The following is a 552,776-nucleotide window of genomic DNA, read 5'->3' as shown; positions in this document are numbered from 1 at the left end:
GCTGGACACAGAAGGCACTGCCCTGCCTTTGAGAAACTTGAAACAACTGGGGGAGATATAGCCAAATAGGTAAAGAATAGCTGGATGGCAGAGGAGACATAGTTCTGTAGATAAACCCCACACCCACGCCTGCACCCAACCAGGAGAGCAGAGTGACTGGTCTCCACCAAGGGGCTGAAGGCTGCCACATTCCCTCCTCCTCCTTCTTTTGAATAGCCTTATTGAAGTATAATTGATGTATAGTAAACTCACATGTTTGAAGAATACAATTTGATTAGTTTGACCTAGGTCTCCCCTGTGAAGCCATCACCACCGTCAGGACATTGAGCGTATTCGTCACTCATTTCCTTGTGCCCCTTTGAAGCCCCACCTTCCTGCCCCTTCTGCCCACTCAGCCACCCATCGATCTGCTGTCAGTCACTATAAGTTGGTTTTCTGTTTCTAGAATTGGATGTGTGTGGAATCATACAGTATGTGTATTTTTTTTTATCTGCCTTCTTTTACTCAACATTATTATTTATGTTGTTGCATATATGATTACTTTGTTCCTTTTTGTTGCTGAGTAGTATTCTACCATATGAATATACCACAATTGGTTTATCCATTAATATGTTGACGGACATTTGAGTTGTTTCTAGCTTGGAGCTACTAGAAATACAGCTTCAATGAATGTTCATATATCAATACAAGAATTTGTGTGAGTATATGTTTTTATGATTCTTGGGCATGAAATGGCTGGCTCATGTGTCTAACTTTAAAAAAAACCTGCCGAACTTCTCCCCAGAATAGTTGAATCATTTTACATTTCCACTTACAGTTTCTCCCTATCCCTGTCAACATTCAGAATTGATTGGTCTTTTAAATTTTAGCCATTCTAGGGGATGTGTCATGGTATCTTATTAACTTACCATTATTTCCCAAATAACTAGTGACGTTGAACATTTTTCATGTGTTTATTTGCCATCCATATATTTTCTTTGGTGAAGTGTCCCTTCAAATTCTTTGCCCATTTTTAAAGCTGGGTTGTTTACATTAATATAATAGGTAAAATAATTATAACATAGTTTATATGTTACATATTAGACATTAAAATTAAAATATATCAGGTTTAGAAAATATTTTTAGATTATATATTATATTTAAATATTTACAAACTGTATATCCACCAAAAGGTTTGTATTTCAAATATCTATTCAAATATATTATATTCTTTCTGGGAACTTATTGACAGTTTCTATGGTAAAATGGAATCAGGTAACAACTATATTGAAACATCAAAGAGACTAAAGTTTATACTTGCTTATCCAACCAGTCCGTTCTGAAGGAGATCAGCCCTGGGATTTCTTTGGAAGGAATGATGCTAAAGCTGAAACTCCAGTACTTTGGCCACCTCATGCGAAGAGCTGACTCATTGGAAAAGACTCTGATGCTGGGAGGGATTGGGGGCAAGAGGAGAAGGGGACAACAGAGGATGAGATGGCTGGATGGCATCACTAACTTGATGGACATGAGTCTGAGTGAACTGCAGGAGTTGGTGATAGACAGGGAGGCCTGGTGTGCTGCGATTCATGGGGTTGCAAAGAGTCGGACACGACTGAGCGACTGAACTGAACTGAACTGAACATTTATATAATTTATATTATAAATATATATATATATACATTCACCAAAATATGCCTTTTGGTTGATACATAGTTTGCAAATATTTTATCCTAGTCTGTGCTTACCTTTTAATTTTTGTAGCAATGTATTTTGAAGCACAAAAGTTTTAAATCTTGATGAAGACTTTTAGAACTTGTGCTTTTTGAGTATCATATAGGAAATCTTTGCCAAATCCAAGGCCATAAAAGATTTCTCCTGTATTTTTTTCTAGTCATTTTATAATGTTAGTTCTTACATTGAAGTCAATGATCCATTGAAATGCTTGTATACAGTGTGAGGTAAGGGTCTAGGTTCAGCCAGTTTCTTCCAAGATTCCTGGTGCTCTGGATGAGTTAGTATTCTGTCCTCTCCCCACCCCCACACTTCCACATTTCCACCTCTTCCCGAAGCCACTGTCCTGTCTCTGATGTCTCCTAAGCTGTTCAGCCTCTGATCTCCTGCTCACACTCAAGCACTTGGTGGGGACACTGTGCCCCTTCCCCCTGCTCTGGATGTCCTGGAGCATGCCCATCTGGCATTGATCACAGAGGCAAAGACCAGGACAGCATCCATTTGAGGCCATTCCAGCCTTGATGGACAGTAGTGTTGGTGACAATGTGCCTTCCCAGATATTTATCTCTTACAGTGACCGCCAGAGGGTCCGGAACTCCCTGCTGGGAGAGAGAAGCAAATTTTAGAATTCTTAAAAACAACTGGAATCTCGACTAGCTTGACATCCTAGTTGACACAGAAACCCATGTGCTTAGAAGGTAGGCAAGCCTTCCTGAGTGGGAGCAAGTATTGTTATCTTCATATCAGAAGTGAGCAAACTGAGGTTTCATAAGATTCAGTGACCTGCCCAAGATTACCCAACTAGCTCATCACAATGCAACTTAACTCCTGGGTCCAGAAAAGAAATACACTCAGACTTCTACTCCCAGGCCAGCAATTCCCACTCTTTAAATGCTGCAAGTTGTGTGTGGAATTTTCCTGCCAGCAAGACAAACTACAGCCCCACATTTGTTGATGGTTTCAAAGAAAAGCAACTGCAATGAATGAAGGGGTTGAAAGGGTGTATTTAAGGTCTTGGGGGCAAATCAAAGGAAAGTTTGGGAGAGGCTGGTTTACCCTTTTCCGAGTGGATCTAGGCTTTATTTTTTTCTTCTACTGTTTTTGGGTCTGGAAAGGGAGTGTTTCTGCAGGGTTTAGGGGTCAGCTCCCTGCGCCGAGTCTGTGGAGAAAGAAGCGGGAGGTGGGGGTGCTGCCTGCTGTATCTTCCTCAGTGCTTCCTCAGCCCTGTCCCCATCAAGACCCAAGATTCTCAGCCTGGTGTCCCCAGCTTGGCCCATTTCCAACCTCACCTTCCTTTCCCCGACTCTTGCATCAGCCCTCTGTCCAACTATCTAGGCTGGTCACCTCAAGGTCACACCCCATACCTGGTCTACACCCTTCTTCCAGTCCCTCGTTTTTGCACATAGGAATGACCCTGTACTCAGTCGCCTGAGAATCAGCTTGGGTCCCAGATTCTGTCAGCTGCACGGGCCTGTTCTGGCCCTGGCTCCCTCAGCCCTGGCTCCCCTCACATGTGCTAAGCCTGTCTCTGAGGCTCAGTCTTGTGGAATCTCTTCCCCTATGGCCTGCAACTGGTAATTGGGCCTAATCTCATTTTCCTCTGCATAGCTTTCCCCTGTGTCTTATCTCCCCACCTAGACTGTAAGCTCCTCCTGGGCAGGAACGGGACTGATCCTTTCTCATTCTACTGTATCTCCTCAGCCCCTGGCCTCATCGGTGCAGCACCAAATTGGCAGTGATTGCCTTGGTTTGATTTACCCGGGTCTGAGTCTTAGAAGGAAGGTGAGAGGTTTGCTAGCTGTAGTTAATAGTTTTCCTGTGAATTCTGGAGAGGAAACATGCTGTGGTGGCACAGAGATGCAAACTGTTCTCAGGGCTGGAGGCTAGGGCTTAATAGGAGCTGGAGCTCATTCCTGAAGGTAAGGGGCTATAGAAGAGGGGTCCTGAGCTCAGAAGCAGCCCTTCCACCACCAGGAGCATCCCTGCCTACAGAAACTTCTCCATTGCTGCCCCACGGGGAGGGCAGGAATGCTTTCGGTGCCCAGCTCCAGGAGAAAGTGCCCTGTCCTTCAAGCTGCACTTCTTGGGAAAGGATCTGCTTGTGAGCAGCCTCTACCAATCTGCTTGAACTGGATTTAAAGGTTTCAGAAAACATGCACACCATGCACTGCAGAGGGTACTTTGGGGGCTGAAGGACAAACCATGCATGGTCCCGGCTCTTAGTAAACTCGCCGCAGGTGAGTAGGGCAGGTGATATGTGAACACATAACTTGAGCATGATGCAAGTCCCTGACAGTCGATAAAGGCAGGAGCTGTTTCCTGGAGAGGAGACATTTAGGATGAGACTTCAGAAGACTAGGGCTTGGAGAAGGAAATTGCAGGAGGAGGAATCTGTGTGAGCAAAGGCAAGGAGTTAGGATCATGCAGGGCATACTCAGGACAGGACTAAGTTGCCTGAGCGTAGGCTGAGATAGTTAGATGGGAGCTTGGGACCAGTCGGTATATATTCCTGGAAAACCAAGAGGCAGAAGGTAGAATGGTGTTTGTCAGGGACTTGGGGGAGGGGGAAGGGAGTTGTTTAATGGTACAGACTTTCAGCTTTGTAACATGAAGTGTTTTGGAGATGGATGGGTGATGGTTGCACAACCATGTGGCTGTTCTTAACACCACTGAATTGGGCATATAAAAATGGTCAGATGGTATATTTTATGTTGTAGGTATTTTACCATACCCCTGCCCCCAGCTAAAATCCTTGAATGCCAGCTTAATGTTTCAGGGGTATGACCTCTGAATTAGACAAACAGGCGCAGGTTGGGTAACTTTGGCTTCATAGTTGGGTAACCTTGGGCAAGTTAGTTCACTTCTCAAAGCCTCAGTTTCCTCATTAGTAGAACTGAGATGATGTCACAACCAACATGCGAAGGAGCTGTGAGGAGTAAATGAGGATATGGCTGTGGCATGCACAGTGTGCACCTGCGGTCAGTCAGGAGGCACGCAGCAGATGATCACTGTTGATGCCATGCTGAGTCTCTACCCTTAGGGAGCCCGACCCTGATGGAGGGTCACTGGAAGGGGCAGGATGTGAAGCCCATGCCGTAGACAAGTAGACAAGTAATGCTGGGGGCTGTGTCAGGAGGCAGTGGGGATGCTCGGGATGGAGGATGAGTTTCCAAGGTTGTGTGGAGCCAGAAATGAAGCCAGCTTCACACACACACACACACACACACACACTCACACACAGTGATCTTGAATCCACTATCCTATTTTGTGCTTCTTATTTTTCTCATTTTTTGTGTGTTTATTTTTCTTTTGTATTTATTATTTTATTAGTCTTTTTTTCTCTATTAATTGAAAATTATACACTGTATTTCTTTTTCTTTTTCCTTTTAGATTTCTTAAACATTACCACATGCATACCTATCAAGATCTAAGGTTAATCAATTTACCTTCCTCTTTGCAAAATCTTGAAACATCTTAACTCTGTCTACCCCCTCCTGACTGTTACATTATTATAATGTGCTTTAATTCTCTCTGGTTTTACTGTGACCTCAAAGGACCTTATAATTCCTGTTATATTATACAGCAAATGTTTGTTTGGCTTTACCCACGTATTTACCACTTTTTTTGGCTCTTCATACCTTTAGCATCTCAGATTTTCCATCTGGGATAATTTTTTTTTCTGCCTACTGTACATCCATTTACAATTTTTATTAGGGGTATGGTTGATTTACAAAGTTGTGTTGGTTTCAGGCATACAGCAAAGTGAATCAGTTTATATGTGTGTATATATATACACACACACTCTTTTTTAGATTCTTTTTTCATATAGGCCATTACAGACTATTTTTTTGTGTGTGTGTGTTCATTTACTTTAATAACACTACATTTACCATGTTATCACCATGGAATGTAAATTCAGGTTAGATGAGAATTTCACAAGTACAACAACGCATTCTGTGATATACCAAAGTTTGTATAATGTCTGACCAAACCAGCTTGCTCATCAATGACTTCCATTATAGGCATTTTATTTAGTTGATGATACTTCTGAAGAAAATAAACATACTGCACACATTTAAAAAGTGTTTTTCATTTACCTTTGCATTAGCACTTAAAATACATGTTTCAAAATAATTTAAAATTATTCTAATATAACAGCAGCAAAATATAATTCTGCAATTACAAAAGAGCTAAAAGGGATCCACAAGTTAAGTTACTCTCATGTTTATAACTATGATTCTAAAGTAAATACTACTTCAAAGTGGCTCTGTTACCAGCTTTTTAGTTTTGGTTTAAAAACACACACAGACTTGCAGGGAGGTTTATAATGTTGTATTCCATGCACTGTTCTAAAAGGGTTCCTCAAGAGCCAACCAGCCCTTAAAACAGTACTCAGTCCACAAGGCCGTCAGAAAGTTAAATTAACTGGGATAAATAGGATTCCTACATTACATCAAAAGCATATGATATTCTGCAGCAACTGGGAGCATTTTCAGGATTGGCATGTTGTTTCTTTAGAACTAATTTCAACAGAAGAGTTTAAGAAGGTGGACAGGTACCACTATCAAGTGTATTTAAAAGTGACATGTTTATTTTGTGCTGATCTGACTTCCCTGAATGACCTAGCTAGTGAACTGGTCACCAGTAACTTGGTCACCAGGCAATCAAGCATGCAAGAAAGGAAGCCAGTATTCAAATTACCATGTTCTTGTCTGACCCAAACTATTTTCAGCATAAACATATAACCTCAATATGAGATGTCTAACTAAAGCAAGCACCACCAACAAGACCAAGATAGCATCTCCTCTTCTAAGGTTTAGGTTTTCCTCAGAATTCTTGATACAGGGAATAGCCCATACCAAGAGTCACTGCTCCCACAATAAAGCCTTGGGCTGCCACACGCATGTGGATCAGGTGAACAGACATTTTAGTATTTCCCCTGCTCTTCAATCTATATAATCCATGTGCAACAATTGCTGCAAAACCTGCCATTCCAATGGGGACAAATGGTGCCTCTCTAGCTTTTCGGATAAGTTTAGATCCCTGATCTTCATCATATGAAGAAAGAGAAATATCTGTGTCGCTTGACATAGTGATCGAAGAATCTTCAGACAACTTCAAGATGTTTCAGGTTCCTACCAGATTCTGATCCATTACAGAGTATTGAGTAGAGTTCTCTGTACTCTACAGTGGTTCTTATTAGTTATCTATTTTATGTATGCTATGCTAAGTCACTTCAGTCGTGTTCGACTCTGTGCGACCCCATAGACGGCAGCCCACCAGGCTCCCCCGTCCCTGGGATTCTCCAGGCAAGAACACTGGAGTGGGCTGCCATTTCCTTTTCCAATGCATGAAAGTGAAAAGTGAAAGTGAAGTCTCTCAGTCGTGTCCGACTCTTAGCGACCCCATGGATTGCAGCCTAACAGGCTCATCGGTCCATGGGATTTTCCACAAGAGTACTGGAGTGGGGTGCCATTGCCTTCTCCGATTTTATGTATAGTAGTGTGTATATGTCAATCTTAATCTTCCAGTTTACCCCTCGCCTCCTCCTACCTGGTAACCACAAGTTTGTTTTCAACATCTGTAATCTTATTTCTATTTCGTAGATAAGTTCATTTGTAGCCTTTTTTTTTTTTTTAGCCGAATATACATTCTTTCCAATATCCTTTAATGAGAATTCCTTGGTTATACATTCTCTCAGGTTTTGTTCGCCTGAAAAATGTTTGTTTTGTGCTCTTTCATAGACTGAATGAGTTATTTTCACCGAATAAAGAATTCTGGCCTGTCAGGTCTCTCCCACTCCCAGCTTCTGTTGTTGCCATTGATAAATCAGCTGTAATCTAAGCACACTGACTTTTTATTTGATTCTCCCTCTCTAGCCCGTATTTTCTGCAGTTTACTGTGTGTGTTTAAGGGTGTATTTCTTTCTTTTCCTCTTCTGTTTTCAATCCTGCTTGGAATTTCTTGGGATACTTAACCTCTGTGAATGGCATCTCTTACAAGTTCTGGAAAATTCTCACCCAGTATGTCTTCAAGTATTGCCTCTCTTCTCTTCTTTCTCCTCTCTTACCAGAACTCCTACTAATGATACACCACTCTTTTTCTGTGTCTCTTAAGCTTTTATTCCGTATTTTCTATCTTTTGGTCCCTCTGTGCTGTTTTCTGTTGTTTATTTCTAATCCACCTCCCAGTTCACAAGTTGTCCCTTTTGCTAAATCTAATCTTATGCATTTTATTTAAAAAAATTCATATTGAAATATAGTTGATTAATAATGCTGTGTTAATCTCAGGTGTAGAGCAAAGTGATTCAGTTATACATATGTATTTTTTTTCATTGCATTTTAAAATTTCAGTTATGTGATTTTGTATTTCTGGAAGTTCCATTTACTTCTTTCTCAAATTGGTTTGGTCACATTTTATAGTTTTCTACTTCCTGCAGATATTTTCAAGCTTGTCTTTTATTTCATTACACATAGTATGCATGATTGGCTTATAATCTGTCCGCTATCTGAAGTTGTTGTACATCCATGTCTGTGGTCTCTGCTGGGTTTTGTTCGTTGTTTCCTTGTGTACTTGGTTACTTTTGACTTGTGTACTGCTCAAAGTTACTTGAAATTTTACTGATAGTTATTTGCTGAAGCCTGGGGTGGAGCTGCCTTCCTCCAGAGAGTATTTATCCTCTGCCAGGCAGCAGTCCAGGAGTGCTTTGAACTGAATTCATGACTTAAGCCGTTTTGAACCACTCAATGATACGAATTTGGGCAGCTACTCTGTAAGGAGTCTAGCTTGTGGTTACAGGTGCTCAGGGAAGAAGGGTGCCCCTCTTCTTTTGCCTTCCCCTGGAGGTAAGGCCTTCTGGGGTGCCAGCTTAATCTAAGAGGGTCTCCTGGTAGGTCCCTGACTTGTGACAGGCCCCAAGTTTTAGCGTGTGTCCCCATTGTCCCTCAAAGCCATTCAGACTGAGATTTACATATACCTGTAGCTGCCAACACCCACAGAGCCAAAATGACTTTGGTGCTCCTTACTTTTCACAATTCTAGCCTCTCTTTTGATTTGACCTTATTCCTTTCTCTCTTGCCAGTTTTTTGATACTTTTTAAAAAGAGTTTTTCGTGTCTCATCTAGTATTTGGGGTTGTTTTCAGCACCTGTTTTCTCTGAAACAGAAGTTGGAGGAGCTTCTCATTCTGTTTGATTTTTAAAGATTGAAGTATAGTTGACTTACAATATTAGTCTCAGGTGTACAACCTAGTGATTCAGTATTTTTATAGATTATGCTCCATTTAAAGTTATTACAAAATAATGTTTGTATTTCCCTGTGCTATACAATATATTCATGCTGTGTGATTTTGAGTAGGTCAGTTTTCCTTTCTGGGCATCAGTCTTATTTACTTCAAACGGTGGCTGGGAGAATTAAATGAGAAAAGGAAGGTAAAGACAGAACTCTACACGTAGTGCTTGTTCCTGGCATAGTAAACAGCTGTTCCCTTTCCTCTTATGTCCTGGTGGGGCTGGATCCCTGGGACAAAGCAGGAGCCCAGTCATTAAGTCTGAGGCCGAAGGTTCTGGGGGGCTAATGCCCAGAGTTGTGTATCCTTTTTCAACCCCTGAGATACCAGCTAAAGTTTGACCCACACATGAAGGTCTGTAGCAAGCTGGGCTGGGTGCCAGTGATAGAGGAGGTCCCTGACTACCAGCTTCAGTGCTGGGGAGTATGAAGGGCCCCTGGTGAAGTCTGGACCCATGGCCTCAGCAGCATCCCCAGAAATGATACCTATTAGGCCTCCAAGGGTGTTTGACTGCACATACTTTGTTCACACTTGGCTTGTGAACCTAGCCTCTGGAGGAGAAAAAAAAATCCCCTGTGTCTAAAAGATCACTGGGAAGTATTCATTCCCAGAGGAACCAGTTTCTGGAGTCAGGAGGTCAGAGTGCTTCTCTCTGGCCTGAGGAGCTGGAACAAAGGAGTCCCCTGGAGGCTGTGCAGGCTCTCCCCAGAGTCAATTCTGACCCCTCCACCCGCTGCTATTACAGTTCTGCCACCCACACCCACCCCACCACCAGTGTTAGCCTGGGTTACCACAGCACTCCCTGACTGCAGAGGGTTTTAACACGTTTCCAAGGTCATAGATACTGCTTTTTATAGATAACATAAAATTCCCAAAGAGAATTCCTGAAACTCAGGGTCAAATGACACTGCAGTATCCTGTCCTCTCAGCCCCATTTGGTGTTAGTTGGGGACCCTCCTGTCCTTCCCTGAGCTTAACCTCAGTCATTTTGGTCTCCATGGCCCTTGTACCAGTTCCCAGATATCCACTCTGACAGTGCGCACTGCAGGATCCCAGCCCAGAGAGATCCTTCTTGATCTCAGAGTCAGGTGGGGTGGGAGCAGGTTGGAGACAATCGCATTGGCTATAGAGCAGCCCAGGTCTGTAAGAATGAAAAGTCGCACTGTCCTCACTCACTATAGAATACTTTATAGAAGGAAGTCACTGGCTTATCAAGTGCAGCCCTTTTTTCCATTTTTACCTGTTCGCATGCATAAAATAGACAGCTTTTAAAACAAGCTCATCTAGCTAAAAAAAGGTACAAGCCCTTACAAAATGGAAAATGAGATTCAAATGGGGATAAAATGCATCATTAAGGAGCCCTGGTCCCTGGGCTGCGGCAGTTTAGGGCCTTTAGGGAAGGCAATATCCTTCTCGAACCTTCCCGGAAGGTTCAGCTCTATCCTAATTATCCAGTGGGGAATCGGTGTGTCTTCAGAGGAAAACATTACTAAGGGCTTTTAGCATGAGCTGTCTCCAAGACATTCCCTACAGAAGCAGAGAGAGGAGAATCAGGCCAGCACCAGACTCAGGCACCCATTCTTGTATTGAGAGGCAAACATCACTGCATTTTTTTTTTTAATCTGGGAATTTCTCTGGAATTCTTTGAACTCCCATAGCAAAGTTTATAATTCTTTCAAGATGCTTCTTATCTCGCATCATAAGATGTTTTTTGGAGATGTACTTGTGTTGTTTCCTTGGCCTGGGCTGCCCTCTCACCCTTCACCTACCTGGCAAACCTCTGTTTATTACTCAGAGACTGTTCAAGCAGCACCTCCCCACAAGCTGGCCCTGACCATTGACACTCCCAATCGAAAGATGTAGCTCATCTAATTCTGCCGGACAGTGAGCTCTGAATGAGAATATATAAAACAAGTGCTACTCCCAACCTTCCTTCCTGGTACACCTGTTTTGGAACATTCTTTGAGCAGTTCACAGAGCACTTGGGATTGTGTTGGCTTCTTGGTCCCCCCACTGGGCTGTAGGCCCCTTGTGAACAGGGTCAAGTGCCGCCCTACCCCTCACTCCTACTCTCCACATCCCCAGGTCCAGGCTTGCTGGACCAGACTCTATAGGCTTTATGGGTCATTGAGCTTCGGAATGCAGGCTGCGACCTCCATGAAGCAGGGTGTTCATCTGTCTTCCCTGAGGCATCTAGTATGGGGCTCCACGTTAGCAGGCACGCTCAAAGTACTTGTGAAAGAGGGAGTGAGTTGCAGGCCCTTTGAAATGGAAGATGCTAAGATGCTGAAAGTCTTGGCAACTTTCCAAAGCAAAGAATGTGGACTTAAGAATGAGTTTATAGGACCTCACCTGGTGATACCAGCTTGAGAAAATTGCAAGCAATGCAACATTAGAAGGTACATCCCTGAGGGAGGTGTCACAGGATACCTTCAAGGACAGACTGAACTTTAATGAGCCCTTTGGTGGGAAACCAGTTACTACACCAGTTAGGATGGGACCCAAGAACAACCAGCTCACAGGTGGTTCTCCTGAGGGGTAAAGAATGGGAGCAGTTCCCCACAGGGATACTCGAGTTCTGAGAAAAGTGCAATGTTTATGATCGTCTGTCTGTGGTGTCAGGAGTTAGTCTGACCAGGGTTGGAACAGCAGCATTCTGCCTCCAGCCCAGGCTTGTTACCCTGGGCAGTGCCTCTGGCTCATGAATGTCCTTCCTCCCTAATATGCTGCTCAGGTGCAGGAATTTTAGCCCCAAGCACACATGTGTCTCTAGCTACTAGCCTAGAAGCTTGTAGGGCATCATTTCTGGGTATTTAGTCTCCCAGATTTGAACCCTGAAGACTGAGTTCCCCCAGGCCTTCTGCGCTCAGCCTCTGCACTGTTCCCTGATTGATGAGGCTGAGTGGGAGCGCTCATCTGCCTGCATGGCCCTGCTCCCAACACAAAGATGAGCTAGCTTAGCTAAGGCTGACGCTAAACGGGAAGGTCAAGGCTGCAGGGCTGTGTGGCAAAGGGGTCGCCCTGGCACAGTGTTCAGCCAGAGACTTGCTCAGGACCCCTGCACCATGGAGGATGAGGTCAGGACTTTTAGGGTGCTATGGGTGACAGTCACCCATAGCGCGGGGCCCTCCTGTGGGTCCCTTTGTGATGTTTCTCTCTCACTGTGTCCGGGAATTGCTATAGAGCCTGCCACCCACTTTGCTCCTCTAAGCTGCTCACCGCAGATGGGATTTCTTGTGTTTCCCACCCGACCTGGGGCACAAACAGACTTTGGAAGCTCTCGATGAATCCCAGGACCAAGAGGCAGAGCTGGTCCTTCTCCTCTGTGAAGGCTGCTTGTGTTCCCTTGGAAAGGGAAGAAGGGTGCACCCTGTCCATCCCTACCTACCTGAGGCGCTGGCTGAACCCTGAGCAGTGCAGTCCTCCCCTTCCCAGGGAGACACCCTGCCTCTCCTTGGAGCTGTTCCTTCTGCCCTGCTCCCCCATTTCTTAGCTCCTTAGTTCTGAACCCCCACGCTGACCCACCTCACCTTCTTGGGCAGGTGGAATCTCCTGAGTAAAGCCTGATGGTTGACCATGTGCCTCGCGCTGGTAAGATAAGGATGGACATGTCGGTGTCCCTAGCCTCAAGGAGCCCCCAGTCTGGCTGGGACAGACAAATGCTGGTGACAGATTGTGTACCTGGGCTGTGGGGTGCAGAGGAGGGAGCTGTTCATTGTGACCCACTTCCCCAGAGAGGGCACAGCTGAACAGGGCTTGACACAGGAGGAGTTCTCTGTGTGGATGAGGCAGCAGATGACCCAGCCGCTGGAAGGGACAGTGTGCACAAAGCCACAGGGGCCTGGCACCTTCAGGGAGCCACAGCTGATTGGTTGCCATGCAGTAGAGAAACACGGGAAGAGGCTGGAGAGAACAGCCAGGATGCAGGAAACTAGGCCTTGGAGACCAAGCTGAGTGGGGACTCTGTCCTGAAGGCTGCAGTGAAGGTCCAAGGAGACACACCTGTTTATTCCTTTTTAAAAATAGCGTTATTAAGGTATAATTGACATATATAAACTGAACATACTTAATGTGTACAATCTGGTGAGCTTTAGTGTATATGTGTATATAACAGATATATGTGAAACCATCCCCACCACCAATGAACACATCCATCTCCTCCGGAAGTTTCCTTGTGTCCCTTTGTCATCCCTCCATCCCATCCTCACTGTTTCCAGGCAACCATCCATCTCTGCTCTCTGTTACTACAGCTTAGATTATATGTTTCTGAATTTTGTAGAAATGAACTCATCTAGTATGTACTACTTTTGCTTGTTCTCATCACTCAGCATATTTGTTTTGCAATTCATCCATGTTGTGTATATTAATAATTAATTCCTTTTCATTGCTTAGTGGTATTTCATTGCATGGATTATACCACAGTTTGTTTATTTCTTCACCTTCTGATGGACATTTGGGTTGTTTCTAGTTTGAAGCTGATGAATATCTGCATGTGAATGTTTGGGTAAGCAGCTAGGAATGGAATGACTGGGTCATATGATAGGTATATGTTTAACTTTTAAAGAAATTACCAGACTATTTTCCAAATGGTTGTTTGATTTCACATTCCCATGAACAATGTATGACTTTTTCACATACCCTTTCTTGACTGGCTATGAAATGTAGGGTGGACCCTCAGAACAGAATCTCCACTGCATCTGTCTAGCTGGTGACTACAACTGAATCCCTGAGACATGCACTCCTCAGGCCCGAGACAGGGAGGGAGGGCTCTCCTGGAAATCCTTCCAGAAGATGGTGTCAGACTTGGCATCATCTTAAGAGGCTTGTTTGTCAATGATACTGCCCAGAGGCTGGAGGAATTGAACAGGACCTGAGGGTAATGAACTAAGGCATCTCTAGCTCAGCACTTGAGAAAATTCCTCCGGGCCCAAAGAGCCACAGTCCAACAGTTACAGCCCAGTTTCCACAGAAGTTCATTTTTGTGTTAATCAGTGATTTCAGCTAGTGTCAGGGCCCCAGTCAGTTGTGGGAGAGGTCTGGCCCCTGGCTCAGGGCCCTATTCCAAGGAGACAGCCTCCAGGCCAGACTTCCCTAGGAAGAGTCATAGAACTGAAGGCTCTAGAACCCTGGGGACCACCCAGGTCAAGGCTGCTGATCTTGGCCCATTCCCCTCAGGCAGGAGCTGTGGAGCAGCGTCCAGGACTAGAAGGCAAGGCTGACGTCCATGTCCCTCTGGTCACTGTGGGGGCCTGGCCTTTCTGAACCTTGATATTTGTATGGTGTGAGTGAGCCCCACCAGACTTTGGAGTGTGCTCTTTGTTTGTCCATTTGTTCATTCATCAACATTAATCAGTGCCTCTTTGGAACCAGAGATGACTCAGGCAGGTTGGGGTCAGGTTGTGAAACCCTCCAGTCCCTGCTAAGGGATGCGGATGGTATTTATGGGAGGGGCACAAGTGGTGATTAGATCAGGCTTGTGTTTTAGAAAGGGACCCTGGCAGCCAAAGCAGAGGGTGGATTTGAGCGTGGACACACCACGGGCAGGAAGGTCATTAGGAAGAGGCGACGGGGGATCTGAGTGGGTAGTGGTGGTGAGAGGACAAAGGAGGGACTTTCTTGTAGAGAGAGGAGAGTCCTCCCTCCCCATGGCCACCAGCCCTTTCTTGTCTTGGCTTCAGTGACACTTCTCTTTCCCGGCTTCCACCAAAAACCCAGAATACGTAAAAAATAAATAGAAGGATGGTTGGAGGGATAGAGGGATGGCCATTTGGCTCAGGAGCGAGTCAAGGCACACATCTCCTGCCCACCCATCCATCACCTCCTGCCTGGGCAGCCATCCTTCACTGAGACAAAGGTGGGGACTGCAGGTGTCTCCCTGGCCCAGCAGGATGTTAGTGATTCCTATCTGATAGCTTGCAAATAAACGGACTCCTGGAGGCTGTCAGTCACCTGTGAAACAGAGCCCTGCTGTCCTCTCTTGCCAGGATTCCTCAGGCAGTCAAGGACCATAACTTTGAACTTCTGGGAAGGAAAGGCTTCAGTTTCCCATGGAGTCCCCATCCTTGGGGGCAGAAGGGGAAGGGAGGAGAAGCCAGAGCCTGGTGGGGAGGTTGATGACTCAGCTTGATGACGCCAAGGAGCTGCGTCTCGGCTGTAGTCCCTGAGCCTTGCTGCCATGTGACCTTTTTCTGGTTACTCACAGTGAGTCCAGCACTGTCCTGGCAGGTTTCTGTGATTTAGACTGACCTGCAGAGTTCAGTGCCCAGGTGACCTCAGAATGGCATTCACCATAACCAGAGTTCATCTTCAAAATGTGTGCATGGGCAGAGTTAGGTGGGAGAGCTGAGAGGGGCCATGGGCAGGAGCGGTGTGTGTCTGGTGTAGAGGATAGAGCACGGGGGTCATGCAGAGAAGCTGAGAGTCCTGAGTTCCAATCCCTTGCCCCACCCTCACTGGGTGACCAGGGGAGACAATCCCTTCCCCTCTCTGAGACGATCCAGACCCCAGTCACAGGCTCTGCAAGTTGGTATTTATGTCTGCATTCCCTCGGCCTCAATCTGGACCCTGTGAGGGTCAAGACACTGAGCACAGACCCTCTGAATTGGGTTTGGGAAGAGGGGTCAAAGATGTTTACTCCTGCTTCTCCTGCTCAGGATGCAACTCGTGGACTAGCTGATGCTGAGGGTTGACAGGGCACTTAGAGGTGGCCACTCAACCCTCCATTTGATGTTAGGTGAAATGGAGGCCTGGAGAGGTTGGAAGAGGAGTCCAGGCACTGGCAGATATGGGCCACGCTTGTTCACTTGGGCCCTGAGGGCTCCCCAGGGTCCTCTGTGTTTGGCATTGTGGGGTACAGGATACCAGTGGTCACTGACTCAGAACTGGCCTGTTCCCTGCCCTGCGGCACCACCAGCAGGGCCTTCCTGCCCTTGCCCATTGAACCACTGAGACTTCTCTCAGGGCCTGCCCAGTCAGGCCTGCTGGCGGATTGGGCCTCCCTGTCCACCAGACTATTGCCATGATAGCAGCAGGTGTGGGGAAAGTGGTCCAGGCATGGACAGCACAGGTGAGGAGCCCCCGGGCAGGATGGAGCTGGAGAGGCCCAGTGCTGGGAGATAAGGCTTGTGCTAAGCCGGTGGTGCTTGGCACACAGAGCAGGAGCCCGGAGGTGTTATTACTCTCAGTCCAGGGTGGCCCTCCCCTGGTTCGATGGGAAAGACCAGAGCCGGCCACTGGATGGTGGTGCCAGCCTGAGAAACCCCAGGAAGGAGGCCCGTGATGAGGTGTTTGGCCCCAGCCAGGTGGTACAAGCTGGGCATCCCAGGACCCAGGGCATGAATTCTTGCTGACAACTGGGGAACTTGGAGGAAGGGGCACTCTATAAATCTCCATAGCACTGCCAGTGGGGCCCACTTGGGGTGGCTGCCCTCCCACCTTGGGTGAGTGAGAAGGAATGTGGAAGGACTGGGCAGGGCATGCACCGGGGAGGGGGGCTGTGATCTCTGTGCTGTGTTTGTGCAGCAAACACTTCCCCAGACCTCCTGGTGCTACCTGGGAGCTGCAGATGTGGGGTACACAGTCCAGAGGGACATGGCTCTGCCCTAAGGCACAAGTCACCCCCACAAAGTCTCCTCCGGGCTTTTCTCTGTGTCCTTCAGGCCTTGCCTGCTCAGGGGTAGAAGAGATGGGCTGCTTGCTGAGTGTGTGATGGAAGGGGAGGAGCAAGTGGCCAGACAGATGGGCCCTCAGCCCCCAGGCCTTACACCAGTTAGCATGGGAGGGAGAGCGACTGGGGCTCCAGCAGGTCTGGATGGGGGGATGGTGGGAAGAAATGAACAGGCCGGGTAAGCCCTTGACCTTGGCCTTCCTGCTGGTCACCAAGCTCCTCTAGAGTCAAACGTAGAGTCCTTCAGACGTGGCAGACCCTCCTCCACCCTTTCCCACATGTCCTTTTCACCCCCAGCAGCACCTCGACTCCTGCTCCTTGACATCCCTTCCTCCCTCTTCCAAACTTCCTCTGCTCCCTCCCAGGCCCGCTCTGTCCTCCAGGTCTTGCAGGATGCTTTCCCTGCTGCCCCAGCCCTTGTGGACATCCTGCCTTATCTACTCCTGTCCCACTACCAGTCTCAGGCAGGCTGCGGAGCCAGTGAGGGAGGCTGCCAGAGAAGGGAGTGGGAGGTGAGCAAGACCCAGACCAGCAGATCTACAGCTGGGTGGGGCCGGAGTGGAGGTTGGAGGCCACCAGGACTCTAGGGAACTAGGCCCGAAGGGGAGATCATCTCTCTGGAGTCTGCCAGGATGGGTAGCATAGATGAACAGTGGAGGCCAGGTCAGAGAGCTGGGCTGGTGGGGCCAGGCAGGTGCTTCACTCAGGGTACCAGCTGCGGCTGTGGTCAGTGGAAAAGACAGGAAAATGGGGGCGGCCAGGAGGCCTGGGTCTGGATGTCTCTGGTTGGTGAGGTGAGGCTGAGGCCCTACCACCTGCAGCCTCTCCCTTGGGACTCCAGGCAGCAGAAATTGGGTGTGGGGCAGAGTGACAGGATCTGCTTGGGAGCCACTGAGAGCTCATTTGGGTACAGAAGTAGATACCCCTATTTGTGGGGCTCTACCCATAAAATGGGGCAGCGCCTCTGTCCTTACAGGTGTGGAGTGGAGCTCATGGGAAACAAGTGTGGCCTTTGAATGAGCCTTTGCCGTGGGCAGCTCTGCCCCATCCTTCACCCTTACTCTTGGTACCACAAGTGCATTTGTGCCCCGAGTGGGGCCACCGTGGGTAGCTGAAGGTGTTCTCAGCACCAGCTGTCACAGCCTGAGCCAAGTTACCACCCCGCCAGCCAGCCCATCCTAGGTGAGGAGCTGAGTGTGGTGAGACAGCAGGCGTCCCACTCATTTTGAGCAAAATGGGGCTGTTGGCACAGGTCCAGTCCTGCCTTTTGTCCCCACCTGAGCCTCACGGTGACCGGGGTGCTGCCTGCGCTTCCCCTGCAATATCTGCACCTGGAGGCTGGTCAGCCACACACCACAGGCCGCAGGATTGACTGGCAATAAAACATGTCGATTCATCATCATTAGTCATGGGGGGAAGAAGATTAAAGTCATGAGGAGATACCATCACACACCTACTAGAATGGTCAAAAGAAAAAAGCTGGCAATACCAAGTACTGGTTAGGATGTGAAGCAGCTGGAACTCTGAGCCATAGCTCGAGAGAAGCAAAATGGCACAACCAATTTGGAAAACACTTTGGTATCTTCTTATAAAGCTAAGCATGTCCTTACCATATGATCCAGAAACCCTAATTCCTAGATATTTAGCCAAGGGAAATTAAGTTAGAAACCTAACACAGAAACCTGTATAGCGCCATTTATCGTGGCCTTAGACCTAATTGCCCCAGACTGGACAACAATCCAAATGTCCTTCAGTTGGCAAATGGATAAACAAACTGTGGTACGTCCACATAGCAGGATGCTACTCAGCCATGAAAAGAAAGCAACTACAGATATGAGTGGCACTAGAGATCAATGTCACATGTATTTTGCTGAGTGGAAGAAGCCAGACTCAAAGACTTCATACTGCTGATTTCATCTGCATTTTGAAAGAAGCTAAATTATAGGAACAGAAAACAGATTAGTGGTTTCTGGGGCCTTGGGGTGGGGTGGGCTGGGACTCTTGACTACAGAGTGGCACAAGGGAACCTTTTGGGGTGATGGAAATATTTTATACATTGAATATGATGGTGATCATGTGATATGTATTTATCAAAACTCATAGAACTGTTTACTACAAAGGGTAGATTCCACTCTATGTAAAAGATACTTCATTAAAACTAACTTTAAACACACACACATGTTAATCACAGCCACTGTTTCTGAGCACCCACTAGGCACTGTGCCAGAGGCTCTGTGTGTTTTCTCATCCATCCATTCACGTGATCGCTCACTCAGGAAGCAGTTACCAAGCATCTCTACAAGGTCCAGTCAGACCTCCCTAACACCTTCAAGCCACACGGCTCCCCAAGTTGTGTAGAGAAGCCAATGGGAAGAGGTGACCGGAGCCCAACCCCGGGGGCCAGTGGTTCAGCTTGTAGGTTCTCTGTGGTTGCATTTCCATGCGGAGAGAAAATCCTGGCTTTGTGAGCCTCTCAAGGGAGTCTGCAATCCAGAAAGAGAGACCAAGGTCATGAAACAAAGAATGATAACCTTGTTCCGTCTCTGTGGAGCTGGCCCCCGCACAGGAGGGCAGGCTGTGGCCCTCATGGGTCCAAGCCCAGAGCCTGCGCTGGTATGAATAGTGGAGGCTCTGGGCCCACTGCCACGTTCAGCCTTCTTGCTGGGTGGCTGCTCCACTGTTTGGGAGCATGTCTGTGTCTGCCCAGCTTAGATGGGAGCGGCCCTAGCTTCTCTTGTGAGAATCCAAATGTGGGAAGCCCCTGAAGAAAGCCAGAGTGGAGTACACAATGCATAGGAACACTGTGTAGGAGGAGAAATGAGCAAACCAGAGCTGCCCAGACCAACACGCCTCCATCTCAGAGACACAATGTGGAGTGGAGGGAAAATGACAAGAGGGACAGTATCTGACACCGTTTAAGTATGTTTTAACAGAGAAGGCAATGGCACCCCACTCCAGTACTCTTGCCTGGGAAATCCCATGGATGGAGGAGCCTGGTAGGCTGCAGTCCATGGGGTTGCTAAGAGTCGGATACGACTGAGTGACTTCACTTTCACTTTTCACTTTCATGCATTGGAGAAGGAAATGGCAGCCCACTCCAGTGTTCTTGCCTGGAGAATTCCAGGGACGAGGGAGCCTGGTGGGCTGCCGTCTATGGGGTCACAAAGAGTTGGACACGACTGAAGTGACTTAGCAGCAGTAAGTATGTTGTAAAGACACAGAGTAGTACCATGTGTTGTTATGGTTATAAACTTAGGTCATGAAAATATGAAAACGTGAACGAGAAAGATACAAGTGGATTAGCTCTGAGAAAGACAATAGCAAAAACAGATGAAAACAGCAAATATAGCAAGAGGCTAACAAACACATTTAATAGATCAGAGATATGTGACTTAAATAAGGGAGCTATGTTGCAAATTTTCTCTACCTTTGGCTTAAGTAGTTCATAAGTAAACAAGCCAGAGTGAACTTTGAAAACATTACACTAAGTGAAATAAGCAAGACACAAAAAGACAGTTATTGTATATGGTTCCAAAAGGTAGCAAAGGTACAAATTCAGCGTCAAAGAGTAAAATAGTGGTTACAGTGGAGCTGGGAGGAAGGAGGACAGGGAGCCATTGTCTAATGGGTGTAGAGTTTCTGTTTGGAAAGATGAAAACGTTCCAGAGATGGGTGGTGGTGAAGGACAGTGTGAACGCACTTCATGCCACTGAGCTGGATGCTTAAGAATGGTTAAATTGGTACATTTTATGTTATGCATATTTCCCCCTAATAAAAATAAATAAATACAGGCCAGAAGAGGCAAATCTATAGAGACACAAAGTAGATTAGTGGTTACCTGGGGCTGGGGAGGATACTGGGAAAATAGGGGTCATGGCCAAGGGGTGAGAGTTTCCTTTTGTGGTCATGAGAATGTGGTCATGAAATTGTCCTAAAATTGATTGTGGTCACGGATGCACAAATCTGCAAATATACTGGAAAACATTGAATTGAACGCTTTCAGTGGGCACAGTATGTAGTGCTTGACTTATATCTCAATAAAGCTGTTTTTTTTTTTTACTGCACCACGGAGCTTGTGGGATCTAGTTCCCAGACCAGGGATCAAACCTGGGCCCTGGCGGTGAGAGTGCAGAATCCTAATCACTGGACCACCAGGGAATTCCCAAAGCGGTTGTTTTTTAAAAAGCCAAAAGGAGGGAAATCCTTTCTGTGTCAGCTACTCTAGTAGAAGCTGCGATCTGTCTGATCTAGACTCAGCTCTGACACTGAGTGTCACAAAGTCATCAGGAGCCTAGAGCCTTGTCTACCCTGCCACCCTGAGACACGGGGAGGAAGCCCTGCCAGCCCAGCTCCCAGGGCTGGAGCTCTTGCCACATCCATGGGGCTGGGGGGTGGAGGCAGTCGTAGCCTCTGCAGATTGAGGTTAATGAGAATCTGCTCCAGGCTCCAGGGGCTTTGAGCCTTAATTAATACTTGCAAAGCCCTCGGTGATTGTGAAATCAGAGGTTCTGTAAATGTGCACAGCAGTGGCCTTATTAGTGCCAGCGTATTATGCCAGAGAAAGAAGCCAGCCTTCTTAGCACTGCCTTATTTCGCTGGAGACACTGGTCCCAGGGTGTCAAGGCCAGGCCGAAGCTGTCTCTCCTGGCCCCTTGTCTGGCTCTTCAGGCCACACCTAGGGTTTGAGTGGTCTGGATTGGTCCAGGGCTCCAGGGTGGCCACCCTGAACACTGTGGCCAGGCTTCTGATGGGGGTCTTCAGAGAACAATCAGGCAGACCACCCCAGCAGTCTTGGTGAGGGTCCCTCAAGGCCTACAGAAGGTGGCATCTGGCATCTCGTTTTCTGTAAATCTCGGGGCCCTGGTGAGGATCCTGGCTGTCTTCCCGGATGGCCATGCTTTTTGTGTTCGGCATGCCTCCTAGGATTGAATATAGCCAGGGCTCTGGGGCCCTGAATGGAAGACTGGCTCTGCCCTCAGCCCAGGGCAGCCTGTGAGCAAGGAACTGTTCCACATTGCCTTAGCTCAGGCCTTCCCCATCTGTGACTCCATCCTGGCCCCTCAAGCACCCTCCCCTAGCAGGCTCTGAGTTCTCCCAAAGCCACATGGCACAGCCTCTCTCCTTCTGTGTTCTGGTGCTATCCTCCCAAGGGTGGGTCCTCAGACTACCTAACCCTTTGGGCCTCCCAGCCAAGAGCACCTCACACCAGCCTCCAGGGCCCCTGTCTATGCTTGGCATCTTCATGCTGAGCAGAATGTCCTCACCTTTCAGAGCCTTGCTGCCCTCAGACACTGGGACCACAAACCCATCTGCCACTACTGGGATGATTCTCTGACCAGGGAGGTTGGAGGTAGAGGGAGGTATGGGTCAGGATCTGTGGCCCTGGGTGCCTTCAAAGGCCTGGGGATGTGGCACCCTGGAGGCCCATGGTCTTGAGGATTTGCTGCCCAGGGTACCCGTGACCCTAGTTGTCTTTGACCCAGGGCCCCCATACACCTAGTCGCTGCTGACTCGTGACCCTGGGCCAGCTTCTAGTATGTTGGCCTCTCTAACCACCCGCTTGGATGGGTACCTGTGGCATGCACTGCTGTTCGGACGTGGCACACGACCTTCCCTCCACTTGGGTTCCTGTTTCTGAGGACCTGTTTCCCAGCTCTCCATGACCCCCTAGGGATGTTGCATTCTAATGGAGGTGGTTTGTAGCTCCTGCCAGGTAACTCTGAGGATCAGGAACATCCTCCTTCATGTCAGCCGCCCCTCCCTTCCTCTATCCCTCGTGGCTCCTTGTCATCCTCTATCATAGCCAGTCTATTACTTACCTCTTTCCTTATCCTGGGCCTGTCAAACCAGATGGGGCTAAGGCATCAGAGACCCTTCTCCAAGCTGACATAGATCTCTTCCCCAGCCCTTTCCAGGAAGCAGGGTTGTGTTGTGGTTAGACCTACAGGCACTGGAGGCAGATTCCTGGTTCAAACGTCTCTACTTTTTATCTGCTGGGTGACCTGGGCAAGTTGCTTAACCTCTCTGTGCATCATTTGTATAATGAGGCAATCATAATACTACAGCACAAGGTTGTTGTGAGGGTTAAATGAGCTCATGTGTGGGGAGTGCTGGGTTTGGCATACAGTAAATACCCAAGGAAGGTTAGCCATCAAGGGTGCTGAACCAGCTGCTTCTGAATCTCCTTGAATGTCCATCGTCCATGTCTAAGAATGTATCCTGAGAGAGTGGCCAGGCATCTTGTCCAAACCCAGGTGATGCCGTCCACGAACTACCCCCAGATCTGTCCCTGGCTTCCCTCCCCAGCAGAGGAAATGCTGCGCACAATAGATGCCAAAACCCCCACACTGGAAGTGTGTCTGTGCAACATGACCCATAGGTGCCCCCTGCCCCCATCTCTGCCCCACCCAGCTGCCTCCCAGGGCCCGAGGTAGGATGAGGGGGCTGCTTAATGAGAGGGTGAAGGTCTCTGCCTAATCCCAGGGGCAGCTTGGAGAGGTCAGATTTCTTCTATTTATAGTTAGACTTCTTTACCATTATGGACCATCTCTAATTAAAGAGCTCTTTTATTATGTTTTCTTTATGTTCTCTTCATGTGGATGAGTGGGAAAATAAATGAAAGGGAAAATCATGGTGTTGTGGTTAGGAAAAACTACTGGAGAGAACAGGCTTCGAGGTCACTGCCTTGTTGGCGTGGCTGAGGTGTCCTAGGGCGTCAGAATAAGACACGGCCTTTCTCAGGCGTGGTTATGGAGTGTTCGTGGGGCAGGGCGCCCACAGCTATGGGCCTGAACCGTTGCTTTGCCATTGCCTCCCTGGCTGCCCTTAGGTAGCTCCTACCTCTCCAGGCCTCACTGTGGTTGTGTTAGTTGCTCAGTCATGTCCGACTCTTTGCGACCCATGGCCTGGTTTCCCACCAGGCTCCTCTGTCCATGGAATTCTCCAGGCGAGAATACTGGATTGAGTTGCCATTCCCCTCTCCAGGGCCAGGCCTCACTACCTTATCTTTAAAATGGGGTCACAGGCCAGCTCAGCTTCCTCGTAGGCTGGGCTGCACAGTCCCCCTAGAAACACCGAAGGATCAGGAGAGGCTGAGGCCTGGTTCTGCCTGCCCTGGACCCCGGACCTATGACCCCAGGCCTTTTGGAGTCCAGGGAACCACTGCCCCTCCTCCTTCTTTGTAGTTACCACTCCCGCTGGAGGGCGAGGAACCCAGAGTAGAGACAAGAAGGTTACCGTCTGGACTGGAAACTGTCTCCATGGAGAGGAAGGGGTTAAGGTGGTCATAGTGGTCACTGAGTTGCAGTCCCAGAGCTCCCTAGGCACAAGTCCATTTGAGGAGGGTGGCCTGACACCCTCGCTGTGGAGCTGGGCTGGACTTATTTTAAACTGGGTGGAACAAAGGACTCGGTGTCTCTGTGGTCTGTGGCCTGTGCACGTGCCAAGACTGTGGTGGGAGGGACGCCAGTGGGCCAAGCTCTCAGCCCTCATCTGACCCCCTGAGGATCATGCCTGCAGGGGTGGTGCCCTTCCTCCACCCCGAAGGTCTACTTGACTCCCCTCAGGCCAAGTAGACAGGGAAGGTCCATTCAGAGGTCCTGGCCTGAGGCACTTGAGCAAGTCAAGGCAGATGCTTAGGGGTGGGCTCAGTAGCCATGGTAATGACGAGAAGCTGAGGCTGGATCAAGGTCACTCAGGCCGAGGGAGTAGGAACATCTTGTGAGATGGAAAAGCTCAGGAGAGGATACATGCAGGGGATGAGGGGGACAGGAGGGCCTTTGGAGGAATGGGGGCGGGACGTACACTGTTAGACTTGAGCCAGACCACCTGGGTTCAAGCCCCAGCCTGGTCAATTACCAGATGTTGTGTGACCTTGGGCAAGTTAGAGAATCTCTCTGTTCTTCCATTTACTCATCTGTAAAATGTGGGTCATAATAGTAACTTACACCAAGGACCACTGAGAAGGTTAAAGGAATAAAGCGGGAAACACTTAGAACCCTACCTGACACTTTGCAGACCCCTGTGGCTCAGACTGGTCCCAGCCCTGCTCTGTCCCTCAGTGAGTAGACAAGGACAGTTGGTCTCCTGTGACCCCCTTTCCTCTGTGAGTGGCAGGAAAGGAAGGATCCCCGCCTCAGGGCTAGCAGTGAGGCCAGTCCTGGCTGCTTCACTACCCAAATGTATGGCCTCCAACAAATCACTGGGCTTCTCTGAGCCAGTCCCCGCACTGGCCATGTTGGGGTGATGATCCCTGCCTCCAGGGTCATTTAAGGACTGGGTGGGCGACAAAGGGAAAGACTCAGCCTGGGGCTGGCATGCTACAATGCTCAGCTCCTCCCCCAAGGCCTCGGTGACTCATTAGTGTAGCAAGGGACCCTAGGACCAAGGTAGCAAGTGCTGCCAGTTTCAGTTCCTTGATTTCTCACCAGTCCGCCCCCTCCCTGGCAATTCCACCTCCTTTGGCCTTGTTCAGGCCCCTTAGACGTCAGTTCTGACCCTTCACACTCAGAATGAACTTTATAACATATGAATCAAAGCTTGGGACTCCCTGCCTACCACTGTCTCTGGCTCCCCACCGTCCTCAGGGGAAGGTTCAGATGACTTGACCTGATCTGTTAGGCCGGTGTGACCTGTCCCTGCCTGCTCCCCACCACCATTCCCACAACTGCCTTCAGCACGCGCCACATAGCAGCTACATGGAGTGACTTGTTCCCTGGACACCGCCTGGCACTTTTCTGTCTCCAGCTTTCCTGTATGGAGTTTATCAAACGAGCCAGACTTGGCCTCTGCAAACCCCGCCTTCTCCCTAGTCTCACCTCCACCTGTCAGGAAACCTCTCAAGCACGCTCCAGATCTTTTCCAGCCACCCTCATGTAATCAAGTATCTGTCCTACTTTGACCTCGTCTTGCCTCACCACAGAAGCCTGCAGTGGGACAAGGAGGTTGTGGGGGGCCTGTCTTGTCTTTCTTGCTCCAGCTCACCCTCCACTTGCCAGATGCTGTGTAGTCCATCTCTTTGGGGATGGACTAGGGAGGGGGTGTGAGGTGGAGAGAGAAGCAAGAAGGACTTACTTTTAAATTTTTATTTATTTATTTATTTTTGGCTGTGCCTAGTCTTCGTTGCTGCACGCAGGCTTTCTGTTGCTGCAACCAGGGGCTTCTGTTGTTGCGGAGAATGGACTCTAGGCAGGCTGGCTTCAGCATTTGTGGCAAAGGGCTTAGTTGCTCCATGGTATGGGGGATCTTCCAGTACCAGGGATCGAACTGGTGTCCTCTGCATTGGCAGGGAGATTCTCAACCACTGACCACCAGGGAAGTCCCAAGAAGGTCTTTCTTGATGCTGCAGCTAGGATCCAACATCCTGACCTTCTCTGTGACTGATGTGTAACTTCTGGATCTTTCTCAGCTGGGTGTTTGCATGGGTTCCTCAGAGCTCCTCCTCATGCCCTCCCCAACGAGGAACCTCCAGATGCAACTCTCGGGAATGGGGTTCACCTCCTCCAGTGGCCATTTGTGACCTATGCCAGCCTCTTTCTGTCACTGCCCCTCACCTGGAAGGAAGCTCTATTGGGCAAGATCCCTTTATGATGAGCCCAGGCCAGCTCCTGGATTTGGGAGTGTGGCGCGCACACTTGGTAGGCATCTGTCAGCCACTGTGAGAGGTTTGGATGTTAGCATTCTAAGAATGTGGGGGATCCCCCAGAGGGTTTGAGGCAGGGCAGTGAAATGATAGATGTCTACTGTACCTGTTTAGGCAAAGACAGTGGCCTTTCTCCTGGATGGAGCTATGGAGGACAGGAGAGCTGGCCAGCTTGAAGGTGGAGCTGATAGAATTGCCACTGGTTTGCACGTGAGGGCAACAAAAGGAGGAGTCCAGTGTTTTGGGTGAGTAACTGGGTGAATGGAGGTGCCAGTCATTGAAAAGAAGAAGTCCAGAGTGGAGCAGGTTGAAGGGGCAGACATCAAGGGCTCAAGTCTTGATCCTGCAACATTTGAGATGCCTGTCAGGTACCTAGTGGAACTATCAGGAGACGGATATAAACGCAAGGCTTCCACCAGCTCATATGGTGCCTTTGTGTGGAGGAAGGAAGGCCGTCCTTTCCTTCAGGCAAAGGTGGCCTCCTGCCAGGGCACACGGCTGGGTGAGCAGAGCACAGCTGGACCTCAGCCCCATGGGTCCCCTTGGCTGCCCACCCACCCTTGTGCAGTAAACAGACTCCAGAGCTCTGTGCGGCAGCTCACATCCGGGGGCAGCTCACAGGCCTGGAGCTCAGGGGAGCATGTGGGGCTGTGGAGCTGATGGGATGCTTATTTGGATGCTGGTGGGAAAACAACTCCCCAGCCAACGTGGGGAAGAAGGACTGGGGTGTGCCTCTGTGGATGAGAGCCTTCCTCTCCAGGTCAGAGCTCTCCTCATCCTGCAGGTGAGGCCCCGCTGCTGCCCTGCCAGGCTGAGTAGCTGTGGGCCCCCCACTCCTGTCTTCTCTGGGCTCATCCTGGGGAATGCCACATGGGTCGGGGTGGGGAGGCCTCGTTCTCTGTCCTCTCACTTTCCATCCTTGTCACAGGGGCACTGACCTCTGTCACTGTGCTGATGTCCGTAGTGTCTCCCAAGGGGTCTATAAACAGGTTAAGCACCAAGCTGTGGGGAGGGACATTCAGAGTGCCCCTGTGCACCCAGCGGGGGAGGAACAAGCCACAGAGACCGTAATGGCAAGAGAAGCAAATAGCCAGGCATTTGGTAGAGGGGTGGTTGGCATCAGACTGCCTGGATTCCAATGCAGGGCCAGTTCTTACCAGCTGGGTGACCTCAGCAAGTCCATCACCAGCTTTGAGCCTCAGTTTACCCTGTAAAATGAGGATGGTAATAGTATCTGCCTCATAGGCTGTGGTGAGGAATGAATGAGTTCTTTCACATAAAGCACTTAGCACAGTACTACAAATTGTAAATACCCACTCCATCAATATTAGCTTACATGGTGTATTCTAGAAAAGCCCTTCCCAGGGGAATCCCAAGGCCCCCTACTAGTTGCTGACCTGACCTAAGCAGGGAGGTCAGGAAGTGGCAAGTGGACTTGCTGAGCTGGTAAAGCTGGGAGCTCCTTCCTGCCTCCCCAGATTACACACCTGAGGGCTAGCACCCCCAGAGCCCCCAGAGCTGGGTGGAGGTCAAGCTTGAGTCATAGCCGCTGAGCAGGGACTCTCCCCTTTGCAAACACTTCCAAGGAAGGTAGTTTTACAACTCCTCAGGACCCATGCAGAATTGTACAGCCCACATCTTCTGTATTTTCCTGCAGTTGCACATGAACCCTGAGAGGCCTAATCTTACACGTGAGTCCTTTTCTGTCTTCAGAGCAAAAGGAAAGTGAACTTGGCATAGGAATCTTTGTGAAGCCTCCCCCAGACCTTCTCTTCAGCCTCAGTGGGGACCTAAGACCCTATAACATCTGATCAGTGCCTTAGACTCTTCTTCTAGAAAAAAACAGTCTCCCAAATACATGTGCTCACAGGCCAAACTTTGCAAGTTTCCTCCTCCTTTAGGAAAGGTTCCTGATTTGACTTGGTGATTAGGCTGGTGGGCTCTGCAGTTGAATTTTCGGGGTTCCAAGGCTGCTGCTTTTATTTACTGACTATGAGACCTTTAACATGTCACATGCTATCTCTGAACCTTAGTTTTCTTATCTTTAAAATGGAAGCGGCATTATGGACATGGGGAGAGGGGAGGAGAGGGTGAGATGTATGGAAAGAGTAACATGGAAACTTACATTACCATATGTAAAATAGATAGCCAATGGGAATTTGCTGTATGGCTCAGAAAACTCAAACAGGGACTCTGTATCAACCTAGAGAGGTGGGATGGGGAGGGAGATAGGAGGGAGGTTCAAAAGGGAGGGCATATATGTAAACCTATGGCTGATTCATGTTGAGGTTTGACAGAAAACAACAAAATTCTGTAAAGCAATAAACCTTCAATTAAAAAATAATTTAATTAAAAAAAAGAAAAAATGGAAGTGGCAGTGGTGGTTCCTTCATAAGGTTTTGAGAGGGTTAAATATAGGGTGACTAACTTGTCCCATTTGGGACTTCTCGTTATTATTAACTGTTTATTTTTATCTATTTGTTTGACTGTGCCGGGTCCTAATTGCAGCACACAGGATCTTTGATCTTCATTGCAGCACGCAGGATTTTTAGTTGCAGCATGCAAACTCTTAGTTGTGGCATGTGGGATCTGGTTCCCTGACCAGAGATCTGACCCAGTCCTCCTGCATCATTGGAAGTGCAGTGTTAGCCACTGGACCACCAGGGAAGTTCCTGGGACTTTTCCATTTTTACACTGGAAGTCCCACTTTCAGGGGACTTCCAATAGTAGACAGTAGTGGACAAACCAGGACAGTTGGACACCCTAGAAAATGACATAATGCCCAGAAAGCAGTTATCCCAGTGCAGGCAGTTCACCCAAGTCCCCTCATTCTCAGCAGATACTGCTGGGCTTTTTCCTAATTAATCCATCCGATAGAAATGTTGCCCTGGGGATCAGGAGTCCAGGACTCAGTTCACCACTCTGTCCCCATCCTGCTTTAATGGGCTCCTGGGCAAACCTCCAGCCTCCCTGGGCCTCAGTTTGCTCACCCATCAAACAAGAGAGATGAACTAGAGAGTCACTGGGGATTCTTCCCACTAAAGCCTGTGAGATTTATTCAGGGATGCTCTCCCAGTGTCTGGTAAGGCAGCCTTGAACGTGGATGGCATAGGTATGCGCTTGCCTGATTGACATGTCAGTGAGAGGAGCCCACGTGTATTCTAGGAACACAGTCTGCCCAGGGAGAAGCCTGGATTGGAAATTTCCTTGGCACCTGTTCTCAGCCATGCCTCCTCCTTAGGGCTGAGAAAACGGGGAGAACACAGAGACCCTCTTCAGTCCTGAGAGTTAGGTAGCCCAGCATTTCAGACCCAGCATCTAGAACAGAACTTGAAACATGGACGGTGACCAACACACATTTATTTGCAAGGTGAATGGATACATTTGTCTGGTAAATGAACCAGAATAGCCAAGGAGGGGGAAGCAGTGCCCTCCGGGGGTGACCAACATGGACTCCCACTGAACACACCATGGATCCCAACCCCAAGAGTGCCCCTCTTAGGTGACCCAACTACTCCCAGACTCAGGGGATCTAGGGGGTCTCAGTGAAGGGGTAAATCCAGGAAAGAGCTGCCAGAGAGGTTACTAACAAACTCCCTGCTGCATCCCTTATGTTACATGCTGCCATGTGGCTCTTATTCATTTTATTCCTCTTTCTGTTTCTTGGAAAATGGGAGCTGGATTTGCAAGGCCGCAGGATCCCTTCTCATCACTGCCCCAGCACCTGACCTGGACTCTCTCCTGACCCCTGACATTGAACACACATCCACTCTGGAATTAGGCATAGAGATTAAGGCAGTTTTCAAAAATTTAGAGCAACAGATTATTTTCCTGAAGAAATAAATGTATTCCTTTTACTAAGAAGAGCTCTCAAGGAAGCTGAACATTATGTCCAAGGTACCAACTTCCTCATAAGGAAAGTTGGAGAGGCGCTCTGCCCTTCAAGCCTTAGCATCTAAGGTGAAAACATGCAGGTTTGGATTGATTTCTCACAAACCACGTGTTTATAAAAGGAAAATGTCCAGCACACCCAGCATCTATACAAGGGCACCTGGGGGCTCCTCCTGGCTGCAGAGAGACAGACCTCAGGTGACACAGAGGGTACCCTGAGGGGACCCCTCCCACCTCTGGTGATGGAGTGCCCCTGATTCTGTGCCAGCTTTGTTGTGGCCTGCATCCACCAGACTGTACACCCACAAGGCATAGGCTTGCTGTGTCTTGTCCACTTGCTCTGAGCTCTGCACTACCCGTATCTGGACTTGGGCTAAGTAGACGTTCCACAGATGCTTCCAGAATTTTATTGAATTGCCCCTGTAGCCTGGGTAGTGAAATATTTATATGCCAGGCACACACAGATCTGTTGGTAAAAGCTCTCCCTCCTCCTGGCCATCTCAGAAGCGAGGCCTGTGGAGAAGGGCATGTGTCACTCTGGGCCCTGGGCCCCCAGCCATCCGGCTCCATTGATCCCAGGGCTGACAGTCCGTCAACTCACCCAGAGCCCAGATCCAGCCACACCAAGCCAGCGGGGAGTTGGCTTCCCTGTTTCTTCCTCCCTTTGATCCCTTCCTCCCACTCATCCTGGTAGAGCACCTGGTTGGTCAGCCAGTGTTCCAGGCACCGGAGACACAAGAGAGGCAAGGACCCTACTTGGGAAATCTCATTACTGAGGTGCACAGAGAAGGAGGTTCACCTTTGCTTCTCAAAGAGATGAGTTATCCAGAGAAATGGACATTTGCCACTGTGGCCTCTGGCATCCATTCTCCCTTCCCTTGTTACCCTGTTCCACATTTTATTGGGATGCCCATCCTGCCCCCGGCAGCCTGTGGACTTCCCACCTGCCCCCAGCAGCATGGTGGGCCTTGATTGAGTGAAATGAGTCCGCACATCTGTCCACCTGGCCCCAGTGATTGGCTAAGGGGTGGACCTCAGACCCAAGCTGGGTCAACCAGACCAGGGGAATTTTTGAAGGGCCCCTGAGACATGTTATCTTAATCATCTGGAGAAAGATCTACTGACTCTTCTGAGTGGTCAGAGCACAGACATGGGGGCATGGGTTTGGACCAAATTTGTTCCATTTGTGGTTTTGAGTGTGGCCAGGCTGGGGATGAGGTCCAGAGGCAGGCAGGCCTGATAGGACCAGGGTGATGGAGACACTGCCCTGCTCAGCTGGAACATCAGCTACCTCTGGACTCTGAGGCTGCATGAACCACCCCACTCTGTTGTGTTAGTTTGGGCTGGGTTACCTGTCACCTCCAGCTGAGAGCATGCTAGCTGATCTCACTAAACCGGAAGTTCCAATGAGGTAGCAAGGTCAAAACTGGGGCTGCCTGGGTTCAGGATGTTGGTGACCCATTCAGGGACCCGTAGCCTTGCACCCCCAGCTCAGGAGAGGTGGGAAAGTGCCCTCAATCAGACAGAGGAACCAAGGGGCAGCAGGTCTGGTGAGGGGAGGGCTGGTACTGAGGTCCCTCACCTCCAGCCTGGCTGGGGCTCCCTCCCTTTAACTCTACCTGACTGGTAAATGCAGAGTGCAGTCCACTTAAAGAAATCAGAGCAGCTGCCACTTCAAAGCAGGAAAGATGTGTGTAGGTGGGTGGGGAGGAGGCGGGTAATTATGCAGGGAAAATAGTTTTTTTGATATTCTTCTGGAAATGTGCGTGGAGCAGAGAGAGCAGCAGGAGAGACGACAGGAAAGGGGAAATGTATTAATAGAGGCTGTGCACTGTGCCTCTCCAAAGGACCACGGAGTAGAGTGTGCTTATCCCTGCTTATCTGATCATACCATCCTTTTCCAGATGGCATCTGAGACTCCATGGATACTCCTGGTGTGGGACTTCATCCATGGGTTGACTAAAGGATTTCTTGGAAATGACTGAGTCCTCCTTTTGTGCATGTTTGTACAATGTAGTGACTTCCTCATGACCAGTGGGGCTGGGCGCCATTTGCTTTGTATGTTGGGACTTTTCTTGCTCTGACGAAGGAAAAGTGAAAGCTGCTCAGTCATGTCTAACTCTGCTACCCCATGGACTATACAGTCCATGGAATTCTCCAGGCCAGAATACTGGAGTGGGTAGCTGTTCCCTTCTCCAGGGGATCTTCCCAACCCAGGAAAAGGGATCTGAAACCTAGCAGGGAAGGGGGCCGCAGTGTGCCCGGGAGAGGGACCTGCACAAGCCATCTCCTTGCCCCTTTAGGGATCTGCCCACTGAGTCCACGTACCCAGAATGCCTCAGGTGGCAGAGGAATGCCCCTGAACTTTGAGAAGCAGCTCTGAGTCTGTGAATATTGGATACGGATAATTACCTAGCTGTGAGTAAGCTGAACGTTTCTTAGGGCTATTTTTACATAATTATAAATATTTGAGGATATTAAACTCCCAGGTTACGCAGTGAGGGTATTATCTGAACAGTGGTTGGCTGCAGAGCTGGAAACGCAAACATCTTTTCATTCTTCCCTCCTGGAGCACTTAGATTATTTAATGGGTTTCAAAAGGAAAAAAATAAAAATTCAGTTGAGGGAGGGGGGAAAAAAACAAAAACCTGGAAGCAAAGTCAGCTGCTTATATTTCTAAATAGCTCTAAATCAAAAAAGAAAGAGGACTGTGACCACTTCACTTAATTGCGGTGGGTTTGTGATGCACTTTCTCTATGGGTTAGAAAAGCAATTACCATCAAACAACCTACTTGTGCCTCCATTGTGAGAAAATGTTCCCTCTAATGGGGCCAGCACACCAAGCCCGGGGCCCTTTAAAGCACTAAAGGCTTCCGGGAGCTTTCTCACGTGTGCAGCTCCTGGGTGTGTGCTGAGAGCCCAAGGCTCCCTCCTTCCAAAGGACCCCGTCGTGGTGCTGGGGGTTCTTGACAGGAGAGAGGTCCTGCAAAGAAGCAGCAGCAGTGAAGGGAGGTCGGGGCACGGGCGAGGGCTCTGCTGTCGTGGCCTCTATCTGGAGGCCCTGGGGTGCTTTGAGGCCTGCCCAGTCTCCCCCCGCCCCACCCCCATCCAGTGAAGTCTCGTATCTTCTCACCTGCTCCCCTCTGCTGTCCTCCCACCACAGGCACCATCCCCATAGAAACATGCTCGCCTCTCTGTCCATCTCCTACTTTGTTAATGCACTCCCTCCCACCACAGTTTCCCCACAGCCCCTGGGGGTTGTTGCTCATTCTCCAGCACCCCCTCCCCAAATACCCCTGAAGACCATGGCTCTTGGGCCCTTAAACAAAGCCCCCAACCTACCTCTGAGGCTCTTTCATGCTGTCCCCCGACTTTCCAGTCCTTGCTCTGGGCCCTGACTCACCCTTTCCCACTTCAAAGACCTGTCTTCACCCTGGGTAACTTTTATGAGATGTGAACGCCCCATCCCACCATCCTGGTCACAAGCTTCCTTGATGCCCCTCCGCTTGCTGCAACCTCAGGCTGCCGTGTCCAGACTGGACCCCGGACGGTCTTGGCCACACCCCGCACCCTGTGTCTCTCTCAGGAGGTCTCTGGTCAGCAGCCCTGAGGATTTTGTGTCCCCTCGTTTCCAGCTGGGACCCTGTGTCCATCCCACTACCTCCCTCTAGGGCCCCTGAAGCCCATCATCTGCCTCCCTGGCTCCAGGTACTGCCGTCTAAGACCCCTGCTTGGGCAAGGAGCCGCTGCCTGGTGACCCTACTAGCCAGGCTGGCAGGAACCCCACTCCAGTTCCCTCCCACTACCCCCACCCCACCCCACCCCTGCTTCTGTCCCTAGTTTCTCCCATCACAGTGAGACGCGCATGAAGACATGTTAATGTACAAATTCTCTTGAGTAAAATAACCAGGGCTGCCTTTTGCTTGAGTTGTGGGAAACCTGCAGGGTCATCCTCCGAGACCCTCCGGCATTCCTGCTTGCTTCTGCGGGGTGTAGTGCGGGTGGTGGGGGGTGATATCATCCAAAGTGGGGGCCGATCTGGGAGGCTGTGCTCCCCAGATGATGAGTCCAGCCATCCACGCTGGACCCCTCTCCAGCTCCCTGTCCTTGGGTCGGGGAGTGGGAAGAGGGTGGAGACGAGGAGGACGAACCCACAGGTCTTAGCTCCATCTGGAGTTCTGTGCCCCAGTGCCAGTGGGACCCGGGCGCCCTCTGGAGGCGGTGCGAGCCCTGAATGTGCAGCACACACCCAGGAGGGCACTGGCTTAAAGAGCCTGCCCGTCAATTAGAAAAAGTACCCCCATAAATATGGTCAAAGGACAGGATCAGAGACATTTGAAATGAAACACAAATGTCCAATAAAACATTAAGGTGATGTTTACATACCAGGATCTGTTGCAAGCCCTTATATGCATCAACTCCTTTAAATCTCAAAAGCGTTACTAGGGAGTACTCCCATCCCACAAATGAGTAAACTGAAGCACAGGAGGCTAAGTGACTTGCTCAAGCTTATAAAGTAAGTGGCAGGGCCAGTATCTAACCATGCAGCCTGGCACCAGAGTCCAGGACATTTCTCACGGCACCAGACTGTTTCTCAGCATATGAGAAACATAAACTCTGGGTAAAAAAGTGAAGTGTAAATTAAAACTATTTGGTAAATTAATTTATTCTACAAGTATTTATTGGATGCCTATTGTGAGCCAGGCCCTATTTCAGATGCAGGGGAATAGATGCCAAAACATACAAAACTTTAAGCTTATACTCCAGTGCAAGGAAACAGACAGTGAACATGAAATCGTATTCTATGGCACGTGGGGTAGGGCATGGGGGAAATAGCAGGGTAGGGAGGAGGGGGCCTGTTTAAATCAGGCGTCAACTGAACCTCTTTGAGAAGGTGACACTTGAGGTGAGACCTAAAGAAAGGGAAGGAGGGAGCCTGGTGGATGTCAGTGGGAGGAGCGTTGGTCAAGTCCCTGAGGTCAGTGCTGGAGGCGCTGTCTGTGTGGACAGGAGGTGGTGGGCTCCTGTCCCGCCTCCCCGGTCCATCACCAGTGCCCAGGCCGTGGGAGGTGTTCAGGGAGGATTGCCTGCTAACCATTTAGTGAGGAAAATGCCCTGGCATTTGCTCACTTCTCTGCAACCAGTGCCATGTGACAGCTGACCCCATGTGTCTCAGCAGAGAAAGGCGTGATGTGGGGAAGTAGAAGCGAAGCCCCCACGAATATTTGGGTGGAGATAACCAACCCAGATTCTGCCCTTCTCAGCTGGGATGGCAGCAAAAGTCAACCCTATGAAATGCGATGAGAGAGGTTTGATGACCATGGGACCATCCAACCCAAACCCCAGACTCCAAGGGAGTGGCCTGCGTAGGGAGCACCTCTCGATGGGCCCTGCGGGGTCGTGGGTGCCCGGGCCTCCGTGGTCTCTCTGCCTCTCCAGATCTAGGTGGCACCTGGGATTCACAAGCGAACTTCCCTTCAGTGAGGTCCCTGACTGTGGCCCTGGAGTAGAAGGGCCAGGACATGACTGTTGTCTGCATGGCCTACTTTCCTCCAGAGACAGAAGCCCAGAAGAGGGTTAGGGGTGGCCCTGGAGGAGGCGAACCCAGTTCTTGCCCAGTGCCTGCCACTGTCCTTCTTGCTGCGGCCGAAAGGCCGTTCCTTTCCCCGCTGGTTTCGCCTCATCACATCCCTTTGAGATTAGATGACTCACTCTCTATAAATTGCCTGTGTTTCATATGGTGAACTGCCCTGTTGTTCAGTGCTGAAAACTTCTGTTGATTCTTGTGTTCCCTTGGGCTCTTTAGAGTCCTGCTTAGGCCACCTTACCAAGGGGTTTTCAAGACGAGCACAAACTGGGCCAGAGCCCGGAACAGAGGGCAGCCAGGGGGAAGGGCTGCTCTGGGGGCCAGTAGGCTTCTCCTTGTCTCTCTCAGTCTCTGAGCCTGCTTTGCTGTCTTCTCTCTCCTGACCAGCAGATCCTTGGTTTCTCCTTCACTCTGAGTTTCCTTTCCCGTCTCCTAGCTTCCGTTTCCGGATAGTGCCTGCTTTCTCATATCTGAACATACTGCCGACCCCAATTCCTGACCTCTCCCTTTCCTCCTCTCCGTGTCTGCACCAGCTGCTCACCACCTCAGGGCTGGACTTCTGCCGTCATGTTCCCAAGCTTGCTCACCTGCTGTTTGCCACAGCGTGCTGTGTGTCTCTGGATGGGTTGTTTTGGGTCACAGTCCTCTCCTGGTCCAGTCAGCGGGGCCAAGAAGGGAGGACATGAACGGACCAGCACAAGGCTGTCTCTCCTGCCAGGCCTTGGGTGCTCTTTAGAGTCCTGCGGCAGGCACCACTAAAGACTGTCTGCTAGCGTCCCAGATGCATTCACTGTTTTAATCTGTTTACTAATGCTTGAGTTTCATTTGTTGACCTTTGTTATTATTGCCTAGATGTCTCTTAAGGATCCTTAAAAATTCCTCAGCCACCCAGCCTTGGTTCGCTGTGGAGGCTCCTAACCAGATGCCTGGCAGAGGGAGGGTCGTTCATAGTAAAACAAACAGTAAGTCATTTCCTCCTCCCTCTTTAGTCTCACCTTTCATCAAAGAAGGGAGGAGGAACCATATTTAATAAACATCCATTACATTAGATCAACGGTCTCCAAACATTGCAATTCTTCCAGAAACGGTATCTCTCTTGCCCTCACAGAAGAGCATGTGGTCAAGAGGAAATTGAATAAAGTCCTTTAATCAGCCGCAGTAGTATTTGAATCATTTAATTTAGGATCTGACAACCACACATTATTTTTTAGGCCAATTTTAGCCAACCAGGAGAGCTGGCCCAGTCTGACCCATGCTTCATAAATCACCTGCTTGCATAATTGCAGAAAGTTTGGGGAAGAGATTTTTCTGGAGGTTTTCAAACATAATCAAAAACAATCTCCCAGGCTGTATGCCTAGCAGGAGTCCTTGGCTGTGCTCCCTTTGCATGGCCCTGTAGCTATAGAGCGAGCCCTTGGGCTGGAGGGAGCCAGAGACACAAGGCAGGGAGCTGTCACCCCCGCAGCCTGTGCTTTTTGTTCCTGGCTACAGGTTCGCATGGCCAGGAAAACAAGTCAAATCAAATCAGATGCCAGACACACGCTGCTTACTGCAGCTCACCCTCTACTGCCTCAGACTCTTCAACACCTGCTGAAACCCCCTCACCAGAAAAAATGAAAGAGGAGCTTCTGATTGAAAATAGCACCTGCCAAATACCCCCAGTGTGGCCTCTACCACAGTCACATTAAATCGCTTGTGAAGTCCGGAAAGAGTGAAATGCAAGACACCGCCCTCCACCTGCCCCTTCAGCACCTGCCCCTTCACCACCCCCCCCCCCCCGCCCCCGCACCCTCCCCACACCCTCCGCCCCTGCTCAGAACCAGTCTGATGTCAGCTGCGTCTGAGCCTCTGGCAGACATCCCCTTTGACCTACCAGGCAGGTGAGATTGGGCTGAGAAAAACCCATGGGACTTCATTCTGTCCCTCCTGCAAGCTGCAGCCATATGCTGGACAAAGGGCTAGGTGTTAGACCAGTCTTCCCATTTTTCTCCATCTAGTCCAAGGAAACAAAGTAGCAGAAAAGAGGCTAGGGGACCAAGGCAGGGCTAGTGGCCTTCTTGGGACCACATAGCATTCTTAGAGACACAGTGCTGATGAGTAAGTGGCATCAAGAAAGGAGGAATCTGGTGTGGGTCAGTGCAGGTAGGGAATTGTAAGTTTTTTGTGAAAGCCAGTTTTTTAGTTTCTTAGTTGGGGGTTTATTGATGTGAGAATAGAACCATCAATAGCCAAAGTTACAAGGGGAAGTGTCTCTGCAGGGATCCAGGGAGATCCTGGGCTGGAACCAAATGCGGGAGCCCTCCAGGCCTCCCAGGAACTTTCAGTCACAGGCAGCATCTCCCGGTGTGGACCTGGGGCTGCTCACCCATCTCCTAGCTCTGGGTCCTACTCCCCCTAAAACCTGAACTCACACAAGCGTGACTCTGGGCTCACTAATTCTAGCCATCCCATTTGATCCGGTAATGTGAGAGCGGCTATCAACTAAGACCTCCTTCTGGCTCCTTTGTGGGGTGGTCTCCAGGGGACAGAGTGGTTCATGCACTCTTGTGAAAGTCCTGAGCAGCCAGGGCCACTGTCCTATAGGTGTTTGTCAGGAAGCCCCACCCAGAACATCCTCAGAGGGCATCTCAACAACAGCTGTGCATACTTAAGATGGAAGTCGGGGTGGGGGGGGGGTGGGGGGACGGGGAGGGACTTCCCTGGTGCTCCAGTGGCTAAGAATCTGCCTGGCAATGCAGGGGATGAGGGTTTGATCCTTGGTCAGGAAACTAAGATCCCACATGCCTCGAGGCAACTAAGCCCACATGTCACAATGAAGTTCCCGTGTGCCACAATTAAGACCCGACCCAGCTAAATAAATATGTATGTGCATATATATATGTCTAATGAGGGTGGGGATGGAGCTTGGGGGAGGGCTGCCCCTCATCCCCTGTCGCACCACCATTGCCTGCACCCTCACCCCAATACAGGCCTGGCTTTTCCGATTAGACTTTGCCTCTGCCACTCACTGCTGTGTACCCTTTAGCCCCGTTCTGAATTTCTGACCCTCAAAAACAGAACAGGGCTAACATGAGCCCTTCCCTTCCAGGGTTGTTGTGAAAATTGAAATAAGAGTTCTAGGGCATAAACTATTTCAGATATAATAAAGATAATAGATGTTTTTAACCTCAGGGCAACCGGAGACCATAGAAAATATAGATGAGTAAAGACTGGAAATACGACCTTGTTCTAGAAAGATGAAGATGTTTTGAATTGACACAAGAATGACGTACATTTCATTAAGGAAAAAGAGTAATTTATGTGTAGCCCTACAGACATGACTCATAAAACAGAACTAACTATAAACAATTTATCTTTGTCTCCCTTTGTCCTTTAAACGTACTTATGAAGCTACCTTTTCCCCAGCCCCTGGGTGAAATCTAAGCTAAATCGCCTTCTGACCCTTTCTTCACCCCTCGGCTGATGTCTTTTTGTTCCTCCCGGAGGCTTTCTGATCAGGCCGTGAGACAGCCCCGTGCTGGCTCTCTCCTGTCAGTGCCACCTCTCATCCTCTGCAAATGTTCGTTCATCCTCTGCCCTCCTGATCTCTGGGCGGGCAGGCAGATCCCGACATGACTACTCTCCTAGCTGCACTGCGAAGCCATCTGGCCAGCCTGTCTCCTTCCATCAGGATTTTTCTGGCATGAGTCACCCCAGTTCACTGTGTCCCTGAGGCTCCAAAGGACATGTCTTGAGCTTTCTGCAGTGGTCTCCCAGAAGCCCCTTTCCCCAAGCTTGAGGTGGGGAGCGAGCATCCTTCAGTATCCCCCTGGGAAGAGGAGATTCATGGCCCCAGCTCTCCAGATGTGCCCACAGCAACCAGCACACTGCAAATGCCCAGGAAATGGCAGCCATCCTGGGCTCCTGGTCCTGCCCCCCACCAGGGCCCAGGCAGGGGCTCTGTGGCCATTGGGCCTTGACCACCCCTGTCCTGAGCAATTCTAAGCCCTCAGTCCCAAGGGCAACCCCAGCTCCCTAAGTGACAGCTACTGAGAAGGGAAATTGGAATTCCACTTCAAGCCAAAGTGGCCTTCCTGATCTTTGCCAACTGTCTCCAGGGAAAAGAATACTCCCCACCCTTACGTGATGCGGGTAGGTGGGCAGGTAAGAAGAAAGGTGTCCAGCAGCCACAAAACCATGGTGGATATGGCCGAGTCCCAAGCAGGCACCAAACACCCCCACACTGGCTGCCTTGTTGGGTACCTTGTACCATTAAAGATTTTCTCAGGAAACCCAATGAGAGAACAGTTGTGAGGCCCCTTGCTCAGGGTGACCAAAGGGGTTTTAGAAGATGTCAAGCTTAGAGGCAGAATGAAAACCAGACCCCAGGAAACAGAAGAGGAGAAAGGTGGGGTGAGGAAGGCAATAGCTATGGGAGGGAGAGGGGACTGAAGTCAGAGTTGCCTTGGGGACAAACTGAAGGTCTGAGGGTCAGCCTAGAAGCCCTGGGGCAGGGATCTGGGTCCTGTTTTCAGAGTGGCCCCAGAGGAGACAGATGGTCTGGAAGGCAGTGCCCTAAGAATGTCCCCACCAGCAAGCCTATCTCAGATGATTAAATGGCAGCAGATAAATTTAACTAAATGTGAGTAATGGGAACACAAAGGGGAAGTGAAGAGAAATAGAATATTTTAGCAACATAAGGAAATGAGAAGAAAATGACTTTGCAATGAAATGTCAAACTTCTGTGCCTGGAAGAGATGTAATATGGTCACTGCAGGCTCAGGGGAGCGGGGGAGTCTGTGGTTATTTCAAGCAAATTTTAATTCACTTCAGTTTAATAACATATGGCACATTCTTTGGGGACAGTGTCAGGAGACAGAACTGGGAGTCAGAGGGTTCCAGCTCTGGTAACTGGGGTGTTTCTTGTGGTTTTACAAGCAGATGCTATACCTAAATTCATTCAGCCAGCCATCCATTCATACAGGGAATAATCTTAAAAGCTGAGGTTTAGGAAAACAAAAGACATAATCCTGCCTGCCCCTGCCCCCAAGAGATCCTGGTCAGCTGGGGAGAGACAGACAGGTGAAGTTACAATGTAGGGACCCATTCTGGACCTAACGCTTGGTACTCAACAGCAGTTTGTAGAATGGATGTATGATTGAAAGATTGGTTTTGAAAAGGCACCAAAAAGGAATATCAAGGTGGGTCTTGAGCGATGGGTTCCCCAGCGAGGCATGTAAGTCAAGGGCAGTCCAGGTAGAAGGGATTGCATGTGACAAGGCAGAATGGACCACAGGTAGCAAAGGGATGCTGGTTATAATCCTGGGACTGGGGGAGACTGCCCAGGGAGAGAGAGCAGGGTGAGAACAGGAAAAGGACAAGTACAGGATCCATGGACCCTGATGAGGAACAGCATCCTCAGGAAGGCAGACTCCAAAGACCTCCCAGTCCCTTCACATCTCTACTCTAGCCCATGTGCCTGTTCATCCTTGGAGCTTCAACTCAGACATCGCATCCACCAAGAAGCTTTTCTTTCTGGTTCAGGCTGGGGAAAGTCCCCCTTCCCTACGCCTGCTCCCAGTGTACCCTGCACCACCAACCTTGTCACTGCCCATCCCCAGTCACATTTTTTTTAAATTCATGCATGTACTTTTAAAGAAGTATTTATTTATTTGGCTGCTCTGGGTCTTAGTTGCAGCATGTGGGATCTTTAGCTGTGGGATGCCAACTCTTAGTTGCAGCATGTGATATGAACCCCGGCCCCCTGCCTTGGGAGCTCAGAGTCTTAGCCACTGGACCACCAGGGAAATCCGCCTCTGGTCCCCGACCACCACCAAGTCCCATACTGAAGTTTGTCTGAAGCCTTGTCTATTTCCCAACTGAGGCTGCCATACCCAGCTCTGGTAATGCCCACACCACACTGATCCCTTCCTGGATCCTGGCCAGGCTCTTGTGTCTATGGGACCCCATCCTAAGGATGGACAAAGTCCATCTGGAAAAGTGGCTCCAGAAGCTGAAGTTCCAATTAAGGGTTGTTGGGGTGAGAGGTGGGGTCTTGCTGAAGGAAGAGTGTTTTATTTCACATCATATTGGACTTTGCACTTTCTAGGGGAATTCTGGAAGTGCCCTGGGTAAGAGCCCTTAAGACCCCAGGACTCTGGCTGGAAGGGGTGAGTGGTTAGGACTATTGGGCATGGGCAACAAAGTCAGAGAAACATGGCTCCAGGGGAGAGAAGCTGGAATGGTTGAACTGGTGGGACAGGTACCGGGCCCACTGAAGCCAAGGCTCAGAACGGCCTAGCAGAGCAGGGCCTGTAGGAGGGCCTCCTCCCTGGACAGCCGCCCGCGGAACAGGCCGCCCAAGGGAAAAATGACAGAGCTGTAGGTATCCTGGATGTCCACTAGAGGGAAACAGAGGATAAGCCAGCAGGTGGGTTGCTGTGGTAACCGCAGAGCCCACTGCTGCCTTATCCCTACTCTGGCAGGGAGCTGCAGAGAACGCCCAAGCTCCCGCATCTGTGGCCATCAGCTCCAGGCAAAGGCAGGGACGAAGGACTCAGGTGACTTTCACTTTCCTGTTTTCTCACCTCCACTCAGGGCATTATTTTCCTGGTTGAGCCAGGCATAGCAGTTGTGGAAGAAATATAAAATAGGGTTTTGGATCAGCCAAACTAGAGCCTTCCTTTTAAAGATGAAATAGAAACCCAGAGAGGGAAAGACACGTACAGGAGACCACACAACAGCAGTCCTGTAAATGGAGCTGAAGAGAAAGACCAATATGCCAATGTGTCATTTTTTATTATCCATTTTTTAGTTTAGAAGGTTTTAAACCCCACGTTTAAATACACTTGTGTGTATGCATATATATGACACTACAATGTAACTGAAGAATCTCCTTTAGCTGATCACATGCATCTTTTCCTTCCTATACCATTTTCTTCCTCTCCAGTTAGTGTCTTTCCTTGTCTGGGCTTCTGTTGCTTTTATAAAATGAAGAAGCTGGCCTGGCTGATCTCAAAATCCATCGCCCTCTATGATTAAGCAAAGCCTTCATTTCATCGACTCAGCCCAGTTAACTGGGTACAAGGCTAGTGAGTGGCTTTAATCTGTTTTGCATATTTCAAGTTCAGAGGTGGTTCCTGTAATGTAGTATCTAGGACTCTAGTGGCAAGAGATGAAGAAGTCATTTTAAACTGGCATAGAACAGAGGAAATTATTGGTGCATGTGATCGAACTATGGACCAGCTGGGCAACAGCTGCACACACAAATCCAGCTAGTGCAGGACTCATTCAGACAATCTTTCGCTCCTATGTTCTCTCTCTCATCCCCCTTTCCCATTCCCTTCTCCCACCCCCCATCAGCCATCTCTTCATAGAGGAGGGAGAAGAAATTCCTTCAAGAAAGGGGGGTGCTATTGAGACAGAAGGGAAGGGATGTTGAGCAGAAGGGGAAAAAAGATGTCCATTACAACATATTAAATGGGTTAACCTAGTAATGAATGAAAACTTAGCCCCTGAATCTACTGGCAATAAGAAAAAAATTCGGTGGTACAGTTTAAGGTGTGGTGGCCTGCATGCACAGTTACCATCAGGTGAGTCTCAGTGCCAGCCAGACTCTGGTCTGATGACTAGTGGGTGGTGATCCACAGAGGGGCATGAGAGCTCTGGGGGGAAACTGTGCTGAGCCTATAGGGTCAGAGGCAGGCAGAAGACCCCATTAGAGGGCCCTCGGAACAGGATCACTAGGGATTCAACTGTAACGTGGGAGAGTATATGCACAGGGTTTCCTGGTGGCTCAGACAGTAAAGAATCTGCCTGCAATGCGGGAGACCCAGGTTTGATCCCTGGGTTGGGAAGATCCCCTGGAGAAGAGAATAGCTACCCACAACAGTATTCTTGCCTGGAGAATTCCATGGACAGAGGAGCCTGGTGGACTACAGTTCATGGGGTTGCAAAGAGTCAGACATGACTGAGCAACTAACATTTCACTTTTCAAGAGCATGCCTGAGATAGGATGAATCCTGGATCTGACACTTGGTAGCTAAATGACCTTGACACGTCTCTTAAATTCTCTGAACCTGTAAAATTGGGATGAGAATATCCATTTCATAGGTTGTTAAATTCAGTTGCTGTACTGAATGTGAGGCACCTAAAGCCAGGCAGAAACTTCCAATAACTGTGTTATTGGCTATGCGGATTATCTTTACAGCAGTAGATGCACAGTGGCAGGCAGGTGGCCCTCGAGCCCCACGCTCCGCTGAAGGATGCTCTGGAAGCCACAAACTGACTGAAGCAGGTGCTTGGTCTTATCTGCAGTAGAGGACTGGGGTGCTGAGACTCGCTTCCCCGAATCTGACTCAAAGCTCAGCCAAAGATCTTGCAGTGGATGGCTGAAGATACACAGCCCCCATGCAGGGCCCCCGTCTGGTCTTTCTGGCTCAAATGTGCATATGGAAGATAGGAGACCTGAGTTCCCTGGTATTCCAGGAATTGCTGGTTTTCTGATTTAACAGGGTTGGTTTGGGCCAGCTACTTTTGCCAGGACCCGTATCCTCTCACGAATTTTCGTGGAAACTGGAGAGTGGGACATTTTAATGAATGTTTTAAAATGACTGGAACTTGAATATGCTTGTGTTATAGAGGAGGCCCCAGCCAAAAACCTAGACCCTTAGCAGACCTAGTGAAGAGTTAACGGTCAAATCTATGTGGGCAGTAAAAGAGCAGGTGACGTAGAAAGCACATTACCTCTGCCCTGGCTGAGACAGAGTCCCGCTGAATCTAGCATCTTCTGCTCCACCAGGTTTCAGGGTGTGAAGAGGCTTTGGGGTACCACTAGCATGCTTAGACCCCTGCCCCCCGATCTCCCTAGCCCAATCCCTAGCAGGGAACCTGGACTGGACCTGCAGGAAAGTTGTTTCAGCAGGAGAACTGCAAGTCTGCAGCAGATGCTGAGGTAGTTGTCATGGAGACAGGAGGATGCAGAGAAGAAAATGACTCTTGATTGGCTGGGAGGCTTGTAACTGCAAGCTGGCATGATGGTCTACCCGCAGGTATGAACCTGTTCGAGGAAACTGGCCACTCAGATGTCTATGCTTTGTTGCCAGTCTATAACTGTCCCCTGACCTCCAGCAGCAGAGCCGAATGGGATATGGCCTCACTTTCCCTGCGAGGTGCCCCTACCCTCCTGTCCAGAGTGCAGACATCCAGCAGAAGGAAGGGGACCGTGCCTGGGACCCAGGGGCCACTGTCTAGAGCTACTCAAGGCTGCTCTTGAGTATTGCAGACCATCCCCCCATTCTTCAGTGGATTTGGCTTCCTCCCCAGGGCCCAGAGCCCTGTGAGATATCCGGAGCAGCAGTCAGCTGACAGGCACCAGTTACCACCCAGACCTTGGGTGAACTGGTTTGGGAGAACGGTTAGGGGTACCTCGGTTTGGGGTGGGATTTCAGAACATGAGGAGGAATCAGAGATTCCTCCCGGGTGTGTGCGTCTGTCTGTGAATCTGTCTACGCAGAAATCCAAGCCAGCCACCAGAGCGATGTGAATCAAGGGGCTTTGCCCTCCAAAATCTCCAGTTGGTCCCTTCTCAGGTTTTACAAATAATCCTTGAAATGGACATTTGAAGACTTTTAAATCTTAGGTTAAAAAATGAATAAACATCTTTGCACCATTTTGCTATCCTACAGCCATTGAGCGCCGAAGGCTAAGCACACCCAGCTCCAGCCCAGCTCAAGTCTCCCTCCTGCCTCTCAGAGATCCCTTCTGATCCCTAGAGCTTGTGATGAGTGACATCTCATTCTTTCAAAGATCACCTGTCTTTTCTCTCACTACTTTTAAGATCTTTGGGGTTTTTTTGGTTTCACTAAGATGTGTCTCAGTGTAAGTGTCTTTTTATTTATCTGGCTCGGGACATTGGTATTCCAGAATCTGTAAGTTTGTAGCTTTCATCAGTTCTGAAAATTCTCAGCCTTTATCTTTTCAAATATTACTCATACGCATTATTTTCTTCTTTTATTCTTTTGGAACCCAGTTAAATACAATATGCATTCTCAGTCACTTGTCATGTCCAACTCTTTGTCTGCCTTTGGACTGTAGCCTCCCAGGCTACTCTCTCCATGGGATTCTCCAAGGCAAAAATACTGGAGTGGATTGCCATGCCCTCCTCCAGGGAATCTTCCTGACTCAGAGATCGAACCTGGTTCTCCTGCATTGTTGGCAGATTCTTTACTGCTGAGCCACTGGTGAAACTCAGATCAGATATATTATAGCTCTCTGCTTTTTTCATCTTTTCCTTCTCTTTGTCCTTTTGTGAATAATTTCCTGAGGTCTAGATTCTGCTCACTGGTTTTCTCTCCAGCTATGCCTAATCTGCTGTTAACTCTGTGTGTGAAGTTTTAAATGTAACCTACATGAAAGTGAAGTGAAAGTCACTCAGTCGAGTCCGACTCTTTGCGACCCCATGGACTATACAGTCCATGGAATTCTCCAGGCCAGAATACTGGAGTGGGTAGCCTTTCCCTTCTCCAGGGGATAGAACCCAGGTCTCTTGCATTGCAGGCAGATTCTTTACCAGCTGAGCCACAAGGGAAGCCCAAGAATATTGGAGTGGGTAGCCTTTCCCTTCTCCAGAGGATCTTTTCGACCCAGGAATCGAACCGGGGTCTCCTGCATTGCAGACTTTTTACCAATTGAGCTATCAGGGAAGCCCGTAACCTACTATAGTTTTTCATTTATAAGAATTCTACTTGGATCTTATTCAGTTCTGTTTTATAAGATTATAAAAATCTTGATCTCTACTCACACACTCAACCCATACTTGAATTTATTAAAATAATTTTTGAAACATATTAGACATATTATTGTTAATTCTGTTTGAAAACTCCCTCTATTTGACATTGTTATAAATCTGACTATACAGTTTTTTCCTACTGTCTGTCATTCTTTGTTCCTTGTTTCCTATATGTGTTTTGTGATTCAAGACTGTGAGCTTCTATTTCTTGGGAACGTAGTTTCCTCCAGGCAGGATTTGTGCTTACTTCTGTCAGATGCTCCATTAACCTGGGACCAACAGAAACTAAGTTTTTAGCTTGCGAGGGTTTTTTTTGGCTGTGATTGGTCTTCGTTGCTGCACACGGGCTTTCTCTAGTCAGGGCAAGGAGAGGCTACCCTTTGTTGCAGAGCTCGGGCTTCTCATTGCATTGGCTTCTCTTGTTGCAGAGCACAGGCTCTAGGCTCCTAGGCTTCAGTAGTTGTGGCTCACGGGCTATGGCGCACAGGCTTAGTCGCTCTGTCGCATGTCAGAGATCTTCCCAGACCAGGGATCGAACCTGTGTCCCCTACATTGGCAGGCAGATTCTTAACCACCTACACCACCAGAGAAGCCCCTAGCTTGCAGTTTTTTAGACCACCCAGGGACTGTGAATTCAGGTTGCAAATCCACATAGGGACCCTCTTGTTACAAATTCTCAGGGGAGATATTTTCCACCTCTTCCATTCATTGCCAAGATTTGAAACAGGCAATTTACCTTTAGTCTCCACCAGGAGGGTGTTCACCTTTGGGGTCCCAGTTTGAATTGGGGTGTGTGTGTGTGTCTTCTGTTAGATCCCCATCCTTGGATGGGGTTTGAGTTTCATCACCTGGCCTCAGTGCTTACAGGACCATGAAACAAAGTTCAGGTCTGCCTCATTTGGCAAATGACTTCCAGGTGAAAACTAGTTTTCCGTGGTCTGTCTACTACTCTGAGTTAGTTTTGCTTCATTTTGGCTCTGTGTGTTCCTTACCCATTTTGTAATTCCCCAGTGCCTTTTAAAAGATTTTTAAAATATTTCATTAATTAAATGGATGTGTGTTTGTGAGTTCTTTAGAGGAAACCCGCTAATACTAGACTTGCGAGCTCTGACTCTGCTTCGGCCTCTTCTAACTCCTCAGCTTCTTCTCATAATCAATTAATTCCAAAGCCTCTTAACTGTTGTGAGCTGCACCCATGACCCATCGCCCCCGGGGAATGAAGTCCAGTCATTTTCCACTGCATCCACTTACTACACAAATAATGAAAATTCAGCCTGCTCTCCTTACACTCCATCATCCTGTTCTATAATTCCCCTTTCTCTTTCTTTGGGGAGGCCTTGGGGTAGTTTATAAACCCTCCCCTTCTGGGGGGCTCTCAGGGTTTTCTTTCTCACATTCTTCTGGCTGAGGGTGTAGAACCTCAGATTCCCCACTAGGTGGAAGGCTTGCTCTTCTGAAGAATTCTTCCTTTAATCTCACGTGGGTGTGTGCTCAATCTCATAAATCACGTCTCTTTGCAACTCCATGGACTGTATGTAGCCTGCTAGGCTCCTCTGTCCAAGGGATTTCCCAGCCATTACTGGAGCGGGTTGCTTTTTACTCTTACAAGCGATCTTCCCAACACAGAAATCAAACCTGTTTCTCCTGCGTGTCCTACATTGTCAGGCGGATTCTTTACCCCTGAGCCATTATGGAAAGCCATCATGTATAACATACAGCAGTGTTAATGATATAGCTCATGTTGTACATTACATCTCTAGAACTTACTTATAACTGGACATTTATATCTCTTGACTGCCTTTATCCAATTTCCTCTCCCCCCTACCCTCTGCCTCTGGTAAGTACAATATGATCCTTTTTTCTATGACTTTGCGTGTTTGTTTATTTGGTTTTAAAGTATAATTGACCCACAACACTGTTAGTTCTGTTACACAACATAGTGATTTTTTTTCTATACACATCAAATGATCACCTAGTTACAGTACATCACCACAAAGATACTACTTTGTCACTGACTATATTTGCCACACTGTAATTTTATACCGGTGGCTCATTTCAGGACTGCAAGTTTGTACCTCTTAATCTTCCTCGTCTATTTCTCCACCTGTTTGTTCTCTGTATCTGTAACTCTGTTTCTGTTTTCTGTTTCATTTGTTTTGTTTTTCAGATTCCACATACAAGTGAAATCAAACAGTATTTGTCTTTCTGTGACATATTTCACCTTGCATAGTGCCCTCTAGGTCCATCCATGTTGTCAAAAATGGTAAGATTTCATTCTTTTTTATGGCTAATATTCTACTGTGTATATACCACATCTTCTTTATCCGTTCGTGTGTTGATGGGCACTTGGGTTGCCCATCATGGGTTGATGGGCACTTGGCTATTGTAAATAATGCTGCAGTGACATAGGGTACATATATCTTTTGTAATTAAGTGTTTTTGTTTTCCTTGGATAAATACCCAGGAGTGAAATCATTGGATCATGGTAGTTCTATTTTTAATATTTTGAAAAATCTCCAACAGTATTTTTCATAGTGACTGTCGCACTTTACATTCCCACCAACAGTGCATGAGGGTTCCCTTTTCTCAGTATCCTCCCTAACATTTTTTATTTGTTGTCTTTTTTATAATAATCATTCTGACAGGTGTGAGGTGATATCTTACTGTGGTTTTGTTTTCACTTCCTTGATAATGAGTGATGTTGAGCATCTTTTCATATGTCTGTATGTCTTCTTTGGAAAAACGTCTGTCCAGATCTTCTGCCCATTTTTAAAATTTGGTTGTTTGGTTTTTATGTTGAGTTGTACGAGTTTTCTGCATATTTTGGATATTAACCCCTTATTGGATATATCATTTACAAGTATCTTCTATTCAGTAGATTTTTTTTTTTTTCTGTTTCGTTAGTAGGTGTCCTGTTTCATTAGTAGATGGTCTTTTTATTTTATTGATATTTCCTTTGCTGGGGAAAAGCTTTTTGTTTGATGTAGCCCCATTAGCTTATTTTTGCTTTTGTTTCCCTTGCCTGGATAGACATATCAAAAAATATATTACTAAGACCTCTGTCAAAGAGAGTACTGCCTATGTTTTCTTCTGGAAGTTTTATGATTTCAGGTTTTACATTTGAGCCTTTAATCCATTTGAATTTATTTTTGGGCACAGTGTGAGAGAGTATCAGTTTGATTCTTTTGCATGTAGCTGTCCAGTTTTCCCAACACTGTTTATCAAAGAGACTATCTTTTTTTCCCCCATTGTATATTCCTGTCTTCTTTGTCATAGATTAATTGCCCATATAAGTGTAGCTTCATTTCTGGGCTCTCTATTCTGTTCCACTGATGTATGTGTCTGCTTTTGTGCCAATACCGTTTAGATCACTGCAGCTTCATCATATAGCTTGACATCAGGAAGTGTGATACCTCTGACTTTGTTCTTCTTTTCTCAAAATTGTTTTGGCTATTTGGGGTTTTTAATGTTTCCATACACATTTTAGAATAATTTTTTTTAGTTCTGTGAAAAACGCCATGTGTCCCTCTCTTTTTAAATTATTTATTTTATTTTAATTAACTTTTGGCTGTGCTGAGTCTTCGTTGTTGTGCAAGAGCTTTGTCTAGTTGCCGCAAGGGGGGGCCACTCTCTCGTTGAGGCGCTCAGGTTTCTTATTACAGCGGCTTCTCTTGTTGCAGAGCATGGGCTCTAGAGTACACAGTAGTTGTGGCGCATGGGCTCAGCTGCTCCATGGCATGTGGAATTTTCCTGGACCAGGGATCAAACCAGGTCCGGGAAGGACCTGGGATTGGCAGGTAGATTCTTAATGACTGGACCAACAGAGAAGTCCCTTGTCTCTCTTTTCAATGCAGAAGAATTTAATCTCAGCTCTGAGTCCTGGTTACCAATTCTGGAACAACAGGAAATATTTCTCTTATCCCCTCATAGCAGTAAGTGACTCCACTGCTGCTAATCCAGTGGTTCCCCTCACACTTAAAGTAAAATCCACACTCCTTATAGCCTCTAAAACTTTGCTTCATCAAACCCCAGCCTAACTGTCTTACCTCTGTGTCACTCTCCCTCCCCTTCACTCTGCTACAGCTCCATTAGGTATCAGTTTCGAAAACCCATCAAGTTTGTTTCCACCGTGGGACTTCGGCACCCTCAGTTCCTTCAGCCTGAAATTCTTTTCTCCCTCACGTTCCTGCAGTTGCCTCCTTAAGTCTCAGTCTACTGAGTCCCTGCCTCAGAGTGGCCTCCTTAGACCACTCATTCATATTTCTGAATGATGCTTGCTTTGTTCCAGAGCGTTACATTCCTGCAGCAGTGGTGAAAAGCATTATTTTTTTTTTAATATCCATCCTCTTGATAAAGCATGTAAGGAACATTTACTTGCAATTATTTTCTACCACATGAATGTGTGATTGTCTAATGTCAAAAAGTCAAGTCTAAGTCTAGGAACTTTTTAGACTATTTGTGGTATATAAAACATAATTGATGGTTTAGTCACTAAGATGTGTCCAACTCTTGCAAACCCATGGACTATAGCCTGCCAGGCTCCTCTGTTCATGGGGTTCTCCAGGCAAGAATACTGGAGTGGGTTGCCATTTCCTTCTTCAGGGGATCTTCCCGACAAAACATAATTATGTAAATCTAATTCTTTGTGTCAAAATTTTCCATCATTTATATATTTCCCCAAGTACAAAATGGGGATACTAAGCAATGGCATATGAAGCTATTGATACTAAGGAATCAAGAAATGAAGTGAAAGTCGCTCAGTCGTGTCCAACTCTTTATGACCCCATGGACTATACAGTCCATGGAATTCTCTAGGCCAGAGTACTGGAATGGGTAGCCTTTCCCTTCTCCAGTGGATCTTCCTAACCCAGGGATTGAATCCAGGTTTCCCGCATTGCAGGTGGATTCTTTACCAGCTGAACCACACAAGGAAAGACCAAGAATACTGGAGTGGGTAGCCTATCCCTTCCCCAGCGGATCTTCCTGACCCAGGAATCAAACTGGGGTCTCCTGCATTGCAGGCAGATTCTTTACCAACTGAACTATCATAAGTAATCAAATAACATTGTAATCTGATCACATGGACCACAGCCTTGTCTAACTCAATAAAACTATGAGCCATGTATGTAGGGCCACCCAAGACAGACAGGTCATGATGGCGAGTTCTGACAAAACGTGGTCCACTGGAGAAGGGAATGGCAAACCCTTCAGTATTCTTGCCTTGAGAACCCCATGAACAGTATGAAAAGGCAAAAAGATAGGACACTGAAAGATGAACTCCTCAGGTCGGTAGGTACCCAATATGCTACTGGAGATCAGTGGAGAAATAACTCCAGAAAGAATGAAGAGACAGAGCCAAAACAAAACAACACCCTGTTATGGATCTGACTGGTGATGGAAATAAAGTCCGAAGTTGTAAAGAGCAATATTGCATAGGAACCTGGAATGTCAGGTCCATGAATCAAAGTAAATTGGAGGTGGTCAAACAGAAGATGGCAAGAGTGAACGTCGACATTCTAAGAATCAGCGAACTAAAATGGACTGGAATGGGTGAATTCAGCTCAGATGACCATTATATCTACTACTGTGGACAAGAATCCCTTAGAAGAAATGGAGTAGCCATCATAGTCCACAAAAGAGTCTGAAATGCACTACTTGGATGCAATCTCAAAAACGACAGAATGATCTCTGTTCGTTTCCAAGGCAAACCATTCAATATCACAGTAATCCAAGTCTATGCCCCAACCAGTAACGCTGAAGAAGTTGAACAGTTCTATGAAGACCTACAAGACTTTCTAGAACTAACATCCAGAAAAGATGTCCTTTTCATTATAGGGGCTGCTGCTGCTGCTAAGTCGCTTCAGTCCTGTCCGACTCTGTGTGACCCCAGAGACAGCACCCCACCAGGCTCCCCCGTCCCTGGGATTCTCCAGGCAAGAACACTGGAGTGGGTTGCTATTTCTTTCTCCAATGCATGAAAGTGAAAAGTGAAAGTGAAGTCACTCAGTCGTGTCCGACTCTTAGCGACCCAATGGACTGCAGCCTACCAGGCTCCTCCGTCCATGGGATTTGTCAGGCAAGAGTACTGGAGTGGGTTGCCATTGCCTTCTCCATCATTATAGGGGACTGGAACACAAAAGTAGGAAGTCAAGAAATACCTGGAGTAACCAGGCAAATTTGGCCTTGGAGTACAGAATGAAGCAGGGCAAAGGCTAATAGAGTTTTGCCAAGAGAATGCACTGGTCAGAGCAAACACCCTCTTTCAACAACACAAGAGAAGACTCTACACATGGACATCACCAGATGGTCAATACTGAAATCAGATTGATTATATTATTTGCAGCCAAAGACGGAGAAGTTCTATACAGTCAGCAAAAACAAGACCGGGAGTTGACTGTGGCACAGACCATGAACTCCTTATTGCCAAATTCAGACTTAAATTGAAGTAAGAAAAACCACAAGACCATTCAGGTATGACCTAAATTAAATCCCTTATGATTATACAGTGGAAGTGACAAATAGATTCAAGGGATTAGATCTGATATACAAAGTACCTGAAGAACTATGGACAGAGGTTCATGACATTGTACAGGAGTCAGGGATCAAGACCATCCCCAAGGAAAAGAAATGCAAAAAGGCAAAATGGTTGTCTGAGGAAGCCTTACAAATAGCTGTGAATAGAAGAGAAGTGAAAGGCAAAGGAGAAAAGGAAAGATATACCCATGTGAATGCAGAGTTCCAAAGAATAGCAAGGAGAGATAAGAAAGCCTTCCTCAGTGATCAGTGTAAAGAAATAGAGGAAAACAATAGAATGTGAAAGTCTAGAGATCTCTTCAAGAAAATTAGAGATACCAAAGGAACAGTTCAGGCAAAGACGGGCACAATAAAGGACAGAAATGGTATGGACCTAACAGAAGCAGAAGATATTAAGAAGAGGTGGCAAAAATACACAGAAGAACTATATAAAAAAGATCTTCATGACCCAGATAACCACAATGGTATGATCACTCACCTAGAGCCAGACATCTTGGAATGCAGAGTCAAATGGGCCTTAGGAAGCATCATTACAAACAAAGCTAGTGGAGGTGATGGAATTCCAGTTGAGCTATTTCAAATCCTAAAAGGTGATGCTGTGAAAGTGCTGCACTCAATATGCCAGCAAATTTGGAAAACTCAGCAGTGGCCACAGGACTAGAAAAGGTCTGTTTTCATTCTAATCCCAAAGAAAGGCAATGCCAAAGAATGCTTAGACTACCACACGACTGCACGCATCTTACGTGCTAGTAAAGTAATGCTCAAAATTCTCCAAGCCAGGCTTTAACAGTACATGAACCATGAACTTCTAGATGTTCAACCTGGATTTAAAAAGGCAGAGGAACCAGAGATCAAATTGCCAACATACGCTGAATCATTGAAAAAGCAAGAGAGTTCCAGAAAAACATCTGCTTCTGCTTTATTGACTATGCCAAAGCCTTTGACTGTGTGGACCACAACGCTGGAAAATTCTTCACCAGATGGGAATACCAGACCACCTGACCTGCCTCCTGAGAAATCTGTATGCAGGTCAGGAAGCAACAGTTAGAACTGGACATGGAACAACAGACTGGTTCCAAATAGGAAAAGGAGTACCTCAAGGCTGTATATTGTCACCCTGCTTATTTAACTTATATGAAGAGTACATCATGAGAAATGCTGGCTAGTTGAAGCATAGGCTGGAATCAAGATTGCTGGGAGAAATATCAATAACCTCAGATATGCAAATGACAGCACCCTTATGGCAGAAAGGGAAAAAGAACTAAAGAGTCTCTTGATGAAAGTGAAAGTGGAGAGTGAAAAAGTTAACTTAAAACTCCACATTCAGAAAACTAAGATCATGGCATCCGGTCCCATCACTTCATGGCAAACAAATAGGGAAACAGTGGAAATAGCGGCCGACTTTATTTTTTTGGGCTCCAAAATCACTCCAGATGGTGACTGCAGCCATGAAATTAAAAGATGCTTGCTCCTTGGAAGAAAAGCTATGACAAACTTAGCGTATTAAAAAAGCAGAGACATCACTTTGCCAACAAAGGTCCATATAGTCGAAACTATGGTTTTTCCAGTAGTCATGTACAGATGTGAGAGTTGAACCATAAAGAAGGCTGAGCACCAAAGAATTGATGCTTTCAAACTGTGGTTCTGGGGAAGACTCTTCAGAGTCCCTTGGACTAAAAGGAGATCCAACCAGTCCATCCTAAAGGAAATCAGCCCTGAATATTCATTGGAAGGACTGATGCTGAAGCTGAAACGCCAATACTTTGGCCACCTAATGTGAAGAACTCACTCATTTGAAAAGACCCTGATGCTCAGAAAGATTGAAGGCAGGAGGAGAAGGGGACCACAAAGGATGAGATGGCTGGATGGCATCACCAACTCAATGGACATGGATTTGAGTAGGCGCCAGTTGTTGATGCACAGGGAAGCCTGGCGTGCTGCAGTCCATGGGGTCCTAAAGAGATGGAGACGGCTGAGCGACTGAACTGATTGAATATTGTAATTCCCTGGTGGCTCAGTCAAGTAAAGGATCCACCTTCAACTTAGGAAACCCCGGTTGGATCCCTGGGTCTGGAAGATCTCCTGGAGAAGGCAATGACCATCCATTCCAGTATTCTTCTTGCCTGGAAAATCCCATGGACAGAGGCGCCTATGGGCTGCAGTCTATGGGCTGGCAACAGTCGTACAGGACTTAGTGACTTAACCACAAGAACCACAGTACAGTTTGTTTTTTAATACTGTTCAGGAGGCTACCAGGGGATTCATCTGAAGGCTTTCTGTTCTTTCCTTCTCTAGTACCAACTATTTCATCAAGTATTTTAGTCGTAGTATATGTGGTCTGGGGAGTCCGTGTCCAAGCCTTCAGCACTGACCCACGAGTGAAGACGGCACAGAAGAGACAATGTTGCCCCGTGCCCTCCACTGTCTCATTCCTATGGCTGAAGTCAGTAAGTGAAATTGTCTTGTTGATATATTTACGTTTTACTGCCTAGTCCACAGGAGTGCACGCTCGCTTTCCAAAAGCAGGATATTTCCTGCCCGATTTATCGCAGTATCCTGCCACGAGCAACACGCCCCTGGCACAGAGAAGACACTCGGTGATTGTTACTCGGACGCAGGAGTACTCAAGCTCCACTCTCTGCCCCGTTGGGCCCTGACAGCAGTCCCCACCTGGGCGCCTCTGAAAACGCGCGTCCTCCCCGGCAGCCTCGGTGGGACCCAGGCGCGGGCGCCTCTGGGAAGTGTAGTCGCGCGCCCGCCACGGCCGGGGGTGGAGGGAGCTAGGCTCCGCGTGCGCAGGCGCACCTCCCGCTCTAACGGGCCGCTGGGGCCATTGTCCAGACGCGGTGCGGCTAAGGCCGCTTTGGGCCGCCCCGAGCGCTTCAGAATTGCCGAGAACTAGGCCCGCAGTGGAAGGAGCCGGCCGGAGCACCGTATGGGCCCGAGGCCGCGAAGTCCGGAGCCCCAGCAGGCGGTGATTTCGAGTGCGCCGGTCGGGGCGGCCCCTCCCACGGGCTTGGCGTGCGTGCGCGCAACCGCGCCCACGGTCCCGCGGGTGGTACTGGGCGTGGCCGGAGGAGAGTGTCAGGCCGGCGGCGAGCCTTTCATTTTGGGGAAGGCAGGCCCACGCGGGGCCCGCGCGCTTCCCCACCTCTCTACTCTGGAGAAGTGGCTCGGGGGCGGAGGCGGGCGGGCCGCGGTGGAGTCGGCGGTCACAGCCGGCTGAGTGGGCCCTCTTCTCTCTCCCCAGACCCTGTCCCTGGGAGCCCTGCCCGGCGACCCAGGGATGGCCCCGAGGCCTCCGACGGCCAGGCACCAGGTGAGCAGCCCGTCGCTACCCCGGGGTGTATTTGGAGCGGTCATTGTTCTCCACTGGAGCGAATCCCCTTCCCGGCTCTTTCGCCTCCTCGGAGCCTCCTAGCCTTGCGAAACCAGAGTGTCCAGAGCTGGGCGGAGCGGGCTTCTCCGAAGGGGCCCTGCATTGTGGGAAGGAGGGGACCAGGGAGGGGTGGTCTTGTGGGAGGAGTTGAGAGTGGACGTGTTGGGGAGTGCCAGTGTTGAGACTCCCGAGTGCCAAGCCAATTCCTTGAACTCTTTGGATTAGGAATCTGGAGGGTGGGGTGACAGGATAGAAAACTGTAGAGGGGAAAGTGACTGTGAGTGAAGGAGAGAGGAGCCCCAGCTTCTGACCCAGGTGCCAGAGAAGCCTGGTCTGGAGTTGCTTAGGAAGAGGCTGGAGATGGTCTCTTCCCAGGCAAGGAGGGAAACAACAAAGGAAGATTGTCCCATAGCTTTTCGTGTTCTTTTCTGCTCTAACAGGTATAGTAATGCACGTCCCAGGATGTCCAGCCTTCGACTTAATTAATATGATACTGATTTGTGAACCTATTTATTCTTGTGAGAGAGGAGGCACTTTCTAGAAGCATCCCAACTCTGAGCTTACCCATTGAATTACATAGAGTCTATCCGTGAAAATATAACAAGGTTCAGTTGGTGTTTTAATCCACACTCTCCTACAGTTAAGGGGGAAAAAAATCACAAATTCTAGTTGCTAGGGCAGGAGACAGTCGAAGCAGATAAAAATTACTGATGTTCTTTAAAAGCAGTTTACAGTAAATTAAACACAGTATATCATGCCTTTATATTATTTTACTTCTTGTTACATGTTTTCTTTTTAATGAGTGAGCCTTCAGGAGTAAGACAAGTAACAAAACTAGAACAAACCAGTTACTTGGTTTGAGGAGAGCCAGAGGAAATCACTTCATCAGCACCTTTCCATATAAAGTGTTTTCTCAGTAGCTTGTGAGAATTCAGATGACTTAACATACTTGACACATCATGGAGGTGATTATCATTTCCCCGCTGGGGGTAGGATTACGTTTTGATGGTGAAAATGGATCTGTGTTCCAAGCAGTGAACTTAGAGACCTCTTTAAACTTCACTTTTAAGCCTGTGTTCCCTAAAGCACTCTGGTTCAGCTGTATTCTCATAGAACGGCCTGACAGTGTTCACTTGGGTTACCTACCTCAGGCTGCAGTTGATGACTAGACAGAGGACAGGACATGACAGAACACTGGCCCTACAAATGGAGCTTTTTAGGCAGAAATTTCCCAATGTCAGTGGTTCTCTTTCTTTGAGCATGGCCCTTCAGTTCAGTCGCTCAGTCGTGTCCAACTCTTTGCGACCCCATAAATTGCAGCACTCCAGGCCCCCCTGTCCATCACCAACTCCCCGAGTTCACTCAAACTCAGGTCCATCAAGTCGGTGATGCCATCCAGCCATCTCATCCTCTGTCGTCCCCTTCTCCTCCTGCCCCCAATCCCTCCCAGCATCAGAGTCTTTCCCAATGAGTCAACTCTTCGCATGAGGTGGCCAAAGTACTGGAGTTTCAGCTTTAGCATCATTCCTTCCAAAGAAATCCCAGGGCTGATCTCCTTCAGAATGGACTGGTTGGATCTCCTTGAAGTCCAGGGGACTCTCAAGTGTCTTCTCCAACACCACAGTTCAAAAGCATCATTTCTTTGGTGCTCAGCTTTCTTCACAATCCAACTCTCACATCCATATATGACCACAGGAAAAACCACAGCCTTGACTGGACCTTTGTTGGCAAAGTGATGTCTCTGCTTTTCAATATGCTATCTAGGTGGGTCATAACCGTCCTTCCAAGGAGTAGGCAGTTTTTAATTTCATGGCTGCAGTCACCATCTGCAGTGATTTTGGAGCCCCAAAAAAATAAAGTCTGACACTGTTTCCACTGTTTCCCCATCTATTTGCCATGAAGTGATGGGACTGGATGCCATGATCTTCGTTTTCTGAATGTTGAGCTTTAAGCAAACTTTTTCACTCTCCTCTTTCACTTTCATCAAGAAGCTTTTTAGTTCCTCTTCATTTTCTGCCGTGAGGGTGATGTCATCTGCATATCTGAGGTTATTGATATTTCTCCCGGCAACCTTGATTCCAGCTTGTGCTTCTTCCAGCCCAGCGTTTCTCTTGATGTACTCTGCATAGAAATTAAATAAACAGGGTGACAATATACAGCCTCGACGTACTCCTTTTCCTATTTGGAACCAGTCTGTTGTTCCATGTTCAGTTCTAAGTGTTGCTTTCCTGACCTGCATATAGGTTTCTCAAGAGGTAGGTCAGGTGGTCTGGTATTCCCATCTCTTGAAGAATTTTCCACAGTTTCTTGTGATCCACACAGTCAAAGGCTTTGGCATAGTCAATAAAGCAGAAATAGATGTTTTTCTGGAACTCTCTTGCTTTTTCGATGATCCGGCGGATGTTGGCAATTTGATCTCTGATTCCTCTGCCTTTTCTAACACCAGCTTGAACATCTGGAAGTTCACAGTTCACGTATTGCTGAAGCCTGCCTTGGAGAATTTTGAGCATTTAGCGTGTGAGATGAGTGCAATTGTGCGGTAGTTTGAGCATTCTTTGACATTGCCTTTCTTTGGGATTGGAATGAACACTGACCTTTTCTAGTCCTGTGGCCACTGCTGAGTTTTCCAAATTTCCTGGCAAGTTGAGTGCAGCACTTTCACAGCATCATCTTCCCAGGATTTGAAATAGCTCAACTGGAATTCCATCACCTCCACTAGCTTTGTTCGTAGTGATGCGTCCTAAGGCCCACTTGACTTCACATTCCAGGATGTCTGGCTCTAGGTGAGTGATCACACCATCGTGATTATCTGGGTCATGAAGATCTTTTTTGTACAGTTCTTCTGTGTATTCTTGCCACCTCTTCTTAATATCTTCTGCTTCTGTTAAGAGTACAAAAGTTGAATAGTGAGTCATGTGACTACTTATCCGGGAAGTTAATTTAATAGGGAAAGACAGCCTCATGTAGAAGTATAGCACTAGAAAGGTGGTGTCAAGTGTTGCTGCAGAGATCCAGAGCCTGCTGTAAGTGCAGAAGGGAGAGGAAAGTGTGCCTGTGGGAAAGATTCAATGAAGATTGCATCTTTGAATAGGAGCAGGCTCGAAGCAAGTAAAAATATAGGTAATGGGAGTAGAGCTGACTGACTGTGGTCAGGGGTTGGGGAGCTTCCCAGGTGGCTCAGCAGTTAAAAAAAAAAAATCCACCTGCCAATACAGGAGATGTGGGTTTTATCCCTGCGTTGGGAAGATCCCCTGCAGAAGGAAATGGCAACCTAGTCCAGTGTGTTCTTGCCTGTAGAATCCTGTGGACAGATGAGCCTGGCAGGCTACCATTCATGGAGTCGAAAAGAGTCTGACACAACTGAGCATCTGGGAACACAGGTTGGGAGGCAAGAAGATGAGGGGCCTACACCTGAAACCATTGTCCTGTATGACAGTCGGTGTGGGAAGATGAGAATACAAGGGATTTTGGGCTTTTTTCTTTTTGGCCTTGGTAATCCATTCATTCATTCAGCAGATAGTCACTGAACCCCTATGTTGTGTTAAGACACTTTTCTGAAGAAGTGAAGTGAAAGTCGCTCAGTTGTATTCAACTCTTTGCAACCCCATGGACTATACAGACCATGGAATTCTCCAGGCCAGAATACTGGAGTGTAGCCTTTCCCTTCTGTTGGAGATCTTCCCAACCCAGAGATCAAACCCAGGTCTCCCGCATTGCAGGTGGATTCTTGACTAGCTGAGCCATGAGGGAAGCCCAAGACACTTTTCTAGGTGGTTGGGATACATGAGGGAACAAAATTTGTAATGGTCTCTGCTTTTTGTTTACTAATGTTTCCCAGTTGCCTAGAAAAGTGTCCTAACATATCATAGGGGTTGGTTCATTAACTATTTGCTCAATGACTGTATGAATGAATGAATGGAAGGAAGTATGGGAGTTAACATTCAGGTCTGGAAAAACAGTGGGATGTGTGTCTGGTGTGTTCAAGGAGCTGCGAGGAGACTGTTGTAGCTTGAGCCCAAGTTTTTGAGCTGGAAACTGTACAATTAAAGATTGCTGTGAATGATGTGCAGGAGCAAGAGTTTGAAAGTTGGGGCTCCTGCAGGTAAGACCTTCTCCCAGGTCTTGGCTAACAAACAATTGAAGTCGCCCTATGGTGGGAGGGCAGTGGGAGCAGAGATGGGTCAGGTGAGATACCCCCAAATCTTGGGGATCTATGTATAAATTGTTAATAACTATAGCTGTGTAAACACTATGCATTTTTTTTTTTCATTATATATGTACTGTGTTTTTAGTTAGGATTTTGAAAAGCTGTTTACCATTCTTAAAATTGAAGCCACCGGAAAAGTAGGAAATGAGGAAGGTTTTATAAGCAAAAGCTGCTTGTGGCGACCAGGTTTCTCGGTGTTGTATCTTGAAGGGGAGGCAATGCAAAGGGACCAGGCCCTGGTGTCTGTTGACTTTAGATCCCAAGAGAGCTCTGGCTTGGTCATCAGGATGAACAGACCCAGCAAAAGCTGTCTCAAGTCACTGCAACTCAGACACAGTGTTCCAGGGAAACCAAGCCACTTGCTGAACCAGATCAGGATATTTGTGGTCAGGGATATTCAGGCTCCCTCTGTGTGGAGGCCCCCTTTCTTAATCTCTTCCCGAGCTGACTGTGCTGGTCTTTAAGCTTCAATTCAGACCCTACTTCCCCTGGGTAAGATCAAGTGCCTCTCCTGTGCACTGTGCATACTTGTCATAGTGCTCTCTTAGGTCATGGAGTGATGTGCTTACCCATCTATCTCTGTATGGGGCTTCCTGCTTTTGTGCAGTAGGACCACCTGACTTCTTTCATCCTTTGCTCCAGAGTACACATGCTTTAAGTGGGTGTCTCGTGAATGAACATTAATAATCACTTAACCCTAAGAAGTCATTTTATACTTTCTGCATTTTCTTCTCTTCACATAACAAAAATGTAATTTTTCCATTTGTGGTGATGCTCATTTTTTGATAAAGTAACTGCATGAAACAGTGTGACTTTCACTGAACAGTCTTAAGAAATTTGTTTTTAAGACAGTGTTAGTATGTCAAAACCTATTCCTCTAAGACACATTTCAAAAATAAAATTGTTTTCCTGAATTTTCTGTGACTTCTATTACCTTTATTAAAATACATTTTATCAAAGTGTGTGAGCATATATTTAATACAGGCTTTTTAGTAAAAAATTCTTTTAGCACTTCATTATTTATTCTCATGAATTTCCTTCTTTTCTCCCTATATATGTTTTTCCCTTGAACACTTCCCTTAAACATTAAGTATAATTTTTGAGAGAATCTTTCATTTTTTAAATCATTTTTAAGGCTGTTTTATATTGCTTAAAATATATGCCAAAATTAACCATTTCTCATAGAACATTTAAATTGCTTCTAATGCTTCTACTATTAATACTGAGATAAAATCCCATTGGTTACAATAGATGATTAAAACAATTTTTTTTAAAATTACATCTGTGTTCTTAAGTAACGCAACCCTCAGAGCAAGAGCTGGCTCTTTGGCAGGTTTTGGTGGCATGCTCACAGTTAATTTGTAGAAACATTTTGATTGCTTTTCAGTTCTGTCTTTTGAAATAATTTACCTATAAAATATTTGGATCCAGGCTTTTTATAGCAAGGATGACTTTCTCTATTTCTTCCTCAATTACTGTCTCTCCTTTTTTCTGTCAACATTGGTGGCCTAGGATTTTAAAATTACCCACTTCACTAAGATCTTTCACATTTCTTAACACATTGTTGGGTATTTTATTGGTTTATCCCCTTATTTTTTTTAATATAACTATTTCTGTGTATTTAAAATTTTGAGTTACTTTCCAGTCCAGTACTCCAGGTGGTTTTCCTAGCTTCTGTCCTTTCAGTTTTATTAGATAATTTTTTCCAGCAGTGAGAAACCAGGCTCTCAACATTCTCAATACATTTACTTATCTGCTCAGTGTTACTGGTATCTCAGCCATGCTAACCATTTCTTCCACCTGCCCTCAGCACTCTTGATGCAGGTGGGTACATTGCCACACCACCTTTCTCATCTTCCAAGGCAGGGCTGTTCTGACTCTTCAACTCTGAGAAGGGAAGGCAGAAGAGAAATGTACAAAATGCAAGGGAGAAAGGAGAATCTGAGATAAAGAGGAGTAGAAGGCTAAGTCAGTTGAATTTTAAATATTAAATCCATCCTTTGATTTCTCTAATAAACATCATTTAGTCAAGGTATATTTTCCATTGATATGGCTGGAATTTTTTTTTTGATTTTAGGATTTTGCATCTAAATTCATAAGATAAGCGATCTATAACTTTAGTTTACTGAAATGTCTTAAAGGTTTTGTTGTTGAGGTTGTACTGGCCTCATAAAATGAACAGGAAAGGTCCCACCTTCCTTTCTCTTGTAAAGTTTATAAAGGTTTGGTATTCTTTCTTTTTTAAACGTTTAGAATAACTACAGTGAGTGAAGACATCTGTTTCTGAGTTTTCCTTCTAGGTAGATTTTTAAATATGAGTCATGGATTATTTGCAGTTTTGATAAGATACAATCTACCTCTGGGATGACCTTGTGCTTTTATTGATAGCATGTTGTGTTCTCCAAGAGTCTGTTCTACTGGCAGTTCATGAATTCTGTTCATTTTTTTCCCCCAATACTGTTTTTCAGCTTAGATTTTTCAAGTTCCTGCCCTGTGTCAGTATTCTGAAAATTTCAAGAGACTGGCTGTGTTTGAAGCCACTTATGTTTAAAAAATTTTCACTCCAGCCTTGATTGCCAAAATTCTGCCATTCCCTGGTTTCTAATCTCCCTTAACCCTCACCTGTGACCCCCGCAAGCTATAGCCCTCTGCTTGAGACAAGCTCAATATTCAGTTTCCTTCCTGTAGCCAAAATCGGCGAGTGCCCCCAGGAAAAACAACTATATTTTCCCATATCCTTTCTGTCATTTACTTCTCTCCTGAATTTTAACATTCTAGCCTTCTCTGTTTTTACACCAATAAGTTGCATTTAACTAGATGCTTTTTGTGAGTGCTTTTGTTGTTGTTCTGGTCCGCTGCAAACTACTATATCTTACCCCGTGGTAGAATCTATTTGTGTTTTTAAAGCTCCATCTAGTGTATATGTTTGTATATAAATATTCTGCTTTTCAAAAAAAAGAAAAACATTTTATCGCATATGAAACCCGTTAATTATCTGGAAAAGTAAAGTTGGGTGCTATAAATCTCTTCACAGCAGGATGACGTTTGGCCGAACTGTTAAACACTGGTAGTGCAGAAACTGTGTTCCATACTCATTTCCACTATACCTAGTAGTCGCATTCAAGGCGACCTGCATTGCCCCTTTGATCCATCATTTCAGAACAGGCCACTCAAAATTAGTCTGCCTCAGGATTATTCAAAAAAAATTCTACTGGCAGGCTCCTGTTCTATACATATCACCAAAACCAAGGTATCTTTCTTTGTCTATCTGGACATCAGAAAATCTTGCTGGTGGGTCTTCTTGCTAAAAATCTTCCTTAGTTTGTATATGCCTGAGCAATAGACATTTGTATCTCCTTATTTAAAATTTTATTTATTTTTATTTCTTCTCTCACTAGATTTGTCAGAGATTTTTCTGTTTGGCCAGTATTTCAGAGGAGCCAGCTTTTAGATTTGGCTATTAATGCCAACATTTTGCCATTTACCCCTGCTTTTTATAATTCAAGATCAGAATTCACTAATTTTTATATTTTTTAACCCTCAAAATAACTCCTCATTTTCCTTTGGTAAGAACTACCCAGACCCTTTTCATTTACTCAGCAGACATTTTTGGAATGCCTGCTCTATGCCAGGTGGTATTCTTAGCCAGAGTCGCCCTTCAGAACCAGTCAGGAGAAGGTGCCTGCTTCCTGTGGGCTGGCAGTAAGGAGTCAGTGAGAAAATTTAGTGAGAGGACGTGTGGGTGAATGCTCAATAAATGTTAATTGTTGCTTTTTTATGATGTATCACATGAGGGGCTTTTAAATGTTGCCTGGTAGGGCCCTTCACGCTTGGCCAATTTTTGTAATTTGCCCATGTGATTCTGGAAAATTCCAACATACATAGTTTTGAAAATACTGAAGTGAAAAGTCTGAGAAATTGTTGAGGGAGAAAAACATGAAAATATAGGTACAGTTCTGAAATGGAGATAGAGACCAAATACCAGAGGTGGCAGGGGGAGGATGCGGGATCTGGAAAAGCTTCAGAAAGGAAGAGACTGTTGAACTAGTTCTAGAAGGATGACTCAGAATTTTTCGTCTAGATCTGAGGGAAGAAAATAAACAATGGTCAGAACAGGATGTGCAAAGGCAAGGAAACGTGAAAGAGTAATAATATAGTCAGAGCAAAGAGTCCACTTGTGGAAAGCATGGGATGTATGGCAGGATGCAAAATTAGAAAGATGATTCAGTCACCTAGAGAGAATGACCTGAGGTGGAGATCTAGAACAATTTAGAACAGTGTTATCCAAAACAAACATAATACAAGCTACATGGATAATTTAAAATTTTCTAGTAGCCACAATGTTAAGAAAACGGGTGAAGTTAATTTTAGTAATGTATACTATTTAAACTAATATAGCCAAAATCTTACCATTTCTACATGAATCAACGTTTTAAAATGGTTAATGACATGTTTTACTTTTTTTTTTTTGTACTAAGTCTTTGAAATCCATTGTTTCACACTTAACTGCATGTCCTAATTTGGGCTAGCCACATTACAAGTATTCAGTATTCACATGTGGCTAGTGGATACTGTATTAGACAGCATAGATCTAGAGCGTTAGGGCATTGTGTGGCCAATTGTATATAATATACCTAATTAAATACTACATTTTCTATTAAATATAATAAAGATCACATATAGTATAAATATAATATTTTAAAATATATAACAAATAATTAAGATTATTTTTACTCATTAGCTGCCAGACTCTGGTTTTCAGCTTTGCAAAGTTTTAAAACTACAAAGTTTCCTGAGTATTAGTTTTAGGGGAGTTCTCCTACAGGGTTGGTAGGGTATAGTTGGAGGAACCTGTCGCTTTACAGTTGTAAATGTCCTTTCTGGATATACTCTTTCACCCTTTTGCTGGTAGAACTCGTATTTCTTCAGTTCAGGGAGTCTGTGTCATAGATGAGAAAATTGGATCTCCAGGAGATGTGTGTGATTTGCCTAAGGAAACTACACATTTATTAGTTGTGGAGCCTTTTAGGGGCCCATGACATTGGGCCTTCTCAACTTAGCATGTGCTGTTTCCAGTTCTTTGCTTTGGGCTCCATCTTTTGGCCAAGGTCCTCTTTATGTCAGCATGAGGAAGGGGAATATTTAATACTCCTTGTTAATTTTTAAAACTTATTGATTATGAGTTCCAGTTATATCTGGAAGAAGGATAAGCAGTGTTTGTAAGGCATCTTTGGATCATTACAGTCTGAGGTGTGACTTGCATTAGAATGCCCTAAAGCTGATCTAATTCTTAGTGGCTGACTCACACCAAGGCTCTTTTTACCGATTTAATCTTGCAAACTCTTGACTGTCCTTATGTCCGGAAATGGTTCTGGCCTCTGAAGATTTGAAGGTTCCTAAGACAAAGAACTTGACCCCCTAGAAGACCACTGAACAATTAGGTAACAGTCACTGTAATTTATGTAGTCTTACGAGCTGTGCTGAAGAGAAACCCAGGGAGGGAGCTGTGGTGGGGGTGGACTTAACCCAGAGCTGTAGGTAGGAATAGAGCCTCAAGGGGAGAACTTGACTGAGTCTTGGTGAGAGTGTTAGTCAGGCAGAGAAGGGAAGACCAGCCTTTTGAAGCAGAACTTGCACAAGAGAAAGAGATCGTTTTGTGTCAAGGAGGTGTAAATGTTCTCCACACTGAACCATGGTGCGCAAGGGAAAGAGAAGCCAAAGCTGAGGCTGTGGGATTAGGTGAGGACTTAGGAAGGGCTCAGGAGCTCACAGCAAGGAGTCCAACTTTTAATCTCAAGGAAAGTTTATTAAATATTTATTAGCTATAGAGAAAATAGGTAATATTCCTACACTCCTGGAATTTATATTCTGCTGTGGGATGCAGCCTGTAAACAAATGAAAATGTCACGTATCAGGTATAAGGACTATGAAAAGGGAAAAGAACAGAATGACAGTTGAGGATTGGGGGGGGGGGGTGCTATTTTATATGATGTGGTCAGGGAAGGTTGCTTTGGTGAAGTGACATTTGAACAAAAAGCTGAAGAAACTGAGTGGGGAGCCGTGTGCATATCTGCAGGAAGAGACTTCCAAGTCAAGGAACAGGCAAAGCAAAGACCTGAAGGTGGAAGCATGTGTGTTGTGTTCCAGTTGTTGTTAGGAGGGTGGGGTGAGTGAAGGTAAGAGAGCAGTAGGTTGGAGATGAGGTTTAGGATGAAGGCAGGGAGACGGGGCGTGGGGGCGGATTGTGAAGGACTGTGTAGCTACTGTAGAGACTGACTTTTACTTGGGGTGAATTGGGATGCCATCAGAGGCTTTTAAGCAAAGGAATGACCTGCTCTGAAAGGTTTTAAGAAGATGAGTCTAGCTGTTATATGGAAAACAGACTTGAGATGGGTGGGGCATGAGTGGAAAAGGCGGGACAAGGTAGGAGATTGTAGCAGTGATCCAGGTAAGAGATGATGGTGGCATGTGCTGAGTGAGGGCAGTAAGTATTGGGAAAAGTGGGAAGACATGAAGGGTTTGTATGTATGATCAAATGTGTGTTTTAGAGAAGTGACTCTGATAGTACATAGGAAAGAATTGGTGAAACCATGAGTAGTAGAACAGGTTAGCTGTCCAACCAGGGCAAGAAGTGATGAGTGGCATGGACTAGACATATGTTACTGGTCAGCACATACTTTACTATTCATTCAGCCTATTTGGGGAAGCAGAATAAAGTCAAGAGTCCATGCATTAAACATAGGGAACCAGTTAAGCAAAGGAATACAGGTTGGTTGGCAACTCTGTTCCTAAACCACAGGGGCTATATGTTTAGAGGACAGAGTAGGAATGGAAAGGTGTTACTTCTCACAACCTAACTTAAAATGTCTGCTTTGATCCAAACCTTTTCCCTGCTGGTCATCTGTATCCCAAGACCAGCCTCCCTTCTCTCATTTGTCAATCCCAGGACTGGATTCCCATTCTTTCTTCTCCCCTCCTAATGGTACTTACCCCTCGAGGCCCAGTACATAAGCTTCCTTAAAGTTTCTCTTCTGTGCCCAGAACATTGGTAGCACCTCACTTCACTGTGTATTATTACTGTGTACCTCACAATACACAGTAATAAATAACACATTTTAAAATAAACTGAAACCTATTCAAAGACTGCAGTGTTTTTCATTTGCATTTTTATTCTACCACAGTGCATATGGTAAAGCCAGGTACCTAATACATATCTAGTGTCTTTTCTTTTTTAATCTAGCATCATCTTGCCTGGCACAGTCAGATCCCTGACCTCTGTCAGAAAAATCTACCACATTTTCAGCCCTTCACTGTTCTTGTGGAGACACAGCCACAGTGTTGAGCAGAGATATGATAGGGAGGAACCATTGTTGTTTATGAATGTGATTGTGCACCTCAGTCACTAGGAGATGGGGGCCACTCCCTTTTCTCTAAAATTCAGATCTCAGCCGTCTCCTTAAGGCTCAGCTTAGTCCGGAAACAGATATTTAGTGTTGGGTCAGATACTTACTGGACACTGGTATTTTAGAGTTAAAAAAAGAAAAAAAATATGGCCCCTGCTCTCATAATGCCCACCATCTAACTAGGAAGTTCAGTTGCTCAGTCATGTGCGACTCTGCGACCCCATGGACTGCAGCACGCAAGGCTTCCCTGCGCATCACCAACTCCCGGAGCCTGCTCAGACTCATGTCTGTCGCGTCGGTGATGCCACCCAACCATCTCATCCTCTGTCTTCCCCTTCTCCTCCTGCCTTCAGTCTTTCCCAGCATCAGGGTCTTTTCCAGTGAGTTGGTTCTTTGCATCAGGTGGCCAAAGTATTGGAGTTTCAGCTTCAGCATCAGTCCTTTCAATGAGTATTCAGAACTGATTTCCTTTGGGATGGACTGGTTGGATCTCCTTGCAGTCCAAGGGACTCTCAAGAGGCTTCTCCAACACCACAGTTCAAAAGCATCAGTTCTTCAGTGCTCAGCTTTCTTTATAGTCCAACTCTTACATCCCTACAGGACTACTGGAAAGCCATAGCTTTGACTAGACAGACACTTGTTGGTAAAGTAATGTCTCTGCTTTTTAATATGCTGTCTAGGTTGGTCATAGCTTCTCTTCCAAGGAGCAAGAGTCTTTTAATTTCATGGCTGCAGTCACCATCTGCAGTGATTTTGGAGCCCAGAAAAATAAAGTCTGTCACTGTTTCCATTGTTTCCCCATCTATTTGCCATGAAGTGATGGGACCGGATGCCATGATCTTAGTCTTCTGAATGTTGAGTTTTAAGCCAGCTTTTTCACTCTCCTCTTTCACTTTCATCAAGAGGCTTTTTAGTTCTTCTTCGCTTTCTGCCATAAGGGTGGTAACAAGGATTAAATAGATTACTAGGTCTGTTTAAATAGTTGTGGATTTGCAGAGCGGCTTAAAGCACATCATATGGGGATTGACCTTCTGTTGGGAGATAGAAGACCTCTGTGAAGATGTGCTAATCTACCTCCAAAGTGTGAAATGTAATTAGCAAGGGACAGATGGACAGGAGGGTGGGGAGAGGATGATGTCTTCCAGGAACCTAAGAACTCCTTAGGTTCAGTTATAGCTCAGCACACAGGGAGGGCATGAAATCAGGCAGAAACCATGTAACTTTCCCTCACTGCTCCAGCAATCTCATGGCTTTGCTTTACTGCTGATCGTCTTTACATACTTTATTATGTACTTCTTGAGGTAGAAATCGGTTTCACCAAGACCAAAGGACGTATTTCATATTGAGCATGATGACAGGTGTCTTAACAAGGCTTGGTGAGGCAAGACAGAAATCAACACATGAACAACAGAACTTGACTATTCAGAGGCATGGGAGTCCTTAGCCAGCCTGGTTTCAGTGGGGGGTAAGGAAGGAGTGACTGGAGGGGAGTATAGCTTGCAAAATACCTCTGATCTGGCATTTCTAATTCTAGCTAGCCAGCCTACAGAAATTCTAGCATATTTGCTCAAAGGATGTATTGCAGTGATGCTTGTAATAGCAAAATATTGGAATTAATACAAATATCCAAAAGGAATTTGTCCATTTATTCATTCACCAAGTATTTTTTTCAGCATCCACTATTTGCTGGGTATTACTTTAGGCACTTGAGGGGCATATAACTGAATAAGATGGTAAAGTCCCTATTCTCACAGAGTGTGCAGTCAGGGAGACAGAAAAGCTAATAAGAAATTCCAGATAATTACTAGAAGTACAAGCATCCTTTTAAATCTGCATCTGTTTCGTTCCTGAGTTAAAGTTCAGGTGGCAGGAATTTGGACAGTGAGAGATACTTGTCTGTGCTAGGAGGAAAATTAAGCATGGTAATATGATGCGTAGTAAATGAGAAGGAGGTGGTGAGACACCTTTTCTCAGGTGGCAGTTCTGGATGTGAGACCTAAAGGACTAGTGACTGGTTGTCAGCCATGTGGCAATCCAGCGCTCAGGGTGGGAAGAAGCTTAATGTGTTCAGGGGTCAGCAAGGTCAGCAGGGCCAGAGCCCAGTGAGGGATGGGGCGAGCTTGAATCTTATTCTTAGCACAGTGGAGTACTGTGAGTTTTAGGTGATGGGTGTGTGATGGTACTCCAAATGCACTCTGGAGTGCTGTGAAGCAATTGAAAGTAATGAGGTGAAAGTATACAAAGCACTAAGGGAAGACTTTCAAGATGCATAGCTAAATCTAAAAAGCAGGATGTAGAACAATATAAATGATAGTTCATAAAACAAGACTGTGTGGGGGAGGGGAGAGGGTGAAGGAAGCATGGAAAGGGACGGCTTAGTATATACACCAAACTGTTAATAGTAGTTACTTGTAGGGAGTTTAGAGGGATTGGCAATGGGGGTGAAGGGGTGCAGTCACTTTTTATTCCCTGCTGTATTTGGGTTTTGTAGCAAAGACAGTGCATGGGCAGTGAGGAATTGGTGATAATGTAGACAGACTTGGCTTTGAAGGGAACAAGATGAAAGCTAAGTAGGCGTACAGGATTGTGGAATATATTGCCCCTCATGACTTTCCTGCGTGCCATATTAGATTCTCTATAAAATTGTGTAACAACTAGTATATTTAACCCACTTTGCCCCCTCAGGATATCAAACATGTGATCACCTTTTTTGATAGACCCTATAGTAGGTTCCCAGTATTGCCATGGGAACATTTGTGGGATTGATCCCTACTTGAGCAAGAATGTGTTCCTACAGGAATCACTGACATTTAAGGATGTAGCTGTGAACTTCACCCAAGAAGAATGGCACCACGTGGATGCTGCTCAGAGGCGCTTGTACAGGGATGTGATGTTGGAGAACTATAGCCACTTGGTTTCTCTTGGTAAGGACCACATCTTCTTGTCTATGTATTGGCAGGTCTTCCCTTTCTCAGAAGATCAGGTTGTGGGGCTCATAGTTTGGGTGACTGTGAGCAGGGTGTTCAGGGTTACAGTTTGTTCATCTTGTTGAGACCCAGCTTTATGGGTTTCTGAGCCTGCTTTTTAGGTAAATAGGAACCAGAAATAGGCCATTTGATTGCATGACTCCTCAAATTGCACCTTTTTTTTTTCCCTTCAGAGTTGCTGAGGATAAGTCCTAGTTCTGACTTTTAGAGGGTTCTTTTGTCAACTTGCATAAACAACCAAATCTTATGTGTTTACCTATGAGCAGGATATCAAGTTTCCAAGCCAGAGGTGATCTTCAAATTGGAGCAAGGAGAAGAACCATGGATAGCAGAGGGAGAAATCCAACGACCTGTCTGTCCAGGTAAATGAGGGAGAATCCAAGAATCAGTGCCGAATGTCGCACAGCTGAGGGAGAGGGAGGCCTTCACTTTGCTGCCTTGGGAGCTCCTCCATCTGTAGAAGAGCTGCACTGTCTCCTGGATGACACCTTTGTGTGTCTCCCTTCTCCAGTAGGGCGTGTTGCTGTTGATAGGTCTCAGAGGAAAAGGTACCCCTTTTTCCTTTTTGAAAGTAGCCCTTTGTCTTAGTCAGAATGCCATCTCTCCCTGTCTTGTAACACTACTTCTGGATCATTTTCTCCTCTAGTATCCTCAGTGTCCCTGCATTGTTTGGAGATCTCTCTTCTTACTCATTCAGACATTAATTGAACTCCCATGTCTCCTCTTTGTTTCATCTTGCTGCTTTCACTGTCGATGCCCCAGACTTGTAGGAATACCCATAATCTTGATTCTCCCTCCCTCCAGACTTCTTTCCCTGACTACACTCCTGTTCCACCTGTCTGGGGAGCAATGCTATCTTCCTCTTGTCCTGCACTCCTGCCCATCTGATTCATTTCTACCCTCCAAAGTTCCTAGAGTATCCTTCTCTCCTGACTTCCCCACTTGTTCAGTGCTTCTTGGCTTTAGGTCTTTGGCTTTTCTTGCTTTTCCCTCCTAGTGAATCTGTCTTTAGGATTAGGAGCCTGCCTTCTGGCTTCCTCTCCATTCTTTCTATATTGTCCTTAGTTGCTCAGTCATGTCCGACTCTTTCCTAACCCATGGACTGTAGCCCTCCAGGCTCCTCTGTTCATGGGGATTCTCCAGGCAAGAATACTGGAATGCCATGGAATACTGGGTTGCCATGCCCTCCTCCAGGGCATCTTCCCAACCCAGGGATCAAACCGAGGTATCCCACATTGCATGGCAGATTCTTTACTGTCTGAGCCACCAAGGAAGTCCAAGAATACTGGAGTGTGTAAACTTATCCCTTCTCCAGGGGAACTCTCCAGACCCAAGAATCAAACCAGTGTCTCCTACATTGCAGGTGGATTCTTTACCAGCTGAGCTACCTGGGAAGCCCATTCTATATTACTTCTCTATAAAAGGGTGCCTGCCTTCTGATAGTTACAAGTCTTTATTCTGTGCTATAGACTCAGAATTGTCCTTACTTATACCCTGGTTACTTTTTTTTTTTCTCTTCCCTTCCCACAGGACCCCTCCAATGCAAGTCCCACAGAGTTCTTATTAAAGATGTAAAGTCTAAGTTAATCATCTTGCATCCCCAGTCAGCACATTTTGCTACCTTACCTATTACCCATTTCTCCTCTTGCCCATTAGGAATTATCAGATTGCCAGTCCCTCAGGCCAGAAACCACAGTCAGTCTAGTCTTTTTCTTTCAATCCAAGTTATTTTCCTCCTTTGAGAAATATCTTAGATTTTCCTGCCTTTTAAATTGGACTGGTGACATCTTAAACCACACCTCAGATTTAGATTACTATAATTCCCAGTTGAAATTGCTCACTCTATCTTTTTGTAATCCATATTGGGTTTTTAAAATCATAGTTTAATTGAGGTATAATTGACATACCATAAAATTCTCCCTTTAAAAGTGTACATTTCAATGGTTGTTTTGGGATAAATACAGAGTTGTGCAGCCATCACCACTATCTAATTAAGCAGAACATTTTCAATATCTCCAAAAAGAAATCTTATACCCATCAGCAGTCACTTTCTACTCCTCATTCCCCCCAGCTCCTGGCAACCATTAAGCTACTTTTTGTCTCTATGGATTTGCCTATTCTAGACATTTTCTATAAATGGAATCATAATATGTAGCCCTTTGTGATTGGCTTCTTCCACTTAGCTTAAGGTTCATTCATGTTGCAGCATGTATCAGAACTTCATTCCTTTGTATTGCTGAGTAATATTGCATTGTATGGATATATCACATTTTGTTTATTCATCACGTCATGGACCATGTTGGATTTTAATGCTTTATCTCATAAACTACCATTCTCTGAAAGAACCTTTTACCTCATTATAGGAAGCAGAAACTCCCTTGATTTAAAGGTCCCCATCATACCTTCCAGTAATATCTTTCTATTCCTGCCAAAGAGAGCTCCACTAGGCTGAATTTCTTTTTGAAGTTACAGACCTGAGTACATTTCACCCCTACATACTTTCCGATGTTCTCTGTAAGAAGCATATAATTTCCCTCATTAGATAATAGTTTCTCTCTGTCCAAAGCCATCTATAAAGTCAAGGTCTCTCTCAATCATAAAACCTAATATATGCTAATATACTTGTTTCTTTCTTCCCTGGTCACAAATACCATTTATGTAATCTCTACCACACAAAATCAAATTTACTACATGCCATCTATTGGTTTTTTTTTTTTAAGTCATCAAAAGATTGTCTTGTTTTTATTCTTAGATTTTTAAGCTCCTGGAGTGTCTATTTATTATGTTTCTAAATATCTTCCCTCTGTGTTGCAGAGCATATTGAAGGCAGTCAGAAAATTATTGATTGTTATGGAATCTTGCTGGGGAAAGAACTTTCTCATTCATTAATTTCACCAAACATTTCTTGAATGTCCCACTGAGAAATATTCTAAAAGGAATGCAAAGTATTCTCTGTCTTCAGGAATTTAGAATTGAGTCTTGTTCCAGGGTAAGGAATTTGGGAATTTAGGATTCTTTAGTTACTGGTTCTTTTTTTCCCCTTTTAATGTTTATATGAAAATTTTCAAACATTTGAGAAGTTGAAAAGATTATACAGTGAACACTGTATACTACCACCATGATGCTATAATTGTTAACCTGTTGTTATATAGTAACCTATTATATTTGCTTTATCACGTATCTTTATCCATCTGTTAATCTGTCTTTCTTTTGATGCATTTCCTAGTGAGTTGCAGACATGAGTACATTTCACCCCTGTATACTTCAGCATGTATATAGTTGACTGGAGTTCAATATTTGTTCATAGTTCTTTTTTTTTTTTTTTTTTTAAAAACATTACAGTGAAATTTACACCTCTTATAAGCACCATTTATTTCACTTTGACAAATGCATTGTCCTGTCTAACCCAAACTTCTTTTGATACGGAACATCTCCCGCATTCCAGAAACCTCCCTCCCCTTAGTTTTTAAAAGATTACCATTCTTAGAACCTAGACAGTAATTAATTTCTGCTGTTAGTATTCAGAGGTTAAACAAAGGTTTAAAGGTCAATTTTTTTGTTTTTGGTTAAGAGAGGTGATTAATGTAAAATCAGAACTCAGATAGACTAAAACCACAGCTCTAGTTGTAAGGGCAAGGATGATTTGCCTCTTGAAATATTACTTTTTTATCTGCTTGGGAAGTATAGCCCTCTATCTCCAGTTATGTCAAAGAATCATTTCAGTTAGTTCACTGGCTACATATTTTCTCAGCAAGGTTTGAAGATCTGAAGCTTCAGAAATGACTTGAAAGAAATTATGAAATGAATGTATTAGGAAGATAGATTCCATGGCAGTTTGTAAAATGGACAAAGAGCATGAATAGCAGATAGGACTCTGCATGAAAGACTATGATCCTATTCTGTTTGTATCTGTGCCTAACTCTCTCATGCTAACTGGTTCCCTTATTCCCTATGTGGGCTTTCTCATTCTGGACTTATCCTTCATGATAGCTCTGCAATGATAGCTCTGTCATCTCTCTCCACTCTTCCTTTCTCCATTCAGGGTCTTCTTTTGAAGTTATTGGACTAATTTCAAAACAAAGTGATATGTAATTGCTGTCTTTTCATTTCTACTATAGCAGTTTGTTTTAACAGAGGGGAATAGGGGATGTTTGCACTTTGGGTTTCTTTCAGACTGGAAGACCAGGCCTGAAGCCAAATCTTCACATCTGCAGCAGAGTATATCTAAAGTATCCCTTAGCACAGATGAGCTCTCACATACCACGGGAGAAGATGCTTGGGACCTTAGTGGCCAGTTAGAAAGGCATAAGGAAAACTGGAAGAGACATCTGGGGCCAGATTCATCCACCCAGAAGAAGATAATCACACCAGAGGAAACTTGTGAGCAAAATACATTTGGTGAAAACTGTAGATTGAACACAGACCTGATTACACAACTGAACATTCCTCCAGGATCTAGTGAATGTGATACACTTGGGAGCAATTTGGGACATAATTTAGACTTACTTAATCAGAATAATATCCTTGCAAAAAAGAAACCTTATAAATGCAATAAATGTAGAAAAGCATTTATTCACAGATCATCTCTGACTAAACATGAGAAAACTCATAAAGGAGATGGAGCTTTCCCCAACGGTACAGATCAGGGAATTTATCCTGGAAAGAAGCACCATGAATGTACTGACTGTGGGAAAACCTTCCTCTGGAAGACACAACTTACTGAGCATCAGAGAATTCACACTGGAGAGAAACCCTTTGAATGTAATGTGTGTGGGAAGGCCTTCAGGCATAGCTCCTCCCTAGGTCAGCATGAGAATGCTCATACTGGAGAGAAACCCTATCAGTGTAGTCTTTGTGGAAAAGCCTTCCAGCGCAGCTCCTCTCTCGTTCAGCACCAGAGAATTCACACAGGAGAAAAACCTTATCGATGTAATTTGTGTGGGAGGTCGTTTAGGCACGGCACATCCCTCACTCAGCATGAGGTTACACATAGTGGAGAGAAACCCTTCCAATGTAAGGAATGTGGGAAAGCTTTTAGTCGATGTTCTTCTCTTGTCCAACACGAGAGGACACATACAGGAGAGAAACCTTTCGAATGTAGCATATGTGGGAGAGCTTTTGGTCAGAGCCCATCCCTTTACAAACACATGAGGATTCATAAGAGAGGCAAACCTTACCAAAGCAATAACTACAGCATAGATTTCAAGCACAGCTCATCTCTTACTCAAGATGAAAGCAATGTCCCTGAAGTGAAGTCCTATCATTGCAATGCCTGTGGGGAAGATTTCAGTCACATTGCAGACTTCTCTGACCATCAGAGGATCCACACTGGAGACAAGAACCCCTATGATTGTGAACAGGCCTTCAGTCAACAACCCATTTCTCATCCTGGTGAGAAACCCTATCAATGTAATGTATGTGGAAAAGCTTTCAAAAGGAGTACGAGTTTCATAGAGCATCACAGAATTCATACTGGGGAAAAACCCTATGAATGTAATGAATGTGGAGAAGCTTTCAGTCGACGCTCATCACTAACTCAACATGAGAGAACCCACACTGGAGAGAAACCCTATGAATGTATCGACTGTGGGAAAGCCTTCAGTCAGAGTTCATCCCTCATTCAGCATGAGAGAACTCATACTGGAGAAAAACCCTATGAATGTAATGAATGTGGGCGAGCTTTCCGAAAGAAAACCAATCTGCATGATCATCAGAGGATCCATACTGGAGAAAAACCCTATGCTTGTAAGGAATGTGGGAAAAACTTCAGTCGAAGCTCAGCTCTTACTAAACATATGAGAATTCATACACGAAATAAACTCTAGGACCCTTGACATTAAGAAATACGAAGAAAGCTTTAGTTAAAATATTATTCAGTATCAGGAGATTCTTACTGGAGAGGAAGCTTGAGGATATAATGAATTGTGTGTGTGTGCACGCACACATGCGTGCAGGTGTGTATGCTTGTACGCATTGTGTGTTGAGAAATCTTTGTACTAGCAGTGTTTTTTTTTTTTTAAATGCCACATTCTCAGATCTGATTACATACATGTGAAAACAACTACAGATGTCTTATATAATCTGTTAGAAATGACATGCCTATATATTGGACTTTGTAAAGCTTTTGAATATATGTATGCAGGGAATCACCAACTTTCAACAATTTAATTTGTAACTCTCAGTGTTTACAGCCTTTTTTAATAAATAAAACTCCCACAGTGATGACCAAAACTCATTTTTAAATTGCTTGACAAATGAATTCAACTGCAGCTCTTAGATTAAATTTACCATGGAAACCAGTTTCACCTCCAGGAATTCACCGTTCAAAGAATTAAATCAGCTGGTCCAGCCTCTTCCTTGTACAGATGAAACTGAAAGCCAAAGATGTGAAGTGGTTTGCAAGCCTGATACAGTTTATAACAGTAAAGCTGGGTGGAAAATGCAGGTCTTCTGGATCTTTGGCCCCATGGTCTTGCCGCTGAAAAGATATTTTGGAATTCAGGGCTTTAAAATAAGTTTTAAAATAAATCAGATGCACAAATATTTAACAAGCACTCAGGAGTTGAATATAAGAGGCAGCAAGACATATGCAAATTTGTCATACTTATTTAAAGCAGCTTGTTGGAAGCTTACAACCAAAGTTGTAAATAGTAGAACTACTAATGACTTCTTTCCTTTTCCCAAGTATCATATTTCAGGAAATATGGTCAGTTTCATAGAATTTATTAAGTCTTCCTGCTGTGCTTTTCATGATCCTCCCATGGGAAAGCACTGCACCAAGCTTCCTATATTGATTTGATCAATGGGAAAACAATACAGAACCATAGAGAAAAAAAATCCCCCAATTTAATTTTACTCTAAAGTATGAATCCATTTATCTCTTGCCATAAAATTTGCCTTTAAATCAGTTAAGGGAATCAGCATATAGCAGATCATTTTGTGTGCCAAGGAAATTTTCATCATAAAAAATTAACAGTTTTGGCTCTATGGTGCTTTTCCATCAGTAAAGCATGAGGTAAACGTCAGGAGCCCACTCTAGTCATTAATATCCCTTAAAATCTCCCATGGACTGTGCTAAAGGAATTTCCAGAATCTTTGTTCATTCGCTGGCACCAGTAGTACAGATAAACTTGGGAGCAACTGTGGAAATTGACACCTTTCATGAAAGAGCCCCTGCCCCCAGGATAAGCAGATTTTTCCATCCTAATGATGAATCATGGGGAGGAGTGGTAAGGGTTGGTGTTGATATAGTAATCCTTTCTTACTGGTTTCTCTGCATGCCAGGTAGCAGGAGCTATCCTTTTTGTCTCATCCTGGATAACGTCATGCAGCTCCGAAACATCCTTCATAATCCTCTGCAGGAAAAATGTGTGTGGGGTCAGAAATGTGGGATGTCTAGCCCAGTGCATTTATCACACATGAAACACGATGGGTTATTCTGTAGCAGATCTGTCCTCCCAAGACTTCTGTACTGTTCAGAAATACCTTTTCTGTGATGTTCACCACTTAGTCCTTCGTGCACACACAATGCCAAGACATGCCTATGTTGTCAGTAATTCTACTCAGAACCTCCTCCACTGATTGGCTTCTTATCTGGGAAGCCTATCAGAAACTCTTTTTGCTTTTGTTTGGGGATCCCCATAGTGGACTGTTTGCAAGAATGGCATGAATTGTAATCAGTTGAGTGCAACATAACTGTTACGGAAGTTTATAAAGACTTGGTTCCAGGATACCTAAAGGAGACCACTGGTTTGTGTGTGGAGTCTGGCCTAGATCCAGCTTTAGTCCCTGAATCTCAGCACATCGTCATTGGCAGGGGGAGCCCAGGATGTATGTATGAATGGAGGATTGCTTAGTCCCAGCAACCACACACCATGCATTTACGAACACCGAGCTTTCTAGGCAATATGAATTACTTCCTTGGAACATCATTGTATTATTTCAATAAATAGCCTTCTTCGTTGAATGGGAGTCAGTTTGTCTTTTTCCATTTTCAGAACTTGGCTAAGATTAAAGAGTGATGCATCAAAGGAAGAGGGATTAACTGCTAAACTCATCACATCCAGGTGAGTTAATAATAGCATTTACTGAATGCTTACTTCTTGAAGACACTGCTAAGTACTTTACAGCCATCATTTCATAATCCTTACAGCTCCCCTAATAGGTTTTGTGGTATCTTGTCTTTGCCCAGCTTTTGCCCCCCTCTTCCTCTTGTAACAATCCCTACTGTACTGACCACAAGAACACAAGTCAGGACATCCAGGAGCTCAAAGATAATTTCAGGGGCTGTTGAGCCAATTAGAGTCTTTGAACAGAAATTTTTTTAAAACAGACTTTAGCAAGGATACTTTGATTTGAGGTTGCTAGGCTGGTAAGGTGAAGGCCTAAAGTTGCTTGGAACCTGATTCCTTACCAGAGAGAGCAGGTCTGCTGTTGTTGTGGAGGATGAGGTGACAGGATGGTATTCTCATTTCTCATTCCTAAAGTCCCTGGACTGGATTCAATTTCCGAAGCTTTTCCTGGGATTCAGTGGGTTTCCCACGACCAGTGGAATGATTCCCCTTTTGTTGTATATCTGTTTCTTGCATTGAAGAAACAGTGTATGTATTATATCTTTGTTTTCTAATGGGGAGAAAAACCCAGAGAGATATCAGACTTGGAACCCAGAACTGCCTGGCTGCAAAGGCACAGCTCTTAACCTCTAATCTTCATCATGTCTTCAGAGCCATGTTATGTTCAAGGAGCTGCATATAACAGGCTTTTGAGGGTGAATGGAAGAAGGGATATGGTGATAGTTTAAATCAGAGACCCAAGTGGAAACAAAATGAAGGACCTTGGAAGGTTTTTCTTGACTATTTCAGTAAATTAAGTCCCCCCAATTCACCCACAACCTTCACCTCTTAATATATCAGTTATTTGTATTTGCCTGTACTGTAGATAAAATCTTGTATCATACTTAAATAAAAAACCTTCTTATAAATGTTTTCATGTTGCTACATAGTGTCATGATCCCCTTAAGAAATCCACTACTATTGCAATAATATTTGGGTAGTTTGGGGCATTGGTTTTATAATAATGACATTGAATACTTATTATACCTTTTGAAGCACCCTTGCCTTTTTATTTCCATGGAATTTTTTTTCTTAAAATACCCATAGTGAGATAAACATCTAAAATGGGGTTACTGTGTCAGCATGTATAGATAAGTATAACCAGATGGTGTGAGGTTCATATAAGAGTGAACTGGATATAATAGTGCAGGAATAATTGTCCCAAAATTACAAAAGAGAAACAGGAGAAAACCAATCTTCCACTCCTGCTGCCTGGGTATGTGTGGGGAAGGCCCCAGGGCAGGCATTATGTCCTACAAAGCCTCTTGCATTTCTCTATGCAAGGGTGGATAAGAAAACAATTATTCTGTTATTAGGTATACTGATGCTAGTGCTCAGGTCTTTATAGCTACAGTGGGCTTTGATAGATACTGAACTAGTTAATTCCTTTTTTGTTAAAATGCAGATGTCACATCAGGGAAGGTTTTAATGACTGCCGGCTAAATTGGCCTTCTTTTAAATTCTAATAGATTATGTTGATGTCCTTCACTTTACCATGATTTGTACTTTTGATTGATTGGTTTTTCTCCCAACCCTGAAGTAGATGGTGAGTTCCAGGAAGGCAGAGTCCACATCATTTGGCTAACTTTTTTGTTCCCTTGCTATCACAATGCCAGGGACACGATAGGTACTTAATGTAGTCTTGTTAACAGTACAGTGGAGATGTGTTGATAGTCAAAGAAGATTGGCTTTTCAAAATGAAAAGATGTTCTATCTTGAAATCAGAATACTGCAAAAGAAAGCAGTGAGATATTATTTCATATTCATTAGGCTGGCAAAAAGTTTGAAGTCTGGCAGGGGGAAAATGAGAATATTTTGTTGGCAGTATAAGGGAAGTTCCGTATCTTTCCTTGCTCTTAATATAGGTCTTACAGTGCTCTGTCTTTGGACCTCTTTTCTTTTTCTACAGTCCCCCTCACTGGGGCTTTTATCCAGACTGAAGGCTTTAAATACCCAGTTGAAAATTTTATCTCCATTCCAAGATTCCATACTCATAACCAACTGCCTACTTGACATCTCCACTTGGATTTCTGACAGACATCCCAAATTTAATATGTCCGAAGATGAACTAACTCACGATCTCCCCATCCCAATCTCATCTTTTATCAAGTTCCTCCCTCAAACTTCCCATCTGAGAAAAGGTAACCCCAGTTGCTCAAGCCCTAAACCGGGTAACCATTTTTGATTCCTTTCTTTCACATCCCACATCCAAGGTTCATTAAGTTCTGTTTGCTAACTTGCAGGATCTATGAAGATGGCCATATCTTGTTGCTTTTCACTCTTTATGGAATCCTCTTCCCCTAGATATCACTTAGTTTGGTTCTTCACCTCCAGCAGATATTTATTCAGTGAACCCTTTCTTGACTATTGTACCAAAATAGCAATTTGTGAGAATTCCCTGGCAGTCCAGTGGTTAGGACTCCCTGTTTTTATTGCTGAAGGTACAGGTTGAATCCCTGCTCAGGGGAACTCAGATATCACAAGCTGTGTGGTGTGGCCAAAAAATAATAATAGTAAAAAACCAGTGCCCCTTCATGGCATACTCCCATCTCCCTTCCCAGCTTCATTTTCTCTACAATACCTACCACCACCTGACATAGTAAATATTTTACTTCCTTTTTATATGCCCTTCTATTTTGGGGGGGAGGATCAGATCAGATCAGATCAGTCGCTCAGTCATGTCCGACTCTTTGCGACCCCATGAATTGCAGCATGCCAGGCCTCCCTGTCCATCACCAACTCCTGGAGTTCACTCAGACTCATGTCCATCGAGTCAGTGATGCCATCCAGCCATCTCATCCTCTTCTCTTGCCGCCAATCCCTCCCAGCATCAGAGTCTTCTCCAGTGAGTCAACTCTTTGCATGAGGTGGCCAAAGTACTGGAGTTCCAGCTTTAGCATCATTCCTTCCAAAGAAATCCCAGGGCCGATCTCCTTTAGGATGGACTGGTTGGATCTCCTTGCCGTCCAAGGGACTCTCAAGAGTCTTCTCCAACACCACAGTTCAAAAGCATCAATTCTTCGGCGCTCAGCCTTCTTCACAGTCCAACTCTCACATGCATGTATGACCACAGGAAAAACCATAGCCTTGACTAGACGGACCTTTATTGGCAAAGTAATGTTTCTGCTTTTGAATATGCTATCTAGGTTGGTCATAACTTTCCTTCCAAGGAGTAAGCCTCTTTTAATTTCATGGCTGCAGTCACCATCTGCAGTGATTTTGGAGCCCAGAAAAATAAAGTCTGACACTGTTTCCACTGTTTCCCCATCTATTTCCCATGAAGTGATGGGACCGGATGCCATGATCTTCGTTTTCTGAATGTTGAGCTTTAAGCCAACTTTTTCACTCTCCACTTTCACCTTCATCAAGAGGCTTTTTAGTTCCTCTTCACTTTGCCATAAGGGTGGTGTCATCTGCGTATCTGAGGTTATTGATTTTTCTCCCGGCAATCTGGATTCCAGCTTGTGTTTCTTCCAGTCCAGCATTTCTCATGATGTACTTGTAAATTTTATTGAAGCATAACATTCTTAAAGAACAAAAATAGGTGAACAGCTTGATGGTTGAGAACAGCAACTTACATATCTTTCTCAGTGCCCTTTCCACAGTATAGGAGATAACGCAAATGTTTAATGAATGGTTGGACTGCATGTACATGTACTAACAAGGCTAACATCAAAAACAATTGAAAATAAAGTTACAGAGGGATTATATACAATGTGATAAAGCTTATTAAAGGTCCGTATCACCTTTTTAAAAATCAATTTGCGAAGTAAAGGTAGGAAAGTATTAAAATATCAGCTTTAGAGTGGTGGTTTCCTCTGGAGTTAGAGGGGAAAGGGATGGGAAGGGATAAAGACAGACAAACTTTTATAGTTTTTTTTTAATAAAACTCAAAATATTTGTTAAAAGAAGGTGATGCATATTTGTTGTATATGTGTCTCTGAATTTTAAACTCTTTTACAGTTAGTTTGCCTCCCTGCTCTTAATCTGGTCCCTCCTCACACACAACCAAGCTGGGGAATCAAGCTTGGTTCCCCTTTGGTATCATCAACCTTTGCTGACCTATTCAGCATGCCTGAAGGATTTAGGAAAAGGAATAATGGGCAATCATGTTTCCAAGGATGGGAAGTTGATCCAGGCCCAAGAAAGGGATGTCTCGGTACTGTCAAAATCAAGTAAAGCAGTTTCCACTCTCTAGAAATGCCATTTGAGGGAATAATTAAAAAGAAGGGGAGGACAGGGGAACAGAGGGCTTCCTATAGATAAGCAGCATAAATGACTATTGGCAGGTGTTGGTGGAAAGAGCTAATTTTTGCTAGCAAATTTTAGTGAAAGCCTTATAATTTTGGAAAAACTTTTTTTTTTTTTTGGTAAACATTTTAATGGATAAAGGAGCCAAGAAATTTGGACCTGATAACATAGATGGAAGCCAACATAGATCGTATTTTATTCTTGTACGACCAGATAATTTTTAGCTGTAATGATTAATGGGGTTTTTGTTTTACTAAAACAAAAGTGCATTAAGGAACTAGCAGTTACCAGTTCTCAAATTTTAATATTCATTTTCAAAAGTTAAAGAGTTGTCATAGGGTTTTGGCATGGATTTTTCTGTTAGCTTAGAATTGCTGCTAAAGTCTGAAAGATGAAAAATGTCATGTTCCCCTACATTCTAAAGGGCACCACAAGAACTGGGCACATGCTCTCCACAGGATTCATTAGGAGGTAGGAGATTCACAGCCTCTCACTCCTAGGGCCCGACTGACATGTAACCACGGAACAGAGTCGTATCCAGAGGAGACGGTACCTCTGGTCATAGCGTGAGGCCTCTATCCCTCCCCATGCATGGTGCTAGGTATATCAGGCACCAAAAGGTATTAGGGGCATCTGAAATCGCTGGAGCTTATGTCTTTATCTCCAGCAAAACCACAGGCCCACTACGCGGCTACTACCCCCAGTTCTTAGGAGAGCTCGCCATGCACTCAGGTCGTTTGTATTTGGTGGTAAGGTGGTGGGAGTAATCTAACACCGACAGGTGCCTGCCACAGTCTGGAGATTTCTGAAGGGGCGGGGGGCGGGGGGGTGTGTGCTGCTGGAGTAAACTCTACCCACTGAGTGTGAAGCCCTCTGAGGGTCCGCCTTTGTGTTGTTCGTAGGCGGAGTTCGAAACTGAGTGTCAGGGGTCAGACAAGCCGGCTCTCTCCTACTTCTTTGCCGTCAGCGTTTAGAAGACCAGGATTTCAGTGGATCTTGGGTAGGGTGACTGTATGTAGTGCGTGTTCACTCGTTATTGATCCACTAAACCAGGACCATTGAGCTCATTCTCAAGGGGGAGCTAACTAGATGGGAAGCTGGGATTGTGCTGGCACACCGGGACATGTGTTTATTCTGTGCATGAGCTCACCCAAGGAAAGAAGTTAGACGGTGGGCAGGAGCCATTGGACTGTGTCCCAGGGGCTACCGCACCAAACTCGCGTGTGACCCACCTGGAGAGGGGTTGGAGGTGAGGACTGAAGTAGACCACTCCTCTATGAATGAATACAGTGGGCTGGGATGAAGCTGAACGCAGCCCCCAAACCAGCGCGCATCTCCCTGTGAGGAAGCCACTACAGTTCCATTGGTGTTGGTTGGGGAACTAAGATCGCGCATGCTGCGAGGCCAGAAAAAAGAAAGGGAGCCCATTTCCGCCCCGGAACATTGTACCAGCTCTGGGTTGGGAGTGTAATCCACAGAATTCGGCCACACGCATGCGGACGGAGCGGCCCGGGGCTCGTCCCGCGGCTGGAGACTACATTTCCCGAAAGCCTTGGCGGTGGAGCACTTCTGCTTCCGGTTTGACGTATTCCGTCGCCGACGGGGGCGCTCTTTGCGAAAGGAACGTGGGTCTGACCCCTGCCTGACACATTCAGTTTCGAGCTGCGCGGGGAGGTTTGCACTCCGTCTGGTGTTCATTCCCTTTTGAGAAAGTGCAGAGAGGGCAAGAGCTTGGGCGCGTGCATGGTATTTGCCCAGAGCCAGGCTACCCTCCTCCTGTGGCCTCCACCAACCACCCGTGTCCCATGGCTAGCGTAGAACACCCCAGGCCGGGACCTTGTCCTGTTTTCCCTCGCTCTGCCCATTGGCCGGAAACTGCCATCTCTGTCACCTGATCTGGATAATTTGGGAGACGTTGAATCATACTGAAGGAAAGTTACACCGCTCAAAACAGCCCGGAGTTAAACCTCCCCTCTGGATCCTCCCCACCATTCTATGCAAAACAAAGAACTCTCTCATGGGAAGAAAAAAAATGGACGTTAAGGTTGATTTTGCCCAGCTCCCAGCCAGGCCCAGCCTCTGGCCGATCTCCAGAATTCCTTGCCCCAGCAGTTTAAGAGATGACTAATCTGAACAACCTTGGAGAAGAACTGGCCCCCTTAAGACAGTAGATTTCCACATATATGTCTATATATACTTATACTTTTCTTGGGTTAGTGCAGCAGCTCACTAATACTGTTGCCCCTTCTTGCCTCATTAAAGGTGATCTGTTCCTGTAAAGTGCCGGTCTAGTTCTTTTCCCAAACCTTGGCTTCTCTAACTCCCTTATCCTATGACAGGAGGTAGTCTAGGTGAGTGGAGAAATTTAAGGTATTATCTCCACTTTCTGGAAAAAGTGTGGCTTTTCCTGAGGAACTGTGAATTTCTACTTTGAAACAGAGCCATAAAACCAGAAACACCATCTCCTCTTCTCTCTTCCAGTCAGCTCCCTTCCTGGGGACAGGAAGGGTCCTGTGCAGGTAGGCTGGAGGGAGAATAACGTAGCGTTGAGTGAAGGGTTACACTAGTGGTAATGGTAGTCTACCTAATTACTCTTACTACTCTTCCATGGAAAATAACTTCAACTGAATAAAACGTTGAAAAAGAAAAGCATTCCAAAGAGCTAAGAGGAGAGTGAAGAATTAAGGATCAAACTCTAGGAGAAGCAAGAGACTAAATCATAATCCCAACGCTCAAAGCTACTTTTGCCTGAAGACATTTGCTGGTGGAAGGAGACACCTGTGAAACCCAGCTGTAAGGATGGTGGACTTGCAGTATAAGAGATACAAGTGTAAATATGTTGAAAGCTGGGAGTCTGAATAATTGCCCCACATTTGAACTGGGACCCCAAATGGAGACACCCTCATGAAAATGTTAAACTGGACATAAGCCGTGGCATAGATATGTCTCCCAAATTCAGCTTGTCTTGGAGGTGTAGAGATCCTCAGCCTTCAAACCCTATAACTGACCTAGTGGTGCGCTCAGTTGCCTGATAAAAGCAAATGAAAATGATCCTTTAGAGAAAGATATTATCGTCTCAGACATTAAAGTATTCACACACACCCTTCTTTTTCAAATAACGTCCAGTACACTCTCAAAGATAATCAGACACTCAAGGAAATAAATCGTGAAAGAGAACATGCAGAAATAATAGACAACAAATATAGACACAAACACATCAGATATTGGGACTAACAGGGTATAAAATAGCACTTCTTGATTTTTTCTTAGTATTTTTAAAGAGATAAAAGACCCTGTTGAAAACATCTATGAAGGCAAACCTTAAAAAATTGACATAGAAGTTTTGAGAAAATAACCAAATGGAATTTTTTTTAAAAAGCTAATTAAGAAAAAAAAAAACAAAACTCCAACAGCCATATGTTTGACAGCAAATTAAATATAAAAGAAGAATTAATGAACTGAAATATAGGTGAGAATAAATTGTTCAGAAACTAGTGTACAGAGAAATACAGAAAACAAACACCTTAAGCTGTTGGGTAGAAAGATCAACATAGATTTAATCAGATTCCCAGAAGGAAAATACAGAAAAAGGTATATGTCAAACATACCAAGGTACAGATTCAGGAAACCCAGTGAAATTCAAAGAGGATAACAAAGTAATATAGGTGAGAATAAATTGTTCAGAAACTAGTGCATAGAGAAGTACAGAAAACAAATACCTTAAGCTGTTGGGTAGAAAGATCAATATAGATTTAATCAGATTCCCAGAAGGAAAATACAGAAAAAGGTGTATGAAAGACATACCAAAGTACAGATTCAGGAAACCCAATGAAATTCAAAGAGGATAACTAAAAGTAAGTCCACGACAGATACATCATGGTGAAAAAGTAGTAATATAAAAGGTAAATAAGCAATTAGAGGGAAAAAACCTAACTTCTGACTTCCCAATAGCATCTGTGGAAGCCCTATGAATGAGGAATGAAGTCTTCATTGTGTTTAAAGAATCTGTCAACCTAGAACTCTGTATATAGCAAAATCTTTAAAAAATGGAGACACAAATATATTTTATACAACTAAAAACAGTCAAGACTTGCTCTCTGAGTGACCTGTAGCAAACTCTTAAATGAGGCTGCTGCAGGAGAAGGCAATGGCACCCCACTCCAGTACTCTTGCCTGGAAAATCCCATTGCTTTCTCCGTAAATGAGGCTACCTGTTAGGATTTATGTGAGGATTAAGTTAATATCTGTACAGCGCTTTGCCCTGTGCCGGCTCGTAGTTGGCGTTCTCTAAAATGTTTGGTCCCTCGGTGAACAAGTCGGGATTGCGGGGGCGCGGCCCTTGTGGGGAACTCTCCCAAAGCGGGTCCCAGTGAGAGCTAGTGCTGCAGGGTCCCGTCCGTCTCCCTTCCCGGACGCCGCAAGCATGTTTGTGGCCACCAGAGGGCGTGTCACATCGAAGAGGGTGCCCTGGAGGCTGCAGAACTTGCACCAGGCGAGCTTGTTGCAGGGATGCCTGGATGCGTCTTAACATCGCTGACGCTGATCTGCCCTATTGCCAGGTACTCCAGATCGCCTCCCCTCAGGTGCATCCCTTGCGCATAGAGGCCCTGAGAGCTGCTGCTGCTGCTAAGTCACTTCAGTTGTGTCCGACTCTGTGCGACCCCATAGACGGCAGCCCACCAGGCTCCCCGGTCCCTGGGGTTCTCCAGGCAAGAACACTGGAGTGGGTTGCCATTTCCTTCTCCAATGCAGGAAAGTGAAAAGTGAAAGTGAAGTCGCTCAGTCGTGTCCGGCCCTCAGCGACCCCATGGACTGCAGCCTTCCAGGCTCCTCCGTCCATGGGATTTTCCAGGCAAGAGTACTGGAGTGGGGTGCCATTGCCTTCTCCGGGCCCTGAGAGCTAGTTTCTGGTTATTTAGATCCATGCAAACCCTTAGTTGTGGTATGTGAAATCTAGTTCCCTGACCAGGGATGGAACCTTGGCCCCCTGCATTAAGGGAAAAGAGCGTTAACCACTGGACAGTCAGGAAGTCCAACGGACGTTTATTTCTAAATATTCAACTAATGTTTTCATGGCACACACAGGTTCTATCAAAATTCAGCAAAAAAATATTTAAAATATCAAGACATAGAGCATCACCCAGACTTCTAGCAGTCCTGCCAACTTGCTGAAGGAAGTGGTCCAGGAAAAGAGGGACGAGAATCTAAAACTTGATCTTGGAGCAGAAGACTGACTATAACCTCATTCTCTAACTGGGAGTGCGCGTTTGAGTGGAGCCACATGGAGCTGACCAGTTGTATTCTAGGCAGAACTAAGGTCTCCTTTGTATTTTGTGTGTGAGGTTTCTGAGGGGTAGGGATGAGTTTGGTGTAGAAGAGAATAAATACCACGACCAGTCTAAGGAAGCAAGGAATGTTGACAGTCTTTTGAGTCTCAGTTTCGCAGACTTCTGCATCAAAATATCGGAAAATGGTTTTTAAAAAACGCAGGATTCTAGGTCCTATTCCATGGCTCCAGAATTTGTCTTTTGGGGCCGGGGCCTTGGAACCTGCATTTTGGCAAACATCTCTATCTCTATTGCATGCCAAGTTTGCAGATCAGACTCAACTACGGTAGTGGCGGTGGGACTCATGGGACAGGGAGAACCCAGAGCTTCTGACACGACTAGTCCAGCATGTCAACCACTCTTCTAACCACTAGCCCCACCGCAAGTTGCATCCGCTCGAACTCCATACACCATCACTCCCCATCCCCGGCGCATCCCAGCTCCCCACGCCCCTTCCCCAGCTCTACAGCTGGTGCATTTGACACTAGGCGCTATCCTCTGCGCCACGGCCCCACGTGCACGCCCTCGCGTGCTTTGCCCCGGAAGTGCTCGCGCACGGCTGGAAGTGCGCAGAAGTAGGGGCGCCCCAGAGGGACCCCTGGGGTAGGGAGGCCCCCCCCCCCCCCGCCTTTGTGGAGTAGGAAATGAGTGGCTTTGAGTCGGAAGGCGGAGAAATGGAAGGGGGCGAACAGGACGGAGCAGGAGAAACAGGGAAAGAGTGGCCAAGTGCGGGCGGAGGACGGAGAAAGGGGCGGCGCGGGCCAGAACCTCGAGGTATGTGCGGGAAAGGGCTCTTCCCTGGGTGGGGAGGGAGCCCTGCGCGTGATGCTTGCGAGAGTCGGGGAGACCTGGAACCCAGGAAGTAGCGGGAACATCAGAGAGGGGACTTAGCGGAAGGTAGGACTGTGAGGTTCTTACGAGGGGACGTTTTAAGTGGTGGAGGGAGAGGCTGCTGGGAGCGGTAGTTGGGAGGGTGACTGGAAGGAAGAGACTGTCCGGACCGTAATCCAGCTTCTTTTGTGGGTGGAATGAGAGACCGGAGAAGAGTGGGGTGGAGTTGGGTCCTGAGGAGCTAAGTACTTAAGAATTGGGGCAAATAGGGAACGATTTGGAAGATGAGGGTGGTAAAGGAATAACGTTTCAAGAGTAAACTTTGGGAGCAGTGAACAGTTTGCAAAGACTGTTTCGGGACTGGTGAGGGTGGGTGGAGGAAGGCAGTTTAAAGAGTAGTTTTCTTGGAAGATAGGAGAAAGGGTTAAACAGCTTGGTGAGATGTCCGAGAGAAAGTGTGTGTGGGGGGAGTGGGGAGCGTAGTTTGGAGGAGGGATGGAAAAGAGAGAAGTCGATAGAGGTGTCCCAGAAAGTGGGCGGGGCTAGAAATAGGAAGTGTTTGTAGCTCAAATTCAAGCGAGAGGAGGAGGGGCTCAAGGGAGAGGGTGGAAAAAGATGGGGGCTGGTGGAAGGGAAATCCAGTATAGAGGGAGACCTCAAGCAGAGCTATAAAAGAAGGGGCTTTGGTGTTCCGGGCGGTAGGAGGAGAAAGGGTAGGTAGGTGGGGTCGCAGAGTAGCAGAAGATGGAGAAAACTGGAGTAACTCAGATCGACTGAAGCCATTTTTTCTACCCCTTGTCTGCTGCTGCTAAGTTCCGTCAGTCGTGTTCGACTCTGCGACCCCATAGACGGCAGCCCACCAGGCTCCCCCGTCCCTGGGGTTCTCCAGGCAAGAGTACTGGAGTGGGTTGCCATTGCCTTCTGCAAATACCAGTAATTGATTTCCTTCATCATGGGAATCTTAAGATGTGGTGGCCAAAAAGTTCATTTGGTTTTTTCTGCAAGATTGATCTAGTAGTGCTTAGTTGTCTTTAGCTTCATTGGAAACAATTTTGTTAGATTGTATTGCGATAGCTGTCATATTAGCATGCGTTAAAAAAAAAAAAAACTTAACCAAAATTGGTGAATTTTTGTGTAGCTATTTTAATACTGAAGATGGAAGAAAAAAAACAACATTTCCCACATATTATGCTTTATTATTTCAAGAAAGGAAAAAATGCAACTGAAACACAAAAGAAGATTTGTACAGTGTATGGAGAAGGTGCTGTGACTGATCGAACGTGTCAAAAGTGGTTTGCAAAGTTTCGTGCTGGAGATTTCTCACTGGACCATGCCCCACGGTTGGGTAGACCAGTTGAAGTTGACAGCAGTCAAATCAAGACATTAATTGAGAACAATCAACGTTATACCACAAGGGAGATAGCCGACATACTCAAAGTGTCTAAATCAAGTGTTGAAAACCATCTGCACCAGCTTGGTTATGTTAATCGCTTTGGTGTTTGGGTCCCACGTACCTTAAGTGAAAAAAACCTTCTTGACCGTATTTCCACGTGTGATTCTCTACTTAAACGTAATGAAAACGTTCCATTTTTAAAACAAATTGTGACCGGCGATGAAAAGTGGATACTGTACAATAATGTGGAACAGAAGGGAAGGTGGGGTGAGCAAAATGAACTACCACCAACTACACCAAAGGCCAGTCTTCATCCAAAGAAGGTGATGTTGTGTATATGGTGGGATTGGAAGGGAGTCCTCTATTTTGAGCTTCTTCCAGAAAACCAAACGATTAATTCCAACAAGTATTGCTCCCAGTTAGACCAATTGAAAGCAGCACTCGATGAAAAGCGTCCAGAATTAGTCAACAGAGAGCGCATAATCTTCCATCAGGATAATGCAAGGCCACATGTTTCTTTGATGACCAGGCAAAAACTGTTACAGCTTGGCTGGGAAGTTCTGATTCATCCGCCGTATTCACCAGACATTGCACCTTCGGATTTCCATTTATTTCGTTCTTTACAAAATTCTCTTAATGGAAAAAGTTTCATTTCCCTGGAAGACTGTAAAAGGCACCTGGACCAGTTCTTTGCTCAAAAAGACAAAAAGTTCTGGGAAGATGGGATTATGAAGTTGCCTGAAAAATGGCAGAAGGTAGTAGAACAAAATGGTGAATACGTTCAATAAAGTTCTTGGTGAAAATGGAAAATGTGTCCTTTGTTTTTACTTTAAAACTGAAGGAACTTTTTTGGCTAACTGAATATTACCCACTTTATAGATAGGTAAACTAAGCTCAGAGGAGTGAAGTAATTTGGCCAAGGTCATGTGACTAATTATGGTGGAGTCAGTTGTATATGACGCTCTCAGAATAAAGCCCAAGTTCTTTAGACAAAGAACTACCATAACGTCTCTGATATGAGTCCTGCCTGCCTTCCTAATCACCTCCAACACAAGTTTATTCCTACCTCAGGGCCTTTACACCTGCTATTTTTCCTCCAAAACATCTCTTCACTGGGCTAACTCCTTATTACCCTTCAGGTCTCAGTTCAAATACAAGGATTCCCTAATAACACAATGACTTTTTGTCTCTTTGGCCGATTTTAGTTTACGTATTATATTTTTTGTTTGTATACTGTCTAATGTCTGTTCCTACTACTCCTCCACGCCCTTATGACAGGGGCTTTGCCTGCTTTGTTCACTGCTGTATGGCTAGTACTGGCACATAGTAGGTTCTCCATAAGTATTTGCTGGATGAATGAATGAATGACTTTACAGGAAGGTAAAACAGTTAAAAACAATGTAACTTCTCTGGGTATCTTGAAATAACAATTCTTGCATAGTGAGCTTACGAAGATTAAAAGAAATGAAAGAAATCACAAGGCCTAGAGCCACAAGATATATTTTTAAAGAAATGAGGGTTTCAGTTCTCCCACCACCCACACGCTGGACCTCAGGGCATTTGCAGACCTCTGCACTCTGAAAGCCCTTTGTCTCCAGAGAAGGAAGAACCCTGGCAAGAGGGATGAGCAATGCACCAGCACCACTATTTGGGTAATAGCTAGGGCTTTTCTTCCCAGGCTTGTTCTGCTGGTCCCCACACCCCTTCCTGCAGGCAAAAATCTCTATTTAACCAGGAACTGGAACTCTGGAAACCCTGCGGGACAACCGTGAATTGAATAATATGTGTCAGGCAGAGAAAGGGGTGCTTAATGAGGGAGGCTGGGTTCTTGTGATCTAAGAAATCAAGGAAACTGTTTTCTTCATCTCTCTTCCCTTTGTGGGAGTGGTACAGAGTAGGGTGGGGGCTTGAGTAAAGAGAATTGAATTAATCCTCTCAGTTCCTAGCTCACTCTTAGTTGGTTTGTGCAAGGCTTTTCTCTGGTTTTATTAATTCACTCTTTCATTCATTTCTTGTCATCCCTCCCCTCCAATCCCATTACCCTCCTCCCCCATTCCGTTTATAATAAATACCTTTGAATTTGTACATAGCTTTGTCAAGTGTGTAGTATTGTCTTATGTGACTGTGAATTTAATTTTTTAATTAAAAGGATCTACTGTAGGTCACATTGTGTTTCTTACTGTGTTAGCCAGCCTCCAAGATGGCCCCCAGTGAGATCTCCCAGTATTCATATCTTTGAGCAGTCCCTGAAGAGAGCTGAATATTTGCTGAATTGCACTGAATACAGTGCAGTTGTATTGCAATTCTATGCAATTATATGCAAGTGCATACCCTACTCAACAAATAGGCTATTGGCAAAGATATCAGTGTGCAGATTCCAAGGCTCGGGGATGGATGATATCGCAGTATCCTCTTTGCTGCCCTTGATTACCCACTCTAGGGGAAGCCGGCTGCCATGCTGTGAGGACGCTCAAGCAGCCCTATGGAGTGGTCTAAGAAGAACTGAGGCCTCCTGCCAACAGTTCCAACTTGCCAGCCATGTAAGTGAACCATCTTGAGTGATTCTCCCACCCCAGTCAAACCTTCAGATGATTACAGCCCCATCGACATCTTAACTGCAACTTCATGACAGATCCCAAGTAAGAAACACTCAGTCAAGCCATTCCCAAACTCTTGACCCACAGGAGTCAAGGGAGATAATATGTTTACTCATTTTCATATGTCACAACATATTTTTTTTTCCTCCACCATTTAAAAATGTAAATCATTCTCAGCTCCAGTGAAGTTGTACAAAAACAGGTGACGTGTCACATTTGGCCCACAGGCCTTTGTTTGTTGAGCCCCGGTCTATTTCATTGTTTTAAATTGCTGCATAATTGTTCTATAAGATGCCTTCATCTTATTTTGCATATCTGCTCCCAGTGAGGGGCATTTCTCTCCTTCCCTGGCGGCTCAGACAGTAAAGAATCAGCAGTGCAGGAGTCCCAGATTTGATCCCTGGGTTGGGAAAATCATCTGGAGAAAGGAGTGGCAACCCATTCCAGTATTCTTGCCTGGAGAATTCCATGGACAGAGAAGCCTGATGGGCCACAGCCCATGGGGTCGCAAAGAGTTGAACACAACTGAGCCACTAACACTACACTATTTAGCTTCCACAGACAGCAAATGCAGTAAACATCCTTGGCTGGTGGGAAGGTCCCTGGGATATTTTTCCAGAAATGGAATTGCTGGGTTTCACGGTCTTAGTCTGCTTCTGCTGTGGTGTATAAAGCCCCATTTCCCTATACCCTAGTGACACTTGGTTTTATCCAACTTCCTAATGTTTGCTACTCTGTGACTTGGTTTCTCTTTGTTCTGCTGGCATTTTCCTGATAACTAATGACTTTGAACATCTCTTTGTCTAGTAGCACACATTTAGATTTCCTCTCTAAATTGCCTAGTCATGTTTTCACCCATTTTCTGTAAGATATTTCTGATTTTTTATTGGGAAGACTTCCACATCCCAGGCCTCAGTTTCCCCATGTGCACCACAGTTACCTACAGGGGTCTCCTGAAATGCCATCCTTGTTTCTGCTACAGCCATGTTTCAAATAATTGGAATGTGACTTGGAGTTGAGTTTTTACATATATTATATTATGTAGGAAACTTAGGGGACTTCCCTGGTGGTCCAGTGGTTAAGACTGTGCAGGGGCCCAGGTTCGACCTGTGGTCAGGGAACTAGATCCATAATGCCACAACTGAGAACCTACATGCTGCAAGTAAGACCTGGTGCAGGAAAAAAAAAAAAAGCGAGAGAGAGGACTTATTTGTGAATTATAGCTGAGACTTCTGGGTTCAGAGAAGTTGATGACCAGCCCAGAGCCACCCAGAGAATCATAGGATTAAGCAGATGCCTGAATTGAGTTCCATTAGGAAGAGTTGGGGCTGCAGATCAAAATATGGCAGCAAATAGCACTTCTCTTGGGTCAAGTTAGAAATGATGTTTCTAAATGGTAAGAGGAGACAAGGCCTTGGAGAGCATGGAGCCTTCTTTTCCAAGTTGATGGAAGTCAAACTAGTTGTGAACTTCTCTTAGAAGCAGTTTGACAGTTACAGGCCGAAAGCCTAAAACACCTGCACACCCTTTGACTCAGCCAATTCCCTAGGAATTTACCCTGAAGCAGTAATTGGTCAAAGACAAGGAAGAACATGTTTGGTCATGGAAAAACAAAGATCATACTAAGGATCCCACTTCAGGAAATGGAATAGTACATACGCATATGCTATCTTAAGAAAGATGTTCTAGGTAATTCCCTGGTGGTCTAGTGGTTAGGACTCTCCTTTCACTGCTAAAGGCCTGGGTTCGATCCCTGGTCAGAAAACTAAGATCCCCAAAAGCCATGCATAGTGAGGCCAAAAAAAAGGAAGAAGAAAGATGTTCTATAGGAAAATTTCTAATGCTATGGAAAGATGTTAATTCAGTTAAGGTGAGGGGTGAGATCCATTATAAAATTGTGAATACAGAATGATTTCATTTTTGTAGGGAAAAAAAATGTATGAAGGAAATCTCTGGGAAAATGCAATGATGCATTAAGTGCTTGCTAGGGCCATGCACTTGTTTTTAGTGCTTTTTATAGCCTCATTTCATTGTCACACAACTCTTTGAATCGGTACTGTTATCATGCCCATATTATAGGTAAAGAAACTGAGGTCAGAGATACGAAATGAGCTGCCAGAAGTCACACAGATGGTGAGTGAAGAAGCCAGGATTTGAATCCAGGTGCTGGTTTTTTTCTACGCTCAGTATTTTAATATTTTTAAAAGCCCTTATTGTAGTAGTTAGTGCCTTTGAAAGTGTGAAGCAGGGCAGGGGTATGTGTTGTGTGGAGAAAAATCAGGAATGGGATGGAGCTTGGCTCACCACAAACCCTATTCTTGCCCCACACCTTCTCTCTTCATTCTCAAAAATATCAAGGAACTCAAATGTTCCATATCTGCTGTGTGACCTGGACTTGTTCCTCACACTTTTGGAGCCCTTTTCCAGATGTGTCACATGGACTGGATTTCTGGAGAAGCCTCCCTGTAGTCTTCCCACTGCCCCCCTCCCCAGCACCCTGAGTAAGAAGTAGGGAGGGACAGCCTTGCTTAGTGGTTCTGGGAAGGAAAGGAGAGAAGAGAACTGGGAGGAGCCCAGGGGCAGAGAGGAGGAAGGTGTCATGGGGAACAGGAAGGATGATGCAGAGGCATAGGAGGGAGGGACAGGTCTAGGGAGGCATCTCCTCCCTAGATCTCTTCTTCCCTGGGGCTTTGAGGAGTGACATACTTTGGTTTCTGAATGTAATTCTGGGAAAGTCTGCTGCAGCAAGCACTGGACAAGGATTTCAAAGACCTGGTTCTGCTCACACCTCACCACTGGTTACCTGCGTCCTTGTCTGTGCTTTCTCTGAGCCTTGGCTTTCTTGAAAGCTTGACTGTTTTCAGGGCTAATCCATATTGTAACATGTGTATATAAAACTTTGGTCCTTTTTATGGTTGAACAATATTTCACTGGATATACCGCATTTTGTTTATCCATTCATCAGTTGATGGACATTTGTGTTTTTCTTCTACTTTGTTTTTTTGGCCACGTAGCATATGGGATCTTAGTTCCCTGACCAGGGATCGAACCCACATCCCCTGCAGTGGAAGTGTGGAGTCTTAAGCACTTGACTGCCAGGGAAGTCCCTTACATTTTCATTTATTTTCAGTATATACTTAGGAGTAGAATTGTTGAGTTAAACAGCAATTATGTTTAACATTTTGAGGCAACACCTGTTATTATATAGTCCAAGAGCTAGGAATGGTTTTTATATTCTTAAATAGTAGGGAAAAATCAAAAGAAGAATATTTTATAACATGTGAAAATTATACAGAAGTCAAATTTCAGTGTCCACAAAGAACACTTCATGGGACAGCTGCTTTCATTCATTTATGTGTTGTCTGTGGTGCCTTTGCACTGCAAAGGCAGGGGTGAGTGCTGTGACACACCTGCAAAGCACAAGTGTTTAATTAGCCCAAAGACCTAATAAAAACCTGGTCTTTATAGGAAATGTTTGTCCACCCCTGAACTTTGTGTGGTATTATTAATTATTGTTTGCTGGAGGCAGCTTGGTACGTACTGCCTTGATGGGAACAGGACTCAGGTTGCCAAGTCCTGGCCTAGGAATGTAAAGGGATGAGAGCTCATATCTAGACCCATTTTCTGGATTGAGAAACTTGAGTCCTGCAGGAGGGCTCAGGCTCATGCAAGCTGAGGGGGAAGTGAGGACCTTGATTTTTTTCTATTCCTTGGCAGCCTCCTCCCCTCCAGCTAAGAAGACCCAGTTGTGAATAATTCATGGCTGGTGTTTGCAGAGCACATCTTGCCAGAGCACTTTGATCATCATTAATTAGTCAGAACCTGGCTCTGGCTGTCGCCTAATAAAACAAAAACATAAGTGGCTTTGATATCTCCATTCCTAAAACCAGAAACTTCCATCTCTATTGTGAGGCTTGGTATCTGCAGATTCCTTTTCTCTGCCCTTTACCCCATCACCTCTCAAAGACCTACTGTTTTGGCCTAAAAGTCAGGTTTCCTGAAGGAAGGAGGGCAGTCCCAGGATTGGAGCCTAGTCCTTGCGGCAGGGTGTCTTCTGAGAAGTCACATCCCCTTTCTGCCCCTCAGTCTTTGTTGGGAAGATGAGAGTAGTGATGCCCATCTCTGGGGTTGTTTCTGTTTGTAGAAGTGTTTTGAAAGGAATCCTCCTACACTGCTGGTGGGAAGATAAAATGGAACAGCCACTGAGGGACACTCCCAGTCCCTCAAATGACTAGATGTAGAGTTACCATGTGACCCAGCAACTCCATTCTCATGTATATACCCCAGAGGAAGGAAAATGTGTCCTTACAAGATCTGTACACAAACATTCCTAGCAGCATTATTCAAAACAGCCAAAATATACGGTGCAGCACGGATTATGCCCATTATCTTGAAATAACCTGTAATGGCATAGAACCTGCAAAAATACTGACTTGCTATGTTGTACATCTAAAACTAACACAATATTGTAAATCATATATACTTCATTTAAAAGAAAAAGGAAAAAGACAAAGATTGAGACTGTATTCCAGTTTAAAGGAGGCTAAAGTGATAGGACTGCTACTTGCAATACAGGATCCTGGTTTAGATCCTGGACTGGGAAAAAAATTACACACACAGACACACACACAGTTTAAATATGGACCATAAATTAGATGATAATATTGCTACAATGCTAAATGTCCTGAGTTTGCTCTTTGTACTGTGGTTATGAATGGACATGTCTTTGTTTTTAGGAAATGCATATTGAAGCATTCAGGGGTTAAAGACCATGATGTCTCCAATTTAATGTCAGATTGTTCAGAAAAATGCATACACACATATAAATAATTATGTGAAGAGAGAAAATGAGAAAATATGTGGTAAACAACTGGTTGATATAGAGTGTTTTATACTAATCTTTCAACCCTTCTGTAAGTTTGAAGTCACAGTTGTCCCTTGGTATTCACAGGGGATTGGTCCCAGTATCACTCCCTGCCTTTCCCACCACTGTAGATACCGAAATCCACAGATGTTCAAGTCCCTTATAGAAGATGGCACAGTATTTGCATATAACACCATTCTCACATCCTCCTATATGCTAAATCATTTCTAGGTTACCTATCATACCTAATACAATGTAAATGCCATGTAAGTAGTTGCTGGACACGTGGCAAATTCAAGTTTTGCTTTTGGAACTTTCTGGACTTTTTTTCCCCCAAATATTCTCAATCTGTGGTTGGTTGAATCCTTCATTAGGGAACCCATGGATATGGAGGGATGACTATATATCAAAATTACAAATTACAGAAAAAAAAAATGGGAAGGGGAAGACAGCCACATCTAACAAGTACTCGTTTTTCAAATAGCCTTTGAAAAAGTAATAAAGTAGTGGTACAGTTTCCAGAAAGTGAAAGAAAATAAAGGGAAATACACCAAGTGTCAGCCGTGCCCAGGTGGTGCCTTGCCCTGTGGGGACATGCAAGACTTCAGGCCCTAGGTAGCTTGGATTGGAATCCAGGCTCTGCTGTTCACCAGAGCTGATGGCCTGGGTGAGTGATTTATATTCTCTGTGCTCCCGTCCGCCCCTCCCCTGTGCAATGGGGCCAAGACATCCAGCTCCTAGAGTTACCACGAGAGTCATGGGCATACAAAGCATTTGTGACAGTGTGGGCACACACACTGAGGCTCTTGTAAATATCAGCCGCTGATACCCGGTTGGTGGGATTAGGAGTGAAAGAGTCTGTGTATTTTGCTTTTGTTCTGTTTTGTTTTTATTGACATTAACATTATATTACTTCGAGCTATACAACGTAATGATTTGCTGTTTGTATATATACAACTATATATATATTGTTATATTGTATATACTGGGCTTCCCTTGTGGCTCAGCTGGTAAAGAATCTGTCTGCAATGGAGGAGACCTGGGTTGGGAAGATCCCCTGGAGAAGGGAAAGGCTACCCACTCCACTGTTCTGGCCTGGAGAATTCCATGTACTGTACAGTCCATGGGGTCTCAAAGAATCAGACACGACTGAGTGCCTTTCACTTTCATATATTGTTAAATGATCACTACAGCATGTCTAGTTGATATTCATCACCACATGTGGTGGTGGTGGTTTAGTCACTACACATAGTTACACATTTTTTTCTTGTGATGAGAAGTTTTAAGATCTATTCTTAACCAACATTCAGATATGCACTATAGTATAATTAGCTATAGTCCCCATGTTGTATATTACATCCCATGAGTTATTTATCACTGGAAGTTTGCTCCTTTTGACCCCTTTCACCCATTTTACCCACCCCCCACCTCTGGCAATCATCCATCTGTTCTCTGTATCTGTGAGTTTGGGTTTTTTGTTTTGATTTTAGATTTCACATCTAAGTGAGCACACATGTTCTGTGTTGGACTTACTTCACTTAGCATAATGCTCTTGGTCAGTGCATTTTTAAAACTCTGTCAAGTCAACACACAGTAATTTTTTAATCAGAGCAAAAACAAAACATCAAATAAAAATGTCATTCACGTTATTTTTTAGGGGATGAGGGGAGACTCCTTTCCAATGGCTCAGCGTTTCCCTCTTGACCTCCATCTATCTCTCTTGCTCCCATCCTCCTCCTCAGCCCCCTCCCTTCTGCCCACCAGATCGCATTCCTTCCTTCTTTCCCCAAAGAACTATAATGAAACTCTTACTCGGTAACTGACATTTCATGGTTCTCAATATGAAATCATGCTCCCACATGGCCTGGTTTCCATCTCCTTCTCAGCCTTGGGAAGCCGAGGCAGGAGTCAGCAGAGCCCAGGATGAACCCTGTGTTTTAAGGATGAGGTGAGCTCTAGTTGTTGACTCTTCACTCTGTGAGCGTCAGGTACACTGGCCTGTGCTCAGCCCCTTCCCTGTGTTCTCTTGATTGACCTTCAAAACAACCCTATGAGGAAACCGAAGGTCAGGGAGGTGGAGTAAGTCACCCAAAGGCCTCTCAGATGGTTGCTGGAGCTGGCATTTGAATCCACTCTGATCTGGCCTTAAAACTGGGAGGCGACACTCCTACTTCCTCAACTGACAAGTATATTCCGAACTCCCCACACCAGGCATCAATGCTCTTGTGCTAGTTTTATATCAAAACTAGCCACATTCAGCCCTCCCATCTCCATACCCTTTATAATATGACTTAGCTACTCTTCCATATAAAAGGTAGGGTCTAGTTCCCCAGGCCTTGAATAGGGACCAGTCTTACTTTGGCCAATAGAGTGCTGGAGAAGTGATGGTGGATCACATTCAGGCCCCAAGAAGCCTTGCATGCATGACAGCAAGCCCAGGCTAGACTGCTGGATCATCATGGCCCAGTCACCCCTGCTGCCCAGACAGAAGCCAGCCAACTCCAGACATGAATGAGACCGTCCTAGCCCCGCCAGCCACCTGCTGACCTGCCAGCTGACTGACTACAGATACATGAATGAGCCCAGGTGAGATGAGCAAGCCTGCTCAGAGCAGCAGAACCACCCATCTGGCCCACAAACTCATGAGCAATTGTTTTTCAAGCCACTGAGTTTCATGATGGTTTACTATACAGTAACAGTTAACTAATACAGCCCTTTAAAGAGGAAATGAAGTGGGAGGCTGACTCCAGTATCCTAGAGGAAAGAATCCTGACTTAGCAAACATCTGTTTAATATTTACTGTGTGCTAAGCATTTTTCAAATTATTTATTTACTTATTTTTGGCAACACTTGGTCTTCATTGCTGTGCCCGGACTTCCTGAAGTTACGGCGAGTGGGGGCTACCCTTTGTTGCAGAGTGCGGGCTCAGTAGTTGTGGTGCATGGGCTTAATTGCACTGCGGCATGTAGGATCGTCTCGGACCAGGGATCAAACCCATGTCCTCTGTATTGGCAGGCAGATTCTTAACCACTGGACTACGAGGGAAGTCCCTGTGTCTGGATGCTTTCACTCAACATTATGTCCATGAGATTCATCCATGTTGACTGTCATTCCAGCCCATTCATTCCCATTACTGTTTAGTGTTCTACTGGGTGAGCCTATCAGTTGATTTGTCTGTTGTACTGTTGATGTCCTTGAAGAGTATGCGGTCTTGGCAGTGGTGCAATCAATGAAAGCAATAATGGACAGCAGACGCTTTTTCAGTGTTATTATCTGAGTCAACAGGCCCTGCCCACCTGGAGGGTGAAACATTGCCTTAATACGTGCAGGACTCAGAATAGGGAGGGTTTGGATGAGAGATGAGAACATGACCAGGTAGACAGGTGCTTTCCCAAGTTTTCAGAGTTCCTTGGGATTGATTACCTTTATCATACTGTTACCTTACAGAAAATAGCTGTTCGTTGTCTCCCTCCCCAGTAGGTGGTGGAGCTGAGTAAATCTTCTTCATTGCTAAGTCATGGACTGCAGCACACTAGGCTCCTCTACAATAAGTATCTCCCGGAGTTTGCTCACATTTGTGTCTGTTGAGTTGGTGATGCTATCTAACCATCTCTTTTTTTGCCTTCAATCTTTCCCAGCATCAGGGTCTTTTCCAGTGAGTTGGCTCTTTATCTCAGGTGGCCAAAGTATTGGAGCTTCAGCCTCAGCATCAGTCCTTTCAGTGAATATTCAGGGTTGATTTCTTTTAGGACTGATTGGATCTCCTTAGAGTCCAAGGGACTCTCAAGAGTCTTCTCCAGCATCACAGTTCAAAAGCATCAATTCTTTGGTGCTCAGCTTTCTTTATTATACAACTCTCACATCTGAAAATGACTACTGTAAAAACCATACTTTGATTATACAGACTTTTGCTGGCCAAGTGATATCTCTGCTTTTTAATATGATATCTAGGTTTGTCATAGCTTTCCTTCTGAGGAGTAAGTGTCTTTTAATTTCATGGCTGTAGTTACCATCTGCAGTGATTGGAGCCCAAGAAAAGAAAATCTATCAGTGCTTCAACTTTTTTCCCTTGTATATGCTGTGAAGTGATGGGACCAGATGCCATGATCTCTCCTCTTTCACCCTCATCAAGAGGCTCTTTAGTTCCTCTTCATTTTCTGCCATCAGACTAGTATCGTCTGCATATCTGAGGTTGTTGATAGTCCTCCTGATAATCTTGACTCCAGCCTGTGATTCATCCAGCCTGGTATTTCACATGGTGTATTCTGCATAGAAGGTAAATAAGCAGGGTGACAATATACAGCTTTGTCATACTCTTTTCCCAACTTGGAAAAGAACCAGTCAGTTCTTCCATGTCTGGTTCTTAACTGTCACTTCTTGACCTGCATAGAGGTTTCTCAGGAGACAGGTAAGGTGGTCTGGTACTCCCAGCTCTTGAGGAATCTTCCACAGTTTGTCCTGATTCACACAGTCGAAGGCTTGAGCATAGTCAATGAAGCAGAAGTAGATGTTTTTCTGGAACTCCCTTGCTTTCTCCATGATCCAACAAATGTAGGCAATTTGAGGCTTATGTCTAAGCCTCAAATCCCCATCCCTGTGCTAAGCTTGAGGCTGGCACATAATGGGCCCTGGGGAAATGCTTGCTGAACTGGATGAGATTTAGGTCAGTTCAGGAGAGACCCTCACTGCCAGGCTAAAGAGTTTAGACTTAACACTCAAAGGCAGTGGGAGCCATTGAAGGTGTCTGAGTATGAGGAGGTTCTAATCTATAGATTGTTTTAGAAAAATTACCTGAGCAGCATCAGTGAGGGAGAGGATGTTTTAGAGAGAGGGAAACTTCACATGGGACAGGGTTGGGGGAGATGGTTATAGAGAGGGCCATTAAGAAGCTTTTGTAGAAAGTAGTAATGGCCTGAATTAGGGTCGTGGAGCAGGGAACAGAAAGGAGAAAAACAACTTGGGCCACATTTCTCTTTTCAAAAGATGAACTCTGATCTCATTTTTATAAAACCATGTATTATTTGTGTGTCCTATAATATATGCAAAGGGTCTTATAAATCACTAGGCTTGACACTAGCCAACCGAAGAGGCTTCTGGGGAAATGGCATTGTGTGTGTGTGTTTTCATGAATTATTTTTCATCCTTACAAAAAGCCCTATGAGGTAGGATGGTATTAGTGCCACTTTACGGATGGAGAAACTGAAGCTCAGAGAGAGTGAATCACTTGCTCAAGGTCACACAACCAGTACTTTTCCCACTCCAGTAGACCTTCCCCAGTGACACACTGAAGGAATAATCAAGGCACCTCCATCATTAATTGGATGGGGGATGGGAGGAGGGGACCAAGAGGAAGGGGTTAAAAATGACTAGGATGCTTTGAGACTGATCAAGTGAAAAATAATCAGCAAGTCAGGAGAGACTGCTGGGTTACTGTGGGGAGATTTGGGCCAAAGAAATGAATATCTAACGATGGAATCTGATGCATCAGATCAGAGCTTAGAGGGAAGTCTGTTAAGTACACTCCTTGCTCGCTGGCCCTGCCACTGAGCATCTGAAGCCCCTTAGCAACTGGACATTTTACAGAGAAAAAAATTTCAGCCCCACACTTCCAGGCAAATGGTGTGTTCTGAGTGCTTGGGTCCTTCTGCATCAGCAGCTTGTACTTTCTGTGGCTCCATGTGGCCTGATTGACCAGTTTTAAAAGGCCTGCTGATGAATTTGAGATCTCAGGCTTCCATCTTCTTTGGTCAGCAAAGACGAAAAGGCCTTGGCATGAACACGAGGCTATTATTCACCGAGAAGACATTATAAACCTCAAGAACGCAAGCCCAGCAGGCAGGAAAGGCCATCCAGCTTACTAGGCACGCTGTGTCCTCATGGGTCCGTCCAGCAGAATTCATTACTAAATCCGCAGCAGGCAGGAGGCAAAAGAGGATTTCATGTAAACTGTTTGGGAGAAGCACTTTGAATGCAACTTAAAGTTCTTAGAGCTCCAGAGCTTGAAATGCTTGTGACATTTCAAGTTGAGGTTATTCCTCCCTTATCCTTCACCAGGACCAACCCTGGGGAGGAAGAAAAAAAGGGAGAAAAGTGTGGTGATTAGGTGTATTAGTCAGGGTTCTCTAGAGAAACAGAACCAATAGGGTGGATATAGGCATATAGAACGAGACTTACTGTGAGGGATTGGCTCATGTAATTATGGAGACTGAGAAGTCAGCTCAGGAAAGCTGGAGATGTAGTACCAGTCCAAACCCAGAGCGCTGGCGGAGGAGAAGGGGTAGCGGTAGAAGTCTTAGTCCAAGTCCAAAGGCAAGAACCAGGAGTGCAGGTGTTCCTGGGCAGGAGAAGATGGATGTCCCAGCTCAAGCAGAAAGCAAATTCACTTTTTTTCTGCCTTTTTGTTCTATTTAGGCCTTCAGTGGATTTGATAATGTCCAGTATTGATGAAGCAGTCTTTTTCACTCATTCTGGTATAAATGCTAATCCATTCCTGAAACACTTAGATGTAATGTTTTGCCAGCTATCTGGGCATCCCTTAGCCCAGGCATGTTGACACAAAATTAACCTACACTGAGGGGTAGGTTTGGAAATCTGTGACACTGAAGATGCAATATGGTCAGGCCCTAATGTATGTTTTCAGTTAAATATATCTTGGGGTGGGGGGAGCCAGTTCGTGGGCATAGGATCTAAAGAATTCACAAAAGGAAATTAAAATTGTATGTAACTGTATTACAGGCTCACCATGTTGCACAGCAGCAGAGGGCAGTACTCCCAATGAATTCTATTCACAGAGGTGCACATTGTAGTGGTCTGTAAGAGGATACTCAACTTCTCCCAAAGGAAGAGATGTACTCAAGTCGTGTCCGGCTCTTTGAGATCCCATGGGCTGTAGCCCACCAGGCTCCTCTGTCCCTGGGATTATCCAGGCAAGAATACTGGAGTGGGTTGCCATTTCCTCCTCCAGGGAATCTTCCCGACCCAGGGATCAAATCAGCTGTCTCCTGTGTTGGCAGGCAGATTCTTTACCAGTAAGCCACCTGGGAAGAAGTGCTAATTGAAACAATAAGGTGATGTTTTTCATTTACTGAATTGGCAAAGCTCAAAGTATTGCTAAGATCCTATGTTGCTGGGAGTGAAATTTGGTAACGCCTCTGTGGAGGGTGAAGTGAATACTATGGATTGGCTCTCTCCACCTGGGTCATTCACCCTCTTCTAGTTGTTGATGTAGGAAAGCTAAATCCTACGCTTCCCAGACTTCCCTGCCCATAGGGTTCCACCTGCAATGAATGAGAATTCCTGTTGCTCCTTGTCAGCAGTTAATGTACAGCACTCTGGATTTTGGCCATTTTAATAGGTGTGTATTTCATTGTTTTAACTTGCGTTTCCCTCATGACATGATGTGGAGCATCTTTTCATATGCTTACTTTCTGTCTTCTCAGATCTTTTGTGCTTTTCTTAATTGGGTTATTTGTTTTCTTGTTGTTGAATTTTAAGTGTGTTTTCGTTAACAGTCCTTTATCAGATACATCTTTTGCAAACACAGTCTGTGACTTGTCTTTTCATTTTCTTAAAGGTGTCTTTTACAGAGCAGAAGTTTTTAATTTTAATGAAGTCTCCAGCTAATTAGTTCTTTCTTTCAGAGATTGTGCTTTTGGTGTTGTATCTAAAAAGTCATTGCCATACCCAAGGTCATCTAGATTTTCTCGTATGTTATCTTCTACTAGTTTTTATAGTTTTGTGTTTTATCTTTACGGTCTGTGATCTATTTTGAGTTAATTTTTGTGAGCAGTGTAAGTCTGTATCTATATGCTTTTTTTTTTTCCATGTGAATGTTCAGTTGTTCTGGCATTATTTGTTGAAAAGACTATTACTCTCCATTGTATTTTTTTTCTCTTCTGTCAAAGATTGGTTGACTATATTTCTGTGGGTGTATTTCTGGGCTCTCTGTTCTGTTCTATTGATCTATTTGTCTGTGCTTTTGCTAGTACCACACTGTCTTGATTACTGCAGGCTAATAATAAATCTTTAAGTAGGGTAGTGTCAGTCCTCTAACTTTGTTCTTCTCCTTCAGTATTGTGTTGGCCGTCCTGGGTCTTTTGCCTCTCCATATAAACTCTAGAGAGGTTTGTTAGTGTTAACAAAATAAGTTGCTGGGATTTTGATAAGGGTTGCATTGAATCTAGTGATCAAGTTGGGAAGAACTGACACTTTGACAGTATTGAATCTTTCTATCCATGGACGTGTAACTTCTCTCCATTTATTAACTTTGATTTCCTTTATCAGAATTGTGTAGTTTTCTTCATTTAGACCTTGTACTATTTTGTTAGACTCATACCTAAGTATTTCATTTTGAGGGATACTAATGTAAGTGGTATTGTGATTTTAGTTTCAAATTCCACTTGTTTATTGCTAATATATTAGAAAGTGATTTTCTTTTTAAAAAATAATAACCATGTGCCCTGCAGCCTTGCTATAATCACTTATTATTTCCAGAATTTTTTGCTTGATTCTTTCTAATTCTCTACATAGATGATAATGTCATCTGTAAACAAAAACAGTTTTATTTCTTTCTTCTCAGTATGCATCCTTTTTACTTCCTTTTTTTGACCTTAGTCCATTATTTAGGACTTCTAGTATGATGTTGAAAAGCAGTGGTAAGAGGGGACATTTACCTTGTCCCTGATCTTAGTGGGAAAACCTCAAGTTTCTTACCATGAAGCATGATGTTAACTTCAGGAGGTTTGTAGATAATTATTTATTCAGTTGAAAAAGTTCCCCACTATTCCTAGTTTACAGAGAACTTTTATCATGAATTTGTGTTGAACTTTGCCAAATGCTTTTTCAGCATCTATTGATATTATCATATGATTTTTCTTCTTTAACCTGTTGATGTGATGGATTACATTGATTTTCAAATGTTGAACCAGCCTTGTATACCTGAGATAAATCCCAATTGGTCATGATGTATAATTTTTATACATTATTTGATTCAATTTGCTATTGTTCTGTTGAGGATTTTTGCATCTGTGTTCATAAGAGATATTGTTCTGTACTTTTCTTTAATGTCTTTGTTTGGTTTTGGTATTAGATTAATACTGTTTTCATAGAATGAGTTAGGAAGTATTCGCTTTGCTTTGGTCTTCTGAGGGAGATTGTAGTGAACTGGTATAATTTTTTCCTTAAACGTTTGGTAGAATTCAGTAGTGAATCCATCTGGGTCTGATGCTTTTTGTTTTGAAAGGTTATTCATCGTTTACTCAATTTTTTGAACTGATAGAGGTCTATTTAGATTGTCTACTTCTTCTTGTGTGAGTTTTGACAGATTGTATCTTTCAGAAAATTGGTCCATTTCATTTGGGTTATCATATTTGTAGACATTGAGTTGTTCATAGTATACCTTGATTATTTTTAATGTCCTGGGGATCTATAGTGATATTCCCTCTTTCATTTCTAATATTAGAAATTTTTATCTCTCTTTTTTTTTCTTAGTCTAGCTAAAGGTTTACTGATTTTGTTGATCTTTTCGAAGTACCAGCTTTTAGTTTTGTTGATTTTCTTTATTGGTTTGCAGTTTTTAATTCCATTGATTTCTGCCCTAATTACCATTTCTTTTCTCGTCCTGATTTTGAGTTTTATTTTCTCTTAGGGAGTTCCCTGGTGGTCCAGTGGTTAAGATGCCACACTTCCATTGCAGGGGACACATGTTCAATCCCAGGTTGGGAAAGTAAGATCTCACATGTAGCATGGCATGGCCGAAAGAAAAGGAAATAATTTCCTTATTTTTCTGGTTTCCTATGGTGAAAGCTTAGAGGATTGAAGTGAAATCTTCTTTTCTAATGGATGATTCAGTGCTCCAAGTTCCTAATACATGATTCAGTGCTACAAGTTCCCTTTAAACATGCATTTTGCTGCATCCCACACCTTTTGATAAATTGTATTTTCATTTAGTTCAAAATGTTTTAAAATTTATCTTGAATTTTGACCTGTGTGTTATTTAGAAGTGTATTGTTTTTTCTTCAAGTACTTGGGGATTTTCCAGCTATCTCTCTGTTATTGATTTTGTGTTTAGTTCCATGAAGTCTGAAAGCAGACATTGTATGATTTCTGTCCTTTTAATTTTAGTGAGATATATTTTATAGCCTGGAATGTGGTTTGTCTTGGTGAATGTTTCATATGGGCTTGAGAAGAATATATATTCTGCTGTTGGAGGGTGAAGTAGTCTATATTGATGGTGTTTGATGGTGTTGTTGAGTTTATGTCCTTACTGATTTTCTGCCTGCTGGATCTGTCTATTTCTGATAGAGGATTGTTGAAGTTTCCAGCTGTAATAGTGGATTCATCTATTTCTCCTTACAGTTCTATAAGTTTTTGCCTCACACATTTTGATGCTCTGTGGTTAGGCATCTACATGGTAAGGACTGTTATGTCTTCTTGGAGAATTGACCCTTTTGTCATTATTCAATGCCCTTCTTTATCCCTGATAACTATCCTTGTTCTGAAGACCAAAATCAGTATAGCTGCCACTGCTTTCTTTTGATTAGTGTCAGTATGGTATATCTTTATCCATCCATTTACTTTTAATCTATATGTGTCTTTACATTTAAAGTGGGTTTCTTATAGACAACATATAGTTAGATGTATTGGCAACAAATTCTCTAGATTTTTGTCTGAGAAAATCTGTATTTCTCCTTTCCTTTTGAAGGATAATTTCACAAGGTATAGAATTCTGAGTTGGTGAAATTTCTCTCTCAACACTTTAGCAATTTCACTCCATTTTTTTCTTGTTTAAATGGTCTCTAATTGATCCTATATAGGTAATTTTCCCCCCTTCTTTTTTCTTTCAGGATTTTTCTTTTTTTGACTTCCCATAGTTTGAAAATGATATGCCTAGTGAAGTGTGGGAGTAGGGCAACATTTATCCTATTTGATATTATGTGAGCTTACGGGCTCTGTGGTTTGGTGTCTTGACATTAATTTGAGGGAATTCTCCATCATTATTGTTTCAAATATTTTCTGTTCATTTTTCTCATCTCTTTCTGATATTCCCATTACACATATGTGACACCTTTTGTAACTGTCCCACGGTTCTTCATTATTACATTCTGTTTTCTCATTGTTTGATTTTTCAGTTTTGGAGGTTACTACTGAAATATCTTCAGGCTCAGGGATTCTTTCCTCAACTGTGTCCAGCCTACTAATATGCCCACCAAAGGCATTCTTCATTTTTGTTGCAGTGTTTTTGATCTCTTGGATTTCTGTTTTGTTCTTTCTTAGAATTTCCAGCTCTCTGTTTATGTTGCCCATCTTTCTCACATACTGTCTACTTTATCCATTGGAGCCCTTAGCATAATTGTTGTAAATTCCTGGTCTGATAATTGCAACATCCCTATCATGTCTGAGTCTGAATCAGGCTCTGATGCTTGCTTTGTCTCATGAAATTGTATTTTTGCCTTTTTAAGGAATCTCCATACCATCTTCCATAGTGGCTGTATCAATTTACATTCCTACCAACAGTGCAAGAGTGTTCCCTTTTCCCACATTCCCTCTCCATCATTTATTATTTGTAGACTTTTTGATGATGTCCATTCTGACCTGTGTGAGGTGATATCTCATTTTAGTTTTGATTTGCATTTCTCTAATAATGAGCGATGTTGAGCATCTTTTCATGTGTTTGTTAGCCATCTGTATGTCTGCTTTGGAGAAATGTCTGTTTAGGTCTTTTTGCCACTTTTTAATTGGGTTGTTTGTTTTTCTGGCTTTGAGTTGTATGAGTTGCTTGTATATTTTGGAAATTAATCCTTTGTCAGTTGTTTCCATTGCTATTATTTTCTCCCATTCCGAGGGTTGTCTTTTCACCTTGCTTATAGTTTTCTTTGCTGTACAAAAGCTTTTAAGTTTAATCAGGTCCCACTTGTTTACTTTTGTTTTTATTTCCATTACTCTAGGAGGTGGGTAAAAGAGGATCTTGCTTTGATTTATGTCATTGAGTGTTCTGCCTATGTTTTCCTCTAAGAGTTTTAAAGTTTCTGGTCTTCCATTTAGGTCTTGAGTTCAGTTTGAGTTTATCTTCGTGTATGGTGTTAGGAAGGGTTCTAATTTCATTCTTTTACATGGAGCTGTCCAGTTTTCCCAGCACCATTTATTGAAGAGGTGTCTTTGCCCCATTGTATATTCTTGCCTCCTTTGTCAAAAATAAGGTACCCATAGGTGCATGGGTTTATTTCTGGGCTTTCTATCTTGTTCCATTGGTGTATATTTCTGTTTTTGTGCCAGTGCCAAACTGTCTTGTTGACTGTAGCTTTGTACTATAATCTGAAGTCAGGAAGGTTGATTCCTCCAGCTCCATTCTGCTTTCTTAAGACTGCTTTGGCTGTTTGGGATCTTTTGTGTTTCCATATGAATTGTGAAATTTTTTGTTCTAGTTCTGTGAAAAATGCCATTGGTAGTTTGATAGGGATCGCATTGAATCTGTAGATTGCATTTGGTAGTATAGTCATTTTCATAATATTGATTCTTCCTACTCAAGCACATGGAATATCTCTCCATCTGTTTATGTCACTTTTGATTTCTTTCATTAGAGTCTTATAATTTTCTGTGTACAGTTCTTTTGTCTCCTTAGGTTAGTTTATTCTTGGATATTTAATTCTTTTTGTTGCAGTGGTGAATGGGATTGATTCCTTGATTTCTCTTTCCGATTTTTCATTGTTAGTATGTAGAAATGCAAGTGATTTCTGTGGATTGATTTTGTATCCTGCAACTTTGCTAAATTCACTGATTAGCTGTAGTAATTTTCTGATATTATCTTTAGGGGTTTCTATGTACAGTATCATGTCATCTGCAAACAGTGATAGCTTTACTTCTTTTCCAATCTGGACTCCTTTTTTTTTTTTTTTCCTTCTCTGATTTCTCTAGCTAGGACTTCCAGAACTATGTTGAATAATAGTGGTGAAAGTGGACACCCTTGTCTTGTTCCTGATCTTAGGGGGAATGCTTTCAGTTTTTTACCATTGAGTATAATGTTTGCTGTAGGCTTATCATATATGGCTTTTACTATGTTGAGGTAGATTCCTTCTGTGCCCTTTTTTGAAGAGTTTTAATCATAAATGGGTGCTGAATTTTGTCAAAGTCTTTTTCTGCATCTATTGAGATTATCATATGATTTTATCTTTCAGTTTGTTAAAATGGTGTATCACATTGATTGATTTGCGTATATTGAAGAATCCTTTCATTCCTGGAATAAACCCAACTTGATCATGGTGTATGAGCTTTTTGATGTGTTGCTGAGTTCTGTTTGCTAAAATTCTGTTGAGGATTTTTGTATCTATGTTCATCAGTGATATTGGCCTGTAGTTTTCTTTTTGTGTGTTGTCTTTTTCTGGTTTTGGTATCAGGGTTATGGTGGCCTTGTAGAATTAGTTTGGAAATGTTCCTTCCTCTGCAGTGTTTTGGAAGAGTTTTAGAAGGATAGGCATTAGCTCTTCTCTAAATGTTTGATAGAATTCTCCTGTGATGCCATCTGGTCCTGGGCTTTTGTTTTTTGGGGGAGATTTTTGATCACAGCTTCAATTTCAGGGCTTGTTATTGGGTTGTTGATAATTTCTGTTTCTTACTGGTTCAGTGTTGGAAGATTGAACTTTTCTAAGAATCTGCCCATTTCTTCCAGGTTATCCATTTTATTGCCATATAGCTGTTCATAATAGTCTTTGATAATCCTTTGTATTTCTGCATTGTCTGTTGTAACCTCTCCTTTTTCATTTCTAATTTTGTTGATTTGATTCTTCTCTTTTTCTCTTGATGAGTCTGGCTAAAGGCTTGTCAATTTTGTTTATCTTCCCAAAGAACCAGCTTTTAGTTTTACTAATCTTTACTATTGATTCTTTCATTTCTTTTTGCTCAGATCTTTATGATTTCTTTCCTTCTACTAATTTTGGGGGTTTTTATTCTTCTTTTTCCAGTTGTTTCAGGTGTAAAGTTAGGTTGTCTATTTGATGTTTTATTTTGCTTCTTGTAGGATTGTATTGCTATAAACTTCCCTCTTAGAACTGCTTTTGCTGCATCCCATAGGTTTTGAGTTGTCATGTTTTCATTGTCATTTGTTTCTAGAAATTGTTTTATTTCCCTTTTGATTTATTCAGTAACCTGTTGGTTATTTAGAAACGTGTTGTTTAATCTCCATGTGTTTCTTACAGTTTTTTTCTTGTAATTGATATGTAGTCTCATAGTATTGTGGTTGGAGAAGATGCTTGATACAATTTCAATTTTCTTATATTTACTGAGTTTTGATTTTTGACCCGAGATGTGGTCTATTCTGGAGAATGTTCCATGTGCACTTGAGAAGAAGGTGTATTCTTCTGCATTTGGATGCAATGTCCTGAAGATATCAATAAGATCCATCTCATCTAATGTATCATTTAAGACTTATATTTCCTTATTAATTTTCTGTTTTGATGATCTGTCCATTAGTGTGAGTGGGGTATTAAAGTCTCCTACTGTTATTGTGTTACTGTCAATTTCTCCTTTTATGTCTGTTAGTGTTTGTCTTATGTATTGAGGTGCTTCTATGTTGGGTGCATAGATATTTACAATTGTTATGTCTTCCTCTTGGATTGATCCCTTGATCATTATGTAGTGTCCTTCTTTATCTCTTGTAATCTTCTTTATTTTAAGGTCTATTTTGTCTGATATGAGGATTGCTACTCCAGCTTTCTTTTGCTTCCCATTTGCATGGAATATATTTTTCCATCCTCTCATTTTCACTCTATATGTGTCTTGAGATCTGAAGTGGGTTTCTTGTAGACAGCATATATATGGGTATTGTTTTTGTATCCATTCAGTCAATCTGTGTCTTTTGGTTGGAGCATTTAATCCATTTACATTTAAAGTAATTATTAATATATATATATTCCTATTGTCATTTTCTTAATTATTTGGGGTTGATTTTGTAGATCTTTTTTCTTCTCTTGTATTTCTTGACTATGTAAGTCCCTTTAACATTTGTTGTAAAGCTGGTTTGGTGGTACTGAATTCTCTTAACTTTGCTTGTCTGAAAAGCTTTTTATTTCTCCATCAATTTTGAATGAGATCCTTGCCAGGTACAGTATTCTTGGTTATAGATTTTTCCCTTTCAGTACTTTAAATATATCTTGCCATTCCCTTCTGGCCTGCAGAGTTTCTGCTGAAAGATCAGCTGTTAAGCATATGGGGTTTCCCTTGTATGTTACTTGTTGCTTCTCCCTTGCTGCTTTTAATATTCTTTCTTTGTATTTAGTCTTTGTTAGTTTGCTTAATATGTGTTTTGGCATGTTTCTCCTTGGGTTTATCCTGTATGAGACTCTATGTACTTCTTGAACTTGATGGACTATTTCCTTGTCCATGTTGGGGAAATTTTCAACTATAATCTCTTCAAAAATTTCCTCATACCCTTACTTTTTCTCTTCTTCTGGGACCCATATAGTTAGAATGTTGGTGCGTTTGATATTGTCCCAGAGGTCTCTGAGACTATCCTCAGTTATTTTCATTCTTTTTACTTTATTCTGCTCTTCAGAATTTATTTCCACCATTTTATCTTCCAGCTCACTGATTTGTTCTTCTGCTTCAGATATTCTGCTATTGATTCCTTCTAGAGTATTTTTAATTTCAGTAATTGTGTTGTCTCTCTATGTTTATTTATTTATTTTAATCATAATACTTTCTAAAAATAAAATAACCTTCAACTCCCCTTCCCTTCAAATTCAGAGAGTTCGTTCCTTTGTTCTTATTTTCCCTTCTCTCTTCCATGCAGATCAGTTCAGGGCATTGGCAGGGTTGTGGCTGGACTGACCTCTTTTGATGAAATTTCTGTCTCCTGAAGTTTCTGTGAAATGAGAGGAAGAGGCCTCAGCAAATCCTCCAGCGCTGGTTTGTGAGAAAAGAGTGTGTTAGTCAGGCTTCCTCCGGCAGCAGGGCTGACTCCTGCCTGCTGAGAAGTGAGGGTTTATTGCCGGGATGGTTGGGGAGGTGTGGGACAGCCAGAAATTGCTCCCCAGGCTGGGACAGCCCACAGGTGGCATTAGCCTGAAGCTCCACCACAGGGGCAGCAATGCCCTGAACGTAAGCACAGCTGCCCTGCCTTCTTCTCTGGTGCCTTCCTCAGGGATCCCGTGAGGCTACTCCTCCTCTTCTCAGTCATGTCGGTTCTGAGAGGCTCTCAACCCACTGCCTGAGCTGCCGTGTTGTCTCATGACCCCACCGTAACCACTCAGGCCAGGACTGACTGAACCGGGAGTGAAGAACAGATCCAGGGGGACACCAACTCTCGGACTGTGTTGAGCCAGTCCCATTCCCTGTCCTGGAAATGTAGGACCTGGTGATGAAGTCAATCAGACAGCAATATAACATGCGTGAAAGGAAAGGCTATGGAGTGTGGGAGCTCCGGAGGCTGTGGCAGGTGAGGTGAGGGAAGGGAGCGGCAGCGTGAGACAGCATGGGATCCCGGGTGCACAACTTTGGTTTTTGACCTCGGGTTCTGGTACCTTGTAGCCAGCCTTATCATCTTCTCTCACTGGACTCCCTGGAGTAAACTGCTCTTTCTTTGCGCCGACTATGATTTCATCAAACTGTACCATCTTCTTCCCCTCCTTACAGCAGACTTCTGCAGACCCTAGATCACTTCCCTTTCCTTGAGGGTTTTTTAACTTCTGGATCACTGTCCTTTTCTCCAGCACCAAAAGTCATAACTTTTTAGTCATTCCAGTATTAACAAAGAGGATGACTCTCAAAAATATCCTGCCAAGTGAAAGAAACCAGTCACAGAGGACCACATATTATAAGATTTCATTGGTGTCAAATGTCCAGAGGCAAATCCACAGATACTGTAGGTAGAGTAGTGGTTGCCTAGGGCTGGGAAATGTGGAGAGATAGGAGTTGATGGCAAAAAGGTATGGGTTTCTTTAGAAAGTAATAAGAAATGTTTTTAAGATTGATTTTAGTGATGGATTCTCACAACTCTGTGAGTATGCTAAAAACCATTGAATTTTACACTTTCAATGGGCAAAGTGTATGAGAGGTTTATCTCAGGACAGCTGTTTTTAAAAACTGCTCAGTTCCCTGATCTCTTTTCCCCCAATACTGTGTCCTCTACACCTCACCTCAGTCACTCACTCCCATGAACATGGCCTTGACCTTATCATTCCAATAATTTCAGCCCCTCCATAATCTCAGTTTCCAGCATCCTGCTCAGTAATTGCCACTCAAAACTCTATCTATATTCTCTGACTCTTTTGAGACCTGAAGTGCATTTATCCTACCACTTTTCCCTTGTCTGTTACCCTTATCATTTCCTCACTTCCCTCTTTGTGTGGCTTTAATTCCATGTTCCAGTATTATTGTCATACTTGCGCGTACATCCTCAACTTCTCTACCCCTCTGCTATACTCACTTGGGAAAAAAATTTATTACATCTAACTCTTCGACTGCACCTGTACCCATGCGCCTGAACAAGGCTGAGGAAAACTTAAAGCCGTGTTGTCTCATTTCAAATGCCTGACCATTAACTTCGGATGGACCCCCAGGGTTGCTTGGCATTCTTCCTGTATTTCTGAGACAAATCATCCTCCCACTCTTCTAGATTATTGCACACCTCTTTCCTTTCTCTTCTAATTTACAACTCTTTCTCCGCCCACTGTGTTCACTCTCAGTGGATGACTTCATTAGGAGAGAACTTCCACAAGCTCCCACACTTGCACGCACCTACCTTCCGGCATCTGTGCCTCATCTTCATTCCTGTAATGATGGCTATTCTGTCTGTGCTCCTTTTTGAAAGCCAACCCCTTCCTTAGCACTCGATCGCAGCCTCTCTTTCCCACCCAGCCCATTGTACTCATAATCTTTCCCTGGACTTGCTCTTGCCTCATCAATTTGTTCCACCCACTGGATTTTCCCAGAAACCTTCAGTCTTGCTATAATGTGTCAATGTTAAAAAAAAAAATTAAAAGCCTATCTTGGGGATGGGTAGATAGATGGACATATATGTGATAAAGCAAGTCTAGGAAAATGTGGGCAGACGAATCAAAGTGGTGGCTCTACTTGTTCAGTGTAAAATTCTTTCAACCCTTTGGTGTTTGAAATTTTTCATTAATAAAATATTGGGGGAAAAATTCTATCTTGACCTATATCTCCCTTTTGCTGTTACCTCATTTCTCTGCTCCCTTTCCCAGTGGAAGTCCTGAAAAACTGGTCTGAACATCTGTCTCCATTTGTCCTATCCTTTCTTTTACCAACTCCCATCAAGTTTTTGCCTCAGTGGACAACCAGAATGTCTCTCATAAAGCTCGCCAGTGATTTCCACTGTAGGAAACTGAACAGTCATTTATCAGTCCCTAGCCTTGCTCAGTCTGTCAGCTGCAGAATTTGACGACTCCTTGCTCCTTACAAAAATTTCTTTCCTTAATTCCAGAATGACATTCTCTCCTGCATTTCCTCTTACCTTTTTAGTCAACTTTGTTGATCTCTCCTCGTCAACCCAGCCTGTTAACGTTGAAGTGCATCAGGACTCAGTTGTGTTTTTTTTTTTAGGACTCTGTTTTTAAACCATTTTCTCTGTCTATACTCTCTCTCTCTCTCTCGGTTTTCTCCTACAGTTTTGTGGATTTAATTACTATAGGATTATTCCCAAGTGTATGCTCTCCCTAAACCCTTCTCCTCTACTCCAGACTCATGTATCCAACAGCTTACTTAACATCTCCACCCAGATGTCTATGAGGTATCTCAGACTTAATGTGCCCACAGACCAATTCCTCATTGTAGTAACTGGTGTAAGAATTGTCCTGGTGAATCACCCCACCCTTGTGTCCATGCCTGTTTGCAATGTGAGCATTAATTTCTTCACACACATCCCTACCCTGTCCCCAAACCTGGGCTGGCCTTGTATTTTGTTTTTATCAATAGAAAGTGATGGAGTAGAAATTTCAGAACCTAGGACATAAGAGGCTTTTACTTTCTCATTCTGGAATCCTGCGGCCACCGTGGAAAAGAATCCAGACTCACCTCACTAAAAATGAGAGCCCATGTGGAAAGCTGAGTGAGGCAGCCCATCCAGCAGCTGGCCCTGGATCCAGCCATGTGGGGGAGGCTGTCTTGGACCTTCTAGCCCCAGATGGGCTATCAGATAACCACTTGACTCAACCCAGGCTAGATCAGCTGAAGAACAGCCAGACTGCCAACCCAGTAGTCAAGAGAAATCATAAATCATTGTTAACCTAATACATTTGGGCGATTTATTTTTGTTCCAATAGGTAACTGAAACACCAGTCTTCCCATTATACCTTCTTCTCACAGCCTTCATCTCTCTAGATATTACCTCTATTCTTCCAGTTGCTTAGGCCAAAAAATGTGGAGTTCCTTGACTCCTCCCTTTTTCTCACACTCACATCTGCTCTTTCAGCAAATTATGTATTATTACCTCCAAAATATATCCTGACTCCTATCCTTACCAACTCCATTGCTGTCAGAGCGGGCCGAACTGCATCATCTCTTTCCTGGATTACTGCCAGGGCCTCCATGTTGGTCTCTCTGCTGCCCTCCTGGCTCCACTGTGTTCTCCAGTCGGCAGTGAGCGATCCTTTTAGAGTTTAAGTCACATCCCATCATTCTTCTGCTCAGAAGCCTCCAGGGACTTCACATTTTGGTCAGAGTAAAAATTAAAATCCTGACTAAGGCTTCAAGACCCCACATGATTTGGCCCTCTTCTCTGACCCGTATCTATAATTTCACTCTGCATCTCTGCCCCTGGTTCACCCGTTTTCAGCCACTGTGGTCTCTTTGCTGTCCCTTAAACATACCAAGTGCCTTCCTATCTCCAGGCCTTTGCACTTGCTCCCCCCTGTGTAAAATGGTCTCCCCCAGAGACTTAATGGACTCACTTCCTATGTCTGTTCAGATGTTCCTTTATTGCCTACTCCTCCATCTCCACCCAACGCTGAGCTCCATCAGTTTCTAACGCTCTCACCCTCCTCCACAGCATTTAACATGACCTGACATACTACATTTTTGTTTGTTTTGTATCTACTTTCTCCCACTAGAACATAAACTCCATGAGGACAGGGACATCATCTGGTTATTCACTTGAGTCTCCTGTGCCTATTACCTATCACATAGAAGGTGTTTGATAACAGTTTTGCTGAATGAATGAAAGCAGAAGTGTATTGTCTTACTTTTCTATTGCTACTGTAACAAATGACTACAAACCTGGTGACTTAGAACAAATGTATTATCTTACAGTTCAGAGGATCTGAAGTCCCAAAACATGTCACTGGGCTAAAATCAAGGTGTTGACAGGGCTGCCTTTTTGCCAGGGAAGCTGTCAGGGAGAACACATCCCCTTACTTTGTCCAGCATCTGGAGGCTGCCCACATTCTCTGAGGATGACATCCTTCCATCCTCAAAGCAAGCGATGATTGACTGAGCCTTCCTCACGGAGCGTCACAGGGCTTCTATCGTCATATCTCTTTCTCCATCTCTGGCCCTCCCTCTTTCATGAATACAGACTTTTTGATGACATTGGGCTGACTCAGATAATCCAAAATAATCTTCAGTCACTCAGTCGTGTCCGACTCTTTACGACCCCATGGACTGCAGCACACCAGACCTCCCTGTCCATCACCAACTCCCGGAGTTTACCCAAACTCATGTCCATTGAGTCAGTGATCCCATCCAACCATCTCATCCTCTATCGTCCCCTTCTTCTCCTGCCTTCAATCTTTCCCAGCATCAGGGTCTTTTCCAGTGAGTCAATTCTTCACATCAGGTGGCCAAAGTATTGGAATTTCAGCTTCAGCATCAGTCCTTCCAATGAATATTCAGGACTGATTTCCTTTAGGATAGACTAGTTGGTTCTCCTTTCAGTCCAAGGAACTCTCAAGAGTCTTCATCAATACCACAGTTCAAAAGCCTCAATTCTTCGGTGCTCAGCTTTCTTTATAATCCAACTCTCACATCCATATATAACTACTGGAAAAACCATAGCTTTGACTAGGTGGACATTTGTTGGCAAAGTAATGTCTCTTGTTTTTAATATGCTGTCTAGGTTGGTCATAACTTTTCTTCCAAGGAGCAAGCATCTTTTAATTTCATGGCTGCAGTCACCATCTGCAGTGATTTTGGAGCCCCCAAAAATAAAGTCTGTCACTGTTTCCATTGCTTCCCCATCTGTTTGCCATGAAGTGATGGGACTGGATGCCATGATCTTAGTTTTCTGAATGTTGAGTTTTAAGCCAACTTTTCCCCTCTCTTCTTTCACTTTCATCAAGAAGCTCTTTAGTTCTTCTTCACTTTCTGCCATAAGGGTGGTGTCATCTGCATATCCAAAGTTATTGATATTTCTCCCAGCAATCTTGATTCCAGCTTGTGCTTCATCCAGCCCAGTGTTTCTCATGATGTACTCTGCATATAAGGTAAATAAGCAGGGTGACAATATACATCTTTGATGTACTCCTTTCCCTATTTGGAACCAGTCTGTTGTTCCATGTCCAGTTCTGTTGTTTCCTGACCTGCATACAGATTTCTCAGGAGGCAGGTCAGGTGGTCTGGTATTCCCATCTCGTGAAGAATTTTCCAGCGTTTGTTGTGATCCACACAGTCAAAGGCTTTGGCATAGTCAATAAAGCAGAAGTAGATGTTTTTCTGGAATTCTCTTCCTTTTTCAAAGATCCAACGGATGTTGGCAATTTGAGCTCTGGTTCCTCTGCCTTTTCTAAACCCAGCTTGAACATCTGGAAGCCTGGCTTGGAGAATTTTGAACATTACTTTGCTAGAGTGTGAGATGAGTGCAATAGTGTAGTAGTTTGAGCATTCTTTGGCATTGCCTTTCTTTGGGATTGGAATGAAAATTGACCTTTTCCAGTCCTGTGGCTACTACTGAGTGAAGGATAATCTTACCTTCTCTTAAATTAATATCCTTAATTTAATCACATCTGCAAAATCCTTTGTGCCTTGAAAAGTAACATAGTTACCGGTTCCAGGGATTAGGCTGTTAACCCCTTTCATTCTGGCTCGTTATTCAGTTGTTGTCTGACTCTTTTCAGTCCCATGGACTGTAGCCCGCCAGGCTCCTCTGTCCGTGGGATCTTCCAGGCAAGAAAACTGGAGTGGGTTGCCATTTCTTTATCCATGTTCTTGAGCATTTTAAGTTGTAAGAGGTTGAATTGGACATGGACAAAGATTGCATTAAAAAAAGTAATGCCATGTGAAAAATGAAGCATGAGAATTGAGAACATATGTCCACTTAAAAACTTCTCTGTATATTCATCGCAGCATTATTCACAGTAGCCAATAAGTGTCCATCAAATGATGAATGTATGAACAAAATGTGGTATATCCACATAATGGAATATTACTTGAAAATAAAAAGTAGTTAGGTACTGGCACATGCTGCAACATGGATTAACCTTGAAAACATTATTCAAAGTGAAAGAAGCCAGTCACTAAAGACCACATACTGTATAATTCCATTTAGGTGAAATACTCACTCAGAATAGGCAAATCTGTAGAGACAGAAGCAGATTGGCAGTTGCCCAGTAGTGGGGACTTTGGGAGAAAATGAGGAATAACTACTAAAGAGTTTAAAACTTCTTTTGGGGGTGATGAAACTATTCTAAAATTGATCATGGTGATGATTGTTCAGGTCTGTAACTATACAAAAAATATTTTATTGTGCACTTTATTGATCTATTTTGAAACCTTTTATTTTATTGGCCATGCCATGCGACTTGCAGGATCCTAGTTCCTGGACCAAGGATCAAACCCAGGCCCCAGCAATGAAAGCTTCATTTCCCAGGTTCATTTCCATGGACTGCCATGGAAGCCCCTGAATTGTACACTTTAAATGGGGGAATTGTATGGTAGATACATTACATTTCAAAGCTGTTATTTTGTAAAAAGCTTTTATGAAAACATGCACACTAATTTCCCTAAGGGAGATGTTACTGCAGAACACCTCATGTGAGCAAGTGTCATGGCCTGACACTGAGACCAGTTAGACCACAGATGATTCCAGCCTATCACGTGTGGCACTGCTCAGTCATGCGCTGGTCACAGGGCACTGTTGGTGCTTAATACTGATCATGGGAGTTTGGGCTGACAGAGCTAATTAATTACCCACAGTGTGTCCAGCAGTCGTTAAAGGCATGGGTTCTGCAGTGAGGCAAACCTGATTTTGAACCTCAGCTCTGTCTGATTTTGAACCTAACCTCTACAAGTTAGCTTCTCTCAGTCTCAGCTTCCTCATCTATAATTTAGAGATGATACTTTTTTTAGAAAAATAATTTTTTTCTATTTTGGCCACATTGTGGGGCATGGGGGATCTTAGTTCCCCAACCAGGGATCGAACCCATGCCCATTGCACTGGGACCATGGTGTCTTAACCAATGTACTGCCAGGGAAGTCCCTAAATGCAATACTTTTGTAAAACAATTACCTAGAACCAGGTAAAGTATCAGCCGATGGTAGCTGGAATTATTGTTAATAATGTATTCATATGAGAGCCCTAAGCACCGTGTCTGGCATATAGAAAGTGCTCAGAACACAGAATGATTCAATTATACTTTTCACAGGAAAAAAATGTTCATGAGATAGAATAAACTTTAGAGACGAGGACAGAGAATTTGAATTCCATTGCTTAAGGACAAAAGTAGGTGACTTTGGGAGACTGCTACTTGCCTCCCACCTGACTTTCACCTGGTTCCTCTGCAGCAAATACTCACACAGCTGAAAGCACTGGCTTTGCCCTGGAGCCTCTTGGTCACCCCCACCACGTTACTAATGAGCAAGTCCAAGCTTCCAGAAGCTCCTGGGAGAACATTCAACTAAGAAACTGGAGTTTTTGATGAGGACCCAGACAGGAAATGCCATTGCCCCTCCAAAGCATAATCTAAGACATGGAGCTAGAAAAGGAATTCAGGGCAGAAAATAATCACAAATGGTTATTCCAGGAATGCAGGGGCATTTCAACAGCCAAAAAAAAAAAAAAAAAAAGGAAACTGTTTATGTAATGTACTACACTGTATGGTTAAAGGAGAAAAATGTGATCATCTCAATACCTGCATGAAAAAGTAGGTGATAAAATTCTTATTTATGATTAAACATTAGTAAATCAGAATTAAAGGGAAATTCCTGTTCTTGACGTATCTCCCTACCAACATGAAACCAAACTTAATGGTGAAACAATAGAACTGTTCCCAAACCAGGAACAAGGCAAGGATGCTGTCATTCTTACTACTTGGTATTGTAATGGTAGCAGCTGATTTTCAACAAGGGTCCCAGCGGAGAAAGAATAATCTTTTCCACAAATGGTACTGGGACAACAGGATATCTAAAAGAATGAAGCTGGACTCTTATCTCACACCATCCTCAAAAGCAAAATTAAACTGAATTGAAAGCCTAAATGTAAGAGCTAAAGCTATAAAACTCTTAGAAGACATAGGTGTAAATCTTCATAATCTTGGATTAGGCAACAATTTTTTAGATGCAACACCAAAAGCATGAGCAACCAAAGAAACAATAGATAAATTGGATTTCATCAAAATAAAAACTTTTGTTCTTTAAAGGACACTATTGTGAAAATGAACAGACATCCCACAGAGAAAGTATTTGAACACCAAATAATTCAAGTATTTGAATTAGGGTCTAGTATCCAGAATATTTAGAGAACTCTTACAACTCTACAATAAAAAGACAAGCACCCATTTTAATAATGGACAAAGGATTTGAATAGATCTGTCTCTAAGACATTCAAGTGGCCAACAAACACATCAAAAAATGCTTACCATCACTAGTCATTCAGTTCAGTTCAGTTCAGTCGCTCAGTCATGCCCGACTCTTTGCGACCCCATGAAACGCAGCATGCCAGGCCTCCCTGTCCATCACCAACTCCCGAAGTTCACCCAAACTCATGTCCGTCGAGTCGGTGATGCCATCCAGCCATCTCATCCTCTGGTGTCCCCTTCTCCTCTTGCCCCCAATCCCTCCCAGCATCAGAGTCTTTTCCAATGAGTCAACTCTTCGCATGAGGTGGCCAAAGTACTGGAATTTCAGCTTTAGCATCAAAGAAATCCCAGGGCTGATCTCCTTCAGAATGGACTGGTTGTATCTCCTTGCAGTCCAAGGGACTCTCCAGAGTCTTCTCCAACACCACAGTTCAAAAGCATCCATTCCTTGGCACTCAGCTTTCTTCACAGTCCAACTCTCACATCCATACATGACCACTGGAAAAACCATAGCCTTGACTAGATGAACCTTTGTTGGCAAAGTAATGTCTCTGCTTTTGAATATGCTATTTAGGTTGGTCATAACTTTCCTTCCAAGGAGTAAGCGTCTCTTAATTTCATGGCTGCAGTCACCATCTGCAGTGATTTTGGAGCCCAAAAATATAAAGTCTGACACTGTTGCCACTGTTTCCCCATCTATTTCCCATGAGGTGTTGGGACCAGATGCCATGATCTTAGTTTTCTGAATGTTGAGCTTTAAGCCAACTTTTTCACTCTCCTCTTTCACTTTCATCAAGCAGCTTTTGAGTTCCTCTTCACTTTCTGCCATAAGGGTGATGTCATCTGCATATCTGAGGTTATTGATATTTCTCCCGGCAATCTTGATTCCAGCTTGTGCTTCTTCCAGCCCAGAGTTTCTCATGATGTACTCTGCATATAAGTTAAATACGCAGGGTGGCAATATACAGCCTTGACATGCTCCTTTTCCTATTTGGAACCAGTCTGTTGTTCCATGTCCAGTTCTAACTGTTGCTTCCTGACCTACATATAGGTTTCTCTAAAGGCAGGTCAGGTGGTCTGGTATTCCCATCTCTTGAAGAATTTTCCAGTTTATTGTGATCCACACAGTCAAAGGCTTTGGCATAGTCAATAAAGCAGAAATAGATGTTTTTCTGGAACTCTCTTGCTTTTTTGATGATCCAGCAGATGTTGGCAATTTGATCTCTGATTCCTCTGCCTTTACTAACATCAGCTTGAATATCTGGAAGTTCACGCTTCATGTATTGGTGAAGCCTGGCTTGGAGAATTTTGAGCATTACTTTACTAGCGTGTGAGATGAGTGCAATTGTGCGGTAGTTTGAGCATTCTTTGGCATTGCCTTTCTTTGGGATTGGAATGAAAACTGACCTTTTCCAGTCCTGTGGCCACTGCTGAGTTTTCCAAATTTGCTGGCAAATTGAGTGCAGCAGTTTCACAGCATCATCTTCCCAGGATTTGAAATAGCTCAACTGGAATTCCATCACCTTCACTAGCTTTGTTTGTAGTGATGCTTTCTAAGGCCCACTTGACTTCACATTCCAGGATGTCTGGCTCTAGGTGAGTGATCACACCATTGTGATTATCTTGGTCGTGAAGATCTTTTTTGTCATTCAGTTCAGTTCAGTTCAGTTCAGTCCCTCAGTCTTGTCCGACTCTATGCGACCCCATGAATCGCAGCACGCCAGGCCTCCCTGTCCATCACCAACTCCCGGAGTTCACTCAGACTCACGTCCATCGAGTCAGTGATGCCATCCAGCCATCTCATCCTCTGTCGTCCCCTTCTCCTCCTGCCCCCAATCCCTCCCAGCATCAGAGTCTTTTCCAATGAGTCAACTCTTCGCATGAGGTGGCCAAAGTACTGGAATTTCAGCTTTAGCACCATTCCTTCCAAAGAAATCCCAGGGCTGATCTCCTTCAGAATGGACTGGCTGGATCTCCTTGCAGTCCAAGGGACTCTCAAGAGTCTTCTCCAACACCACAGTTCAAAAGCATCAATTCTTCGGCTCTCAGCCGCCTTCACAGTCCAACTCTCACATCATTAGGGAACCACAAATCAAAATCACAATGAGATACCACTTCACATCCACTGCTGCTAAGTCACTTCAGTTGTGTCCGACTCTATGCGACCCCATAGACGGAAGTCCACCAGGCTCCCCCATCCCTGGGATTCTCCAGGCAAGAACACTGGAGTGGGTTGCCATTTCCTTCTCCAATGCATAAAAGTGAAAAGTGAAAGGGAAGTCACTCAGTCATGTCTGACTCTTAGCAACCCCATGGACTACAGCTTACCAGGCTTCTCTGTCCATGGGATTTTCCAGGCAAGAATACTGGAGTGGGGTGCCATTGCCTTCTCCGTCACATCCACTAGGATGGCTGTTTTTTAAAGTGGCTAATTTTTTTTTTTAACATGGAAAATAACAAGTGTTGGCAAAGATATGGAAAAAAATGGAAACTTCATTCATTCTGGTAGAAATGTAAAATAGTCCAGCCATTGTGGACAAAGGTTTTGCAGTTCATCACAAAGTTAAACATAGAATTACCATATGACCCAGGAATTCCATTCTGAGGTATATATATCTAAGAGAACTGAAATGTACCTGTGTAAATACTTGTGTATCAATGTTCTTAGCAGTGTTATTCTTGGTAGCATAAAAATAGAAACAACAGAGATGTCCATCAACTGATGAATGGTTGAATAAAATGTAGTTAATCAACACAGTGGAATATTATTCAGCCAAAAAAAGGAATGACATCCGGATACATGCTACAGTGTGAATGACCTTTGAAACCATTATGCTCAAAGAAGCCAGACATGAAAGGTTACATATTGTATAATTCTATTTCTATGAAATGTCCAAAACAGTTAAATGCTTAGACGCTTGCCAGAGGCTGAGGAGGGAGGTATGGGGACTGACTGCAAATGAGTTAGGGATTTCTTTTTGGGTTAATAAAAATATTCTGGAATTACATAATAGTGATGGTTGCACAACATAGAAACTCTTGAATTCTGCACTTAAAAATGGTGAATATTATGGTATATGAATTATATATCAGTAAAAAATAAAAAAACAAAAAAACTCTTCGACTAGTTAAAGAATTGAAGTTGAATTATGTTGTTCCAGCACTACGTCTTCTTGGTACACAACCCAGAGATGCATACTCCCTGCACACCAGGAATACATATAAAGATGGTTGCTTTAATGGATTAAAAATGGCCACAAATTCTCTGCAGTCCCTCCTATCAAAAGGTGGGGTCTCTTTTCCCATCTTTTGAATTTGAGCTGGTCTCATGACTCACTTTAACCAACAGAATGCAACAGAAGTGATTATTGCCAGGTTCTGAGCTAGATCTCAGGGACCTTCTGCCCTTACTTTCTTGGAACATTTCTACCATCACATGACAAAGTCTGGCTGGAAGGAGAGGGCCAGACATCCTACCTGAGGCTCCAGACATGAGGGTGAGGCCATTGTGGGCCAGCCTGCCAAGCTGCCAGCTGACCACAGCCACTAAGTCAGTCCAGGTAAGACCAGAAGAACCATCTTGTCCACCCACGGAACCATGAGAAATAGCAAACTGTTACTGCTTTAGGAGACTACATTTTAGGAATGGTTGGATACCCAGCAGTGCCTAACTGATCCAATGTTGGGACCTCATTTGCACGATCAAAAACTAGGAATCGACACAGATACAGGTTGGATGGTGTAGTGGGTAAGAGTCAACTTCAACCTCAGACTTCGGCATCAGATCCCACCCTGCCACTTAGCAGCTGTGTGACAAGAAATTTATTTGACTTCTCCCTCTGTCTTCCTAGGTCTCAAAAGAATTCAAGGGGTTAATATACTTGGAATAGTTTGTGGTAGAGAGGAATGCTATTAAGTGTTGGCCTGTGTTATGCTTACCAGCAACATAAGGGTTATATACATGCTGAAGGCAACAACAGTAAATTTCATGTGTATCAACTTGGATATACCTTGGCCACCTGATGCGAAGAGCCAACTCACTAGAAAAGACCCTGTGCTGGAAAAGATTGAGAGCAGGAGGAGAAGGGGATGACAGAGGATGAGATGGTTGGATGGTATCACTGATTCAAGGGACATGAGTTTGAGCAAGCTCTGGGAGACGGTGAAGGACAGGGAAGCCTGGCGTGCTGCAGTCCATGGGGGTCGCAAAGAGTCAGGCACGGCTGAGTGACTGAACAATAACAACTTGGATAATACTCAAAAAGATATGATCATCTGGAAAAAGCAAGTTATAGGACTATGACATTTATATAAAAGTATTTTTTTTTAATTTTATTTTATTTAACTTTACAATATTGTATTGGTTTTGCCATATATCAAAATGAATCTGCCACAGGTATACATGTGTTCCCCATCCTGAACCCTCCTCCCTCCTCCCTCCCCATACCATCCCTCTGGGTCGTCCCAGTGCACCAGCCCCAAGCATCCAGTATCGTGCATCGAACCTGGACTGGAGACTCGTTTAATATATGATATTATACACATTTCAATGCCATTCTCCCAAATCATCCCACCCTCTCCCTCTCCCAAAGAGTCCAAAAGACTGTTCTATACATCAGTGTCTCTTTTGCTGTCTCATATACAGGGTTATTGTTACCATCTTTCTAAATTCCATATATATGTGTTAGTATACTGTATTGGTGTTTTTCTTTCTGGCTTACTTCACTCTGTATAATAGGCTCCAGTTTTGCAGAGGAAGGCACCTCAGAGTTTTGGCCTCTTTGAAGGCGGAGATGGGAATGCCTAAGTAGGAATCAAGAAGGATCTTGGTTTTAATCACAATGTTCTTCTTATTATGCTAAAAGGATACTAGTATCTTTTTTTTTTTTAAGTTATACATAGGAAAAACACTAGAAGCAAAGAAGTTAAAATGGCAACATGGGTTAATTTGGTTTGGTAACTGTTTTCCTCTTCCTCTTTCTTTACTACCGGACTCCCTGCCCCAGTTCCTATATTAATTTAATCACAGTGGTTCTGAATGCTTCCTTTCCTGCAGCATCTGCTAAGGGATGTAGCCTTCCTGGGCCAGTCCTGACACCTGCCTTGCCACAAGCAGGCTTAGCTGGGTGTGGATAGCACCTGGCACTGCTATCCAGGGCCCCCCAGCTGGGGCCCACCCAGGCCCGCAGATGGCTGTCTTCTTGCCAAAGCTTCAGATCTCAGGCTTTGATCCCTAACATGCTTGAAGAACAATTCTTAGTTTCACTCCTCTGAATTTAAGGGGGTTCCCCTTCCTCCAACTCCCCCAGCAAGGGGCCTAGCACCCTCCTGCAAGCAGCTGAGGATAAGCCATGGAGAGAGGTGTTTGGACAGGAGGTGTCTGGGGAAGGGGGGAGCACAAGAGGCATATGCCAGAGGCCGTTTCCTTCTGCGGCAGATGCTGAATGGAGGACTTATCAGGCTCTTTAAATTTTTAAAGACTTACTTGTCTTGCTGTCACTATTTTATTGAGGAGAGCAGACAAATCGGCTTTGGTGTTCTCAGCTATTGTGTATGAGGGTGTGAAAGCAAAAACACAGGTTAGTGGGGGACCAGGTGGAAATGGGGAAGCAGGAGAAATCATCTGCATCTCAAACAGAATTGTTCTTTCTGTTTGGACACTTCTGTCTTCTCAGGCTGGGTTTTATATCCAGAGGGAGAAATGATGTTGCTCTGATAGATTTTGACTGATAGGTTCTGGATTAGACCCTCTAGAAAATTAGAGTTCAGATTCTACATTAAACCCTCTTGAAAATTGGAGTTCAGATTCTGAATTAGACCCTCTGGAAAATCAGAGTTCAGATAAGACTGGTTTTTAAATCACAAATAATACATATTCTTTATAGAATACTTGCAGCATTCCCTCATAGTTCAGTTGGTAAAGAATCTGCCTCCGATGCAGGAGACCCTGGTTCAATTCCTGGGTCGGGAAGATCCACTAGGGAAGGGATAAGCTACCCACTCCAGTACTCTTGGACTTCCCTTGTGGCTCAGCTGGTAAAGAATCCACCTGCAATGTGGGAGACCTGGGTTCTATCCCTGGGTTGGGAAGATCCCCTGGAGAAGGGAAAGGCTACCCACTCCAGTATTCTGACCTGAAGAATTCCATGGACTGTGTAGTCCACGGGGTCACAAAGAATTGGACGTGAGTAAGCAGCTTTCACTATAGAATGCTTACAGAAAAAAAAAAATATATAGATAAATAAGCTAAAAAGAGACAGACTGCCTCCTATGTCCTAGCACTGTACTAGGCACCAGGTGTACCAGGAGGAACAACTGGCAATGCCGCGAGGACACAGCCTTTTTCTATTATGCTTTAAGCCTGGCCCTGGCCTTGCTGGACAATTCTTTTTTTTTTTTTGCTGGACAATTCTATGTCTTGAGCTGAGTGGTGATTACGTTGGTATATGCGTATGTAAAAATTCATCAAGCTCTACATTTAAGATTTGTGCACTCACCTAAGTCCAGGTTATATCTTAATTAAAAAAGGAAGTGTTCTAATAGGTGTTTCCTAGAGGTTAGGTCTGGTAGTAGGTGATTTTAAATCACACAGAGAAACAATTATTTTCCTTTCAATTCTCTTTCAGTCCTTTGAGGAGAAAGTTTCCCTTTGATGTCAATATGTCTTTAATGTCTAACACTTCATGATTTCCCTTTTCAAACAGAGCTGGTCCCAGGATCAGTCCTCAGCAAGCAATAATAACCACTTAGTTTACTGACATTGTGCTTTATTTTCATTGTACTGATTTTCACATCAGTTACCTTTTGTTTATGGCAAGAGATATTGGTTTCCCATTTGATGTACTGTAGTAATTGCTTCTTAAATAAGTGTTCAAGGTAAATTTGTTTAAATTAAAAGTGAGATGATTTTAAGAAAAATTTTAAGTATAGAGTACCCATGGTATAAGGATGGGACCAAAACAGAGGGTTCTTCAATGACTGAAGTTTGGAGAAAATGGCTCTAGTAAATTCCATTAGAAACAACAACAGGGACTCCCTGGTGGTCCAGTGGTTGAGGCTTCACCTACCAGTGTGGGGGGTGTGGGTTCAACCCTGGTGGAGGAGCTAAGATCCCACATGCCTCACATCCCCCCAAAAAAACTTAAAACAGAAGCAGTATTGTAACAAATTCTATAAAGACTTTAAAAATGGTCCACATAAAAAAATCTTAAAACAGCAACCACCCTCACTTGACTCCATGCACACCTGCAGCTATACCCCACTTCCTAACTCCTGTTAAAAGAAAATTTGAAAAGAAATGTCAAGACTGTACATGCTTTCTCACCTCTTCTGTTTAATCCAGTCTGGTTTCTGGGTTGATTCTCCAGTGAAACTCTTCTCCCAGTGACCTCAAACAGCTAAATTTAATGGACACATCTCTGACCACATCCTTCATAGCCTCTCAGCAGCCTTTGACCCAGCCTACCACTTTTTTTCTGAATCTTACTTCTGTTGATTTCAGTCTTCTGGTTTTCCTTTGATTAGTCTTAGTCCCTCCTCCTCCACTTAGCCCTCGAATGTCAGTGTGTCTCGGGGCTCATCCAATACCTTTAAGCATCATGTTTGGAGATACCCACATTTGTACTCTGACCCAGCCTAACCTCTTAGCACCACATACAAATAGCCCATGACCAAGTCGATGTCTGCACTCAGCTAGCTCATGGCTCCTCCAACTTCATGGTCCAGATGGAACTCTTGATTCCTCTAGCACCCGATTCTTCTGCAATAATTCCACTATTATCTATCTAAGCCCCAAACCTAAGAGAAGGCCTTGATTCCTCCTTTCTTCAGCCTCAGAATCAGTCTATCACCAAGTCTTGTGACTTTTACCCCACACTCTGTTGAGAATCAGACCATTTTCCTTCGTCTCCTCGGCAGTAGTCCTTGCCAGGTCTGACATCTCTCATCTGGACATAGCACCAGCCCCCTCTCTTTTCTCTTACTTCCATTCCCCCTGTCCCAATTCTCATTTTCATAGAGCAGCCAGGAGGATTGTTATAAAATATGAATCAGGCCATATCCCTCCTCTGCTTAAGATTCTTCAGTAGCGTTCTTTTTATTCTGGAGTAAAAGTCAGACTACTCGTGGCTCTAGAACCCTATATGATCTGTGACTCTCACCTGTTTCCAGCCTCATCTCCCTTTCTCTGAAGACTCACTGCTTCAGCCACACTGACTTCTGTGTTCCTGGTTTCTAGCAGTTGCCTACTTTTCCACATGCTGTTCCCTCCACCTGGAGTACTTCCTCTCAGCTTTTCTATGACTGACTCCTTCTCAGTCTTGGTCTTAGCTTCACTGCTGCTTCCTCAGAGTGTCTACCTTGACATTCTATCAAAAATGAGCTTCCCTAGTGACTATCTTATTGCTTTTTTTCTTTCTTAGCACTTTCAATAGTCTGTAATTATCTTGTTTGTTCTCTACATTTTTATTAGAGTCCATGAGAATAAAAGATTAAGTCTATTTTATTCACCATTGCATCCTCAGTGCTCAGAATAGCATCTGACACATAGTAAATATTTCTTGAATGTAACGAATGGAAAGGTAGGTGGAGACTAGACCAAACAAGCCCTTGACAGAGCAGCGTGGAGAGGCATTTTGGGATTTTAATCATAGATGCAAAGTGATCAGGCTTGGCAGTTGTAAACGATCAGTCTGACAGTAGTGGTGAAAAGAGATGGGAGGGTAACCAAGAAAAGCTACTGCAATGGTCCAGGTGAGAGAGATGACAGGGTTGAATGGAATAAGATGTATAGAGTGCTTAGCATTTAACCATAAGGAACGGGAGTGGTCAGGTTACTGTTATCAATATAGCAGATAAGTGAGGACTGCTTGAATTTAATGACAGGAAAGTTGAGTCCAATGATAGAGGGACTTGTGTATCCCTTGGAATCTTTGAATCTCTAATCACCTTTTACAGTGATAAGTAATAGAACTTCTTATCCTTATTGAGTTAATTTGACCTCTATCAGTGAATGGTAACTCATTCTGTGTTCATATTTGCATTCTTCTGCCTGTGTCCCTTCTCACCACCATCAGCTGGGAAGAAAGAATTTCATGGAGAGAGCTTCTGACACCTTTCATTTATTGTGTGACCTGGAAAGTCACCTCATCTCTCTGAACTCAGTTTCATTTTCCATAAAATGAGGACTCTGATATCTGCTTTGTCCATCGTGAAGATCAGTGAATAGCTGTACAGAAAATATTTTTTAAATGCAAAAAAATATCATTCAGTACCTGCTGTGTGACAGGCACTGTTGATGGTGCTGAGAATATGGCAGTGGCGTAGGGGGAAAAGCGACAATTCAACCCTGTGGGGCTGACGCTGTTGCAGAAGTCTGTTCAGACTCTGGACATTCGGGATTTTAATTTTTTTTTTTTTTTCGTATTTATTTGCTGCATCGGGTCTTGGTTGTAGCATGCAGGGTCTTTTGTTGCAGTGCTCAGGCTCCATAGTTGCCAGTAGTTGCAGCGCTGAGGCTCCGTAGTTGTGCTGCTTGGGCCTAGTTGCTCTGCGGCGTGTGGGATCTTAGTTCCCCAACCAGGGATTAAACCCACTTCCCCTGCATTGCGTGGCAGATTCTTAACCACTGAACCACCAGGGAAGTCCCTGAACATTTTGAATTTTGACTGTATTTTTCTAATTGGCTGATCACTTTGGGCCCCTGCTGAAAAATACAGATTCTTGGCCTGACCACAGTCAGTCAGAATGGGGAAGGTAGAATGAAGGGAGGGGTAACTATCTCCCTGAAGTGATTCAGAAAAAACTGAAAAAAAGAGATTAAGTGAATTAAACCACCTCCCTGTTTCTCTTCCCAAATACTGATTAACCTCAGCAGTCCTGCATACACATCTGTTTGTATACTGAATTTTCCAAAACATTTCTAATAAGAAGTGCCTTCAGATGGCTCCAGGGAGAGCAAGTGCAAACATCAGGACCAGCCATGTGACCTTGAAGGAGAAGGCAGTGGAAGTAGCAGAAAGCGCTGTCCTTGGCGGTGTTTTTGTCTGCCACAGAGCTTGCTGTACGACTGATCTGGATCTTAGTGTCCTCATCACCAAATGAGGTCAGGGTTTCCTGAGTACCAGTTCATGGAGGGGTGCTGGGTTAGTGTAATCAGAATCTCCTAGGGAGCTTGTTAATAAGTCTCCAGATTCCTGGGCCTCATGGGCTGATGAATCCAATTGAGTAGGGCTAGAATGGCATCTATCACCTCCTCTGTTTTTTGTTTTTTTTTTAATTTGTTTATTTATTTATTTTTGGCTGTGCTATGTCTTCATTGCTACGTAGGTTTTTCTCTAGTTGCAGTAATTGGGGGCTGCTCTAGTTGGAGTGTGTGGGCCTCTCATTGCAGAGGCTTCTCTTGTTGCAGAGCACGGACTTCAGTAGTTGCGGCTCTGGGCTCTAGAGCACAGGCTCAGAAGTTGTGGTGCACAGGCTTAGTTGGTCCATGGCATGTGGGATCTTCCCAGATCAGGGATCGAACCGTGTCTCCTGCATTGGCAAGGAGCCACCAGGGAAGCCCACCTCTTCCTGGGCAATTAGTTTTTGATACACATCCAGATTTGGTATCTCACTAGGGTAGGTCAAACTCTCTCTGCCTCAGTTTTCTCATCTGTAAAATACAATGATGCCTCAGACAATTAAATTAAATAAGTTAATTTACATCATGCATTTGGAGCAGTGTCTGTGCTCCAAGCGGTGTAAGTACTGGGTAAGTTTTAACTATTCTGTCAGTCAAGATCCAATCAGGAAGACAAACCACTGTGCATATTTAAAGCAGAGGGAACTTAATGCAGAGGTGACGGAGAGGCTGAGAAGCCAACAGGAGGCAGTGAAACAACCTAGAGATTAGGCAGCAAGAAGTCTTCGACCCCTTAGCAGGGGGAAGAGAGGGAAATGGTGGTGTTTCTGGAGCCCAGAGTCTGGCCGAACCTGGACCCACAGCAGGAACTGTAGCTGTAGCTTAGATACAGCCATGTCAAGACAGCTGAAGGAGCAGGAATACCCTGGCTTTTCCCTTTGTCCCACCCTCCAGTCCCCCTCTAGTGCCTCCTATTGGCTGAATCAGTATCTCTCACGTGAGCCTGGGAAACCCCATCTGCAGAGGTCACCCCTGCCTTTCAAGGGAAGGATGAAGCATGACTCTGAGAACAGATTGTCATTATTTTGTTGTTAATATTTTCTCTAAGGTCTTTTGGGGCCTCCTAATACTCCAATACTTTGGCCACCTGATGTAAAGAACTGACTCCTTGGAAAAGACCCTGATGCTGGGAAAGATTGAAGGCAGGAGGAGAAGGGGACGACAGAGGATGAGATGGTTGGATGGTAACCCCGACTCGATGGATTTGAGTTTGAGTAAACTCCGGGAGTTGGTGCTAGACAGGGAGGCCTGGCGTGCTGCAGTTCATGGGGTCGCAAAGAGTCAGACATGACTGAGTGACTGAACTGAACTGAATTGAACAGATCTTAAAGGCTCTAGACCTTAGCCAACCACAGGGATTCAGGGCTTCATGAGTGCTTATTGATTAATCAATTCCATGCCTTCAATGTACATGCATACATAAATGCTTGGCCTCTGATTTCTGGAAACTGACAGCTCAGGTCTTGACTCACATTCACCAGTGCCGAAGGCAGCAGAACCCTGCCAGAGATTCAGGGAAAGGGAAGGTATGTGGATCAGGTTTCTGGCTGGGCATCAGCTGCCTCAGCACCTTTAAGGATTTAGAAGTGATAAATGGGGAAGCTGGCCAGAGATATCACTAGGGAGAACAGAGGGTCCCAGAAAGCTCTGGAAGAAACACAAAGAAGTAAGACTGTGGAAGCATTTGTATGGGGCACTGGGCAGGGGAGGGAGGAGCAGGAAATAGGACCTCACCCAATTTTAAGGATACTTCCTAGAAAAGACTGCAGAACACGCTATGTCTTTGGGACATATCCCTGTAAGTGTGCTATGTGGGAGTGGAGCTCTGGGAATTTTGCTACCAAAAATGGGCAGAAAAGCTCCTTCTAAATATTTCTTGGAGGACTCAGAATTTAACCTTGGACCGGAGGCAAATATGTTTAAGAGGTTCTTAAGAGAAAAGATCGGATATCATGGGATTCTTCCTAATATACTAAAGACCTGCTCCTCAGATTCATTCTTTCAGCAAACATTGATGGATAGCAGGTTGGCAACTGATTCAGGGAATGAGTTTTAGAGTGAGACAGAACTGGATTGCACCGTGGCTTTGCCTCTGTCCTTCCCAGCTGTGTGGCCCTGGGCAAGGGATTTCACCTCAGTTCCCCCCCACCCACCGTGAAAAGGGAATATGTAATATGAAATAGTGTGTAGAGTTGGAAGGATGAGAATGAAATAATGCATGAAAATACTTAATATCTGAATCCAGAGTGTGCTCAGGAAATGATAGTAGTTCATTTTATTATGACTTGTATTATTTGTATGACACTTTGCAAAACACTTCCCCCTCTGTTAGCTCATTGGATTTCACATCAACTCTGTGAGGCAGGTCGGGGAACCTACATTGATTTTGCATCTACTCTGCATCCAGCACCCTGCCAGATGCCTAGCAGTTATTATCTTGTTGATTTCACTCAGTCAATACATATTTTAGTATCTGTTTTATGCCAGCCTGTTCTGTGTCCAGGAGGTACAGCAATGAACAAACACAAAAATCCCTGCCTCGGGAGGATACACTAAGTGAGGGGAGAGTGGCAATCAATACAGTATAATGAATACTTAACGTTTACTGTCTTCCAACTTGCTTTACAAATATTAACTCATAACCTGTGAGGAAGGTATTATTTTGCTTACCCCATTTTACAGATGAGGGTACTGAGGCACAAGGGAGTTGAGAGTCACTTGGCCAAGGTCTCACAACTCAGAAGAGCTGAATTAATGATTAAAAGCCAGACAGCATCACTCCAGAGTCCTTGCTCTTAAGCACTACTGTTACCTCTTAAAAAAATTATATATGTACTAATATATTATCACACCCTATAGATTAGGGTGTAGTAAGTGCTATGAAAAAAATAATAAAGCAGGGTAAAAAGGGAGGAGGATAATGGGAGAGGGCTCTCTATGCAGGGAGGTCAGGGAAGGCTTCTCAGAGGGTTCACATCTGAGCAGAGACCTGAAGGGATGAGGGAGAGAGGCAGGTGGCCATCTGGGGAAGGGTGATCCAGGCAGAGAGAAGCACCGTGTAAAGGCCCACGCTTGGTGTGTTCAGAGAACCACAGGGAGGCCAGCACTGGAAAAGCAGGGTGAACAAGTGGTAGAGGATGAGTTAGAACCTGAAAGACAGCTCATGCTGAGCCGCTGAAAGGATGCAGTTGCTGAGATGGAAAGATTGTGGGAGGGGCAGGTTTGCAGGGGAAGGTCAGTTCAGTTTGGGATAATTCTCACCATCACCCACCAAGTAGGAATTACTCATTCCAGAGGACTGAGAGATTAAATAGCTCATCCCAGATCACCCAGACATTTTCAGAGGCAAGATTCAAATGTATGTCTTCCAACCCTAACTTAAATGCCACAGGCAGTTGGCTGGTAGTGTGCTGTGGGGAAATCTACAGAAGTGATATTCTGAGTGTCCTGATCCCTGACCTCAGGAGCTTTCAAGGAAGGGGAAAGAGATAGTGGACAGTGAGGCAGAAAGAGAGTGTCTGAGTAAAGGAAAGGAATAATGCCAGAGATCCCACAAGGCAGTAAGTAGCATGTATTTAAATGTGAAATGCATACAAGAAACACAGGGAAAGTGTACTTCTTTATGAAAGAGCAAAATGAGTGAGAATCTCAGCCCTGTCTGGGTGGAGGGTATCAGGGACAGAGCAAATATCTGTGCCGAAGAAGGCTGTGCTCTAGCCAAGATGGGAAGCTCCTGAGGTTCAGGGTTCCACTTGGGCAAGTCTTTCTCCACAAATTGATGCTTTTTCATTGTGACAAAGGTATATCCTGGGCCAGATGTCTCCCCTGGACCTGTGTATCCCACCACAAGCCTCCTCAACATGCCGCCACTGGGCACCTCTAAACATGCCCCAATCTGATGTCCTGATCTTCCCCCAATCCCGAACTTGCTCTGCCTACAATGAGATTCCAAGAAGCCAACCCTGCAGGACTTATTAAATATGGAAGGGCTCCCAGGAGGAACTGGTGAAGGAGTGGAGGAACAGGATAAAGAGGGCAAGAAGCCAAGTAAGGGTGTGATTTCAGACCAAGCCCCTGGAGAGTAGCTTCATCCTGATCCAGCAGGGGAACGAACGCTGGATGTAAGTTACCCCTGGGAGTTTAGGGGTGGGGGCACTCGGCTTCCACACTCCAGCACCAGTTGGTTATTGGCTAAGGGCTGGGAAAGTAAACTCCTGGGCACTTCCTTGCAAGGGAAAGGGGATCCCAGTAACTAAAGGGCAAGCCTCTAGCTCTTCACATGTTCAGGCTCCTGGGAGCATCAGCACACAGAAGCCAAACAGGGGGCATTCAGAAGCCATCAAAGGGATCCCAGGGGACCTGAGAGCACCCTGACAGTGTCCACTACACATGCCTTACCCATCTCAGGAAATGGCATTGGCATCCTGCTGGTTGCTCAGGCCCCAGACCTGGGAGTCATCCTTGACCTGCTCTGTCTCACACCCCCATCCAATCCTTTAGCCAATCTCATTGGCAATACCTTCAAGATACATGCAGAGTCTGATCACTTTTTTTAAAGTAACTTTTGAAAATTGTGGTAAACTACACATAACATACAGTTCATTGGCATTAAGTACATTCACGTTTTTGGGTACCCATCACTATCATCCATCCTCAGAACTCTTTCCATCTTGCAAAGCTGAAACTCTGTACCTGTTAAGCATTTTGTTTGTCCATTCATCTGTTGTTGGACTTTTGGGTTGCTTCTGCCTCTTGACTGTTGTAAATAACGCTGCTGTGAATGTGGATGTAGAAATATCTGTTACAGTCCCTGCACTCAGTTCTTTTGGGGTTATACCTAGAAGTGGAAGGGCTTCCCTAATGACTGACTGGTAAAGAATCCACCTGCAATGCAGGAGACCCTGGTTCAATCCCGGTTGGGAAGATCTCCTGGAGCAGGGCATGGCAACCTACTCCAGTATTCTTGCCTGCAGAATTCCATAGACAGAGAGGAGCCTGGCGGGCTACAGTCCATAGGGTCGCACAGAATTGGACATGACTGAAGCGACTAAGCAGTAGCAGCTAGATATGGAATTGCTTGATCATACAGCAATTATATTTTTTAAATATCTATTTATTTGCCTGTGCCGGGTCTTTGTTGTGACATGTAACATGGGATCTAGTTCCCTGATTGGGGATCAAACCCAGGCCCCCTGAATTGGAAGTGCAGCGTCTTAGCCACTGGACCACCAGGGAAGTCCCAGTAATTCAATTTTTAATTTTTTAAGTAACTACTTTACTATTTTTCATGGTGGTTCTACCATTGTACATTCCTACGACAGTGCACAAGTGTTTCGATTTCTTCACTTCTTCACCAGTACTTTTTATTTTCTGTTTTTCTTTTTTTTAAAGACAGTAAACAACAAAATTCTGTAAAGCAATTATCCTTCAATTAAAAATTAATTAATTTTTAAAAATCTGATAATTTTTTTACCCTTTCCACAAGGAGCACCCTGAACCAAGCCATTTCAGTTTTTGCCTGACTGACTGCAGTGGAATCCCATCTGACCTCACTGCTTCTGCCCTCATGTCCTATAGTCTTTTCACCTCTCTTCTGCTCACACCCTCCTGGGCCTTCCTCCTTTCCTTCTCAGAGAAAAGCTAAAATTCTTACAATAGCCTAGGAGGCTCTATAAGATTTGCTCCTCACCCTCCCAAATCTGACTCATTTCCTACTAGCTCACTCCACTCCAGCCACACTGGTTTGTTTTTTTTGTTTTGTTTTGTTTTTTTACCCTGTCCGAAGTAATCTCCTGCCTCAGGTCCAGGTCCTTTCACCTTATTTTCTCTGCTTGGAAATACTACTAAGCAATACCTGGGCACTTGCTCTGTGCCAAGTGCTGAATTTAGTGTTTTTAAAATATTAATTAATTCTCATCTGTATGTATTCCCTCGTTCAATCCTCGTGCTTCAGCTATCCTGGTGTAATTTGCTCCCCGCTGCCTTAAGGTCTGTATTCCTCAAGGAGGACTCTGGGCTTTTTCCCCATTGCTTATCAGCCCCTCCTCCATTTTCTGCCTTTCTCTTGCTTTCTTGCCCTCAGGCTTCTGCGTGGGTTTGGTCCTTGGGAGGCAATGCCAGAAGATGAAAGGTGAAAGGAGAGAGACGTTGGGTTGTTTCCCCCCACCACACACACATCCTCCCTGCTCTGCTCTGAGCAAGTGTCCTGTCCCTCCCAGACCGCAGCTCCACTTGAGGGGGTGGTCCTCCGCACTCCAGCTCCCCCAGCCCCAACCCCTGACTCCCAGTGACAGCATTTCCTCCCTTTGCCATCCAGCCCTCCAAGTTGTAGCTGCCTTTCTGCTGCTACTATCTCCGGACCTTCAACACCCCTGAACCCTGCCCGTTCCTCAAGTCCCTTCACTAAGACTTCAATCAACATGTGGCTGGATTCTGTCTCCTGCTAGATCCTGACCTAAAACCACCTTCCGTATCACATTATTCATAGTTTTCAACTCTGCCTTCTGTCCCGTGAATTGGCACTTCCCATTCTGGACTGGAAGAAACACAAGCTGGAATCAAGATTGCCAGGAGAAATAGCAATAACCTCAGATATGCAGATGACACCACCCTTATGGCAGAAAGTGAGGAGGAACTAAAAAGCCTCTTGATGAAGGTGAAAGTGGAGAGTGAAAAAGTTGGCTTAAAACTCAACATTCAGAAAACGAAGATAATGGCATCCAGTCCCATCACTTCATGGGAAATAGATGGGGAAACAGTGGAAACAGTGTCAGACTTTATTTTGGGGGGCTCCAAAATCACTGCAGTTGGTGACTGCAGCCATGAAATTAAAAGACGCTTACTCCTTGGAAGGAAAGTTATGACCAACCTAGATAGCATATTCAAAAGCAGAGACATTACTTTGCCAACAAAGGTTCATCTAGTCAAGGCTATGGTTTTTCCTGTGGTCATGTATGGATGTGAGAGTTGGACTGTGAAGAAGGCTGAGCGCCAAAGAATTGATGCTTTTGAACTGTGGTGTTGGAGAAGACTCTTGAGAGTCCCTTGGACTGCAAGGAGATCCAGCCAGTCCATTCTGAAGGAGATCAGCCCTGGGATTTCTTTGGAAGGAATGATGCTAAAGCTGAAACTCCAGTACTTTGGCCACCTCATGCGAAGAGTTGACTCATTGGAAAAGACTCTGATGCTGGGAGGGATTGGGGGCAGGAGGAGAAGGGGGACGACAGAGGATGAGATGGCTGGATGGCATCACTGACTCAATGGACGTGAGTCTGAGTGAACTCCGGGAGTTGGTGATGGACCGGGAGGCCTGGCGTGCTGCAATTCATGGTGTCGCAAAGAGTCAGACACAACTGAGCAACTGAACTGAACTGATTCTGTTCTTTACTGCATAGCACATACCGACTAACATGCTATATATTTATTTTCCTTATAAGTATATTATTTTCCTCTCTATATATTTATACTTATTTTCCTATATAGGTATATAAATATGTATATATATATTTACTTATTTTCCTCACAATCTGGAATGGAAGCTCCAAGGTTGCGGGTGTGTTTGTTTCATTCAGTGTTGTATCTCCAGTGCTTGGCACACAGCAGGCCGTCAGCAAGTATCTCTTAATTGAATGAACGAACGGACGGCTAGGGGAGCTACAGGGAAGCCAGCAGTGTGGTCCATGGTGCAGGCAGAAGAGCTGACTCTCAGCTTCTCCGCTCCCCACCTCTCCCCCGCCCGGAATGCTGAGTGCTCTGGAAGGAGACGGAAATGAGCGCGCTCAACAGCCCTCCAGTCGGGTGTTTACTTAATTAGGGCCTGTATCCCGACGCTCGTTGGTGTTTAACTGTCCGCCTAATGGCTTCATCTGGTTCCGGGCGGGCGCGGGGATACCTGCGAGGCGAGGGTAGGCGGGGCCCCCCGGGTACAGTCTAGGGCCGGCGCCGCCTGGAAAAGCCTCTGCTCGGGTATCTAACCTCCCCTCGGGCACGGAAAGCGACCCCTACGGGAGAGAGAGGCGCGAGGCAACGGGGGCTGGTGCTCAGCAGATGGATTTGGGTTTTAACCGCGCGTGGCCCTCCCCAGCCACCAGCTGCCGGGACCACAGGCCCGATAACCGAGCGCTCCCCTGATACCAGATGCAATTGCTCGCTTTACCAGCAGTCGTGAACTTGAAGGATTACAGCGTTTCTTATTCTCTTAGTTTGGGGAACCTGAGGGTACTACAGAGAGAAACGGCTCGTGAGGCAAAGGAAGGGGACCAGTGAGCTGGATCCTAAAGCTATAATATCAGGCAACGTTTGGGCACTTGCTCTATGCCAAGTGCTGAGTTTAGCATTTTAAACGTGTTAATTAACTTAATCCTCTTCTATTTGCATTAATTCATTCAATCCTAGGATTTTAGAGACCAGTTAGCACAATAGCCCCACTAGAGGCATGCAAAACTGAGGCTCAGAGGTGTTATTTGACTAGCCTGAGGCCACCACGCTAATAAGTGGTGGAATCCCGGCTTAAGCGCAGGCGGTGCGCCCCCAGAGCCAAAGATCGTTTTGAAAGAGAACTCCCACCGTCACAGCGCAAACCGACCTCTTCGCTGCAGGCCTGGTGGTAAAGACAGGCAGGCTTCCAGGTTAGCCTTTGAGGGCCAAAAAAAAAAAAAAAAAAAAATCTATACTTAGAGACTGCAGTCTCTTCCTCAAACCTCTGAATGTGAAATGGGGAGAAGAGAGAAAAGGGATGAGGATTCAGCCTGAAATTCTCAAGACAGCTAAGGAAAGTGGGAAGGGCTCCGGGAACAAGAGGCTGGGACTGGCCGGGAAAGCTCAGCTCGGTGCGGAGACGGCGTGCACTGTGGAGCGACTGAGTCAGGACCGTTTCAGGGCCCATGGCCCATTTGCGTGTCGCCAGGGGAAGGGCACTTTGGGTATGCAGTCGAGAGACTAATTCCGCCCAGCTCCGCCGTCTGCTCCCGGGAAGGATGCGGAAGAGCTGTTTTGAAGGGAGGTTCACGGAAAGGCTGCTCCGCGCAGCCAGCATTTTTCACTTAGATTATACTCAGTACTGCAGACCAATAAAAACAGTCGCGATTTTAAAAATGCCTTTATTTGCGTTTTCACAAGTTGAGAAGTTGTTAATTATGTATCTGACGTGGGGGGGGGGGGGGGAGGTTGCCTGAGATGCTGGGATTAACAACCACCTCTCTGCCTCGCACCTTTTGGTGTCACCACGGCTTCGAACTCTGGGATCTTCTCTCCCAGCCTCCATTTGTTCGGCTGTGCCAGGGAAGTAATGAGTCTTCCGTGAGTTGTAGCAGATTTTGTAACGGTCCCTGGTGACCTCGCTGCCAGTTTTAAACCCTGGAGACCTGGGAGCAGGCTGACGTGGGAGGTTGGAAAGAGGCAGGAGGTACCACCCCCCGCGCGCCCCCGCTGTCGCCGGGTGTGGGACGGACACACCCGGCCTCCATCAAAGCTTTGGGTAACAGAGCGCCTCAGGCAAGCATGAACGCGGCGCCTCTGTTTCCAGCCGGGTTCAGATGCATCTCCACTTCTTTTTCCCACTCTAGCCGCAAGGCACAGAGACCTTTTTCTTCCCGTGCTGCGAAGGCTGAGGAGGGGGTGGGTTGGGGTTTTTTCCCCTCTCGAACTCAGAAGCTGCAAGACAGGGCCTGGGTCCCTGCCGGGAGGCATTCCAGAAAAGCCAAGAGAACGCAGGAGGGAACGGGAGAAGACTGTGTGTGTGTGTGTGTGTCTGTGTAGAGACTGTGTGTGTGTAAAGACAGTATGTGTGTGTAAAGACAGTGTGTGTGTGTGTGTGTGTGTGTGTGTGTGTGTGTGTGCGCGCGCGCGCGCGCGCGCGCGCACGAGGTGGGGGGGTGGGGGTCTTGGATGCCTCCACCGCGCCAACCACGGCCCCACCTGCGAGAGGGCGGGATCTTTCGGCGCTGGACCAATCAGCACCTACCTGCGCTCACCTGGCCCCCTCCCTCCGGCTCCCGCGGGCCGCGGTTCTCGACGGCTCACGCTGAGCTTAGCGGAGCACTAGCCCGCTTTTGCGGCAGCTTTTCACCCCTCTTTCTCCAGCCATGGGGCTCCGTGGTGGGCCTCTCGCGTCCCTCCTCCTGCGCTTCTTTCTCCTACTCCAGGTACTCCATTGCCTTGCCCTGACCCCGGCCGGAACGCTCCTCAGAGGGCTGGCGGGAGGGGTCCGCACGCGGCGGTGGCGTCCGGGAGAGCGCGGGGCTGGGCTCCGTGGGGCCAGGGTTGTCCGGGACAGCCTGTGAGGACTCCCCGGGATGGGTTTGCAGGGCCGGGCACGCCTATGACCCAGCCTCCCTCTTTCCCTCCTTCCCTCAGGCACAGGTTTACTGGCTGCCGCGCGCGGCCTCGGAACCGTGCCGGGCAGGCTTCGGGGAAGCTGAAGTGACCTTGGAGGCGCGAGGCGCGGAGCTGGAGCCGGGCCAGGCGCTGGGAAAAGGTAAGGACCCCCCACCATTGGGCCCGCCTGTGGAACTGCGGAGCGGGGGCCGCACGTGGGGTGTCCAGGCTGCCGCGGGGAACTCCTGGCGCCGCCTCAGGTGTGGGGGAGGCGCAGACAGCATCCCGGGGACTTGAAGAGGGGTGGGCGGCCGAAGGGAAAGGCCGGAGAGCGTAGAGCCCTCTGACGTCCAGCCCCTCCTTGTCCCTCTGCGGCGGCTTACCTTGCCCCCCTCCTTCACGGTGCGGGGCGGCTGGGCTACTCTCCCCGCCCGGACATAGGAAGCTCTCCCCTGCTGGCCCCAGTGGAGGAATGCGCCGTCCACATTCCTCCCCAGCCCCCGCGCAGGTGTGGGGATGAGCCGTGCCCCGGGCAGCCCCCTTCGCCCCTCTAGGGCCCCCTTTGTGTACCGTGCTTTGTGTCTCCGACAGACAGACCCGGTCTGTTTCTCTTCTTCGCGCTCCCTCCCCTCGCCCCCCTTCTCCCCCGGCAGCTGGAATGCACTCTTAACCCTGCCCTTCCCGGAGGGCCTGCGCCCCTGCAGCCTGCCTGGAAACTGGGCCTGGCACACCTGAACTGGGGCCATTACACCCTGGGGACACCCCTGGCCCCCAGTGTCTCGGGACTGGAATGTTAGGGTACTTGAGGGAGTGGAGATCCAGAAGCCGGAAAGTCTCCATCTGTAGGCGGATGAGGAATCAAAGCTCATTTTTGATCTCACAATTACTTGCCCCCCACCACCACCTGAAGTTCAAAAACTTGAGGTGGATGGGGGGTACTCTGATGAGCAGAACCACTGTGTTATGAAACTCAGGCAACTGAGGGGCAGATGGTGGCCTCTTTCCCTCCATCCAAGACAGTGGGGGCTCCTCCAACCGCTCAAACCCAACTTCTTAAACAAGTGTATCCCAGGATCCTTGGGTGGGGTCCAGAGGATCCTTAACCTGTAAAGTTGTTTAAGAGTTTCTGTGTGGATTTTTCTGGGTAGGGGATCTACAGTTAAAAATTTCAAAGCAATTTAAAAACCCGTGCCACCTAGCATTTTTCTGATTCCCACATCAGCCTACCCTTCACCCCAGGTACGGATTCCCAGAGCTTGAATGTGGGGATGGCTAGGGGATAGAAAGGCTCTCCTTTGTCTCTTCAAAAGAGGATTGGAAAAAAAAAATTTAAAAAAAAAAAAAAAAAGAGGATTGGGTGCCTACAGTCTGTGGAAGCCTTTTTTCCTTCTCCCCGCCCCCCCCCCCCAAATAACTCTGCAGATTGACAAAACAATTAACACCCAGGCTAGGCCAAGCTCCTTAAACTCTTGGCTGCAGGGAGCTGAGGAGAAGCATTAAGAGGCCATGCCTCATAAACTTTAAATTCTTGCACATGGGTTTATTACTGACTGGCTAACAAACTGCAGCTCAGCCAACCTGTAAAAATGTTAACTTGGGCAGGGCCCCAAATCCAATTCCGGCTCCCTGAGGAAGCTTTATTGCTAACCAGACTTCTGCCAAATCTGTACCCCCTCCCCCTCATTGTCAAGTTCTCCAGCTATACTCTGGGAGAGCAGGCTATGGCTTTGACTGTAGTCTGCACCTTATCTTTCTTACTGAAGGAAGAAATATCAGATTAACTGTCACTTCACTAAGCTTGAGATTGTTGTGGGGAAGTGGTGATCAGGTTTTCTATTTCACGGTCCGGTTGCCAAGTACTTGCTTCTCAGTGACGTCAGTCATGTTAAACCTTTTGAGAAAATTCTGCTTTCTCGGATGTCTGGTTTATGGTTGTAAAAATGGTGGGTTCAGGCCAGGAGCACACCTGGGTTATAAAATAAAAGGTGGGTTAACGTGCTTGGCTAACCTTGAGCAGAGCTCCCTGCAACGTGCCGAGTTCTTAGGGGAGTCTTCCCATGAAATGGGATGCTGCCTTCTTTTTAAGTAAAAGCAAGTTTCTGGGCCCAATTTGTCCAATAAATTGGAACTCTGAAGCAAAAAAGTCGTATTTCTTCTTTTAGTCCTCAACAGCTGATACCTTTTCTACCTCCCTTCCTCCATACCAGCTCCCTATCCTCAATATGTGGGAGCCCCAGCCTGGCTCCCGCCATGTTAAAAGAGTTGACCTGAGGGTACATACAAACTCTCAAGTTTGGCCAAGCAGACAACAGTTTCCCTATAGCCAAGGAACAATTGCCCCTGTTGTTTGCCCCCGGGTTATGAACTTCACAGGTGTCTATGAAGTTGAGCTCAAAGACATTATCTGATATAATTAATACCTTGTTTGTATGTGCACTTTCCTCTTCAAAGCATTTGCACAACTCTGAGCTTGCTTTATCCTCCTGACATTCTCTTGAAGCTGGTGAGGTACATTTAAACAACTTGAGCTCTTAATCCCAGAGCTGGGACTTCAGAAACTGTATCTCAATCTTGCTGGAGGTTTTAGAGGTGGAGAAACATAGGAACAGCTTAATGGATTCAATTCCCTAGGCTAAACTCTTGAGCTTCCTTGAGGGTCACAGATATGACTTTCACTTCTAGGTCTATGCCCAGGACCTGGTATTTATAGGTCCCAGAAGGTATTTGCAAAAGTTATGACAATCTTGTGAAGTTCTGCCCATTTTACAGATGAAACTTCAGTGGTTGTGACTTCACCAAAGTCATCTCTGCAGTGACTCAATAGGTCTTGAATGGAGGTTTCTGACTCCCAAGTTTCCTAGAATGTTTGTGTTTTTTTAAACCACTGAAAAGTGGGAGGTGGATGAAATGAAGTGCAATGTTGGAGCACCAAATCCCACCAACAGTAGCCTTCTATCTCAAGAGGACTTAATCATTTATTCCTTTTCATCATAGTTTTCCAGAGACACACCTGCAGAGGAAATCAGCTTGAATGCAGTCTCTCAAGTGTCCTAGTGATGGGGGCTTGGGTCAGATGAAGCCAGGCTTACAGAGACCAAGAGTGAGAGGTTAATCTGGAAGGAGGTAGAGCAGGAATATTCCCCTGCCCCAACCCCACATTCTGGAGTCTGCCTGCCTTCAAGTGTGGTCTAAAAGCAAAGACAAAGGTAATGTGGGAAGAAGGAGGTTGTGTGGTATTGGTGTAGTGATTAAAAGTGAGTGACTTCAAGTGGTCTATACATTCTTCATGGTGAATGGTTGAGAGAAGCAGCTTAATTACAGTAAAAGAAATCCAGTACTTCATTATGGCCCCTGCACAAGTTCAACTCACCCTTAGTCAGCATTGGGTAAGATTAAAGCTAACCCTCATTAGCTCTGGTAGAAAACTTCAAAGTTCAGTAATAAATCTGGCTGAGCAGGAGTTAACGTCAAGATGGTTTTGCTTATTTCAACTTGTATAAAAATCGCCTTTTGTTTTGGAGCTGCCATTATGGGCTAGGCCCTCTATTTACATGTTATTTTTTCAGTAAACATGTATTTAACAGCTGCATGTATCAGGCAGTACTCTTGAACTATGGCTAAAAAAATGAACAAAACTAAGACTCTGCCGTGGAGGAGCTAACTGTCTAAGATTAGTTATTTTTTATGCTTATAAGTGCCTTACCATAAAGGTGGTGATATCTCCCCCTCATCTGTAAAATGAGGGTAAGAAACTTGGCAAGAGGTCTCCAGGGAAGTCAGCAGTAAGGCCAGGGTTTACACCCAAGGGGATTCCATGGTGTCCAATAAATCTGCCTCTGTGGAATGAATAGTTGGGAACTGGGGCTTCTAGCCTACCTGGCTTGCCTTCCTAGCTCAGCAGCCAAGTAGGGTTGGTTGCAGAGCCTGACGTTCATCACCGTTAGCTGGTGCCTGGGGAGCAGGTCTCAAACCTTTAGTCTCCCTTCCCACCTCTTCACACACTCTGTTCCTAGGTTACCCGTGCAGGGTGCCCTCACCTCCCTGCTGTGTGAGGAAGGCATGGCCTACCACAAGCTTGAATTTCTAGGAAACGATAGCTCTGCAGAGTGTTTGGAGGATGATGGAGGAGGAGAGAGAGAAGGTCCTCTTTCCCCAGAGCAGTGGCATCCTCCCCAAAGCAGTGGAGTCCTCTGTCCTGAGGCTGAACCATCTCCATTCAAAGAACCACTGTAACTGAACATCACACTTAAAACACCCGTGTCCCTATAGCATACACATTAAGAAACAGCATTATCAGCACCTCAGATGCCACTTCTCTCCCCATCTCTACCCTTCCCAAGAAAACCACCACTATCAGGACTTCAAATACCGTGGATTGATTCGCCTATATTTGAACTGAATATCCTCTCGGATCTGGCTTCTTTCATTGCACATTCGGGATTCTCGCATAGTTCTGGATGTGGTTGTGGTAGACTGTCTTTCCTCCATAGTATTCGTCATGGGACCATCCACACTCCTGCTGTTGATGGGCATCTTGAGAAGTTTCCATTTTTTTGGCTATTACAGCTAGTGCTGCGCGAACCCCATTGTTCAAGTGAAATTGTAGAGGCGGGTTGGTTAGGTACATAACTGGGAGTTTAATTGCTGGGTTGACTGAGGATTACCTGGGATCTCAGCACAGTGGCCGAGTACTGAGATGTCAGCTTTTCTGTGTCTTGAAGTTGCTGAGCCTCTTCTGGATTTTATCTACCATCCCCTTCTCCCAACAGTCTCCTTCCTGGACCCATCCCCTCTGGGTTCCTGCTTCCCACCTGGCCCTGTGCTAAGAGACAGCAGTTCTTTATTAAATACCTGATGACGTCCTTTGTTTTGAGGGAGAAATCCTTTCCTTTATTTGTCCTTAAGCTCATGCTTGTCACACTCCCCCAAAGTAGAAGGGGAATCTGGAAAGGGCCCTGAATTTCTCAGGTGAGAACATTTTCCTGGGTGGAGATGTCTGTCCTGACTAGCGTGTGGGTGGGTGGCAGCCTTCTCATGTGGCCAAGGTGGTCGAGTCCAGCTCCTCCCTCGTCACAGAGGCAGTGAGGTATCTGAGACTCAAGGCCAAGCTGACTGGTTGTTATGCCGCCAGCAAACGCCTGAGTACCTGCTGGGTGCTCGGATTTCACAGGCAAGCAAGGCCCGTAGCTCCTTCACCTCAGTGAGCTCCCTAACTACAGGAGGAAGCAGATCAGTCACCAGGCAATTTTAATAGTGAATCCTTCATTCAGCAAATACCTATTGAGCACCTACCAAGTGTGAAGCTCTAGTCTAGGTGCCGGGTATGCCTTAGTGGCTTTGCAGGCCCTTCCACCTACTAGTTGGGGGAGATGGACAAAATAAGTTTTATATATATATATATCAAGGGAGAAAATCAAGGGAGAAAAATATAAAGTCACATACGAAAGGCTGCTGATGTGCTCCTGGAGGTGGAGGGCACCTGGAGGAAGTGATATCCAAGGCAGAGACTGGGGAAGGGGTTGGGACATGAGGGGTGGCAGGGAGTGTTCCTGCCAAGGGAACAGCATATGGGGTCCAGGAACTTAAACACGTTTAGTCTGGCTGGACCATGGAGTGTAAGGTGTGGAGAACAAAAGCGAAGTAGGAGGGTCCAGTCCAGCTCAGAATTTCCATCCCCCATAGGAGAGGCAGCATGGTGTTTGGGAAAGGCAGGTGGTGTATCTGGAGTTCCAGGTGTGCCCTCATGGAGCCCAGTGTCTCGTAAGTCTCCTCTGGATCCAGGACCCTGGGCCCACCTCCATCATCCCTTCTCGACTCCCGACTTTTCCCAGACCCAAAGACGTGGTCAGCCTCAGCTGAATCTTCCCCCTCGTTTCATTGAGTTAGCTGGCATTACCAGGCAGCAGGGCTGGCACGGAAGGGCTTTCAAACAAAACAAATCAGAAAAAAAACAACCTAAATACCATTTACTGGAGCGCTTACTGAGTTCCAGAAACTACACTCCGTACTTTATGTAATAAGCCCTTTTAATCCTCCTAAAAGCCCCATGAGGGGTGCGGAATTGGCCCCATTTCACTGGATAGGAAATCTAGGCTTGTGACTTTGTAACTCCTCCAAGGTCACCCAGCCAGTAGATTGTGGAATCAGAACTTGAAGCAGGTTGGACTCCTACATGTGAGGTACTTGGGAGTCAGGGTTGTGAGTCCTCTGGCCTTAGCCACGCTGGGGAAGATTGGAAATAGTTAACATCTGACCCGAGACCTCTGAATTCCTGTTCCCTCCACAGGCAGGCCTCTGTTAATCACCAGGATCTGGAGTGATAGGGGAGGGGCTGCGGAGGGGACAGTTCCATCCAGGCCCCCAGCCTCCCTTGTAGGATGTGGGGGAATAGGGAGCGCCCAGATACCAGGCGCCACAGTGGACAGTGCTCACTGTCAGTTCTGGTGGTTCATCTCCTCCCTCTCCTCACCCCATATTCACCTGCTCCCAGCATCAAGGACCTCCCCCAGCCCTGCTCTGAGTGGAGGAGCTTGATATCCAGCACCCACCCTGCTCTCCCAGCCAAATTTGGGCACCCATGAGGTTGCGGGTCTCCTAGAACATCAGTAGCCTACAAATTCCTCAGACTGACCAAAATCCCTCCAGGCTGTGGCTGCCAGGGTCCTGATGAACTTCAGGGTCCTGGGGTCCTGCTGTTTGCTCAGTGAACCAAAACACCTCCTCCTGGGGAGGAGAGCCCAGTGAACACTTTCCTTCCTCCCTTTACCCTGTCTTTGAGCTCACAGCTGTGGCTCTGTCACTGCCATCCGAGGAGAGGGCTCGGAGCCAGGGCCACACAGCTAAGAGGCAGGAGGGCTGGGGGCTGCTTCCTGCTCCCAGAGCCTCTGTGGGCCACAGAAAACCCTAGGAGGAGGAGAGAGCGGCCCTCCCTCCAGACTCTGAGTGTCCCAGGGGTTAGATTGGGAATGCGGCCAGGGAGGCCTGAGCCCAGGCTTTCCTCTTTCTCCTCAGTCTCAGTGACCGCAGTCTTCCTTGCTTGAGAGCACATGGGACCAGCTTGAAACTGCATCTCCCTTAGCAAGAAGCCTCAAACCTGTGCTGAAGACTAGAGACAGGTTGATCTTGCCCAGCAGGGAGGTCAGACCTCAGGGTCTCACGTTAACTTTGAGAAGTCTCTGCTTTCCCTGGAATTAATTGTATGCCTGTGGGTTTTTCTGAGAAGATTCCTCCCCCAAGTTTGGAAACTAGTATATTCCCCACTGGAACTGTCTTCCACCCTCCCCAGTTCAGGTCTGTTCAGAAGTTGTTTGGGCTCTTGTCAAAGGACACACCTGATGGCGTCCGTCTGGGCGCAGGCGAGGGAGACCGGGCTTCTGGGCCTCAGGCGGGTGCTCTGGTTCCAGCTCCTCGGCCTTGCGGCCCTAACTCTCTTGTGTGGGAAGCGCCTCCATGGCTAGCCCTGGACGTGGTTGGTCAGATAGAGGGCAGGGCCGGAGGCCTCAGCTGCCATCCTGGGTGTCTTGCTTAAGGCCGCCTGCCTCCTCCCAACGAGCCCCATCTTGTTATAGTTTCAGGCAGAGAGAAGACAGCTACTTGTGGGCTCCCCGCACACAAGCCAGAACAGGATGCCAGGCCCACACCCTGCCCTCACCCCAGAGTCAGCTTCAGCCGGGGCTTCCCACCAGGGCTTCAAGACCTACTATTTTCTGGTCTTTTATGGTCTTTTTCCACTTCCAGAATGCTCCTGCGTTCCCCAACTGGAACCCAGCTGGTTTTGAGTCAGTAGTTTGCAAGCTTGGCTGACTGTCGGAATTGCCTAGGGAGCTTTCTATTTCTGTCACACCCCCTTTCATATATAGTATTTTATATAGTTTGTGTAGAGTTGGGCTCACTGTCTGGGATTTCACATTAATATTTGTTCACTGTAAAGACAGTGTTTTTCAATAAAATAATAGCATGGACTATGTGACAGGTACAGCTTCTCAGCATTTTACATGTATTACCTTGTTTAATCACCATATCATGCCTTGAAGTAGATACTATTACCACCCCATTTAACCTCTGAGGCCAGAGAGGTTAAATAACATGCCCAGGATTATGAAAATAGTAGATAGCAGAACTTGGATTCAAATCTAAGCTGCCTGAACTTTAACCATTGAGCTCCACTGCATCTCAACAGAAGCAAATAAAAAATAAACACGTGAAAGTGCTTCTCTTCCTCAGTTCTGCTCCTGCAGGATAAGCACAGTTAATAGTTGAACATGAATCCCTGTAGACCTTTTTCTTGACAACGAAATTAGGTGTGCACACAGGAATTTTTGTAACAAGGATTGGACCTGTATCACACTTACAATCATTCTACAACTTACTTTTTCTTTTTTTTTTTTAAACTTACTGACTCACACACATCTTTCCAGACTGGTAAATACACTTCTATCTTGCTTTTGACAGCTCCTTAGTCTTTCTACCTGCCAGATATACCATGATTTATTTAGCTAACCCCCTATTTTTATCTTCTGCAGACATGGAAGTAGGGGGGAGTTACCGTAAAACTTGTGAGGTGTTTGGATTTTTAGAAATCTAACTCTCAGGAATCACCTTATTAGGAAAGACTGCTGCAGAAAGACGATTGGATAAATTGTTCCTCTTGACCCCATTCAGATAAATTAAACTTTTATGTTTGAATAATACCTTCAAGACAGAGTTTGCAGTAAGCCTAGTAAGGTTACTATAACATTTAAAAATCATGAGTTTTCACACTAACCATTGTTTTAAGATTTAATTATCTGAATGTTTCAAAAGCATTTGAAATAAAAAATTCTAAAAATTTAAATTGCAGAACTCAGATGTGAACTATCAAATATATTAGCACTTGTATTATTTTCCTTGGATGTTAAAAGCTTGAGAGTGTGATATTTATCAAAGTGAAATGCACTTTTCCTCAAGTTTCTCTTTAGTTTTCAAAATCTAGTTAGCAAGCATTTTGATGAATAAAACTTGATTTCCATTCTTAAAGAAAATACTTATTTCTGATCTTATTTTCTAAGAGGTGCTTATGGATTTTTTTCCTTAAACCCAAATATCACTGCAATAAACAGTCTTGTATAGGGTGATTGCACTGATGTTAAAGATTTACCCTTGAAAACCTCAAATAATTCATAACTCCCATGATTCAAGACATGTCCTCTTATGAACATATGTGACGTGTACGTGTGTGGAATAAGGGAATTTAGTTCAGTTCAGTTGCTCAGTCGTGTCCAACTCTTTGCGATCCCATGAACTGTAGCACACCAGGCCTCCCTGGCAATCACCAACTCCCAGAGCCCACCCAAACTCATGTCCATTGAGTCAGTGATGCCATCCAACTATCTCATCCTCTGTCGTCCCCTTCTCCTCCTGCCTCCAATCTTTCCCAGCATCAGGGTCTTTTCCAATGAGTCAACTCTTCGCATGAGGTAGCCAAAGTACTGGAGTTTCAGCTTCAGCATCATTCCTTCCAAAGAACACCCAGGACTGATCTCCTTCAGAATGGACTGGTTGGATCTCCTTGCAGTCCAAGGGACTCTCAAGAGTCTTCTCCAACACCACAGTTCAAAATCATCCATTCTTCGGCACTCAGCTTTCTTTATAGTCCAACTCTCACATCCATACGTGACTACTGGAAAAACCATAGCCTTGACTAGATGGACCTTTGTTGGCAAAGTAACGTCTCTGCTTTTGAATATGCTATCTAGGTTGGTCATAACTTTCCTTCCAAGGAGTAAGCGTCTTTTAATTTCATGGCTGCAATCACCATCGGCAGTGATTTTGGAGCCCCCAAAAATAAAGTCTGACACTGTTTCCACTGTTTCCCCATCTATTTCCCATGAAGTGATGGGACCATGATCTTCGTTTTCTGAGTGTTGAGCTTTAAGCCGACTTTTTCACTCTCCTCTTTCACTTTCATCAAGAGGCTTTTGAGTTCCTCTTCACTTTCTGCCATAAGGGTGGTGTCATCTGCATATCTGAGGTTATTGATATTTCTCCCAGCAATCTTGATTCCAGCTTGTGTTTCCTGCAGTCCAGCGTTTCTCTTGATGTACTCTGCACATAAGTTAAATAAGCAGGGTGACAATATACAGCCTTGATGTACTCCTTTTCGTATTTGGAACCAGTCTGTTGTTCCATGTCCAGTTCTAACTGTTGCTTCCTGACCTGCATACAGGTTTCTCAAGAGGCAGATCAGGCAGTTTGGTATTCCCATCTCTTTCAGAATTTTCCACAGTGTATAGTGATCCACACAGTCAAAGGCTTTGGCATAGTCAATAAAGCAGAAATAGATGTTTTTCTGGAACTCTCTTGCTTTTTCCATGATCCAGCGGATGTTGGCAATTTGATCTCTGGTTCCTCTGCCTTTTCTAAAACCATTAGATGCTTATCATTCACTGGTCTCTCTTGTTTTGAAATTATGTTACTTTTTACATTTTTCTTAATTTGGGAGATTTTAATTTCTTCAAACTTTGCATGCAAAGTGAGACTTTAGTATTTCCAGCAACATTTCAAATTTTGACAAATGAAGTCTGCAAAAATATAACTGTGTGGAGTTCCAGAGCCACCGTGCCTGTGTTCAGGCTGTCTGCTTACTAGCTGTAGAAACTTGGGTAAATTTGCTTAACCTCTATGCTTCAGTTTCCTCATCTGTAAAATAGAGGTAATAATGAGGATCTCATAAGGCTGAGTTAGTGTGTAAAAAAGCATGAAATAAATAAATGTTAGGTGTTAGCAGTGGTAATAATAGCCATGTTGCTACAGCTAGACTAGTTGTTATACACGTATCTTTAGACTGCATTCCTACAGGCAAAATTGCTGGGTTAAGGGACTTTCGTAGTTCATTCAACAATTACTGAATGCCTACTTTGTGTCAGGCACTGTGCTAGGTGTTGAGATTTAGTAATAAGCAGATTCTAACAGTCTTTGCCTTTGGGTATTATACAAACTAGTTAAGGGAGATAGGCAATAGAAGTAAACGTGTAATTACAAGTTGTAATGAAACCTGTGGAAGAGAGTTACATGGGCTTCCCAGGTGGCTCTAGTGGTAAAGAATCTGCCTGCCAATGCAGAAGAGGCAAGAGACACAGGTTCTATCTCTGGATCGGGAAGATCCCCTGGAGTAAGAAACCCACTCCAGAATTCTTGCTGGAAAATTCCATGGAGAGGAGTCTGGTGGGCTACAGTCCTTGGAGCTGTAAAGAGTTGGACAAGACTGAGCACAGGAGAGTTTTTAACAGGGGAAACTGACCTACTTTGGGAGGGTTGAGGGAAAGTTTTCCTAAGAAAGTAATTTTTGAATTTGGATCTGGAAGATGTTGGGAGGTAACTGGGTAGCATTGGAATGGGAATGTAGGAGACACTGAAGGAGCAGGTGTGCAGATGCCCTGTGGTAAGGGGTTACGATGCACTTAAGAGGGCCACTGTAGCTAGACAGTGCGGATAGGGACTGGGCACACTAGAGATTTTGGTTTTTATCCTGAGAAGAGTGGCACATCACTGATAAGTTTCAAAACAGGAAGTGATCTTACCCTCTCAAATGTATCATCTATAGAATTTCTAAAAGGTCCTCCTTTATTAAAATGGAGAATACTGTATTCATTTAGGCTAAAAATGATGTAGTAAATACTAAGCTGGGGGAAGGAGAGATGGAGAGACATGAGTCTTGGCGATTGACTGGCAAGAAAAGTCTGAGGGAGAAATGGTCAAAGAAAAGGATGCTAGATAACCGTAGGCTACGCACTATGCTAAATAGTAACTCCTTTACCTGAAGTAGGTATTACTGGCATCCTTCCCACCTTACAGACAATGGAAACATATTGCTCAGAGTCTTGTCACTGAAACCAACATTTGAATTCGGGTACTCTAGACACAGACCTTGGGCTGCTTCTGAGGCCCAGATTTTGGGTTTGTATAGCTGAGTACACACTGTACCCTTCCCTGGGAGACTGGAAAAGGACCAGATTTAGGCCAAGAGCAAAGAAGATCATGAATTTGCTTTTTGACATAATGATTTTACTATTATGGATTATGCCTTTAAAGCATCAGGGGGGAGATATTGAAAAGACAGGTATATATGTTGGTCAGAAGAAGGATCTGGACATTTGAAATTTTAATACATACTCTGAAGCACGCTCAAAAATCTATACCAATTTACCTTACAAGAAGTAAAGGTGAGAATCAGGAACTTTAAAAAACCAACAAACTGTCTTCCCTGGATCCACCTCCAGAAACTGATCAGTGGAAGTGATGGGTGGGCTGGAAGCAGGGAATCTGAATGTTTTTTTTTAAAGTTCTCTAGGTGATTTTATCAGTTGTGTTTGGGAACCATTGTTATGTGATATCATGAAGACCGTTGTAAAGAGCTAGGTGTATCTCTTTTAGAGAGAATATAAAAGAAAGGGACAGATTTGTGAGATGTGAATGGAAGTGTGGCTCCCCCCGCCCCCAACCTCCTTTGGCCCCTTGGCTTGCAAGGATCTTAGTTCTCTGACCAGGGACTGAACCTGGGCCACCAGCAGTGACAGTGCCAAGTCCTAACCACTGGACTGCCAGGGAATTTCTGAAAGCATGGCAATTTGAATTTAACTTCCAATGCTTGTCTTAATGGCAGTTGATCCATTTTTTTCCCTTAATTTTCTGCTTACTTCAGTATTTCACATGACCTTTACCTTCTTGGGTTTTTTTTGTTTGTTTGTTTGTTTTGCTTTTTAAATCACTGTCACTAGTTTTGAATACTTAATTGTGCTTTGAAAAGCACAGTGCATTTTATTTGGCTCTAACCAGAGCCTGAGTATGTATGTGTATGTGTGTTCCCATTTTAGAGACTAAAAATAATTTGTTGAGAGCTTACTGTTAACAGCTTAAATATGAATTGACCTGCCCAGGCTGCAGGGCCAATGTGCAACACTTTTGCCCACCAGACCCTTGATTGATATCCCAGAGGTCCCAGGTCAATCTCCAGATCTTTGCTCTCATTCTTCAGGTGAGGATCACTGACAGCACGCTAACACTGAGCTTTGAGTCAACTGTCTCTGGAATTCCCATAGTGCTGTGGAGTACAACTCAGCTTGGGTTTCTCTCTGGAGAGTACAAGGGAGGATCCAGCTCCCATGGGTGAGAAGAACCTGAGTAACATTATTTAGGTCTTTCCAAAGAGCTTTGTGCAGAGAGGCAAAACTTCTCATAGAAAGAATTGCTTCCTCCTCAACAACGGGGAGTTGCCATATAACTTTACTAGGCAGAGGTGGGCAAAATCACATCTCTTTCTGATTGCAAAACATATTTACTGTGAAAAAACTGGAAGATGAGCAGAATGGAGGCCTACCACCCATTAAGGACTTTAGTCATTTCAAACGAACATTTTCAATAGATCTTCCACATCCATTTTCCTAACCAAGTCTTCCTTGAGGATATCTGAGGGAGAGGAGTCCCATTGCTTTATCGCTCCACAGCTGGCCCTCCTTTCTCAACAATCCAGCTTCATTTTCTACTTCTGTGAATCAGAGAAGGGCTTTGTAAAGCCATTCCTTGTACCAACAGGCATTTGAGAATGCCTTTCATCCAATACTTCAGCTCTAGCTCTGTGGTTGACTCTTTAGCATTCCCCACGGTGGTGATCTAGTGGTGATGGGTCATCATGAACACATCCAAGGCAGCGGGTCCTCTTGTGCTGCTCTCAGCATTTGGGAATCAAAGTTTGGCTCCTCTGAGAATGCCAAACAGCTATGGCAGGACACTTGGGATGCTTCATCTTCCACCATGCCATGGGACAGCCCCTTGGGCTCCCAGCCTGCCCCACGGGCTCCCCTTGTCCTACCCCTGCCACCCAGCATGCCTCTTGGCCTCTGCCTATTGGCCTCCTCAGATCAGATTCTGCTCACGCTCCTCCATCTTGGACTTCTTTGGCTTGGAAAGTCGTTGGTTGTGGAAAGAACTAGTCTGCCTTCCCGGCAGCCAAGACTCAGCTCCACCCCCACCAGTTTTTTTTTTTACAAGTATAAAAATATTAATATTTTATGTTATAATTGTCAGGCTCAGGCTATAAGCTATAAATGGCTGTTTTTATGACGTGTTTTTTTCCCCTGAGCAGACCATTGTTTTTCATTGATATTTTTTACAACATTGAAGGCTGTAGATGAGACGTTTGAGCTACTGTAGCACACATACTTAAGTATTCTGTTGAATGTTAAGTTGTTGAGACTTTTTAAACACTAAGCAATAGTCAATGAACATCGGTGCAGGTATGGTTTTGTCACATCTTGGTTGATTTCCTGGCACAATTCCTTGATCAGAGGATTTCGTTAAGGCTTAATTGCCAAAAAGTTTCTGCCAATTTACATTCCTCTAACGCTCTAACAATATTTAGCAGCATCCATTCCCCAAGTATTTCACAACACGTGTCCTTTTACTTTGTATTTCTTAGTAAGTGAACTATTTTCTATGTATGATTTTACTCAGGAAAATGCCAGAATCTTCTTCTGAAGGCAATTCCATACACTTTCCCTCTCACCTTTTTATCCTAATCCCTTAACAAAAGATAGTGATAGCTACAAGGATAAATTTGTTTGCTTTATAAACTAGAGGTGTCCCTAAAGCAAACTAGAATGGAAACATCTTTGACAGTATCTCCCCCATTCCCCAACAAGTTGCCTTTTGGCTGTAACACTTTTAAACTGGCATTATTCTTTCCTTCTCATCAAGATGTCCAAATATCAGTAGGGAAACTGTCCAAGATTGATCATTTGAAGGACATTTACCCCAGAATGATGGATGGTTTTATTTTGCCATAACATCCAACAAGGTTGGACATTGGGACTAAATAAAACCTCTGTGTCATGGCTGAGAAGACAAGCTTCTGACTTTCAAGGGTGTGCCCTTGAGAGTTTGGAGGTGTGGCTGTCTGGGGAGGCCTTACAAATAGCTGTGAAAAGAAGAGAAGTGAAAAGCAAAGGAGAAAAGGAAAGATATAAGCATCTGAATGCAGAGTCCCAAAGAATAGCAAGAAAAGAAAAGAAAGCCTTCTTCAGTGATCAATGCAAAGAAATAGAGGAAAACAACACAATGGGAAAGACTAGAGATCTCTTCAAGAAAATTAGAGATACCAAGGGAACATTTCATGCAAAGATGGGCTCGATAAAGGACAGAAATGGTATGGACCTAATAGAAGCATAAGATATTAAGAAGAGCTGGCAAGAATACACAGAAGAACTGTACAAAAAAGATCTTCATGACCCAGATAATCACGATGGTGTGATCACTGACCTAGAGCCAGACATCCTGGAATGTGAAGTCAAGTGGGCCTTAGAAAGCATCACTACGAACAAAGCTAGTGGAGGTGATGGAATTCCAGTCGAGCTATTCCAAATCCTGAAAGATGATGCTGTGAAAGTGTTGCACTCAATATGCCAGCAAATTTGGAAAACTCAGCAGTGGCTACAGGACTGGAAAAGGTCAGTTTTCATTCCAATCCCAAAGAAAGGCAATGCCAAAGAATGCTCAAACTACTGCACAATTGCACTCATCTCACACGCTAGTAAAGTAATGCTCAAAATTCTCCAAGCCAGGCTTCAGCAATATGTGAACCGTGAACTTCCTGATGTTCAAGCTGGTTTTAGAAAAGGCAGAGGAACCAGAGATAAATTGCCAACATCCGCTGGATCATGGAAAAAGCAAGAGAGTTCCAGAAAAACATCTATTTCTGCTTTATTGACTATGCCAAAGCCTTTGACTGTGTGGATCACAAGAAACTGTGGAAAATTCTTCAAGAGATGGGAATACCAGACTGCCTGATCTGCCTCTTGAGAAATTTGTATGCAGGTCAGGAAGCAACAGTTAGAACTGGACATGGGACAACAGACTGGTTCCAAATACGAAAAGGACTTCGTCAAGGCTGTATATTGTCCCCCTGCTTATTTAACTTATATGCAGAGTACATCATGAGAAACACTGGACTGGAAGAAACACAAGCTGGAATCAAGATTGCTGGGAGAAATATCAATAACCTCAGATATGCAGAAGACACCACCCTTATGGCAGAAAGTGAAGAGGAACTCAAAAGCCTCTTGATGAAAGTGAAAGAGGAGAGTGAAAAAGTTGGCTTAAAGCTCAACATTCAGAAAACAAAGATCATGGCATCTGGTCCCATCACTTCATGGGAAATAGATAGGGAAACAGTGTCAGACTTTATTTTGGGGGGCTCCAAAATCACTGCAGTTGGTGACTGCAGCCATGAAATTAAAAGATGCTTACTCCTTGAAAGGAAAGTTATGACCAACCTAGATAGCATATTCAAAAGCAGAGACATTACTTTGCCAACAAAGGTTCATCTAGTCAAGGCTATGGTTTTACCAGTGGTCATGTATGGATGTGAGAGTTGGACTGTAAAGAAGGCTGAGTGCTGAAGAATTGATGCTTTTGAACTGTGGTGTTGGAGAAGACTCTTGAGAGTCCCTTGGACTGCAAGGAGATCCAGCCAGTCCCATTCTGAAGGAGATCAGCCCTGGGATTTCTTTGGAAGGAATGATGCTAAAGCTGAAACTCCAGTACTTTGGCCACTTCATGCGAAGAGTTGACTTATTGGAAAAGACTCTGATGCTGGGAGGGATTGGGGGCAGGAGGAGAAGGGGACGACAGAGGATGAGATGGCTGGATGGCATCACTGACGCAATGGACGTGAGTCTGAGTGAACTCCGGGAGTTGGTGATGGACAGGGAGGCCTAGCGTGCTGCAATTCACGGGGTCGCAAAGAGTCGGACACGACTGAGCGACTGAACTGAACTGACTCAATTCCAACCTAAAAGCAGGCCTGGAATGAGTTCTCAGTTTAGTATCCATTAATTCTTAGAAGTCTATTTAAGAAGCAAAAGCTTTCTTCTTTCAATGGCTCTAGTACCCCAGGGACTCAACCCTTCTTGACCAGGTTTTACAGTGCTTCCAGCTCAGGATCTGAGGCCATGCTTGGCAGTATGGTCTTTAGAGAGGAGCTTTGAGCACAGGCCAGGGACTCCTGGTTCCACTGAATGTTTCTATCTAGCAGATATACTAGAGCTCTAATCTAAAAAAAAAAAAGATTTTTTTTTTCTCTAGAAGTAGCCTCAAGTTACTAACTCCCTCAACAGTATTCTAGGAATTGCATGTGTTGTGTTTTTTTTTTTTTTTTTTTTAATATTTGTTTATTTGGCTGCACTGGGTCTTCATTGCTGCATGTGTACTCTTAGTTGGGGCATTTGGGATCTGGTTCCCTAACCAACGATCAAACCCAGGCCCCCTGCATTTGGCGCCTGGAGTCTTAACCACTGACCACCAGGGAAGTCCCTGGTGCTGTGTATTTAGACTCAGTGCTGAAACCTATCAGTTTATATTGGTACAGATGCCTACCTCTTCATCAGATTCATAGACTTTATGATTCAGAATCTCTGCGAGAGAAACAGAGTTTAAAGCAGTCAAATGACTTTAAGGTCCTATGTGGGTGTGGAAGTAAGAGCTATGTTTAGATCTCTTGTTTTTCGGCCTTACAATCTAAACTGTTGCCCCATGTGCTCATCAGTGCTCACCAACTTGCCCCAGAAACAGTTTGCCACAAGCCCATTCACGCCTCCATGACTAGGCCAAGATTCGTGGCTTGTGGAGATAGACTTCAATCAGGAACGGGAATCAGCTTACTTCACTAGCTGTTAGAAGGAAGGGGAGAAGGGGGATGAGTAATGATGAGACCTGGTTTCAGATCAATTTCATTTTGAAACCAGTGATACAAGCCAGCAGTGCCAGGAAGCATCTGGGAGGAAGTTGTAATGATCTGCCCCGGGGCTTATCGTTTACCAGCCTCTGTGTGACTCACGGCTTGTGGAGAAAACTGCTCATGTTTCTACAGGTGCCTCAGCAAGTTTCCCTGGGCGGGTCAGCTTGACTGTGAGAGTGCCATCTTCCACCTCTCCCAGTAAACCCTGGAGTACCCCCTACAGAACAGTCCTCTCCAAGTGCAGACTGAGCCACCACCCTGTGACGCTCTTTGGTCCTGTGTGTTCCTTTCTCCTCTCGATGTTTCCGCCTTCGGGTAAAGCTACATGGCTGTAGCTAACCCCATGCCTGCTTTGAGAGATGGTTTCTCTATGGTGCAGAGAGAGGCCTAGACGTGGAGTCAGAAACCCTGGTTAGTTGTGAGCGACCTAAAGGTCCCTTTTATTGAGGGCTGACTCTGGTCCAGACATATTGCTCATTGCTGTGTGAACATTATGCCACTTATTTCTCCCAATAATCTTATGAGCTAGGTATTATTCCCATTTTCCAGATGAGAAAACAGCTTCTGTGTGTTCACATAATATTGGATGTGAACCACGTCTTTTGGCCTCTAAACCCCATATTATTTATTTATTAATTGGCTGCACTGGGTCTTCAGTGCTGCACTGAGTTTCTCTGGTTGCGGTGCGCAGGCTTCTCATTGCGGTGGCTTCTCTTGCTGTGGAGCATAGCCTCTAGGTGTGTGGGCGTGGGCTTCAGTAGTTGTGGCACATGGGCCTAGTTGGCCTGAGGCATGTGGGATCTTCCTGGACCAGGGATTGAACCTGTGTACCCTGCATTGGCAGGCGGATTCTTAACCACTGGGCCACCGGGGAAGTCCCCAAATCCTATATTCTTTGTTACTCATCTGCCTCTGCCTCTCAGATTTGAAATCTGGTCCTGCCGCTTCCTGGTTGCGGGGCTTCATCTACTTCGCTCTCCTCTCTGAAACTGTTTCCTGAGACATTTCAACCCCAGGGCAGTCTCTCGTTTCCTGAGTTGTCCGAATAGGATGGTAACAGCCACCTTGCGGGTTATTTTTTGAGGACTTGGATAGGAAAACACTTAGCTGGGTGTCTCGGGCGGAGTGGGTCTTTGAAACTTGTTCCTGCCTGCCTGACTCCTGCCCCTTGATTGTATTCTGCATCCTGCTGAACGTGGGTGAGAGCTGATGGGACCAGGCCTGCTGGTGCCGCTGAAATGTGCAGTCTGAGTGGGAGGCACGTACACCTGGAGAACATGACTATTGACGTCTCCTTGATTGTTGGGACTGTCCACTCTAAGAACAGATGGACAGCCCAGATAAAATGCTGCAAGTTTTTGGAACCATAAAACCATGCGAATGTGCCAGCAAACAGGGTAGTGAAGTGTGCTGTACATTCCTGGGGGGCTGATTTTGTAGGCAGCAGGAAGAGGGTTTCTGGGTTTCTGGCAGCTCTTAGAGTTTGGGGAATTGAGGCATTTGAGTAATGGGAGTGTCAGTCCATTACCTCCCTGCTGGGTAGGAGGAGATCGGAGAGTTCATTGAGAGTCTCTTACTAAGTGAAAAAGCTGACAGGCTTATCTGGCCAGCCCCTCTGCTAGCTGAAGACCTTCCCTTAGGAAGTGAAAGTGTTAGTCGCTCAGTTGTGTCCAACTCTTTGTGACCTCATGGACTGTAGCCCGCCAGGCTCCTCCATCCATGGGATTTTCCAGGCAATAGTACTGGAGTGGGTTGCCATTTCCTTCTCCAGGGGATCTTCCTGACCCAGGGATCAAACCCAGGTCTCCCACATTGTAGACAGACACTTTACTGTCTGAGCCACCAGGGAAGTCCTTGTATAGGTGGTATCATAATACAGAGTTACTCTCTGGTTGATGGACATCTAGGTTGTCTAGACTTTAGCTATTACAATCAATGCATTATTGATTAGTTTGGTAGATAGAATAGCTGTGGAAAGGTGATTTTGGACAGGAGGCAGTATCCTGTAAGAACTTAAAGGTACTTGGAGAAACATATTTGTGTTCCCCAATGCATCTCTAGTATTTAGAATATTGGGCACTTAGGAAACACTCAACTTGTTCTTGAATGAATGTTGTGTTGAATAACTTGATTTTAGAATATGACCACCCTGGGTTCCAGTTATCCACCACCCCACCCACTGGTGAATTGTACCAACCAATTTTTAAAATTAATTTTTAATTGGAGGGTAATTGCTTTACAATATTGTGTTGGTTTATGTGACTCATTGGAAAAGACTCTGATGCTGGGAGGGATTGGGGGCAGGAGGAGAAGGGGATGACAGAGGATGAGACGGCTGGATGGCATCACTGACGCAATGGACGTGAGTCTGAGTGAACTCCGGGAGTTGGTGATGGACAGGGAGGCCTGGCGTGCTGCGATTCATGGGGTTGCAAAGAGTCGGACACAACTGATCGACTGATCTGATCTGATCTGATGCCATACATCAGCATGAATCAGCCATAGGTATACGTATGTCCCCTCCCTCTTAAACCTTCTTCCCACCTCTCTAATTCCACTCACTAGATGTACGATGTTGGTATGCCATCTCACCTCTGAACTCCCATTTTCTCTGGTGGTATAAGAGTTCATAGAAAGTTCTGAGCTTTACACATTTGTGTTCTGTGGTTTTATCTTACTTGGTATTCAAGATGACCCTGTGAAGTCAGTCTAATTTTCATCTTCCAAATGAGAAAACCTGAATTCCTAATAAGTTAATTCAAATTCTGTATCAACGCACTGATGGTTCCAACTTCTGGAGTTTTGAGGAACCTTTGCATGTGTCCTTAACACTTCTTTAAGCCGCGCTGAATCACCTAGTGACTTGAAGTATTCCCTTTAAGCTTTTCTTCTTTTTACATCAAGGAGAAACTGTGTTTGGTGCTGCCATTCTTGAGTACATCCTTTAATAGCATACTTCTCTCCTTTCAAACCAAGGGAAGGTAGGCTTTAGGCTCAAAGCTTTAGCAAACAATTGATTCTGGGGGTCCAGAGAAGTCAAGTGCCTTTCCCAGGCTCACCCAGCAAGTTAAAGTCACTGCCTACACAAGAATAGGTCTTCATCTCCATTACTAACATTAACAGCAGACCCAGCCATAATGCTGGAGAAGGCAATGGCACCCCACTCCAGTACTCTTGCCTGGAAAATCCCGTGAATGGAGGAGCCTGGTGGCCTGCGGTCCATGGGGTCACTAAGAGTTGGACATGACTGAGCGACTTCAGTTTCACTTTTCACTTTCATGCATTGGAGAAGGAAATGGCAACCCACTCTACTGTTCTTGCCTGGAGAATCCCAGGGACTACGGAGCCTGGTTGGCTGCCATCTGTGGGGTCGCACAGAGTCGGACACGACTGAAGTGACTTAGCAGCAGCAGCAGCAGCCATAATGCATTTTCCTATTTTTCAGCTCTTTACATTTAGAACTCACAACTCTAAGAGATTTACTTTTATTATCCCCAAATCTAGTACTTTTCTCCAAATATCACATTGCCCCATTGGGCTTCTAAAAATCAATCTTTGCTATTTCAATAGATGGAGAAGGACAACAGGTAATGGGGGCTGGGGAGGAGATGAGAAAACATACTCTCAGGTGTATCAGAAAGATAATACAACCATAGTGGTTAAAAAAAAAAACAAACAAAAACTCCATCTGGACAGGTCTAGGTACCACTTGTAGCTCTTCCATTTCCTAGCCATGTAACTTTAGTGAATTCACTTAACCTCTCATTTTCCCTATTTAGAAAATGGGTGCTAAAATCTACTTCATAGGGTGTTTGGTGAAGATTAAGTGAGAAAGTATAAACATTTTAGCTATAAATAATAGTAATTCATGACAGGAGGGATTCCTGACTCTCGATGGATGCCTGTCGTATTCTAGGCAGCTAGGGCTGCCGTAACAAAGGAACGAGAACTGAGGGACTTAAACACAGAGATTTATTTTCTCACAACTCAAGAGGCTTGAAGTCCAGTATCAGCACAGGCCAGCAGGGGTGGTTTGTGTTGAGGAATCTCTCCTTAGCTGGTAGATGGCGGCCTTCTCTGTGTGTCTGTACATAGTCTTCTCTCTGTAACTGTCTAGTTTGCAAATTTCCTCCTCCTCTTAAAGAACACTCATCATGCTGGATTAGTGCCCACCTTCATGACCTCATTTTAATCTAATCATCTCTTCAAAGGCCCTTTCTCCAAATATGGTCACATTCTGCAGTACTGGGGGTTAGGACTTCAACATATGAATTTGAGAGGGTGGGGACACAATCATGTTAGGAGAAAACTTGGACCTAGAGAAAAATAGATAGAGAAAAATAGGTAAAAATGCTGGTAACTCCAGCCATTGGAAAGCTTCATTTCCTTCCCGTGTTTTTTTTTTTTTTTCCCCCCTGTGCAGAATTACATATACTATATGTGCAGTTTTACATTCTGCATACTATATCTTCATAGCATAAGAACTTCTCTAGATAATTTAAAAACTCTCACTATAGGGATTTTCCTCGTGGTCAAGTGGCTAAGACTTTGCACTCCCAATGCGGGGGGCCCTGGATTCAATCCATGGTCAGGGAACTAGATCCTGCATGCCACAACTAAGAGTTTGCATGCTGCAACTGAGGATCCTGCACGCCACAAGGAAGATCCCACATGCCACAACTTAGACTCAGCATAGTCAAATAAATAAATTTGGCAGGCTCCCCCATGGGGATCTCCCTGTGCTTGGGGCCCTTCGGAGCTGACTCGGGCCTAGATCTCTCTTTCCCCTCCTCTCGCTAGCCGAGCATGTTGTCACAGCCCAGGACTTCTCAGTGGGGATGTCGTCAAGGAGGCAGAGCTGGTTTCTAAGTAATCTCTTTCTCATGGGCACATCCCAGCTTTCCCATGAAGGAGCCTGCCTTGTGTATGAGGTCTGGGGCTCTGGGGTGCTGAAGTCAGATCTGTATGCTTTAAAGACCATTTTCCTCCCCCTTCCGTTTACAACTCCTCTCCCTGAAAGATGGCCAATGTCTTAAGTTCTTTCACCCAGTTTTACCTGCTTTTGAACCTCATGTTGATGGAATCATATGTCCTTCTGTATCTGACTCTATCACTTAACCATGTTTGTGAGATTCATTCATGTTGTCATATGTCCTTCTAATTGATTTATTTCATCATGTGAATATTCCACCACATTTCTCTTCATTCTACCTTGATGGACATTGAAGCTGTTTCCAGTCTTTACCTATGATAAATAATGCTGCTCTCAATATTATTATACTTGCCTTTGAGCGAGTGGATCTTTGTTGTATCTATACCTCAAAGTACAATTACTGGGTCTTGGGGAGCATGTATATTTAGTTGCAGTAAATGCTCCCCAGCAGTTTTCCAAAGTGACTATCCCATCTTGCATTCCTACTTCAGATTGCTTCTTTTCTTTTTTATTGAGGTAAAAATATGCATAACATAAAATCGACCATTTTAACTCTTTTAACGTAAGCAATTCAGTGGCGTTAAGTACATTTAAATTGTTGTGCAACTATCACTTCACCATAGTCTATCTCCAGAACTTTGTCATCATCCCAAACAGAAGCTCCATACCCATTAAACAATAACTGCCCATTCCCCCCAACCAGCCCCATGTAACTTCTGCTCTACTTGCTGTTAATTTGAGGATTCTAGGTACCTCCTATAAGTGCAGTCACTTTTGTGCCTGGCAGGTAGTACAGTGGTAAAGAATCCGACTGCCAATCCAGGAGCTGTAGGAGGCTCAGGTTCGATCCCTGGGTTGGGAAGTTCCCTTGCAGTAGGATATGGCAACCCACTTCAGTATTCTCCCCTGGAGAATCCCATGGACAGAGGAGCCTGGCAGGCTACAATGCATGAGATCTCTGAGTCAGACACGACTGAGCATGCACGCACATGCATGACATTTTACTTGGCATAATGTTTTCAAGATTCATACAAGTTATAGCATGTGTCAGAACTTCATTCCTTATAAAAAATGTGTATTTATACATGTATGTATGTATATTCATTGTATGTTTAGACCACATTGTGTTTGTTTATTAGATCTTCATGGACACTTGTGTTGTTTCCATCTTTTGGCTATTGTAAATAGAAAATGAAAGAAAGTGAGGTTGCTCAGTCGTGTCCGACTCTTTGCGACCCTGTGGACTGTGGTCCACCAGGCTCCTCCATCCATGGGATTCTCCAGGCAAGAATACTGGAGTGGGTTGCCATTTCCTTCTCCAGGGGATTTTCCCGACCCAGGGATCGAACCTAGGTCTCCTGCATTGCAGGCAGACGCTTTACCCTGTGAGCCACCAGGGAAGTGAATAGGGATACTATGAAAATACATATGTAAGTGTCTGTTTGAGTTCCTACTTTCAGCTCTTTAGGGTGTAAACCAAGAAGTAGAATTGCTGGATCATATGGTAATTTTATGTTTACTTTTTGAGCCACCAAACTTTTTCACAGTGGCTGCAGCATTTCATATTTCCAATGCAGAAGACGTCATCTTTCTTTATATCTTATTTACCTTTTTTTTGCCTCCCTAGTAGGTTTGAAGTGGTATCTCACTGTAATTTTGATTACTGGAGTGAGTAGCCTTTCCCTTCTCTAGGAGATCTTCCCATCCCAGGGATCGAACCCAGGTCTCCCACATTGCGGCAGATTCTTTACCAGTTGAGGCACAAGGGAAGCCCCAAAATACTGGAGTGGGTAGCTTATCCCTTCTGCAGCAGATCTTCACGACCCAGGAATTGAACCAGGGTCTCCTGCATTGCAGGCAGATTCTTTACCAACTGAATTATGAGGGAAGCTCTTGTATTTCCCAAATGATAGAGGTATTGAGCATCTTTTCATGTGCTTACTGGCCAGTTGTATACCTTATTTGAAAAAATGTCTTTTCACCTCCTTTGTCTTTTTCTTTTTAGACTGGGTTATATATTTTTTGTTGTTCTTGAGATTAGGAATTCATTATATAGCAGAGTATTATTTGGAATTCTATTTTTTATGTTATATTCTTATATATTGCTATGATGTTCACATTACTTGTGTAGTTTACAGTCTCTCATCTATTATTCTTTCTTTAGGGAAGGGTTTTTAAAACAATTATCATCATCATCTGAAACTAAAGGACAATTTTTCAAACTAGAACACTTGGGAGACCTCACCCTGACCTTTTCATGGCACAGTCCTCTCCCTGTGGGCCTTGTAGTGCTGCCACCTAGGAAACCGACATAGTCCAACATAAGGGAACCCCTGAGTCAGAGCATGGTGCTGACAGGCCCAGAGGTACCCCCTGGCAGGTTTCCTAATTACATGCTTGTCCACAGGGAAGGGTGGATAAGAATACTGGCTGTGAATACTCTCTAGTATATGCCTTGGGGTCAGCCTTCTGAACCTCAGTTGTCTCTTCTTTGAAAAGGGGCTAATGCCTACCTTGGTAGCATAGTTGTAAAGATGAAATGGACCCAGTCTCCAGCTTAGCGAATGGTAGTTATTAACTCAGACTGCTTATTTAAAGGGTGGCCAAGCGGGGAGAATTCAGAAAGATGATGACAAGTTGAAACAGCCAAAGGTTATCAGAATGATCTGTGTGGGTGACTGCATAGCAGGGTGCATACGGCATGTAGGGAGACATGTAGCCTTCAGAAATGCATCAACTCTTCTGCCTCCAGCTGTGATCCTGGCTCAGCTCTGGGTCTCGTGAGACTCCATGGGTCTCATGTTGCTGAATGTCTGTGGTCTTGGTTCTTTGTCCCACAAACCTTGAAGTGGTCCTCCTTCTCAAGACCAAACTTGGGAGCCCATCTGAAACTCATATTTGGTCACACAGCTGGTCAGATGAAGTAAGTCAAGTCTCCTTCTGCAGTGGCCTAGAACAGCCCTTGATCCAGTCAGGGGGCTGTTGTCAGGTCTTGGTTCTCATGGGGTAGCTTCCAGAAGCCCCCTCCTTCCTAATATTCTTTTCCTCCCTTCCCCACAGTGGTCTTCACAGACTGCCCTGGGCAAGAGTCGGCCCTGCTGACTGACGATGACTTCATTGTTCTGAACGATGAAACAGTCCAGGTAAAACACCGTGTGCACCTGCAGGACAGAAGGAAAACGTTCTCCATGCACACCCAGCTTGCTGCTGGCCAGGAGTCCGAGGCTGCCATGGCTGTCGGGAGCCACATTACCCCTGCAGAGCACACAGGGTTAGCCGTCAGTTGCCCATAGCTCTGAGCGTGGGCAACCATCTAAGCAGGGCAGTGCTTGTTGCTGCCCAGTAGGGGATGCCAGAGTTAGGCCTGTGGGGCTGAGAGCTGCCCTGTGAGTAATGGTCCAGTGCTCTTCCTCCCTGGAATTCCCTGTCCCATCTCCCTTTTTGTCTTTCCCACATCCTGAGGGTAAACCACAAGTGAAGGCGATCCCAACATGGGACTGTCAATCCCAAGACCCTCTGGGAAGATAGGCTTCCCTGGTGGCTCAGTGGGTAAAGCATGTGCCTGCAGTGCAGGAGACCTGGGTTCGATCCCTGGGTTGGGAAGATCCCCTGGAGAAGGAAATAGCAACCCACTCCAGTATTCTTGCCTGGAGAATCCCACGGACAGAGGAGCCATGGGGTCCCAAAGAGTTGGACACGACTGAATGACTTCACTTTCACTTTCTGGGAAGATGGACCTGAAGCTCTGGGCCACATTTCTTTGTTTCTTTTAATTCTTCGAACAGCTAATATATCCACATGGTTCCAAAATTTTAAATATTGAAGTTATAGAACACATAACCTCCCCTTGTGTCTCCTCATCTGCCTAATGCCTTCACCCCTCTAACAGAATACACAGGTTACCCTGTTACCAGTTTCTTTCCTTCTAGAATTGATTTATGTATTTGTTCTATATTTATATTAAATATATTTATGTATATTATATATGTAGATATAAAACAGACTTTTCCCTCCTCTTTTTTATGAAAAAAATAACATTTACATGGCTTCACTTTCTTTTTGCACTAAAATACATCAGTATGTGTATGTACAACTACGTCTCTTTGCTGTACAGCAGTAATTAAGGCAACATTGTAATTCAACTGTACTTCAATAAAAAAATAAACTAAAAAAATACATTGGTAGAACTGAACATTGTAAATCAATTATAATCCAATATAAAATTAAATTTTTTTAATATTTTATACAATAAATAAGTGAGCAAAAAAAAAAAATCAATACAAGGCCTCTCACCTTCTCACCAGTAACCACCATTATTGGTTTCTCTAGTATCCCCCAAACTGTGTAAAGGCAGATATGAATATATGCCTTATTTCCCTACCCTTTTACACAAAAGATGGAACAATGCCTAGCACATATTAAGCCCTATATAAATGTTTGTTAAATAGAGCACTAAACTGTTAATATATTAATCTGTTCTGTACTGTGTTCTTTTTCATTTAAGTGTATATCAAAGATCTTTCCATATCAGCACAGAGAGACCTTCCTCATCCTCATTTTTCGAGCTGTATACGGTTTTCACTAGATGGATATATTACAGTGTATTTAATTGGGCCTTCTCTGTAAGTGAACACTTGGATTATTTCCAAGTTTTCTTCTGCAAAAAAACCCATCTAGGCCTCTGGCCTCTCTCCTCATCCTGAGCTCCTATAGGTGAGAGGAGATAGGTGTGTTCCAGGTGTGTTTGCACACCTGGGTTAAGGCATCTTCTCTCCCTGCAGGAAAGGAAAGCACTGAAGATCTCCCCACCCGCACCTGTCTTACGAAGGCGCAAGAGAGAATGGGTGGTCCCGCCAATATCTGTGCCTGAGAATGGCAAGGGTCCTTTCCCCCAGAGGCTGAATCAGGTATGGCTGTGCCTTCCCCCCGGGAGGCTTGGTGGCTGCAGGGACCCTCATTCAAAGGCCTGAGTGTGAGGTTTCTTGCTGCTAAGCCCTGGGGCCTCCAGAAGGAAAGCCTCTGTGATGGGAGCAATTTCTGATCAGGCAATGCCTCTCCACCCCTCTCCATAGAGGGTTCTTTGCTACAATTGTGAGATTGTTATCATTTTTTCAGCTGCCATTTTCTTTTGCTTCCAGCTCAAATCTAATAAGGACAGAGGCACCAAGATTTTCTACAGCATCACGGGGCCTGGGGCAGACAGCCCACCAGAGGGTATCTTTGCTATAGAGAAGGAAACAGGCTGGTTGTTGCTGAATAAGCCACTGGACCGGGAGAAGATTGCCAAGTATGAGGCAAGTAACCTTTAGCATCCAGCAGGGCCCCAGAACCTGTTGGGGAGGGGAGTGCCAGACTGACCACAGACCTGTGCCCCCACAGCTCTTTGGCCATGCTGTATCAGAGAACGGCGCCTCTGTGGAAGATCCCATGAACATCTCCATCATTGTAACAGACCAGAATGACCACAAGCCCAAGTTCACCCAGGATGTCTTCAGAGGGAGCGTCTTGGAAGGGGTGCTACCTGGTAAGGAGACTGGGGAGGTGAGGAGCTATAGAGGTCTCCTGGGCCCAGATCTGGCCTTGGGTCAACTGGAACCGTCTGGAGGTCAGCCAGACTCTTAAAGTCTGGAAGAGCCCTTCACATGCGATTTCCTAGGCTGTACATCGGATCACCTGGGATCCTCTTAAAAATCCATATTTCCCCACTCCATCCCAAAATCCCTGAATAAGAATGATCCTAGAGTAGGGACTTTCCTGATGGTCCAGCAGTTAAAACTCTGTGCTTTCAATATAGGAGGCGTGGGTTCAATCCCTGGTTGGGGAACTAAAATCCTGCATGCCATGTGTGCAGCTAAAAAAAAAGAGAGAAAATTAATTGGGGCAAAAGACTAGAGAAATAGCTACACATTAATGACCTCACAGACAGGTGCTACTGGGGAGGACCCCTCTTCCTTTGAGTTGTAGAAAATTACAGAGAAATGTGAATTGGTGAGGCTGCAGTAGACATTTTTAAAAGAAAAACTACCTTCAGCAAGATGGAGCCTCTTCCCCCTGTATTCCAGAAGCCTAGACGTGGTCAGGCCAGGTTGAAATGGTGCTTTAAAGTGTGGGAGACCTTGGCTCCGTCTGTCTCATTGCTTTGCTATTTTGGCTTCGTTCCCAAGATCACCTCATGAATACTGCTGGAGCTCCAGCCATTACTTCTGGAAGGAGGGAACGGGTGGGAAGAGTAAGCCCCTTAATTCAGAAAAATGCTTTCCCTGAAGGTATTTATCCCATTTGTCACAATTCAGTCTCATGGCCACAGCTACCTGCGGTGGGAAATGGCCTTGGTTCCTGGTGGGCCTGTGCCCAACCTAGAGTGATTATGAGGATTATGTTTCTAAGGAAGTAGGGAGAATGGGAAGTGGGCAGCAACTAACAGTCTCTGATGAGAGGGGAAGGTGGGTCCAAACTGACGTGCAGGGTGGAACCTCTTAGGGTTCCAGAAGTGGGTGAGGCTAAAGTTGGCACTGGGAGGGCAGGGTGCTCACTCATCAGCCCTTCTTCCCCGCCAGGCACTTCCGTGATGCAGGTGACAGCCACGGATGAGGACGACGCCGTTAACACCTACAACGGTGTGGTTGCTTACTCCATCCACAGTCAAGAGCCAAAGGACCCGAATGACCTCATGTTCACAGTCCACCGGAGCACGGGTACCATCAGCGTCATCTCCAGTGGCCTGGACCGGGAAGTGAGTGGCCCTTCAGGAAGGGGCTGCCTGCCCAGGCCAGGCCCTGACACTCAGAGCAGAAGCCCCTGCCCCAGAGCCCAAGTCGGCCAGGAAGGGCTGCGGCCAGGTGCTGTATCGATGTCCCACAGCACCCTTGGACTGTTGGCGCTCTGCCAAGCCATCTCATTAAAGCTGAGGAGGCAGCTGTGAAACACAGACATTTGATATTTTCCGTAGGTTTTCTCATTTCCTCTTGGAATGGCTCACTTAGCATGCACATTGCCCAGATTTGTCCCATGTGTACCACAAAGCAGTTAGCTCCGTAGGTACTAGAGTTCCCTAATTCATACTTTTGCCAAACTCCTGCTCAGAGCCCCCCTTCTGGATCCTCCCTGAGTCAGGAGGCAGTGCCCAGGCTTCACCCCACGACTGACTGGCCCAGGAGAACCGTTTGGATCCACAGTTCCCCTCTCCCTCCACCCTTGGCTCCTGGTCTTCCCTGCAGTGTGTGAGCAAGGGATCAGGTGAACACTGGAAAGGAGAAACATTCCCCTCCCTCCGCGTACACTCAAGGCTGTGCCCTGCTCTCAGCGGCTTCCACTCCCGCTCTCCTTTTCTCCCCAGAGAGTCCCCGAGTACACACTGACCATCCATGCCACAGACATGGATGGGGACGGCTCCAGCACCACGGCTATGGCCATAGTGGAAATCCTCGATGCCAACGACAATGCTCCCGTGTTTGATCCCCAGAAGGTAACACCCTTTCCTCCAGTCATTCTTTCCTTGTCAGATGATGAGGAGCTAAGTTTCTCCTTTCTGATGAAACTTCCAAAATCAGCCTGCATTGCTTCAAGTCCCAGCCCCAGCACTTGTAAGCTGTGTGACCTGAGGGGAAGCACCTAACCTCTCTGTGCCCTATTTCCTAGTCTGTGAAATGGAGACAGTGTTAATACCTGCTGCATTGTTCTGAGTTTTAAATGAAATAATCTATGTAGAGTTCTTAGCATAATCCCTGGTACCTAAGTGCTCAATATGAAAATCTTTGTTGATATGGAAATTCCTAACTTGACTCACACCTACATCTGCCCACCTACCCCCGGTGAATGCCTGTCACTTGACATGACAGAGGACTCAGTGCCAGTCAAGATGATACCCACCCGCTTCCATCATTAGGTAACTTGGGCTGCTAAATACTGTTCAGGCCTGGTGAAATTTGTTCTGAATAGCTGATTTCACCATCACGGCCATCTGTTCTAAATTTCCAAAAAAGTCCCTGGTCAGTGCCCCAGAGCAATCAGACACCTAGCCCTTCTTGCCACCTTCCTTGTGCCTTTCTGATCTCAGCTAGATACAGGTGACTACTCTCCCTGGGGGCTTGGGCACCCGGATGGCTGAGATTCTGGGAGCATCAGGCTGTGGGATGTAGGGAAAGCAGGCCCAGGGTCACTGTGGTGTGTCTGTCCTAGCAAGCTGTGAAGTTGACTCCTGGGGCATTCTGCATCTGTGCATGTCCCAGAAAGGGTGAGCAGCATGGGGCTCCCCTGGAGTTGGGTGGAGGACTCACAGCGGGTGAAGAGAGGAGGGCCGCCTCTCGGAGGAGTCAGCTTCTCTGCTCTGACAGTGTTGTGTTTTCCATGTTGACAGTATGAGGCCCGTGTGCCTGAGAACACAGTGAGCCACGAGGTGCAGAGGCTGACAGTGACTGATCTGGACGCCCCTAACTCACCAGCATGGCGTGCCACCTACCGCATCGTGGGAGGTGACAACGGGGACCATTTTACCATCACTACTGACCCCGAGAGCAACCAGGGTATCCTGACCACCCAGAAGGTGAATTGGTTTGGGCTTTGTACAAGGGCCACACCTGGGGCGGGGAGGTCTCCAGTCTCCAGGACTAGGGGTACCACTTGCCTGGGACACATACCTGGGACCACTCACAGGGAGTGCACCAGGCCCGTGGCTTGCAACACTCTCCCATCCCTCTTATGTGGGGGAATTCCTTTGTTTAAATCTTCCCCAGAGACCCAGTTCATAAAACAGAGTCACTGATCCAATTGAGGCCAGTCAGTGGGGCCCATCCTCCCAGTGTGTCTAGTGGCTGCTCCTAATTGGTCTTACACAGAAGGTCTGTTTTATTGGAATCCTTGCTATTTTGCCTTCAATCCATAGTTCACATCTTAGTGTTTGGATAGTAAAATGTTTTACTTTAAAAGTTTTAAATTACTTTAACTGTTTTGAATTACATCTAGGCATACCCTTGCCTCTTGAAAAATCTTGAGTAAAATTGATGCTTCAAGAAAATCAGACTAATCTTTCTTGATGTCTTTTACGTCTTGGTTTATTATAAAGAATGGCCCAGTTTGAGAAAGAAAGTGAAAGTGAAGTCACTTAGTCATGTCCGACTCTTTGCGACCCTGTGGACTGTAGTCTACCAGGTTCCTCCGTCCATGGAATTTTCCAGGCAAGAGTACTGGAGTGGGTTGCCATTTTCTTCTCCAGGGGATTTTTCCGATCCAGGGATCAAACCTGGGTCTCCAGCATTGCAGGCAGACACTTTACCATCTGAGCCACAATAGTTTAAAAGCTGTCCCCTCCTTGTAACCAAAGTTTTGTAATGCCCCTTTCACATTGTAAAATGAATTTTGTTTATAACTTCTCTATAATAACTTATGTAATTTCTAGAAAAATGGAATGCCCTAATTAAAATAAAGGAGGATTTTCAGGAAAAGTTACTGATAATAAACTGCTTCCCTGTGTATACCTTTGGGCACAACTATACTAGAAAACATGATGAAGTGGTCAGTTTCTTGCATCTGTTTGTGGAATTAGCCAAGTGTAGTAGATACTGTATGTCGCTGAAGTGAGTCATACCACAAGTGGTATTGATGTTTTTCCAGAACCTCAAATAAACAACTTGAGGAGCTCCCCTCAGAAGTTGCATTCCTAGGAAATTTAGTATAAATTAAAACCACACCAAAAACTTGATTTGTATGGAAAACACATTCTAGACTGTAACTATAAACAGAGCTTCATGCCCAGGAATACATGAATGTCCGGGGGATATTGGCAAGTCCCGTGGGACTTGAGATAGTTCTTTGTGTCCCTGCCCCCACCAGTGGCATTCCCTGTCATTAGGACACCTAGAAATGCCCCCTCCAAGTTCCGACGACAACCACTATGGAGGTCATCACCCCATTGAGAACCAGTTCTAGGCTTCGGGCTTACTAGTCTAGTTGCCTTTGGGGTGATGGTCTGAGAAGGCCCCACTGGGTATCCACTCCAGAAATGCAGGAGGAAACCAGGAGGCTCTATGGGGCAGGGCAGAGGCAGCATTGTTGCTGGTGGGAGCCCCAGCCCCTCGTGATGGGCCCTCTCTTCCAGACATCACAGCACGGCATGGGGCCTCCTCACAAAATGACGACTCTGATCCTCCTTCCTATTCTCTCCCAGGGCTTGGATTTTGAGGCCAAAACCCAGCACACCCTGTACGTCGAAGTGATCAACGAGGTTCCCTTTGTGGTGAAACTCCCGACCTCCACAGCCACCGTAGTGGTCCTCGTGGAGGATGTGAATGAGCCACCCGTGTTTGTCCCCCCCTCCAAAGTCATCGAAATCCAGGAGGGCATCTCCACTGGGGAGCCTATTTGTGCCTACACTGCACGGGACCCAGACAAGGGGAGTCAGAAGATCAGGTATGCAGGGGTTCGGCTCGTGTTCAGCCAAAGACACGGGTACGTTGGATGGGTTATTTATTATATGCATCAGTATTTGTTCTAATTGCCATAAAGACTGTTAAATATTTTGACTACCACCCCTGCACAGGGTCTTCCCTTCCTACCCTCCGTACAGAGGAAGTTAAGTCCAGGGGACAGGTGTTCCCCAATCCCTCTCACATGTCCCTGCTGGCCCCCTCCCACCTTCAGCTCAGGAGCCCAATTGGGGGTGAGATGCGTTTTCCATGTGATCCTGTCTATGAGCCCCAAGTCCCATGAAACCCTCTGCTAATTGACATGAGGAGACTTTGAATGATGACACTAGAACTCTTAAGTATCCTGGGTGTGATTCTTTGCAACTTTTCTGCTCCAGTTACCACATCCTGAGAGACCCAGCAGGGTGGCTAGCGATGGACCCAGACAGTGGACAAGTCACTGCCGCAGGGGTCTTGGACCGTGAGGATGAGCAGTTTGTGAGAAACAACATCTACGAAGTCATGGTCTTGGCCACAGATGATGGTGAGAGCTCCCTCCAGCCCCTCTATGTGGGCCCCTTTGGAGCCCAGGACACAGCAGATCCCCTCTGCAGGCTGAGTGTGATGTGGGGAAGGGAGTGTCAGCAATCCTATCTGAGAGGTCAAAGTGGTCTCTCGGAGGAGACTTAGAGTGGTCAGTCCTAAAGTTGGCCGGTTCCAGTTTCCTTAAGACCCAGGAGTTAGGAGGTATCCTAAAGACACTTTTCAGCCTGTTTGTGCTTTACTGAGCCTTGAATTGGCCTGTTGGTTTCCCCTTGTGATTGATTAAAAGGGGCTGCCTTACAAGTGTTACGATTGATGAGTGATGTCATGCCACGACATGGTTGGGGATATTGATGTAATAACATCTCTATTTGACACATACTGAACCAAGACCTGGAGGCAGGCGAGAGGTTACTGCAGGGCTGGGAAGTGAAACTTCCCTGAAGCTGGTCAGCAAACACATCAGCCCTGAGGTGGCCAATCTTTTTCTCTTGGTGATAGATTGGTAGTGGCTGTCTGGATGAAGTCTCTGTGCTGTGATCAGTTAGTAATGTCTGCTGTGGACACAAAATGAGAATGATGGCATGTTTGCCATGCATTTGCCATCACTGGTTTGATTTATAATGAAGCAAGGGCAGGGAAACTCTTGAAAGGTTACAGTTGGACAGTAAACAGGACCCTTCTGAGGTTTATTGGATAAGTCCTAGGGGAGCTTAATATGGATTCATCAACCCAGCCAAAGGCAGATGCTGAAAAGGGATCATATGTGTGATTTGAACAGGGAGCCCTCCCACCACTGGCACAGGGACCCTCCTGCTAACACTGATGGACATCAATGACCACGGTCCGGTCCCCGAGCCCCGTCAGATCACCATCTGCAACCAAAGCCCTGTGCCCCAGGTGCTAAACATCACAGACAAGGACTTGTCCCCCCACACTGCCCCTTTCCAGGCCCAACTCACACACGACTCGGACGTCTATTGGACAGCAGAAGTCAACGAGAAAGGTAACTGAGTGGTGGTGGCAAATGGGTCCTCTCTCCCCTACCAAGATCCAGCATCTACCTTCCTGCTCCATCTTGTGGGTCACCGAGTTACCGGTCTCCTCAAGAATGTCAGTCAGGGGAATTCCCTGGCAGTCCAGTGGTTGGGACACCTGGCTTCCACTGCAGGGAGCACAGGTTTGATGCCTGGTCAAGGAACAAGATCCTGCAAGCTGCACAGCCAATAACACACAAAGACGATGTCAGTCAAATGCTGCTTATTAACTTAGTCTAAACCTTTGGGAATCCACAGGAATCCTTAAAGACCATTCTAGCCCAACCACTTTCCTATACAGTTGGAAGCACTGAGGCCCAGAGAGAGATGGGACATGCCTTTCTCACTATGACATAATGAGAGAGTCGGGAACCCAGCACAGTAATAACTAACATACCTGAGCATGCTTGCTATGTGCTATGTGCACTTCAGACACTTCACACAGATTCGGCTACTGAATCCTCACAATAACCCTGTAAAGCAGGTACTGTTAATCATACATATACATGTATGTGCACCCGTTTGACAGATAGGGAAACCAGGGCTTACAGAAACTTAAATATCCTGTCAGGGGCATTATGGATAGAAAATAATGGCCCCATGATTGGGATGCAGGAAGTCTGCTCTACCAGGATCCTCTGCTGCCTACCATTTATCCACCCCTGGCCATTTGCAAGATGCTTTTTATACTTATTTTAAATTTCTACCATCCTCTGTGATCAGTATTTTTATCCCTATTTACAGATGAGAATCAGGCTCAGAAAGGTTAAATGGCATGTCCAAAGGCACAGTGTGGGTAAACAGTGGAAAAGAAGTAGAAGACAAGGTCCCTGGCCCTCATGCCCCTGCTCCCAACCACCTCCCTGTCCTTTCTCTTTCCCACCCCATAACGCTCCTCAGCCTTCAGTGGTTTTTCAGTTGTCACAGGACTGAAGAGGAGACTTACTGGCATCAAATGGGCAAGGACTCAGGTGCGTAAAAACAGTGCATCCATGCCCAAGTGCCAATAAGGCCCCTGGAGAAGCTCACCCTGGTTTAAAATGCCTCCCTCTTCCTCTTGGTGCTAGGGTCCCCCAAGAGGGGAATGGGGAACCAGTACATTCAGGTTCTTCCCTGAAGTAACCAAATGCCTGGTGTCTACTGCTGCTGCTGAGCCTGTCCAGAAAGGACTGAGGAGACCTGCCTCAGACACACACATTGTCCCGTTTTTATGATTCCTCTGATTTGGGGGTATATACTCAGCACCTTTCCTCAAGGAAGCCCAAGTTGGTCTCCTATTACCTCCCTGTGGCCTGAAAGCCATTTTCCCCTCCCTGACTGGTTTACGGAGCATAGCCTCTGAAGTCAGAACACCTTGGTTCAAGATCCAGCCTCTCCATTCACCAGCTTGTGGGCAAGTTACTGAACCTTACTGTTGAGCAGTTTTCCCCACCTGGAGGATGGTGCCAGTAATTGTACCTCTGTACAGTCACTGTGAAGACTGAGTACACGACAGGCACCTACCTCTTCTGGTGCATCAGTGCTCAGTCGATGCCAGTGGCCGTCTTCACCAACAGGCACAATCTGGCTCTGCCAAGAGTGAGCGTTACCTCAAAGCCCAGTGGTACCAACGCCTGACACTACCATTGGTTCTTGGTTTTGACTTAGTCGTTTTATCTGTCTGTGTTCTATTGTGAGAGGAGTTAATCCCAACTCTACACCCATGTGAACTGGGCTCGTTACTTGACCTCCCTAAGCTTCAGTGTCTGTATTTGTAAAATGAGGGGTAACAGAACCTGTCTCTTAAAGTTGAGGTGAAGATCAGAGTCGGGCTTGGCATGTAATAAGTGTCAGTTGAGTCCCCACTGCCACCACCAGCACCATCATCAGCTGAGAAGTCAGCTCTCCAGCCTGGGAGCAGGAAGGCAGGAGGGATGTTCTGGTGAAATGCCCCACGTTGGCCTCTCCACTCGGTGGACCAGACATCCAGCATGCAGAACTCTGTCTGTCTGCCACTGCTGAGTGGGAACAGGGTGAATTCTCCCTCTGGCCTTTCAGCTAAGAGGGGCCCAGGGAGTGTGCAGAGCCTGTGAACTGAAAGTGGCTTGAGGTCAGTGCTGAAATAGGCCAGCAAGCCTGAGGGCAGGTGGGCTGGAAACGCGGGATTGTTTTTGAATGTCCCAATGATGCGTGGGGTTGGGGGGGCACTGTTAGCATTTAGTGGTGAGGACTTGAGTGCTCAGGAAAGTTCCTCGTGATGAAGAATAGTTCCACCCAAGCTAATAGCACCCACCTTGAGAAACTTGGGTCTAAACCGAAGGCCTTTCTGCAGAGAGGCCTCTGACCTTATATTTCTCACCCACAAACATAGCCCCCATCCCCACTCCATGATGGCCAAGCAGCCTCCCCAGAGTGGCTCCCGTCGTGCAGGCTGCTCCAAAGCTTGGCTTCGGCTCTGTGGCTGCCTGCTGCCTGCCCCAGGCCTTCAAAGGCCAGTTAGCACGGTGCCCAGCACAGCCTCACTGCCGGCACCTCTGAGCTTGTGTGCAGTCACTAATGCTCTGATCTGCTCCTGGCATCAGTTACATCACCAGGTAATATGCATTTGGATTTCTTAATAACTGATGCTCACTCAGAAATATCCAAGTTTCAGATATATTGAAATTCTATCATAGAGTTAAGGTATAAACATTATATATACAATTGAAAGAGCAAAATGCTGCCATAACAAGTGGTAGTAAACTTTCAGGTAGAGAAACAGGTGGCCAGTTAATATAAATATTAAAAGATTGTGCTAGCTGTCTCTTAGGAAGAACTTTGTTTCTTTGCTTGTTTGTTTTGAAGCAAAGAACAATCTGGCAGCTAATAATGCTCAGAAATTATTGGCCCTGCATGCCATGAATTTTTTAAAATGTCATATTTAGAAATACTGTGATTATTGATTTTCTTAAATAGAATGATGACTTTATTCTTCTATCCAAATAATCCTTCCCTCAGTGGAGGATTTGGCTTGGACCAAGTATCCGTTTGTAACACTTGGCGTAAGTTTGCTTTGATGACATTGCTCCCTGTGGCCCAGATGCAGTCTGCCTCCTCAACTCTCCATCATGGTGTGCTTGGCTCCCACCATTCGTGGCCTTCCGAGGTGAATAATTATCTGTCTGCTCCAGGAGACGCAGTAGCCTTGTCCCTGAAGAAGTTCCTAAAGCAAGGCGAATACGATGTGCACCTTTCCCTGTCCGACCACGGCAACAAGGAACAGCTGACAGTGATCAGAGCCACCGTGTGTGACTGCCACGGCAACATGGTGACCTGCCGGGACCCCTGGACGTGGGGTTTCCTCCTCCCCATCCTGGGTGCTGCCCTGGCTCTGCTGCGTGAGTGCTGGCACCCTCTCCCTCTGAGGTTGGGGTAGTTAGAAACTTGAGTCCACCCCAAACGTAGAGACTCGAGCCACCGACATTGCCCATCTGTTCCTTGTCCTCTTAATTCTGGAAGTGTCATTTAGTCCATAGATGTTTATGGGGCCTCTGGGAGGTGCCAGGCTTTGGGGATACAGTGGGGAGCAGACTTGGCCCTGCTATTACATCATCTGGTGGCTACAGTGGTGGTTCTGAAGGTGTAGTCTCCAGACCAAGAGCATCAGCATCACCAGGAATTGGTTAGGCCAACTCCCTGGCCCACACCTGACCTACCAAGTCAGAAGCTTAGGGGTAAGACCTAGTAATCTGTATTTTTACAAGCCTTTCAGTGGATTCTAATGCATGTTTCAGCTTGAGAGACACTGGTCTAGTGAGCAGAAGTGTTTAGTTAGAAACTAATTTCTTTGCTGTCATGGTAGAACCTATCACATTTACTTTTTTCACTCTCTGAATTGTCCTTACACAAAAAACACCCATTCAATCACGCATGAATGCAATAAGCACAAGCTTTAATCATCGTACTTGCACTGAGCACTGTGTTAGGTGCTGAGAGTGAAACATTTATGAGACAGGGTGCTCAGGGCTGGTGTACTGGGATGACCCTGAGGGATGGGATGGGAAGGGAGGTGGAAGAGGGGTTCAGGATGGGGAACACATGTACACCCATGGCTGATTCATATGAATGTATGGCAGAAACTACCACAGTATTGTAAAGTAATTAGCCTCCAATTAATTAAAAAAAAAAAAACAGACCAGCCCCTGCCTTCATGGAACTTACTTTCCAATGCAGAGAGCAGATAGCAAATAAGCCAGCAGAGAAATGGGTGTTGCTATGGATTAAAAAAGAAAGTGAGAGGAGGAGATCTGGTATTTTATGTAGGATCGGCAAGAACAGGCTTACTGAGAAGGGGGCATTTGAGTAAAGACCTGAATGAGTTGAGGAAGCAGATCATGCAGATATCCAGGGAACAGCCAGTACAAAGGTCCTGAGGTGGCTCTGTGCTTTGTGTAGAAACAGCAATGATTGTTGTGGAAAAAGCAAGAGGGAGAAGAGAGGTGATGGCTGTGGCGGAGCATTGCATTGGGCATTGTGGGTTATTGTAAGGACTCTGGGTGAAATGGGAAGTCATCAGGTTTGGAGCAGAGGAGCAATGTGATCTGACTTGAATTTTGTAGGATTCCTCCTGAAGAGACTGTAGAGGGCTGCTACTACCATAATTTGGGGGTGAGGGGGGAGTTGTGGCTCAGATCCAGGGTGGCATTAGAGGTGGTGAGAGCTGGTCATATTTCAAGGTAGAATCAATTAAGATTCAGATGAGAAAAAGAGCCATCTATGACTTCAAGGCCTGAACAAGTAGAAACACGGAGTTTCCATTAACCAGTTTGGGAAGGACCATGGGAAAAGTCCAAATGGAGGTAACAGTAGGCAGCCGAACACAGGCTTTGGGTGCAGGTAGGCAGTCCAGGTTGCCTCCTGCCTTTCCCTAAGCCAATGGGGAGGAAAGGGGAGGGAAAGGCCATAGTCTGACTCACACAGGGTGTGCATCCTGAGAACCCAGGGACTCCCAAAGATGGCTCCATCAGTTTTGTCTGGCTAGAGAGGACAATGGTTCCCTCAGCAGGCGAAAAAGGGGGATAAAGCTGAGCAATGGCTGTATCCTCCCCCATTAAACAGCCACAGGGAGGGCCAGAACTGCACTCCTCATGTGGAATTAACTGGGGGTAGTCACAACAGTTAGGGGCAGCAGCTGGGCACTAATAAGCCAGTTCCCATTGTGTCCAAATAGACCTCCAGCCTTTTAGATCATATCACTGAAACCCAGTCTCTATCTTAAAATTCCAAAATAGTGTTTGCACCTAAATTCAGATTACTGTACCACATCAAAGTTGCATTGTCTTGTCTTGAACTTAAAGTCTCTGGCTATTATGGGACACCTCGTGACTGAAAAAGTCATATTGAAAAGTAACATCTGGAAATTCTCTGGCAGTCCAGTGGTCAGGACTGGGTGCATTTACTGCCGTGGGCCCAGGTTCAATCCCTGGTCAAGGAACTAAGATCCAGGAAGCCAGGGGCCCCCAAACTCCAGGATCAAATGCCTGATGATCTGATGAGGTACAGCTGATCATAATAATAGAAATAAAGTGCACAATAAATGTAATGCACTTGAAGCATCCTGAAACCATCCCCCACCTCCATCTGTGGAAGATTTGTCTTCCACAGAGAAGAAAGTAGCGGTAAAACTGGTGCCAAAAAGGTTGGGGACTGCTGCCATAAGCCATATGGTACAGCCAAGAACAAACAAACAAACAAACAAACATCTACTGGGAGATCCCCATCCCACAAAGGAGGATTTCCATAAGGACCAGTACATCAATATGGGAAGACTAACAGTAAAATGATAGAGAATTACAGGTGGGGGAATGAAGTCAGAATACCAGTAGGAGGAAGTGGTTTTAGGCTGAGAGCAGGAAGGTGAGAGCCATGTGTATGCATGGAGAGTGTTCCAGGTGAGAAAAGAGCCAGGATGAAGGTTCTGAAGTGGGAGACTGCTGGGTATATTCGAGGAGCCCTGAGGAGGCCACTGTTTCTAGACCTGGCCAGAGAGGGAGGGTTGGAGACAGGTCGGGGCCAGTCCTGCAGCCTTGATGAGGAGGTGAGGGTTTTCCTAGGTGCACAGGGGCCACTGAAGTGTGTAAAGCTCCGGCTACTGAGTGGAGGGATCAAAAATTACATGGGACTTCAAGAGCTTGGGGGCGAATATTCACACTCCCCAACTCTTGCAGTCCTTCTGCTGGTGCTCCTATTCTTGGTGAGAAAGAAACGGAAGATCAAGGAACCCCTTCTCCTCCCAGAAGATGATACCCGTGACAACGTCTTCTACTACGGCGAAGAGGGGGGTGGCGAGGAGGACCAGGTAGGGCATGGGGGGCCCTCCTGGGGTTGGGAGGCGGTGCCCCCATGGCCCCTGGCAGGGATGGTTGGGTCAACCAACTGACCATGTTAGCTGTGTCGCCCAGACCCTGGTCTGAAGTGTCAGTTTTCTGAGAGGGTGCCTCGTCCACTGCTCCAGTCTCTGGCCCCAGCCACCCCAACCTTGAGCCTGTGCTTAATCTGAGAGGAGGGGGTGTGGAATCTAGGGCTTTCAGAGATCTCTGACATTGTCTTCTAAGACCTACTCTTGAACCAAAACATCCAAGTGGCACAGAAGTGGGATGAGATGTAAATGGGGGGAGTGGGAGGCTTCTTCTCCATTCCATGTTCTCCTTCACTTTCCTGAAGGACTATGACATCACCCAGCTCCACCGGGGTCTGGAGGCCCGGCCTGAGGTGGTTCTCCGCAACGATGTGGCACCATCCTTCATCCCCACACCCATGTACCGTCCTCGGCCAGCCAACCCAGATGAAATCGGCAACTTCATCATTGAGGTGAGGCATGGGGGCCCAGCCTAGGGCAGTCCTTCGTTCAAGCACCAGCAGCTTGAGAGAAAGAGCACAGGCTTGGAGTCTTGGCTGTGGGTTCAAATCCTGGGTCTGTCACCAACAAGCTAGCTGTGTGACCTCTGGCATATATAGCAACTTCTGGGCCTCCTGTTTCCTCCTCCATTAAACCCAAAGTTTCGAAGTGGTTAAAGAATAGGTCAGGAATTCTTTCTTTTCTTTTTATTTGTTGATGTTTATCATCTTCCCTGGTGGCTCACATGGTAAAGAATCTGCCTGCATTGCTAGAGACCTGAGTTCGATTCCTGGAGTGGGAAGATCAACCCACTCCAGTATTCTTGCCTGGAGGATTCCATGAACAGAGGAACCTAGCGGGCTACAGTCCATGAAGTCACAAAGAGTCAGACATGACTGAGTGACTAACACTTTCACTTTCATTTATCATTGAACAAAAGTAAGAGAGGACTGGGTCTGGCACAGATGAACAATTTGATCAATAAAAACCAATGAGGAAGAGCAGGCTCTGTTGCAGTCTAGATGAATTCAGAGTCAAGGCTCTTGACTTTTCCAGGTGATCTCTGGTTTGACAGGATTTTTGATTAGGAATTATTTCTTTATTCAACACATATAGTGGTTGTTAGGAGAAAACTCGGAGCCGGACTCCCTGGGTTTGCATTTGTAAAGATCTCAGGTGATTCCAGCGTGGAGCAAAGTTGGGGGCCTCTGGGATAGGTTGGTTTAAGGACTGGATGAGTAAGGACCGAGCAGTGCTGGCTCAGGAAATCTCTTGGGGAACTTCAAACACTGAAGCCTCTGACACCCCCCAACCCCACCCACCCCACCCCCTGGACTGTGATTTAATTGATCTGCATGTGGGCTAGACTTCAGAATATTTTTTTTAAAGATTCCCAGGTAATTCCCCTTGGCTATCTATTTTACATATGGTAATGTAAGTTTCCATGTTACTCTCTCCGGAAACTCAAACCGGGGCTCTGTATCAACCTAGAGGGGTGGGATGGGATGGGGAGGGAGATGGGAGGGAGGGGATATATGTATACCTATGGCTGATTCATGTTGAGCTTTGACAGAAAACAACAAAATTCTGTAAAGCAATTATCCTTCAATTAAAAAGTAAATTAATTAAAAAAAAGATTCCCAGGTAATTTAAGTTTGGGAACCACTGGCCTGGCACCTATCCTGTATTAATTAGGTAATGACAGCTCTTGTTGCTAAGTGTCACCCATATTCTCAATTCTGGGCACATACTTGATTTATCTAAGGAATTTTTTAAAGTATTAGTGACTTGAACCCAGATATTCTTTTTTTTTTTTTTTTAGGCTCTGATTTTTTGGGGTTTTTTTTTTTTGGCCATGCTCCACAGCATGCAGGATCTTAGTTCCCCAACCAGGGATGGAACCTGTGCACCCTGAAGTGGAATCGCAGAGTCCTAGCCACTGGATCACCATGGAATTCATAAGCTCTGATGTTTCTTTAGTTCCCCAAGAAATAAAAGATACAGGATATATATATATATATATATATATATATGAAATAAAATATACATAGGAGATAATGATGTGAGGCTAGCATAGGCTGGTACCATGAAAGTAGTCAGTAAAAGGTTTTTAATAAGAGGGAGGGAAGGAGGAGGGAACAGAAGAGGAAGGAGGGAAGGACGGATGGATTTGGGAGGTTGGAGAAAGCAGCAGTAGGCACAGGGCTCAGTGGGTGGTCAGGATACCTTACTTTGGCCTGAACTCGGCTTACCTTTCTTGCTTTCTCGAACTAGCGAGACTCCGTTCTTTAGCCTTAAGCACATTTGAGAATCCTGTACAGAAACAAAGGCGTCTGGGGAATGTTGCTCAGGGCATCTTTGCCTTGGAGCCAAAGGCCAGGAGATCTTCTGACAGTTTTCAGAATATTTGTGTCGGATAAGTTTGCAAATAACTGTCTGGTTTAATGCCTCGCTGTGTCAGCTCTGCAAAGGAAGAATTCTGTTATGGTCCCCTGTAACTCTAATATGCACTTTTATATTTATATACATTCATTTCTTCCTCTGAAACTATATGAAGTCTCCCCATTTTTGAGATGGAGGGCTTCCAAGGTGGCACTGCAGGAGACATAAAGAGACGTGAGTTCGATCCCTGAGTCGGGAAGATCCCCTGGAGGAGGGCATGGCACTCCACTCCAGTATTCTTGCCTGGAGAATCCCATAGACAGAGGAGCCTGGCAGCCTGTAGTCCATGGGGTTGCAAAGAGTCAGACACAACTGAAGCAACTTAGCATGCATTTTTGAGATGAGGGAAACAAAGGCATGGAGACTTTAAGAGGCTTGCCCAGGTCTACACACTCAGAAGTCTGTGTGAAGTCTGACTTCAGAGTCCCCACCCTGATCCGCTGGCCTGTGGCGCTGAGCACTCGCTTTCAGCTGGGCCCTGAGCTAAGGATTTACGTGCATTTCGTGTTCAACCTTCAAAACCTTAAGGGAGGGGAGACAGGGCTTCACAGATGAGGAAACACAGGCTCAGCCAGATGAGTTCACTTTTCTGAGCTCTCGCAGCTGCCCAGTGTCTGGTCCCACAGTGCCTAACACCCTGCTCTCCATCCCCCAGAACCTGAAGGCAGCCAACACAGACCCCACGGCCCCGCCCTACGACTCCCTGTTGGTGTTCGACTATGAGGGCAGTGGCTCCGATGCCGCCTCTCTGAGCTCGCTCACCTCCTCAACCTCTGACCAGGACCAAGACTACAACTATCTGAATGAGTGGGGCAGCCGCTTCAAGAAGCTGGCGGACATGTACGGCGGGGGCCAGGACGACTAGGACTCCCTAAACGCCGGGCTGCAGCAGCGTCTCCAAGGGGTCACTATCCCCACGTTGGCCAAGGACTTTGCAGCTTGTTGAGAATTGGCCTTAGCAACTTGGAGGGAAGAGGCCTCGAAACTGACCTCAAAGGGGCAGGTCTCTATGCCTTTCAGAACGGAGGAACGTGGGCAGTTTGATTTCAACAGTGAGCACCTCTTAGCCTAAGCCAGGGCTGCTCAATTTCTGGGAGTCTCCTCGCTACCATAAAATGCTCAGCGCTGTGTCCTGGGTTTTGACTGACTCTGACTTTCCCATGACGGCTTTTGCTCTGGAATGGACCCTTCTCCTTAGTAACAGGCCTCTTACCACAATCTTCGTGTTTTTTTTTTTAATGCTGTTTTCAAAAAGTGAGAGGCAGGTCCTCAACCACCCCCTGGAGCGCTCCAGAAGCCCAGGCGTGCCCTCATGCATTTCTCTGTGGTCTCTTGGCCCCCAGACCTCCTGTTTGATTGGATAACTGCATTTTTATACTGAGCACGTCTAAGTGGTCCTTTATTTTTTATTTTCCCTATCGAGTGCTGTAGATGAAGAGTGATGACAATCCTGTAAATGTACTAGAACTTTTTTATTAAAGGAACTTTTTCCCAGAGGTGGCAGGGGAGTGAAGTTTTGGGGGTTTTTTAATAGTTTTGTTGACGTATAATTCACATATCATATTCACTCATGTAAAGTGTACAATTCAGTGGTTTTCTAGAACTTGCAGTTGTGTGGAGTTGTGCTTTTATCCCTGTGGGCTTCACCCCAGCTTCCTCCTGATAGTAGTGGAAGCTCAGGATGTGTTTACAGACCTGGGAGGAGGCAGACGTCAGCTCGCCGACCTACAGATGAGAGCTGCTGTCCCTGTGTGAGAACCATTAACTTCCTTACTCCTGACCGAGCCGCACCACAACTGCAGTACTGGGAGATTTCCTCTTTTCTGGACCAGCAGTATGGGGAGATTTCCTCTTTGTGCTGTGGACTCTATGTTGAAAGGCAGGATGTTTGCAGGGTGGCGGGGGTAGGGGAGGGTGGGGTCCAGCTCTGCTACTTCCTAGCAAGTTGCTTAACCTCTACCTGCCTCAGGTTTTTCATTTTTAAAATTGGGAGTTTCCATGGAGATGAAGTGAGTTCATATCCAGCACATAGCAGGTGCTATCCGTGTTCATTGATAACAGCCACCGTTAGTCAATACTTTTTAGATCCAGACAGCACTTAACTTCCAATTATTTCCTTTCAACAAATCCTCACAATCACCCGCTGAGGGAATCTTCCTCATTTTAAGAACGGCCTCATTTTATTTTTTTGTTAAATGACACCTGTTTGTCACCAGAATCAAGCCAGAAAATTAGAGAACTCACCCAGGATGTCAATGAAATTAGAATATTCCGGGCAACAACAGGGCACAGATGGCAGGATGAAGAGGCAGCAGGAATTCCACGTGTGCCCTTGTTAAAGCAAAGTTTTAAATTTATCTTTACAATGAACTAGAAGAAAAGAATCTGAAGTGCAGCCGCGAAAATCACTGAAGTGGAAATAGATGTCTCCTTCCTGCGAGAGAATGACTGATTCTGTAAAGAAATGGTACTCCAGGGGGCCGTCCCTGGACCAGCAGCCTCAACACCACTGCCGAACCAGCAACTGCAAGCAAGCGAGACCCTGCAGTCTGATCTGACAAGCCTTCCAGGTGATTCTGATGCCCACGCAATTTAAGATTGAGACTCTGAAGAGTCCTAAAGATTGAAGGCAGGAGGAGAAGGGGATGACAGAGGGTGAGATGGTTGGATGGCATCACTGATTCGATGGACATGAGTTTGAGCAAGGTCTGGGAGTTGGTGAAGGCAGGGGAGCCTGGCGTGCTGCAGTCCATGGGGTCACAGAGTCAGACACGACTGAGTGACTGAATTGACTCTGAAGGGTGAAGCTGTGGGTGTCCTGAAGCCTCAGATTCTGGATGGGGAAGTTTAAAGGGAACAAAGTCTGATAAGAAAGTGTCTCACCCACCCTAGGTCCACAGTGCCTCAGCCCACGCTCCTGGCTGCCTCCTGTCTCTCCCTGGAGCTGCAGCCTCTGACTCCCTCAACCTCAGCGTCCCCCCTACCAGGGCCCTGCAGCTCTTGCTGATAAGGTTGTGTGGGAAGAATTAAGTGTCTCAACTAGCAAACACCTGCTGCCCATTATCTTAAACTCCTCTCTGAGAAGCCTGAATAAAGCCTGAAACCCTGTATCTTTGCTGAGTCTAATAATAAAACCAAGCAGCCACTGTCCAGGCTGGCCTTCCTCCTCTGAGATTTTTTGGAGAGGGAGTGAAGGAGCAAAATCAACCTTTCCTAGCCAAGCCTGCTCTCTGCAGTAGATCTGGATTCCCTTGACAATGGAACTGCCCTGCAGCCTCTGAGTGATCTGGAAAGAAGGATCCTGGGCTCTGTGATGGGGATGGATGTTATGTCACCCTCTCACTTGGGACCTGTGTCTCTTCTGCAAAATGGACTCTGGTCTTTAGGACCTGTAATAAGTCAGAATATTTGCAGCTAGTGACTCACCAGGGCCAACCACTCAGTGAATGCTAGCTGTAGATAACCAGTGTGGCCAGCCAAACCAGTGGGGACTACTTGAATGTTGGCCTTTGCACACACTGAACGTTAATCCTTCACATTTTGATGTGCAACAGTAGAGCATGCATCCTTCCATCCTTTACTCTCCCCACCCTCCAATCCACTACACAATTCAATCCACTACATGCACATTTTGCATTGTATCTTTTCTAACAGGATGTGCAATGAGACATTGCCTTCTTGTCTCCAACACATCTAACTCATCATGGATGAGTTAGCATGGTGTTTTTTTGTTTGTTTGTTTAGCCATGCCATGCAGCATGTGAGATCTTAGTTCCCCAGCCAGGAGTTGAACCTGGGCCCCCTGCAGTGGAAGCACAGAGTCTTAACCACTGGACACCACCAGGGAAGTTTCATGTTAGCATGGATTTATGGACAGGGAGGTCTGGTGTGCTGCAGTCCATGGGGTTGCCAAGAGTCAGACACAACTGTGCAGCTGAACTGAACTGACTGAGTCTCACTGCCACCCATGGGCACTAGTGATTGTAGTTTTTTCCCCGTAACAGTGTTAAAATAAATTCCCTGGAACATCCATCTCTGCAGACGCCTCAACACCAGTCCTCCAACACCTGCAGAGAAGTGAGGGGGGCCCATGGTCCTGGTTGGGATCAAGGCTGCCTGATTCTGAGTGAAGGTCCAGGATGATGGGTTGGTGCTGAAAGGACTCCTCAGGCTCATTCTGTTAAATGATTTCCCCTCCAGACTTAAAGCCAAAGTTGGAAAAACCCTAGTCTAACCAAAAAAAAGATAAAACCATGGGAAGAAGGGATCAGTTTGCTTGGAGACTGGCCTTTGGCCTTGTCCTCCCAATGCTTCTCCTTAAGAACCCAAATGCAGAGCATTTTTAAAATCTGCCCGTCATTTTTCAGATGGGAAAAGATAGAGGTTCCAAAACCAGGCACTCCCCAAGATCCCTCCAGTGGAGCTCAGACGGACAGAGCCCAAGACTCACTTCTCACCGTGCCTTTTCCCTGGCACCTGACCATCTTTTTTTTCCCTCCCAGAAAGGCTGCTGATAGGACCTGTATCACCAGGCAGGCTTTGCCCCAGGCCTGGAGGGGCCCAAAGGGATGGCTGTCATCCCTGGAAGGTTGGCAAGTAGCCGAGGCCTCGAATTCCTGGCTTCCTATGGTCCTAGACATGGACCTTCCTAACCACAAGCCCACACAGGGATGCAGCAAGAAGACCCAGGTAGGGAAATGCTGAGGGCTGGCCAGTAAGGAAGGGGCCCTGAGGTCAGCCAGGCAACAGTCCTGTCATTGAAAGGGTGGGGCGGTCACCCTGGGAAGCTTCTCGGGCAGCCCACACCCTGCGTGTTCAGTTCCAGATTCACCCCATGCCTTGTAGCTAAAGGCAGAGCCTACCTCTCACCTTCCACTAAAGTACTCCCATCAGGGAGGCATGATTCAAGGCACAGGTTCAAATCCCAGCACCTCTAGGAGTGACCCCTTAGGTTAATCACTTAACCTTTCTGTGCCTCACTTTTTATCGACTGGAAGATGTAGGAGTGAGTTAATATCTGGAAAGTGCTTAGAAGGGTTTCTGGCACTGGAGTAGGTGTTGTTCTCATCACTACAGTGGTGGTAGTTGAGTTACTGGCAGGGCCAGTTACCTCCACACTCAAACCTTGGATGGAGACCGCCCTTCCATAGCTGTTACTTCCCTGGAGGCACTTCCTCTATGAAGCCAGCAGAGGGCACCATTCACTCAAACCACAGCATGGCCAGCGCCACTCAACCTGGTCACTGAGAGGGAACTGGGGGTGGAACAGTCACACTGGCTGCCATGTGGCAGGAACTGCCTTGGACACTGTGATGGTGATAGTGATGATGAGAGTGGTGGTGGCAGTCATGTTTATCGGGCGATGACTGGCCAGGCCCTTCACATGCGTGTAGTCAGTTATGTACATTCTGACACCAGCAACCATGTGTGGGGTTTTCTTTTTTGAAAAATTGAGCATCAGAGAGATTAACAAATATACAGAGCCAGGAAGTGGTCTTCTTGATTCCCTAGTATTACAGGCGCTTTTTTTAACTAATAAGAAAAAAATTTTCAGCTTCGTTGGGAGTATGAGCACAGGCAGGCAGTGGAGGAGACCCTTCAGATATGGAATAGCCTCCCCTCCTGCTCCCGCCATGACACAGCTGGCCATACCTGATCCTGAGACTCTAAAGTCCTGACACAGAAATTTCCAACTGCTTCTGGGGCATGTGGGACATCACCCCAGAGCTTTTTTATTCATTAATTTAACAACTATTTATTGAATGTGTGTACTGTGCCAGGCTGTGCAACCTGTTCTAGGTTGCAGGGAATACAGAAATGCAGAAAATGAAAGAGTCCAGTCCTAATATATGGGGCAGGGAGTGGCACTGGGGAAAAAAATGTGTGTAGGGTCCACATTTGAAAAGACCCTGAGGCTGGGAAAGATTGAAGGTGGGAGGAGAAGGGGATGACAGAGGATAAGATAGTTGGATAGCATCACCAACTCAATGGACATGAGTTTGAGTAAACACCAGGAGTTGGTGATGGACAGTGAGGCCTGGCATGCTGCAGTCCATGGGGTCACAAAGAGTTGGATACGACTGAACAATTGAACTGAACTGAACTGAGGATCCACATACCATATAAGTTGAGGTCATAAACTGTTAAATAAAAGATCCTCTCTTCCTACATGGACAAGCATGTCTTCATAGCTATCTGGAAGACCAGGTTTTAATCTGGGTTCCCAGACACGTAGGGTACTAGGTGGGCAGAGTTAGCCCCCAGCCCAGGAGTGGCAGTCAGCTTGCCACTCTCCTCACCCCAGGCTCCATCCTATACCATGAGGGTCCTTGTGCACACGTGTGTGTGTGTGTGTGTGTGTATTCCCCAGCCCACCTGTCCAAGCTCAGTCTACTGATCTAGAGTAGCCTTCCACTGACCTTGGGCCTGGGAGTACACCCGGGCTGTGCTGGCTTCCCTCAGGACAGGTGTGGGGAGGGCCTGGGACCATTTGTGCTGGGCAGAGTGGGAGACAGGTTCTAGGAGTCACAGCTCCATAGCTCCTTAGGAAGGGCAGGGAGGCCCAGAGCAGGGCCTTCCTGCCCAGCCCAAGGGCCATCCTGCTGACATTCAGTGGGAGACAGACTGTAAACAAGATGAATCAGTAAAATAGAACAGTGAAAGGTGAGGCTATAGAGGAAAGTAAAGCTAGGATCAGTTCAGTTCAGTTGCTCAGTCGTGTCCGACTCTTTGCAACCCCATGGATTGCAGCATGCCAGGCTTCCCTGTCCATCACCAACTCCCTATGATGGGTGTAGGAAATAAGGGGCTGGAATTAGTGTTTGATTCTAGTAGTCAGAAAAGGCCTTGCTGAGAAGGGGTCATCTGAGCAAAGAATGAAGAATACTGGGGAACAAGTATGCAGCTATGTCTAGGAAAAGTTGAGAATGCTAAAGCCCTGAGGCCAGAGTGCTAGGGGAACTTCAGCTGAGTCCCTCAGGGAGGCTGCTGGAGCAGAGGGAGGAGCCAGAACGCAGTGGGAGATGAGATTGGAAGGATACGAAGTGGGGCCCAAGTGCCCAGTCCTGAGCCGCCACCTCCACACCCAGCCTGCAAGCTGAGATGAAGGCAAGGCCTGATCCCAGCAGCCCTGGAAAAGCCGACTCAGCAGCCTCGCCTCCATCCCAGAGTCGGCGAAACCTGATTCCTCCTCTGCTCCATTCTCAGCCACCAAGAAGGCGGCCTGGACCTGTCCAGGCCTGCGGGCAGCTGCAGAGTTGGCAGGCTGGAGCAGCAAGATTCTTCTCTGTCGGGGGCCCCTGAACTGAGGGAAAGGAGCTGTCACAAAGAAGCCCCGGGTCTGGGGGCACAAAGCCCTAGTGAAGAATAGAGCCCCTAGAGATCACAGAGGCGAGGGTGTGGCTCACCAGCCTCCTTTCCCCCCTAGACCACACCTCTCTCCAAGGGCTAACAGCAGGCCAGTGTGAGGCAATATGTGAAAAGCACTCAGTGCTCTGCCAGACAGGCAGTTGGGGCTCAATAACTGGTAACCGCCACCACCACTGTTGTTGCTGCTTGTTGTTAGACCTTCTGCAAGGCCGGGTGGAGTCCAGCCCTCAGCTGCCTCAGCATTCCTGTGCCCACTGCCCAGCACGCGGCAGGGGTGTGACGGGCCTGGAGAGGAATCTGAGAGGGGATGGGTGGGTCAGGAATGCCCGGGCTCACTTCCATCCATTCCCGTCCCACTGCCTTCCAGTAAACCAGGGCCAGCCAACAGGGCAGTGGAGGGCAAGCCTGTTGTACCCTGGAGCCTGACAACCCAGGGCTTCCGGTGAGGCAATACTAAGTAATTTCGGGAATTACTACTTTTAGAGCGGCTGTGAGTTATGTACATGTACTATGTGTAAGATGATACCCTGACTGACATTTCACTGCAAATCAAAACCAGAGTTTAAAATGACCCAGCAGGCTCTGCAGGATCTGACCCCATAGCCCCGGGACCTCTCCTCCCACTGCTGTCCCCTCACCACTGCTCTGGCTAGTCAGCCTCCTGTTCTTCTCAGGATTGTGCAGGCTGGTTCCCACCTTGGGGCTTTTGCACTTGCTGTGCCCTCTGCCTGGCATGCCCCTCACCCCAGGTATCATGGCTCCTCACCTCCTTCAGGCATCACCCAAATGTCCACCGGTCAGAAATTCTGTCCCACTTCAGAAGTACAACCCTGCCCCCACCCACTACACCTTATTTTTCCATAGTATTTATTACTTCTCACTGTACTGAACTATGGGGCTTCCCTGGTGGCTCAGATGGTAAGGAATCTGCCTGCAATGCAGGAGACCTGGGTTGGGAAAATTCTCTGGAAAGGAGAATGGCTGCCCACTCCAGTATTCTTGACCAGAGAATCCCCTGGACAGAGAAAATATATTTTATCCATCTGTCCTCTGCCCTCCCAAACCCCCATTTAATATAAGCTCCATGAGAACAGGGATTTTTATTTCTTTTTTTCATGCTACATCTCCAGTCCATGGAATAGTTCCTGGAACATTGTAGGTATTCAATAAATGTTTGTCAAATAAAGGAATAAAGGTGCTTTACAGTCCTCAAGGAAGGTTTTATAAACTACCTCCCCGACCATGTGGCAGGCAGGATCTTAGTTCTCTGACCAGGGATGGAACCCATGCCCCCTGCACTGGAAGTGTGGAATCATGACCACTGGACCACCCAAGAAGTCCTCTATAATTTCCCTTTTGGAAGTGAGGAAGCTGAGGCCCAGGGAGGCAAGGTAAGTCACCCATGGTCATGCCCAGATGGTAAGCAGCAGAGCTGAGAGAATCCAGGGATGCCACTTGTAACATTGCCTTTTTTTTTTTTAATCTCATTTAACCCTGCAGCAGTCTTGGGGTGCTTATGTTCATACCATCCTACAGACTGAGGCTAGAGAGAGGTGGAAATGAAAGATGGTGCTGGTTCTGTCTGTTCTGACCAACTCCCAGAGTATAGGCTTTAGGCCTGTGTGGGATGTGAGAGGGTGTTGGGTGATGTGTGAGCAAGGTATTAAAGTCTAATGTGATCCTGAATCATACACAGAGAAAGTCATTCCGTTTTCAGTTTTCTTTCAATCTTTTTTCTGCTTGGGTCAAGGAAAGAGTCCTCTTTTTTGTGCTTAGCAAGTCTTCAGTGACTTTAATCTTTATGGTTCTCTCTCTTAACCAGAGAAGCAAGGCCTAGAAATTAATGACACTGTTCCATCATCATTGTATTTATTTTCACCTTAGTTATGGCAAAGGATGCTGGTTTTTCATTTACAACATTGTTAGTTTTTCATTTAAAATAAGTTTTTCTAAGTTTTAAATAGTGAGTCCATTTTAAAAAACAGTATTAAGTAAGGATTAGCGAAGGTGGAATTCGGGTATGCCGTAAACATGTATGCAAGCGTACACATGTGCAGGAAGGTGGTACTTCAAAGAATAAAGCTCCAAAATTGAAATCCACGCTCTGCTTTTTATCTTATATGTTCTTTCAAAGAGTAACACTTTCTTTGTTGAGGAGGGCATGGGGGGGAATTTACAATCTAGAATATAAAAGAAGAATTAAGTGCTAATCTGAGCATTAATAGTTGCCTATGTTCAGGGAAGAGTGGGAGGGAACTTTAGGGGCTGGAGAAATCTGAGAAGACTTCCTGAAGGAAGAGGCTCTTTAAATTGTCCTTAAAGGATACATGGGAGTTGGATGAAGAGGCTAAAAGAAAGGAGAGGGCCATGCTTTCCTTTGCCATTGACTTGTACAGATGAGAAAACTGAGGCATAGAGAGAAATGTCTAGGAGAGCCCAGTCTGGCTCAGGTCTCAGGATCTTGTTCTGGGAGAACCCAATGAAGTAGAAAATAAACTAAGTCAAGCTGGGAGGGATGGGGATGACAAGAGAAGAAGCTCTGGGTTTGAGTGTTGATGAAGAGCCACAGTGAACTTTGGGTAAGGGAGAAGCTGCCGAGACTAGTAGATAGCTCAACAGAGTGCATAAGAGTGTGAGCTCTGAAGCCCCAGAGCCTGGGTTCAAGTCATTCTCTGCCATTTGTGACAAGTTATCAGTTTCTCTACCTGTAAGATGGGGATGATGGGGGTACCTACCTCACAGAGTTGCTGCAACAATCAAATAAGTTAATTCATGTAACACACTTAAAACAGCATTTAGCACATAGAAATACTTGGTAAGTATTAACCTTATAGTTAATGTTAATACTATTGTTGTTGTTATTAACTATAAAGTGAGCTAGAAAAAAAGAGATTAGAGTCAGGGAGGCTGATCCAAAGGCTGCCTGCCACCTCTGTGCCTCAGTTTCCCCATCTGAATCAGCTGCTCACTGGGGTTCTCCTCACTAGCTCCTTGGTTCGAGAGCCCATGAAGTGCTGGAAAGAACCACTGCCAGAACTTGGTACCTGCCTCATCATTCAACAAATATTTGTTGGACCCCTACTGAGTGCCAGGCCCTGGGAATACATGGAAAAACAAGACAGCCCCACCCTGTGCATCCCTTATAAAGCTCCAGACTGAGGGAAGAGACCAGGAAGAACCAGGCAATTACAGAGTAGGTGATCTTAGTCTGATGTGATGTGGAGTCAGGGAGGCTTCCTGGAAGAGGTGACATCCGACCTGCAGTTTGCTGTGGGCTGGAGATGGAGATCAGGAGGAGCAGCGTGTGCTCAGGAGGGGAGAGGCATGACCAAATTGATACTCTAGAATGATCCCTCATGGATGTGTTCTAAATAGACACGTTTACATGCAAAATTCCAGGTGGACAAGGCCATTCACTGCTGTTGCATTGTCTGTAAGAGCAAAAGATTGGTCGCAGCCCTTAGTCCATCAGTGAGTGACTGCATAAATAAACTGTGTCATGTTCACTGCCTGGAGACCAGGAGACAGGAAGAACCAGGCAATTACAGGGTTGGTGATCTTAGTCTGACCTGATGTGGAGTCAGGGAAGGTTTCTACAACTGAAATATTCTACAACTGAAAACAAAAAAGAAGAAAAAAAGAAAGCTCTTTATGCAAAAATGTGGAAAGATCCATAAGATATCTTGTCAAGTGAAAAAACAAGTTGGAGAACAATGTGGAATGTGTGCTACCTTTTGTATAAGAAAATGAGGAAAATGAGACTACATGAATTTTTTACGTAAATTTGCAGAGAGAAACTGTAGTACAACCCTGTGCAATAGAATTTTTTTTGATGATGAAAATGTTCTGTATTTCAGCTGACTAACACAGCAGCCACTAGCCACAGATGACACTTGAATTGTAGCTAATGTGACCAAGTAACATAATTTTTAACTTAATTATTAAATTTAAATCTAATAGCCACATGGGGCTAGTAGCCGCCGTATTGGACTGCAAAGCTCTAGAAAAATATAAAGAATCTCCTAACAGTAGTTAGTTAACTGCTGGGAGAGCGCTGAGAATTAATTAGTTGGACAGCTGACAGGAGTGGGAGGGACAGTTGTACTTCATACCTTTTTTGTGTTGTGTGATTTTTTTTTTGTTTGTCTTTTGTTTGGTTGGTTTGGTTTGATTTTTTTGGCCACACAGTGAAGCACGTGGGATCTTAGTTCCCCAACCAGGGATTGAACCCGTGCCCCCTTCTTTGGGAGTGCAGAGTCTTAACCACTGGACCACCAGGGAAGTCCTCCTGTTATTTTTAAACTAGGTGAATGCCTTACCCATCTCAAAAGTTAGATTTAAAAAAATGAAATTGAGGAATGAGGCAGCGAGGCAGAGCCCTCAGGCTATCTGTGTGGAGAATGAACTGGAAAGGGAGAAAGAGAGAAAGGGGAGACCCGATGTACCAGTCAGGATGCTGGCAAGAAACAGAGACAAACTCAAAAGATCAAGTGTGCAGCGCTGGTGCAGGTACTGTTCACAGTGTTGTGGGCAGGGTTGCAAGGTTTCTTAAGCTCAGCACTGTTGACTTGTGGGAGGGATAGTTCTTTGTCGAGGGGTGAGGTGGGGGCTGTTCTGTGCATTGTAAGATGTTCAGCCGAATCCCTGGCCTCCCCCCATTAGAAACCAGTGGTGCCCTTCCCCAGCTATGACAACCAAAAACCTCTCTCAGGATTGCCAGATGTTCCCAGGGAGGGGCACAGTCATCCCTGGTTGAGAATCACTGGGCTCCATCACCAGTATGGGATAGCTGGACACCCCTGGGACTAGCAGATGGGAAGCCATCACCACCCTTAGGTCTGATGGGACATAGGACAAGGGGAGGAAATGACTTTTCACGCCCCAGTGAGAGCTGGAGCCGCAGTAGAGGGTCCACATGACAGGAGCTGTGGCCGTAGGTTGTAGAATGCAGTCACTGCCAAACCTCAGCTGGCAGGGACGGGAGAGGGGAGTCTGAACCACTCTCCTCCCAGCCCCATCTCTTATGAGTTCCTTGCTGGAAGCCAGAAGGCAAGAATCTGGGGCTGGTGCTGGCCATACAGACAGGTCGGGCTTCTGGAGCACAAAGCAGGGGTAGAAACAAGAAGAGTGCATTTGTGGGCAAAGAGGAACCAGCGAGCATAAAAGGCACTATTGTTGTCTGATTGGGGGTGAAGGTGGCTGGGACAAAGGTTGAGGGGTGGGGTGGACAGAAGTGGGTAGAGGGAATTCCCTGGCGGTCCAGCAGTTCAGACTCCACACTTTCCCTGTGAAGGGTGCGGGATTTGATCCATGGTTGGGAAACTAAGATCCTGCAACCTGCATGGCACAGCCAAAGAAAAAAGAAATGGGTAAATTCAGGGATCTTTGGAAGGATTCCATGGCTGATCAGATGTAGGCAGTGAGCAAGAGGAAGGCATTAAGGACACGATATTCAGGTTTCTGCCCTGGGCAGCTGGGTTGATAATGGTGCCATTTTCTGAAATGAAGACGAGCAGAGGAGCAGGTCAGAGAAGGGCAATGGTGAGTTTTGTTCTGAACTTGCTTGTATTTTTGAGCACTTTGAGGTGCCTATTAGACGTGGAAGTGGAAATGTTCAGGTGCAGTAGGGTTCTACAGGTGTGGAGTTCTGGAGAGGGTTCTGGGCTGGCTACAGGCCAGGGGCCCCTGGAAGGTAGGGGGCCTTGGTGCCAGCTTCTCAGCATCTGTTCTGCTTCCTTCTAGAGATGGGAGAGGGAAGTCACCACCAGCTGGAGAGGAAGGAAGAGGAAGAGTGAAGGAGAAGTGGTGACCCCTTATCATGAAGGGAACCCACATCCTGTACTTCATATCCCTCTTCTCCTCCCATGGGTGGTTTACTGGAGAGAAACAAAAGCTGAGGGGTGAGGCCTGAGCACAGGCCATGAAAGAAATAGCTTCAGGGCCCTTGTGTATATCACTTCATGAGTTGCCAGGCAGTTGTGGGCGGTGGGGTGGAAGAGGAATAAGTCACCCCATCGACCCCTGGCACTTCCTGGAAGCTGGGGATGGAGGAAGCTGCGAGCCACTGGACCTGGGGTCCTGAAGCTGTGAGAGCACCCCATCCTGGACAACCCCATGAGAGAGGTTTCAAACAAGAACGGTTGAATCACTGTGGATGACATGAGGCCAATGAGAACTCCAAAAGAAAATGGTAGTCAGTAAAGCTATCAGCAGCAACAACCCCTCATCTTAAGAAATTTCTTGGGAGTTTTTGAGAATTCCCTGGTGGTCCCATGGTTCGGACCCAGCACTTTCACTGAACCCAGGTCAATAACATTCATTGTGCCATATCAGGAGGCTGTTTTTACCCCCATTTGACAAGAAAATCAGAGCTAAGAAAGGTACGAAACTTGGCTGGGCCTCCAGTTCAAGGTTCATCCTCAGTCCACCTCTGGGCCCAGCACATTAGCCTCCCTTCCAGGGCATCTTCCTCCTCCCTCTGCCCCTGGCCCTGCCACTCCCTCTGGGCCAGATTCTCCCCTTCCTCCTCCTTCTCCTGAGATCTCCCCACTCGTTAGTCCCTCCTCTCCATTTATGTCTGTATGGAAACAAAAGTCAAGACTGGTTTTGGTGGACTGCACTTTACCATCCTTGAGAATTATTTTACATGTTGATCTCATGTATTGTTTCTGTTAAGGAAAAAACAATAAAAGCAAGTCATTTCACTTTAATATGTCTCTCTATTTCCCCCTAGTAATTCCGTTGACCTTCATCCTAATCAACAAGCATATTGGGTTACTATTGCTCCCGCCGCCTGGGGTCAGGAGCAGGTTTATTTTTCCAGCGATATTAGACAGCTCAGCTCAAGAGTCACCAGGGAATAACTTCAGGGGTTTGGATTGTAAGTGTTTGAGAGAGCTGCTTATACACGTACCACCGCCCTCCCCCAACCCCAGTCTCTCTGTGCCCACCCGTTTTGTTGCTTAGACAATTGCAGTGGCCCTTAAGCAATGCTGCCTCCCAGGACTCCTCCCCCATCTGTGCCAGGGTCACCTTCCCAGAACACAGATCTCATCACGTCCCTTCTCTGATTAAAGACTTCTGTTCCGTTCCCATGACCTACTAGATGAAGTCCAAGTAGCATGTCATGTGATGCCCTCCAGACCCTGGCCTCAGTTGACCTTACAGCCTTAATCCTGCCCACCCCTCAGCTCTGCCCCACAGAGCTTGTGGGGTGGGCAGGTCCCACAAGCCGCGCAATATCTTTTTAGGATGCTGGCTTTCCCATTGCCTCACCTTTGCTTGGGCCTTTTTCCCCCATCAGGGGTATCTTACTTCTCCTTGACTCTGCACTCCCTCCGCCCCTCAAATCTGATCAATTCGTGCAAGCATTTCCTCTGCAAACCCTTTCTTTCACAATCCTGGAGTCTCAGAGTTAGTTGCTTTCTTGACACTGTTCCTTCCTCTAGTAGATTTCATCCGAGTCCAGCGCTTGTACTAGGCTTCATGTTTTACTCTCCAGTTAGAGAGTAAGCTTACTGAGGGTCTCTGCCTGAACATCTCCAACCCGCACTCATCCCTGGCACTGAATGCAGTACCTGGGACCAGGCTGGTGCTGAGAAATTGCTGACTTAAAATCCAAGACCTTCTCTGAAACCCATCTTTCCGATTCCTGGCTGGTCCCTCCTCTCTCAAAGCCACTTTGCCTCTCCTTTAGCCTACAAGTGACTTGGTTATTGCCCTGATGACATTTCTTCCAGGAAGTCTTCCAGGTTTGGCATCTACCTTAATGTACTCATCACCCTGGATTGTAAAAGCTTCCATCTCCCCCACCAGTCTGAGGATGACTTGAGGGAAGGGGTTGTGAATCTAGCCAAGGGCAGGTACCTAGGGGTGGTTCATAATTACACAGCACTTTCCTCACCAACTGTTCGCTTTTGTTTGTTTTTTTTCTGGCTGTGCTGGGTCTTGGTTGGGGCACACGGGCTTTCTCTAACTGCGGTACAAAGGCTTATCATTGCAGTGTCCAGGCTTCTCTATTTATGGCATGCGGGCTCTAGAGCACTAGCTCAGTAGTTGCTCTGCAGCTTGTGGGATCTTCCTGGACCAGGGATCAAACCCATGTCCCCTGCATTGGAAGGCAGATTCTTTACCACTGGACCACCAGGGAAGTCCAGCCAAGTGTGTTTTAAATACTTTATGTATATAACCTCATTTATGTGTCAAAACAGACATGAGCTAAGTAGCATTAACCCCAATTTTAGGGAAGGGCAAACTTAAACTAGAGAGATTCTAAACTTGCCCAGAGTCACATAGCTGGGAAGCAGAGGAACAAATGTTTTAACCCAGGCCATCTGACTCTCATGCTAACTTTTCCCCATGGCACATTATTAATTATATAATTTAGAGACCAGAAGTGGGGTATGGCACTAAGGAGCCGGGCACACCCTGGGCTCCTGCTCTTCTTTCCTCAGGACACAGTCCCACACCAGTCCCGAAGAGTTGCCCAAATGCAAGGGCAAGATCTGTGCTAATAAAGCATTCTCGGTGAGTTGCATTTTAATAAAGACTCATTGTTCTCCTCTGTCCAGGGAGCCGCCCCATTTCCTGCTGCCCCACAGGGAGGTCCTGGGAATGGTTAATAGGGCTTTGCTGTTGAATAACCTCTGGTGTAGCTTCAGTAACAAAAGACCTTACAGCACCAGGCCAGCCGCCAGACCTCTCTCCTTGCTGGTGGGCACAATATATGGCTCAAAATCCTGAAATATGCACATCATTTTTGACCCAGTAATTCCACTTGGAGAAACTTGCCCTAAAGACCTCTCTATACAATTCATCAAAGTCATGTATATAAAGGAGTTCCCCATAACACTGTTTATGAGAATAAACACTGTGAGGAGCCAGTGTGGGGGAGGGGGCGGGAAACCTAGGTCCATCAAAAAGGGAATTAGTTTAATAAAATATAGGCACCTTAGGTAGTGGAAAATTATGCAGCCATTAAAATGCTATTAGAAATCTGTGTTTATTGATGTGGTAGGTTGTCCATGAACTGCTGTTGAGTAAAAACACAGTTACTAATAGCATAGGTAGAGTAAGGTTGTTTATTTCTGAGGGAAATACAGAAAAGTGGTGACAGTGATTGTCTTTAGGGAGGGGAATGGAGTGGCTGGGGCTCAGAGAGGAAGAATTCCTTTTTAATTTTTAATGCATCTCATATGCTGAGAATTAGATGAATCATAATCCTGGATTCATGATACATTTATATCATTGGTCTGTGCCTGCCCAGTTTTCAATTTGATTAATTGATTATGTTTAAAAATTTTTTTAATTTATTTATGGCTGTGCTGAATCTTCATTGGTTACTGATATTTCTCCTGGCAATCTTGATTCCAGCTTGTGCTTCTTCCAGCCCAGCGTTTCTCATGATGTACTCTGCATATAAGTTAAATAAGCAGGGTGACAATATACAGCCTTGACATACTCCTTTTCCTATTTGGAACCAGTCTGTTGTTCCATGTCCAGTTCTAACTGTTGCTTCCTGACCTGCATATAGGTTTCTCAAGAGGCAGGTCAGGTGCTCTGGTAAATACAAATTAAAACCGCAATAAGATATCACTACATGGCTAAAACTTAAGAGTGCCCACACTGGTGTGGAGCAACTAGAACTCTGATGCACTGCTGATGGCATAACAGCATGGCATAGTCACTTTGGGAAAAACAGTTTGGCAATTTCTTGGAAAGTTAAACATATGGTAACCATCTGATTCGGCGATTCTATTCATAGATATTTACCCAAGAAAAATGAAAACATATGTCCACATAAAGACATCCGAATATTCCCAGCAGTTTTATTCATAATAACCCATAACTGGAAATAGCCCAAATGCCCATTAACTGGTAAATGGATAAACAATTTGTGGTAACTGTACAGTGGAATACTGCTAAGCAAAAATGTATATATGTACCAAATAGATGAATCTCAGAAGTAATTCTGGAAAAGGCAAAACTATCAGAAAAGACAGAAAAGAGCTCAGTGGCTGGAGGGACTAGGGGTGGACGGAGAGATTGTCTACAAAGGGCACAAGGGAAATTTTTGGCATGATAGAAGCTGTCCTATATCTTGAGTTGGGGGGGTCGATACATACTGTGTATGTTTATCAAAATTCATGAAATTTCACACCAGAAGGAGTGAATTTTACTATATGTAGAACATACTTCAGTGTTTTAAAGATAGATGCCCTTCTACAGGCTGGATCACAGCCTTGTTGTGGCGAATGGGGCTTGTGTAACTCAAAAGCTATGAGCCACGCCTTGCAGGGCCACCCAAGACAGATGGGTCATGGTGAAGAGTTCTGACAAAATGTGGTCCACCGGAGGAGGGGATGGCGAACCACTCCAGTTTTCTTGCCACGAGAAGAACCCCATGAACAGTATGAAAAAGCAAAAGGGTATGACACCAGAAGTTGAGCCACCCAGGTTAGAAGGTGTCTAATATGCTACTGAGGTAGAGCAGAGGACAATTACTGATAGCTCCAGAAAGAATGAAGTGGCTGGGCCAAAGCGGAACTGGCACTCAGTTGTGGATGTGTCTGGTGGTCAAAGTGAAGTCTGAGGCTGTCAAGAGCAATATTGCATAGGAACCTGGGATGTTAGGTCCATGAATCAAGTAAATTGGATGTGGTCAAGCAGTGGATGACAAGAGTGAACACTGACATCTTAGAAATCAGTGAACTAAAAACAGGGGGAAAAGGTTTATGCAAAGAAAAAGAAAGAAGGCTTGAGATCTGTGGATTCTGAGCGGTGAGGAAAGGGGGTTTCCCTTGCTTTCCCTGGAATCAACAGTTTGTAGAACCTCCTTAAAATCTGAGGCCTGAAGCTCTGTCTCTGACTTGCTGGTGATCTTGGGCAAGTACCTTCCCCTCCTGAAAACTCAGTTGTCTGTTTTCCCAGAGAGGGAGAGGAATGCTCTTATAACCTCCAAAAAATGCACAAATATCTTCTGAGGTCTGATTCTCTGAAGGCTACCCACAAAGTGTTATAGATATTCTTTTCAAGTAACAAAAATGTTTTTTAAAAGTTCTTCATGGAGAATTTAGAAGCATTTAGTGCTTTGTAGGTATCAATTCACTTAACCCTCACACCATTCCTAAGAGGAAAGAGTCATTTTTACCTCCATTGTATTAAGAAGGAAACCTAGGCACCTAGAGATTACATATTAATAACTTAACAAGATCAGCACAGGTCAGTATCCCTGGACTTGAACCCAGCCCTCTCCTGCCAGGGCCCAAGCTCTTAACCATCACACAAAATCAAATGATGTTTCTTAGATTTATAACATCATCAGGGTCCAAGTCAGAAATGACCATGCTTTTATCCAGTTCAGTTTTTCAACTGTAGGTCTCCAGAAGTTAGTGAGACTTCAAATCTATTCATTGGGTCAGGATTGTATTTATTAAAAAATGAAAAAGGGTAAAATAGAGTAAAACAGAAGAAAATAGAATATATCAGAGTATATTGCACACAGGAAAGTAAGTGTTATCTTGTGAAAATTTCAATTTCAGTGTGTGTATGTCCCAGCACAATATAAACGGGAGCCCTGATTGGAAAAGTCTGAGTAACACTGGCTAATCTGATCTGTTTTACAGAGGTTGAGACTGAGGCTCAGGAGGGGAAGCTAACCACCTAAGGTCACACAGCCAGCCTAGATTCTGATGGTCTTTGCTCCCATGGTACTAGCCATTCAATCATTCATTCATTCAGTAGTTATTTACCTTGGCCTGCTTTGATCAGGCTCCACAGTGAACACCAGGAATATTGTGACAAGCAAGCCAGACCAGGCCCTGTCCTCCAGGACAGACCTCCTGTCCTCGGTCTCCTAAAAGGAATTCAAAGCAGCTGATGTGGCACATAATAGCCACCCTTTAGATATATATATATATTGCTTATTCTGTGCAATATTGCTTATTCAGACATTGGTCTGAACAGGTACTAGCTCACTTGATTCCTAGACAACCCTACATGTGAGGTTCTACTGTCAGCACCAGCAAACCTGTTTAATAGGTGGGGAAACTGAGGCATAGGGTCAATAACTTGCACATAACTATTAAATGGCAGAGCTCAGATCTGAGCCCAAACAGCCTGTCTCCAGAGTCTGTGTTCTTAAACACTACCCAATTCTGCTTTTTGGGGGGTTCTGTAGTGTAAACCACAGCCCAGCAACAAGTCTCACCAGGGACAGAGTGGGGGAAGGAGAGGCTTACAAGGGGGGAGACCTTACTGCAAACACAGTCTCAGCATCTATCTTTGTGCTCTTGGCTTTTTAAATTTTATTTTTAAACTTTTAAAAAATTTTCGGTCACATCATGACTAAGTTGTCTACTAAGAGGAACATCTGCAGGGAACCTAGCCTCCAACCCAAGCCCCAGCAGGCACAGGCCAAAACTTGGAATTAAGAAGAAGGAAAGTGGTTTGGGGGGCTCCAAGCTGGACTGGAGCTCCCTGGCTGGCTCCAGAAAGGTGGAGCTCTGCAGAGGGGCAGGGTTCCTGCCCCAGGGAGCAGGCACCAGGCAGATCATGCCCCTCACCTTTTTGAGTTCCTTGGTCAGAGAAGACCACCCTCCCCCAGGTGAGCAGCCTCCTCCTAATGCTGAAGGATCAGGCTATAGCTTAAATGTTAGTTTCTATGTGCCTAGTATCTGTTCACTCTTCTCTAGGTGACAGCACCATCATTTTTCTTTAGGGGACCACACCGCCCCTGCTCTTAGTCCATGTGGTCCTAGAAGGCTGATTCCTCTTGCATCATGCCAGGGCTGGACACATGACCTGGTCTTAGCCAATCAGAACCACCTAACTATCTCTCTGGCCATAGGCTTGGTTCATATCTTCACATAAGCCAAGTCAGGGTGTAAAAGTGAAACCTGAGACTTGTGCTGTACCTATTGGAAAAGTATGGTATTTAGTGGCTAGGATTGCTAAACTGGTGGGTTAGTAGCCTGTTTCTGCCTTGATAGAAGAATCTAAGAAGAAAATCAACATAGAGGAAAGCAAAGACTGAGCAAGACAGCTCTATGATGACATAATTTGACCACCTGGAGCTATCCATGCCTGAAGTCCACCCATCATGTGCTTTTTAGTATGTAAGCCCTCAAATTTTTTTTTTTTTTTTCTACTTAGGCTCATATGTTTCTGGAGTTTCTTTAGTCTGCTTTGCTGACTCTAAAGCTCCATACAAAAGGGGCAGCCTCTGATACACATGGTATTCAATAGAAAAGGGGACCCAGAAGTGAGCAGTTCTATTTATACTATATCCCACCTGCGGCATATCATCTGATAGTGTTTTAACCTTCCTGAGCCTTGGTTCATGTCTTTGGAAAAATGGGTTCCTTGGTGTTGCCTGGGGGATTTGCAAACTGGATCGGGTGACTCCCCTGATCCTAATTAAAATCCTTCAATGGCTCACCATTGCTCCAGAGATGCAGTCCAAGCCACTGAGCATGACTAACATGGCCCCTACCCCGAACCCTACAACACACACTCTCCTTACCTGCCTTCTGGGTCTAATCTCCGCCTCTTTCTCCTCCAGCAAAACCGAATCACCTGAAAATGCTGAGCTCTCCTCCTCTTGCCCAGGCAAACACACTCTGGCTAATTCAACTTAAATGTCACTCCCCCAACAGAGCTTTCCCTGAGCCCCTGTGCCTTCTCTTCATGGGCCTTGTTAATCTTGAATCATTATCACCAGGGCTATCCTCCAACCAGGATCACTGATATGGCTATTCTAGTGGCTAAAATACAGTATTGAAAATTTTTCACATCAGTTGGTAATCAGCTGCTTCCCTGAGTCCCTCAAGTGGCCCCCAAACCCCAGCCCCTCCCGCGCCCCCACGCCTCCCCATGACCCGACCCAGCAACTGAAAGGGTAAAGCTGGCCCAGCAGGAGGACTGAGGACCTTATGTTGGTGTGTTGATGTGTTGGCTGGTATTCATTTTTGATTGGCCTGGTTCTACCAGTTGTTAAATATTAATGTCATCCTTGCTTATTGCCTTGGATCATAAATACCTGGTTCCCTTGTCGTATTCCACCAGACTGAAAGCTCTCTGAGGATGGGGGGGCACCTCCCTCACCAGCAAAGCACTAGGCACATGGTGAGTGTCTACTGAATAAAAGGATGGATGAATGAGTAAATGAATGACTGTGCTCTAAAATGTTGGAGAGTCTTTCTAGAAAATTATGGACCCCCATCCTCAGTCTGAACTCTGGAGTTTTCTCTTAGACTTCCGGTGAAAACCTTGCTCTTTGCCCAGGTTTTATTGCTCTATTGGTCTCCACCCCTGCAGGAAGCTGTCTCTCCAACTGCCACAGTCTGGTTCCTGTCTGGTCAGCTTCACCTTCCCTTCCTGCAAGACTTGTACTCTCACTGAGAACTGTTGGGCCCGGGACAACCAAGATGCACTCCTTTCATGAACCCATGAGTAGGTGAGCACATGTGTGTATGCTACACACACACACATACAGTGCTCACTGACTCAGTCTCAAAAAGCACAAAATCAGAGTTTTTAGAGGCAGAAGAAAACTAAAGGATCTTTTCAGCCAAGCCAACTGAGTCATTTTACAGACAAGAAACCAAGACTTGGGGAAGGAAAGATTTTGCTTCAAGTCACAAGGTCAATTCCCTACACTGCTCTAGCTGCCTCCTGGAGTTTGGTATTAGGTTGGCCAAAAAAGTTCGTTCAGGCTTTCCTATAATATCTTACAGAAAAACCTGAATGAACTTTTGGGTTAGGATTAGGGTTGTTGTTCAACTACCAAGTCGTGATGGACTATTCTCCATCCCATGGACTGCAGCACGCCAGACTTCCCTGTCCCTCACCATCTCCTGGAGTTTGCCCAAGTTCATGTCCATTGAATCAGTGATGCCATCCGACCACCTCATCGTCTGTCTCCCCCTTCTTCTTCTGCCCTCAGTCTTTCCCAGCATCAGGGTCTTTTCCAGTGAGTCACCTGTTTACATCAGGCAGCCAATGTATTGGAGCTTCAGCTTCAGCATCAGTCCTTCCAAAGAGTATTCAGGGTTGATTTCCTTTAAGATTGACTGGTTAAGGTTATGCCAGGCCCAAAGTGGCACAGAGTGATTTTTCTGGCTGCTGGTCCTGGAGAGGGTTGGTCTTTTCCATGTGGATGCGAGACTAGAAAGAGCTCTCTCTCCACTCATCACGTGGACAGGTCCCTGGCTCCGAGAGGAGGGATGGGGCCTTCTGTGCTTGAAGGTGGAAGGCAGGAGCCTTATTTTGAGGTTTTATATTCTCTAGCTTTTCTGTAGCACCTTATCTTTTTATTTTTTTTTTTTTATTGTAGCACCTTATCTGAGAGACCAGCTAGAGAGGTGTTTGTGCCAAGAGGAGGCACCCAGCCAGCTATGGAACCCCGAAGCCATGGGCTCCCCCTCTCTCAGTGAACCAAGCGATCCTGCTGCTCATGTAGAAAAGTCAACCTCCTTGAGCTTCATTAATGTGGAAATAATAATAGTTAACAATTGCACTCATCTCACACGCTAGTAAAGTAATGCTCAAAATTCTCCAAGCCAGGCTTCAGTAATATATGAACCGTGAACTTCCTGATGTTCAAGCCTGTTTTAGAAAAGGCAGAGGAACCAGAGATCAAATTGCCAACATCCACTGGATCATGGAAAAAGCAAGAGAGTTCCAGAAAAGCATCTGTTTCTGCGTTATTGACTATGTCAAAGCCTTTGACTGTGTGGATCATAATAAACTGTGGAAAATTCTGAAAGAGATGGGAATACCAGACCACCTGATCTGCCTCTTGAGAAATTTGTATGCAGGTCAGGAAGCAACAGTTAGAAGTGGACATGGAACAACAGACTAGTTCCAAATAGGAAAAGGAGTTCGTCAAGGCTGTATATTGTCACCCTGTTTATTTAACTTATATGCAGAGTACATCATGAGAAACGCTGGACTGGAAGAAACACAAGCTGGAATCAAGATTGCTGGGAGAAATATCAATAACCTCAGATATGCAGATGACACCACCCTTATGGCAGAAAATGAAGAGGAACTAAAAAGCCTCTTGATGAAAGTGAAAGTGGAGAGTGAAAAAGTTGGCTTAAAGCTCAACATTCAGAAAACGAAGATCATGGCATCTGGTCCCATCACTTCCTGGGAAATAGATGGGGAAACAGTGGAAACAGTGTCAGACTTTATTTTTCTGGGCTCCAAAATCACTGCAGATGGTGACTGCAGCCATGAAATTAAAAGACGCTTCCTCCTTGGAAGGAAAGTTATGACCAACCTAGATAGCATATTCAAAAGCAGAGACATTACTTTACCAACAAAGGTTCGTCTAGTCAAGGCTATGGTTTTTCCTGTGGTCGTGTATGGATGTGAGAGTTGGACTGTGAAGAAGGCTGAGCGCCGAAAAATTGATGCTTTTGAACTGTGGTGTTGGAGAAGACTCTTGAGAGTCCCTTGGTCTGCAAGGAGATCCAAGCAGTCCATTCTGAAGGAGATCAGCCCTGGGATTTCTTTGGAAGGAATGATGCTAAAGCTGAAACTCCAGTACTTTGGCCACTTCATGTGAAGAGTTGACTCATTGGAAAAGACTCTGATGCTGGGAGGGATTGGGGGCAAGAGGAGAAGGGGATGACAGAGGATGAGATGGCTGGATGGCATCACTGACTCGATGGATGTGTCTGAGTGAACTCCGGGAGTTGGTGATGGACAGGGAGGCCTGGCGTGCTGTGATTCATGGGGTCACAAAGAGTCGGACACAACTGAGCAACTGATCTGATCTGATCTGATCTGATCTGAATGTTTACTTAGGGCTTCCTGTCTTCCACGTTTACCTAGGTTATTTTACCCAATTCCCACAGCCGCCCAACAAGGTAGGTGCTATTATTAATAGTGTTCCCATTTATGCAGATAAGGAAATTAAGGTCCAGAGTGTTTTAAGTGACTCATTCAAAGGTTTAGAGCCAGCAGGGGGAAGAGCAGGATTCAGACCCAGGCAGAGAGGCATTAACATCTGTGCTGGGAACCATTTTGCTTTACTGGTCCTGAAGCCAGAGCATCCACCTGAGGCCTGCTTCTGCCATGACCTCACTGTTCATCTTTCTGAGCATCAGTTGCCTCCTCTGCAAAATGGGGAGAATATCTTTTGCTCTGTGGGCAAGTTGGAGGACCATATGGTTCGATCCAGGACCCAGCTCTCAATATTACCCCTATCCCACTCCTCATGTACTGGAAGCTCCAGCCTGGCTAAAAAACCAGTAAAAGTGAAACTGTTAGTTGCTCAGTCATGTCTGTCTCTTTGCAACCCCAAGGACTGTAGCCTACCAGGATCCTGTGTCCATGGAATTCTCCAGGTAAGAATACTAGAGTGGGTTACCATGCCCTTCTTCAGATTCCCGACCCAGGGATCAAACCCCAGTCTCCTACATTGCAGGCAGATTCTTGACTGTCTGAGCCACCAGGGAAGCCCAAAAAACCAGTATTTGCCACCCTGGGGTCTGGAATGTCAGGTCAACTGACAGACCATTTCTTGCTAAATTAAGCAAGGTTTGCCTCTCATTTCAAATGGCATCTGGAAATAAAAACCTGCCCTGGTCTCAGCAGTACAGCATGGAGATGAAAAGGCTTTGAACCCATCAAATTCCAGCTCTGTCAGTTAACATGTCACCTTGGGCAGACCTCTTTACCCCTTGAGCCTCTGCTTCCAAATGTATAAAATGGGTGTAGTGAGAGCCCCCAAAGTGCTGTATGTTGACTTAGAGTATCGTGAGTTCTGACAAATGGTAGCTGTCACTTTTCTTACACACTATATTATAATAACTGGCATTTAGCATGATACTGGTACCTAGTTAGCATTCAAATAATATTTAATAAATAAGTGGATGAATGTTTACCTGTCTGCATCTGTCACCTTATGAGTTTCTTAAGGGCATATTTTGTTTATTTCTGTGTCCTCATTGTTGAGCAGAGTAGCTGGCATATGGGAGTGCTTAATAAATGTTTGTTGTTTTCCCTAATGGTATAATAGATATGGGCAGCCATCATCCATGGTGCTAAAACCACAAGGTGAAAGGCTGGTGGAGAATGTGAAAATAGAAGGATCAGCTGACACCAGCTGAATCTTGGTATCCTAAAAGTGAGTCAGCCAATTTCTTGCTTCCTGATGTGATGCTATAGGGAGGACTCCATACCAGTTATGAAATATTTTTGCCTAAAAAAAAAAAATTGAATCTAACTCAAATCAAAGCTCTAGATCTGAGTACCAGTTTCCATGACATATGGGAGAGAGGGACATGGTAAGTGACATCCTGAGGATGCATTCAACCAAATATAAAAATGCAAGACCTCTAACAGGACAAATGACCTGGCATCTTAAAAAATTAAATGCCACTTAAAAACAAACAAACTCTGTAAATCTGGAATTACATCAAAACAGAAACAAGCAAACAAACAAAAATCTGGAATTACATCAGAACAGAAGCAAACAAACAAAAAAGTATCTGTTCATTTTCTTGATTGTGTCTATGGTTTCTGAGTATTTGTATATGCCAAAATGTCAAATTGTCTACTGAAATACATGCAGTCAATTATACTTTGAAAAAGCTGGACAAAAAAGGATGGGGAGACTTTTACAAAGATAAAGAGATGCAAGGGACATACAGCCCAATGTAAAGTGTGACTCTTGCTTGAATTCTGATACAAAAATATTGTAGGGACTTCCCTAGTGGTCCAGTGGCTAAGACTCCATGCTCTCAATGCAGGGCGCCTGGAGTTTAATCTCGGGTCAGGGAACCAGATCCCACCTGCTGCAATTAAGAGTTTGCATGGGGCTTCCCTGGTGGCTCAAAAAATCGATGCTTTTGAACTGTAGTGTTGGAAAAGACTCTTGAGAGTCCCTTGGACTGCATGGAGATCCAATGAGTCCTTCCTAAAGGAAATCAGTCCTGAATATTCATTGGAAGTACTGATGCTAAAGCTGAAACTCCAATACTTTGGCCACCTGATGCGAAGAACTGACTCTTTGGAAAAGACCCTGATGCAGGGAAAGATTGAAGGTGGGAGGAGAAGGGGACGGCAGAGGATGAGATGGTTGGATGGCATCATCGACTCAATGGACATGAGTTTGAGTAAACTCCAGGGGTTGGTGATGGACAGGGAGGCCTGGCGTGCTGCAGTCCATGGGGTTGCAAAGAGTTGGACATGACTGAGCAATTGAACTGAACTCCCTGGTGGCTCAGTGGTAAAGAATTCACCTGCAAGGCAGGAGACATTGGTTCGATCCTTGGGCTGGAAAGATCCCCTGGAGAAGGAAATGGCAACCCACTCAAGTATTCTTGCCTGGGAAATGCTATGGACAGAGGAGCCTGGCGTGGTATAGCCCACAGGGTCACAAAAGAGTTGGATATGACTTAAGAACTAAACAACAATGCCACAAATAAAGGTCTTGAGTGCCACAACTAAGACCTGGTGTAGCCAAATAAGTAAATAAATATATGTTCTTAAGTTGTTTAAAAAAACATTTTTTAGCCTTTGGACAATATTGAGAAATTATTGGGAATTTTATCAGGCATTATGACTTAATTGGATGATGGTCATGTTCTTAGAGATGAAGACTGAAATATTTACAGGGGAAATTATGTTATCTCAGATTTGTTTTTAAATATTCTGCAAAAATAAAAATGCAGGAGTACATACATATTGGAATGCCCAAAATGTCTGGAATACTAACACCACCAAGTGCTGGTGAGGATGCGGCACAGTGGGAACTCGCATTCACTGCCAGTGGAAATACAAAATGATACAGCCACTTTGGAAGCCAGTGTGGCCATTTTTTTTTTTTTTCCAAAACTCAACAAATATTTACCATATGATCAGCAGCCATGCTTCTTGGTATTTATCCAAAGGAGTTGAAAACTTACATCCACACAGAAAACTGCACATAGGTGTCTGTAGCAGCTTTATTCATAATTGCCAAGACTTGGAAGCAAGCAAGATCCCCTTCAGTAAGTGAATGGATATGAAAATTGTGGTACATCACAACAATGGAATATTATTCAGTGCTAAAAAAAGAAATTAGCTATCAAGCCAGGAAAAGCCATGAAACAACCTTGAATACATATCACTCAGTAAAATAAGCCAGTCTGAAGGTCTGTATACTTTGTGATTCCCACTACATGATATTCTGGAAAAGGCAAAACTTTGGAGACTGTAAAAAGATCAGTAGTTGACCAGAGTTGGGAAGAGGGAGAGATGAGCAGGCAGGCCGGACACAGTGAATTTTTAGGGCAGTTCATCAGCTGGTAAAGAATCCACCTGCAATGCAGGAGACCTGGGTTCGATCCTTGAGTTGGGAAGATTCCCTGGAGAAGGGAAAGGCTACCTACTCCTGTATTCTGACCTGGATATTTCCAAGGACTATACAGTCCATGGGGTCACAAAGAGTCAGACATGACTGAGTGACTTTCACACACACATCAGTTTTAATAAATGCACTGTTATGGTAGGGGTTGTTGATGGGGAGGCTATGCATGTGGGGAGGAGGTATTTGGGAAATCTCTGTATCTTCTACTCAAATTTGCTATGAACCTAAAACTACTTTTTAAAAAATAGTCTTAATTTTTTTCAATTTGCAATGTATTTCTTTTTTTTAACTGAAGAATAATTGCTTTACAGAACTGCCTTGGTTTCTGCCAAGCATCAACATGAATCAGCCATAGGTATACATATGTCCCATCCCTCTTGAACCTCCCTCCCACCTTTCTTCCCATCCCACCCCTCTTGGTTGTCACAGAGCCCCGGTTTGAGTTCCCTGAAATCATACAGCAAATTCCCATAAGAAATAGTCTCAATTTTCTTTTTAAACTCAAGGATGAAATTATGAAACAAGATTTGATACAATGTTCACATGTTACAAAATTATACAAATTGCAAAAAAATAACTTTTGGAGCTGGATGATGGATACATGGTGGTTTATTATACTATATGCTGATGTGCATTATACTATTTTCCTTGTGTTTGAAATAAAAATTTTTCTTGTAGATTGAGCTGGAAGAGGTGGCACCCTTATCAGTTACCACATTTTAACAGGAGACTGAAGTAGGATATCCAGTTTTTTCCCCTGCCTGCCAGCAAGCAGCCCAGCAGAGGTGTCAGGAGACCCAGGGAGAGCTGGTATGGAGCCTCCTCTCCCCACTCAATGGGAAGCCTGATCCAGCTGCAGTCCCCAGCAATTCCATCTTCCCTGGGGTTCCTCCCCAGTGGGTTAGGGGGTTGGGCTCCTCTTGGTAGAGGCCGGGGAGAGGTGCCCCTCCCAGTTTGAGTGCCGTTATCATCACCCCTTTGCCAGAAGATGAAAGGGGCAGGACTGCCTGGGGAGTTAATCTTTAGCCTCCAGAGTGACCAGTTGCCAGGACACCCAGGAACTGAACGTCCTCCGAGACACACCCTGCAGGCACTAAGGAAATCTGATGTTGGTCATGCCAACCATGAAAGCCTGGTTAGCACCAGGAGTAGTAGGGTCTGTTGTCCGCCTGAGGTGGTACCTGCAAGGCCCCTTTCAACATTTGTTTTCCCGGTTGATGCCTGAAATCCTACCATTTACATTGGACCAGCCTTCAGAGAGACCTTGACTCCAAGATTTTGATTTTTCTTCCCCAAAGTTGAGAAGCTAATGAATGCCATGGACCATACCTCCTGCACCAAAAGATTGCTAACAATCTCAGGAGTTTCAGGACCTCTCACCCCATGGCGCCCACCCACAGACACCAGGTAAAGAACACTGGGTGGAGTTTACTAACTAGTTTCAAGGTTTTCCTGCCTTTGAAAGAATTATCCCAGTGCTTTCTTTAAAATGCGAATGACTCTGGGCAGGTCTAAATGACTAAACAGCCCCCATGAAAGAGATTTTCCCAGCCTGGGGGTGAGGCATATTCACGGGGGCTCACGGTTTTTCCTGGAAGCTAGAGGAGAATGTGGCTTCCCTGGTAGCTCAGACGAAAAGCGTCTGCCTGCAATGCAGGAAACCTGGGTTTGATCCCTGGTTCAGGAAGATCCCCTGGAGAAGGAAATGGCAACCCACTCCAGTACTCTTGCCTGGAAAATTCCATAGATGGAGGAGCCTGGTAGGCTACAGTCCATGGGATCGCAAAGAGTCCGACTGAGCAACTTCACTGGTGAGAGGGGAATGCATTGAGCCTAGAGAGCTAATAGCTGACTTCACTAGCACTTCCAAGAACCTTGTGAATTAAGTGCTACCTACATCCCCATTTTATGGATGAGGGAACTGAAACTGGACATGCTACCCAGCTAGTGGCAGAGCAGGAATTTGAACCCTCCATCAGCCTGAGGTCAGGCAGGAGAGGCTCACCTTCGCTTATTTGAGCCTCACAATGAAGTATCCTTTTTTGAAGGAAGAAGACATTGAGGCAGTTCATGGAGGGCTGCACAATGCCCTGTCTCCACAGGGACACCCTGTGGGTCCCCTGTTCACCCTGGCTCATCCTGGACAGCTGAGGGCAGGCAGCCCACTCCCTGGAGCTTGGAGAAGGGCTTGCCGAGAAGTCTGAAGCAAGCTCATGCCCAACCTGTCCTCACTGCCTCTAATTGTTCTCTAAAATCCTTTATATTGAATTATCAGAGTTTAATGGAGGAGTCGATGAGAGCCGCTGTGGAGTTGCAAGGCCAGGGCTTGCTGAGAGGAAGAAAGCAAAGCCCTAAAGGCTCCCTGGGCCAAGCGATGGTATAAAATATGAATTTTTACATAACTGAGGGAAAAAAAAATAAACGGATGAGCCACCCCATGGGGGAAACGCCTCTCTGTATTTCCATTATCTTGGTTAATGTGCAGTCCTGCTGGAGCCCCAGTGGGAAAGGAAATACTGGAGGCTTTATCCTCCAAACCTCTTGGTGGGTTAAGAGGCAGAAATCCAAATGGCCTGGGCGTGTGTTCAGGAGCCCATTAAATGGAGGGGACAGGTGGGGGCTAGGGAGCTGTACTGACCTGGAACAATGTCTTGATTTGAGACAGTGCCCCTTCTCTGGGGTTGAGAAAGTAGCCACAGTGGGCTCAGATTGAGCTTTAATTCTGGGTGAAATATTCTAAACATGGTCTTCCCCATGAGCATAGGGGATCGGGGCTGGTTCTTTCTAGAGAACAACCTCCACACTCAGCACTGACAGAGCATTTGCTACCAGGTTCCAAGTACTCTGCTTAGTGATTTTCTTTCTTAAAAAATATTATTCAAGTAAAAAAAATATTATTCAGCCTTCTATTATATTTTTTATAATTTTATTTTATTATTATTATTTTGGCTGTGCTGGGTCTTCATTGCTTTTCTCCAATTGTGCTGATGGGGGCTATTCTCTAGTTGTGGGGTTCGGACTTCTCTTGGCAGTGGCTTCTCTTACTGCAGAGCGCAGGCCCTAGGATGCACAGACTTCAGCAGTTGCGGCTCCATGACTCTAGAGCATAGGCTCAGTAGTCGTGGCCCATAGGGCTTAGTTGCTCCGAGGCACGTGGGATCTTCCCAGATCAAGGATCTAACCTGTGTCTCCTGCGATGGCAGGCAGATTCTTTACCACTGAGCCACCAGGAAAGCCACAGTGATTTTCTTATATTAGCTCCTAAGGACCCATTTCTACGGATGAAAATACTGACTTGCCCAAAGTCACATAGCTACACACTGTAGTTTTTGTTACTGTTGTTATTACTGTATCTTTCCAGCTTTGTGTGTTTGTGTGTTAGATGCTCAATCGTGTCCAATTTTTTTGTGACCTCATGGACTGTAGACCACCAGGCTCCTCTGTCCATGGGATTTCCCAGGCAAGAATACTGGAGTGGGTTGCCATTCTCTTCTCCAGGATATCTTCCTGACCCAGGGATTGAACCCAGGTTATCTGGGTCTTCAGCATTGCAGGCAGATTCTTTACCACCTGGGAAACCCATTTCCAGCTTTGAGTAAGTGAGTGAAAGTCATTCAGTTGTGTCTGACTCTTTGCAACCCCAGACCAGAATACTGGAGTAGGTAGCCTTTCCCTTCTCCAGGGGATCTTCCCAACTCAGGAACTGAACCTGGGTCTCCTGCATTGCAGGCAGATTCTTAACCAGCTGAGCCACAAGGGAAGCCCAAGAATACTGGAGTGGGTAGTCTGTCCCTTCTTCAGCATTTCCAGCTTTATTGTGATGTAATTGACATATAACATTGTATAAATTTATCAAAAATAAAATGTTGATTTGACACATATATTGCAAAATGATTACTACCATAATAACTAACACTTAGTTAACACATACCTAACTCATTGCTAACACCCCCATCATATCACATAATTACCATTTCTTTTTAAACACACTGTAGTTCTGATCATGCTTCAAGGGTAAAAGAAAAGATAATGTCCCTTACATGAGACATTGAAGCGAGTTATTCGCAAATGACAGGTTTGGCTGATCTCTGATGGATCTCTTCCTGTCAACATTAAAGGACAGATTGAAACCTGCAGCTCCAGCCAGAAGATTATATGGAGCCACATGAGGTGAAGCCAATGGAACGGGCTGTGGAGGTGGGTTCCAGTCTTGTATCTTTCAAAGTCGCTCAGTTGTGTCCCACTCTTTGTGACCCCATGGACTGTAGCCCACCAGGCTCCTCTGTCCGTGGAGTTCTGTTGGCAAGAATACTGGAGTGGGTTGCCATTCCCTTCTCCAGATCTTCCCGACCGAGGGATCGAACCCAGCGTAAAAGGAAAGATAATGTCCCTTGCATGGGACATTGAAGCGAGTTATTCTTGTAGACAGATTCTTTACCATCTGAGCTACCAGGGAAGCCCCCTGCTACTTCCTACTGGCCTCAAATTTTTTATGCCTGGGTTGTCCCTCTGTTAAATGGGAATAATAGCACAACTCTTGTGTTGTTTTGAGATGAAATGAAATAAGATGGTTAATGTCAAATGCTTAGCACAGAGCCTGTGGCACAGTAACTTTTAATGCCCAGTATCAATCGTTACTTATTATTGTCCCTCACATCTGCATAGTGCTTTTGTGGTGCACGAAACATTGGTCTTAATTAATTGTATGACAACTTCACAACAACACAAGCAGGCATTTGTGATTATTTTACCATTTAGTAGGTGAAGAAACTGAGGCTTTGAAAGGGAAGATTCTGCCCAGTGAACTGATTTGTCGACAAGGACCGATGGAGATCTGAAGTTTAAAAGACAGAAGTAGTTAAAGGGTAAAATCCTCTCTGGCCCCAGATGTTAGTGAGCCACTGCGAGGCTGGTATTCGAACCTAGTGGTAATAGGAATTGTGGAGCCCCTACTATTGCATTACTCTGACTACTCTCAGGTCACCCGGTCTGCTTGCGGCTTCGGGGCGGGATCGGGGGCGGAGCGTCCGCCCAAGTCCGCGGAGGAAGCGGAGGCCTTGCCTCGCCGCTCATTGGTTGCGGCCGGCAGGTGCATCCTCAGCCAATCCTGGTGCCGGGGGCGGGACCGTCGAGGCTCACCTGGCTCCCGCCGCGCCCCGCAGCTCATTGGCGTCCGGAGCCTCAAAGCACCTGTGAGTTCGTAGAAGTTCTGCCAGACTCTAGCCCGGCCCAACTCAGCTAGATCCAACTCAGCTAGATCCTACTCAGCTCCCGCCCGGCCTGCCATGGGCCCTCGGTGCCGCAACCTCTCTGCGCTCCTGCTGCTGCTGCAGGTACGTTGGGTCCCCTGACTGCGCGGGATGCCTTCCGGCTCCATAAGCCGCCCCCCAGCCCCCAAACTCCTCTCTCTTCTTCTCCTGTCGTCCCCTGTTTCCTCTTATTCCAAAAAAGTTTGGGTCCAAAGGGCCTGAATGGCCCGGAAACTGCGCCGCGCTCAGGACTCCATGGGGAAGGGAGTGGGAGAGGGAGCCAGTGAGGGTGAAGGGCGAGCGCGGCTTTGCGGACGGCCTCCCGCAAATGCCAGAGGTAGGGGCGCGCCTCACTGCAGCCTCCGGGTACTCGGGTGGGCGACGGGCGGGGAGTAGAGGGCATGGAGCAGGGTGGGCGTCGGGGTATGGGATGGGGAGCCCTGGTGTAAGTCCGGGCGGAGCTGGGAGTAGTGGGAACGAGGAAAGGAAAGCGGAACCAATAGATAAAGGCACCTACCCTGTAAAGGATAGTGAATAGGTATGCCCCCCACCCCCCACCCCCCACCCCCACCCGGGATAAGGAAGGGTGTAAAGAGGTTGGAGCACCCGCGGTCTAGGGAGAGTGGAATTGGGAAGAGTAAAGATGCCTCCAATGAAATTGAAAAGGAGACTGAAAGGAAAGGGGTGCTGAGGCTGGAAAAGGTGAGCCAGCAGCCTTCCCTCCTGAGAAGTCCTGGAGGCTTGGCGGCCACAGGTTTCTGAATGAAAGAGTTTGACGTGGCTGGCTGGCTGGCTGCCCTCTGGGGAGGAATGGGGGGAAATGGGGGTGGCGGAATGGGGGTAAATGGGGGTGGGGAAATGGGGATGGGGGAAATGCGGGAGAATGGAGGGGGTGGGGGGTTGGGGGTGGGGGGTTGGGGGTGGGTGGGCCCACCCCTCCCACAGTCCTGTTGCCAGCAGAGGGAAGGGAGGCGCTGTTGGTTTCGATGTGGGTAGGAGGAGACCCCCGCTCACCAAGTCACCCCGGTTTCATACCTTTCCCCTACCCCAGGTGTCATCGTGGCTCTGCCAGGAGCCGGAGCCCTGCATTCCTGGCTTTGGTGCTGAGAGTTACACGTTCACCGTGCCCCGGCGGAACTTGGAGAGAGGGCGAGTCCTAGGCAGAGGTGAGGGCGCGCCGCCAGTGTCCCTGAGCCGGGTGGGGTGGGAGTGGGCAGGGTCGGAGAAGCGGCGCTCCTACGCCCGCGGGCTGGACTGGGCGAGCGAACTGGGCGAGCACCGTCTTTCCTGGCTCAGGTGACACCCTTTGTAGATTACACAGATGCGGGGATCTAAACTTTTGCCAGGATAAAGCGTTGGGTTTGAGGGGCTGTCTTGTATGGTTGACTTAGTTATGGGGGACACTTATTAGGGGTCTTCAGTGTGTCCCTTATTATCCTGACCACTTTAAGACAGTCTGTCCTTTCCAACGTCTAAAACCTGATGTGTGGGAAGAGGGTGGTGGGGGAGGTGATAATTCCCGTTTTTTACAGATGAGCAAATGAGAGACTCAGGAGGGTGGAGTCCACTGGCCCCAGGGTCAAAGTAGGAATCTGATCTAGATTCTGACTTCCAGGCCCCATTCAACATCTCTGGAATGACTGAGGAGTCCTCTCTTGGTTACTAGGCTGTGGCTTTTGCTCATAGAGATGAAGTTTTTTTTTTTTATACAGGTACTGTTTCCCCAAGGAATAGTGGCACGTGCGCGCGGCGCGCAGGCCTGTGTGTGTGTATGTGTGGTTTTTTGGTGTTTTTTTTTTTTTTAAAGCCTGGTAGCCCTGACTTAGGGAATGAAAAACAGACACAGTGTACTTCTGGGTCTTATCACTGTGATAATCAGGATTCTAGATTTTGCTTTGTTTCACTTTGCCCGGGAGTGAGAGCAAGGAAAGGTTGGTTTCTCTTCTGGTTTCACTGATCTCCAGGTGCTTATTTTCTACCAAAGAACTTTCTCCTTCTTGATTTAGTTGATTGGGTGAGTATCATAACAATAAAAGAAACATTTTTTGAAAGGACTCACCCACAATACCCCTAAGGGAGTTCACTGTTTATTCTTCCAGTCTTTGGCCATGTGAAAAATGCAGCAATCATGCTATATATATATATATATATATATATATATTTTTTTTTTTTTTTTTAACTTTGGAAGTTGTTCCAACAGTAGGCGACTTTTTTTTTTTTTTTAAACAGACAAACTGCAGCTTGACTGATTAAACATATTTGTTTTTTGAGGCTCATCTGTGTTGTGTGGAGCTTTCTATTGGGTCAAAAAGGAAAAAAATCTAGTGTTGTCTGCTTGATTTTGCAGTGGGTCCCCCATTACTTGGCCCATTTCAGATTGATGTTCTGCCGGGCCCTGCTGGACCCCAGGAGTGATTGAGGACTTAAAGGAATACCCCACCATTGCCCTTGGTATTTCCCATTCCAGCAGGTTGATGAGAAATGTCCCGAAATGTCCCAGGACCTGCTTAGAGGACACTGTGGTCTATGGGCACTTAGGTGGCAGTGTGGGTGGCCAGGGATGGGTATCAGTGGGGAGCAAAGACTGGCTTCTGGGAGGAGGCAAAGTTGACTGAACCTTGAATTCAGGGCAAAGTTTAGAAACTGTGTGTACATCTGTGTGTGAGGTGTTGCGACACAAGTATTGGTCACTTTGTTTTCTTTCACCAAGACATCTGGTAACACCAAAGGTGGGCTAGTCTAGTTTTTATCCCCCACCCCCACCACCAAGTCCTTATATCTGACATGATATTGTTATTTTTACATGATAATATTATTACATGATAATAATACAAATATTATTATTATATTATTATTAATAGCCACACCTATTCACTTTTGAACCAGACTCTGGGGCAGGTGTATCACATATTTCACCTCATTGAATCTTATGTCAGTGGGCACCATTGTTATTTATGTTTTGAGATGAGGAAACAGGAATTGCCTCATAAGGCAATTCCATACTCTGCTCAGGGATCAACAGCTGGCCTTTCTCCCATTCCTTCTTCCTCTCAATCTCAAAAAAAAAAAAAGAAAGAAAGTGTATTTGGGGAACTCCTGTGCATTGTGAAGTCCTCCTCCCTGTGTGCCCTGGAGAGCAGAGGTGGTGATGGACCTGGACCCTGACGGGGGCTGGTGGTGAGGGAGGTGGACCAGACCGGTGGGAGGTGGAAGGAGCCTGTAGCTCGTGGTGTTGATGGGAGAAGCAGCCTCTGGAATCCTGGCGCTCATGACGTTGGTTCCAGTTCTGTTTATGTCTATACACCTGGTGGCTCAGTAGTAAGGAGTCCATGTGCCAATGTAGGGGACCTGAGTTCAATCCCTGGGTGGGGAAGATCATCTGGAGGGGAAAATGGCAACCTGCTCCAGTATTCTTGCCTGAAAAATCCCATGGACAGAGGAGCCTGGAGGGCTATAGTCCAAAGGGTCAGACATAACTGAGCACACGCACAGAAACACACACACCTAGCCCCGCTCAACAGATTTCCTGACGTTTAATTTTTTTGGCCTTTTTGGACCATAAGGTCTCTTTCCAACCCATTGTGGACTTGCCCCAGGATGAAAGTGCCCTTCTGGTAAAAACATGCAACTTCAGGGAACTGGCTTTGCGATTTTAAAAAGGCAACCAGGATTTAGGGAGGCAGCCTCATTCCCTTTGGACAGTCCAGGAAGATGGGGGCTTGGGATATTATTAGTGCCAGGTTTAAACATTGGCCTCGTGGGAAATTTGCTGCATGGGAGTGTGAGAACAAGGAGACTGTGATGTTATGTCTACAGGTGGCTGAAGAATGTCAGAAATAGGGTTTTGACCAAACTCAGGGGGTCTTGGGGTGTAGTTTTCTGGGTCCTGTGCCCTGTGAAATGGCTGAACCCCACCATCTCACTCAGCTTTGTATTTATTACTTTGGTTTCTCTCCAGGTTTTAGAATGGAGAACGTTCAAACAAACAAAAAACACCAAAAGCACAACTGTACATTGGTCTTCAGAGTTTCTGATCAGTTTCCTTTTTTTTTTTTTAAATACAAACTTGTTTGTGAAACCCAGGCGTTAGTTTCGGGTCTCAGGAGTATTATCCCAGGGCACTCAGCTTTGAGTTGATTGAGGGGTGGTGTTTTAAAAAAAAAAACACAAAAAAAAAACCAGGCAGGCTTTCAAACTGATGGTTTCTTTGCTTCGCTTCCTCCGCCACCTGGCTTTAGGCAAACAGGGCTTATATTTTGCATTTGAGCTCTGACTGCTTGATGGATGGCCCTTGCTCACAGGCACCCACCTGTGCGGGTTAAATACACCCATTTCCCCCTCCTTCTAAAAGATGTGCTGAAAGGTGATGGAAACAGTATGCAGGCCCCCTAATTAAACCAGGCTTTAAAAAACAAATATGGAAGCCTGCCTGGGGTTACCTTACATCATAAGATCCCCACTTCCCTGCCTCTCAAACTCCTAGACGTCACTTCCCCTTACTGGCTCTGTGACAAGAATTGGTGCCTAGACCCTGGGGAAGGAGATTAATGGACCATCATCCTGCCCTTGCCTTTGTGTCTCATGAGAAGTGGCAGAAAAGACCTGAGGAAGGCCACCTAAGGAAGACTGGTGGCTGCTGCTTCTCTACTGGCCACTAGAACTGCCTTTCCCCTCTGCTAGGGAAATCCCTGTTTGCTTTTTGGGGCTTTTTATTGGGTGAACCTTTTTCTGGAATGTTCCTTCCAGCCTCAGATATGCCAGATGCTGAAATAATCAGCTCTCAATCTCCCAGAAGCTGCCAAAACCCAAAAATCCCTTAGAGGCAACTATCACAATCAGACTTCCTGGGTTTCCACTCTGCCTCCACCCCCATCTCCATTCAGGGCTGTAGGCTGGAGACCGTTGGGTTGGGGCTGATTAGGATAGTGCCAGGAGTTGAAAGACCAGACTTGAATTTCCACTACTAGCTGTGTTCAGTTCAGTTGCTCACTCGTGTCCAACTCTTTGCAACCCCATAGACTGTAGCACGCCAGGCTTCCCTGTCCATCACCAACTCCTGGAGCTTGCTCAAACTCCTGCCAAGTGGGTGATGCCATCCAACCATCTCATCCTCTGTTGTCCCCTTCTCCTGCCTTCAATCTTTCCCAGCATCAGGGTCTTTTCCAGTAAGTCAGTTCTTTGCATCAAGTGACCAAAGTATTGGAGTTTCAGTTTTAGCATCAGTCCTTCCAATGAATATTCAGGACTGATTTCCCTTAGGATGAACTGGTTGGATCTCCTTGCAGTCCAAGGGACTCTCAAGAGTCTTCTCCAACACCATAATTCAAAAGCATCAATTCTTCAGCACTCAGCCTTCTTCAACTCTCACATCCATACATGACTACTGGAAAAACCACAGCTTTGACTGGTATAATGGTGTGACCTTGGGGAAATCATGTTACTTCTATGAGCCTGTTTCCTTATCTGTAAAACTGGGGGGCGGGAGGGCAATCATACTTAAACAGAATTGTTGTGAGGATTAAATTTGCATATTTGTTTCTTCACTTGGATTCTCTGGTCAACAAATGTGAGTTGAGTGCAGATTGAGTGTCATCATCAGGCTGGATCTGGGATTACAGTCATGAATAAAGCTGATGTGGGTTGAACATAAAGTGAGAAGGACATAAGGAAACAGGGAAGAGTCATTAAATGGCTCATATTTCTTAAGGACAGAGTATGCACTCATTCTTTTGAACAAATGAATGAATGAATATTCACTACCTCTCACCCCTTGGTTTATTTTTCTCATCTCAAACTGTGGCCTGGGGCTAGCCTCTGGTATTGATTGTAATTGTCAAGGAGAGTGGGGTCTGTTAAAACTTTTAAAAGATGCTTGTGAGAGCTTCATGTCCAGCCAGCGGCTCTTGAGGCTGGGGTATAGTGATAAGTGTGTCTATGGATATAGGGTACTGAGTGCTTCCCTCTGAAAGCCAGCGAGGGCACAGAGGGCAGACCTCAAACCTGATTCTGGAAATGGAAGGGCAGTTATTAGACATTAAAAAAAAAAAATTTTTTTTTGGTCTTTGGTCCATTAAAAAAAAAAATTGTGGTGTGTCTCTTCTTTTCCCTCCCCCCTCTCTCCTTTTCTCTGTTACTAATTGAAGTTTTCCTTTTATATACTTCAGCTTTTGCTTGTTACTGTTGGGAGCATTTTAAGCCCCCTCTTTCTGTTGTTTCCTCTTCCCTTTCCTTCCTCATATCACCCTCAATCCTCCACTCCCCCACCTCTCAAGGCCCAAGAAGATTCAGAAGGTTCTTGAGTCAGACTGCCTAGACTGGAATCAGGAATTCCTTGCCAGCTGAGAGACGTTGGCCCAGGACTTTCTAAACCTTGGATTCCCTTTCTGTTAAATGGGCGTAATAGTTCGCGTGTCATCTTGTGTATCAGGTGCCCAATGAAGGTGACACATTAAAGCCCCTAGAGTATTTGGTGCCTTCTGTTTGAGACTCTCCCTCGTTTTAGCTTTGGTTCAAACGTTTCCCTGTGTGCTCTCCCACGCAGCAAACCAGCCAAACCAGTTTCCTCACTCTCCCTGTTTCTGTGTTAAAGCAAACACTACTCTGCCAACAGCAAACAGTGACTAGACCAAAGTGCCCTTTGCGTGGAAAGGAAATGTTGCAGTATTTTCTTGCTTGCTGCTGTGCAGTGTACTGGGAGGTGGGAGGGGAGGCTGGGGTGGGCTTGCCTGGGGACCTGCCCATAAATGTTGTTCAGAATTGGGGTGGGAGGGGTCAGTGGGCAAGGAACAACTGGGTCAGGGCAGGGGCCAGAAAATGAGGATAACCTTGAACCTGGAAGCCTTTGCTTGGTTTTGAAACATATTTCATAGTGCACGTGGCTTAAGGATGCCTGTCTTTTCCTCGGTTTCAAAAAGTGCTGTGCCTCAGCCCCTGAGACCCTGGCTAAGCATCAGATTACCTCAAAAATCCCCTGCAGGTTCACTGAGCTACAGTCTCTGAAAGGGGCAGTTCTGACAGGGCATTTTAAAAAGCTCCCCAAAAGTCTACCTGATTCATCACCCCAGACGACTCCAGAGGCTTGATCCCGAGTGTTTGATGAGTAAATACCCAGCGGCAGCCAGGGTGTGGGCATCTGTTGTCCAGGGCTCCAAGGGCACCCTTGATCCAGAAGGGTAAGACTGATCTTTCCACCATGCCAGTGAAGGAGACCTCTAGGGCTGATGGGTAGAGCCCATGGGATGGAGATGGGGGGGCACTGGGAAGTAGCCAGTACACCAACCTCTCCCCACTGTACACCCAGTGCTGGGGGTCTTCAGGGAGATTCCAGAAATTCTCTGAGACTCCCCGCCCCCCACCAGTGGCTATTCCCATTTACTGGAGAAAGTCATTGTGTGGGAAAATATTCAGAGGATTGGAGCAGCAGTCAGTTATACCCCTGCACCTTGGTGAATGAGATGGTGGTCCTTTGCTGGGAAGAGAGAGGAAAGAGCAGCAAGTTGGAGAAGGAAAATTAAGTCTTGGTTAGGAGAGAGTTTCTAAAGACCCAGAAGTGGCATCATCTTGGAGGCATTTGGGACTTTCAGGTCTGGAGTCTGAAAGAATAACAGGCACCAGTATAAATGGGAATTTGTATAGGGCAGTGCTCCTTTTCCCTTAATCTCGTGTCAGTAGGTGCAGAGATGTTACAGGGACCCCACACACTGGAGGAGAACGTGATGGAAGGGCTGTGCTGAGGGTATTTATCTGGAGGCGGCCAACAAATAAAAAATACAAGTATTTGTTTCTAACCAGTATTAGGAGCGGGACCTGCAAAAGCGGGGTCCTCACAGACCCAACAGCTGAGCTAATCCTCCCGGTGGCCCAAGGCAGGAAGTGTTGTTATCTCCTTGACTCAGAAGTTGGACAGCTTGTCGGCTCACCCAGCCAGGTAGTGGCAGGGCTGGACTTTTATCTTCTGAAACCTGTGCCCTTTCCCACACCCCTCGACCGCCCTGTCGCCACACTGCATCTCCAATGAAACTGACTCACCTTAAAAAAAATAATAATCGTTTTATTTTTTTTTTTGATTGCCCTGGGTCTGTGCTGCTATGTGCGGGGTTTCTCTAGTTTCAGAAAGAGGCGGCTGCTTTTCGTTGTGGTGCTCAGGCTTCTCTTTGCGGTGACTGCTCTTGTTGAGCTTGGGCTCTAGGTGCATGGGCTCTGGTAGTTTCAGCTTTCTAGTTGTCCACTAGTAGAAACTAGTAGTTTTCTAGTAGTTTCACGGTTCTAGTAGTTTCGAACTGAGTCCCCTGCATGGCAAGAGGGACTCTTAACCCCTGGACCACCAGGGAAGGCTGCTAATTCACCTTTTTGAGGCGAATTCCTTATCCCCTTTGAAAAACAGGTGTTCACACCCTTTGCATTTCACTTTTAGTTGTGATGCTAGAATTCAGCCTGTTTTTTTGAGGACCTCTTTTGTCTTTCACCTCTGAGCCATTTTCAGCCTCTGTCCCTTTTGACTTTCATTCAGAAAAATGCTAGGTGAAGTGCACTTTTTTCCCCTTTCTGTCTTTTCGACTTTCTGGGTCTCTGAAAGTGCAATTATACTGGCATTCCAGGCGGGTTGGGAGGGAAAGTGTCCTAAACAAACTCATGTTCTAACCTGGGACCAACTCAAGGTGCGAGAGCCAGGCAGAGGTCTGGGTGTGGATCTGTCCACACCAGGAAGAGGGAACACGTGCCTGGGTCCCTGTGAGCTCAGGTGTCACTGCTGGGACCACCTGAGACCCACCTGAAGAGTTAAACCTGTTCCCCCTGAGGAAAACCATAAATGGTGGCCAGCCCAGGATCCTGTGGGATAATTGGCCAAGGTCTAGATAATCATTAGTGGGCTTTGTAATTAGAGGAGCATGTAACAGGCCGAAAGCCCTTCAGATTTACGATACCTGGGCAAGTTGAAGGCTAAGAGGAACACCTGTTTCTGTGGTTTGGCACTCAGACACACTGATGCACCTCCTCTGTTCCCAGGAGAGTTTTCCCAAAAGACTTTTTTTTTCCCCCCAGCGTCTTCACATCGATGTTGCAACAGCCTCCCCTCTGGTTTCCCTGCTTCCTCTGCCCCTCCCACAACACAGTCTTATCTCTCTTTTTTTCCCCCCAACACAATCTTTTCTCCACTCAGCAGTCAGAGTGATGGCTTTTAAAATTTCAGTTAGAGACCATCACTCCTATTCAATATCTGCCAATAGTTTCTCATTTTACCCAGGGTGAAAACCAGTCTTTTCTCAAACTTACAAGCCTTCCACAATCTGCCTCCCTTACCCCACCCTCCCCCCCGCCCCACCCCTTACCTCTTGCCCTGACTGTATTTAGAACACATCAGGCACACTTACGCCTCAGGGCCTTTGCACTGTCTATCATCAACAGTAGCTCCCCCTGCCAACTGCATGGCTCATTCCTTTATGTCTTCAAGTCTCTGCTCAAGTGTAACCCTCTCAATTAGGCCTTTCTTGAACCCCGTGTTTGAGGCGGTAACCCTTTCCCCCTTCTTTGCTTCTTTTTCCTCTGTATTGCTTTTCACCATCTAACAAATATTTCACTTATTTCTCCTGTCTACTGTCAGTCTCCTCCCACTAGAACAAGAGCTCTAGGGGCCAGGGGCTTTTTGTCTTATTGAGTTCACAGGCCGTATTGGTATTGCACCTGGAATTGTTCCTGACACATATTTGGTGTCAGTAACTATTTGTTGAATGAATGAATGAGGTTTCAGAGTGTACATATAGGTATGTACATATCTTTTGCTTTTAGAAGTTATTCCACTGTGGTGCCTTTTTCCGAAGAAATTGAGATACAATTGACATATATTAGTTTCAGGTATTATTGTGCTTTTTATTTTAAAGAAAAGAGGAAATTTTCTCAGTATCAGTCACAGAAGGGACACGAGGAGAAGAGGATGTTCTCAGGGCCTGTGTCTCCGCTTGGCACTCCCCAGTTTCTCTGAGCCCTGCACATCCCTGGTGTAACCTTACCTCATTGTCTTGTCACAAAACAGCTTGCAGACTAGAGCGGAAAGGTCAGATGAGCCATTTCTTCCCCACACTTCTTGGTGTAAAGAAGCACCTGATCAAAATCTAAACAAGAGATCTGAGCCCGCCAGAGCCATCTTTTTGGCTTCCTATTGTCTGGGTGACACCTTCCTTGAGCAGGGCTTCCAGATACACCCAACACCTTCCCGGGTATCCTTCAGGCCCATTAATTCTTCAAGACTCAGTTTCCGTTCTTCCAGTTCTTGGCAATGCACAGGAGCCTGGAGGGAGCTGGTAGAGAACTGGAAGATGCAAAAAACTCAGACAATAATCCTTTATTCTTATGACATAAGACTTGTTATCATAATACTGTATGGGTAGTACGTGCTCTTCCCCAATGCTGTCTCTCCCTTACACCTCACAAAGCCAGTGGTAAGTGACAGACCCTGAGCGGCTGCAGTTCACACAGACCAGAAGTGGGAGAGCCTGGCTGCTTGTTCAGTGGCTATTGGACTCCAAAGTCTGCACTCTTCACAGCAGGAAAAGCCAACTAAGCAGACGGTCTGTGAGCAGCCAAGTGAAAGCGATGGATAGTTCCTGCTCTGAATGACTCGGAGAGACATCCTTTGGGATGACTGAGGCATTCCTTTGTCTATAGAACAAGTTCACGCTGGGCACTTACCTAGCACTGCGCTACACATTGGGGATCTTGTTGTTCAGTTGCTCAGTCGTGTCCTGTTCTTGGGGGTCTCACAGAGGACAAAAGACAATCCCTGTCCTCGTGGATTTCCTTCCCTTCTCATTGGAGGGACCTGGGGGAGGCAGTTGGATCTTGATCTATGGAAGGGAAAGAAAATACTGCAGGAAGGGTGATAAGAATTGGGTGTGCTGGGGTGGGGGGATTTGAGGGAGGTCTTCACTAAGAAGAAAGACATTAGTGTAAAGACCTGAAGAAGTGAGACGCTGAATATGTAATTAGAATTGGGCTGTTTCTCGAGAGAGCGGGACTTTCCACGTTCTTTCTTTTTCTTTTGGCTGGGCAGCATGAGAGAACTTAGTCCCCTGAATAAAACCCTCGCCCCTTGCAGTAGAAACGGGGAATCAACCACTGGACCACAAGGAGACTCCCTCCCCACATTCTTTAAGGCCACATTGGTGCCAGGTAATGACCATACTCTGGGCAGGCATTTTTCTAGAAGAATAATCCTGAGAACTAATTGTCACAAAAACCAGGATCCAGTTCTTCCATGCTACCCACCCCACTTCCCATGTTGGGGTGTGGCCCGAGAGGATTGCCGCTCCTCATAGTTTCTTCCTCATGGCAGAGGGGGCCGGGGGAGGGTCACATGTCTACCAGGGTCCCAGGACCTGACAGTTAGAATGAAGCCTGGTTTCATACGAGGTTTTTCAGACAGCAGACTTCCTCCCCCACAAATTCTTCATCACAACTGTGTGGGAGTCTTTGAAAAGGGAATGAGTTGACCAACTTGTTTGTGGAAAAGCTGTGGCTTTTCCATAGAGAACATCACCCCTTGAGTCAGCTTGGTCTAAGAACCTGAGCCCTATTGACAGCTGGGGCAGGGCCCTGAATCACGGCCATCGAGAGGCCTCTCCCGGTGAGGTTATTGTATCAGAGATTGAATCAACTCCCTGACATCACCTCTCATGGTCACAGGTACTCTTGGTGCTGGCTCTTACTCATAAATCCTGGGAGATACTGGCCCTAGATCTCTGCATTCTTAACAAGGAGCCCGCGGCCTTGTGGGAATGACTGGGTTCAACAGCTGCTGGGGAGGGTCATGTGGTTGATTTCATTCCCACCCCACCTCCTGGGCCTGTCATCATGACTAAACTTTATAGAGAAATGAGAATTTGTGGGTGTGCTTCCTGTACCTTTTGCCTTCTCAAGTCTGCCTTTCTAAAGAAATGCTCTTTTGTGCCTCACAGATGGATATTTCAGAGCTTCTCAGAGTCTTTGGTTTTGAAACTTCTGTGTAAATTGTGCTGATTTTTCTTTGGACTTTGGAATTCAGTTATGGTTTCTTTTATCTCCCCTCTGCTAATCTTCTTGCCTAAGCCATGGGAGTACTTAAGACTTTGGGAATTAAATACCTGGGGAGGCTGTTCAGCTTAGAAAACTTACATCACTTAGCAGGTGTGAATCTTGACTCTTAGTTTCAACAGAGATTTGATATCAAGGTTGTGGCTTTCATCTTCAGCATTTATTTCTCTTTTAACCTGTGAAATGAAGGAGTCAGCCTCCCTGAGCCTCCGAGAATGAAGATGAATTGGGGAGGGTGGAATGAGAAACAGGTTTGCCTGGGTTCAAATCCTGATTCAACTCTTGCCTTGTGTCCTTGGCAAGTTACTTAACCTTTTTGTGCCTCAGTTCCCTCACCTGTAAAAAGGGGATAAAATTGTAGTTCCCACCTCACGGGGCTGCTATGAAGATTCAATGAGTTAACGGACATAAAGTGCTTTCAGTGCCTGGCACACAGCAAACACTCTTTTAAGTACTCAGTTTTTATTATTAGATGTTTCCACTTTAGACTTGTGTCAAGGGGGTAAAAAAAAAAAATGTAAAGAGCGAAGGAGCCAGATAGAAGAACTGAGGATGAGGAGAGCTACATCGCCTTGTCACTTGGCTTCCTGACCTCCGCAGATCTAAGACACTCTTGACCCAGTGTCTGTTCAAGGGCTAGTTGTCTGTCTATAGTTCTTGATCCCTTGGAGATAACCAGGGATGTATTATTTATGGTTGGAAAGATAAGGGGTCTGAGATGGAGTGTGGATGTAATAAGACCACCGTGCAGTTAGTTGTTGGTGCTGGGCATTCAATACATGGGGCTCATCATTCTATTTTCTCTACTTTGGAATATGTTTTAAATTCTCCACTATAAAGCTTAAACCATTCAAGGAAAACCTAAATAATCTGTAAGAGAAAATTCAAACACCGCCCCCCCTTCTCAAGTGGCTGACATTAGCGATTTGGCGTACATCCTCCCAGACATTTTTCTAATCACTTACAGGACACATGTGCCTGTATTTGTAGGTTTTTAAAAAACTGAAGTTTTCTGCAAATGGCAATGTAAGATGTGACCATCAGTCTGTGGAGTTTTTTCTTCTCATTCTAACCTCAGGAAGGTGTTTTTAGTATCACAGAAGCCAACCAAGTCCCCTCAGTACAGTGTTTGAGTGCCTACTGTGTGCTCTGTGTTAGTCACAAAGTTTCTCCTGTCCCTGGGGGTTTGGAGGCAGGCGATGCGAGAGAGCTGTGGAAATGAGGTGAAGAGCATCAAAGTGCTGAGATGCCAAGTTATCAGACAATGGGTGCATTCACAACTCAGGTAGGGGAAGACCTGTGTGGGCTGGAGCAGCTGGCGGAGCTTCTGCAGGGGGAGGTGGGTCTGGGGTGTTGGGTGGCATGTGAGCAGGAAAGCGAGGGGGGAGGAGGCAGTGGTGTGTCTGTTGTTGGCCAAGGGAGGGGGGGTGCCTTTAGCCTAGGTGGAGGGAAGGGACCTCTCACGCAGACTCTGGGAGCCAGGAATATGACACAGGGGATGTTTGGGTGATGACTCAGGTAACGGAGGTAAAACTGAGCTTCCTGTCCTAGAGCCCCACCAGGAGGGTCGGGGGCTATCAGGACCACCCTGTCCCCCATGGCTTTTCCGGCCTGGCCTCTGGCTGACAAAGGCCATAAAAGGACTATATCACAAGGCTGCTGCTGGCTGGCTGGGTGGGGCCCTGTGGGCAGAGACCTGGGCAGGCTGGGTGAACCCGGGGAACAGGAGCAGCAGGTTCTCCTCCCTCTGTCTGCCCTGGGGCCACTGGACTGACTCAGTCCCAGGCTCCTCCGAGGCCATTTGGAGTGGCCTCAGATAACCAGAAATGAGCCCCACCATCCGTGTGGCCCTCAGGCCAGCATGGTCTACCTGTCTGTCCCTCAGCCACTCCAAATGCTTATCCGAAATCCACTACTGTCCCCAACTTTGCTTCCCTTCTCAACAAATGACAACACCTGTTCTATTCATCATTCATTCAAATGGCACACCAGTTCTATTCATTCATTCGTTTCGTTCATTCATTCGTTTAATAAATAATGGTAGTTGTTATGTGCTAAGCACTGATCTAGGACTTAGGGTACAGCAGAGAACCAGAAACATAGGAATCTCTTTCTGTGTGGAGTTTGTATTCTAGTGCATTGATGGGAACAGGCAAGAGACATAATAAATACGTGAAATGTTTAGGGTGTTTAAGAATGAGCAGTTGCTGAGAAGTGGTGGGTGGTCTGAGAAGAGCCTCATGGAAGGGGTGCTTTGAGCAAAGATCCAGAGACGTGAAGGATCAGGATATGTGGGTAAGTGTGTTCCAGACCCTGGGAGTGGCAAGTGGAGGCCTGGGGCAGAGCAGGAGAGTCCAGAGCCCTGTGAGTGAGGATTCCAGGGATCGGGGCAGGGGTGATGGGAGGGGGCCTTGTGTCTCTCCACTGCAGTCCAGATCCAGTCCCCATATCCTGCCAGCTCTGTCTTCTCACTGCTGCGACCCGCCCCCTGCCCCCCCCCAGCTCTATTCTGGGCCCTGAGATAGTCCTCAGGGAGGACTAGACTGGTGGTTGTAGCTTGGACATTGCCCTCTGACCGTCCAGGCTCTGGAGGTGAGCTCCGAGGAGGCCTGGGGCCTCTCCCGGGCTTCTCATTGATGGGGCCCATGGGTCCCTCCCCAGGGTATCTGGATTCTTCACGCCTCTACCGGCACACTTTTCCTATGCTCCCTGCCTGACTAACTCCTCTCTCAGGGCCAGCTCAGTGGTTACTTCCTCCAGGAAGCCATCCCTGATCTTCTGCTCTCAAGACGTGAGTCAGAACATCCCCCTGTCTCCCCAACACCTTCTCAGGTTCAGATCCCCTGGGTTCTCCTTCCTCCCCACCCACCAGGCTGTGTGCCTTGAGATGTGTCCTCAGCACGGCGCCTAGAATGTAGTTAACAATAAGTAGTCCTCTGAGGGGCCCATTTGCTGTGGAGAATGAGGGTTTAGGGTCCCTGGGGATGGGGTAGTGAATTATAATGTGGATGAGGAAGCCAGATTCCTAGTCTTTGATCTTTTCCACTGGATTTTGATCTTCCTCTTCTGAAAAACAAACTAAAAAACCCCACTTTCAGCTGAGCTTAGATGCAATCCCTGTGGTCATCCTTTTAAACAGTAATGGAATTTTTAAAAGTTTCATCCTCCCCTCCCTCCGTGGCTGTTTGCTTCCTAAAGATAAATCAGTTGTTAAAAGCAGCTCAATTGAAAGTGTTCAATTCCTGCTTTTTACATGGAAGGGAAGTTAGGGTGATCTGAACGCTACTGCTTTTTTGAGTGTTTGCTTAGCATCAGCCAGGGACTGAACCCAAAACTTCAACTCAAGTTTGCAATCTGCTGCGCCTGCCCTGTGCTAGGCATTCAGACCAGGCCTTGGGAAGACACAGGTCACAGGTGAAAAATCTACCCACTGTGCAGATTGTCCATTCTAGAAGTGAAGGAGGAGGGACAACAAACAGTAAGTAGTGTCAGAAGGTGGTTGGTACACGCCTGGAAAGCCTGAGTGAGCAGGGTGGGTGGGAGAGGAGTCTTGATGGGGGGGTTGTACCTGTAATTTTGCTGTAGGTCCCAGGCCCCTTCCATTGCACAACTCAGAGGTGGGGGTGAGAGAAGGAACGGCGGGCATTACTTGGGGTGTCTGGGCAGTTGAGGAAGTGGCTGGGAGGGTGAGGGAAATGGAGGAGGGCAGACAGAACTGGAAGAGGGTTGTGGGTGTCTGTGTGGGAGGGGCTCGGGGGACTGGGAATAGGTGGGCAGGGGGAGGGGTGGGCTGATGTGGTCATTCAAGGCAGATGTCTCTCACTCCCTTTCCCCACTCCTTGGAATGTGGTCACCCAGGCTCTGCCCTTTGAAATGCTGATGCATTAATTAACAATTGTTTACAGGCTTTCAGCCCGAAAGTGTTAAACCCTTTATTCTGGGAAACAGGTCTCAGTCTTTATCTGCTTCAGAACCACCTGTGGAACTAATTAAAAATGCGGGCTGCTGGGTCTCACCCCCTCAGCGTTGCCAGTTTATAAATCTGGGTGGGATCTAGGAATCTGCATTTTTAAATAAGCTCCACTCAGTGCTTGCTTTAGAGGTCCCAGGATGGCACTTTAGACCTGGACTAGAGTCAGGCTCTGTGGGAAGACTTAGAGGTATAGACTCAGTGGGTCCTTCCCTCCAGAGAAGGAGTCAAGAGGGCTAAGGGGACTTGAGGGGATTTTTTTTTCCCCCTTTAACACACTCTCCAAATGATTCTTGGTGGTGGTGGTGAAGGGACCAGAGTCTATGAACCTACCCAAAGCTGTAGACAAGATGAGTGTGTGTGCGTGCAGTTTTTGGCTCAGAGGATCCATAGCTTTTATCATATTCTGAGGCACTCAAGTTTCCCCAAAATAGGTGATCAAGCCTTGGCTGTTTGTGGAATAATCAGTCTGAAGTGGGAACCAATTCCAGGTCCATTGAGGCAGGGGTGAAGGGAAGTTAAGGTTGAGGGCTACAAACTCCCCAAGTGTTCTTGGAGAAGCAAATAGGAACAAAATATGTAAGACGTCTGACAAACAGCAAAAACGTTGGAGGAAGAATTTCAGTGTATTTGGGGAGGAGTCATCTGTTCATCCAGCCATCCTGCCATCCAACCATATTCATTCTTCCATTCGGATAGTCACTGGGCATCTGCTTTATCCAAGATCTTAGCCATCCAGGCTGCTGGAGCAGGGAGGGCAGCCCGGATAGCTCAGGCTGCTGGATGACTTGACAAGTTAACTTATATAGTTTTGGACCAAGGTGTCACTTACGAGCCTACAAACACAGCTCCTTAATTTATGAGTCGCCCAGCCCAATATTAAAATGCCTCACAAGCCCTCCTGCTATCCTGGCGAAGTCTGCATGAAACTCAAGTGGAGCAGAAAACAGATCCAACACGGAGATAAGGCAGCTGAAGTTTCAGGTTTAGGTCGGGCCAAGAAATAGTTGTAGGGACTTTCCTTACTGTGGACGGGGAGTAAGGTTGCTTTTCTATTTTTTTGGTGGGGGGAGGAAGGAGTGGTTTATGATTAATCCGTGTGGAATTTGATAACAGATCCAGAGACTATGTCAGACGTTTCAAATATTTTTATTTTGGAGAGCGCAATTGATCATGAACCCCAGGACTATTGGGTTGCCTTTGCTTACTATTGAACAGGCTTTCCCTAAAACATGTGATTCATCTCCTTTTCTGTCTTTCTTTTTTTAATAAGTAAGATTTTACAGAATGAACTTTTTGACCAGCCCAATATTTCTGGACATGTCATGACTTTTAGATATTGAACACTTTTTAAAGATTGATTTTTCTCTCATGGGAAAGTCCCCTGTTATAATTGGATCTGGTTTTTCCTTATATCCCGTGCCTTTTCTCAGCTAATCTACCTCAATGTCTGAATCACATAATTAAAGGATATTATAAAGAACCCTTCAGTTCTTGATACAAACTTGGTATTATGTATTTTTCATACCAACCCTATTATAATTATTCCCATTTAATGGATGAGCAGACTGATGATCTGCAAAATGGGACTACAGGGTGTCAGGCATTCACTGGGCAGTCAGAAATAGTACTGATTTTTACTATTATTGATAATTGTAAAATATAATATTTTTATTATTAGAATTGATAGAGCTCTTACTATTTTCTGAGCAGTGCCCTGAACCTTTGCAGAGCATTATATAATTCTCCCCACCACTCTTGAGGGAGTACTAGACTCCATTTGTGGATGAGGAAATGAGGCTCAGTGAGGTTCATTTAGCTTGGGGTCCACCGAGACACAGAGATCTGCTACTTAGAAGGCCTTAAGTCTCAGCTGATAAAGAATCCACCTGCAATGCAGAACACCCTTGTTCAATTCCTGGGTCGGGAAGATCCACTGGAGAAGGGATAGGTTACCGACTCCAGGATTCTGGCCTGGAGAATTCCATGGACTGTATAGTCCATGCGATCACAAAGAGTCGGACACGACTGAGTGACTTTCATTTTCACTTTTCAAGGCAGTCTTATCCTTTTCATGAGAGAAGCTGGTGAACTGGATCATCTCTTTTCCATTTTAGACAATGGTCAATGATGGTCAAGTTAGGATCCCCCAGAGAAGGGGGGTTCTCTTTCCCATGGTGCTAAATCTTCCTGAAACAATTCCTTTTTCAAGACTACTTTTTCTACTTTAGAAGAATCATTTTATTATCATTTTTTAATTTTTTGACCATGCCAAGGCTTGCAGGATCTTTTTTTTTTTTTTTTAAATATTTATTTGGCTGTTTTGGGTCTTAGTTGCACATGCTGGATCTTTAGTTGAGGCATGTGGGATCTAGTTCCGTGACCAGGAATCGAACCCAGGCCCCCTACATTGGGAGCACAAAGTCTAAGCCTTCGGGCCACTAGGGAAGTCCCCTTGCAGGATCTTAATTCCCTGACCAGGAATTGAATCCCAGCCCTTGGCAGTGAAAGCTCAGCCCTAACTACTGGGCTGTCAGGGAGTTAATTACCTTTCAAGACTTCTTTAAGAACCTCTGGCCTGTGTTGGTCTCTTTCTTTACTTTGTTCATTCTCACCTCATTCCAATGAAGAATCATAAAGATGTGGGACAGGTACCTAGGTATATAATGCATGTGTCTCAGATAGGAATCAGAAATGGATTAAGGAAAAATAAAGATGAAAGTGAGGAGAGTTGAGTAGCCAGATGCTTGCCACAGAGCCTCTGTCCCAGCTAAAACCAGACCGCTAATTTGACTCTGAGCTTGCTACCAGTCAAAACAGAACGAAATAAGATTAGTTGCATGATTGGGTTTCTGGGCATTAAGCACAAATCAGTGCTTTAGCTGGGAATCTGGCTGTTCCAAAGACCTTGAGCCTGCCTGAAATCCTGGCAGTACCTCTTATTCCCTTATCTTCCCCGTACCTCTTATATTGTAGTTGTCTTCATTATACAACTAGTATGTATTTGCTGTGGGGAAACATTAGACAATGTAGATAGCTAAGAAGGGAAAAAGTGTACATAGCATCACTACCTAGATAACACTGCAGGAAACGTTTTGGAGAAGGTTTCTGTTGCTGGACCTTGTAGGTGGTGATATCATATAAATGCCTGTGAAAGCAGTAATATGTAATGGTGGAGACTTTACTAAGGGTATCATTCCCCAGCACTCTGCTGCCTCAGGCCGCGGTGCCTGCTGTTTCCTGAGTCTGGGACACCCCTCCTTCCCCCAGGTATCCCTGGGGCTCTCTTCCTACTTCATTCAGATCATTCAGGTCTGTTCCAGGTTCACCCTCACCAGAGCCCGACTTGTGTAATACTGCACGTCATATCCTATCGCTGTACCGCCTTTCCCTGTGTGTGTGTTTTCCCTCATGGTCTTGGTTACTGTTCAACTTAAATATTGTCCATCATTTCCTGGTCTCCTTTTCTTAGTATGTAAGTCCCTTAAAGATGAGACTTAATCCGGTGTGTGTGTGTGTGTGTTTTAATTAATTAGGCTGCATCTGGTCTTACTGTGGCACACAAGATCTTTCAGTTGCAGTATTCTAACTTACATTTGTGGCATGTGGGATCTAATTCCCCAACCAGGGATCGGACCCAGGCCCCCTGCATTGGGAGTGCAAAGTCTTAGCCACTGGCCCACCAGGGCAGTCCTGAGACTTAGTCTGTTTTATCCTTTGTTGCACTCCTAAGGCTCAGAATACTACCACACACATAGTGGTGGTGGTGCTTTAGTCACTTGGTCGTCTCTGACTCTTGCAACTCCATGGACTACCCTGCCAGGCTCCTCTGTCTGTGGGATTTTTCAGGCAAGAATACTGGGACTGGGTTGCCATTTCCTTCTCCAAGGGATTCCTGACCCAGGGATCGAACCTGGGTCTTCTGCATTGCAGGCAGATTCTTTACTGACTGAGCTACCAGGGAAGTCCACATAGGAGGTCTTATATATCTCTCATTTCTGTATTTATTACAGATATGATCTCTATCAGTAACTACGGATAAAGGCCTATATAAGTGTTTTATAGACAGAGATGTGTGTACATGTGGGTGATTCAAAACCGTGATCTTGCTATGCTGTACCTACTGAACACCTGTTGGCTGCTTCTGGGTTCCTGTCAGGAGTCTTTTGTGCACCTGGCTTTTTTAGGTAATAGTCCATCTTGGAGACCTTTCCTCCCAATCAGTTCCATGTCCTATCTTTATCACTATTTGGTTTTCTTCACCTCTGCCCAGGAATCACAGTTTCAGAGGTGGAAAGGCTCTTGGGAGCAGAGTGGTCCAGCCCTTTCTCTGGCCTAGATGGTCAAGCTTCCTACCTGCTGGCCTGAGAGCCTTGCCTGCCACCACCAGGTGTATGCCCCAGGGCAGCACTGCCTCTGCCTCCTCCTCTACAAAGGGCCTGCTTCCCCTGACATCACTCCTGGCTAGGCCCCTTCTCACTGCATCCTTCCCATGGGGCTTGAGGTCAGGGCTTGGGTCTCTCTTTATCCCCTCTGCCCCCACCGCCCCATGCATAGAACCCAGCCCTCTACTATTTATGGGTAAATAACTATCTCCATACTCGCCTCAGTCAGTCCATGTGTATTCAGGGCCTGTGTGTGCCAGGTACTGGTCCAGGTACACAGCTACTGCAGAGGGGACACACCAGGCCTCTGCCTTCAGGAAGTTCAGTTCTAGTGTCTAAGCGGACATTAGCATGTAAATAAATAGGATTTCAGGGAGTGGGTTTCCATAGCCGATTTTCATCTATCTATGAAGAAATAAAGTGGGAAAATGGGGAAGGGAGAAACTGGGTGTGGAGGGGTCCTCTGTAGCTGAGTGGGGCAGGCAAGTGGCCACAGGGAAGTGTGTGTGGTTTGTAATGTCTGGAAGGAGGAACCTGTGAAAAGAACTGTAGGAAGAGAATCCCCAGAAAAGGAAGCCCCAAGGATCAAGCTTCTGAGGCTAGAGGGTTCAGTGAGCTGGAGGAGGCGAGGGCCTGGTGTACACGATGGGGTCACAGGTGACCGACGACACTGGAGGGGCAGGAGGAGGCCAGAGCTTGTCTCCGGTCTGGGCGGTCTCTTCTGAAGGGCAGAGGAATGTCTCCGCATCAGCTTCCACCCAGGTGAAGTGCCGCAAACCAGTCCATGTGGCTGATGCATCCTTCTGGCTAATTAGGGAACCTTTGCCCTCAGCTGGAGGAGGCTCTCTGTTTCTTTTGGAAATTACCATCTGGAGACCAAACCATTAAGTTTGTTCAGTGAACATGGCTTAGCTGAGTGTGGGCTCCATGTCAGAAGGGATTTAGGGTTGGATGGCTGATAGAAATGAGTTCCTGCCCACAGTGTCCTGCCTTTTCAATTCTAGCCAAATCAGACCTCCCCTTGCTACTTGTTCATTCGTACAGTTTCCTGCCCCAACTCTGTTTCTGGTAGCCTCTAATTTTTTTTTTCCCCTAGTTCTAAAGTAGTAGCTAATGTGCATTGAACTTTCCTGCTGGGTCTGTCACTATGCTAAGGACTTGACCTCTCACCCCCTTAGGAAATAGGAACCATCAATCTCTCTGCTGTACTTGGGAGAGTGGGAGGCAGGAGGTGACATTACGGGTCTGAGGTGGCATAGTTGATAAGGGTAAAATTCAGATTGAACTCAGGTCATATGACCTCTCACCTGGGCTCTTAACCACTTAATACTCTACCAGGGCCCTGAATTAAGTACTCAGAGTCTAGGCTCCTTGTCTCAAAATTGGCCCTGTATAGCCCTGTGGTCAACAGTCCTGGACTCTTTGCACAAAAGAGACACACAGTCACAACTCTTATCCTCAGGCCAGTTGTGAAGGTCAGGGCTCCATCAGCTCTTTGAAACCCCAGCTCAAATTTGCAGTTTGACAACTGCTGCCCCTCCCAACCTCTTGGGAGAGAAGGATAAACCTCTTTAATTAATCCACTAAAATTAGTGAGCCACAGACCTTTCAAGGAAAGGTTTACTGAGCACATTTTATACACCAGGCTCTGTCTGCATTCAGAGCAAGAGACCAGCATTGACTAAGTGCTTACAGCATGCCCAGCACTGGGCTAACCTCTGCCTGTTTAAGTCTGTATACACCTCACCAGGCTCTGAGAGGTGGAAACCCCAGTCAGCTCTGCGGTAAGGTGACGGAGGCCTTCCTAATCACCACGCTTTGCAGAACTGCCCAATAAAAACCAAGGTTTATGGGGAAATAAATGGCTAGCGGCATGACACTCAGAAACTTCATTGTGATACTTGAAAAACAGTTTGCTTATGGGAGTAACTCTGAAGGGTTGTAGCCTGTGAGTTACTGTGGAAGGTGGACAGTCTGGAAGGAAGTGGAAAGTTGTAACCCCAGATGGAATGGGTGTGGCACATACCACGCTAGGAACCGAGAGATGCGTGTTTTGTTCATTCCTACACTTGCGCTGAGTACACTTTTCCACGTTCACCTAGTGCTTCTCTCAGACAAAATCACACAACATGAGCAAATTTGAAACTTTGAGTTATGCTCAAATTGTTCCCTATCATTCATGCTGAGAAAAACATCTGATTTTCAAAACCAGCATTAGAGAATAACTGACTGTTAGTGAGTTCTTTTTTGCAGTGAGGTAAACTGAGTTTTGGCAAATTAAAGTGACTGGCCACAGGGTTATGTATCTGAGAGGTGGCAGGGCTGGGACTTACACTGTGGTCCATCATACCCTTTAAGCTCTGTGCGACAGGGCTCTCCCATTCGCATTCCCGAGAAGCAAGTCGTGTGGACAGGGTTGGCCAGGAGGAGAGATTCTGGAACCCCAAGGAGAGCATGGTCCATGGTGAATGGCCGGTAGTTGAGATGGTGCAGAACTCACGTTTTGAAATGTTTAATGATGACCCATGCAGCACGGACCCTTTGATCAAAGGGAACGCCTGCAGTTTGGTAGTCAAGCAGGTGCTAGGGTCCTGAGCATCAGCTGGAGGATAGGGGCAGCCCACTACCTGGGGTTGGGGGCAACCCCCAGGAGGCTCAGGGCAGAGGCTCTTCACCAACTGAAAGGGGGCTCTTTCAATATTTGGACCATCTGTGTCAGTGAAAACTAGCTGAATATCGGTCAGTCCTGAATACATTTTCAGTTAATTTGGTTAATTCCCACCCCCAGAACTTTTAATTATTAAAAACATTAAAAATACATAAAAGTTGAGAGAAAGTACCGCGAACACCCGAATACCCTCATTTTATAACCAATACTATCTTGTTGGCACTATCTGTGCGAATGGTTGCTTTGTGAGCCACTTGAAAGTATATTACAGACATTTCACTACTAAATACTTCAGGCTGCAATGTCCAAGAGTAAGGGTGCTCTCATTTTGAACCATTATCACAGCAAAGAAAATTTACAATATCATCTAACCATCTGCCCCAGATTCAAATATCCCCAAGAATCTCAAGAATGTCTCTTATTTATTATAGACTCTTACACTCTAGCCATTTAAAGCACTGGCTTCAGTGATCATAGCCCCCACTGTGTACACAGCAGGCAGTGAGAGAAGAAAGATGGCTTCTTGCCTTCCGATCAGAGCCTTCTAGCCTCCTTTGATTCCATCACTTTTGGGCAGAACTTGAAGCATCTGTTGGACGCTAGGAGGGGTGGGTTGGAAGTTTCTGTTTTGTGTTTATAAGCACACGAGTTTCATGTAAGCTCTACCCATGTACACACAGCCATATAAGGAATTCAAGTTTGTAATTTTAATTTTACAAACTTGTAATTTGTAATTTTAAAAGACCTACTATATTTCCCTCCCCTGTAGTATAGCTTAGCTGGCATTTCCAGATCTGAGGCTTCTAAGGGTGAACCGAGTTGACGGTGTCAGCATGTTTCTTTCAAAAGGAACAAAGGGTTATGATTTAATAGACCCTGGAATTAGACCTCAAGGGCAAGACCGTATAAGCTCAGATGTGAGGCTCTTCCAGAGGTCTCACTTCTGATACTTGGCCTTTCTCTTTAGCTAAACACTCCCCTTTCCTCTCTTCCTATGTCTTCCACAGATCACAAAGGGGGGTTATTTAGCAGTGAAAGTAAAAAAGTCCCCCAATAGAGCTATCTTATTACATTCTTTTAATACAATGACAGGTAACAAGCGCAGTTCATATAATTCTGCTATTTTGCATAATTGCGATCTCCATTTCCTAAACCTAAATGACTCAGTGCTTATGTGATGTCTGATGCACACAGAGTTGGATGTTAACCCTTGAAACACGGCACTCACATTCTGTGAATTTGAATCAGTCAGACTTGAAACTGCACTCTAAGGTTTTGCATAGGAAAGTCTCATTTTATTTTTTGGCTGTACCATCAAAAAACTGGGATCCCATTTCTCCAACCAGGGATCAAACTCAGGCCCCTGAAAGTGGAAGATCTGAGTCCTAACCACTAGACTGCCAGGGAGTTCCCCTCATGGTAAAGTGTCATTTTATGTGCAACTTTTAAAGAATGGGAATCCTTCACATCTATTTTTAAGGGAAAACTTAGTGCTTTTTGAGTGATGCATGGTTTTTTGCAAAACAACATGTGGGTAGAATCTGAGTCTGCCAGGCTTGAATGTCAGCAAGCCTATTGGTCTCTTTCTTGTACTTTCTCTGATGTGTTCTGTCAGTATGTCTTGCTACAGTCCTCTGAGGTCCCCATTAGACCCCTCTTATGGATGAGGAACTGGGGGAGGGCAGATGGCTTCACTTTAGCTGGAGGTCTGAGTGGTCGAGCTGACACCTCAGCCCAGGTGTGTCTGCCATCTGAGCTGTCACACGTTACCACCATTCGGTCCCACATCCTGTGCTGATAGTCCTGCCCGTCACGGATGGAATCTTGGTGTGTACAGGCTTTGTACCTTGGGCTGAAGAATCATCCTGGGCTTATTTTGGGTGGTGCTCAGATATGTTGATAGTGTGCTTCCTGTGCTACCTCCAGGCTTTCCCAACAGACTTTGTGCCAGAAAGTCATACATGAAAGCAGTGCTCCAGAGCTCTGGGCCAGACTGCTTATGCTCAGATTCCAGGTTCATACAAGTGACTTGTAAGCTATGTGACCCTGAGCAAACTGCTCAACCCCTCTGCCCTCAGTTTTTCCATCTGTGAAATGGAGAAAACAATACCACTCAGTTCATCCAGTTATTGTGAGGATACAATGTCTAGTATAATGAGCCTGGCCACACAGTATGTGCTACGGAAAGTGTCAGTGGTGTTCATGGCAGTAGTAGTAACTGTTAGTATTCTTACGACTACTATGACGACCACCAAAGGCTTTAGCCATGATTGCCTTCAAAATAGTATTTGTTAGGTGGTAATACTCAAAGAAATATTTGTTAGGAAGTAAGATGTTCCGTTAAAAGGTCATTAGTGGGAATTCCCTGGTGGTCAAGTGGTTAGGACTCTATGCTTTTACTGATGAGGGTTTGTGTTCGATCCCTGGTCAAAAAAAAAGAAGTCATTTTATTCAACTATACTTCAATAAAAAATAAATTTTTAAAAAAGGTCATTAGCAAAGTCACAGTGAGATAACACCCCTAAAAGCAAACTGAAAATGACAGGTGTTTTGGAGGATATGGAGGAATTAGGACCTTCATACACTGCTGGTGGGAATGTAAAATTGTGCAGCTGCTGTGGAAAACCCGTCTGACGTTTCCTCAAAAAGTTGAACATAGTTACCATATAATCCAGCAACTCCACTCCTAGGTATATACTCAAGAGCCTTAAAAATGTATGTCTACACAAAACTGTTCATTGCATTATTCGGAGTAGCCAAAAAGTGAAGACAACCGAAATGTTCATCTGCCAGTAAGTGGGTAAACAAAACATGGTATATCCATACAATAGGATACTATTCAGCCACAAAAAAGGAATGAAATATTAATACACACTGTGACATGAATGAATTTAAAAAACAAGTGAAAGAAGCTGGATACAAAAGGCCATATATTATATGATTCCATTCAGATGAAATGTCCAGAAGAGGCAAATCCATAGGGACAGAAAACAGACAAGTGGTTACCAGGGGCCAGGGAAAGAGAGGAATTGGGGCTAACTGCTGATGGGTACATGGCTTCCTTTTGGGATGATGGAAATGTTCCGGAAATTAAACAGTGGTGCTGGTTGTACAACATAGGGAATAACTAAGAACCACTGAAATTGTATACTTTGAGTTGGTGAAACTATGTGAATTAATATCTCAGTTTGAAAATAAAATGCCAAGGGGGAGAAAATAAGATCATTGGTGAAACAGAAAGCTCTTGGCGGGAGGAGAGTTGCTGCTATGAGCTGTTAGTCACCAACCTTGAGCTGCTGGGTGGGTCTGCACCACCCTGCTCTCTGAAGAACCTTGGTTCACAGGCTTCACATAAACAGAAGGGATTCCAGGAAGCCATAGCCACCTATCTGCCCAGGAAAATGGATACTCAGATAAGTTTGAGATATTGTGTAATCAAAAGGCAGGCAGGCAGGCAGACTTTCCAGATGAGCCTAAGCTAATGGCTTAAAAGGGTGTTTAGAAGAGAAAGCTGTAGCCCGACGGGTTCTCCAACCTCCTGCCCAGTCAGCAGAAATGGCGCATTAAGAATGAGAGGGGAAGTATGAAAGCTGGCATGAGTGATATGCCTTGGCCCTGTCGTATGGGGTTTAGTTAATGCCCAGTCCTCTCGTGGGCTTGACTGACTGAGGGAGGGCTTTTCCCCCCAGTCCTGGCATGCTAGCTCTAACTCCTTTATGTTAGAAAGCAGGAAGTTCTCTGGGAATTAACACCCAAAGGTGATGCTCTCGTTTAAGCAAGTTAAGGCCTTCGGGGATGGCCAGTGGATGCTCAGCTTTTGCTGGGGCCAGCGAGCCCCATTACCAGCCAGGGTGTTGAGCCAGCTTTATTTGCAGCTCTCAGAGCCAGTTCCTGTGCCATGGAAACTCCCCAAAGACCTCGTCTAAAAAGGTCTTTTCAGATGTCTGCACACTGCCTGCCTGTCAGCACTTTAGCCTTCCACCTGCACTGCAGGTTTAATGAGATGCCCAATGGCTGTCTCAGGAACAAAGTGCTCCCATCTGGAACACGACACTGCCTTTCGGTGGCTTTGTGCATGGAGAGAAAAGGCAGAGACAACCAGGGAGGAGACATAGCGACAGAACACATCAGAGGAGTAGGGCGAGGTGGAGGTGACAGCTTCAGGGTAAGCGGCCCGAGTTCAGTTTCCAGCTCTGCCTGTCTGCTGGCTCTGTGACCTTGGGCGAGTCACTTCACCTGTGTAAATCTTGTCTTGGTTTATTCACCTGTAAAATGAGGCCACAGTACCTGCCTGCCAGGGTGTGAGGACTGACTGAGGGTCTCCATGGTGCTTCTCGTGCCTTGCTGGTAACTGGTCACTTGCTGATCACTTGGTGGTAACTATAGCATGGAATGATTAGAGTCCTAATCTGCCTGCAAAGACTCGTGAAGTTGTGTGGGTATTTCTGGCTCAATGAGCATCCTTTCTTCTCTTGGGGCTGACCGCAGGTACAAAGAGTTAGATATGACTAAAGCAACTTAGCATGCACACACACATACAGTGATGAAATGACATTTTAGAGGCAGGCAAAACCCCTGCCCTCATGGAACTTACATTCTACTGGGAGGATATACCAAATGAGTGAAGCAGGGAAGAAGGATGAGGAGGGAGTGCTGGGGCAGGGGGGTGACCTGTGAGGGAAGGAAAGGAGAGAGGCTCATCTCTGGAGGGCTGTGAGGAGAGCAGAGGCACGTCAGGATCTACCTGAGATTTTAACAAGCTCACTGGGACTTCTGTGCAGAGAAGAGGCTTTGGGGACATGGGCAAGAATTGGGAAGACAATCTGGAGGCTACTGCAAATTGTCCAGGGTGCTTCCCAGTGGCTCAGCGGTAAAGAATCTGCCTGCAATGCAGGAGACATGGGTTCAGTTGCTGGGTTGGGAAGGTCCCCTGGAGAAGGAAATGGCAACCCACTTCCATATCTTGCTTAGAAAATCCCATGGACAGAGGAGCCTTGTGGGCTATAGCCCATAGGATCACAAAGAGTTGGACACAACTGAACACTTACACAAGCAATAATTCAGGTGTCAAGAAATGAAGTGGGTCTATGGGAAGCAAAGAGTTGGGTGTTTGATGTGTCTCTCATGCCCCATTTAACCCCCCTGCTCATCACATGTGCTTTGTTTTTATTATTCACAGGACTCAAGGTTTAGAGGTTTGAAGTGAATTTATCACCTGGTGCTCAGATCAGCGGGGTTGGGAGGCATTGGAAGCAGCCAGTCATTGTGGCCTTGGTTGAGCCTTTTCATTCTCTCCTCCTCCCTCCCAGCATCCATGATGTTAAACCCTAAGCATGTCTAGTGTAGGGCTCCTCTTTGGGGATCTCAGGACCCTTTATCGAAGACCATGGAGCATTCTGTAGGTCTCCATGTCTCCACTCTAATTCCAGGGGCTTGCATTTTCTCTGACACCCATTCACAGACCTGGAACCTTGGCTTAAGTCACAGGTGCTCACTGCTAAGTCCTCAGGGAGGGCATCAGACTGAGCAGAACAGTGACATGAGAAACTTCTTTTCATGGCCACAGAGAGGTTCCCAGGTGGCCTGCAAAGGGGTGGACGTTGCTCCAGTTCAGTTCAGGTCAGTCGCTCAGTTGTGTTTGACTCTGTGACCCCATGGTTTGCAGCATGCTAGGCTTCCCTGTCCATCACCAACTCCCTGAGCTTGCTCAAACTAATGTCTATTGAGTCAGTGATGCCATCCAACCATCTCATCCTCTCTTGTCCCCTTCTTCTCCCACATTCAATCTTTCCCAGCATCAGGGTCTTTTCCAGTGAGTCAGTTCTTCACATCAGATGGCCAAAGTATTGCTTCAACATCAGTCCTTCCAATGAACATCCAGGACTGATCTCTTTAGGATGGGCTGGTTTGATCTCCTTGCAGTCCAAGGAGCTCTCAAGAGTCTTCTCCAACACCACAGTTCAAAAGCATCAATTCTTCGGCACTTAGCTTTCTTTATAGTCCAATTCTCACATCCATACATGACTATTGGAAAAACCATAGCTTTGAATACATGGACCTTTGCTGACAAAGTAATGTCTCTGCTTTTTAATATGCTGTCTAGGTTGGTTATAGCTTCTCTTCCAAGGAGCAAGAGTCAGTCATCATCTGCAGTGATCTTGGAGCCCCCCAAAATAAAGTCTTCCACAGGTTCCATTGTTTCCCCATCTATTTCCCATGAAGTGATAGGACTGGATGCCATGGTCTTTGTTTTTTGAATGTTGAGTATTAAGCCAGCTTTTTCACTCTCTCACTTTCATCAAGTGGCCCTTGAATTCCTCTTCACTTTCTGCCATAAGGGTTGGTGTCATCTGTATATCAGAGGTTATTGAAATATTAGTAACCTCAGATATGATGGCTTCTCTGATAGCTCAGGTGGTAAAGAATCTACCTGCAGTGTGGGAGACCTGGGTTTGATCCCTGGGTTGAGAAAACCCCCTGGAGGAAGGAAAGGCTACCCACTTTAGTATTCTGACCTGGTTCGTAGAGTAGGACATGACCGAGTGACTTTCACTTTCAGATATGATACGGCTCCCTCTGGGCCTGAAAGGTTGGAAGGAAGGGTGGGAGCAGATTGACCTCCCATCAGTCTGGTTTAGAGTCTGCCCACAGGCAAGGGACCACCACACCCTACAGCAGGAGTGCGGGTGTGGATGGGCCAGAGGGAGGCTCTGATAGGGTTTTGGTTTCTGAGAGCATCCCAGACTCTACCTCCTTGGTGGCCCTGTCTCTCCAGCAGGGTGACCTCAGACAGCTGCAGAAGTTTCTAGTTCCATAAATCTATTGATATAACATGAACAAAGAAGGCTATGCTGAGCTCTTGATAAGAACTCTTTTCTTGTCCAAAGAGCCCATGCATAGGGACCATTCTTTAGAAAGAGGAAGCTGAAGTCACATGGCTCGAGGCAAAGATGAGATTAAAATCCAGATCTATGAAGGGAAGTCAAGTTGCTCAGTCATGTCTGACTCTTTGTGACCCCATGGACTGTAGCCTACCAGGCTCCTCCGTCCTTGGGATTTTCCAGTTGGATTCTCCAACACTGGATTGGGTTGCCATCTTCTTCTTCTATGAAAACTTCAGGCTTATACACAGAACCTCAGTCCATGTAGAAGCTGCACCCGAGAAGCCATCAGCATATGGGAGGCTGGCAGCCCCCTTCTGTGTTTGGGGTCAGCTCTTAGCAAAAACATTTCCTTCTCTTCTCAGGTGGCCTCACTAATCCTACTCTACGCTGGCCCTTATCTTGCCCTCTGGTGCCACCATCACCAACCCTTCTAGAAGGACTCTGCCCTGTGGATCTTAGGACCAGTCTGTCCCTCTGCCACTTACCCTCTGTGCCCCTTTTCCCCTGGACCAGTTCCACAGGTCAATGTCCCTCTTAAAGCATGACTCTTGGGAGAAAAAACAGCAGTCGTCATTTAGACCATTAGATTGTAACCCAGAGAAGTGTACTTAGCAAACCGCAAATAGAATCGACCAGAGTGGGACCAGATGGCCTCCCCTATCCTGGGTGTCTTGTTTCGGATAATGTAACTGAAGTCAGCATTAGGGGTTTGGGGAGCCTGAGTGCAGGGCTTTCCCGTTGAAGTCAGTCGACCTAACACCTTCCCTCCTTCAGTTCAAAGAAAAGAAAAATGTCTGTTTATGTGATGATGGGAAAGCAAACATGAAGCAATTACAGTGGTATGGAAGAATATAAAGGCTAGCAGCCCTCCCATCTTGTACTTCCTCCGCCAGCAGTTCATCCCCCGAGACAACCAATGGTGGTGGTGGTTGTTCAGTCGCCAAGTTATGTCCGACTCTCTGCAACCCCGTGAACAGCAGCATTCCAGGCTTCCCTGTCTTTCATTCTCTCCCTGAGTTTGCTCAAACTCGTGTCCATTGAGTCAGTGATACAAAACAACCATCTCATCCGCTGTTGCCCCCTTCTCCAGTGGTACCAGTTTCTTGTATCCTTTGAAAGATGTTCTAAACATTTTCTCTACCGTATTATTTTGCTTCTTGACATTTCTTTACAGACAGATTCCTCTCATGTTATTGCATGTAGATTTACTTGATTGTTTTTAGTGGCTACCTTGTTCTTTAAAATTTCTGCAGTGTTTGCTACTGAGTGGTTCGGTTCAGTTCAGTTCAGTTCAGTTCAGTCACTCAATTGTGTCCGACTCTTTGCGACTCCGTGGACTGCAGCGCGCCAGGCCTCCCTGTCCATTGCCAACTCCCGGAGTTTACTCAAACTCATGTCATTGAGTTGGTGATGCCATCCAACCATCTCATCCTCTGTCGTCCCCTTCTCCTCCTGTCTTCAATCTTTCCCAGCATCAGGGTCTTTTCCAATGAGTCAGTTCTTTGCATCAGGTGGCCAAAGTATTGGAGTTTTAGCTTAAGCATCAGTCCTTCCAATGAATATTCAGAACTGATTTCCTTTAGGATGGACTGGTTGGATCTCCTTTTAGTCCAAGGGACTCCCAAGAGTCTTCTCCAACACCACAGTTCAAAAGCATCAATTCTTCTGGGCTCAGCTTTCCTTATAGTCCAACTCTCACATCCATACATAACTATTGGAAAAACCATAGCTTTGACTACACAGACCTTTATTGGCAAAGTAATGTCTCTGCTTTTTAATATGCTGTCTACGTTGGTCGTAACTTTTCTTCCAAGGAGCAAGCGTCTTTTAATTTCATGGCTGCAATCACCATCTGCAGTGATTTTGGAGCCCAAGAAAATAAAGCCTATTTCCACTGAAAATAAAAACAGAAAACAAAAACTGTTTCCACTGTTTACCCCTCTATTTGCCATGAAGTGATGGGACCAGATGCCATGATCTTAGTTTTCTGAATGTTGAGCTTTAAGCCAACTTTTTCACTCTCCAACTTTCACTTTCATCAAGAGGCTTTTTAGTTCCTTTTCACTTTCTGCCATAAGGGTGGTGTCATCTGCATATCTGAGGTTAATGATATTTCTCCCAGCAATCTTGATTCCAGCTTGTGCTTCTTCCAGCCCAGCGTTTCTCATGATGTACTTTGCATATAAGTTAAATAAGCAGGGTGACAATATACAGCCTTGACGTACTCCTTTTCCTATTTGGAACCAGTCTGTTGTTCCATGTCCAGTTCTAACTGTTGCTTTCTGACCTGCATACAGATTTCTTAGGAGGCAAGTCAGGTGATCTGTATTCCCATATCTTGAAGAATTTTCCAGAGTTTGTTGTGGTCCACACAGTCAAAGGCTTTGGCATAATCGATAAAGCAGAAATAGATGTTTTCCTGAAACTCTCTTGCTTTTTCGATGATCCAACGGATGTTGGCAATTTGATTTCTGGTTCCTCTGCCTTTCCTAAATCCGACTTAAACATCTGGAAGCTCATGGTTCACGTACTGTTGAAGCCTGGCTTGGAGAATTTTGAGCATTACTTTACTAGCATGTGAAAGTGAAGCTCACTCTGTCGTGTTTGACTCTTTGTGACCCCATGGACTATACAATCCATGGGATTCTCCAGGCCAGAATACTGGAGTGGGCAGCCTTTCCCTTCTCCAGGGAATCTCTGCGACCCAGGACTCAAACCCAGGTCTCCCGCATTGCAGGCATATTCTTTACCACCTGAACCACAAGGGAAGCCCAAGAATACTGGAGTGGGTAGCCTATCCCTTCTCCAGCAGATCTTCCTGACCTAGGAATCAAACCGGAGTCTCCTGCATTGCAGGTGGATTCTTTACCAACTGAGCTGTGAGTAGCGTGTGAGATGAGCACAATTGTGCGATAGTTTGAGCATTCTTTGGCATTGACTGTCTTTGGGATTGGAACGGATTGAGTGGTTGGCCATTGTTTATTTCATCAGGCCGCTATTGATGCTGTTTCCATGTTTTGCTACCATGGTGAGGTTCCTTGTGTATCTGTCTCGTGCACATGTGTGGGTCCCTCTGTGGGATGAGGTCCTGTGTGTGGGCTCTGCTGGATGAGAGGATGTGAGCATGTGGCATCTATACATGTGGTCTGGATGCCCTCTGAAAAAAGTCATACTGATTCTACTAGCCATGCTGTTCAACACAGCCTTCCAGCACTACTTCTTACACTTCAGCCTCTGTGTCACCAATGAGTAAATTAACCCTAAATGAATGAATGAAAGGGACTTGCCTGAGCACTCGTCTTCCTGACAAACCCCAGAGAGTATCCATCACCTGACTTAGTTCTTCCTAGACCAGCTGATCATTTCCCCTGCAGCACCTCTTCCTTCTCCAGTCATGTGTGGGTCATCCCTGCTCTTTCTCACCACTCCCACCGAGCCCTTCCTATAGTCTCCTGCATCTTGGGTTGCTGAGATTCTCAGAGGGATCGAGGTCCTCTGAATAATTGCAAAAATTAATGTTTTCCTACAAAGTAAATAGTGAGCAATTTGCCTGTGCTCCCTGTGAGGTTTTTGGTTTTATTTTTTAACCTTTTGAATGGATAATACATTTCTGGCTAGAAAATCAACCAATATAAAAAATCATACAGGAAAAATTTCTACCTCCACCCAATCCTCTTTGGGTCCAACAACAGCCCCTCCCCTAGACTGGTAATCTCAGTTATTTTTCTGAGATGCAAATACAAGGAAAGGTGAACCTGTATTCTTAATCCCCCTGCACTGGTTTGCACCTTGCTTTTATCATATTAATGTCTTAAAGTACATTCACAGCAGTGCATCAGGAACCTTCTCATTTGTTTTAGAGCCACATCAGATTTCATTGTAAGAAAATTCCACAGTTTAACCCTCCTTTGATGGATGCTTGAGTTCTCTGCCATGTTTTGCTAGTACAAACAATGCCTTAGTGAATAACCTTGTACATACGTCATTCTGCATGTGTGCAAGTTTCCAAATGTTGATTGGAAAGTGGGAAGAAGCCAGGTAGAGGAACCACTGAATCTTGTAAGAACCACAACCAGAAAAATAAAGTGTGAGAAGCACTCCTGGGGCAGGTGCCACAGGGCCTTGTGGCAGCAAGTGTATCCTGAGAATTAGCCCCGGGACCCCGGCTGTGCCCAACACATGCTTTCATGTGGGACCTGTGGCCGGGAGTCTTCATGTAATTTTCTTCTTTTTGTTGCCTTGCCTACTTGGAAGTCTTGGGCTGAGCTCCCTGGCCTGAGATATTTATGCTTTTCCCTGGGACTCGGAGGGAAGGGAATGGTTGTGTGGCTTCTTTCCCAGGAGCCTGCGCACGTGGGGGCCAAGCATTCACCTCCAGAGCCAGCTGAGCAGATCAGGCAAACGCTCTTGGAAGCAACGGCCTTTCCCATCAATGCTTATTTGTTCTTGATGAGGAAAAACGATGCTGGCCTCCATTGAAAAAGAGAAAGCCTCCTCTTGTAAGTGCTCTTGGACAAGTGAGCACTTGTTTCGGAGTCATCTGCAAGTGCATGTGACCTGGAGACTCTGTGGGAAATGCCTGACTTGTGCAGCTTTGGCGTCCAGCTGTGCTTGGGGAGTTCTGCTCCAAATGTCAGACGCAGAGGGCCCAAGCTTTTCCAGCACAGCCCACAGCTGGAAATAGTACAAGCCTCATATTCATTCTTTGTGTTGGAGAAGAGGTTTCCGGACCTTGTTCATGACTTACTGAATGATTCAAAATCTGGAGCTCCATGCTGGTGTCAGCATGTTTCCACATCCATTAGTGCTGGGGAAATGCTGCCCCCAGACTGGAAACGTCTATCTGGGTTCTATCCATGTACAGCAACCTGCCTTTGTGCCCAGCGTGGGTTTGGACCCATCTCATCTGGCAGTCACCTTCCCCTGAAGCGCCTCTCCTTCAGGGCAGAGCAGTTTTAGCCCAGTGGTTCAACCAGCCTTGGCTGGTCCTGGGTGTGTGGCTCTCTTCATAGACTGACTGGCTCTCCTACCTTGAACAGGTGACTCAAGCCTTTCTGGGCCTCAGGGACTCATCAGGATGAAGGGGATTAAAAAACCCCACCTGCTTCCTAGCAGTTTAGGAGTCAGTGTTTGTGAAGCACTCAGCACTGTGCCCGCACATAATGACTGTCATTATGTGGAATATTTACTCTTCTAATTATTATTCATTAAGAATGATTTATGGCCTCTTTTCCTTCCCCACTTTTTCATCACTTTGACCTTGTGTTTTTAGATGAATGGGTTTGTGTCTTTTTTGAACCCTGGGACTTGAACTCATGGGGTCCTCCTCAAAGGAAACCCTAGTAATGACTATATTTTAACAGGTTCATTGAGACATAATTTACATACCATAAAGTTTACCCACTGCATACAGCCAGGTCATATTTATAAATGTACGCAGCTGTGTGGTAGCTGCATAGCCTAGTTTTAGAATACTCTTGCATGCATGTGTGCTAAGTTGCCAGTTGTGTCCGACTCTTTGCAACCCCATGGACTGCAGCATGCCAGGCTTCCCTGTCCATCACCAACTCCCAGAGCTTGCTCAAACTTATGTCTGTCGAGCCGGTGATGCCAACTCGTCCACTTCTGTCATCCCTTTCTCCTGCCTTCAATCTTTTGCAGCATCAGGGTCTTTTCCAATGAATCTCTGGTTTCCTAGAATTTCTAGAACCCTGCTCCAGACTAACTGAATCCTATCTCCATGACTGGTAGTCTTTTGTCATTTTCTTTAATTTAGCATAACACCTTTAAGGTTTATCTATGCTATTAAATAGTTTTTAAACTATTTATTTATTTGGCCACACTGGGTCTTAGTTGCTGCATGTGAGCCCCTCCAGTTGCAGCATGCAGAATCTCTAGTTGTGATGTGCAACCCTTTAGTTGCGGCACATGGGATCTGGTTCCCTGGCCAGGGGTCGAATCTGGGCTCCCTGTGTTGGGAGCATGGAGGCTTAGCTGCTGGATCACAAGGGAAGTCCCTATGCTACTGTATTTTGTCCCTTTCTATTGATGAGTAGCTATACCATATTTTCTCCATCCTAATAACTATATAGTTGGATTTTTTTTTTAATGGGAAAATGGGGAGAAAGAGGAATATGGGGAAAAAAGATGTTTAAAAATATAGTAGTGTTCATACTCTAATTTTAGAAAAACAGGATATCATAGGATGGATATCAGGGTTAAGTAAGTGAATCAGGAGAGGGGTGGACCAGGATCTGAAGGATACAGAACAGAGCATTTAGACAGCGGCTTCTGCATGGTTGGGTTCATGAGTGCTTTGTGCTTTTGGCTCTCTCTTTTTTTTTTTTCTCCTCTCTTTTTTAGTTTTTTGATAATAGCTCTGAGATATAATTCACACATCTTAACATTCCCCCCTTTTAAAGTGTAGGAGGATACAATGGCTTTTCTATATATTCACAGAGTTGAGCTACCATAGACAATTTGTTCTGCTGGAGAAGCAGAACAATGCCAGGTCCCTACTATGGGTCTTAGGGCCAGCCAGACCTGGATTTGAATCCCAGCTCTGCTGCTCATTGCTGTGTGACCTTGGGAGAGTCACTTAACATCTCTGAGCCTTTATCATTAAAACCTGAGTGATAACTCCCCTCATTGGTCGTTGTGTTATTTCTGCCTTTTGTCTCTCCCTGGGGAAGCCTTTGTAGGACCATTCTCCACCAAGTGCCTGCTCCAAGTGCCTGGGGGAAAGGTTTAAAATTCAATATCCTTTAGCCTCAGAGATCAGTTTGCCTGTCATAGCCCAAGTCTGGGTATTTTTAAGAAGCATGCTGGGGTAGTCTCTAGGATAGATCACCTGATGCTAAGAGCTGACTCATTGGAAAAGACCCTGATGCTGGGAAAGATTGAAGGCAGGAGGAGAAGAGGGCGACAGAGGATAAGATGGTTGGATGGAATCAAATAGACTCAACAGATGTGAGTTTGAGCAAGCTCTGGGAGATAGTGAAGGACAGAGAAGCCTGGTCTGCTGCAGTCCATGGAGTTGCAAAGAGATCAGACACTACTGAGCAACTGAATTGATGAGGATAGTCTCTGTGCAGGGCACTTTACACTAGACCCCAGATGGAGATGAGGTTGGGGTATTTTGGTCAAAGTGCTTTATTTTGTAAGTGGGCAGCCAAGAACTGGAGACCCCTTCCTGGCACATGGGGACCTAGGAGCCAGTCCCCCAGCCCAGGAATGCCAGCCGCCCCTTCCCCTGAGGAGTTAGCAGAAGGTGAAGGGAGAAGGGCGCTCCCTGGCCTCTGGGAGCCCAACAGAAAGGAAAAGTGGGCAGATTCTGTGGTGTGGGTAGAAGTCTTTTCTTTCTAATCAATAAGCAAACAGTTCCTGGAGTTGCCCAACCTGGCCACAGGAATGTTTGCTGGGTTGCAGCCAGTGGGAGTAATCAATTAGCACCTCTATTCAGGCAGGCGGGTCGGGTGTTTGTGTATTTAACTGGCAGCCAGAAGCTGGATAATAAAACTCCCCCAATTTAAGTGTGTAAGCCAGAGGGCTTCTCATTCTCTTGGATGAAACCAAACCAGTTTCCCTCCTCCCTGTGACAGCAAAGAGGTCCCTGTGCACCTCTGCAGTGGGCAGGCGGCCAGCTCCTTCTTTAACAGTGGGGTTCACCTGCCTCCCTTTTTAAAATGAATGGCAGTGAGATTGCTTGGCAGTTAGTGTCCACCCTGGAAACTGAAGCCAAGGCCTCGGACTCAGATTTGAGCAGAGAAGCAACCCCTACTTCTCCAGTTGAGACACTAGAGCCTCTTCCCCATCTAGGCAGGAAGATGGTGATTGAACAGGGTGAAGTTTTTATCAATGGGTTTGTTTTTGAACTGTCCAGGACAGGCCCAGAAAGGCAAAGGATTTCAAACTGAATTCTTTTCTGGCCCTGATCTCGAGGGCAGGTGGTCTGGGGAGGCCCCCTGGTCCTAAACTGGAGGGACAGAGCCAACGCCCCTCCCAGGCCTGTGTGGGACCCATGTGCTAGTGTTACTCTCATTCCTCTAGGACGTGAGCCCTGGGAAGGCAGGGATCACTACATGGGTCTTCAGCCCTGGAACAGAGCCCAGCGAAAGTGGGTGTGCTGTGCTGAGCAGGCCACCTACTGCCCCTTGCTATGTGGCTTGGTCCCTTGGTCTGGCACGCAGCCAGAAGCTGGGGCCATCTCTTCAAATGCTCCCCCTCCTTTTTTTCCCTAAATTATTTTATTATTCCTGTTGTTGTGTATGTGTTAGTCGCTCAGTTGTGTCCAACTCTTTGCGACCCCATGGACTGTAGCCCACCAGGTTCCTCTGTCCATGGAATTTCCCAGGCAAGAATACCCGAGTAGGTTGCCATTTCCTTCTCCGGGGGATCTTCCTGACCCAGGGATCAAACCCGGGTCTCCTGCATTGCAGGGAGATTCTTTACCATTTGAGCCACCAGGGAAGATTATTCATGTTCTTGTATCCATACAGTGGAATATTGTGTGTGTGTTAATTGTTATTTAGTTTATTTTTTGGCCATGCCTTTGTGGCATGTGGGATCTTAGTTCCCCGACCAGGGATCAGCCCATGCCCTCTTCAGTGGACGCACGAAATCTTACCCACTGGACTGCCAGGGAAGTCCCTCAAATGCCTCTTTTTGAGCCTTCCCTAAATGCATTTAATTGTCCCCTCCAGCCCTGCTGCTGCAAAGAAGCTTGGAACCCCCTTACCTATTTGTTTTTCTCTATTAACACTTTTCATTTTATTTGTTAATTATCTCTTCCCCACTGGAATGAAAGCCCCATGAGGACAGGATGCGTGCTTTGTTCACTGCTGTATTTCCCAGGCCTTAGAATGATGCTTGGCAACAAGTAAAGGCTCTGTAAATATTTGTTGAAGAAAGAATCCTTGAAGCAATCCCTTGAAGGAAATGAAACTGCCTCCTTCTACGGAAAGGGGAAAATGATATTTAAGGAGGGAGGTCGAAGTGACTTGTCTACCGTAGCACCTAAAAAAGTGAAGCTGGGGTTTGACCCTACTGTGGTTGATCCTGTTCACACAAGTGTAAAACCATAAAAGTATTTGCACTGGCTTGTACCCAACTGTGGAAGTGCTGTTTGTGACATTTTTCACTGTGCTGATTGTGATCAGCATCCATGGTGTTTGCTGTCTGAGAATGTTCTGCGTTAGCCCAAGCAGAAACACAATCTGGGAGCAAACATGCCTTGCTGGAGTGACCCAGGCCGCATGAGTGTAACCTTAAAACAAAGGTGGAGGACTTCCCTGGTGGTCCAGTGGTTAAGAATCCACCTGCCAATGCAGGGCACATGGGTTCAATCCCTGGTCTGGGAAGGTGCCACAGAGCAACTAAACCCATGTGCCAGAAGTACTGAGCCTGTGCGCTAGAGCCTGGGAGCCACAGCTACTGAAGTCCCATGCCTCAACTCCAAACGCTCGAGCGTTCGGCAACAGGAGAAGCCACCACAGTGAGAAGCCCACACACCCCAACTGGAGAGCAGTCTCGGCTCACTGAAGCTAGAGAAAGCCCACATGCAGCCATGAAGACCCAGCACAGCCAAAAATAAAGAAATACATACATCTTTAAAAAAGAGGGGGAGATCCAGGGTGATGATCACCCCTTTATCCTGTGGGCACATCTTCACAGGGCTCTGGGATAACTTGTCCTTCCACCGCAGCCTCACCATTTTCTCTGCACACTGTTGCCCCCTCCACCCCAGTCTGTTTGGATGGAAACAGACAGGAGGAGACTTTGTTCCTTGCCTCCCTCCGAGGCGGTGCCCATTGTTGACATCTGTTTTTAGGGTGTGAGTTAAATGAAGACAGAGACCACTTATAATTTGTTCTGGGCAACAACATGCTGGGAGGCCAGGAGAAACAACTCGATAAGCTTCATGAAAATAAACTTCCCTTGAAGATCCCGAACACCACAGATCTAGCACAGTCAAACAAATAAGTATTAAAAATAAAATTTCCCATCCGTGGGATTCCATGGGAGCTGCCTGTGGACAAGGGCGATTTGATGGGCTGCTGGTGCCCCAGCCGAGAACACCCTGAGGGAGCAAAATGCACAGGCTCTTGTGGACACACCTACGAATTGTGCTTGTGCAACGTGATATTCCAAGCTGCTTATCTTAACCAGAAAAAATGTCTGGGAGTTAAGTTGGCCCATCAAAAGAACTCCGACTTATTTCAACTTATGTAATGCAGTGACCTAAGGCAGAACATTCTTGAATCTTTAAAACTCCCTCCTTTGCCTGTCTGGTTGTCCTTATGTTTTTCCGAGGCCCCGGCACTGGATTTCCGAGGTGTCACTTTCATCTTTCATTCGAGGAGAGAAGGGGTGAGTGTGTGTGTCTTGTGGAGATGGGGACAGGGAAACTTGGCTATTTTTATTCTGGTTCCCCTCCACCTGTCCCATTCTGTCTTGTGAACTCACTTCCCTGTGGCCATTCGGCTAGCAACCAGTCTCACAAATGGCTCATCAAAGCAGGAGGCAGGCTGCCTGTTGGTTAAGTCCTGATGGGGCGTCAGACCACAGGCCCTGCCACTTCATAGCTAGGTGGCTTGGCCACGTCTGTTCACTGAGACTTCTGAGCCCACTTCCTCATTTAGAAGCTGGGGCTGCTGGACTCTACCCACCAAGGCTGCTATGTCTAGTCAGGCTGTTAGGTGGTGTTACTGCCCGTAATTCTCAGGAACAAGTGGGCACACATAACTGGAGATTCATCGGGGTTAAAATGATAGTCTTTCTGATGCAACATTGCCCGAGTGTGGACAAACTGGAGGCCTCATCATCCTTTCTCTCCCATTTTTTTAAACATTGAATTACATTTTCTGCTGAGCACGGGTGCCTATTAAACCTGGAATGGCAGTAATTTCATGAACACCCACCAAAGGAAGACATTCCAGTCACCCAGTCCATCAAGGAAAATGGAACCTAGAAAGGAACTTTCTAGGTGGTGGTACCCATGGAGATTTAGGGCTTTGTGGTTGGAGTTGGAAACACTGGCTCTCTAGAGAAGTGAACGCCTGCCCAGCCAGACGGTACGTGTCTGGTCTCCCAGGGTTCCTTTCGTCCATCAAGTAAGACTTCTTGTTCCTTATCTTGAGTATTTAAGTTAGAATCCGAAACCCTTGGTTTGGGGGTGCACAATGGCAGTGTGGCCCCCAGGATTTCCAAGAGCCTCAGAAGGCTTATGATCTTGCCCTTGAGGTTGCATGTAAAATTTTCTCATTTGATGCTTTGTTCCAGTGGTCCCTGATATAAAAACAAATGCAGTGTTCTTTGGTGTTAGCCATGGAAAACGCCTCCTGCGGAGAAGGAGCCATCCCAGAAGGGCACCTCTTTGTGTGTGTTGTGGGGAAAACCCCACTTGCAGATAGTTGCTTCTGAGAGACCAGGTGATCCTGCTCCTTACCAAATAACTATGCGTAGCTGAATCTGATGGCAGGCCCGGTCCTTACATCTCCCTAAAATACATGGAGGCTTTGGAAACTGTCTTGTTCCTACCCACTCACATTCCAGTTGGATGGGGGTGAGAAGAAACGGGAGCCTTCAGGCAGGACTGTTTGTGGCACGACACAATTCCAAGCAAAGAATGTTGCCACCCTAGGACTACAAAGCTTTTCATGGATTTGGGTTTCATTTGTATTTGGACTTCAGGCATCTTTTCTGGGAGTCCTCAGATTAAGCTACTAATGATAATGCTAATGCTAAGTCACTTCAGTCGTGTCCAACTCTGTGCGACCCCATAGCCGGCAGCTCACCAGGCTCCCCTGTCCCTGGGATTCTCCAGGCAAGAACACTGGAGTGGGTTGCCATTCCCTTCTCCAATGCAGGAAAGTGAAAAGTGAAAGTGAAGTCGCTCAATCGTGTCCGACTTTAAGCAACCCCATGGACTGCAGCCTACCAGGCTCCTCCGTCCATGGGATTTTCAAGGCAAGAGTACTGGAGTGGGGTGCCATTGCCTTCTCCCATTAAGCTACTACTTCTGCCAAATACGCAAGAAAATGGGGCAGTTGTAGGATGAATGACAATTTACAGGAGTCACAGTGTTCTGAAGATGCTTTTTAGAATACACACATAATATATATTTTATTTGTTTGGCTGCGTGGCTGCACCAGGTCTTAGTTGTGGGATCTTTTGTTGTGGCTTGCAAATTCTTGCTTGCAAGCACAGAGTCTAGCCACTGGACGATGAGGGAAATCCCTAAAGGCGCTTGTTACCTCACTCTTCTCTTTGTCATTTTAAAAAGTGACTCACTGTAATTGTAACATACCATACAATACAAAAATGTTTCAGGAAGTTACGTTTTTAAAAACTGCCTCCAACTGTACCTCTTTCCATTGAAGAAAGTAGGGAAAACCACTAGACAATTCAGGTATGACCTAAATCAAATCCCTTATGATTATACAGTGGAAGTGAGAAATAGATTTAAGGGCCTAGAGCTGATAGATAGAGTGCCTGATGAACTATGGAATGAGGTTCGTGACATTGTACAGGAGACAGGGCTCAAGACCATCCCCATGGAAAAGAAATGCAAAAAACCAAAATGGCTGTCTGGGGAGGCCTTAAAAATAGCTGTGAAAAGAAGAGAAGTGAAAAGCAAAGGAGAAAAGAAAAGATATAAACATCTGAATGCAGAGTTCCAAAGAATAGCAAGAAGAGGTAAGAAAGCCTTTTTCAGCGATCAGTGCAAAGAAATAGAGGCAAACAACAGAATGGGAAAGACTAGAGATCTCTTCAAGAAAATCAGAGATACCAAGGGAACATTTCATGCAAAGATGGGCTCAATAAAGGACAGAAATGGTATGGACCTAACAGAAGCAGAAGATATTAAGAAGAGCTGGCAAGAATACACAGAAGAACTGTACAAAAAGATCTTCACGACCCAGATAATCACGATGGTGTGATCACTCACCTAGAGCCAGACATCCTGGAATGTGAAGTCAAGTGGGCCTTGGAAAGCATCACTACGAACAAAGCTAGTGGAGGTGATGGAATTCCAGTTGAGCTATTCCAAATCCTGAAAGATGATGCTGTGAAAGTGCTGCACTCAATTTGCCAGCAAATTTGGAAAACTCAGCAGTGGCCACAGGACTGGAAAAGGTCAGTTTTCATTCCAATCCCAAAGAAAGGCAATGCCAAAGAATGCTCAAACTACCGCACAATTGCACTCATCTCACACGCTAGTAAAGTAATGCTCAAAATTCTCCAAGCCAGGCTTCAGCAGTATGTGAACCGTGAACTTCGTGATGTTCAAGCTGGTTTTAGAAAAGGCAGAGGAACCAGAGATCAAATTGCCAACATCCGCTGGATCATGGAAAAAGCAAGAGAGTTCGAGAAAAACATCTATTTCTGCTTTATTGACTATGCCAAAGCCTTTGACTGTGTGGATCACAATACACTGTGGAAAATTCTGAAAGAGATGGGAATACCAGACCACCTGATCTGCCTCTTGAGAAATTTGTATGCAGGTCAGGAAGCAACAGTTAGAAGTGGACATGGAACAACAGACTGGTTCCAAACAGGAAAAGGAGTACGTCAAGGCTGTATGTTGTCACCCTGCTTATTTAACTTATATGCAGAGTACATCATGAGAAACGCTGGGCTGGAAGAAGCACAAGCTGGAATCAAGATTGCCGGGAGAAATATCAATAACCTCAGATATGCAGATGACATCACCCTTATGGCAGAAAATGAAGAGGAACTCAAAAGCCTCTTGATGAAAGTGAAAGTGGAGAGTGAAAAAGTTGGCTTAAAGCTCAACATTCAGAAAACGAAGATCATGGCATCTGGTCCCATCACTTCATGGGAAATAGATGGGGAAACAGTGGAAACAGTGTCAGACTTTATTTTTTTGGGCTCCAAAATCACTGCAGATGGTGACTGCAGCCATGAAATTAAAAGACGCTTACTCCTTGGAAGGAAAGTTATGACCAACCTAGATAGCATATTGAAAAGCAGAGACATTACTTTGCCAACAAAGGTCCGTCTAGTCAAGGCGATGGTTTTTCCAGTGGTCATGTACGGATGTGAGAGTTGGACTGTGAAGAAGGCTGAGCGCCAAAGAATTGATGCTTTTGAGCTGTGGTGTTGGAGAAGACTCTTGAGAGTCCCTTGGACTGCAAGGAGATCCAGCCAGTCCATTCTGAAGGAGATCAGCCCTGGGATTTCTTTGGAAGGAATGATGCTAAAGCTGAAACTCCAATACTTAGGCCACCTCATGCGAAGAGTTGACTCATTGGAAAAGACTCTGATGCTGGGAGGGATTGGGGGCAGGAGGAGAAGGGGACGACAGAGGATGACATGGCTGGATGGCATCACTGACTCGATGGACGTGAGTCTGAGTGAACTCCGGGAGTTGGTGATGGACAGGGAGGCCTGGCGTGCTGTGATTCATGGGGTCGAGAAGAGTTGGACACGACTGAGCGACTGATCTGATCTGATCTGTACCTCTTTCAACCTTCCCTCCACTTCCACTCAAATTACTGTCAACCTCCTGCAGTGTAGAATTCCAACTGCTCTGGAATGTCTTTTTTCTACCACCCCGCCCCATAAGAAGTATTCCATCCCCAGATTGCAAATGGGAAGAGTAGTGAAGAACACTCATTCTGGGATCAGACAGCCTGGCCCCTCCACCCACCAGCCTTTAATTCAGGACAGAGAAAATGGGACAGGTGATGCCTACACCACAAGATGGCCTGGGGTGGGGGATTCAATCAGAAAACTGGACTTGTTGCAGGAAGGGGGAGCCCTTCCAGGGCCTGAAACTGGGCTCTTGTCTAACGCTTGGAAATGAATTGTCCGAGGAGACACATGTGCTGACACAGCAAGAGATTTTATTGGGAAAGGGCACCCGGCTGGAGAGCAGTAGGGCAAGGGAACCCAGGAGAACTGCTCTGCTGCGTGGCTCACAGTCTTATGGTGATGGGATTAGTTTCCCGGTGGTCTTTGGCCAATCATTCTAATTCAGAATCTTTCCTGGTGGCGCATGCATCGCTCAGCCAAGATGGATGCTAGCGAGAGGGATTCTGGGAAGTGGACGGACATGCAGCATCTCCTTTTGACATTTCCTGAACTCTTTCGGTTGGTGGTGGCTTATTAGTCCCCTATTCTTTATCAGGATCTCCTGTCATAAAACAACTCATGCAGATGGTTACTATGGTGCCTGGCCAGGGTGGGTGGTTTCAGTCCCTGTGCTTCCCCTAACAGACATAAGGAGCACAGGACAAGAGTCTGACTTGTAGAGAGGCAGAGTGGTCAGGAGCGTGAGCTCTCAGACGTACCTAAGTCCCAGTCTAGGCTCTGCCACTTAGTAACTGCCTCAGTTTCCCCGTCTATAAAAAGGGGACACTGATGACAGCGACTTCACAGAGTTCTGGGACTAAATGAGTTAGTATTTGTGAAGTGCTTAGAGTAGAACCTGACACACAATGTTCTTAAATGTTTAGATATTAAGAAAATAGTGAATAAAAGGTAGTTGAAGCTGTTGAATCTAGTTTTTGATGGTGATGATGATGTTATTGTGGTGAAAAGATCTTCCCATTTAGAGATGGCCAGTGGGTTCTTGGCTCTTGTCATCAGGATCTAGTTTTGAAATCAAGTGACCAAATGACTGGTTTAGGAAAGGACAACATGCTGATTTAACACTTAGTTCTTTGCTGTCTTTTTTATTTAACTTTTTATTTTAGAAATGTTCAAATAGGACTTCCCTGGCAGTCCAGTGGCTGAAACGCTTCCACTGTAAGGAGCAAGAGTTCAGTCCTTGGTCAGGGAACTAAGACGTGTTGTGCAGTGCAGACAGAAAAAAATAACACTTTTTTTTTTTAAAAGAAATGTTCAAATATACCCATCTTCATATACTGATCTGGTTTCTACAGTTTGCCAGTCTTGTTTCCCCTACATGCTGGCGTTAGTGTGCCCTGTGGCTCTGAGGCACTGTCCAGCCCTTGCCAGGGTTGAAGCCAGCTTCCCAGAGCCTTCTCAGAACTGGAGATCCCCTCAGTCATTTCTGTAATTTCTGGCTAATCGGCCCAGAGGCTCAGGTTGCACAGAAAGATAATGGGCCTTAATGAGCACCTGGAAATTCAGGTTGGGCCTGCCTGTGGCGCGTTCACTACTTATGTCACTTCTCACAGGGCAGGGCTTAGCCACCATTAAGCCAAGATGCCCCACAGCAGTTTAAGAGCCTTGCATTAAGTTATTTGCAAAACCATTTTCATTTTTTCAGGCTGCCACTCTTGGCAAGTCCAATCATGCTCGTCCCAGCTCTCACTGCCCAGGTCTGGGCCAGCTGGGGAACAGAATTCAGTGTGGAAAATGAGGGCGGCTCTTGTTCCCTGATTATATGGCCAGCCCCCCAAACACAGCCCAGTGGCCCCATTGTTTCTGCTGGGGTGTGGGTGGGAGAACGTTGTGAGCACATTCACTGTCTTGTTTAATCTCACAAAACCCTGAAGAGGTGGGCTCAGTCAGGGGTATCCTTCAGGTGCCAGTAGAAAAAACTGAAGCCCAGAGAGGTTATGCATTTTGTGTAAGGTCACTCTGCAAGAACGTGAAAAAATCTGGGTTTATATAATCATTCCAGTCACAGACTCTGAGGCTGTTCTTGTCAACCTCTTCCTGTCATTTTTAAAAATCCTTGCCATGCTCACCCCTCCCCAACCCCTTCAAACTTGGGAAATCAGTTGTAGAACCAGACTAAAAGGTGAGGGTAGGCATGTGACATGGTTTTAATTTTTTTTTTTTTAAACAAACTGGCCAAGGAGGGTTCAGGGAGTGATTGAGACTAGGTTACTCATATTAAGGGCCATCCCAACTCTGCTGTTCACTAGTTATAGGGATCAAACAAATGTCTTAACCTCTGTGAGCCTCAGTTTCTTCATCTACAAAATGGGAATAATCGTGGTGCTTATCCTCTGCCCCCTGCTGCTGCTACGTCGCTTCAGTCGTGTCTGACTCTGTGCGACCCCATAGACAGCAGCCCATTAGGCTCCTCTGTCCCTGGGATTCTCCAGGCAAGAATACTGGAGTGGGCTGCTATTTCCTTCTCCAATGCATGAAAGTAAAAAGTGAAAGTGAAGTCCCTCAGTTGTATCCGACTCTTAGCGACCAAGGTCTTATTTTCTCTAGCAAGGGTGGGGCTGTTGGTGCCAGAAAAGTTGGCAATGGTGGCCCCTAGTGGAACAAATGAAAACTGCAGCCCAGACACCATAACCGACTTGAGGGCTTTCTGGCAGAGACCTGATCCATGTCCATGTAGAAGTGTCTATGCTGTGCTTAGTTTAGTCATGTAAAATAGGCAAAAGAACAGAACTTTTTTTAAAATAAAAGATCTCTTGGAAAAACTAAGAATTGCACTGGAGGAATGAGAGATAATTATTTGAAAGGGAGAATAGACCGATTTGAGTTTCCCTGAAGGAACTTTTGACTGTTCCTTCTGCCTGGAAGGCTCTTGAACCAAGATCTCTATAAGGCTGACTCCTTCAGGTCTCAGCTCAGACACCTACAACTTCAGAGAGGCCAGCTTTCACCATCCAGTAAAAGTTATACACTCCCCATACTTCTTCTCCATCACTCTTCCCCCACCCCATCACTCTTATATTATCCTCTTTTTAAATTCCTTTATGTCTAGCATTTGTCACTACCTAAGATTCAGTTTTGTTATGTGTCCATCTCTTTCACAATATAGTATAAGCTCAATGGAAGCAGGTGCCTTGCCTGTCTGCTCACAATTTTGTCCTTACTGCCCAGCACAATGTCTGACAAATTATTTGATGGAAACTTGTTAAATGAGTCCTTTGGGACTCTGATGTGTAATGCAGACACTTTTCACCACAGCTTCTCCAGCATTGGGTATTAATACTTTTTAAGTTTTAATACTTTAATGACTGTAAAGTTTTAAGTAGCTTTGTCTCTAAGCCACTGATCCTAAGTTCCCTCATCCAAGTAGTCTTCTGTCTTTTGCATTTGTCTCACTGCACTGTATGATCAGGTTGAAGATTTTCCTGTGAAATCTTCACTGTCTCCCCTGACAGTGACTTCACAGTCTCCCTGACAGCTTCTCCACTGGGTGGTCTCAGATTGCAAGCAGGCATTACCTCTCAAGGCCTCAGAAAATAAGCATATAATCAGTTCTAAATGAATATCTGCCATTATCAATGTCTTTTGTGGAATACTGAATAAATGAAGTGTCTATTATGTGCCAAGCACTGTTCTGTGTATCTTAAAACAATCCTAGGAAGTAGTTGTTGTCAAATACCTTCATTCTACAGATGGGTAAACTGGAGCACCGAGAGATTCAGTGATGTGCCCAAGGTCTCAGAGCTAATAAACAGAGCTGGGACCTGAGCCCTGCCCTTGACAGTAAATAAGACCATGTTTGAAGAGTGAGCACTATGATTATCCTCATTTTGAAGATGAAGAAAAGAAAGTGAAAGTCACTCAATCGCGTCTGACTCTTTGCGACCCCTTGGACTGTAGTCTGCCAGGTTCCTCTGTCCATGGAATTCTCCAGGTCAGAATGCTTGAGTGGTTAGCCGTTACCTTCTCCAGGGGACCTTCCCAACCCAGGAACCAAACCCACGTGTCCCGCACTGCAGGTGCATTCTTTACCAGCTGAGGCACAGGGAAGCCCGATGAAGAGACTGAGGTTAAAAAATTTGCCCAAGCCCTTACTCTTAACCATTATGTCCTGCTGGCTTCCTCTTATTATCTGCCACTGTTTATTGAAATGTAAACTGTTTGCTTATTTATCTGTTTATTTTTAATTTTGGCTGCATGGGCTCTTTGTTGAGGCATGCGGGCTCAGTAGCTGTGGGCTTAGTTACCCTGCGGCATGTGGGATCTTAGTTTCCCAACCAGGGATTGAACCTGCATCCCCTGCATTGGAAGTCAGATTGTTTAACTGCTGGACTGCCAGGGAAGTCCCTACACTGTTTATTTAAATGTCGTTAATTCATAGTATCTCATTGTACCTCAGTCTGTAACTTTTGGACTCAATAGGTATTCTGTCTCAGTTATTTTTCAAGTAATCAAGAGTCATCTGAAGGAGAGGCCCTTTTTTGTTACTGAAAAGGAGGTTACTTTCTAGGCAGGTTATCGTTCTCAGTCTCCAAGTGGATGAGAAAAGAGTCACCACAGTTAAATCGCCCTGGGCTTGTGAAGATGGCACCTGCTACTTTGTCGTCTTTGCCGTTTGTCACCAGACTCTGGTTTGTTTTCCTTGTGCCTGTTTTGTGTGAGTTAGACTTTTAGTGGGTGAATGAAGTTCAGTTTCTAGAAAAGGAATGCCGTTTCATCTCCCCAGTTTTCTAATCACTGTCATTTACGCCCTGCAGTGAGTTTTGAAGGATGTGCTGGCCTACCAAGGACAGTCTATGTTTCTGATGACACCCGATTCAAAGTGCACACAGATGGCGTGCTTACAGTCAGACGACCTGTACATCTTCATCGTCCAGAGCTAAGTTTTCTTGTCCATGCCTGGGACTCCACCCACAGGAAGCTCTCCACCAAAGTGACACTGAAGGTATCAGCGCACCACCACCACCACCACGGTCATCATGTAAGTCGGAGTGTTTCTTGGAAGTTCACTATTATTTTAGTCTGCTGCTTAATTTACATTTGGGGCTGGATAATTTCTATGGGGATTATGGGGATGTCCTCTGCGCTCTATGACATTTATCAGCATCCCTGGTCTTAACTGCTAGAAGCTAGTAACACTGCCAGCTGTGACAACCAAAATTGCCTCCAGACACTGCCAATGCCCTCTGCGGGTAGAGGGACGGGATGCAAAATAGCTGCATGGTCCAACTGAACTAATTCTTGCTATTGATTTGTTGTTGTTAGGCTGATCGCAAGATATACTACCTTATTTCTGCAGATAGTGTAGAGTAAGGGTGAGGGCATGGATTCTGTCTGGAATTGAGTACTTATTTTTAAATTATTTATTTATTGACTGTGCCAAGTCTTAATTGTGACACTTGAGATGTTTAGTTGTATGCAGCATGCAAACTCTCAGTTGCAGCATGGGAGATCTAGTTCCCTAGTTCCCTGACCTGGGTCCCCTGTATTGGGAACACAGAGTCTTAGCCACCGGACCACCGGGAAGTCCCATGGGGGAGTTATTTAATCTGTCTGTGCTTGAATTTATCTGTAAAATGGAGATGATACTGACTACATAAATTAATACTTGTAAGATGCTGAAACTATGGAAGGCATATAACAAGTAAGTCAGTCATTTTTAACTTTTCTGCTCATTCTCTACCTGGAGGAAGAATTTACACAAAGTCAGTTTTCTGGTCATTTTGCTCTTCATGTCTCTAGTGGGGAGGGTCTTGGCAAAGAACGGGAGGAATCACTATGAATCTTTGGCCTGATTGGATTGCAATCTCCACGAGCTCCTTCCCCACTGAATTTGCAATGCCTGGCCCTTGAGTCTGGCACATACCAGGAGCCCAGAGTGGACAGATGGGTGGATTGGCCACAGAGAAAAGGATATAAGTCTGCCCAGGTTCTTGGCAAGAATGTTTCTGAAATTGTTACCCAAAGCTGGATGCCTTTGCCAGTTTCTAAACTGCTCCCATGGTGCTTCCTATTGAACGTCTCTCTAGGGGGCTATTGTAGTTGTATCCTGGGAGTGTAGAAGTATTGTAAGTGCCAAAGCCATTCAGCCTGGCTCTAGTTTTTCTCCCTGAAGACTGCTGAGATTCTAGGAATTTAATACTCCTGGGAGATCATTTTTTTTTTTTTCCTCTCTGGTGTAATTGGACAGACCAGAAAAATGGGGAACTTAGTAGAACTAAATTAACATAGCTTCCTGACTCAGGTCTCCAACTGATACCATCATTCATGTTAGTCCTGTCTGGTAAGTTCTTGCTAGATAGTGGTGCATGGAGGCCTCTTGTGAGCCAAAGATGGAAACAAAGTTGGTCTTTCAACTTTACTTCTCCACCTTTGCCATCTGCCTTCAAATACATGTTATAGAAAAGCACACATTGCAGTGGTTTATGTAAAACAGTATTTGTCTTTCAAGTTTAGGCAATTCAGTTGTAACTTGTGATCATTATTGACACTCTTGCAGTCATCAGGAAGCTAGGTTCTTTCTTTCTTTTTTATTCTGTCATCCTTAGCACATATATGGCTTCTGTCCTCAATGATACCTCGTGGTCCAAGATGGCTGCTGGAGCTCCAGTCATCACATCTTTCCTCTGCACAGTAGGAAGTTGAACGGGATGAAGCCCCAAAATGTATCACTTAGCTGTCCACATTTTAAAGACGACTTTGTGGAATTTTGAAGCAGTATTTCCTCTTATATCTCATTAGTCAGAATGTGGCTTCATGGTCACACCTAGCAGCAGGTGTAGTACAGGAAGTGTAGTTTTACTTGGGTACATTGTTGGATTATATATATATATAATCTCAAGAGAAAGTGTGGGAGAAAGGGAAAGAAGTTTTTGTTTTTAAAAAAGAACAGATATTGAGTGAAAGTGAAAATCTGCCAGTTGTGTCTGACTTTTTGTGACCCTATGGACTGTAACCTGCCAGACTCCTCTGTCCATGGAATTCTTCAGGCAAGAATACTGGAGTGGGTAGCCATTACCTTCTCCAGGGGATCTTCCCAACCCAGGCATCGAACCCAGGTCTCCCACATTGCAGGTGGATTCTTTACCATCTGAGCCACCAGGGAAGCCTGGATGGTAAGGTGGCAAGTCTGCCACAACTGGTTTGAGGATGCCTTTGGTTTGTCTCCAGTTCAAAGCACTCTTGTGGTTCCAGGTGGCCCTACATTGGAAGGGATGACAATCTTACCTCTCTTTTCATTCATATAAGAATAGGTCCTATATATTTATATCAAAACATCACATGATGTTTTCTATTAAATAGAAACAGTTTTTTATTTTATCAGTTATACCTCAAGAAAGCTGGGGGAAGACTATAAATCGATCTAACTTTCTAGTTCTTTCTCTTAGGTTGGATAAGTTTTCTGGTCTGGTATCCTTTTTTCCTGAGGGATGGATCCTATATTCAGTTTGTTTATGCTTAAACATGATTCCCTTTAATTTCACACAGGATGAGAGTTCCCTTGTGGCCTATCATTAGGATTCTGGGTTGGCAAGATCCCAGGTTCAATCCCTGGTCATGGAACTAAGATCCTGCAAGCTGCATGACACAGCTAAATAAATGAATAAATATCTTTAAAAAAAAAAAAAAATTTCACACATAAAGATGTTAATGTTATGTTTTGCCAGCATAGTGTTCATCATTATTTATTATCATTCTCTGAAAATGTTCTGTAGTCTTGATGTCAGCAAAGTATGCGCTTTGCCTTCCTCTTCAGTATGGCAAATGAATTTGCATTCATACATCAAGGTCTGTTTGTTCACCACGGCTGTGCAAAATGGTCATTTTTAGGCTTAAGATGCAGTATCGAGAATCAGTTTAATATTTGTTCCTGTGTTCAGGTCATACCTCAAATTCCATTTCATTAAAACTATAACTCTGTTTTCCAACCAGTCCAACCATCATCTTTGTTAGCATTTGTCGAGCACTTACTGTTTCGAGCACTATTCTTTTTTTTTTTTTGCTGCACTGGGTTTTCATTTGCTGCTTGCAGGCTTTCTCTCGTTGAAGGAGCAGGGGTATCTCACTGCAGTGGCTTCTCTTGTTATGGAGCATGGGATTTAGGCTCTTGGGCTTCATTAGTTGTGGGGTGTGGGCTTAGTTGCCCCACGGTATGTGAAATCTTCCTGGACCACGAATTGAACCTGTGTCTTCTGCCTTGACAAGCAGATTCTTGACCACTAGACCACCAGGGAATTCCTCAGACACTATCCTAAGTGCTTTATTGCAACACTGGTATCACATTTAATCCTTCTAAGGACCCTATAGGGCTTCCCTTGTGGCTCAGCTGGTAAAGAATCCACCTGCAATGCAGGAGACCTGGGTTTGATCCCCAGTTTGGGAAGATCCCCTGGAGAAGGAAATGGCAGCCTAGAGAATTCCATGGACAGAGGAGAGAGACAGACTACAGTCCATGGAATCACAGAGTCGGACACGAGTGACTTTCACTTTTCACTTTTCAAGGACCCTGTGAGGCAGGTACTGATATAATCCTCATTTTAGAGATTAGGAAAATGTAGGACACAGAAGTTAAATAATCTAGCCCAAGGTGTCACTGTGAGGATGCAAAGCCAGTCAGCCTGGCTCCACAGCCTGCCCGTGGCCAGGGTGGGACTGCTTCTCTAGAAGATGAATGCAGAGCGTGTGTGTGTATGTGTTAAGGAGTGTGTGAGTGACTAGTACAAAAGAATGAGAAGGATTTTGTGATGCTATCTGGTCATGTTTCATGTCTGTCCTGTGCATTTTGAATCACATTTTTAAAGGTAAGAAATAAGGTTTGACACACACGTCATAGACAGGCATGAGTGACAGTGTGGGAGATGGCAGATGGAATTGTCCTCTGGAGCCTTTACTGTGTTATTGCCAATCACTTTAACTTAAACAATTCGGAAGATCTTTCCTTCCATCTTCAGCTATCTCATTTCGCTGTGTGTGCATAAAAAGCTATCTTTATCGCACATGAAAACCGTTCAATATGAGTCTCAAAGGGCGTTTTTGGTTCCCATCCCAACAACTTTTGTTAGAGCAAATGGCAACCAAACCAATAGAATAACACGGTGAGATTAAGGGATTAGTATTGATCACAAAGTAATCCTTAGTATCCTAAAACTTATTCTGTAGGCTAACTCCACTTTGGAGACCTGTATCCCTAGGAAAAATATAAGAGAAAAAATTTAAAACACTGGGATATCAAATTGTTGCATAAGCTCTGATATTAAGTCATTGGGGGCATAATGTCCTTTAAAAATGACAAATGTTGGGACTTCTCTGGTGGTCCAGAGGTTAAGACTCTGTGCTTCTACTGCAGAGGGTGAGGGTTTAATTCCTGGTCAGGGAACTAAGATCCTGCATGCTATGCAGCCAAAAACCAAAAACAACCCCAAAACAACACGGGTGTGAAATGTGGACTTGATATAATTCATAAAGTAATGTCAAACCCTCGAACCCTGTAACCTTGTATGCATGATTGCCTGAACTCTGGACACCAGGAAAGATCCAAAGAGGAAACCAGCTTGGTGATATGGTAAAGGGTTCATTGGGTTTTGTTTTGGCTCTTTCGTTTGTTACTAAATGGAAACCATGTCCTTCTCTCAGAAGACTGGAGATTCTTATTGGGTAGTTTGAACTGTTCAGCCTGTATCATCTCGCCTAAATGATCCCATTTTGTTCCTCAACTTCTTTCCTTTCAGGACTCTCCCTCTGGAACCCAGACGGAAGTGCTCACATTTCCTGGTCCCCACCATGGTCTCAGGAGACAGAAGAGAGACTGGGTTATTCCTCCTATCAGCTGCCCAGAAAATGAGAAAGGCCCGTTTCCTAAGTCGCTGGTCCAGGTACAGAAGGAGTTCCCTATTTCTCTGGGAGGGAATTTGGCCGAGAAGGACCTAGGAGAGAAAGGGGAGACAACCAATGTCAGGGTCCTTTCTTGCTCATTCATCTCTCTCTGCTTTGTCTCCAGATCAAATCTAACAAGGAGAAAGAAACCCAAGTTTTCTACAGCATCACTGGCCAAGGAGCTGATACACCCCCTGTCGGTGTTTTTATTATTGAAAGAGAAACAGGATGGTTAAAAGTGACACAGCCTCTGGATAGAGAACAGATTGCCAAGTACATTGTGAGTGTCTCTTAGAAGCTTGTTAATGATGGGGTTACATGTTTCCAAAATATTTTGGTCAACTCATGTTGGTCGTAGATCAGATGCTCTGGACGTTTGAAGAGCTTGACTTGTCTAGACCTGTCAATAAGGAGAAATGACAGGAGAACCTGGGAAAAACTAGGGGCTGTTTTTGTTAGGAATAAAGTTGGAGAGAGTCTCGAGGTATCAGACATGATCTTAGACCCAAGATGTCAACCTATTCTTGGGATTAAAAGTCCCTGACATAAAGGCAGACGGGCTTCCCTGCTGGCTCAGTGGTAAAGAATCCGCCTGCTGATGTAGGAGACGTAGGTTCAGTCTCTGGGTCAGGAAGATCCCCTGGCGGAGGAAATGACAACCCACTCCAGTATTCTTGTCTGGGAAATCCCATGGATAGAGGAACCTGGCAGACTACAGTCCACAGGGTCACAAAGAGTCAGACACAACTTAGCTACTAAACAACAATGATGACACAAAGGCAGAGGCTGGTGATGATGCTGGAGAACAAAAATCATTTCTGGGTCTTGAGAGCAGGGAAGTTGGGAGGTAATGCCTTGATGCCAAATGCAGAAAGGTCTTGGGGAAACCCTAAACTCAAGTGTCCAGAGCAGATCTGACACTGCTTGGAGTAAGTCAGAGAGTCTCAGGTTTCCACCTTTATCTCCTAGCCCTGGTCCTCAGCCCCCATGTGGGCAATGGGGCCTTTGACCTGGTGTTCTTCAGCCCATGGGTCTTCCCATGTCATGGTCTTAACCAGTGCCATGACCTCACTGAAGCAGCAGCACATGTGTGGGATAAGTTCTGTGCTGGGGAGTCCTTACTTGAGTGGAAGAGAGTGGGGTCCAGTGGAGCCCACGCTGCTCTGATCGGACCACTTCTCCTACGTCCTCTTCCCGAGTAACCCTCACTTGGCTCTTGCAGCTCTTCTCTCATGCCGTGTCTTCAAACGGACAAGCCATTGAAGAGCCTATGGAGATTGTGATCACCGTGACCGACCAGAATGACAACAAGCCCCAGTTCACCCAGGAGGTCTTCAAAGGGTCTGTCCTGGAAGGCGCTCTTCCAGGTGTGTCCAGCCATGAGGAACTCAACACCCACCAAGACAATTTAGATTCTTTGGACTGCCCCCCTTCCCCAAGTGTTGGGGCTGGCATTTGGGGTCAGGCCTTTCATAGGCGCAGAACTTCTTTGGAAGATAGTGTGTGTGTAAAATATCCTCCTGACAGAAACATGTAGAAAATGTTCAAGCCCAGCTTAAGAAAGGAGCAATTTGGGCTTCCCTGGTGGTCCAGTGGCTAAGATTCCATACTCCAGAGATCTCACATGTCATAGCTAAGACTTGGGACAGCTAAATAAACAAATATAGAGCAGTTTAAGAATAACCTTCCCTGATTAAGAAATAGATCCTTGGGGACCTCCCTGGTGGTCCAGTGGTTTAGACTCCACACTTCAAATGCAGGGAGTGTAAGTTCAAACTAAAGATTCCCCATGCTGTGCAGCCAAGAAAAGTTAACAGATCTTGTTAGTAGTTTATGGCCCCTGTACAGTCCCTTCCTGATCACATTTTTCTCTCTATCCCCTGAAGGCAGCCACTACCCTGACTTTCATGGGCTTCCCTTGTGACTCAGCTGGTAAAGAATCCGCCTGCAATGCGGGAGACCTGTGTTGGGAAGATCCCTTGGAGAAGGGAAAGGCTACCCACTCTAGTATCCTGGCCTGGAGAATTCCATAGACTGTACAGTCCATGGGGTCACAAAGAGTCGGACATAACTGAGCAACTTTCACCCTGACTTTTGTGATAATTATTCCCTTATTTTCATTCATCTTTTCTGATGTGTGTACTAAACACTGGGTAACACCTTGTTTTGCTTACTTTTCTACACGGTGACAAACAGTTTTCTAAGGTGGTTGAACCAATTTACACTCCTACCAGCAATATACGCCATGAAATTGTAAGACTTCTTTTTGGCCAGTCTGTTGAGTATGTGATTATATCTCAGTGTAATGTAAAATGGCATTTCTATGATTATTAATGGAATAAAGAAGCATCATATGTTTGCTGACCATTTGGGTTTCTTTACAACTTATATGTTCAAGTCTTTTGCCCTTTTTTTTTTTTCTCTTGGGCTTTTTGTCTTTCGTCTATTGGTTCTCTCCTCCCCACCTTCTGTCACCCTTCCCCACCCCACTGTTCGGTTTGGGGACTTTTACTTCCCCAACCAGAGATTCAACCTAGGCCCTTGGCAGTGAGAGCACAGAATCCTAACCACTGGACAACTAGGGAATTCCCTGCCTATTGATTCTTAGAGTTATTTCAGTATCCTGGTAACTAGTGCTTTGTCACGAATGTTATAAATATTTCCTTTCACCTTGAAGGCAGTGATCTCAGATGACCATTCTCTCAGGTGGAAATGTGGCTAAGAAGCGAATTGTGGAAATTTCTGGGATTTTTCCTCTCTTATGCACTATTCATTTAGTGTATGAGACAGAGCAAAAATGTTTCAGTTGAACTAAAGTGTTTCAGTTGAACCAGCTGGGTTCTGGGAACACCATTAATTCATTTGGTAGAATGCTTTCTTCCTCCACTAGCACTTTGGTCAGAATTTTGGAAACGAATCTTCTTTGCTTCCAGGAACCTCTGTGATGCAGGTCACGGCCACAGATATAGATGACGAGGTGAACACCTACAACGCTGCCATCGGTTACAAAATCCTAGCCCAAGATCCCATGCTGCCGCACAACAAAATGTTCACCATCAACAAGGAAACAGGCGTCATCAGTGTGCTCACCACCGGGCTGGACCGTGAGGTCAGGGCTCAGGAGGATCCAGAGGGTGTGGAGGGCAAATACACATTAACCTGATTTCCTGGATGATGCAAAACTCTGCCAAGGCTGGTCACCATTTAGCATGGTGATGGTCTGAGCTTTGCATCTCAGTGTTTGTCTGGAGATTTGAGGCCAGACAGGCCGGTGGAGTTATTGGCATTTAAGCAGATGAAAAAGTAATCTGTTTCTCTGCTGGGAGCTGGGTGGGACCTGATGTAGCTGTGGGTCCTGACTCAGCTGTGTTTGATCTCTGCAGAGTTTTCCCACATACACCCTGATGGTCCAAGCAGCAGACCTTAACGGCGAAGGCTTGAGCACAACTGCAACGGCCGTGATCACAGTCTTGGACACCAATGATAATGCTCCCAGATTCAACCCAACCACGGTAACCCTGCCCCTTCTTAGACAGTCTCCAAAGAAAGGTCCTTGGTTGTTTCCCAGTATCTCAGGGGTGAACCCTTAGGTAACTTTTCCCAGACGAGTCAACTTCAGGCTAAAGAGCAAGCGGGTCGAGGTGCCAGTTGTCTGTCATCCTCAGCCTGATGCCTGTTGGCCTATGTTTCTGAGTTGCAAAATGCACCTCCTGAATCCATGTCCTTATATTGGGCATCTTGGTAGCAGATCTTACTAGGTTTTATCTGTTGAATAAATATCCTCTGGGTTTATACCAGCCACTGTCTTAGACACTGGGCATATTATCACAAACACAGCAGACAATAATTCTGTTCTCATGGAGCTTAAGAGTCTAGCTAGGGAGACATTAGACAACTAATTATTGTATGTAATTTTAGTAAATGCAGTCAAGAAGAAAGTACTGAGAACCTGAAGAAGTCAAGTTTTATTTCTGTGAAGACCCATCCCATAAATTTCCTTTATCTCTCATTAGCTACTGCTGTCTGCAAAAGAACACTGGAAATACAGTATTTTATCTGGGCATGTTGCTGCCATCAACCATGTATTAATGTTAGAGAAGAAGAGGAGAATGGATATTCAGTAGACAGCAGTGTCTGCCACTCTAGCCTAGGTTTTATGAGTTTAAGAGAAGCTTCGGACAGACAGTTTGATGCCCCAAATCAAGAGAAAGCTTGCTGCATAGCAAGAACTGAAAAATAGTGTAGTGAGCCAAATGAAACTGCCTCTTACAGAACCTTGTGAAATGAATCTAGAACTTCAGGATGTATCCTAAGTGCAGTGGGATGTTATCAAAGGGCAGGAGGTTATAATGGCCAGACTTCTATGAAAATTACTGGTACCACTGAGAGCAATGGGAGCAGAGGAGAGTAGGGGATAAACGACAGTGTCAGCAACTGGGCCAGAGTGTGCTGAGGGGTGTGGACAGGCAAGGCCTTGGCTCTTTCAGGTACCCACAGGGCACCTAAGTGCTGGCTGCTCCACTGACAGGAAATAAGGATCGTGCTCGTAGAGTGGGCACTTCTCCCAGACTCTTCTCAAAGTTTGGGCTCAAGAAAGGACTCCTTTAGACCCCTGAGTTCTGGCTCCACTGCTGGGTCTGAGTACATCCTAAGTGACCCATCTTTTCCTTTGCTCCTCAGTACGTGGGGTCGGTGCCTGAGAACGAGGCTAATGTGGCCATCACCACACTCACAGTGACCGATGCCGACGACCCCAACACCCCGGCATGGGAGGCTGTTTACACAGTATTAAATGATAACGAGAAGCAATTTATCGTCGTCACAGACCCAGTCACCAATGAAGGCACTCTGAAAACAGCTAAGGTTTGTATGGTTCCTGCAAGATGCAGAAATTGACCACCCAGCCAATGACCCTTGTCCCTGATGCCTTCTCCAGTGTAGCCTGGCGTGGCCTGGGTGGAGTGGGGGTAGATGGCTCTCCCAGTTGCCAGTGGACCTTTTTTTTTTTTTTTTTGGCCCACACCTCATGACTTGTGGGATTTTAGTTCCCTGATCGGGGATTGAACCTGGGCCCTTGGCAGTGAGAGCCTAGGACTCACTGGACTACCAGGAAATACCATTTTTAAAAATACAGGTTTTAAAAAGCTGTATATTTTGTATGGGGGTATAGCCGATAAACAGTATTGTGGTAGCTTCAGGTGAACAGTGAAGAGACTTAGCCATACATATCTGTCTCTTTTAATACACTCTTTCTCTGAAACATTTGCCCATCTCCCACAACTGTTTTGCTGATGAGAAGAAAAATGGTTTATGGTTACTGCTATTTTGCCAGATGACTTTAGAAGTGGGACAGATATGCCTGTGAAAAACGTCTAGGAAACTCAAACCCTAAGAAGCTGAGTGATTTCTTTCTTGAAGTTAGTCAAAAAGTTAGCGAATCCCAAGATTAGCCCCAGACCTCCCCTTGAGCAAGTGAGGGGGTGCTTCATTTCTCCCACTAAAGATTTGATGTCAAGGATTTCTCATGTTATTCTGTCAAAAAAAGAAAGAAGGTAGTATTGAGTTCCTTTCATGTACAAGGTCCTTCATAAAAGTTCCAGTTTATTCCTTACAGTGCCTCTGTGAGATAGTTTCTTTTCCTACATGTTTATGTGTGTGCAAACAGACCCTGAGGTTAAATTGCTGAAATCACACAGCTAGGAAATGTCCTCGCAGGATTTGAGCTTGCTGCTGACTGATTCTGAACTTCGTATTTTTGCCACTAAACTTACTGGGTTTAAAGAGATGGCCAGGCAGCATTGTCTGTCTATCCGCTGCCACACAAACAGCTTGTCAGCCTAGGATGTGAACATTCTTACTAGTCTTGGGTTAATAAATGACTCGGTGGGCTATGTTTATTAACAGAGGCTTCCCACTTGAGATTTCATGTAATTCATCTTTATTCTTTTCCTGGGGACCTCACCGTGAATTGGTTGCATATTAGTCATTGGGAGCTTTTTAAAAATACCAGCGTCCAGACCCCAGCCTCAGAGATTCCTATTCACTGGCTCTAGGGTTAGGACCCAGGCATCTGTTTTCTTTAAAAGTTCTCAAGGGAATTTCTTGGCAGTCCAGTGCTTAGGATTCTGTGCTCTCACTGCCAAGGGTCTAGGTTCAGTCCCTGATGGGAGAACTAATATCCCACAAGCTGCATGGCCAAAAAAAAAGTTCTCAAGTTAATTCTTTTCCGTTATAAAATTTTTTTATTTATTTGGCTGTTCTGGGTCTTAGTTGGTGGCATGTGGGATCTCATTCCCTAATCAGAGATTGAACCCAGGCTCCCTGCACTGGGAGCTCAGAGCCTCTGCCATTGAATCAGCAGGGAAGTCCCTCAAGTTAATTCTTACTACAGCCAGATTTCAGAACCACTGATATATTGCTAACCAAAAAGGATTTAACTTGGTTTTTCTGTTCTTTAGGGCTTGGATTTTGAGGCCAAGCAGCAGTACATCCTGTACGTGGCAGTGACAAATGTGGCCCCCTTTGAAGTCACTCTCCCCACTTCCACAGCCACCGTCACTGTGGATGTGATAGATGTGAATGAAGCCCCCATCTTTGTGCCTCCTCAAAAGAGAGTGGAAGTGCCCGAGGACTTTGGCGTGGGCCTGGAGATCACATCCTATACTGCCCGGGAGCCAGACACATTTATGGAACAGAAGATCACGTAAGTGTGAGGGGCTTTCCATAGACGTGGAGCAACTGGGTGTGTGCGTATGTATGTGTATAAACTATTTTGTTCATGACATTTTATCATTGTTGGTCTGTGTAAGACCTTTATCTTGTTTGACTTGCTTGCTTATTTATTGAATATTTATTTGGCTGCCTCAGGTCTTAGTCGCAGCACACAGGATCTTTGTTGCACATGTGGAATCTCTTTTTTTTTTTTAACTTTTTATTTTGTATCGGGCTATAGCTGATTAACAAGATTGTGATAGTTTCAGGTGAACAGTGAAGGACTCAGTGATACATATACACCATATGTGGAATCTTTCACTGCGTTGTGTGGGCTTCTCTAGTTGGGGTGCATGGACTTAGTTGCCCCACAGCATGTGGGATCTTAGTTCCCCAACCAGGGATCGAACTGTGTCACTTGCATTGGAAGGCAGATTCTTAACCACTGAACCACCAAGGAAGTCCCTGGCTTTTTTTTTTTTTCCCTGCCTTTTGCCCCCATTTCCCACACCTTTTCTTTCCTCCATAGTCAGCCATTGTAGATTTACTGTGCTTCTCTCTCAAAGTATGATAGGAATGTGGTTTTAATTTATATACATGGCACCGTGTTGAAAGTAGCTTACTGTTTCTTTTTTCCCTCTAACTTGGAAGATACCTCTGTAATGTAAATCACAGCCACAGATGCTGAAAACACACAGACAAATCCGCCTACAACAATGCCCTTGTGGCCATGCATGAAAAAGAACGTTCTTCTTTTGAGGGCTGGGTCTGACTGCATGCTTGGTGCTCCAGTGTGACAATGGTGGAAGCACAAAGGGAAGACTATCAGCACAAATCCAAGCATGGCATGTCTGGGTCTTGTTAGTAAGGGCATGTTTTCCAGGGATAACAAAGATCTTGATCAGTATGCCCACTTCCTCTTCTCAGAGAGAGACTCCTATCAGCTAATATTTACTTTAGAGGAAACTGTCAGAATGCTCTGAACTACTAAGAAAAAGTTATGCAAATCCAGAGTAGAGTCAGGCTTAGTGATTAACTGAGCATATTCATGTTTAGGGGAGGGGTGTTTGTATTCTAGTATCATTGCCTGTAACTTATTATATGTAAATGGAACAAAAAGAGTTTAAGTGCAACCTCAATTTTTGAGGTTATCCTGGGAAGTGAGGTCATCCTGGCACCCTGATTGGAATGACTCATAAATACCTTTAAACTGTGCGTGTGCATGGTACAGGATGGACCAGGTGAAGGTTCCAGGTAGTGATCCTCACAGCTGCTAGAAGCAATGGGATTGAGGATAATGAGAAGTTTTTAATGGAGGAACTCAGCTGGGATCATCCAAACCTCCTGATAGATGTCAACATCTACTGAAAAAGCAAGGAGAGCCCAATACAATGTGCCATTCAATGTGATAAATATTTGAGAGAGACAAGAAAGGCTGAAACAGAATCTAATCAAGCCTTAGGATCTGATTTAGATGCAATGCAGAGAATGAACAAATTAAATGCCACAAGGAAGAAGTCAGTCAAATACAGAATATGGGAGCTCTATGTCCAATGACTGGGTTTCTTCACAAATAATGACAAAAAGGCAAAGGTCTTAATCTTCCATAGATTAAGGATATTAATTAAGAGACAAATCAACCAACTGTAATGTGTTTGAAGACAGAGTCAAACAATCCAACTATAAAAAACATCCTTGAGGCAAATAGAGAAACTTGCACATACAACAGACATTATTAAGTACTTATTATTTTTGCTAGATGTGTTAGTGACGTGATATTATAGGATTTTTGTTTTGGAAATAAAGCCTGGGATTCTATGTTTTCCAGGCTATGTTAATATTTTAGCTTGTGGTAGCGAAACAGATGTTCAAAGCATCTATTTGGGGGAAGTTAAAGGATCAAGTCTTAATAATGTTTGCAGAGACCCTTACCCCTGGAATAAAGACCACTCTGTATATGTAGTTCATTGCTGTGCACTTCTTAGGTCCTGAGGATAAGTCCACAATTATCTAGGACCCTTTCCTCCTTCAGTGTCTTTATTTCCCTTTCTGAGCCTTTCCATGACCTCGACAGGTAACTGGGCAGTGTATCTGTTTCTCGTGCTTATGTTTCTTCTGATTCTGGTATTCCTAATAGGATGCTGCTTAACAAGATTTTCTTGGTGTTTTTATTTATTTATTTATTTTTGACTGTGTAGGACCAGAAGGAACTTTACCCTCCCTGGCACTTCCCATTAAATGCCAATAGTGCAACACATCTCCAAGTCACTGTATCAACACAGATCTCCAAATGCTCATGGCAGAGATGCTGGGTGCCATATTGTGACCAGTTGAGAACTACTGTACCCTTTGGGGGCTGGTCTGAGAGAAACTAAAGAAATCTGATGTCTGGGACTTCCTTGGTGGTCCAGTGGTTAAGTATCAGCCTTTCAATGCAGGAAACATGGGTTCAATTCCTGGTTGGGGAACTAAGATCCTACTTGGCACATGCAGAGCAGCTAAGCCCAAGTGCCACAACTAATGAGCCTGCACACAGCAACTAGAGAGTCCAGGCACCGCAACAAAAGACCCCGAGTGCCACAGCTAAGACCTGGAGCAGCCAAGTAAATAAATTAAAAACAAAACGAAAAACATGGCCGCAAACTGTTTATAAAGAAAAGAAAGAAATCTGACATTTAAATGCTGTGTCCGATCCTGGATTAGATTCTAAATGGGGCAGGGGTGAGTGGGGATGCTGTGAAGGACAGTTCTGAGGAAGCTGACAGTTTGAATATGTACCATGTATGAAGTGATGTTTCCTGAAATTGAAAATCAAATTATAGTTATATAAGAGAATCCCTCTGTTATTAGGAGGAAACAAACTGAAGTATTCATCAGTAAAGGAACATGGTGTCTGCAACTTATTCTCAAATGGTTTAGCAAAACAAGAATTTATGTCTATATGTGCATCCACTTATGTATATGGCAAAATACTGACAATGGGTGAATCTGGATGAAGGGTATGTGGATGGTCCTCAAACCTTTCTGGTAGAATTTCTATAGATGTGATTTTTTTGTTTTTTAATGAAATAGGGAAGCAAAGTATATATCAACAAAGAGGAACCTTCACCTTCTTCAGCCATCTGCTGTTTGCTGTTCCTGTTCTAAACCAGAGCTTGTGTCTTTCCAGGTATCGGATTTGGAGGGACACTGCCAACTGGCTGGAGATTAATCCAGAAACGGGTGCCATTTCCACTCGGGCTGAGTTGGACAGAGAGGATGTCGATCATGTGAAGAACAGCACGTACACGGCCCTCATTATAGCCACTGACAATGGTGAGGATGCCCCTACCATCGAGGGTTTGCCGTCTCCCGCTCCTAAATAGCTTACCTCCTTGCCCCTGTCCTTTTGGAGGCATGAGTTCTTTCTTTTTCTTTCATTCTTAAAGCATTCTCAAAATAATTGTCCAAAGTGCACGAATTTAGGTCAAGCAGAAGTTCCTTTTTACCACTCGCTCTGTAACCCCATAGGAGCCAGACGGCCTGGGCTTAGATCCTAGCACCAAAGCTTAATACCTGTGTGAACTTGAACTTCTTACCTAATTTTTATGTCTCTTACTTCTTTTATCCGACAAAATGATAATACCCTATCTAGCTTAAATTTATGTAGAAGTGTTTGGAAGAGTGCCTGCTAACCTATTCTATGCTCTGTCAGGACTGCCATTTCTTTATATTATCATCACCATTAGTGAAGTGTGGCTCCTTCCAGACTCTGTGTATTCGAATACATTTATATACATATGGAAATATGGTTTATTATAAAACTACTGTCTGATTTATAGCCTATTTTTGTTTTTATTACAAAACAAACTATTATCATATGCGTGTTTAATTTTTTTCCCTTGAACATATGCCTTGAAGACGCAGAGATCTATCTAGGCACATTGTAGATCTGCCTCTTTTCAGTAAAATGTTACGCGGATGATTCTTTACCAGCTGAGCTACCAGGGAAGCCCTATGCAGATATAGCATAATTTAACCGTTCACACATTAAAAAACACCAGGATTGTTTCCAGTTCTCCATTATTTCTGTGAATGATAGTAAACATCCTTGTACATGCCTCTGGGGGCAAGTGTTTCCCTCAGATAGATATTCAGAAGCGGAATTACTGTTAAAGAGAACTGCTAGTTCCTCTGGTTAAGTCTCTTTCCCTCTCTCTCCCCAAAGGACATTGTGCTTAGTGAAATAAACCAGTCACAAAATGACAAATACTGTGTGATTCCACGTAGATGAGATTTTAATGTGGTCAGATTCATAGAGACAAAGTAGAATGGTGGTTCCCAGGAACTGGAACGGGAAACGAGAAATTGTTTAGTGGGTACAGAATTCAGTTTTGTGAGAAAGTTATGGAGAGCTGTTTCACAGCATGTGATTATACCAACACTATTGAACTGTACATTTTAAAAATGGTTAAAATGGTAAATTTCTTTAATTCACAATTTTTTGAAGAGGTTAAAAAAATCACTACAGCCACCCAGGTATAAATATTTATGGATTTGAGATATATTCCTCTGGGCTTTTTTTCCCTATGATTCCTTGAGGACCTTCCTTTGTATTACCAAGTGCTATGTCAGGATGTGAAAGAAATACAAACAGAAATATGTACAAATCTCCAAATTTTGCTTGAAAATTGATTTGCAGTGATTTTAAAAGGTTCAACTCTGTGATAATGACCCTAAGAGCCTTGGAAGTTCAGAGAGGGTGAATGAATAGAGGGCGATGAGGATTTTTTTTTTTCTTTATTTATTTGGCTGCATCAGGTCTTAGTTTCTGCATGTAGGCTCTTCAATCTTCCTGGTGGCATGCAGCTTTTTAATTGTGGCATGTGGGATCTAGTTCCCTGACCAGGGATTGAACCCGTGAACCCTGCATCAGGAGCACAGATTCTTTGCCACTGGACCTCCTGGGGAAGTCCTGTGATGAGGAATTTTTAGAGTGGTTTAAAATATATATTTTTTAAGTTTCATTGAAGTATAGTTGACTTATAATGTATTAATTTCTTCTGTACAGCAGAGTGACTTAGTTATATACATATATATTCTTTTTCATATTCTTTTCCATTATGATTCGCCATAGGATACTGAATACAGCTCCCTGTGCTATACTATAGGACCTTGTTGTGTACCCATCCTATATGTAATAGTTTGCTTCCGCTAATCCCAAGCTCATCTCATTCCTTCCCTTCCCTACCCACCTCCCACCCTGGCATAGAGAGGATAAATTTAATGGATGAATAAAGTTATGTATGAAGACAGAGGGAGTCCTTGGTGTGAGAAATAACTTGAGTAACTGTTATCAAAGTGAGGAATAAGCAAGTCAGAGGTCTGCCCATCCAGGAGTTGAGGGTGGCTGGGGACCGGCAGGAGGGGCGGCTCTGGAGGGGAGCTTGGGGTTTGGTCCTGTAGCCCTGAAGAGCCAGAACAAGATTTGGATTCGGTCTGATGGGAGGCAGTAGGGATTCATTGGTCGTCCTGAGCTGTGACATTTCCTCTGTACTAGGTTCTCCACCTGCCACTGGGACAGGCACCCTGCTCTTGTTCCTCGATGATGTGAATGACAATGGCCCCGTACCAGAACCCCGGACCATGGACTTCTGCCAGAGGAATCCTGAGCCTCATATCATCAACATCAATGATCCTGATCTCCCTCCGAACACCTCCCCCTTTACAGCAGAACTGACACATGGGGCGAGTGTCAATTGGACCATTGAGTACAATGACCAAGGTGGGCACCAGAGCCTTTCTTATTTTGGAAACTTTGCTCTGACCCTCTGCTTCCCCTCCCCTGCCCTTCTGAATTTCGCTTCTCAGTATCCACTTGTCACTCCTTTTAAGGTATGTTTCCTGGTCCCTTCTACATTTGTGACATTGAACCAAAGGTCCTTTTGTGTTTCTCGCATCTTAGTCTGTGACATGCTGCCTATTAAGCTGCAGCTCAAATAGTTGTCATCTTCACTTGGTTTTGGAATGTCTCTAGTTCCTTAATCAGTTTAGTCTGGAATGAACTTTTTCTCTTCCAATCCCCTCATTTTTGTTGCTTCCTCCAGAACGTGAGTCTCTGATTTTGAAGCCAAAGAAAACCTTAGAGCTGGGTGACCACAAAATCAATCTCAAGCTCATAGACAACCAGAACAAAGACCAGGTGACCACACTTGATGTGCACGTGTGTGACTGTGATGGGATCGTCAGCAACTGCAGGAAGTCCACGGCCTTTGTTGAAGCAGGATTGCAAGTTCCCGCCATCCTGGGGATCCTCGGAGGCATCCTTGCTTTTCTGAGTAAGTACTGCTGGCGAGTGTTCCAGCCTTTTGCTTCTACAATGTTAACTGTATATAACCCAAGATCAGATGAAAACCTTGAAAATTAATTAATAGATTTTAAAGCTTATCTTAAGATAAAGCATATGCCAAGTAATTTTTTTGCTGTCATTTATTTTTAATTTTTAAATTTTTTAATGTTTTTTCATTGTGTGCTATGTGATTTTATAGACTGTGCCCCACCCCAATAACTGAATAATAATAATATGTATGTATCAGAAACCTTGAGGCTGATACAGCCCTTGTCGCAAACCATCAACAGCTCTAACTCAGAATCAAAGCCACAGTCTCCCCAGAGGTCCACAAGAGGTCCCTCCGCTGACCTGGCCTTTCCTTAATCACACCAATTTGCTCCTGCTGCAAGGCCTTTACTTGGACCATTTCTGCTCCCAGAGTACTTTGCCCCAGATTTTGAGAAATGGCTGATGGGTTTAAGGTCCAATTAAAGACCACACTTGAGGTCACGTGTACTTGTCTACTGTGTTGTGCTGCATATATTAACTTGAGGGCTGTGAAGACATGTAAGTTGCCTAACAGCCGTCTATCCAGTCTGTGCTGGCTGCTGCTTACATCCTTGCTGATTTGTGGCTCTCATCTCTCTCTTCCCTACTCCAGTCCTTATTTTGCTGCTTCTGCTACTTGTTCGGAGGAGAAGGGTGGTCAAAGAGCCCTTACTGCCCCCAGAAGATGACACCCGGGACAATGTGTATTACTATGATGAAGAAGGAGGTGGAGAAGAAGATCAGGTGGGTGTTGAAAACCATGGCACAAAGCTTAATGGCAATCTCTTTATTTGGAGGAAGCAATGATTAGAAGAAGGCAGATATGTAAAATAGTTCCACGTCACTTTGTGTATTTTTTTTAAAGACCTTACCCAAGAAAACAGATGTTGTCATTAACCAACATCATTAATAAACATTGTTAACATTTATTTTGTTCCTGCACTCAGATAGGTTCCAAGTAATTCCTGCCTTCTTTGTCCCGGAAAAGTACACTTAAAGCCTTTGCCTCTGTCACATGTTTTAATGTTCCATTGGTCAAAGCAAGTCAAAGGATAAAGCCCCACATAAATAGATTTCTGTTCTTTTCACAGAGGATACGGTGGGAAAGGAGTGAATATTTGTTGAATAATAATCTAATAATCGTATCCTTTGAAAAGTTCTTAAAACAATCTCCATCTCTTCCCACAAGTGTTCCTCACAAGGCTTTTATGTTATATCTCCTTCCAGTGCTTTTTTGGAGATTCATAGGTTGAGAACTACCATTTCAGGAAAACAAACAAACAAACAAACTGCTATTTCAGATTACATTGGTACATGGTTGTAGATATCATACAGCTGACACTTAAGGCCTCATCCAGTACTATAATATGTAAACCATATATGACCCTGTGTTTATGACTGTTTCTATTTTACTCTTTACCCTGTTTTTACTTTTTCTCTAAAGGACTTTGACTTGAGCCAGTTACATAGGGGCCTGGATGCTCGGCCTGAAGTGACTCGCAATGACGTGGCACCAACCCTCATGAGTGTGCCCCAGTACCGACCCCGCCCTGCCAATCCTGATGAAATTGGAAACTTTATTGATGAAGTAAGTAAGCAAGCACAGTCAAAAGTCAAGGCACAACAAGCTTTTCTGTAAATTTGGAGAGAAGCAATTGCGTCAAAAGTGAGAAAAAGTCTTTAGGTTCTTTCCTTTACCATGTTTTCGTCTTGTATGATCCCTGAGCTACCTCCTCTTCCCCACCTATTTTTTTTTTTTTAATTTGTGCCTCATCTAAATTTCAGAACTAAAAGCACTTTGAATTAGTGTTTGGAAATTTGCAAAGTCTATACTGAAAAACTGAGACTTGTTTGAAAAGATTTAATAGAATTAGGAAGGAAAAAGAGATTCAAAGTAGATTCAGTTTGGTTTCACTAATGGGTCTCTTTCCCTGCATTGCACTGGGATGTAATATTAAATGTGTAATTTCAAGGCTACTTGAGGGCCACAAAAATAGCTTCCATTCTGTATATGTCAGAAATGCATTCAGCTATAAATACCAGAAGCTTAAATAGATACGATACCTTGTGCAAATAGAAGACTGAGGTAAGTAGTCTAGGCTGGAGCATCAGCTTTTTCCATCTTCCTGCTGCATGATCTAAGCATGTAGATCCTTGTTCTCATGCTTGTTGCCTCCTGATCACAAGATGGCTGCCACGCTTCCAGGCCTTGGGCCTGTTTTCCATTCAAGAAGTAGGAAGAGCGGAGCAGAGGACCAAAATCTTTCTAGCAAACTGTTAGGCAAGAAAGAAATTCATCCTTTAGGTTATTGGTCAGGACTTTTAATTAGCTTCAGGTAGGATGAGGAAGAAATGGTGGGATTAAGCAAAGAACCAGGGAAAATAATAGTCCAGTGGGATCTGTTTCCTTAAACTATGTTACCTGATTACTTACTCGGTCACTGGAATGATTTTCAGGGCTGGTCTGATGGTCCACTGGCCTTCAGTGAGACTTCATGGCTTTTAGCTTTCTAGGGGAGTTGTCATCACCAGGGACTCTAAAAGCACAGCTGTGTTGGACAGGACCAAGCCAGATCCATTCTAGCACTGGGTCTTAGAGAAAACTGAGAACAGGAAGGGCCAGTTTAAACCATCCCTTTAGATACATCTGGATCAGGTCTTTTCCTCCATTTATGTTTATTTGTGCTTGTAGCTGTTTCTTAATTACAAAAGTAAAATGTTTGCTATTTTAAAAATATAAATTATGAAAATATATATAAAGAAAAGAATGTAAATCCTATGGACAGAGAATCTCATGAACAGAGGAACCCAGTGGGTCACAAAGAGTCGGACACAACTGAAGCGACTTAGCACGCACACAAGACTATCCTGGAATGACTGTTTTTAGTCTGTCCATTTGGATTGGCTGGTGCTCATCTCCCCTGACTACATATCACTTACCACTTTTAACATTCTACTACAGACTTTTTCCTTTCATTAGAAATATATAATGACCATCTTCTGTTCCAGTCTGTATTAAGTTTACTTTGTTGGTGTTTCTGCAGGATGGTTGCATTGTTGTGTGTTGTGTGCATTTTGCTTTATTCACCAAGAGAAGGTATTTTGCTTAAGATGACAGGTGTGCAATTCCTCTCAATAAAAGATCCTATTGTCTTCCTTCTGTAGAACCTGAAGGCAGCTGATAGTGACCCCACTGCCCCACCCTATGACTCTCTGCTGGTGTTTGATTATGAAGGAAGTGGTTCCGAAGCTGCTACTCTGAGCTCCCTGAACTCCTCAGAGTCAGACCAAGACCAGGACTATGACTACCTGAATGAATGGGGCAATCGCTTCAAGAAGCTGGCGGACATGTATGGAGGCGGCGAGGATGACTAAGGGACTCAAGACTGATGGGAAGAGAGATGGGTCCCTACACTCGTGTGATGGAAAATGCGGGAAACATACTCCTGGTTGTTTGCCAGCTCCCTTCACTTGGGATACGTTTCTGGAGAAGAGACTGATCAGTGATAGCATAGTCCTGATTTCCACTTCATAGATCTAATCTGTGTACTAGAACGATTTAGACTTATTCCTTGAATAATCTTTTTCCTTTCATCATTGTTGACATGGTGATGATGTCCAAAAGACTCCTAAATTTTAATACTTCAAAAGAATAGTTTCAGTCTCAGAAGTTTCTGCTAGGAACTTACAGATTTCCTTAAGGGCGTTGTCTCATTTTTAAAAGGAAGGGGAGGGGTCAATTTCCCTACTGTGTGTGTGTATATATATATATATATGTAAATTGTGTGCTTTTGTTCCTCCCGTCACGGCACTGATGTCCTGTGTTCTGAGATCCACTCTTACTCCTTCTGAATTTTATTACATTTCTCTGATGCAGACATTATTGGGCCCTTTTAGGGAAAGAGGATTATGTCTTAGGCTGGCCATGTACTGTGTGGGTATTGTGTACTCTTAAGACCTTAACAGCTTAACGGTTTTTCATTTTTATCTTCTGAGTATGTAACTTGTAATGGGCATCTATCCAGTTAACTTGTTCTGAGTAAGGGTGTTGGTCATGTGAATGTCATTACAAGGTACTTTGATTCTAAATAGGGAGGCTGGGCCAGAAAAGGTGGTGAGTTTCAGGTGCCACTGAACTTTTTTTTTTTGACCGCACTGCAGGACATGGGGAATCTTAGTTCCCTGACTAAGGATTAGGCCTGCGTCCCTTAACAGGGGAATTGAGGATTCTTAACCACTGGACCACCGGGGAAGTCCCACTACTAGACTTCTAATGTTTATTTATCGCTAAAACAAAAGAGTGATATATTCCAGGACTTAGAATAGTGCCTAAAGTGCTGTAGCCAAAGACAGAAGCTGGCAAGAGGGCACAGCAGAGGGCAAATGTGAAAAATGGGCTTCGAGATGGCAGGGGCAGTTGCCACTAAGCCTGGCAATTGAGCCAGCTGAGGCTGAAGACAGTTGAGGTGGCTCTACCTCCACCCCCTGGAAATTCTGAACTAGAGGAATCTCAACATGTGTTTCTTGCCAGGATCCTTGGACCCAAAGCACAGAATCCCCAAGCCTGCTTTTGTTGATATTTATAGAGAATGCTAGCTGGTCTGGACACATTTGCCCCAAATTTCAGCTATGAAACTTGAGAATATTTTTCAAATCCAATTTGTTTTTCCTTTGCAGAGGAAGAAAACACTCGCTGAAAGGGTGTTAGCAAAGGAAGGTGAGGGTAGGGAGTACATTGATTTGGATCTTCTTTTAGTTGAAATGCATCTTTTAAGAAACTTTTGACAACCATAGACAAGAATTTTATCTAAATTACTTCCCTACCTATCAACTGTTTTTAGAAGAAGAGGAACATCTCTCAACCACTTCTTAGAATTGTCTTGATTTTTCAGCAATTTAAACTCTAATGTAGTTCTACGTAGAGAATGTCACTATAGTTTTGAGTGTAATATGTGTGTGGGTGCCGATAATTTTATATTTTCTTTGGGAGTGGAAAAGGAAAGCAATTCAAGCTGCAAAAATTATTATTTGTTTTTTATAAATTTTATTAAAGAATTTTGTTACACCATTGTCAAACTTCTTTTATTTGATTGCAAAATTCCAGGTCAGACAAATGGTAGGTAAGCTCATTCAAAACATGGAGAGAGAAGCTTCATATTAAAATGTCTATTCCTGAACTTCGTGTCATTCTGTTGGGACTGAATAGGGGGAAGGGGAAACTGTGTTTCTAAGGTCAATTTATTTGAAGGATATCCATCCATGCGGTATGTGATGTGGCATGTGGTGAAACCAATAAAATCTCTTTGTCAGGGGGAAGCTACTGTGGGTTGCACGGAGGGATAGAAAGAAGCAAGGCTGGGGCTTCCCTGGCAGTCCAGTGGCTAACACTCTGTGCTGCCAATGCAGGAGGCTTGAGTTTCATCCCTGGTCAGGAAACTAGATCCCACATGCTGCAACTAAAGATTCCATCTGCCACAACTAAGACCTGGTGCAGGCAAATAAATATTTTTTGAAAAATGTAGTTTCCAATTTAAAGATGTTTTAGTAGGTTTTATTTAAGGAAGAGATGAAGATCCAGGTGCAATTTATTAAGCATGCCTTCTGTGGCAGACATAGCTAAATACTTGAGGACAAACAGTATCACTTTGATTCCCCAAGATAGCCTCGTGAAAATGATTCTGTTACCTTTGAGAGTAGGAAATGGCTGATGGCATAGGGCTGGAGTCCAGAGAAATGGGAGTGACTAGGAAGGGGCCTGACTCACTGAGGAGAGAATTAAACGAACCATTTCTTCCCCCAGTGGCATGGTCTTGCATATGGAACACATCCCATTTCCTAAGGCTTTCAGCAGCTAAGTACTGAAGAGCAGTCATCAGTCATGACGTCAGGCTAACTTAAGGGATCTCAAAGAGAAGCAGGACAGCCTCTTGGGAGCAGTCTCACAGAGAGGGTGTTAGAGCCAGGTGTTGGAGCCGGTTGTGACCATGGTAGGCGAGGTTACTGACTTTCAATGAAAGGAGAGGCAGGCATGCTAGTCTTGCCCTCAGAAACATTGTCCTGGATTTGCAGCCTGCCATTCCCTGGTGGCTCAGATGGTAAAGCGTCTGCCTGCAATGTGGGAGACCTGGGTCGCAAAGAGTCGGACACGACTGACGGACTTCACTTTCACATTCTTTCAGACAACATGAATTTTGAATGTCCCACCGAGATTCCTGTAAGTGAAAAGCTGTTACTGATGATATATCTCCAACCCATCTGTTTTACATATTAACACAATTTTGATGTGGCACGATTTTAACAAACACTGAATTTTCCAGGAATGTCTGTGAATACAGCAAAGATAGAGCTTTTATTGGGAGCTGTACTTAGTTCCTTTAAGAAATCGTATCATCAAGAACAATATTTGCAGCTATTTGCAGTCGGTGTGTGTGTTTAGTAGTTGTTTTTAAATATCACTGAAGTGAAGTGAAGTCGCTCAGTCGTGTCCGACTCTTTGCAACCCCATGGACTGTAGCCCACCAGGCTCCTCTGCTGCTGCTGCTGCTAAGTCGCTTCAGTCGTGTCTGACTCTGCGACTCCATAGACGGCAGCCCGCCGTCCCTGGGATTCTCTAGGCAAGAACACTGGAGTGGGTTGCCATTTCCTTCTCCAGGGGATCTTCCCGACCCAGGGATTGAACCTGGGTCTCCAGCTTTGTAGTCAGACGCTTTACCGTCTGAGCTACAAGGGAAGCACAAATATCATTAGTGAAGAAATTAAACAATTGAGTATTATTTTACATACCGAACTTCATTATAAGAAGGTACGGCATCTGATTACTTCACTATTTCAGTGTTTTGGTGACCAAATGTTTTCATACTGAGTAAAATTCATATTTTTTATAAACTACTTCTCATCCTTTATACAGAAGTTAATCACGTTGAGTTTCTCAAATCGTGCACATTGACGGTTTGTGTTAGCTATTTTTACATCCCCTACCCCAGGGAAATTCAGGTGGCGAGAGAAAAACATTTTTTCCCAAAGGGGGCGTTCCCAGCCGAGTCGATCCCGCCCCTAGTGCGTCCGCCACACGCCACCCGGCAGCGGCGCCGTTCCGCTGAGGCGCATGCGCAGGTCCCCAGTGGAGCTTTGCGCTTCAGTCATGGCGGCGGTCAGTCAGGCTGCTTCCAGCAGGGTTCTGGAAAAGTGTGGTCTGGAGCAGATTTTGGAGGCGTTGAAGCTGCTGCTGAGCCCGGGAGGTGAGAGGACGGAATTCGGCGCCGGGCTGCACTGGGGCCTTTGGGCAGGGTCTGTCCAGCGTCATTTTACCCTTGAGGAAACCGAGGTTCAAGGAGGGATGGGAACCGCTGAATATTTATACTAGCCGAAGTATCTCGAGCTGTTACCTTGGGCCAGGCACTGTGTTAAGCACCGTGGGTACGTGTTTTCATCCGTCCTCACTGCAGCTCTGCGAGGACTGCAACCACAGCCTCAGAGGGTCTCCCAGAGCTGCCTCGGAGAGGTCCCAGTTTCTTGAGAGCGCAGGGTCTGATGTGGACACTGGACATTTGTACAGAGTGCCAAGGAGTCCAGAGAAAGGAAGCAGTGACGTTTGAGCTGCGTTTTGGGGAGAGTATTTAGGGATTTACAGTCTGTGGTAGGGATTTACAGTCACTTTTAGTCTTTCCCAATTTAGAATCAGAAGGGACCCTGGGAGTGGTGTAGCCTGGCACTCTCCTTTTACTCCTGAGGATACCCCCGGCTCATCAAAGAATAAGTAACCTGACCAAGATCAGATGGTCAGATATGAGGCAGAACACGAACTTAGAACCAAGGTCTACCGAACCCTCTTGTCAGACCAAGGCAGATTATTCAGTATGGAGCCTCTGATGTTATCTGGAGCTTTGGGGAAGATAACACATGAAATAGGGCCCTACTTTAAATTAGAGTGTACAATTTGGAGGAAGGGGTTTGTAGGGTGAGGAAGGTAAGGTACATGAAGGTTATGTTCCCAGTCTCACATTTTGAGATTTCCCCACCTCCACCCCAAACTTCGAAAAGTCAGGAAACAGTAAGTAGTATATCATACTAGGGGCAAGTGAAAGCTAGTGGGGGGAATTCCCTGCCAGTCCAGTGGTTAGGACTCCCTGGTTTCACTGCGGAGGGCCTGAGTCAGTCCCTGGTGGGGGAACTAAGATCCCACAAGCCGAGAAGTATGAGCAAAAAGGAAAAAAAAAAAGTAATTGAGTGCCTGCTAAGTGTCAGCCCCTATAGTGTGCTATTTAAGTATGGATCTTTTTATCCTCACAGCAATTCCATGATATAGGTATTACTTGTATTCCATTTTACAGATGAAGGCTCAGGTACATTGGAAATCGCCTAATGCCAGTCTCCTAAGTGGTAGAGTTAGGATTTAAATTTCACATGCCTTCAACTGTAGTATGGAAGTGTATATACTACTTTGCCACAGTGAAGAATTAAACTGGAAAATACATTTTTAACTTGTTAGTGGAGTGGTTGCTTGTCTAGCAACTGCAACTATCTAGAACATTACTGAGAACAGGGATTCAATAAGTTAAATAGTCTGGAAGTAGTCATCTGTCGCAAAGCACATACACTTTGTATTTGGAAGACCCTAACTCTCAGAGTATGTGGTGGAGTTACTACATGTATTCATTTAGCTTAAGAAAAAACAAGCATTATTATTTGAAAAAGAATAATTAGGTAAAATGATATTATTTTCAGATAGGTTATATTGTGTGAATCTTTCTGCTGTTTTCTTTTGTCATGTCAGCTGCTGAAGGAATTACAAAAATTCCTGTGCGTAATAAGTATTCATATGTTCCTGATGGACAGAGGGTTTTGAGACAAGATGAAAGTATTTGCTAAAAGTACCTCCAGCTAGTTCAACTTCTTTTGGTCTTTCAATTGACTCCTTTTAGGTAATATTTACTGAGAGTCAACTGTATGTAGTATTCTGTCCTCAGTGATTTTGGAGATAGAAATATTATTTAACAACTTGTGCTCTCAAGTATCTTGTTTGGGGAGACGGTACTCCAAATATATTGTACTCAGTCGCTCAGTTGTGTCCAATTCTTTGTGGCCCTTTGGACTGTAGCCTGCCAGGCTCCTCTGTCAGTGGTATTTCCATGGCAAGAATGGTGGAGTGGGTTGCCATTTCCTCCTCTAGGAGATCTTCCCGACCCAGGGATCGAACCAGGGTCTCCTGTGTCTCCTGCACTGCAGGAGACAATTTTTTTTTTACTGCTGAGCCCATGAGGAAGCCTCACTCCACATACAGGCCGATATATTCAACATAGCAGATAATATTAATACTAGTGGTGAATGGAGGGAACAGGTAGCAGTTGGTTAGTTAGTAAAGGAGTTATCTGAGGAAGGAGCTGTGGAAGGATACAAGAGGAAGGAGAATTCAGTCTAGATGGAAATTGAATAGACAGAAAGGAAGGAAGATACCAAGTCTTTCCCTTTTGAGCTATTAAAAGGTCTACAGCATTACATATTTTCTCTTCACCTGCCTTCCATTTCTGTTCTCAGTTGTGGGGCAAGTAAGAGTAATAGCTCCACTTCCCTTATTAGGAAGTGTGTTAAGCAGAATTGGAAAGGGGTTGTCAGTTTTAGTGAAGTTTTGCTTGAGGTCATCTCAGCAGTTGGTCAGTCGCTAAGTTGTGTCTGACTCTTTGTGATGCCATGAACTGCAGCATGCCAGGCTTCTCTGTCCTTCACTACCTCCTGGAATTTGCTCAAACTCATGTCCGTTGAGTTGGTAATGCCATCCAACTATCTCATCCTCTGTTCCCCACTTCTCGCCCTTGGTCTTTCCCAGCATTTTAGCAGTAGTTTTCCTAAAAAAAAAAAAACAAAAAACAAACTTGCCAGACTAAATATATGTTCATTGAACTCAGTCATTAGAATTGAATTATGTGGTGGCTGGGGGGCTTTGGCCACCTCATGCGAAGAGTTGACTCATTGGAAAAGACTCTGATGCTGGGAGGGATTGGGGGCAGGAGGAGAAAGGGATGACAGAGGATGAGATGGCTGGATGGCATCACTGACTCGATGGACGTGAGTCTGAGGGAACTCGGGGAGTTGGTGATGGACAGGGAGGCCTGGCGTGCTGAGATTCATGGGGTCACAAAGAGTCGGACACGACTGAGCGACTGAACTGAACTGAACTGAACTGGGGGGCTGTAAATTGTGGTGATTTGTATATGATGAAGCTGTATCACATATATGTGTTTGGCTGCACCAGGCCTTAGTTGTGTCATGCAGAATCTTTGATCTTTCTTGCGGCATGTGGTATCTAATTCCCTGACCACGGGTCAAACCTGGGCCCCCTGCATTAGGAGTGCAGCATCTTAGCCACTGGACCACCAGTAAAGTCCCTTATTTTCCAGTTTGCATTTACTAAAAAGTACCACACAAATTATGAAGTCTGCTTTTAAATGTCACAAAGCGTAGACTTTTAAATTGGTGGTGGGAAGAATAAATAACTTTGTTTATGAGGGCAGCATTTCCCAAAGCATGATGGGGATGGTTGTAGGCAGTATGTAGAGAAACATTTTGAGGCTGAAAAGCTTCAAATAGTGATCAAGAGCTTGGATTCTGGAACTGGGTTGCCAGAGTTGAACATGCTCTCTGGCAAATGGCTTAACCTTAGTCTTCTTATCTGGAAATAAGGATGTTAATATAATACTCTACACCTCACAGAGGAGAAGGCAATGGCAACCCAATCCAGTATTCTTGCCTGGAGAGTCCCATGGACAGCAGAGCCTGGCAAGCTACAGTCCATGGGGTCGCAAAGAGTCAGACACGACTGAGCAACTAACACATACACACACACACACACACCTCACAGAGTTGGTAGAAGGATTGAATTAAATACATATCCCTTAGGATAGTATATTAACTATTACTAATTTAAGTTTAAAAAGATTAACTTGAAGAAATAAATGAATAAAGCAAATAACAATACAGCTGGTGCTCAAAATAAATGGCCAAAAAGTTGTGGAAGCACTATATGACTCTAGTTTGAAAGACTTTGTTTTAAGGCTACAGATCTCAAATTTTTTGGTTTCAGTACTCCTACACTCTTAAAAAGTGTTGAGGACTTAAAAGAGCTTCTATGTGGGTTATGTATATCAATATTTACTGTATTACAAATTAAGAGTTTAAGAGAACTCTTAAATTTATTTAAATGCAACAGTAACAAACCTGTTACATGTTAACATAAAAAAATATATTTTACCGAAATAACAGTTGGAAGAGTAACATTGTTTTACTTTTGAATGGCATTGTTTTATTACACTTTTGTAAATCTTAAGTGTCTGACTTATTAGAAGGGAGCTGGGTTTTCATATTTGCTTCTGTGTTCAATCTGTCATGACAGGTTTTTTTATTGAAACAGATGGATATCTAGACTCACACATCTATATATGTAAGTGGAAAGGGAGGAAATTTCCATCATCTTTTCAGATAACTGTGTATTCCTCTTTAAAACTCAACAAGAGGTAATTTCTTAAAAGGTTGATTTTAATATAGAATATGAACTCATATTAATGAATTTTCATATTTGGTACACTCAAGAAAGAATGAGAACATAAAAGGCACTGTCTTAGTATTAATATGAAAATAGTTTTGACCTTGCTGACTTTCTGAGAGAATCTTGGGGAGGCCCTCAGAACCTGAGACCCTATACCACACTTTTGAGAACTGCTGCTCTCAGAGAATGCCGTGTTTATTTTCAAGTAGCTTTTATTTTTTATTTATTTATTTATTTTTATTCTAAGTCACTTCCGTCGTGTCCGATTCCGTGTGACCCCATAGATGGCAGCCCCCCAGGCTCCGCCGTCCCTGGGATTCTCCAGGCAAGAATACTGGAGTGGGTTGCCATTTCCTTCTCCTCAAGTAGCTTTTATTTTTATCACCAGAAGAGGGCAGAGGAGACCACTTTAAAAGGGGCTCTTGAGAAAAAAGGGCTAGCAGCTTTTGTTAATCACTTTGTGTCCCATGTTTAAGTTCCAAGATCTTATAAAGTCACAGGAAGTTACTTAGAGATTGTTTATGGATCTTAATCATTAGTGGCAACAAGCTATGAAAGCACTCATTTCCTCTTTAGGTGTGTATTACTCAAAGGCAACAGATATTCATGCCAGTGAGTCGAAACACTTGCCCTGATCAGTCTTAGAGAAGTCCTGAAAAATCTTACTCTTCTGATTCTCACTATTTTAGTGATTCTCACTAAATTGATTAACATTTTTAAATGTTATTGTTGCTTTTTCTTTTCATAGAAGTAGTTAATATTACTTATAAAGCTTTAAAAAAAAGAGAAGCTAAAAGAAGAAAATTAAAATGACCTTAATCCCACAATCCAGAAATTACATTTTGGAGAGATATATATATATATTATTTGTTTACAAAAATGATCTCATATACTACATACTGTTTTCTAACCTTAAAATATATTTTTAGTACAGAAATAATACATATTCACTCTGAAAAAAATTTTAATGAAGCAAAAAAGAAAAAGCCCTACCTATCCAAAGCCCTACCATCCAGAGATCATCACTGTTAACACTTTGAAGTATAGCTTTTGAGATCTTTTTCTATGTGTGTACTGAGGCACACATACATATAAGTTTTCATAGCTAGGTTCATCCTGTTTTTTTATCCATCAGTTTTCAGAAAAATACATTAGTGTCTTAGTCTCCAAATTTAGCCAACGGAGTGATATTTTTTGGTTTTGTTTTATTATGTAATCATGTTTTTGTGTATATATATGTTTCAATTTATTTTAGTGATTATTCTTGATACTCTTAATTGTTCCATCTGTGGCCTGTGGGAGTCATTCAAGTTAGCTGTTGGACTCTTTGATGTGACCTAGTAGTCTTTGATTGCTTCTTTGCTTTAAGACATAAGATATTCAGATTCATCTTATACATTTCTTGCTCTATGCTTGAAAGCAGTTCTTTTTAAGAATAAGTGATATTTAGGGACCACAAGATGGACACTAGTAATATTTATTGCCACTGAGATGTCATTGCTTCAGACTTTTTCAGTGATTAGAGCCAGGAAATATGTGGATTTTCAGAAAACAAAAAAAAGCAAATTGAAAGTTCCTACTGATATTCCCAATTAAAATGAAATGTTACAGAGTTTAAATTTTTCCTAACATTTCATTAAGAAAAATTTTAAGCTTATAGAAAAGTTGAAGGAATTTTACCATGAAAACTCATATACCATGACCTAGACTCTTTAACATGTGTTTGTCCACCTAGCCATTCTTCTTTACTGTATTTTATATTTTTATCTTTATATTTTCTCTTACCTATAAATATTGATTCCTAATAAAATTAATAGTTATTTACTTCCTTCATATATATATGCACTCAAATATATAGTCACATATTCATATATACTCACACATGCGTATAGTGTTTTAAAATAACAAGTCTAACATTACTATCATCAACAAACCTGTTTCTAAGGGATTTTGTTTGTTTGTTTTTGCCCTCAGGATGTACAGAGTTCTATATGTCAAGTCATTTGAAATAATTATGTGTGGTTATGCTGCTAATTTGGTTTAGAGAAAGAGCTGGAACATTTTTTCTGTAAAAAGCAAGCAGTAAATATTTTGGGCTTTGTGATCCATACTGTCTCTGTTACAGCTATTCACATCTGCCATCATAGCTCGAAAGCAGCCATATGTAATATGTAAATAAATGAGAATGACTATGTTCCAGTAAAACTTTATTTGTGGAAATAGGGGCAGGGCCAGATTTGACCTGTAGCTTGTATTTTGGCAACCCTGGACATAAAGTATAGAATTTTTAGGTTTATTTGTTTTTTATCTTTAGGAATATTTTGAATTTTCCTTTTGATTTGTTTTTTTTTAAAACTATGAAAAATGTGTGTGTGCTCAGTCGTGTCTAGCTCTCTGTGACCTGGTGGACTGTAGCCCACCAGGTTTCTCTGTACATGGAATTTTCCAGGTGAGAGTACTGGAGTGGGGTACTATTTCCTTCTCCAGGGGATCTTGCCCACCCAGGGATTTAACCCATGTCTCCTGCATTGGCAGGTGGATTCTTCACTAGTAGCACCACCTTTGAAGCTCATGAGAAACATTCAGTGCTTTAAGAGGAAAACTCTAAAACTGGATACATTTATCCCTGTCTACTCCCACCGATTTTTTCCGTTTCTCTATAGACAGTTCATTGTAGTGAATTTTTAATTTGTTCTTCCATTACTTTTAAAAAATAAAAATAATCTGTGTACCTTCCCATTCTAACACAAAAGTTAGCATACTATATACATTCTTCTGTATCTTTTAAAATTTAATATGTCTTAGAGATACCTGCATAGTGGTAGGTAGAAGTCTTCCTCTTTCCCTTTTACAGCTGCATAGTATTCCATTATGTGAATATGCCACTGTTTATTCATCAGTTCTCTATGAATGGATGTTTGGGTTGTTTTAAGCCTTTTGTTAATGTAAAAAAATACTTTTACCAGACTCAGTGGGTTTGGGGTCCTTAGTGAACACACCAAGTACTTTCTTAAAGTAGAAGCATTTATTACACGTGACAAGTAAGGAGGCAGGGAGATAGTGTTACCAAGTTCAAGCTATTACTGTTCACTGCTCTACCATGACAGGACAGTAAATTGGGGGACAGGTGTTGGGGCAAGAAATAACAACTTTACCTGGAAGCCAGCAGACTGAGAAGATGGTGGTACCAGAAAACCATCTTAACCTAGTTAGAATTCAGGCTTCTTTTTTACTAAAAGGGGATAGGGTGTGGCTTGTTGCAGACTTGGCGCAGTTGTTGATCTAGCCATGATGTTCCTATAAACCTCCAACTGAGAAAAATGTTCAATGGAGAGAAATGTTATTTTCTTTTCTGCAACTTTTTATCTCTGTGTAAGTGGAAACGCCTTATACCTTTAAAGGTCAAACCTAGGAGGTAGAGAAAAGGCTAGGGCACAAAGATTAGAGCTGAAGGAATAGACCCAATCTGGAGTCAGGTTTGTTCTGTGTTAAATAGGCCTCAAAGCACTATCTCCCCTAACCATTGGACCAGGGTAGTTTTAAGCCCGGGAGGCATGCATATTCCTGAAAGGGCAGGCATGATCATCCATAAGCAATATAAAGAGGCAGCGGTTACTCTAGGTTGCCCAAAACTGAAAGCAAACAGGTGCTTGAGTGTTTGCGTGTACTACAGTGTCTTGTGGGATGTTTTGTAACCTTTTGGAGACACCTGGTGCAATTTAAGGGTTAGCTTCTGCGAGACAAAGCGCAATTTGATTGAGCCCCATCCCTTCCCTACTGCTGCGTATCTAACAATATGGCAATGAGAAGCTTTGTGTATATGTCACTTTGCATTTTTGCCTGTGTATCTATCTATAGGATAGATTCTTAAAAGAGGGATTGCTGGGCCAATGGTTAAATGCCTATATAATTTTGTTAGATATTGCCAAATTTCTTTTCTTAGGGAATGTACCATTTTAGTCTCTTACCAGCCGTGTATGAAAGTGTTTCCCCAAAACACACAATGTGTTATAAAAACATTTGGATTTTAGCCACTTGATAGATGGGAAGTGATATTTCAGTATAGTTTTAATTTACTTTTCTCTTAGGAGCAAGGTTGATCATATGTTCATGTTTAAGAGCAATTTGCATTTCTTTTTCTGTAAACTGTTCATATCTTTTCCCCATGTAGTACTTCATGCTCTGTTCCCTTTAGAATATTTTTAGTGAACATGTCATTGAATAATGTTCACCATAGTATAATGGCTTCAAATAATCCATCTGTCATTCATTCATTCATTCAATAAATAACTACTTATTTTGAACAGCTACTGTGTCAGACAGGCCTTGTTCCAGGCAAGGAGAACACAGCAGTGAACAAAACAGAGCAATATCCTTGTCCTCAAGGAGTTTTTGTTCTCGGTGGTGGAGAGACGATAATAAGCAAAACAAATGTTACATATAAAATACAGTATGTTAGATACAGGTAGACTATAATTTACTCAACGTGTATTTCTAATTTTACACTATTATAAATAATGTATTGTTGAACACCCTTTTAGTTATCATCAGTTGCATCTTTCTTAGAAGATATATTAACTTTAGTTTTGAAGTCTGTTGCTGTTTGATTTCATTTATGTTTTCAGCATTTTATTGTAGTTTTATAACCATAACCCACCTTTTTGCATTACATTTTTAGTAGTCATCCTAGAATTACAATATACATTGTAGTTTTTCACAATCTGTTTAGAATTTATCTTGTACCACTTCATAGGACATATAAAAACCTTGTAACTGTAAGGGTTCTTTTATAGCCTTCCACCCCTTTTGGGTTTTATGCTATAGTTTTCATGTTCATTGTATCTATGTAAGATATAAACCCCATAATACAGTTTTATAGATTTTACTTTAGACAGTTATATGTATTTAAACAAAGAGGAAACAAATGAATCTTTCATATTTACCCACATATTTACCATTTCTGATGCTTTTCCTTCCTTCCTGAAGATCCAAGTTTCCATCTAGTACTCTTTTCCTTCAGCTTGAAGAACTTCTTTAGCATTTGTTTGTATTCCAGATCTGCTGGCAGTCAGTTATCTGAGTTTTTATTGATCTGAAAATGTCTTCCTTTTTCTTTCATTTTTGAAGGTTACTTTTTATTGGATATAGAATTGAGACTTGATAGGTGGTTTTTTTTCCTCCTGTCATCACATCAGGTGGTGGTGGTTGTTTTTTGTTTGTTTTTTACCCTGTTACCACTTTAATGTTTTTCCATTATCTTTTAAGTCATTGCTTGTGAGTACAGTCATTCATAGCTTTGGTCTCCTATGCTGACTGCTTTTTTCTGACCACTTTCAAGATTTTCTCTTTGTCTAATTTTTAATTTATTTTTAATTGGAGGATGATTGCTTTACAGTATTTGTGTTGATTTCTGCCCTCTTATCAGTGTGATCTTTATCTTATTTCAATGATTGACTATAATATGCCTAGATGTGATTTTCTTTCTACTTATCCTGATTGGGCATCACTGAGCTTACTGAATCTGTAAATTTATGTTTTTTCACTAAATTTTGGAAAATTTTGATCATTATTTCTCCACATCCTTTTGTGCTTCATTTTCTCTCCTTTTATTCTAGTTACTCTCTGTTTTATTACAAATACATCGTTTGATAGTGTTCACAGATACTAAGGCTGTTTCTATAAAATCTTTTTTTCTTTGTTGTTCAGATTGGATAATTTCTAGGAGTATATCTTCAAGTTCATTTTTTGAAGGGGGTCATCTCAAAGCTGTTAAGTCCGTCCATTGAGTTTTTAAAAAAATTCAGATATTTTGTTTTTAAATTCTAGTATTTTCATTTGGGTTTTTAAAAAATGCTTGCTACTTTTTTGCTGAGAGTCTGTATTTTGTTCATTCATAATGAGTACTTTCCATCACATGCTTGAACACAGTTAAAAGAGTTGCTTGAAAATCTTTGTCTGCTCAGTCTGACACCTGGGTCATCTCGGATCAGTCTCTATTTGATTGTCTTTCTCTTGAGGTGGATCACATTTTCAGATTTGTTCATCTGTCTAGGACTTTTGGATTGTATAATTGACATCATGAAGGATATGCTGTTGAAACTCTAGATTCTGTTACAGTCCTCCAGAGAAGATTGATCTTTTTTGGTTTGGTTTTGTTTTAAAGTAGCCTTTTTTTTTTTTTGCGATGCCATATGACATGTGGGATCGTAGTTCCCCAACTCGGGATCAAACCTGGGCCTACTGCAGTGAAAGTGCTGAGTCCTAACCACTGGATCACCAGGGAGTTCCCTGAAGTAGGCAGTTCATTTGACTGATTCATACTCTAAGCTCTGTCTCTTCTGCAATGGGCAGCAGCTCTTTTCAGTTCTTTCCATTTTAGCTGAGGTATTTAAAGTTCTTCCCATAGATGCTTAGTTCAAAGATTAGCCATAGATTTAAGCACAGTTTGTATTAGATGGTTGGATGGCATCACTAACTCGATGGACATGAGTAAGAGCAAGCTCCGGGAGTTGGTGATGGACAGGGAAGCCTGGCGTGCTGCAGTCCGTGGGGTTGCAAAGAGTCGTCGGACACGACTGAGCTACTGAACTGAACTGACTGAATGCAGAGCTGGGAGCTCTTCCTCTCTGGTTCTGTACTTTCTGAGATTTCTTATTTTCCGCCTGCTGTAATTGCCCTGAATTGTATGCTTTGGTTCTTGTCAGTAAGATGAATTTCTTCTAGTGTTTTTGGTATGCAAAGACCTAACCCCAGACTGAAAAGCAGGAAACTTCTTCAGTGCTGTTTTTTCCTCCTGGGTGCCTTCTCTAGTTTTTGTTCCCTTTCATCACCTTCAGGCATCTTCAGATATTTGCTTTTTACTCTTTGTTCAGAGTTGATAGTTATCTGAGAGAGGCTTGGTCTTATAGGAGTTCTAAGGAGATCTTTATTATCACTCTTTATTCATTCTTTTACTCAGTCAACTACAGATGCTCGTTTGGGGCTTACTTTATGTCAGCTGTGCAAAGCACCGACCAAACAACAGAGACGTGGTACCCACCGTCATTAAGTTTAAATTCTAAGAGAAGAAAGAAAGTAAATACCAATAAAATAATTACTGATTACGATAAGTACTATAGAGAAAAGAAATTGGGTGTTATCACAGAGTTAATAGTGTGGGCAATGGCTTTTAGAGTGGTCAAGGAAGGCCACCTGTGAGGAGATAATATTTAGATTGAGATTCTGGATATCTGTGTCTCAGCACTTCTGCTTTTAGGTGTATATACATCAGGAATGTGTGTGTGTGCTTCCACCAAGATAAATCTATTTTATTTTTTATTTATTTTTAATTTTTGACCATACCACATGGCATGTGGGAATCTTAGGTTGTTCCCCAGCTAGGGATTGAACCCATGCTCCAATATTGGAAACCACTACACTGCCAGGGAATTCTCAAGAGAAATCTGTTTTAAATATTAAGAGGATCTGATGTGTGAAAAGTAAATTTTTAGGAGAGTGAAAGTAGGGAGGCCAGTCAAGAGGGTTCTGATGTACTTCAGTTTAAAGATGTTAATGGCTTCGACAAAGGTTGTAGTTGTAAGATGGAGAAAAATAAATTTGAGAATGGTTTAGTAAGCAGAACAGGAAAGACTTGGTGATGGGTTGGATAAAAGAAAAAGGTGGAGATGTAACCAGTTAGTAGCCAGGTTAGATTGTATTTAGGAGTGTAAGGTACGTGTGAGAATCAGTAATTTGTTGAATTTGAAAAGCCTAAGAAATATCCAAGTGAAGATTTCATTCAGCAGTTGGAAATATGTCTCTGAAACTTAGAATCATGGGCTCTAAGTAGTCATGGGCCAGGCATGTAAATTTGGAAGCTGTTAGCTTATAGCTCCGGAGAAGGCAATGGCACCCCACTCCAGTACTCTTGCCTGGAAAATCCCATGGGTGGAGGAGCCTGGTAGGCTGCAGTCCATGGGGTCGCTAAGAGTCAGACACGACTGAGCAACTTCACTTGGATACATTGGAGAAGGAAATGGCAACCCACTCCAGTGTTCTTACCTGGAGAATCCCAGGGACAGGGGAGCCTGGTGGACTGCCGTCTGTGGGGTCTCAGAGTCGGACACGACTGAAGCGACTTAGCAGCAGCAGCCGCAGCAGCAGCAGTTTTTAGCTCATTTTTAAAGACCTAGGCCAGATTAAGACTGTCGAGGAAGATAATCCAGAGTTCAGGACAAGCCTTGGAGCACTTTGATATCTGGTAGAGGAAAAGAACCAGTAGAGGAGACACTTCGAGATGGCCATTGAGGTAGAAGGAAAAAAACCAGGACAGGGTGCTTGCTGCCCCAGAACCTAAGAGAGGAGCGTTTCAAGGAGGGAGTCAGCAAGGATGTCAGCTGCTGAGAGAGTGCACGAGCTCCTTCACCAGCAGAGGGCAGTAAAGACCATTTTGGGAGAGTTCAGGAAAAATTGTGAATAGATATTAGGGAGTGTGTATGATTGAATTTCTTTGCATCCCATGTCCATATTCTGCGATCTGCCTCACTGGTTGTAATTTTATGATGGAAAGGACTTTTTTTTCTTCAATGCCTTATTCCTGGGATCTAGAACAGCTTGAATGAACCTTCTCTGGTAAATGTTTACCTTTTTAGATTTCTCTTCTCGATATAGTTTCAGCCCAGTAAGTTGATTAAGATCTGGCCTCTTGGTTCTGGGGCAACAAGCACCCTGTCCCCTCAGAACGTGTGGGGAATGGAAACAAACCATGAAGTATTAGGTCGGCCAAAAAGTTCGCTCAGGTCTTTCCATAGGATGCTCTCAAAAACCCAAATGAATTTTTTGGCTAACCCAATATAATGTGTTCTGTACATAATTCTAACTACATGAAAAGTGCTGTGGTAAGGCAGGAAATGTGGTCTGGAATTCTGCCTTGCCTGGGGAGGCATAGTTGGGGGGCCTCTTTCTAGAAGTAATGACATCTGAGTCAGGCTTCAGAAGATGAACTGGAGTGGGCAAGGTATTCCTCATGGAGGGAAGCACAATTTGTTTTCCATGTATGTAATTTGATTGATTTTTCTTCAGAAGGATCAGGCTCAAGTTCACTGCAGATCACGAAACATGATATCCTGTTGGCTACTTTAAAATCTAACCTGTCTGCTTTGGAGCACAAGTTCCTGAAAGATCCTCACTGGAAGATACTGAAACTCCTACGGGATGAAATTGCTAATGAGGCAGAATGGCCGCAAGACTCTATGGACGTCACCTGGCGTTTTACTTCCCAGACTTTATTGCTGCTGCTGTGCTTGAAGGAAACCATGCTCCGCCTGGCAGCTGATTTCAATCCAGGTAAACCCAACCCGAAGACTCCAGAAACTGCTCCTGCCCTGAGCCCGGACACGCTTAGCGTCTCCCAGCAGAGGACTGTCCAGTCAGTTCTGCAGTTTGTAGTGATGTTGGGTGTCTGCCCCTATCTCGCGCCTGGTGTTGGAGTCCCTCTGAGATTCAGGACCGAGTTTGGGGCCGTTGTTCAGGACGTGGTGTGTCTCAGTGCTGCTCCCAGTGCAACCCGGAGGCTGTATACGAGCTGCAGCGTCCTCCTCAGTGTTGCTCAGCACGCGTCTCTGGGGAGCCTGGTTTTCTGCCGCCATTTTGGGGATATCGCAGCAGGTCTGTGCCAGCTGGGGTTCTGCCCAAGCAAGAGATCGCTGCTGAGTCCTGAGGAAGAGGTAAGCATCCATGGGGGGAGAGAGAGAGAGAGTGTGAGAATCTCTGTGTGTCCTTGTGTGTGGTTGCTATAAGAGATCATCTCAGTTCTTTGGAAAAGTGCTGATGGAAAGACCTAGAATTTTTATTAAATGCCTAAGCATCTCTGGTGGATAGACGAATCTTTTTAGGGGGTTGGACCTTTCATTTATTAAATACGAGTCCTTTCACTCCTGGAGAGTCCATTTCACCTGTTCCCTTCTTTCCATTTTTTGAAACAGCTGTTGCAAGCTGTTTCTTTGAATCTCTGTTTCTTTCCAACTTTGTAAAATGTGTTTATTAATGCCTGCCTTGAGAAACAAAACAATACCTACCTTGGAAGGTGGCTGTGAGGAATAAGGATAATGTGTGTAAGTTACCTGGCCCAATACCCAGCAGTGCTCACCAAAAAGTTACTACTACTACTATTAATATTAAACTGTTTACGCCTCCTTCATTAAGTTCTCGGGAAAATTAAGTGAGATGAAGTATGCAAGCGCTGGGTGCCCTCCACAATCCAGTCAGTGTTGGTTGTTAGGTGCTGAGGGTACAGGCAAGTGTTTTGTTGATGGTCAGTAGGGATTTGAGCGTCTGAACGATAAAGTGATACGAAGGATACAAAAGCATTAGATGTGGCCCTTTTCTCCAACAGCTCACACAGTCACTGGGGAGACAAGACTCACAAGTGTAACATAACAGGGACCACTGCTTCCCCATGAGAGCGCTGCAGCCTTAGCACAGGAACCTAAACAGAAGACGCTGTTAAGGTATAAATGTAACCAGGGTCACGTGCAGTGTAATTCCTTTGCTCCTGCATCCAGATTTTATCATGTCCACTCACTTATCTTTCTGTCAGCCTTTCTATGTCACCCTCCAACTTGTTCCTTTTCTGTTTGTTCTCCCTGTGCTCACAAAAGAAAATAAAACAGAAAACACTTAAAAGCCATTGTCACCTGAGTAGTCACATGAAATTATGGTCTCCTCCAGCGCCCTTATGTTTTGCGGAGCAGAGCTCTGTGCTCTTTACAACAGGGTGTGCGTCTTGACGGCTCCATCAGTGCCTGCTACCTGCACTTCCTTGAGATGAGGGGTCTGGAGCAGGTCTTATGCCTGTTGTTTGAGCTGAGCAGTACCCAGAGGTCTCAGGCAGAAGAGAGAAAAGAAAAGGGAAACACAGAAAGGACCAAGTGATGGGGTGGAAGGAGAAGGGGAAACATGGTGAGTGGACAGTATGAAGCTGGACAAGTCCCGCAACAGCTCCTGCTCCGATCAGCATCTGCATCACAATTTACTAAATTGTATTGAGCAGGATTCTGAGTCTTGACTGTGAAGCTCCCAAAGGGGGTCAGTCTGTTGTGGCTTGGAGCAGGGACCCAATTAAACAGCACCCTCTTTGCTGCCCAGATTCTGAATGAGTGAAAAGACAGTTAACAGAGTAAGAGATGACAAGTCAGAATGTCACCTTTATTACTCATCAAGGCAGAGCTGGAAGGTCTATAGAGAGAGACCCATGGGTCTCCTAACAGTGCATTCCACAATGAGATGCACTTCTCACCCAGTTTTAAAGAGTTCTAGAAAACTGCAGCTCCTTCTGCCCCAATGCAGAGGACATGCCCCTGAAAAATCTATGGCACAGAAGAGCAGAACAGACTGTGCGCTCATGCCCAAGAGACTGAAGAGGAGCGAGCTGTGTGTGCCAGAACTCAACAATCAGATGAGTGGATGCAGTCTCCTGCCCAGAAGTGGGTGAGGGAATGGAGAGGGGGCCAGGAGTGTTTCCTTGTTATAGCCTCCTCTGAATGGAAGGAAACCAAGAGGCAAAAGAATTAAAATGGGTAACCAACAAGGACCTACTATATAGCACATGGGACTCTTCTCAGTGTTATGTGGCAACCTGGATGGGAGGGGAGTTTGAGAGAGAATGGATGCATGTATATAAATGGCTGAGTCCCTTTGCTGTCCACCTGACATTATCAGTGCGTTGTTAATCGACTATACCCCAATACAAAATAAAAAGTTAAAAAAAAAAAGGCAAAAGAAGTCGGCCTCCTGCTCCCCTCACAAGCATCTTTGTTCACTGTTGCAGAGCATTACCTTCTATTGCTTGCCTGGTTTCTATCTCACAGAAGCCAAGGACATGTTTCTTTTAGGTGTTAACTGAAGAAGAAAGAGCCCTATCGAAGAAGGCCCTAAGAGACATCTTGGATCAAGTGTATCAGCCATTAGCAGTCCGAGAATTACTTATCCTCCAGGGAGGACCGCCCCAGGTATGCACACCTGGGGATTCTTGTGGGTGAAGCTTTAATGATAGAGTGTAGTGTATTGTCTTCTTCCCTGGTAGCTCAGCAGTAAAGAATTTGCCTGCGATGCAGGAGACCCAGGTTTGATCCCTGGGTGGGGAATATCCCCTGAAGAAGGAAATGGCAACCCACCCCAGTATTCTTGCCTGGGAAATCCCATGGGCAGAGGAGCCTGGCTGGCTACAGTCTGCGGGGTTGCAAAGAGTTGGACACAACTGAGTGACTAAACAACTGTCTTCTCCTGGAAATTAGTCTAGTTGAATACTGTTTCATCTTTTAGATTGTTAATTGGTATTTGCCAAACTAAATTACACCGACCTCTGGGATAATTTTAAGGGATTTTTCTTTTAATGAAAAATGGACACTTTTCCCAATAATATTGTGATAATTTTTTAGGGCTTATGACAAAAATATACTTTATTCATTCTCAAACTGGGTCTTTTTTTTTAAACTAAAATTTGGCTGTTTGGCAGTATTCTTCTGGCAAAAGTATTTGGACATCTTACTCTTTGAATGGAGTATTTGAAGTCAAGGAATTTAGAGTAAAAACGTAATAGTATACTGCTCAGCATAATATAGTTTCTTTTTTCCTTAAAAGTGATTATTTTTCCAGAATGATTCAATTTGGTGATGTAGCTGGAATTATCTATTTTCTTTTAGTACCTAAATTTTAGTAACGAGTTTAGGTGAGTAAAGCATGAGGGTCCAAAGGATGGGACTTCCCTGGTGGTCCAGGGATTAAAACTCTGTGCTCTGAATGCAGAGGGTCTGGATTCAATCTCTGGGCAGGGAACTAGATCCCACATGCTGCAACTAAGGCCTGGTTCAGCCAAATAAATACATTTTTTTTTTTTTTTTTAAAAGCATGAAGGCTCAAAACAGTTAACTGTATTAACTGTTAGACACTGAGAGGAATGCCCTCTCACTGTTGGAGACTCTCCTCTTAGTGGTGAGTCTTCTTTGGAAGCTGCATTTGATTGGAAGGACTGCATTCAGATTGGTTACATGGATTTTGTGTCCCCCCAAGTCTATATTTTATTCACAAACATTTGTATATTTCTGGGCTTGAAATTTCACTTGATACTTTTTTGAAGAAGTTTCACTGTATTTTTACTTCCTTAAAATTAAAAGTGAGGCTGAAGAGATTTTATAAATGTTTACAAAAAAAATTTTTTTTTTTTTTGCCATGATGGTTTTGCAGGATCTAAGTTCTCCAACCTGGGATTGAACCCAGGCCATGGCAGCGAAAGTCGAAGGAATCCTAGTTGAAGGAATCCTAACAACTGGGCCACCAGAGAACTCTCCCCTTCCCTTTTTTTTAAAAGAAAAATTTTTGCCTTTTTGAAGTCTGTGTAGCGTACTGTTAATTATCAGTCTGACTCAGTATATTTGTATATTTCAGATTGGACTGTAAATCCTATCTGAAAAACAAACAAAAAAAATCCTATCCATTACGCTGACATTCATTCACACATTTCCCTTCGTTTTTCAGTCCTGCTCAGAAGGGAAGATGCAAGACAGGTGTCGAGCCCCAGCTTGGCTCCGGCGTCTGTGTGGGCAGCTCCTCTCTGAAAGGTTGATGAGACCCAGCGGTGTTCAGGCAGTAGTCCGGGGCATTTTGGAAGGAGCAGGTGGTAAGAAATAGACGTTTGTTACTTCGGCATCCACTTTTCTTTATTGGTCTCTAGCCTTTGACTGTAAAACCTGATGTAGACTAGGCTTTGTTTGTGCCTTTGTGGGGCGTGAGGAATTTAAACTTTAATGAACTCCTTTTCCAAAAACTCATTTTCTTGCTATTTTCCCCCAAAATAGTTGTGATACATTGCTCATGTTGCATAATATTATCGATTGTTTCAAATAAGTTATAATACCAGAGGAAAACATTGTACAGAAAGTTTAAGTAAACCCTATAGAAACCAAGAAATTCTCTGTGGAAAAGGCCAGAGGTCCTATGAGTACTTCACCTCAGGACTTTAAAATACAAAAGCATTCTCCTCAAGTTTGAGATACCCAAGAGATAGAAGCTTTGGAATGAAATTTTAGATTCGTTTCCAGTTATATTCTCTTAGTCCTCATTAAGAGAAGAAATGTTAATTATCATACTAAGTATGGTAGTAGTTTTTAATTTATATTTTTTGACTTTTAAACAAAATTATATATGCACATAATTTAAAGAATCAATAGGTCTATAATACTTTTAGAGAAAAATAGCAGTCCTTAGCGGCTTTTCACTCCATTTCCCATCCCCAGAAGCAACCACTTGGAACATTTTGAACAGGTGTCTTCTGATATTTTTTCTAACCATAATCCTTATATTAAAAAATATTTCACTGGAATGGATGTGCCTGGTAATTTTTGAATGGATAGCGGGCATTTTAATTTAACACTGCTGAATGCTGTATTTTGTTGTATTCCTTTGTTGGGCTTTGTGCTAGGATGCGGTTAATTTTCTTGATATCAGTTTGAGTCCTTCAGTTCTGGCTCTTAAACCTTGTTACTGTGGGTGGATAACAGCCTTTAATTTAAGGTAATTTGGCACCAATACTAAAGTGATACCTTTCTGGGATTTTACTTGATTCTGTATGTATTAAGAGGCTTTCCATGCTCACCAGTAGGAACACTAACTATTCCAAGCCCTGCATGAACGCTGGGGATTGTTCTCCCTACTCCTTTCTGGTGTTTCTTGCCTTGGGTTTCTCTCTCTGTTGCTCTCCCTCTCTCTCAACACACACACACACGCCATACTCTGCAGAAGACTTGAGAGAGGATTCCTCTGCTGATCTCTGGAATTCCCTCTTTGTGTAGCTTTCTCCTGTCTGCTGTTTTACCCGAAAAGCTCTAGCTGTGTTGACGTCCCTGAATTCTGAACTGTGTTTTCTTCTTTAATTCAGCAGCATAGCAGGCTTCATTGGATTCTCCTTTACCTGTGGTGTGGCCTCAAAACTCTCTATGGACTTGCCTTGGTGGTCCAGTGGTTAAGACTCCATGCTCCCAGTGCAGGGGCACTGGTTCAATCCCTGGTCAGGGAACTGAGTTCCTACATGTCTCGTCGTATGGACAAAAAAAAAAAACAAACCTCTCTCAAGGTAGTAGGCTAGGGCGTTCACGGGGCTCACCTTGTTTGCTTCCCTTCTCTTAGGGACCAGTATCTTGGGCTGCTTTTATCCAGTGTCTGAAAGCCACCATTTACATATTTTTTCTAAGGGGGTTAGGTAAATCTGATACCTGTTACTCCCTAACTCTAGTTTAAGGCAGTTTGAATGACAAGATGCATATAAAGAGACAGAATAATAGAAATATTAATCATTTAAAACATGTCAGTAATAAGCACAAAGAAGAAACTAGTGTTCAGATAATATGAGTACTCTAATTACAATGGTTGAGTGCTATTTTTTTCCTCTGAACTTGCCAGAGACCAACATCAAAACGAAAGTACGAAGAGGTAGTTTATCTTACAGAAGAAATTAGCGACTTTCAATAGGGAAAAAAGTAGTTTCTCCTCTAATTTAAGGACCTTATGTGGTGAGGTGCTATGAATTTTTGACGTCTGTATCCATTGCTGACAGCTGGGGCGGCTGGAGGGAGTGATGCTGAGGCCACAGCTGCCGACTGGAAGAAGTGTGACTTGATTGCAAAGATTTTGGCCTCTTGTCCCCAGCAGTCTCTTTCACCAGAGGATTATTATAGAGATATCTGCCCCCAGGTAAATCGTGTTTCTTTTGTCTGTTTGAGGATTATCTGTTTATTTATAGAAAGAGGACTTTAAATGTTCACCTAATATTGAGTTAGGTGCTTTCCCAGTGGCTCAGCGGTAAAGAAAATGCCTGTAGTGCTGGAGACGCGGGTTTGATCCCTGGGTGGGGAAGATGCCCTTGGTGAAGGAAGTGGCAACCCACTCTAGTATTCTTGCCTGGAAAATCCTGTCTGTCCATGGTGTTGCAAAGAGTCGGATACAACTTAGTGACTAAACAACAACAACAGTATTGAGTTAATATACTGTTTATTATTCAGTGAAGGACTTTCTTAATAACATTAAAAACGTGTGGGAGAGACTGATCTGTTAGGATTCCCCGATAGCTCAGTTGGTAAAGAATCCTTCTGCACTGCAGGAGACCCCGGTTCAATTCCTGGGTTGAAAAGATTCCCTGGAGAAGGGATAGGCTACCCAGTATTCTTGGGCTTCCCCTCTGGCTCAGCTGGTAAAGAATCTGCCTGCAGTGTGGGAGACCTGGGTTTAATCCCTGGGTTGGGACAATCCCCTGGAGAAGGGAAAGGCTACCCACTCCAGTATCCTGGCCTAGAGAATTCCATGGACTGTATCAATGGGGTTGCAAACAGTCAGACATGACTGAGTGACTTTCACTTTCATCATTAGTAACTGACTAGCCTGCCCTCAAAACTGGAATATAAAACTAGTTTTGTCATATTTATTATCTTTTCTGTGTTTTTAATTATTTTTTAAAAAATATGTAGTAAATAAAAAAGGTAAATTAGTATGCTGTACAATTTTAAAAAGCACAAAAGAGAAAGCGGAAAAATGTCTCTCTCCTGTCTCTGTACCAGTTTCTTATTTATTTTGCAGAGACAATCTGTGAATAATGTGTATACAATTATATGTGTATGTATTTGTTTTTATATTCTAATTTTTACCCAATGATAATATGCTGCACACACTATTTTTCAGTTTTGCTTTTTTCACTTAACAATGTACTTTGGAGATCATTTCATATTAAGCTGTCTCATTCTTTTTCTTGGGTGCATAGTATTTCATCATATTATGTACCATAATTTATTTAACCAGCTTCCTATTAATGGACATTTAAATTGTTTCTATTGTTTTGCTGTTACAATGCTCCAGTTAATAGGGAAAATTTTTAGAATTGAAATGATTGGCTTAAAAAGTATATTTATTTAAATTTTTGATTGATACATATGGATCTGTTTTCCCACACCGTTGCCTACACAGTGTATTACAAAACTTTTCTTTTTTTTTCCCCTTTTTTGAATTTTTATTTTTTATTATTATTTATTATTATTTATTACTCTACAATATTGTATTAACAAACTTTTCTTTGTTAATCTGATAGGTGAAAATGTGGAAGGAGTGTTCTTAGTCACCACTCCACATGCTTTTAGATGTAAGATATGCCTTTTGGAGTACAGTGTAAAGAAAGTCATTCAGTTGTTATGCTGGTCTTCACGTTCTCATGGGGAAGCATCAGTTCAGTTCAGTTCGGTTCAGTTCCTCAGTCACGTCCGACTCTTTGCGACCCCATGAATCGCAGCACGCCAGGCCTCCCTGTCCATCACCAACTCCCAGAGTTCACTGAGACTCACGTCCATCGAGTCAGTGATGCCATCCAGCCATCTCATCCTCTGTCGTCCCCTTCTCTTCCTGCCCCTAATCCCTCCTAGCATCAGGGTCTTTCCCAATGAGTCAGCTCTTCACATCAGGTGGCCAGAGTACTGGAGTTTCAGCTTTAGCATCATTCCTTCCAAAGAAATCCCAGGGCTGATCTCCTTCAGAGTGGACTGCTTGGATCTCCCTGCAGTCCAAGGGACTCTCAAAAGTCTTCTCCAACAACACAATTCAAAAGCATCAATTCTTCGGTGCTCAGCTTTCTTCACAGTCCAACTCTCACATCCATACATGAACACTGGAAAAACCATCGCCTTGACTAGATGGACCTTTGTTGGCAAAGTAATGTCTCTGCTTTTGAATATGCTGTCTATTGAAAGGTTGGTTATAACTTTCCTTCCAAGGAGTAAGCGTCTTTTAATTTCATGGCTGCAGTCACTATCTGCAGTGATTTTGGAGCCCCCCAAAATAAAGTCTGACACTGTTTCCACTGTTTCCCCATCTATTTCCCATGAAGTGATGGGACCAGATGCCATGATCTTCGTTTTCTGAATGTTGAGCTTTAAGCCAACTTTTTCACTCTCCACTTTCACTTTCATCAAGAGGCTTTTTAGTTCCTCTTGATGATATTTAATGATATTAAATTTAATATAATGATATTTATATTATATTAATGATATTTCTCCCAGCAATCTTGATTCCAGCTTTTGCTTCTTCCAGCCCAGCGTTTCTCATGATGTACTCTGCATAGAAGTTAAATAAGCAGGGTGACAATATACAGCCTTGACGTACTCCTTTTCCTATTTGGAACCAGTCTGTTGTTCCATGTCCAGTTCTAACTGTTGCTTCCTGACCTGCATATAGGTTTCTCAAGAGGCAGATCAGGTGGTCTGGTATTCCCATCTCTTTCAGAATTTTCCACAGTTTATTGTGATCCACACACTCAGAGGCTTTGGCATAGTCAATAAAGGAGAAATAGATATTTTTCTGAAACTCTCTTGCTTTTTCCATGATCCACCAGATGTTGACCATTTGATCTCTGGTTCCTCTGCCTTTTCTAAAACCAGCTTGAACGTCTGGAAGTTCATGGTTCACGTATTGCTGAAGCCTGGCTTGGAGAATTTGGAGCATTACTTTACTAGCGTGTGAGATGAGTGCAATTGTGCGGTAGTTTGAGCATTCTTTGGCATTGCCTTTCTTTGGGATTGGAATGAAAACTGACCTTTTCCAGTCCTGTGGCCAATGCTGAGTTTTCCAAATTTGCTGGCATATTGAGTGCAGCACTTTCACAGCATCATCTTTCAGGATTTGAAATAGCTCAACTGGAATTCCATCACCTCCACTAGCTTTGTTCGTAGTGATGCTTTCCAAGGCCCACTTGACTTCACATTCCAGGATGTCTGGCTCTAGGTGAGTGACCACACCATTGTGATTATCTTGGTTGTGAAGATCTTTTTTGTACAGTTCTTCTGTGTATTCTTGACACCTCTTCATAATCTCTTCTGCTTCTGTTAGGTCCATACCATTTCTGCCCTTTATCGAGCCCATCTTTGCATGAAATGTTCCCTTGGTATCTCTCATTTTCTTGAAGAGATCTCTAGTCTTTCCCATTCTGTTGTTTGCCTCTATTTCTTTGCATTGATCGCTGAAGAAGGCTTTCTTATCTCTCCTTGCTATTCTTTGGAACTCTGCATTCAGATGTTTATATCTTTGCTTTTCTCCTTTGCTTTTCGCTTCTGTTCTTTTCACAGCTATTTGCAAGGCCTCCTCAGATAGCCATTTTGCTGTTTTGCATTTCTTCTCCATGGAGATGGTCTTGATCCCTGTCTCCTGTACAATGTTATGAACCTCCGTCCATAGTTCATCAGGCACTCTATCAGCTCTAGTCCCTTAAATCTATTTCTCACTTCCACTGTATAATCATAAGGGATTTGATTTAGGTCATACCTGAATGGTCTAGTGGTTTTCCCTACTTTCTTTAAGTCTGAATTTGGCAATAAGGAGTTCATGATCTGAGCCACAGTCAGCTGCTGGTCTTGTTTTTGTTGACTATATAGAGCTTCTCCATCTTTGGCTGCAAAGAATATAATCAGTCTGATTTCGGTGTTGACCATCTGGTGATGTCCATGTGTAGAGTCTTCTCTTGTGTTGTTAGAAGAGTGAGTTTGCTATGACCAGTGCATTCTCTTGGCAAAACTCTATTAGTCTTTGTCCTGCTTCATTCCGTATTCCAAGGCCAAATTTGCCTGTTACTCCAGGTGTTTCTTGACTTCCTACTTTTGCATTCCAGTCCCCTGTAATGAAAAGGACATCTTTTTTGGGTGTTAGTTCTAAAAGGTCTTGTAGGTCTTCATAGAACGGTTCAACTTCAGCTTCTTCAGCATTACTGGTTGGGGCATAGACTTGGATTACTGTGATATTGAATGGTTTGCCTTGGAAAGGAACAGAGATCATTCTGTCATTTTTGAGATTGCATCCAAGTAGTGCATTTCAGACCCTTTTGTTGACCAGTATGGCTACTCCGTTTCTTCTAAGGGATTCCTGCCTGCAGTAGTAGGTATAATGGTCATCTGAGTTAAATTCACCCATTCCAGTCCATTTTAATTAGCTGATTCCTAGAATGTACGTTCACTCTTGCCATCTCCTGTTTGACCGCTTCGAATTTGCCTTGATTCATGGACCTGACATTCCAGGTTCCTATGCAATATTGCTCTTTACAGCATCGGACCTTGCTTCTATCACCAGTCACATCCACAGCTGGGTATTGTTTTTGCTTTGGCTCCATCCCTTCATTCTTTCTGGAGTTATTTCTCCACTGATCTCCAGTAGCATATTGGGCACCTACTGACCTGGGGAGTTCCTATTTCAGTATCCTATCATTTTGCCTTTTCATTCTGTTCATTGGGGTTCTCAAGGCAAAAATACTGAAGTGGTTTGCCATTCCCTTTTCCAGTGGACCACATTGTGTCAGATCTCCACCATGCCCGCCTGTCTTGGGTGGCCCCACGGGCATGGCTTAGTTTCATTGAGTTAGACAAGGCTGTGGTCCTAGTGGGATTAGATTGACTAGTTTTCTGTGATTATGGTTTCAGTGTGTCTGCCCTCTGATGCCCTCTTGCAACACCTACCGTCTTACTTGGGTTTCTCTTACCTTGGATGTGGGGTATCTCTTCACGGCTGCTCCAGCAAAGTGCAGCCGCTGCTCCTTACCTTGGACGAGGGGTATCTCCTCACCGCCGCCCCTCCCAACCTTGAACGTGGAATAACTCCTCTAGGCCCTCTGGCGCCCGCGCAGCCACCAGGGAAGCATGCATAGGAAAAAATATCATGATGTAAAATCTTACACTGGAAGATACTAAATAGAAATTATCTTATAGGATAAAGTTATTTGCAATGATGAGTAAACATTTTCTAAAACTAGTAGCTATAATTTTGGCACTTAAGAAAATGAGACAATCAAGTCATAGGTTTTAGTATTGCTGAGCCTGTTTTTGGCAGCATCACAGGTCACATACAGTTTTGGGACAGTGGCTTCTCCTGTCTACAAAACATTTGAGTCACTTTTAAGCCAGGAACAGAATGATCTTTTCTGTTGGGTACTTAGACTCAAATATGAGATATCAGTGGTTGGTTTGTTTGGTTTTTGTTTTTTAAGTTTATTTTTTGAGAATAAAGTAGACCCTTGGTCAGATCTGACAGGCTCTTCAGATTCTGAATATATTTATATGCCTTGACCCCATAATTGCTATTTATCATAGCAAAATTTGGGAGAAAATCTGAATATCTGGAAATAATATTTTTGAGGAATTTATAACAATATGAGGAAGTTTCAGCAATACACAAAACTGAATATTAAGTATGGTCTCAGTTGAAAAGAGGAAAGAATTATACAGGGAACATATTGGAAAAAATAAACCAAAAGTGTTTATAGTAATTTGGAATTTAATTTTTTTTGTTAAAAATTATTCTCCAGATTTTCTACAAATAACACATATTTTATAAATCTGATAAAATTGTTTAATAAAAACATAGCTCCTTCAGTTCTCATACCCTTTGGTGCTAGGTTGTTAACTTAATTAAAAAACCAAACAGTTCTGTTGGATCAGTGTTACTGCGGTGAATTTATTTTTTGGTGTAAAGAAATTAATGTGAAATGTGTTCTTTTCTTAGTTGTTGCTTCTTACAAAGAGCCTGGTATTTACCTTAGGGAATTTTTCTTTTAGATTTTGGATTTATTTCACTTTCAAGATAAATTGGCAGCACGACAATTTCAGAGAGTTGCCACCACAACCTTTATAACTATGTCAAGAGAACAGCCACAGCTGGCAGCCAAGTACTTACTTCAGCCCGTGTTAGCTCCTCTTCATCGATGTTTAAATACAGCAGGTAAACAAGGAAGTCTGGGGGTTTGGGGTCCTTCTAAAGGACCTTCTTCCGTGTTTTGGATTTAAGTGACTTAAGTCTATGTAGTTCGGTGTCTTTAGTTTTGTTTTTTTCTCCTCAACTTTTTATTTTGAAAAATCTACTTCATGGAAGTTCTAAGAAGAATACATTGTCTCATCCCTGTATACTTCACATAATTAACATTTTGGCATGTTCACTTTCTCTTTCTCTCTTCCTATACATATACATATTTTTTTTCCTGAAGCATTTGAGAATTAGTTGCAGACATCCTCTAATATATAGACTTTATTCAGATTTCTTATTTGTCTGAAGAATTTTCTTTATATCTGTTTTTTTAAAATTACATTGCATTTACTTGTTACATTAATTCTTTAATGTAGAACAGATCCCTAATGGTCTTTCACTCTGACACTTTTGAAGCCCAGGTTATAGACAGTTCTTCAGTTTGTATTTGTCTAATTGTTTCCTCATGATTAGATCCAGGTTAAACATTTTGTCAGGAATACTGTATACGATTTTATTTTTCAGTCCATCAGATTATGGACGCATGTCATCAGTTTATTCCATTAGTGAAGTTAAATGTGATTATTTGATTAAGGTGGTAGCAACCAGATTTCTCCACTGTAAAAATACCTTCCTCCCTTTTTAATTAATAATAATCTATGGGATGGTCGACATATGAGACAGTGTGAATATCCTGTCTCCAAACAGTCCTTCATACTGTGGTTTGGTATCCCCTGATAATTTTTGCCAGTAAAATGGTGACGTTCTTTTTTTTTTAATTGTTTCTATTTTGTTAGTTGATATTCTTCTGTAAGGAAGAGCTTTTCTTTTCTCCTTGGCTCATCTCTTTAAAAACAGATTCAGTGGATGACTGAATATTCCTATATTCATTTTGATGCTCAGATTTTCCCAGATTTGGCCGAGAGTTTAAGTGTGTTTGTTTTTTATTTTTAATTGGCAGATAATTACTTTACAGTGTTGTGTTGGTTTCTACCCTACAACAGGAATCAGTCATAACTGTATATATACCTCCCCTCCCTCTTGAGCCTCCCTCCCTTGTGTTTTAATGTCTTTTAACCACTTCCCTCTGTATATTTTCATGCTTTATTGAGGTTAGTGCTAGGATACAGAGTATCATTTCAGCATTTTTAGTGAGTTTTTAAAAAAAACAAAACCTTTCCATAATAGTATTTTCTGAGGTTAAAAATAAAGAGAAAAATTGATGTGTGGTTAAGCCCAGTTCAGTTCTGGGTAGACTTTGTATAGAAGTCATTTATAGTATAAATGTTTCTGAATCTGTGTAGAGGGGTTTAAGTTCAGTTCAGTTGCTCAGTTGTGTCCAACTCTTTGCAACCCCATGGACTGCAGCACGCCAGGCCTCCCTGTCCATCACCAACTCCTGGAGTTTACTCAAACTCATGTCCATTGAGTCGGTGATGCCATCCAAACATCTCATCCTCTGTCGTTGCCTTCTCCTCCCGCCTTCAGTCTTTCCCAGCATCAGGGTCTTTTCAAATGAGTCAGTTCTTTGCATTAGATGGCCAAAATACTGGAGTTTCAGCTTAAGCATCAGTCCTTCCAGTGAATATTCAGTGGGTGAGCGTAAAGAAAGCCTAATTCTTGTGCTTGTAAAGCTTCACCAAATTGAGCTTTGGTGAAGTGAAACTTGTGATTATTCAAACATCATAAACATGATATTTGAATAAATAATTAAAATTCCTTTATGTATTTAATAGAAATCTAGTCTGGGATTAGTGTATTCCTCAAAAAATGAAGTATTATTTCTATTGGCACTCATCATCAAGGCCTAGGACTTCATTTATATCTAATTTCATGCGAGAGCATACCTCATTCCTAATCTATTTATCTTGCTTGTGACCGACCAGGTATTTCCTTTAGTCTGGAGCAGTTGTTCTCAGTGTGTGGTCCCAAGAGCAGAAGCATCAGCATCACCTGGGAATTTATAAGAAATAACAACTTTCTGGGCTCTGCCTCAGACCTACAGAGTTAGAAACTCTGATGTTGTGCCCAGCACTGTTTCAACTGGCCCACTAGGTAATTCAAGTCTGTGTTCCGGTTTGAGCCCTGGGCTGGGGCACTAGGGCTTCCCAGGTAGTGCAGTGGTAAAGAATCTGCCTGGAGTGCAGGAGACCTGGCTTCATTCCCTGGGTTGGAAAGATCCCCTGTGGAAGGAAATGGCAACCCACTCAGTATTCTTGCCTGGAGAATTCCATGGACAGAGGAGCCTAGCAGGCTGTATAGTCCACGGGGTCGCAAGAGTCAGACATGACTGAGTGACTGACACTACTGCTAGAGCACAATGCTTGGGAGGCCTAGCTGTGGGTCAGTCCAGTTGTGGGTCAGTTATTTTTGTCCTGGGCCTTATTCATTCATTCAAAGAATATTTATTGGGCATCTCTTTACCAGGCATTCTCATGCGTTAGGTTACATCTGTAATGCCAGCTACATGTTTTGCATATAACATCTGTTGATAACAAAAAGGACTGAGTTAGAATATGACTGATCTTTTACGTAAACCCCATCATTGCCACTGGAAAAACAATCTAACGCGTACGCTTTCTTACTTGTTTTTCATATTGCAGCACATTTTTTAGGGATATGTAGCAAGTATGATGAATTACCATATTTTATCAATTCCAAGATGCACTTTTTTTTTCACATAAAAAAAACTTTATTTTGGGAATCTCTTTCGCATTGTAGTAACTCTAATATCTAGATGCATCTCACTATCATTGTTGGCCAGGTAGCAACTGTGGTATTGTTTATGTCTGCAAGTGAGTGTTAAAACTTGTAGAATGGATGTCAGTGACTTTGAAGAAAATTGTGATGACAGTAATAAAACCAAGGGCTCTTGAGGATATCACATCACTGCACTCTTTGGCTCAGAGGTCAATATATTATGGCACAACACAGATACGAAAAATGTTTCAGAAGAGTTGGACACTAATTAATGTGAAGTTTTAATTCTTTATCATGTTTATTCCAATTATTTAGCTTTTATCAGGAATGATAGGGACTTCCCCTGGTGGTCCAGTGGCTAGGGCTCTATGCCTCCATTGTAGGGGGCACAGGTTCAATCTCTGGGCAGGGAACTAAGATCCTGTATGCTATGCAGAATAGCAAAGATAAAAAAGAACGATATATAACAAAACTGTGTAAAATAAATCTAATCTAAGTTCTCTTAATTTTTTTTTTAAAAGCTCTGTTTTAAAAGTTCAGCTTTTAAATTTTTATATTTTTAAAATTTAAATTAAAAATTTTTAAATTAAAAAAATTTAAATTTTATAGGGAAATTTTCAAATACATATACAGAGAATAGTATAATGAACATCTGTGTACCAGTAACCCAGATACAACTATTGGTTCTGCCATTTTCATTAATTTAATCTCCAACTTCCCATTCATTAATTTAGAATTAGAATTCTAAGTGATAATGTTTCATAGGTTACTTGGAAATGCTTTTTTTTCCCCTTTCTTATTGATGCATAAAATAACAATGCATGTTTGTAATCAGTGAAACAGTCTGTGAAATATTGTATTTGAATGGTGCTGTATTATAACCATGTTGATTTTCTAATTTTAGCTGTTAACTTCCCAAACTTTCTAGTAAAGCATTTTTCCTTAGGCTCATTGAGATACTGAGCATGAGTAATTTTGTTTTTTGTCCTTTAGAGATTCGAGAGAGTGACATGGTGCCAGGAACCATTTTGGTGACAGAAGAACAACTTGGCAGATGTATTGAGGATATATATAAGGTTGGTAACTTAAGTCACTAATATTTTTAGTTAGTATTTGTAGTTAGTCTTTTAGAATAATTTTGCCTTTTAAACTGATTCTTCAAGATTGGAATTACTAATCTTAAATTCCAAACCATCAAAATCTTTTTACTTTGAAAATTGGAAACTATAAGCTGTTAATTTTATCATTTACTTTGAATCTTAAGCAGTTCAGATTCTCTTAAGTGCATATGCCAGTGATGAAAGCATATCCTTAGAAGAAATTGACAAAGGTATTTGCAATACTGTAGGCTTCCTAAACATGTATGATAATATTGAATCTACTTTATAATTTTTGATAGAATCATCATCATGAAGAAGTAAGTTTGAGTAAATGAGTTATGGAAATGACTTCTTAAATATACAGTAAAAGTGAAAAAATATTTATACAAATTATATGTTCTCTATGATTATAATCTTAAATATATATGAAATACATATTTTTGACAAAAATGAAATCCATTACTGTTAGGCCCAGATGGCATTGGGGTAAATACTCTTCTTTAAAGTTTATTTCAATGCATTTATAATGATATCATACTATTAAAAACATTTACAAGAGTAAATAGCTTTCAGAATTATATTTCATGTAAAAAGGTAAAGCTGCATTGGGAATATTGTTTGGCAGTTCCCTAAAAAGTTAAACGTGGAATTATCATCAGTTCAGTTCAGTTCAGTCGCTCAGTCATGTCCGACTCTTTGCGACCTCGTGTATTGCAGCACGCCAGGCCTCCCTGTCCATCACCAATTCCCGGAGTTTACTCAAACTCATGTCCTTCGAGTTGGTGATGCCATCCAGCCATCTGATCCTCTGTCGTCCCCTTTTCCTGCAGCCTCCAATCCCTCCCAGCATCAGGGTCTTTTCCTATGAGTCAACTCTTTGCATGAGGTGGCCAAAGTATTGGAGTTTCAGCTTCAACATCAGTCCTTCCAACAAACATCCAGGGCTGATCTCATTTAGGATGGACTGGCTGGATCTCCTTGCAGTCCAAGGGACTCTCAAGAGTCTTGTCCAACACCACAGTTCAAAAGCATCAATTCTTTGGTGCTCAGCTTTCTTCACAGTCCAACTCTCACATCCATACATGACCACTGGAAAAACCATAGCCTTGACTAGACTGACCTTTGTTGGCAAAGTAATGTCTCTGCTTTTGAATATGCTGTCTAGGTTGGTCATAACTTTCCTTCCGAGCAGTAAGCGTCTTTTAATTTCATGGCTGCAGTCACCATCTGCAGTAATTTTGGAGCCCAAAAAAGTAAAGTTACCCACTGTTTCCACTGTTTCCCCATCTATTTGCCATGAAGTGATGGGACCGGATGCCATGATCTTAGTTTTCTGAATGTTGAGCTTTTGGCCAACGTTTTCACTCTCCTCTTTCACTTTCATCAAGAGGCTCTTTAGTTCTTCTTCACTTCCTGCCATAAGGGTGGTGTCATCTGCATATCTGAGGTTATTGATATTTCTCCCGGCAATCTTGATTCCAGCTTGTGCTTCTTCCAGCCCAGCGTTTCTCATGATGTACTCTGCATATAAGTTAAATAAGCAGGGTGACAATACACAGCCTTGACGTACTCCTTTTCCTATAATTGAGTTATTTGTCTCTTTAAAATGTTTTTAGAATAAATTTTTTTTATAAAACAGCCTTATTGAAATATACTTTACAGATCAAAAAGTAATGTTTTAAGTATATGATTCAGTGATTTTTCAGTAATTTTACAGAGTTGTGAGACTCTCATCACAGTGCAGTTTTAACATTTCTATCACCCCAGAAAGATCCTTAGTGCCTATGTATAGTCACTTTTTGTTCCACCTCTAATCCCTAACAACCACTAATCTGCTCTATATCTCTTTGGATTTGCCTTTTGTGAATATTTTATATGAGGGAATCATGCAACATGTGTTCTTTTGTGACTGGCTTCTTTTTCTCTCTTAGCATTGTGTTTCTGTGGTTCATCCAGGTTGTTGCATGAGTTAGCATTTTGGCCCTTTTTATTGTAAGTAAAATATTTAATCTTATGAATATCTAACATACTCTATTTGTCATCAATTGATGGTCTTTTGCATTAGAGTAAATCTTTTTTTTAGACAACTTTATGAGATATATTTTACATAATATACATTTACCCATTTACAAATCACTGGCCTTTTAGAATATTCACAGATATGTGCAGCTGTCATCACAGTCAGCTTTAGGACATTTGTTACCTCAGAAGAAATCTACACCACTTCCCACATCCCAGCCCTAGGCAGCCACTAATCTACTTTCTGTCTAATATAGATTAGCCTGTTCTGAACACTGCATATAAATGGAATCATACAGTATGTAGTCTTTTGTGATTACCTTCTTGCTTCCCTGATAGCCTAGTTGGTAAAGAATCCCCCTGCAATTCAGGAGACCCTGGTTCAATTCCTGGGTTGGGAAGATCTGCTGGAGAAGGGACAGGCTGCCTGCTCCGGCATGCTGGCCTGGAGAATTTCATGGACTGTATAGTCCATAGCATCACAAAGAGTCGGACACAACTCAGTAACTTTCACTTTCACTTAAAATGATGCTTTTAAGGTTCATCTCTATTATAGCATGAAGCAGTACTTCACTCCTTTTCATTGCTGAATAGTATTCTGTTGTAGGTTGTACCTTATTTTGTTTATCCATTCACCGTTTGGTGGACATTTGGGTTATTTCTACATTTTGGCTATTATGAATAATGCTGCTCTGGACATTCATGCATAAGTTATTGTGTGTCATACATTTTTATTTCTCATCCCTGGAAGTGGAATTGCTGTATCATATGGTAATCCTGTGTTTTAATCATTTGAGGTACTGTCAGATCATTTTCCAAAGTGTCTGTACCATTTTACATTGCTCCCAGCAGTGCATAAGGGTATAAAGTTAATCTTAGGTCATGTTGTTTCAGATAAGAAGGCAGATGTGGACTTCCCTGGTGGTCCAGTGGTTAGGACTCTGTACTTCCAATGTAGGGGGCTCAGGTTCAATCCCTGGTCGGGGAGCTATGATCCCAAATGCCATGTGGCATGGCCAAAAAAACCCAAAGGGAAGGCAGATGCTTCTGGTTTGGTTAGGTTTATGCTTTATGTATGATACTAATAAATTGGTAGATATAAATGCATGCTGCTTAAACATTCCAAACTCATTCTCTGTAACAGTCACTTTTCCTAAAGTTTGATGTTTACTAACCTTTTATTAAATTTTGCTGTTGAAAAAAATAGTGTATAACCTTCATAACGTTGACCTGGCACACAAGTACAGAATTAAATTGTTCATGGATAAAACAAGACATGATGATTTAGTGGCTATAATACTGTTTGTTTTTATTTAATGCCTCATTTAGAGACTTATGAAAAGGAAGTTCTTATATCCTGTTCTACCTGTTAGTAGGCGAGTACTTTTCAGATAACATGAAGACAAGAAATTATACAGAACAGTCTAGAAAGCAAAAGTTCTGAATTAAAGAACAAGGCCCAAATAACTTTTAGAAAGATTATCTTCAGTTATATTCCAGCTAAGAAATACTGTGATGAAAAATAGTAAAATAGCCAGGTGTGGAATGTTAGAAAGACTTGAAAGTGCTGGTAGGGATAGGACTAATTTTGACTAAACTTTGGTACAAACTCCTCCTCACAGTGTTCAGTGGAAGTCAACAAATTGCTTTTGAAGAAAAACAAGACAACTTCTTTCTGGCAAGTGAATTGGCCTCTAAAAATCAAAGAGATGGAGAAATAGTGAGTCCTGTCCATTTCTCCTGTTCTTGCCCCCCATGAGGGGGGAAAATCCCCTCATAGTGAACAGTTGAGTGAAGTAAAAACTTCCTGAAGAGACAGGCAAAACATTAGTTTGCTGTAGACACTTGATTATGCACAAGGACTGGGACCGTCTTGAAAGCAGGAAGGGGTACAGAAGGGTAATTATTCCCTCTACAAGGTTTTGACAGCTCAGCTGCAGAGGGAAAACAGAGAAAATGTGTATGTTGGAGGAAAATGGTAAACATGGGGTAAAATTGAGCAACAAAGAGTATGTTGTCTTTATTAACTTTCTGCTAATACTAAATTATAGAGTACAGCTCAAAGGCAGGAAACAAGGAAAACATCTGGGGTGGTTGAATTGATCCAGCAACTCACTCGGAAACAAGAGAGGGTACAAGAGGGTGTTTTAATTTTAGAGAGGCATTTGGGAATGTTTCCAGCTCTGGTGTTTGCTCTCTTTCTTTTTGTCTTTTTAACAGACTAATTGAGATGGCACTCACATACCACACAGTTTACCCATTTACATGCTTGATTCAGTTTTTTTGGTACATTCACAGTGTTGTGCAGCCATCACCACAATCTGAGTTTAGAATATTTTTATGCCCCTAAAGAATTCCATATCTATTAGCTGCTATCTCCCATTCTCCTTGCTTTGCCCCTAACCCTAGGTGATCACTAATCTACTTTCTATTTCTATAGATTTGCCTATTCTGGATATTTTATGTAAATGAAATTATATAATATGTCGTCTTTTGTAGTTGACTCTTCAGTGTTTGATGGTTTTTTAAAAATATTTTTTTGGCTTTGATTTATGTTTCCCTCATGGCTAATGAGGCATACATACTTCCCTGGTGGCTCAGTGGTAAAGAATCTGCCTGCAATGTAGGAGACACAGGTGCAGTCCCTGGGTTGGAAAGATCCCCTGGAGAAGGAAATGGCTTCCCATTCCAGTATTCTTGCCTGGGACATCCCGTGGACAAAGGAGCCTGGAAGGTTATAGTCCATGGGGTCACAAAAAGAATCAGACCCGACTTAGCAACTAAATAACAACAACGTGGCTAATGATGTTGAACAGCCTGTCATGTGCTTACTGGCCATTTGCATGTCTTCCTTGGAGAAATTTCTAAGAGCCTTTGCCTATTTTTATATTGGGTTATTATCTTTTTGTTATTGGTGGATTGTGGAGTGGGACTCACTGTCACCAGCAGCTTTTTCTGAAGAAATCCTCCTCATCAGTCATTTCTCGGTCTCCACACCTTTGATCTTTCCTTCCCTCTTTCCGAATGAGGAGTTTTTATAGTCTTGATTGCATCAAAGTCTGATGTCTTACTTTGGAGTTTTAAGTCCATTTTATCTTGTTGCTTTACTTGACATTTCGAATTTAACATCCCATGTCACCTGTGTTATGACAGATGTCCAACTGGCTGCTCTCTTAGTCTTACTCAGAGTCCCTCAGTCCTCAGAGCCAGTTTCATCTCTGCTTTATAAGCAGTCCTGATCAGACTGTTTATCTTTTAAAGACCACAGCAGAATTAGAAATAACAGAAGTTAGACTGACTAAGACACAGGGACAACAGCATAGAAGATCAAGAAAGGAGACACAAAAATATACCCCCAAAGGGTATATAATCAGTTGAAAAACAAAGTATTTTGTGTTCAGTGTACTTTGTTTAAGAAGGCAAGAGTTACACATAATTCATCTTAGATATAATTCCTTCCAAAATTGTTAGAATGTAAATACATTTTGGTATTTAAAGGAATCAGCTACCAGCTCTCTGAATGAAAATTTTATGGCAGGAACAATGACAAGGGAAGGCCTTCTTGTACTCGCATCCTTCACATACGGCACGGGCTGGAGCCGGGTGACCCTTGTGGGCCAGGGGGAAAGTTCTTAGCAGGACAGGTAGTATATATACAGGTGCTGGGCGAACTGAAGTGAAAACCTGGCGTAGCCACTTGTACTTGATCTGCATAAATAACTGTCATCATTTCTATGTGTGTGCTTTATTTCTGGTAAAATTAAGCTAAAAAAGGTATATGCCTCTCAAATAGCTTTTAGTTCAGTGGCATTCCTTTCTGTCTCCTGCCTCTGAGTGTCTGGAGCCTGATCTCTAGAATGTTTATATTCTTTTGTCCTCCCTGGTATGAAAGGGATTCATTCGTGTATTTTTCTTTACCTACAGAGGTGAAGAGCGGCCCAGTTGGCATGGAGATTGGTTCTGGGTAGGACAGGATAGAAGAATTCCAGTTCTGGGAACTCCCTGGGATTCCGTGGTTAAAACTCCACTCCCAATGCAGGGGGCCTGGTTTGATACCTGACAGGGAAACTAAGATCTCATGCTGTGTGGCACAGCCAAAAAAAGAATTCCAGTTCTTTCTGATAAGCACATTTCTTGCGTTTAAAAGAACTGGCCAGAATCCAATACTGGAGGTGGAGGGATGTTGCCTCTCTTTATTCCTCACTGTGCTTGCCCAAGACTCCCTAATGGCAGAATAAGTTTTAGGATTGGAAAGGCTAGAAAGGACCTAGTTTATTTTCTACGTTCTCATTTCCATTTTATCTCTCTGTTTCCAGGTTTAGGAAATCTTGACTTTAATTATCCAAGTCTTTGTCCCACCCCACCCCTGCATCTAATCTTAATGAATTTTTAATGAAAGATTGACCAGTTTATTCCTCCTTCTGAATTTTTAATGATTTGTGTGAAGTAAATTAGAATATTACAATCTTAGAGCTGGAAGGAATTTTAGAAATTATTTAGTGTAATCCTTTTTTTTTCTTAATAGTCTTTATGTTGTAGAGCAGTTTTAGGTTCACAGAAAGATGGAGTGAAAAGTATAGAGTTCCCATGTATCCCCTGCCCCTACATGTGCAAAGCTGCCCCCAGTGTCAACATCCTATACCGGATGGTGTATTTGTCATGGTGGATGAACTGATATTGACATGTCAATATCACCCTAAGTCCATAGTTTACATTAAGGTTCACCTTTGATGTGGTACATTCTTTGGGTTTTGACAAATTAATCCCTCCTTTTACAGTAAAGGTAACAAAATCCAAAAGATTGTGAAGTGACTTGTCCCAAACCATACGAGTGAGTGGCAGAGCTGGTCCCGGGACCAATGTTTCCTTCTCTCTTTCTCTCTTACTCTTTCTTTGTTTAGAAAGACAATATTTGCACAAGGTACGAATTTAATAAGTGCCAAAGGCTCTGCAGTGAGACATTAGTCTCCCTTTCACCTGTGGACGCTCCCTAAAGGCAGTCATTCTTTCTGGATGTTTCCGTCTCCTGTTGAACTGTAACCTTGAATAACATGCAGAGGACTGGAAAAAAAAAATCCTTCAAGGATGTGGGAGATTCAAACAGTAAATTTTTTAAATGCTGCAGTTCAGATTCTGTGGTATAATGTAGTGAAAAGCACTTGGCTTTTTGAGTCAAATGGACTTAAGATTGGAATTTGGCTCCAGGGTTGACTATCTAGGTGATGTTAGGTCACTTAAATTTGACACTTGGGTTGCCTACTGGATGAATAAAGTAACTTTTGGTAGGCTCATTATATTCTATAATAGGTGCTCAAAAAACATCAGTTCCTTTTTGGTTCAGGGAAACTTTTTTTAAAAGACTATTTTATGCATTATGCTCTGAAAGCATGAATAGTGCAAAGTACTATATTAAGTAACTTGCTTGGTTCTTCTGCTTCTTACAAGTCTTAATTAAACTCAGTAAGTGCATTAGAAATTCTGGAACACTACTAATCAAAAGGATCACTGGGATGTTTTAGAAGCCAGCATTTGACTAGTTTAATCTTTAACAGGGGTAAAATCAAGTTCCAGCCTGTACTGAATTTCAGTGTTAGGATTTAGTCAGCTTGATTCTGAATAGCCTCATCATATTTGTATTTCCATACACGTACATCTCTGCAGAAGATAAGGCCATAAATTAAGAAAAGCATTCCATTTACAGTAGCAGCAACAATAATAAAATATTTAGGACTAAATTTAACATTTGCACGTGGCTGTAAATTTTATAAAATATTTTAACATGAATTATCTTAATCAGTGCTTATGCTAAAAGCTTAATGCCTACATTATACATGAGGAAACTGGGACCTGGAGAGGTTTAAATGTGTTCACTTACTGTGTAGATTTGAGCAACTATATAGGTGGCTGAAACAAAGTTCACACCCATGTTTCCTTTTTTTTTTCAATTCAAGTTTTTACTGAATTTGTTACAATATTGCTTCTGTTTTATGTTTTTTTTGGGGGGTTGTGGCCATAAGACATGTAGGATCTTAGTTTTCCAACCAGGGATTGAACCCACACCCCCTGCATTGGAAGCTTGGAGTCTAAACCAGTGGACTACCAGATGCTCTTTCAGTGCTTCCCGGTGCTTTTGCAGCTACTCTGCAGGGGTGTGTAAGGGATGTGTTTAACAATATGATGGAAGTCTATGAAATGAGCACATGAGGGCTGCTTTCTGTTTTGTTTTGCTTTGAAACAGAAACACATATTTATTCTTAATACTTTTGACTGTTTGTTTCCTCCTAGTTTTTCCTTTCTTTTTAGATTCAGATTTCCAGTCAATCGTTCCAGAGAAATTCAGCCCTCCAGACATGAAGCTAGATGCTGAACAAGTCAATAGAATAAAATCAAACTTCCTATTCAATCTGCTCTTCCTTCCATGACTGAAGTTCTGTGATTCTGTTTAGTTAATTTGCATTGACTAATAATTTCTAGATGCTGCAGCTTTTGTTTAAAGAAAAAATGAAAATAGAGAGGGCATTGTAACTTTCCCACAAAAATACAACTTTTGAGAAAGTAAACAGTATCCAGTCTACTTTGTTCACTCTGATTCAGTCAATCAGATGCCAAAAAATTTACCAAGTACCTACTGAATGCCACTCTGCTCAGTTTACAAGTAGGGAAATGATTAAGAATCAGCTGCTACCTTCAAGGAGCTCCCAATCAAGCAAAGAAAGAGTTACAGTAGAGTGTGATTTACAGTTAAGAGCACCCAGAAACATGCCTCTCTTACTTGTCAGAGCAGTAGTCCTCTAGATTTAGATGAAGGATTGTGAGGCTTAACCACAGACGCCTCTTCCCAGGGCTGGATCTGTAATAGTAGGCCAAGATGCATTCCTAAATGGATGTGGAAATCCCCAAAAAGGAACGAGGAAATCCCAAGGCTGCCAGTGGGGTCATTGGTACCCATCTGTCTCCTTGTCTAATCTTTTCTGAGCTGTTTTGGTTTTACTAGATACATACTGGTCTCTTATTTTGCCTCTGTGTCTTGTCCTGTGCATTTATACTGAAACTGAAAAAGTCACAAGTTGTTATAGAAATTCCACTTTTCTTCAAAGCACCATTTTTCACTTATTCTCAGAGAGGCTTTTTCATACCAAATAATTAAAAAGATACCTTAAGAGTCTGTCTCTCCCATCTCTGCTTTAGCTTTCCCATCTCTTGGTATTTTGTTTGGTGATCCCTAGTTGTACAGATACCTTAAGTACCCTTGAGGTACCAGGAAACCTTTCAGCTAAACAGGATTTCATCTTTAGAGTATTAACTTCAGAACTGATGGAACAGAGAGCATGTGAGGAAAGGTTAGAAATTTATTATATCTTAGGCAAGTGTTTCAAGAGTCAGTGTTTCAAATATTTGGGGGTAGGGAGGAATGGTCCATTTTTTTCAACTAGTCTTACTGCTCAGTGGCTGGGGTACCAGAAAAGTATAGACCACCATGAGCAAACTTGCAGTCCAGTCAGAGAATGCTAGATAAGATAGAGAAGAGTTTTAAAGTGTGATTAAACCAACCTCTTTATTTTTCTGAATCTGCCTGCAATGCAGGAGACTCGTGTTTGATCCCTGGGTCAGGAAGATCCTCTGGAGAAGGGAATGGGAGTCCACTCCAGTATTCTTGCCTAGAGAATCCCATGGACAGAGGAGCCTGACAGGTTACAGTCTGTGGAATCGCAAAGAGTCGGGCATGACTGAGTGACTAACATTACTACTACTACTACTTTATTTTTCAGATAAGGAAACTAAGATTCAGAGAAGTCAATTGATTCATGTTAAATCTCTCAACAGGTCAGTGGAAGTATTTACAAGCAATCCTATGTGTAACACACCTGATAGTTTTACTGCTAAAAAAAGGAAACTTCCAAATGATGTGGAACATCTTTATCACAGGAAGAAATAAGATAACAAGTATTAGATTGTGTTTCAGAACTTGAATCCCCATCCCACTTTGCCTCCTAGTGAGCAGGGAAGACTGTGCACTAGAAACAGACTGCATATAAGCATAGTCCAAGGAAATTCCACAACATTTGGGTATTAGAGCACAGAGGTAGGGCAGTCAGATCCTCCCCTTGGTTGGGCAGGAACAACTTACCTATTGTGTTTTTGTTGCTTCTTCAGTTGGTATTGTCACCAGCCTAGTGTGCACGCGATTAGGAGGAAAACCGGCCCCAACAGTTTTTTCCATCTGTGGTGTGATTTCATTGCGAGGGTTTTTTCCCCCTAGTGCATTTGGTCCTTGTCAGTGCTGGCACCAAGAGATCGCTTTGCAGCATTGGCTGAATCAGCCCAGCCTTCCGTGTCCCTTTGTGGTTCACTGAATTCTGGATATAAGTCAGGGATGTGGAACATCCACATTAAGGGGAAAGTGACCAGATTTCACTTTGGGAGCGTAAATGGAAGGTAATGTTAGATGCCAGGTGCAGACCACACTGTTAACCTGCATGTGAGGCAAGACATTGGAAGGAGGGGGCTGTCCTTGGAAGAGACTGGCTACATTGTGGCCCTGGAGATTTATGGCAACCTTGATAGAAAGGGGCTATATAAGTTTCTTAGTAGAAGGAAGAGGAGGCCACACAGAGGTGCTGTCCATGGTGCCACTGGGAGCTTCAGACCTACTTTGCAGAGGTTGCAGAAACAGGGCCATTAATAGCCTAACAAGCTGGGATCCACTGATTCTGAGGGGCTCCAGCAGGGATAAAGTTGGTATGGGTTAGGGATTGAAGAAAGAAAAATATTATGCACAAGAGATCAGTATTGAGAGGCCATGGGGTATATGCTTTGCTCTTTTTTTTTTTTTTTTTTTTTTACTGTGATAAAACACACACAACATAAAATTATACATTTTATATTAAAATGTATAATTCAGTGGCATTCACAGTGTTGCACAGCCATCATCACCACTGGCTAGTTCCAGAACTTTTTCATCATCCCAAATGTAAACCCCATACCCATTAAGCATTTGGTTCCCACTTCTCCCTCCCTTCAACCCTGGGAGCTGCTAATCTGTTTTCTGTCTCTAGGTTGTGCATGGCTTTTATGTTAGACAGATGTGGGTTCATCCTGGCCCTGCCATTTCCTAACAGTCTGCCTTTGCCCACCTAACTTCGCTTCTCTGAGCCTCAGTTTTCCACGGTTTTAGAATAAGAATAAAATGCTTAACTTGCAAGACTCTTGTGAGGATTGATTATATGTTAAATATTTAGCTGAATACCTGGTTCATTCTTGAGGAGACATGCAATAAATGGTTGTTGCTGATTGCTTAATAAAAGCGGTAACAGTTGGGTGCCTTTAAATTGTATACTGCTGCGTTTCAACTGCTTATTCACCAAAAATTCAGGTAACACAACTTAATCATCTATTCGTACAGGTGCTAAAGTAGGAAACTTGACTTCTGCCTTCCAGGCTAGTTGAAGAGGTCAGAGATAACTGTATATGCAAGGACCGATTATATGTTACAAGCTCTAAAATGCTTCTGGAATTTATAGAAGAAAAGTCATAGATGGTGATTATTTGCTTAATGGTTATTTGAATTAGAGAATGAATGAATGGACTGTTGAACAATGAACTAATAGAGCAGGCCTATGGAAGAGGTAGAACTTAAGCTGGATCAATTTCATAAGTACCACTGCCTGTCTTTCATCTGTAAAATGCTGTCTGATCATTAGGATGCAGAGCAATTGTAGGGTGGATTTAAAAAAAAAAACAGATTTTGATGATTGTTTTAGATGATCAGTCCAAAATTTTTGGAAAATAGATATACTTCCAGTAAGGACATTTAAAGAGAAGTAAATTGGAGCTCAGTCCAAGGAAGAATTTTAACTGAATGAATGTTGAAAGGGAGGTGACAATCCTGTTTGTATCAAGCAGAAGTCATTCAAGTTCTTTGAATGCTCATAGAAAAAGCTAATTGATCAGTTTGAGCCAAAGGAGACTTTCAGTCTTTCTACTTTGAAAAAATTTTTTTTCTCTGTTCTTATCTATGGACTTAATGGTTTATTAGTTGGTGACTTGATAAGAGTTACTCTTAATTTCTCCCTCTTTCCACATGGTCTTCCCCTCATCACTCTCTGTCCTTTTAAACTTGTTTTTCTTCCTAGCATTTTCACTACCTGATATTTTATATTTGTTTAGTTTCTGTCCTCTCGCTAGAATGAAGCAGATAATTTGTTTCCCACTATATCCTTAGAACCACGAATATGTCTCACAAAATTGGCACTCAGTAAACATGTGCTCCACCTTTATGTAAAAATGGATAACATTTTCATTTGTATAAGTTAACTACAGTTTTTTCTGTTCCTTCTAAGAAAATATAGAAAAGTATTAGAAGAGAATTTAAGCATTGGAGGAATTTATCAACAACAGCATACCCTCTGAGAGATGTGCTTGATATGAATTCATGTTAAAGTTTGAAGTGCTTTGGCCCAGTAAATAATACAGATTTAGCTTCATTTGTTTTTTAGTTTTTTGTGTTGAAGATACTGGTAAGGAAGGATGGCTCCACAGGGATTACCTCTGGGAACACACAATCCAGAGCCAAACAATAGGCCCTTACGTTATCTGGGGGATCTCCTTTTTTACCTCCTGTAATTTGTGATATCGTAATTAGGCCTGCATATTATTTCTGAACACTGCCATACAATGTACCTCATTTAGCTGGGCTTATGGAGATTAGATCATGCACAGGAAGCTGGCTCCTTCGTTATCAGGCTCCACAGAGGAGTTGGGAGGCTTAAGGAGTATGAAAAATTAGGGTTGATTTAAAGGGACAGGGTTCTCTGGAAAAGCACAGAGATTTTTCCAGCTTGTGCCTCCTTGACCTTTAGTTTCCCATCATTGATTTCCACCTCACTCCTCTTTGTGTTAATTAGGGCCTCTTCTAAGTTTTCCTTTCTTCACCCTTTAAGATAGGTCTGCTTGTAGAGAGCAGACATGCAGACACCTTGGAGGAAGCGGAAGGCGAGACAAATTGGGAGAGCAGGATTGACATATATGTACTACCGTGTGTAAAGTAGCTAGTGGGAAGCTGCTGTATGGCACAGGGAGTCTCAGCTGGAAAGTATGCAAACGTAGAGTTGATTCACTTGTACAGCAGAAACTAGCACAATATTGTAAACCAATTATACTAAAAAAAAAATAGGTCTGCTAATACAGACTTTGTGAGATTGTTATAATTTCAATGAGCCAGCTCTTTAAAAGAATCTAACCTGGTACCTGGAAGATAAAAATCCTAGCATAGTTCCTGGAACACATATGTGTGCTCCATTGTCAAGTGTGTAATCATCGTCAGAGCCTCTTTTTTCTTCTTTTATTATTATTACAGTTGACACCATCAGGTTTTAGTTAATTTATTAGAATAGAATTAAGTACATTTTAAAATCCTATTATGCTTGATTGGAGTTTTGAATAGCATTTTAGCACTTTGTAAGGTATTTTAAATTATCCACCTTGAATAATAACAACAGTATTATTGTTTTAACTCATTTTATTCTTCCTGTTAGATCACAAGCAATGAAAGAGAACAATTTTTCTTCACCTTGATATTCAGAGTAGTGCAGTGCCTAGAACAGTAGTTTGATTCCAGTATGTAGTCAGAAAAGTTTGTTGAATCCTTTTTGAAAGGTACAAATAAAATATTTAACATAGTTATTGTTAATAAGCTTCAGCATCCTCACACACTTAACCCTATAAAGCCAGTGCAGATTTAGGTGCACATTGATTGAACTGGGGAGAATAGGACTTGCCCATGTGGCAGTCACATCTGGAGAATGACAAATCTAGGGACTTCCCCTTGTCGTCCAGTTGCTGAGACTCTGTGCTCCCAATGCCGAGGGCCCGGGGTTCAATCCCTGGTCAGGGAACTAGATCCCACGTGCCACAGGTAGAAGATTCTGCATGCTGCAACTAAGACGCAGCACAGCCAAATAAATAAATAAAAACAAATAAAAAAAAGGACAAACCTAGAGCAAACTATTATTTTGCTTTTTTTTCTTTCAAATCTAGTCTTAAGCTTTTCTGTTTGCTTGTTAGTCCTAGTAGCAGGGCCTTTAGCAGTAAGATAACTATTGTATAGATGAATAGTAGATGAGGAGGCTCTGAGCTAGTCAGAAGTAGGAAAGGAATAGGTCAGAAAATGGGTCCATCTGCCTGGTTCCCCAGCAGTTCTTCAGGCTGCATGCATGAAGGGTGATACTTCATTTCAGTCTCGCTGTGTTTCAACCTGTCTGCCAATCTCAGGTGTTTTCCTTAGCCTTAGACTTAAAAATGTTCACCTTAGGACTGGAGTGTTACTTAAGGTAAGCCTTCAGCCCTGCTGATATGTGTGCGGTGTTTGACTCCCATTCCTCAGGCCTTGCACTCACTGTACCGCTGTGTCCTTTTCCCTAGGTGTATGTGGTCGGGAATGAACCTTTATCAGTTTTGGTGGATTCTCTGCTTCCTGTCCTGGGAGTCCTCTTCTCTCTTTACTGTTTTACCAAGCAGAGCGTGTCTCATCTAAGGTAAACAACCTAGAGAACCTTCTTGTTTGTAAACAGTGAAGTCTTTCTTGCATGTTGTTCTTCTTTTGAATATGACTTATGCCCCTTCGTAGTTGTTTTTTATTTTTTCTTTCAAGGTCAGAAAAACTTCTGACAGTCCTCTAGAAAAGAAAGAGTGCTTTGCAGATTGCAGGGGAATTGGATTTAGTTTCTAGAATGACCTTCCTCAGTCTCTGTTTTAGACATCAGAGGGAAAATCTCTGTACACGTATGAGCATGCCCCTGTTTGACCAGTGAACAATACTGCTACTGTATGTCTGGGGAGGAGGAAATAGAGGTTAGACCATGAACACCTTGTGAGCAATTAGAAATCAAGTTTGGGAAACCTGGATCTGAATGTGGCACTCTGTAATTTAGGCCTGGATTTGGTGTTTGTGCACAGTGTTAATGAGAAAGAAGGAGTTCCTCAGTCATCCAGAAAATAATCTTCTGTATTGAAATTTAAGTGGGACTCATTATGTATGGACACTGTTCTCACAGTGATTTGTGTTGTTTCTCTCTCCTTATTAGACTTAAATTGGAAGATTGGGATTGACACATACACACTACTAGGTATAAAATAGATAATAAGGACCTGCTGTATAGCACAGGGAACTCTACCCAATACTCGATAACGGCCTATATGGGAAAAGAACCTTAAAAAAGGGTGGATATATGTATAACTAATTCAGTTAGCTATACACCTGGAACTAATACAACATTGCAAATCAACTATACTCCAACAAAAATTTAAAAAATTTCTATCCTTTCCAAAGTCCTACAGAATTCTGATTTTTGGTGTTTGGAAATCCCCCCATATGTAATCTCATACACAGTAATATTATCTTCTTCATAGGGTTATTATGAAGACTAACTATATTGAAGTAAGTGTATAGCACTGTCCTTGGCAAATTATAAGCTCAATAAATAGTCATTATCATCATCATTGTTAACTGATAAAGGGAAGTACTCAGTCTGGCATATTATTCACAGCTTACATATTGCCTTTTGGTTAGGGTGTCACTGAAGCCTACAGCCATGAGGGAAGTGACAAGAGAAAGTGCATTGGAAGATGGAGGGTATAAATGTGTGAATTTGGCTTCTGAAGACCATTCCTATAATAACTCTTGTTCTAGTTTTGAAATTGAAGTCCTCACAGCACTATCATGTCTCATCAGACTGAGAAGGAAGAAGCAAACGTTTATTCCACTTCTCTCCTGGTTGACTGGCACAGATAAGAGGGGATAAGGAATCAGCTAGAATTTGCTGGTGTACTATTTCTTGGTCACCAGTTATTGGTCCCATTGATGGTAGATGGTTTGATCCGTGCCAGCATTCTTTCACAGTGCCTGGTCCAAAGGCAGTGAGTACACTTGGAATTAACAAAAAAAACCATGTGGGGCTCATGTGTCATATCAGAGCTGCTTCTACAGCCAGAGATTAGTCAGTCGCTCATCAAATTTCAGGATGTTTGCTTTCTGAAATTCTTAAGCATAGTTTCCGCTCCCACACGTCAGTAATACTAGGTGATTGTGCCAGCGTTTAGAATGCATGGAACCTGACAGTCATTCTTTCTTTTTCTGTGTTAACTTGTTAGACATGTAGAGTATGATGACAAGCTCATTTATAACTGCTTTTTTCTGCCAGGTCACTTTGCCAAGAGATCTTATTATGGATTCTGGGGAGACTGGAGAGAAAGAAGGCAATTGCTAGCCTGAAAGGATTTGCAGGGTTGGACAAATCTGTGCCCGCTCTCCATTCTCTGTGCCACTTTAGAGCTGCCACTCAGGGCGGCATTATGATCACCATCAAAGAGGCCTTTTGGTGAGTCCACCCATTCTTTGCTCTCTCTTCAGATTTAATTGTACCCAAAAGGCTGTTCTATGACTTGTCCACTAAGGGGCGCTGATAGAAAGGAAACCAGAAATTAGCAGCTGAGGTGTTATTTATAATCTCTAAGTGAAAGGTGACCCTTAAATGATCCTCCAGGTTTTTCCTAGATGCTAACTAATAGGTGCAGTTTACTGCAGTCTCACAGCTCTGTGTCATAACAAGCCCACTTATTTCGCGGAGTCTTTGCCAGTGAATCAGAGTAATTGGCAAACACCTTTCACCCTCAACACTGTAACAATCCAGTTCTCTTTCTGACATTCAAAATGGTATATGTGTGTTCAGAGTCAGACTTACTCCTAAGGGAAATTCTCTCAGAGCACTCTTACGGTAATTTTGTGATAGAGGTTTGTTTCTCTTAGGGATTGTTTAGAAAGCAGCTAACTGATGTTAGTGGAATGGATAATTTATTTCTCCTGTGTCTCACAAATGTATTTTACATTATTTCCATTTTCTGGGTGATATGTGTATATGTTACCACCTCAGAACATAAATTCTTGTTGATCAGAGTCCATGTAATATTTAACTGGTGGCAGCTGCTCTACTCAAATGTCATATCACATTCAAAGTCCTGCTGTTTGTTAAAGTGTTTAAGTCTAATATTTTTATTCATGGTCAGCTTGATTAAGTTTTTTTTTTTTTTGGTTAAGTTTTAAAACACGTATTCAATCAGAAAATTTTTCTATTTTTCGAACAGAAAAAAAATATTGATTGCAAATAGAACCATCAGTGTAGGTTTTGCAGTTACAACTATGCCCCTGAACAAAGGGAGCTTAATATTTTTTGTCATTTTTATTTAAAACCACTTTGGAACAGTTTAGAACCAATTTAGTGACTGCATAGAAAATTTCATAGTATTTGACTTATCAGCAGTTAAAACTTAGTGCTATCTTAACAAGTCTTTAGTGCAAGTATGTCAAAATCAATAGTTTCTATTGAAACTATAGTTTCTCTCTTTGGCAGGAAAAAAAGTAAATAGGCAGTGATAGAATGAATCTCCGTTCACTGCCAGAAGCGATAGATCCTTAACTAGGGGTCTCTACATGGACTTCTGGGACTCTATAATCCCCTTGAAATTACACACAAGGGATTTTTTATATGCAAATACAGATTCTTTGCTGAAAATAGGGTCCATAGCCTCCATTACATATTGAAGACACTCCATTTCTCCAGTAAGTTGACACTGTACCAGACTGGGATGGTGGGGTGGTGGTGGTGTCTTGGTGTGTGTGTTTACGATTTCTTTTAAAACTGCTCATGGTGTTCATCCCCCAAGCCCGTGGTCTTTATCGCCACTTACCTTTCACTCCACCATTCTGCCCAGCAGCATTAGTTATCAATAAGAAGTCTGATTAAAGAAACTAGAAGAGCAGCTTAGATTTTATCATCTTTGGATCCAGAATTTTTACTTTTCTGGAGCTAAATATGACTATTTGAAATTGATTCTTCCATTGCAGTTTTAAGAATGAATAAAACAATGCTTCTGAAGGTAATTGTTAGCATGTCTTTTTTTATTTTTTAAAGAATCTTTGAATATGGTATTTCATTTTGATAAGATGGTTCACAGAAGGTTAGACACAATTTCAGCTTTTCTTCTAACTTAAAATGTGTTGGAGATAACATGAATGATCTCTAAAAGATAGGATAATATAGGAAGTAATCCTAAACTTAACTTCTAGGTGATTCATTCTACTAAAGGATTATAAATACTATGTTACTAGTGAACCAGCAGATTGGGACATACTGCCCAGTGAGACTGTTTGCTAAATTAACTTTAATAATTGTACTTTTCACTGAAATGAAGCAACACCTGTCATTTTTTCCCTCAATTTAATCTGAAAGAAGTTTTGTTCTTTCATCACAAAAATAGTAAATGTTCTTTGTATAATATAAAAAAGCATAAAGAGGAAACAAAAGTTACCAACTGTCCTAATCACAGTTTACACGATTTTAGCGTCTTGTTTTTAGTGTATCTTCTGTACCTTTGTATTTATTTACGTGATATAGTATAAGAATATTATATGTTGGCTTTTTCACTTGTCTGATGAATGAAAACTAGAAGCCATAGTACCTTATGAGAATTTTCCTTAAACTTTTTGCAGAGATCACAACACTGTTTTTGATAATTTAGCCACAGTATTACTTGGAAATTCAGCCTGCTCAGTTTTCTGAATCTATGGATTTTTACAAGTCAACAATTGGCTCACTGAGATTGACTGAATCTCTTCCTATGAAGATTATGTCTTTTTCCCACTGCTCATAACCCTTAGCAGCTCATTGAAAAAAATCCAAGCTCCTTTGACTGGCATCCAACATTCTCTGTGATCTGGCCTCACTTTTCAGCCTTCTCTTGTCTCTTCTCTTCTTCAGGAACCAGAATATATGCATAAACCTGTACTTTAATTCCTCATTGCATTTGAAGCTTATTGAAATAATATCAATAGTGATCTTTCAACGTCCATCTTCAAATGAATCTTTTCCCCATTTGAGCAAATGACTATACAAAACATGATAGCCTAGCTTCTGAGAATAAATAACTTTTTCAGCATGGAGAAACAGGAAAATAATTTAAACATTTTTGAGCTTTATAATGATTTACTGTATGAAATTAACATGTTACTTTAGAAGATTATTAATGGGGTCTCCAAAAAAAAAAAAAAAAAGAATAACTCTGGGAAATAAATCTCCCCCTGCATTGCAGTGATGAAGATGAAGCCCTGTACCAAAAGGTGTCCTCAGAGCAGTGCCGAGTGGAGCACCTTGGGGGCTTGCTGTCCCATTGCCAGGAATGTGGTTTAGCAGGTGACTTCTTCATCTTCTGCTTGAAGGTAAGAATTGTGTATAGCTCACTGTCATTTTTATTCTAGGGTAGTATCAGGAGCACCTTTGAATTTGCCAGGCAGTCATAATTTTAGGTTCTAAAATTAGGTCTTAATTTAGGAGAAATAAAGTTAATAGGGTAATATTTGCTTTTCAGTAGCATTTGGTTCAGTCAAAAAGAAATTTACCTTCAGCAGTATACATAGGATCGAACTCCTTTGCGAGGTAATCTCCACTGAATTTTTAGAGATGACCAAAGTAAAGCGATTGATCTACGAAAGGGTTAATCTTTGCTCTGTGTTGACAGTAAGAACTCTTTTGAAGTTAATAGCAGGTTTTACAGCTGTGGAATAATCCCTCATCCTTTCTGACTGTTGTTTTGTCAGGTATTTGCAAAGGAGATTTAGCAGTTCTGCCCCTCTCATTTCATTTTGTAGCCACTTGAAGCCTTTTCCGGGTTTATTTCTTAGTCTGGTGGCTTTGTTTTCTTTTGCTCTAATGTCAGTAACTTACACCCTGTTACTCCTTATTTGCATTGTTAGAGACCATGAATCAGTGTCTCTGATTCCCTCTCATTGATCTCTGCCTTCTTTGGTATTTTCCCTAAAGAAAATGTCCACTCTAAGAGAATGTCTTTGGAGTTTAAGGTTGGTGTGGGTTGGGAGAATGAGAGGAGGAAATCAGGGCTAACGTTCCTAGAATTGAAGTGGGGGATACTTTTTTGAGGTTTCTCACCTCTCTTATTCACATTCATACCCCTGTGCAGCCACTCACTGTAAATAACATCCCAAGAAAATATTCTCCTAATTGGATGATTTTTTAAAATTTGTTTCAAAAAGTCAAAGGGCTTTGCTCTGAACCAAAGTTCCTCTACCTCGGTGCTATTGACATGTTGGGCTAGGTATTTGTTTCTTTGAGTGGGGGCTTCCTGTCCATCATAGGATGTTTACCAGCATCCCTGACCTCTACTCAGAGATGTCTGTGTCATCTCCCAGTTATGACAACCAAAAATGTCCCTCAGCATTGCTAAGTGCCCACTGGAGAGCAAAATTGCCCAGAAACAGTTGGGCACCACTGCTCTAAACTGTCAGTTATTAATACTGTGGTTAAAGTATTCATTATTATGGAACTTAAGGTTTTCCTTTCCCACGGAAATTTACAGATGAAAGCTAGGGAAAATCTTATAAAACCCACAGTAATGAATTACCTGTTAGTAGAAGTTCAGTTCTGAATATCCTAGGGAAAAAGAACTCTGGTGGTAAAAGCATCTAATAGTCACTGAAAAGGGTTTGGAAATGTTATATGACCTCAGTTCAAGGGAGGCTAGTGGTAGAGATCATAAAAATAGTGATAAAGTAAGTAGTTTGTCAGGCTAGTTCTTTGTGTGTGTTTATGATTTTTATTGTAAAGTTTATCATTTTCATATACTTGGCACATTGATATATGTATTACTCTGCAGCTTACCTCTTCCATTCAGTTGTGTTTTTAAGATTATATTGATATCTGTGTAGATCTAGTTCATTTATTTCAACTGCTGCAATATAGTAAATACATCACAGCTTATTCTCTTATCGAAGGACATTTGTTTCCAGTTTTTGGCTATTATAACTAATGCTGTAATGAACAGAGACTGGTTCTCCATATATACATTTCAAATGAGTTTTCTGTTTTTAAAGTCCTTAGTTCTGTAGGATTTTTCTTTACTTTTTCTTTTCTCCCACACTGATAGGAATTAACTCACGTGGCTGTGGAAGATGAAACAGAGTTAAAAATGAAGTCTTTCTCCAACAAAAGCCTTTTGGAATTAGAACAGCACCAGACTCTTCTGGTGGAAGGTCAGGAGCGGAAGCTGCTGGTTCTCCAACTGGTGGCTCTTCTGTGTGAGAGAATGTCTGAGCAGATATTCACCAACATCACTCAGGTCAGTGGCTGCCACATAACGGATCCCAGCCTGGTGGTATTTGTCTGTTTTGGTTTCTTTCATTCTTTCCCAAAGATATTTTTTAAAATGTCACTCAGAGTGTGTTTTGATGACACTTGTATCAGTGCTACACCTGGAATTCTGGTTAAAAGTAAATTACTGAGCCACACCAGACTAAGAGAATCAGTACTTTCATAGGTCCTGGGAATTGTCATGTTTAACAAGCTCTTGAAGTGGTTCTTGTGCACATAAAACAGAACTGTTTTAAATATTTATATATCTCAGTGGTTTTCAACTTTTGGTGCAAATAAATTGCCTGGGATCTTTTTCCTAATATTGATGCCCAGCCCACTTTTAGAAATTCTGATTCAGTATGTCTACATTAGAGTCTGGGCATATGTATTTTTTATTTTAAGCTCCATAGATAATTTTAATGTACACTAAAAGTTGAGAATGAGGGACTTCTCTGGCAGTCCAGTTGTTAGGACTCTGGCCTTTCAATGCAGAGTGCACGGGTTCAACCCCTGGTCTGGGAACTAAGATCCTGTAAGCTATATGTCATGGCAGGAAAAAAAAAATGTTGAGAATGATTAAAACTCAAATTTGAAAAAAAAAAAATCACTAATGATCACATTGAATTTTATAGGTCCTCTAACAGCTTATCACAACCTGTGAAGTGTTTTTGTTGCCTTTTTATTTTGCCAGTGAAGTTTACAGATTTTATTTAGTGCCTTCAGGATCAAGTAACTGTGGATCAGATCAGTGCTTGAATTTAACGGCTCAGCCTTTTTTTTTTTTTTTTTGGCCAGCGTTTTTTACATACATATATATTTATTTATTTATTTTTGGCGGTGCTGGATTTTTACTACTGAAAGGGCTTTTCTCTAGCTGCAGCGAGCAAGGGCTACTCTTCATTGCAGTGCACGGGCTTCTCATTGCAGTGGCTTCTCTTGTTATGGAGCATGGTCTCTGGGGCCTGCAGGCTTCAATAGCTGTGGCACATGGACTCAGTGGTTGAGCTCAGGGGCTCTAGAACATGGCTTAATAGTTGTGATGCATGGGCTTAGCTGCTCCACAGCATGAGGGATCTTCCTGGACCAGGGAATGAATGTGTCTCCTGCATTGCTAAGCAGATTCTTTACCTCTGAGCCACTAGGGAAACCTTTTGCCAGCATTTTTTAAAAGTAGGAATTAAAAGTACTAAAGCATAGGCAGTGTAGTCATATTTTACCCTTTACCACAGTTGGTTGTGGCTTGGTTGGTGAATAATCAGCTGTGAGATGGTCTGATTGTCACACTTAAATCTGACACTCCAGCTCTTTGTATCATCGTCATTGTCCTCTGCCTTCGGGTGTTGCTAAGCAGCATTTCACTACAGCTCCTGCTGAGAAATTTTGCAGCTGCCTGTCAGCTCTGACTTATCGTGCCTGTTTAATGAGATTTATGCTCATGATTTCTTTTCTGGCCTCTTACTCCTTCAGTTCATTGACCCTGTATTACTCAGTAGGGTGATTTGTTTCTCCTGTGTTTATATCAATTCGCTAAAGAATTTTTCACCCAGACCTTGTTTTTGTCTCAGGATGCCCATTGGAAAGGGAAATGGTTTAAAAACTGATATGACTTAAACTTTCCCACTTATCTCCCTTTGCTCCTAATTAAGGAACAATGGCATTAGGCTGATACAAAAGTGATTTGTCCCATTAAATTTTCCTTCATCTGAGGTTGAACTGTATCATGACAAAAAGGACCACACAAAACCCCACTAAACTGCATCTTGTAGACTTAGTGATGGTGATAATTTTGGTATGTTATTTTGAAATACATACATGCATATGGATAAATTATAAGTAATAAATTAAAAGTAATTTTGTTAATATCATTAGGAATGAAGACTTTCAGTATAAAAAATAAAAGAGTTTAATGAATTTAAGTTAAGTAGAACCCCTGTCATATTAAATTTTAACTGGAAGTGTTTGTTTGAACTCATAGTTTATTTTTCTCATTTTCAAAAACAGATATTTCCTAGCTCAGTCCATTGTCCGTGCCAAGAAGCAATGACAGTCCAGTAGCCCTAAGCATCACTAGTACCAGATTATAGTTTCTAATCACCACTTCCTACCAGAAGAACACGAAGCTCATTGGATTAAAGGTCCAGGGCAGAAATTGTACAGTGTAAGCCTCAGGACATCTTGTTGTGCCTGAAAACCAGGAAGCAGTCTGAGATTAACAGGCTCATGTCAGTAGCGTTCAGAAGTTAACTTTGGAGGGGCTCCCACTGACCACAGGTAGGACAATTTGAGCATGAAAGAGAATAATGCCTGCAGTGGATTGAAATGCATCTAGTTCCCCCCCGAAAGGTATCTTGTAGGACATCTTTGGAGGTTCCTAGGTGATCAGTTCACTACTTTGTAAATCGATAAATGCAGGGAAAGAATAAGACATTTATCTTTCCTGTGGGAATTATGTTTCCATGTAATTAGTCAATGAAGAAATTTTTTTCTTTGTGTAAGAGCCACAGCTGGAAAATTCAAAATGAGAACTAGAAAATTATATCAATATTTTGCAATCCCCTAATGAAATAATCGATTGAGGTAGCAATCATCAGTGTCTACAAAAACCATTAGGGATACTTTATAATGAATGTATTAGGCCAAATATACCCAAACCATCTGATCCTTTCTTCTCCCAGCATTTAATTATAAAAACTTTCAAAAATTTCGAAGAATTTTATAGTGATTATCTGGATGTCCACCACCTAGATTCTGTCATTAGTCTTTTACTGTATTTGCTTTATCACATTTTTATCTATATCTCCATCTGCCTGTCCATTTTATTTTTGGTGAATTTCAGGGTTAATGCTAATATCAGTATGTCATTGTTCAGTTGCCCAGTGATGTCTGACGCTTTGACTCATTTCAGAGAGTCAAAGAAAGAGTGTTCGTATATGTTTCCCTATATATTTCAGCTTATTCTGATTATTTTTTTTTTTGGTTGCATTGTGTGGCTTGTGGAATCTTAGTTCCCCAACCAGGGATTAAACCTGCACCCTCAGCAGTGAAAGCAAGTAATCCCAATCACTAGACTGCCAGGGAATTCACTGGGCTGAGTAATCTTAGCATCACTATAAAAAGAGAAGCAGACATTATGATGTGCCTCTCATGTAATGCAGTACGACATATGCCATACCACCAGGAAGTGTTCTTCCTCTCCAAACCCCCAAACAATATAAAACAATCCCCATCCCCTCACCACCCCACAGGATAAAGGAGCAAATTAAGTGCAATGAAGAAGCAATTAGCCAAATCCATGATGCAGGAAATTCCATAGTACAAATGACCCAGTTTCTTCATCAGATAAATGGCATTAAGGAGGGACAGGGCTGTTGCAGCTTAAAAGGGACTTGCGACCTATCAGGGAAGTGTAATGAGTGGTTCTTGATTCAAACAAACCAATTGTACCAAGACATTTTTGTGAAAGTCATGGACCCAGTGTTAGAAGATATAAATAATTTGTTTTTTGTGTATTTGTAGTAAAGGTAGTTACGTAAAAGGGGCTTCCCAGATAGCTCAGTTGGTAAAGAATCCGCCTGCTGTGCAGGAGACCCCAGTTTGATTCCTGGGTCAGGAAGATCCCCTGGAGAAGGGATAGGCTACCCACTCCAGTATTCTTGGGCTTCCCTGGTGACTCAGACAGTAAAGAAGAATCTGCCTGCAATGAAGGAGACCTGGATTTGATCCCTGAGTTGGGAAGATCCTCTGGAGGAGGGCATGGCAACCCACTCCAGTATTCTTGCCTGGGAAGTCCCCATGGACAGAGGAGCCTGGTGGCCTACAGTCCATGAGGTCACAAAGAGTCGGACACGACTGAGCGTCTAAACACAGCACAGTTATGTAAAAAGACACATCTCTCTATTTGTTACAAATGCATATTGAAGAGTTCCTGGATGAAAGATGAAAAATTTTAAAAACTGTGTTCATTAGAAGAATGATTAATAAATTGTGATATATTCATACAATGGAAAAAAAAACTGTGTTGGCAAATGGTATATTAGTATGTGAGATAATGCAGAGAAGAATGAGGCATGGAATGGTCTTTACTGATTCAGAGCCCTGTTCCAACTCCCAAGTTCTTTTATTCCATTAATATGTATTAAGGGCCTACTATGTGCCACCTACTCTTCTGGGTATCAGAGACATAGCAGTGAACAAAACAGACATATCTGTGCTCTCATGGAGCTTCAGTCAGTTCAGTTCAGTCGCTCAGTTGTGTCCGAATCTTTGCGACCCCATGAATTGCAGCCCACCAGGCCTCCCTGTCCATCACCAACTCCCGGAGTTCACTCAGACTCACGTCCATCGAGTCGGTGATGCCATCCAGCCGTCTTATCCTCTGTCGTCCCCTTTTCCTCCTGCCCCCAATCCCTCCCAGCATCAGAGTCTTTTCCAATGAGTCAACTCTTTGCATGAGGTGGCCTAAGTATTGGAGTTTCAGCGTTAACATCATTCCTTCCAAAGAAATCCCAGGGCTGATCTCCTTCAGAATGGACTGGTTGGATCTCCTTGCTGTCCAAGGGACTCTCAGGAGTCTTCTCCAACACCACAGTTCAAAAGCATCAATTCTTCGGCGCTCAGCTTTCTTCACAGTCCAACTCTCACATCCGTACATGAACACTGGAAAAACCATTGCCTTGACTAGACGGACCTTTATTGGCAAAGTAATGTCTCTGCTTTTGAATATGCTATCTAGGTTGGTCATAACTTTTCTTCCAAGGAGTAAGCGTCTTTTAATTTCATGGCTGCAGTCACCATCTTCAGTGGTTTTGGAGCCTAGAAAAATAAAGTCTGACACTGTTTCCACTGTTTCCCCATCTATTTCCCATGAAGTGATGGGACCAGATGCTATGATCTTAGTTTTCTGAATGTTGAACTTTAAGCCAACTTTTTCACTCTCCACTTTCACTTTCATCAAGAAGCTTTTTAGTTCCTCTTCACTTTCTGCCATAAGGGTGGTGTCATCTGCATATCTGAGGTTATTGATATTTCTCCTGGCAGTCTTGCTTCCAGCTTGTGCTTCCCTCAGCCCAGCGTTTCTCATGATGTACTCTGCATATAAGTTAAATAAGCAGGATGACAATATACAGCCTTGACGTACTCCTTTTCCTATTTGGAACCAGTCTGTTATTCCATGTCCAGTTCTAACTGGAGCTTACATTCATATGTATATATAGAGAGACAGTAAACAAGGCAAAATACACAGCATGTTAGATGGTGATAAGCACTAGAAAGAAAAAATCTAACAAGGAAAGGGATGGTGAAGGGAGTGTGGTAAGGTAAATAGGGTGGTCATGGAGAATCTCACTGAGAAAAGTAACTTTTGAGCAAAGATCTGAAGCAGGGAAGGAGGGAGCCATTGATATACCTAGGGGAAGAGTGTTTCAGATGAGAGGGAGTATGCCCAGAGTGTGGCAGGATCAGCAAGGGGGCAGTGTATATGGAGTGGAATGAACAAGATTCCCTTTTTCCTGCCCTTCCAGGAAACTGCCACCCTCTGCACCATTCTGTAACTAGATCACTGTAATTGGCAGAGTAAAAGGGGTTCTATTTTCATATGTTACATTTTTTAACATAAGTAACACCTGCACCTGCTCACTGTAAAAATATTTAAGCCACATAAGAGTACAAATTTATAAAAAGTAGAGACTTCTGATTAAAGATGCTATATTGAACAAAAGATGGTGTTTATCTGTTCCCTCTGGAAACCACAGTGACCAGCAGAGCAGGAGAGGAGATACAGTAGGTCAAAGAGAGTAACTAGAAGATAGTAGCAACTTCAGAAGATGGAAAGCCAAGTGCTTGCATGAGAGAAGTCAGGAAGCAAAGCCATGTGCCTCTAAAGAGCTGTTAAAAGTTGTTTTTTTTTTTTTTTAATTTTATTTTATTTTTAAACTTTACATAATTATATTAGTTTTGCCAAATATCAAAATGAATCCACCACAGGTATGCATGTGTTCCCCATCCTGAACCCTCCTCCCTCCTCCCTCCCCATACCATCCCTCTGGGTCGTCCCAGAGCACTAGCCCCAAGCATCCAGTATCGTGCATCGAACCTGGACTGGCATCTCGTTTCATACATGCTATTTTACATGTTTCAGTGCCATTCTCCCAAATCTTCCCACCCTCTCCCTCTCCCACAGAGTCCATAAGACTGTTCTATACATCAGTGTCTCTTTTGCTGTCTCGTACACAGGGTTATTGTTACCATCTTTCTAAATTCCATATATATGCGTTAGTATACTGTATTGACCCAATCAAAAAATGGGCCAAAGAACTAAATAGACATTTCTTCAAAGCAGACATACAGATGGCTAACAAACACATGAAAAGATGCTCAACATCACTCATTATCAGAGAAATGCAAATCAAAACCACTATGAGGTACCATTTCACATCAGTCAGAATAGCTGCGATCCAAAAGTCTACAAATAATAAATGCTGGAGAGGGTGTGGAGAAAAGGGAACCCTCTTACACTGTTGGTGGGAATGCAAACTAGTACAGCCACTATGGAGAACAGTGTGGAGATTCCTCAAAAAACTGGAAATAGAACTGCCTTATGATCCAGCAATCCCACTGCTGGGCATACACACTGAGGAAACCGGAAGGGAAAGAGACACGTGTACCCCAATGTTCATCGCAGCACTGTTTATAATAGCCAGGACATGGAAGCAACCTAGATGTCCATCAGCAGATGAATGGATAAGAAAGCCATGGTACATATACACAATGGAGTATTACTCAGCCATTAAAAAGAATACATTTGAATCAGTTCTAATGAGGTGGATGAAACTGGAGCCTATTATACAGCGTGAAGTAAGCCAGAAGGAAAAACACCAATACAGTATGTTAAAAGTTTTTTGAGAAAAGGGGGAAAAAGGCAAACCACTTCTCTCTGCAGAAGCCTGGAAGGACTGGGGGCACCAGATGAGCCCTAAAGATGGAGCTGAATTTGAACCATGTTGACAAGCTCCACAAGAGTCAGAAGACTATTTGATTCCTTCTTTAACTTTGTACAACCACCTCCCCTCCCCAGCAAAAAACTAGAGGTTTATTGTTGAGAGAGGTTGAACCCAGAGACTTTGAACTTGGCTGATGCAGCATGCTGCAGAATGGGAGGATTAAGTCGAAGTCTGCAGACTTAACAGTGAGGCCTCAGCTCCCTTATAGTCATCTGTAAGGGCAGTGTTGGCAATAGGTTTACATATCCCCAAAGGATCATTGTGACGATTTAAGTGAGTAAATACCTATAACACATTCAGAACAGTACCTGGTAAATTGTAAATGCTTACTATTGTCACTAAAATAGCTAAGTAAAACCAGTTGCCTCTGTAGAATCAGATGGGGAGAAATAGGGTAGGCAATTGCCATTTTTTTATTATAAACTTTCACGAGTATTTGGCTTTTAGAATGACATTGCTTTACAAAAATGTTTAAGTAAAAAATAAAGGTGTCTTCCATTGTCTGCTCAATACACATAAATTCTAGAACCAACAGCAGTCACATACCTACCTATTCTCGTGGCTGACAGTTCATAAAATCACAGGAAATGATTAGTGGGGGAGGAGGTGTTGTCAAAATGGGTATACAGGTTTTGTTGTTACAGGAAAGTTTAGGAGCAAAGGTACTTCATGAATAATAATATCAGCTGGCTGTCATACCAGTTAACAGCACCCAGGTTTTTTTTTTTTTTTTTCCTTTAATACACATACAAACTGAAAGTTTCTTTCTTAACAAAATTAGGATCATACTACTTGTTTAGCAATATTAAGCATAGTAGATAGATCAATCTATAGTGGGGTAGATAGATCAGTAGGTAGTTAGGCAGAGAGATAGAGGACAGGAATTTAGAATAAGTTGGAAGGCTACATAATTCTGTTCCAGCATTTTAACAGTGTATTTTCGCTGAAATAGAAGCTTCCTGTAATCAAGGAGTGTTTTAGAAGACTCTTTGAAGTCAAAATAGGTGGAACCCAAGATGGTAGATGCACCAGTTTTTCTGGGAAAAGCCAGTGTCCTTAACTTCTAGTAATCAATAAATTCTCAGGCTTGAGAGGGTTGCCATAACCCGTGTTGTTTATTTCAGTAAGTGGAACTTTTAATAACCTTTCTAGTTTCCTGCCTGACCTCCAAAAGACAAGTGTTAACAAGCCATTCTCCTAACTTTAAGTCTGCAATAAAGATTGTAGCATAGCATGTGATTTGCCTAGAGAGTTGAACATACAAGCTTGCATGTTATTTAGAGGCTTATTATGACCTATCTCAGCCATCCCATTTTCAAGTTGATTTTTCCCTTTTGAGCCATTAATCCTAAATGTAAGTGTGAGTGTGTGTACATGTATGTGTGTGTGCACATATATAGGTATGTGCAGGCATCTTTTAATTCAAATGTGTTTCTACTTAAGATGATTAATCAAAGCACAGTTAAAATAATGCTGACCAAATTAATTTCATTTAAGGCTTAGTTGTTATCCAGATGCTGTGTAAACTCTTGTATATGAATAATCTTAATCCTTTAAAACCATTCAATACTTTGAAAAATGACTCTGGATTGGTTGTGCAGATCATTTGGGGACATTGAATTCTAAATAGAATGAATGCCTTTTTGCATATTCTTTGCCTACTAGAACTAGTCTATCAAAATGGGAGTAAGGAATATTTGAGGAGGAATCCTCATTAGGAGAAACAGATCTAAGACACTCGGAGATGGTCAGAAATTTAACAAATCATCTTTCATTTAAATTTCCCAGCAAAATTCACAAAAAGTAAAGGAAGGTAAGATGGTGTATTAAAAGATTTGAGAAAGTGTAAGTGGACTTTCTCATTTATTGACTGTATGGCTTTGAGCAGATCACCTCTTTTTAAAAATTGTGTTTATTTACTTATTTTTGGCTATGCTGGGTCCTCGCTGCTGCTCAGGGGCTTTCTGCAGTGCTGGCGAGCCGGGGCTACTGTCTAGCTGCTTACATGGGCTTCTTACTGTGGTGGATTCTCTTGTTTCAGAACATGGGCTCTAGAGCCCAGGCTTAGTAGTTGTGGTCTAGGGCTTATGCCCCGTGGCATGTGGAATCTTCCCGGACCAGGGTTTGAACCCATGTCCCCTGCATTGGCAGTGGATTCTCAACAACTGAACTATCAGGGAAGCCCTCCAAATCACCTAAGTCTGAGATTCTTCTTCTGAAAATGAGGACAAGAATACATCCTAGAGCTGATGTGACGCCTAGGTGAACTGGTGCATGTAGAACCCTGAGCACCGTGCCTGCTGCACAGTAGCAGTTGTTCTTGAAGCTTCTTGCTATTGTGACGTTGATGAGGGAGAAAATGAAGATGTAGACATCAGATGTAAAGAGCATTTTGAGTTTGTTTTTTTCTTGCTCCTTGCTGATTCTAGATTTCATTTCTGTGGTAGGTTGTGGACTTTGTAGCAGCAACCCTGCAGCGAGCATGTGCAAGCTTGGCCCACCAGGCAGAGAGCACCGTGGAGTCACAGACACTGAGCATGTCCATGGGGCTGGTGGCCGTCATGCTGGGAGGAGCCGTTCAGGTGAGTTGGAAAAGTGAGCCAAACTTGAAAGGAGGGAGAAGAGAAAAACCTTCCTATCCATACCCCGTGAGAAGTCAGAATGGCTACTGCACACAGTAGAACTGGGCCAAACAAGTCAGGTTGTTGATAAGAATTCTCTCCAAGTAGAAGACAAGAAAACAGTACCACTTCCTCTTTGTTACCTGGGTAGACTTCCCCATCAAAAGGGCAGGGCCCTTTCTGACTGGGTGTAAGCTGGATTTGGAAATACCTGTTTTGCATCTATGGTGAATACTAGATTCTCTGGCCTTCACTGTACTGGTTCTCTGAAGCTCAGCCCTTGTTGCTGCTGCTGTTGTCAGGGAAGAATCTTTGTAACCTACCGGCTACATAGGATTCCATGTTTTCAATAGTTCCATTTTGGCACAGGATCCATTGTTCAACTCATATCATGTGGCATGTTAAAAGTTTTGTTTCCAGTGCATGTATCTTTTACATACTTAATTTATAATTTTTAAGCTTTATTCACTCAAAAAATATGTATTGCCTTGTTATGTGCCAAACGCTGAGCCAAGGTGCTGGAAATGGGGCAGTGGATGAAGCAGACATGGTCCCTCCTGCCATGAAGCTTAGAACCCATGAGGGAGCCAGGCATTAAATGATTGTGTCAAAAAATAGAATTGAGTGAAGTACCTCAAGTAGAGGGTACCAAGAGAACATAACATCTAACCTAGGCTGGGGAGATTTCCATAAGGACTATCTATATAAGTTTAAGCTAAGACTTGATGCATAGGAGTTTGGGAGTGTGTGTAGGGCAGATGGAGGGGCCTCTTTCAATGACAGAGCATCATGTATGAGGACTGGAAGCAGGAAGGAGCTCTGAATACTTAAGACACTGATAGAAGGCTGTGTAGCTGAACTGTAGAGACAGGAGTCAGAACAAAGTGGAAAGGTAAGCACCTGTGTGTGTGACATATCACATTAGGTTAGAAGACTGCGAGAAAGTGAAGTAGGATTAGTGCAAGTATTATGAAATCTTCCCTGAAATCAAACTGGACAGAACTCTTAGCAATGAGTAGGGAACTCCTCTGGGAATGGATGTTTGAGTTTAAGGATTAAATTCTGATACTGATTCTTGATCTATTAGAATTTGCCTCTCTCTAGCTTGTCCTTTAGGAGAAAAGAAATTTTATTTGGGCCTGTTGTTAATGTGAAACCCATTTTTGGTAGATTTACTTAGCACTCCTAATTTTTTATTTTTTTGGAAAAAAGCACTTTTGGTTCAGTTACTGTATCATATTCCTCCTGTTAGAGCTGTCAAGGAGGAGTTCACCAAGGAAATTGTTTTTCCCTTTGGCTGCACTAAGCAGCATGTGGGAATCTTAGTTTCCCTGACCAGGGATCGAACTTGGCACCCCCTGCCTTTGGAACGTTGAATCTTTATCATTGGACCACCAGGGAAGTCCCTGGAATAATTTTTCTTAAGTTGTACTATTAATGGATTTAGTTGACCTGATTGATTTGTGTTTTTCTGGTTGAGTATTGATTTGAAAAATCTTTATTTCCGTAGTTGAGAGTGTGCTTTTTTGCTTATTTAACACTTAGAATTTCAAACCGTGTCGCAAAACAGAACACAGAAATCTCCAATTCCTTTTTGAAGTCCATTATTGTGGGGCTGGTTATGCAGATTAGTCCTGTTCTAACAGATACTCACCTGACTGATGCAGATGTAGTATAGCCTTTACCGTGACCCTGCCCTTCCATGAGCCATCCTGACTCACCGACTATATCCTGAATTCCTCTGACTTTGCAGTTAAAGGGAACATAACACGTCACCCCTATACCTTTGCCCTAGATCTATTAATTTTTTTTTCTCTTTGATTGAAGGATTTATAAGTGGCTTCTATAGTAATGCTAGGTTTTCTGTCTTTCTATTAGAAAAAAAAGTCATGATCCTGAATTATATTTTCAGATGTTCATTGTCAGGCTAGGCTAGGTTTTTGCTTCAAAGTCTAGAAGGTTTCATTGTACCTATCCCTGATCATGATTCATTGTTTTAGCTAATGAAACAGAATCTAACAGCTTTTGAACCTTTCTTTCCTTTCTAATTTATATAAATAAGATGATTATTAGAACATAGTGTCTAAGAAGAGGAGCTGATTTGGAGAAAGTATAGGCTTAAGGCTGCTAGCTAGACAGCTGTAATTCCAAATGTATTTTCTAAATGTCAAGACTGATCATCAATAAAAGTATGGTATTGATGACTTCCCTGTGCCCTCAGGAAGCAGTTTATGCATGATGTTCCAGGGCCCACAGAGTCCTCTGAAGCCCTGCTGCGTGGAGCAGACATGGTCTTGGAGGGCTGGGACTTGAACCCAAACCTTGAGATTTCATGCTGTTAATACTTTTCCAAGAGTATCATAAGATGAACTCAATCAGGAAATGTTTATCAAGTGTCTGTTCCCTCATGGAGTTTACCTTCAAGTTCCACTTGTAAGTTAATTCAGTAACATTATAAATAAGGACCTAGACATATAAACTGCTCAGCTAAATGTATGAAGAAACATAGGTGATACACAAAAAATGAGAACACAAGGTAAATGTAAGTATTTTTCAGAATTAGGAATTTTTTGGTCAGCATTTTATTGCTGGAAGAGACTTTTGGATTCTTCCAAAATAATAATTCTCACTGCAGCAGGTAAGGCAGAGTGAGAGTGTGTTTGTCCTCCAGGGGAGCTTTGTAAAGTCTCCTGTGGGGGGTTTTCAGGTACATACGCCCTCCTCTGGCCGACCACCCAAGTTCTCCTCTGTTGCAGGGGTCCCCAACCTCCAGGCCAAAGACCAGCATCTCTCGTCAGATCATCAGTGGCATTCGGTTAGAAATAAAGTGCACAATAAATGTAATGCACTTGAATCATCCCAAAACCATCCCTTCCACCAAGCCCACGGAAGAATTGCCTTCCAGGAAAAACCGGTTCCTGATGCCAAAAAGGTTGGGGACCATGGTCTTAGAGGACATGCCCTCTTCGACCACCCACCACCCTTAATTCCACCCCTACTGATCTAACCACCAGTTTCTAAATTTGAGAATTTGCAGAGATTTAGAAGGAGTAATTAATCTAACTTCTACTCCAAGTCATTACCTAACTTCCATTCCTAAAGGAGATTGTAGAAGTGGGCTGACATAGCACTGCTCGTTCTGTTTCTGAAACATTCCAGAAACTGGGAAAGAGGCAGCCAGTTGAGGGAGTCTTGTCACTCACTTGTGGGATGCTCTTTCCAGCCTCGAGACTTTTATACAGAGTTCTGAGATCTAGATCTGAGATCTATGCTGAGAAGCAATGGCAGGAGGAAAAATGAGGACTACAGTCACGTCTCAATTTTGGTAGTGGCCCTTGGTGACTCTTGAAAAATAATTGATAATTACTTAATGCTTCAGTTTTCTCATTTATCAATTAAGTAAATATTACTTTATACCTCAAAAACTTTTTTAAACATTTATAAACAAATAGTTGGCACTTGTAGTCTTAGGTTTCCCTGTTTATTCTCATAGTGAGAAATCTATAGCCTTGTGAAGCTGAACGAATACATAACTTTCATTTCCTTAGAAACTGTTTGGTTCAGAATCCACGTAGCTGCCCGTGGTGATTAGAGACATTACCTAGTGGAATAAGATTAATTGCACAGTGACCAAGTTTGAAAATAGGGAGAAAACATGGCTATTTTTTTAAAAATAGATTTTATATTTTAGAGCAGTTCTAGGTGCAGAGCAAAATTGAGCAGACGGTACAGAGATTTCTTGTACATCCCCTGCCCCAACACAGGCAAAGCCTCTCCTGCTGTATCAGCATCTGGTTCCCGAATGGTACCTTGGTACAATCCATGAACACACATTGACACATCATTATCACCTGCAGTCTGTGGTTTCCATTAGGGTTCCCTTTTAGTGTTGTACACTATGGGTTTTGACAAATGCATAATATCCACCATTATAGCATTGTACCTAATAGCTAGTCTAACCCCAAAATCCTCTGCTTATTCATCCCTTCCTCCCCCTAACTCCTGATCTTTTACCGTCTCCCCAGTTTTGTGTTTTCCAGACCATTATGTAGTTGAAATCGTATACTCTGTAGCCTTCCCAGATTGACTTCCTTCACTTAGAAATACACATTTAAGGTTCTTAAATGTCTTGTGGTTTGGTAGTTCATTTCTTTTTAGTTCTGAATAATATTCCATTGTCTGGATATATCACAATCTGTATCCATTCACCTACTGAAGGACATCTGGTTGCTACCAGGTTTAGAAGTTATGTGTAAAGCTGCTATAACCATCTGTGTGTAGGTTTTTGTGCAGACATAAGTTTTCAGCTCATTTGGGTAAATACCAAGGAGTTCAGTTGTTCAAATGTATAGTAGGAATACATTCAATTTTGTAAGAAGCTATCAGACTGTCTTGCAAAAGTGGCTATACCATTTTGTTCTACCAGCACTGAATGAGAGTTTCTTTTGTTCTTCATCCTCATCAGTGTTTGGTGTTGTTAGTGTTAGATTCTCATTATTTTAATGGTTGTGTCATGTTATCACATTGTTGTTTTAATTTTCAGTTCCTTGATGACATATGATGTTGAGCATATCTTCAATTGCTATCTTCTTTGGTGAGGTATCTGTTCAGGTCTTTCACCCATTTTTAATTGAGTTGTTTGTTTTCTTATTGTTGAGTTTTAAGGATTCTTTGTGTATTTTAGGTTACTGTCCATTATCAAATGTATCTTTTGCAGATACCTTCTCCTAGTTTGTGGTTTGTCTTTTCTCTTGACATTGTCTTTTGCAGAGCAGAAGTTTTAAATTTTAATGTAGTCCAGCTTATCAGTTCTTTCTTTCATGGATTTCTTTGGTATTTCACCTAAAAAAGGCCATCACCATACCTGAGGTCAGCTAGATATCTCTTATGTTATTTTATAGGAATTTTATAGTTTTGCAATTTTACATTTAGGTCCGTAATCCATTTTTAGTTGATTTTTGTGACAGTGTAAGGTCTGTGTCTAGATTCATTTCTTTGCCTATGGATGCCCAGTTGTTCTAGCACCATTTATTAAAAAGTTGATCTTTTCTCCATTGTAGTGCCTTTGCTCCTTTGTCAAAGATCAGTTGACTGTATTTATGTGGGTCTATCTCTGGTCTCTCTATTCTGTTCCATTAGTCTATTTGTCTTACTTTTTTTTTTTTTTAAGAAGAAATTGTTATATATACGAGAAATGAAAAAGAAGCCATACACTTATACCTTATTCCATAGGTATAAGTAGATATTCTCATTTCAGATACTTAAAGAAAAAACAAAGACACGTGATACTACAGAGGCACTGAATGAAGTCCAGCATGGTGATAACGCTAGCACAGTTATCCTAAAATATCTTTTCCAGTACCACTAGATTTTTGATAAGATGGACCTTTTTCTTAGGAATATATATTTTTATTGTGAAATTCCAGGTACAAACCTGACATATATCTCAAGTTTTCATTTACTTGGGAGGAAAGTGGTAGAGAAAATGAACAATAACAATTCTGTGAAGCTGAAGTGTAATATGAGAATATTATGTAGGTCCTATGAAAACAGTTGGTTAATTGATTGGTTGGTTGGATAATGAAGTGTGTGAATGAGTGAGTAATAAATACCCTGCCTTGTTCTAAAAAGGATTTAAGATGTGTAAGGTTTTCAAATGATCAGGGCTTCATGAAGTTTCGTATGACAGTTTTTCCAGTATTTTCAGACAGAAAATACTGTCTGATTTTTCACTGATTTTTCAGTGAAATACACACTGATTTTTCTTCACTGACTGCCCATGCACCTTTCCTAGTAAGGCTTTATTAGAACAGAGCTTCTAGAGAGAATAAAATCTTAAGTAGTTTTCACTCTCATTTTCTAGGGGAACTTCCCTTCTGCCAGTTACCATCACAGTCCCTTCCAGGCCTGAGTCACCCTTGTATGCTGACCAGCCACTTTAGATCTTGCAGTTAAGAATAGCTTTACTCATTCAAATGAGACTGTGTAGCGTTTAGTTAAGAGTGTGGACTCTGGAGCCAGATTTATTAGGTTCACATCTTACTGTCTTTCAGCTGTGTGACTTTAATTTTAATTAAATTAAAAAAAATTTTTGGCTGCACCACCCTGCATGTAGAATCTTAGTTTCCTGACCAGGGACTGAACCTGTGTCCCCTGCACTGGAAGTGTGGAATTTTAACCCCTGGACCACTCATGAAGTCCCTTCCCTGTTTAACATATAGATAGTAACTGTTTTATAGGGCTGTGAATATGTGTGTGTGTGATTTGTTTGTTTATTGTATTTATATTTAAGCCATTCACATAGTACTTACTAGTGTGTCAAGCACTAAGTACTTTGCTAATGTGAACTCATCTTTTTATGGCAAAAGGTACATCCTAGTAAAAAACTATAATATAATACAATTCAAAATATAAAAGAATTTCACCATATGACTGGGTATTAAAATATGTCATGGTAAGAATAGCTGTAGATGTTTGACAGAAAACAACAAAATTCTGTACAGCAATTATCCTTCAATTAAAAAATAAATAAATTAAAAAAAAAGAAACTGTAGAGACAAATAAGACTAAGAGGTGAGTGGGGTTCAAAGGATGAAAACAGGCTGTTCCCAGAAGAAATGTAGACAGTTAATAAACATGGAAGGATGCTTAATACTGCTATTAGTCTGATTAATGCAAATTAAAATAACAGCCATGTTTGCCTATCAGATTATAAATATTAAGAGTAATAATAGGCGAGGGAGTGGGGAGGGGGAAAAAAGAGTAATACTATTTGTTCTGATGTACTTTTTGATTTAGAAAAGTACCTGTACACGGTAAGTATTCAATAAATGTTAATTATAGTTATAAGACCATAGTGTTAGAGTGCCAGATTCAGGCTATATGCGAATCACACCAGGAACAAGGTTTGCTTCCAGCCCCTTTTTCTTAGTGTCTGTTGCCTTGTGCTCATATTAGCGTCATATTGTGCTCATATTGTGGTCATATTAGCATCTGCTATGTTAATTTGGGTTTGCATTTTTAAAATTTCATTTTGTAGTTGAAGTCAAGTGATTTTGCTGTCCTGAAGCAATTGCTGCCTCTGTTGGAGAAGGTCTCTAGCACATACCCTGACCCTGTCATCCAGGAACTTGCTGCTGATCTCCGCATTACCATCTCTACTCATGGAGCCTTTTCCACAGAGGCTGTCAGTGTGGCCGCCCAGAGTACCCTAAACAAAAAGGATCCAGAAGGTAAAAGGGAAGAGCAGCAACAAACCAGTTATGAAAGATACAGCGATGTATCTCATGGCCACCTTGAACCACAGCAAAGCCATGTTGCTTCTCATGAAGTCCGTGAGCCCAGCACCACTGCAAAGCAAAAATCAGAAAGTGTAACCACAGAAGAGCTCCAGGAAGCTCTTTTATCAGCTTATGATCCTCAAATTCCAACACGGGCTGCTGCCTTGCGAACTCTTTCTCGCTGGATAGAGCAGAGAGAAGCAAAAGTCCTTAATATGCAGGAGAAGCTTCTCAAGGTAAGTAGAACACACTCAGACACATACACATGGTGAGTGGAACACAAACACGCAGTGAGTAGAACACACTCAAACACACACACACACACACACGGTGAGGCCACTGTCCAGGAGCCTTGACTGTGTATCAAGCCCTGTCCTGGGCCACCCTTGGGGAAATTGTAATTGTTCTACAGAAGCAAGACTCAGTTGAACATGAGCAGAAGGCCAGAGGTTTTACAGGCTGCTACTAATATCAGTTGAAGAGCTGAAGTTTGCAAAAGATTTTTTTTTAATAAATTAGAACAGATTCAAGGTTATCCCAGTAATAACATCTCTGTCTTGCCCTTGCATTTCCATATGCTTTCTTGAGTGCAAGAGAAAAGGATCAAATTATAGCAGATATGCCATTCATTGAATGTAGCCCCAAACCTGGCCTCTTGTGTGTCAGGGCCTGTAGTCTGTCACAGGCCTAAGAACGGGCTATCTACCGTGGGCTGTAGTGGAAAAAATGTGAGAATTGTTCTTCCAGATTTTGGTTTCCATGCCTACTTTTAATGTATACTAGACAACTTCAAGAAGTATTTCTGCCGGATCGCTGCCCTTTTTTAACCATTATAGAAATGGAACTTCAAACATATATACTATTTTCCCTACAAGATTCACAGTCAGACCAGTATCTAGCTACAGCAAAGAGGACTACAAGCATTTATTCTTTTGAGTCTGCTCTAAAGGTGTCTTAAATTTCTCTTGCTGTTTGTGAATCATGTCACTGCTATATTCTGTGGTTTCAGATATTCTTGGAGAACTTGGAGCATGAAGACACCTTTGTATATCTGTCTGCTATTCAGGGTAAGTTAGTCCTGCTTAGGACTTTAAGTCTGTGGACCAAAAATTAAATCATGTGTTTTCACAAAATCTCTAAAGTCATAGAATCATAACCTGCTGGTCATTTTGTCCATTTTCCTGCCTCCTAGCTAGGACTTAATTTCAGTCATGATAGTAATATTTCTGGAGGGTTCCTAAAGGGACCCTGAAGAGTTCAGTATCTCATAATGATGGGGAAGCCTTTATTTATGTTTATTTATCATTCTATAGATTAAATCCCGTTTCCTCAAATTTGAGGAGGTAAAGAATGCCTCACCTGTGAGCTCCCATTACATTGATGTTTTAGGTGCATGGCTACTGTCATTGTGCACCTTTGCGCTCTTGTTAAACTAAAAGAATCTCAGAATATATTTCATTATCAAAACATTTTTTGCAGTCATTTTATTTCTCATTTATGATTCTTTGTTGTGATTCCGTCTTCTGTTAATTTGTGGATTTTAAATCTAGAGAGGGGCTTTACGAAAAAGGGTGTGGAGAGTTAAGCACCTTTCCCTAGAAGGGTAGGAGGCAGACCTGGTAAGAAGGCAGAATTAACTCACAGTCTCTGGGCTCTGTAGTGTGCTGTAGTCCTCAGGAGCTGGGGTCTGGAGATTGATCACCAGGATGCACCAACCCTCCCCCACCCCTCCTGCTTTTCAGCTATGTGAACTTTGGCAAAGTACTTAATCCCTCTGGGCTTCAGTTTCTTACCTGTGAAAAAGGGAGCTAAGTAGGAATGTAAAACAGTACAGTTGCTTGCTTCATTTATTTAACTACGCCAGGTCATAGTTTTGCTATGTGGGACCTAGTTCCCTGACTAGGGATTGAACACAGGCCCCCTGTATTAGATGAGTGGAGTCTTAGCCACTGGACTACCAGGGAAGTCCCTACAGCTGCTTTAGAACATAGTCTGGCAGTTCTTTGAAAAAAATAAATGCAGAGTTGTCACTTGACCCAGCAATTCTGAGTATTCACCCAAGAAAAATGAAAACATATGCTCATGCAAAAACTTGTTCATTAATATTCGTAGTAGTCAAAAGGTAGAACCTAGATGTCTACCATTTGATGAACAGATAGACAAAATGTGGTGTGTATATACAGTGGAATATTATTCAGCCAATGAAAATGAAGTATTGAAACATGTGGGTAAAACCTTGAAAACATAGATGAAAGAAACCATTCCCAGAAAACCACATTTTGTATGGTTCCTTCATATGAAATGTCCAGTATAGGTAAATTTATAGAGACAGAGAGTAGGTTAGCAGTTGTCTAGGGCTGGAGAGAAAGGGGAAAGGTTTGGGAGGTGATGGCCAGAGGGTACAGGATTTCCTTGAGGGGTGATGAAAGCTCACACAATTCTAAAATTGACTGTAGTGATGGTTGCACAACTCTGTCAGTATGGTAGAAACTTTTGAATTGTATATTTTAAATTGGTGAGTTTTACAGTATGTGAATTGTGTCTCAATAAAGCTGTTGCCAAAAAAATAATAGAATTTAGTGAGGAGGAGAGGGATTAAACCGTCAGAGCTTAAGGAGATTAAATATAATGTGGTGAATAGGATCCTGGAGCAAAAAAAGGACATTAGGGAAAAACTTAAAAAATCTGAGTAAGTTATGGACTTTAGTTGATAACGAAATGTCAGTACTAGTTCATTAATTGTGATAATGTACCATGCTAAAGTGAAAGTTAGTGGTAGGGGGCAGCTAGGTATGCATTATCGGAGAAGGCAATGGCACCCCACTCCAGTACTCTTGTCTGGAAAATCCCATGGATGGAGGAGCCTGGAAGGCTGCAATCCATGGGGTTGCTGAGGGTCGGACCGGACTGAGCAAGTTCACTTTCACTTTTCACTTTCATGCCTTGGAGAAGGAAATGGCAACCCACTCCAGTGTTCTTGCCTGGAGAATCCCAGAGACGGGGGAGCCTGGTGGGCTGCCGTCTATGGGGTCGCACAGAGTCGGACATGACTGAAGTGACTTAGCAGCAGCAGCAGCAGGTATGCAGTATACAGGAACTCTGTGTGCATCTTCTCAATAAATCTGTAAATTGAATACTGTTCTGTGAGTAAAAGTTTATTTATGAAGGGGGCTAACATTAAATGCGTTAGTACTTTGAAAGTGCTTAGTGCATATTAAGTGTTCAGTATGTGTTAGCTAATTATGATATTAATGTTTTCATCATCGTCGTCATATCGCTACTATTTCTTTTCTTTAGATTTAAACTTTTATTTTATACTGGAGTATAGCTTATTAGCAGCTCATTAGCAATGTTGTGATAGTTTCGGGTGGACAGCAGAGGGACTCAGCCATACATATACGTGTATCCATTCTTCCCGCAACTCCCCTCCTATCCAGACTGCCACGTAACATTGAGCAGTTTCCTGTAACTGGACCTTGTTGGTTATCCATTTTAATATAGCAGTGCATGTCACTACCATTTCTTTTGTTAGATTGCTAGGTAATAACATGGTGATATGTGTAACTTCTCAGCTAAAGCTTGAGTAGGTGTATTCTATCAGGTAGCTTCTGCTATGTAACAGAATACTCAACATTCAGTATCGTTTATTTATCGTCACTTGTTTATGATCACTCACACATCTGTAGACCAGTGGGGTTCGGCTGACCTAGGCTGGGCTGGGCAGTCCTGCTGTTCCCTGCACATCTCTCTGCTGTGCTTCTTACTGATCCTTCCTGGTCCAGGGCCTCCCCAGGTACATTCACATGGTGATGGCTGAAATGCACAAGAGCAAGAATAAACTCAAGAGTCTATTCTTCAGAGGAGACAAAAATAACCACTCATCAAGGAAAAAGGACAGCTAGGAGGGAGCAGAAGAGTGGAGTGTGTTGAGAGAGAAAGTAATTATTGGCAGCTGAGAGGTCACAGAGGCCAGGAACTGAGATAAGCCTGAGGACTTGATGGAGCTCAGAATTCCACATGACAGTGAATGGCACTTATGGGAATCAAATAAATCAAAGAGGCAAGGACCTGAACTGCTGATAATTAGTAAGTCTCAGAAACAAGTCATCCTGTGCTTTTTCCAGGAAACTGTAATACTGTCAAGGAGATGTTTCTCGTTGATTTTTTTTTTTGGACAGAGTTTTCGGGAAGTGGCGGTGTGTCATTCTCATACAGCATCGCTGCTGTGTAAACCTCTTAGCTGTTTAACCCACTGAGCTCATTAGCCTCTAGGGTCTGCTATAAAAATCACAACTGCTGGTTTTGTGTTTGTTTATAGTACTTTTAATTGGTATGCTAATCAGTTAGTAGCTAATTTGGAGATGAAGGAATGTGGGAGGTAGAGGTCTAATTTCTGTTCTCAGTTCCCCACAGCAGACAAGTTTGAATTAATTGATGTTTTTGGTGTTTGTACCATACACTTCAAGGCCAAGGCCTTAGGTGAATTTCCCATTAAGAAACGAAAGAGCTGAATTTTCCCACCTGCATGTCAGTGTCATTTGCCTAGGCCTAACACTCCAGAGCCACGCCATTCTGGACTCCAGTCAGGCAGGCAGACAAGACCAGCCTGCATGTAGATATTCTGTAGTGCAAGGGGGCTGCATTAGAAGGCGGGTGCTTAACCACTGAACCACCAGGATCCCAGAAATTTCTGATATACATATTATCTGTACATCACAACAGCCTGAGGACTAAATTCCCTATGAGTTAAAATTTAGTTTTATGAAAGACCACATCTCTTTTTATTTCTACTGAGAAAGTGATGGTTGATTTAATTCTCATAGCAGCTGCTCCCAGACACTCAGTAGCAGCTTCTTCAGGCAGAGAATTCTATACAAGTTGCTAAGTTCCAGTTACAATCCAGAGTTTATAAATAGACACTTAATCTTAGACGTGTCCTTTAAGTGTCTCTCCTTTTCAGACTTCCTTGTATATTCTTTTTCTCATTGTTTTATCATCATTATAGTACAAGTTAATACATTCTTATTGTTTTAAAAAACATGTAAATGGCAAGAAGGTGTATAAGATAGAAAGTAAAAGTCTTCCTCTCTTCAAAAATAGGAGATGAAATATGTCCTTAAGAGTCCCATAATGTATATTTGATGTTTTGAGCATTTTTCACATTTCAGTCTTGAAATACACGTTCCAGTAATGAATGTGATACACACGTGATATTCTTCAAATAAGATATTATGGCCCAGTTATCTATCTTAGTATGGATCTACTCATGGGTCCTCGTGGTCACTTTTAATTATTTAAAGAACAGTTTGAAGGCAACACCAGCAATAGATGCATTTCACAGCTCCAAGTGATCCCCATCCCTGTCAAAAGAATCTTTGGGCGAAACTTCTTGGCTCATTGAAAAAAAGAAAGAAACTGTAGGCTCTGAGCCAAGCATGAGAGGTGAAAGTATGCCAGTATCGTGCAGAGAATCTAGTCATCTCAACATAACGTGCCTGAACAAATTGCACTGACTCTTCCACCCTTTTCCTTTCACAGAAGAGTTTTCATTTCTGGCAGAAGAGCCAAGAGGAGGGAAAGGCAAAAAGCCTGGAAGGCAGGAAAGTAGATACAAAGTGAAATTGTTTTTATAGAGTTTCAAACTGAGCAGGATTACATGTCTTAACTTGTCAGAGACTGAACTCCCTATCTTATTCTCAGATTTCTACTTCAAATAAAGTAAGTTGGCGAACCATTCAGATCAGATCAGATCAGTCGCTCAGTCGTGTCCGACTCTTTGCGACCCCACGAATCGCAGCACGCCAGGCCTCCCTGTCCATCACCAACTCCCGGAGTTCACTCAGACTCACGTCCATCGAGTCAGTGATGCCATCCAGCCATCTCATCCTCTGTCGTCCCCTTCTCCTCCTGCCCCCAATCCCTCCCAGCATCAGAGTCTTTTCCAATGAGTCAACTCTTCGCATGAGGTGGCCAAAGTACTGGAGTTTCAGCCTCAGCATCATTCCTTCCAAAGAAATCCCAGGGCTGATCTCCTTCAGAATGGACTGGTTGGATCTCCTTGCAGTCCAAGGGACTCTCAAGAGTCTTCTCCAACACCACAGTTCAAAAGCATCAATTCTTTGGCGCTCAGCAGCTGAAAATAATTCTACCCCTTGAAGGACCACCTAATTGAGTAGGGCATTGAAATGTGGAATGTGACCCTGGGAAGTTTATCATCTCGGCTTATTTCCTTGAAATGGGAAGACTCCTTTGGTGTTCTGTAGCACCTAATTAACAAATGGGCATTTAGAGAACATCTCTCATATATGCTAGCTCAGTAAATTCTTGAAGTTCTGGGAAATAGGCATTATCCCCATTTTTTAAACTTCTTGAGATTTAGTTTACACACCTGAAATTCACCTGTCTTACAATGTGCAATTCAGTGGTTTCTAGTATTTGTACAGTCAAACCACTAATTTCAGAACTTTTCATCATTTCAAAAAGAAACCCTATATCCATTATCAATTGGTTCCCATTCTTCACTCCCCCTCTTCCCTGGGAACCACTAATCTCCTTTTTGTCTCTATGGATTTGCCTATTCTGGATGTTTCATAATACAGAATCATACAATGTGTGGACTTTTGTGTCTGGTTCAATTAGCGTAACATTTGTGAGGTTCATCCCTGTTGTGGCATGTATCAGGGTCTCATTCTTTTTTTATGGCTGAATAATATTACATTGTACTACTAATTAACCACATTTTGTTTATCCATTCCTCAGTTGATGGTCATTTGCATTGTTTTCACTTTTAAGCTATTATGGGTAACACTGTAATGAATATTCATGTACAGGTTTTTGTGTGGACATACGTTTTCATTGCTTCTGGGTATACACGTTGGAGCAGAATTACTGGGTCCTATAGTAATTCTATGTTTAACCCTTTGAGGAGCTGCCAAACTGTTTTCCAGAGTGGCCACACCAATTTACTTTCCCAGGGACAACGTACAGAGGAGGCAGTAGCACCCCACTCCAGTACTCTTGCCTGGAAAATCCCATGGACGGAGGAACCTGGTAGGCTACAGTCCATGGGGTCGTGAAGAGTCGGACACGACTGAGCGACTTCACTTTCACTTGTCACTTTCCTGCATTGGAGGAGGAAGTGGCAACCCATTGCAGTATTCTTGCCTGGAGAATCCCAGGGACGGGGGAGCCTGGTGGGCTGCCGTCTATGGGGTTGCACAGAGTCGGACACGACTGAAGCTACTTAGCAGCAGCAGCAGCAGGGACAATGTATGAGGGCTCCAGTTTCTATGCGTCCTGACCAATACTTTATTGTCTATCCTTTTATATAGCCGTATTAGAGTGTAAAGTTGGTATCTCATTGTGATTTTGATTTGCATTTCTCCAGTGACTAGTGATGCTGAGCATCTTTTCACGAGCTTATTGTGCATTTCTAATCTTCTTTGGAAAAATACCTAGTGTCATTTGAAGCACTAAACTTCTTACTGTTGATGAAGTCTGACTTACCAGTTTCCTGTCTTATTACTTGCACTTTTGGTGTCATTTCTAAGAAATCATTGCTTAATCCAAGATAACTGAGATTTACTTCTGTGTTTTCTTCCAGTGGTTTTATTGTTTTGGCTCTTAAATGTTTAAGTCTATGATCCATTTTGAGTTAATTTTTGGGTATGATGAGAGATAGCCTCTTTTTATAGCTAAAGATCCTGAGACTTACACAGGTTAAGTCCCCTTTCGAAGATTACATAGCAAGTAATAATTTGAACCTTGTTGACCTTCAAATCTTGTCGCTGCTTCCCCAATACACTTGGTTACTCTAGAACTTTCCAAATAATGGTAGAATTTGCTCCTATTGTTGTACTTTTAAAGATGGAAAACAGATTTGATTATGATTATCAGTATTTATTAAAATTGAATAATGCTTAATCATCTAGAAAGCCTTTTGATTCTTTGAACAGTCTTGAAATACAATAAAAACAGATATTAAATTTCTTTTATAAATGAAGAATTGACTTGCCTACAGTCATAAAAGTTGGGAGAATAATGGAATAGCAGACCAATGTCTTAGGGATTCCCAGTCCACTGTACCTGATTTTACTGCAGTGCAGATGAAGTATGTCTTCTCCAAATCAGAGATTATATTTTATAGCCCCCAATACTTGCATTTTACATGAGCTCATTTTTGAAATACTTGTCCAGTGATTTCCTCTATCAGTTGAAAATTGATTCACTCATATTTACATCAGAATATTTAGCAATTTGGGCTTCTCAGGTGGCACTAGTGGTAAAGAACCCACCTACCAGTGTAGGAGACATAAGATATGCGGCGTCCATCCCTGGGTCAGGGAGATCCCTTGGAGGAGGGCATGGCAACCTACTTTAGTATTCTTGCCTGGAGCATCCCATGGCCAGAAGAGCCTAGAGGTTACAGTCCAAAGGGTCACAAAGAGTCGAACACGACTGAAGTGACTTAGCGTGCATGCACACATTTAGCAATTTAGTACTTTTACCTACAAGTAAAAGATAATTGGCTACTTCAGGTTTAGTTATTTTCACCTTCTAAGATTTCCCAGGATAACTGCTATATAAGAGATGGAAATAAGCATTATGGAGGTCACCACTTATTATTATGTGCCTGTCATAGTAACTCTACGAGTTAGAAATTTTTATCCCTGTTTTACAGATGAGGGAACTGAGGCTCAAAGTGGTTAAGCAGCTGGCCCAAAGTGACACAGATACCAAATGTTAATACCATGATTTGAATCTTAAGTCTCTCCAATTCTGAAGACTGCTCTTGCCACAGTGAAAAATAATTAATTCTAAAATAGTTGTTTGTTTCCAAGGCACAAGGGCTGAGTTCTCAGATGGTCAAAGGTATGGGAGAACTAGGCCTGTGTATGAGACATGGTTTCACTACAAATGAACTCTTCCTATAGCTTAATAATATGCTGATCTCATGTTTGCTTGATTTTGTATGTGTGTATGTGGTTTTACTCGTTTAGCAGTGAGTACTGTATTTTTTTTTTTAAGATTTATTTATTTATTTTTGGCTGGGCTGGGTCTTCACTGCTGCACAGGGACTTTCTCTAGTAGTGGCGAGCAGGGACTGCTCTGTAGTAGCCAAGCGTGGGTTCTCCTTGCTGTGGCTTCCCTTGTGGAGCATGGATTCTAGAGCATGGGCGGGGGCGGGGGCTTCAGTGGTTGTGGGGCCTGGGCTCAGTAGTTGCAATGCATGGGGTTAGTTGCTCTGTGGCATGTGGGATCTTCTAAGAGCAGGGATCGAAACTATGTCCCCTGCATTGGCAGGCGGATTGTCAACTGCTGGACCACCGGGGAAGCCCAGTACTGTGTTATTTTTTAAGCAATCTCTATGTGTATCTCTAACTCATCTTCCATTAGTGGCGTATATATGTTACCTCACACTGCCAGTCCTTATTCCCACTGTTCAGCACTGGAGACACCAGTCTCATTTTAGGAGTGTCAGGAGAGAGCCTTCAGAACAATCCTGGGATATATATATATAGTTTACTGAGATTGTGGATTAGGAAAACAAGTATAGGACTTGTTTTTCTGTATAGGACTTTTGATATTTGTTACATTTCTGATGCCAATAAATTGCATTTTAAAATTACTTACTTTAAAATAATACAGCTTATGAAAGCAATGCCCATACACTGCTGGTGAAAACATAAAATAGTGCAGCTCCTCTGAAGAACAGTCTGGCAGTTCTCAAAAGGTTAAACATAGTTACCATATGATCCACCAATTCCACTCCTAGATATACACCCAAGAGAAATGAAAACACATGTCCACACAAAAGCTTACATATGAATCCTCAGAGCAGCATTATTTGTAATAGCCAAAAAAGTAGTGTCGACTGAAAAAAATGCACAGCCTACAAGTTAAGAATTATGTTTTATTTGGCAGACTTTCTGAGGACTTCAAGCCTAGGATACAACATCTTAGATAACTCTGAAAAGATAAGGGAGGAACCAGGATATATAGGAGTTTTTGCCACAAAGACCAGGTATTCAGAACATGAAAAGATTACTGTTAATTAAAGAAACCAGATATGTCCAGTTAAGGAATTTAGTGCTTTTCTGTATATGGAAAGATGTAAGAGTCTGGGCTCACTGAAGTGATTCCTTTGTTATGCACCTCAGCTGTCTGTTGCCTCATCCTGTGCCTTCTCATCCTGAGTCTCCTCAGGGGGCACTGTCAGGGTGGCTGCAGTCAGGGGGTGGCTGACTGCTAGATGATGGGCATCCTATTTCATCCTGAGTTCCCCCAGAGCTCACCATCAGAGAGACTGTAATGTGATGGCTTAACGGCTGTAACATCTTTTATTTACCGGTAGGGCAGGCAATATTTTTCATTCACAGTAGAAACAACCTAAACTTCTATCACCTGATGAATGGATAAATTAAAGGTGGTATATTTAAATAGTGGAATATTATTTAGCAGCAAAAAAGAAGGAAGTACTGATTCATACTATAAAGTGACTGAACCTTCAAAACATGATAAATGAAAGGAGCCACACATGAAAACCACATTTTGTATGAAATGTCCAGAGTAGGCAAATCCATAGAGATAGAAGGCAGTTTCGTGGTTGCCTGAGAATGGGAAGAGGGAAACAGGGAGTGACTGATAATGAATAAGAGATTTCTCTGGGGAGATGATGAAATGTTTTGGGCTTATAGTGGTGATCATTGGACAACCTTGTAATATACTAAAGATCACTGAGTTACATACTTTTATTTTTTGTTCTCAGTTTAATAGCATTATATATACTTTAAAAAATAAACTTAGAAAAATCCAAAACAGGTTTTCATGGAGTTCTTAGGACTGTTAATAGGGATGAGCAGGATTTAGAATGTAGAGGTGGAGTGAGGGGACTGAGGCTGAAAGAAAAGCAAAGGTAAGAAGGTGGTCAAGAGCAGGGCAAGTATAAAGGCAGGTAGTACTGTAAGCAGTTCAGATTGTTAGCGGAACAAACTGGGAAGGATGGGGAGAAGTGGGACTAGGCTAGAATCCATAAGCTGTCAGAATGCCAAGACAAGGCAGCTGAACTTTCTTTGTGGGCTCTAGGAGGGCTTTAAAGGCTTTTTGTTGTTGCCAGTCCACCAGTAATGTCTTGGTGATGGACTGCCTGGATTTGAAAGTATCATGCTTGTTGATGGTTGTTATTTTATCTCCTTGTTTCTATAGGACTGTCCAAAAAGGTTCGTTCAGGTTAAGATGTTGGGCCAACCCAGTATATATTCACTCATGATTTATTGAGCACCAACCAAATATCAGATGTAACTTGCATTAATTGATTTACTCCTCATAAAAACTCTATAAGAGTCAATATCTTTATCTACTGATTTTTCAGACAAAGAAACCAAAGCTCAAAGATTGTTGCCAATAAAAGGCTAACCAGTGAGTGATGAAGTCTAGCATCAACTCCAAAGTCAAGGCCATAGACCTCTCTGTCCTTCCCTCCTCTCTCTCCATTCCTTTTTCTCACCATCTCCAGTCACCATGGCCTCTGCTCTTTCAGGCAGTAGAATTAAGCCATGGAACCAGTGGATCTTGACATTTTCTGCTAAGCAATTACATATGTCTTAATTTCTTGGTTTCCATGGCTTGTTTCAAATCCTTTACCTCCTATTCATGTAAACTAGCTGTCACTAAGGCAGAATTTATTACCTATAAGGCACTTATGAGACATCTAGGGATAAATACTCAGTTGCTTCAATGTCTACAAGCTATTAAGAAGGTTGTAAATACCTTCCCTGCAGAACAGCTATTTAAATTTTGCCCTGGAGCCGTCCTTTCTTTAGTCAAGTTGATATTTGAAGACAAATTAAGGATAAAAGAACAAGAGAGCTCACAACTAAAATAGCAAGTTATTCTTAAGACTTATCTTTAAGTACAGTATTCCTTTAATCTCTAAGGAATTAATCTTTTTTTACATTAAATTTTTTTAATTGGAGTATAATTACTTTACAGTGTTGTATGAGTTTCTGCTGTACAACAGTGTGAATCAGCCATAAGTATACACATATCCACTCTCTCTTGACCCTCCCTCCCATCCCCCCATCCCACCCTTCTAGGCCATCACAGAGCACCAGGTTCACCTCCCTGCACTATACTGCAGTTTCCCGCTAGCCACCTGTTTTACACGTGAAGTGAAAGTTACTCAGTTGTGTCCTACTCTTTGCGACCCCGTGGACTATACAGTCCATGGAATTTTCCAGGCCAGAATACTGGAGTGAGTAGCCTTTCCCTTCTCCAAAGGATCTTCCCAACCCAGGGATCAAACCCAGGTCTCCCCCATTGTGGGTGGATTCTCTACCAGCTGAGCCACAAGGGAAGCCCAAGAATACTGGGAATACGGATCGAACTGGGAATCGAACTGGGGTCTTCTGCATTGCAGGTGGATGCTATACCAACTGAACTATCAGGGAAGCCCTTGTTTTATACGTGGTAGTGTATATATGTCAGTGCTACCCTGAATTCATCCCACCCTCTCCTTCCCTTCCCGTCCTGTGTCCACAAGTCTGTTTTCTATGTCTGTCCCATATTTTACTGGAACTTCTTTGAGGCAACAGCTGGAGGGTCACCCTTTCTTGCTCTTCCCTCCCAAACTAAAGTGTTTATCTTACCCTTCATTTCAAATACAAATTAAAATTCCTAATCACACCCAGTGTGATTAAGATGATTCTTGAAGTTATTCACACAGTTAATAAGCCCAATTATATCTTTTTATTCACCTTGACACAGTGAATTGTGTTTTTGAATCATAGGTTAACATTTTTAACTGATTGAAATATCAATTTCCCCCTCTGTGGTCACGTCAAGATCTTGGGCAGTGGTGGAAAAATGCACTTAACGGTATAGTTTTGAGCAACTCACTTAGATTTTTGCATTAGACTTTTACACTTGATTTTTTTTCCTGACCTTGTGACATCTCTACTGTCCCCAAGGAGGCTGGAAGATAGGGAATGAACTGAGCCTCAGAAAATGCAGATCACAGACTCTGCACTACCAAAGACCTAATTAGGTCATCCTTCCGTCCACCTGCCAAGGCACTATTGCTGAACTTTTCTTTCTTAGGAGAAGGTGGTTTCTGAAGCACTTTTTTTCCTTTTCTTTTTCTTAAATTTAATCTTGCCTGTGTTGGGTCTTCATTGCTGTGAGGACTTTTCTCTAGTTGTGACAAGCAGGGACTACTCTCTTGTTGCAGAGCACGGGTTCCGGGGCGCTCGGGCTTCAGTAGTTGCTGCACGTGGGCTCAGTGATTGTGACTCCTGGGCTCTGGAGCACAGGCTCAGTAGTTGTGGCGCACAAGCTTGGTTGCAGGCAGATTCTCTAGCACTGAGCCACCAGGGAAGCCCCTCTGAAGCACTTTTGTATTTTATGTTTAACATCTGTTTTCCATTTTTGGTAACCTGACTTTAGACAGTGACAGAAAGACTGTAAAATATCTTTGGCTGTTGGTTTTTTCCTTAATAGTTTTAAATGGTCATTCACTCAACAAATATTCATTGACCACCTATTCTGTGTAAGGGTGCTGTGCTCAGTATACTGCTGAGGAAAAACAGTCGTGCCCTGCCTCCATGGAATATATAGTCTGAGGCAGGGAGGAGATGCAGGGGACAAATGCTAATCAAAAAGCCACACATATGGGACTTCCTCAAACAGTCCAGTGGTTGAGACTTCACCTTTCAGTGCAGGGGGTGTGAGTTCGATCCTTGGTTGGGGAGCTAAGATCCCACATGCCGCAGGGCCAAAAAACCAAAACATAAAACAGAAGCAGTATTGTAACAAATTCAATAAAGACTTTAAAAATGGTTCACATCAAAGGGAAAAAAAAGTCTTTAAAAGTTAAAAAAAAGTCACACAAATGTGAAATGTGGCTTTGACAGATGCTGGGAAGAAAGGTACACAGTGATACGAGAGCCTGTGTTGGGGACATTTTACCTGACAGAAAGGGGTAGGAGGAAGTGACCCTTTAGCTGAGATCTGGTGCCTAGTGAAGAAGGGAGGGACCAGTGATCCAGACCCAGGGCACAGTGAAGTAGCAGTGCTGTACCAGGGGAGGAGCCTGCAGACCCGATGACCCCAAAGATCAGTGAAGAAGGGGTGGGCTGGGTAGGCTCTTTTCTTTTTCTCTCTTTCATTGAGCCTCCTCTAAAAAATATGGGAAAACAAGATTCTGCTGCTTTAAAAATAACAACAAAAGATTCAAAAAATCACTGTCCTGGGCCATCTACATGACCTGACAAGGAAGTTTTATAATCCGTGTCACATGTGATATGTCATATGACACATACCTTTCATCACCTTCTCGCCCCGTCAGATTGTCACTGAATGTTTGACTGTAGAAATCTCTCAGTTCAGTTGTCCAACACACAGCCCCTAAACCTTACAAAAAATACTCTTATTGCAGATGACAAAGGCAAAACATACGGAGTTATTTTAGGTCAGTGGTTTTCAATTTTTTTTTATAGCAGCAGAATACATTTTTCCAGTGAGATCTAATATGAAGGCATCAAAAACTCAAATGACTTTTATTTTCTTTGTGCTTTTTTTCTTACAGGTTTCATGTTCTCTAGCATGAACATTTATTGCTTTTATAACCAGAAGATAATGGCCTTTAAATTATGTGGTGGTTTAGGAAAGCTGGTAACAAGTTTCAAGGACTATCCCAGATTGAAACAGATGGCTCTCTGTTATAGTACCCTCTGTTGACCTTTTCACAACTAGGGATTACTAAGGCACGGGGTGACCATGGCTTTTTCACTGAAATTATATGATAACAGCAGAAACCTTACTGACAAACAGATGTTTTTCCCAAGTGGAGCTTTTCTTAATGAAATGGTTGCTTAGGAACCAGACCATAATAATAACTTTTCTATATTTAGGTTGCAAAGTGATTCAGTTTTCAGAATTACTAAGTCGAGGAATACTAATTAGATAAAATGGAATCTATTATTTCTTGTCTTGCAGTTGAGCGACCAAATGGTTAAAATAGAAGCAAAATTTTGTCCAGATATGTCTATCTAGATGCTATTCATAACAAGGACATAAAAGGAAAACTATAGTCATAGAGCCACCCTGCTCTGCTCTTAAATGATTCTCTGGTGGCACCGTGTGTTTGGTCTTTCATCAGTTCATATTAGAAGTTTTTGTATGTGACACTTGTTAGGTTGTTGAGTGGGTCAAAAATTGTGTGTGAAAAATGTGAAAATAACTTCAGGTTAAGCTCAGTGAGACAGCAGTGTAAAGGAAAGGCACTGTCACCTGTTTATGATGACAGATTTGATAAGTGGAAAATCTTACGTGCTAACTATTGCTAACAACAAAGAAACCTCAGTATGTACCATGTTTGTCAGATGTGTTAAAACATTAAATCTTCTATTCAGACTAGACAAAAATCTAGAAGAAAATACAGTTCTGTCTTCCATTTCCAGTAATGGTGAGATATATGCTCAACATGTGCTGATTCTTTGTGACCTCCTGTACTGTAGCCCACCAGGCTCCTATCTAAGGAATTTTGTAGGCAAGAAGACTGGAGCAGGTTGCCATTTCCTCCTCTAGGGGATCTTCCTGACCCAGGGATCAAACCTACATCTCTTGTGTCTCCTGCATTGGCAGGTAGATTCTTTACCACCAAACCACCAGGGAAGCCAATGATGAGATATTGTTGTTCAGTCGCTCAGTCATGTGCAACTCTGGGACCCCATGAACTGAAGTGCACCAGGCTTCCCTGTCCTTCACTATCTCCTGGAGTTTGCTCAAACTTATGTCCATTGAGTCGATGATGTCCCACAATGAGATACCTCAGCTGAAACAATTTTATGCAGGTTAACATATTTAAGACACTTTAAAAGCATAAAAGAGCTAACAAGAAAACAGCAAATTACCAAGCCAGCATCTGAAGAGAAAGTGAAAGTGGCTCTGTCATGTCCGACTCTTTGCAGCCCCATGGACTCTACAGTCCATGGAATCCTCCGGCCCAAAATACTGGAGTGTGTTCTTAAGAGAAAGCAAGATCCTAAAAGGTAAATGGAGCTTAAGAACCTGCATTTGCCCTCAGGGCATTTGCTGAAATTAAGTTTTAGTTTCCTGCTCTTGAAGGTCAGACCTGTAGAAATGAAAGCCTGGCTAGTCCCAACTTGAAATGGGGAGTCTAATAGAAGACCTCTAGTGTTAAGCTTACTTAGATCCCAAAGGAATACACCTTCGGGTGAATAAAAAGTGAAAATGGTATTCCTTCACCTTATCCCCAGGGTCTGGGAAGGGCATTGTCTTGTCACTGGAGAGATTGTAATCCCAAAATGGTCCACCTCTCTTGCAGATTTGTATTACTGGGATTCAGGAAAGTTCAAACTGGGAATTAGAGTTTTAAATATTTATATACTCATGGTGTCTGTGGATGTCTTACAAAAAAGCATATCTCTATAGAAGACGGGACCATCACCCTAGACCCGAAAGAATCCTCATAATAATTTTTTAATTTTTAATGATTAAAAATTTTATTATGGTAAATTTATTATAAAATTTGCTATTCTAACCATCTTTAAATGTACAATTTAGTGGCATTAAATATATCTACAATGTTGTGTCACTTCTATTTCCAAAACTTTTTCATCAGCCCACCCAGAAACTCTTAACCATTAAGCAATAACTACCCATTCCTTCTCTCAAAATAATTATTGTATATTTAGTTATGTATAATAATTAGAGCATAGTCACAAAATAGCCAAGCACAAGGAAACAATGTCCCAGAAGACTTTGGATGTTGGACTTCAGTTCAGCTCAGTTCATTCACTCTGTCGTGTCCAACTCTTTTCAACCCCATGGACTGCAGCACACCAGGCTTCCCTGTCCATCATCAGCTCCCGGAGTTTGCTCAAACCCATGTCTGTGAAGTCCGTGATGCCATTCAACCATCTCATCCTCTGTAATCCCCTTCTCCTCCTGCCTTCTATCTTTCCCAGCATCAGGGTCTTTTCCAAGGAGTCAGTTCTTCGCATTGGGTGGCCAAAGTATTGGGAGTTTCAGCTTCAACATCAGTCCTTCCAATAAATATTCAGGACTGATTTCTTTTAGGATGGACTGGTTTGATCTGCTTGCAGTCCAAGGGACTCTCAAGAGTCTTCTCCAACACCACAGTTCAAATGCAAATTCACTGATTACCTCTAGTAATTTTCTGATACTGTCTTTAGGGATTTCTATGTACAGTATCATGTCATCTGCAAACAGTTAGAGCCTTACTTCTTCTTTTCCTATCTGGATTCCTTTTATTTCTTTTTTTTCTCTGATTGCTGTAGCTAGGACTTCTAAAACTATATTGAGTAATAGTGGTGAAAGTGGATACCCTTGTTTTTTCCTGATCTTAGAATGCTTTCAAATGCTTTCAGTTTTTAACCAGTGGGAATAATGTTTGCTATAGGCTTATCATGTATGGCCTTTACTATGTTGAGGTAGGTTCCTTCTATGCCCATTTTATGAAAAGTTTTAATCATAAATGGGTGCTGAATTTTGTCAAAGGCTTTTTCTGCATCTATTGAGATTATCATATGGATTTTATCTTTCAGTTTGTTAATATGGTGTATCACATTGACTGATTTGTACATATTGAAGAATCCTAATTGAATAAACCCAACTTGATCATGGTATATGAGCTTTTAGATGTGTTGCTGAATTCTGTTTGCTAAAATTTTGTTGAGGATTTTTGCATCTATGTTCCATCAGTGATATTGGCCTGTAGTTTTCTTTTTTTGTGTTGTCTCTGTCTGTTTTTGGTATCAGGGTGATGGTGGCCTTATAGAATGAGTTTGGAAGTATTCCTTCCTCTGCAGTTTTTTAAAAGAGTTTTAGAAGGATAGGCATTAGCTCTTCTCTAAATGTTTGATAGAATTCTCCTGTGAAGCCATCTGATCCTAGGCTTTTGTTTTTTGGGAGATTTTTGATCACAGCTTCAATTTCAGTGCTTGTAAATGGGTTGTTCATAATTTCTATTTCTTCTTGGTTCTGTCTTGGAAGATTGAACTTTTCTAAGAATCTGTCATTTCTTCAAGGTTATCCATTTTATTGCCATATAGCTGTTTATAATAGTCTTTTATAATTCTTTGTATTTCTGCATTGTCTGTTGTAACCTCTCCTTTTTCACTTCTAATTTTGTTGATTTGATTCTCCTTTTTTCATGATGAGTCTGGCTAAAGGCTTGTCAATTTTATATATCTTCTCAAAGAACTAGCTTTTAGTTTTATTAATCTTTACTGTTGTTTCTTTCATTTCTTTTTCACTTATTTCTGCTCACATCTTTATGATTTCTTTCCTTTTGCTAATCTTGAGGTTTTTTGTTGTTCTTTTTCCAGTTGTTTTAGGTATAAAGTTAGGTTGTCTGTTCAATGTTTTTCTTGTTTCTTGAGATAGAATTGTATTGCTATAAACTTCTCTCTTAGAACTGTTTTTGCTGTACCCCATAGGTTTTGAGTTGTTGTGTTTTCATTGTCATTTGTTTCTAGAAATCTTTTGATTTCCCTTTTGATTGCTTCAGTAACCTGTTGGTTATTTAGAAACGTGTTGTTTAATCTCCATGTGTTTGTGTTTCTTACAGTTTTTTTCATGTAATTGATATCTAGTGTCATAGCATTGTGGTCAGAGAAGATGGTTGATACAATTTCAGTTTTCTTAAATTTACTGAGGTTTGATTTGTGACCCAAGATGTGGTCTATCCTGGAGAATGTTCCATGTGCACTTGAGAAGAAGGTGTATTCTTCTGCATTTGGATGGAATGTCCTGAAGATATCAATGAGATCCATCTCATCTGATTTATCATTTAAGACTTGTGTTTCCTTATTAATTTTCTGTTTTGATGATCTGTCCATTGGTGTGAGTGGGGTGTTAAAGTCTCCTACTATTATTGTGTTACTGTCAGTTTTTACTTCTATGTCTGTTTGTGTTTGCCTTACGTACTGAGGTGCTTTTAAGTTGGGTGCATAGATACTTAAAACTGTTATGCCTTCCTCTTGGATTGGTCCCTTGATCATTATGTAGTGTCCTTCCTTATCTCTTGTAATCTTCTTTATTTTAAGGTCTATTTTGTCTGATATGAGGATTGCTACTCCAGCTTTCTTTTGCTTCCCATTTGCATGGAATATATTTTTCCATCCTCTTGCTTTCAGTCTATATATGTCTTGAGGTCTGAAATGGGTTTCTTGTAGACAGCATGTATATGGGTCTTGTTTTTGTATCCATTCAGCCAGCCTGTGTCTTTTGGTTGGAGCATTTAGTCCATTTACATTTAATGTAATTATTGATATATATGTTCCTATTGCCATTTTCTTAATTTTTGGGGGCTGATTTTGTAGGTCTTTTTTTCTTCTCTTGTATTTCTTGACTATATAATATAAGTCCATTTAACATTTGTTGTAAAGCTGATTTGGTGATACTGAATTCTCTTAACTTTTGCTTGTATGAAAATCTTTTTATTTCTTCATCAATTTTGAATGAGATCCTTACTGGGTTCATTATTCTTGGTTGTAGATTTTTCCCTTTCAGTACTTTAAATATATCCTGCCATTCCCTTCTGGCCTGCAGAGTTTCTCCTGAAAGATCAGCTGTTAAGCATATGGTGTTTCCCTTGTATGTTTCTTGTTGCGTCTCCCATTCTGCTTTTAATATTCTTTATGTTAGTCTTTGTTAGTTTGCTTAGTATGTGTCTTGGCGTGTTTCTCCTTGGGTTTATTCTGTATGGGACTCTTTGTGCCTCTTAGACTTGATTGACTAGTTCCTTTTCCATGTTGAGAAAGAAAGAAAATAAAGAGTAGGATAAAATTAAATCTTCAGTGAATGAGTTTTACAGTAGACATAGTCAAGAGAGAGTTCATGAACCAGAAGATAGAAAGAAAGACATTATGCAAAATGCAGCACAGAGTAATTATTTTTCTTTTTCTCTTCTTCTTCTGGGACCCCTGTAGTTCAAATGTTGGTGCGTTTGATATTGTCCCAGAGGTCTCTGAGCCTGTCCTCAGTTCTTTCCATTCTTTTTACTTTGTTTTGTTCTTCAGAAGTTGTTTCCACCATTTTATCTTCTAGCTCACTGATTCATTCTCTGCTTTAGATATTCTGCTATTGATTCCTTCTAAAGTATTTTTAATTTCAGTAATTGTGTTGTTTGTCTCTGTATGTTTATTCTTTAATTCTTCTAGGTCTTTGTTAATTGATTCTTGCATTTTCTCCATTTTGTTTTCAAGGTTTTTGATCATCTTTACTGTCATTATTCTGAATTCTTTTTCAGGTAGTTTGCCTATTTTCTCTTCATTTATTTGGACTTCTCTGTTTCTAGTTCGTTCCTTCATTTGTGTAGTTACCTTCCTTTTCTGTCCAGACTCCCTGCTCTAGGCAACAGCAAATCTTTTTTCTGTCTCTGCTGGTTTATATTTGTCCTCATTGCAAATCTTTTTTCTTTAATTATACTTTGCATTTCAATTAAGGTTAAATTATTTTGACATTAATGAGCTTTAAACTTTATGAGATGACATCTATTAATTTTTTCTTTTTGATTTCTCCATCCAGAGACTAAATACTGTCTCCCTGTGCTGCGTTCTGCATAATGTCTTCCTTTCTATCTTCTGGTTCATTAACTCTCTCTTTGCTGTGTCTACTGTAAAACTCATTCATTGTTTTAATTTTATCCTACTCTTTATTTTTAACATTTTCTTTGTTTTTCAAATGTGCTACATCAGATTTGGTTGTTTTCTATCCCTGAAGATATTTTCAAGCTCATCTTATTTTTCTTTGAGTATAGGAAGCCTTGTTACTTAATAATTTGTGTGTGTTACTTCCAACATCTTAACACACACAAAAGTCCAGCCTTTGTTCATAGGAAGCATCACTATGAACAAAGCTAGTGGAGGTAATGGAATTCCAGTTGAGCTATTTCAAATCCTAAAAGATGATGCTGTGAAAGTGCAGCACTCAATATGGCAGCAAATTTAGAAAACTCAGCAGCAGCCACAGGACTGGAAAAGGTCATTTTTCATTCCAATCCCGAAGAAAGGCAATGCCAAAGAATGTTCAAACTACCGCACATTTGCACTCATCTCACACGCTAGTAAAGTAATGCTCAAAATTCTCCAAGAGAGGTTACAGCAAACGTTATTCTCAGTGGTGAAAAACTGAAAGCATTCCTCCTAAGATCAGGAACAAGACAAGGGTGTCCACTTTCACAACTATTCAACATAGTTTTAGAAGTCCTAGCTACGGCAATCAGAGAAGAAAGAGAAATAAAATCCAGATCAGAAAAGAAGTAAAGCTCTCACTGTTTGCAGATGATATGATACTGCACATAGAAACCCCTAAAGATTGTATCAGAAAATTACTAGAGCTAATCAGTGAATTTAGCAAAGTTGCAGGATGGAAAATCACTACACAGAAACACTTGCATTTCTGGATGCTAACAATGAAAATTCAGAAAGAGAAATTAAGGAATCAATCCTATTCACCATTGCAGCAAAAAAAAAAAAAAAATCAGTATCTTGGAATAAACTTACCTAAGGAGACAAAGAAACTACACAGAAAATTAGAAGACACTAATGAAAGAAATCAAAGATGAAATAAACAGATGGAGAGATATATTCCATGTTCCTGGGTAAGAACAATCAATATTGTGAAAATGACTATACTACCAAACGCAATCTACAGATTCAGTGCAATCCCTGTCAAATTACCAATGGCATTTTTCACAGACCTAGAACAAAAAATTTCACAATTCATATGGAAACACAAAAGACCCCGTATAGCCAAAGCAGTCTTGAGAAAGAAGAATGGAGCTGGAGAGGTCAACCTTCCTGACTTCAGATTATACTACAGTCATCAAGACAGTATGGTTTGGCACAAAAACAGAAACATAGACCAATGGAAGAAGATAGAGAGCTCAGAAACAAACCCATGCACCTGTGGGTACCTTATTTTTGACAAAGGAGGCAAGAATATACAATGGGGCAAAGACAGCCTCTTCAATAAATGGTGCTGGGAAAACTGGACAGCTACATGTAAAAGAATGACATTAAACACTTCCTAACACCATACCAAAGATAAACTCAAAATGGAATAGAGACCTAAATGTAAGACCAGAAACTATAAAACTCTTAGAGGAAAACATAGGCAGAACACTCAATGACATAAATCAAAGCAAGATCTTCTATAACCCACCTCCTAGAGTAATGGAAATAAAAGCAAAAGTAAACAAGTGGGACCTGATTAAACTTAAAAGCTTTTGTATAGCAAAGGAAACCAAAAGCAAGGTGAAAAGACAGCCCTCAGAATGGAAGAAAATAATGCCAATGAAACAACTGACAAAGGATTAATTTCCAAATTATACAAGCAGCTCATACAACTCAATACCAGAAAAACAAACAACCCAATCAAAAAGTGGGAAAAAGACTTAAACAGATATTTCTCCAATGAAGACATACAGATGGCTAACAAACACAATAAAAGATGCTCAATGTTGCTCATTATTAGAGAAATACAAATCAAAACCACAGTGAGATACCACCTCCATGGATCAGAATGGCCATCATCAAAAAGTCTGCAAACAGTAAATGCTGGAGAGGGTGTGGAGAAAAAGGAATGCTCTTGCACTGTTGGTGGGCCTGTAAATTGATACAGCCACTATGGAAGACAGTATGGAGATTCCTTAGAAAACTAGGTATAAAAGCACCATATGACCCAGCAACCCCACCCCTAGGCATATACTGTGAGGAAGCCAAAACTGAAAGAGATGCATGTATCCCAGTGTCATTGCAGTACTATTTACAGTAGCTAGAACATGGAAGCAACCTAGGTGTCCATGTGGTACATATGCACAATGGAATATTACTCAGCCATAAAAAGGAATGCATTTGTGTCAGTTCTGATGAGGTGGATGAACCTAGAATCTATTATATAGAGTGAAGTCAGAGAAAGATTAATATCATATTCTAATGCATATATACAGAATCTACAAAAATAGTACTGGAGAATTTATTTACAGGACAGCAATGGAGAAACAGACATAGAGAATAGACTTATGGACATGGGGAGAGGGGAGGAGAGGGTGAGATGTATGGAAAGAGTAACATGGAAACTTACATTACCATATGTAAAATAGATGGCCAACCAGAATTTGCTGTATGGCTCAGGAAACTCAAACAGGGACTCTGTATCAACCTAGAGGGGTGGGATGGGGCGGGAGATGGGAGGGAGGTTCAAAAGGGAGGAGATATATGTATACCTATGGCTGATTCATGTTGAGGTTTGACAGAAAACAACAAAATTCTGTAAAGCAATTATCCTTCAGTAAAAAAATAATTTAAAAAAATAGGCAGTTCATGGTAGAGGAATGTGGAAGTTGCTCATTCGTGTCCCACTCTTTCAGACCCCATGAACTGTAGCATTTCAGGCTCCCCTGTCCATGGGATTCTCCTGGCAAGAACACTGGAGTGGGTTGCCATTCCCTTCTCCAGGGAATAAAGATTTAAGGAACTTTTCTAATAGGCAAAGAAATGTAGATTAAAATAATAATGAAATACAGTTTTTTACACCATTTCATAAAACAGATTTTTTTAAGATGGGAATATTCAGTGCTGGCCAGTTGTAGTGAAATAGGCACCCTTGAACTCTATTGGTAGGAAAAGTAATTGGAACATTTTAGGAAGGCAGCTTTGAAAATGTTTTTATGCCCTTGGAGCCAGTTCTTTATCTTTGGGGAAACCTACCCTAAGAATATAAATGGGAGTTAGGTGCTTTTACTAATTCTAACAAGGTCTATGAAATGTTTTCCATTGATGAATAATTGTGCAAATGGGTCTTGGTCCCAGGGACAGAACCCAGTTGAAGAACCCAGTTGAAGAACCTTGTGCTTTCATAGCTCATTTGTCCCCTTCTCCAGGAAGCCCCACCCCTTCCTAAACCCCTTTTTTCACTTTTCTCTCCCTGTGTTCTCATTACACTCAAAAATGCTGTACTAACCACACTGTCTTGTAATCATTGTTTGGTTTGTCTCTCTAGATTGGCACTGTCGTGCCTCGTTACATTTGTGACACTTAGTACCTGGCACGTAGTAGAACTCTGTTAATGTGTGAATGTGTGAAAGAATGATATCTATTGCCTTTATTCTAAAGCTGTTTTCCAAGCTTTAGGATTTATGCCATAGCTGCGCATTACTTCTGTATGCTCTTATATAACCAATTTGTATTTTTTTAATTGACCCCTTTCCCCCTCTTTTTAAAGAAAGTAAAATTGAAAAGAATCTCTACTATTTCTCCATGCTAAATAATAGTATCGCTATTAAAGTTTTCATTATTATTGTTAGACAACTCCAAATGACCTAGTGTGAAAGCCAAGCCATCTGGGGGAATAAACACCCCCCCCCATCTTCCCAGAAGAAAAGAAGACTGTTAAATAAAACAAAATTGTTCACTATAAAAAGTGTGTATACGTGTGTGTGTATGTGTGCATGTATTTATTCACAAGAGTGAGTTATGGATGAGAGGGCACTAAAATGCTTATGTTGATTTCAGGTTTCAAGTTTTTTTTTTTTTTTTTAAGACAGCTTTATTGAGATATAATTCACATACCATACCATTTGCTTTTTTTAGGTGTGTAATATAATAGCTTTGCGTGTAGTTGGAGTTGCATATCGATCACCACAATCCATCTTAGAACATTTGCATTACCCTAAAAAGAGACCGGTTCCCCATAGCCTTTATTCCTCAATCCTCCCATACATCCATGGGTGACTTTTTTCTTATGTTTTTCTCTAGTATTTGAATCTCTTATAGTGACCATGTGTTTTTTATGTATGGTTGGGGGGAAAAGTCACGTTCTTTTGATTGTGGAAATAGTTCTTCAAGGCTTCTCCTTTTCTCCTCTGTTTATAGATGCCCTGCTTAGCAGAGTGACTTTTAACCTGAGGGCCTTGACTAAAGGTCTGGTCACTTGCCAGGATTGTAGGCAGGGTGTTTAAGTATATATATGCATTTTATCAGGGCAAATTTATAGCAGCACTGCCTGGTTTCCATATGAAACTACCATTTATATCCTACATGTCATGGTTACTGATTTCACAACAGTCACTTTTTCTAAGCCAGTCTTGGCCCAGAGCACCTAAAGACTTAGCTAATCATCTTATCAGGATATCTGCTACGTTCAACTGAAGGAAAAAAAGGGAGAACTCGGAGTTTCTATCTTGGCTCTATCACTGCTTGGTACCCAAAGCACAGAGCAGATCTCCGAGCCTTAAGACACTGGATCATGAGAAAGATCAGTCATGTCTTGTTAGAGCTTCAGGCCGGGTGATCACTCCCCTGGGAGGTCTGACTCTCTCAAAACTAGTGAGAACCCGACGTATCAGTCAGCTTTGCTGATTCTGCAGCTTCTCTTTGCCTAAGTTTGAGGTGAAATGTCAGTAGAAAACTTAGAAAGAAATCAATCTGGAGTTCAGGTGGTACTCCCTCTACTGGGACTACCTAGCTTGGGGGTCTTCCAAGACTGTTTCTTGCCTAGATTCAGCTAAAAGAGAACTACAGACTGTTTTCTGGAAAATCAGAAGGCCCTCTCTTCATATTATCAGCAATTGTTTCTTTTCATGGCATAAAGAGAATGTTAATGTTTGAAAGGTACCATAAAGAGAACTCAATAAATAACATCCTGCTTCTTTCTCAACCAGGATCAGCTGAAATGCAAGTTTCTCTGAATGCACAGGGCAATGATTACTCTCACAGCAGCACTAATTGCTGTTTTCTCTTCCTTCCTTCCTCACTTATGCCTTCAGTCAGTATTAGGGCAGCTTTGTTTGTATTTCTGTACTTACAATAGAGCCCTTGATCATCGTGTTCTTAAGGCTCACTTTTCTCAGCTCCGTTCTGTATCGCCCAGAAGTAATTGATACAGGCAGTCCTAACAAGGTAGATTCTAAGCTTTTTGGTGCTGACTTGGGTTTTATTTATTTGGGGGGTGGGTAGTAGAATAAGAGATTTAGGGGAATTGCAGTAGCCCATAAAGAAGTGACATGGAGATATTTGAGAATCACTGATTAAAAACAGAAACTCACTAAAATCCAAGTTTCCCTGTAGGTCTCCTCTGTCATCGCTAATGTCAGCAACATCTCAAGTCAAAGTCATTTGTGAATTTCATTAACCTTGCTACTTCCCTTTTCCACATTGAGATAAATATAAATAAATATACCAATTAAGAACAAAGCAGTTCCTATGAAGCCCAACTGGAACCCAAGAGGATTCTGCCTTTTCATACCGGGTGCAGAGTGCCTCTCCTTCCTCTGACCTTGCAGTCTAATGGAAAGTAAATCTTATGGCTGAGAAACACTTGAAAATGTAAGATTTGCTGTCTTTAGGGTTAGGATTTGCAAAGCTGGTACTTTTTTGGTGGGATAGCAGATGTGGGCTTGCAGTCCTGCTCTTGTCACATGGCAGCTGTGTGATCTGGGACCATATTTTTCACCCTTCTGTTCCTCAACTTCTCCCTCAGTAAAATTAGGAATGATAGTATTAATAGCATCTACTGCAAAGGATTGTTGGAAGCATTAAACAGATGAATGCATAAAAAATGCTTAAGACCATGCCTGACATATTGAAAACACTCATTAAACATTAAGAATTTTTATTGTCTTTGCTACAAGATTTTCATTTATTATAATAAGTAAATATTTCATAATCCAAATGGCTTCTGGCTACAGTTAACTGTCATTAAATATAGATTATAGCTTTTTTCCTTCCAAAATGGGAATTAGAGAACAATGTAAGTAAATATATTTGCCTGATTTTAGTGTTTGAGTATATTATTTAATCTTGGTTTAAAGCCGCAGACTGTAGGTACTGTACCGCCGTTCTTAACAAATCTTCAATTTATTAGTCTAACCTTCTTTTTTCCTCAGGACTGAGTAACACTCACTCACCTTAAATCTTTAGAAATGTGTTGGGGCTTGTCCATACTTAGCACAACTTTGGAGCTTTAGAGAAACTGAACATTATGTTGGCATGCTAGACATTATCATTTACTCTAATTACAAAGACAACCTGGCTATTCAGTTGAGTTCCCCATACTTCCTTGATTTAATAACCAACTTCCCCAGTTTGTACAGCTTCCTGGATTCTTGGAGCTGAAATGATTGTTAATTTTCATTATAATGAGCAGTCTCTAATGTAACAACTGAAGTATCTGCTAGAGGGTAGCAGTCTCCTTCTCTCCAGGGTCAGCCTTTCTTCTCTGTGTGTCCTTGAGCTGCAGCAGGAGAGGACAGTCACAGGCTGGTGATTATCTTTTTGGAATCGGAAGGAAAAGTTCCTTGTGCCTTACATCTTCACCATCATTGTTCTTTCAAACTAGAGCTTCTTCCCAGGTTAATATACGTTTTACCTTTTTTCTAGTTTTTTAAATTAATATGTATCTGTTAATTTCTTTGAACATCCTTTGTGAAGAATTGAGAAGCTTGTCTCCTTCCCAGCTTACCCCTCACAGTTAGTCCTCAGTGATAATCATCCCCTCCACCCACCTTAAGTAGTTTGTTCTAGTATATTTATACGTAAAATTCTTTCACAGATCTCAGTGTTAAAATCTCTGCACATTATCTACTCATTTCCTGTAAGTTGGATGGAGGGTTAACATCCACATGCACACACATGCCTGTACACACATACCTGTATCCCTTCTCTTCCTACCATTTCCCTTTCACAGTTTTTGGTTAAATCACTGGGCAGTGTTTGCTGCTGACTCTATGAATATTATTCATGGCTACGCCTAGTTCAGTTGTCCTTTCTTGTGTATTTGCTTAGTTTTCTATCAAATAATTGCTGTTTTTCCCGAAATGATCCAACAGCTCTAGCAAATGCGTGTCATTATTTTGTCCCATCTTTGTTCTCTTTACCCATACTTCAGCCTTTGATATCTATATTCTTTTCATTCTTATCAGTTTATTCCTTTTTCACTCCTTGCCTGTTAACTGTAGAGAGATTTCAGGGGGAAGATGCTTGTGGTCATTCTGTTACATCTGATTGAAAATTATTTTTACATTTCACCTCCAAAAGAGACTGTCCTATTTTAAAAGACCTTGTCTCTTAGCACTGATTTTTAACTTATATTTTATTTATTTATGTTTGATACATTACATGGTTCAAAATTAAAAAGGAATACAAAGATACAGAGTTAAAAAACCCCTCTTATCTATCCTCTAGTTACTCTTTTTCCCTCCCTAAAAGAACCAGTATCATTGGTTTCTTGTATATCTTTACAGAACTATTGATGAATATTTCCCCTTTGTACACAAATTGTTGAATTTTTATACACATTGTTTTGCACCTTGCATTTCACTTAACAATGGATCTTAGAATTTATTCCATAAAAGTTCTTTAAAAGCTTCTCATTTTCTTGTGAATATCTTTCTGTGTCTGACTTACTTTACTTAACATAGTTCTCTCAAGGTCCATCCATGTTGAAAATTTAAGAGTTTTCCTTTTTATGGATGATTAGCATTGCATTGTATTTATTTACCAATGTCTTCTTTGTCCATTCACCCATTGATGGACATTTAGATTGTTTCTGTGTCTTGGCTATTGTAAACAGTGTTGTAATGAACATAGATGTGCACATATCTTTTTGAGTTTGTGTTTTTATGTTCTTCAGATAAATGCCTAGTGGTAGAATTGCTAGGTCTTATGGTAGCTCTATTTTTAATTTTTTCATGAACCTCCATACTGTTTTCCATGGTAGTCATACCAGTTTACCTTCCCACCAACAGTACATGAGAATCCCATTTTTGCCATGTCTTCTCCAACACTTGTTATTTCTTATCTTTTTGATAATAGCTTTCTGACAGGTGTGAGATGGTATCTCATTGTGGTTTTGTTTTATATTTCCCTGGTGATTAGTGATGTTAAATATCTTTTTATGCCTCTCTTAGCCATCTGTCTGTCTTCTTTAGAAGAATGCCTATTCAGATCATCTGCTCATTTTTTAGTCAGATTTTTTTTTTGCTATTGAGTTTTATGAATCTTACAGTTTTTAAATAACCGGTCTTTGAGATATAATTCATATTTCATACAATTCACCCATTTAAAGTATACAATTCAGTGCCTTTTATTATATTCACAGTGTGTGTAACCATCACTGTAATTAATTTTAGAATGTTTTTATCTCTTCATAATGAAATTCCATATCATTAGCAGTCAGTCTCTATTTCTTACTCAACTCCCACAGCCTTAAGCACCCACGAAATCTACTTTCTGTCTGCAGATTTGCCTATTTTGGACATTTTTATGTAAATAGAGTCATACAGTATGCAGGCATTTCTGTTTCTTACAGTTTTCAGCAGAAATTCAAGTGAGTAGGTGCTTTTCCAAGTTGATGTGGGTATTTTGGGAGGTAAGTTGTTATCTACTCAGGAGAGTAAGTCAGGTTAGTTTTAAAGTGGGGATGACTTAGCAGATTTCCAGGGGAGAGTTAGTTAGCCAAGATATTTGGGGTTAGACTATCTTTCGTACAATGTAAAACTCCTGTGTAAAGTGGGACCTAAACTACCGTGACTTTCCAAGGTCTGCAGATCACTGAGCAGTATGCTAAGGGATCATCTTGAAGTCAGCACTGGATCAGAATACATTTCTGGCTTTGTAATGAAAGTCTTTGGGGGAAAAAAACAGTTGTTTTACAAAATTGACTATCTCTATTTTGTTGCATAATTACTTTCAGTAATATTTTTTCAGTTGCTTAATTTGCCTTATCCTATGCTTTGCCTCCAAACACAGATCAGAACATTTTTATGAACTCTTGCCAGATCTGATTCACCTTTGCCTTCTATGTATCTTATCTATTCCGCCACATCTCAAAATGCCTAGTCATTTTCCTGTGATCAGAGCAGGAGCAGGTATCTCTCACACAATCATTTGGTCTTTATTTGCCAAAGGGATTGATGTGTCATATTTCCTTAAAGCCTGGACTGACCCAGAAATTACCCCATTTTTCAGATTACAAAGGAGGGACCAAGGATCATAGGAAGGTTAAGGCCAGGTTTCCTCAGTTGTCAAAATTTTAAAAATCTTATCTTTAAAAAAAAAAAAATTGTTCTGTAGTCTTAACCATCATATGTGATTCTCTTCACTGCTTCATATAAGAGTAAGGAAGGAACCAGTGTTCTCTAGGGATTTATAAATTCATAGGTAGCAACTGTATCCTAGAAGGTAAATTCAAACAGAGCGCCATTTGGCAGCCCTTAGTGGAGCAGGCCAGCGGGAAGATAAACAATCGCTAACCTGGACCTGTGGGAAGCAAGGAAACTGTACTGTGCTGTCGGCAACCTTTTTATGAAAGATTAGAAGAATTAAAGCTCCCTGGTACAACTACAAGTCTAGCATTATGGGAAACTTTATTTTTTAACCTGGATTTGTTTCTTTAATCTGAAGAAAGATATATTAGGATTCCTTTGGGTGAAAAAAAAAATCAAATTGCTATAAACGTAAAAGGATATTTATTGGCTTATGTACCCTAAGGTCCTAATGAGTAGAAGTATAATTGGATCCAGGGGCTCAAAGCATGATGCAGTTCTCTTTTCCTCCTTGGTCTCTTGGTTTGACCGTCCTCTGTATTGGTACCATTGTGGGGCAGACTTTCTCCCAATGATGGCCACTGGGAGCTCCAGGTTAATCACTTCAACAGGCAAGAAAACAAAGAGCCAAAATAACCATCCACACAAACACACAAACTGCAGGAGCTCATCTTCCCTAGCAGTTCCAAAATTGGTTCTAGGATTGAGTCTCTTTCCTCATTCCTGAACCAGACATTGTGGTGGTGATGGGATGGAATATCCTAAGGCACCCTTGATATGAGTTTGTTCACATATGGAGAGAGAGAAGGTGGGTCATTAACCCCACTCAAACAACATCGACTGAGAATAGGGAAGGAGTATTTCCTAAAGGAACAACAGGTGTCGCTACCAGAAGAGAGAATAGATGCTATGTGCCACCAAAGTCTGTTTGCTACAGAGAGAAAATCAAGAGCTCACTTGGATTTTGTTTTGTTTTTTAATTTCGGCTGCACTGGGCCTTTGTTGCAGTGCACTAACTTCTCTAGTTGTAGTGTGTGGGCTTAGTTGCTCCGTGGCACGTGGGACCTTAGTTCCCTGACCAGGGATCGTACCTGCACCTCTTGCATCGGAAGGCAGATCCTTAACCAGGGAAGTCCCAGTTCATTTGGTTTTGAAGTATACAGCAGGATATGCTCACAGAAGTAAATAACTTCTCTGCTAAAGATTAGTGAGAGAAAATTAGGCATAAATGACAGTAGAAGGGACTCTGGTAATATATATTTTTCAGAGAAGTTAGATACAGATCATAGTTTTTTAGAGCAAATCCCCTGTCCCCACCGATTTTCATTATAAAGGTATAACTATATTCCTAAAAGGAGACAGATCCATGGAGTTGCTGAGTTGGGCACTTCTGATGGAGTAGGAGTTATGGTGCTACAGATATGTAATATGTACTAGGCCTTGTGATGACATCAGTGGTAGAACACCTGCAGGTGTTTCTTTTTCCTCACTATTCTTTAGAAGTACATAACCTCTCCCCAAACCTTCCCTAACCCCAAAGTAATGGAATTTGTGTTTATATAGCTTTGAGACTAGGCTTTTTATTTCTGGTCCTGTCTTAGTCTTATCTCCCTTCTTCTCTCAACTTCTGTGAAGTTTGCTTGCTATGGATCTGGGCTCAGATAATGTTACCACTACTGCAGATTCCACCTCTAGGGGTGCTGTATGAAGAGAGAGGGTGTCGGCAAGTACTAGGAAGGAGGAATCAGGAGCAGGATCTTCTCTCCTTCTGATCAGGAAACTCAGCTGGAAGCATAGGTCTCTATTCCTCATCATGCCCAGAATTTGCATTCCTTATTTCCTTATGGGAATTGCTCTCATCATTGACAGTTTTACAGAGGAAACTCATTCTAGGGTAAAGAACTGCAGCAAAGATAGGAAGCACTACTGTGCTCCAGGCTGATGGATTGGCAGGAGCGATACTAGACTTTGAACCTTACTGACTCAGACCGGAAAGACTCCCTCCAGGGCATTTGATCGAGTCTGTCCCCATGGCTGTGTGGATCCCTGCTATGTTATGTAATCATCTAGCCTCAGCTTCTAGAGTCTAGAATCCATAGGTCATAGAATGTCAGTGCTGAATGTGATCTTAGAGATCATATAGGGCTGAGACCAGAAGAATCCAGGAGTGTGAACTCTAAGACCCATGTTCTTTCCACTACCAATGTTGTCATTCCAAATGAAGGGCAGCTCTTGCTGGTGGAATTACAGAGGTGGATTTAAATGCCTCTGTGTTCATCCCACCACAAGCTGTCTGGGCTTATTTTCTTTTCAGCGCTAAACAGTAATGAATCCTTTCTTTCTATTTTTAACCCTAGGGGTTGCCCTCCTCTCAGACGTGTACCCTGAGAAAATCTTGCCTGGCCTGCTGGCTCAGTATGACAGCAGTAAAGACAGGCACACACCGGAGACCAGAATGAAAGTGGGGGAAATCCTGATGCGAATCGTCAGGGCATTAGGTGAGTTTTCTTGTTCCAGCCTCTGAAATGGGTTCAGGGAGTGGTGTGGCTGTGGAACCGAAGTCTGTGCACCTTGAGGCTTGTTATGCTAGCAAGGGGAGGACAGTTTGGGAGCTGGGATGAACTATTTTATGTTCAAGGATTTAGCAAATGTTCAGTGCACACCAAGAGACTGGCCCAGTAGTGCCCATGCTGTTGCAATGGCTTAGTCTCCTCCCTTGAGCTATGTCAGGGCATGATTTTCCTCAGAGCTGGGATGAGAGGCTTCCCACTTGCTAAGCAGCAGTGAGCAAGAAAAGAAGGGGAATGTCAGAAGGAGGGGTGCTAACTCTGGTTAAATGGCTCTTGTGTCCTTAGGCATCTACATTTATGATCTCATCTAATTTTCCCAAGACATTCTATAAAGAGACTATTGTTAGGTCCATTTCATAGGTGAGGAAACTGTGGCACAAAGAACTTCAGCAATTTGTTCAAGACTCATTCAGCTGGTAAATAGTAGTGCTAAGAATTGAATCTGCTGGCCCTTCTCTGGTGCTCCAATGGCTAAGACTCCATGCTCCCAATGCAGAGGGCCTGGGTTCCATTCCTAGTCAGGGAACTAGATCCTCCATGCCCCAATTAAGAGTTCACATGCCGCAACTAAAGATCCTGCATGACACAACAAAGACCCGGCACAGCCAAATAAATAATTAAAAAAAAGAAGAAGTGAACCTGCCAACTCAAAGGAAGTTGCTCAAAACCACAGCCATGAGCTGGGAGTATTAAGACTGTGGGCTCCAGAGTCGCGCTGCCTGGGATCAGATCCCAAGCTGCTTGCTAGTGGCTTTTGATCATAGGAATGTTTCTTGACCTCCTGATGTGTCAGTGTCCTCATATATAATAAGAAGATATTAATAACACTTAACCTCATATGCCTATTGTAAGGGTTAAATTTTACTCTTCACTCACTAGGGGAAAATTTTGGAAAACTAACTAGCTTTTTTGCCTCTGGTATCACGAAATCTCACTGAGTTCTTCCTTCACCAGTACTTCCAAGGATTTCAAAAGATTTCACATAGTCATACATCATGTCTATGGATATAGCCATTAATTTTCCTAATTTCTGGGTGACCCTTCTGGCTAAAGAAGATAGAACTTAGATCTCCAGACACTTAAATTCTTTCATAACTGAAAGGGAAATCTCATGAGAGTGAAATTAAAAAGATGATTTTTTTCTCTCCTCTGAAGAACAGCAGACTTTCTATATTTGCCTTTGTCTTAAATATGATCTGAAACATACCAGGCAAGTGAACCATTGTGAGCGATGATTCTCTCACAGTAGGTGTGAGTATTGAGTTTAATGTATTGCAGGATCCAATGCAACTTCTGACTTCCATTTGTGTGTAACATTGTGACTGTTCATCTCAGGAAGAATGTGTCTGATACATAGATGGCATCAGCAGAACATATCTTTTCTCTGAAACTTCTGGTAAATCTCTACCATTGGGAAGATAAACACTGAAAATGCACGCTTCTCTGTCTCCATGGGCCAGTCCAAATCACTTCCTGTGGTGAGAGTGAAAGTGGGGATGAAGGTCTAGGTTGAGTGGGAGACAGGTTTTGCTCCTCCTTACATATTTCTATAATTAGCCAGTTTCCAAAACTGCCTTCTGGCATTTCAAAGCATATTCCATCAATGCTCAGAGTTCTAATCTTCCTGATGTCTATTCCAACAAGTATCCAGCTGTAAACATTGCCGTAGATTTAACTGCTACTTGCTAATTCACTTTACCAACTTGTCCAGGTGCATAGATGAGATGGCTTATTGAAATCCTTTAAGTGAAATTAAAACCCATTTTTACAATGTAGCCAATATCCTTAGTTTCCTATTGGTGTGGAAATCCTTGTGACAGCCACTTTATAAGATTTCTTTAGTAAGTACCCTAATTTCCCAGTGGTCCAGGCCTTGTGCTCTCCCCACCCTCCAGCTCTTCTTTGCAGCGGGGGGGAGTTCTATGGGAGCATGAGACCCACATGTAGCAGCCAGGTGCTGTACACCACCACTTCCTCTTGGCTTCAATTCTCTAACCACCCCTACTTTTCTTTCTACCACTAGACAATGGTGAACTGTCAGCTGGAGCTTTTTTTTTTTTCACTTTCATTTAAAACAATTGAAGTATTGAAGGCAATGGCACCCTACTCCAGTACTCTTGCCTGGAAAATCCCATGGACGGAGGAGCCTGGTGGGCTGCGGTCCATAGGGTCGCTAAGGGTCAGACATGACTGAGCGACTTCACTTTCACTTTTCACTTGCATGCATTGAAGAAGGAAATGGCAACCCACTCCAGTGTTCTTGCCTGGAGAATCCCAGGGACGGGGGAGCCTGGTGGGCTGCAGTCCATGGGGTCGCTGGGAGTTGGACACGACTGAAGCAACTTAGCAGCAGCATACATATAAAAAAGTATATAAAGTACACTAATTTTAATAGTGTAGTTTTATGATTCTTTACATATTTGCCACCACCCAGATCAATACAGAGAAACTTCTAATAACCCATAAAGTTTCCTTTTTTTCCTGCCTAGTCTATACCTGCCCCAGAGGTAAGCACTCTTCTGACATTTTATCAGCATTAGTTTATTTTGATTGTCTTGTGAATCTCATTTTAATGGAATTAAATCCCCATATTTCCAGTAAGTTGATAGATAACAGGCGCTTGGGTAAATTTGGGTGAGATTTTAAGGGGCAAGAATATATCACAGGCTATGTTGTGCCTTCTGTTTCCTGTTGTCTCACATTTCGAGGTGTATGATGTCTGGTATTCTCTTTTAGTGATGTGAAGATTGATCAGTGATATTTCCCATAGGATAAGTCCATAATAAACTTCCCCATCAACCTTCCCTCTGTTGGTTTTAAGTAAGCACTGGTGATTGTTGCCTCGATTGTTGGTATTATTTCATAGAAGTTACCTTTTTCTACACATTAGGAAACAGCTTCAGAGAGGTTTACTGACTTGCCTAATATTATACAGCTAATTAATGATGGATCCAAAATTTAACCCAGACATTCTGACTCCAGACCCAGTCTCTTACCCACTACACGATACTACATCCTGAAAATTTTCCCATCTCAGTAAGCATCTTTTTCCTGTCATTAACACGCACATTTTCCACATCCTCTATAATTTTTAATGATTGCATGATAATATATCATTTGAATGTATCATAATTTTTTCAACTGACCAGCTTACAGTTGTTCTAATTTTTCACTATTTTGAATTATATTAAGATGACTATTCTTATAGCTAAATCTTTGTGCAGACCCATGACAATTTCCTAGGAAAATTTTCTAAAAGTAGAATTTCTTAAAAGCATGTGCATATTTTTAAATGTATTATTGCTAAATTGTCTTCCCAAGAAATTGTTCCAGTTTATATCTTAATGTTTGAGGATATTTGTACCTTCATCAGCACTATTATGCTGTGTGTTATTTTTATCAAACAGATATATAAAGAAATGTTATTGTGTTTTTATTTCCATTTATTCAGTTGATAGGGTTAAATAGTTTTCATATTTTTATTGGCTAAATTTTTATTTGTGCGTGTGCATATGAATTGCTTCTTCCTATCCTTTCTTCATTTTTCCATTGTGGTGTTTATTTTGGTATTTAATTTGTAAAGCTTTATTTACTTATAGATCTTGAACCACTAACATTTATGTTGTAAATATTTTCTTTGGGTTCACATTTTAGTTTTGTTCGCATTTTCTGTTTAACTTGTTTTGAGTTGCAGAAGCTTTTTATTTTGATGTAGGCAAATCTATCTTTTCCTTTATGGTTTCTCTCTTATATAGAAAAGCTTTCTTAAAGCAGCGTCGTATAAATATGAATCTATATATTGTGTTGGCTGAAAAGTTGGTTTGGGGTTTTCTGTATAATCTTACGGAAAACCACAAATGAAGTTTTTGGCAAACCAATATTTTAATCTCTATTCCTTAACATAGAAAATACGGTGAAAGAATTTTAGTTTCATTTCCTTTTTTCTCCATTTCTTCTTTTTTAGTTTCATTTCTTTTATTTAAAGAACTATTTAGTTTTTATTGTACTTTTAGAAATTTAATCTTAACACATTGCTAAATTACCAGTCACTCCAAATGTTTCTCCATCTGTTTCCTCTTATATGGCCCAGTGTCAGCAATAACCTGTGGGTTGTTATATGTCATTGCATTTTTAAAAATCTTCTTTTAAATGTATAGAATTAAGTAACTGTGCTCAAGATATTGAATTGATAATTGGGAAACACCTGGCAAGTGCAATTAAAGCAAAAGATACTGAGTTCATCTGTGAGGGTATTTCCTTCTGAGATTGCCTAGTGTTATTCCTGATCTGTTGTAGACTACACTCCGTGCTCACATATGGCAGATACAGTGTATTCGCTCTCTTCAGCAGAGCTGGACCAACACTACCCAATTCTTTGTTCCTCTAGAACAGTGAGTCTCAAATGGGGGAGTGGAGGGAAGAATTTTGTCCCCCAGGGGACATTGGCAATGTCTGGAGACATTTTTAATTGTTATAGCTGGGGGCAGGGAGGATGTTACTGGCATTAAGTGGGTAGACACTAGGGAAGTTTTTTAACATCCTGCAGTGCCCAGGACAACCCCCTGACCTGGCCAAGAATGTCAGTAGGCCTTCTGTTGATGTGCCCTGTTCTAGAGCTCCTGTTTCTGCTTCATAATATCACAGATGCGTTAATTAAATCCAGGACTGCCACATACAATTGTGCAGGTTGTTCACAGATCAGAAAGTCTGAGAAACATCATTGTATTGAATGGCATGCTCTGGAGCTGTCCCCATACTCAGCTGTGCAGTCATCCTCATGGCCTTAGCTGAATTCCAGCCTATCCCCTATCCCTTAGGTTGCATCTCAGTTGCAACCTAGATTGCCCTCTCACTGGAGAGAGTTGGAAAAAGTTATTCATTCATTTTTGTAATGTAGTTACAAATGCTTTTGCATATGGGAGGTTCTGCACATGGCTAATATTATGTATTTTATACCAATCTTATGAGCATACTTTTTAGTGGATAGCCTTTTCTGATTTTTACTAACTACAGGAGTGTGTCCTTATTAGAGCTTGTGACCACCTTTGAAGCAGTTACATGTATCTCTTTTTTTGCCTTCTGTTTACATTTAATGAACCATAATGAGAACTAAAGTGTATTTTAAAATTATCTCTTGTATTTAGGGAATATTTTATATCCTTTGTTAATATTTATTTCTCATTCTAAGGAAAAAGGGAGAGAAATAAATAGAACTGCTTTTTACTCATTTGTGGCTCTCATTTCAATCTGGAGCTTGGATCAGAAGTCTTTGGTGGAAGAATAGTTTCCGCCTCTGCCTGTAGTAATACCCGAACATTCTCTGAATGCTTATTTAATTTCCTGCTTTTGTCAAGTTCTAAATCATATACATTCCTGAGTTATTTGGTAACTCTTCCTAATGCTCGAAGTTGGTTTTGTTTATCTTGAATATGGTTATTTTTTTTTTCTTAATTTGGGGCGTAAAGTCATCAGTGTAGTTCAGTTTAAAAATATTTTTTGATTATGCACTGAACAGTGGGTTCTGTGCCTGAGGCTGGAGATAGAAGCATGGGAAATCCACAGTCTCTTCCTTCAAGGAGCTTATAGTTTAGTCAGAGAGGTCAGCTCATACACACTTCATTGTGAGGTGACCTGCTAATTTATGGAGAGGCCTGTGTGGAGTGTTGTGGGAGCTCAGAGGAAATAGTCTCGTCTGTCCTTTTTCTGCTCAGACCCTGCAGTTAAATGTGGCAGAGTGCTATGGGGCTACATCAGTTCCGCATCGTTATCAAACACAGCAGGTTAGTTTTTGAAAAACAGCTTTTGTATGTCAGCTTTCAAAGATTTTCAACTAACAGCAAAGCTTGATCTAAAGTGAAAAAGTATGTTGAATGTGTGAATAATTGGATACCAGTCTGGGAGTTCAGTATTCATAGATTTCAGCAGCAATGAATGACTGTCAAGTATTAGAGTTTACATACTTTGAAAGGAGAATTTTTCAGCAAAATTCAGAAAATCAAATGAAATGCTTCTTGCCAAGTTGCCTAGGTTAGCATTAGTATAGTTCAACAAATACTTAGATTAATGTGAATTAAAAATATTAATCTGGCCAAAATTAAAAGTTGAAGCTCAGGCTGAATAATTTTTTTCTTCACTTCTTTCTGTTTTCCTCATGTCAATTTTTTTTAGAGGTATAATTTTAAAAGTTACTTATAGACCTTTCCTTTCCTGATTGTATTAGTAATATGTAATAATTTTGGACAATTTGGAAATTATTAAAAAGTATAAAAAAGTAATCACTGATAATTTCACCATTCAGAAGTAACCATTCTTTGTTTATATTTTGATGTTTCCTTTAGTTTCTTTTTCTTTCTCAGAATTGTAATTATACTGTATGTATGCTGCCTTTTTTACATTTAACATTATTTATAAGCACTTTTCCATGTCATTAAATATTTCTTGAAAATATAAGAGTTATTGGTTATTATAATTAATCAACTGAATTTATAATTTTATTTAATTATCTTCTCAAAAGATATTAGTGTTTAATTAGGTGGTTCTGGTTTCTTACTTTATGAGGAACTTTATGAGGATTATGAAAAGTGTGCTATTGATTATTCTTATACATAAATCCTTTGGTGAATCTTTGAGTCTTTCCTTAGGGTTGGTTCCTACAGGGAAATTACTTGGTCAAAGTATGTGCATGCTTGTACTTTAAGACTCTTGATATTTAGTGCTAAGTTGCCCTCCAGATCTGTACTCTCTTGTCAGTAGTGAAAGAGACTGCCAGTTTCTCACAGAGAAAAATTATTCCATGGCTTCATACCTATCCTCTAACCCTGACCTGCTGCTGCTGCTAAGTCGCTTCAGTCGTGTCCAATTCAGTGCGACCCCGTAGACGGCACGCTACCAGGCTTCCCCGTCCCTGGGATTCTCCAGGCAAAAACACTGGAGTGGGTTGCCATTTCCTTCTCCAATGCATGAAAGTGAAAAGTGAAAGTGAAGTCGCTCAGTCGTATCCGGCTCTTAGCGACCCCATGGAATGCAGCCTACCAGGCTCCTCCATCCTTGGGATTTTCCAGGCAGGAGTACTGGAGTGGGTTGCCGTGGCTTTCTCCGCGAACCCTGACCAGCCATCTCTGAAATGTGTACCTTTGCTCCCAGAATGAATGGAGGAATCTGTCAGAGAATGTTGGAGGGATGGGGCGTGGGTGAAGGAAAAGAGGTCAGGGAGGGACTGATGGATGAAAGGGTGGGTACATGACTCAGAGCTGCCCTGGAAGAGCAACTCAGATCTGGTAGTGTCATCATGACATACAAAGAACAGCACTTTATTTTTAGAGACAGAACGTAGTCTTCTAATCAGCAAGCTTAGACAAGTTCTAGTTTACTCTAGGTCAGAATCGTCGAAAATTGAGAGCAGAAATAGAAAGTCAAATTCACGTTGTTTCATCTGAAGAGTTTACCTTCAGGGAACACTGTAAGAAAGCACAAGGAATTAATATTTGGAATGAGGAATGAGAGGAGAGAACTAAATTTCAGGTCTCTTTTAGACTGCGCCGTGGCAGCTAGTGACACTGAGAATACTGGGGCACAGCAGCTTATACTTCTTGGTTAGAAAGCACCTTTTCTCAAATTACTCTATATGCCCTGAGAAGGGTGGGTCCTGGGCTTTTAAGAGATGTATATTTGTGTGTATTACATATATATATATATCTCTTACAGCCTGCATAACACTCATTTAATGTGTTTTGTCAACTCTTTCTGTATCATCTGCTTTTGTTTTAGTTCAGTGTTGCCACTTTACAGTGAATCTACGTGATAAGTAGCCCATGATCCCATCCAACTGCAGGATGAAGCCCGTAGTCTGATTCTAGAAAACCTGACTGTCCCTGCCCATAGAGGAGCAGATTCAGCACCAGGCTCTGCTCTGACGAACACCTTCTAGCCAGTGGTAGAAAACAAAGGAAAATGGAATAACTGAATTTGTCCAGCAGGCTACTGTGAGTTAACCCAGTTAGGTTTGCCTGGGATTTAAGATGAGGAGAGGAGCTTTTTTTAAAAAAATTTTTTTTAATTTGAGTCAGTTTTTTTTTTTTTTTTAACTTTATTTATTTATGGCTGGGCTGGGTCTTGGTTGCTGTGTGAGAGCTTTCTCTAGTTGTGGTGAGCGGTGGCTACTCTTTGTTGTGGTGGGAGGAATTCTCATTATGGTGGCTTCTCATTGCAGAGCACGGGCTCTAGGCGCTTGGACTTCAGTATTTGTGGCGCACGGGCTTAGTTGCTCCGTGGCACGTGGAATCATCCTGGACCATGGAACAAACACGTGTCCCCTGCACTGGCAGGCAGATTCCTACCCACTGTACCACCAGGGAAGTCCAAAGAGAGACGCTTTTAAACAGCTGCATAGAATTTTATAGTATAGATGCACCACAGTTCACTTATTCAGCCGTTTGTGGCTGAAACTTCTTTTTTTTTTTCTATTTTTTTCCCATGACACGCAGTGCTGCAATATAAATACTCATATATGTGGGCCAATGGAAATATTTATTAGATATGTATATATGCAAAGTTCATATATATGTACATATTAAAGTACTGGGCCTTTATTTCTGTGAGATTGATACTTGCCAAAATGGATTCACTCAGTCACTGGCTGTTTCTATTTTAAACTGTTTATATACTAGCAGATTACTTCCTGAAATTGTAGGTGAGATAGGGCTTTTTGAAGCCCCCTGCTATGTCTGTTGTCAAATAGAGAAAAATATCTTTTGAAAATTGCTTTTCAAGGAGAGTGGACTAAAAATGCCTTCTTTTGTGTTATTTTGTTGTTTGTCTTGACTGCGATGGGAAGAAAGGCATTTTAAGTAATAAATTCCTGGGAATTCCGTGGCTGTCCAGTGGATGGGACTCCACAGTTTCATTGCCAAGGCCGTGGGTTCAATTCCTGGATGGGGAACTAATGTCTTGCAAGCTGCACAGCAGCAGCCAAAAAAAGTAATAAATTATTAATGCGTTTTGCTATTAAATAACATATAATACTAGTCAAGGAATGACAAATTGCTTTTAGAAGTATCTTGCTCAACGAAACTTGTTTAAAGGTGCAGCATTATAATCAATCACCTTAAGGGCATTCTAATTAATTAGTTTCCAGAAATATTTAAACTTTTAATTTACTAATTTTAAAATGTTAGTTTAAAGGGTTCAGCAATATGTGAACCGTGAACTTGCAGATGTTCAAGCTGGTTTTAGAAAAGGCAGAGGAACCAGAGATCAAATTGCCAACATCCGCTGGATCATCAAAAAAGCAAGAGAGTTCCAGAAAAACATCTATTTATGCTTTATTGACTATGCCAAAGCCTTTGACTGTGTGGATCACAATAAACTGTGGAAAATTCTGAAAGAGATGGGAACCAGACCACCTGACTTGCCTCTTGAGAAACCGATATGCAGGTCAGGAAGCAACAATTAGAACTGGACATGGAACAACAGACTGGTTCCAAATAGGGAAAGGAGTACATCAACGCTGTATATTGTCCCCCTGCTTCTTTAACTTATACGCAGAGTACATCATGAGAAACACTGGGCTGGAAGAAGCACAAGCTGGAATCAAGATTGCCAGGAGAAATATCATTAACCTTAGATATGCAGATGACACCTCCCTTATGGCAGAAAGTAAAGAGAAGCTCAGAAGTCTCTTGGTGAAAGTGAAAGAGGAGAGTGAAAAAGTTGGCTTAAAGCTCAACATTCAGAAAACTAAGATCATAGCATTTGGTCCCATCACTTCATGGGAAGTAGATGGGGAAACAGTGGAAACAGTGTTAGACTTTATTTTTTTGGGCTCCAAATCACTGCAGATGGTGATTGCAACCATGAAATTAAAAGATGCTTACTCCTTGGAAGAAAAGTTATGACCAACCTAGATAGCATATTGAAAAGCAGAGACATTACTTTGCCAACAAAGGTCCTTCTAGTCAAGGCTATGGTTTTTCCAGTGGTCATGTATGGATGTGAGAGTTGGACTGTGAAGAAGGCTGAGCACCGAAGAACTGATGCTTTTGAACTGTGGTTGGAGAAGACTCTTGAGAGTCCCTTGGACTGCAAGGAGATCCAACCAGTCCATTCTAAAGGAGATCAGCCCTGGGTGTTAAGGAATGATGCTAAAACTGAAACTCCAGTACTTTGGCCACCTCATGTGAAGAGTTGACTCATTGGAAAAGATTTTGATGCTGGGACGGATTGGGGGCAGGAGGAGAAGGAGACGACAGAGGATGAGATGGCTGGATGGCATCACTGACTCAGTGGACGTGAATTTGAGTGAACTCCGAGAGTTGGTGATGGACAAGGAGGCCTGGCGTGCTGCGATTCATGGGGTCACAAAGAGTCAGACACGACTGAGTGACTGAACTGAACTGAACTGAAGGGCTTTTTGCTTCATAGCATATGTTGTGGTTCCCTTATATGTAGTAAAAGAGTTCGGAACACAATGGCTTAAAACAGCCACCATTTGGGGACTCCCTGGAGGTCCAGTGGTTGAGACTCTGCTTTCCAATGCAAGGGGTGCAGGTTCAATCCCTGGTTGGGGAGCTAGTGTCCCACTTGCCACGGGATATGGCCATAATTCAAGAACAAAACAAAAAACTACCACAATTTATTTGTTCAAAATTCTGTGAACCACATAATACTTGGCAGGGACATCTCATCTCTGCTCCACATGGTGTTGTCCGGGCTCAGCTGGTGGCCCTTTTACTGCCTTCAGATCAGCTAAGCTCACCCAGGAGGTTGCATTCAGCTGGGACCTTGACTGGAGCACCCTGGTGCTCCTCCATATGGCTTCTGCCTGTTCTTACGTGTGGATGGTCATCATTTAGCAGTCTAAGCCAAACTTTTCAGTATGGTGAATGGTTTCCCAGAGAACAGAAACAGAAGCTGCCAGGCCTCTTAAGAGCTAAACCTATTATACTGAGTGAAGTAAGCCAGAAGGAAAAACACCAATACAGTATAATAACGCATATATATGGAATGTAGAAAGATGGTAACAATAACCCTGTGTATGAGACAGCAAAAGAGATACTGATGTATAGAACAGTCTTATGGACTCTATGGGAGAGGGAGAGGGTGGGAAGATTTGGGAGAATGGCATTGAAACATGTAAAATATCATGTATGAAATGAGATGCCAGTCCAGGTTCGATGCATGATACTGGATGCTTGGGGCTAGTGCTCTGGGACGACCCAGAGGGATGGTATGGGAAGGGAGGAGGGAGGAGGGTTCAGGATGGGGAACACATGTATACCTGTGGTGGATTCATTTTGATATTTGGCAAAACTAATACAATTATGTAAAGTTTAAAAATAAAATACAATTTAAAATAAAAATAAAGGTTAAGAAGTAAAATACAGCATGGGCCATAGACTCATAATATGTAGCTTCTCTAATAGGGCCTCAACTCTTAAAATTTGTTGGACATAAAAGCGGTGCTAATTTAATTGGTAACTGTGATTGAGTAAATCTACTGTAAAAATGGAAAAAAAAAAAAAAAGAGCTAAACCTAGAATTGGCTTAGTATGTCTTCTGCCACAATATGCTATCAAAGTCAGTCCCCAAACCAGCCCAGGTTCAAGGGGAAGGGAAGTAGCCTCTGATTCTTGATGAGAGAAACCACATTCAGGGATGGAGTATTGGTAAACATATCTGCATACTAGTGCATGCTTATTTTGTTTGTTGACAGAAGCCTAACAATACATGGATATATATAGGTATATAAAGAAAAATCCAGTCTCTGCCAAATATTATAGTTAATATTCTTACCTCCCGAGGTAAACAATGATAATAGTTTGGTATGTATTCTTTCACACCTCTTCCTGTGTTCCTACAGATATAAGCAAACATGTGGGCTTTTTACACTGGCCTTCTTTTACAAAAAACAGAATCTTAACATACTATTATTTTTACTCTAAGTATATATTATTACATATTATTAGTCTGCAGTTTGCTTTCTTTGAAATCAACTTTACCAAGTTGTAATTTACATCCAATAAATGCCCCCATTTCAAGTGTACATTTCAATGAGGTTTGCTGTAAACTCATGTAACTATCACTACAGTCAAAATATAGAACATTTTTGTCACCTTAGAAAGCTCCTTTGTTCCCACATCATCTCCCATTTCACACCCCAACTCAGACAACCACTGATATGCATTCTGCTGCTGTAGATTAGATTTGTTTTTTAGAGTTTTATGTAAATGGAATCATAAAGTGTATACCCTTTTGTGTCTGAATTCTTTTGCTCAGCGAAAGTTTTTGCCATTCATCCTTGTTGTGTATATTAGTAGTTCACTATTTTTTATTACTAAGTAGTAGTACTATATTTGAATGTACCAGAATCATTCATACATTTACCTGTTGATGGACATTCAAGTTGTTTCCAGTTTTGAGCTATTCTGAGTGTAGTTGCTGTGAATATTCTGGTACAAGTCTTAGTGTGAAGATATGTGGTGGTGGTGCATGCTCAGTCATGTCCGACTCTTTACTCTGGACTTTAGCCCACCAGGCTTCTCCATATAATTTTCCAGGCAGGAATACTGGAGTGGGTTGCCATATCCTTCTCCAGCAGATCTTCCTGACCCAGGAATCAAGCTGTGTGTGTGTGTGTGTGTGTGTGTGTGTGTGTGTGTGTGTGTGTGTGTGTCTTGGGTAAGTACTAGGAATGGAATTGCTGGATCATATAATAGGTGTATAAAAATCTACCTAAATGTTTTCCAAAGGAATTGTATCATTTTACATTATGACCAGCAAGATATGAGAGTTCCAGCTGCTCCATATCCTTACCAACACTTAATATCATTCTTTAAAATTTTTTGCCATTTTAAAAGATGTGTAGTGTTATGTTATTATAGTTTTAATTTATATTTCCCTGATGACTACTTATGTTGAGCTCTTGTCTTTTCGTGTGCTTATTTTCTACTCCTGTATCTCTTTCTTGAAGTAACTGTTAAGATCTTTTTCCATTTCTTAATTGGATTGTTTCTCTTTATTTTTCCAAGTATTTATTGAGTTGTAAGAGTCCTTTGTATGGAGTAAATACAAGTCCTTTGTCACGTATATGTATTGCTAATAGTTTCTACCAGTGTTTTCTTTAATGGTGTCTTTTGAGGAGATACAACTTTTTCTGGTGAAAATATTTATCATAATATTAATGATGATATTAATTTATTATGAAAAAACATACAATTAGTTATATATTTTAGCTCATTTACAGCTTAAGAACAAATTTAAAATTTTAATGGCAACAAAAATATCAAATTGATGACATTATTTTGATATGATACATCATGTGTTGCTAAAATGAGAAAGGAGATGAAGTCACTGCTCACAGTGTAAATATGGTTCTGATGTTATGGTGAAGAATTTTTTTTTAGAGCAGCATGCCCAAATTTTTGTATGTTGTATGATGAACGCTTACTCCCATATTTTCCCTCTGTATCAACTGTTACAAACCCCTTGCTTTGAAGTCAGGCTGCTCTTTTCAAATCTGAAAGCTGCCACTTCTTGAGTTTTGAATATGTGACCATAGGCCAGTTATTTAACATCTCTGTCTCAGTTTCTTCATTTGTACAATGATCATTGTAATAAGACTTATTTCATAGAGTGGATCTCCTGCCTTGCAGGCAGATTCTTGACCGTCTGAGCCACCAGGAAAGCCCCATTAGTAAATTATCCTATAAGAATTGCTTTAGTTGAATCCCATAATTTTGATATGTTTTCATTGAAAAATATTTTCTAACTTTGCTTGTGATCTCTTTTTCTACCATGGCTTTCTTAGAAATGTGGTGTTTTTTGTTTAAACTTCAGGTATTTTTCCTGTCTTTTCATTCATTGTATTTTTCTTTACCTCACTGAGCACAGCTATAGTTGCTGCTTTAAAATCTGTCTCTGATCACTGAAATGTCTATATCATTCAGTCCTGGCTTCTGTTGAGTATCTTTCTCCTTGAGAATGGGTCATATTGCACATCAGTTTGGATTATGTCCTGGACATTATTAAATTATGTTGAGAAGGCTATGGATTCTGTTATAGTCCTTCAAAGTGTTAAATTTTTGTTTTAGCAGGCAAGTAAATTAGACTGAAACTTCAGATTTTGTCTTACCTGAAGCAGGCAGTAATTCAAATCTCACTTCAGTTCTTCTAGTTTTAGCCGCAAGCTGCTTTGTGGCTGGTCTGTACATAATTTCAGCACATTTCCCTGAGATCCAAGAGAAACATACTTACCTTCCTTATAGTCTTTGTCCTACTTTTTTGTTGCTTTGGGAGAAAATAACGTTATAAAAGAAGAAGCCATCATTCTCATCCTTTTTTAAACCCAGGCCAGGTTGCTATGGCCTGGCTTAGCTCAGGAAACCAAAATCATAAAGAGCTATATGTGCTGTGTTAAGGGATTTTGATTTATGTTGACTTTATTATTTTTTTAATATTATTTTTATTAGTCTTTGAATTCCATGTTTCATTTAGTCATTTAAGTAAGTAGTAAATTGGGATCATTTATACTTTAGTTTCTCCTAGGTAAATGAACAGTATCAGTCTTGACACTGACACAGATCATAGACACATGACATAGAGAACATAAACAATTTACTTATCCATAACTATATCATTCTTAGCCAAAGAATAACATCCTTGTACCATAAATTTCCTAATTTACATTTGTTTTTAAAGTATATTAATAGAATTTCTTGCCTAAGCACTTTTCTATGGTTGAACAAAGTTTCACCAATTTCATCTTTATATATTATTTCATTGATCCAATTATAAACATAAAAAGAAAATATATGAACATAAAACAAGATATTTGTATATTCCTGACAGATGTCTGTAGGGTTACCTGGAACAGAGGCAATGGGTCTCCATTTGCATTGGACCTCAGAGTTCCAGACATATGTTGAGTTTAAATGGAAGTCAGGGAGAGATTTTAAGAAGGGAAGAATTGATCATAATTACTTTTTAGCAAAATCATTTTGGCTGCTATGTGAAGGATGAGAATGAGATAAGATTAGAAGGGAGACTGATAGGATGTTGTTGGACAGTCTGTTAGAGATGGATATTGAGTGAGGGTTTACATGTGATAAAGAGGGAAAATGATGTCCCCAGATAGGAAAGAAAGTGTGAGAACAGAACAAAAGTGGGATGCTTGTACTGCATATGGAGAATAGAGACTTGACCTGTCTCCCTGCAGCAAATTGTGTTGGGTGCCTTGGGGAAGTGAGGCTAGATAGAGAGGGTGGGGCAGACCGCAAAGAGCCTTGAAGACTGGGCAGAGGAGTTAGGACTTGATGTGATGGGCATTTGGGAATCACTATGGATTCTTAAGGAAGGAAACAATGTGATGAGAGATGTATAGGTGTGGTTGGCAGGGGCATGAAACATGAGTGAAGAAAGGAGAGGCTGGAGCCAGAGAGATAGCTAAGAGGCTGTTGTGGTATTCCCTGGCATAAAGAGATGAAGACTTTGATTAGAGGGATGTCTGTGAGAATGGTGAGAAAAAGTAGATATTATAGGCAATTCAGAGGAAGAAATGAGAGACTGTCATCTTTTTTAACATGTAGTGGAGATGAAGTTATAATCCACCCAGCAATTCTACCTAGTGTAGTCCACCCAGTTATTCCTTCTCATAGAAATGTTGAGAGGCTCAAATGAAATAAAATACACACACACACACACACACAAAATCACTTAGAAACATTTGAGTATCATTATAGAGATATATTTATGGCTATATTAATTCCTGTACTGAGGTTGCCAGAGACCAATGAAGAGAGGTAGGACTATCTACAATGGCAGTCATTGGGTAGGGAAATAGGAATTTGATGTATAGATTTAACCTTTCTCTGTCAGGAGTATGCACTGCCACCCCAGAGTCATAACTTCCTCAGTTTTGATCTTGACTCTTAACATTTAATAGCTATGAACAAGTTCCATAACCTCTCTATTCCTTTTCTGTAAAATGGGGATAGTTATGGTAGCTTCCTGATAGCATGGTTATGAAATTAAAAAGATAATATATGTAAAGTGTTCACAACAAGCATCTTTCATGGTAAGGGGTGAATAAATGTTGCTATTATTTTCTTTTGTTATTTTTCAGTTAGTATAATGTATTCCTCCATTCTCCCATGGCCAAAGCCAACCCGGAATAAACAGCCCTTCAGACAAGTAAAATGTATGATCATCCTGTCCTATTCAAGAATGCAAATCAGAGTTGAGGACGCTGCCGGCGCAGTCCGTGGGGAGGCTAGGTGGCTGCGTGTTGGGGGCGATGTCCTTGGAGGTGGTCAGGGCGGCCGCAGGGATGGCGCTCGCAGAACTGTATGTCTCCGACCGAAAGGGAAATGATGTTACCGGTGATGGAACCAAGGAGAAACCTTTTAAAACAGGCCTTAAGGCTTTGATGACAGTTGGAAAAGAACCCTTTCCTACCATTTACGTAGATTCACAAAAAGAAAATGAGAGGTGGGATGTTATTTCTAAGTCCCAGATGAAGAACATTAGGAAGCTGTGGCACAGGGAGCAGATGAAGAGTGAGTCCCGGGAGAAGAAAGAGGCAGAAGACAATTTGCGAAGAGAGAAGAACCTGGAAGAAGCAAAGAAGATTACCATTAAAAATGACCCAAGTCTTCCAGAGCCGAAATGTATGAAGATTCGGGAACTAAAAGGATATAGAGGCCAAAGGATAAAGGTGTTTGGCTGGGTCCACAGGCTGTGTAGGCAAGGAAAGAATTTAATGTTTCTGGTGTTGCGGCACGGTACGGGTTTTCTCCAGTGTGTCCTGTCAGATGATTTGTGTCAGTGTTACAATGGCGTTGTCTTGTCCACTGAGAGCAGTGTCGCAGTGTATGGAATGCTGAATCTTACCCCAAAGGGCAAGCAGGCTCCGGGGGGCCACGAGCTGATCTGCGACTTCTGGGAGCTGATCGGGTTGGCCCCTGCCGGAGGTGCTGACAACTTGATCAACGAGGAGTCCGATGTGGACGTCCAGCTCAACAACAGACACATGATGATCTGGGGGGAGAACATGTCCAAAATCCTGAAGGCGCGCTCCGTGATCACCAGGTGCTTCAGAGACCACTTCTTCGACAGGGGGTACCATGAAATCACTCCTCCAACGTTGGTGCAAACACAGGTGGAAGGCGGCGCCACGCTCTTCAAGCTCGACTATTTTGGGGAAGAGGCGTATCTGACGCAGTCCTCTCAGCTCTACCTGGAGACCTGCATTCCAGCTCTGGGGGACGTCTTTTGCATTGCACAGTCATACAGGGCAGAACAGTCCAGAACACGAAGGCACCTGGCTGAATACACTCACGTGGAAGCCGAGTGTCCTTTCCTGACCTTCGAGGAGCTCCTGAACCGCCTGGAGGACTTGGTGTGTGACGTGGTCGATAGAGTCCTGAAATCACCCGCAGGAAACATAGTGCGCGACCTCAACCTGAATTTTAAGCCCCCTAAACAGCCTTTCAAACAGATGAACTATTCAGATGCGATTGTGTGGCTGAAAGAACACAACATAAAGAAAGAAGACGGAACTTTCTATGAATTTGGAGAGGACATCCCGGAAGCTCCAGAGAGACTGATGATGGACACCATCAACGAGTCCATCTTGCTGTGTCGCATTCCCGTGGAGATCAAGTCCTTCTACATGCAGCGCTGTCCCGAGGACCCCCGGCTCACCGAATCTGTCGACGTGTTGATGCCCAATGTTGGTGAGATCGTGGGTGGTTCCATGCGTATCTGGGATAATGAAGAGATCTTGGCAAGTTACAAAAGAGAAGGAATTGACCCCACTCCCTATTACTGGTACACGGATCAGAGAAAATATGGCACGTGTCCACATGGCGGCTATGGCCTGGGCTTGGAACGATTCTTAACCTGGATTCTGGACAGATACCATATCTGAGATGTGTGTTTGTACCCTCGGTTTGTCCAGCGGTGCAAGCCATGATCAGTCCCCCCAACCCCCAGAGCTTTAAGGAGAGAACATGGTTCATGGAAGGAACAGACTGCCTCTTAAAAAAAAAAAGCCAAAATCTTCCCCCCGCTTTTTTTTTTTTAATTCCACTGGGGTATGTCCGTTTCTGTTTTCTCTTTTTTATTCCTGCTACCACAAAAGCAGTTCAAAACATTTTGAATACCAAGTAACATTGATGTTATAATTTTAAAGAAAAAATACCCATTACAAAGTTTGGGAGAAACTGTGGCATGTAGCTTTGCAGTTAGGAGTATGTCTCAGCACTTTATCCACCTTTAGGTTACAATCTTTATGTTGTATATACCACATATATCATTAAATAATTTTAAATTATGATCTGAGACATTCCAGTAATTTAATCTCTCTGTCCTTTTAAGTATAAATGGAATTCTTTTAATTTCTACCACTTTATCGTATCAATGAGTTCAACACCTTGGGGAAAAATTGATAATATGCTGTAAAAATCTGCTAGTATTAGAACAGAGCCTAAATCAGTAGATACAGGAATGATATGATTACAATCTTTTGCATCCGTTGTGAATCTTTCCTAAATCTCATAGCTGCTTATAACTCTAAAGCATACAAATTGGTGTGGAGGAATTTGTAAAAATGGAATTACCTTAAACAGTTGGAAGTGACAGCAAGTTTTTTGGCACATCAGTGAACAGCTTTCTTTATCGCATTAGTTTAAAGAGGCAGGGTGATCTCTCTCTCCTGGTAGTTCCACAGTAATTCAGAACAGAGAAGTTCCCAAAGCGTTTGCAGCTGGCATCTTAAGGACAGCCCTCCGTGGTGGTTGGTGTCACCCCACATACTGTGTCTTTAGATCTAATTTCTCCTACCTTATTAACTCTCAGGCTTACTGAATGGCTTCCTTTCAGGTTTGGTTAATTTCTCCCCTCAAATGCATGTCAGTGTATTCTCAATAAGCTCTATTCCCAGCAATCAATAAATGGACACATGTAAAAACTCAAAAAAAAAAAAAAAAAAAAGAATGCAAATCATAGTTGAATACTTATTTTATTCCAGGCTCTCCATTAATCACTTTATGTACATGTTCTCACACAATCCTTGAAATGACTCTACAAAGGTGATTCCTTTTATTATCATTACCATTTTATAGAGAAAGCAGCATGTTCGGAGTACTTAGTGCTTCCCCAGGATAGCAGGTTGGTGCTCAATCCGGGACTCAAAGCCTGATTTTACTGATTGCAAAGATCATGCCCTTAATTACAACTGTAATAAACAGTTGTTTGCTTTAACCCAAATTTTTGTTTGAATTAATGTGAAGATTGTAAAAGCCAAATTTTAGTGTGAAATTAGAAAATCAGCTGTCTGATATTGGCATGAATTCCTAGAGGTAAAATATACCTTGGTGACTGCAGTAGCAACACAGAATTTCTGTGATAAAAAACTTACGGGGACTTTTAAAAATTGAATTATAATTAACTTACAATGTTATGTCCTTTTCAAGTATACAGAAAAGTGATTCAGTTTTATATCTATAAATATATATTTTAAAATATATATATATACGTTCTTTTTCAAATTCTTTTCCATCATAGATTAAGATATTGAATGTACTTTCCTGTGTTATGCAGTAGGTCCTTGTTGTTCACCTGTTTTATATATAGTAGTAATAGTTGTTCAGTTGCTAAGTCGTGTCTGACACTTTGCGACCCCATGGACTGCATGCAGCATGCCAGGCTTACCTGTCCTTCACCATCTCCAGGAGTGTGCTTAAACTCATGTCTATTGAGTCCGTAATGCCATCTAACCATCTCATCTGTGGTTGTCCCCTTCTCTTGCCTTTGACCTTTCCCAACATCAGAGTCTTTTCCAGTGAGTCAGCTTTTTGCATCAGATGGCCAAAGTATTGGAGCTTCAGCTTCAGAATCAGTTGTTCCAATGAACATTCAGGGCTGATTTCCTTTAGGATTGACTGGTTTGTTCTCCTTGCTGTCCAAGGGATTCTCAAAAGTCTTCTCTAGCACCACAGTCTGAAAGCATCATATTCTTTGGTGCTCAGCCTTCTTTATTTTTTTAATTTTTTTCTTTGCGACTCCATAAACCGCAGCACGCCAGGCCTCCCTGTCCGTCACCAACTCCTGGAGTCCAACCAAACCCATGTCCATTGTGTCGATGATGCCATCTAACCATCTCATCCTCTGTCATCCCCTTCTCCTTCTGCCCTCAATCTTTCCCACCATCACGGTCTTATTTCAAATGAGTCAGCTCTTCGCATCAGGTGGCCAAAGTACTGGAGTTTCATCTTCAACATCAGTCCTTACAATGAACACCCAGGACTGATCTCCTTTAGGATGGACTGGTTGGATCTCCTTGCAGTCCAAGGGACTCGCAAGAGTCTTCTCCAACACCACAGTTTAAAAGCATCAATTCTTCAGCACTCAGCTTTCTTTATAATCTAATTCTCATAGCCGTACATGACCACTGGAAAAACCAGAGCCTTGAATAGATGGACCTTTGTTGACAAAGTAATGTCTCTGCTTTTTAATATGCTGTCTAGGTTGATCATAACTTTCCTTCCAAGGAGCAAGCATCTTTTAATCTCATGGCTACAGTCACCATTTGCAGTGATTTTGGAGCCCAGAAAAATGAAGTCTGACACTGTTTTCACTGTTTCCCCATCTATATGCCATGAAGTGATGGGACCAGATGCCATGATCTTCGTTTTCTGAATGTTGAGCTTTAAGCCAACTTTTTCACTCTCCTCTCTCACTTTCATCAAGATGCTCTTTAGTTCTTCACTTTCTGCCATAAGGGTGGTGTCATTTGCGTATCTGAGGTTATTGATATTTCTCCTGGCAATCTTGATTCCATCTTGTGCTTCCTCCAGCCCAGCTTTTCTCATGATGTACTCTGCATATAAGTTAAAAAAGCAGGGTGACAATATACAGCCTTGATGTACTCCTTTCCCTATTTGGAACAAGTCTGTTGTTCCATGTCCAGTTCTAACTGTTGCTTCCTGACCTGCATACAGGTTTCTCAGGAGGCAGGTTAGTTGGTCTGGTATTCCTATCTGTTTCAGGATTTTCCACAGTTTATTGTGATCCACACAGTCAAAGGCTTTGACATAGTCAATAAAGCAGAAATAGATGTTTTTCTGGAGCTCTCTTGCTTTTTCGACGATCCAGCAGATGTTGGCAATTTGATCTCTGGTTCCTCTGCCTTTTTAAAAACCAGCTTGAACATCTGGAAGTTCATGGTTCACGTATTGCTGAAGCTTGGCTTGGAGAATTTTGAGCATTACTTTACTAGTGTGTGAGATGCGTGCAGTTGTGCAGTAGTTTGAGCATTCTTTGGCATTGCCTTTCTTTGGGACTGGAATGAAAACTGACCTTTTCCAGTCCTGTGGCCACTGCTGAGTTTTCCAAATTTGCTGGCATATTGAGTGCAGCACTTTCACAGCATCATCTTTCAGGATTTGAAATAGCTCAACTGGAATTCCATCACCTCCACTAGCTTTGTTCATAGTGATGCTTCCTAAGGCCCACTTGACTTCACATTCCAGGATGTCTGGCTCTAGGTGAGTGTGAATGATCACACCATCGTGATTATCTGGGTCATGAAGATCTTTTTTGTACAGTTCTTCTGTGTATTCAGAAAACGAAGATCATGGCATCCGGTCCCACCACTTAATGGGAAATAGATGGGGAAACAGTGGAAACAGTGTCAGACTTTATTTTTCTGGGCTCCAAAATCACTACAGATGGTGACTGCAGCCATGAAATTAAAAGACGCTTACTCCTTGGAAGGAAAGTTATGACCAACCTAGATAGCATATTCAAAAGCAGAGACATTACTTTACCAACAAAGGTTCATCTAGTCAAGGCTATGGTTTTTCCTGCGGTCATGTATGGATGTGAAAGTTGGACTGTGAAGAAGGCTGAGCGCCAAAAAATTGATGCTTTTGAACTGTGGTGTTGGAGAAGACTTTTGAGAGTCCCTTGGACTGCAAGGAGATCCAACCAGTCCATTCTGAAGGAGATCAGCCCTGGGATTTCTTTGGAAGGAATGATGCTAAAGCTGAAACTCCAGTACTTTGGCCACCTCATGCGAAGAGTTGACTCATTGGAAAAGACCCTGATGCTGAGAGGGATTGGGGGCAGGAGGAGAAGGGGACGACAAAGGATGAGATGGCTGGATGGCATCACAGACTCGAGGGACGTGAGTCTCAATAAACTCCGGGAGGTGGTGATGTGCAGGGAGGCCTGGCGTGCTGTGATTCATGGGGTCGCAAAGAGTCGAACACGACTGAGTGACTGATCTGATCTGATCTGATCTGTGTATTCTTGCCACCTCTTCTTAATATCTTCTGCTTCTGTTAGGTCCATACCATTTCTGTCCTTTATTGAGCCCATCTTTGCATGAAATGTTCCCTGGGTACCTCTAATTTTCTTGCAGAGATCTCTAGTCTTTCCCATTCTGTCGTTTTCCTCTATTTCTTTGCATTGATCGCTGAGGAAGGCTTTCTTATCTCTTCTTGCTATTCTTTTGGAACTCTGCATTCAAATGGGTATATCTTTCCTTTTCTCCTTTTCTTTTTGCTTCCCTTCTTTTCACAGCTGTTTGTAAGGCCTCCTCAGACAGTCATTTTGTTTTTTTGCATTTCTTTTTCTTGGGGATGGTCTTGATTCCTGTCTCCTGTATGGTTTCAGGAACCTCCATCCATAGTTCATCAGGCACCCTGTCTATCAGATCTAGTCCTTTAAATCTATTTCTCACTTCCACTGTATAGTCATAAGGGATTTGATTTAGGTCATACCTGAATGGTCTAGTGGTTTTCCCCACTTTAAGTCTGAATTTGGCAATAAGCAGTTCATGATCTGAGCTACAGTCAGCTCCCGGTCTTGTTTTTGCTGACTGTATAGAGCTTCTCCATCTTTGGCTACAGATAATATAATTAGCCTGATTTTGGTGTTGACCATCTGGTATTGTCCATGTGTAGAGTCTTCTCTTGTGTTGTTGGAAGAGGGTGTTTGCTATGATCAGTGCGTTCTCTTGGCAGAATTCTATGAACCCTTTGCCTTGCTTCATTCTGTACTCCAAGGCCAAATTTGCCTGTTACTCCAGGTGTTTCTTGACTTCCTACTTTTGCATTCCAGTCCCCTATAATGAAAAGGACATCTTTTTTGGGTATTAGTTCTAGAAGGTCTTGTAGCTCTTCATAGAACCATTCAGCTTCTTCAGCGTTACTGGTTGGGGCATAGACTTGGATTACCGTGACATTGAATGGTTTGCCTTGCAAACGAACAGAGATCATTCTGTCGTTTTTGAGATTGCATCCAAGTATTGCATTTCGGACTGTTTTGTTGACTATGATGGCTACTCCATTTCTTCTAAGGGATTCCTGCCCACAGTAGTAGATATAATGGTCATCTGAGTTAAATTTCACCTATTCCAGTCCATCTTAGTTTGCTGATTCCTAGAATGTTGATATTCACTCTTGCCATCTCCTGTTTGACCACTTTGAATTTGCCTTGATTCATGGACTTAACATTCCAGGTTCCTATGCAATATTGCTCTTTACAGCATCGAACCTTTCTTCTGTCACCAGTCCCATCCACAACTGGGTGTTGTTTTTGCTTTGGCTCCATTGCTTCATTCTTTCTGAGGTTATTTCTCCAGTGACTCTTTGGAGTTATTTCACAAAGAGTTGGACACGATTGAGTGACTAAACTGAACTGAGCAGCCTTCTTTATGGTTCAACTCTCACATCTGTACATGTCTACTGGAAAAACCATAGCTTTGACTATATGGACCTTTGTTGGCAAAGTGATGTCTCTGCTTTTTAAATACACTGTTTGTCGTAGCCTTTCTTCCAGGGAACAAGCATCTTTTAATTTGATGACTGCAATCACCATCTCAGTGATTTTGGAGCTTAAATAAAGTCTGTCACTGTTTCCATTGTTTCCCCATCTATTTACCATGAAGTGATGGGACCGGATGCCACGATCTTCGCTTTTTGAATGTTGAGTTTTAAGCCAGCTTTTTCACTCTCCTCTTTCACTTTCATCGAGAGGCTCTTTAGTTCCTCTTCACTTTCTGCCATTAAGATGGTGTTATCTGCATATATGAGGTTATTGATATTTTTCCCAGCAATCTTGATTCCAGCTTGTGCTTCATCTAGCCTGGAGTTTCGCATGATACACTCTGCATATAAATTAAATAAGCTGGGTGACAGTATATAGCATTGATAAACTCCTTTCCCAGTTTTGAACCAAAATCCGTTGATCCATGTCCAGTTCTCTTGCTTCTTGGCCTGCATACAGGTTTCTCAGGAGGCAGGTAGGGTGGTCTGGTATTCCCATCTCTTTAAGAATTTCCCACAATTCATTGTGATCCACACAGTGGCTTTAGTCTAGTCAATGAAGCAGAAGTAGATTTTTTTCTGGAATTCTCTTGCTTTTTCTGTGATCCAGCAGATGTTGGCAATTTGATCTCTGGCTCCTCTGCCTTTTCTAAATCCATTTTGCACATCTGAAAGTCTTGGTTCCAGTACTACTGAAGGCTGGCTTGAAGGATTTTGAGCATAACCTTATAAGCATGTGGAATGAGCACAATTGTACAGTAGCTTGAACATTCTTAGGCATTGCTCTTCTTCAGAATTGGAATGAAAACCAACCTTTTCCAGTCCTGTGGCCACTGCTGAGTTTTCCAAATTTGCTGGCATATTGAGTGTAGCACTTTCACAGCATCATCTTTTAGTATTTGAAATAGCTCAGCTGGAATTCCATCACCTCCACTATCTTTGTTCATAGTAATGCTTTCTAAGGCCCACTTGACTTTACATTCCAGGATGTCTGGCTCTAGGTGACTGATCACACCATCGGTTATCTGGGTCATTAAGACCTTTTTTGTCCAGTTCTTCTGTGTATTCTTGCCATTTTTTCTTAATCTCTTCTGCTTCTGTTAGGTCCTTACCATTTCTGTCCTTTTATTGTGTACATCTTTGCATGAATTGTTCCCTTGATATCTCTAATTTTCTTGAAGAGATCTCTAGTCGTTCCCATTCTATTGTTTTCCTGTATTTCTTTTCTTTGTTCACTTAAGAAGGCCTTCTTATCTCTCCTCTCTATTCTTTGGAGATCTGCATTCAGTTGGGTATATCTTTCCCTTTCTGCTTTTTAGTAGTGTGTGTATGTTAATCCTAAACTCGTAATTTATCTTTCCCATTCCTCTTACTGTCACATTGACAACTACAAGTCTGTTTTCTATGTCTGTGAGTCTCTTTCTGTTTTGTAAGTTCATTTGTATCATTTTTTTAGATTCCACATATAAGTGATATCATACAATATTTGTCTTTTGCTTTCTGATTTTATTTATTATGATAATATCTGTCGTTCAGTCATGAAGTCAGATTCTTTTGCAACTCCATGGACTGTAGTGCGCCAGGCTCCTCTGTCCATGGGATTTCTCAGTCAAGAATACTGGAACAGGTTGCCATTTCCTTCTCAAGGGATCACACCCACGTTTCCTGCATTGACAGGCGGATTCTTTACCACTGAGCCACCTGGGAAGCCCATGATACTCTTTAGGTCCATTCTTGTTGCTGCTAATGGTATTATTTCATTCTTTTTATGACTGAGTAGTATTCTATTGTATGTGTGTATATGTATTAACATAACATATGTGTGTGTGTATATCACACATAACATGCCATATCTTCTTTATCCATTTCTCTGTTGATAGTCATTTAGGTTGCTTCCGTTTCTTGGCTGTTGTAAATAGTGCTACTGTGAACATAGAAGTACATGCATCTTTTCAAATTATTTCAGGATCACATGGTAGCTCTATTTTTAGTTTTTTAAGGAACCTCTATACTGTTCTTCATAGTGGCTACATCAGTTTACATTCCATGGAACTTTTATGTTAGGGAATTGTAGGGGTTGACAAACCCCTGCCCTTGAGCCAAATCTTACCTGCTGCCTCTTTTATATAGCCCATGAGCTGCTAATGGTTTTCACATTTTTTAAATGGTTTGGGAGAGGGGGAGGTAAAAGAATAATAATGTTTTGTGACATGTGAAATGCAAATTTTAATGTCCATAGAAAGTTTTATTAAAATAGTCATACTTATTTATGTATTGTCTATGGCTGTTTTTGCACTCCATTGGCAAAATTCAATAGTTACAATGACAAAGATAAATTGGTCCTTGAAGCCAAAAGTATTTATTTACTGTCTGGCTCTTTATAGAAAAAGTCTGCTGACACTTTTCTAAGGTAACCATTATTCAAGTAAATACATATGTATATATTTCTTTGGCAACCCTTTATTGCTTGCTCATCAGTGAAGTTTCTTTGGAAGGATAACATCTTTCAAAGTCATTCTTAAGTTTTTCTTCCTGCTACATCAAGTTTTGTGTCTTAAACAGCAGAAACCTTACCCTTTATAATTAGAGCTCTTTAAATAGATTTGGGTAGATATTACATTTCTTTTCTAAAATCACTAGCTGCAGTTATTAGCTCAGGAGATAGAAGATGTCACTGACAAAGAGTCCTTGCTTTAAAGATGACGCAGTTACAGCTGGCCCTGCTTCTGTAAACCTGCAGATATGAAGGGCCAGCTAAGAAACTTGAGCATCCATGGATTTTTATATTTTCAGGGAGTCCTGGAACAAACTTCAGTATTCCCACAGATATTGAAGGACACTGTATACTTGAATGTTTCAGTTTTTTATTCTGCTGTTATTTTTATTTTTCCTGTCTTCATACTTTTGTTTTCTCATCTCACACCCCTAATTCCAATTTTGTTGTTGTTGTTGTTTAGTCACTAAGTCATGTCCAGCTGTTGGTGACCCCATGGACTGTATGTAGCCCACCAGGCTCCTCTGTCCATGGTATTTCCCAGGCAAGAATACTGGAGTGGGTTGCCATTTCCTTCTCCAGGGGATCTTTCCAACCTAGGGATTGAACCCTTCTCCTGCTTAGCAGGCAGATTCTTTCCCACTGAGCCACCAGGGAAGCTCCAGTTCCACTTTAGAGTAAATTAACGCATTAATTTGGTTTCTTTCTTATGACTATGAAACGAAGGACAGTGAAACATCTCATCTTTTATTTACAAGTTTTAAAATAGATTCTTGGATTCAGAATAGATTCTTGCATTCACTTTTACTTACAGTCTTGCAAGAGAGTAAGCTAGCAATCTGATTGGAATATTCCCTTTAGAAAGAAGTTGTAACTTAGTTTTCTTTTTGCTGGACCTGATGTGGTAAAGACTGATTTCATAGCACTTAAGGGATTTTCTGTTAAGAATTTATGCATGAAGTTTTATTCTTAGGCCACAGGCTTCCTGATTTCTGTTTGTCAATATTATGAGGTTCACTAACTCTTGGGCATGCTTTAACGAGTTCAAACATTTAGGTAGCAAATTAAATTAATTAAGTCACTGGAATGATTTTAATACTTTCATCATTACAAAATCATAAAGAGAGTTTACTTCACTTAAAATATCTACTTTTTTTTTTCTTCTTTCATCTTTTAAAATAACTTACCATAAACCTGGGACTTTTCTTCCCTTGTGATCACATTTCTGGCTTTACTTTATTAATTCCGCCCTTTAAGAAAATTCCACCATGTTTCTGAAGTTTGTTACTGTCTCAGCACAGGTTTCAGAAGAATTAATCTCTGTCTTGTCAGTAACCTGGGGTAGAGTCATTTGTTGTAGATTTTCCTTGTAGGGTAACTGTGTAAACTGAAAGCTAATACACTGGTTAAACCAATCTTGGAATTCAATGACCTGTTGAGATGAAATGAGTAACCTAGTTAATACACAACTACAGAAATCTTGGCATCCTCTGTTTCGAGCTGTCTTTCTTTCTTTATTACCTTAGTTCATTCGGTTGCCAAAAATCCAGTGGTACAAAGCATTTCCTGTGCATTGTTTTACATTGTCCAAGAGATATTTATCTATGGTTCTTACTTGCATGTTGCTCTTATTTGAAGACATGGGAAGAGTCAGAGTGTAAAGTACAGTCTTTTCCTCTCCTTTTAGTGCCCATCGTTCACCTTTTTCTTCTCCCCTCTCACTTAAAACTTTCTTCTTGACCATCACCAGAAAGTCATTAAATTTTAGAAATCATGTCAAATCATTCTTGTTTTTCCCAGTTTGTTGAAAGGAGGTGGCAGGTATATTAATATTTACTAAGGTGTGAATGATAGCCTCCTATGGTGCTGCCTTCTTGGAATGGTTTGCATTTTGAATAAGGAGGTGTTTTAGGCTAAAGAAACATAGTTCTAATGATTAAACAGACTCTGACGCAATACAGTTTGCAAATAGAGATATTTGGAGACAAGACGGTCTCTGTATCTCTTTAAAGCACACTTGGTAAGTCAGTTGCACCAACAATAGTCCTACTAACAAGTTTGTTTGTTTGTTTTAATACTTGTCCCACAGAAATCTTCCCTTGGTTACATCTAAGCCTGTCAAAGTCTGTCTCCCTACAACTTATATCCAGATCATCCAGTCCTATGTAGTCTGTGTGATGAAGTACAATGAAACTAGCCCCTCATATCTTTGCTGATCTATTCCTAGCTCAGGGTCACCTTTTGGTTACATTACCTTAAAAAGGATAACAGTATGAATGGAAAAAACAAAAAACAGCAGATCAACAATTAGCCTGAGGGAGAAAAGGGGTCCTGACATGTAGACACCAGTAAGGAAGAATCTGTCCAGGAACTACCCAGCATTCTTGCCCGGTGACTCCTGCCTCCCTGGCAAGCCCCATCAAGACCAGAAGATGGCTTTGGCTCCAGCCCTCTAATGCCCTAATATGTGCATCAAGCATAGGGCTTAACAGCTTTCACAAGGCCATTTACCAGTCATCTCCTACTCTTAGGAAACCGGAAGTGTTACCACTTTGAAGATAGTAAAGAAGAGGGGAATTTTTTTTGTTCTCCTCTTCAGGCTAGAATTAGGAAATTATTCCCATTATGCCCAGTTGCTTTTGCCCTTTTATAAGACATAAATCCCTGGCTTCTCTTCCACTCATGCCTTATGAGGTTAAACAAGAATGAAAATTGGTGATGACCGTGAAATGTCAGAGGTGTCAGGGAATCAGCGGGCCACAGTGATATCCTTTGTTTTAGAGCGGAAGTTCCTGCTGTTGTTAATGAGCCAAGTAAATGTCCTGATGGCTGTAGAAAGAAAGAGCCCTCTGCCCAGGAGACTAGAGAATGTATCTGTCTTTCTGTAGCTGTGTGACCTGGGATCAGCCTGTTAAAATTCTTTCTTTCTTTAGTACAGAGTTAAGAACATTTTTTTTTCTACCAACGTCAAATTCTTATGCACTTATAGGCACACAGGTGTTTTGCAGATAAAGAGGCTTACAAATGCACACACCATTTTTTTTCCCACTGTACTGTAGCTGCACATTTTATCATAACTAAAATCTCTTCTGTGTTTGTAAAGGGCTGTGTGGAGAAGGGAAACTAAAATCAGAAAAGAAGTGATTTCCCTAGAGCTGTAGGGAAACTTCATGGCTGAAAAGTAATTGTTGTTAATAGATCAAAATTTACCTATGAATTTTTTAAATGATGAATTTCATAAAAAATTAATTGCATTTAAATTATTTAATTCTCTAAACGGCTTTAGGATCTGCTGTGTCAATCTAATTTCCTTCTGACCTTGATTGAAATTATTGTCTCTGTTGACTCTGGTCCACATGTGGCAATAATTTGTAATCATGAAATGTTAAAAGAAACCAGTAATAATTCTACTATATTTCTTTCAGTAGTGAAATAGAATTCTAGGCCCTGAAATGCAGGAAAAATTAATAGATGTTATGAAGGACATAAAAGTGTCCATGAAGAGAGTCAGATCTGTATTTTGTCTCCTATTTCCTCAATGACTGGATCAGCAGAAATATTTCTGTGAGCGCATGTGGCTCTCCACCATGTACTTTCCCCAAAGATCTAGTCACTTTAGTTCCCAAATAAATGGGAGAAAAGGTAGTTTTTCTGGATCCCTTTTTCCAGTAGTAGATTTAGTGAAGTCAAGTGTGTGTTGTGACATTTGACCTCTTTATGCCTTTATTCTTATTTTCTTCCCAGAATATCTAATATCAAATCTAAAAGTACTGTCTTGGAAAAGGAAGAGACTACCTGAACTGGTTAGATTACAAAGGGGATTCAAACAATATAATTGAGATCCTGGAACCTGGAAAGATAAGATTCAGAGATATGCACACAAAGACCCCAGTTCTTCATCTCCACTTGAGTCTGGTCCCTAAGAGGAAATAAAATAAAAAGAAGCAATTGGGACAGACAATAAAAAGGCTGGAGCACAAAAGCTTTAAAACACTGGCAGGAGGTCTTAACTGTCCCTGGGTTAGTGTTTGTCAAGTGTGGTTTGGCATACCCAGAGATGGAGTATTGGTCCAAATGGCTATAACAATATGTAAGAACCTCTGAGTCTATCTCTTCAATATTTTCCTTGCCTCTTTTAAGAGACTTTTATATTATACTAATTTTTTTTTAACTGATGCAGTGAAAATTAAAAGGTTTTTAAAAATGTTACCCGTTAAACTGCCAGCTAGGAGGTAGTAAAGACTGAAACTGTATTGGCACCATTTTTTACTGACAAATAAGGAAGCATAGAGCTAGGAGAGGCAATGCCATTTGTAAAGCATTGAGAAAGCTCTGGGTTCCGCTTGACTGGCGGTCAAGGGCAGGACCTGTTTCCTGTAGTGGGCATACCATCAAAGAATCCAGATCTCCCGCTTCATGTTTGAAGGGAGCCACTATTGTGAATTGTCTGTGAGATTTGCCTCAAGCCTTTGATCTCTGAGCTTTTGGAAGGCAGAGTTATGTTTCATTATCAGATTCTGCTTATACACATACACCTCTTCTCTTGTAATATGTAAAGATTTTTCTGTTATATATTTTTCCAGCTTCAACATAAACTAGATTCTGCAGCCCTGCTTTTACCCCTCTTATTCAAAAACTTACTTAAAAAAAAAGCTTTATTGAGATATACTTCATCCTTACAATTCAACAGTTTACAGTGCACAAATCAAAATTTTTTGTATGTTCACAAGGGTGTACAACCATCACCACCACAGTCAATTTTGGAACATGTCACTACCCCTAGAAAAACCTATACCCATTACCAGTCACGCAGTCACTAACCTACTCTCTTTTTTTGAGAATTTTCTTATTGTGGATATTTCCTATAAATGAAGTCATACAACATGTGCCTTTTTTTGAACTGGCTTTTTTTTTTTTTTTTTGGCTTTTTCTTATTTTATTATTTGAGTATAATGTTGTATTAGTTTCTGCTGTACAACAAAGTGAATCAGCTATGTGCATGTCAATCTGACTTATGTCTTTTTTAATTGTGTTGTCAGAGTTCTTTGTATCTTTCCCTGGTGGGTCAGATGGTAAAGACTCTGGCTGCAGTGCAGGAGACCTGGATTTGATTCCTGGGTCAAGAAGATCCCCTAGAAGAGGGCATGGCAACCCACTCCAGTATTCTTGCCTGGGAAATCCCATGGACAGAGGAGTCTGGCAGGTTATGGTCCGTGAGATCTCAAAGAGTTGGTTGTGACTGGAAAACACACACTCACACACACAAACCCATCCTACATTGAGAGTGAAGGAGGTATTAGCACTTCTGAGCTGATAAGGCCTCACCATGCAGTGATTGGGTTAATGACCTGATTCATCTGTGACTATCATAGAAAGACTTTCTCTTGCTAAAGAATATAAAAGTTTTCAATCATTCCATGAATCTTAATATTTTATTTACTACCCTTATTATGTAGAGAAACCCCTTACTATTTGAATCATTGTTCATTTGGTGGGGGAGTTGATCCCTAAAAGATGATCATATCCTTTGTCTGACTGTGACTTTACAACCAGTTAACAGAGTAAGAGTACACTGAAGACATTGCAGTTCAGTTCAGTCACTCAGTCCTGTCCGACTTTTTGCAGCCCCATGAACTGCAGCACGCCAGGCCTCCCTGTCCATCACCAACTCCCGAAGTTCATCCAAACCCATGTCCATTGAGTTGGTGATGCCATCCAATGATGTCATCCTCTCTCGTAGAAGTGATCTATCCGAAGATAAATTCAGTTCAGTTCAGTCACTCAGTCGTGTCCAACTCTTGGCGACCCCATGAACTGCAGCACGCCGGGCCTCCCTGTCCATCACCAACTCCTGGAGTTTACCCAGACTCATGTCCATTGAGTTGGTGATGCCATCTAACTATCTCATCCTCTGTCATCCCCTTCTCCTCCTGCCCTCAATCTTTCCCACCATCAGGGTCTTTTCAAATGAGTCAGCTCTTTGCATCAAGTGGCCAAAATATTGGAGTTTCAGCTTCAACATCAGTCCTTCCAATGAACACCCAGGACTGATCTCCTTTAGGGTGGACTGGTTGGATCTCCTTGCAGTCCAAGGGACTCGCAAGAGTCTTCTCCAACACCACAGTTCAAAAGCATCAGTTCTTCAGTGCTCAGCTTTCTTTATAGTCCAACTCTCACATCCATACATGACCACTGGAAAAACCATAGCCTTGACTAGACAGACCTTTGTTGACAAAGTAATGTCTCTGCTTTTTAATATGCTGTCTAGGTTGATCATAACTTTCCTTCCAAGGAGTAAGTGTCTTTAAATTTCATGGCTGCAGTCATCACTGCAGTGATTTTGGAGCCCAGAAAAATAAAGTCAGCCACTGTTTCCACTGTTTCCCCATCTATTTGCCATGAAGTGATGGGACCAGATGCCATGATCTTCATTTTCTGAATGCTGAGCTTTAAGCCAACTTTTTCACTCTCCTCTTTGACTTTCATCAAGAGGCTCTTTAGTTCTTCTTCACTTTCTGCCATAAGGGTGGTGTCATCTGCATATCTGAGGTTATTGATATTTTCCCGGCAAACTTGATTCCATCTTGTGCTTCCTCCAGCCCAGCATTTCTCATGATGTACTCTGCATATAAGTTATTGCAATGCAAACCTCACTCTCCATCCTAGAACAAATACTTTTATTCTTTATAAACACACATATACAATCTGATACTCCAAACCCAATCTCCAGTTAAACCATTCCTTTCCTCAAAAAAGCATTATCAGTCTTTTCAACAAATGGTACTGGAACAACTGGATGTGTATATGCAAAATTTCCTTCACCCTTAAATCTCTTCCCTGGTGACTCAGCTGGTAAAGAATTTGCCTGCAATGTGGGAGACCTGGGTTCCATCCCTGGATTGGGAAGATCCCCTGGAGAAGAGAACAGCTACCCACTCCAGTATTCTGGCCTGGAGAGTTCCATGGCCTGTAGATTCCATGGTGTTGCAAAGAGTCAGACAAAATTGATCGACTTTCACTTTCACTAAGTCTCTAGTGCCCTGCGGAGTCCCTTGTGTGTAGTAGTACACATTAAATGTTTTCATTGAATTGGCTACATGGAAGGGCTGGAGTATGGAGATTAAATTTGGATATAATTCAGGGATCTGTGAATTCTTTAAAAGAATTGTTTAAATACTGTGTTTTCATTTTAATGATATTTCTGAATCACCTGGATACACATTATAATCAAGTTGCACTGCGCAATTTCAGTGCCCATGTTTGTGTTTGACAAACATTGATCTAAAACATTACTCAGAATGTATGTAAACTTCTGATTACAGAGGAGTGCTGGCTGTACGTGATCATTCAATCTTTGGAAAATATCATTACTTTTACCCAGCAGCACCTTCACTAGCAGAATATGGTATTTCTTAGTTACTTCCTGTTGGTAGATAGAAGAGAGTAGTTAGGAATGATTTTATCTGTACTCAGTTCTATGTCTTAGAAAAAAAAAAGTTGGGGGGGAGAGAGAGAGAGAGAGAGGCAAGAAGGAAGGAATAGAGGCCCTCCAGACCTTCCCTGGTGGCGCAGTGGTAAAGAATCCACCTTCCAGTGTAGGAGACTTGGGAGACACAGGCTCGATCCCTGGTTTAAGAAGATCCCTTGGAGTAGGAAATGGTATTCAGTATTCTTGCCTGGAAAATCCCATGGACAGAGGAGCCTGGCAGGCTACAGTCCATGGGGTCACAAAGAGTCAGACACGACTGAGCACACACACACAGACATTAATAATAGAGTTTTGAAAGGATGTTGTAAAGATTTGACCAAGGATGGGATCTTCTTTCTCACTTAATTCTTCTTGATATCACTTTTATGATATGTTTCAGTGAACTAGAAGAGTAGGTGAGCCCTTGAAATCAGCAGATCCCCCCAACTACAGAAGTTCGCTGTGTCAGTTCAGATCTGATGGTGCTCTTTCACTGTGTAAGTGTCTCTTGTTGCAGATGATCATCTCAGATCCTTTATGAGAGAAGGGAGGATCTGATAGGCCTAAATGAATCCATCAATCTAGACTTCAAAGTACCATAGCAAAACTTGATTAAAAAAAAACAAACTTCTGAATCCTAATTTGTTGAAGGAATCTTTTCATATAGATGATAATTGATACACACAAGTCAAAGACAGGTGAAAATTCTTTCAACTCTCTCTTTTCACTATGCACTTGATTTTTCACCTTCCAAAGAAACTCATTTTTTAATTGTTTGATCAAACAAATCTAGATCCTTCATTTACTCCCTTGAATGCACAGCTGTTTGCTTTAAAATAAGGTTGATTATTTCTGACTTCTTGAGAAGAATACAGAGATGCAAATAGCCAGGTGTTATCATTGTCATTGCATAAAGTAAAATCCATTAGAGCTGAACTAGGATAAACTCAACTAAAATCAACTTGAGAAAGTTTCTAAAAGTTGGTCTTGAGTTTGCTGCTGCTGCTACTGCTGCTAAGTCACTTCAATTGTGTCCGACTCTGTGCGACCCCATAGATGGCAGCCCACCAGGCTCCCCCGTCCCTGGGATTCTCCAGGCAAGAACACTGGAGTGGGTTGCCATTTCCTTCTCTAAAGCATGAAAGTAAAAAGTGAAAGGGAAGAAGCTCAGTTGTGTCTGACTCTTCATGACCCCATGGACTGCAGCCTACCAGGCTCCTCCATCCATGGGATTTTCCAGGCAAGAGTACTGGAGTGGGTTGCCATTGCCTTCTAGAGTTACACTATTACGATCATTGATCATATATCGAACTATACATTTGATCGACTGCTTCAAGTCTAGTCATCATTTCCGTTGAAGGCTCAGTCATATACTTGGTGATACAAGAATAATAGTCTTGTGAAACAAGCAAAATACAAATGGTATAGTTAATAACATTAGTGGAATTAAAAGTAAATATTTTAGCCATGAGCCTCCCACACCAGTTTTTTTTTTTTAAGATTGTCAAGACTAGGGAATGGGTCACTTAGAGCAGAAATCTGATTTTTCATGTGGTTCAAGTGTGTTACATTAAAGGATTTATCAGGTACAAAAATACAGCATTCAGTTTGAATTATAGCACAAATATCTCCCTGAGATGCTATAAGGTGTCAAGGGTCTTGCAGTTGTGTAGCACTGCCTTTCTCATCATAGAGATCTCAGAATTCAATAGGCTGATAACCCAGTTACTATCATTTAAAGCTTATGAAAGTTGTCAAGGCTTAGATGTGGTCAATTACATCCTCCAACCCCATTGAAGGCGCGCACACACACACACACACAAGCTGCTAAATGGTCATACCAGTAGAACACAGATCTTTGACCCATTGGGATCATACCAATGGTAGATTGTTTGGGGTTACCTGTAACTTGTTAACATGTATGACCTTAAATTCACGGGAATCCTAGGCTACACCTTTGTATCATCCCTGTAGATGTCAAGGCCATAAATTAGTGCCACAAATGCACTGAGTTCCATACCAATCACTCTCTCTAAGGGTAATAACAGGCATAGTTCATAAGGCACCCAGCCTTGTCTCATAATTGCCAGGTTGATCATTTTTAGTATGATTTAACCATTCCCAACATAGAGGAGCCTTTAAACTTAAATGACCATAGCCTGGTGTTAACCATGTAGATCCTCCCCATAATTGTAGGAGTTTTCCTTTTAATAGATAAGAAGTTAATTTTTTATTGAGACTTAGCTCATCACTCCGATTGAGTTTAAATGACCCTAAGAGAAAACTTGAATCTATGGCCAGCCTCAGAGCAGGTATTTTTAATTGGCCAGGTGAGAGGATGCCATCTAGAATTATTATGAATAGATAGAACAGGACTGAACACTCATCTAAAACAAATTTCCTAAGGGGTATCCAATCAGAGCCCTAAGAACAGAAATCCACCAGGGTAACCCAGAAGTAATAGGCACAGGTAATTGGCCACAACCCAACAATTGGATTGAGTTTTAAAGTTTACTTTGTTCATTTCCCTGAAGTTGTTGCTAAATGCCTAAGGAAAAGATGATGGTCTCTCCAACTTCAGTTCCATGGGTATATCTTAGTCTAAATATTGTAGTCTATGGCGAATACTTTCTGAAAATGGGGATTAGGGAGTTCAGAAATCAATACTATTTTTTGTAAAAGCCGTACAGTATGCATACTTTGAAGGAGATAGCAGGATGGTAATAAATACTTGCCCTTGTCAGGGGGCAAGTGTATGCCACCTTTTTTAACAAAAGGTGAATTAGGATCTTAGAACCTTGTGGTTCAGGTAAGTTCAAACTGAAGAAATACAAACATCTCATCTGGATAAAGAAGAGCAGAAAAAGAAGCCAAAAATATATATTAACTAACACCCTACCAGATGGGATAATTGAGATTTTGTTGCTTAATCAGAAACTAGGGAATAGCAGTGAATGTCCCACAGCCTGAGGTTTTAGTTCATAATGAAATGGGTGGTTAGTCAGTAGTTGTGAAATACACTCAGATGTAACCCCTTTACATGAGCTCCTACTGTAAATACTCACTTTTCTTTATTTAATAAGTTGGCAGATGTATAAAGATGACTCTGCTCTTTGGTAAAGCTGTATATATTGGGTTGGCCAAAAGGTTTAATCAAATTTATGGAATTGTGGACACAGCGGAGGAACGAGAGCGTGAGAGGAATTGGGAGAGTAGCATTGGCATATACACTATCGTGTAAAAGAGCTAGTGGGAAGCTTCTGTACAACACGGGGGTGTAGCCTGGCTCTCTGTGATGACCTAGAGGGATGGGATGAAGGGGAGAGGAGCGATGCTCAAGAAGGCGGGGATAAATATATATTATGACTGATTTGCGTTGTTGTACGGCAGAAACCAACACAATATGGTAAAGCAACTTTCAAAAAAAGATGTTATGGAAAAAAGCCCATATGAACTTCTTGGTCAACCCAGAATATATATACATTGATATTTTGAGTCATGCTGTATACTAGGCTATTGTCCCAATTAAAATTGTAATTAGAAGAAAGAAAAGTATCGGGCTTATTTTTTTTTTTTATGTTATAAAATTGACTTCTGAATCCTTTTAAAAACATACACTGTCTTAAGTTTCTTTGTTTTGGCAAATCTAACTTTTTTGACTTTGTGTTGATAGACATAGAACTGATGTAGAAGACCTCTACACTGTTAAATTTTCATATGTCAAATCAGAATATTTTTGGCCACAGGTAACAAATTCTCAACTGGCTTAAACAATAAGGAATAAATCATTACACATGACAAAAAGCCCTGAATTTGTTAATTCTTTGCCTCCATTACATCATTCAAGACCCCAAATCTCTTCATCTTTCTACTCTGCCAGCCTCATCTCCTAGTCCCTCATAGTTTCCATTGGCTGCAGCAACTCTGAGGTGTTATGTTCTTAAAATCATTTGTTGTTGTTTAGTCGCTAAGTCATGTCCGACTCTTTGCAACCCCATGGACTGTAGCCCACCAGGCTATACATAACCAGAGGCAAAGTATTTTCTTAGGGTCTTCCATCAGATTTTCCTTCACATCTCTTTGTTCACACTGGATCACATGCCCAGAGCAATTAAGACAAGAGGATATGTCCACCATGATTCATTTAGAGCAATAAAGACCTTAGCCTGAGTCAGATAAGTGGTGGCTGGACAGGGAGAAGATGCATATTTGAGCAAAGTTAGAGTGGTTTTACAAGGAAGAATGGGAGAATGCCAGTGAGACATACACAAGAAAATTTGACACATAGAGATCCCTTAAGCTAAAACTAAGAACCCTTTTTGTAGGATCTTTGAATTCTGTGCTGGTGTCACATGTAGCCCCAGAAGCTGTATTCTCTGTTCACGTGCATTCATTTTGTTCTGCATAGAAACCTGGTCAGGACTAACTGGTGACTGGGATCCAGTACAATCTTAAGAAACCAACTACACAGCACAATAGGAGCACGGGAGAGCGAAGACCGTCAGAGGTTAACAGAGCCTTCAGGAAATGGGGGCAGAGATGTAAATCTCCAAAGAAGACCAGGTTTGAGCAAGGTGTGACACGTCCTGGCTGAGGAAGGTCTGAGGTCTTAGGGAGGTCAGGTTGCGGAAGATATGACGGCCCAACACTTTGAGAAATGCAGAGTGGGTGCAGGAAGTGTTCCAGCTCGCCCAGCCCAGTACCTGGAAAACAAGGCAGCAGGTGGGCCCGGAGCCAGCTGACTGGATTCAGTGTGGGCTCTCATTCCGGGTCTCCACTAGCTCCTCTTAGTTCTTAGGTACGCTTGGCAGTGGGGTTGATGGAGCATGGAGTTAAATGGATGCTCATTTGGAAAGTTGTAATGAAGCTCAGGCAAGGCAGGAATTTATATAAATGGAATGTTAAAATTTGATTTTGTTAACGTAATGGTACGCCCTTACCTTTTATGGTGAGAAAGTATAAGAAGCAGCCATATAATTCCTACATTGAATATAAAACTGTTGTCTGTTCTATTCTTCAGTTTCCCCCATGTCTTCACGTGACTTTTTCCTTTAGCTCTTCTCTGGTACCTTTTCCCTGAGCCCTCACCCCTGACTCTTAACTGCTCCCCCTTCCTTATTTTTCTTCATAGCTCTTATTGCTGCTGGAAAGTTTATTTATTATTTATTGTCTTTCTCCTCCAGTAGAAGTAGGCTTCATAAAGATGGGAACTTTACTTTCATTTTCATGGTATATATTATCTCCAGTGCTGAAGTCATATTTGGAACGTTTTAGGCACTCAGTTAAGATTTGCTGAATGAATGAGTGAAATCCCTCTTGGTATTCTTCCTAAAGAAGGAAGTAGGTGTACCTTCTTTTATTGACTAATGGGAACTATGTTTTCTGTTTCCCTTTTTGCCTTAGCTGTTAGAATTGCTAAACTAAATTTGGGGTTCATTTGCAATAACCATTCTTAGCATGGAATATCAGTACTTCCTCACTATAGAGTTTTTAAAAAATATCCATTTGTTTCAGTATTATTTATTGAAAGTTGCCTCAAATCCCATAGGGAAGTAAATGAGGGTTGAAGAATAATAAATGAACTGCCTGACTGACTGAAGGGAGACAGGGAGAAGTCAAAAAAGAACACCAGGCTTTTGAGTCTGGATGAATAAGAATACTGGAGCTGTTGTTAATGGAAATTGGAACCGGATTAAAACATTACTCATAAAAGTATCTTTCTCTGTCACCATTTTGGGGACATCTCACTTCAGTGTTGTTGCTTGGTCAGTATTTTTCCTTTTCCTCAGTATGCTTTGAATACCATGAGAGGAGGGACTCTACCTGACAAATAGTACCTTTTCTTTACTACTTATTTTTTAATCCATTTTTAAATTGAAATATAACTAATTTACAGTACTGTGTTTTCCACTTATTATTTTTTTAATTGAGGTATATAGTTGCTTTACAGTTTACCTCTTATTTTTAACTTTAAATCCCTACATTAATAAATAATAACTAGTTTGTCATCTGCTCTTACCTTTTCAACCTGCAATTTCCCCTCCTTATGGATTCCAGACTTCTGTCATTTCTCAGTGACTTCCTTCCCAACAGAGACCTTCATTCCTTTAACCACAGCAGCCTCCCACTCCAGGGCTCATGAATAGATGCTTTTTCTTCCCTTCCTGCTCTCCTGAATCTCATTCCCCCGATGGCTAAGCCAGAGGTGACTCATCACCTCATAGACTTCCAACTGGAAAGGGCCAGAGAGACCGTCTCGTCTAATTGACTCATCTCCAGTTGGTCTGAGGAGGTGAAGGGATTTGCCCTAAGTCACACTGCTAGTTGGCTTCACGGAAGAAATTAGAACACAGAGGGACTCCCCCAGCAGTCCAGTGGTTAAGGCTCCATGTTTGTACTACAAGGAGGTACCTATTCGATCCCTGGTTGGGTGAACCAACATCCTGCATGCTGAGTGGTGCTGCGAAAAAATAAAAATTAAGCAAAATTAAAATGTAGAGCTCTTACCTCTAGAGGCACATCTCACTGCAGAAGAAGCAAGCTCCTTTCTGACTCCAGAAAAGGACAGTGTTATACCAAAAGTAGAGAAATATGTTTTTCTTTTAGTTGGAAGTATCTTAAATGCATTGTATCATAGTTAAGTGTAAGACTACCTACATTTGATCTTGGTTGTTTTGGACAAGTTATCTAACCTTTCTATTTCAATATATCCTTTTTCTCTTCTTTCTATGCATTTGTATACTTAATATACATATTTAAATCTGTAGATGTGGTTTGTTAATTTTGAGAGAAGTTACATGTGTGCATTTTTATGCACATACATGGAATGATACTGGTTCTATTAGTTTCTTTCACTTAATATAGTCTTAAAATATTTCTTTAGTAGTTTTTCCTCTTTCTTTTTTTGACCAAGAGGCCTGTGGAATGAAACTCAAGCCCCCTGCGGTGGAAGCACAGAGTCTTAACCACTGGATCGCCAGGACAGTCCCAGGGATACCTTTCCAATTCTGTCTTGTTCCTTTTAATGACCATGTAGTATTCCACAATATGTATAGTTACTTAACCACTTTCACGCTAATTCATTTTAATTTATATCTTCTCATTTTTCATGATTACAGCTCTACAGAGAAGCCTTTATGCAAATTGTTGTGCATAACATGTGCCTGCATTCACTAGGCCTGGTATTCAGAAATACAAATACTAGGTCTTAGTAGGCACAGAGTCCCCTCTTTCCTGTTCTGAAAACAGGGTATGACTAAGTCATCACTGGTTCAATTTCTGCATCTTATGTTGATGTTACTGGGCAGGGGGGTGAGTCTCATGCTGCATGTATTATATTAGGAACTGGGAGCATTTTAGAGAAATTACCCCTCATCTTTTTCTTACATTGTAAGGAAAGTACATTGTGTTCCTGTCTTTGAGGGAAAGCAAAAAATAAACTTTCTCTTCTTCCCCCTTCCAAGTGACTAAAATTAGTGAAATTATACTAAGCAACCTCTGCTTGACTCTATGACGGCATTAACCACACAGGACTATAATTGTTGGTACTTATCTGTTTATACCCACCCCCTAAACTTTGGGCTTTTTAAAGGGTAAAGATTATGTTTTATCAATTTTTGTATCCCTCGAACATGAGCATAATACCAGCACATAATTATATTTAGTTGAAGAAATGAGTGAATTCAAGTCAACATTGGCATTTGTTGAGTATCTAGGATGTGCAAAGATTACTAAGAACTGATAACAACAGAGATGAAGCAGTCAAAGTTCTCCCTCAAGGAATTTAAAGTCTAATGTGAGAAATAGATATAGGCTGAAAACATCTAGGAATCAAGGTGTTAGTAACAAATGTGATTTAAACCAAAGTATTGTGGGGTTTCCAAGGAGGCCTAATTAAGGCTAATAGAATATTAAGGAAGGTTTTCACAAAGGAAGTAGAATTTGAGGCATTTGAGCTGGGCCTGGAGCTTCCCTGATGGCTCAGATGGTAAAGAGTCCGCCTTACTCTTTGGGCTTCCCTGGTGGCTCAGACAGACAGTAAAGAATCTGCCCGCAATGAGGAAAACCTGGGTTCAATCCTTGGATTGGGAAGATCCCCTGGAGAAGGGAATGGCTACCCAGTCCAGTATTGTTGCCTGGAGAATTCCATGGACAGAGGAGCTTGGTGGGCTACAGTCCATGAGGTCTCAAAGAGTCGGACATGACTGAGCGACTAAGCACAGGACAGCACAGAGCTGGGCCTGATAGAGTAGGTTGTTGATTTTTCTGTGTAATTATCATTTTGGTGACTTTAAACACATGTTTCAGAAACCATTGTCACTGTTTAGATGTCATGTAACCTTCAGTTCACTTCAGTGCTCAGTCGTGTCCGACTCTGCGACCCCATGAATCGCAGCACGCCAGGCCTCCCTGACCATCACCAACTCCCAGAGTTCACTCAAACTCACATCCATCGAGTCAGTGATGCCATCCAGCCATCTCATCCTCTGTCGTCTTCTCCTCCTGCCCCCAATCCCTCCCAGCATCAGAGTCTTTTCCAATGAGTCAACTCTTCACATGAGGTGGCCAAAGTACTGGAGTTTCAGCTTCAGCATCATTCCCTCCAAAGAAATCCCAGGGCTGATCTCCTTCAGAATGGACTGGTTGGATCTCCTTGCAGTCCAAGGGACTCTCAAGAGTCTTCTCTAACATCACAGTTCAAAAGCATCAATTCTTCAATGCTCAGCTTTCTTCACAGTCCAACTCTCACATCCATACATGACCACTGAAAAAACCATAGCCTTGACTAGACGGACTTCTGTTGGCAAAGTGATGTCTCTGCTTTTGAATATGCTATCTATGTTGGTCATAACTTTCCTTCCAAGGAGTAAGTGTCTTTTAATTTCATGGCTGCAGTCACCATCTGCAGTGATTTTGGAGCTACAAATAAGCTGGAAGTGAAGTGTTAAACTTGGGTTCTGGGACTAGGGCCTCAAAGCCAAGATCAAGCCAAAACAGCTTTAGTTCTCAGCATGTCCATGGAGGAAGAAGTTGTTTCTGTTTTGTTTTTAAAGTCAATTTAGAGTGCTTTAGCATTCTATTTCTCCTCTCTTTAAAAATGAAACACAAATTTTTCTTTCTTTGTTTTGGCTGCATGGCATGTGGGATCTTAGTTCCTGAATAGGGATCGAACTCACACCTCCTGCATTGGAACCGCAGAGTCTCAACCACTGGACCACCAGGGAAGTCCCCCCCGAACTTTTCTTGACTCTATTTCCTTGACCAGCTATCACCCCATTTTTTTTATCTGCTTTGCAGAAAAACTCCTTAAATGATCTACTTTTTTCTCTTTTTCTATCTTAAACCCACTTCAGTCATGTGCTCACCCCTACCAGTCCATCAGAACGGTTCTTGTCAAGGTCAACAGTGAGCTCATTGTTGCTCAGTCTCATCGTCAGTTTTTAGTCTTCTTTTACCTTACTTAGCAGCAGTTATTGCAGACCATTCTTTACTCTCTGATAGACTTTCTTCTCTTAATTTCTAGGATACCATGCTAATTTTCCTCCTACATGGCTGGTTATTTCTTTTCAGTCTCCTTTGCTGGTTCTTCTCTTCCCAGACTCATCCCAGACTTAAGGTCGAAGGAAGCATACAGATTTGGTCCTTGGTCTACTTGCCTTCCTTACCTAAACTCACTTCCTTGATTATATATCTAGTTTCAAGGTTTTAAGTATCATCTACATTCCCTTGACTCAAAAATGCGTATCTTCAACCTAGACTTCTCTTTTCTGAACACTTTGTATATCTTCTACTTGCTCAACATATTAAAACTGAATTCTGACTTTTTCTTCTGCCCCAAACTTGATTTCCTTGGAGCCTTTCCCATCTTAGTTGGTAGTAACTTCATCCTACCACGCAAAAGCAAAAATCCTAGGAGTCATCGTTGGAGTCATCTGAAAGTCATGTTGGTACAGTCTTTAGAAAATATGTAGAATCTTTCTCACCCCCTCTACTCAAGTTACCATTCTCTGTCAAGCAGCTTCCTGATTTGTACCCTGTTTCCACAAGACATACATACTCACATACACTAGGGTGTGTTCTTAGCACTGCAGCCAGAGTGATCTTTTTGCTTAAAATCCTCCAAAGGCCTCATTTTACTCTGAAAAAGTCCAAGTCCTTACAGAGGTCTATAAAGCCTTGCAAGATCTGCACCACCACCCGCCTTGTCATCTCCCCTCTAGCCTCCTCTTGGGCTTTCTCTTTTTTAAAAAAATTATTTAATTTATTTATTTGGCTGGTTGCAGCGTGCGGAATCTAGTTTCCTAACCAGGTCCCGTGCATTAGGAGTGCACAGTCTTAGCCAGGATTTCCAGGGAAGTCCCATCTTGGGCCTTCTTGATGCTCCTCCACAGGGTTTTTACCCTGGCTGTTCCCTCTTCCTGATGTGCTTCTCCCCACCATATCCACATGGGGACAGCCTCACCTTCTAGCCTTTGACTAAATGTCTCAACCATCTCAATGAAGAAGTCTGGGACTTCCCTGGTGGTCCAGTAGTTAAGACTTTGAGCTTCTGCCACAGGAGGCATAGGTTCAATCCTTGCTTGGGGAACTAAGATCCTGTATGCCAAAAAATAATAATAATAAAATAAAAACAAATCTGCCACCATCCTCATTCCTTCTGATATATTTACCCTGCTTTTCTCCTGCTGCCCCTCATGGCATTTATTACCTTCTAACCTACTGTATAGTTTACTGCAATGGAAGCTCCAAGAGGGCAAGGCTCTTTGTTTCTTTTGTTCATAGGTGTATCCCAAGTATTAGCAACTGTGCTTAGCCCATAGTAGGTCTCTCAATAAATAAGTTGTCGAGCTTTCCTTGACAAGGATCCAAAATGCCTTGATTGTCTTTCACTCACTTTGCTTGAGTAGGTAGGGTGATAGTGTAGGAAAAGTACTAGGCTGATGACCAGGGTCTAGCCTAGGACCAAACTTGCTATTTGTGTGACTGTGAGAGTTGTATTGAATTTGTGAAAGTTTACTAAGCTATATACTTATGATATATATATTTTTATTTCATATATATATATAAATTGCTTTTTCACAAAATAATTCATCATGCATGTTTTCCCTAACATTATTCTTCCAGATATGATTTTTTAATGGTTATACAAGTAATTTGAAAAGCATAAAACACCATACACTGTTCAATGGTGACATATTATTCCTTCTTTAAGAAGTTGAAAGTTTGTTTTAAAAGACTGTGATTTCTTCTCTTTTGCTACAGGGGACATGGTCTCAAAGTACCGAGAACCTTTAATCCACACCTTCCTCAGAGGAGCAAGAGATCCGGATAGTGCTCACAGAGCCAGCAGCCTGTCCAACCTTGGAGAGCTGTGCCAGAGGCTGGACTTCATGCTGGGCTCCGTGGTTCATGAGGTATTGCAGATTGATTCCTTTCTCTATAGCTTGTTTTTACTTGGACCTATAATGTAGCTTGGCCCTGGGAGTTAGGAGACCTGTGTTCTTTTTCTAGATCTAGAAAGTCATTTAACCACCCTCAGCCTTGATAGTCTCATATGTATGTTGAAAGTTGTATTAGTAAGAATTTTTTAATTGCAAGTGACAGGAAGTCATCTTAACCTCCTTTAAGCCATAAAAGGTGATATACTGTAAAGATTCCAAGGAAACAGAACAGAAGAAACTTTGAGGAAGGCCAAACAGAACTTTGCCCTAGATCTCTGGGCCATCTATGAGTGTCATCTCTGTTCACAGAAACGTCTCAGGCAAATACATATTCTAATTGGCCCCCACTGATTGGAGATATCCTGTGTTCAGGGAGACAGGGTCTTACTAGAAGAGACTAATTAAGTTCCATGTTTTGTTCACCACATTATACCCAGTGCCTAGTACCTAGTAGGTAAAGGATAAATGAGCAGCAAAAAAAAATAGCCATACAGATATCAGCACTGGATGCTCGCTTCCCCAGTGTTTGGAGTTTAAAAGACTGGTGTTAGAGTTTCAGATTTGGTGAAAGGTATATCACACTGTTGTCTTCTATGAATATCTTTCTTTAGCCTCTTAAATTTTATCTTTGCCTTTGTGTTTACTTAGTCATCAGTATATTAACATGTATCTTGAACACCTACTATGTATTAGACATTCTGCTATTTGAGGATGATGGGCAAAAAGAAGACTAGTTAATATGTGACCAGGAGTCTTTTTACTACTAATGGGCTTCACCATCTTAAATCTTTTATGGAAGAAGATGGCTTATAAATTATAAATATGTAAATAGAATACAGTTTATATTACCTTTTTATTTATAAGAGACTAGATTTTTCATACGGAGCACATTACAAGAACAAAAACTTAGAAAATTTGTAATACTGGCTTCTTTCACATTACTCAGTGTCCTAGGACTGACCATGTTGAACATCAAATCTTAAGAAGTACCTACTGAGAAGGAATTTTCTTCAGTGTCTGGTTATGTCTTATCAACAGGTGGCAAAACACACTCGTGGATGTTTACATACAGTTGAATTTATGGTATTTCCTGATTCCTCAGCTTATATGCTTTGTTGAATTGATTGTAAAGGCTCCTCTTATTGTTAAATTCCAACATAGGATTTTTAGGAAGTTATACATCAGTTGTTTCCTTTAACCCAAGAGGCATAGCCCTATGCCCAACTTTCTGTATTTGTTTGTTTGTTTGTTTGAAATCTAATTATTTATGTTTATTTTTTGGCTCTGCTGGGTCTTTGTTGCTGCATGCGGACTCTTCTCTAGTTGTCCTGAGCAGGGACTACTCTCTAGTGGCGGTGTGCGGGCTTGTTGCAGTGGCTTTGCTTGTGGAGCATGGCCTCCAGGTGCACAGGTTTCAGTAGTTGTGGCTCACGGGCTTAGTTGCCACACAGGACATGGGATCTTCCCAGACCAGGGATCGAACTGACGTCCCCTGCATTGCCAGGTGGATTCTTAATTACTGGATCACCAGGTAACCCCCTTTGTATTTAAGATTTTAATAACTTAAAAACAATGATTTTTACCAACTTAAAATCTTTCAGTGTGCTAATACACATGAACCACTGGGCATTTGATTTTTACTTTTTTTAGATGGCACTTTGCACTCTCTTACTGTTTAGTCTATTAACTTGCAACAGTTAAGGACTTTGCAGGCCTGTTTTGTTATATTAGCTAAAGATTTCAGCCTGTTATAAATATTCTGGGTCCAGTATTGAAATGGCTCCCATTTTTTTCCCTCCGTTTATTTGATCTGATCATGTGACTCAACCCAAACTGAACCATAAACCATGAACTGAAAAAAACTCCTGGACCATGATCTGAACCAAACCCAAATACTATTATTCCTAATAACAGAGATAGAGTTCACATACTGTACATAATTCACCTACTTAAAGAGTACAACTCAATGGTTTTTAGTATCTTCAGAGTTGAGGGAGCATCCCCCAATTTTGTTGAACATAGCCATGAGCTGAATAGGTACTTCCCTGTAGTTCACACAGTAAAGAATCTGCCTGCAAAGCAGGAGAACCAGGTTTGATCGCTGGGTAGGGAAGATCTTCTGGAGCGGGGCATGGCAACCCACTCCGTGGGGAATGGAGTATTTCCATTTTTGCTTGGAGAATCCCATGAACAGAGGAGCCCACAGGAGCCTGGTGGGCTACAGTCCATGGAGTTGCAAAGAGTTAGACACAACTGAATGACTAACAATACAATATATGACCTGAAGAAAAATGTCATCCAGATCTCCAAGTGAATCAGTTCAGATTTGACCATATCCCATACATTTTCTAAAACCAATGAACTCAAACTATGCTTGACATCATGATCTTCTCTGAACCCAGAAACTGAGACCATTCATCTTTCCTTTCTTCTCTTAAGGAAACTGTAACATGCTGATAGCATATGATTTCCTGTTGAAAGTGTTAGAGAAATTTCTTGGTTTGGTTAATTAGAAAGATTGTGCCAAAGCAGGTTTTGCGACATTTAAGAAGTGTCAAAAAAAAAAAAAGAAGTGTCATCTCTCTGGAGACCCACCTGACCTGTTGGAAGAGAACCAAATTTCCAAGCATACTTGGGGATGGGAATGAATGAGGCCCACTCTACCACCCACTTACCTGTGTGTTCACTTGGTCAGATGACTTAGATTCTGAACTTGGTTTCCTGACCTAGAAAATGGGATTAAAATATCTATAACGCAGGATTGTTACAAGGATCTAGGATAATATATATGCCTAGATACAGTATACAGTGATTCATTCAACAATTGCTATTGAGAGCCAAACAGCATATATGCTAAACAGCATTATGGATATGTATCATTCTTCGAAATAGACATTGACTCCCATCATCTTGGATGGGATGTTCTAGTGAGAGGAGACAGACAATAAATAATATACTTGTTAAAATATATAGTATGTTATGGACTTCCCTGGTGGTCCAGTGGTTAAGAATTCCCCTTTCAATGCAGGGGACACACTTTCAATCCCTGATCGGAGAACTAAGACCCCATGTGCTGCGGGTCTTAGCTGAGCCAGCGTGCCACAACGAAGAGCCCATGCACTGCAGCTAAGACCCGACACAGCCTACGTAAATAAATGAGAGAGATTAAATTCATTGCCAAGGTCATGCCAGGCTGGGATTTGAATGCAGGCAGTTGGTTCCTGAACCTGTGCTCTTAACGACTCCTCTGTATTGTCTCTCGATGAATGTTTTCATTTTGTTTATAAGATTGCTTTTGTGCCCTTGAAAAAGAAGGAGAGTTGCCATATGAGAAAAGCTCCTGACAGGAAGGGTCATGCAGTTTTGTTTTAACAGCACTTGCTTTTGGCAATGAAACTTCAGAAGACAATGTATTCCCTCTGATTTGAAAAACCAGGTGTTTCCATCCCACATAATTCCTGTCTCTTCTTTTTAGATGCTCTTTCTTATGTAGTACCCCACGCTTGCTGTGTCATCAGTGCCAAACCAGCTGCCTTCGTGGACTGCAAGTTTGAACATGATTGGACACCTGACAGTCTTAGTATTTCAGCTACTGAGTCCTCCTGTAGTCAGGCTACTCTTGTTCATTCACATCAAATAAGTGGGAGATTTGGCCTGGGTTTTTTTGTAGTTGTTCATTCATTTGTTTTTCATTTGAAAAATACTTCCTGAGCACTTCCTCTGTGCCAGTTATGAGACTGGAGCCAAGCCACATGCTTGGGATCCAGCTCTGAACAGAACGGAGTTTCTGTCCTCATGAAGCTGACATTCTAAAGAGGACGGTTGGGTGACAAACAAGCAAGTCAACAAATATGTACTGTGTCATATAGAGTAAGTGCTAAGGAGATGAGTCTAGTCAGGCAAGGGCATGGAGGGAGTTTGCTATTGTAGGTGAATCTGTGAACCAGGATGAATAGGGAAAGCTTCAGTGATGAGTGACCTAAGTACACATGAAGGACCAGGAGCAGGAGCAGATCCTGGCAGATACATGGGGAGAGGGCCTTCTGGGCTTTGACTTTTACTGTGAGTGAGATGGGTAACCAGAGCAGAGGAATGAAATTATCTAACTTATTTTTAAAAAATTATTTATTTATTTTTGGCTGTGCTGAGTCTTCATTGCTGCATATGGACTTTCTCTAGTTGCGGTAAGCAGAGTCTGCTCTCCGTTGCAGTGCGCAGGCTTCTTACTGCAGTGACTTCTCTTGTTGTAGCCAGAGGCTCTAGAGTGTGGCTGTGGCACACAGGCTTCAGTTGCCTTGCAGCATGTCGGATCTTCCCAGCCAGGGATTGAGCCAGCCTCCCCTTCATTGGCAGACAGATTTTTATCTGCTGGACCACCAGGGAAGTCCTATCTATTTTAAAAGTTTATTGTGTCTTCTTCTTCTACAGTTTTTTCACTGTCTCATGAAAGCTGTTGAAGTCTTTTGTGGTCTCAGAAATGCTTGACCCCAGCATGTACTAGTGGAGAAGGAGCTTTACCTCTGGGGAAATGTGTCTTTGGCTGCAAACTGAAGGAATTCTTCTTCATGGGTGTTTGTCATGTGTCAGGTATATGAAAGGACACAAAGGAGCCAATCTCTTCCCCCAGGGAAATCTCAGTAAACTGTGGCACACAGGAATAAATAGACAGTGGAATAGAGTGATATCCCATGACAAGCCCAAGGTCCTGAGGGAACACAGAGCTGGGACCCTCAGGTAGGCCTGTCGGGGCAGCAAGGAAGTCACATTGATCAAGCGTGAGGCAGGCAGAGGAAAGGGGAAGTGTAACCTGTTTTGATATAAAATTGAACAAACCAGCCTCCATTAGGCGCGTCTAACATGATCTGATCCAGGGGTCATAGCTATGGCTCTCAGGCTTCTGAACAAAGCTGTCTACCGTGTTGGGTAGTCCAGACTTGGGTACTGTCTGTGCCGTGACACTGCTTACAGGTAGGGAAGGAACATAAAAGGATATGAAAGGACCAGCCCTTTCACAGCCTCTACTGGGAATTCAGGTTTTTCCTCTCTGTTGATGTCAAGATTTAACCTGTCTGGAAACTATTATTATTTTTCCCCAATTTCTCCTTGTTCTTGTCAAGAACTGTGTTGCTTAAAACCAAATCTTGATAGTATCTTTCATCTTTATCATTCTCCATGAAAAGTAAATATGATTTAAGCGAACTGCAGTGAGAGGCCCATCCTCAGAACAGCAGATAAGATATGCCCCAGGTGACAAGTGTAGGAGCACACCACTTGTAAAGTGGTGCCCAGAATTCCGCAAACCCGGGCTTTGAAGGCTGATGCAGAGCTGTCACCTCTGATTCCAGTGAATGATGATTAGATTTGATGAGCAGATTTGTCACCATCAGTGCTGTTTTCTCAATAACAGTTCGTGCACTGAGATGAGGGCTCGTGTGACTGTCCTGGGAAACCTCAGGGAAGCGAACAGAGCCACCGTGGTTCTGTTTCTCATCAGGTTAAGTGAGCAAGCAGAACATGGAATTAGAGGGATCCTGCCTGGCTGTTAAAGTTTTTGTTTTTTTTTTTTCAATTGCAAGATTATTTTTATTTATTTTTAATTAGAGAATAATTGCTTTACAATGTTGTGTTGGCTTCTGCCATACAACAACATGAATCAGCTGCATGTACCCATATGTCTCTTCCCTCTTGAGCCTCCCTCCCATGTTCACCTCCATCCCATCCATCCCTCTTGGTCATCACAGAGCACCAGGTTGAGATCCATGTACTATACAGTAGCTTCCTGTTAGCTGTTTTACATATGATAGTATATATATGTCAGTGCTACTCTCTCAGTTTGTCCCACCTTAAAGTTTCTTAGTTGACAGAAAGACAAATGATTTAGTATTGAACAAGTTAGCAGACTGACTGGATTTTAACAGAGGAAGTTTTGGGAAAGGGGAGGAAGGTGCTGTTGGAAAATTGAAATCATGCTTTCTTGATACCTGAACCCTGCCTACTTCTCTTCTGAAATTTTCCAAAGTTTATTTTTGGCCCTCTTGCCATTTGTTTTATCTTTATTTATATAGTTCTGGTTATGCTTGGTGTGCACCAGCTATTTGGGGAGTGATATTTTTCCATATTTCTGTTGGCTCCTATCAAGTGTCAAATTGGTTAAACTGACCTTTAGCATTTCCAAAGCAATCGTCGTTTTTCTCTCTGCACGGCTTTCAGAAGTGGAGATGATTTACATAGTTTAGCCAATAAAAAAAAAAAGCCTTCCATAGTTTGGTTTATTAGAATAGGTGCATTGGCCCTTAGGGCAGGTGACATGAAGATACCATGGAATGGGTTTCTGCCCTTTGGGAAGACTTAGAAGAGAAATACTATCCCAATTCATAAATTAGTAAAGACCTTACATCATCTATCTGTTCTCCAAAGCTTTTAGGGGAGTGGAAGGCAGTGTTGAGTATGTCTTTGGGGCTGGAGGTGAGAGCGACCAGCCATGAGAGTGACTTGTTCAGACTGGCCAGATGGAAGAGAGCGGCCAGGCGTCTTCCCTGCTTGCAGTGTTTGACGAGGAGTCTGCCCCACTGGCCTGCCGAAGGACAGCGTTCTGAGTTGGTTATGGGAGCTTGACCTGAACAGAATAAGCTGTTTGTATCTTTTGATGGTATGTGCAAGACCGGATTAAAATTCTGATGCTTTAAAAAACATTTTGCACAACCAAACATTGTATACATGTAATGGGATTTGGTACTGTGATGAAGGTGTTGAGGAAGGTCCAGAAATACTTATGGCCACAGACCTCTGCCTGCCTGTCCTGAGTGGCTGATTGCAGATGGACTTGGTACAGTCTAGTCATAAGTCATCAAGAGCAGGAGGCCATTACGGCTGATCTCAGCAAGGTGTGGAATAACCGGCTTCTCCCAGTCGCACCTTTAAGGTAGCACAGAGATTCAGCGCTGGCCTTACAGCAGAAGCCCTTTTCCAGTCAAGATTCTTTTGCCTATCCTGACTGTGGAATAAATGCCTGACAGTCAGAGCTGATTCTACACTGAGCCTTGAGGCAGAAGCATTGGATCAGGCGGGGTTCCAGGCCAGGAGGCTTTTGTCCACCAAATGTAGAAATGTGGGCCAAAACTAAACCTTGAAGTAAGCAGGCAAAAGGCTTTGGAGAGTCTATGTATTACATGGACCTGGGCTGGCTTTCATACTTCAGTTATCAGACTGAATAAGCTAAACTTTTATGTGTCAGGAAGGCCTCAGACCTAGCTCCAACTTGTTCTCTGATTTCAGCTCTTACCTCGTAAATACTAAGCCTGCAAGTGGAGGTACCTATTATACTGTTGCCTTTTTGGAGGTCACCCAAGGGACTCCTCCGAGGACTGAATTGCTTCTACCATTAATGCCGGAGGCATGGAAGCCACTGATGGCATTGGGTTGGGGTCCCAGGTCAAAAGCAGAAGCAGCTTGCTGAGTCTTATTGAGAAACAGTCCCCAAAGAGTTGAGTTTTTCTGGAATTTCCCTTCACTTGTAAGCGTCAGGCTTGTCTAATAGATGTACAACTTGATTAAATGCCAGTGTATCACAGATGCAATTATATTTAAGAACAAGCTACTTCTAATCCCTTTGCCATCGCTGATTAATTAGACACTTTGAACTATGCCCAACTGTTTGAAAGCTGTGAAAAATACAACCTGCATAGTTAAAATTTCTGCACAAGCTATTTCCTCATTTGTGCCTACGTGCTTTTTTTAAACCTTTTTAAAAAACCATTCTTTAAATGTAATATGTATTTATACATGTTCCCAAGCACACAATCTGGCTATTTTCTCTATCATGGTTAGCAATCCTTCCAGTTGGCCAAGATATACACTCACACAGTAAATCACATAACAAAGTATGTAAAAAACCAAGTGAATAATTTAGACTTACCTTCAGGTTTTTGCTGTCATTGGTTACACTTCACAATGTTTGTTTTTTCCTTCTCAATCTTGCACAAATACCTCATAAAGGATCGTTGCTGCTGTTTCTAGTGGTATCTCTTTATGGAGGTTTTAGAATATTTTTGTGGTGCCTACCAGGAGCTGGGTGGGAGCAGGATAGCTGGTACAAGGTATAGAAAATTTTCGTTTTATGACATATAATTATTACCATATATCTTGCACCATGTTTTGCAAAGAATTCCCAAGTCTTTTCTGTTATAGAACTGTCTTTTAAAGTAAATGAACACTAAAAGACCCATTCCACAAGTGAAGATGCCCAGGCAGGGAGTCTCAGAAACTGATCCCTGGTGATTCCCTTGGGCCATACACTGGACTTGTAGGATGGGGTATCTGGATGCACTAGAATATCAGTTTGAATATTTATGTATTTCTCTATCCCTGGACTGAAAATTTCATCAGTTGGCACATTGATCCTCTTGCCAGGCCTTGAACTCGAAAGCCTGCTTGGCTCAATCTTAAGGGGCCTCAAGTCCCTATACACCACCGTGTTTCAGACCAGTTTTTCTTTCTTTGACTTGATGTCCCCAAAGTGGGGTAGGTAACAGTTCATCCCACTTTGGAGGAGATATTTACCTCTGACCATGCCTTTATTATATGCACGTATATTTCCTTCCCACTCCCTAATCTCCCTCCTGAATTCCAAACCAGATTTTGCCCCTTTCCAGAAAAGCCAGACTAAATCAAGGTCTCCACCACTAGATCTCTCCCTCTTCATGGAGAATGAGGAAGCAGTCCATCCCTGGCTAAGCCAGATTGTTTGCAATGAATGTGTAGAAAGTGGAACACAGTTGAAAGGCTTTAGGTAATTGTGCAACTCTGATTTTTATTGACTTCGTCTTCTCTCACCCTCCTAGGTAACAGCTTGTCTGATTGCTGTGGTGAAAACAGACCATGAAGTTCAAGTGCGGAGAGCTGCCATCCACGTGATTGTGCTGCTGCTTCGGGGACTCAGCCAGAAGGCCACTGAGGTAAGTCAGTCTCTTACCATTTGCAAATCCCCTCCCTCTTTGTTTTTTATCTGTTCATCAGTCTTCCTTTCACCAGGACAGGCCTGGAACTTTTTTCCTGGGTGAATTCATACAGATGAATCAGTCATCAGGGATTTTTATAGCAGGAAAATTCTGTTGTTTGCATCTTCAGTAAGAGTCTCTATTTTCTCTGTGTCACATTGGGCAAACTGCACACTAACCTCCAGAAAAACCAGGACACAAGTTTATAGGTTGAGGTCCTGGGCCTCAGCATTCCCTTCAGAGGGACAGGTTCCAGGGTGAGCTATGGACCGCACCAAGCCTGGTTTTTATAGCGTGAACTTGAGTGATTTGTCTTCCTGACTCATTTCATTGTTCATATGGAATCACTAAAGGGCTTCATTTCAAATGTCTCCTTTCTAGCTGTGAGTGCAATCCATGAGATTTTAGTCATTGCATAAATTAAACTTTTATTCCTCCTCCAAGTGGGTTTGGCTGGATTTTCCCCAGTGTGTGGCCAGTCTAGGAAGAAAGTATATCTATTCACGTGTGTGCTGAGAATGAATGGCCTCTAAATTAATTTTCTGCTTGATTTTATTGGAAACACATTCCCAGTTGACTTTATAAAGAGAGTGTGCATTAATAATTCACTTTTTGGCATCCACAATGCTTGTCTACGGCTGGCACATCAGTATTTAACCAAGTGTCAGTGAAGCCATTAGGAAAGTGTTTGTTAGACACTTGGCTTTGTTCATGCTAGAATTTTGCCAAATTGAGTTCCCGACACCATTTTTGTACAAGCATTAGTTATCCCCCAGTTATTTTATCTAGGACCTTGACTGGAGTGGGGGACAGAGAGATCGTAACTCGACATTTCAGATAATGGTTTTAGGGTACTCACTGCTCTTGTTGAGAATCTGCTGTACAAAATGGAATTTTAAAAGTCAGTGTTTTTTTTTTTTTTTTTTTTAACCCACTGTCAAAATCTACAAAACTCTTGACAAATATAGCATTGTTATGTAAGTTGTTAACAACAGAGGAAACTGGGTAAGGCGTATACAGGAATCTTCTTTATTGTCCTTGCAGCTTTTCTGTAAGTCTAAAATTATGTCAAAATAAAAATTTATTTTAAAAATTGAGTTACAACACTATTAAACTGAATCTTTAAAACTCTGTAAGTGCATACACCTTTACTCAGTGAGAGAGAGAAAAAGTATGTGTGTGTATGTGTGTAGCATAGCAAATGTCTGGTTAGTAAAGTACAAGAAGAAATAGAAATGCTATCCAGATCTTTTCACATCTGTATATAGCCACTGAAAACAACACTGGTTGTCTCACCAGTACTGAAATAATTTGTAGCCATGGAAGGTTTGTGTCACTTTCAGAAAGCCACGTGAATGAAAAACCTCTGTTCTCCAAACTGTCTCCAGTCTTTACTCACTGAAATGTATAAATTGTGCTTACTCAGTGAATAAAGAAAAGGAAATGAGATGGGATGAGTGTACGATTTCTCTTCCTGTTGCGCCCTTGAGGCCAGGTGTGTTAAGTCTTGTAATCGTAGGTGTGATTATCATCAGGGACACTTTAATGAGAAGCGGAGATAACCACAGAGCTTTCAATCTAAGATTTTCTTCACTGCTCTGTTTTGCCCCCAGGAACAGCTGAAATGAAAATGCCGCTTTGTTGGTGAAGTTTTGTTTTGTTTTGTTTCCTCTTAATCACTGTCTCTCAAGCTGCAGAGTGCCAAAAGATAATCCTAGGTTTCAGTGAATTCTCTGTTTCTCGTGGATGTGCCGGCCTACAAACTGTGGTCCCAGCAGCTTGAAAAGAAAGCAAAGAGTCCAGTAAGAAGTGAGGTCCAGAAGATCAGGAGATAGGATGAAATCAGAGAGGGAAGACATTACCACCCCCACCAATGGGGTAGCTTTTACCTCTTTCCCATTTGTACATAGCTAGAATAGCCACTTTGGGGGGAAATATAGCCTTCTCTTTCTTTTTTTTTTTTAGTTTTCTGAGTGTTGAGGTTTTTTTTTTTGTTTTTTAATTTTATTTTATTTCCAAACTTTACATAATTGTATTAGTTTTGCCAAATATCGAAATGAATCCACCACAGGTATACATGTGCTCCCCATCCCGAACCCTCCTCCCTCCTCCCTCCCCATACCATCCCTCTGGGTCGTCCCAGTGCACTAGCCCCAAGCATCCAGTATCGTGCATCGAACCTGGACTGGCAACTTGTTTCTTACATGATATTTTACATGTTTCAATGTCATTCTCCCAAATCTTCCCACCCTCTCCCTCTCCCACAGAGTCCATAAGACTGTTCTATACATCAGTGTCTCTTTTACTGTCTCGTACACCGGGTTATTGTTACCATCTTTCTAAATTCCATATATATGCGTTAGTATACTGTATTTATGTTTTTCCTTCTGGCTTACTTCACTCTGTATAATAGGCTCCAGTTTCATCCACCTCATTAGAACTGATTCAAATGTATTCTTTTTAATGGCTGAGTAATACTCCATTGTGTATATGTACCACCGCTTTCTTATCCATTCATCTGCTGATGGACATCTAGGTTGCTTCCATGTCCTGGCTATTATAAACAGTGCTGCAATGAACATTGGGGTACACGTGTCTCTTTCCCTTCTGGTTTCCTCAGTGTGTATGCCCAGCAGTGGGATTGTTGGATCATAAGGCAGTTCTATTTCCAGTTTTTTGAGGAATCTCCACACTGTTCTCCATAGTGGCTGTACTAGTTTGCATTCCCACCAACAGTGTAAGAGGGTTCCCTTTTCTCCACACCCTCTCCAGCAACACTTTCTCTGCTTAGCCCTGTTTTGGCGTTATGATCATATCTGTTTATTTACTCATTCCCAAGTATAACCTGCAGCCAGAAGGGAACCCCCTTTATAAGCTAATTCTGCCTTACCTTTGCTGAAAATTGAATTTACAAGGAATACCCAGGAGAGGAGATACGTTTAGACCTGTGCTTTCTGTTGGCCTCAGAGTTAAGAACAGCCCTCCTTATCATGGAGATTATGAGATGGGAGACAGCATGGGAAAATTGTGCCTAACTCTCTAACTCTTCCTAAGTTAAGTCTTTGCAAGGTGACTTGTTTATTCTGAAAATTGTAAATGTTTAGAGCATCCATATTATTAGAACATTCATTCATTCCAAAGACAGTAATGAATAATTGGAACAGTAATGGCTGAGCAACAGCCTACCGGTTGTATCTGGGAGGCATGCAGTGCATTAGGGGTGCATGCATGCTTAATTGCTAAGTCATGTTCAGTTCTTTTGCGATCCCATGGACTGAAGCCCACCAGGCTCCTCTGTCCATGGAATTTTCCAGGCAAGTATACTGGAGTGGGTTGCATTTCCTTCTTCAGGGGATCTTTCCTCAGGGATCATACCCTCATCTCCTGCATTGGCTGTTGGCTTCCTTACCACTAAGGCACCAGGAAAGCCCTTTTAAAGATTTTTGAATGAGTGATTTGGTGTGACCAGAGGCTCTCAGAATCCTGACCATATATTCCCCTTAGGAGCAGTAGTTCAGTATCCATTAATTCAGGATCTGTTAATTCAGTGTTCACACAATTTTATAGAACATAACTATTAATATTATGAATAACAAGAATCAACTATATATACACTGGGGAAAAGGTTGAGTATCTTAAGAAAAAGAATGAATGATTTGGGGTTTACCATAGTTCTAGATTTATGTAGGTAACTAATACCACAGTCCTCTGCATAGTTTATTGAAAGTTGACTTAGAAGAACTGTGAGGGACTTTCCTGGCAGTCCAGTAGGTAAGACACTGCACTTCTGCTGCAGGGGGCATGGGTTCAAGCCACATGGGTTTGATCCCTGGTCAGGAAACTAAGATCCTGCATAGTGTGGTCAAAAAAAAAAAAACAACAACTGTGAAATACTTTAGAACTTTGCACACAGGTTTGTAGTGACTAAGTATGATGGCATTTTAATATTGAAGTTTTCTCCCTTGTTTTTTAACATTAAAAAGTAATTACAGCACATACCATTTCTTCCTTCTAATCCCTAATTTTAAGTGACAAAAGAATAATCTATACTCTAATGGGAGATAAGTAAGTCAGCTTTAGAATTTATTCCTTCAAGATGACAACCAACCCTCAACACCATCTTGTATCTTCAAAAATATGCAAAATCTAGAAGCATCTTCAGGGAGAAGAGTTTGAGATTAATTATTAATTGATGGTTGAGTCAAGTTCAGAGCCAAATCCAGGCCTCCACCCAGGAATTTTTTTTAATATTTATTTATTTGGTTGTGCCGGGTCTTAGTTGCAGCTTGTGGGACCTAGTTCCCCAACCAGGGATTGAACCCAGGCCCCCTGCATTGGGAGCACAGAGTCTTAGCCAGTGGACCACCAGAGAAGTCCCAGGAATGGTTTTTAATTCCTTCTTTTGAGTCCAGGGTTGGACTCTGATACTAGAAGTCTGTTCCCAGTAACTTTAGGAATAGTGGGTTCACTAACTTTTGTGCAGTTGGAAGTTGCTCTTCTACTTTTCTGTGAGAGAAAAGGCAAAAACCAAGGCTTAAAAAAGAAAGAAAAAAGAGATGTGTGTATGATGTTATGATTTTTTAATGACAGCAGTCACACATGGTTCATCCAAAAGATTAGCAAATGCGTCCTGGGTTCAATCTTGTGCCTGTCTGTCCAGACTGAGAACTAGAACCCAAGGGGGGTGTGACAGTCTCTGATGCAGCAGGTTGTAAGTGAACTGACAGACTACATGGAATCTTTTCTTCATTTTATTGGCTTTGCTTTATCCCCAAAGTTATTTTGACATTTGTTGTGGGGTTTTTTGGTGCTATGGGTGCAGTTAAATGAGCCCAGTTTCCTTCCCAGAGCTGGTTCCACAGACACCACTCCTTTTAACAGATCAGAGGTTCCATATGATGAGCAAATGAAAAGAACATTTATTTTAAAATGACTGGGATCCAGGTAATAATTACTCCTTTGTAAACTTTGAAAAAGAGCTGGGGAGAGCCCTTTCAAGACTGAAATTAAGGAGCATCACCCCTTTCTGGGAGCATAAAGCCACTGCCAGTTGAGCAAGGCAGGAGTTCTGTCGATCATCCACTACTGGCCCAGGCTTAGGTGTTTACCTATTGATAGTATTAATAAAAGGCATTTAATAGGAATTCAGCATTTTGGGACATCATTTATGATGCTCTGGAGACAGAGGCATTGAAGGGTTTTAAAGTGTGTTGTATCCCCTACAGACACTTCCCTCTAACTCACTCTTAGACATTCTTCTTGCTGTTGCTCCATTTCAGTCGTAGAGAAAAACTCCTCTTAGGCTCTGTATCAGTTTCCTAGGGCTACCATAACAAGTACCTCAAATGGGGTGGCTTAAAACAACAAAACTTTACTGCCTTGGAACTCCCCAGGGTGGTTCGGTGGTTGGGACTCTGCGCTTCCATTGCAGGGGGGCATGGGTTTGATCCCTAGTGAGAGAACTAGGATCCCACATGCCATATGACACAGCCAAAAAAATATAAAATGAAATAATTTAAAAATAATATAATAAAGTAAAATATTTACTGTCCTGTAGTTCTGGAGGCCAGAAGTGTAAAATCAAGGGGGACTATGTTCTCTCCAAGGTTAACTGGGAAATTCTTCCTTGTTTCTCCTCAGCTTACAGTGGTTTGCCGGCAACCCTTAGTGTTTATTGGCTTGACACTGCTTTATTCCAGTCTCTGCCTCTGTGGTGATCTGCATGCTCCCTCTGTGTCTGTCATTACATGGCTTTCTTCTTGTAAGGACACCAGTCATATTGGGTCAGGAGCCCACCCTGCTCCAGTATGACCTTATCTTAACTAATTATATCACTCCAACTCTGTTTCCAAATAACGTGGGGTCACATTCTGAGGTACTAGGCATTAGGACCTAAACATAGGGGGAGTGGAAGACAAAATTTAACTCATAACAGGCGCTTAGGGTTCCATAGTCCTTTCTTTTTGTGCTTATGCTTCTCCACCTGTTCGTTATTGTTGCATCTTGAGAAGAGCCTGTTCCGTGTGGAGTGTCTCAAATATCAAAGACAACAATGATGAGGATTATAGTGGGGATGTTGTTATTATCATTACCACTATAACCACCACTAATGTCTGATCCACAGATTTGCTGGGTTGTTGAATGACTATTGAAAACCCACCAAAGATAATTTTATATTCAATCCAAATGAATAGGAAATTTCTTTCTATCATGTCAGCCCCTCACCCTCAGTCATCTCAGATTTTGCAGTTGAGACTTTCAACTCTGCAAGCATCTCACAATTGTATACATCACCTCGTTCCTCCTCATGATTATTACCAGCTTGACTGGGAAAATGCACAAGAACCTAGAAGCTTTGTAGTTATTGAACCAAAAGGACTTATATGTTGGGACTTTATTTAACCTCCAACACTGTTGTTTTCCCTACCACAAGGAAGCAGTGGATACATGACCACAAAAGAAGAAGAACCATGCTATCTGCTCTCATAACACAGGCACTGAGCTAGTTCGTTGCTGTATTGTCTCACTTGATTCCCTCAGGACCTCTGAGGGGTAGGTGTTGTTACCCCCATTTTACAGATAGCTAAAGGAAGCCCTTCAGAGGTTAAACAAACCACTCAAGATCACACAGCTAGTATTGAGTGGTAGAGGTTTAAGCCCTGGCTGCGTTTCTGTAAGGCCCGTGCTCTAGCTGGCTTTACTGTTCTGAACCTTAAACTGCTTATTTTTTAAAAAACAAAGAGTGGATAAAGATTATTTTTTAATGCAAAGAATTACACCAATAATATGTGAAAATATACAATAAGCAGTCACTGGTTTAATTTCCCATGCTGAGAATGTTTAAAGCAGTGTTGCGGTTTATTGAGTAGAGACTTGGTACCAAGTTTCAGTTCCTGTTTAGCCATATACTTTCTCTGTAAATAGCAAGTTCTCATCCCTTCCCTCTAGCAAAGTGTTGCCAAGAAATTGTGATGACTTTCTTTACTTCCTAAGACCCAGTCAGACCAGAAGCACAACTTTTCAAATGTTCATTCCCACACATTAGAAATTAAATGTTTAGTCAGTAATGAATGCTTGTTTTTCCAAGGATCTCTACCATCTCTCTCAAAATTTCTATATGGGATAGTGATTCAGAAGTCGTGCCTTGAAACCCCTGAGTTAAAGAGGGTTTGCAGCTAGATAACCCTGGAGATTGTCAGGGGCATTTTTCAGTGGTGTATTTGTTCCAGGCTCTGAGCCGGGGTCCTAGAGAGGCACTGGAAAGTTGTCAGGAGAGGAGTAGGACCAGGCTGGAGACAGACCCAGCCTGAGGGAAGCTGTGAACAGAAGAGAGGCAAGGCCAGGTCCAGGCAGACAAAGACACTTCTGCAAGGCCACTGCTGCTGACCCAGAGGAAGGTAAAATGACCGTGCTCTGTCCATCAATAGCACAGTAGCCCCTTCTCCCCTCACCTTGTAGGTTTTTCTGACATAATTTCTAAAATTGAGATATAACTGATGTAACTCATATCTATAAAATTAGTCTACAATTCAAGGTTTTTAGTATATTCATTAACTTGTGCAAACATCACCACCATTTAATCCAGAGCATTTCATTACTCTCAAAAAGAAGCATTGTACTCATTAGCAGTTATTCCCCCATGACCCCCTGAAACCCATGGCAACCACTACTGCCTATGGATATCTACTATGGATAGCATACTTTCTGCCTATGGATTTGCCTTTTCTAGATACTTCTTATAAAAAAGAACCATAATATGCAACCTTTTGTGTCTGGCTCCTTTTGCTTAGAATAATGTGGTCAAGATCATCCATATTGTAGCATGTATCAGGATATCATTACTTTTTATGGCTGAATAATATTCCACTATGTGGATCTAGCATATTTGTTTACCCATTCATTCATTCATTGATGGACATTTGGGTTATTTCCACTTTTCAGCTATTTTAAATAATGTTGCTATGAGCATTTGTGTACAGGATTTTGTGCAACATATGTTTCCAGTTTTCTTGGATATATACCTAGGAGTGGAATTGCTGGGTTGTACGGTGCCTCTATGTTTAGCTTTCTGAGGAACTGCCAGACTGTTCTCCAGCTCCATCTTTTTTTATTTCTATCAGCAGCACATGAGGGTTCCAAATGTTCCACATTCTCATTAGCTCTTGTTATTGTCTATCATTTACCAGATTTATAGCCATCCTACTGGGTGTAAAGTGGTGTACTTTATTTATTTTAGATTTTATTGTAGTTGATTTACAGTGTTAAGTTAGTGTCTGATATACAGCACAGTGATTCAGTTACATGTATTCTTTTTCATTGTAGGTGATTACATGATACAGTAGGACCTTATTGTTTATCTGTTTTGTATAGAGTAGTTTGTATCTGCAAATCCCAAACTCCTCATTTATCCTTCCTCCCCTTTGTCCATTTTGGCAACCATATGTTTGTTTTGTGTGTCTGTGAGTGTTTCTGATTCATAAATAAGTTCACTTGTATTTTAGATCCCACGTGTGAGTGGTATCATATGGTACTTGTCTTTCTCTGTCTGACTTACTGCACTTAATATAATCTCTAGGTCTATCCATGTTGCTGCAAGTGGCATTATTTCATTCTTTTTTATAGTTGTGTAGTATTCCATTGTATATATGTGACCACATCTTATTTATTCATTTATCTGTTGATGGACGTTTAGACTGCTTCTGTGTCTTGGCTATTGTAAATAGTGCTGCAATGAACATACATCTTTTGGAATTATGGTTTTGTCCAGGTATGTGCCCATAAATGGGATTACTGGATCATATGGCAACTTTATTTTTAGTTTTTCAGGAACTTCCATACTGTTATCCACAGTGGCTATACCAGCTTACATTCCCATCAGCAGTTTAGGGGGGTTCCCTTTTCTCCACACTCTGTCTAGCATTTATTGTTTGTGGAGTTTTCACTGATGGCCATTAATGATGGCCATTCTGACTGGTGTGTATTTTTTTAACTTAGTAATTCTTATTTGATTTCTCTGATAATTAACGTTGTTGAACATCATTTCCTATGCCTATTGGCCATCTGTATGTCTTTGAAGAAATATCTATTTACATTTTCTGCCTATTTGTTGATTGGGTTATTTGTCTTTTTGTTATTGAGTTACACGAGCTATTTGCATATTTGGGAAATAAAGCTCTTGTTGGTTCCACTGTTTGCAAATATTTTCTCCCTTTCTGTAGGTTGTTTTCTTTTTGTTTATGGTTTCCTTTGCTGTTCAAAAGCTTATTAGTTTGATTAGTGCTCATTTGTTGTTGTTGTTTGCTTTTTTTCCTATTGTCTTGGAAGACTGACATAAGAAATATATGCATTCTTCCTCCCCATTCTCATTATACAACCATATTACAGTTTTTACTGTATAGCATTTAGTGTTTATATTATTGTGACTATAACTATTGTCTATAGCTGAGCCATGTAATATGATTATGTGATTTATGTCAGATTTATGATTAATGTTCTCTTTTAAGAGTTTTGTGGTGTCATGTCTTATATTTGCCTTTAAGTCATTTTGAATTTATTTTTGTGTTGGTGTTAAGTGTTCTGACTTGCATACCACTGTCCTGCTTTCCCAGCATTACTTGTCAAAGAGACTGTCTTTTCTCCACTGTATACTCTTGTCTCCTTGTCAAAGATTAATTGACCGTAGGATTTGGGTTTATTTCTAGGCTGTATTATGTCCTTTTGATCCATATGTCTGTTTTTATGCCAATGCCATGTTGTTTTGATTACTGTAGCTTTGCAGTAATGTCTGAAATCTGGAAGGATTTTGCCTCTATCTTTGTTCTTTTTCCTCAGAATTGCTTTGGCAATTCTGGGTCTTTTGGATTCCGTATAAATTTTAAGGTTATTTGTTCTAGTTCTATGAAAAATGTGGGTAATTTGATATGGATCATATTAAATCTGTAGATTGCTTTGGGTATTATGGTCATTTTAACAATATTAACATTTCTAATCCAAGAGCAGGGATTATCTTTCTGAATCATTTTCAGTTTCCTTTTTCAATGTTTTATAAAGTTCTCTGCATATAAGTCTTTCACCTCCTTTGTCAGGTTTATTCCCAAGTATTTTTTTTTCAATACTGTATTAGAGGGGATTGTTTTTTACTTTCCTTTTCTGATATTTCACTATTAGTGTAAAGAAATGCAACAGGTTTCTGTATGTTAATCTTGTATCTTGCTGATTAGATGCTTTTTAAAATGTTTACTCTTACATTTCTAAGTAGCATGCTTATACTTTTCTTTCTTGATTTTTCAGTTCATTTAATGACTTCTAACTAGATCTAATATGTACAAGTGGGATGTCGTCATTATGTTCCTCAGGTATAAAAAACTGGCCTGCAGTGAGAAGGAATGAAACAGCAGAGTATATGTGGCTTAGACTTAGAGCATGAACTCTAGGACTAGAATGTCTAAGACTGAGTCCCTTTGGTTTCCTCATCGGTAAAATGGGGATAATAATAGTACTATTGTATAGGGTTGTTGTGAGAATTAAATGAACTTCTTTATATAAAGTATTTGGAATGTATAGGTTCTAAAAACTCAGTATGTATTAGTTATTATTAGTGTGTTCCCCACAAATATATGCATTCCTTTTCCCCCTTCTCCCTATATAACTACATTATAGTTTTTACTGTACAGCATTTAATGTTTATATTATTCTGACTATAACCGTTATCCATAGCTGAGCCATGTAATATGATATTTCCTTTTGTATATGAATTTCAGCTTTCTCTGAGGTTAATAAATGTCTCAGGTTTACAGTTGTTCCTTTTCTATAAATCTATTATCAATTACTCCCCAATCTCTGCTAAAAGTTTATAAATCTCTTAAAAGTTTCAAATACATCAAGTACTCTAATATCTTCACATGACTCCTACAACCCTTCATCCACTGGCTCTTCTCTGGACCCATTACTTTCTAAACCTGTTGCAAGATTTAAGAATAGAACACTTAAAAGCTCATGATGCTCTGTGTGCATGGGCAATACTTATGAACAGGTGGACTTTATAGGAGGGTGATCTGGCCAATTCAGTGGGAAATTCCGACTTAGTTTGAAGTCTATTGTCTTTGAGTCTGGTTAGAGAAGAACTGTCTTGTGTCCTTCCTAGAGGATGTGAGCCTGGCTGCCCGGGTTCTGAAAGACAGGTGGAAGGAGGAAGATGGCAGTCTCACCATTCAGTGTGTGGACTTTGACATAATTGTTGTGTTTTCAACATGGCAACCTCATCCTTAACTACATCCGATGTCCATCTATCCAGAGTCTCTCTAATTGGACCTCAAAAAGATAAAACTCTATAGACTTCTGCTGTGGTTGGGGAGAGGCAGTCACCTGGATACTCTGAGTGGAAGGCATTAGGGGACCTAATACTACTCATACATAACTTCTAACCAGGGCTTCTGTTCATCTCCATGTTAAGAAGTATAGCCCGTCAACTCCTAAAGCTTTTTGCATTTCTGTGGTGCATTAGACTTGCTTCTGGGCTTCTTAGATTTAAGAATCAATTTACCATCCAAATCACACACTTCTGAGAGGACACTATTAATAATTATAGCATCACAGTGGATGTAATCTGTACTAACCTGGGCAAATCAGGACCATGACCCTAGGATTCATCCGGCTGCTTTCTAGCATGTAAACTTTTGTTGCCATGGCCTTGTTAGTTCTTTTTGTTCTGACAGCAGCATGGCCACTGATGGTAGCCCAGTGTGGCATCTTATGTCTAACATTGAGATATTCTCTCTTTGGCCTCAAATGCAAAAATTTCAGGGAAGAAACATAATGTGCCAGCTAAGATCGGATACCCATCCCAGGTCAGCCAGCGTGGCTGGGCCAAGTGGGGCGTGTGGGGTTGCTGATTTGTATAAAACCAGGTTCAGCCTCCCCCATAGCCATTTATGAGAGAAGAGGCTGGAGCCAGTGTCTGGGAGTAGGGGATAGTCCTGTAGATTTCCTCAACAGTAACTTGGCCAAATCAATATGACATTTGTGATGGATTTAAGAAGTAAAACTGAAAAGGTTGGGACTCAGTACCGTACTGTTTCTGCTAAAATATAAATGTACAACTTTTTCTAGTGATAACATAAGTGACAGTTTGGAAGACCTAACATTTAAAGACTGCTCCCTTTCTGCCTGTTCTGCATAATCATTTACATAGATTTACATATGTTAGAACCTGAGTTGTCTTCCTCTTCTGCATCAGACTTAAGCTATTTTATTTTCTGTAGGATAGCTTTATCCTTACCCTTCCTAATCTGATCTAAAATCGCCAAGAAGATACTATTATTGAAGCACAGAATTTTGAAATGTTTGTGGTAGAAAAGGCCTTAGAGCCTATTTCATTTATAATTCACAAAAAATTTGACTTTGCTTATTAGTTCCGTGAGTTGCTCCTTCAACATGAGGTGTCCATGGTCAAATAACTTTGAAAAATGCTGTGTACTGCTGTATACTCCCCTCCTGGAGATTCTGTGTGCGTTTGCCTGTTAAGGGGTTTGAGAAGTCCTGCAACAAAGAAAACTAGCAGCTTCCTCAGCTCCTCAGCCATTTAACAAGGAACCCTGTTTTCATTATAAGCATGCCAAGTAATAATGTTCCATGGGACATACTTTGGAAAATAATCCAACCATCCTATTTTATGAATGAAGAAACGAAGTTCATGAAGAGACTGCAGTTAAGATTTTCCGAAGGTAATGCCAGGAAGGATTAGCATTGTTTCCAGTTATTCTTGGGAGCTTACGTTGGTCAAGGGCTCGTGAGAATATAGTATCTCCCCCCTCTTCCTCTTGCTTAATTCTCTCACCCACTTGAACAAGGTTCACCTTTTTATCCATAATGTCTTAGGTCACATCATGAAGGTGAATTGGAGCACAAGATAACCATCATATGTAGAAACATCAATGTCAGCTCCCTTTCTCTAGATCAGAACCAACATACTTTGATTACAACAAGTTATTTTAACAAATATTTTAGAGTTCCCCTTTTTATCCTCCTGAAATGAAATGTATAGCTCCTTAACCTACCTATATTTAAAAATCAATGTAATATTCAACTATAATATAAAGCAGGAATAAAATAATAGTATTTTATAATAACATATTTTAATATAGAAATATCTAGGCCAACTCTAAAGATACAATGAACTGTTCAGTTCCTCTTCTATGTAGAATCATCATGAATGTAATGGCTACAAATACAAATCAATAATAAATATCTTATACCAGCTACTGAGAAGTAAGTTGAGTAGCCTAATTTTCCAAACTGGTAAATTTTAAGTGCTTTAAATTAATTCAATTCATTTAATTTTCATAATGATCCCACTTAGGTATGATTAATATCCCCATTTTATACATGGGGAAACTAAGAGAAGATAAGTAACTTGTTCAGCAACTATTTAGTAGTAAGTTACAGCCCAGTCAATGAACCCGGGCAGTGCAGCTGCCGAACTTGTACTCACAGGTTCTGTGACTGTCATCTGAAGGACTCAGAAACTGAGTCACTTGGGCATTTTCTACATAGAACACAGCTAATGGAAGGTGACTTCGGATCCTGGAAACCAAAAGGAAAACAGACCAGAGTCTCTCTTTGCTGATGCTTTACTGTCTACCCTGGAGAATGACAGAGAGGGAGAGGAGAGTGTTGGGACCAGCCTCGGACCCAGATGCCCTGCTCCTGGGACCTGCCAGAGTGAACTGTTCAGAGAGCAGAGACAGGAAACAGCCCAGGCTTCATTTTTATTCTTCCTCATGTTCCTCTAGCCCTTGCCAAAAGCATAAGCCAACCATGGACTATGCCATCTAGCAACTTCTCATAATGGACCCAGAACTGAAAAGGAAGGGAGCTGAAAAAAACTGAAAGAGACACAGTACCTCTGGGGCTGCAGGCTGGGAAGTGAGGCTTGGGACTTCCCTCCTGCCCTGCAGCCTGACTGAGAATCTGCTCTTCCTCTAAGAGTGATTGTGCTAATAATCAGATAGGCCTCTGGGTTGCAAAACCCACTTATCTCTGCTCCATCCTCTGAAAGGGCGAGGTTCTGACTAAGGGTAGTCTCCTTGGAGTAACTTAAAAAGACAGTTTGGATTAATGCTCTGGGGTCTGTTCCAGCTCATTGCTCATCACCCCACAGTGTGTTTGCTCTTAGCAAATCTGCTCCAAACAAATTATGTGTTCTCTGAGGTTTAGTATTTAATAATGATGTAACTAACATGTATTAAGGGCCTACTATATGCCAGGCAGGAGAAGGCAATGGCACCCCACTCCAGTACTCTTGCCTGGAAAATCCCATGGACGGAGGAGCCTGGAAGGCTGAAGTCTCTGGGGTCGCTAGGAGTCGGACACGACTGAGCGACTTCACTTTCACTTTTCACTTTCATGCATTGGAGAAGGAAATGGTAACCCACTCCAGTGTTCTTGCCTGGAGAATCCCAGGGACGGGGGAGCCTGGTGGGCTGTTGTCTCTGGGGTAGCACAGAGTTGAACACGACTGAAGTGACTTAGCATAGCATACGCCAGGCAAAGCACTGAGTTCTTTTTTTTTTTTTTTTTGACTGTGTCAGGTCTTAGTTGCGGAATGTGGGCGTAGTTGCTCTGTGGCATGTGGGATCTTAGTTCCCTGACCAGGGATTGAACCTGCATCCCCTGGATTGGAAGGTGATTCTTAATCACTGGACCACCAGGAAAATCCCAAGCACTGAGTTCTTCGCATGCTTTATCTCATTGAATCCTGACAATCCTGTGAGATAATTATGCTCATAACCCTATTTATGGGTAAGTGGAAAGTTTACATTTAGGTGCCCAAGTCAGACAGAAGAGAGCTGAGTCAAACCCAGGTTGCTTCATTGCCAGCTTGTCTGTTCTGAAGGAACTAAGAAGAATAGGCCTGAGATTATACTTGAGGAAGAGGTAAACTGTTACAAGTGTACTAGGACAAACCTAGATTCCTAGGATTTCTTTCCTTCACCATGGGACTTCTACTCTAATTCTCCTGATTAGCAGATATTCAATAGTTACTCAGTGTGGTAAGGGAGCAGCCAAAGAGATCTTTCTGAAATGCAAATCTGAAGACCTGTCCTCAGCTAACATTTTTTTCAAAGGTTCCCTGTGGTCCCTAAGATAAAGGCCAGGCTCCCTAGCATGACAGGCAGGTCCTTTATAATCTGGACCCCTTTGGACTTTATAACTCTCTCTCCTGTACTTCCCCCCAGGAGCCCTGAGAACCTCGCACCAACCCCACATAGTCAGTGTAATATTTCTTGCCTCCAGATATTTGTCCATACTGTTCCTTACGCCTCAAATGCCTTCTCCTGCCCCAACCTGTCCATCTGATAAACTTGTATTCATCCTTTAGAACTCTAAATGTTAAATGTTCTGGTCTTTGTAAAAAGCCTATCCTGATTTCTCAGGCAAATTTAGTCCTCCTTTTTCCAGGCTCTACAGTAGTTTATGTATCAGCTCAGTAGATATTGCACTTCTGTGTTCACCTCTGTTGTCGACAGGCGGCAGCCCCTGAACACACTGATTTTATATATATATATATTTTTTTTTTTTTTTAAAGAAAATGTGGTAAAGGGACTTGCCTGGTGGCCCAGTGGCTGAGAGTCTGTGCTTCCAACGCAGAGGCCCTGGTCAGGGAACTAGATCTCACATGCCGCAACTAAAGACTAAAGATCCCTCATGTTGCAGCAAAGATTGAAAATGCCACAACTAAGACCCAGTGCAACAAATAAATGAATAATTTTTTAAATGTAGTAAATATACATGACACACACAGCACATCAGTAGCATTAAGTACATTCACATTTTTGTACTACAACCACTGGCATCCCTCTGCAGGACTCTTTGTCTCATAAAACGGAAACCATGTACCCATTAAATGCTAACTCTTCCCCCTCCTTCAGCCCCTTCCAATCTAGGGATTGAACCCAGGATCTTCCCAACCCAGGGATCAAACCAAGGTCTCCTGCATTGCGGGCAGATTCTTTACCAGCTGAGCCACCAGGGAAGCCCAACAATACTGGAGTTGGTAGCCTATCCCTTCTCCAGGAGATCTTCCCAATGCCAGGAATCGAACCAGGGTCTCCTGCATTGCAGGTGGATTCGTTACCAACTGAACTGCCAGGGAAGCCCACCCTTCAGCCCCTAGCAATCTCTGTCCTGTCCATCTCTGTGAATCTGACTACTTTTCCACTCACTCTTATATTCCCCAAATCTGGCACATTGCTTTGCACAGAATAACACTTAATAAATGTCTGTTAAGAGAGTGCATGGAATCTTTTGTCTAAGATGCATGGAGCAATACATGTCTTAAATTTCTTTATACCCGCCTTTGCAACAAATAGACTGCTTAGATCTTAAACTGGAAATTCTGGTGCTTCCTAACTTGTCCAGTGTTCACCTTTCCCCAGATCAGAAGTTGCCCAAATAGGTGTTCTCGTTAGGAGGGAGTTTTACCTTCCTTACTCAGAAACACCTACAGTTTTCATTGCAGTTGGGTTGTAGACATGCTGTCCCCAGATCAGCTGGGAGGAGTCCTGAGGCATGGTGACAGAAAGAACACTGACAAGCAGCCAGAGCTGGCTGCATTTGAAAACTTGGCTTCACACACTCACACACACTTATGTATGTGTGTGTATGTATACGTTGCTGTCAAAATTGTAGCATATGTGTTTTCCTTACTTCCTCCCATCTGAGCAGAGGTTTTTTGCTGTAATTACAGTTAACCTAGTAATGGAGGCAGCTGCATGCATTTTTGGGGAGCCTATAACTTTCTCTGTCTTCAGAGTTGCATTCAAAAAATAAAAAAGAATTATATTCCAATGTACATGTTTAAGAACAAATTTTTTAAATATTTCAGGAAAAAAGATGCAGTATTAATTTGTGGATCAAAATGTTTTTGACCCAGTCCCCTTGCTAGAAAATGCAAAATCTAGTAGTTGATAGTTAAGAAAATTCTATAAAGTGCAACAGGTCATGTCTTGATCCCATCACCCTTGCTCTTGGCACTTGGATTTTTCATGGCCAAAGTTGTCATAGTGAGCCTTCTTTGGAAACCATGACATGTCTCTTACGGAAATAGCAACCCACTCCTGGGAAATGGATTGCTTGGGGAAATTTCATGGGATGCCTGGGAAATCCCATGGCCAGAGGAACCTGGCAGCCTGCTCTTTGGGGTTACAAAGAAGTTGGACATGATTTAGTGACTAAACAACAACGGCAACACCCAGTATTTTTGCCTAACATGTTGCATCGCTATATCCTGGCTGCTCGTTAGAGTCACCTGGAGAGCATAAAAAGAAATTAAAAAAAAAATTCTTTTAAGCCTTTAACGCCATACCCCTAATATTCTGATTCTTAGGTGTGAAATGGGGGCCCACACATTTTCATAGTTCTCCAGGGGATTGTAATCTGCAGCAGAGGTAGAGAATCACTGTGTTAGAATGGTGTTGTTGCTCAGAGGCAGAGTCTGGGCTGTGTAGCAATACTTAAGCATTGGTGGGCAGGTTGCTTTTTCTGCTCTAGTCCATGCCGTATATATATGAACACATACTACCAACCCCGCCAGGACTTCAGTCACTATGGTTTTCTCTGACCTGTTGGTGTAACTATAACCTTTTCTTCCTGAGGCATTTTGCACAGAGCGCTGAATTCCACTAGTGTGTGTGCATGCCTACTCAGTCGCCCAGTCGTGTCCGACTGTTTGCCCACCAGGCTGTAGCCCACCATGGACTGTAGCCCACCAGGCTCCTCTGTCCTTGGAATTTTCCAGGCAAGAATACTGGAGTGCCAGTTCCTCCTCCAGGGGATTTCCCAGCCCGGGGATTGAAACCACGTCTTCTGCATTGACAGATGGATTCTTTAACCTCTGAGCCATCTAGGAAGCCTGAATTCCACTAGGCAGACCCTCTAACCAGGGGTCCCCAACCTCCAGAATCTAATGCCTAGTGATCTGAGGTGGAGCTGATGTAGTAATAATAGAAATAAAGTGCACAATAAACGTAGTGCACTTGAATCATCCTGCAACCATCCCCCAAAACCCCAGTCCATGGAAAAACTGTCTTCCACGAAACTGGTCCCTGATGCCAAAAAGGTTGAGGACTGCCCTGGGTTGGGAAGATCCTCTGGAGAAGGAAATGGCAACCCACTCCAGTACTCTTTCCTGGAAAATTCCATGGACTGAGGAGCCTGGTAGGCTATAGTCCATGGGGTCGCAAAGAGTCGGGACACGACTGAGCAACTTCACTTTCACCTTACGGGGAGTGGCCTGCACTTTACTGATGGCCAGTCAAGCTGGACATGAGGCTATATGAGCCACAGGAGCCTGGGGTGCTGTGAGATGCCCCAAGCTAAGCAGTGCCCCAGAGGAAACCCACCACCTGTAGTCAGCCAGTAACCTAGCTGCTGTTCCTCCTCTTCCCTAGCCAGGCCTCATCCAAATCAGCTGCTTTGAAAGTGCAGGAAAAAGGTCAGATTCTCTCCAGAGCATCCGCCTGTGTGTTGGATTTCCTAGTAAGAGCAGGGTTTGTAGTGAGACCTGATGGATGCAGATTTGAATTCTAGCTGTGTCCTTGACCAAATCACTGCTGCTGCTACTAAGTCGCTTCAGTCGTGTCCGACTTTGTGCGACCCCAGAGACGGCAGCCCACCAGGCTCCCCCGTCCCTGGGATTCTGCAGGCAAGAACACTGGGTGGTTGCCATTTCCTTCTCCAATGCATAAAAGTGAAAAGTGAAAGTGAAGTCGCTCAGTTGTGTCCGACTCCTAGCGACCCCATGGACTGCAGCCTACCAGGCTCCTCCGTCCATGGGATTTTCCAGGCAAGAGTACTGGAGTGTGGTGCCATTGCCTTCTCCGAGCAAATCACTAAACCTCTCTAAATCCCCTTTCCCTATTTTGTCAACTGGGCCTCATAACACCTACCTCATAGGATTAAATGAGATAATGCGCATGAATGGCTTAGCAGTGACTGAAGCTAGTAAACACTCAGTGAATGGTAGTAGTGAGCCTTGACAGGCGCTGTCTAATCCCAGGTGGGAAGCATGAGTGTAGAAAAGGCGCAGGCCGGTTCTCCCTCGGCAGGGTGTCTGCATGGGAAGCTTCGAGGGCCAAGAAAAATGAAGCCCTTTTCCCCCAGATGCGGTAATTGAGTACAGTTTGAAAGCTGGGATTGTAATCCCCTTCCACAGACAAAGCGCCCCATCTCCTCTCCTGCGAGCAGCAGCTTGCTGCCTCTGCACATCCTCCGGCCATTTTTTCCTGCCTTCTTTGTTCTATTTCCATGCCTGTGGGGATGTAGGAAAACTGCTGCCTTCCTCAGGTTGCTATTTAAAGACATTCTGAGAGATGCTGCCACTGCTGCTCCTAGCGCCACCACGGCAGCTGCTCCAGTCCCTGCCACAGTGAGTGAACAGCCCCAGTGCCTACTTTTTGTTTGGGATCCCTGAACTGTTACCTCTCCCAGGGGTTCACTGTAAAGCCCGTCTTAGTCTTTGCCCCTCACTTGCCCAGCCTGTCTACATCCCTGTAGCATTTTGAGCACATCACTAGTTACAAATTTCCCCTTATTCTTCAATGAAAATCATGCCTGATATCCCCTCATCCCCTCCTCACCCACCATCTCCACCTTGCACTTGAGATGCCCTTCTTATTTAATAGCCAGACACAACCCAGAAAGGGTAAAAATGCCGTTTATTTCTAGGCCTAGCAGAGAAAAATATTTTAAGAATAAAAGGTTTTGAAAAGCTCAGTAACCTCCAGCATTAATAAGAATGCCGCCCTGAACTTCAGCATGTTTGAGATGATCTGTCAGGCACAGATAGGAATCTCTCAGCCATTAGTAATCCTGTCTTTCTCTGCTGACCCACCCAGTGCTTTTCAATGAAGTGTCTCAAAAGCCAGGTCTTTCTGTTTGAATTGGGCCTGATTTCTTTTTCATAGAGCCATCAAAGTGAAGTTTTAGGTTTTATCAGTAAAGCATTTATCCTTCTTTGGACCGAACTTCCTCAGTAATGTTCAGATTATCTGCCTCCATCCTGCTTCCCCAGTTTACTTTGTTTCCTGCCTATTATCCCAGGGAGACCTCAGAGCTGGGCTGCTCTCTGCTTGCCCAGAAGAGCCCTTGCTGGTGCTCTCAGCTCTGTGCAGGGTGCGCACTGTGTTCCCGACCACCAGAACTCAACTCTGGCCCCGATCCCATGCTCAGGCTGCATCAGTCCTGTTTCCCCTCTCTTACAGCCCTCCCCTTGTCTTCTGACTCTCCTCCATTTATTCATCTTCCTGACTGCTTCTTCTTTGGCTCCTGCTCTCTCTTTTTCATTTTCAGAGCTGAGCCTTTCCCCTTATTTTCTTAGCCCCTGGGTGGTAAATCCAATTACCTCAATGTCAGAATAATAGTACCACTGACACTTTGAATTATTGATCACCACACTGTGATAGCAAAGTACCCTCACCTGCATTATCTCTTTTGCTCTCACAGTAAACTTGTAAGGTAGGCAATATATGTGCTTATGTCCCCCACTCCTAGTAGTGAAAGTAATAACCACTTGGAGAGGCAGGATAATCTAGTGGTTAATAAAGAGCATTGACTCAAATCCAGACAGCCAGGGTGTGAATCCTGCCTCCTTCTGTCACCAGCTGTGTGGACAAATTGGAGATAATAGTACCTCTCTCGTGGTGTTGTGAGGATTCAGTGAGTTACTAGAGATAAATTGCCTGGAACCACATCTGGCACATAATAGATATTATGTGGAGATTAGCTGTTGTTATCACATGTTCATTCATTCTTATGTTCGTCAAAGATTCTTACCTGCCAGGCTCTGCTTGCGGTCTCAGTGATGCAAGAGCAGCAAGATGGACGCAATCTGGCCTCAGAGCTGTCTCAGTATTTTTAAAAATATTTATTTGGCTGCGCCTGGTCTTAGTTGGACAGCACATGGGATCTTCAGTCTTCGTTGCAACATGCAGAAACTTTAGTTGCGACAAGCGGGATCTAGTTCCCTGACTGTGGATGGAACCTGGGCCGCCTGCATTGGGAACTCAGTCTTAGTCACTGGATCACCAGGGAAGTCCCGAGATCACAGTATTAGTGCCACCTGTGCAGCTGCCACCACGTGCAAATCCTTGCGCTTGGATCTTTACAAATAGCAATTCTCACAACAGCTTTAAAAGGAGGCAGTGTTATTCCCATCCTGAGAGGAAATCTTTGGTGTTCCAAAAGCCCAAGTGGTTTGCTCAGGATTCCCTAGCTGGTAATTGGGGTGCCAGGATTCACTTCACTGAGTTCACCTGCCAGCAGACCATTAGGTTCGACTCTGCATGTCTGTCTCCCCCAGTCAGTGGTGAGCTCCTGAGGGTTGGAGCTGGCCCTCAGCACCCAGCTTGCTGAGCTCAGTCTCCTGCACACATTCGGGAAATGTTGGCCAGCTTGTGCTCTCTTGTGGATGCTTGACTCTGTCCCATAACTAGTCTCTTCTGATCTCGCTCATTTCCCTCAGACATCAAGCTGACCTTGGTTCTTGGTTTTAATTTATTTGGCCGCACCAGGTCTTAGTTGCAGCATGTGGGATCTTTAATCTTAGTTTTGGTATGCAGAATCTTTAGTTGTGGCATTCAAACCCTTAATTGTGGCAAGTAGATTCTAGTTCCTTCACCAGCTGTCGACCCTGGGTCCTCTGCATTGGGAGCATGCAGTCTTAGCCACTGGACACCAGGGAAGTCCCCAAACATTGGTTTTAACATGGAAGCACAGGGGTCAAGATGAGGATTCTCAGAGGTTGACCTGACTTCCTCATGCCACACCTGATGCTTATTTCAGCCTGTCTTTAAACGTAGTTGGATTCTGGGGTCGCCTCGTCTTCTGGGCCCCAGTCAGAAAATTTTTTTGTCTGCAAGGTCAGTATCCAGCCACCAACTCCAGTTCACTTATTTCTCATGTCAGATCCTGCCTTTTATTTCAATGTCTGACTTCCCTGTTCTTTGTCTGCTTTTGTCTTTGTGCTCAGCACTTATTGCTTAACCACAAAAGGAATCACAATTCTTCTAGCTCTATAGAAGACTGAATTTCTAAATACAGTTAGTGTGTGCTAGCATTTAAGTTTTTAATCCTTTCATATTTAGTAATCCATTTTTTCCTTAAATATTCCAAAAATATAGATGGAAAGTCCTCCTCTAGATTACGCTTTCTGGAATTCTTATTTCTGTAAATGTCTCATCTGTGGCCATTTGTATGTCTTACTGATCTCACATAATAATACAAAAGAATAGTAATTTCACTTACTTTAGTTTCATTTGTAAAATCACCTGGAAGTGTGACTTTTAAAATAATTTTTAAATGTAAATGAATACTAATTGCTAAATGTATTTACTCATGGAGTTTGTGTTAGGTAATTTGACTAGAGACTTTTTTCCTTCCTGTTTCCCAGATATTCTGGGTTGTGGTTATATTGTCTTTATAATCAAATATATAAATAAGCTTAGAAATTAAAGTGAAGAAAGCAATTCGCCATGTATTTCTTCTTTTGATCTTAACACAGAGATATAACCACCACTCTGGGCGTGTTTGGGGTCAAGCTCATTGAAAGAGTCAAACAGTTTTCCTGGTTTTCCATTGAAAAGGCACCTGTGCGCCCAAGGCAGTCTTTTGCTCACACAGTCCCTTTTCAGAGGGTCGTGCCTCATCTGGCTTTTCTAAGCCATGTCTAACCCTGAAGACTGCCTGTGTCCCTGAAGCATCAGCTTTGTGCGCTCCAGGGAACTGGCCCCTGCAAGGGCGAGGGTGGAGGGGGGAGAGGAATTGTGTGTGTTGCACCCACACTCTACATTCTTTTCTAAAAACCACCTGAACCCCATCCCTTTCCAAAGAGCTTTTAGACTAGGAATCCGGGTACTTCTTGAAGCCATCCCTGACCCACCCTACTCACACCCTCCACCACCTCTCCCTAGAGTCCTGGGGCCTTGCTGCGTGGGGCGATGAGAGCAGGTGTGTTGAACTCTTAATGAGAGGTTTCCTCTGTGGGATTGCCTATATCCTGCCCACCACAGAGGCTCCTGTGAGTAACTTTACCTTTGAACTCTCCTTGTATTCAGCCCCTGATCCACGGGATTTGGTGACAATCCCTGGCTGGCGGAAAGCTTTGATCCTTGGGGAGTCCGGAGGAAGTCCTGTGATGTGTGGGATCCTCAGCGCTATAGGGATTGGGGAGAAGTCTCAGGGCGGGTTGCTGAGACAGACCCATTAATTAAGAAGGAGCCTTTTTCCTAACACTCAGTTACCTAAAAAAGGAGATCCGGTAACTGATAACAAAGGACTCAGCACCCCTCAAGTATGAAGTGGTGTTCGCACAAGCATTATTGTTGTTTTAAGGACACAGCAGTGCCAAGAAAAAATTCCTACCCACACCAGGAAAGAAAAAGCACCCTAGCGACCAGAATGCCTTACAACTCTCCTTTTTAACAAAGAAAAGCTCGTCTTACTTTGTTTTTGTCTTCTTTTTAAAAATTGGAATACAATTGCTTTACCGTGTTGTTTTCGTTTTCTCCTGTACAGTGAAGTAAATCAGCCGTATGCATACATATATGCCCTCCCTCCTGGACTTCCCTCCCACTCTCCCCATCACACCCCTTTAGGTCATGACAAAGCAATGAGCTGAGCTCCCTGTGCTGTACCACAGCTTCCCACTATCTGTTTTACACATGGTCATGTATATATGTCAATCCAAATCTCCCATTAGGAGGCTCTAGCAAAAAATTTTTAAGATATTTCTGACTAGGTGAAAGAAGAAAAAGAGATGACCTTATAATAAACAATGGGAACACTAGAATTTCTGTATAAGAGACACTGGGCTATAATCCATTAAAGAGCGTGTTGGGAGATTTGTCTTTAAGCTTTATTCACAAACAGGCATGCTGGTTTGCTTAGACTCTGCATTTATTTGAGGTGGTTTGAGGGTGAGGGGACAGACAGTAAAACTTCCCCTGGCCACTCTGTGGTGCCACCCATTGGCTACAAATAAAAGTCAGAGCGAAGGCCTTTTCGCATGGCAGGGAAATGTTCCTCCTCACCTCCACAGGCAGAAACCACTTCCTTTGCTTCCGTGGAATCACGTACACTTATCTCTTAGACTGAGGATCACACCGTCCAGTGTGCGTGTCTGCCTCCCTGCTGGGCTATAGCTGCTGGAGGGTGGGGTTTGTACATTATTCACCTTTTATCACCAGCACACTGCCTGGGCTCGAAGTAGGCCCTCAATAACGATTATTGAATGAGTGAGTAAGCATGAGGCAATCGCTGCAGGGAGTCATCCTCTTTCCAGAATCGTCTCTCCTTTTCACACTGGCAGCCCTGGGGAGGGAGAAAGCTAAGTTATGAGAGGGCAGCAAGCAATAGTGCCAGAGTCAGACACCGACCTGCGCCTCATGACCCAGCAGCTCCGGACAACATGGAGACAACTGCACAGCAGAGGTGCGGTGCCATCTTTGTGGACTTTGCCTGTAGGATTCAGGCATTTAATGCCGAGACATTGGGCAAAGAGCAGAGAGAGTTGTCTGTAGGGCCAAGTGCGTAATATGTGGGGCCCAGTGCAAAATGAAAATGCAGGGTCACTTGTTTAAAAAAAAAAACAAAACAAGGAGAAAGTACCATTCAGGGTTTTTAAATATCAAGTTGTTTTCCTTTCTTCCACAGTCTCTCTGTCCTTTGACTTGTCAAGGTGTTTATTATTTGCTGTTAACACTGTTCTTTTTTCTTTTTTTTTTAACACTGTTCTAAGTTGAGACCCTTTTATGTGTTAGACCATTAGCATGGATTTTACTGAACATCTTTATATTGTGTGATGCCAATTTCAAATGTTTAACTCATTTAAACCCACACATGTTTAACTTATATGTGGGATCACCAAAATTATACAGTTTGTATTCTGTAGCTGGTACATGCATATGTACCAGCTACATATGCATAACAGTGCATATGTAGCAGAACAGTGGAAAGTCTGCACAAAATTAACTGGTTTTATTTCACATCTTGATACATGCTCATCTTACCAACACCCTTTATCTTCAGTTTACTGATGGATAAGAAAAAGGTGAAAGAACAAGAACAAGAACTGTGTTTCCTTCTGTGTCATCATTTTCAGCATAGATGGCTGGCTAACACGGGGAATCCACGCAGAGGATATGATGGATTCCTTCCTCATCCATGTTTCTTGGAAAGTCGTCGCCTGCTTACTATGTTTAAAGCGAGTGGTGGTTTCCACGAAAGTGTGGCCTGTGCAGGCTTTCAGTGCCTTCACTTTTCAGTCATGAATGTAAGAGATGCCCTCCCCTGGTAGAGGCTTCAGGACTAGCTGAACTCCCACGTGTCGTAGGTGCATCAGAGCTGAGCTCATGCAGCACCGGCAGGAATGGGAGACACACATATGGGGCAGATCTCCTCTGCTCACTCTCAGGTTCCTGTGTCCTTTTGAACTTCACTTATAAAATCAAGCTCAAATATGCAATTATTAAGTATCAGGTTGCAGCAGCAGACCATTAAACCAGGCACGGGGCCCTCTTGATCATGGGACCCTGTGTGGCTGCACAGGTCACACACCTGTGAGTCAGGCCTGGTTTCATGACACTGTTTCAGTAGATGTTCTCAGAATTTTTAGCTTTTACCAAGTGACAGACTGGCCAGGAATAGCATACATGTGTGCCTTCTCTCATTTATAAATAGTTTTTAGATACTTGCCATGTGCCAGTCATTTTATGAGACACTGTGATTACACCACAGTGTACAAGGCAAGACATGGCATCAGCATCAGTAGTACCTGTGAGCTAGTGAGGAAAATACATTTTTAGTTACACAGTGAGTGTTTAAATTCCAAGTGTGAGAGAGGCTACAGACGCAACTCTAGAAGGCTTACCTAGGTGGGAGCTAGGATGTGGCATTTCAGGTTGAGGGTGAGGAGGACTTGTAGTTGAAGAGAGAGCAACGGTGGTCTCCCAGGCTGAGGGAACAGCATAAGCAAAGGCCTTGAGCTGGGGAGGGGCTTTGCTCAGACAAGGAAAGAAGAAGGCCTTCACAGCTGGAGCCCAGGGACAAGAGGGAGACCAGCAGGTGGCCTAGGGAGCTGGTTTTGTGTCCCCCACCCCTTACCTACCTCCTTCCACTCTCCAGTGCCCATGCTGTTCGACAATATCAAATGATGGAGAGGGCTCTGTTTCTATTCTTTTGTTTTCTTTTCATTAATTTATGTATTTGACTGTCCTGGATCTTCAGTTGCAGCATAAGGAATCTTTTTTTGTTGTTGTTGGAGTATGTAGGATCTTTAGTTGAGGCATGCGAACTCTTAGTTGGAACATAAGGGATCTATTTCCCTGACCAGGGATTGAACCCAGGCCCCCTGCATTGGCAGCATGGAATCTTGGCCATCGGACCACCAGGGAAGTCCCTCATCCTCTGTTCTTTAGCAAGTTCAAGATTTGTGATGCTACATGCTTAGTGTACTTGGGTGGAATGTTCAGGGGATCGTGGGGCCAGATGTAAGTGTACTAGCTACCCACTGAATTAACCATTTCCCATCATTTTTGTTCACCATTTCCAATTCACTTCCTATTCCTAAAATATGACCTCTGTTTCCTCGAACCTCTTTTCACACACTTTCTGCTCTCAGGAACTTTCCATGTTCCGTTCTATATTGTCTTCGTTTACCGCCAGAGGGTAAGCAGACTCACCACCAGAGGGTAAGCTTTTAAAAGCAGGTTCTGTGTCTCCTTTACCTATTAAATAGCCTTAGGAAAATCTTTGTCTAGTAGTTAATCCAGTTCAAAAAAGGACTGTTTATTTTTAATAGATTTTTATATTCATAAAATACAATATTAAACTGGCACAAAAGGGTATGTAATCCCCCACATCTCTCTCCAGTTTCCCTTGCTGGAGGCAACCAGTATTTTGCAGAGATAATCTGTGTCTATTGTATATAAACTGTTATATATATATTTATTACATGGTTTTTATGAAAAGCCATAGAAGCGAAAGAATGAAAGAATTTCTCCATTCTCCTATTCCTTTTTTTTATCTATTAGAAAGATGCAAATTTAAAACAGCAAGGTGCTATTTTCCATTAATAAAGAGTTTGCAATACTTATGAGAATATGGGGAAATAGGAGTTTTCAAAGTGATAGGTAAAAATATAAATTATTACAACCTCTCTGGCCAGCTATCAAGATTTTTACTGCACATTACCCTTTGACCTTGTAATTCCATTTCTGGATATTTGTCCTGCAAATATACTTGTGCATGTCTGCAGATTAGGTATCAGAATGTTTATTGCAATAATTTTTGTAATAGGAAAAGATCTTCAAAATACATTGGGTGGAGTGGGAATCATGGTACTTAGCAGTGTAGCATATAATTCTGTGCTTTAAAAAGGGGAAGGGAAAAAAAGGCAGATATGCTTATAAACACCCAGAATATTTTGCACAATTAAGAATGATATCCTCTTAGAAGAGAAATTAGGAGTCTTGGTAGAAGAGAGACTTATTTTTTAATATGGTCTTCTTTATACTGTATTACCTCTTCAATAAAAATAAACAGGTAAGAACACAGACTCTGAAAGTTTAAAAACTGGTTCCTCCTTTCTTTAGCCAAATGATGTTGGGAGTTTACTTAACCCTCTAATCAACTCTTATTTCTTCATCTGTAAAGTGGGGCTAAAAACTTCCCTTTATACGACTGGCATAAAAATTAGATAATATAAAGAAAATATCTAGTATAGTACCTGAACCAAAAAATGTAGCTTTTGAGGCAGAGAGTCCTAGACCAGAAGTAACTTTGCAAGTAGCTGCAGACAAGATATGTGACCCACTAGTGACCTGGACTCTTCAGTCCTTCGTTTGACCAAATGATCCCTAAGTTCCCTTATACTGAGTTTCCCTGCTGTCTTGCTAGAAGAACCCATTTCTTGCTAGAAGTTCTGACTTCCAAGCCAGGAGGATTGGGGAAAAAATTAGAAGCTTCTAGCAGGAGGTGCTTTGTTCTTTGGCACCTTCCCAGTTCCATATGAGACCATCAGATTAGAGTATTGGACAAGAAGAAATGGGTCTGACTGTGTCTGTGAAGTCCTATCTTGTTTCCCATTGCAGTGTTGGAGTTGAAAAAAAGTTACAGAGTGGCTGAGAGAATTGTACCAAAATGAAACTGGTGGAAAAATTTTAAAGGAGTGGCAAGGGAAAGCATGGTTGCCAAAGAATAGCCTCCTGGTTTCATAAGCTAGATGCCAGTTCTGTGGGTATCACAGAGGGCTTTGTGGGAGTTAGTGGGGGAGGATGCCAGGAACACCTGCATTGGGCAGTACTGCCTGCCTGTGGTCCTGAGGTTGGTGCCATGCTTTGGGACTGAAGGAAGGGGTCTGGGATCTCTACTTGGGTCAGGGGCTAAAAGGCAACCACAAAGGCCAGCGTAGTAAGGGGTTAAGAGTGCGTGAGAAACCCAAAGGGAAGCCTATCTCAATACAGCTGCCCCACTCCCATCTCCCACCTGAGAGGACCACGTTTTATCTTCTTAAAGGAGCCTGTGGGTTTCCTCCCAGAATACCTCAGATAGGAGAAGGCACTTAGGTCACTCAGAGAAAATTTGGCACAGTAGACAGATGGCCTTGACTCTGTCTCTCTCGTCCAGGTGCTGAGGGACGTCCTCAAGGATCTCTACCACCTGCTGAAGCACGTGGTGTGTTTGGAGCCCGATGATGTGGCCAGGCTTCATGCCCAGCTAGCCCTGGAAGAGCTGGATGGGATCATGAGAAACTTCCTGTTTCCGCCACAGAAGCTGGAGAAAAAGATCACGGTCTTGCCATAGACCAGCCTTGAAGGACTTGGAGGAGGCAGAGGGACCAAGCATCCTGAGCAGTGTCCAGGCCTTCCAGCAGGTGGCCCCACTGCCCCTTTGGAGCTGGCAATATGGCTGCCCCTGGAGGTGGCTTTCTGTCTCTGGTCACGTGTGTCTTCAGGCGGACCTTCCTGTATCATCTGTTTAGTCACACTGCATCCAGCTTAAAGTGTGTACTCATGGAAGAGATTACAGGTCTCATTGATCTGAACATTTTTCACTGTCCTGTAGCATTCAGAGAAGGACATCTACCTGATGGAAGTATCTGTTCAACACAACCGATGGAGTTTGGTTAATTAACCATTCTCTTACGACTTCAGTATAGAAGAGGTTGACCACTCACCTATCACATACCTGATATTCTTCCCTGCTGATGGTCCCTTTTGTGATGAGGAGCAGCCAGGGCTTGTCATCCTTGGCTGCTCAGGAGGCATTTCAGAGGATGGAGATGCAGTTGGTGGTAGGGAGGGAAAGGAATTTGTTACCAAAACGTGCAAAAATGGAATAAAATAAACTCAGCTGGAAAGAATAACAGGTCTGAATCTGGTCCTCTGCTATTGAGATGAAAAGCTGTAGCATTAAGGAGGATTTGATCTCCAGAGAAAAGAATCAAACTGGTTGAATCTTCCAGAGAAGAAGGGTAAGCGCTGTGTTTGCCCTCCCAGGCCTTTTTCTTTCACTTCCTCTGCTGCTGTTTGCACAGAGTTGCCCTGATAATAGGAGAAAAGAGCCATGAACATCTCAGATAAGAGCTTATATCCTGCCTTCAGTCTTATGCTCCTTTAGATTGAGGAATGCTTGGACAGTGTGTTCATACTAAATGCCTGTTGGAAGTGTGCTGTTTATTGGTGACCTGATGCCATGTTTACTGAAGTCATTTCACATGTAGTGCTATAGATGTCTTTTTACCAATTTACATATTTCGACCTCTGAATTTTGATTGCAGCTAAAAGAGAAGACAAAAAGGAGAAACTGGATGACTGCTTCAGATAAGCCATCTCTGTCATCAACACCTTGGTGAGGCTAACCCAGAGTCTTTAACCAGTCATCAGGGATGAATTTTGTTGGAGTCTTATCCCTACTCTCTGTTGACCAGGCCCCAGCAGAAGCAAAACACAGTTTCCCAAAACTCTCAAGTGACTGAAGGATCTGTCTACAAGCAGGTCCATTTGCCAGTTAACCTCAGACTATTTCCCTCTAGCCAAATTACAGACATGGTCCTTAGCTTAGAACCTTTGTGGTGAGCAGTGAATTAGAACGTAGGGAGTCAGGTGTTTTTAAGGAATATTTCCATTCAGCTAGGATATTAAGATTATTCCATTCTCCAGATCAAAGATGTCTAGAACATCAGGATTGGACTTTCAGATCAGAGACGAATCTCCTGTGGACCAGTTGGATAGACACTGAAGTTTTTATTTCTTGGCCTTCCTCTAACTAAACTCCATACCACCCTCTTAAGATAATCAGATGTGTCAGACCGTTGGTTTAATTTACAACTTTATTTGCATTAAATGCATTACAATTCTTGGGACATACCCTAATGGATCAACTTGATTAGACTGAGAAACTCTCCAGTCTAAATACCCATCTAGCGAGTGCCTCGCAGAGTATCCTGGTCCCTTTATTTCCATTTAGAAGTTGTCTCTTAATTTGAATTATTTGGCAAGTGGCTAAAAGCATTTGTTCTTTATTGATTTTGATGGATTCAATTTCAGAGAGTGACTTTTTCTGTCCTTGTTACCAAACTCAAAGGGTCATTGTGTGTGCTAGTTGCTCAGTCGTGTCTGACTGTTTGTGGCCCCCTGGACTGTAGCCTGCCAGGCTCCTCTGCCCATGGAAGTTTCTAGGAAAGAAAATGGAGTGGGGTGCCATTTCCTACTCCAGGGAATCTTCCCAGCCCAGGGATTGAACCCATGTCTCTTGCATCTCTGCGTTAGTAAGTGGATCCTTTACCATTAGCACCACCTGGGAAGCCCGAACTCAAGGGGAGGGATACCTTAATGTCACCCTCCTAAACACCAAATATGACTAAAACGTGAAAAGTTTCCAAATTATAACCTCCCATGTTTATCTGTATAGATGTTATATAGATATGTATATCTATATACATTTCCATCCCTGAGAAAGAGCATGAGAATTTAGAGCTTTAGGATAATAAGAACACAAAACTTAGAAAAAGGTACAGAACTCCAGGGGCAGATGGCAGGAGCAGTGGTGACAGTTCCCTGCACAGGCCCGTAAGGTGTGTCTGCTTCTGTGTCACAGCTGCGTCCCTCCACTTGCCTCCGCCTCTGCTCATCTCTCCTCCTTCTGGGGCCATCTTCTCCTGCTGCTCCTCGGGGCTCCTCCCTCCGTCTCTGCCACCGAAGCTCTTCTGGCCTCTCACCTCCAGTTCCTCCACTGCATAGTGGCCCCAAGCTCCCCTGTATCACTCATGGGTCTTTTACTCGTGCTCCTTCCCTTCCCTGCTTCTTCTTCCTCTTCCAGGCCCGCTGGCACAGCTCCCTTGATCTCCAGAGGATGGGACTGTGGCAAAAGACCAGCAAGGGGCCGAAAGCTGTGGCTGCAGCCAAACCCAGGAACTCTACCCAAGTGTCAACTGCTTCATCAGGTTAGACTTCTCGGACACACTGGATGGCTTCCCTCTCTGGTGTGCTGTCCTTCCTCCTCGGCACATACCTGCCCTTTTACACACCCTCTGTTATTTATTTATTTATCTATTCGTTCATTCATTTATGCTGCACTGTGTGGCATGGGGAATCTTTAGTTCCCCAACCAAGGATCAAACCCTGCATTGGGAGTGTGGATGGAGTCTTACCGCTAGACCACCAGGGACGTCTCCACCCGCTGTTATTTAATCAGAAATCTCCTAACTTGCATTTTGCTCCATATCATCTCTCCAAACACATACTTTTCCATATTTTCATGTTCTTGTTCTTTCTTCACCTCTCTTCTCCATTCCTTCACTTTCCTATGGCTCTGTCAATCCATCCCCAGATAACAGCCAACCAGGGACGGTGGGTAGGAAAGCAAATCACAGTGACAACAGTTTGTTGAGCACCTACTATGTGCCAGATGCTGTACCAGGCACTGAGAACACAGCAGACCTTCAGGGAGAGCTGCCACTATAGCAGAAGGAGCCAGACAAGAAATAAGATAAAGGATAGAATATCAAATGGTGATAAGTGCTATAGGGAAAACTGAGGTCAGGAATTGGTCTGCGTATGGGCTGAGAGCTATAAGTTTGGATAAGTTGTCCAGAGAAGGTCTCCTGAGAAGCTGATATTTGAGTAAAGATCAGAAGGAGATGAAGGAGCAGACATAAAGATACTTGGAGGAAGAGCAGTCCAGGCATAGGAAGTGGCGAGTGCCAGGGTCCAAGGTGGGAGAGGAGAGAGGTGAAAGAGGAGGGATGGTGTGAGCCCACTGGAAATGGAGGGGAGGGGTGTGGGGCGCCTGGCCTGTGGACCACTTTGAGTGAGGTAGGGGCAGCCACAGACCTATTTCCAGCTGAAGCCCCTTCAGCATGTTTTTGGTGTTTTTTAAGATTCTTTTTTTTCTTTTAAATGTGGACCATTTTAAAGTGTTCATTGAATTTGTTTAATATTACTTCTGCTTTATGTTTTGGTTTTTTGGCCAGGAGACGTGTGGGATATTAGTTCCCTGACGAGGGATCAAACCTGCACCCCCTACGTTGGAAGGTGAATTCTCTTTCAGCTTGTTTTTGGAAAGTACTTTGAGGCCAAGGTGATGAAAGCTGTAAAATGGGAAATACACTGAGGCAAAGGGAATTCATACCCAACCATGGATTTTTTTCCCCTCAGTCCTATGGAAGCAGTGAGCCCTGTCCCCTTTCACCACCCTCCTTCTTTGGCAGCAGAAGAAAGAGGACAGCAGCCCTGTGGGTCTGGCCTCCGTCCCTGCCCTGCTCCAGCTCTTTGTCTGTGAGGCTGTGAGTGAATGGAGCCCTGCCTGCCACCTGCCTGTGACTCGCGAGCAGTCCCTCTGTGGAGGGACAGCCAGGGCGAGTGAAAGTTGATCAGTGGGTGGGAGGACAATTCATCTGACCTGTGCACAATCAGACTGGCCTCTGCAGTCTCTGCACAGAATCAAAGGCTCAGCTGGAATTTCAGTGCAAGGAGGGGAGTCAGAAAACGGGAACTGAGTTTCAGGGTGGGCTGTGGGAGGCAGCCACTGTGCCTGACCGTGGAAGAGGAGTAGGCATGTGCTTCTTCCCCTGCCTCCTGGACAGCAGCAGGCATGACCTCTAAGGGCCCAGCTGTGTCCTCCAGCGAGTTCTGCAGCCATGGAGCTTCTGCAGTCACACGCGGCAGCCTCACTGCAGTGTGTGCTCCTCTCCCTTCCATGCACCACTTGCTCTGAGCTGCCTGGCTGCTTGGGGGTTGGGAGTTGTCTTCTTACAACACCGGCTGCTGCCAGGGCTCAGGGCTGTGCTCAGTGTACCCGTGCCTGCCAGCCGTGTAGAGGGAGCACAGACTCACATCACCAGCCTTGAAAGGGGCTGTTTCCAGTTACTCAAAGGGTCCTCCTTGTGGTCCCTCCCCACTGTCCTTCGTGCTGACTCAGGGGGTCCATGCTCCCAGAAGGGCTCAGGTGTTACCTGTTTCCACCCCCAAAACACTCTGCATCCCTGGGCATAGAAGAGCAAGGTCAGTCCCTCTGGGTTTCCTTTAGTTTCCTTTCGTTTTTTATCCATGAGGTTGTTTGATTCTCAGGACAGCATCGTGGATCGGAGAGGCAAGCTATTGTTACTCCTCTTCGGTGGAATTTGGCCAAAGTCTCCTGAGGGGTTGAAGCAGACTCTTTTGAACATCCATTGAATGCTAGGGACCCTCTCCCCACAAAACTAGTATAGCAGGAAAACACTTCCAACTGGAGCACAGTTTGGGAAACATTCAGGGGCTCATGTACACACAGAAGCCCTGACACATGAGTCCCACGAAGCAGTGGTTGAATCTCCAAGGACCTGTGCTGAGGGATGCTGGCCCTGTGCTGTCCCCTGCCCTCAGAGTGCTGACGAGCAGCAAAGCCAGCTCCTCAGGTACAAACGCCCTGGCTGCATCTGTCTGTCTGTGCATGCACATGTGTGTTACATATGTTTTATGCATTATAACAGACTTAAAGTATATGTGACAAAGACATACTCACCTCCACTCCTACCCAAGGTTACCACTGATCGGCAGTTGGGTATATATCCCCAGATCTTTCCTTCCTTTCCCCCTTTTCCCAAATGAACACTCAAATATACATTACTGCTTTCCAAAGGAAAAATGGGATTGTCACCATAAAGACTGTCCTGTGTATTTTTTTCTTAGTCACATATCTTGGAGACATTCTCAGTACTTACAGACTCTGCCCTGTGATGTGGTGTGTCTTCCATTGTATAGATGAGCCACAGCTGGTTTAAGCATTTGCCTCTTGATTGTCAGCTGAATTATCTCTAATTTCCAGTGCTTCTCAAACATAACTCTTTGCATCTTGAAGTGTTTCTATAAGTCCTAAGAGGTTGGAAGAACAGATTGAAAAGATACAAATGTTTTCAGTGTTTGTACCAAAACGTCCATGAACCCACTTGTGCTGATCATGTTCCTCCATCCTCAGCTGACAGTGTGTTAAATAGCCATGCCATACAGGTTCAGTCACCACAGTGTAGTGTTAACACCATTCTCTAAAAAATTCTGGCCCAGGGAGTCTTCAGAGGATGGAGTTTTCTGTGGATCACAGCCACTAATGGAGCACAGTGACACTCTTTGCAGCTATGCTCACCGGCAGCCAGCTATAAGTACTCATCCTGGAGAGAGAGCCCAAGTCCCCCAGGTCTGTTCAGAAGTACCTGGACAAGGCTCTCCACTCTGAGACTCAGTCCTGTGTGTTCAGGGTGTGCCTTCTCATGGGGTTAGAAGTGCCCCCTTGATAATGACCGTGATTCCCAAGGCATACTCAGGACCTAGGGTCTGACGGCGACTCAGAGTATCAGGTTCATCCTGTAAAACCCAGGTGGAATGATTGCTGGAGCTCCACATCACCTTAACACTATAAAGAGCTTATTATGCTCTTCTCTATACCTGACCTTTATTAATCCACTAAATCCTCACACTGGGCCTATGAGGGAGGTATTATTATTATCCCTGTTTTGTAGATGGGAAAACTGAGACACATAAGAGGCTAATTACTTGCTCCAGATTACGGAGTTAGTGAAAAGTAGCCAAACCAGTATTTGGACTCAGTCTGACTCCCAAGGCTGGGCTTTTAGCCACTGTGCTTTGCTACCCAATAGACAGACACTATGTTTCCAAGTGGTAAAAAAACACACACACTTTTTTTTCCTTTCCTTTTTTAATATTTATTTTATTTATTTGGCTGTGCTAGTCTTAGTTGCGGCTCGTGGATCTTCAGTCTCTGTTGTGGAATGTGAATCCTTACTTGCGGCATGTGGGATCTAGTTCACTGTCCAGGCGTTTAACCTGGGCCCCTTGCATTGGGAGCATGGAGACTTAGCCACTGGACCGTCAGGGAAATCCAAAAAACTGTTCTTAATATCAGTGAGGATAAAGACAATGGTTCCCTGCCTGTTCAGATGGAGCATGTGTTTCAAGGTAAACCTCAGGCCAGACTCCCTCCAGATAGTGTCCTTGTACATCAAAACCCAACTTCAAACACCAGAACTTGTTACACATACTGTATTTGACCTTGTCCTTTGTTCAGCAGCCGGACATGAGATTTGCTCAAGCCCCCTAGCCTGTCTGCTTCTGTACTTAGACAGCTTTTGTAAATCGCTCATTGATGGACCTGTTCTTTCTGGGGTACCTAAGGCAGTAGACCTCTGAGGCTGCAGAGCTGCTGTGTAGGGGCATAGAAAATGTAGCAAGTCTTCCCATGAGCTCTAATCAGAACCCAGAAATGTCTCCTTAAAGGTTTGTTGTTTTTTTTGTTTCAATTTTTCACCTCTTATGAGCAGGGTTTCAGTTCTCAGATTTCAGTATCTCAGAATAACAATGGATGGTTTTAATTCTTGGGTATATATTTCCTGCATATATACATTGACACCTGTATTCCATACCATTCCTTCATAGAAAATGAGACTGGAATTCATGGGCCTATTTTGCAGAAGGGGAAAATAGGGTTCAGAGAGAGAAGTTCTTAAAAATGGAGAGAGAAACGGAGAAATGAGTGCACTAGAGCAGAGAAGCTTCTGACATTATTCGCTAGTTTTGGTTGGTTGTTTGCTCTGCTGGGTCTTAGTTGAGGCACACAGGATCTCAGTTCCCTGATCTGGATGGAACCCTGGGCCTGCTGCATTTGAAAGCAACAAGTCTTAGCCACTAGACCCTGGGGAAGTCCCTGTTCACTGGTTCTTATAGGAACCAGGTAGCCAGCACCTAACTCCATCACAGAGATGCAGGGGCGCCAAGGGTGGAGCTGCTGTTGTGAGGAGCCGCTTCAGAGCTGCAGGAGCATCCTCTCTGCTTGGGGGACTGGGGACAGCTACTGGGCCTTTAAGTGGTTTATTAAATGAGGTAAGGTTTAATCTTCATTGTCTGCCCTAAGAGCTAAAGCCTGCTTAGAACAGTGCCTGGGTGGGGCTTTTCAGAGGTACAGCCCTAGACATCACACGCATAGGTAGCCAGGCGCTGGGGAGAACAAAGCTGCCTGCTCCAAGTTTCCAGAGTCTCTAGAGCTTGAAAAGGCTCCCCAACCCCTACCCCGCCCCACCCCCCACATTCACACACACCTTTATTAGACCACACACCCACTTTCCACACTTTAAAACCTGTGGTGACCATATTAATCCTAGGGAAAGGCCTGCCTGAAATTAGGCTGTCTGTACTAAAAGAAATGTGGTGCTGATGCTTCAGAGAGCTGGGCCTGGGGTGAGTCTCTACCCTCCCACCACCACTTCCCAAAGAAACTGTATCAGTGTTGTTCAGAGATTGCAAAGAACAAGGCTCCAGCATATGCCTTGTGGGAGTTGCTCTGTGGCCAGGGCCAGGACCATGTGAGAGAGAGTCGTCGGGACTCTGTGCCCCAAAAAAGAGCAGCCCAGATCCACCACCCTAACCCATCCTTCAGGGAGGAAAAGCCCTTCATGCACAGAAGTCCTGTCATTTGTGAAATAAACAAATCCTGGTTGCTATTTGGCAACTCTCTCCTCCCTGGCTTTACCCCTGTTATCCTGGAAAAAGCAGGCAACACTTCTGCCAATGGAAAGGTTGTATCAACCCCATTCCAGGTAGATTCAGAGATCTGGGTACACGCCTAGGTAGTCCCCATCCACCTCTGTTTATCTCCTCGGCTCTCCCTGCTAATTTCTACCTCAAATTAATGTCTTTTCTCCTTTTCCTTTTTACCTTGTGGCTCAGTAGTTCATTGGTTCATTGTTAAGTCTTTGAGGTCACTTCATTCAGACCAGTGTGGCAGGCAAGGTGCTGGGTAGACACTCGTCTACTCTGGAGCTCAGCCCCGGGACTGGCTGGTTGGTTGCTGTCCTCCAGGTCACAGAGATGTACTTGCAAACCCATGTGAGGAGAATCCATGGGATGCGTGCTCAATGCTGGATGCATAATAGAATCTCCTAGGGAATTCAATAAAAATTCAAGCCTGGAGCTCTCCCCCAGTGATTGTGACTAAATTGATCCGGGATAGAGTCCAGGCATTCATGTTTTTAAAAAACCTCCTGGAGTTTTAAAAGTCTAATGTGCAGTAGCCAGACATGAGAACCGCTGCATTAGCTTATCTGGTGAGAAAAGGATGGCAGGGGGCAGGAAGAGAGAAAGACACAGAGTGTATGTGTTAGGGAGGTGTCCTAACAAAAAATACGAGTGTGGGACATATTTGGGGGGGTCTCTCCCCACAGAGGACTGATGGGAACTGCCCCTACCATTGGCTCTTCTCCAGTTGCTTTTATGGATGATGGAGCTTTGGACCTCCTCTGTGACAGTGACTAACTGTCTTTAATCAAGAAAGAGGACATGAAGCAGAAGTACGAGCACATTTAAGAACTGTAATTGACAATACTGTAACAAAGCCCAGGTGAATATGGAACGAGGTTACCTTAAGCAGTTTGTTCCCCTCCTGTTGATCCTTGGTCCTACAACTGGAGCTCTAGGCTGGGATTGTGTCCCGATCAGGTCTGAGAAAAGTGAGTGTGTACTTGTGTAATGAGCGAGTATGCACGTGTTGGTTCTGGGTACAGTATGTTATGTGCACGTGTGGGTGTGGACATGCCCATGGTTATCAGGATGGGAGTCGGTTTACAGCACCCAGAAAAGACAGCCTCTCCCTGGGCAGGAGTGCGATGCTGCTGACATCATCATTCTTGGAAATACGTTTTTTTTTCAGGAAGAGCATCCTCTCAGGGTGCTCCTAGAGCCCACATTTAGAGTGCCTGCCTCTCTTCCCCAGGATCACCATGACCCTGGATGAGGGACTGAGTGGAGGTTGACACCAGCTGGGTTGTGCCAGGCAAATCCTGTGCCCTGGTTCAGGGTTGTGTTGCCAAAAGGAAAGAATCTTTTTGGAATTCACTCAGAGTTGCTGGATGAGCAGGCCCAGATCTACATACTCCCTTCTTCCCCGCAAAAAATCTCTTGAACAGTTCGAGGGATTTAAATAAAGCAAATTAACTGGAGTTTTGGCGGCCACTAATCCTGCATGCTGGCCCTCCCAACTTCCCTGCTTTTTCATTAGACTGAGGTTGCCGGACCTTTTGAACGTGAACCCATATATGATGCTATGTCCCACCCAGCACCAGTTTCTGTGAATTTACAATTTATATAATTTTATATTATTTTTATTTATTAATTTTTTCGATGTGCTGGGTCTCCGTTGTTGCACGGGCTTTCTCTAGTTGCAGAGAGCGGGGTCTGCTCTCTAGTTACAGTGAGGTGGCTTCTTGTTGCAGTGGTTTCTCTTATTGCAGAGCATGGGCTCTAGGGCATGCAGGCTTCAGTTGTTGTGGCTCATGGGCTTAGTTGCTCCGAGGCAAATGGAATAATCTTCCCAGACCAGGGATCAAACCTATGACCCCTGCATTAGCAAGCAGATTCCTATCCACTGTACCATTAATAGAATATTTGGAGAGTACAGAGAAAAAAGCAAAGAGAAAAATTCATTGACCTACCACCCAAATCTGATATTAATATCTGGGTGAATTTCTCTCCTGCTTTTTAATTCATAGGATTCAAAAGAAAACAGCAATGTTATGCAGTCATTCATACATGATGATTTTTGTATCCTGCCTTTTCATTTAATATTGCATTATAAGTATTTTTTGCATATTCCTACATTCTCTTCCTGAACATTATATTTAGTAGCTGCACAATATTCCACCAAGAAGGTAGATTATGCTTTAAAATCGCCTTCTGGATTTCTTTCTTCATTCACCTGAGGGAGGGAGAGGAAGGAAAGATGGCCAGGAAGAGCTTTTCCTGTTCAGGATTCCAAGAAAAGCATCTCCAAGTCTGGCTTGATACTTGGTTATCGTTCTTGTGTGCCCTTCTAATCCTGACCTTCAAGCCACCATAAAAGAACCTGGCCCCTTAGTAGGAACTGGCAGCCCTGCCTCCAGTCAAGCAGAGGCCCCTTAACGTTAAATGAAAACGACCCTTCCATCCAAGGAGAGAAAGACTAGAGTTAAAATCTAACCACTGTAACTGCAGGACAGAGAAGTCCTTAAGCCTCCTCCTTCAAACGTAGCACCTAGAAATGGTACTGATTACAGACTACTTGTCGGTAAGAGGGGAGAGCTATGAAAGGATAACTTTGTTTGCTGGTAGCTGCCTGGCTGCTGTCAAGGCACACACCTTCCACTTTGAATTATGTATTAACTAGTATTGCAGATTAAGCTGCCTTGAGGACAAAGCCCTATTTAGTCACCTGGGAGACATAGCCTGCTGCTCTTTGGGGGCCAATTTAAATTTCACCTTCATTAGCTTTGAGAGGTTTTGATTGTGGTCAGCCCAGAGGAAGTTGATGGGATGAAGCCTGGAGAGATTGGAGGAGACCTCATGGCTTGGTTGCCATCCTCCATTCTGCTTGCTTTGCTAGAAGCTGTGGGCTGGGTGCCAGGGTGGAACACTGAAGCGTGAGGTCAGAGGGCACGGGGGAGCTGTGGAGCTAGAACATCCCTCTACCCGTCCTCTGCCCAGTGACTCAGTAGGCAACCAGTGGAGCAGAGCAGCACCTGGCAGGGCTATCCCACAGCTTCAAGCATGAGTGATGACAACAGGGATCGAACAGCAGGCTCCTATTGGCACAGGTATTTGAATATTTCATGGGTTTGGATTTGAAAATTAGTTGAAAGGTGAGATATTGGTTTGTAGTAGTGTCAGATTCAGTCACCTCAGACCCTCCAGAGCTTTGAGAATGGCCTCTTCAGCCCTCCAAACTGTAGAAGTCTCTTTCCCTTGGTTACTCCACCACCTGTAGTCTCACTTGTGCCTGGTAGTTGACACTGCCAGCCCTCACCTCCACTTCCTGGAGGCAGCACCAACAATTCACACAACAGCCCTTTCTCACCCTTTTGTTGTGATTTATCTACATTCTAGGGCTTCCCAGGTGGCGCTAGAGGTAAAGAACCCACCTGCCAGTGCTGGAGACTTGAGAGACTCTGTTTAGATTCCTGAGTTGGGAGGATCCCTTCTGCATCCCAACAGGTCTCCTACCCAACTCCTAGTCTTTACCCCAAAGTACCAAACAAGACTTATAACCTCTTACTGTTTTGCTCTGACATCTTCAGTAGGTCTCTGTTACCTACTGGATAAAATCCAGACCATTCTGTCACCCAAGGCCCTCCAGAATCCGTTCCCAGCTTCTTCCTCTGCAGGTAGACTATCAGGCACTTTGTACATGGCAGCAGCGATGCAGGTTCTTAAGTGTAAATTTCTTGTTTCATGACTGGTCTTTGCTGGGCTTTGAACACACCTCACACATTCCTCTGCTGCTGCTGCTGCTAAGTCGCTTCAGTCATGTCTGACTCCTAGCGACCCCATGGACTGCAGCCTACCAGGCTCCTCCATCCATGGGATTTTCCAGGCAAGAATACTGGAGTGGGTTGCCATTGCCTTCTCTGGACACGTTCCTCTACTTTCTCTCTTTTAGAATGTTTGTTTGGCTGTGTTAGGTATTAGTTTGTGGCATGCAGGATCTTCGTTGTGGCTCACTGGCTTCTCTAGTTGCTATGCACAGGCTTAGTAGCTGTGCTGCCACGAGGGTTTAGTTGCCTTGTGCCACCACATGGGATCCTGGGCTTCCCTGGTGGCTCAGATGGTAAAGAATCCGCCTGCAATATGGGAGCCCTGGGTTCGATCCCTGGGTTGGGAAGATCCCCTGGAGGAGGGCGTGGCAACCCACTCTGGTATTCTCGCCTGGAGAATCCCCACGGACAGAAGAATCTGGCAGGCTACAGTCCATGGGATCACAAAGAGTCAGACACGACTGAGTGACTTAGCACACATGTGGTATCCTCGTTCCCCAGCCAGGGATGGAACCCATGTCCCCTGCTTTGGAAGACCAGTGGATTCTTAACCACCAGGGAAGTTCCTCCTCTATATACTCTTTATTTGTAAATGATGCCTTCTGTCTAGAATGCTCCTGCCGCTTTTCGTGAAACTCTGCTCAGCCCATACCAGCTCAGAGATCTCTTTCATGAAAAAATCTTCAAATTCTTCTAATTGGAGTCTCTCAGCAACATTTAATTATAAACTTTCTTCTATGGTAACAAGTTTTCAAGTGTATTTGTCTTCAAAATGGATAACCATTTAGACAGCAGAGACCAGCCTGAGACTTTGCAGGGCCAAAAGCATCCTTCTTGGCTCAGAGCAGGTCATATATGAATGTTGAAATACCGCATGAACCTTCTGCCACAGAACTGAATAGGAGGCTTACCCTCTGGAATCTGGGTAGCAGCTAGTTCAGCACCCTCTGAAATCACGTTTTTAAGTAATTGTATATGGAATTATTCCTATTTCTAAATCCCCAGTGGTAAGCAGAGATAAATGTGAGCTTGGTTGTATCAGCCCCTTAAAGATTCCCCAACCCACCTCCCCCTGAAGAGACTAATGCAAATAGGGCCCAGCAAAGTGGATGTTAATTACAGGCAAATTCTGCCTGGCCACAAGGGTAAAGCTCTCCTAGCTGCCCGATCACACTAGGTTGCCTGGCCCTGAAGACCAGAAAAAGAGAATTTGCTCACCAGGGGAAGCCATTTAGGGGGTCAAGCCAGTGGATATGGGCAGAGTGTTTACTGTTCTCATAATGGTGCCCTGGGCCTGCTGTTTATTTCAGAGGTTTTAATTGACTAGTGAGGTGGTGCTATATCAGCTCACCACCTATAAACCTCCCTGGAACCAGCTGAGTGAGTTAGGCACTAAGCCTGTGGGACAAATTTGGAGTCTTGGAAATTAACTAGGCATGAGATGATCCCGGAGCAGCCCCAGGAAACTTGCACCCGGAGAAGTCATGCTGCTGTGTTGCTGAGGGCAGAAGGGATCTTTCCAAACCGGCTGCTCTGTTCCTTAATTGTCTAAACAGGTCACTTGCAAGCAGCCAGTTGGCCGGATCTGACTCAGACACATTTGGCCTGACCTGTGGAGTGTTTTTTAACGTTTGAATTAGTAGCTAACACTTCAGTAGGAGAAGACTTCACATAAGAATCTGAATTTCTGGCTTCTCCTAACGATAGAGCACCTGGCCATGCTGGGCCATCTCTCTCAAAGGGACATCCCCTTTAAATGGGACATTCACTTCCCACCAAGCTGATCACTAATTTTTTGTTGCTGCCCAGCCTCTGCTTGTTTCCCCTGTTCTAATAATTTGTAGATTACAATGGGAGGTAGAATTAGATAGCTCTTCCAGTCTGGCAACTCCAGACTCTATAATGCCCCTGCGTGTAGAGGCAGTAGTTAGAGCTCAGGGAGTCCATAATGCAATTGAGATAAGGCATTTTTCATGAATACTGAACTTCCTGCCACCAAGCGTCACACCCTAGAGGGATAGGTATGTAGAATCCATAGCATTGGCAAGCAGATGCCATTCTCTGGTTGAAGTTGGCTGGAGTTAACCTTTACTGAGCACTTACTCTTGGTTGGTCTTTTCAATCTTTATGACAGTCCTGTCAAGCAGATAATCAGTCCCATCTCTGGGATGAAGATACTGAGGTTAGTGCCACATGGCTGGCTAGTGACAGAACTTACTCCAAGGGCTTACCCAAGGTCTTCTCTCTCCACTTGAGCTTCAGTAGCTGTGATGCATAGGCTTAGTTGCTCCTTGGAAGATCCCCTTGTGGGATCTTCCAGGATCAGGGATCAAACCCGTGTCCCCTACATTGGCAGCCAGATCCTTAACCACTGGACCATCAGGGAAGTCCTTGAACACTTGTTATAAAAAGCACACGAAAAAGGAATGTTTAAACTATGTAGCATATTAGTGATGATTTTCTCAAGCAAGAGTCCAAAATGATTTGGTTTATATACTGCAGGATGGGAGTGGGTGGAGATGTGTCAAGGTCTGTTTACCTGGGAGACTGAGGCGTGAGCTCTGTGGCCCAGTGTGAGTCATGGTGAGCCCCTCAGACTTCTGAGAGGAGCAACTTGCAGACTGCAACTCACATTCCTATAAATTTTCATAGCAGTTGTCCCAGGGGTATCCAGGATATGTAAATTCATTTTTTACTAGTCTTCAATTATAATACATCCAAGATTTTCCGAGATTTAGAAACCATTGTGTTCAGCTGATTGTAAACTTCCTTCCTTGAATGCTAAGAACTCATCTCTGCCCAACTCTACCCCACCCCACCTCACCTCACCCAGGTCTAGCGTCAGCTTTAGGGAACTTAGAAACCTCTGGTGATAAGGTCAGTTGGGAATTTAGGAAGTCGTGGGTGTCGGAAGTAAAGGTGTAAAAAAGGGGAGGAGGAATTGGTTTTGGCTCTAGGACACAGGGAACTTTCAAGGTTCTTGCAAAACCGTTGTAGCTCTTGAAAGCCTTGAAGTCATCAGCGCCCCACTGCGGAATTCAGAGCTTGTCAAAATTGTTAAAACCTTTGACCATTTTTTTTTTTAATTTAACGAGTATTGTCTTCTGAGCCTTTTTTACCCCCAGCAGGAAGGTTCTGCTGTTATAGCTTTAGGTTTAGCTTTTTGTGTTCTACACAAAGCACAGCTCCGCGTGCAGCAGTCGGGGGATTTCTACCTGCTTGCTCGCTTTGCAGGGTGAGTAGGGTTCGAGGCTTAGAAGACGGGGCGTGGGGCAGAGGGCAAGTGAGAGTCACAATTTTGGAAGCCCCTATGGGTTATACTGAAGTTAACTGCTTCAGGTTCCATGTTGAGCACAATGACCACCTCTTCCCTGGGCAGTTGGTCCCGGGCTGAGCGCGGAGGAACTTGGCTTTTGGCTTCGGTTGGGAAACCCAATTTCGGAGTGTGCGGAGACTGCGAGTCTTTCCGAACAGGAGGAGCCGCGTCCACTCGGGACCCTGCGTCCCACCGCGCGCCGGGCTTCCCCCGGCCAAGTCGGGAAGGGGATGCTCCCTCGCGGCCCTCAGGGAAGCCCTCCCACTCTTCCCAACTTTCCCGGCCCCAGGGCCGTAGGAGGGCGCTTCTCCCGGCGGGGGCGCGCTGGGTACTTAAAGGCTGCTCGGCGGGGCCAGCGCTCGTCAGTCGGAGCGCGCAGCAGCGGCGGCGCACGGTGGAGCGAGGCGCGGCGGCGAGGAGCGGGAGGAGGGGCATGGAGCCGCCGCGGGCCTGCTGAGCACCGGAGCGCGGGCAGCCGGCGGCACGGTGAGCGCGGGCCTGGCTACCCGGCCAGCCCTCTCAGAGGGGCGGGCTGCCCGAGGAACCCGGGCTCCAGGGGTGGCGCTTGCTCAGCCCAGCGGACCCCGCCGGCTCCCCCAGCCAGCCGTGTGGGTGCTGCGTGCAGCGCCGCGAGGCAAGCTGAGGGCTGCGGCATCTCCAGGCTTCCCGGCGGCTGTTCCTGTAGCCCCCTCCCCATTGACCCCTCCTCCCTTTCTTCATCCTCTCCTTCTCCAGCCTCTCCTCCCTTCCTCCCTTGCGGCTCCTGTTTTGTGAATGGATTAGGAGGTGGACGACGGTGAGGCGCACCAGGCTGGCTGGAGTCTCGCTGCCCCAGGCCGGCCCGGGTGTTCGCACCTGTCCAGGCACCAAGATGCTCGGGGCCCTGGTTACTGCGGGTCAACCAGGCCGTGGCCGCAAGTACCCGCAGCCTGGGCTCCCCTTTCCTTGGGGACTCGGAGGGGCTGGGAGGGAGGCCGGGCGCAAAGAGCCCCTGCCCCGCGCACAAGTTTCCGTCCCGCCGCGTGTGGGCCCCGCAGCAGGGCACACCTGTCAGCTGGAGAGGCTACAGACTGGGCAGCCCCGCGCAGTGTCGGCAGTAGATTGGGGCGTTCGTCTTTGGCTGGAGGTTTTCTCTTTTCCACGTCTCTCGGGGTAGGGGGAGGGCTTAGGGCGCGTCCCCAATCTCTTGCCCTTGAAGCCGGGTGCGCATTAAGCTACAGGGGCCGAGCTCTCCTGGATCTCCTCTGAGAAAAGCGGGTGGAGGGGGACAAGAGGCTCCTCTCCGCCGGCTTGAGGGGAGACACGGTCCCCTGTCTGAGCAGGGCCACTTGAGGCGGAGCTGGCACCAGAGCCTGATTGCACATAGGGTCTCTGGCTGCGGGACCTTCTTGGGGGTATAGGGGTGCCAGGATAAAGCGTTTAGTTCCTGAGCGGGGAAGGAGGGGTCCTGCCCGGGAAAGGAGGGGGCCGGCGACACTGAGGATGCCGCCTTTGTCTGCAGGCACACTTTGCCAAGGTAGCGCCCGTCCCCCCTCCCCCCAAGAGGTGAGTGGGGCCTGGTCCGACTGATTCCTTGCATTTTCCGTTTCTTCCCGGCTGGGTCGTGGGAAACGGGCACGTGGGTGTGGCTGGCACCGCCTTCGTTAGAAAGCCAGGGTCTGGTGGGGGTGAGAAGCATGGCCAGTGCCTTCCGGGCTGCGTTAACCTGGTGGGCACCGCCTCTGGCACTGCACCGAGGCGGGGCGCCAGCGCCGGGCAGGTTGCTGGGTTGGCCTCGGCGCCCCCTGCTCTTTACCAGCGCGCAGGCAGGCAGCAGTGCCCGCAGCGCCCCCATGGCATATAAGCTCTAGAGGGGGGTGGGGGCTCTCCTGGGTGGTGGATGCAGGGCCTAGGGGCCCGGGGACTGCAAGCGCGTGCGAGAGCCCCCCGGGGGGTGGGGCGGGGGAGACAAGGACGGCTGGGAATCTTGCAGAGGAAGCACAAGGCAGGCTCCCCGGGACAGCGGGGCAGAGCGCCCGGAGGCCGAGCTTCCCGGAGAGGTGAGGCTGCCAACAGCACTTTCCGGACCGAAGCTGCTGGAATGCTGCTGAGGCCTGAGTCTCCGGTTGATTTAGGCACCGACTACGTGTTCCTCACCCCTCCTGTGTGAGAGGTGGCAGGGGAACCAGCCCCCTAGCAAGAAAGTATGTTTGTGTTGAGGTGGCAGTCAGGAGTCAGTTTGAGTGAGACCTAGACTTGGAGCAAGCTTGGAAGTGAGACCCCTTTGTCTGTAAAGGGTGGGTGGTGGTGGTAACAGGATTCTCCAGATCAGGCAGTTGGCAAGGAGAGGAGATGGGGAGAGGGCCTCAGAGTAGCGGGCACGGAGCTGTCCTCATCAGCCTTCCCCCAACCCCTCCCCTCCCCCACTCAGTCCTTCAGGGCTACTGTTCAGTATAATGATTTACCTGGGACCTATGGAACAAGAAACCATTGGAATCCCTCCCCCAAGGAGTTGCTAAGTCCCAGAGAATTTGGGCAAGATCAGGCAGCCAGGGCGATAGTAGGGCTGTGTCTCCAGCACAAGGCTTCAAGTACCAAGTGCTAGACTCGGCTCATTAAAACCCAGCTCTTTTCAGATGGGCAGATGCTGGAAGTCCTGAGTTTTCCTAACAGAACCTGCCAGCATTTCCTGGAGTAGCGGGGCAGGGGTACAGGGGTACGTGGACGGAGATTCCATGCAGGCACTAGGGCCAAGTGGATGGGGCTTCCTGGCAGGCACCCGTCCTGGGCTGCTGGGCTGCTGGGCTGCTGCAGTGGCAGCTGCAGTTCCCCCTGGTGCCCCAGTGCTGGGCTTCCAGGAGGGCTGTCCACACCCCAGCTCTCATTTCCTTTTCTTTCCCTTGTCTGCTTTTCCTGGTTACTTTCCCTTTTTTTTTTTTTGCTGCCTCTCAAGTCAAAGAGAAAAAGATGAGAAAACAGAGAACATTGGTAAACTTTCTCTTACAGATTTAGTTGTTTTGAGAAAGGGAAGCTGTTTCCTCCTTTTTTCCCTCAGGCACCTCTCTCTGTTTCCTGCTCTTTCTCATCTTTTCCTTCCCCACTTTCTTCATGGGTGTGATCCCCTGGTGAGTATAGGGCATAAAGGCTGCCTAGCTGCCCTTGCCCCTCCACTTCCTCCTTCTTCTTGGCTTTTCAGATGCTCAGAGCTTCCTCTGGCCTCAGGCTCACCGCTACTGAAGCTTACCTGTGAGAGCTTTGGGTCAGGTAGATCCCAGTTCTGCCACCAGCTAGGTCTCTCTCAGATCTCTCTGGCTTGGGTTTAGCTAATGATAGTAAACGCTGCTTTGAGTGCTTTATGTATATAACCCATGTAATCCTCAAAGCTGTTAGGAGGTTAGTGCTGCAACACACATTTTACAGATGAATAAGGGGTAGAACAGGCACACAGTAAGTGGCAGAGCTGAGCGTTCTTGCCTGGAGAATCCCATGGACAGAGGATCCTGCCTGTCCTCTGTCTGCTACTAAACTACTACTACTACTGGTCTGGCTTTCGCATCTCCAGTCTTAGTCATGTTCAATAAATGGTGATGGTTGTTATTAGTGGATCATTTCCCCAGTTCTAGGCCAGGCCCAGAGAACATGCCCCCATGGCCATTGACCAGAGAAACTGCCTCCCGCTGACCCACTTCTCCCACCTTCTCCCACCAGATGCCGGTGCAGCTGACAACAGCCCTGCGCGTGGTGGGCACCAGCCTGTTTGCCTTGGCAGTGCTGGGTGGGATCCTGGCAGCTTATGTGACAGGCTACCAGTTCATCCACACAGAAAAACACTACCTGTCCTTTGGGCTGTACGGTGCCATCCTGGGCCTGCACCTGCTCATCCAGAGCCTGTTTGCCTTCCTGGAGCACCGGCGCATGCGACGGGCAGGCCGGACACTGAAGCTGCCCTCCCCATTGCGGCGCTCGGTGGCGCTCTGCATCGCTGCGTACCAGGAGGACCCCGACTACCTGCGCAAGTGCCTGCGCTCAGCCCAGCGCATCGCCTTCCCCGACCTCAAAGTGGTCCTGGTGGTGGATGGCAATCGCCAGGAGGATGCCTACATGTTGGACATCTTCCACGAGGTGCTCGGTGGCACCGAGCAAGCCGGCTTCTTCGTGTGGCGCAGCAACTTCCATGAGGCGGGTGAGGGTGAGACGGAGGCCAGCCTGCAGGAGGGCATGGACCGCGTTCGGGACGTGGTGCGGGCCAGCACCTTCTCGTGCATCATGCAGAAGTGGGGAGGCAAGCGAGAGGTCATGTACACGGCCTTCAAGGCCCTTGGTGATTCGGTGGACTACATCCAGGTGAGGGTGCTTCCCTAGGTGTGTGTGGATGTGTGGATGTGTTCAGCCAGCCAGGCATACTCTCCTGGGGAAGTTTAGGTCCAGTCTGGGTGCCCTGTGTCTTGTATTTTCCTCCCCTACACTTCAGAAGGCAGTAAACACAGTAATTTTAAACAGCTGTCCTGGGGTCAAGAAGACCTAGGCGGGAATCTTGGATCTGCTGGTGCTTTAGCTGAGTGAATCTGGGCAGGTCTCTGGACTCTGGGCAGGTCTGTGGATTGGTATCCCCAGAGTGGCAAACAAGTGTATAGCATTTACTTTATACCAGACACTGTTATAAGTATTTCATGTGTTTTAGTTCTTTTAATCCTCACAATATTCCTAGGGGATGGGTACCGTGCTTATTTTTACTTACAGAAACTGAGCCTGCAGTGCAGCTGCCTAATGCCTAACTTGCCTCATGTCGCACAGCAGTAATGAGCAGAGCCAGGAGTTGGGCCCAGGCCGTTTGTCCTTGTGCAATACTGCCTCACCATTGACAGCACGGGGATGAGCCTCTTCATAAAGTGTGGGGAAGAGCAAAAAAGAATCATGCTCCAAAGCACTCAGATAGTTTTAGTTATGGGTTGATGAAAAGTCTCACTCTTTCTGGTGTCAGGTTCTTGTCTGTGAGGTGGAGGGACACACGTGCGAATTAGCCCCCAGCTCAGTGCTGCAGCCATCTTGGCAGGGCCAGGACCCCAACAGACCCTGCCTCGCTTCCAGCTGAAGCGGGCATTGACACCTCCTTGAAAATTTTATTATGTTGACAAGGTAACACGGCTCCAGTTTTCATATAACAAAACCTAGAGAAAACTGATCAAAGATTATGCATCTCAGTACCGAGTAGAAACTGACACCCAGGACCCAGATTTGTGGTCCAGCATCTGTTCCCCCTTCTCTGTTCCTGCCCTTCTGCACATATGCCCATTGCTTGAATGAATAGCAGCTGCTGTGGTCGCCCACCTACGTACCAGCACAGTCTTGCTGACAGCATGTTGCGTACTCCAATATTTAAATTTTCTATACGGTACCCACCTAAAATTAGCTTGCTGCAGATTTTTTTGTCTTGGCTGTTTGGCAAGTTGTACCCTCGCATAAGAGTTGGTACACCTACCTCTTCCTGCCTTCCTAGGCCCAAGGGCCTCCTCAGCGCCAGAGAGGGAGGGCTGTGAGACAGGTCTTAATTCTGCAGTCCGTCTAGGGTCAGGGGCCTTTGAGACTTGCCAGTGGACTCAGACGACTTAGAAAAAGCCCTGGAGCCCTGGCACAGGCTCAAGCCGTAGTGACTGCTGTCTATTCCCTCGAAGCACAGGATCCCCTCAACCCTGCCCTCCCACACCTCTTCCTTTCCAGTGTGTTCTGGTGGGTCAGCACATGGGCTCACCTGGGGCAGCCCTGGGCCTGCCTGTCAGTGAACACTCTGGATTTCAGTCTGTCTTCATGAGCCCGCTGAAGGTGTCTTTCCCTCTTCAGGAGATAACCCTGCTTCAGCCAGTGGGGAAGCCCAGGCAGCCGTTTCCTAACCTTGCTCAGTTGGAAAGACCTCCCTGGGATGAAGGAAGTGCTGCAGTGTGAGGAATGAGAGTCAGGGCTGGAGTAGTTGTGTGACCAGCAGCGCTGGGAAGCTTGGCCTATAAGCTGAGGAGGTTCTGGGAGTGTGGCCTGAGCCTCCTGCGACCTTCCCAGTCTGGGCCAGTGCTGTAAGGATGTGTCAATGGGGAGGCAGGTCAGAGTGGCTGCGATGACTCTGGCTGGTTCCCCTCTGCCCTCTGCTGCTTGTCTGCAGTCACTGAATCTTCCAGGATGGAGAGAGAAAGCAGAGGGTTGGAGTGCAGCCCCCTTCCTGCAGGCTAGTGGGCTCTCACTCAGCAACTTTAGTAGAAGAATTCTAGGCTTTTGCAGACTCTGGGCTCATCTGTGGATACTGTTTCTTGCTCTGTTGGGGTCAGGAAGCCAGTTCCCCTACCCAGTGGCTATTTGGGATTTTTACAGCATCTCAGTAATTTTCTAAAATGTAGACAAGGAGTCAGGCAATAAGGTAAGTGTTTGTAGTACAGGTTCAACTATTAACAACAATGGGTCACCTAACAGAATCAAACCAGGAGTCTCCCATGGAGGGGAGGGTGGGTGGGCAGGATTTGATCCAGGTTCTGAGTGGAGGAGCTGCTACCAGCTTCTAGGCCCATCCAGAGCTGGAATCTAGGTGAGAACAGCCCTTGGCTCTGCTGGGCCCTAGTCCGGGAGACCTGGCCAACAGGGCACAAGTGGCCTGGCAGCCACACTGGTGGGGTTGTGACTGGGCTAGATACACCCTCCACTTGGGCTGGCTGTCTAAGAGACTGAAACAGGGCAGCTCGGTTCGTGATGATCCCGTGAGCAAGCTTTGGTGGTAGCCTCTGGCAGGAGCCATTTCTCAGCCTTCTGAGCAATGTCTGCTGGCCTTGCTCGAGCCACAGTGCCTGATTTCAGTGACGTTTTCCTTTCTTCCCAAGGACCCCAGAGAAATATAGTAAGACCACTTCTGAGGAGCCTGGCTCAATCAGGGCTAAAGATCTGTCCAGTACTAGACACTTTTCCCTTTCTGGGCCCACCACTGAAAGTCCCCTGGGTTCCTCTCTCAGCCAAGCAGCTATCAAGTCGGTACCTGAACTCTCCTGTTTCTTACTTCCCTCGGTAATTCATCTCACCCCTTCTATTTGGCATAGATCTCTTTGTTAGTGGTTTGAAGTGTGTCTGATGAAGGGGTTATGTCCCTTAGGCAGTGAGCCACCAGGGGTGGGGTGGGTGTGTGTGTGTGTGTCAGAATGGACTGACAGTACCTTCCTTCTGCAGGTGTGTGACTCTGACACTGTGCTGGATCCAGCCTGCACCATTGAGATGCTTCGAGTCCTGGAGGAGGACCCTCAAGTAGGGGGAGTCGGGGGAGATGTCCAAGTAAGAAGTAACCAAGGATTCCTGTGGGTGGAGGGTCTGGATTCTTTCTGCTTCTTCATCTAATTGGATATACTGGGGAAGTGGGCATTTTGTTTTGGAGGGGGATTTCCTCTTTGACAGTTTTATTGGTACCAAAGGGCTCATCTGCTACCCACCCCCTTTCCTGTTCTATTTCCACCAGGGGCAGGGGGGGCAGAAAATTACTTGACTGGTATGTAGAGAGCCTGTGCTGCTGGGAGAGGCACAGTATTCTGAGGCCATCCATCCTAGAGAGTGCTTCCTTTTTGGCCAGTGGTGCAGCAAGCACCTCCAAAGTTAGACCCCCTGAAAAACGCTTGCTGTTGGGGACAATGCAGTGAAGAGCTCTGTGCAGTATGGTATGAATAAAGGGCCAGATCTTCTTCCAAGGGAACTACTGGCAACATACCATGTCTTTCCAAGAAGCTTTCCAACTGCAGAAAGGGTCAGTGTAGGGGGCTGGGGTGTTACTTTGCTTCTTTCTCAAGCCTTTCTCTCAGCCGCCACCACAGGCTGCCTCCTGAGATTGAAGGTGGCTTTGGCTGCTAGAGCACTTCATTGGGACAGTTGGTGCATATGACACAGAGGAGAGGTGGGGCTGGTGCTGAGAAGAGTTGACTGGGTGTGGTTGCCTCCTCTCAGCCTCTGGTTTCCCATCTCTGAGAGAGCTGGGACTTGTGGACAGAAACTAGAGCCAAGGGCTACAGATCTCAGAGTGTAAGGAGGCCTCCTGTTCTCTGGTGTCTGTCTCCTGGGGCTCTCATCATCAGGCAAGGAGGCCCAGAATCTCTGGTTCCCTTGCAGATCCTCAACAAGTACGATTCATGGATCTCCTTCCTGAGCAGTGTGCGGTACTGGATGGCCTTCAACGTGGAGCGGGCTTGCCAGTCCTACTTTGGCTGTGTGCAGTGCATCAGTGGGCCCTTGGGCATGTACCGTAACAGCCTCCTTCAGCAATTCCTAGAGGACTGGTACCACCAGAAGTTTCTGGGCAGCAAGTGCAGCTTTGGGGATGACCGGCACCTCACCAACCGAGTCCTGAGTCTTGGCTACAGGACTAAGTATACAGCTCGTTCTAAATGCCTCACGGAGACCCCCACCAAGTACCTCCGGTGGCTCAACCAGCAGACTCGCTGGAGCAAGTCTTACTTCCGGGAGTGGCTCTACAACTCTCTGTGGTTCCACAAGCACCACCTCTGGATGACCTACGAGTCAGTGGTCACAGGTTTCTTCCCCTTCTTCCTCATTGCCACGGTCATACAGCTCTTCTACCGGGGCCGCATCTGGAACATTCTCCTCTTTCTGCTGACAGTGCAGCTAGTGGGCATTATCAAGGCCACCTACGCCTGCTTCCTGCGGGGCAACGCAGAGATGATCTTCATGTCGCTCTACTCCCTTCTCTATATGTCCAGCCTCCTGCCGGCCAAGATCTTTGCCATTGCTACCATCAACAAGTCTGGCTGGGGCACCTCTGGCCGAAAAACCATCGTGGTGAACTTTATTGGCCTCATCCCTGTGTCCATCTGGGTGGCAGTCCTCCTTGGGGGGCTGGCCTACACAGCTTACTGCCAGGATCTGTTCAGTGAGACAGAGCTGGCCTTCCTGGTCTCTGGGGCCATCCTGTACGGCTGCTACTGGGTGGCCCTCCTCATGCTGTACCTGGCCATCATCGCCCGGCGATGCGGGAAGAAGCCAGAACAGTATAGCTTAGCCTTTGCTGAGGTGTGATGCAGCCCCCAAGCAGAGCGGGACGAGTGCAATGGGTAAGGGAGGGAAGGGGAACAGAAAAGACAGGGTGGGAGGGAGAGGGAGTGCTGTTTAAGTTTCTTAATGGTCCAAAGTGCAAAGAATGGTGACTGTCGTATGGCCTGGGACAGCTCTGCTTCAAGGAGGCAAGTCCAGTGCAGCGGAGGAGAGGCAGAGGAGGCATACTGTTTTCAGGCCGCTTGTCTGTTGCCTCCGCACATACAGGTGGCCTCTGGGCAAGATTCCACTTCCTCCCCTGAGATCCAGAGGGAACTCAGAAGTGTGCTAAAGCAAATAGTAAGTTCCATTCAGTGGCAACTTCTCATGGGTGAGTGAGCAACAAGGGCCCAAGGAAAGGGGTTCTCTTAGTCCACCTGAACACAATCAGAGGTGGTGGGAGTACTTTTGAGTGATCTGGGCCAGCTAGTAACATGTCCCCACCTCAATCTAGTTATCAATGCAATAAGATTGTGCCTGAAATACAAGGCCCAGAAGCCTGATCTTTGGGCATCAGAAAACAGGGTCCGGGAATGGTGCTTTCTTATGTGAAGTACCTCATTCCGCATCTCAGCATCCCAAGGATGAGCCAGACTAGCAGGGAGTTAGCACTGTACTGTTGTTAAGTGTGTGTGTGTGTGTATGTGTGTGTATATATGTTAAAAAAGAAAGCTGGCCAGGAGGAACAAACGGTGGTGGTGGTGGTGGTGCTAAAAGCCATGGGTTACAGGGAGGCTGGGAGCTGACAATTCTACCTGGAAATTGCCCAAACATCTAGATTAGCTTGTCTGTGATCTCTTCTAAGAAGGTAAAATGTTCTGGTCATCTACCAAGAAGATTAAACCCTAACATGATGAGAAAGGAAGTGAGGACTTGGGTATTACAAGCTGTATACTCCTGAATTCCTCTCTCAAATTCAGCTCTGAGTCTAAGCCAGCCTTCTCACTTGGCTTCCCTTCACAGTGATAAGTCACCTCTCCCACCCTCCTCCTCACCGAGTTAAGTTTTGCAAGGTGGCAAGTGAGACAGAGCCTAGGGCTCTCATTGGCCCCTCTGCAGTAGGCCAGCCTGCCGTCAGCATGTGGGGGGAAAACTGTTAGGAGTCTCTGACCAAACTGGCTGCAGCCTGGAACTGCCTGGACAGGTTCCTTGGCAGCTGGACAGCACACATGACATTCAGGCTATAGTTCTTGACAATCACCTCTAATGGAAAGCTTTTCAGCATTCCCTAAGTGAGCCCTCAGTCCAAGCTGGTCATCGTTGAGACTGTCCATTCTCCTCAGTGGCTTCTCCAGGGAATTCTTACAGCCAAGTTGTGGATAGTCACTACTGCACTTGCTTGCTCCTGTCCAGAAATCAAACAAGGGGATGGAACTGGTATCTAAATTCTAAGGTTCTTGTCTTCTCTCACGCCTCTTGAGGATGTTTGGTTTTCCTCTGCTTTTTTGGAGAGGGTGTGAGGGAAGGCCATTTTCTACAGATTTGCAATCCACAAGACTGCTCTGAGCTCTTGGGTTTAAAACCTGGGATACTGACTAAGCCTTTGACTTAGGGGTCATTTGCTCCAGTGTGCTCTCTCCAAATGTCCACTCCAGAGGGCCTGCTGACCTGTCAGAACCAGCACCAAGGTGGAGAGTAGTTGAGGGGCAAGCCTCTAGTGTGCCCAGGTGCTACCCACAAAGGAACTAGGTGCACTCTGAGTCAGACTGGCAAACCCTGGTGCTTCCCTTCATCACCCGCCAACTCGTGGGTTTTCCAGGTGCGCCAACACTGCTGCATCGCATAGGCCTCAAGCTTCTGAGAAGACTGTTGGTTGACATCAGGCCTAATCCAGAAGGCTAGGAAGAGGCAGCAGGCATTTGCTAAAGGCAGTTGTTCCGGGCTCTTCCGTGTTTTTGCTGGCCAAGAAGTAAACTATTTTGAGCACTACAATGGAGGAAATCCGGTCAGCCAACTGCAGAGCTGACTTCACTAAGGGCTTGTTTTTCTTCAGCATTTACTTGAAGGTTAACGTGGGATGGACGCCCAGATGGAGAGTCTGGGCAGTCCGCCTCTCAGCTCTGCCTTGCACTTAAGAGATCACCAACTTTCCCCAGGTCGAGCAGGCAGGTACAAGTGGGCTCACAACGTTTGACCTCGACTGGTTTTTCTAAGTTATTTTGTACATTTTTCAGCAGCGAAACCAAACTGGGTCTTCAGCTTTATTCCCGTTCTTGCAAGGGAAGAGCCTTTATACAATTGGACACGTTTTGGTTTTTCCTCAATGAGAATTTTAACCCTCTTTTGTATTATTTCTACAATTTGTAAACATATTTATTTTTACTTTTTTTTTTTTTTACTTTCTGGTGAAATTTTTTATACTGCACTTATTTGTCAAAATAAAGAATCTCACTTAAGGCTGGTATCTCTGAACTCCTCCTTCCCTCTTTGAACTAATGAAAGGTCTGTAATTCAGTTCCAAGATGGGTATTTGAGGCAGAACTAGTTTTGTCAAGGTAATTCCAATGGAACTCAGAAGCAGGTAAGTTGTCAAAGCTGCCTCTGGACCTGGGGAATACAGTAGGCCTGCTTAGTAACTGCACACCTGTGGTGGCTTAGTTTTTACTGTAGATGATGCATAGGATCTTTGGAGAAATTACTGAGCCAATGAGTTAGCCCTAGCTAACCAGTTAAGGCTAAAAACCAAAGCTTGCTTCCTCCTTAAATGAAAGTGTATTATCTGAGAGGTCATGGAGGATTGTGGCCAAGCTGAAACAATGAAAAGCAGTGGGTAAACTTCCTTCCCTGTGGAACAGGTAATAAAAAGGGAGTGAAATCAACAGCCCTCTCATCTCATTTATTAAAGAAACAGTAAGAAAAGATACAATGTGGGAAAAACACCAACCATCCTTTCACATCAGGCTGAACAAAGCACAGTGATTTCTCCCCTTTATCCCCCACCCCCCACCCCAATTCCCATAATCCCATCCACATCAGTTTAATCTTGAGGTTCTTTGATTGGGAGTACCAGTGGAGAGGGAGTTGGATGAGCAGTGTAGCCTTGGTTCTGGCTTCCTCTAAGTCCCAGGAGAAGGAAGCTGCAGACCCAGTCAGTCAAGCGGATGCTGTATTTGGTGGCTCTCTGAAGTGGCTGCACTTCCCTGTTCGGTGTTCAAGTCCCCAGGGGAAGAAGGTATGGCAGTAGAGGATGACCAGGTCAGTGTTGCAGAAGCATGGTCCTTTCACCAATGCAACATTTCTAGAGAGCAGTGAGCTCATTCTCCAGTGGTGAGCAGGGGACTATGTATGAATTGGGACCTGCAGGCCAATGTATCCCTGAGGAAAGGTCCACAAGAACAATTCAAGAAACCAGTAAGAAACAAGGGGCAGAAAGCTGTGGGACAAAAGCACAGCAGGCTCCTGAAGGCTGGAGATTCCTTCTCTCAAGGTGGGATCATTCCCACCTGCTAAAGTCCACATCCCACAGTTAAAGTTCCTTCAGTCAAGAAAGACGCAGAGTGGGGAAAAAGGCTCATTTGAACCTGAGCCCCAGGTATGTACTTCAGATTGTAGTTCCATATCTACTACTTTACCTGCCCAGAACCACAGTGCCTGGAAACCAAGGTGGTCCTGGAGAGAAAATGGTGTTTAAGGGGGCAACATTCCATTTGGGTACATTGCAGCCATTGGACCCCCTGGTCTGGGGAAAGCAGCTGGGTTTGTGCCAGGGAGGCTCCCCACTCTAGGAAATGGAACCAAAGTCTTGCTCACAGGGCCATTCATTCTTGGAAAGGAAGCTGGGTTTACACCCAGGGTCCCAGTTGGCCTTGCAAAAGGAGCTGGGTTGATACCCACGGGGCCAGCTGGCGAAGAGCCTAGTGGCCCTGGAGCTGGCCTGGGGAAGGTAACCTGACCAGGGCCTAACGGGCCAATAGACCTGGGGAAGGTAGCTGGACTTGGACCCTGTAAGCCAGTGGCCCTTGGGAAGTTAGCTGGGTTGGGGCCTAGTGGCCCAGAGGCTCTTGGGAAAACTGCTGGACTTGAACCCTGGAGGCCAGCAGACCTCTGGAAGTTAATTGGGTTTGAAGCCAATGTGTTAGAAGACTGAGAGAAGGCAGCTGGGTTCAACCCCCCTGAACCTGTCCCCCTTGGAAAGGGATTAGCATTTACTCCCATAGGGCCAGCAGGCCTTGCAAAATGAGCTGAATTAGGGCCAACGGGGCCAGGAGCCCTTGACAGGGGAGATGGATTTGGCCCTGGAAGGCCAATTCCCCGAGAGCCAGGCCCTGAATTTGGGCCTATGGGGCCAGGAAGTCTGGCCATGGAAGATGGGCTTGTGCCCATGTTTCCAGAAGCCTGTGAGAAAGAAGCTGAATTTGCTCCTAAAAGACCTGCTGCTCTTAGAATGGGAGCAAGATCTAGGCCTTGAGGCCCAGCCATTCTTAAGTTAAGACCAGATCCTGTGCCCAAGAGGCCACCTGCTCTGGCATCCAGATTAGGGCCTGGGCCCAGGCCACCTGCCCTTGGATTAGGCCCAAGGCCTGGGCCCAGGCCACTTGATCTTGGGTTGGGCCCAAGGCCAGGACCTGGAAACATACTTGACCTCGGGGCAGGGTTTGTACCTACAAAGCCTGACCTCAGATTGGGACTCGGTCCAGGGCCCAGGCCAACAGGTCTAGGATTGGGAGGACCGTTTCCAGGAGTCAACAAGACACCCGCTCTCAGGCTGGGTCCAGATCCAGGGCCCATGGGGCCACCACTTCTGGGGTCAGGACCTGTTCCCAGAAGACCACTTGGCCTTGGGTTGGACACCGGACCTGGCCCTGGGAGACTCCCTAGCCTTGGGTTAGACAGAGGCCCTGGGCCTGGAAGAGCCCCTGCCCTAGGATTCAGAGTTGACCCTGGGCTTGGGCCCAAGAGACCACCCGGCCTTGGGAAAGAAACTGCACCTGTGCTAGTGGGGTTCATCCCTCTTGGAAAAGAAGCCAGGCCCGGGTCACGAGCACCAGCAGGGAAAGGTGCTGGATTTGAAGCCAGTGAGCCTGATGAAGTGGGAAAAGGAGAGGGATTCCTTGGAAATGGAGCCAAATTTCCACCAAGAGAACTGCTTGCCATAAGGAAGGGATCTGAGTTCATACCCAGTGGGTGGCCTGTGTTTAGAACAGGCCCCCCCTGGGGTCCCAGGGAACCGTCCAGCCGTCCTCGAGGTGGCAGGGGAGCACGAGTCCAAGGAGTTGGCCGCTCTCGAGGGAAAATCCGAGGTTCTTTCATACTTTCTTGGGGACGTTGGTGATGATGGGCTTGGGACGAGTTTTGAAAAGGATCTTGTTTTTGATGAGTGCAGTCACCAGGTACCGGGTGCCACTCTCGCAGCCAAGTTCATCACAATCCTGCTCCCCGGGAGTGTGTTTAACAAGGACGGCAAAAGGTTTCTCCAGGTGGATGATTTTCCCATATAGGATATGATGCCCCACGATCAGCACAGGGATTCCCTTTGGCAGAACAAGAATGAGATGCCTGAGGTTCAGGGCGAAGTCATAATATTCAAGTGCCTTCTAGAGATGCTCTTAGGAGTCAATGCTGGCACCTCCACTCCCTCTACCACTGCTGAGAAGCCACAATGGATAACCCACCCTCATATCCTTTTTACTCTTTCCGGCCCCAGGTGAGAGAATGTCTACTTTCAGAACTGTGACCTTTCCAGATTCCCCAAAGCTAAATTACCCTGCTACTGCAGAGGTCGGGGGTGGGGGGGGGAGAACAAGAGGGGCTTGGCTAGACCCTGAATAACAAACCTGAGGGCAGTCCTCACTGTGGGTCCTGGGAGCACCACCTTGGTGTAGCTTGCTTTCCTGAGGCATTAGGCAGGGAAAGAAAAGTCCCCTCACCTCAGTGGTGTAATGTAGGTCTCCCAGGAGGTTTCCAGCTAATCCAGTGCTGTGGCGAGCCTCGATCTCCCCCTGTAGCTCCATCAGCACCCATTCTGCCAGGCCTCCAGCCCCAGCACTGCAAGCAAAGGGCTGGCGGTTACACTATTTTGGAGGGGTGAAGGATGAATCATAGTGTCCTACACCACCATTCAAGGCCCAAGGGAACTCCTTGTTGAGCACAAGTTCTTGGGAAATTGGGCAGTGCCACGCACTGAACTCAAAACTGAAAGGCTGGGATTTGTGCTGGATGCATCTGAGGACCCCAATTCTTTCAGGGAAATTTCAAACCTATATAGACTTGATCGTTCAAGCTAAATTAAAACCCTCAAAATTTACTCACCTGGAAATAACAATCTGCACCATGAGCTTTACGTCTTTAAAAAGCAACGGAAAAGAAGCTGTAGAGGAAAAATATATTTTTTAGGATAATCGTAATGAATACTGTGTGCCAGGCACTTTCTAAATGCTTCAGACACATTTAGTTTCATTCCCCTAAAAACTCCATAGCATGTACATTTTTTAAACTGGTATTATACATAGAGAATTGCTTCAGATCACCAAGGGTCAACCACAGTGTGGAAAGTTAATAGGTACCACAGTGTGTTCAAGGTCACATAGCTACTAGTCAACCAGCCAAGATTTGAACCTAAGACATATACTGCAGAGCCCACCCTCTCGTCAGTATGCCAACTTGCCTTTCTCAGGGGCATTGTATTTTCCATTCTGTGTTTGTCTAAGAAACTAAGGAATTCTTTTAGATTTACTTTTTCCTTTGGTGATGGTGTAAGTCGATGTCTGCCACTTTGGTTATCTTTTATTTCAAGATTCAAAGGATCTCTCTGAACTAAAAGCTGAGAGAACGGAAAAGGTCCTTCAGACTTTAGTGAATGGTAAAGCTTATTTTCTAACGTGATTCTCATCAAACACATTGCCCATCTTTCATTTAGACACTAAAACAACCCTGATGCTTAATCCTTCATTTTATACAATGGCCCCACCTGGTGGCAAGTTTGCAGTACTCTACAAGAATGAGTTAAAATGGGACATTTTTGCCTGAAACTGGCTTCTTATACCTGTCTTCCTAAGAGAGGTAGATTAAAGGGGGGACTAAAGGGATGGGGGATCTAAACTATGACTTCTGTAAAAATCTTTCCAATGAATAGATGAAGCCTAGTGTAAGGTTATCAGATCAGTGTTTACCAACTGTAGAACAAGTTAACAGGTATTATAATTGTGCTATTAGCAAACACCTGCTTAAACAGGTTTCCTTATTGACATGTCAATCTTTGTTTTGGATCTCCAGGGAAAAGTATCAATATACTGCCAGCATCCCTGTAAGACAGCAGAACCTCTTACTCTTGAGCACCAAACACACTTTGGAATCATGAGGCTGGTCAATTACTGGACTTCAAGTATAAATAGCAGTTAGTATTTATTCCGGAGAAGGCAATGGCACCCCACTCCAGTACTCTTGCCTGGAAAATCCCATGGACGGAGGAGCCTGGTGGGCTGCAGTCCATGGGGTCGCTGGGAGTTGGACACGACTGAGCAACTTGACTTTCACTTTTCACTTTCATGCATTGGAGAAGGAAATGGCAACCCACTCCAGTGTTCTTGCCTGGAGAATCCCAGGGATAGGGGAGCCTGGTGGGCTGCCGTCCATGGGGTCACACAGAGTCGGACACAACTAAAGCGACTTAGCAGCAGCAGTATTTATTCAATTTTTACTATGAATCAGATGCTGTGCATATACATATTATGGATGGTATCTCATTCAACTACTGTGAGACAAGGACTTAGCCGTATTTTGCAGATAAAAGCTACTGAGGGATATACTCTTGCTTATATGTGGTACAAACACAGCTAGCAGGTAGCAGAGCCAGCGTAAAAACGTAGGCCATCTGACTTCACGCTTGTAATCAATACCTCTCAACCAAGGAGAAAACCAAGAGAGGACAGAAAGGCATGAAAGCATCAGGCAGGCACTGCTTACATGCATTTAGCAAGAGCTACATCCAGAAGGCATGCTTGAATACGCCAGACCTGCTGCAGCACTGCCAAGTGTGGTGCCCCCGACCACAGGTAATACACTGGCCCAGGGGAACAAAGGTCTGACAGGTAAGAAGGCCCTACCTCCACCATCAACAGACCAACCAAAGCACTTTTAATATTCTCCCAAGGTCTCCTGAAGGAGAAAGACTAACAATTTAAAATTAGAAGCCCTAAGTTCAGGTTCCAGCCTGAAGTGTGGACACTCATCATACCCAAGTCACTGTGGGGCTAAAACCTAGATTGTCGGCTTCATTTAACTATTATGAAGACCAAATATTGTAAGATGTGGAACTGCTTTAAAAGACTAACATATAGCTGATTTTTCAAAGGATAAGTAAATCAGCATTTCCACATTATAACTATAAAACTTAAGAGCATGGTAGGTACACTTTAGCCATAAATCAAAAAAGGCTCAATAACTGAAACTGAAGTTGTGAAGTTTCTAAGGGTTAATAAATACATGTAGATCAAGAAAGAGTTCTTGTAAATGAGTTTTTAAAACTGTATTTATTTTTTTGCCTGATAACTGCTTTACAATATTCATTTGATTTAAATAAACTTTTGGTGACTGATGATACAGTGTATTTTCTTTGGTAAGTGCAAGTGATAGTAAAATACAGGTAGTTTCAGAGAAGCAATAAAGCGTTCACACAGATACACATTTTAGGAAAATCACAGCAGGGAAGGCGATTAACCCTTAAGACCTCTGACTCTGAGGTAGGAATGTACAGACTGTTTAGAAAAAGGGGATGTATTAATAGAAATACTTTTGGTGCATTCCCTATTTCCTGGAGTCTCCTGCCAGAACAAGAATTCAAAACAGTGGCCTACTTAGGGCTTTCACTGCCATGGGCCTGGGTCAGAGAACTAAGAGCCCACAAGCTGCGAGGTGTGGCCAAAAAAGCTAAATAAATAAAAACAAAAACCAGAAAAAAAGTGGTCGAAGTGGATAAAGGAAAACAGATGCCTGGTAGCTGGGTCAGAGTAGCTGCACTTCCATACTTGTTGCTAATGCTCCAACAAGACCACACAGCTCTCTATCCACTTATGTAGGCGGCCCTGCTTGAGTACACCTATTGATACAGGCAGGCAGCTAGCAATTCTCCTAAAAACAAAAATCCTGTGACCTAAACACTTTAGACCTAATGAGGCTGGAGAAAGTGATGACAAATGAAGTTCACACCCAGCTTGCAAAAGTCTAGCTCATAGGAACCCGTGGACTGATGTGGCTATATTTATGTACATGGGGGTGTATTTACCAAGTTAGTATTAATAAATAATGCAGGGGAACGCATCCCTTTGTATTTTAAAATTCTCCTTTAGCACCTTAAAATATCCCACTGGCTGAATCAGATTGTTCTTTTTCTTGCTCCATGCTCTAAACAGCTGTTCTTAAAACGAGGTATGTTTACCTGGGCACTTCACTAATAACACACCTAATGGAGGTGCATTTCACCCAGTGTAGCTAAGTCACTTCAGTCGTGTCCAACTCTGTGTGACCCCATAGACGTCAGCCCACCAGGCTCCCCCGCCCCTGGGATTCTCCAGGCAAGAGCCCTGGAGTGGGTTGCCATTTCCTTCTCCAATGCATGAAAGTGAAAAGTCAAAGTAAAAACATGAGAACATGCAGTCTAATATGTCCCCATCCCCTTGAGAGCAGGCAGAGCAAGTTAGTAGGAAAACAAAGAGGTGAAGAAGTAAAATATAAGTCAAATCCTGTTGGTAACAAGTAACATTATAATGAAAAATTTCTGTAAAACAAAGAGATTTCTAAGTCTTCAGTCTCAACTCATTCCAACATTTACAAATAACCAATGCAACTTTTAAGTGTCTGTTCTAAGGTACTGCTTGTGTAGAAACTGCAGCTGTTATCAAGAGCAATATCTGAAGGCACAGTTTGACCAATGTACCATATCAAATCACGAAACTAAAAGTCAGTGGAAAAGATTGCCCAGCACCTCTCTCTCTCAACAGCCTTGAGTTTAATCCCAAATTTAGATAGGATCAACTGTCTTTGGTTAAGAATAATAATTCCAAGTTCCTGTAGAGCCAGGAAGAATGTTATGATCTTACTTTTTAAAAAGATGTTTAAATTCAATGTATTTCAGAGTGGAGTCTCAAAGGCCACGACTACAGTATGGACTTGGAGATGGAAGGTATGGAAAAAACCAAACACCTTTTCCCTGCAATGAATTATTTTGACTCCCTATCCCCTCTTATAAAAGGGGAAATTTTTTTTCTACCTACGTTTTTGAGGCTGTTACATGGCTAAATAAATGTGTTCTGTACTCGTTAGTCAAATGACTTTAGCTATGTAAAAGAAACTTTTTAAAAAGCATTGTGTACATTTTAACTCCTATTTTTTTCCTTTATGGAAAGACAAAAACAAAATGTCTTTTTGCGGGGGGGGGGGGGGGGGTGCTTCAAGATTTCTGGAAAAGTAAAGTTGAAACACTGTTGTTTCTCAAGACAGTAGTCTGCATGACTTCAAGAGGCCTGAACAAACCAGAGAGTAGCAAAGGAATCCCTTCTCAAAACAAACGCATACTCACAATGGGAGCCCTAATCAAAAGTCAAAAGGTTTGTCTGAAATCAGACCGAATCTGGGATACATCTTAACTGTCATTTTGAAGTCAGTTACTATTAAAGTCATTAAAACCTGAAAAATCAAAGTGCCACCAGTTTCTTAGGAAGAAAAGTTCAGGCAAAGCATTATCTTTTTAATACAGAAGCTTCATTTCTAACATAGCTAAACCTCTCTGAACATTTCCCTGGATTTTTTTTCACCTTGCAAACAATGCTATGATACAGGCACTGTCTGTCACTGCCTTTTTACAGTGAGGAAACAAGCGTAGAAGCTAAAGGTTAAGTAACTGGTCGAACACCTGAGAGTGGCTGCTGCGGAATATGGCCCACAATCCACCCTTTCCTTTGGTCCTCTCACATAGGACCCCCCACCCCCATGCCTGATGTCTATAGAGGAACTTGCTTTATAAACACTGCCCTTCTCACAGCATCTACCACAGGATGGCAAATAAACCACCTATGAGGAAAATCTTACATACTGCCACTATGACATCTGTGGGGTAGGCAGCTGAAATCAAGTAAGCCTGCTTTTCATCATATCCAATTGATGAGGCTTAAGTTTCTGAAATCCCTAGAGATGTACTCAAGGTCAGCTCCAGGATTCAAAATTATGGCCCAAACCCGTTTCCTTAATGTTAGACAAAGTCAGTCAAAAGAACAGAGCATTCTTTCTCACTGATTCATCTTATCTACAAAATTTTTTATCCATTGGTTTCTGAATTGTTTGTTAATATTACTAAGCGCTTAACAGAGAATAGCAATGAGCAAGGATCCTTAATGGTTAACAGCTCCCAAAATAAGATGCAGCAGAAAGTGAGGTATGTATGGTATTAAACAGAATATGCAGCTTTTATGGAAACAATGGGCTCTGACTCAATGGTTTAACCTAACTACACAGAATTAAATTTTATTAGAGCTAAACAGTCTTTTTAAAATTGTTTTCATTAGGCCCTTACAAATTTTTTTTTAAAAAAAAAGGGGAATAAAGACTTTCACTTTTTTAAAAATTCATTTTTATTAAAAAATTAAATATGACAAAATATTTGCAAATTGCTGGGCCAACAATTAGCATTTATTGAGTCCTTATTCAGTCCCAAAGACTATTCTGTGTTCAGGGATTTAGTGAGAATTCAGTGTCAGACCTGCCTTCTTTGAGTCTACCATCTTTCTAGCCTATGTATGATGGAGGTAACGTAATGTCAGTTTCTCCACCAATAAACTGAGCATAAAAAAACCTATCTCAAAAAGGTTGTTTTATTAAATGAAGTTATGAATGTAAAGTCCTTAGCACGTGCCTAACATGGTAAAACTTAGGGTCAAGCTACTGATTACCTGGAGGAACATGGCATTTTCTTAGTACATGTCCAATAGAGTGACTTTACTCTGTTTAATTATTATTTTAATCTTTACAGTGGACTAAAACATCCTATAAAAGCAGCATGTTCTAAGAATAAAGTCAAGTTTACACAATGGGAGAACAATTCAAACATGGCAGGCAGGGTTTACCAATCTGCTTCAGGGATTAAGTTCTGGAAGGTTTTCTTCTCTAAGCATGGTAGCTATTTCTGTGTGCCTTTCCAGCAAATGAACAATTCATGAACTTTTACATACAACTGGATACAGATTACTTTTATTAGCAGTGTTACTGTGGTTTTGTGACTGATGGGGATAATCTAAGTTTCAAGGGAAGACCTTGTCTCTTGACAGACTTATTAAATGCTAAAATCCAGTTTCTAAATGAGAAGTCTGCTCTCCTCCGAAAAGGGGCCATGGAGGGTAGGTGGAACTGAATGCTTCCGAACTTTTCATTAGTGAACAGTGTGTTCAAAAACGTGTGTGGACACTATGCATACATGTGGGACTTTCCCATCACGTTTTAAGATTCCCATGATGGAGGGAATCAATTACTGGTATTCGTAGACAATAGGTAGAAAAGATGGCTTCAGTCGTTCTGAGTTACTCCAGTTTTCTCCATCTTCTGCTACTCTGCGGCCCCATCTACCCTTCCTCCTTTTACTGCCCTGAGCCCCTCCCTTGCCCAAAGTCCCTTCCTGTCTAGCTCTGCTAGAGGTCTCCCTCTATACTGGATTTCCCTCCCACCAGCCCCATCTTCACCATCTCCCCCGACCCCCTCCTCCTCTCCCTGGAAATTGAGCTACAAGCACTTCCTATTTCTAGCCCCTCTCACTTTCTGGGACTTCTCTGTCCGCTACCCGTCTCTTGCCCACCTCCCCCCCAACCCCCCCGACTTTCTCTAGGACCTCTTACCAAGCCTTTCTCCTACCTCCCAAGGAAACTATTTTAAACTCCACCCTCCAACCCCAGAATGGTCTTTCCAAACCGTTCACCCTCCTAAAGATCGCTCTAAACGTTATTCCTCTACCACCCTCATCTTCCAAATCGTTTCCTATGTCCCCCAATTCTTAAGTACTTCGCTCCTCCAGGACCCGAACTCCACCCCACTCTTCTCCGGCCTCTCACTCCACCCACAAAAGAAGCTGGATCACTCTCCAGACAATCTCTTCCTTCCAGTCACTCTCCCAACTACCGCTCCCAATAGCCTCTTCCCCCCAAGATTTAAAAATGTCCCCTCCAAAGAACTCACAGTCCTACCCCCCGCTTAGACCCTTTCTGATGTTCCCGCTACTTCCTGGGTTCCAGGTCTCCCCCACTCTAGCAAGCATCGCGTGCTGGGTTCCCTCCCAACCCAGGGAAAAAAGCCCCTTCCCGCACATACCTCGAGATTCCGGCCCGCGCCGCCCCCTTCTCCGTCCTCCGCCCGCGCTCGGCCACTCTTTCCGCCCTTCTCCCGCTCCGCCCAGCTCGCTCCCTTCCCTCCGCCTTCCGACTCCGCACCGCTCCCTTCTCCGCAATTCCCGGCTCTCCTACCCCGAGGGCGCCTCTGGGTCGCCCCCACCTCTGCGCGGCCCTCCCCGCTCCCCTCCCCCTTCCCGGCCTCCCCTCCCCCGCCAGCCGCTCCCCGCCCCTCAGCTCGCCATTCTTCTCCTCGAGCCGCGCGCCCCGCCCGGCCCCAGCTTCCTAGCTTCCCGCTCTCTCGCACCCTCGCCTCCCCATCCCCGGCTCAGCCCTCGCTCCCCGCGGCCTCCCGCGCTCCCTGCCCGCGGCCTGACCTGCAATGGCGGCCGCCGATCGCGGCGCCGCGCGGCCAACGGGCGACAACCGAACCTCCCGCCGCCGTCGCCGCCGCCGCGAGCACTGCCTGCGCACTTCCGGCCTTGCGCCGCGAGCACTTCCGGGGCAGAACACGCGAGCGCGCGCACGTGGGGCCGGGGCGGAGAGAGACGAGCTCCCTGAGTGGCGAGCCCTTCCACCGGTGAGTTGGGGAAGGGGCGTAGGGGGCGGGGATGGAATGGGGGTGTATCTAGGGAGTGCGGCCTGCTCTAGGTCGGCCCCCCGGGAAACTCGCCGATTCCCCTCTGCCGAGGCCGGGTGGAGGTTATTCCAGAGATCCCCGGAGAGGGAAGGGGCGGCGGAGCCCTCGCGCGCCTCGGAAACACACATAGCCTAGCTGGGCCGAACGCGCCTTCTCTCCTGGCAGATTCTTCACCTTGAAGGGAGATGAGTAACGGGGCGAACTTGACCCGAGTGCGTCTTTTGGCGGCGGCGGAGCTGGGGATAGAGAAAGTAACTGACAGATGCCCGATCAGTCCTGTCGCTTCTTCCCGCTAAGAAGCTCTTGGTTCTTCCTGCCCATCAGCCCCACCGTCACCACCGTAGTTGAGTCTGTGATTTGCAGACAGCATGCAGTGGAGATGGAGATGTTTGCCAAAATTCAGGTTCCTTGATCATCTCCCACCCCAAAAGACTGGAATTCTGGAGCTATGGATTAGTACCCGGAATCCTGCCTTGTTAAAGATCGTTTTGGTTTAGGAATTCTGCGGACCTGACTTTGAGAGACTCCTTTAGACTGTCACCATTTCTTGCTTTCTTAGAATGGTCGAGGTATTGATCCTCCTATTCACCACCCGCAGCCCCAGAAACCTCACGCACCAAATACGAAGGAGACTTTAGTTCTGCCTCGAATACAATTCCTGGGGAAGGAAATGGCAACCCACTCTAGTATTCTTGCCTGGAAAGTCCCATGCGTGGAGGAACCTGGTAGACTACATACAGTCCATGGGGTCGCAAAGAGTTGGACGCGACTGAGCGACTTCACTTTCTTTTCGAATACATTTGGTCAGCTCTTTGTGGCTCCATTCAAGCGCGCACTCCAAGTAAAAAAATAAGGTTATGTTCAGTCTTTTGCTCTAAGATCAAGTTTTAGATTCTCACCTCTTTTCCTGGAGCACTTCCTTCAGGCAGTTTGCAGGATTGCTAGGAGGCTGGGTGATGCTCTATGTGATGATTTTTGAATTTTTTTTGTGGAAGAATCCTGAGCTTCTGGAGACTATTTGATAGATTCTGTGTGGACCATGAAAGCATCTTTAGTTGAATATGTTAAAATGAACCTCAGACAGACTTCCCAGGTGGTCCAGGGGTTAAGACTGGGAGCTTCTAGTGAAGGGGGCAGGGGAACTAAGATCCCATATCCTCCCTACCCCCAGTTCCTGCCTGGCCTTCTCCCCACCCCCAAAAAAGGAGGGAAAAAATAGAAATGAACCTCAGTGAGATACATTTGGAGTCTGCCACGTAGAACAGTGGTACTGTGCTGTGCTTAGTCGTGTCCGACTCTTTGCGACTCTATGGACTGTAGCCCGCCAAGCTCCTCTGTCCATGGGGCTTCTCCAGGCAAGAATACTGGAGTGGGTTGCCATGCCCTCCTCCAGGGGATATTCCCAACTCAGAGATGGAACCCAGGTCTCCCTCATTGCAGGCTGATTCTTTACCATCTGAGCCATGACGAAAGTCCAGAAGAGTGGTAATAAAAAACAATAGATGTGACATACCGCTGTTTAACAATGATTCTTTTCTCCTCTCCTAGGAATGGGTGAATTTAATGTCCATCGAGTGCGTTTCTTTAATTATGTTCCATCAGGGATCCGCTGTGTGGCTTACAATAACCAGTCAAACAGATTGGCTGTTTCACGAACAGATGGCACTGTGGAAATCTATAATTTGTCAGCAAACTACTTTCAGGAGAAAGTAAGTCATTTGGGAGCCTGATTTGGTGGTGTCGATGTTAATTTTTTTTTCTTAAGTTCAATTCTGCAAAATCTTCTATGTCCTTTTTGTATGCAAAGAGATAAGAAGAAAATGACTCTCCCCTACTCTCTCTGTTGTTTAGAAACACAGAACAAATATACAATCTCTTGTCTGACTGATGAGCTTAGAGCTTCAATCTATGTAATGTTGGTTAGAAAGATCCTACCTAGGAATTGTGGTGCTCACTGCCATTTAGAAACTGATGTTTACTAGATCTGTCGGGCACAGCATTCTTATTGTCAAGATCATTGCTTCCTATCAGTCTCTGCACCATTGTAACTTTAGTAAAGTGGCATTTCCTGCTGTGTTATTACCCATTTCACTGCTAATTCAGAAAAAAATGATGAGATGTTTTAATATCAAACTTTTTGGTGATGTGATAGCAAGAAGATGAATTCCTAAACTATCTATTTGAGAGAAGGTAGATTTATATACCTAATGTTTGGAAGTAAAGAAGATTTTAAATTAGGTAAAATATCATTTGGGTATACGCACAGGGCTGTTACAGCAGCATATTTTTCAAAGTCTCTGATTACAGATTTCAGATGCAGCAAAATAATTCAGTTCACATTTATTGAGTGCCTTGCATGCCCTCAACACCATGATACAAATGAATAGAAGGAAAAATGAATGCAGTGTCTTGCAGCTTAGTACTTGGAATTTAGGTACTCTGTAACTGTTTCTAAATGACTACAAGCATTAGGCATTAAGATAAATGTCAGAGGCCCTACCTTCAAGGAGCTCAAAATCCAGTGGGGGAAAGATGACTATACAGTTTTGAAATAGTGTGGTCAGTTTTATGATAGACCTAAGCATGGGCATAGAATCTTAGTGGAGAGGTACCTTGCTCTGATGAGGTGGGTTTAGGATTCCTGGAAAGGGATGACTTACCTGAGCTGACCCCTGAAGCAATAACAGAGTTAAGAAATCACTGGTCGGAAAAAATGAGTCTCATTCTATAGTGTGAAAAACATGCTGTGATGCACGCTTGTTGCATCCTGTGATTTTTCTTGTTATCATTGCAACTATATAATTGTTTATATATTTGTTTAATGTCTTCTTCCCTGCTGAACTTCAGATTTTATGAAAAAGGGATCTTGTCAGTGATATGGCTGTATTCCCAGCATTTAGCAAGTGCTTAATACAAAGGCATCACTGAGTTAATATATATTCGACCAGTCTTTACCTAGTACATCTTATTTTCCACTCCCATCAGTTTTCTTTTTTCTTGAACAATTAATTCAGTCTAGTCTTCCACTTGGTTTCCTTGTTCCCTTTCTGGCTATTGAAGATTGATTAGCTTGGGTGATCACTCTCAGATCATGAGAGTGAAGAGTAGAGACTAGTAGTAAGGAGACTTATCTTCTATTTGTGTCACTGACTTTGGCAATTTGGGCAGACCATTTACAGGTGCTTTGCTTTTTCAAGTTCAGATAGGAAAAATTGTATCTCTCCTGGAGAAGGCAATGGCAACCCACTCCAGTACTCTTGCCTTGAAAATCCCATGGACAGAGGAGCCTGGTAGGCTGCAGTCCAGGGGGTCGCCAAGAGTCGGACACGACTAAGCAACTTCCCTTTCAGTTTCACTTTCATTCCCTTTGGTGGCAAGCAGCTATAAGAATAAGATTCCTTGATTGTATGAATGCTTTTTGAGCAAGAAGAGAACACTTAGAAATCTGAGACTTGAATGAAAAGCTGGAGTGAGCTGCATTCATTTCTTTTATTTTCATTTTTTAGACGTTTATTGGTGAAATTGGCCCACAATAAGCAACATGTTTTCAAAGTATACATATTGATAACTTTTGACACGTATACACCTTTGAAATCATCCATCAAGATCGTTGCAATGACTTTTAAAAATCAGATAACATCAAATACAATTACTTGCAGACTTTATTGTCCGAAAACATTTTGCAGAACAAGTCCTAGAAGAAGAAACAAAACCAACTGTATAACTAAAATGTGAGCCTGAAAAAAAATGAAAATATCGGTATCATGATCTTCAGATAATGTGAAACTCCACACTAAGTTATTTCTAGAGAGGCGTTTTAATTTTCCCCGTTTGCCTGTGATCACTCAGTGCTGGTAGCTGGTGAATTCTTGGTGGGTTGAGAAGTTATGGTGTTTCTGTAGTTTTTCCCAGGTCATGAGTCTCGGGCCACAGAAGCTCTGTGCTGGGCGAAAGGACAGCGACTGTTTAGTGCTGGACTCAATGGAGAAATTATCGAGTATGATTTACAGGCATTGACCATCAAGTATGCTGTGGATGCCTTTGGAGGGCCCATCTGGAGCATGGCCGCCAGCCCCAATGGCTCTCAACTTTTGGTCAGTATGCAACTATTGGTAATCCAAACCGAGATTTCCTCTTGCACCCATTTACACTTGCTTCCCTGTGTTCATAGGAAGGTGAAGTTACATTGTGGCCAGTCACAATTCCAGTCTGAGCTGAATTCAAGCAACCAATTGTACCTGGATTCCAATAGGAGATACACGACTAGGGTTATTACTGAGATGTAAAAATCCCTTGTCCTTTTGCACCCTTTCTGCTTCTACTTTGGATCTTGTTTGTTCATTTATGACACCAGAGGTTTCAGTGTGGTTCAGCATCTCCCAAATTGTGTCCTTTGGAATTGGGAGATACAGACACTGTCTTTTGTTTTGCTGTACTTTGTGTTTTATGATACATTTTGTTTCAGAATTACCACGTATTAAATCCTTCTGTAGATTCACAACACATGTTAGTATACTAAAAGTTCTGATAGGTCTTTTTACAAGTCAACTTGTGGAACCATGTTTCTCAAAAATTTTTTGAGCACAGACTTAAGATTTCCCTCCTCCCCGCACATTCTTACCATTAATTTTCTGTAATAAGTTTCTGATTTTTTTTTTTTGGTACTATTTTACAGTATCTTGACATATCTCCATGAAAGTGACACAGTTAATGGGTCTTTAATTTAGGCCATTGTATCTAGCACAGACATGCCGTGAAATCCTATTTCTCCTCCATGTCCTGTGCAGGAATTAGGCCACTCATTGGCCTGCTTTCTGGTTGGGTTATGAAGGCTGCCAGGAACCAAATTTCTTGATAACAGTACTTTTTTCATCTCACAAACTATTTTTCCTCTTTCAGAGCAAGTGTTAGCTTGAGGGAAGAAATGTATATATTTTAAATGTGTATATTTGGTTCTCTAAAATGCTTTCTCTGTTTTCCACCCCCTTTTCCATGATAGGTTGGCTGTGAAGATGGATCTGTGAAATTATTTCAGATCACCCCAGACAAAATCCAGTTTGAAAGAAATTTTGATCGTCAGAAAAGTAAGGGTTATTTGTCATCAGGGCAGCGAGTAGTGTTAACAAGAAGTTACGTTTCTGTGCCGCTGGAGATGGGATACTTTCCCATGGGTCCAGAGAGTATTTTATCTGTGTGCCAGCTTTCTGTGATGCAGGGTATATGCTGGCAGATGTCCTTAGCTCAGGTTCTCTTTACTGTGTAACATAGCGTGGTTGTGACTGCCTGGTTAGGTAATAACAGAGAAAACTGGCAGTCCAAAATAGAAAAGCAAGTGTTTCTGTGTGAATCAGTTTGTTAGTTCTCACTCACGTTAGTGAAGTTTTGATAAATGTGCATAAAGTCTCAAAACTAGGACTTTTCCTGTAGGTAGAGGCTCTGGTTCTCAGTCCTGCTAGTACATTCAAGTTGAATGTGGGAATTTTATAGACAGTTGCCCCTGTTCCAGCTGCAGCTACTCACACAGACTTCCAGATCAGAGGTTGGCAACCTGTTTCTGTAAAGACACCAGCTAATATATATTGTAGGCTTCAGCAAAGTAGCCCTGGATAATGCTTAAACAAATGGGGATGGTTGTACTTGCCTAAAACTTCATTAACGACAACTCACCTCAAGTTGGCCTTTGGGTTACAATATGCTGACTCCTCTTCTGGAGAGTGGTGTCTGAGATGTTCTCTGTGTCCAACAGTAATATTCATTCTGTATTCATCAAATCCCTGTATGTTTGTTTTTAATATCTTGCAGGTGTTGTATTTTTTAATTACAAAGGTGACACAGTGTTGTTAAAAATTTCACGCGTTTGAAAAAAAAAATTCCATGTGTTTGGCTAAGGGTGAAAGAAAAAATAAGTGGCTCATTTCAGTCTGTAGGCAACATTTTTAAATGAATCTAGACCTTTTTGTATCTTCAAATGGATGGATACATTGACGGATACATTTCCAAGAGTGCTTGCACCTGCTTTTTAGCTTATTTTTTTTTCATTTGCTATATCACAGACATCTTCCTGTGTGAGTTGAGTTGTGCTCATATGAGTGGCATTCCATTTTACAGTGTTCCATAATTTATTTGACCAAACTCCTATTGATAGATATTATTATTAATATTTTTTTACTACTCAAGCCATTGCTGTAACGAACATTCTTCTCTTCACTTGGGCACTGCAGTAATATTTCTCTGTGGTGAAATTGCCAGTGTAGTTGCTGTGACAGATATGCACGTTTGTATTTTGTTTGGTTACTGCCGGATCACCCTCAGAAGTTTGTGTTTGTTTGCACTCCTGTCAACCATTTATCCATTATTAAAAGCAAGCATCAAATATGTCATGTGAGTCCCAGGAAAAAGTTGTTCCTCACCTGTTACAAAACAGTTCTTCTCAAAAATGCAGTAGGTAAGCGCTAAGACTATAGAACGCTAGCCCTGTAGATCACTGTGGAAAGAGAACTCAGTTACCGTTTGCTGTATATTTACGTGTATGTCACTTTCTCCTTGGTTGTAAAACTCCCCAGGTCGAATCCTGAGTCTCAGCTGGCATCCTGCTGGTACTCACGTTGCGGCTGGCTCCATAGACTATATTAGCGTGTTTGACTCCAAATCAGGTGACTGTTTTTCTCAGCTCATTTGGGATGTGGGTCTTGTTTGCAGATTCACATTTGTCTGTTTCCAAAAGCTTGTGTCCTTGTGCTTTCACCAGCCTTCTGAGATGTCACCATGAATTTCATGTCTTTCTTAGATTCCTACTGCTGCTTTTAGGAGACTCTTGATTCTTCAATTAAATACAGTATTTTTCGTCATAAGAATTTCACACTAAAATTTGCCTTCAACCAGTAAGCCACTTAATATAAATAACCAGTAGATACCTATTTATATATACCAGTTCTTCATAAAAGAAGATGTCTGTCTCTGAGGAACCTTAGTTCTTGGTAACACAGTCACGTATTTCCTCTGCTCTTGGCCTGGAGGATTGGCTGATGGATTCCTTTAGTGATGAGACTGACTTCAACCTGTTAGGTGGCCGTCTGTACTCCCCTCTACGATGAGAGGATACACACGGCAGGGATGTCGCCTTTTTCTTTCTCTGTACTGCTTAAGCAAGTTTTTTATTGTTATCAGTCATATATGCATATAGTCAAAGAATTCCTTAAGGCTTATTACAAAAAAGCAGGATTCCCCCAGTATCCCTTCTCCTGCTCCTCAAAGGCAATAACCTGCAACTCTTAGCTGTTTCTTTTGGTATTTGTCTCTGTGCTATACATAGTATGCTTAAAACACTGTACTTTATTTTCTCAGTTTTAGCCCATTATTTATTGACTTCTGTATTAACCCTCTTTCTTTGCACTTTGCTACATGCACTCATTTCTTCTTGATCCTCCTAGGACGGTTATATTGTAATTTTGTTCAGATTAGCAGTTGATATTTTTATTCTCAGACTATATAGGTACTACTTGCAGAGTAAATGTCTTTTCCTTTTACTGTAAGGTCTTTTTAAATTTTATTTTTAATTGGGAAGTACCCTGTATTCTTTTCGTTAATATTGTGTGTGTGTCTCTCTCTCGTGTGTGTGATTGATACCTATATCAGTAATTCATCTCTACATTCTTCTAGTTGTATAAGGTAGGTTCTGCTACATCTGGTTTTCTTTCTCATTTTGGGTGCAGTGGGGTGCACTGCATGGCTTGCAGGATCTTAGTTTCCTGGCCAGGGATTGAACCTGGACCCCTGCAGTGAAAGCACCAGACCGCCGCTAACCACGGACCACTAGGTAATTCCCACTTGTGGTTTTCTTCCTACCACTTTTGCCTCCTTGAAGGATTCTCTCCCAGAGCCTTGTGCCCTGCCTCAGTCGAGTGGAGCCAGTTTCTGGGCCTGCTGCACAACTCTGAGATCTTGAATTCTGATTTTTCAACCATTCTGGGAATTTCCTTTGCTTGTTTCTCACGTAGAGTTCCCCATAGCCATGTCATGCACTTTCCTAGTTTATCACTTTGTTTGGTGGATCCTGAGAAAGGGTTTTTATGAGAAAGAATTCTACGTTGGAAATTATTTTTCCTTAGAACGTTGAAGCCCTGGTTCTTCTGTTCAACGTCTATTGCTGTTATGAAGTCTGATGCCTTTCTGGGAGTAGATGCTTTGTGTGGGTTTTTGTGGTTTGTTTTTCCTGGGAGTTTTTAAGATCTTCCTTTTATCTTTACTGTTCTGAATTTAATAATTATGTTCTTTGTTGTGTGAATCTGTTAATATCGATTATATTGGACAACTTGATAGGTTCCTTTAATCCAAAAACCCATGTTTTCCATTTCTGAGGAAAAATTCTTATAATCATTTTCTAAATGAGTTGCTCTCCATTTTTTTCTAGAATTTTAGCATTTGAATATTGGCTTTTCTCATTTATTTTCTTTCTTTTTCCTGTTACTTTTCATCTCGTAACTTTTTACTCTGCTTCCTTAGAGAGTTTGTCATCTTTATCTTAGACCTTTTCTTGAGATTTTCCTTTCTGCTGTTTGTTTCTAGACTTCTTCTTTGTTTCCTGAATGTTCTTTTTTAGAGCATTCTCTTTTTATTTCATTATATAGTATACTATTCTCCAACACTATTCTCTTCTGCAACTGTTATTTATTTTTCTCTACCCCTCTCTTGGGCCTCTGCCTTCCATACTAAGGCTGTCTTCCAGTGTCTAGGGGTTCCTTTCATCACCAGACAGGTTTATTGCATCTAAGCTTCACTGAGGAATGGTCTGGCTTGACTGTCAGTATGGGGAAGCTCTAAAGACAGGTCTTTTGTCTTGTCCAAGTCATATTTCCCAGAAGTGTTTTTTGTTCTCCTGTGGGGTGATAACAAGCAGGGCCCTCAGCATTCTAAGAAAACTGGTGTTCTTAATGTTGAGTGAGAAGTTGCCACTTAATCTATGCTCCATATAGCACTCCCACCCTCAGTTACACTGATAGCCCTCTTCAGAGAATAAGTTTCTAGTCTCCTCTGAGAAGTGGAATTTGGGGAGTTGCCTGGCTTCTTAGCTGTCAGGCAGGATCTAAGGGATATCATATCAGTTCAGTCACTCAGTCGTGTCCGACTCTTTGCAACCCTGTGGACTGTAGCACGCCAGGCTTCCCTGTCCGTCACCAACTCCCAGACCTTACTCAAACTCATGTCCATTGAGTCAGTGATGCCATCCAACCATCTCATCCTCTTTCGTCCCCTTCGCCTCCTGCCTTCCATCTTTCCCAGCATCAGGGTCTTCTCTAGTGAGGCAGTTCTTCACATCAAGTGGCCATAGTATTAGAGTTTCAGCTTCAGCATCAGTCCTTCCAATGAGTATTCAGGACTGAGTTCCTTTAGGATGGACTGGTTGGATCTCCTTGCAGCCCAAGGGACTCTCAAGAGTCTTCTCCAACACCACAGTTCAAAAGCATCAATTCTTTGGTGCTCAGCTTTCTTCACAGTCCAACTCTCACATCTGTACATGACCACTGGAAAAACCGTAGCTTTGACTAGACATATCTTTGTTGGCAAAGTAATATCTCTGCTTTTTAATATGCTATCTAGGTTGGTCATAATTTTTCTTCCAAGGAGTAAGCATCTTTTAATTTCATGTCTGCAGTCACCATCTGCAGTGATTTTGGAACCCAAGAAAAGAAAGTCTGCCACTGTTTCCATTGTTTCCCCACCTATTTGCCACGAAGTGATGGAACTGGATGCCATGATCTTAATTTTCCAAATGTTGAATTTTAAGCCAATTTTTTCACTCTCCTCTTACACTTTCATCAAGAGGCTCTTCAGTTCTTCTTCACTTTCTGTCATAAGGGTGGTGTCATCTTCATATCTGAGGTTATTAATATTTCTCCCAGCAATCTTGATTCCAGCTTGTGCTTCATCCAGCCTGGTATTTTGCGTGATGTACTCTGCATATAAGTTAAATAAGCAGGGTGACAATACACAGCCTTGATGTACTCCTTTTCCTATTTGGAACCAGTCTGTTGTTCCATGTCCAATTCTAAGTGTTGCTTCTTGACCTGCATACAGATTTCTCAGGAGGCAGGTAAGCTGGTCTGGTATTCCCATCTCTTGAAGAATGTTCCACAGTTTATTGTGATCCACACAGTCAAAGGCTTTGGCATAGTCAATAAAACAGAAGCAGATGTTTTTCTGGAACTCTCTTGCTTTTTCAATGATCCTGCGGATGTTGGCAATTTGATCTCTGGTTCCTCTGGCTCTTCTAAATCTAGCTTGAACATTGGGAAGTTCACGGGTCATGTACTATTAAAGCCTGGCTTGGAGAATTTTGAGCATTACTTTGCTAGCGTGTAAGATGAGTGCAATTGTGCGGTAGTTTGAACATTCATTGGCATTGCCCTTCTCTGGGATTGGAATGAAAACTGACCTTTTCCAGTCCTGTGCCCACTGCTGAGTTTTCCAAATTTGCTGGCATACTGAGTGCAGCACTTTCACAACATCATGTTTTAGAATTTGAAATAGCTCCACTGGAATTCCATCACTTCCACTAGCTTTGTTCATAGTAATGCTTTCTAAGGCCCACTTGACTTAACACATTCCAGGATGTCTGGCTCTAGGTGAGTGATCACACCATCGTGATTATCTGGGTCGTGAAGCTCTTTATTGTACAGTTCTTCTGTGTATTCTTGCCACCTCTTCTTAATATCTTCTGCTTCTGTTAGGTCCATACTACTTCTTTCGTTTATTGTGCTCATCTTTGCTTGAAATGTTCCCCTGGTAGCTCTAATTTTCTTGAAGAGATCTCTAGACTTTCCCATTCTATTGTTTTCCTCAATTTCTTTGCATTGATCACTGAGGAAAGTTTTCTCATCTCTCCTTGCTATTCTTTGGAACTCTGCATTCAGATGGATATATCTTTCCTTTTCTCCTTTGCCTTTAGCATCTCAGGTTTCTTAAACTTTTTTTCAACCAGTCCCTCCTTTTAACCGCACTTTCCCCTCTATTTCCAGTGTGTCTGGAGTCACCAGTTGCTGGGTCTTCTGAGGATTCCATGGTAGAAATCAGGTGGTTTCTTGGCTCTTCTTACTGCTAATTTGGGACTTAGTTTTCAGGTTCTAGTAAGTCAGTTACTACTCTGTGTCTGCTTTCCAATCCCCAAATTTTGACACTGTTGTCTTCTGTCCCATTCTCCTGGAGATTTGGAAACGAGCAGAGGAGCATATGTATGCACAGCTGGCCATTTTTAAGTGAAGTATCAAACATCTCCTTTCCATCTCACCTCCTCACCACAAATTTCTTCTGTCAACAAGCCCCTGCCCCACCCTCCTTTTCTAAGTAACATTTTGGTGTTCCATACTTGAGTTCACCATAACCACTGTTTACTGGCTCTCTGTGGTCTGGGCTCAAGCAGCTGAACTTATCAGATGCTAACATAGACAGCTTTTCAAGACTAAGGAGAAATGAGTGCTGTTCAAACGTGGGCTTTGCTTTTTTTTACCAGGGAGCGCTATTGGTAAGATGCTGGTGGATAGGCAGTACATGGGCGTGTCGAAGCGGAAGTGCATCATTTGGGGTGTGGCCTTCCTGTCCGATGGCACTGTCATAAGCGTGGACTCTGCTGGGAAGGTGCAGATCTGGGACTCAGCTACCGGGACCCTCGTGAAGAACCATCTGGTCTCGAATGCTGACGTGCAGTCCATTGCTGTATCCCCTGTGAGTATAGCCCCTTTGGAGCAGTTCCTGTCCACCCTGGGCGGGGAGGGGAGCAGGCTGTGTCAGTGCTGTGCCACCAACACTCTTCCCTAATGCTGAGTGTTGTAGTGGAGGAAGATGAGCTTAGAGCAGTGTGTCTCAAAACCCACAGAATTTGCCTGAACTCTTACTCTCCAACAGATAGAGAATAGTCCCTAAAAGGTTAGTTAGCTGAGAGGCTTTTTTCAGAGCCTCCTCATCCCCGGTTAACCCACCTTTTGACAGAGCGGGGTTTTTTTAATGTAAAATTCATATTTTATAAGCATATAATATAAGCTTTTACAATATAAACTGATACAGTGCTTTTAAAATTTTTTAATTGGAGGATAATTGCTTTAGTATGTTGCCTTGGTTTCTGCCATACAACAACGTGAATCAGCCGTTAGTATCCATATGCTCCCTCCCTTTTGAAACTCCCTTCCACCTCTCCCCCTTCCCACCCCTCTGGGTTGTCACAGATTTGCGCTCCCTGTGTTATGTAGCAAACTTCCCTCTAGTTGTTTTACACATATATATGCTCCAGTGCTGCTCTCTCTATTTGTCCCACCGTCCCCTTCCCCCATTGTGTCTACACATCTTTTCTCTCTGTCTGCATCTCTATTCCTGCCCTGCAAATAGGTTTATCAGAACCGTTTTTAAAATTCCATATATATGCGTTTATATTACAATGTTTGTTTTTCTGACTTCCTTCACTCTGTGTTACAGGCTCTAGGTTCATTCACTTCACTAGAACTGATTCAAATTCATTCCTTTTTATGTCTGAGTAGCATTCCTTGTATCTGTGTACCACAACTTCTTTATCCATTCATCTGTGGATGGACATCTAGGTTGCTTCCGTGTCCTGGCTGTTGTAAATAGTTCTGTGATGAACATTGGGGTACGTGTGTTTTTTTGAATTATGATTTTCTTAGGGTATATGTCCAGTAGTATGATTGTTAGGTCATATGGTAGTTTTATTCCTAGTTTTTTAAGGGATCTCCGTACTGTTCTCCATAGGGTCTGTATCAATTTACATTCCCACTAACAGTGCCAGAGGGTTCCCTTTTCTCCACATCCTATCCAGCATTTAATGTTTGTAGATTTTTTTGATGATGGCCATTCTGACTACAGTGCTTTCTTAAATGTAGAATTTATGTTTTCTTATTGAAAAGCTGCTTGAGACTTCAACATAAATTTTTGTCATATTACTCTTATGCATATATAAAACGGAAAGTGTGTGAAATAAAGCAATGAGGTTATTCCTAGAACTTTTTCACGTTCAGCTGGACTCTGAATCACTTGGACTCAGTTCTCAGGCTCCATGGTTCCCACACATGCCTCTCTGCCATCCACGGTGTTCATAGAAGATGCCCCACTGTGGTCACAAAGTTTTCTTTTAGGCTTTTGACAACTCTTCCAGAAGTTTTGATATTCGTTCTTTATCTGAAGATGTCACATATACAAAGATTGACAGATACAAGATTTTTATTTCAGAGATGTTAAAATGTGGGAGAGTGTGTACCTGAGAATCAAAGGATTGTGGTACTTAAAAAAAAAAAAAAACTGAAAAAAATGCAGTGATACAAATTCCAGTCCTCAGAAATGCTTATCACAAACTCTGGAACTGGGCAGACTTTGATTTGAATCCCAGTTGTGCCACTTAATATAGTTCCATACCTTCCTCGGGCAGGTTGCTGCTTTCTACGCCTCAGTTTCTTCCTCTGTGAAAACAGGAATGTTCGTAATAACCTGCCTCCGAGCCGTATGAGGAAAGGTTAAATGGGTTGTACTCGTGAAGTGCTAGGTACGGCGTCTGGCGCAGTGAGTGTGCTGGTACCATTTTTACATCTCTTAAAACCAATCCTAATTTCAAGCTTTTCTCCACACTCTCTTGCCAGAACAGATGATTATTTTTAAGTTTCTTTTTAATGGTTTTTCCTTGATTAAAGAGTGAATTTTGGCAAACACCCAGTCCTTTGATACTTGGAGGCCTTGTGTGTGTCCACAATCACATACACCCCTCTTCCAAGCTCCACTCACTCAGCTTTTCCCTTGCTTGGTTCCTGCTGCACTCCAAGAAAGCCCTTTAAAAAATTTTTTTTTGTTTTTTTTAGTTTAACTTTTATTTTGGCTGCACTGCTTTTCATTGCAGAGCATGGGCTTTCTCTAGTTGTGGCACAAGGGCTTCTCTCATTACAGTGAGCAGGCTTCTTTCGTTGTGGAGCATGGGCTCAGTAGTTGTGGTATTTGGGCTTCTCTAATTGTGGCCCATGGACTTCATTCCGCCACCAAGGATCGAACCCATGTCCCCTGCATTGGCAGGCAGCTTCTTAACCACTGGACCACCAGGGAAGCCCCCAGAGAGCTTTTGTTTCCTTAGTGCTTTTATGATACGACCTCAAGGAAAGAGAAGGTGGGGTGAGAGACTTGCCTTCCCAGTTCTTCTCTGTAGGTAGGACTTCGAGCACATGGTCACTTGATCTGTTTAGTGGAGGTAGAGGCAAAGAGCACGTGAGTTCCTAAGCAGCTCAGTATTTCCCCTTTTGCTCTGGACTGATGTCTTTCAAACTGTACCCTCAGAGGAGGTAAAGGAGAGGCCTGTGCCCAGAGCAAAGGCTTGAGCAGCAGAGAGCATGTAGCTTTGTCAAGTCTGTAAATGGACAAGCAGGTAAACTCTTGAAGTTCCAGATTCCTTATCAGGGTAGAGGCCTATTAAATGATGATTAGGCAGGGGAAAGAAAAAGTAAAATCATGATTCATACAAACATGAAATAGACGTATGTCCAAGATTTTCTGTAACTCATTAATTAATGAGGGAGCCAGTAAGATGTCACAAGCAGTTCAAAGGGAGAAATCAGAGAACACAGTTATGTCAGGCCATCAGGAAGGTGAAATGTTTTACGATTTTGTTGCAAACTCAGTGTCCACAGGGCAGTCATCCACTGCATTCTACGAAGCAGAATCCCTTTGCATCTCTACGCAAGAGAATCTTTTGCATCACTCAGCTTTTCACAATTCGTAGAGTTGTGAAATAGCTCTTGAACAATCAAAGGGCTCCCTTGACAAGGACTTGCTGTGCTCATTTCAGTCCTTTAGAGTTGCTCCCAATAGGGCAAATGATACTTAACGTTCCAGCTGGTGAAAGATTAGAGATGATATGACTTAAAGTTCCTAGCACCATGTGTAGTTGATGGCAGCTCCGTTCTCATGTGTTCAGACTTCTAACTTGTTGATCAGTTCACCTACTCTTTACACTATTTGACTGGTTTAACTACTGATCCAGGTTCCTGATTTTTTTCTCACTACCCTATCAAGTATCCTGTTTTGTTTTTTTCTTACTCAGAATTATGTGCAAAAAAAAAAGTTACAATGAAAATGATTTTAGAGAAACTTTAAAAAGTAGTTGTAGACACAGCAAGACTTTTTAAAACTAACAGAAATCCCCGTGCTCAACATACTGACCAGAAAGAGCCTTAAACTGGGGAACCAGGGAACCTGCATCTTTGTGATATTGATCAGGCCACTTTCCCTCCTCAGGCTGCCCTTGCTTCTCTAAAAAGAACAGTGAATTTTAGGGTTTTCTGAACTTCTGTCTTCTGGCTGCCTCTTTTGAGGCCCCTCCTCTTTTGCCCAATATTATTGCTATTCTGTTGAGGTCTGCTGCTGCTGCTGCTAAGTCGCTTCAGTTGTGTCCGACTCTGTGCGACCCCATAGATAGCAGCCCATGAGGCTCCCCCATCCCTGGGATTCTCCAGGCAAGAACAATGGAGTGGGTTGTCCTTTCCTTCTCCAATGCATGAAAGTGAAAAGTGAATGTCAAGTCGCTGAGTCTTGTCCGACTCTTAGCGACCCCATGGACTGCAGCCCACCAGGCTCCTCCATCCATGGGATTTTCCAGGCAAGAGTGCTGGAGTGGGGTGCCATTGCCTTCTCCGCTGTTGAGGTCTAGTTTGCATTGTATGAAAGCATTCATAAGTTCAAAGTACTTCCTGTTTATTTTGTCAGCAGGGGGCGCCTTGTGACCTATTCATGGAATTGTTAGCTTCTGGAGGAAAAAAGACCCCTGCAACCTCCTGTCCCCAATTCTGGGCATTTTCCCTCATAAGCTTTCCAGGTAGAAAACTTCGGGGAATATTTTAACACTGGGCCTTGTTTTGCTCAAATGTACCTCCCTGATGATTTCCTTTCTCAGCAAGAAGACAGTTTCGTGGTGGGCACAGCTGAGGGGACAGTGTTCCATTTTCAGCTGGTCTCTGTGACTTCCAGCAGCAGCGAGAAGCAGTGGGTGCGGACGAAGCCATTTCAGCATCACACCCACGACGTGCGAGCCGTGGCTCACAGCCCCACTGCGCTGATATCTGGAGGTGGGTTTTGCTCTCTGCCTGGCTGCTGCTTTACTCTGCCCGTCTCCAGTTAGGTTCATGCGGAGCTTTTTCTAATTCCGATGCTTTTTCCCCTCTCCTTTTCACTGCAGGCACCGACACTCACTTAGTTATTCGTCCTCTGATGGAGAAGGTGGAGGTAAAGAATTACGATGCTGCTCTCCGAAAAATCACTTTTCCCCACGTGAGTATCATCCTCTAACCCCACCGCCTCCTCACCTCCCCGTCCATCTGTCCCGCAAGATAGCACCACTCACTCTTGGGCAAATCTGTAGGTCTTCTGTAGTTACCTGCCTTCTTTCTTCCATCTGTTTCTCAGCAAGCTTCTGGCAAAGATATTTACAGGGGCCAAGAGGTTTAGGGCAGCATTCCTAGTTCAGCTTTTGGGGAAATCACTCCTTTTTCCAGTTTGGTGTGGTTTATGGAGATTTTGTTTGTTTTGGAGGCTGGCTCTTTATTATCCTGGATGAGAGCAAAAAAATCCAGGCTTCCAGAGTTCTTTTCTAGGTAAATTCATCATCTTTCTAGGCTAGAAACTCTTCTGCCCACTACCTGCTTCTACGGTCCACTCAACCAGTAAACCTTACCGAGTCTGTTTCCTCATCCTCTCTCGAATCTAGCCATTTCTCTTTGTCTACACTGCCATGATCCTAGTTTGGATCCGTGTCTGTTCTCATCTGGATTTTTTAACAGTATCTTGTTAATGATCTCCTTTTATTTAGTTTTGTGTCACTCCAGCTTATTCTCCACATGATTTGTTTAGAAAGGAACTTTATTCATCGCTCCATGCTTAAATGCCTTTGGTTGGCCCTCGTTGCCTTCAGCATAAAGACCTGCTTCCTTAGCATGGCTCATGACACCTGTCTTGATACGGAGAAGAGAGGTTCTTCCCTCCCCTCTACTCTCACACTCTTGCAGCACCTCCATCCCCACCCCTACCCAGTCTGGCAGTTCTGAAGGACTTCTCTTTACTCCGCACAATGCTTTCTTATCTTTGAGATGTTTCCCGAGCCACGTGTTTGCCTGGAACATCCTGACCCGATTTCCTTCCTGAGTGATCTTTACCAGTGAACCATGTCTGGGCTCCTGTCTTTACTGCCTTGAAAGTGAAAGTGAAGTCACTCAGTCGTGTCCAACTCTTTGCAACCCCATGGACTGTAGCCTACCAGGCTTCTCAGTCCATGGGATTTTCCAGGCAAGAGTATTGGAGTGGGTTGCCATTTCCTTCTCCAGGGGATCTTCCCAACCAGGGATCGAACCTGGGTCTTCCACATTGTAGGCAGACGCTTTACCCTCTGAGCCACCAGGGAAGCCCCTTACTGCCGTGGGGTTAAACTAAATATCCTTTCTACTTTTATTCATCACATATTGTGCTTAGCCGTGTTAAAATTCTTTGCACCCTTAGTGTAATTGCCTGTTTAATTTTACATCAGTCCTTTAAACTGTAAGCTTGAGAGCAGTAGCTAGGTTTTTTGTCTGTTCGTTTGTTTGAGCTGGATCCTTGGTGTGGCTCACGGGCGTCCCCTGTTTGAGCATACAGGCTGTAGAGCGCATGGGCTCAGTAGTTGCCCCCTGGCATGTGGGATCTTAGTTCTTTGACCAGGGATCAAACCCACATCCCCTATGTTGAAAAGTTGATTCTTAACTACTGGACCAACAGGGAAGTCCCAGTAGCTAGGTTTTTATTTACCGCTGTGTTTTTAGATCCTATGACAGTCCCTGTTGTATGGTAGTACTTAGGAAATACTTGTCAAGTCAGTGGATTTCAACAGTATAAGTGTTCTGAGGTGTTGCTGTACTAGATGACCTCAGCTTGTTTCTGTCTTTTTGATTCCTGGACGGGTACAGCGACGGCTTGTTTCCTGTGCAAAAAAGAAGCAGCTCCTCCTCTTCCAGTTTGCTCATCACTTGGAACTCTGGCGACTGGGATCCACAGTTGCAACAGGTAAGCTGGGAGAAGGTTTTTTCACAACAAGAAAACTGGGAGAGAGAAGCCAGAAATTGCAGTTGAAATTCTGCTTGTGGAAAAATGGAAGTCAATTATTTTTCTGTTTGACATCCTTACTGTTTCCTGTCCACTAGATAGAGCAGAGAAGTTCCTCAGAGTGTGAAAATCATTAGCTGGACACCGAATCACCTTTGGAAAGTGTGCAGTTCCATACAGTGCACCACAGGGTATCAGGGAGGCAGGGGTAGTGGAATAGTTCGCCCTGGCTGAACTGGGATCAGAACAGGCTGTTGAAAAATGACAGATTTTCATGCTGAGTTCTGTCAAGCCTTCATGAAAAAGAAGGTCATGCAGATCTTACCAGGGTGACAGCCTCGTGGCCTTAGGTATGACACATGTGTGGGTGCTGTTGTTTTATAGTAGAGGCTTTGGCTTTAGGCTCCACGATGAACAAAAGAAGTTGAAGTTGAGGCCACACAAACTTCACATCCATCCACCTGCATGCCTGGCTGTGGGGAGCAGCTTCAGAAAAGAAGCACCATGGCCATATTCAGGGCCCCCACGGAGAGGCCAAGAAAGTGCTCGCTGTTCTCCTCTTCGTATACATACCCCCAGAAGACTCTAAGCTCACTCTGTCAGACATGTTTCTGATTTCCCAGTGGTAGAGAGTCCATTCTACCCATTTTTTCTTTTTAAAAGAAAAAAACATTTGTATAGCCTTCCTTTGGGAAGAAAAATATCAGAGATGTTTCTTGTTCCAGGAAAGAATGGGGATACCCTTCCACTCTCTAAAAATGCAGATCATTTACTTCACCTCAAGACAAAGGTAAGGAAGCTGAACTGGGTGTTCAGATTCTGAAATCCAGAACATATTTCCTGTTCTAAATTTGGGTGGGGGTCCTTAGCTGATATCCTAAACTGTGTAAAATGTAAAATTATTTGAATGAAGTACTATATCAAGAGGATTGGGTTTCCTGTGATTATAAGTCAGGCATTCAGAATTTATTAGATGAATTAATACAAGAAATTGGTTTTTCTTGTTTTGGTATTATGAAGATAACATGCATATTCTTAAAAAATTCAAATAGTGCAAAAAGAGTATGCAGTGAAAAATGAACCTCCTTCTAACCCCCCGCCCCTCAGAGATGATTGCTGCCAACGGTTTCTTATATATTCTTTTAGAAAAAATGTTCACTTGTGTGTATGTGTGTATATCCTTTCTTTTGGTACTAATGGGACTGTGCTATACACACAGCTTTGGTATCTTCCTTTTAAAACATCTTCAATTGCACAATACTTGTGAATTACAGGCTTCCTATAAAGAATTCAAACAACAGTGATAGTTCATATTTTTGTCCAGCTCTTTAATTCTAGTCACCCCTCCTGAAATGATTGCTGTTAATTGATTAGCTATATATGCTCCTCGACCTTGTTCTGCATATGAGTTTATGTGTGTGTGTGTACATACATACTTAAATGTTTTTTCCTTTTATTGGCCATGCTGGGCAGCATGGGGCATCTTAGTACCCTGAGCAGGGATTAAACCTGTGCTCCCCTGATTTGGGAGCGTGAAATCTTAACCACTGGACCTCCAGGGAAGTCCCCTTACCTACATTTGGACGTTCTTTGGGTTTTTTGAATGATAACAAATGTTACACTACACTTTTCCTGTGTAGTGCAAATTTTTTCTCACTTAATATTTCTTAGAGGTCTTTAAAGGAGGTTGTCATTGACAAAACAGAAAACCAGTCCCCAAGTCACCAGGCCTCCAAAGCTCCCTTGCATTCAATGCCTGCCTGATCAGGTTTTTAGAGTTAGGTTTAGTAGGAAGCTACCTATGAAGTAGGTGAAGGGCTGTGATAAGCTGACATTATTCAGAGACCTCTGTTCTGGAAATCAAAGCCACACCCTTCAGATGCTCCACCTGTGAAATAATCGTAGTGATGCACAGCACATGACTGTCGGGATTATGTGTAGGTATTTGTGGATTCAGAGTGGCAGTAGCTTGAGGATCCATGTCACAGTGAACCTTGAATGAAGTTTAACTTGACCGTTTGTCCTGCTTCCTCATTCTGCCAGGGTCCTGAGAACATTATCTGCAGCTGTATCTCCCCATGTGGTGGTTGGATCGCCTGTTCTACAGCGTCTCGTTTTTTTCTGTATCGACTGAATTACGAACATGACAACATAAGCCTGCAGAGGGTAAGTGATAACCCGGGGTCTGGTTGAATAAGAAGAAACCTTACAGTGGGTGATTTTTGTGTGAAGTGGAAATTTTCTGAACAAGGATATGAATCCTTGTTCAGTGAGAAAACTTACAAAATGGTCTCTTATTGCCAAATTTAAAATTATGTTTTTGGAGGAGTAGGTAAATGGCACAAAATGGCAGTAAAAGGTTAGGCTTTTGAGGAGATGACGGGGGGGAGTGGAGGGGAGTAGGCGCGTCAGTGTTCCAGGCCCTTGGCCAGTGGGCCTCCTTGGAGATAGGAAGCACTCATGTGATGTGAGCCTGGCGCTGCTAATTTTTTATGGGCTTTGGGTCTAACTTCTCTCTCCTTCTGACCTTTACCACTGTTTCCCCCAAGGTTTCCAAAATGCCAGTGTTCCTTCGCTCTGCCCTCCAGATTTTGTTTTCTGAGGATTCAACAAAGCTCTTTGTGGCATCAAATCAAGGGTCTCTTCGCGTCATTCGGCTCCAGGAAGGAGGCTTCACGCACCCGCGTGCTTTCCAGCCCCAGTCAGGTGACAAGTTGGGACCTGGCCTCGGGAGAGAGTTGCCAGTCTCCGATGTTTCTATTTTTTCACTTAAATCTCAATTTTCGGGGGTTTGCTAACGCTCCTCTCAGTCCTGGAAAAACTACATACACACGTATCTGCGATTTAAAGCAGGAGGAGATACCTGGCAAGTGAAAACGCTTGATGAGATCTGAAGTGTTGCTCACACCTACTCTTTTCTCACTGGGTTTTTGATTCCTTATTTAGGGCCAGAGAAGTTTCATCACGCTTCTTGGAGTTTTGTTAGTAGAGCAAGAAGAAACTTAAAATCATTTGTGATCCTGATAACCACCATTATTATCTGTGTATGTTTCTAGGAGGTGCTTGTATGTAGGTATTTTGTGGACACGTTAATTTTGGGTTTGTTATTTTTTTTATAAAGATGAACTTGTGCATACAGTTTCACTACCTGTCCTAATGTTTTTGGCTACGTTTCTGTATGTTTTGAGAACATGAGTGTGCATGAATGTGTGACTATGGGTAGATAACTTTTAATGAGTTGACCCTTAAGAACTTAGTACTCAGTACTTCCCATGGGTCTTTTTTTTTCCTCCCTTGTCCAGGATTATAATGACTTCACCATTATTTAGACTCCGTCTGGATAATCAACTTTTAAGATTTTTTTTTAATGTGGACCATTTTCAAAGTTTCCGTTAAATTAGCCACAGTATTGTCTCTGTTTTATGCTTTGGTTTTTCTGTCCACCAACCATATGGGATCCTAGTTCTCTGACCAGGGATCAGACCCATGGCCCCTGAATTGAAGGTGAAATCTCAACCACTGAACCACCAGGGAAGTCCCTGGAAAATCAACTTTTTAAAATCAACTTAAAGTCTCACTGCTCATAAGCAGCCCCAGAAGCAAACAGGAAAAGAAACTTATACATCAGGAATCAGATGAAGTAAACTGACAGTATTTATTGAGTACCTATATGTGGTTTTATTATGAAACTTAGATTCTTCACCTTGCCTTTAGCACTCATTTCAAATTGTGGTCTGCATCATGTACGTGACTTTATTTTGTCCTCCTGCCTCATCTTACTGCCTCTGATGGTCAGGCTGGTTTCTTCACAGGCCTCAAACCTGTGTTTTCCTGTCCTTGTCACTTAGCTCACAGTGTTCTCCACCCTTTTCTACCCACCTCACTCATCCTTTAGCATCTAGTTTATGTCTAGTTGTAAAGCTTTTTCATTGTTTGGGGATGTTTTATAGGCAGCACTTACTTTGGCATATCACATCACTGTCTGATATCAAAGATCTGGATTGAAAAGGGAATAGAAAATCAGGCACTTGTGATCTGCTGATGAAAATTTCGATTAATATGCCCTTCCTGGAAACCATTTTGACTGGTACCCAAGCAGGAAGGCAAGGAAGAAGGGAGGGAAAAAAGAGAGAAAGGAAAGAAAATGTGTTCTCTCTTAAATGTTGCAGCCTTCCAGGCTCCTCCATCCATGGGATTTTCCAGGCAAGAGTACTGGAGTGGGGTGCCATTGCCTTCTCCAGTTATATAGGATAAATAAGGCAATATCCTGCAAGCATTAAAAGTAATATAGAATCTTTCTTGTCATGAAAAAATGCTCAAAATCAGTATAAATATATATATTAATGTACAGTATATTAGCGCAATCCCAATTTCATAAAACAACGTGTAGGAACATATGTGTGTGTAGGCATTCATAAGAGATAACAAACCGTTTTCATCAATAGATTAACAGTGGTTATCCCTTGGTGAAGTAATTCCACATGGTTATTTTCATATTAATCTTTATACTTTTCTAACTGTTTTTGTTTACTTTAGTTACTTTTCAGCTTTACTTTAAAAACTGAGTTTTTTAAATAACCAGTGTGTTTCAGATTTAAACAAAACTATTTTTTAGATTTAACTCATCCAATAAGATGGGAGGAAATGTTTAAGAATAATGTAGCAACTGATTCAGTTTATCACATATATAAAATTACCTAAAAACAACAACAAAAAAAAGAATTTTCATGTTGCCACATTGGTTTCAAATTCTTTTAATGACAGAGATGGCTCATCTGTGCCCATGCTCCCTTAGGGCTAAATATATAGCAGGCACTTTGTAAATTAAAGATCTGCCTCAGACCTATTGAATTTGCTGCTTGTAACTGATTAAAAACATTTGATAGGAAAGGACGGTAGAACAACTGAGGTATAGATTTTGGTGATAGCTCTTAAAAACTCTGATTCTCCACTCTCACAGTTGGGAGCTCATCTCGTTCCCGAGCAAGCGCTGCTTTCCGGTTTCTTTCTCTCTGGCTCCTCTTTACATGAAGAATGGCTGCTTAAATTACAGTAGTAGACAGATTAGCACCTAGAACTTATTTGTAAAACTGTCGAGAAATTGTCCTGTCAGTAATCGGAAACTGAGGTGGCTTTTGCCGTCAGACTCAGGGCAGGGGTGGCTGGCTGTGGACACGGAATTCAGAGACTGAGCTGCTCTTCTGTCCTCACAGGGACCGTGCAGTCCATGTGTTTGCTAGCAGTCAGTCCAGACGGAAACTGGCTCGCTGCCTCGGGCTCCAGTGCCGGTGTCCACGTGTACAACGTGAAACAGCTAAAGGTGAGCATGAGGTTTGGTTGCAGCAAACAGGAGGAAGTTAGCCCTGCAGTTACAAGACTCAGGAAGACTGAGAGGACCTGGAAAATTACTGGCCTTTTTTTTTTTTTTGTAAATTTTTCCTGTTTTACCTGTTTGAAACCCCAGAGCTATAATCTTAAATTAAAAATCAGTCAATAGGAACAGTGAAGCCACTCGTGCTCATAAATTTGAAATTAAGGATTTATGAGTAATGAAATCTACATCTAGTTTTGTCTGTATTTTGAGGAGGAAAATTCTGATCTACAGAGGAATAGGTGCAGATAGAAACAATTTCCTTCAATAGCTTGCCTTGTAATCTCAAGATATTTTCAAATTAAACAGAACTAGGAATAGCAGGAAAACATTTTTCACTAATTAGCAATGATATTGTCATCCCCAGATTGAATTACTAGTGTTCCCTTATAGGTTGTCATCTTCATCTGAAAGTCAGATAATAATTACCATAAACTTAAGGGGGGTGGGGATGGGGAGGAGAGGGTGAGATGTATGGAGAGAGCAACATGGAAACTTACATTACCACATGTAAAATAGATAGCCAATGGGAATTTGCTGTATGACTCAGGGAACTCAAACAGGGGTTCTGTATCGACCTAGAGGGGTGAGATAGCGGGGGAGATGGGAGGGAGGCTCAAGAGGGAAGGGCCATATGTATACCTATGGCTGATTCATGTTGATATTTGACAGAAAACAACAAAACTTTGTAAAGCAGTTATCCTTCAGTTAAAAAAAGAAAATACAAAAGAAAAAAAAAAGAATTACCCTAAACTTAATAACTTTATTGCATTGTGGCAAGAGCATGTACTGCTCTTTGAGCCTTGCCTGGCATTTAAAGTGTTCTGTGTACCAGTGCCCATGCCTTGTGATGGACATATATGTCCTTGCCTAGTCATTAATTTCTTTTTTTTTTAAATTAATGTTTATTGGCATATGGTTGCTATACAGGCATTAATTTCTTTTAAGTTCAGTGTAGAGCTGCAGATCCCCTGTTCAGTGATGTGTTTACGAGCAATTCATACCTGTGTAGAGACAGCAGGGAAGGCTTTACCTCCAGGTCTTCTGTGAACACTGTCATTTTTCTTGGCAGTTAAACTTGCACTTTTTAAAAAAATGAAATTAAAGTTTATTGTTTGGGGAAATACCTGACATTTACAGGAACTTCCGTAGAATAGAACGTTTTGAGTTCCAAGGAACACTATTTTAAAACTACTGACCTAGACCATCCGGTCTTTCCTGGGGGATGGAATCCCGTTTTAGAGTTTCCTTTGTCTTTGATTTGTCCCCAGCTTCACTGCACAGTGCCTGCTTACAACTTCCCTGTGACTGCTCTGGCCATCGCACCCAATACCAACAACCTCGTCATTGCTCATTCTGACCAGCAGGTAAGAGATCCCAGTGCTTTCTAATTCCCTCCAAATGGATGGGAACTAAAAAGCTGAGATAATAACAATTTTGGAGGAGCTTTTCTTCGCAAATACTGAATGATATAAAAGCAGTTTCCTCTGGTGTGTAATAAAGCTTTCACATAAAACAATTTCTTTTAAAATCACATAAAAAACATAAAATACTTAGGAATAAGCATCACCAAGGAAGTGAAAGGATCTATGCTGAGAACCATAAAACATTAATAGAGGAAATCAAAGATGATTCAGAGAAATAGAAGGATATCCCCTGCTCTTGGATGGGAAGAATTAATATTGTTAAAATGACCATACTACTGAAAGTAGTCTGTAAATTTAATGTGATTCTTACCAAATTACTTGTGACATTTTTCACGGGACCAGAAGAAGTAATCCTAAAGTTTATATGGAATCATGAAAGACCCAGAATTGCCAAAGCAGTCCTGAGGAGAAAGAACAAAAGCAGGAGACATAACCCTTCGAGACTTCAGACATTACTACAAAGCTATAGTAATCAAAACAGCTTGGTAGTGACACAAAAACAGACATAGGGATCAATGGAACAGACTAGAGAGCCCAGAAATAAACCCACCTACCAATGGGTTAGTTTATCTTCAACAAAGGAGATAAGAATATACAATGGACAAAATTAGTGCTTTATCTACCACTTTTTTCCATACCAAGTTGTAAATGAGAATATGATTATAAGAACTGTAGAATATCTGAGCTACAGAACACATTATGCATGAATTTATCAATACTTATAAATCCTCTCTGGTCAAATAGGCTTGATAATACCTGCCTCACTGAGCTAGTATACAAAAGATTAAATGTGATTCAAGAACCACTGTTTTAAAAAACCAAATTATTATAAATTCTATTAAGTTTATAAATATTATATACAGATATACATATGACTTTATAAATTATCATAAAATTCAGAAACATTTTAAAAAGCTGAACCATCTCAATGCAGGGCTCTAAGAAGCACACTTGAGTAGACCACTAGGCAGATGATGCTGGCTACTTTGATTAGCAGTTTTTACACAGACATTTCGATTACATGAAGAAAATGGAATCTCTCATTTTAACTTCTTCTCTTGTTAAAACTAGCGGGAAATTTTTTGTATCTGCTAATTAGAGATTAATAGCGTTACTCACCAGAGAAGGCAGTGGCACCCCACTCCAGTACTCTTGCCTGGAAAATCCCATGGATGGAGGAGTCTGGTAGGCTGCAGTCTACCATAGCAAGACTAAGAGTCTTACTCGAAGAGTCGGACACGACTGAGCGACTTCACTTTCACTTTTCACTTTCATGCATTGGAGAAGGAAATGGCAACCCACTCCAGTGTTCTTGCCTGGAGAATCCCAGGGACGGCAGAGCCTGGTGGGCTGCTGTCTGTGGGGTCGCGTGGAGTCGGACACGACTGAAGCGACTTAGCAGCAGCAGCAGCATTACACACTGCAGTGAGGATACCAGGAGACAGCACTTCATATATTGCATAAGTTAGTATGACCCCCTTAGAGAGCATTTGGAGAAACCTAAAAAAAGATTTTAATTCACCTCATCTTTGATTCAGAAGTTCCAGCTCTAGAAGTTCTCGCCGCAGGTGTATGCTTTCAGTTGTACAAAAAAGACACTGATACAGAGAGAATCATTACAGCCTCATGTGTAGTAGCTGAAGATTGGAAATACCTCAGTGCTCATTAAACAGATAGAAAAATCCTGCTACATGCAGGAAGTGAATAGATTATTATTATGCCTTCTTCAAAGGGAGCATAAGTGACGTGTGTGGACGTTGGTATGAGTCAGTCTCCATGATACAATACTCAGTGAAAAATGCAACATGCAGAACAGTGTGTACTCTGTGCATAAAATATCTCTGAAAAGATGTAAATAAGGAACAGGCTACTTTTGTCTTGGAGAAAAGAGATATTAAGATTGCAGGGTGATTTTTCACTATATAAACCTTTCTGTGCTGTTTGAATTGTTTATTGTTCTGTAATTTACCTTACATCGTTTTTATTTTAAAAAAACAGCATTCGAGACTTCCTTGGTGGTCCAGTGGTTAAAACTCTGTGCTTCTACTACAGGGGTCGTGGGTTTGATCCCCAGGTGGGGAACTAAGATCCCACATGCTGTGTGGTGCAACCAAAAAAAAAAAAAGTGAAAATGTGTATCCTGAATATGATACAGGCAAGGTTTATATAGCTGTTTTTCCGGTCAGGAATGCCCTTCTGGTTTTCTGGGTACCAGCCTGCATTTCCTCTGTGTCATATCCTTTCTCAGGTATTTGAGTACAGCATCCCAGACAAACAGTATACGGAATGGAGCCGGACTGTCCAGAAGCAGGGGTTCCATCATCTTTGGCTCCAAAGGGACACTCCCATCACACACATCAGTTTTCATCCCAAGAGACCAATGCACATCCTCCTCCACGACACCTACATGTTCTGCCTCATTGACAAGTCACTGGTGAGTCCTTCTCCACTGCCACCTGTGCTCTCACTGGCTTCTGCTTTCCGTAGCAGTCTTTCGCTCTGAAAGCAAAGGAGGACCATGAGTTAGAGGAAGAGAATCAGAGTAAAGGTTGCTGGTACCTTCTTTGGAGGGAAGGAGCTTTTAGTTTTGCAGATTTCCTCATTTTTCTTCCCAGTCTCCGGAGGCTCTGAGGGAGGGGGCAGGCCTTGGTGTGCTGGTTTTTGCTGATTTGAATATTTCCCTGCTTTGCCTCTAAGCACATAAAATTAAGTAGGAAAAAGATGAGGTCCATATTCAGAAAGTAGCCATAATCAGGCACTCAGTCACTTCCGCTTTTGCACCCTGGGGTGACTGACACGATTTCATTGAAGGATATACATACAGGCTGGGGTTTTGACCGCTTGTGCCCCCCTGAGTTGAATTTACTGACACACCATCTGCCAGTTTGAGGAGCTGTTGTTAGCGTCTTTAGAAAAGGCCAGTTAGGAAAATTCCATCCTTCGTGGCTGTAATTTAGGTGGGATGTGAACATTTTTTTTTTCCGTTCCAGATTCCTGCCTCTGCCAGCTGCTCTTTTGATTCACCCTGAATTTCATGTCTTTTTCTGGGCAGGCACTGTCTTCCCAGCAGCGGTGTGAGCTGTGGCCACGCCATAATGCAGTCTGGGCTTACAGCAGTCGGCCCACGGTGTTTTGGTGTATTGTGAAGGTGGGGTAGGAACAGCATGGGGAGAGCAGCAGATGGCTCTAAAGGAGGTGTGCGTGGTGATGTGTCACTGGAACTCATCTCGTGGGCCCTGCGTGCTCTGGGTGTGGGAAGCAGAGCCGGCTGACAAGTGCCTTTTGCGAGATGATGGTATAGGAAGGGCCCCTCCCACTCCGTTGCCTCTTTATAACTCAACTCAGATCAGCCCAAGCTGTTTTGTTCCCCCAGTATTGGTGATAAGTCCATCGCCTCCTCATGAAGGGCAGAGCTATTTCCCAAGGAAGTCAGAAATGAAATAATCACTTGCTTGGCTAGAGGTCATCATCTCTCGCAGTGTCAGTGACATCAGTGGGGGTGGTTTGTGTCAGTTGGGTAGCCCATGCATGGTCTGCCTGGGGGAGACTCTAGAAAGCAGAGCCTGCACAGGCTGAGCTCCTGTGCACGCCAGTTTGTTTCTGTCTCACAAAGTGTTACTGACGAGACTGGCCAGAAGCCCCGGGCCAGCCCTTTGATCTTGCTGGCAGAGGGTACCAAGCTCTCTTTGCCATGTATTCCCCCCGCTCTACAGTAGAGCTGGGTGTGTGGCTCTAGCTTTCTCCCTGAAGTAAGAAAAGTCAGGGAGGGAGACTTCCCTGGTGATCCAGTGGTTAAGACTGCACTCCCAACACAGGGAGTGTGATTTCAGTCCCTGGTCAGGGAGCTAGGGTCCCACATGCCGTGCGACACAGTCAAAAATAAATTAATTTAAAAAAAAGAATCAGAGAGGTAGTAAGTGTATAATATGATGTTTAGAAGATGGAGTTTTCCTGAAAAATCACTAGAGTCCTTTGGTCTGTAGAGGCCCAATTTAAACAATAATAATTATTAAACAACATATTTTTGTCTTTCTAGCCTCTTCCAAATGACAAAACCTTACTGTACAACCCACTGCCTCCCACAAACGAATCCGATGTCATCAGGAGGCGCACAGCTCATGCCTTTAAAATTTCTAAGAAATATAAGGTAATACATCTTCCATCATATTCTGAGTGGTTGGTTCCCTGTGATATTATCAAAATGTAGTTAAGTCCCACAAGAGGAAGACAAGAGTGCCTTCATTGTACGTGCAGGGAACCTGGTTTGGGGAAATAAGCTGCCTTTCTGAGGCTGTTTGTCCCTTAGATTTGTAGTTGATTGTTCTTGCCTCAGTATATTAGAGCCAGGCACATCATACTTTACAAAAATGAAATACGTAGGTTGTGAGAAATGATGGTGGAGCTCAGTTGGGTCTCTGTTTGGGTTAAAGCTGGGCTTTTAAATTTGACTTCCAGTGGAGAATAGTTTTTCCACAGGATAAGTTTCAAGCAAATGGAAGTCATTGAATTTATGATCCCCTTTCTGGGCTAGGCTTTCCACTCTGATAGAACACGTATTCATTGAATCCTAGAACATTTCTTGGGGGTCTGCAGAATTTTTTAGAGGAGGAGGTGTTTTAAATTTAAGTAATTTGTAATTTGCCATTTATCAAGTTTAGGCTCCAGAGCCCTCTGTTACCATCAATTCATAAGAAATTAGAGGCTCACAGACCTTCTTTACAGAGAAAAATGAAGAATCCTCCTAAAATCTTAAATGATTGGATTCAGTTATAAAAGCTCCCAACCTTTGGAGTTCTAGGGCAGGAAGGCTCATCAGAGATTTACTTCCCTCCAGCTCGCACGAGGCTAGCCTTTTGGCCCTAGATAGTCAGCTGAGAACTAGCCCTGGAATCTAATTCCTGGTGAGAACCTTACCATCTCTCTCCAGCCTCTGCTCTTTGTGGATCTCCTGGATGAAAAGACCCTGGTGGCGGTAGAACGGCCTCTGGATGACATCGTTGCTCAGCTCCCACCACCCATCAAAAAGAAGAAATTTGGAACCTAAAAAGGGCACCATCTGTGTCCTTCCTTGAACTGTCTACCCTGTTTTCACAAATCATGATAATAAAACAAAGTTATTCTTTAGGACTAGTCATTATGAATGTTACTCTCTAAAATACTGGACAGTAATTTCCCTTCATCGACTGAAAGCGAACAGAAACTGCCAGGTATTTGTCATTTGGATAATGTTCCAGTTAACCACAAATTCATCCAACTTTTTTTAGTATCCTGTTCTTCAGACCTTACTCCCAGAGGTGGGGGAAGGCGATAGTTGCCATCTATTTCCTAACACGTGCTTGAGGCTTCCAAAGGCTGACAACTTTCATTGTCTACCAGCCTGTAGCCCACAGCCCGTCAGAGGTGTGGGGACTTGGCCCAAGTTGCCTTCGAGGATAGGGAAACTGTGGTTGCTTATCCAAGCCGGCCTCACTACCGAAAGCCATAATCAGGGTTATGTTTCAAAAGTGAATTTTAACTGTAATGCTCCATCTGAAAAATAGGTGCCCTTAGCCACTGGTAGTGAACTATTAAATTTTGTTTGAAAGGAAAGAATCAGGTTTGGGGATATCAGTCTCAGTAACATATCTTTTTATGTTCTAAGCCCATTCCAAAGGTTAGGGAAAACATTGGGCATTTTCTTACAGAGCAGGAGTGGAGGTGGGGACCCAAAAGCCTGATGTATAATATTTCACCCTTTCTGTTCTCTTTTGCTTGCTTTGACATTGTTATTCTTATAGGTGTCATCGTTGATGAGTTTTAATGTGATCTTTTAAATTAGAACATGAAGAACTAAAGTTGACCTGAACGAAGCAGATAGATTTCTTTCTCATCTACGTGGATATATTCTGTTGCATACCTATGGAAATCCAGTATGTGTGGTTTTGTTTGGGATAGGTGAAAGGCTGTGGTACAGACAGAGGAATATGAGGGCTCTGATGACATCATGAGTAAAGTGCTGATGAGAAACATTTTTACTGAGATGAACCCCACCCTCCAGCTTCAGTTCAGTCACTCAGTCGTGTCCAACTTTTTTCGACTCCATGGACTGCAGCACACCAGTCCTCCCTGTCCATCACCAACTCCTGGAGCTTACTCAAACTCAATGTCCATTGAGTCAGTGATCCCATCCAACCACCTCATTCTCTGTCATCCCCTTCTCCTCCCGCCTTCAGTCTTTCCCAGCGTCAGGGTCTTTTCCAGTGCATCAGTTCTTTGCATCAGGTGGCCAAAGTACTGGAGTTTCAGCTTCAGCATCAGTCCTTCCAATGAATATTCAGGACTGATCTCCTTTAGGATGGACTGATGGGATCTCTTTGCAGTCCAAGGGGCTCTCTGGAGTCTTCTCCAACACCACAGTTCAAAAGCATCAATTCTTTGGTGCTCAGCTTTCTTTATAGTCCAACTCTCACATCCATACATGACTACTGGAAAAACCATAGCTTTGACTGCACAGACCTTTGTTAAAGTAATATATCTGCTTTTTAATATGCTGTCTAGGTTGGTCATAGCCTTTCTTCCAAGAGCAAGCATCTTTTAATTTCATGGCTGCAGTCACCATCTGCAGTGATTTTGGAGCCCCAAAACTAAAGTCTGTCATTGTTTCCCCATCTATTTGCCATGAAGTGATGGGACTGGATGCCATGAGCTTAGTTTTCTGAATGTCAAGTTTTAAGCCAACTTTTTCATTCTCTTTCACTTTCATCAAGAGGCTCTTTAGTTCTTCTTCACTTTCTGCCATAAGGGTGGTGTCATCTGCATAACTGAGGTGTGAAATATTGATATTTTTCCCAGCAATCTGGATTCCAGCTTGTGCTTCATCCAGCCCAGCATTTCTCCATGATGTACTCTGCATATAAGGTAAATAAGCAGGGTGACAATATACAGCCTTGATGTACTCCTTTCCCAGTTTGGAACCAGTCTGTTGTTCCATGTCCAGTTCTAATTGTTGCTTCCTGACCTGCATACAGATTTCTCAAGAGGCAAGTCAGGTGGTCTGGTATTCCCATCTCTTGAAGAATTTTCCACAGTTTGCAGTGATCCACACAGTCAAAGGCTTTGGCGTAGTCAACAAAGCAGAAATAGAAGTTTTCTGAACTCTCTTGCTTTTTTGATGATCCAGCGGATGTTGGCAATTTGATCTCTAGTTCCTCTGCCTTTTCTAAAACCAGCTTGAATATCTGGAAGTTCACGGTTCACATACTGTTGAAGTCTGGCTTGGAGAATTTTGAGCATTACTTTACCAGTGTGTGAGATGAGTGCAATTGTGCAGTAGTTTGAGCATTCTTTGGTATTGCCCTCCAGCCTGGAAAGGGGGGAAAAAATGAGAATTTCTAGTAGGAGAATTAACAGAGGTAATAAGATAAACAGAGCCGTATAATATATAATATAAAGGAAAGCCTATTTCGGGTTACTAAGAGAGAAGAGATATAACAAGGTGTATAATGGTTGGTTTATAATGTCCCTTTTGCCCCATCTTTTTATGTTTTTTTTTCCAGTGAGAAGAGTAAACAAATAGATGCAACATTTCAGGTCATTTGTGTAAAGTAACTTTCCTCTCTCTTAAGTACACCTTCTTAGTGAGACATATTCTTCCGGTCTGCATTTGACTGGACTAGCCCAGGCTTTCAGTAGACTGGAATATCCTGCCCTTCCTAAGAAATCTTTGAGGTCTTCTTTTGTGTGATTGCAATCAACGTTCAAGTCACTGAGCTACAGTGACTATGATCAGGAGGAGGCTGCTGCCGCTAAGTCACTTCAGTCGTATCCGACTCTGTGTGACCCCATAGACGGCAGCCCACCAGGCTCCCCCGTCCCTGGGATTCTCCAGGCAAGAACACTGGAGTGGGTTGCCATTTCCTTCTCCAGTGCATGAAAGTGAAAAGTGAAAGTGAAGTCGCTCAGTTGTGTCCGACTCTTAACGACCTCATGGACTGCAGCCTACCTTGTTCCTCCTTCCATGGGATTTTCCAGGCAAGAGTACTGGAGTGGGTTGCCATTGCCTTCTCCGAAGGAGGCTAGAATGCCTTAAATATTAACTCACTCGCTTTTCCCTGACTGTAGAGCTATAAATTCATAGACTCTTTATTAACTGGAATCTAGTTTAAGACTTGCTTTACTTAACTTTAAACATATTCTGAAATCCTGTTGATGGTGGCAGGTGTAATTCTGACAGAGAGGGCTCACAGATCATCTGAGTGAGGAAGTAAAACTTTTCTGAAAGTAGAAAGCATTCCTTTGCAACATTTCCAGCCAATGACTTGGACTTCCATAAATGGTATGGGAAGTAAAAGCTTTGGGCCTCGAAATTCTTCCTAAGCGGAGAGTTTCTGAATTACAAATGAAGCAGAAAGTGATTGGGGCAGAAAGTTAGAGAAATTGGGGGAAGGGAAAGGGAAATAGTGTATGTAAGGGACACTTTGGAGCCTGCGTTTTAGGGTGATTTTACTTTAGGAGTTTGTGTAACCTAGACGCATTATGTTTCTGTTTCAGGCATTTTGCAGACTGCTGCTCATACTCGAGTGCCACAGAAAAATTTTGAGCTGAGACCAACTTGAGAAAGGTCATATTTGCGAACCTGACTCAATTGCTTTAAAAATTCACTTTTCTCATGCAGTAACTAGTAATTGATCTCTGAATGGATAATGAAATCTTTACCAGGGAGATTACGCCAGTTTAGACAGAGAGAAACTGAAATCTTGGATATTGGAAGAAAGTTAGAGATCATGTACTCTGAGGGTTTTAAAGTTTGTTTTTTTTTAAGTATCAAAACTTTCTTCAAATGGAACTTTGTTCTGAACTGAAATATATGCTACAGATAAAAGTGGAGCTGTTTAGGCTTTTGGGGGTGGGGGTGGGGGAGCAAGGCCCAAGATTTTCTGAAAGAAACCTGTGTGGCTCTTGGCCTCATTTTTATACTCACACTCATGGAAATGGAGAACAAGAGAAGGTGATTTTTCCCATGGTTACACAATGGTTCATTAGAAGCCAAGGTAGCATCCTTAATAATTATTCTTCTACTGTCTCTTAGCAGGAGGGATGCACTCATAAATAGGATTAGCAGGCATGGTCTGCTAAGGATTTTCCATTCCACAGCCTGCAGAAAAGGTGTTTAAGCATTTCTTGTTCTGGATGAGCACTTGATTTCGCTATTAGAATGAGTTCTCTGGGCAGTCTTGTGTGTAAACCAGAGAGTGTTGTAATGAACAACCTCGCATGTTGTCTGCTGCTGCTCTCATGGGGATGTTACTCTGAGGTTCATTCTTAGGGCTGGACTTGCTAACTCATGTGGTGCTCATTTTCTTTCAGTTTCCCTTTGGAGTTGAATATATGTCCGTCAGAAGGGTTTGAAAGCACTTACTTATTTCCTTAAAACTTTGACACTCTAGTGATAGACTTTAGTTTTAGCCTGTCCAATAGGTGAAAAATAGTGTTCTGCCTTTCCTTGTTTACTCATGAATTTGCTCACTTTTTAGTGTATTTTGGCTATTTGGCTAATTGTGTAAATGGCATGACCTCGTCTCCTTTTCCTCCTAATGTGTTGTTTCTTTCTTTCATATTTCAAGGCATTTTATGATGTAGTATCCAGTAAACTCTCCGTGGTGGTGGAAATGTTCTGTATCTGTGCTGTACCATAGCCACATCTGGCTGTTGAGCACTTGAAATGTGGCTTGTATGACAAAAGAACTGAATTTTTAAATTTTAATTGACTTTAGGAATTCCCTAGCTATTCAGTGGTTAGGACTCTGCACTCTCACTGCTGAGGGCCCAGGTTCAGTCCCTGGTCAGGGAACTAAAATTTCATAAGCCACATAGCGCAGCCAAAAAAAAAAAATTAAATAGCTATGTGTAGCAAGTGGGTTTCTTAGTGGACAACACAGATCTAGATATTAAGGCTTAGCTTGTGTCAGTTCTGTCTTTAGAACTTAATATCTATTTAACATACATTTATTGAGTGTCTGCTATATGCTTTGTATCAGCCAACAGACAGAAGATGGTGTTAGCCCTCAAGAACTTCACTGCCTAGTTGAGGAGAGAAGCCCATCAACATTAGAGATGAGCACAAAGAAGGGGCACCTAACGAGGTTGAAGATAGGAGACAGTCCTTGAGAACTGGGTAGGAATTAGCAAGGTGGAAAGGAGAAGAAGAGAGGCCTTCCTGCAGCATTCTGCATGCAAAGGTCTGAAGCGAGAGCATAGCCTGTCCAAGGGTTCACCAGTAGTGCCATGTGGGTGAAACACAGCATAGATCAGAAACGGAGGAAAATGAGGCTGAAGGGTACGTAGTCCTGGGCGCACCCTGGGGGTGACAGCTTCCCCAGCTGATAGTAACCAAGCAGCAGATGAAGCACCTAGGAAAGGTAAGAGTAGAGAGCGCAGAGGAGAGCTAAGCAGCTTAGGTAAGGAGATTTGGATCAAGAGCCCTTAAGCCCACGTGTAGTGAAAAATAGGGCCAGATAGAAGTGGACCTTGAAGTCTGCAGTTAAGAATTATCATTCAGTGGAAGACACAGTTATGAACCACTCACATTCCAAGAGATGGCACAGTAAAAATGTCCACTTGTGTAAGTAAAGGGCAGAAGAGACTGGCAGTTAGGGAGGCAAATAACAGGCTCTTGTGTAGGTTTTTACCTCGGGGTTTGTATTAGTTTGCTAGGGTTGCCATACTGCATCACAGTCACTGGGTAGCTTAAACAACAGAAGTTCATCCTCTCACAATTTTGGAGGCTAGAAATCCGAGATCAAGGAAGTAACATTTCCTCAGTTTCTTCTAAGGCCTCTTTCCTTGGTTTGTAGAGGGCCCTTTTCTCCTTGCGTCTTACCTGTGTGTCTGTGTCCTAATCTGTTTATAAGTTACATTGGATCAGGGCCCACCCTA

At 43.6% G+C, this 552,776-nt stretch overlaps 9 protein-coding genes, 1 non-coding gene and 1 pseudogene across 24 annotated transcripts; 8 read left to right on the top strand and 3 right to left on the bottom strand.

Moving 5' to 3' along the window:
* Positions 1-6,540: 6,540 nt before the first annotated feature.
* LOC113875768 (HIG1 domain family member 1A, mitochondrial) lies at positions 6,541-6,824 on the bottom strand. Its single transcript, XM_027514454.1, has one exon. It carries the CDS (start codon positions 6,802-6,804, stop codon positions 6,541-6,543), a length of 264 nt encoding a protein of 87 aa, XP_027370255.1. The 5' UTR covers positions 6,805-6,824.
* A 49,033-nt stretch (positions 6,825-55,857) lies between these two features.
* ZFP90 (ZFP90 zinc finger protein) lies at positions 55,858-77,297 on the top strand. Of its 2 annotated transcripts, none has more exons than XM_027516168.1 (5): positions 55,858-56,070; positions 56,337-56,405; positions 70,873-70,999; positions 71,329-71,424; positions 75,236-77,297. In XM_027516168.1, exons 2-5 carry the CDS (start codon positions 56,373-56,375, stop codon positions 76,885-76,887), a joined length of 1,908 nt encoding a protein of 635 aa, XP_027371969.1. In that variant the 5' UTR covers positions 55,858-56,070; positions 56,337-56,372; the 3' UTR covers positions 76,888-77,297. The 2 variants fall into 2 exon arrangements, with proteins under 2 accessions (XP_027371969.1, XP_027371968.1); XM_027516167.1 differs by having other exon boundaries at positions 55,889-56,060; positions 75,236-77,078.
* On the top strand, positions 71,341-209,976 carry CDH3 (cadherin 3). 8 transcript variants are annotated; one of them, XM_027516161.1, is made up of 19 exons: positions 71,341-71,424; positions 79,060-79,128; positions 93,416-93,515; positions 95,652-95,705; positions 143,707-143,827; positions 169,428-169,510; positions 171,149-171,274; positions 171,506-171,661; positions 171,747-171,891; positions 172,925-173,100; positions 173,704-173,832; positions 174,724-174,909; positions 176,530-176,771; positions 177,166-177,311; positions 178,092-178,316; positions 181,497-181,703; positions 184,533-184,663; positions 185,029-185,175; positions 209,847-209,976. In XM_027516161.1, the coding sequence occupies exons 1-19, from the start codon at positions 71,384-71,386 to the stop codon at positions 209,856-209,858; spliced, it is 2,496 nt and encodes an 831-aa protein (XP_027371962.1). In that variant the 5' UTR covers positions 71,341-71,383; the 3' UTR covers positions 209,859-209,976. The 8 variants fall into 8 exon arrangements, with proteins under 8 accessions (XP_027371962.1, XP_027371959.1, XP_027371960.1 ...); XM_027516158.1 differs by lacking the exon at positions 209,847-209,976 and adding an exon at positions 187,800-188,640; XM_027516159.1 differs by lacking the exons at positions 95,652-95,705; positions 209,847-209,976 and adding an exon at positions 187,800-188,640.
* Positions 209,977-220,024: 10,048 nt separating this feature from the next.
* On the top strand, positions 220,025-292,730 carry CDH1 (cadherin 1). The gene is made up of 16 exons (XM_027516157.1): positions 220,025-220,210; positions 221,178-221,292; positions 269,470-269,693; positions 274,441-274,584; positions 274,710-274,865; positions 275,808-275,952; positions 277,519-277,694; positions 277,969-278,097; positions 279,266-279,448; positions 281,044-281,288; positions 284,466-284,611; positions 286,836-287,060; positions 287,383-287,613; positions 288,268-288,398; positions 289,099-289,242; positions 290,820-292,730. The coding sequence occupies exons 1-16, from the start codon at positions 220,163-220,165 to the stop codon at positions 291,027-291,029; spliced, it is 2,652 nt and encodes an 883-aa protein (XP_027371958.1). The 5' UTR covers positions 220,025-220,162; the 3' UTR covers positions 291,030-292,730.
* A 2,042-nt stretch (positions 292,731-294,772) lies between these two features.
* On the top strand, positions 294,773-479,587 carry TANGO6 (transport and golgi organization 6 homolog). Of its 2 annotated transcripts, none has more exons than XM_027516146.1 (18): positions 294,773-294,892; positions 308,257-308,897; positions 311,064-311,180; positions 312,706-312,847; positions 314,780-314,916; positions 320,796-320,958; positions 324,673-324,755; positions 339,219-339,331; positions 340,997-341,173; positions 343,941-344,067; positions 345,789-345,980; positions 355,440-355,574; positions 362,653-363,129; positions 363,903-363,960; positions 395,345-395,485; positions 440,610-440,761; positions 449,629-449,742; positions 478,465-479,194. In XM_027516146.1, the coding sequence occupies exons 1-18, from the start codon at positions 294,796-294,798 to the stop codon at positions 478,639-478,641; spliced, it is 3,243 nt and encodes a 1,080-aa protein (XP_027371947.1). In that variant the 5' UTR covers positions 294,773-294,795; the 3' UTR covers positions 478,642-479,194. The 2 variants fall into 2 exon arrangements, with proteins under 2 accessions (XP_027371947.1, XP_027371946.1); XM_027516145.1 differs by having other exon boundaries at positions 294,780-294,892; positions 308,254-308,897; positions 478,465-479,587.
* TRNAG-UCC lies at positions 327,714-327,786 on the top strand. Its single transcript has one exon. It is a non-coding gene; the product is annotated as a tRNA-Gly (tRNA).
* Positions 411,781-413,603, top strand: LOC113876676 (annotated as a pseudogene). Its single transcript, XR_003506562.1, has one exon. The product of XR_003506562.1 is annotated as an asparagine--tRNA ligase, cytoplasmic pseudogene (transcript).
* HAS3 (hyaluronan synthase 3) lies at positions 479,223-505,417 on the top strand. 4 transcript variants are annotated; one of them, XM_027516151.1, is made up of 6 exons: positions 479,223-479,311; positions 479,618-479,688; positions 481,159-481,282; positions 497,670-498,305; positions 501,159-501,260; positions 502,083-505,417. In XM_027516151.1, the coding sequence occupies exons 2-6, from the start codon at positions 479,648-479,650 to the stop codon at positions 503,004-503,006; spliced, it is 1,827 nt and encodes a 608-aa protein (XP_027371952.1). In that variant the 5' UTR covers positions 479,223-479,311; positions 479,618-479,647; the 3' UTR covers positions 503,007-505,417. The 4 variants fall into 4 exon arrangements, with proteins under 4 accessions (XP_027371952.1, XP_027371953.1, XP_027371951.1 ...); XM_027516152.1 differs by lacking the exon at positions 481,159-481,282 and having other exon boundaries at positions 479,298-479,311; XM_027516150.1 differs by lacking the exons at positions 479,223-479,311; positions 479,618-479,688 and having other exon boundaries at positions 480,569-481,282.
* A 421-nt stretch (positions 505,418-505,838) lies between these two features.
* On the bottom strand, positions 505,839-516,795 carry LOC113876678 (chromosome transmission fidelity protein 8 homolog). The gene is made up of 4 exons (XM_027516156.1): positions 516,700-516,795; positions 509,271-509,328; positions 508,889-509,006; positions 505,839-508,492 (listed from the first exon to the last, which is right to left on the bottom strand). Exons 2-4 carry the CDS (start codon positions 509,291-509,293, stop codon positions 508,268-508,270), a joined length of 366 nt encoding a protein of 121 aa, XP_027371957.1. The 5' UTR covers positions 509,294-509,328; positions 516,700-516,795; the 3' UTR covers positions 505,839-508,267.
* Positions 505,843-508,442, bottom strand: LOC113876677 (chromosome transmission fidelity protein 8 homolog). The gene is made up of 2 exons (XM_027516154.1): positions 507,568-508,442; positions 505,843-507,507 (listed from the first exon to the last, which is right to left on the bottom strand). The coding sequence occupies exons 1-2, from the start codon at positions 508,269-508,271 to the stop codon at positions 506,649-506,651; spliced, it is 1,563 nt and encodes a 520-aa protein (XP_027371955.1). The 5' UTR covers positions 508,272-508,442; the 3' UTR covers positions 505,843-506,648.
* A 28-nt stretch (positions 516,796-516,823) lies between the features above and the next one.
* UTP4 (UTP4, small subunit processome component) lies at positions 516,824-546,992 on the top strand. 2 transcript variants are annotated; one of them, XM_027516148.1, is made up of 17 exons: positions 516,824-516,902; positions 518,511-518,671; positions 520,865-521,056; positions 521,962-522,046; positions 523,526-523,615; positions 528,469-528,680; positions 532,891-533,062; positions 533,173-533,264; positions 534,929-535,025; positions 535,790-535,854; positions 537,108-537,230; positions 537,614-537,770; positions 540,278-540,384; positions 541,707-541,802; positions 544,111-544,296; positions 545,899-546,009; positions 546,790-546,987. In XM_027516148.1, exons 2-17 carry the CDS (start codon positions 518,513-518,515, stop codon positions 546,904-546,906), a joined length of 2,061 nt encoding a protein of 686 aa, XP_027371949.1. In that variant the 5' UTR covers positions 516,824-516,902; positions 518,511-518,512; the 3' UTR covers positions 546,907-546,987. The 2 variants fall into 2 exon arrangements, with proteins under 2 accessions (XP_027371949.1, XP_027371950.1); XM_027516149.1 differs by lacking the exon at positions 516,824-516,902 and adding an exon at positions 517,512-517,531 and having other exon boundaries at positions 546,790-546,992.
* Positions 546,993-552,776: the final 5,784 nt, after the last annotated feature.

Source organism: Bos indicus x Bos taurus, chromosome 18 (genome assembly GCF_003369695.1).
Source record: "Bos indicus x Bos taurus breed Angus x Brahman F1 hybrid chromosome 18, Bos_hybrid_MaternalHap_v2.0, whole genome shotgun sequence".
NCBI classification, from domain to species: domain Eukaryota; kingdom Metazoa; phylum Chordata; class Mammalia; order Artiodactyla; family Bovidae; genus Bos; species Bos indicus x Bos taurus.
This window is presented reverse-complemented; position numbering and strand designations above follow the sequence as displayed.

Excerpts from the sequence above, each read along its gene's own strand:
- LOC113875768 (XM_027514454.1), bottom strand. The coding sequence starts at position 6,804 with ATGTCAAGCGACACAGATATTTCTCTTTCTTCATATGATGAAGATCAG.
- ZFP90 (XM_027516167.1), top strand. The coding sequence starts at position 56,022 with ATGGGCCCGAGGCCGCGAAGTCCGGAGCCCCAGCAGGCG. Across the intron at positions 71,000-71,328 it reads TAGCCACTTGGTTTCTCTTG|GATATCAAGTTTCCAAGCCA; the intron begins GTAAGGACCACA and ends ACCTATGAGCAG. Across the intron at positions 71,425-75,235 it reads CCAACGACCTGTCTGTCCAG|ACTGGAAGACCAGGCCTGAA; the intron begins GTAAATGAGGGA and ends GGTTTCTTTCAG.
- CDH3 (XM_027516158.1), top strand. The coding sequence starts at position 71,384 with ATGGATAGCAGAGGGAGAAATCCAACGACCTGTCTGTCCAG. Across the intron at positions 143,828-169,427 it reads GGGCCAGGCGCTGGGAAAAG|TGGTCTTCACAGACTGCCCT; the intron begins GTAAGGACCCCC and ends CCTTCCCCACAG. Across the intron at positions 185,176-187,799 it reads TCGGCAACTTCATCATTGAG|AACCTGAAGGCAGCCAACAC; the intron begins GTGAGGCATGGG and ends TCCATCCCCCAG.
- CDH1 (XM_027516157.1), top strand. The coding sequence starts at position 220,163 with ATGGGCCCTCGGTGCCGCAACCTCTCTGCGCTCCTGCTGCTGCTGCAG. Across the intron at positions 220,211-221,177 it reads CGCTCCTGCTGCTGCTGCAG|GTGTCATCGTGGCTCTGCCA; the intron begins GTACGTTGGGTC and ends CCCCTACCCCAG. Across the intron at positions 289,243-290,819 it reads TTGGAAACTTTATTGATGAA|AACCTGAAGGCAGCTGATAG; the intron begins GTAAGTAAGCAA and ends TTCCTTCTGTAG.
- TANGO6 (XM_027516145.1), top strand. The coding sequence starts at position 294,796 with ATGGCGGCGGTCAGTCAGGCTGCTTCCAGCAGGGTTCTGGAAAAGTGT. Across the intron at positions 312,848-314,779 it reads CATTTTGGAAGGAGCAGGTG|CTGGGGCGGCTGGAGGGAGT; the intron begins GTAAGAAATAGA and ends CATTGCTGACAG. Across the intron at positions 363,961-395,344 it reads ATATCTGTCTGCTATTCAGG|GGGTTGCCCTCCTCTCAGAC; the intron begins GTAAGTTAGTCC and ends TTTTAACCCTAG.
- HAS3 (XM_027516150.1), top strand. The coding sequence starts at position 481,106 with ATGGGTCTTTTACTCGTGCTCCTTCCCTTCCCTGCTTCTTCTTCCTCT. Across the intron at positions 498,306-501,158 it reads ATTCGGTGGACTACATCCAG|GTGTGTGACTCTGACACTGT; the intron begins GTGAGGGTGCTT and ends TTCCTTCTGCAG. Across the intron at positions 501,261-502,082 it reads GAGTCGGGGGAGATGTCCAA|ATCCTCAACAAGTACGATTC; the intron begins GTAAGAAGTAAC and ends GTTCCCTTGCAG.
- LOC113876677 (XM_027516154.1), bottom strand. The coding sequence starts at position 508,271 with ATGAAAGAACCTCGGATTTTCCCTCGAGAGCGGCCAACTCCTTGGACT. Across the intron at positions 507,508-507,567 it reads GGTCCTGGCCTTGGGCCCAA|CCCAGGCCCTAATCTGGATG; the intron begins CCCAAGATCAAG and ends AGGTGGCCTGGG.
- LOC113876678 (XM_027516156.1), bottom strand. The coding sequence starts at position 509,293 with ATGGTGCAGATTGTTATTTCCAG. Across the intron at positions 509,007-509,270 it reads GTGCAGATTGTTATTTCCAG|TGCTGGGGCTGGAGGCCTGG; the intron begins GTGAGTAAATTT and ends CTTTGCTTGCAG. Across the intron at positions 508,493-508,888 it reads ACCTACATTACACCACTGAG|GGAATCCCTGTGCTGATCGT; the intron begins GTGAGGGGACTT and ends GTTCTGCCAAAG.
- UTP4 (XM_027516149.1), top strand. The coding sequence starts at position 518,513 with ATGGGTGAATTTAATGTCCATCGAGTGCGTTTCTTTAATTATGTTCCA. Across the intron at positions 535,026-535,789 it reads GGGATCCACAGTTGCAACAG|GAAAGAATGGGGATACCCTT; the intron begins GTAAGCTGGGAG and ends TTCTTGTTCCAG. Across the intron at positions 537,771-540,277 it reads TGCTTTCCAGCCCCAGTCAG|GGACCGTGCAGTCCATGTGT; the intron begins GTGACAAGTTGG and ends CTGTCCTCACAG.